We start from the raw sequence: 576,716 nt of genomic DNA, 5'->3' as shown, positions 1-576,716 counted from the left end.
GTTGGGCTAGTTTCAAATATGCGGCCCGGTGTTCAGGCAAGCTGTTCCTGCAGAGAATGGTAGGAATCAGCCTGACAAAAACCCCTTAATGCAGACTTCAGACAGGACAAAAAAATTACTTTCTTCTCATCCCATGGGCACCTCTAAATAAATACAATTGTCCTCTTCCTGGGCCCATAGCAGCCACTTCCTCTGCTTCCATGTTCTCTACACGGGCTGATTATCAGGTCATTTATACTAAAGGTGGTCTTACACTGCCTTATCTTCAGACAGTGTGAGCGCAGATCGATGAGAACTTATTCTTAAGTGCTTGTTTGCCGCAGGCCAATTACACACGGAGATGTGCTGTCGATAATTGGGCATCTTTCATCTTGATGAAAGATGTCCATCAGCTAATTAACAATTGTTTGCTGGATCAATGTTTGATTGGCTAGTCTATTATGCAAGTTTCGGGTACGAGTGTTCATATGAACCCTTGTTCCTGATAATAGGCCCAAAATTGTGCCATGTAATGGATCAATCGTTTCTGGTAACTGGCCTCTGTAAAGGTGCTACTGAGCAGCCGACGAATGAGTAAACACTAGCTCATCAGTTAAGCATCACTGCTGGGGCACCAAAAATCTTGTTTATGGGCAGCAAGTCAAATAGGGATCTACAGAAGTGATCATTGATCCCCATACAAAGGAGGCAGGCTCAGACTGTCTAGGCCAGCTAGAGCACCTTCAGCTCTGCTGGACATGGAGGCAGAAGCCTGTAGCCTCTGAAGACAGGAGTAAAGTTTTCCCTGGACAAAGCTAGAGACAGACCAGACTACAAAGTGAAGTACAGAATAAAAAAGAAGCCGAGTTCTATAGCTATCCTGTTAGCACAGCAGAGCCAGAGAGCAACAGACGTATTAGAGAGGAGTTTGCCTGCCAGTTAATGCCAAAGTCTGCTGGAAACCAAGATAAAGTCTGTAAATAATTTGGAGAAAACTTCATCATAAGGTATGAACTCAATTCATTTTTTTCAAATCCCTCAATTATTCAGCCACTTGCTCTGCTTTGGACGACAACGCCTGGAGTTCCATCGTATCCAGGAAGGAGCACCATGACACATGTACCAACATTAAGGGGCATTTAGGTCACCCTACACCACTCTGGCATTACTACCCTTGGGTACCATCAACCACAGCATCACTAAAAGTTGCTTCACTGCAACCGGCATCACGAATATTTCACTAAAAGGAACCCCTAGCGGCTGTCGTGCTTCGCATTTCTAGGTATAGAGGAAAGCTAGCCAGTATCCTCTTTTCCACAGGACCTATATTCTCAAAGCTGCTGCAGGGATCCCCATATTCAGTCATATGGTAGGATCTTGCTGCTGTGTGAGCAGGTAATATTTGAATGTATCCATACTTTGGGCCCACAAAATAAATTTTACTGGTGGGCCCTAGGCACCCCAGTCCAACACTGAAAGAAGGTGATTGTTGCTTTCACTTCCTTTGATAGGCAGGCAATTATTAGGCTGTATTTCCTCATAACTCTGCATTGTGTGTTATTCCTAATGGAAATGTACTTGTCTAAAGGAAGATATATGTTAGATACACAGCAATTTTTTGTGTATAGGATGTCATAGTAGCCAACTGTCCCGAACTTACCAGGACTGTCCCTGATTTTCAGAGACAACCCTGGCAAATTCACACTGTCCTGGGTTGAAAATGGGCTGGTGCTCGAGGCGGGTTTTGGGCGTTCTCGGGGGCAAGAGTTACATGCCGACTAAAATGTTGGTAAGTATGGGATGTGTCATTACACAGTCTGATACTGTCACAGTCCTTACTGGACAGCATCAGACTGCATAGTGACATGTCCCATTGAGAAGGAGAATGATAATGCAGTTGCCAGGAGAGCTGACACGTTCTCATTCATTTCCCTGATTCAATTTAGAATCTTAAAAAATAAATAAAAAAATGCTGTATACAATGAGCTGAACTCAAAGATCTGAAACTTTTCGACATGCACAAAAGACCCATTACTCTCAAATATTGTTCACAAATCTGTCTAAATCTGTGTTAGTGAACACTTCTCCTTTGCTGAGATAATCCATCCCACCTCACAGGTGTGGCATATCAAGGTGCTGATTAGACAGCATGAATATTTCACAGGTGTGCCTTAGACTTCCCGCAATAAAAGGCCACTCTGAAATGTGCACAGTTTTGGCTTACTTGGGGGAAGGGGGGGGGGGGGCAGAAAACCAGTCAGTATCTGGTTTGGCCCCCATTTGCCTCACGCAGTGCAACACATCTCCATCGCATAGTGTTGATCAGGTTGCTGATTGTGGCCTGTGTAATGTTGGTCCACTCCTATTCAATAGCTGTGCGAAGTTGCAGACTATTGGCAGGAACTGGAACACACTGTTGTATACGTCAATCCAGAGCATCCCAAACATGCTCAATGGGTGACATGTCAGGTGAGTATGCTGGCCATGCACGAACTGGGATGTTTTCAGCTTCCAGGAATTGTGTACAGATCCTTGCAATATGGGGCCGTGCATCATCATGCTGCAACATGAGGTGATGGCCGTGGATGAATGGCAAGCCCCAGGATTTCGTCATGGTATAAACAGAACGCCTCTCCAACGTGGCAGACGCCATCGAGTGTGAGCATTTGCCCACTCAAGTCAGTTACGATGATGAACTGCAGTCAGGTCCAGACCCCAATGAGGACAACGAGCATGAAGATGATCTTCCCTGAGACAGTTTCTGACAGTTTGTGCAGAAATTCTTTGGTTATGCAAACCGATTGTTGCTGCAGCTGTCCAGGTGTCTGGTCTGAGACGATCATGGAGGTGAACATGCTGGATGTGGAGGTCCTGGGCTGGTGTGGTTACATGTGGTCTGCGGTTGTGAGGCCGGTTGGATGTACTGCCAAATTCTCTGAAACGCCTTTGGAGATGGCTTATGGTAGAAAAATGAACATTCATTGCACGGGCAACAGCTCTGGTAGACATTCCTGTAGTCAGCATGCCAATTGCATTCTCCCTCAAACGTTGCGACATTGTGGCACTGAGCTGTGTGATCAAATGGCACATTTCAGAGTGGTCTTTTATTGTGGGCAGTCTAAGGCACACCTGTGAAATATTCATGCTGGCTAATCAGCACCTTGATATGCCACACCTGTAAGTTGGGATAGATTATCTCGAAAAAAGGAGAAGTGCTCACTAACACAGATTTAGACAGATTTTTGAACAATATTTGAGAGTAATGGGTCGTTTGTGTATGTAGAAAATGTTTCAGATCTTTGAGTTCAGCTCATGAAAAATTAGAGCAAAACCGAAAGTGTTACGTTTATATTTTTGTTCAGTGTATTTATAGTATACAAATATTATATACTGAAACCTCTTCGGGATGACTACTAACATTTCATTGCAATGTTGTCTTCTGGAGTGGTGGACTTCTCAAAGAAGGTGACCAGCTGTTGCATTGCATGTTTTGTTTTACAGTCTTGTTCTCAGCCGTAGCAACGTGGCCCTGCGCTTTGGGATGTACTGACTGACCCCACCTTTTTTCTTTGCAAGGTGACCAGCATGCATGGAGGAACTGAAAATCCATCAGAATAGATTTCTCCCCGTTCTCAGACTCGTTAAAGAGGTGTTCTTTTGGAGTGGATTCACTGTAACTATAGTTTGTTACACGTATTACAAATATTGACAATGTTTATGACTGAATAACAATGTGTTTTTTACAGAAGGCGAGCTCCTGTACCTACTTCCAGTGGGTAATAGATCTGAGATCTGGGAATATTATCTGTTATGCTCTGTCTTAGCCTCAGTAAAACCGTAATACCAGTGTAACACAATACCGGGGAAGACACTGAGTTGTTATGGAAACTGAAGCACTGGAATAAAGTTGCTTACAATAGTTTAATCATCTGTTTGTGGATTTGGAAAGCAGTAGCTGTATACAATAAAAATCTGATTAGACAATGTGTAATCAGGCGATCATTCACAGATGGTACATTAAGCAATGGGTTGAAGTAATTTTGGCCAATAGTAGTTATTGATTAAGGGTGTACAGTAGTGTGTGTATATATATATATATATATATATATAATATATATACAGTACAGACCAAAAGTTTGGACACACCTTCTCATTCAAAGAGTTTTCTTTATTTTCATGACTATGAAAATTGTAGCTACACACTGAAGGCATCAAAACTATGAATTAACACATGTGGAATTATATACATAACAAAAAAGTGTGAAAATATGTCATATTCTAGGTTCTTCAAAGTAGCCACCTTTTGCTTTTGCTTTGATTACTGCTTTGCACACTCTTGGCATTCTCTTGCTGAGCTTCAAGAGGTAGTCACCTTAAATGGTTTTCACTTCACAGGTGTGCCCTATCAGGTTTAATAAGTGGGATTTCTTGCCTTATAAATGGGGTTGGGACCATCAGTTGCGTTGTGGAGAAGTCGGGTGGATACACAGCGGATAGTCCTACTGAATATACTGAATAGACTGTTAGAATTTGTATTATGGCAAGAAAAAAGCAGCTAAGTAAAGAAAAACGAGTGGCCATCATTACTTTAAGAAATGAAGGTCAGTCAGTCCGAAAAATTGGGAAAACTTTGAAAGTGTCCCCAAGTGCAGTCACAAAAACCATCAAGCGCTACAAAGAAACTGGCTCACATGCGGACCACCCCAGGAAAGGAAGACCAAGAGTCACCTCTGCTGCGGAGGATAAGTTCATCCGAGTCACCAGCCTCAGAAATCGCAGGTTAACAGCAGCTCAGATTAGAGACCAGGTCAATGCCACACAGAGTTCTAGCAGCAGACACATCTCTAGAACATCTGTTAAGAGGAGACTGTGTGAATCAGGCCTTCATGGTAGAATATCTGCTAGGAAATCACTGCTAAGGACAGGCAACAAGCAGAAGAGACATGTTTGGGCTAAAGAACACAAGGAATGGACATTAGACCAGTGGAAATCTGTGCTTTGGTCTGATGAGTCCAAATTTGAGATCTTTGGTTCCAACCACCGTGTCTTTGTGCGACGCAGAAAAGGTGAACGGATGGACTCTACATGCCTGGTTGCCACCGTGAAGCATGGAGGAGGAGGTGTGATGGTGTGGGGGTGCTTTGCTGGTGACACTGTTGGGGATTTATTCAAAATTGAAGGCATACTGAACCAGCATGGCTACCACAGCATCTTGCAGCGGCATGCTATTCCATCCGGTTTGCGTTTAGTTGGACCATCATTTATTTTTCAACAGGACAATGACCCCAAACACACCTCCAGGCTGTGTAAGGGCTATTTGACCATGAAGAAGAGTGATGGGGTGCTGCGCCAGATGACCTGGTCTCCACAGTAACTGGACCTGAACCCAATCGAGATAGTTTGGGGTGAGCTGGACCGCAGAGTGAAGGCAAAAGGGCCAACAAGTGCTAAGCATCTCTGGGAACTCCTTCAAGACTGTTGGAAGACCATTTCAGGTGACTACCTCTTGAAGCTCATCAAGAGAATGCCAAGAGTGTGCAAAGCAGTAATCAAAGCAAAAGGTGACTACTTTGAAGAACCTAGAATATGACATATTTTCAGTTGTTTTACCCTTTTTTGTTATGTATATAATTCCACATGTGTTAATTCATAGTTTTGATGCCTTCAGTGTGAATCTACAATTTTCATAGTCATGAAAATAAAGAAAACTCTTTGAATGAGAAGGTGTGTCCAAACTTTTGGTCTGTACTGTATATATATATATATATATATATGTATGTATACACACACACACACAGTAAGTGACTCACTCACTATAAGACTATAATTTTTATCATTATTTTGTGACACACCTGACTTCAAATTCTGTCTGAACTATATAATTTATGTACATGCCAAAGTGTAGTCTTAAATATGCAGTCTTAGCATGTAGTAATATCTTAAGCAATTTTATAATTCCCAGTAGGTACCACCCACTGTTTCCCATCTAATTAAAGAGAGATTCAGCAGTAACTGTAGATGGCTGCCAGCGCTGTGCACCGTGCCAGATCTTGGATTCCAGTGGAAATTTTCATTAATCATTCATTTTTAAATATTGCAAACCCATACTTTGCATTTAACACTGTTGGCAGCGGATTAATCAGGTCTCCATCAGGCATACCATAGCTCGAGAAACAACAGGCTTTTATTCTTAAACAACAGCACAACATATGAATATAACTTCCAGTAAGATCTGAATCTCAGCACATCTGCTTATGGCTTTCTTCTCTCTCAGCTCTCTCTGTACATGTGCAGCAAGTCTCCGTCCCTTCCTGTCTTTTCTTATTAGCAGTACTTTATTAACAACATAACACTGTGTCTGGAAACAAGCGATCCCATGATGTAGTTGTTGCAATACACAGAATAAGGAGCATTATTCCAACAAAAACTATGTACAGTCGTGGCCAAAAGTTTTGAGAATTACATAAATATTAGAAATCGGAAAAGTTGCTGCTTAAGTTTTTATAATAACAATTTGCATATACTCCAGAATGTTATGAAGAGTGATCCGATGAATTGCATAGTCCTTCTTTGCCATGAAAATTAACTTAATCCCAAAAAACCTTTCCACTGCATTTCATTGCTGTCATTAAAGGACCTGCTGAGATCATTTCAGTAATCATCTTGTTAACTCAGGTGAGAATGTTAATGAGCACAAGGCTGGAGATCATTATGTCAGGCTGATTGGGTTAAAATGGCAGACATGACCTGTTAAAAGGAGGGTGATGCTTGAAATCATTGTTCTTCCATTGTTAACCATGGTGACCTGCAAAGAAACGCGTGCAGCCATCATTGCGTTGCATAAAAATGGCTTCACAGGCAAGGATATTGTGGCTACTAAGATTGCACCTAAATCAACAATTTATAGGATCATCAAGAACTTCAAGGAAAGAGGTTCAATTCTTGTTAAGAAGGCTTCAGGACGTCCAAGAAAGTCCAGCAAGTGCCAGGATCGTCTCCTAAAGAGGATTCAGCTGCGGGATTGGAGTGCCACCAGTGCAGAGCTTGCTCAGGAATGGCAGTAGGCAGGCGTGAGCGATCTGCACGCACAGTGAGGCGAAGACTTTTGGAAGATGGCCTGGTGTCAAGAAGGGCAGCAAAGAAGCCACTTCTCTCCAAAAAAAACATCAGGGACAGATTGATCTTCTGCAGAAAATATGGTGAATGGACTGCTGAGGACTGGGGCAAAGTCATATTCTCCGATGAAGCCTCTTTCGGATTGTTTGGGGCATCAGGAAAAAGACTTGTCCGGAGAAGAAAAGGTGAGCTCTACCATCAGTCCTGTGTCATGCCAACAGTAAAGCATCCTGAGACCATTCATGTGTGGGGTTGCTTCTCATCCAAGGGAGTGGGCTCACTCACAACTTTATTGAGAAAAGAAAAAGAATGTACATGTACAATCAAGTATCACAAGGACATTTTTACAGTATCATCATATTAAATGTTATCTGCATTAGCAAGATAGAAATATATTCTGTACAAGTCATATTCCATACAGCAGAAATAATATTCCAGACTATTCTCATTTTAGTATAAATCCCTCCCCCCCCCACCCCCCTCCCTTTCCCAAACCAACATAAAACAGAAAAAGTGTAGATATCCTTTCCATAGATATTTATTCCATTTAGTGCCTATTTGAGATACAAATCTCTAGTATGCTTCAATGTTTTCATTCTAGTTCACGGATAGCTTGCCTAGGGTGCCTTTAGTCTGTTCCTCCAAATACCATAATGTACTACCAAATGGGAGCATTAATTCCCTTATTTCCTCTTGAGGAAGTACATGAGTCACAAATTGCTTCCACTTGTGGAAAAATGCTTTCGTCATCTTTCCTTTATGTTTCTCTGTCTCCAGTCTGTCCATGTATAGAACATACTTCATTGTACCAATCACTTCGTCTAAACTAGGAGTGGTGGGGAGTAACCAATGTCTAAGTAAGCATTTCTTTATGGCCAATAGAAATAGATGTACTCCCTTAACTCCAATAGCTTGGTTTTGTTCTCCCTCTGGGCTTCTCGGAATACACTGGAATATGCAATGTTGTGGAGAAGGGTTCACCTCTACTCTCCAGATTTCTTTAATCAACTCCCTACCCTGACTCCACAATTGAGAGATGTTTGGACATTCCCACAGACCATGAAGTAAATTGGCCTTTGGGAGTTGACACTTACGCTGGGTTCACACCTGAGCGTTTTACAGCGCGTTCCTACGCGCTGTAAAACGCACAACAGGCAAGAACCAATGATTCCCTATGGGAATGGTTCACACCTGGGCGTTTTACAGCGCGTACGATCGCGCTGTAAAACGCCCGACGCTCAAACAAGTACAGGAGCTTTTTTTGGCGCGTTTGACGCGCGTTTGGGCCATAGACTCTTTGGACAACACTGCTGTCAATCACCCAAACGAGCGTCAAACGCGCGTTTACTATTACAAAAAACGCGCATAAAAACGTGCATTTGCGAAACGCTTAGGTGTGAACCCAGCGTTAGGGCAACTCCTAAGGTAATGAGCAGGGGCGTCCTTGTATGATAAATCGAATGCGTATGTAGCTTTATGAATAATACGAAATTGCATCTCTCTCCATGTTTCACTGCTAATAGCCTGTCTTACTCTCTCCATACCTGCTCTAATTTTCCCCGTCAGGGAATCGTCCTGTAATTCTCTCTCCCATTTTTTAAAAACTGTCTTTCCCAAGGCTAAGGTGTGAGTACTATTAATTCTCTGATATAGATCCGACAAAGAACAGGTTGATCCTACTTTTCCGATTAGTCCCTCGAACCAAGCCAATCTGTCACTATCTCCTAGTTTCGAAGTTTGTTGTTTACAATAAGATTTAATCTGCATATATGACAATATTTGGGAGTCTGTGAACGAGAACTTCTGTTTAATGATATCCCAAGATAGCAGTTCTGACCCCGATAGATTTAAAATATCTCCTAATCTGATCATCCCTTTTTCCTTCCATTTATGGAAAATTTTTGACTCCCTTTCTGCAGGGAAGACTGGGAGCATCCAGAGAGGCATGTAGGGAGAAACATACATTGGTAACCTATAAAGTTTTCTGATCGCTCTCCATGCTGCCACTGTATCTTTAATCAAAGTATAAGATTTTACCCCTAATGGTAAGTCTCTTATCCTTGAGTGCAGAAGTGCTGTTAAATCCCAAGGGGCTACTAGAGCACTCTCCAGAGCTCTATTTGAAAAGAAAGAGGTGTTCCAAATCCAATCCCTAATTTGTCTGGTCAGGGCAGCCAGGTTGTAATTTCTAATATTAGGCAGGTGTATTCCTCCCTCCCATTTTGTCAGGGTCAACTTCTCATAACTGATTCTCGGACGTTTCTTATTCCAGAGAAATCGGATAAAATTTTGTTTATCCTTCTTACATCAGTGTGTTTAATTAGTAAAGGGATCGTCTGCATTGGGTATAATAATCTTGCAAAACTAATCATTTTTATTAGGTGGGCTCTTCCGAATAATGATAAGGAGAGGTTAGACCATCTGTCCAATTCTTTTTCTATCTTCTGTATAATGGGTATATAATTCAGTGTATATAAAGAGGCTGGCGATTTTCCTATCTTAATACCCAGGTACGTCAAGAATTGCGGGACCACCTCCACTCCTTCAAAGGTATTATGGTGAGGCATCTTCTCTGCCAGGAATAATAGTTGGCTTTTGCTGATGTTGATCTTATACCCCGTCTCAGAGCCAAAGTATAGCATTTTCTCCACTATTTTCCGTACATGTTTCTGAGGGTCGGACATGAATATCAGAACATCATCCGCAAAGCATATTAATTTTATCTCCCTCCCACCTATCTTGATTCCCTCAAAAGTATCCGAGTGAATCAGATACTGCACTAGTGGCTCTAAAGCTAAATTTAATAGGAGGGGAGAAAGGGGGCATCCTTGTCTAGTTCCCTTCGTCAACATAAATGGGTCAGAAAGGAAACCTGGAAGACTGACTCTTGCGTGTGGCTTTCTATACATACCATCTATTGCCGTTCGAAACTGGCCCCTTACTCCAAAGGCGTCCAAGGTCCACCCCAACCATCTCCAATTTACATTATCAAAAGCCTTTTCGGCATCTAACGATAGAAAGGCTAATTGGCTTTTGCTCGCTTTATTGTGAGCTATATAATCCTGTACAGCAAGCACAGTTCTGATATTTGTCACAGCCGCTCTCTTCCTAGTGAATCCCACTTGATGTGGGCCTAATAGGTCTGGCATATAATTTGCCAATCTGTCTGCTAAGATCTTAGTAAAGATCTTCAGATCTTGGTTGATTAGTGATATTGGCCTGTATGAACTAGTTAAATTTGGGTCTTTACCCGGTTTTAAAATAACCTTGATATATGCCATGTCCCCTGTAGGCATCATCTCTCCGCCTTCCAAGAAGAAATTAAATAACTTTGTTAAAGTTGACGAGAGTTCTGGTATTAGTGATTTGAAGAATTCCCCCGTATACCCGTCAGGACCTGGAGCCTTACCGTTTTTTAAATTATTCACCACTAGTTTCACCTCATCCTCTGTGATAGGAGAGTTCAAGCATGTTAGTGCTTCTTCTGTCAATCGAGGAAGCTGGACCTGTGCTAGAAGCTCTTTGCCTCGAGACCCCTCGCAGGGTTCCTGTGAGTACAGTTGTTTATAGAATTTTCCAAAGCACTGTGTAATGGTTTTTAGATCTCTTATTACTAGAGTTGAGCGAACACCTGGATGTTCGGGTTCGAGAAGTTCGGCCGAACATCCCGGAAATGTTCGGGTTCGGGATCCGAACCCGATCCGAACTTCGTCCCGAACCCGAACCCCATTGAAGTCAATGGGGACCCGAACTTTTCGGCACTAAAACGGCTGTAAAACAGCCCAGGAAAGGGCTAGAGGGCTGCAAAAGGCAGCAACATGTAGGTAAATCCCCTGCAAACAAATGTGGATAGGGAAATTAATTAAAATAAAAATTAAATAAATAAAAATTAACCAAAATCAATTGGAGAGAGGTTCCATAGCAGAGAATCTGGCTTCCCGTCACCCACCACTGGAACAGTCCATTCTCAGATATTTAGGCCCCGGCACCCAGGCAGAGGAGAGAGGTCCCGTAACAGAGAATCTGTCTTCATGTCAGCAGAGAATTAGTCTGCATGTCATAGCAGAGAATGAGGCTTCACGTCAGCCACCACTGCAACAGTCCATTGGCATATATTTAGGCCTAGCACACAGGCAGAGGAGAGAGGTCCCGTAACAGAGAATCTGGCTTCATGTCAGCAGAGAATCAGTCTGCATGTCATAGCAGAGAATGAGGCTTCACGTCAGCCACCACTGCAACAGTCCATTGGCATATATTTAGGCCCAGCACACACACAGGCAGAGGAGAGAGGTCCCGTAACAGAGAATCTGGCTTCATGTCAGCAGAGAATCAGTCTGCATGTCATAGCAGAGAATGAGGCTTCACGTCAGCCACCACTGCAACAGTCCATTGGCATATATTTAGGCCCAGCACACACACAGGCAGAGGAGAGAGGTCCCGTAACAGAGAATCTGGCTTCATGTCAGCAGAGAATCAGTCTGCATGTCATAGCAGAGAATGAGGCTTCACGTCAGCCACCACTGCAACAGTCCATTGGCATATATTTAGGCCCAGCACACACACAGGCAGAGGAGAGAGGTCCCGTAACAGAGAATCTGGCTTCATGTCAGCAGAGAATCAGTCTGCATGTCATAGCAGAGAATGAGGCTTCACGTCAGCCACCACTGCAACAGTCCATTGGCATATATTTAGGCCCAGCACACACACAGGCAGAGGAGAGAGGTCCCGTAACAGAGAATCTGTCTTCATGTCAGCAGAGAATTAGTCTGCATGTCATAGCAGAGAATGAGGCTTCACGTCACCCACCACTGCAACAGTCCATTGGCATATATTTAGGCCTAGCACACAGGCAGAGCAGAGAGGTCCCGTAACAGACAATCTGGCTTCATGACAGCAGAGAATCAGTCTGCATGTCATAGCAGAGAATGAGGCTTCACGTCACCCACCACTGCAACAGTCCATTGGCATATATTTAGGCCTAGCACACAGGCAGAGCAGAGAGGTCCCGTAACAGACAATCTGGCTTCATGTCAGCAGAGAATCAGTCTGCATGTCATAGCAGAGAATGAGGCTTCACGTCACCCACCACTGCAACAGTCCATTGGCATATATTTAGGCCTAGCACACAGGCAGAGCAGAGAGGTCCCGTAACAGACAATCTGGCTTCATGACAGCAGAGAATCAGTCTGCATGTCATAGCAGAGAATGAGGCTTCACGTCACCCACCACTGCAACAGTCCATTGGCATATATTTAGGCCTAGCACACAGGCAGAGCAGAGAGGTCCCGTAACAGACAATCTGGCTTCATGTCAGCAGAGAATCAGTCTGCATGTCATAGCAGAGAATGAGGCTTCACGTCACCCACCACTGCAACAGTCCATTGGCATATATTTAGGCCTAGCACACAGGCAGAGCAGAGAGGTCCCGTAACAGACGATCTGGCTTCATGTCAGCAGAGAATCAGTCTGCATGTCATAGCAGAGAATCAGGCTTCACGTCAGCCACCACTGCAACAGTCCATTGTCATAAATTTAGGCCCAGCACCCAGGCAGAGGAGAGAGGTCCCGTAACAGACAATCTGGCTTCATGTCAGCAGAGAATTAGTCTGCATGTCATAGCAGAGAATCAGGCTTCATGTCAGCCACCACTGCAACAGTCCATTGGCATATATTTAGGCCTAGCACACAGGCAGAGGAGAGGTTCATTCAACTTTGGGTAGCATCGCAATATAATGGTAAAATGAAAATAAAAATAGGATTGAATGAGGAAGTGCCCTGGAGTCCAATAATATATGGTTATGGGGAGGTAGTTAATGTCTAATCTGGACAAGGGACGGACAGGTCCTGTGGGATCCATGCCTGGTTCATTTTTATGAACGTCAGCTTGTCCACATTGGCTGTAGACAGGCGGCTGCGTTTGTCTGTAATGACGCCCCCTGCCGTGCTGAATACACGTTCAGACAAAACGCTGGCTGCCGGGCAGGCCAGCACCTCCAAGGCATAAAAGGCTAGCTCTGGCCACGTGGACAATTTAGAGACCCAGAAGTTGAATGGGGCCGAACCATCAGTCAGTACGTGGAGGGGTGTGCACACGTACTGTTCCACCATGTTAGTGAAATGTTGCCTCCTGCTAACACGTTGCGTATCAGGTGGTGGTGCAGTTAGCTGTGGCGTGTTGACAAAAGTTTTCCACATCTCTGCCATGCTAACCCTGCCCTCAGAGGAGCTGGCCGTGACACAGCTGCCTTGGCGACCTCTTGCTCCTCCTCTGCCTTGGCCTTGGGCTTCCACTTGTTCCCCTGTGACATTTGGGAATGCTCTCAGTAGCGCGTCTACCAACGTGCGCTTGTACTCGCGCATCTTCCTATCACGCTCCAGTGCAGGAAGTAAGGTGGGCACATTGTCTTTGTAGCGTGGATCCAGCAGGGTGGCAACCCAGTAGTCCGCACAGGTTAAAATGTGGGCAACTCTGCTGTCGTTGCGCAGGCACTGCAGCATGTAGTCGCTCATGTGTGCCAGGCTGCCCAGGGGTAAGGACAAGCTGTCCTCTGTGGGAGGCGTATCGTCATCGTCCTGCCTTTCCCCCCAGCCACGCACCAGTGATGGACCCGAGCTGCGTTGGGTGCCACCCCGCTGTGACCATGCTTCATCCTCATCCTCCTCCACCTCCTCCTCATCCTCGTCCTCCTCGTCCTCCAGTAGTGGGCCCTGGCTGGCCACATTTGTACCTGGCCTCTGCTGTTGCAAAAAACCTCCCTCTGAGTCACTTCGAAGAGACTGGCCTGAAAGTGCTAAAAATGACCCCTCTTCCTCATCCTCCTCCTCCTCCTCCTGGGCCACCTCCTGTTCCATCATCGCCCTAAGTGTTTTCTCAAGGAGACATAGAAGTGGTATTGTAACGCTGATAACGGTGTCATCGCCACTGGCCATGTTGGTGGAGTACTCGAAACAGCGCAACAGGGCACACAGGTCTCGCATGGAGGCCCAGTCATTGGTGGTGAAGTGGTGCTGTTCTGTAGTGCGACTGACCCGTGCGTGCTGCAGCTGAAACTCCACTATGGCCTGCTGCTGCTCGCACAGTCTGTCCAGCATGTGCAAGGTGGAGTTCCACCTGGTGGGCACGTCGCATATGAGGCGGTGAGCGGGAAGGCCGAAGTTACGCTGTAGCGCAGACAGGCGAGCAGCGGCAGGATGTGAACGCCGGAAGCGCGAACAGACGGCCCGCACTTTATGCAGCAGCTCTGACATGTCGGGGTAGTTGTGAATGAACTTCTGCACCACCAAATTCAGCACATGCGCCAAGCAAGGGATGTGCGTCAAATTGGCTAGTCCCAGAGCTGCAACGAGATTTCGCCCATTATCACACACCACCAGGCCGGGCTTGAGGCTCACCGGCAGCAACCACTCGTCGGTCTGTTGTTCAATACCCCGCCACAACTCCTGTGCGGTGTGGGGCCTGTCCCCCAAACATATGAGTTTCAGAATGGCCTGCTGACGTTTACCCCGGGCTGTGCTGAAGTTGGTGGTGAAGGTGTGTGGCTGACTGGATGAGCAGGTGGAAGAAGAGGAGGAGGAAGCCGAGAAGGAGGAGGTGGCAACAGGAGGCAAAGAATGTTGCCCTGCGATCCTTGGCGGCGGCAGGACGTGCGCCAAACAGCTCTCCGCCTGGGGCCCAGCTGCCACTACATTTACCCAGTGTGCAGTTAGGGAGATATAGCGTCCCTGGCCGTGCTTACTGGTCCACGTATCTGTGGTTAGGTGGACCTTGCTACAGATGGCGTTGCGCAGTGCACACTTGATTTTATCGGATACTTGGTTGTGCAGGGAAGGCACGGCTCTCTTGGAGAAGTAGTGCCGGCTGGGAACAACATACTGTGGGACAGCAAGCGACATGAGCTGTTTGAAGCTGTCTGTGTCCACCAGCCTAAATGACAGCATTTCATAGGCCAGTAGTTTAGAAATGCTGGCATTCAGGGCCAGGGATCGAGGGTGGCTAGGTGGGAATTTACGCTTTCTATCAAATGTTTGTGAGATGGAGAGCTGAACGCTGGCGTGTGACATGGTTGAGACGCTTGGTGACGGAGGTGGTGGTGGTGGTGTTGGTGGTACATCCCCTGTTTGCTGGGCGGCAGGTGCCAACGTTCCTCCAGAGGCGGAGGAAGAGGCCGAGGCGGCAGCAGCAGAATAGGCCGAGGCGGCAGCAGCAGAAGAGGTAGCAGGGGGAGCCTGAGTGACTTCCTTGGTTTTAAGGTGTTTACTCCACTGCAGTTCATGCTTTGCATGCAGGTGCCTGGTCATGCAGGTTGTGCTCAGGTTCAGAACGTTAATGCCTCGCTTCAGGCTCTGATGGCACAGCGTGCAAACCACTCGGGTCTTGTCGTCAGCACATTGTTTGAAGAAGTGCCATGCCAGGGAACTCCTTGAAGCTGCCTTTGGGGTGCTCGGTCCCAGATGGCGGCGGTCAGTAGCAGGCGGAGTCTCTTGGCGGCGGGTGTTCTGCTTTTGCCCACTGCTCCCTCTTTTGCTACGCTGTTGGCTCGGTCTCACCACTGCCTCTTCCTCCGAACTGTGAAAGTCAGTGGCACGACCTTCATTCCATGTGGGGTCTAGGACCTCATCGTCCCCTGCATCGTCTTCCACCCAGTCTTGATCCCTGACCTCCTGTTCAGTCTGCACACTGCAGAAAGACGCAGCAGTTGGCACCTGTGTTTCGTCATCATCAGAGACATGCTGAGGTGGTATTCCCATGTCCTCATCATCAGGAAACATAAGTGGTTGTGCGTCAGTGCATTCTATGTCTTTCACTGCTGGGGAAGGGCTAGGTGGATGCCCTTGGGAAACCCTGCCAGCGGAGTCTTCAAACAGCATAAGAGACTGCTGCATAACTTGAGGCTGAGACAGTTTCCCTGGTATGCATGGGGGTGATGTGACAGACTGATGGGGTTGGTTTTCAGGCGCCATCTGTGCGCTTTCTGCAGAAGACTGGGTGGGAGATAATGTGAACGTGCTGGATCCACTGTCGGCCACCCAATTGACTAATGCCTGTACCTGCTCAGGCCTTACCATCCTTAGAACGGCATTGGGCCCCACCATATATCGCTGTAAATTCTGGCGGCTACTGGGACCTGAGGTAGTTGGTACACTAGGACGTGTGGATGTGGCAGAACGGCCACGTCCTCTCCCAGCACCAGAGGGTCCACTAACACCACCACGACCATGTCCACGTCCGCGTCCCTTACTAGATGTTTTTCTCATTGTTATGGTTCACCACAACAACAAATATATTATTTGGCCCAATGTATTGTATTCAAATTCAGCGGGATATAAATTTGAGGCCTAGTATTTAGGCGCTGGGTGACCGGTATGGATTTAGTGACAGAATTAGACTTGGAAATGCACAGAAGCGTGTGTGTGAAGTTATTCTGAATGACCCAATGTGCACCTTGAATATTATATACCCTTTTTGGGATAGATTTCAAATAGCTCTGATATAGCAGGAACCACTAAATTATGAAATTGCTAAATTGGGAATTGTACTTCAACCCAGAACAAAAAATGTGCTTTGACGGGCACTAAATAACTTTCCCAGCTACAACAGTACAGCGGTAACGAGAGATTTAGAGGGATTTAAATTTGAGGCCTAGTATTTAGGCGCTGGGTGACAGGTATGGGTTTAGTGACAGAATTAGACTTGGAAATACACAGTAGCGGGTGTGTGTGAAGTTATTCTGAATGACCCAATGTGCACCTTCAATATTATATACCCTTTTTGGGATAGATTTCAAATAGCTCTGATATAGCAGGAACCACTAAATTATGAAATTGCTAAATTGGGAATTGTACTTCAACCCAGAACAAAAAATGTGCTTTGACGGACACTAAATATCTTGCCCAGCAACAACAGTACAGCGGTGGGTAACGAGAGATTTAGAGGGATTTAAATTTGAGGCCTAGTATTTAGGCGCTGGGTCACCGGTATGGATTTAGTGACAGAATTAGACTTGGAAATGCACAGAAGCGTGTGTGTGAAGTTATTCTGAATGACCCTATGTGCACCTTCAATATTATATACCCTTTTAGGGATAGATTTCAAATAGCTCTGATATAGCAGAAACCACTAAATTATGAAATTGCTAAATTGGGAATTGTACTTCAACCCAGAACAAAAAATGTGCTTTGACGGACACTAAATATCTTGCCCAGCAACAACAGTACAGCGGTGGGTAACGAGAGATTTAGAGGGATTTAAATTTGAGGCCTAGTATTTAGGCGCTGGGTGACAGGTATGGGTTTAGTGACAGAATTAGACTTGGAAATACACAGTAGCGGGTGTGTGTGAAGTTATTCTGAATGACCCAATGTGCACCTTCAATATTATATACCCTTTTTGGGATAGATTTCAAATAGCTCTGATATAGCAGGAACCACTAAATTATGAAATTGCTAAATTGGGAATTGTACTTCAACCCAGAACAAAAAATGTGCTTTGACGGACACTAAATATCTTGCCCAGCAACAACAGTACAGTGGTGGGTAACGAGAGATTTAGAGGGATTTAAATTTGAGGCCTAGTATTTAGGCGCTGGGTCACCGGTATGGATTTAGTGACAGAATTAGACTTGGAAATGCACAGAAGCGTGTGTGTGAAGTTATTCTGAATGACCCTATGTGCACCTTCAATATTATATACCCTTTTAGGGATAGATTTCAAATAGCTCTGATATAGCAGAAACCACTAAATTATGAAATTGCTAAATTGGGAATTGTACTTCAACCCAGAACAAAAAATGTGCTTTGACGGACACTAAATATCTTGCCCAGCAACAACAGTACAGCGGTGGGTAACGAGAGATTTAGAGGGATTTAAATTTGAGGCCTAGTATTTAGGCGCTGGGTCACCGGTATGGATTTAGTGACAGAATTAGACTTGGAAATGCACAGAAGCGTGTGTGTGAAGTTATTCTGAATGACCCTATGTGCACCTTCAATATTATATACCCTTTTAGGGATAGATTTCAAATAGCTCTGATATAGCAGAAACCACTAAATTATGAAATTGCTAAATTGGGAATTGTACTTCAACCCAGAACAAAAAATGTGCTTTGACGGACACTAAATATCTTGCCCAGCAACAACAGTACAGCGGTGGGTAACGAGAGATTTAGAGGGATTTAAATTTGAGGCCTAGTATTTAGGCGCTGGGTGACAGGTATGGGTTTAGTGACAGAATTAGACTTGGAAATACACAGTAGCGGGTGTGTGTGAAGTTATTCTGAATGACCCAATGTGCACCTTCAATATTATATACCCTTTTTGGGATAGATTTCAAATAGCTCTGATATAGCAGGAACCACTAAATTATGAAATTGCTAAATTGGGAATTGTACTTCAACCCAGAACAAAAAATGTGCTTTGACGGACACTAAATATCTTGCCCAGCAACAACAGTACAGCGGTGGGTAACGAGAGATTTAGAGGGATTTAAATTTGAGGCCTAGTATTTAGGCGCTGGGTCACCGGTATGGATTTAGTGACAGAATTAGACTTGGAAATGCACAGAAGCGTGTGTGTGAAGTTATTCTGAATGACCCTATGTGCACCTTCAATATTATATACCCTTTTAGGGATAGATTTCAAATAGCTCTGATATAGCAGAAACCACTAAATTATGAAATTGCTAAATTGGGAATTGTACTTCAACCCAGAACAAAAAATGTGCTTTGACGGACACTAAATATCTTGCCCAGCAACAACAGTACAGCGGTGGATAACGAGAGATTTAGAGGGATTTAAATTTGAGGCCTAGTATTTAGGCGCTGGGTGACAGGTATGGGTTTAGTGACAGAATTAGACTTGGAAATACACAGTAGCGGGTGTGTGTGAAGTTATTCTGAATGACCCAATGTGCACCTTCAATATTATATACCCTTTTTGGGATAGATTTCAAATAGCTCTGATATAGCAGGAACCACTAAATTATGAAATTGCTAAATTGGGAATTGTATTTCAACCCAGAACAAGAAATGTGCTTGAACGGACACTAAATAACTCGCCCAGCTACAGCACTAGGGACAGATTTAGCTGGATATAAATTTGAGGCCTAGTATTTAGGCGCTGGGTGACCGGTATGGATTTAGTGACAGAATTAGACTGGGATATGGCCAAAAAATGAACAGACTATTGCTGGTTAAATGCACTTGGTGTGACAGCTTCACCCTGATGTAGGCTTTAGCCAAAAAACAACCACACCATTGAGGGTTAAATGCACTTGGTGACAGGCGCAGCTTGCCCCTGATTTTGTATATGGCCAAAAAATGAACAGACTATTGCTGGTTAAATGCACTTGGTGTGACAGCTTCACCCTGATGTAGGCTTTAGCCAAAAAACAACCACACCATTGAGGGTTAAATGCACTTGGTGACAGGCGCAGCTTGCCCCTGATTTTGTATATGGCCAAAAAATGAACAGACTATTGCTGGTTAAATGCACTTGGTGTGACAGCTTCACCCTGATGTAGGCTTTAGCCAAAAAACAACCACACCATTGAGGGTTAAATGCACTTGGTGACAGGCGCAGCTTGCCCCTGATTTTGTATATGGCCAAAAAATGAACAGACTATTGCTGGTTAAATGCACTTGGTGTGACAGCTTCACCCTGATGTAGGCTTTAGCCAAAAAACAACCACACCATTGAGGGTTAAATGCACTTGGTCGCAGCTTGTGCTGGCGCACCACAAGACACAAAATGGCCGCCGATCACCCCAGAAAAATGAGACTGACAAACGGTCTGTGCAGCCTAAAAACAGTGAGCAATTGAGGATCAGCAGCTCAATGATCCACAGCTGCAGATCGATCAGTTAATCAAGTCCTTTGGAGGAGTTAATCTGCCTAATCTCGCCCTACTGTCGCAGCCGCAACCTCTCCCTACGCTAATCAGAGCAGAGTGACGGGCGGCGCTATGTGACTCCAGCTTAAATAGAGGCTGGGTCACATGGTGCTCTGGCCAATCACAGCCATGCCAATAGTAGGCATGGCTGTGATGGCCTCTTGGGGCAAGTAGTATGACGCTTGTTGATTGGCTGCTTTGCAGCCTTTCAAAAAGCGCCAAGAAAGCGTCACAAAAGCGCGAAGAAAGCGACGAACACCGAACCCGAACCCGGACTTTTACGAAAATGTCCGGGTTCGGGTCCGTGTCACGGACACCCCAAAATTCGGTACGAACCCGAACTATACAGTTCGAGTTCGCTCATCCCTACTTATTACCTCTCCATCCTCCCCTATAATTTTACTAGGTCCTCCGCCCCCTCTTTGAGTTCTAACTAGGTTAGCTAGCATTTTGCCTGCTTTATTCCCATATTTAAAGAATTCCGCTGACTTTTGGTCTAAAAACATCCTCGTTTTTAGTTCTGAATAATAGTCATATGAGTGTTTTGTGGTGACCCAATTGATCATATTTATGGGTGAGGGGTCTGTCAAAAATAACGTGTACGCCTGTCAAACCTTTTCCGTTGCTTGTCTATAATTCTCTAGTATTTTTTTCCTTTTGGCTGCTGTATATGATATTATATTCCCCCTTAGAACCGATTTGGCCGTCTCCCAGAATAGGACATGGTCCTCTGTGTGTTCCTTGTTATTCTCCTGAAACTCCCACCACCAGCCCTTTAACCTGTCCTGGAATTCCTCATCTAATAGCAAATGACCAGGGATCCGCCATGTATAGTCACTACCTCTAGGCATTACTTCCCTTAAATGAGCAATTACCGGAGCATGATCTGAGATAATTAAATCTGAAATCTCCACCCTTTCTATTCTCTGCATCAATAGTTGCGAGGATAGCACATAATCAATCCTAGCCCATGAGCATTGAGCATGGGAGAAGTGAGTAAATTCTCTTTCCATTGGATTAAAAAATCTCCACACATCCTTCAGTCCAGTATCCTCCCAAATAGATTCTATAGTAAAGGTCCCCTTAGTTTTGGGCAAAGTATCCGAACGGGAATACTTACGATCTTCTTCTAATCTTCCTACTGCATTGAAATCTCCTGCCGCTAGAATTTGTCCCTTGCCCTCCTTCAAGATAACTGGAACTAATGTCTTATAAAAGCTGGACTGCCCCACATTAGGACCATATATGTTAAATATGGTCAGTTCTCCTGCATCGGTTTCCAATTTAGTCATCAACACCCTTCCATCCTCATCGTTGTGACATTGTCAGATTATGGCGCAAACGTCGGTGTATTAAGGTTAAAACTCCTGCCCTTCTCCCTTTTGCTGCTGAACCATATACTTGACCCACCCACATTCTCTTCATTCGCCAGAAATCCGCCTCCCCAGGTGCGTCTCCTGCAGTAAAGCAATATCAGCGTCCAGTTTCTTCAAATGCCTTAAAATCGATATTCTCTTATTTGGGGCCCTCAAGCCCTTAACATTCCAGGTCACGATTTTCATGCCTGTTTAACAATTTCCGATCCAGCAAGAGACACACGTGGTGGATGCCGACCTCCGTGAACTAGCATCAATAAAAAAATACTTTTGTACCCATGGAATATCGCCATCAACACACATCCCTCCCCCCTCCCCCTTCCCAACATCCCAACAATAATTTTCCTTTCAGGAAATTGAGTCACCCAACGGTATACTATTATAGACTTCTCTTTTTTCGCTCTCTTCTAGTCAAGGTTGCTGGTATAACCGTGACCAAAATGCATTATAAACTAGATCGCAATCTACCATTCATGCTCTTAACAGACGGTATGGCAGTTCAACTCTCTAAGGACCGGTGCTGAACTTTCTCTAACGAGACCAAGTCCTTCAAGTATGAATTCACCCAGTTACCTTTCCCTATACCGGTCTCATTCCCATTCTGGGCTTGATGTCTGGCTTTGCTCTTCTCTCTGGGTGTTCGGCGAGGATAGGATCCCAGACGATTTCGGCGCGAAAGTCCTTGATGATGATTCCCCCTCTGGGAGACATAACTTTCATGTCGATCCTCTAGGTTCTTTCTTGCATCCGCCGGAGTGTGATATGTTTCAATGGTGCCCTCCTTTCTAAAGATCCTGAGGGTAGCTGGGTAAATCAGCGCGAATTTCACCTTATCCTGGACAAGCTGCGTGCAGATCGTGGAAAAACGCTCTCTGTTTCCTCGCTACTTGTGCTGAATAGTCCCCAAATAGTAGAATCTTGTGTCCACGAATTTGTGGTGGACGAGCTGCTTTTCTGCACGTATCAGGACCAAGCCATTTTTTACCTTAAGGACCAGGCTATTTTTTGCAAATCTGACCAGTGTCAGTTTATGTGTGAATAACTTTAAAACACTTTTACTTATCCAGGCCGTTCTGAGATTGTTTTTTCGTCCAATATTGTACTTCATGACACTGGTAAAATGAAGTTAAAATTTATTTTATTTTTTGCACATAAAAATACCTAATTTACCCAAAATTTTGAAAAATTTGAAAATTTCAAAGTTTCAGTTTCTCTACTCCTGTAATACATAGTAATACCCCCCAAAATTGTGATGACTTTACATTCCCCATATGTCTACTTCATGTTTGGATCATTTTGGGAATTACATTTTATTTTTTGGGGACGTTACAAGGCTTAGAAGTTTAGAAGCATTTTTCGGAAAATTTCCAAAACCCATTTTTTAAGGACCAGTTCAGGTCTGAAGTCACTTTGTGAGGCTTAGATAATTGAAACCACCCAAAAATGACCCCATTCTATAAACTACACCCCTCAAGGTATTCAAAACTGATTTTACAAACTTCGTTAACCCTTTAGGTGTTGCACAAGAGTTATTGGCAAATGGGGATGAAATTTGAGAATTTCATTTTTTTGCCTAATTTTCCATTTTAACCCATTTTTTCCACTAACAAAGTAAGGGTTAACAGCCAAACAAGACTGTATCTTTATTGCCCTGACTCTGCCGTTTACAGAAACACCCCATATGTGGCCGTAAACTACTGTACGGCCACACAGCGGGGCGTAGAGTGAAAGGTGCGCCGTATGGTTTTTGGAAGCCAGATTTTGCTGGACAGTTTTTTTGACACCATGTCCCATTTGAAGCCCCCTGATGCACCCCTAGAGTAGAAACTCTATAAAAGTGACCCCATCTAAGAAACTACACCCCTCAAGGTATTCAAAACTGATTTTACAAACTTTGTTAACCCTTTAGGTGTTGCACAAGATTTAATGGAAAATAGAGATACAATTTCAAAATTTCACTTTTTTGGCAGATTTTCCATTTTAATATTTTTTTTCAAGTAACAAACCAAGGGTTAACAGCCAAACAAAACTCATTATTTATGGCCCTGATTCTGTAGTTTACAGAAACACCCCATATGGGGTTGTAAACTGCTGTACGAGCACACGGCAGGGCGCAGAAAGAAAAGGTGCGCCATATGGTTTCTGGAAGGAAGATTTTGCTGGACTGGTTTTTAGACACCATGTCCCATTTGAAGCCCCCTGATGCACCCCTAGAGTAGAAACTCTATAAAAGTGACCCCATCTAAGAAACTACACCCCTCAAGGTATTCAAAACTGATTTTACAAACGTTGTTAACCCTTTAGGTGTTCCACAAGAGTTATTGGCAAATAGAGAAATTTCAGAATTTAAATTTTTGGGCAAATTTTTCATTTTACTATTTTTTTTTCCAGTTACAAAGCAAAGTTTAACAGCCAAACAAAACTCATTATTTATGGCCCTGATTCTGTAGTTTACAGAAACACCCCATATGTGGTCGCAAACCGCTGTATGGGCACACGGCAGGGCGCAGAAGGAAAGGGATGCCATACGGTTTTTGGAAGGCAGATTGTGCTAGACAGTTTTTTGGGCACTATGTCCCATTTGAAGCCCCCCTGATGCACCCCTAGGTTAGAAACTCCAAAAGAGTGACCCCATTTTGGAAACTATGGGATAAGGTGGCAGTTTTGTTGGTACTATTTTAGGGTATATATGATTTTTGGTTGCTCTATATTACACTTTTTGTGAGGCAAAGTAACAAAAAATAGAAATTCTGAAATTTCATCTCCATTTGCCACTAACTCTTGTGGAACACTTAAAGGGTTAACAAAGTTTGTAAAATCAGTTTTGAATACCTTGAGGGGTGTAGTTTTCAAAATGGGGTCACTTTTTGGAGTTTCTACTCTATTGGTGCATCAGGGGGGCTTCAAATGGGACATGGTGTCAAAAATACCAGTCCAGCAAAAACTGCCTTCCAAAAACCATATGGCATTCCTTTCGTTCTGTGCCCTGCCGTGTGGCCATACAGCAGTTTACGACCAAATATGGGGCATTTATATAAACTACAGAATCAGGCCAATAAATATTGAGTCTTATTTGGCTGTTAACCCTTGCTTTGTTACGGGAAAAAATGGATTAAAATGGAAAATTTCCCCAAAAATAGCTGTTTTGGCACTGTTTTTATTTTTTATTATTTGCAACGTTCATCTGACAGGTACGATTATGTGCTATTGTTATAGAGCAGGTTCCTATGGACGTGGCAATACCTAATATGTCTACTTTTTTAATTTATCTAGGTTTTACACAATAATATCATTTTTTAAAACAAAAAAATCATGTTTTAGTGTCTCTATAGTCTGAGAGCCATAGTTTTTTTCAGTTTTTAGGCGATTGTCTCAGGTTGGGTATAATTTTTGCGGGATGAGATGACGGTTAGATTGGTACTATTTTGGGGTGCATATGACTTTTTGATCACTTGCTATTACACTTTTTGTGATGTAAGGTAACAAAAAAATTGCTTTTTTGACACCGTTTTTATAAAAAAAAAATTACAGTGTTCATCTGAGGGGTTAGGTAAGGTGGTATTTTTATAGAGCAGGTTCTTACGGATGTGGCAATACCTAATATGTCTACCTTTTTTTAATTTATCTAGGTTTTACACAATAATATCATTTTTGAAACAAAAAAAATCATATTTTAGTGTCTCCATAGTCTGAGAGCCATAGTTTTTTCAGTTTTTAGGCGATTGTCTCATGTAGGGGCTCATTTTTTGCGGGATGAGGTGACGGTTTGATTGGCACTATTTTTGCGTACATGCGACTTTTTTGATCACTTTTATTATCTTTTTTGGGAAGTAAGGTGGGCAAAATTTATATTTCCTCATAGTTTTTTTTTTTTTTTTTTTATGGCGTTCACCGTGCGGGGAAAGTAACATGATTTTTTTATAGATCAGGTCGTTACGGACGTGGCGATACCTAATATGTGTAGTGTTTTTTTTTGTTTTTTTTTTATTCAGTGATAAATGTTTTTTTTTTAATCTTTTACTTTTTTCACTTTTTTTTTACATTTTTTTGACCCAGACCCACTTGGTTCTTGAAGATCCAGTGGGTCTGATGTCTGTATAATACAGTACAATATACTATACAGTACTGTACTGTATTTTACTTACAGTTTGCCTGAACAGATCTATGCTTTCAGCATAGATCTGTTCAGCACCATGGACAGCAGGATGCCTGAGAAGGCATCCTGTTGCCATGGGAACCTTCCTCGTCTGTCCCTGGGGTGTCGGAGGGCTGTCTGGGGGCTCTCTCCCTCTCCCATCGGGGGGCTGCAAAGGCACAGCAGCCCCCCGATCGGAGAGGGAGGGAGCTCCCTGCGCTGTTAACCTTGTCCATACAGCGGTCCGTACAGACCGCTGTATGGAAAGGGTTAAGCGGCTGACATCGCATCAACGATGTCAGCCGTTTATACCAGGGTGCCAGCAATGTGCTGGCACCCTGGTATACCCACTAGAAACCAACGATTATTGAAGGGGAGGCGGGCGGGGGATCGCGATCCCGCCTGCCGCACCGCCCACCTCCCGCACCGCCCGCAACCCTCCCCCTGCACCACCCGCCCACATAATACCAGGGACCGCAGGGATCAGAAACTACATAAAGCGCAAAAAAAAAACGCAGGTCTGAATTGACCTGCGGTTTGAAGCGATCGCCGATACGGCGGGGTCACAGGACCCCCCTCGGCATTGACCCTGGGTGCCTGGCTGTGTGTAACAGCCGGCACTCAGCGCTGTCACCATGTCTGCAGACATGGTGGCAGTTTAATGTCATGACGTTTATACTCGTCATGGAGCACTAACTAGCAGTGCTCCATGACGAGTATACACGTCATAGGTCGGGAAGGGGTTAATAGAATCTCTTTCTCAGCATATTTAAGGTATTTAACGATCACAGCTCTTGGTCTTTGTCCCCGGTCTTCCTTAAAAGTCTCTCTTGCAGGACCAACCCGGTGTGCTCTTTCAGCGGTCATCTGCTGTTGTAGACCCAGGGTCTGTGGAAGTTCCGTTGAGCATATTTGTGCCAGTTGGTTAGGGGGGATCGACTCAGGGAGCCCTACAATTCTCAGATTGTTCCGTCGCGAACGGTTTTCCAGATCGTCAATTTTATTTCTGAGAATCTGGTTTTCTTTGAGGGTATTTTCTGCCAAGCTCTGCGTTTTGTCAAGCCTGTCCTCCATGACTCCTACTCTTTGTCCCAACTCTTGCAATTGAAGCGTGTGCTGTGCAATCTCACACTGTATATTTTGAAGACACGTGGCCACCGTCGCTTCCAGGGATGCCTTAATATCAGGCGTTAGCAGGTTCGCCACCTCTATAGCCAGCTCCTTGCAAGGGAGCTCCAGCCCTTTTGCCTGAGAGAGGGTCTGGGTCTTCATATGTTGTGTCTCAATCTCCGCTAACTGAGCAGGAGGCTGTGAAGAGGAGCGGGTGGGTCTTTGGCGCTTGTCCGCCATCTTACTTTGTCCCCTGCACGGCGATGTGTCTCGCTGTGAGAGTGATGATACTGAAGTCGGGGTGCCGCCGCGCACGATGTATCTTTCCATCAGCGGTATCTCCACCACCGGAGGAGTTTTAGAGGATTTATCTCCCCGTTTAACACTTGCAACCCCGACTAGATGTACTCGAGCACTTGGAGCTGGCTCTCTCTACCTCCTCATGGGAGCGCGACGGAACCGGAAGTCTCTCACTCACAATTTTGCCGAAAAACACAGCCATGAATAAAGAATGGTACCAAAACACCCTCCAACAGTAACTTCTTCCAACAATCCAACAACAGTTTGGTGAAGATCAATGCATTTTCCAGCACGATGGAGCACCGTGCCATAAGGCAAAAGTGATAACTAAGTGGCTTGGGGACCAAAACTTTGACATTTTGGGTCCATGGCCTGGAAACTCCCCAGATCTTAATCCCATTGAGAACTTGTGGTCAATCCTCAACAGGCGGGTGGACAAACAAAAACCCACTAATTCTGACAAACCTGAAAAAGAAGGACCAACACTGGAAATACTGACTCTTTGCATAAATGTCATGTAATTGTCGATAAAAGCCTTTGAAACGTATGAAGTGCGTGTAATTATATTTCACTACATCACAGGAACAACTGAAACAAAAGATCTAAAAGGAGTTTAGCAGCAAACTTTGTGAAAACTAATATTTGTGTCATTCTCAAAACTTTTGGCCACGACTGTACATACATGTCATTTTCAATAATTCTATCATAAATCTATTTACGGTATTTTCTATCTCGTTATATATCAGTCTATCTAGGGACCAACAGAGGGGGAAAGGATCATGCCTGTGCAGGAACAGTAAATGACCCCCTTGCATTCCAATAGAGAAGCAAAGAGAATGCCGCTTTATGGGGCCAATGGGCCACTTTACCTACTAGGCTCTTGTGCAACTGGCCAGTGTAAGGGACAGTGGGTGTGGACCCAGTGTGCCGACTAACCATTTTGTCTTTTGGCTAAACTTAAAGGGGTTGTCTCACTTCAGTAAATGGCATTTATCATGTAGAAAGTTAATACAAGGCACTTACTAATGTATTGTTTTTATCCATATTGCTTCCTTTGCTGGCTGGATTAATCATTACATTATACACTGCATGTTTCCATGGTTATAGACCGCGCTGCAATCCATAAGTGGTGGTCGTGCTTGCACGATATAGGAAAAAGCAGCCACCAGAGAGGCTGACGCTTTCTCCTATAGTGTGCAAGCACGACCACCACTGATAGATTGCAGAGTGGTCTGTAACCATGGAAAAGAACAGTGATGATAAAATTAATCCAGCCAGAAAAGGAAGCAGTATGGGTAATAACAATACATTAGTAAGTGCCTTGTTTTAACTTTCTCTACATGATAAATGCCACTTACTGAAGTGACACAACCCCTTTAATGACATTGTTCTGGCAGTTCCCTGGTATTCAACCTTTAACCCTCTACAGAGCACCCGAGCACAATGGAAGTCAATGGGAGAACCCGAGCATTAAACCAGGCACTCCTGCTCTGAAGAGGGGAGGGTGCCGGGTCCCACCAAGGTCTATGCAGAAGATCGCTGTACAGTGGTGGAATACCCCAGTGTTAGTCTGCACTTAGGAGTCCCTGCTCTGACTACATATATAGCTATGTCCATATATGGAGTCAGTGCTTGGGGACACACAGTGTATTTAAATTTAATTTACCCTCTATAATTCTGAAATGTTTCTGCCAGGATTTGAACTCACAACCTTCTACATTAGAGCCAAGAACCTTAACCACTATGCTATAGAGCTGCATGTTAACCTGCAGTTAAATATAAAATGATACTTCTGCTGTATAGGAATACTTACTACATGAGAAACTACATTCTAATGTAGAAGGCTGTGAGTTCAAATCCCAGCAGAAACTTTTCAGGAATAGAGAATAGAGATACACTGACTCGCGCATCACACTCGAGCACACGCGGTGTTCGGCCGAGCATCGCAATGCTAGAGTCAAAATGGTGTTCGGCCGAGCATGCTCGATCAACACTAATCTAAACCCTTTTTAAGACTGTCCACTGTTCCTGCTGTGACCACGTCCTGAGAAAGTCTATTCCAAAGATTTACAGTTCTTACACTAAGGAAGTTTTTATGCTTGTCTTTTGAGCGCATTTGACCTGGAACAGTTTTTCACCATATTTTTTGTATGGCCCATTTATATATTTGTATAGGTTAACCATGTCTCCCCTTCTCTCCTCAAGACTAATTAAATGTAATTCTTTTAATCTTTCTTCACAGCTAAGACCCTCCATGTCCCATATCAGTTTAGTCGCTCTCCTCTGTACTTTTTCCAGCTGCAGAACATCCTTTCTATGGACTGGTGCCCAGAAATGAACTGCATATTCCAGATGAGGCCGCACCAACGCTTTGTAAAGTAGTAATATTATATCCCTGCCCTGCGAGTCCATGCCTCGTTTAATGCATGACAGGTCCTTGGAGGACCTTTAGTTTCTCTCCTAGTTCCCTAAAATCATTTTTAAGGACCTTCCATCTCCCCCTGACTTTGTCATTGGTGCCAATGTGTACCATGACCGCTGGGTTTTCCCCAGCCCCACTCAGAAATCTGTCAATCCAATCCGCAATATGCCGAACCCCAGCACCCGGAAGACAACACACTGTTCGGCATTCACAGTCTCTGCGACAGATGACCCTGTCTGTCCTCCTAATAAAAGAGTCCCCTACCAACAGTATTTGTCGGACCTTTGCAGCATTCCTTTTCCCCTCCTTCCTGCAGCGGTCATCCTCCTGGTTTCTAGGAGGAACGCCCTGCTGCAGTGTTGCTGGCCCTGGGCTTTCATCCCTAATATCAGCCAAACAGGCATATTTACTAGGGCGTTCCAACTCAGGTCTAGCCTCCCTGGCACTTTTCCCTCTACCTCTTCTTCCTACATTAACCCAACTGCTGACCCGATAGTGCTGATCTTGCCCTCCTCCTCCCACCTACATTTCACTGACCCCAGCCAGTGCCTACACAGTGAGGTCTAAGCCTCTCTCCAGTTTTGCAATGCCCCTATTTCAAGCTGCTTATTTAGATCCAAAATCTGGGCTTCCAAATATGCAACATGATTGCATCTAGTGCAAATGTATTCACCCTCGAATGACTCTTCAAGGCACGCATACATTGCACAGGACACACTCTTAGTAGCATTGTCCATGGAACACATGTTTAAATGGGGATGAACAGTAAAGAAGGAAAACAGTAAATATGAGTTAGAATTAGACGCTGTCTGCTGTAGTTGGAGGACTAGCTAGAATCAAGTCAACAACACACAAGGAAAAGCTATCAAACCTTAATCTTGCTCCTTGTCTTTCACTCCGGTTCTTTAAACTCCACTCACAAGCCCACTTAGTACAGGAAGCCCAGGTAGAGCGAGCTCAGGATGAGTTCAGTGGTGCAATTACTAAAAGCACCTGGAAGCACAAACCACTCCCCTTAACCAGGTACAGAGCAGAGAAAACCCCGGGCCAGTTTTCACCTTTCTGCCCAGGCCATTTTTTGCAAATCTGACATGTGTCCCTTTATGTGGTAAATAACTTTGGAACACTTTTACTTATCCAAGCCATTCTGAGATTGTTTTTTTCTCGTGACACATTGTACTTCAAGACAGTGGTAAATTTGTGTCAATATATTTTTCCTTTATTTATAAAAAAATCCCAAATTTACCCAAAATTTGGAAAAATTCACAATTTTCTAAATTCGAATTTCTCGACAGATAGCAATGCCTCATAAAATAGTTATCAGTCATCATTCCCCATATGTCTGCTTTATGTTGGAATAATTTTGAAAATGTCAGTTTATTTTTTTAGGGCGTTGGAAGGCTTTAGAAGTTTAGAAGCCATTTTTCAAATTTTCAACAACATTTCCAAAACCATTTTTTAAGCACCAATTATAAAGTGATTTTGAGGGGCTTACATAATGGAAACCACCCATAAATGACCCCATTTTAGAAACTACACCCCTCAAATTATTCAAAACTGATGTTACAAACTTTGTTAACCCTTTAGGTGTTCCACAAGAATTAAAGGAAAATGCAGGTGATATTTCAAAATGTAATTTTTTATACAGATTTTTCATGTTAATCATTTCTTTCTGGCAACACAGCAAGGGTCAGCCGTAAACTAAACCTCAATATGCATTACTCTGATTCCGCAGTTTACAGAAATACCTCATATATGATGGTAAACTGCTCTATGGGCACGTGGCAGTGGTCAGAAGGTAAGGAGTGCCATATGGATTTTGGAGGCAGATTTTGCTAGAATGGTTTTTGGGCACCATTTTGTATTTGAAGAGACCCTGAAGTACCCCTACAGTGGAAACCCTCAAAAAGTGACCCCATTTTGGAAACTACACCCTATTAAGGGGGCTACTAAGCACTTTGACCCCCTAAGAATTATACGGAATTTGAAAACACTTGGCTGTGAAAATGAAAAGTTTAATTTCTTCCAATAAAATGTTGCTTTAGCCCCGAATTTTTTATTTTCACAAGGGGTAACAGGAGAAAAAGCACCCCATAATTTGTCATTTTCTCCCGAATATGGAAACACCCCATATGTGGTGGTAAACTGCTGTTGGGGCACATGGCAGGACATAGCTTTTGCAGCGCAGATTTTGATGGATTGGTTTATGGGCGCCATTGGTTTTTATTTTTTTAGTGATTGTCTCATGTGGGGGCTCATTTTTTGCAGCATGAGGTGACCTTTTCATTGGTACCATTTTAGGGTACATAAGACTTTTTGATCGCTTGGTATTACACTTTTTGTGAGGCAAGGTGAAAAAAAGGCTGTTTTGGCGTAGTTAAATTTTTAAATTTTTTAATAGTATTCACCTATAGGGGAATATAATGTGATATTTTTATAAAGTAGATTGTTATGGACGAGGCGATACCCAATATGTCTATTATTTTTATTTTTGTTAAGTTTTACACAGTAAATGCATTTTTGAACAGAATGAAATCTTGTTTTTGTGTTGCCATTTTCTGACTGCCCTTTTTAAAAAAAAAAAAATTCTGGCAATTATGTTAGGTTCGGTCTAATTTTTGGTGAGATGAGATGGCAGTTTCATTAGGACCATTTTAGGGTACATAAGACTTTTTGATTGCTTGGTATTATACTTTTTATGAGACAATGTGACAAAAAATTGCATTTCTTTTTATAGCATTCACCTGGGGGGGCATCTCATGTGATATTTTTAGATAGCAGGGTGTCTATCATTTTAATTTTTGTTAGGTTTTACACAGTAAATGCATTTTTGAACAGAATTAAATCTCATTTTTGTGTTGCCATTTTCTTTTGTATTTTTTTGTATTTTTTGTGCGATTGTATTCTGTAGGGCATTTTTTCCGGGATAAGATGACTGTTTGATTGGTACCATTTTGGGCTAAATATGCCTTTTTGATCGCTTGGTATTACACTTTTTGCGAGAGAAGGTGACCAAAAATGGTCTTTTTTTGTTTTGTTTTTTACTGCATTCACCTGAGTGGATCATGTGATATTTTTATAGAGCCGGTCGATATGGACGTGGCAATGGCTAATATGTGTACTTTTATTTTTTCCCATTTTTTACAATTTTTTTATTTCTTAATTATAGAAAAAATGTACAAATGGAGGCAAGCTGTCCTAGTCCCATTCCAGGATGGGTTGAAGGAGGACAATGTTATACAATTAACAGGAAACTTTAAAAACCCTTTAAAGACAAGATTTGACCACTAATACTAATAAAGAAAACAGTGCTGCTGCAGAGTACAGAAAAGGGCAACATGCCTTAGCCCTGCAAATAAACGTACCATAAATAAGTGATGTACCTGCACCGACACACCTAAACGCCACCCACTGTCCACTTTTCACGTGGAGGGTTGTGATTAAATAGCTATAAAGAGAAGAGCTAACTCAGCAATCAAATACATAGCAAAAGCTTTTCAGTTACTTGTAGTTTAACGCTGAGTTCACACCTGAGCGCTTTACAGCGCGTTCCTACGCGCTGTAAATGCTCAACAGGCAAGAACCAATGATTCCCTATGGGCATGGTTCTCACCTGAGCGTTTTACAGCGCGTACGAAGGCGCTGTAAAACGCCCTACGCCCCAAGAAGTACAGGAGCTTCTTTAGGGCGTAATGTTGCGTGTTCCCACACATAGACTTCCGGGAACGCGCGACAATGGACGTTTGCTTGTTTCCGGAGCCGCGTATGTAAACGCCCGATAAAATCGCGCATACAGAGTACGCTCAGGTGTCGAAGGTCGCTGATCCCTGCTCTATATCTTCAGCTTTCCTCAGAAGCGCACAGCCCCGGTCAGTGGCTAGAGCACTCGTGTGGAAGCCAGCAGGTAGTTCAAAAAGAAATTTGAGTGTGACGTTGCACACTTCCACAGATGCCTGCAGAGACCAAACTTTCTTCCAACGCGTTTCGGAATCCAGTGGACTCCATCAGGGAAAGAGGTAAGTAACGCTCTCAGGTGTTATATAGGCTCCAGTTCCCATGGTTTCCTGCATAGTCTGTAAATGAGGCACAGATATACTTGCATGCTTCTAAATATCCTTAAAATACCTTAAATTGTAAATAGAGAGTATTTGGAAATGGGAATGCAGTCAGTGGGAAAAAAACATACTGTCTCTGAGGAAGAAATCTACTGCTAGCTAGAAGAAATCCAGTGGTCAACTGTGCATGTCTATTGGCAGAAAATTATAGCAGCTGCCAGATACCTAACTCAACAGCAATGTGTTAAGCATCTATGCAGGATTGAACTTTGTGTAAAAATCGGAAACCAGTATATAAAAAATAAATAAAAATTATACAATACTATGGAGCATCTTCACAGATAATGGTAGAGCTGGGGCAATGTGGGCTTTTACGGAGAAGTACTTGTGGAGGGAGGGGGTAGCCAGGATCATAGAAAAGTTAGAGAAGTGGTCTAGCACATCACTTATTTGGGGATGGAGTGGTCTAACACATAGAAAAGCTAGCAAAGAAGTAGTGTGGGTATAATAAACCAAGAGAAGTCAGTAGCAAAACAAGAGTTGCTGAAGCCGACAGTCACATATGGGAGATAGGTGTGTGCATGCCATAGGAGAACAGTTCTTTGCCGTCATGCAAAAATACATTTATGATTGCTGCCAACAAGAAATCCAGAAGTTGGAGGCACAAGTGCATGCACCTTGGAAACATAAAAAAAAAATAATAATAACCTTGGTCTTACTATAGTAGTTCTAAGGATTCTGTCCTTGGCTAGCAGTCACAAAATGGGGGTCATCTATTAGAGCTCTATCTATGTCTATCTAGTTTCTGGTGTAGAAATGTAAGTTTACTCACAAGTGCCCTTTTGCAACAAAATTTGCCAGTTTCTAGCTTTTTCAGATACCTTCGACACTTTGCCAAAAAGTAGACGGGGCATGGGCCGAGATGGGCCATGGCAGTCCCATTTAACAACAGCAGAAAACTAATACACATATCACCATCTAGTCAAGCTCCTGGCTAGAGGAAATGCGGTACATTTATTAAGTGTGTGCCTATTAATAAATTGGTCGTAACTTCCTCCTGCGGGGCTTTTATAGGCTGTGACTGGTGTGTGAAATTCTGCTTTTAGTAAATGACCCCCAATAACTTCTCTAACTGGAAAAAAATAGGAGATTTTTGACTGTTTAAGACAAAAAAAAATATTTTACAAATTTGGGTTTTCTTACTAACTTGTGGAAACAGAATATATATTAGGATCCTGATACATTTTACATAATTTTTTGTATAGATAATTACTTTCTTCTCAGTCTGGAAAGACAGCTTGCAGACATTTGCAATGCTGTCTGTCTCTGTGTAGCCCAAGTGACAAAGGAGTTTGAAGTGAAGCAAAAATCAAAAGGATATATTCTGTGTGTGCCCAGTAGGAGATGGGAAGGAATTCATGCAGAAGTTATGTGCCAAGGCACTGCTTGGGAGAGTTCACAAAAAGAGTCTATGAATAACATGGTATCTCAGGATAACACACTCTGTCCTGGTGCCCGGCCCTAGGAAGCTCCCTTATAACAGTTTTATGATTAAGGCCTCGTTCACATTGATTTGTGTCTGTTCACACATTAGGGGTCTAGGAAAACCCCTTTAAAGGGAACCTGTCACCGGCATTATGTGTACAGAGCTGAGGACATGGGTTGTTAGATGGCCGCTAGCACATCCGCAATACCCAGTCCCCATAGCTCTGTGTGCTTTTATTGTGTAAAAAAAACGATTTGATACATATGCAAATTAACCTGAGATGAGTCCTGTATGTGAGATGAGTCAGGGACAGGACTCCTCTCAGGTTAATTTGCATATGTATAAAATCGTTTTTTTTACACAATAAAAGCACACAGAGCTATGGGGACAGGGTATTGCGGATGTGCTAGCGGCCATCTAACAACCTATGTCCTCAGCTCTGTACACAAAATCCCGATGACAGGTTCCCTTTAAGGCACAGCAGAGGCTGCAGACTGCGTCACAGGTAGAACACAAACTCTAGCCTACTGTAGGGCTTAATGATGCATCAATTATGATTCATAGGTCCTAATCTTACATCTATAGAAAACAGGTGTTATAGTGGAGGTCCCTGGTCACCACTGCTCAACTCCTCCCAGTGGGCATAGCCACTGTCTTACTCACCTGGTTCGGTGCTCCTGGTATCCCAAGGTTCAGTCTCACCAACGTCCGTCTTCACCTACCCAGTGATCCTAGTCTCCGGAGTAGTGCTGCTCCATGCCACTTCTGCTTCCTACTGTGCCCGTTTGGTCACCCTGGGGTACTTAAGGCAACTTCTCTTCTGGAAAGGTGCCTAAGCAATAGGTTCTCTACTGTCCTGCAGAGGTGTGCTGCTTCTCATTTGTCTGTCCATGTACTGAATTCTCACTAAACTCCAGATTTGACAGTACACTGCGTGCTCCTGACTCCAGGCAGTTAATTGGACTGAATGAATTCTGCTTGTCGTGACTTTGTCTTGTTCGTGACTACAGTTTTGCCTGATCCCTTGATGTCTCTAGACCGCCATGGGGCTGCAGTCTACTGAACAGAGACTACTCCAGGAGGTAGCAGTGTGCTGGTTCCCCCGCAGCGGAGTCCAGATCCCTGTGTAGGGGGTTAAGACCAGGGGGACCAGTTAGATAACATCCTTAGGAGTAGTCCCACGCCAAATCTGTTCAGTAGACACAGCGGATCTACATCTGCTTTGTTACAATGAGAAGCAGTCTGGAGATGATTCAGTAACAGAAAACATAATATACAAGGCTAACAAGATCTGCAGTTGTCCTCCAGTGTATTCCTGGATTGCGGCTATGCCATACAACAGCCTATGCAAATTCTCACATTTTATTATTAAGAAATAAACAAGCGCCAGCAGTGGAATTAGCCATTATGAATGTATAAGAGAATGCACGCAGTTAAGTAATTTTTCCTCTGGTATTTTAAAGCCTTTTGAAGGATAGCTGATGTAGGAATTTTTATTGTTTTAGCTGGAGCTATTGGAGATAACTGGCAACAACCGCAGGTTTTTTTCTTCCTACTACATGATAACTAGATGGCAAATTTGTTCCAACTTTAGTTTTTACTATGCATCTTAATATGAATAATGCATCAAAAACTGGCATTCCTGGAACTATAATATTACTATTAATGGACTATCCATATGACAGGCCATTACTATCCGATTGGTGGTGGTCCAACTTCCGGCAGGCACGCTTAGCTGCTGAATGAGGAGTCAGACCCTTAAGACCCGTACCCCTCTAAACACAGCTACTAAAACACTAAAACCACATATCTTTAAATAATCCCATGTATTTCCCGTACAGTAAATTGGTTAAAAGCCTTTTTTTATTCAAAAAGCAAAGTCAATTAGATTCTTATTTTAATGATTTATTAAACCATAGCCGAAAGTCTCTCATTAAATCACTGGAATGAGACAAAAAGCGCCATATTACGGATGATTAGATAAAAGATTATTCATAGATGTCACAACTAAATTACTTTTTGATCTTCTATTATTCTAGAAGCCACAGAAACTGCAGCTAAAACATTTATAAGGGTCACATGCAGAGTAAATGTCCCGGAAGCCACGCAAAACTAATCATTCAGTTTGTAGAAACTGTTATAAAGAGTGTATTAAGGGACGAGATTAGGAAGATGTTAAATTAGCCCATCCCCCCTAAAGTCAGTTCTCATTGCCTAAAAGATATTACTGGGCCACAGCACCGCGGTGTCACAGCCAGAACCACGTGGCACCTCTTGGTCAATCAGATTCACAAGCACACTGCCTGTACATGCGTTTTGTTGGCAAAATTGATGCTCTTTATTAAAGGAGTCTGTCTTATGGTTCAGTTCTCCTTCGGGTATTTGGTACATATTTTTTTAAAAAGATTGGGGGTCATTTACAAAGATTTTTAATTTTTTTATGGCAAAAAAAGTTTTAGCCATAAAAATAGTTACAAGATCCCCTTTTGTGACTCTTTAAACTCCAGTACAACAATAATTAGTCCCACTGGCTTTTTACAGGGGCGTGTCGGGGTCTAGGCCAGGGCTCAGCCACCAGCCCTGGAAAATTTATATACATTTATGCATGGAAACAGGCGTAAAAGTAGAGTGAAAACTACTTCAGTCAGGGCCTGGAGTAGATTTCACTCAAGTCACATGGAATGCCGGACATGCGCCTAATTTATGACCTGTCCTACGCAGGGGCTATTAAAGACTGACGGAAAAAAAATACGGTCTTTGATTAATGACCCCCAATATGTTTATATTGAGCTTCCGAGTCCCTAAGGTGCTGCTATGAGGCACAGCGTGTCCAGACCAGTTATTAATAGAACCAGCCTTGGAGCAATAGTTTTAAATGTCCCTTGTACCCGGCTCATCAAGACCCAGGGTCATCAGCTCATATGGTCACAACTCCTCCATCTGCCTTCTTCCACTTTGGCATCCTAATCCTCTCACTCCACCTTTTCTGCAGTCACCATCCAGACAGCAACATGGACAGGTGTTTAGGAAAGGGAATCGATTCCTAGTTTTGCCTTCAAGACTATATCAAAATGGTGCATAAAACTGCACCATACGGCCTTGAAGCACACGTTACTACAAAACCAGGCCCAGACTGACCATCTGTAATTTCTGTCAGTTTCCAGAAGGCCCATAGAAGAGATAACGTGGATACGAGTTGTCTGCTCAAACTACCCACCTGGTCAACCCAGCTTCTTCAGCCATTTGAATATTTCCCTAAATGCGAGGTAAAAGATATTTGACTTAGGCTACATGCACATGACTGTATGTGTTTTGCGGTCCGGAAAAAAAAAACGGATGACGTTCCGTATGGCATCTGTTTTTTTTGTGGATCCATTGTAATAATGCCTATCCTTGTCCGCCAACTAGAAAAAAAAATAGGATATGCACAATTTTTTTTGCGGGGCAACGGAACGGACATAGTGATGTGGACAGCACACAGTGTGCTGTCCGCGTTTTTTGCGGACCCATTGAAACGAATGGGTCCGCATCCTATCCGCAAAATAAACGGAACGGACACGGAAACAAACAACGTTTGTGTGCATGTAGCCTTAAAGGGAGCCTTTCACCAGAGACCTCCCTATGAAACTAAGAGCATAGATAGCTGTAGGTCACATTCTGCCTGGTTTTGTCAATCAAAGCAGGGAGGAAGGAGCTGGGCACTGGAGGGAGTGGAGATTTGGGGCCAGGTGCTCAACAGTGATGACCTTGTTGCAGCAAACAGCTCATTTGCATATTAAATGAGCAGAGCCTTGGATTGGGAAGGGTGAAAAACCTTTAATTCAGGTGACCTTCATCTATCTAAGTGTGCTCTTGGTTTGATATTTGATGATGATTTAAGACAGGGATATGAAACTGGTGGCCCTCCAGCTGTTGCAAAACTACAACTCCTAGCATGCCCTGATAGCTGTAGGCTGTCCAAGCATGATGGAAGGGCCAGGAGTTTGACATCCCTGGTAAGATATAGGGCTTACTGAAACCCCCTAGTGCTAGCACTGCAGCTTACCGACTTGCAATGTCGTAGGGGCCTAAAGGGTATATTACACAGGCAGATTTTCTTCCCGATAATCGCTAACGAGCGTTCTTATGAACACTCGTTAGCATACATCTGGCAGTCGAATACTGCCTCCCATTGCCTAATGAACGAGGAAATGTTCATCAGGCAATTCAGATCTTTCAGTATGCTGAAAGATCTGGATTTTCTGGCTGCAGATCGTGCTGTGGAATCACGATCTGCAGCCAGCACACCGCTGTCCTACATGGGGGTGAGCGATGGCATAGTGATCACTCCCTCCTCATGCTGCGGAGGAGATTGCTGCATGTAATAGCTGGGGTGTCTAATACACACTTTACTAGACTGAAAACCCCTTGTGATATCACAATAGCATACGTAGGAGAACTGCAAATGGGCTCCTTGAGCGGCAACTGCTTTTTTGATGACAGTGGCGTGTCCTTACATGTTATCTGATAAACAGTAGAAACCTCTGACCTCACCACCGTAATTCACATCCTTGCGCTTGTTAATTTTCCTGTTTCCCACACATCAAATTCAAGACCCCACTGTTCACCTTCTGTATAATACATAAAACCTCTTGACAGGTGCCATTGTCACTAGATAATCCACGTTGTTTAACAGTTTTAATCTTATGGCTGATCAGTTTATTTGCTTGTAGATAGCAAGTGGATATACAGTACTTACCAAAGTTTCATTTTTCGACCAGGGCTGATTTCCATTCCCAGTCCAACCTTGTACAGAGCTGCAGTTGTACAATGCCCTATGTCAGGGTTTTCTCCCCTAGAAGCAAAGCTTCTACAGCGGAAAAGCTCATACCTCATGTGGCGGTGCACGGTACAATCTTTCGCTGTAGGATTCATGTAAAAAGGCTCCATGCACCTCTATGGCAACCATATTATTATTGCATCGCACACAATAGAGTGGCAACAGCGGTGTGCCGAAGGTCTACGCATGGCCAGACTATTAGCGAGACCTCCAGTCCGATGCTCCTCCAGTAATATCTCAAAGATGGGTTAGATTAGGACATAAATGGAGATTTCATCATGGACTGTGATAAAAGTCCTTAAAAGGGTTATCTCATTACAACTTATTTCCAATCCACAGGATAGGGGGATCTGAATGCTGGGGATCCCACCGATCACAAGAACCATGGGCCATGTTCCCCCGTCAGAATGGAGTGGTGACACGCATGCATGTCCGCCGCTCCATTCAGCTCTATGGGACGGCCGGATATAACGGAGTACAAGTGCTTGTCCATCTCCGGCAGACCCATAGAGTTGAACGGAGCGCCAGCATGCATGCTTGTTCAAACGGGGAAACATGGGCCCCAGCGGTTGGATACCATCGATCAGACACTTATCCCCGATCCTGTGGGTATGGAATGAGTTGTTGTAATGGGACAATCCCTTTAAGTATTTACCTGCCACCCTATGCAAAAACCACACAATACATCTGGGGAGATTTATGCTTTAAGCTTAATGATTTAGAATATTGGCTTAATTTGCACCAAAAACCAGTGTATATACTCTGCACTGCATTTATCATTGCAGATAAATTTGCACCTCATGTGTCAAGAGGGCGCAGCTTAGCGGGAAAGGGATATGGCTTAAGACGTGTCACAAATTTGGAGTAATTTATGACACAATATAAGAAACTAATATGTGGCATAAAGGGTGAAATGTGTCCATCATCAGTTACTTTAATGGAGTTTTTATAACTTTTTTTTTTTTACCAGATGATAGGTCATCAGTAACTGATCAGTGGGGGTCCGAAGCCTTCTCACAGCTTACCCTAGACCAGTGACATCACATTCATCGGTCATATGGCCTAGGTGCAGCTCAGCCCTATTGAAGGGAATGGGCCTGAGCTGCAATACCAACCACAGCTGATATATCGCACTGTACTTGGTAAGCTGTGAGGAGGCCGTGGCGTCCTTGGACATCTGATCAGTGGGGGTCCTGGGTGTCGGACCCCCATCCATCACATACTGATGACCTGCCCTGAGGAAAGGTCATTATCAGCATAAAAAAAGTTAGAAAACCCCTTTAATACATTTGATGCATCGTTAAACTGTCTAGACCTGGGATGCTCAACCTGTGGCCCTTCAGCTGTTGCAAAACTACAAATCCCAGCATGCCCTAATAGCTCCAGGCATGCTGGGAGTTGTATATTTGCAGCAGCTGGAGGGCCACAAGTTGGGCACCCCTGGTCTAGACTAATAGGGTAATTTTTCAAACTGGTGTAAAGTAGAACTGGCTTAGTTGCCCATAGCAACCAATCAGATTCCGCCTTTAATTTTTCACAGCTCCTTTGCAAAATAAAAGGTGGAATCTGATTAGTTGCTTTGGGCAACTAAGCCAGTTCTACTTTACACCAGTTTGATAAATGACCCCCTAAGTTCCCACTGTCTAAATATTATACAGAATTAATAAATCTGTCCCACTGTGATAAATCTACATTGTGGGCCATTTATATGGATACACCTCAATAAAATGGGAATGGTTGGTGATATTAACTTCCTGTTTGTAGCACATTAGTATATGTGAGGGGGGAAACTTTTCAAGATGTCCGATGACCATGGCGGCCATTTTGAAGTCGGCCATTTTGAATCCAACTTTAGTTTTTTCAATAGGAAGAGGGTCATGTGACACATCAAACTTATTGGGAATTTCACAAGAAAAACAATGGTGTGCTTGGTTTTTACGTAACTTTATTCTTTCACGAGTAATTAACAAGTTTCTGAGCACTTATAAAATGTGTTCAATGTGCTGCCCATTGTGTTGGATTGTCAATGCAACCCTCTTCTCCCACTCTTCACACACTGATAGCAACACAGCAGGAGAAATGCTAGCACAGGCTTCCAGTATCCGTAGTTTCAGGTGCTGCACATCTTGTATCTTCACAGCATAGACAATTGCCTTCAGATACGAGATGTGCAGCACCTGAAACTACGGATACTGGAAGCCTGTGCTAGCATTTCTCCTGCAGTGTTGCTATCAGTGTGTGAAGAGTGGGAGAAGAGGGTTGCATTGACAATCCAACACAATGGGCAGCACATTGAACACATTTTATAAGTGGTCAGAAACTTGTAAATAACTCGTTAAAGAATAAAGTTATGTAAAAACCAAGCACACCATTGTTTTTCTTGTGAAATTCCCAATGAGTTTAATGCGTCACATGACCCTCTTCCTATTGAAAAAACAAAAGTTGGATTCAAATTGGCAGACTTCAAAATGGCCGCCATGGTCACCACCCATCTGGAAAAGTTTCCCCCCTCACATATACTGATGTGCCACAAACAGGAAGTTAATATCACCAACCATTCCCATTTTATTAAGGTGTATCCATATAAATGGCCCACCCTGTAGTTCACTGGAGTTTGGTTTTCTTCATTATAATTTTTCTCACTTCCGCTTTATTATGTACCGACAAGACCACAGACGCCTTTGTTTTCCATCTCATTTTATTACATATTCAGAATTTATTATAATTTTCAGTCATTATGGGAAAATGCTCTAAACGGGTTTTATACATATCTTTATATAAATAAAGGCATGGACATAGGAAATCCTGCAATAACATACATTACTGGCATTAAAGAAAAAGAAATACACTTTCTTCATTTTGGTGACAAACTAGTATCCATTATGTAGAGACTGTACTGGTGAATGCATTGCCATCAGTCCCATCCTGTAGAAATCCGGACCGCACACGAGCTAGGGACCACTGAATAAGGACACTACATTTGGGTGTTCTTTTATCAAGTCGTTTCCCAGGAGCAGGACTCAACCTTAGAAATCAATACTGTTGGAATTGAATACGCCCGGCAATCGCTCATTGCTTGCTATCAAGTCCTGGCTGCGCATCGTTCATTTTAATTGTCTCCTTATAGAAAAACAGCAAGGGTTTAATTAACTTGTTGATTTCGGTAACAACCTGAATGGTTCTAAAATAATACGGAGGTATAGAAATTCAATATGAAAACTGTGATAAAATTCCAGTTTTCTATACAATAATGGAGTGTATTTTTGCTGTGGATCAGATGGGGACCCATTAATTTCAATGGAGCACAAAAAATGTGGACAGCACACCGTATGCTGTCCCCGTCTGTATGTCCGTTCTGCGGGCCTCCAAAAAAGATAAGAGCATGTCCTATTCTCGTCTGTTGTGGACAAGAATAGGCATTGTTACAAAGGGTCTGCAAAAACAAAGAGCAGATGCAACACGGACGTCATACATATATATTCCGCAGATGCGCAATTTGCAGACCGCAAAATACATACAGTCATGTGAATGCATCCCCAATGAGTAAGGTGTGAATGGCGACTTCCAGGCAGCTATGAAAGGAGATGAAATGTACTGGAACATGCCAGATCTGCATCAATAACAGCGAGTTACCACCCCAGTGTATCCACCTACAGGGGTAAGTCCTCATGCACATAGCCGTATCATGGATCTGCGTTGTGTCCGCCCATAATAGGGCTCCTATTGAAATGAGTGGGGATGAGGGAGGACAAAAAATTTGAGTTTTTTTTCTATGAAATGATGGCATGTTCTATGAGATGATAAATGACTGAGGTATACAATACATCTCTAGGAGCATTGCTTCTAGGAGAAAACACCTCTTCTATGGTAACTGGCAGGGGATGGCATAGTACCACACAAAGTATCCATAGGGATAGACTGTATGCCAACGTACACGACTCTGCGGGAGTTGGGATTGCATGATGGGAGTCGCAGTTTTGCAACACCTGGAGAGTCGCAGGTAGCGGACCATTGCTGTGTAGCCTTCATGTTCTCAGCAGGGGAGGGGTGATATGTAAAGGCAGCTTCCAACAACTCTCAGAACTACGCAAAAAGATGATACAAGCTTAAAAAAAAAAAAAAAAATTCTCGTCTGAATTATTCAGCCTCTGTTATTACAAATGTTTTGCTCGGCAGTGGATGAACATGTCTAGCTTGTTGCCTAGCGACAGGAATAGCAGGAAGCAGGTGACAACGGGTGTCTAGTGCCATCATGTTTAGAAGCGTCAATGGCAAAGAGCGATGGCACATACCTGCTTAGTTCTGTGTAGTTAAGGCTTTTGCGGAATGGCACAGACAGCCTTTGATATAACTGCCTATTCTTGTCCGCAAAGCGTGGACAAGAATAGGACAGGTTATATTTTTTTTTGCAGACCACGGAACGGAGCACACGGAGTGCTGTCCGCATCTTTTGCGGCCCCATTGAATTAAATACAAAACTGCGGCTCGGATGAGCCAAAACTGCGGCTCGGATGCGGACCAAAACAATGGCCGTGTGCATGAGGCCTAACAGTAATGTCTGGGATCCCATAATGCACTGCTCCAAGGCAAGAGGAAACAAACAGAATCTGGGATCAAATCTAGGAAATTTATCAAAACGTTAAAACGTTTTAGTTGCCCATAGCAACCAATCCAATTCCACCTTTCATCTTCTAAAGGAGCTGTGAAAAATGAAAGGTGGAATCTGATTGGTTGCTATGTGCAGTTTTCTTTTACACCAGTTTTGATAAATCTCCCCTAATGAACTGAAACAAAGCCACCAACAATTCTACAGAGGTGGGGGCCAAATTTAACGGAAGGTGGGGGACACAAGTAGGCAGGCCAACACCTGTAGGCAGGGACGGCAATACCAGCATAGTGCAGAACAAAATACCGCCCCAAATACCACAGTGCAGCACCAAATACTGCCACCCGTGCCACAGTGTGAAACTGTATCATCGTCTTATACAGGTGAATTCAGGAGGGCATCTGATGCTGCGACATTAATTAATGCTGAGAGCACGAGATCATTATGTACTTGGCTGACGTCCGTGAGGAGGGCTTAGGTGACCCCATGCCTACATTTTTTGTCCCTATTATACCTCCACACACAGTTTTGTCCCAGGTATATTTTTAGCTCCAAAGAAGACCTCAACATGACTGACTTGTTCAGTGTTTTTTGTAGAGATTTCTGAGGCATTTTTGTCCCGTCCATAGAATGTGTTTTACTGGCATATTTATTTAAAGGAAAGTATTTCCCCCTATAATGGTACTTTCTCTGGAGAGTTGTAAGAGGACAAGAAAGCATTAGAAAAAAAATATACATTAACTCAAAAACCGTACTTCAAGGGTAAAAAATCCCAGCAAAAAATGGTGTTAAAACTGCAAAATTAGAAAAAACAACTCAATAGCAGTTCACAGGGCGTCTGTGGCAATGCAGCTGCACCTCATATTAGGGGTATTCCGGTTACATTAAGTTATTCCCTAGCCACAGGATAAGACATAACTATTAGATCGGTGAGGGTCCTACCAATCACGAGGGTCCTGTTCCCCCTGTAATGAACGGAGTGGCTGTTTGGGCATGCGTGCAGCCGCTCCATTCTTTCCTATGGGAATTCCGTAGATAGCCAAGTGCTATACTTGACCATCTCTGGAATTCCCATAGAAATGAATGGAGCGGCCGCACGCATGCCCGATTGTTCATTGCAGGAGGGAAAGGGCCCCCCATTGTTGTGATTAGTAGGAGTCGCAGCGGTAGGACCCTCACCGATCTAATAGTTATGCCTTATCCTGTGGGTAGGGGTTAACTTACTGTAACCGGAATACCCCTTTACTTCCCTGGAGCTGAGCTGCAATACGAGACACACCTGAAGGACAGTAGTGGCGCTGTTTCTGAAAGTAGGTAGCAATGTATTTCTAATGCTGGATATCCAATAATCTATGGTAAGGTGGAAAAACTATGGACAATTGACTTGACTATAAAAAGAGTATACAAAAGGGTCACTGCTTTACAAATGTACTAACTGATTAGTAGAAAATTATTAAATCAGAATTATGGCACATCTGGAGCTTCACCTTTTAAAGTTACTTTCCAGTTCACATATAATCTACCTCAGAAGTGGTGTAACCTTGCAAATGCATTGCATAAGTTATCCTACTCTGCAATTACAATTCTGCAATTAGAGGGGTTACCCAGGCTCTAAGTACTGAGTACAGCACATGGATGTTGTGTGTGCTGTCCGCAACCGTGCGTCTGTTTTGCGGACAAGAATCTGCCTTTATATTTATATATATATATATATATATATATATATATATATATATATATAATACAACAGATGATGCAGCAGCACAGTCAGACGTTGTGCGCTGGGTGCAATGTTCCTCAGAGAGGCTGGCTAGTCCTCCAACATATATATTCACCAAATGAAGAGGCAGCACTTCCAGTCATGGGTGATAGGGTGACGACCCCAAACTTTATTCCCAGCAACGTTTCGGCCTTCTCTCTGAGGCCTTTGTCAAGCTTGACAAAGGCCTCAGAGAGAAGGCCGAAACGTTGCTGGGAATAAAGTTTGGGGTCGTCACCCTATCACCCATGACTGGAAGTGCTGCCTCTTCATTTGGTGAAATATATATATATATATATATATTTTTTTTTTACAGTGGGTCCTGCGAAAATCTTGCGGAAACCAAAATGGATATTGTCGTGTGCAGGAGGCCTTACACCGTAGATGGAGCCGTTTGCTTCCGGCTACACAGACTGTGTTTTGTGCAGCACTGGCAGCTGCTAAGAAACAGCTTATCGGAGGAGGTCCTACGTGTCGGACCCCACCTGATCTGATATTGATGACCTACCCTAAGGATCGCTCATCCATAACTGGAGCTTAGACACCACCTTAAACATATGCTTTATTCTAAAAGTACAAATAAAATTCTCCATAAAACGCCCACTAAAAACTTAGAAACAATACAGACTAGACTTAATACCGATACATTTTGGAATCTCTTTTTCCAAACTATTATTTTGAAATCTTGGACCGTGAGTTTTTTTTTCAAGGTTTTCCAGCAATGGGCTGGACTCCGGTATGCCAACACTGTGTGGCCAGTGATGGTCCCACCAGCGATCATCAGAAAGAGGAGGCAATGGTTTTTCTGCAGTGACATCTATATGTGTGTGCTAGGTGAAGACAGAGGCTTAGGGGTAGACACAGGGCATTCGCAGACCACTGACATGGGTTAGTACTGGCATTATTGAGTCTTACATTTTTGTTGTAGGGTTAGGTGATTGCAGTAGGCACTTTATTATACTCTATGTACCCAGTGGAGACCATGGCTATTACATTATGTATGATGTTATAATGGTATTTACTGCAGCAGTCCATTCACGTGAAAGGGCTGAGCTGCAGTATTGGACGCCTGTCATTGTGCTCAGTACTGTAGGTGCCCCTTCGCTCATCGGTGGGGGTTGGACCTCTACAATTGCACATTGACATTGTGACATAACATTAGGAATTGTCTTGCACAGGTTGTGCAGTACAGACTTTCACAGTAATAAAACACTGATTTATAATGCTTTTAATAAATATTCATTGATGATTTCTAACTAAGAACAGAAAATAAAAATGAAGTGAACCACGAATGAGTGGTAGGGGTCTGAAGCAGACGGATTTTGCCATTCTCTTATGGTCCATAGCAATAAAGCAAGCCATTCACAATACTGCAAGGGTTAAATAAATTCACATTTAACGCTACTCTGTACATAACAAAGTAATCTGGTCATTCAGCTTATGATGCGCAGCGAGCGATCATCGACAGCTACGGGATAATACTCGCAGTGCCTGACATCTATAATTTCATTACATACGCTAATTAAGCCCATTGTGTGCCTTAGGCCCCCTGCACACGAACGTGTGCACCCCTTTTTCGTGCTGCAAATGCACGAATACAGTCTGTGGGGCAGCCGCAGCAGATTGCGGACCCATTCGCTTTAATGGGTCCGCGATCCAGCCGTTCCGCAAAAAGATAGAACATGTGAATGGGTTCCGTAGTGCTTCCGAAGGGTTCCGTTCCGTGCTTCCGTTCTGCACCTCCGGATTGGCGGACACATTCAAGTGAATGGGTTCGCATCTGTGATGCGGAATGCCCACGGAACAACACCCGTGTATTGCGGATCTGCAATACGGCAACGGGAAGCACACGTTTGTGTGCAGGGGGCCTTAAAGGGTCACAAAACGATTCCTAGAATGAGGAGAGAGAAGTGTGCATATATCGCACTCTCCTCGCTGTACGAGACAGGCTCCGTAGAAGTCTATGGGCCTATCTCAATTCAGTCCTCAGCAGCGAGGAGAGAAGCAAGACATGCGAGTGCTTCTCTCCCCTTGTTCTAGGGATCAGGCCACCAGCGATCTAAACTTGTGATGCGTCTCGATGACATATCAAAAGTTTTTTGAAAAGTTAGTGACTGAGAAATCCGTCCCCCCCCCCCCCCCAAAAAAAAAAAAATCTATAGAAAATACTCAAAGCGCCCTAAAACCGTTTCCTTGGGCACACTGAGGAAGTCAACCCCCTAAATAACATGTAAAAAAATGTATTTGATCTAGATTCCCCAGCAAGATGAAATTGTCTTTACAGCTCAGACATAAGCCCACCCATGATCACCTTTCTACAGCTATCATACTAAATCATTTTATAAGTACATTACTTATCTTGTACAGATCCTAGGTTACAGCCTGTACTGTAGTTCAGAGCTGCATTCATAATTCAGCAGATTGGTGGCTGGCGGTGGCTCCGGTGACCTGCATTCTGGGCAGTGTAGACTTTATTCCACACAATTTCATATATAAACTATACAATGATCTTATGAAGAAGAATGTAGCTCTCCCCACGGCTTTACTGGAGCTTAGCTGTAAGAGATCCGTCCGATGACAAGCTTTCTACTAGCAGAACTGGGATGGCAGCTCTGGCTGCACATGGTTTCTCAGAATCACTGCAAAAAATGTAATTCAAAGCACTTACAGATTGCTGCTATATAAACACAAAACTAGTACAAAGGTGAACCCTTTATGCAAAATGTAATCATCAGTAGTCACAAGGCATTCTTGGCACTGGGGTCTGCTTTCACAACTGATAAAACGCAAAGGACCCAGGGTGATAGCAGACGTCTGTATGAACCTGCAGGTTACATGGGAGGCAAGAGAATTGGATCAGTTTCTGACATGTAAGAGACAAAGATATAGGGACCTAGGAAAATTAGGCCAAATGCTTTATAAGATACCTGTTCCCAGCAAATCTGTCACCTTCCTAAAAGGGCAATTAAAGGGGTTGTCTGACTTCTTCTTCATAATAAATGCTAATACAAGCCACTTACTAATGTATTGTGATTGTCCACATTCCTTCCTTTGATGGCTGGATTAATTTTTCCATCACTTTATACACTGCTCGTTTCCATGGTTATGACCACCCTGCAATCCATAAGAGGTGGTCAAGCTTGCACACTAGTCTATGTCCGATGTCATAGTCCCGGCTACCAAAGAAGCCAACGCTTTCTCATATACTGTGGAAGCACGGCCACCACTGATGGATTGCAAGGTGGTCGTAACCATGTAAATGAGCAGTGTATAATGTGATGGAAAAATGAATCGAGCCAGCAAAAGAGGCAATATGGACAATCACTGTACTGGGGCAGTGATTGGCTGCAAAGGTCAATGTTGGTGACGTCACCACTGCACCTAGATAAAATGAACAAGGCTGGTAGACACGGAGCAGTGGCGTGGGGTCCGTCAGGCAAGTACTTGTTCTTTATTTCAGGCAGATCCTGGGGGTTTACCTCAGTAATACATGAACAGTACTGCTTGCGCTGTATCTGGATAGCTAATTTTTATAATGATACTCTGCCCCCAACCGTAAATGGCCAATGGAATACATTGAGAGGTCCTCTCCATTATCAGTGCTAGCACAAAAATTGTGTCAATGCATTTCAGAGGAGGGGTGGGGGTCAGCATAAAAAGTCAAGCGGTACTGCACTTAAGGCCTCATGCACACGAACGTACTTTCTTTCCGTTTCCGTTCTGGATTTTTTTGCAGGCTGTATGCGGAACCATTCATTTGAATGGGTCCGCAAAAAAAAAAAAAAAAAAAAAAGGAAGGTGCATTCCGTTTTCGCATTTCCGTTCCATAAAAAAAAAATAGAACATGTCCTATTATTGTCCGCATTACAGACAAGGATAAAACTGTTCTATTAGGGGCCAGATGTTCCGTTCCGCAAAATATGGAATGCACACGGACGTTATCTGTATTTTTTGCGGACTGCAAAATACATACGGTCGTGTGCATGAGGCCTAACTGTGTTTGAGGGAGATGACAAATTCCCTTTAAGAGTAGCTCCATCCTGCCCAAGTGCTTAAAGGGGTTGTCCAGGAATTAAAAAAAATGAAAATACTTAAATATATTCACAAATACCTTTCATTACTTAGAATGGCTTGTTTTGTCTAGGGAGCAATCATTAGGAGAAATAAAATGGCTGCCGTCCTATCAATACACAGAACACCTGTCCTAATCACACAGGAGGACAAGTTACTTCACCACAATGAGCCATAGTGCTGCCTCATCCTCCTCTCTGCTCTGCTTGTCAGGGATTATGATCCTGAATACAGGTGAATCTCTGAGGGAATGGAGATGATGAGGAGATATGAGAGGAGGGTGAGGTGTGGCTAATGAGCAGCAGCACTTGTTTACAGTCTCCATTACCACAGCACCACATTACCACAGCCTGTCCTGTCCGTCCTCTCTGTACTTCATGTCTCCTCATGAACTAAATTCCCCAGAGATTCAGCTAAAGTTCTTATAATCTGTATTCAGGACCATAATCCCTGACAAGCAGAGAGGAGGATGAGGCAGCTCTTTACCTCAGTGTTGTAAAGTAACATGTGTTATCAGGACAGGTTTTGTGTGAACTGATGGGACAGCAGCCATTTTGTTTCACCCTATGATTGCTCCCCAGACAAAACGAGCCATTATAAATAATGAAAGGTATTTGGCAATATATTTATAATAAAGTAATATTTAAGTATTTTTATTTTCTTAATTCCCAGAGAACCCTTTTAAGCAACAATTCTCCAAAACCCTACTTAAAACGTTCTGCACGTAGAAATAATCAAGACACAACACAAATTGAGTTTTTCCCCCGTTCAAGGTCCTCTCTTCAACTCTATATTATTACCTGGCATGTTGGTTCAGTTATGGAGATCCAATACCAGGGCATTCCAGTGCTGTCCCAGCATGCCTTAGGCCTCTTGCACACAAACTTATGGCTTTTTCAGTATTTTGCAGTCTGCAAAAAATGGATCCGCAAAAAATACGGATGACGTCCGTGTGCATTCTGTTCTTTGCGGAACGGAACAGCTGGCCACTGATAGAACAGTACTTTCCTTTTCCGTAATGCGGACAATAATAGGACATGTTTTTTCTATGATCGGAATAGGAATGGAAGGCATATGGAGTATCTTCAGTTTTTTTTGCGGATCTATTGAAATAAATGGGTCCGTACACAGAACGCAAAAAAAACGGAACGTAAACGTGTGCAAGAGGCCTTACAGCGATACTGGGAGCAGGCCTTCGAGTACTGTTTCTCCACACTCCCTGTACTATATGTGTATGGCATCTCCAAGCCTGACTGACCACACGGTGCCTCTAGAACAGGGATGCCCAACCTGCAGCCCTCCAGCTTTTGCATACTTATAACTCCAAGCATGCTTGGACAGCCTACAGCTATCAGGGCATGTTAGGGAGTAATTTTGCAACCGCTGGAGGGCTGTATGTTGGTGATCCCTGCTCTAGAACAATTATGCCATTATTGGGGTAGGCCACCGGACAACAAAATGTATATATCTATATCTCTCTTAAGTACAAAGCAGCATGAAGGCCTTTGCCTTTCTGCGGAATCAGATCCCAGATGCCACTAGTGCACACTCTGCTTAAACAAGCATGCAAGTGCCCTCTATAGGGAGCTGGAAATAAGCTGCTGCAAGACACCGCTCTCGAGTACAAAGGTACAAGAATGTTGAAAACCAACAAGCCCGAACCTTCATACCCCCCCGACATCTGCCGTTGTGGGAGACCTGGGACACCCCCATACACATTAGATGGTTGGCTGGTTTTGGCAGGTTCATGAACATTAATGTGTATGGTCGGATTTAGTTATCTTCCACTTATTGATAAACTCCAGACTGCTACAGGAGGATTCCGAAATTCTTGAGTACAAAAGATCACACAGCTCAAGTTCTTGGGCAGAGGGCTTCTGGCAATTGGTGAGAGGGAGAAGCTAAAGAGTAAGCAGGATAAAGGAAAGGAAAAAATAGGGAGAGAGAATCACATACAGAAGATGCCACGTGTCAACCTTGGCTTCAGTCCACTACTCTAGCTGATGAGAAGGTAATAAGCTACTTCTATACAATGAAGGATATCGATGATTCCTACTAGAAGCACCAATATAACCTGAGAATCGGGACACAGATGTATTGGAAGTGCTCTCCATCCCACCGTCCTTCTCTCCGCGCTCTTGGTAAGTGTTAGTCATTTCGTAGTTTAGATCTGTTATATGCCGAACACTAAAGGCAGCTTTGGTTCTGTCAGAAGAGACCTCTTGCAGGAATAGCATATTAAATAATTATGTGGCAGACAAAATCACATATTGTCCCGGGCTAAATGAATTATCTGCTCGTATCCTTCAGCATGTATACGACGGCCAAGACGATGGCAACTAAAACGGATAATAAGAGTGCTATTAAGTGCTGGTACCAGACGCAGTGTCCAATCTGTTCTTCCAGTTTTCGGTTCGTTTCTAGAAGTTGATTTATCTGGAGGAAGAAGAACACAGAAGAGATGATCCATTAGTGACTGATTGTGCACATGGGGCAAGGAGAATGAGGACACGGAGAAAATTAATATCACACAAAAGCAAAGAGAAAAAAACACAATCGAGTTCACGACCAGTGCTGGCTAATAAGTGTACAACAATTTTCAGTTTTAGTTAATTTGCCAAATATCAGCTGAATGTGCTAAAAAGGATCTGTCACCTCTCCTGACGTCTGTTTTAGTAACTACATGCATTCCCCATGTAATAGCAATTCTGGAGCATCTATTCTTATGACTATCATACTCCATTCCTTTATTATCAGTGCTCCAGACTAAAAAAAATACCTAGTAGCCATTGGCTCCTGAACTGAAAAATTTAGGAGCCAAATCAAATTTTTAGTCGCCAAATCGAAACCGAATCAAAATTTTGGTATCGTGACAACGCTACGCCGATCAGAGGTTGTTTTGATACCAAAATTTTGATTCGCTTTCGTCACTATAAAAAACGAGATTTTTGTATAACTTACCAGTAAAATCTCTTTCTCGCTCTTCCTTGGGGGACACAGGAACTCTTGGGGACACAGGAACTCTTGGGTATAGCTTATCTCCATAGGAGGCGTGACACTAAGTAAAAGACTGTTAAGCCCCTCCTCCAGCAGCTATACCCTCAGCCTGGAGAGAGAGACTTCCAGTTATGTGCCCAAGTAGTGCAAGACAAAGGCAAGGAGTAACCAAACCAATACCAACAAGCCAGAAAAAAAACACCCGAAGGCCAACAAAAAAACAATGGGCGGGCGCTGTGTCCCCCAAGGAAGAGCGAGAAAGAGATTTTACTGGTAAGTTATACAAAAATCTCGTTTTCTCGCCCAATTCCTTGGGGGACACAGGAACTCTTGGGACGTTCAAAAGCAGTCCACAAACAGGGAGGGACCACAATCAAAAGCGAACCAGGCACCGTAAACATTAAGGCACCGCCGCCTGCAAAACCAAGCGGCCCAAAGCAGCATCCGCCGAGGCATAAGTGTTCACCCTGTAAAACTTGGTGAACGTGTGCAAAGAAGACCAGATGGCCGCCTTGCACAGTTGTTCAGCCGAGGCACGATTACGCTGAGCCCAGGAAGCCCCGACCGCTCTGGTAGAATGAGCGGTAACACCAAAGGGCGGATCCCTGCCCCGAGCACGGTAAGCCTCAACGATAGCCATCTTGAGAAAGCGGGCAACAACCACCTTAGACGCCGCCAGCCCCCTGCGCGGACCCTCCGGAATCACAAACAGAGAATCCGTACGCCGAAAGGGTCTGGTCACATCCAGGTAGATCCTGAGAGCCCGAACAACATCCAGACGGTGAAGCTCCCGCTCCCGGGGATGCGACGGGGCCGGACACAGAGAAGGAAGGACAATATCCTCATTCAGGTGAAAGGCGGACACCACCTTCGGAAGAAATTCCGGAACAGGACGGAGAACCACCTTGTCCTGGTGAAAAACCAAGAAGGGCTCCACGCAAGAAAGAGCCGCCAACTCAGACACACGCCGAAGAGACGTGATAGCGACGAGAAAGAAAACTTTGCAAGACAACAAGCGAGGGGAAACCCTGCGCAGAGGCTCGAAAGGGGAAGATTGGAGAGCCGCCAACACAATGTTGAGATCCCAAGCAGGAACAGGAGGGCGATAGGGGGGAGCACAGTGAGCAACCCCCTGAAGAAAGGTCTTAACCGGACCGAGCGGAGCCAGCGGACGCTGAAAAAGGACCGAAAGAGCCGAAATCTGACCCTTCAGGGTACTGAGACCCAAGCCCAGAACCAGACCAGATTGCAAAAAGGACAAAACCGTAGGAAGGGAAAACCTCAGAGGGGGAGTCCCCAAGGCCTCACAGAAAGCCAAATAGGCCCGCCAGGTATGATAATAAATCCTGGCCGAGGCCGGTTTTCGTGCACGAATCATGGTACGGACCACGTCAGCCGAAAACCCCCGCCGCGTCAGGACCGCGGTTTCAATAGCCACGCCGTCAAACGTAGCGACCCTAAATGCTGGTGGAAGATCGGCCCCTGAGAGAGGAGGTCTTCTCTGAGAGGCAGAGGCAAGGGAGCGTCTGCCAGAAGCAACATAAGGTCGGCGTACCACGGACGACGCGGCCAGTCCGGGGCGATTAGGATTGCTGGCGTGCCCTCCGCCGCAATCTTCCGAAGGACCCGCGGAAGAAGAGGCAGGGGCGGAAACACGTAGAGGAGCGAAAACTCCGTCCAGGGGAGGACGAGCGCGTCCGCGCCGTAAGCGTCCGGATCTTTGGCCCTGGCCACGTAGATGGGAAGTTTGTAGTTGAATCTGGAGGCCATGAGATCCACGTCCGGACGACCCCAACGGAGACAAAGAAACTCGAAGACGTCGGGGTGCAGAGACCACTCCCCCGGGTCGATCGTCGTCCGACTGAGGAAATCCGCCGCCCAATTGTCCACCCCCGGAATGTAAATGGCCGAAAGGGCCGGAACATGAACCTCCGCCCAGCGAAGGATCAGAGACACCTCCCTCATCGCCGCCGCGCTGCGAGTGCCCCCCTGGTGATTTATGTACGCCACAGCCGTGGCATTGTCCGACTGGACCCGAACAGGGCGACCCTGCAGCAACGAAGTCCAGTGTCGGAGCGAGAAAAGAATGGCTCTCAGCTCCAGAACGGAGACCAAGTGCCCTGGACGGACCGGGGAGGAAACACTCCCCCCCAACCCCGCAGACTGGCATCGGTGGTAATCACCAGCCAAGACATTGGCAGGAAAGACTTCCCCTGAAGAGGGGTCCGCAGCCACCAGAGGAGAGAGGAACGAACCTGGGGGGAAAGGGGAAAATGCCGATCCAGACTCTCCTGGGACTTGTCCCAAGCGGACAGAATGGCCGTCTGAAAGGTGCGGGAGTGGTACTGCGCGTAAGGAATCGCCTCGAAGCAGGACACCATCTGACCCAGGACCCGCATGCTGAATCAAAAAATTAAAAACTCTAAATCTTCACAAGACAACTCTGCAGTGCAGAGAGTGTCTTGCCTCCTTGACACTAAGCAAAAAAACTGGAAGTCTCTCTCTCCAGGCTGAGGGTATAGCTGCTGGAGGAGGGGCTTAACAGTCTTTTACTTAGTGTCACGCCTCCTATGGAGATAAGCTATACCCAAGAGTTCCTGTGTCCCCAAGAGTTCCTGTGTCCCCCAAGGAATTGGGCGAGAAAAGTATTGCGATACTCAATACCGCGCAAAAAAAAAAAAAAAAGAAAAAAAAAAGCTGCGTGCATTTCGCATTTTAGAACAGTCCTATCCTATTTTTTGGGGGGACAAGGTGACAAAAAAAATGGCAAATGCTCACTGCATAGGAGATATTTTTTAATAATTTAATAAATAATAATTTAATTTTGGACAGCGCTGTGTAATATGTTTATTTATTTATTGTTTATATATTTTATATGTAAAATTGGGAAAGGGGGGATTAAACTTAATATTTTAGGGTACTTTCACACTAGCGTTATTCTTTTCCGGCATAGAGTTCCGTCCTAGGGGCTCTATAACAGAAAAGAACTGATCAGGTATATCCCCATGCATTCTGAATGGAGAGCAATCCGTTCAGGATGCATCAGGATGTCTTCATTTCAGTCATTTTGACTGATCAGGCAAAAGATAAAACCGCAGCATGCTACAGTTTTATCTCCGGCGAAAACAAACGGAAGACTTGCCTGAATGCCGGATCCAGCATTTTTCCCCATAGGAATGTATTAGTGCCGGATCTGGCATTCAAAATACCGTATTGCACCCGCACTAAATCTGGACCCATTCACTTCTATGGGGCTGTGCACATGAGCGGTGATTTTCACACATCACTTGTGCGTTGCGTGAAAATCGCAGCATGCTCTATGTTGTGCGTTTTTCACGCAACGCAGGCCCCATAGAAGTTAATGGGGCTGCGTGAAAATTGCAAGCATCCGCAAGCGATTTTCACGCATGGTTGCTAGGATGAAAGTCTATTCGCTGTATTATTTTCCCTTATAACGTGGTTATAAGGGAAAATAATAGCATTCTTTAATACAGAATGCATAGTAGAAGGTCAATATAATAAACATTGGTGGCGCAGTGCTCCCCCCAACACCCCAGTATAATAAACATTGGTGGCGCAGTGCGCCCCCCCAATATAATAAACATTGGTGGCGCAGTGCGCCCCCCCCAACACCCCAGTATAATAAACATTGGTGGCGCAGTGCGCCCCCCCAATATAATAAACATTGTTGGCGCAGTGCGCCCTCCCCCAATATAATAAACATTGGTGGCGCAGTGCACCCCCCAACACCCCAGTATAATAAACATTGGTGGCACAGTGTTCCCCCCGCAATATAATAAACATTGGTGGCGCGGTGGGCAGTGCCAATGAGGGTTAAAAAATAAAAAAATAATTTACTCACCTCCTCCAATTGATCGTCTCCTGTTCTTTCTTCAGGACCTGTCAAAGGACTTGTGGTGACATCACTGTGCTCATCACATGATCCATCACCATGGTAATGGACCATGTGATGAGCTCAGTGACGTCACCACAGGTCCTGAAGAAAGAACAGGAGACCGGCAGCTACGCGAGTCTTTATTCTTGTCTTTATTGGAATATATGTATAAAGCTGGATTTATACATATATTCCAATAAAGACAAGTGAACAGAAGATTCCAGAAGCGATCCAGGCTCGATACTCGAGTATTTTTATTATATTATACTTGTAACCTTTTTAAACGGATTTTACTAATTTGTTGCAACTCATTCGCCTCATTCTACTACACTTTGACGTGCATGACACTACATACAGCGGTCTCTTAGGCACTTGAGACCCAGAGTAGTGTACTTATGCCCATCCCTTTCTAAAGTGTTCCTATCATTCTCTCTCTCTCTCTCTATAGATATATATATATACACACACACACATTTTTGTATATATCTATATATATTTTATTATATTATTTTTTTTATTGTATATGAAACCCACACTACACAAATACATTCGCCCACTAAACTACCACTATTGGCGCTCAACACGGGTTTTCAGAAACAGGCGAGACTGAGGTGTCATTAACACCCTCCAGCCCCCCTAGTTCGGTATACCCCCATGAATTGGGAGCTACCATTCCCCCCAATAAGATGTGTATCCATACTTTCAATGTGGGACTGGGGTTCCTGGGGCACACCATCAATAGAGTTTATTGGGTGTTGGATCAAAGAAATAAACTCTAATGGGTAACTCAATGTTTTTTTTTCTCCTGGATCTTTGGGGCCCACTATGGCATCAGAGCCTGGGCCCACCGGAGGATCCTCTGGTACTCTTTACAGAGGAATGGCACAATACAGATTTGTAAAGATGCTCCAGAATGGTTATTTTATGGGTTATTCAAGTACTTAGTAAATTAGACGACATGTCAGGAGGGGCGACAGGTGCCCTTTAGGGTAGATCTCAGTTTATACTGGAACAATGTAATTTTGCAGACAGTACTGTCATCTTCCAATATAGTATCAGCCACGTTTGGTCAGTGATCGCAGCTTCAGCAAGGATTTTACATGGTTCGTGGTGCCCACTGTCCAAGCAATGCAGAAATGGAGACAGAGCACATGACCACAGAGGGGACAAATACGCTGCATTACAGGTGCACATCTAAAGGGGAACTGCTCTGTAATTATGTTATGTGCAAGTCCATCGTATGACCACCGAAGTATGGAGAATTCATCGGGCTCATACTGTGCTAGAATTACTGTGTGGCTCATACTACTCCATGTGCACAGTCAGTGTAATATCTGGAAGATCCAGGTGTAAACTGTAATGTCTGGACCCCAACGCAAAGTATGTGACAAGGGCCCCCCCATTCCATGTGTCTCTTAGGATTCTGGGGTCTTCTTAAGTGGCCTTGAGAACCTGTCTGTCTCCTAGATGCAGCCATTGTGTAGGCCCTATATAGCCCCAGTTTGGAACCGCTCACAAGTTAAATTGATGTCACCAGCTGACAGAATGACTTCCCACCGTTTCGGTTTTGGAGGCGTGGCCAGGGAACAAGGGGTGGTGATTATATCCGAAAGCATAGTGAGGAATGGGCTGCATACGTATTTGACTTAGGTTTCTAAATGGCAGCCAGCCATTCCTGCAGCTTCCACCGTTAGATGACCACCTCTTCTACAAAGACCAGAGAAATATCGACACAAGCATAATCCCATTCACGATACTTCACCTTAAAATGCAGATCTTCATTGCTTAATAATGGCCTGTTTATTGCGTTCTCCTTTATTCCTAGTGTGGCAGGTTTGTTGGCTTCCACAACGTGGCATCTTAATCTGGAAAGAGGGACAGGATGATAATCACATGAGGAACATAGCCATTTACCGGAAGATAGGATTGTGTTAGCGGTAGACGATGTCAGCAGGGTACACAGCCTTGTGTCTTCAGCTGCAAACTGAACCGACCCACAGCAAACGACTTGTTGGAATATTACATTTTAAAAAGCTTGCGGTGTGGCTTTCCGGTTTTGAGATCCGGCATAAGATGTCAAAACCGGGTCAAAACGGATTAGTTTTGTCCTCATTCATTGTCATTAAGGACAAAACTGATCAGGATGCATTCTGTTCCGTTTTCTTTTTTGACTGGACACAAAACCGCTGCAAGCTGCAGTTTTGTGTCCGGTCAGAGAAACGGAACAAACCAGATTTCGTATGAACATGAATGCAAGTCAATGGTGCTGGATCCGGTTTCCTTGTTAACTAAAAAAAAAAAAAAAAGATCCGGCGCCCATTGACTTACAATGATTTTCATACCGGTTCCGGTTTGTTCAGTTTAGATTTTATGGATGCATCCGGATGTACTAAATGGCACAGATCCCTTTAATTCTGGTTTTGAGATCCTCTGCCAGATCTAGAAACTAGAATGAACAACGGGCCTTAGTCCCAAAATCACAATATGTACAATAATTTATACCAATATAAATTACTAATATTTACACAGCACACTATTGGGTAAAGTCGCCACTAATTGTCAGTCTGCAAAAAACTTATATCTTCTGTGTCCATATTATATATTTTTTTAATCACTTCCATCAACTGAAAGGACTATTCTCATCTGCAAACATGGACAAGATTGGAACCAGCAGCAAGATTTGCGAATCAGACACATGGAACCCTTAGGCCATGTTCACATCAATAGTTCAACGGATCCGGCATTACTGGAGTCAACAGATCACTGCCACATCCCTATTAACTATAATAGAATCCGGCTTTCAGGCATAAATTACGGGTTTTGAACAGACAAAAAACTTTGCATGCAGCAGTAAAAAGAGACATGAATGCAGCCTCAGAAAAAAACTAAAAAACTGATGTGTGCCTGGCCCCCAGAGAAATGGGCCAATGTGCCATCTGCGAAAAGAAGGGGATGTTAATGAGCTCTTAACAAGCTCTGCCTCCAGATGTAAGGCAGCTATCCTACAAGTCCGTGATGACTAACCTCTGGAACTCTAGCTGTGGTAAAACTACAACTCCCAAGATGCAAACTTGCTTGGCTGTTCTCAGAACTCCACAGAAATGAATGGAGTATGCTGGGAGTCGTGGTTTCACCACAGCTGGAGTGCCGGAGGTTAGCCATCAAGGCTTTAAAAAGGCTTTGAGACATGACTCTGATATTAAATAAGCCAGCACCTCATCTGCAGACAGCTGTTTCTGGGTGATTGCCCCTCATCATCAGTGCAGAGCAGAAAATACTGGGGGTGAGAGGCCTGAGGCAGTATTTGGGGGGGGGGGGGGCTATCTCTTCTTGTGGTGAGAGCGCCTTAATCGGCGTGAGGAGACTTATAGGGCATACCTCCTAAATCCTGACTTAGGCCTCTCACCCAGCCAGTACTATCTGGTCTGCACTGATGAGGGGCAATCATCCCAAAACAGCTGTCTGCAGATGAGGTTCAGGCTTATTTAATATCTGAGTAATGTCTCAAGGCTATTTAAAGGGTCGAACACTGACTTACAGGATAGCTGCCTTACATCTGGTGGCATTAGAGGCGGAGCTTGTTAAGAGCTCATTTGCATCCCTTTCTTCCCAGAATTCCAGAGGAGCATGTATGGCCTATAAGTCTCCTCATGCCAAGGAGAGATAGTACCCCCCAAATCCTATCTGTGAAAAAAATGAATAACACACTGAAAATGAAAAATACAGTTGTATGCATGAGGCCACATGCACACGACCGTTGTTCTGGTCCGCATCCGAACCACAGTTTTTGCGGCTCAGGTGCAGACCCATTCACTTCAATGGGGCTGCAAAAGATGCAGACAGCACTCTGTGTGCTGTCCGCATCCGTTGCTCCGTTCCGTAGCCCCGCAAAAAAATAAATAAATAACATGTCCTATTCTTGTGTGTTTTGTGGACAAGAATAGGCATTTCTACAATGGGCCGCCCGTTCCGTAAATTGCGGAAGGCACATGGGCGGCTTCCGCGTTTTGCGCATCCGCATCCGCAATTTGCGGACCTTACATGTCAGAAAGCTGGCCTAAAAGAAGATAAATATGCTGGGGCCACAAAAGTGGCGGCAGAGAAAACACCCATTGTTCAAAACATTGTGTGCAAGTGGCATAAAAAAAAAGGCACAAACGCAGTGTTTGTAACTTTTTTCTGGCAAGGGGAGGAATGATAAATTCTCCCCCCCCCCCCCCCCCCCCACACAGTTTATAAGATACACAGGAAAGAGCCCTGTTCATATGAGCTTACAATCCATAGGCAAGTGGTCAGGGAATGCAGCGAGCATCTGTAGACATGTCAGGTGCAGGCAGCGCTGGAATACTGCCTGATGGACACGTTAGGCATGTTATACACTTGGATGAAGAGGTAAGTTTCCAGTGAGTGAGCATTGGGACGGGTGTAGTGGTTAATAGTATAATGGCTCTGTCCCCATATACTCCCGTCCATACTTTTTCACCTCTATGTGAGATGTTGGACGGCCGGTGGAGGGGCGAGTCGCTGTATGCCGAGATGACTTCCCATCAACACGTCTAAATAAAGACAGGGAGGGGACCGGGCGGACATCATACAGTATTTTTCTATTGCTGGCAGCACTTACAATCTTGGAAAATTACTGTAAAATGTCAGGAAGTGTCGTAATCATCATGTATTTGCCTTGTCACTAACCACAAGATCAGCTGGAATATGTTCTGCAAACTAAGCAAGTCTAGAGGAGCTACTGACAACACGGATCAGTCTGCCAGCATTGCTGACCATTTCACGTGTCTCCTGATGGACCACATGTTCTCAAGCTTCTCTTTTATGATAGGGAACAATACTGATAACAGATTGCTATATCTGCTCTAAATGTGAGGTCTCATGAAGTCACCTTCTTGAAAGACAAGTCTTCCTGGCTGTCTGATGACTGAACCCCCCCAGAGATGGTCCGTCATAGGTGGGTTGGTCTATTACATGCAGGTCACTCAGATTGGTGGAAGTTCCAGGTCCTCCAGAACAGGAGCCGCTTACAGATTTAAAGCCCTCTCTACGATGTCCATATGATCTCATGGGGCTCATGGACTGGGGTTGTCTTGATGAGATGACCCCTTTAATTGGAGGTGAGTCAAATCACCGCGACAAGAGAAAGGTTCCCTGTTGTGACTCAATTAGAGCATCACACATTTCTGTGGAAATCTTTATCTAGAGAACAGCCGAGCTGCCATACTGTTATCCCAATTCTACACCTGCTATTATCATGAGGATTACCCTTCAGATAGCATCTTCCCCCTCACAGAAGCAGTAAACCGACAGTGGATTACTTATAAACTGTATACAGGAGGACTTATCATAGGACACTACTGTGTATTTAATCTTCTACGGCAGGAATCGGCAACCTCCGGCACTCCAGCTGTTCAAACACTACAATTCCCAGTATGTTCCATTCACTTCTACGGGAGTTACAATAACAAACGAGCATGTTGTATGCTGGGAGTTGTAGCATCACAGCAACTGGAGTGCCGAAGGTTGCTGACCCCTGTTCTACAGTATAGTACTGCCAAAATGAAAAAATTGTTTTCTATGAAGATTACGTTAACTCTTTCTGATAGAAGTGTCCCATTAATGTAGGACATAATGTATCTTCTATAAACATTCATCAACACTTTAAGTGATTGCTGTGCTTAGTTATATCAGACAACTGCTTAATTAACAATTCCCTAACATAAAATACAACATTTCAGCTCTAAGCACATCTGTCAGCAGATTTGTACCTATGACACCGGCTGACCTGTTACATGTGCACTTGGCAGCTGAAGACATCCGTGTTGGTCCCATGTATATATGTGCCTGCATTGCTGAGAAAAATGAGGTTTTGAAATATGCAAATGAGCTTCTAGGAGCAACTGGGGCGTTGCCGTTACACCTAGAGGCTCTGCTCTCTCTGCAACTGCTGCGCCCTCTACACTGTGATTAAGAGGCCAGGTGTGATGACGTTTTCACTGCCTGGATCTGTCAAAGTGTAGAGGGCGTGGCAGTTACAGAGAAAGCAGAGCCTCTAGGTGTAATGGTAACACCCCCGTTGCTCCTAAAGGCTCATTTGCATATATTAAAACATCATTTTTCTCAGCAATGCGGGCACATATGAACATGGGACCAACACAGATGCCTTCAGCTGCCAAGTGCACATGTAACAGGTCAGCCAGTTTGATAGGCACAGATCTGCTTGTCCTGTAACCAACCTTTATCAAGCTTAATGGGGAACAGAAACTGATGAATTCAGTTTATTTAAAAAAATTAAATCCTATCAATACTTTTACTTCTCCCTGGATTGATGATTTGACTGTGGGTAGGGGGGGGGGATTGCCCCATTTAGCAGCTTTGGACACCTACCGTGTGCTGTATCTGGACAGCATAAGTTCATGGGGTATGCTGCCCATGCAGTGCCCACACAGGCTTTGTTATAAGCTGGATGGACTGTGCTAGCCCCCCGTGAGGAGCAGCCGTAACACACATACAACTCCCTGCGGCCCTGCTGGGTTAGTAGTGGATTATCACTGCCTGTAAAGGGATAATATAATAGTTCTGATATTCCACAATCTAATCATTATATCCGCTCCTAGCAAGAAAAGAGAAGCGCAGAAGACGTGGACGACGCTGTGGCTAAGGCTACTTTCACACTAGCGTTCGGGCGGATCCGTTCTGAACGGATCCGCCCATAATAATGCAGACGGAGGCTCCGTTCAGAACGGATCCGTCTGCATTATATTAGCTAAAAAAAGCTAAGTGTGAAAATAGCCTGGGACGGATCCGTCCAGACTTTCAATGTAAAGTCAATGGGGGACGGATCCGCTTGAAGATTGAGCCACATTGTGGCATCTTCAAACGGATCCGTCCCCATTGACTTACATTGTAAGTCTGGACGGATCCGCACGCCTCCGCACGGCCAGGCGGACACCCGAACGCTGCAAGCAGCGTTCAGCTGTCCGCCTGTCCGTGCGGAGGCGAGCGGAGCGGAGGCTGAACGCCGCCAGACTGATGCAGTCTGAGCGGATCCGCCTCCATTCAGACTGCATCAGGGCTGGACGGCTGCGTTCGGGTCCGCTCGTGAGCTCCTTCAAACGGAGCTCACGAACGGAAACCCGAACGCTAGTGTGAAAGCAGCCTTAAAGGGGTATCCTACAAAAAACATGTATCATCCAAACACAGTATAGTCAGCAACCTCCGGCACTCCAGCTGTTCTAGTGATCAGTGGTGGTCCCAGTAGATAGGCGATGTTTTTCATGGGATAACCCGTTTAAAAACTTTAACTTCAGCTTTGAATATCACATTTTACTCCAGAGTTCTGCACGGTCTAATTTCACAACACATGTTTATGGGTAAGAGCTTTATTTTTCTGATACAAAGGTTATACTTCCCTTCACACAGTGATAGAGCTAAAATTCTGAGCGCCTGCAGCCACCACTAGGGGGAGCTTTCTGAAGACTCAATAAATACTTGTTCAGGACCCCATCTGCGCCCTCTGGTGGCTGTAGGCATCCAGAATTTTTAAATGTAAAGAGGTCATGTCATGATTGATGTGAAAAAATTAAAATTAGACATCAGATAGTACATGATAATCTAATCTCTTTCTAAGCAAGCTAGAGCCATCCCTGTACTGCACATGGATTCAGAGCTGCCCCCAATCACTGCTCCAATTGGTCTGCTAGATTTTATTTTCAGGCTGACAGCTCAGGTGGCGTGTCCTTTCTGCAGCAGCGCTATCACAGCTCACGGGACGTGTCATTTATGCTACAGTTCTCTATCACAGCTCAGGGGCTGGATGCTTTCAGCTAAAGCTCAGGGAGCGTATCATGTCTGTTGCAGCTCTGTATCGCAGCCCAGGGGCATGTCCTTTCTGCTGCAGCTGTCCATCACAGCTCAGAGGGCATTTCCTTTCTGCTGCAGCTCTCTATCACAGCTCAGGAGGTGTGTGCTTACTGATACAGCTCTATCACAGCTAGGAGGGCACGTCCTTTCTGCTAAAATTCTCTCTTTATCACAGCTCGGGGGGCATGTCCTTTCTGCTGCAGCTCTCTCCCCAGAACTGTCACAGTTTCTAACAGTAGATATGGCTGTTGGCAGTTGAAAGATGGAAACGAGCAAGTGCAACCATCTCAGCAACTGGATGTGCACATCACTATACAGATTAAACACCAGGGCGGCGCCACTATAATGGTCTATTCACAAATGGGTCCGCATCCGTTCTGCAATATCGGGAACGGGTGCGGACCCATTCATTCTCAATGGGGCAGGAATGGATGCGGATAGCACACCATGTGCTCTCCGCATCCGCATTTCTGGAACGTGGCCCCGAACTTACGGGCTGCGGCTCCGCCGAAAAAATAGAACATGTCCTATTCTTGTCCGCAATTGCAGACAAGAATAGGCAGTTCTATGGGGGATGCCAGCCGGGTCTATTGCGGATCCGCAATACACCACGGACGTGTGAATGGACCCTAATGGAGTAAAGAGAATATCTCACTAATGGCGCATTATTAACAGAAAGTAAAATTACAAAAGTAACAGTTTTTTCATGCTGAGTTATATTACAATGACATTTTGTGGGGGCACAACTCCGAATTCTAAATTATGCTTTAACTAATGCCCAGACGAGGGTCAGAAATAGATTGTGGATATGATCCACAATCTATTTCTGACCCTCGTCTGGGCATTAGTTAAATCATAACAAGTGATTAGCATGCGTCAGACATCCACAATACATTTCATGATCTTGATTAGAACAGAAAGGTACTTTAGGCGTTGCTGGCAGAAAGAGGACAATGTGAACAGAATGCTATTGTGTTACCAGGAGAAGCTTCCATATGAACACAACCTCAGCCGCTCAGAAATGAGCCTTATCCAGGGCAGAGGCAAAGCTCCCGGCTGCAGCAGCCTCCGGAAACAAAGTGGTGGTCACCAACACAGGTTGTGGAGATGTAATGGAACTCATCGTTGTTGTGGTTTTCACTGTATTACCAGACGTTTTCCTCTGTGCAGTGTGAATACATCTCATCATGCTACATGAAATCTGTGAAGAAAGTCGGTCTCAATGTGTGTGTAAGGGTATGTGTACATGTGCCATCTTTGACCGTGCAGTAAAAAAAAATCCAGACAAAAAGGACGCTCTTTTAGCACAGATTGCGGCGGTTTTGCAATGCCTGCAGCATATAACCACACTGATAACAGGTGCTCCACCTGGCGGCAAAAACCACTGCAGTTTGCCGTAAAATCAAATACAACACATGTAAACCTAACAATCCTCTGACCGCATGGTTCTGAATAGATGCAAATCTTTATAGATTCAGGGTTAAAGGGGTTTTATATTGATGACCTATCCCAGTGATGGCGAACCTATGGCACGGGTGCCAGAGGCGGCACTCAGAGCCCTCTCTGTGGGCACTTGCACCCTGGAAAAGTCTATGGTGTACCAATATGCCTTAGGCCTCCTGCACACGAACCCCGTGGCTGTGCTGCGGGCCGCAATGCAAGAACACTGACCATGGGGCAGCCGCAGTGGATCACGGACCCATTCACTTTAATGGGTCCACGATCAGCAAAAAAATAGGACATGTTCTATCTTTTTTCGGAACGGAAGTACGGGATGAAACCCCATGGAACCTCTCCGTAGGGTTCCGTTCTGTGCTTCCGTTCCGCACCATTCCGCATCTCCGGATTTGGCGGACCCATTAAAGTGAAAGCGTCCGCATCCGTGATGCGGAATGCACGTGGAACGGTGCCCATGTATTGCGGATCCGCAAATGCGGTCCTCAATATGGCAACGGGACACCTACAGTCATGTGCAGGAGGCCTTAGACTTTTCCTGCCATTCATCAGCGCAGGCGCACTATGAACACCACAGGCAGCGCACTGAGTGTAAACAGGCTTTTATAGCGAAAAGTACATGGAAGATATACTATACTGGACTGTAGTATTCAGGGGAAATTCCCATGTTGGCACTTTGTGATAAATATGTGGGTTTTTGGGTGCAGTTTGGGCACTCGGTCTCTAAAAGGTTTGCCATCACTGACCTATCCTCAGCTTTAGGCTACATGCACACGAACATTGTTTGTTTCTGTTCCGTTTTTTTTTGCGGATCGGATGTGGGCCTATTCATTTCAATGGATCCGCAAAAACTGCTGTCCGTATCAGTATGTCCGTTCTGTAGCCCCGCAAAAAAAAAAAAATATATATAACATGTCCTATTTTTATCCGTTTTAGGCATTGTTACAATAGATCCGCAAAAAAACAAAAACAAAAAAAAAACAGATGGCATACGGATGTCACCCGTTTTTTTTTTTTTGCGGACTGCAAAACACATACTGTCGTATGCATGTAGCCTTATGAAGAGGAGATGGCGCTCCATGCTAGCGCTGCTACCTCTTCATTACACTGCACGTCGTATCTCCTGTAGTGGTGGCATAGTGTAATTACAAGTACTCACTCCATTCAAGTGACTGGAGCGAGTACTTTTAATTACACTAGCTTCCAAGACGGCGGGCAGTGTAATGAAGAAGAAGCAGCGCTTGCATGGAGCGCCGCCTCCTCCTCTTCAAACAGCTAATCAGTGTGGGTGCCAGGTGCAGTGACGTGCCTAACCCCCCAACCCAAAATACTATAAAAAAAAATTGGACCCCCTAACAGTAGTATTGCCCTCATTGTACACCCCTCACAGTAATTTTCTCCAGATATGTGCCCCCTCATGGTAGTTATGCCCACAGTGCCCACTCAGTATTTATGCCCTTACTATACAACTTTCACCGTAGTTATGCCCTCTCTGTGCCCCATAACAGTAATAATGCCATCTGTGCCCCATCACAGTAGTAATGCCCGATGTGCCCCCTTTACAGTAAGTGCCCACTCAATGCCCCATAACAGTTATGCCCACCCCTTCAATGCTTAACAGTAATGCTTGCTGTGCCCCCTTCACAGTAGTAATGCCCTCTGTGTGCCCCCTTCATAATAGTAATGCCCTCTGTGTGCCCCCTTCATAATAGTAATGCCCTCTGTGTGCCCCCTTCATAATAGTAATGCCCTCTGTGTGCCCCCTTCATAATAGTAATGCCCTCTGTGTGCCCCCTTCATAATAGTAATGCCCTCTGTGTGCCCCCTTCATAATAGTAATGCCCTCTGTGTGCCCCCTTCATAATAGTAAAGCCCATTGTATCCCATTTATAGTATTGCCCTCTGTGCCCCCTTTGCAGTAGTATTGCCCTCTGTGCCCCCTTTGCAGTAGTATTGCCCTCTGTGCCCCCTTTGCAGTAGTATTGCCCTCTGTGCCCCCTTTGCAGTAGTATTGCCCTCTGTGCCCCCTTTGCAGTAGTATTGCCCTCTGTGCCCCCTTTGCAGTAGTATTGCCCTCTGTGCCCCCTTTGCAGTAGTATTGCCCTCTGTGCCCCCTTTGCAGTAGTATTGCCCTCTGTGCCCCCTTTGCAGTAGTATTGCCCTCTGTGCCCCCTTTGCAGTAGTATTGCCCTCTGTGGCCCCTTTGTAGTAAGTAGTATTGCCCTCTGTGGCCCCTTTGTAGTAAGTAGTATTGCCCTCTGTGGCCCCTTTGTAGTAGTATTGCCCTCTGTGGCCCCTTTGTAGTAGTATTGCCCTCTGTGGCCCCTTTGTAGTAGTATTGCCCTCTGTGGCCCCTTTGTAATAGTAATGCCCTCTGTGCCCCCTTAGTAATAGTAATGTCCTCTGTGCCCCCTTTGTAATAGTAATGTCTTCTGTGCCCCCTTTGTAATAGTAATGCCCTCTGTGCCCCCTTTGTAGAAGCAATGCCCTCTGTGCCCCCTTTGTAGAAGCAATGCCCTCTGTGCCCCCTTTGTAGTAGTAATGCCCTCTGTGCCCCATTTGTAGTAGTAATGCCCTCTGTGCCCCCTCCATGGCAGAAGTGCCCTCTGTGCTCCCTACATGGTAGAAGTGCCCCCTCCATGGTAGAAGTGCCCTGTGTGCCCCCTCCATGGTAGAAGTGCCCCCTCCATGGTAGAAGTGCCCTGTGTGCCCACTCCATGGTAGAAGTGCCCTGTGTGCCCCCTCCATGGTAGAAGTGCCCTGTGAGCCCCCTCCATGGTAGAAGGCAGGCTGAATGGGGGAGTGTGAAGAAGTCTTCCTGCTTCCCAATTGTGTGCGCCGCTGGCCTGAAGGAGAGGAGGAGCAGAGCGGTGAGTGACAGGACCACAGTTCCCAGAAATGAGCGCTTCCATCTGTATTGATGGAAGCGCTCATTGCTTCTAGGCGCTGGCACCCCTCTGACATCGGCACTCGGGGAGGACCCCCCATTAGTATGCCACTGGCCAGGTGTCAGCCCTCCCCCCACCGATCTCATATTGATGACCTAAGCTAAGGAACCCCTGCACAACCCCTTTAAATCCCTCACTATTTTAAACTATCCATAGGGTATTTTCAGACTTAGGAGTCATGTTGTTTTCTTTTCTTTTTTCTTTACTGTGACGACCGCACAATTGCGCAAAATAACCTCTACACCTGAAAGGTGAGTATCCTCGACTGACCCCCAGACTTCTGCAGCGGATTTTCGGCTGTACGTGCCACAGATCCACCCGTATGAATGAGGACGAGGTTTCAAAAACTGCATCCAATGCTGAATGCGGAAACCCAGCCTCATATTTCTTTCAGCAGAGAGTTTGCTAAAGACTGATCCATTGCAGACAATTCTCTGCTAACTTAATAGGGGTTTTCTGGGATTCATATACCGATGATCTATCCTCAGGTCATCAATATCTGATCAGTGGGGGAGACAGACTCCCTGCAACCTCGATGATCAGCTGTTTGAAGAGCCACGGGCACGGTGGTGTTGTGGCATCTTCCTAGCCCAGTGACGTCAGGGTCATTGGATACATGGACAAGGTGCCGCTCTGTCCCATTCAAGTGAATGGGCTTGGGCTGCAATACTAAGGATAGCAGCGTTGTGCTTGGGTAAGCTGTGAGGAGGCTGCAGCGCTCAGAGTGCCACGGTTTGTACAAACAGCTGATTGGTTTCAGAACCCCACCGATTAGCTACTGATGATCTATCCTGAGAACCTGGGCCTCTTTCAGACGAGCGTGTCCTGTTCCTGTGTGGAAATCACGCTCCATGTGTGAGGGTGATGTCCCGTTATGGACACTGCTCCTTTCACAGGATCACAAGGCATTATAATGATTTATAATGCTGTGTGTCTCTGTATGAACTTGCATCTACAGAATTATACTGACGACATTAGGTCAGTATAATTCAGTAGATATAGGTCTCGCAGAGACACACAGCATGATAAAATCAATATAAAGGCATTACCCAAAGGCACTGGTTACCACTGACGCAAAATATCATGCAGGGCTCAGACTGATGTGAAGGTTGTCAACCGCCAACTTTTCCCCCCAATCCATGGTGGCTAGTGGCTGCACAGGTATCATATAGTAAGTGACAATCTCTTTCTAATAAAGCTAGAACCAGCCCTGTACCTCACATGGATCCAGACATCCCCCCCATTCATTACTCAGCAGCTCCGGGGGCTGCACTCTCTCAGGGGTGTGTCCATCCTACTGCAGCTATTGGCAACTGACGGATGGAACTGAACATGTGCACCCACCTCAGTGAGCAGGACAGAGAAATCGGAAAATGACCAAACAGCAGGTGGCGCTATACAGATAGATTTCAGTGAATAACTCAGTGGCTATGCTACATTTTTTATTACATGCAATTACAAAAGTATTCAGATTCAGGTGCTGGTTTGAAAACTGTAGAACATTTTTCGTGGGACAAGCCCTTAAATTTTACCTGCAAAATCACGTGGCCATTAGCTGCCATGGGTGGACGAGCTGAACTGTCCAACTCCGACCTACATATGTCTGAATCAGGGTGAAACAAGGAATTTATGGAGAAAATACCACTTTTCAAAAACGCATTCTTAAAGGAGCAGAAGTCAGATGCAACCGGGCTTCTAATCTCCCCGGATAAGGGCAGTGCTGGTGACATTCAGAGTATACACGTACAACTTCACTAATGGCTGGCGCAATGTCGATGAAAGCAGCAGCGCGATGCAACACAAACAATACTTCAGACTGTGAACTTCAGGAGAGAAATTAATTAGCAGAAATCACTGGATTCTATGGAATAAACAACTACTGCACGCTACCGCTCCGATCATTTGAGCAAGGACTTAATTAATGACAATTCAGCTGCAGACTCGGTGCTTCATTAAACTTCAGAAGTCCCTGTGCTTTCTGCAGACGAAACCTTTTGAACTCACAATATTCAAAAGATTTAAATGTCAAAGTAATTACAGATAATACAATTTGCATTACTTTTTTTTTCTTCCACTACATTTCATGTTTTTTTCAGATTTCTTTTCTGACCAATAGTTACAGTTTTACCAAAATAATGCAATTTTTTGCCAACACACATTATAAGGGTACGCACATATGGGGCACAATTTCGGCAGCAAACATCGCAATTGGATCTGTGGCAAAGTCTGCATATGTTACATGCGGCAGTGATTTGCCCCGGATCTCCCTGTTTGCAAAGGGAGACGCTAGGGAGGCCCACTCCCGCCTCCGCCCGCCCGCCCCCCCCCCCCGACACTACTGGATGTTTCCATCTGTGTACAGGGAGAAGCAGCAGCGGTGGTGCGGCGGACCGGGAGCGTAGACCCGGGTAAGTATATACCCTGTGAGGGGCCGGGGGGGGGGGGGGGGGACTGTTTAGGATATTGGATAACCCCTTTAAACAGAAGCAGCAGAAAAGGTGCAGCATTCCGGCAACGGATTTTTCACTTGTGAACCCAGTCTTGGGGCTCATTTCCACGAACGTAAGGGCTCCGTGCCCGTGCTGCGGTACGCAATGCACGGGAACAGACAGTGGAGCAGACGCATGCGGATCGCGGACACATTCACTTGAATGGAGTCCGCAATCCGCATCAGACGGTCCGCACTGCAAAAAAGTAGTGCATGCGCTACTCTTTTGCGGTGCGGAAGCACGGCCAGAAAAACCACGGAAGCACTCCGTAGTGCTTCCGTGGGGTTTCGATCCGTGCCTCCGTTCCGCATCTCTCGGATTGCGGACCAATTGAAGTTCATGGGTCCGCGATGCACACGGCTGGTGCCCGTGTATTGCGGACCCGCCGTATAGGGGCAGGAATACGACCATGGGGCAGCACAAGGTCGTGTGCATGAGCCCTTAAAGGGGTTTTCTCACTTCAGCAAATAGAATCTATCATGTAGAGAAAGCTATCACAAGACACTTACTAATATATTGTGATTGTCCATGTTGCCTCCTTTGCTGGCTTGATTCATTTTTCCATCACATTATACACTGCTAGTTTCCATGGTTTCGACCACCCTGCCATCCAGCCGTGGTGGTCATGCTTACACGCTATAAAAAAAAGCACCAGCCTGTGTGCGCTCCCATGGTCCCGGCCACCAGAAAGGCCTGCACTTTTTCCTATAGTGTGCAAGCACGGCCACTGGTGCTGGATTGTAGGGTGGTTGTAACCATGGAAATGAGCAGTGTATAATGTGATGGAAAAATGAATCAAGCCAGCAAAAGAGGCAACATGGACAATCACAATACATTAGTAAGTGCCTGGTATTAACTTTCTCTACATGATAAATGGTTTTTTAGAGTGTAAGCTCTTTGTAAAAAAAAAAAAAAAAAGTAACGTGGCTGGACAATCCCTTTAAAACAGCGTGCTCTGGGGTGAAGAAAGCATATCAGCAGTTCCCGGTGAAACATTGTTTCTGTAGCAGAGAAAATACAGTAGTTGCAACCTCGGCTGGGGCATCCCAGACATTCGGGCAGGGTACCTGTGCTCCATGACCTTATTCCTGGGCACTTCCTTCCAGAACTGTGCCAGCTCTTGTGCTCCAGTTCCCGATGTTTGCTCCATCTCGCCAGCCATTACTAAGAAGCGGTCTTGAAGCGATGCAGTGGATGCTTTGCAATGCAAAAGAAATAAACAAGGAACAAAACGGGAAGAAAGCAATTTAGGAAAAGTTTAACATGTGGAGATTACACGGCGAATGCATTTCGTGTTCCGCCCTGAATTCATTATGGCTGTGCAGCACATTTTCTGGGATCCGTGGCTACCTGAAGAGCGGCTCTCTGTAAGTGTAGTGCAATCAATCACCGGCTCTGTCTGGCATGACAAGGTCTTGAGCTTTGCTCACATTATCGAGGAACAGACATCTAAAATTTCCTCTAAAAGCTTCTACGAAAAATTCCTTTAATGCAAAATGATTTATGTACAGTTGGAAGATGGAAATGTCCCCATTTCCGCTGAGCCTGTAGGACATGTTTGATATAGAACATATCTCCCTTTGAAAAATGCAAACTCCTCAAATGTTCTCAATGTAACAAGTGAAGGTTCTGGTGACAATGCAGTTACCTGCATGAAGAGAGATCACAATGTCGACCGTGGAGCCAGGTTCACAACTGCTGTTGCTTGGTTTGACCCGAAATTTATCAGGGGCTGTTGTCCTCACCTAAGAAAAGGAATGTATGGTTAAAAGGATTATCCCAAGTTAAACATGCATCTCCAGGAGTCGATTTGACATCCACCGTTTAGCACAATGGGCCACGGCTGTAAACTGGTCAGCCACAGAGGTCTTACAGGTACTAGACCTCCTCCATTATAAGCTCTGCTGGTGCCAATTTCCAAAAGGAGCAAATGATTTGAACCTACGAGCAGCAATGTTGCTGGACTTGGTGCACTATAAATTTGGACAGTTTTTTATTTTCTTCACTTGTACATTATGTGAAAAGGAATAAAATGTGATTTAACATAAACTACAGGCAACAAATAGAGTATAAAAATCCTTAATCCATCATGTTTCTGCCACACACATATAGGGATCGGTGAACACAGCGCTCCTTGTGCTGGCTGTACTCACCGCTCCCTGTTCTTCTTCTGCCAACACTGCCCGCTGTGCTGCGAGCGGATGTGGCATACTGTAAGCGCGCACTATGATCTGGCGCTGTGCGACGTCGGCAGCAGAAGATCAGGGAGCGGTGAGTGCAGGACGAGCGCACCGTCCACGGCAGGAGTGGTAAGTTAATTTGTTTATTTTAGGTCTGATCTGAGGTTTCATGAGCAATGGGGGTCTGATATGAGATCTGATGAAGATTCGGGGGGTTTGATGAAAAATATTTTCTTATTTTCCTCCTCTAAAACTTAGGTGCGTGTTATGGTCAGGTACGTCTTATGGTGCTGGAAATACAGTCATTTACCTTAAAGGCCACCGTATTTTTGGTGACATTATTGAGGACGATAACACATTTCCTTTCTCCGCTTTCCTTGGATCCAAAATGCAGCTCTTCTGCAGGACTAACAAGAAACGAGCCATTAATGCCATGTAAACAAAAAAAAAAAAGAAAGAAAACTTTTTTCTAATGAGAAGAGACAGATGTTGCGTAACACTTCATGACAGAACTTTCCAAAGACTCGTTTGCAAGGACAGAAAATGAAACAGCGGCGGCCCTTTGGGAGCTTTCCTTTAGAAGGAGGCAGATGAAAACATCATCAGAAGGATGTGACTTTGGTGCGCAAATGAGACACATCAGCAAAACGCCAGCCGTCGTGACAAACACATCTGAAGGCAGAACATGCTTGATTATTTAATGCTGACATCAGGATTCTCACAAGTGACAGAGAAGTGAACCTTGGAAGCCAGTGATCTCCTGACATACCTAATGTGTAGTAAAGGCCCTTTAAAAACGGTCGATGCCCTCCTGTGGTTTTTTGGCTTGGCATCCGTCTTTTCGCTGTCGTCATGTTTGAAATGATCTTCGGCGCTGTGTAACTGCAATAGAAGAGAGCGGCGGTGAAATCTCTGGTTTTGTCTCGATCTGTCATTCTGCTTTGGCCCTTTTATCTTCTCGGCCCCTTACACTGGCTAGAGAGGAAGCAATCTGTGTCTGTAATAATAGGATAGAAAAAGGCACAGCAATTTAGGGTTTGTAAAAGCGCCGTCTCCTCTGAGATATGATATGACACGACATAACACAAAGCCAGCCTTGTCCTACAGCTGAAGCTGCAAGAAACGGATGATGGACCCCGAGGCATTTTCATGAATATGTTAGTTTCAGGGGGGCATCAAAACTAAAAATCTATAAATGCAGAGCTACCAAGGAGCTGTGTAAGTGGAATGGTAGATTTTTGCTTACATTTTAAATTGAAAAATAAAAAAAAGTTTTCAAAAATGCAGAGCGCTTTCACTAGCATGAGGAACTTCACCAACATATAGTAACAAAGTTTATAAAGCTGAAAAAAGACATCTGTCCATCCAGTTCAGCCTGTTATAAATGCAATGTTTAAATAAACTTCATTAAAGGGGTTGTGTCACTTCAGCAAATGCTATTTAGCATGTAGAGAAAGTTAATACAAGGCACTTACTAATGTATTGTGATTGTCCATATTGCTTCCTTTGCTGGCTGGATTAATTTTTCCATCACATTATACACTGCTCGTTTCCATGGTTACAACCACCCTGCAATCCATCAGCAGAGGCCATGCTTCTACACTACAGAAAAAAAGTGCTGGATTATGCGCACTTCTGCGGTCCAGGCCACCGGAGTGGATTGCGCTTTTTCCTATATTGCGCAAGCACGACCACTGATGCTGGATGACAGGGTGGTCATAACCATGGAAGCAAATAGTGTATAATGGGATTGAAATATGAATCTAGTAAGCAAAGGAGGCAATATGGACAATCACAATACGTTAGTAAGTGCCTTGTATTAATCTTTTGTACGTGATAAATGCCATTTGCTGAAGAAGCGAGACAACCCCTTTAAGACTAAGTTCACATTGCGCCTGTGATGTGTTCTAAACCAGGGAAGCTGCTGATGTACACACTAAACGCATTACATTCACCAGACGAAGGCCTCTAGCAGACCAGTGTACATCAGATGGTCTGTGATCAATCATGGCCTTCATGAAGTTTACTTAAAGGGGGTTGTGCCAAGTTTTTAAGTTATCCCCTAGCTGACCTCTAGGGTTCTGACTGCTGGGACCCCCACCACTGATCACAAGAATGGGGGTCTCATTCCCCCGATCTGATGGAGTGGCAGGTTATCTATGCGCACTACCGCTCCATTCATTCTCTATAGGCGCATCAGGGATAGCCAAGTACAGCGCTGGGTTAACTCCAATGCTCCCATAGAGAATGAATAGAGTGGCAGTGCGCATGTCTGATCTGCAGAATGGGACCCCTGTTCTTGTGATTGTTGGGAGTCCCAAAATTTGGACACCCTCCCCCTCATTGGTCAGCTAGTTATCCACTATCCTGTAGTTAGAAACTTGGAACAACCCCTTTAAAACACAATGGGGGACATTAATGAAATCTGGCACAAGAGTTTGTGCAAAATTCTGTGACTTTTGGCCTCTTTCACCACCCTGCGGGTTGGGATTAAGGCAAACTTTGCTGATTCGATCACTTTTAAGTATAATTTATCTTCTGCAACATTCACAAACCAAAGAAGTTAAAACTGACACAAGAAACAACGCAAATAATACCCCCCCCCCCCCCCCCAATGTTTTTATCCAATTACGCTTTGGTGAAGGACCTCATGCTAGTTTGAGTGCTGCACTTTTGCAACCATTTATTTTTCAGTATAACTTATAATTTTTAAAACTCTTCATTAAAAGTCTCCTATCGTCTTGTGTATACAGCTCCTATGCACATCTGTGTGGATCCTACAAAAAAAAAAGAAAACCCAAAAAGCGATGGAATAGCGTAGAAGACTGCACTATTTGATACAGCAGTATCCAGTGTAAAAAAATGCACATGCTAAACATTTGTGGATTTTATGTTTTACTATGGGGATGACGGATGCCATCTGTTATCATATACGTCCTCAAAGGCCTTGATGTAATCAGAGCCCAAATGTAAAACAGGTATCACAATTCGTTCCCTCAGTGTATATGTAAGATAGAGGGGGTAATGGCGTCTCTTCTGTGGCCAGAGATCATAGAGGTCACACTACGGCAAATATTCTTAGAGCAGTGTTTCCCAACCAGTGTGCCTCCAGCTGTTGCAAAACTACAACTCCCAGCATGCCTGGACAGCCTTTGGCTGTGCGGGCATGCTGGGAGTTGTAGTTTTGCAACAGCTGGAGGCACACTGGTTGGGAAACACTGTCTTAGAGTAATCTTCCCACCAGAATGGCGCAAATCCTAAAATAGGTACTTTGGTAACAAGAAGTTATCCCCCATCTCCTGAACAGTGGTCCTATGTTTCCCGTTTCATTAGGGTGATGGGTCATGCCTGCCCACCACCGCTCCTTTACGAGACTGCTGGAGATAGCAGAGCTCTGCACCATAGATTGCCTCCAGGCGCAACTTCTTTGTCACCAGGGACAAACCTCTGAGCAAATCTGAAAAACTAAACTGGAACTCAACAAGGGAAATTTATAATAACCCAATTTATAAAAAGTGGAGGAGGTGCCCATCGCCATCAGATTGTTTCGATATCATTGCCACAGGTAACTACTCCACTTTTCATTTGACCCAGTTTTGATAAATCTCCCCAATATAGGCATCTGTCAGGACATTTTTACCTATGACCTGTTGTGTATGTGCTTCACAGCTGAAGGCATCTACTGTATGTTGGTCCCATGTCCTATGTGTGCACATTGCTGAGAAAAATTATGTTTTAATATATGCACTTAGAGGCTCTGCTCTCTCTACGACTGCTGCGGTCTCTGCACCTTTAGATTTTGTCATCAGCTGTTAAAGAAGTTGTCACATCATAGACACCATCTTCTAGCATCGACAGCCAACAGATGGTCTTGAGGGGAAGCCTTGTCTCCTACTTCAATGGAGCATTACATGGTGGCCATCCAGAAGTCTAACAGACTGGAAGCCATTCATTCTGCCTCATAGAGAGGGGGTCCAGAGGTAATTAAAATTAAGAGGAGGGATCCTCTCTCCAGGATCATGATCTCTCGGTCAGAGTGCAGAGCAGTTACAAAGAGTGTCTCCTCTTGAGGGCCTGTCCTACTCTATTGTACAGAAAGCAAATTGATTTAAATTGCCAACTCCTAGCTTCCTGTGGTGGGACTGGTTGGAAGACTGAACATTTACTGCTAGGTTTCACCACAGAGTACATTGGATTGCAGGGGAGACATTTTATGATCGCCTTATTGTCAAGGGACCCTTCTAACAAATAGGGTTTGTCCATAGCAGAAGTCAAGGGTAGAGTAGATAGAGATGGTCCTAGTGGAAATCCAGTGACAGGTCTTTATGTCAACACTTCCTGGAAAAATATGCAAATTGGTTCTATTCCAGAATAAAAATGGTCTCTCGCACAATAGGAGGCTAAGTAAAGCTGGGTTTACACAGGGCGGTGTAACAGCCGATTGTCAGGAAGGAAGCGTTCCTTCCCGATAGTAGGCTCCTTGTTCAGTGAAGGAGACTGCACATCCCCTTCACTGTATAGCTTGGAAGAAAGACGAGACAGAGGGATTATGATAGAACCTTTAAATACATAAAGGGGATCAACAAGGTAAACGAGGAGAGAATATTTAAAAGAAGAAAAACTGCTACAAGAGGACATAGTTTTAAATTAGAGGGGCAAAGGTTTAAAAGTAATATCAGGAAGTATTACTTTACTGAGAGAGTAGTGGATGCATGGAATAGCCTTCCTGCGGAAGTGGTAGCTGCAAATACAGTGAAGGAGTTTAAGCATGCATGGGATAGGCATAAGGCCATCCTTCATATAAGATAGGGCCAGGGACTATTCATAGTATTAAGTATATTGGGCAGACTAGATGGGCCAAATGGTTCTTATCTGCTGACACATTCTGTGTTTCTATGAGGACAGGGGATTGCTATAGCGACCCCTTGTCCTCATACAGAATCATGGCTTCTGTGCAGGAGATCGCTCTTTAGCCCACACGATCTGCTGCCCAGAAGCCATGATCGGTGTTGCTTGCACGAGCGACAGGACATCGTTCATCGGTGGCACGTTCATTCCCCATAATCTGCCCGATAATTGGTGCCTCTGAATGCACTTTTAGTGTCTGGCCCCACTGAATAGCCTAGTAACATACTGCAGACAGCATTTCTAAGTTACTCTGTCTGGCCTTAAAGGGGTTTTCCAGGAGTAGAATATTGATGTTGATGACTGATCCTTAAGGGTCCATTCACACATCCGTGTGTGTTCTGCAGATCCAGAAAACACGGACACCGGCAATGTGCGTTCCGCATTTTGCGGACTGCATATCGCCGGCACTTAATAGAAAGTGTCTAATCTTGTCCGCAATAGGACATGTTTTATTTTTTACAGGATTGGAATTGCGGACCCTGAAGTGTGGGTCCGCATTTCCGGATCCGGGCAGCACATTGTGGGGGCCCCATAGAAATGAATGGGTCGGCAATTCCGTTCTGCAAAATGCAGAACAGAATTGCGGACGTGTGAATGAAGCCTAAGGATAAGTCATCAATTTTCACTGTAGTGTGGTGGCCTCTTTAAACAGCTGCTTAGTAGGGGTACCAGGTGTCAGAAACCCAACCATCTTTAACTCTTCCTGCAATACTAAATTCTGCTCAGCCTTACAGAAAAGTGCAACGATCTCTACAGATATTTTAGCAGCTAAATTTTTTAAGGGTCAAGTCGCAAGGCTAAAAAAATAAATAAACAAATAAAAACATAAGACAAAAGTAATGTAGGATTTTAGATACAATTTTATTTGATGCACAATACAGAAAAGGGTAACAATACAATTAATCATAATGTTGCAGACAATTAAGTAGTAATTAGTCCAAAAAGAGGTAGAAAATTAACCTAAAGCCACAGACAATTATAGAAGATTGTTTGCTCTCATCTTTCTCTTTAATTAATATTCATTCTTCTTCGTTACCCGATAACTCCCAGGCAATGGCAGGCTGTCCACTGTACACTAAGGCTACTTTCACACTAGCGTTGTTTTAATCCGGCGTTCAATTCCGACACTGGAACTGCCCGCCGGATCCGGAAAAACGTGTGAAAACGGATTACATTTGAATCCTGATCAGGCTTTCGATCACAATGAAAAAATGCATTGGAAAAAACGGATCCGCCATTTATGGACTTTGACTTTTTTTTCACATTTTTCGGGTTTAACATGCAAAAGCCGGATCCGTTTTGACTGAACACACAGGGCCGGATCCGGTGTTAATGCAAGTCAATGGGAAAAAAGCCTGATCAGGCGTTCAGTCAAAGTGTTCAGGCTTTTTGGCCGGAGGTAAAAATACTGCATGCTACGTTTTTCTGAAAAGCCTGATCAGTCAAAAAGACTGAACTGAAGACATCCTGATGCATCCTGTACGGATTACTCTCCATTCAGCATGCATTAGGATAAAACTGATCAGTTCTTTTCCGGATTTGAGCCCCTAGGACGGAACTCAGCGCCGGAAAAGAAAAACGCTAGTGTGAAAGTACCCTAAAGAGTCAAAGAGCAATGATCAGAAGATTATTACCAGAAGATACTGTTCGAGAAATTCAGTAACATATTTTCAATAGGTCCAGCGCCTTGAAATTTAAAATAAAACATAACTTTTATTTACGTAAATGTCCTCGGAGACACCATGGAGTTTATTTATGTAAATAAAAGTTATGTTTTATTTTAAATTCTAAGGCACTGGAGCTATAAAAAAATGTGTTACTGAAGTGTCTCATGACCCCAGATCCGGGGGTTCATCCGTGCTGCCTTTTTCTTCATATTACGGGAGTGTCTGGATTACGCAAATTCAGGGTGAGCTGTGCAAAAACAATTTGGGGGGTTCTTTCTTGCCATGTTTGAGGATCCCAGCTTGGAAATGCCATGAGCTTAAATGGGTTGTACAGAGATGCAGATATCCTCAGGATAAGTCATCAATATCAGATTGGTGGGGGTCCGAATCACGGCAGCCCTGCTGAGATCAGTTGTTTGAAGGGGTTGCGATGCTCACGTGAGTGCTGCTGTCTCACTTGCAGAGCGCTGAGGTTTAACGACAGTTTCCTCTCAAATTCACTTGAATGGGACAAAGAGCTATAATTCCTCTGCACCACCACTACAATGGAGACCCCTCCAGGAGGAGCAAGGGTGCACAGAGGGGCTTGTACCCACCCTTGCACTGTACCACTCATGTGCATAGGGATAAAATACTTTTTCTCCAGAATGAAGCAGCAGATGGAGAAGTGAAATATCATTACATTCAACTGAGCTAGACCTACAGAGCACTGGGCCTTGTGTAACAGTGAATGTACCCGTGACAGAATCCCTTTAAGCCATTTTGTAGCTTTTTCTAAAAAAACATAAAATAAAATGATATTGGTTGGACAACCCCTGCAATGGATGTCCCTGTTTCACACTCCATAGTTGGAGCCTTAAAGGTGTTGTCCGAGTTATTTTTTTGTTCTTTCTATGTTCCTAACTAGGCAAATATTACAGCTTTCCAATTAACTCACTTTATCTCCATTGGCTGGTTTCTCAGATGTCACTGAGGGTCACATGACCTGTGATGTCAGCTTCTCTCCCTGCTCTGATAAAGTTAGTTTACAAGCCTGTAAATGAGACGTCACTGTGCTGGCCACGTCCCCCCTTCACTGCCGGCTGTCTGCTCTATCCTAGGAATCTTAACCCCTTCAGCTGCACAGCTCTACAGGCAGTGAGGAGACAATTCTGGGCACTGGAACTGACAGACTAGAGAGAGCATTGCACAAGAAGGTAGGGGGAAGATCCTGTGTGTATTAGCAGTGTCATTATACAGCTTGGACTTGTAGTCCTACACATACAACATGCTGCAGAGTCTCCTAACAGGCAGACATGTCACTCAGGGCAGCTCTTGTAGCCACTCCCTTAGCAGAGCAGGGGGAGGGGCAGAGATTGTTTTTATTGCATGTAAACAAAGGGCCAGAAAAGAACCAGGGAGATATATATATTTTTTTTGCATAAAACTTGCTTAGATTAGTTGCCCATCAGATTTTCAGTGCTATATATTTTTTTTTTTTCATAACTCGGACAACCCCTTTAAAGGGATAGTGTCAAAAGCTTGCGCACGGTTGCTCCATTTATTCTCTATTGGAGTAGCGGAGACAGCCGAGCACTGTATTTAGCTCCAGCAGCCCCATAGAGAATGAATGGAGCAGCAGTGTTCATGCCCAAACTGCTGCTCCATCAGATCGGGGGAAAGGGATTGATGGGGGTTCCAGTGGTAGGACCCCCAGCAATCGTTTAGTTATCCCCTATCCTGTTGATGAGGGACAACTTGCCATCATGACAAAACCTCGTCAATAAAACTGTCTGCATTGCATCAACTACAGTGTGTGCTGTCCTGCTTGTTACATTATGGAAGACCCCTACAGAGGGACAGGGACACTGAGCCATTCCAGATAAACACTGAGCAGATCTATCGGTCTCCCCCGTGCATGCTGTATGAACCAGTCGTCAGTTATGCTGCATAAATTGCTATATGATTTTTGCCCTCAAAAAAGTCAAGAAAAAAAGCCAATAATACTTTCATATAATACTAATAAAAAACTATAGGAATATTTAGCCTTGATAAGATTGCCGCTCTCAATCCTTCAACCTGCAAAGACAAAAAAAAAAATTGGAAGTGATGTTTTTGATAGAGAAGGTTACTGCCGTCATTCGTCATATGGCTTTAGATTGTAACAGGTATTTTGTAATGTAATGAAGAGACAATGAATAGGAGGGAAGAAATGCTCTTCGCTTCTCCAAAGCCATCTCTGAGCCATTAATTATGAGGGGCAGCAGCAGGTTAAGAACCCAGTTGATGTATTATGAAGTTTTGCGCACTCGGAATGAGACTAAATAAGACTAGAAAGTAGTGGCCGGTATATTTGGAGGCTTTGATGTCACAATAGCAGAAGAAGATGCTGCAATTATTACTGGGGCTCTTAGTAAACCGTTCAAGTAGAAAAATGCAATTTAAGACATGAGTAAGCATGACACATTATATTTCCAAAAGCCACATCACAAGCCACACACTAAAATTAGGGCTCTAAATGCAATTAAACTTCTTGAAAGATCACTGGGCTGCGATACGGCCTGTAAACAAGATGGCCAAGACCAGATGAGCCGGCACGGTAACCCAGATATTTCTGCCGAGAATGGCCGCTTGTTCGTTGGCTGCTGTTCTTTATTAGGGACTGATCAAGGGGATGAAGAGTTGCCAGAGGAGTATAATATAACCGGGATGGGTACCATAGACTGTACACACAAACATCCCATCTACTACTATGTATATACACATGGGTCAGTAATGGTTTGGCAGAAGGTCACAACACTGGAAAAACCAGTAAAAACATGTAGTATTTGCCTTGGTTTTAAGATAATGCTCAGAGTTTATTTACATAGGGTTGTGCTGCAATGAAGTAAAGGCGAGACTCACCGCCACACAGTGTCAGTAAACCATCTACCGCAAACCATGTTAGATGCTATATACATAATAGATCATCTTTACAGCATTTTTAGCGCTGTAAAGATACATTCCTGCCACCCCAGAAGAAACCTTCATAAAGTCAATGGGGTCCATCCGGGTGGTCTATATCCATAGTGGCCATGGTTCTATTACAAATATTAGCCATGGCACTAGTGTGAACAGAGCTTTAAAGGGCTTCTGTCATCAAAAACACGGATCTAAAACTGCCTCACCTGAGACATGAGCCCTTGACAGCTGAAGATTAAGGTCTTGGCCCCATCAGCCTCAGAGAAAGGCCTCTTGCACACAAACGTTTTTTTTTTTTTCAGTTTACATTCCGTTTTTTGCATTACGTATATGGAACTGATAACACCTCCCCCGTGTACAGCTATCTCTGTATACACACTTACACAGAGAATGCTATCAATCACTGATAACGCCTCCCCCGTATACAGCCATCTCTGTATACACACTTAGACCTCATGCACACGACCGTATGAATTTTGCGGTCCGCAAAGAATAAGGATGACGTCCGTGTGCATTCCGTATTTTGCGGAACGGAACAGCTGGCCCCTAATAGAACAGTACTATCCTTGTCCGTAATGCGGACAATAATAGGATATGTTCTATTTTTTTGAGGAACCAAAATACGGACATACGGAAACGGAATGCACCTTTTTTTTTTTTTGCGGACCCATTGAAATGAATAATTGCGTATACGGTCCGCAAAAAAAACCTAAAAGGGAAAGCACACAGGAAGAAAATACGATTGTGTGCATGAGCCCTTACACAGAGAATACTATCAATCACTGATAACACCTCCCTGTGTACAGCCATTAGTGACTGACAGCTATCTCTGTGTACACACTTAGTTCTCACAAACGTATTTTCTTTCCGCTTCCGTTCCGGGATTTTTTTGCAGAACGTATGCGGAACCATTCACTGCAATGGGTTCACAAAAACAACAGAAGGTACTCTGTGTGCATTCCGCTTTTCCGTTCCGCAAAAAAGTAGTGCATGTCCTATTATGGTCTGCAAATCACGGTCCGAGGCCCCATTCAAGTCAATGGGCCCGCAAAAAATAGAGAACACATACGAAACACATCCGTATTTTGCGGATCCATACTGTAGAAATGCTATGCCCAGCCCATATTGCTCATGTCTTTGGTGATTAATAAGTTACTGTTTCCGTTTCTGATCCGCTAAAAACGGAAACCATCCGGATATGTTTTGTGGAATGACGGAGCGAAAGAGGACTTAAATCAGAGAAAAAAAAAAACAAAAAAACTCAGATACGGAACAATGAATCCGTGAAAAAAGGAACGTAAAACAAACAACGGTCGTGTGCATGAGCCCTTACACAGAGAATGCTATCAACCACTGATAACACCTCCATGTGCAGCTATCAGTGATTGACAGCTGTCTGTATACACACTAAAGCCTCATCCACACATCAGTGTTTCACGGACGTGTGCTGTACGTGTTCTCCACGGACAGCACACATCCCCATTGATTTTAAAGTGTGTATTCAGACATCAGTGTTTTAGCACGGTTCGTAGGTCCGTGTTTCTATTTTGTCCGTGTTCCCGGATCCATCACCTCTATTATAGTCTACGGGTCCGTGAAAACCACGGATGCAACACAGATGCCATCCGTATTGCATCTATGTTTAACGGATCATTAAGAAGAGATGCTTTGAAAATTATTTTTCAGCTGTTCAGTGTCAGTGAAACACGGAGGCAACGCGGACAGCAAAAAATGGACCCACGGACCCAACACGGATTCTTCACGGACAGCTTTCAGATCATCGCTAAAAAGGGTTCATATGAATGCTCGTTAGTGATGATCTGGCAGTGTAATACTGCCGCCGATTACCTGAACAACGAGCAAACGTTCCCCATACTGAGGAGGAGATCGCTGTATGTAATAGCAGCTGTCTCCTCCGCTGACGAGCAGGCGATTGGCGGGAAGGAACGCTTCCCTCCTGACAATAGTCTGCATGATCTACTCATGAAATATAAGCCTATTACACCTGTAGATAATCGCCAAGATCATCGCTAAAAAGGGTTCATATGAACGCTCGTTAGCGATAATCTGGCAGTGTAATACTGCCGCCGATTACCCGATGAATGAGCAAACGTTCGTTCATCGGGTAATCAAAGTCTTTCAACATGTTTAAAAATAATCGTTTGCCAGATCATGCTATGTAATCAGCACTCTGCAGAGGGCAAACAATGATTTAGTATGGGGACGAGCGATAGCATTAGTTATCGCTCGTCCTCATACTCAGGAGGAGATAGCTGAATGTGATAGAAGCAGTCTCCTCTGCTACCGAACAGGCGATTGCCAAGAAGGAACGCTTCCATCCCAACAATCGCCTGCAAAATCTGTAGGTGTAATAGGGCCCTTACACAGAGAATGCTATCAATCACTGATAACACATTCCCGTGTACAGCTATCAGTGACTGATCTCTCTCTTTATACACACTTAGGCCTCATGCACACAAACGTATTTTCTTTCCATGTCCGTTCCGTTTCTTTGCAGACCGTATATGAAACCATTAATTTCAATGGGTCCGCAGAAGGTACAGCGTGTGCATGCTGTTTTTGTATGTCCGTATTTCCGTTCCATAAAAAAAATAGAACATGTCATATTATTGTCCGCATTACAGACAAGGATAGTATTGTTCTATTAGGGGCCAGCTGATCCGCTCCGCAAAATACGCACACGGACGTCATCCATATTTTTTGTGGATCGCAAAATACATATGGTCATGTGAATGAGGCCTTACACAGAGAATGCTATCAGTCACTGATAACAACACTTCCCTATGTACAACTATCACTGACTGAAAGCTATCTATGTATACACACACACAGAGAATGCCATCACTGATAAGACCTCCCTGTGTACAGCTATCAGTGACTGACAGCTATCTCTATATACACACTTACACAGAGAATTGATAACACCTCCCCCATGTATAGCGAACAGTGACTGACAGCTGTCTCTGTATACATACTTACACAGAGAATGCTATCAATCACTGATAACACCTCCTTCATGTACAACTATCAGTGACTGACAGCTATCTCTGTATACATAATTACACAGAGAATGCCATCAATCACTGATAACACCTCTCAGTGTACAGCTATCAGCAACTGACAGCTATCTATGTATACACACTTAGGGCTCATGCACACAACCGTATGCCCTCCGAGACATAATGTCCGCGAGCATGCCATATGTCCCGGAGCAGCATACATTCTGCGCACAGCATCATAGATGATATTATGAATGCGGGACAATAGCCCCGCGGGCGGCCGGATGCGCACAGCATCATAGTAACCTATGATGCTGTGCGCTCCCGATGTATGCCGCTCTGGGACATATGGCCCGCTCACGGACTGCATGTCTTGGAGGGCATACGGCCGTGTGCATAAGCCCTTACACAGAGAATACTGTCAATCACTAATAACACCTCCCTGTGTACAGCTATCTATGTATGAAAAGGTCTGCTTTAAAATGAATAAGCTTAATTTGGTAAATCCAGAATACCTCTTTAAAGTGGTTGTGGTTTTGAGGTTATGTTGAGCCGAAAGAGAGGGGTCCCCCTAATGAAAAGATTATTGGTGAAAGCTGTGGCCGGCATCTAACATGGCTCTTATCTGGAGAACCAATGTAATTGGCTGAAATTGGTGACCTTTAGACCTGTCTCCATTGTCAATATTAGCTGACTGTTAGGTCCTTCCGCAGCTTCCACATGGGCTTTAAAGGTATTGGCTCACAAGTAACTGTATGTGTATTTTCTTATTCTTTTACTAAAAATGTCATACATATCTAGCAGTGCTTTACAATTATGATCGTAGTGTATCTTGACACATGCTTAGACAGCGAATTGACTCCACGACTGAGCAGGACAGGTCCATGGTCCAGTGCAGATGGTTTTCAAGAATAAGAAACTGCAAAACCACCACTGTATGTCCCATACTGTCAGCTGAATGCTGCTCTGGGTCTTACTATACAAGTCTGTCTATCAGCTACATAGCCTTAAAGGTAATGTGTCATGAGTTTGTAGGCTCTATCTCCCGGTCTGGGCTGTGGTCACATGACCATGTCCATTCTTATTTCCTATGATGTGATGTCCATGGGCGGGGCAGTGATGGGGGAGTGTCTATGTAACTAGCTGGGTGGGAGGAGCCATAAACTAGTTGGGTGTTGTTAAGGGCAATGGCAGAGAAAGGAGAAGTACATCATGGGTTTGGTTGGATAACAGAACAGAAAGTGCTGCATATAGGATGGAAACCAACCACAGGGATTTGTCTACATGGTGAAAACAGGTCAGGTGAGTCTAAACAAAAAATAAAATAAAAAATGTATATGAGGTAAGCAACTACATGAGCACATCTGATGGTCACAACCACCCTGTAATCCACCAGCAGTGGCCGTGCTTGCACACTATAGAAAAAAAGCACCAGCCTATGTGCGCTCCCCCACTCCTGGCCAACAGAGAGGTTGGAGCTTTTTCCTATAGTGTGCAAGCACAACCACCGCTGTTGGATTGCAGGGTGGTTGTAACCATGGAAACGAGCAGTGTATAATGTGAGGGAAAAATTAACCAAACCAGCAAAGGAAGCAATATGGACAATCACAATACATTAGTAAGTGCCTTGTATTTACACTTTTCTACATAATGAATGCCATTTGCTGAAGTGAGACAACCCCTTTTAAGCCGCCCATTCACATTCATTCAGTAGTAGACCATAGATGATTTTTACAGTCAGGTCCATAAATATTAGGACATCGACACAATTCTAACATTTTTAGGTCTATACACTAGCACAATGGATTTGAAATGAAACTAACAAGATGTGCTTTAACCGCAGACTGTCAACTTCAATGTGAGGGTATTTACATCCAAATCAGGTGAACGGTGTAGGAATTACAACAGTTTGCATATGTGCCTCCCACTTGTTAAGGAACCAAAAGTAATGGGACAGAATAATAATTATCACTTTCACTTTTTAATACTTGGTTGCAAATCCTTTGTAGTCAATTACAGCCTGAAGTCTGGAACGCATAGACATCACCAGACGCTGTGTTTCATCCCTGGTGATGCTCTGCCAGGCCTCTACTGCAACTGCCTTCAGTTCCTGCTTGTTCTTGGGGCATTTTCCCTTCAGTTTTGTCTTCAGCAAGTGAAATGCTCAATCGGATTCAGGTCAGGTGATTGACTTGGCCATTGCATAACATTCCACTTCTTTCCCTTAAAAAACTCTTTGGTTGCTCTTGCAGTATGCTTTGGGTCATTGTCCATCTGCACTGAGAATCCCCGTCCAATGAGTTCTGAAGCATTTGGCTGAATATGAGCAGATAATATTGCCTTAAACACTTCAGAATTCATCCTGTTGCTTTTGTCAGCAGTCACATCATCAATAAATACAAGAGAACCAGTTCCATTGGCAGCCATACATGCCCACGCCATGACAATGCCACCACCATGCTTCACTGATGAGGTGGTATGCTTAGGATCCTGAGCAGTTCCTTTCCTTCTCCATACTCTTCTCTTCCCATCACTCTGGTACAAGGTGATCTTGGTCTCATCTGTCCATAGGATGTTGTTCCAGAACTGCGAAGGCCTTCTTAGATGTCATTTGGCAAACTCTAATCTGGCCTTCCTGTTTTTGAGGATCACCATTGGTTTACATCTTGTGGTGAACCTTCTGTATTCACTCTGGTGAAGTCTTCTCTTGATTGTTGACTTTGACATACATACACCTACCTCCTGGAGTGTGTTCTTGATCTGGCCAACTGTTGTGAAGGGCGTTTTCTTCACCAGGGAAAGAATTCTTCGGTCATCAACCACAGTTATTTTCCGTGGTCTTCCGGTGTTGCTGAGCTCACCGATGCGTTCCTTCTTTTTAAGAATGTTCCAAACTGTTGTTTTGGCCACGCCTAATGTTTTTGCTATCTCTCTGATGGGTTTGTTTTTTCAGCCTTATGATGGCTTGCTTCACTGATAGTGACAGCTCTTTGGATCTCATCTTGAGAGTTGACAGCAACAGATTCCAAATGCAAATAGCACACTTGAAATGAACTCTGGACCTTTTATCTGCTCATTGTAATTGGGATAATGAGGGAATAACACACACCTGGCCATGGAACAGCTGAGAAGCCAATTGTCCCATTACTTTTGGTCTCTTAACAAGTGGGAGGCACATATGCAAACTGTTGTAATTCCTACACCATTCACCTGATTTGGATGTAAATACCCTCAAATTAAAGCTGACAGTCTGCAGTTAAAGCACATCTTGTTAGTTTTATTTCAAATCCATTGTGGTGGTGTATAGAGCCAAAAATGTTACAATTGCATCAATGTCCCAATATTTATGGACCTGACTGTATGACCTGCCAAGAGCTCAACTACAGCCACAAGTGTACGGTCTCCATGCCATGTTCGACAACGAGTGAATGACTGTAGGGAGGTTGGGGGGATATTATAGATTTCTTTTTGAGAGTCTAAAAGATCTTCTTTAAAGGGGTTCTGCAGTTTTTTTTAAACTGATGATCTATCCTCTGGATAGATCATCAGCATCTGATCGGCAGGGGTCTGACACTAGTCGTGATGTCACTGGGCCTGTGGTAAACCGTGAGAAGGCTGCCAATCAGATGCTGATGATCTATCCTCTGAATAGATCATCAGTTTAAAAAAACTGCAGAACCCCTTTAATGATCTCTGTCAGATTACTGGGTGGTCAGGGGACACGTGTGAGCAAGGAAATGTATTCAATGCATTTCAAATAACTTTGTATCTCCTCTACCAGCATGAAATAATGTCTCCCCCATATTCTGCTGCAGAGATCGGCGATGTGTCAAGGCATAATTCTTGTACAGTTAAATCAGCAAATCCAGAAAACCTCTTCCCAGACGTGTGCCTGTGAATATATTGTCAGCTTGGGTCATTACCATCGCAGTTTCTCCTCATACGCTGGCCTTGTGACAAGTCCCGCCGTGCAGTTCCTCTTCTGCCAGACCATCGGAGGAACCATGGACAAGACCGACATCCTGTAACTGTACAAAAAAAAAATGAAAATACACAGAAATGAATACAAATCAGCAATTAGTTTTAGAAAAAGTTTAGCGGAAAAAAAATGCTATTTGCTGAAGACTTACAGTTTGATGCAGGGGAGAGCTACGTCCCACGCTCCAGGGCTGGCTAACGGATAGACGCCAAGAGGCAGATGCAGAGCAGAGGCAGCGCAGGGCTGGGGTTAGACGGAGCAGGTTGCAGTAAAGATGAAATGAAGCAGGTGCAGCGTTCTCATTCCTCGCTCTCCTCCCTGTAGCAGCAGTCTTCATACACTGCGTATAGAGAACCTACCCCTCCTCTTCGCAAGAATGCAATCACATTATCCGGGGTCAGTTGATTAATTTGAAACCATTTGATCACCACGTGCGATATTAATATTAGTTAAACAGTTAGTCCATCAAATGCTGATCCGTATTACAGTGTTAGCACATAGATGAAAACCCGCGCAGGCGCGCTTTGATTTTCTGCATTTGGCCGAGAATGCCAAAGGCACAATTGGCAATAGTTAGTCTTTAACCCCTTAAGGACACAGCCTTTTTACACCTTAGGACCAGGCCATTTTTTGCAAATCTGACCAGTGTCACTATAAGTGCTGATAACTTTAAAACGCTTTGACTTATCCAGGCCGTTCTGAGATTGTTTTTTCGTCACATATTGTACTTCATGACACTGGTAAAATGAAGTTAAAAAAAATATTTTTTTTGCACCAAAAAATACCTAATTTAACAAAAATTTGGAAAAATTAGCAAATTTCAAAGTTTCAGTTTCTCTACTTCTGTAATACATAGTAATACCCCTAAAAATTGTGATGCCTTTACATTCCCCATATGTCTACTTCATGTTTGAATTATTTTGGGAATGATATTTTATTTTTTGGGGATGTTACAAGGCTTAGAAGTTTAGAAGCAAATCTTGAAATTTTTCAGAAATTTACAAAAACCCAATTTTTAGGGACCACTACAGCTCTGAAGTCACTTTGCGAGGCTTACATAATAGAAACCACCCAAAAATGACCCCATTCTATAAACTACACCCCTCAAGGTATTCAAAACTGATTTTACAAACTTCGTTAACCCTTTAGGTGTTGCACAAGAGTTATTGGCAAATGGGGATGAAATTTGAGAATTTCATTTTTTTGGCTAATTTTCCATTTTAACCCATTTTTTCCACTAACAAAGCAAGGGTTAACAGCCAAACAAGACTGTATATTTATTGCCCTGACTCTGCCATTTACAGAAACACCCCATATGTGGCCGTAAACTACTGTACGGCCACACAGCGGGGCGTAGAGTGAAAGGTGCGCCGTATGGTTTTTGGAAGGCAGGTTTTGCTGGACAGTTTTTTTGACACCATGTCCCATTTGAAGCCCCCCTGATGCACCCCTAGAGTAGAAACTCCAAAAAAGTGACCCCATCTAAGAAACTACACCCCTCAAGGTATTCAAAACTGATTTTACAAAGTTTGTTAACCCTTTAGGTGTTGCACAAGATTTAATGGAAAATAGAGATACAATTTCAAAATTTCACTTTTTTGGCAGATTTTCCATTTTAATATTTTTTTTCCAGTTACAAAGCAAGGGTTAACAGCCAAACAAAACTCATTATTTATGGCCCTGATTCTGTAGTTTACAGAAACACCCCATATGTGGTCGTAAACTGCTGTACGGGCACACGACAGGGCGCAGAAGGAAAGGAATGCCATACGGTTTTTGGAAGGCAGATTTTGCTGGACTGGTTTTATTGACACCATGTCCCATTTGAAGCCCCCCTGATGCACCCCTAGAGTAGAAACTCCAAAAAAGTGACCCCATTTTAGAAACTACGGGATAAGGTGGCAGTTTTGTTGGTACTAGTTTAGGGTACATATGATTTTTGGTTGCTCTATATTACACTTTTTGTGCGGCAAGGTAACAAGAAATAGCTTTTTTGGCACCGTTTTTTTTTTGTTATTTACAACATTCATCTGACAGGTTAGATCATGTGGTAATTTTATAGAGCAGGTTGTCATGGACGCGGCGATACCTAATATGTATACAATTTTTTTTATTTATGTAAGTTTTACACAATGAATTAATTTTTAAAACAAAAAAAAGTTTTAGTGTCTCCATAGTCTAAGAGCCATAGTTTTTTTTAGTTTTTGGGTGATTATCTCAAGTAGGGTCTCATTTTTTGCGGGATGAGATTACGGTTTTATTGGCACTATTTTGGGGTGCATATGACTTTTTGATCGCTTGCTGTTACACTTTTTGTGAAGTAAGATGACAAAAAATTGCTTTTTTTACACCGTTTTTTTTTTTTTTTTTTACGGTGGTCACCTGAGGGGTTAGGTCATGTGATATTTTTATAGAGCCGGTCGATACGGACGCGGCGATACCCAATATGTATACTTTTTTTTTATTTATGTAAGTTTTACACAATGATTTCATTTTTGAAACAAAAAAAATCATGTTTTAGTGTTTCCATAGTCTAAGAGCCATAGTTTTTTCAGTTTTGGGGCGATTATCTTGGGTAGGGTATGATTTTTGCGGGATGAGATGACGGTTTGATTGTTACAATTTTGGAGTACATACAACTTTTTTGATCACTTTTATTAACTTTTTGGGGAAGTAAGGTGGGCAAAATTTCAATTTCATCATAGTTTTTAATTTTTTATTTTTATGTCGTTCACCGTTTGGGTAAAGTAACATGACCGTTTTATAGATCAGGTCGTTACGGACGCGACGATACCAAACATGTGTAGGGAATTTCATTTTTTTTATTTTTAATCAGTGATAAATGTGTTTTTTGATTTTTACTTTATTTTCACTTTTTTTCACTTTCTTTTTGACCCAGACCCACTTGGTTCTTGAAGATCCAGTGGGTCTGATGTCTGTATAATACAGTACAGTACAATATATAGTACTGTACTTTACACTTTGTCTGAACAGATCTATGCCTTTCAGCACAGATCTGTTCAGCACCATGGACAGCAGGAAGCCTGAGAAGGCGTCCTGTTGCCATGGGAACCTTCCCTGCTCAGTTATGGTCAGAACTGCGCAGACGGGGAAGGGTAAGGACGGGGCTTGGGGGGCTGCCTGGAGGCTCTCTCCCTCTCCATTCGGAGGGGCTGCAAAGGCACAGCAGCCCCCCGATGGGAGAGGGAGGGAGCTCCCTGCGCTGTTAACCTTTTCCATACATCGGTCCGTACGGACCGCTGTATGGAAAGGGTTAAACGGCTGACATCGCATCACCGATGTCAGCCGTTTATACCAGGGTGCCAGCAATGTGCTGGCACCCTGGTATGCCCACTAGACGCCAACGATTACGCAATGGGAGGCGCACCGCCCGCAACCCTCCCCCTGCACCTCCCACCCGGCAAAAATCACTAAGGGGTGCAGGGGGGGATACAGATATATTTTCGGCATACTAAAGTTTCTGATCCCCGCGGATCAGAAATCGCAGCAATCGCAGAAATCGCAGCAAACCGCAGGTCTGAATTGACCTGTGGTTTGCCGCGATCGCCGACATGGGGGGGTCACGGGACCCCCCGGCGCATTTAGCCTAGGTGCCTGCTCAATGATTTGAGCAGGCACCGGGTTCCGATCACTGCCAGCCGCACGGCAGTGATCAGAAATACACAGGGCGTACATGTACGCCCTGTGTCCTTAAGTACCAGGGGACAAGGGCGTACCTGTACGCCCTATGTCCTTAAGAGGTTAAAGGGCATCTGTCAGCAGATTTGTACCTATGACACTGGCTGACCTGTTACATGTGCACTTGGCAGCTGAAGACATCTGTGTTGGTCCCATGTTCATATGTGTCCGCATTACTGAGAAAAATGAGGTTTTAATATATGCAAATGAGCCTCTAGGAGCAACGGGGGCGTTGCCGTTACACCTAGAGGCTCTGCTCTCTGCAACTGCTGCGCCCCCTGCACTTTGATTGACAGGACCAGGCATGATTACGTTTACACTGCTTGTCCTTGTAAATCAAAGTGCAAAGGACGTGGCAGTTGCAGAGAGAGAAGAGCCTCTAGGTGCAATGGCAACCCCCCCGTTGCTCCTAGAGGCTCATTTGCCTATATTAAAACTTCAGCTGCCAAGCGCACATGTAACAGGTCAGACAGTTTCACAGGGACAAATCTGCTGACAGATGCCCTTTAATAAGAGTACAAAAGACGCATTAGTTCACTTATGTAAAGCAGAGCAGAAAGCTTTATTCAATAAACAAAAGGCCCATTTTAATGAACTGCTAAGAAAATCCTGTGAATTCTTGATAATTAATTCCCCCTCTTTTATAGCAATACAATCGCTGTCAATGTTTCGAGAAAATGAAGTGCTTAACTTTACCGCTTTCTCTTTACAGACTTCTCTTATGCAACAGTAAAGGGATCCGCCACTTACAAGGAACGGAACTCTCTCCTAGAGGTAGCGCAAGACACTCTGCAGAGATGACAGCTGCCATCAGCCGCCTGAACTGAAAACCATCCATTTTTAATGGCTTTCCCCCAGGTAATGCCATGATGCTGGAAATGCAGCCATGTCCCAGCATAAGATTAGCATGAAAGTAATACATTATAAAATAAAAAATAATAATTATGATCATTTTGCCATTTCAATTAGCAATTGTGGGTCCTCCTACATCTCCTATTAAAAGCAAGGTCCATGCGGGGCTTCCTGGTCCATAAATACAATGGCAGAAGTGAGACATTTTTAAGGACGGGCATGAGGAAAGGGGGAGTGAAGGGAATGTAGCGGCATTAAAAGTTCATATGCCACCAAGGCTCGGTGAGAAGCTATTGGCACTCTAACTGCTCCCATGGTCACCTTTGACAAACTAGCAGCTAAATCATATAGAACATGATCAACCTAACAAGACTTCACAATTCAGTTTCTTTTCAAGCACTACGAGTATGGATGACCACTTTACAGCCATCACACCCCCCCATTTAGTAAACAGTGTGGAGACCTGCATCAACTTGGAGGAACTGGAGTGATAGCTAACCTCTGGCCCTCCAGCTGTGGTGAAACTACAACTCCCAGCATAATCCATTCATTTCCGTGGAGTTCTGAGAACTCTTGGGAGTGGTAGTTTTACCACAGCTGGGGTGCCGGAGGTTAGCCATCACGGAACTAGAGGGTCGATACAATCTGCTGACAGCCCACTAATGTCAATGGCCACGGTTTAATGCTTCTCCTGCAAACCTGGGAGCTTTCCATGGTGATAACTTATTACTGGGGACCTTTCGGGGTTGTCAAAAGCAAATGACATCTATATTCATCTTAAGCCATGACCTTTCAAACAACTGTACCGTCAAAAATCTTAACATTAGGTATATTGTACTGGGTACGCATAATCTGGCTAATGTAATATTATTGGAAAAGGGACCGTATAACGACCAGACAAAACATTTATGACATCAAAGGGGTTTTCCGGGACTTAGATCTTGATGACCTATCCTCAGGATAATCAGTATCACTCAGATTAGTGGGGGTCCTGTTCCCGGCACCCCTACCAATCAGCTGTTTGTAGCAGAATCGGACGCCGGAAACTATACAGTGGTCAGAAGCAGAAGCCTACATCCAGCGAATGGGAGGCGACTACCAAAAACTGCACAGTGAACGGAGCCTTCTGCCTGTCCACTGTAGAGGCTGCAAAAAACTGTTGATCAGTGGAGATGCCAGGAGCTGGACCCCCAACCAATCTGATGCCGACAACCTATCCTGAGGACAGGTCATCAGTACACAAGTTCCGGAAAACCCTTTTAACCCATTTGTCAAAAGCAGCACCTCTTAAAAGGGGTAATGTAATTTTTTTTTTTTAAACAGATTAATAAATTAATTTAAAAAAAATTTATATTTACTTTCCCAAACCCTCTCTGTTCCCGTGCCGCTGCTCCATCCTCCATGTAGCGGTCACATGCGGTATATAACAATTCTTTGCCACAGCCAAAAAATTGCATCATGGCTGCATCGGTGGGGAGGAGAGAAGCAGCTGCACTGGAATGGAGGGGGTTCATGAAGGTAGTTATCCCTTTTTTTTTAATAATCCGATAGGCTTTCTTTTTTTATTTATTTAAATATTTTATTAGTTATAGTACAAAAAAAAATCATATCACTATTACATCTATAGAATTATAAAATCCCTAAGTCCGTCAATTCTGGTTTGTAAGCATAATTAACAAACATTTCATACAAATACCCATAGTTATATGGATATTAAAAACCAAAAATCTATTAGAGATCTCACATAATGTGGGAGAGGGCAGAGTTCACCCAGCATCCAGAGCTTAATAAGACGGATGCACAAAGCATCACATTTGACCTAATATCATCTGTAGAGGGCAGGGATCAGAGGCCTGCAGCCCAGGCGGCCGCCAGGCAGAGAACGCGCGCCCCGCGCGCCCTCCCCCAGACACGGGTGCGCACATTCGGCAGGGCTGACAGTCATGTGAACATTCACCTAGTACTCACATAGACCATACGTGGCGGGCTTACAGTGATCTTTGATCACAGACATTTTATAAAGCAAAAGAGGGGGTACAGCAGTCTTATATTACAGCGGTGTAGAAACACGATAGGCTTTCTGATTATTTTACAAAAATCTCTCTCCGACAAACCCTTTAAGGACTACTAAAATAAAAAAAATAAAAATATTAGCGACACTTACCAGGACATGAAGTTCTTCCTTGTTCTATCTCTTTTGAAATTCAAAAAGTGAACATGATGCAGAAGAACCCCCCCCCCCCTTCTGTTTTAGACATGAGGCAAGTAAAGCCATGACTACTCATCTAAGCTCTACCCCTCAGAAATAGGTTTTATGACTATTATTTGATGAATCGAGGATACAATATAGTCCAATTCAACAGTGACGGCTAACTCGCACATCTGTCATGGATGGAGCCGTAATAGGACTAACACAGAGCTGCATGAACCCCCTACGGTACGGTCATATGAAGGGATATCAAGGTGTTTTCTGCTGCATTTCATATGCATCTCCTCCTCAACAAGCGCTGCGTGCGGCGGAGGTTGACGTAGCCTGTATGACAGGTTTAGGACGCAAAGAATTTTTAAATCTCCACATTTCAAAAGCCATATGTCTTTATTTTTCACCTTGTTTTCAGCAAGACAAGTTGCATTTTTTTTTTTTTTTTTAAGGCAGCATTCTGGGTTACATCTAATTGTGTAATGTTCACAATTTTTTCGGGGGAGGTGAGGTGGTGACTGGTTTAAAAAAAAAAAAACACAGCAATTTTCAACATTATTTTTGGGGTTGGTGGCATTGATATATCATAGAGACATGTCAAAAGTTGTGATCGGAGGGGGTCTGAATGTGGAGACCTCCACCCATCCTTAGAACAGGGGAGAGAAGAGTACAAAAGTGTGTCGGCTTCTTTTTTGAGGAACGAGCTGTAGTTTTCATTGGTGCCATTTTGGGATACACAGGACTTGTTTATTATTAACTTCATTATTAGGGAAATTGAATGAAGAAGAAACAGCAATTTTGGCAATTTTTTTAAATGATGTTCACCGAATAGGATGAAAAAAAATGTGATAATTCTATGGTAAGGGTTGCTACGGATGTGGGGATACCAATTATGTATTAGTTTTTTATATATTAATTTTAAATTGTACTTAAAGGTTTTTTTAAGCAAACAAGTGTTTTTTCACAAAAAAATAAAATAAATATATATATATATATATAAATATATAGTTTAAGTCCCAGTAGGGGACATGCGATCCTCTAATCTCTCACATAGTACACTGGAATACTTCTCTATTGCAGTGTATTATTCATCCTTTCCAAAGAGACTGCCTAACAGGGATCTATACATGGGCCATTGCTAGGACCATGGCTGCTATAACTACCCCTGGGCATTGCATTGGGTGTCCAACAGGGTGATAGAGGGAACCCCCCTATCTAACCACTTAGGTGGTGAGGTCAGCATTTAGTTCAAGAGGTTAAACTACCTGGATTGGAGACATCTCCAATCCTGGCTGTTAGAGCCATCTGCCAGCTAAGTACCACAGGCACCACCTACAAGTGATGAGACAGGCTCAGCTCTTGAGGCTAGGTCATCACAGTACCGTACTATTACGGCATTGAGGGAATATTACTTGCACTGAGGGAATAGTACATTACAGAGAGTGAAGGGGTTAAACACCACTTATTAATATTGCCAACTAAGGGAGGGAATAATATATTGCTGGAAATGTATTTTTGCTATTTTCCCAAGGTGGGAGAAGACCACTCATTCCCGTTGCAGTGGCCGCTTCCTGCTCTGGCTCTAGTAGGCTCTTGACTAGAGCCAGAGCAGGACGATTTATGAGAAACCCCTTTAGGCATTCTCAGTTTATACAGTAGTTGGCTGTAGTATGTAAGCTGCTGTTCTTGACCTTGTTGAATTCTACTAAAATGAAGTTGGTACCTTTTTAGGCTTTGGTGCACTCTCCTCGATTGATAATGAATCCACCGTGTCCCTGGCATCCATCTCACTCTCCTCTTTGGCTTCTAATTCATCCTCACAAGATGCTGGTCCGTTTTCACACATTGGAGTTTGGAAATCATCATCGGGTAACGGAGGATAACTGTATTTAAAGGGATCCTTAAACACACAAGTATTAAGGTTCAGGGGTCTTGTATGGTGCTGTAATAAGCTTTCACTGCAATTTACTTCTAACAGGCGGAAACTACAGAAGCAAAACAATTCTAAAAATTAAAGGGGTTTTCCAGGAGTTCAATACTGATGGCTAATCCTCAGACCTATTAAAGTGAATGGGCCTGGGCTGCAATACCAAGCACAGTTGTTATACAGTGTATGGGGCTGTGCTTAGTATGCAGTGAGGAGGAGTCAATCAGCCGATCGATGGAAATGCCGGCAACTAAATCCCCACCGATCAGATACTGATGGCCTATCCTGATAATAGGCTATCGATATTGAATGCCCGGCAATTGTGATAATCTAATATAAATGGATTGGACCCCTTAAAAAACATTTACTAAATCAAGGACATTTTTAAAGTCAGTTTTACAAAAGTCTATGTTGCCATAATTTGCACTTAATTGTGGTACACAATGTATGAGCCTCTTTAAACGTTATGGATACCTTTGAGGGCAATTTTTGTTATTATTACATTCTACTTATTTTGGGCTTAAATTTATTCAATTGGTCTTTATAAAAAATGTTCAGCCACTTTCCCAGTATCACATTGAATCTTTGTATTTACAGCGCAGCAGGCTCTGTGTTTACATTGAATCCAGTCATCTGAGGGCTCATGTGAATCCCCCATCTGTGATCTCCAGAAGTTTAAAAACATTTATTAAGCCATATTCTCAGCAGTGTGACAAAAATCGAGGTGTAATGAATATTTATGAGTGTTCACACTTCAAAGAACATGGCTAACGACTGAGCAGGCAGCTCCTGCTGGATGACGGGACTCAAACTTACAGTCTGCAGATAAACTCTCAATTAACCCCTATAGTACAAGAACTGCTCTAATTTTTCAAAAAAATGATGTTTAGCCCAAAAGGAGTAGAATGCAGAACAAAAAATTGCCCACAAAAGATGTCCATAGCCTTTAAGTCTTCCACTTGAGATGCGTCTCTACGTTTTACCCCCACGTCTTTTAGTGTAGTTTGATGGCGACAATGTTTCAACTTTCCATAAATTTGTTTTAAATCAGCTAGAAAGGCCAATCACGACTACTTTTTCTCCTACTATTTAGTGAGTGATGTAAAAATGCAAAAAATGCCTGTGCAAATAAGCTAAAAAAATTGAATATTCTGAATTTGCAACTTTTTAAAGCCAGAATTCGGGAGTGCAGGGCATCATTAATTCTCTCCATGTGCTTAGACTGGCAGAATAAGAATGTCTATTATTATTAAGATAATTATGAATGTCTTATCAATCACCAGGTCTGTGAGCACTACACAGCAATGTCTATTTAGTGAGGATGACGAGGGCTACACCAAGAGTTATTTTTGGAAGCCTGTAAATCCTGACGGGTAAGAAAATGCACAGCCTCCCGAATCTCCATACACAGTCGCTGTGTGAGACGTCTTCTGGGATGTCAGCGGTTGAAGGAATTAGCAACCTTCAAGTCTTCTGACAAGTGTAACAAGGGATTTGTGCACAACTTACCGTTCCTCCCATGTGTGGAAGTAAATACTCGGCACTGATGAACTCTTGAATTTCACTCCTGTTCACAAATTTCAGCATGTTTATAGCTTCTGGACCAAGCCAGCCCTTTATAATTTTAAAAGCAGCTAACAGAAAAAAAAAAAAAACATAAGAGAACAGTTCAAAAATGTTAAAATCCATACAAAAAAAAAAAAAAAAATCTATAAAATATTTCCAAAAATATATAATTTAAAAGGGGTTAGCCCATGAACCATCTTCATGCCAAAAGTCCTGAAATTCTGTAAATAGTAGTTTGTTTTCAGCATAAAAAGACCCTTTTTTCCAGAGGCAGGCAGAGGAAGCTGGAGGAGCAATGGTGCACAGAATGGTTTAGGCCCGCCCTTGGTGCACTTAACTGCTCATTTGCATATGGATTCAAAGCCCTTTTTCTCTGGAATGAAGCAACGGATCGCTATGTGAAAGGTATCATTACATTCAGCTGAGCTAGCCCTACAAGGCGCAGTTGAAGGCCCCATGCACACAGCAGTTGCCTGGCCGTATTGCGGTCCACAAACAGCAGGTCCACAATATGCGGGCACCGGCCATGTGCTCCCCGCATCACGGATTCAGACCCATTCACTTGAATAGGTCCGCAATCCAGAGCTGCGGTGTGGTACGGAGGCACGTAAGTTCTACAGAGTGCTTCCGTGGTGTTTCTGTCCGTGCCTCCGCACCGAAAAAAAATAGAACATGTTCTATTTTCTTGCGGTGCGGACGGATCACAGACCCATTCAAGTTGAATGGGTTTTGATCCGTCCCGGCCGCATCACGGACGTTGCCTGTGCATTGGGGACCACAAATTGCGGTCCCCAATGCACGGAACGGCCGCACAATGCCCGTGTGCATGAGGCCTAACTATGAATATCCCGGTGATGGATTTAAATTAGGTAGGTAATAACATCGGTTCGTCGGCAAGTTCACAAGAAGAATTTACCAGTAATAAAATACACAATTGATATAGAGGGCTTTATGCCCATTAATATGACTTATTCTAATGGACCATTTTCGGCCGCTATCTATGGACCTGAGGTGATAGAACGATTATTCTGCTCTACAGGAAATGATGCCGTCGCTTCCTGCCTTCAGGACCAGATTTAATAACAAGCGCATGAACTATTCACAGCCATGTATACCTGCAGGGCAGACAAGGTATACAATAATCAGCTGTCACCGGCGGAAGGAATATTAAATGATTGTGCGACTTGTGCAGTCTGATCTGCATATACCAGTCAGAAAGCATCAACACAAACACTACCTGGAATGACAGTATGGCAGCTCGTAGTCACTAATGATCGGATGAACAGACGCCATGCTTGTGCAAAATAAACTCTCTCTGGACTGCAGAGACATATGGAGGTTTCTGGGGGATTTTATGGCAGATTTCACCCTATACATTGCAAACGGTGAAATTTGCTGTAAAAATAAGTCGCACAAGGTTCCTTGCAGATACCATAAGGATTTTTTTCTGCAGCGAGACCCATCCGATTGTTTACCAAATGGTCGGGTGGAGGTCTCATAAGGGGCTGTATCTGATCATAGAGAGAACTGCGCAGCTGCTCATAGCTCCACAGTTCTCTCCACATCAGGACAGGACATGTATGATGGGAGACTGTGAAGAGCACAAGGTATCAAATATTAAAGGGCTTGTGCAGTGCTAAAATATTGCTGACCTATCTTCAGGATAGGTCACCAATATCAGATTGGCGGTGGTCCGACTGCCCACCAATCAGCTGTTTGAAGGGGTAGCGGCACTCATGTGAGAACCACGTCCTCTTCAAAATTACCTGCGTTTTGTCAGAGGCAGCGCAGAGTAAATACAACTGCTCCGTCCCATTCAAGTAAATGTATTGTAATTACACTGTGCCGCCTCTGCAAATGAGACTGCACACAGACAATACACAGGTGAGTTTGAATCAGAAGCAGCGCTTGCACGACTGCCGCTACTTCATAAAACAGCAGGTAAAATGGGTCATCAATATTTTACCACTGCACAACCTCTGTAACCCATTCTTCTATCTCTATAGCAACCACCACAATATCACACTCACCGTTCATTATCCATGGCATTTCGAATATCACAATCTTTGCTGGAAAGAGATAGGAAAAAGCTGATGATTTAAGTACAATATACAAGCATATTTTTTTGGGGGGTATTTCTAGTTAGATGGATGTTACTTTCTAAGTTTCTAATACTGTGAAACATGTTACAGGGGGCAGTCTCAACTGATCGCTGTGGGTTCTGCTCCCCCCCTATTGAATACTAGGACAGCGCCATCGGAATGGTAGACACTCTCAGAGTGGTCATACATGTGGCTCCTGATTGGAGAAACACCCCTCCAATGGCCGACATCCATATGACCCAATATAAGGTACTATGAGGTACTAAAAAGAGTGGTTCTTCTCCACAGAAATGTGTTTCGTAAGTTGGAAAATGGCTCACTATATAGTAATATACATTACGGTTCTGATACATAAAGGGGTCATCAATATCAGATTGGTGAGAGTCCGACTCTCGGGACTCTGGTTGATCAGTGCTCCGTGTGTGCTTAGGCCTCTTCCTAGGCTAGAGACGTCACCATACATTGGTCACCTTGCCTAGGTGGAGCTCAGGCCCTTTCAAGTGAATGGGCCTGAGCTGCGATACTCCTAGATGTCTATGAGGTCCCTTCAGGTCTATTGCCTATGGCCTATGAGGAAGCGCTCAGAATTTTAGGACAAAAAAACAAAAACAAAAAAAAATAACAAATGTTAAACATAAAAACCTGAGTTAGGCTACTTTCACACTAGCGTTGTTTAAATCCGGCATTCAATTCCGACACTGGAACTGCCCGCCGGATCCGGAAAAACTTGTGAAAACGGATTACATTTGAAGCCTGATCAGGATTTTAATCACAATGAAAAAATGCATTGGAAAAAACGGATCCGCCATTTATAGACTAACTTTTTTTTCAAATTTTTCAGGTTTAACATGCAAAAACCGGATCCGGTTTGACTGAACACACTGCGCTGGATCCGGCGTTAATGCAAGTCAATGGGAAAAAGGCCTGATCAGGCGTTCAGTCAAAGTGTTCAGGTTTTTTGGCCGGAGGTAAAAATACAGCATGCTACGGTTTTCTGAAAAGCCTGATCAGTCAAAAAGACTGAACTGAAGACATCCTGATGCATCCTGAAGGACTGACTCTCCATTCAGAATGCATTAGGATAAAACTGATCAGTTCTTTTCCGGATTTGAGCCCCTAGGACGGAACTCAGCGCCGGAAAAGAAAAACGCTAGTGTGAAAGTACCCTTAAACAATAGATCATTTTCTGATAACACATTCCCTTTAAGGTATGATGGGACACTGCAACCCATTTTGTCACAGGATGGACAAGGGTCATCAAGCGATCCTCCTTGTGACCATCATGAAGTCAAGAAGGAAAACCATCAGGTGATATGTTGGAAAGCTCCTTACAATAAATCCCCTCTGTACTGGGGGAATACATCTATACGAATTAGCATATTACTTACACAGGTATCGGGGGTAGTAGATCTTAAAACAGTTGATTACAAAGCGAACAAAATCCATATCCTAAAAGTGAAAAAATTATATTTTCATTAGAATGGGTTCAGTTAAATGTTGCAAAGAGGCCAAAAAAAACATTTATAATGTGTACCTCTAAACCGAACTACATTTTCTAAACAAAAACCATCAAAGGCCGAACAGAAACTTGACAACAGGACTGTCCTGTGAACCTGACTGCAAAGTGGGCGGAGTCTATGCTAATTAGGAGAGGGAAATATTGAATAGAACAAACATTTTAAATCATAAAATCTACAAGGAAAAAAAAAATGAAAAAAAAAATGAAAAAAAAAATGAATAATACTAAAACAATTAAGTAAACCTAAAAGTACAGACATTCCCGTCTCAGGACTATTTACTGCTGAATGTGAATATGACCCACTCCTGAAATCAGGATACATGAGCACGGTTTAAAGGAGACTCGTCTCCATGAAATGCAGTGCTATTAGCAGGAGGAGCTGAGCAGATTGATGAGCAGTGTTGTGAGTGGTCTTACTCAGTGATTGACAGCCTTCTCTGTGTGCAGTTAGCTGTCAATCACTGAGTGGCACCTCCCACATCACTCCTAAGCATAAAGGGTGTCTGTCAGCAGATTTGTACCTATGACACAGTCTGACCTGTTACATGTGCGCTTAGCAGCTGAAGGCATCCGTGTTGGACCCATGTTCATATGTGCCCAAATTACTGAGAAAAATGATGTTTTACTATATGCAAATGAGCCTCTAGGAGCAACGGGGGCGTTGCCGTTACACCTAAAGGCTCTGCTCTACCTGCAAATGCCGCGTCCTCTCCACTTGGATTGACAGGGACAAGCAGTGTAAACGTCATAATACCTGGCCCGGACTTTTCCTAAAGTGCAGAGGGTGCAGTATTTGCAGAGAGAGCTGAGCCTCTAGGTGTAGCGGCAACGCCCAAGTTGCTCCTAGGGGCTCATTTGCATATAAATTAAAACCTCATTTTTCTCAGCAATGTGGGCACATATGAACATGGGACCAAGACAGCTGCCAAGCGCACATCTAACAGGTCAGCCAGTGTCATAGGTACAAATCTGCTGACAAATGCCCTTTAAAAGTATAAATTACAAGTTTCACTGAATCTTTTCCCACAATACTATATAATCAGTCTGCTCAGCTCCTCCTGCTCCATAACATGCTGTCTGCAGATTGCAGTGCATTTCATAGTGACAGGTTTCCTTTAATTGCAGGACCAACTTAGAGATTATTCTCTAGTCTCCGCCAAATGGTCGGGGAGTGGAAACCTCAGTTCAATGGCTGCTAAAAATAACAAAAGAGCCATTACTAACCAGAAAAAAAATCCCCCGCTGCTCTGCTGGTCCCTGACACTTTTTATTTCTCTACAGAGGTGAAAGTCAGGGTCACCACTAACGCCAGAGATTGTCACTATGTCCAACATTAGTAAGTTTACTATGGTCGAAACCCTGGTGGAGTCCGATGGTGGCAAGTGGTAGGGACTGGGTTCCTCAAACATGAATTAGAAAGCCACAAATTATTTTGACAGTGTACCCATCCTGCATCCTCCACAGGTATCTGCCGTGACCAAAGTCCAGGAAGAGCAACATTTTGGCAAAATTTTTTCTTGTGGTGTTAAATACGCTGAAGAATAAATGCCTTACTGCTCCAACAAATCCCACCCTTTGAATGGAAGAAAGTGCCTTGGTTTTCTATCCACTCTGGAACATTTTTACTCAGAACTAGGAGTTGTACCATTTTGTTGTCATTACTCCTAGAAATTTAAGAATACATTCACAACTGTGAGCCTACACACTGTCCAATCAGTGTCTGACAGCATCACTGTAGTGACACACCCTTTCACAAGAAAAATGGTAATGCCAAGTAGTCAATTGATTCATAAATTTCTAGGAATAATAATAGAGGAGCGGCAGAACAACACTGCCACAAAAGATAGAACATGTCCTGACTTTCGCTGCATCTTGCGGATCGTAGACCCTTTGAAGTCAACGGGTCCGCACCTCGATGTGGAGTGCACACTTCTGATGCTCGCATTTTGCAGACCAGTGGGTTGCCCCATGGTTGTGTTCATGAGGCCTAATAATAATAGTGATCTTTTAATTTTTTGCAGCGCCACTTGATCGAAGGATGTAATAAAGGTCCTTTTTTGTTATGACGCATTATGACGCATGCCGTATTACACAAGGCTGAACTACAAGAGCTGTCTGATAATAATCCATCTCCATACACAAAGTACAAGAGCTCACCAACTACACAGGATGAATGTCCTTGAGGCACTGTCCTTTTATACATTTATTACTTCCACTTCAAAACTCAGACGCAGCATAAACCCCCCACAACACTTTATCTCTGCACACTGAAAACCCAGGAGGACTCCATATGCAAATGCCCATTATCTGAAGAACAACCTTTTCTAGTGAAGCCACTTGCAATGAGAATCGTGTTTTATCTTTTATTATGAGCGATACGAATTTGCTTATTACTATGCGGAAGATAGTGCGGGCACGGAGAGACCGCGCGCCGCTGCAGATTACAAATACCTTCATTGCTAAGGGTCTGATAGGAGATCATTCACAATGGCAAAAGATTTTACTACACAGAATTACAATTTTCCCCTAAAATAAGAAAAATTGCCAGTAAACAGAAGGCCTCGTATCGTCCTGTTGTTGAGGGTTTTAAATATTCATCTCTCTCTAAGTTAAAGGGGTTGTGTCACTTCAGCAAATGGAATTTATCATGTAGAGAAAGTTAATACAAGGCACTTACTAATGTATTGTGATTGTCCATATTGTCCCCTTTGCTGTCTGGATTCATATTTCCATCACATTATACACTGCTCGTTTCCATGGTTACGACCACCCAGAAATCCATCAGTAGTGGTCATGTTTGCACACATTATAGGAAAAACCGCCGGTCTATGCGCACTGCCGTGGTCCCGGCCACCAGAGAGGTTGGCACTTTTTTCTTATAGTGCGAAAGTACGACCACCGCTGGTGGATTGCAGGGTGGTCGTAACCATGGAAATGAGCAGCGTATAATGTGAAGGAAATATGAATCCAGCCAGCAAAGGAGGCAATATGGACAATCACAATACATTAGTAAGTGCCTTGTATTAACTTTCTCTACATGATAAATGATGTCATTCAGGAAACTTGGAAAGCTAAGGACCCAAGAGGGACACCATTGAGTGACAACCCCATAAAAGCAGCCAGACTGGATGTCAACCAGCTCTCCCAGAAACAAATACTGCCACAAAAAAACGTTACTTATACAATTCAGAGATTTCTTTTTCCAGCCAAGATCACTTAAGTTTCATGGCTTACAGGGAGTTACTCTGCCTGCGCTCTCATGTTATAGACCAGTTGTCCACAGATTTTTGAAACTATCTGATCTGTTCCATGTGCGATTGGCAGCTGAAGGCATCTGTGTTGGTCCCATGTTCATATGGGATCATCAAAATTATGTTTTAATATAGGCAAATGAGCCTCTAGGAGCAACAATGGCGTTACCATTACACCTAGAGGCTCAGCTCTCTCTGCAACTGCTGAGCCCTCTGCACTTTGATTAACAAGGCCAAGCATGATGATGTTTTCACTGTTTGAAGAGGCTGCGGCACTCCAGTAATCACTGCACCCACCTCGCGGCTTACCAAGCATGGCGAAGCCCATTGGATAGCGGTAGTAGTGCAGCCCAATCATTCACTTGAATGGGACTGAGCTGCGCCTAGATCATGTGACTGATGAACGTGAGGTCATTGGCCTAAAAAGAGGCTATGGAGTTCAGCGGTCTCTTCAAACAGCCGATCAGTGGTGGTGCTGGGTGTCGGACCCCATTGATCAGATACTGATGGCCTATCCTGAGGACAGGTCATCAGTGTGAAACCCCTTTAAAGGCCCAAGCTTAGAAAAAAACAGAGACTACTTTTATTCCAGAACCAGTTAAAAAATAATCTATAAACCGGGGAAGATCCTAAATCTACGTCTGCGTTCGTACAATCATTTGAAGCAATTATTGGCAGAGATGAAAACAGAAAAGGTCATTCCTTCATTCACTGGGAATAGCGCCTTACAAGATAAAAATGACTTAAAAAGCTTTTCATTCTCCGTCAGAGTTTTGATGTGTAAATGTATAATACACTCCGCTAAAGGTTTAAAATTGTTCCAAATCTTGATTTGTGCGACACTTGTGGCAAAGTATCTTCAGAACTATATTAGAGACACTTTATGAACAAATCTTCACTGCCTTCAAAGTGTCCTTTCATGCTGCTCTGCCGAGACGTTAGGAACATCCGCCCAGTGTGCAATATCCAATAAAGTGCCTCCTAAAACTCTTTTTTTAATCTAAACAGGTGTAGTAGGAGTAAATTATTTGCTGATTAAAGGGTCATTGAGTTATCAAAATACATTTGATATGTCAGAGACCCCACTGATCGCCAGAACGAGGAGAGAGAAGTGCACGTGTTCTCTCTCCTTGCTACTGGAGACTCAATGACGTTCTCTGCAGCGAGGAGAGGGACAGCACTAGGAGTGTTAGTCTCTGCTCGTTCTATGGATCGGTGGGGGGCTCAGTACTCAGACCGCCACCAATCAAAACTTCTGATATGTCTCCATGGCATATACAATTTTTTTGAAAACTCAGTGACCCCTAAACTTTTTGAATGTTACTCTTTTTATGACCTCTAGGTGGAGCTCAAGACACTACTGCATACTCTTTCTACACTGTACTGTACATTAACCACCTCCGGACCGCCTAACGCAAATGTGCGTTCCGGAGGTGGCAGCGCTGCGCACAGTCACGCATATACGCGTCATCTCTCGAGATGACGCGAGTATGCGCCCGCGCGTGCGCAGTTCGCGCCGGCATTTCGTTCAGGACCATTTCGTCAGCAACCTGCCAGCCAATGATCGTGGCTGGCAGGTTGCTGATTTTTAAAAAAGCCAATCACAGAGCCATATATCAGATCATATTTGTAAATATGATCTGTTATATGGCTGCCCTGCTCCTCTGCTGGTCCTTTTAGTCGGTTGGATCCAGCAGAGGAGCAGTCTACACAGTGAGTAGCACCAACACCACACTTTAGCCCCAGATCACCCCCCTGAACCCCAATTAACCCTTTGATCACTCCTTTGATCGCCCCTGTCAATCACAAGTGAAAAGAAAAAAGTGATCAGTGCAAACTGTCACTTTTTTTTTTCACTGTTATTGACCGTTAGGTTTTAGGTATAGTTTAGGTCCCTTGGTTAGGTAGTTAGCGATCAGTTAGCGCCCAGCCCACCGCACCGCAGTCCGTTATTCGCTGATTAGCGTATCGCTAATCAGCATTTGTACTTTTATAGTATCTGGAAGTGATCAAAACTGATCACGGTCAGATCTATAATTGTATTAGTGTCACTTTAGTTCGCCCGCCACCCAAAACGCAGTGTTTGCCCGATCAGGCCTGATCGGTCGCCCACACGTGCGTTCGCCCACACCCGCCCCACCGCAGTGACAAAAAAAAAATTTTTTTTGATCACTGCACATTCACTTTACACGCACTGCGGCGATAAAAAAATCAGTTTTGATATTTTTTATCAACCGCAGCGGCCTCCGGTACTTCGCTAGCCTCCCCTTTGTAAGACAGGCTTGCTTTTTTTTTCTTGGGTAGTCTCAGGGAATACCCCTAAATTTAGTTGCCCACATGTCTAACAGGGGGTATTCTTCTGAAGAGGCCTACAGGCTTCTGACCCAGTCGGATGAGGAATGGGAACCCTCATCTGACGAATCTAGCGGGTCAGAATACGAACCTGTAGAAAGCAGTGGCTCTCTGACCCAAAGTTCGGACGAGGAGGCTGAGGTCCCTGATACCACCAGGCGTACCCGGCCCCGTGTCGCTAGACCGCAGGTTGCGCAGGATCCGCTTCAAGAGCAGCAGAGTGGGGCTGGTCGGATTACGTGGTGAGGCATACACCAGCAGCCCAGCCCTCCCTGGACCTAGTACCAGCACTGCCGTACAACCTGGTGAAGTAGCGAGCACCAGAAGGGCAGTTGAAGCTGGTACGGTGGCACGTGCAGTAGTGACCCCGTCGCAGCCACCGCAAAGACGTGCCCGTAGAGCCCCTAGAATCCCAGAGGTGCTGGCAAACCCTGATTGGCAGTCCCCAACTTCAGCCGCACCTGTAGTTTTCCCTTTCACTGCCCAGTCTGGAGTTCGGGTTGAGACGGCTCAGATCGGTTCGGCCCTGGGATTTTTTGAGCTGTTCTTGACTGCGGAGCTTTTAGACATAGTTGTGGCCGAAACAAACAGGTATGCCACACAATTTATCACCGCTAACCCGGAAAGCTTTTATGCCCAGCCTTTCCGGTGGAAACCAGTCCAAGTTTCCGAACTTAAAACTTTTCTGGGCCTCCTCCTCAACATGGGCCTGACAAAAAAGCATGAATTGCGGTCATATTGGTCCACGAACCCGATTCATCACATGCCCATGTTCTCTGCTGCCATGTCCAGGGCACGTTTTGAGGCCATCCTGCGGTTCCTGCACTTTAGTGACAACACCGCCTCCCGTCCCAGGGGCCACCCTGCTTTTGACCGGCTCCACAAAATTCGGCCCCTCATAGACCATTTCAACCAGAAATTTGCAGATATTTATACCCCAGAGCAAAACATCTGCATAGACGAGTCCCTGATACATTTTACCGGGCGCCTTGGCTTCAAACAATACATCCCAAGCAAGCGCGCCCGGTATGGGGTCAAATTGTATAAGCTCTGTGAAAGGGACACAGGCTATACCCACAAATTTCGGGTCTATGAGGGAAAAGATCAGACCCTGGAGCCGGTCGGTTGCCCTGACTACCTGGGGAGCAGTGGGAAGACAGTTTGGGACTTGGTGTCACCCTTATTCGGCAAGGGGTACCATCTTTATGTGGACAATTTTTACACAAGTGTGGCCCTCTTTAGGCATTTGTTTCTAGAACGGATTGGCGCCTGTGGTACCGCGCGAACTAGTCGCGCGGGCTTCCCCCAACGGCTCGTTACCACCCGTCTTGCAAGGGGGCAGAGGGCCGCACTGTGTAACGAAGAACTGCTCGCGGTGAAATGGAGAGACAAGCGTGACGTTTACATGCTCTCCTCCATTCACGCAGACACGACAATACAAATTGAGCGAGCAACCCGTGTCATTGAAAAGCCCCTCTCAGTCCACGACTATAACCTCCACATGGGAGGGGTCGACTTCAATGACCAGATGTTGTCTCCGTATTTAGTTTCCCGACGCACCAGACGCTGGTATAAGAAGGTGTCTGTATATTTAATTCAATTGGCTCTCTACAATAGTTTTGTTCTCTACAGTAAGGCTGGGAGAACTGGATCCTTCCTCAAATTTCAGGAAGAGATCATCGAGAACCTCCTGTATCTAGGAGGTTCCGTGGCCCCAACCACCAGTGTAGTTAGCCGTCTACACGAGCGACATTTCCCCAATGTCGTTCCTGGTACCTCAACCCAACCGTCACCCCGAAAAAGATGTCGTGTCTGTAGCAGGAGTGGAATAAGGCGTGACACCCGCTATTTCTGTCCTGACTGTCCGGACCACCCTGCCCTATGCTTTGGAGAGTGTTTCCGGAAGTACCACTCACAGGTACACTATTAGCATAGGGATCATCTCACCAGGATAGGCACACAGGGCTATTAGGGCCCATTCACTCACTGCTGCTGCAAACGTCTCCTTTCACATGGGACAAAGTGCATAACGCACTTCGCCACATCTTTGGGCGATTTGCGCTTTGCACATTGTCCCATGGGGAAGGAGAGGTTTGTTCTATAAAAGGTAAAAAAACAAAAAAAAAAAAACAGGTAAGCAAACAGGTTAATGTTTAGTTCCAAAAGTTAAAGTTACATGTTCTGTTCCAAAGTTAATAAAATTATTGCGTTGTGGCCTGGTTTTTTCTTTTTTTTTTTTTTTTTCTTTTTTTACCTTCCAGGTGGACCAACCGATCGACCAGCTGCAGCACCGATGTGCATTCTGACAGAAGCATTGCTCTGCTGTCAGATTACACGCAAGTCGGTGTATGCGGCGCTGCAAGACGGGATTTTCTCCTCTGCAGTGACAGATACGTTTGCCGAGGCATACGAGCTGAGGAGGAGGCGGCGTTCCTATGCTTTGGCAAGCACTTTATATATATATATATATATATATATATATATATATATAAATAAATAAAAAAATCCCGGCAATGATTTATTCATCCACATCGATTGATGTGAATGGAGAAATCTGGTTTGCCAGGGCATACGAGCTAAGTGGGTATGGATGTAGGGCGGAGCTCCTATGTCCTGGCAGACGCCTTTCCCCTCCATTTTTTTTTTTTGGCAGAGATTTTTTCATCCACATTGATCGATGCGAATGAAGAAATCTGTGCCGTTCATTTTTTTCTTTCAGCCCAGAGGCTGAACGGAAAAAAAAATCTCATTACCTGTATGCTCAATATAAGGAGAATAGCAGAAACTCCTAATGCTGGCCATACATGTAATGATTGCGGAGACCCTCAAATGCCAGGGCAGTACAAACACCCCACAACTGACCCCATTTTGGAAAGAAGACACCCCAAGGTATTTGCTGAGGGGCATATTGAGTCCATGAAAGATTTAAATTTTTGTCCTAAGTTAGCGGAAAGTGAGACTTTGTGAGAAAAAAAAAAAATAATCAATTTCCGCTAACTTATGCAAAAAAAATAAAAATTCTATGAACTTGCCAGGCCCCTCATTGGATACCTTGGGGTGTCTTCTTTCCAAAGTGGGGTCACATGTGGGGTATTTATACTGCCCTGGCTTTTTAGGGGCCCTAAAGCGTGAGATGAAGTCTGGGATCCAAATGTCTAAAAATGCCCTCCTAAAAGGAATTTGGGCCCCTTTGCGCATCTAGGCTGCAAAAAAGTGTCACACATCTGGTATCGCCGTACTCAGGAGAAGTTGGGGAATGTGTTTCGGGGTGTCATTTTACATATACCCATGCTGGGTGAGAAAAATATCTTGGTCAAATGCCAACTTTGTATAAAAAAATGGGAAAAGTTGTCTTTTGCCAAGATATTTCTCTCACCCAGCATGGGTATATGTAAAATGACACCCCAAAACACATTCCCCAACTTCTCCTGAGTACGGCGATACCAGATGTGTCACACTTTTTTGCTGCCAAGGTGGGCAAAGGGGCACATATTCCAAAGTGCACCTTTCGGATTTCACCGGTCATTTTTTACAGATTTTGATTGCAAAGTACTTCTCACACATATGGGCCCCTAAATTGCCAGGGCAGTATAACTACGCCACAAGTGACCCCATTTTGGAAAGAAGACACCCCAAGGTATTCCGTGAGGGGCATGGCGAGTTCCTAGAATTTTTTATTTTTTGTCGCAAGTTAGTGGAATATGAGACTTTGTAAGGAAAAAAGAGAAAAAAAAAAAAATCATCATTTTCCGCTAACTTGTGACAAAAAATAAAAAATTCTAGGAACTCGCCATGCCCCTCACGGAATACCTTGGGGTGTCTTCTTTCCAAAATGGGGTCACTTGTGGCGTAGTTCTACTGCCCTGGCAATTTAGGGGCCCAAATGTGTGAGAAGTACCTTGCAATCAAAATGTGTAAAAAATGCCCTGCAAAATCTGAAAGGTGCACTTTGGAAAATTTTGATTAATAACAAAAAAAGTAAAAATGCCAGCAGCAATGAAATACCACCAAATGAAAGCTCTATTAGTGAGAAGAAAAGGAGGTAAAATTCATTTGTATGGTAAGTTGCATGACTGAGCGATAAACAGTGAAAGTAGTGTAGTGCCGAAGTGTAAAAAGTGCTCTGGTCATGAAGGGGGTTTCACCTAGCGGGGCTGAAGTGGTTAAAAGGGTTCTCCGGTACCTAAATATTACTTTATGAGATATATATATAACAAATATATAATGGGGAGCAATCATCAGGGGAAATAAAATGGTTGCTGTCCTATTAGTACACACAAAACCTGTCCTAATCACACGGGAGAACAATTTACTTCACAACACTGAGCTAAAGAGCTGCCTAATCCTCCTCTCTGCTCTGCTTGTCAGGGATTATGATTCTGAATACAGATGATAAGCTCTTCAACTGAATCTCTGTAGGAATGGAGCTCATGTGGAGACATGAAGTACGGAGAGGAGGGTGGGGATGTGGATAATGAGTAGCAGTCTCCATAATCACAGCCCCACATTGCCACAGTCTGTTCTGTCCATCCTCTGTACTTCATGTCTCCTCATGAACTCCATTACCATTATGACAAGTAAAGCCGAATGCACACTTCCATGTTTCATGGCCGTGAGCCGGCCTGGATTCCGGCTGAGAGCAGGAGCACACGGCGTCACTGGTTAGTATGAGGCCGTGCGCTTCATGCTGCCGCTGCACTACAGTAATACACTCGTACACAGCTCTTTACCCCAGGGTTGTGAATTTATTTGTCCTGCTGTGCGTTTAGGACAGGTTTTGTGTGTTCTAAAAGGATGGTGGCCATTTTGTTTCTCCTAATGATTGCTATCCAGACAAAATGAGCCATTAAATAATAAAGTAATATTTAAGTATTTTCATTTTCTTAATTCTTAGAGAACCCCTTTAACCACTTGAGGACTGCTCAACAAGTTTAAACCTTTAATAACCAGACCTAAAAAGGCCTTAACCCCTTAGTGACCACTAATACGCCTTTTTACGATTAAGGGTCCTTAGGCTGGGCTGCCTCTGTTTTACCACAGCCCATCCCAAGTGCTACAGGGGTTTTAGGGCTGTAAGAATAGAGCCATACTCCTTATTTAACAGCCCATGCTGGCAAGAGAGCCAAACCGGGCCGTTTAACCCATTACAAAAAAATAAATAAAAAAAAAATAAAAAAAAATAAAAAATAAAGCCTTCACACAGCTCTGTAGAAAGAAAAAGAAAATAAAGTTATGGGTCTTGGGATGCAAATACATATTTTTTTTATTTATTTTTTTAAAAGAAGGGTTTTTATTGTGCAAAAGTAGTAAAACATAAAAATAAAAAATAATAATAATAATAATATACCGTTATATGTATTTTGTATCACTGTAATTGAACTCTGACCCAGAGAATAAAGTTACTGTGTTATTTATGTGCAAAAACTCAGTGGCATTAGGCTACTTTCACACTAGCGTTTCTATTTTCTGGTATTGAGATCAGTCATAGGGTCTCAATACAGGAAAAAAAATAAAAAAACGCTTCAGTTTTGTCCTCATTTATTGTCAATGGGGACAAAACTTAATTGAACAGAACGGAATGCTCCAAAATGCCTTCCATTCCGTTCTCATACCAGAAGCAAACTGCAGCATTCTGCGGTTTGCTTTCCATCCTGGGATGTGGAGAAGATGGATCGGTCATAACCCACAATGTAAGTCAATGGGGACGGATCCGTTTTCTCTGACACAATCTGACAATAGAAAACGGATCCGTCCCCCATGGACTTTCAATGGAGTTCATGTCGGATCCTACTAGGGTATGTTAAAGATAATACAACCGGATCTGTTCATAACGGATGCAGATAGTTGTATTATCGGTAACAGAAGCGTTTTTTGCTGAACCCTGCCGGATCCAGGAAAAATGCTGGTGTGAATGTAACCCTATTGCTGTTTTTTCCCCATCTCCCTCACAGAAAGAGTTAATAAATGTTAAATTAGTAAGTTACACTACTAAAAGTTAGGGATATTTGTCTTGTGGGTGAAATTTGAGGATGAACGTAAAATGCAATCCAACATGTGACTGTCACAGTGCGGTTCACTGTGACAGTTGTGTCCGTGTAAACTGGCTGCATACCCTCTCACGTACTGGCTGCAGGCTGCCTCCTGTGCAGGCTGGTTGTTTGGGGCTGCGTGCTGGCTGCGGTGTCTTGTGAACTTTGCCTGTGAATGTTGCCCTTACCGTGTCTGTCTCTGTGTGCAGTTCTTTACTGTTGCCGTGCTGGGCTGGCTGCAGGTTCCCTCGCGTACTGACTGCAGGTTGACACCTGTGTATGCTGGCTGCTGTTTAGTGTGTGAACTGTCTCCTGTGTTTGTTTTTCCCAGGTCTTCATCTCAGTGTCTCGTGCTCTGGCGTACTGGCTGCGGTGGTGTCAGTGTATGCTGGTTGCCAGGGGGCAACGGCCTGTTCTGCTTCTCCGGTTCTGATAGGGTTAAATTCTCCTGACCAGTGCCTTGGTGTGGCTTATCAGGTGCCCTCGTTATCCAGCTATTTCTACATGTGAGCTGTGGCGCTGGTGGTCAGTCTCTTGTGTCTTGCTGGGTGTAGTACCTCGCTGCTCACCCAGGAGGTCAGTCTGTCTTGTGTCTTGCCAGGTGTAGCCCCTTGCTGCTGACCCAGGGGGTTTTACCATCTACCCTTCTGTGTGGAGTCACCTGGTTTTGCATTGGTGTTTGTGGTTATTGCCTTGTCTGTTCTCTGGTACCTGTTCTGTGATGGCGTTTTATGTTATGCTGTTGTCTGATCTGTACCTGCCCTGTATGATATGTTTTCCTGGTCTGTTCCTTGTTTCGCCTAGCAGTGCGCAACTGAATCCGATAGCCTGGCAGTGCTAAACTGCTTCTGTCCCATGTCCTATCTGCAGTGCCTACTGTTTCTGATCCTTGTCTGTTCATGTCTGCCTGTTGTGCCTTTCTGGTCTTTTCTGGAATCTCTTCTGTGTCTGTTTCCACTGGTGCTTGCACCTGCGTGGTTCCTTGCAGGTAGGGGCCAAGTGTTCCGCGACCTTCCTGGAAGTGCGACCAGTGAGCCCTCGGCCCAGTTCATCCCCACCCCCTGGGGCTCTGTGAAGAAAGGGGCTCACTGGTTTTCTGCTTTGGGTTTTGCCTCTGGTCTTCCGTTGCACCATGGTTCTCTGGAAATGCTACAACTTTTGCCTACCTGCTTACTGCTGTGTCCTGTTTTCATGACGTCCCGGACTACCTTCGGCCTCCGGCATGTGACAGTGGCCTTCCCTAAACTTTTGTTTTCTTTGAATGCACATGTCAAACTGTTCAGTGTTTCAGTACTTTTTGCACAACTTGCTGTTCTCTAACAAGGAGCTTATTGGCATTTCCTGATTCAATCAGAATTGGTATTTAAACAGTCCTCCTCATCATGCTGTTCACATTTTGACATCATGAGACCAAGACGACACCTACCAATTGATCTACAGTACCTCGCCGTTGCAAGGCTTCAAGCAGGATGTTCTTAGACAGAAGTGGTCACTGAGCTTAGAGTGTCATCAGCAGGTTTCAACAGAGATACAGAGAGACTGGAAGAGTCACAGAAAGACATAGAAGTGGACATCCTTTGGCCACATCCCACTCTGATGACTGCTTTATTGTGAACAATGCTCTGCGGACCGGGATTGTTAATGCCACACAACTCTAGGCACGTTTAAGATAGGTGAGAGGCACCTAAGTCTCACGTCAGACCATTCGAAACAGTTTACATCGGCATGGTCTGTGTGCTAGATGACCTGCAAGGGTACCTGACTACACCACCAGGCACAGGCATTATCGTCTGGCATGGGCCAGGGAGCATCTATGCTTGACGAGGGACCAGTGGGCCTCAGTGCTGTTCACTGATGAAAGTTGATTCACGATGAGCAGAAATAATGGCCCATAACTATGTTGGAGATGTCAAGGAGAGCGCTATGCATCAGCCACTGTTGTCACCAGACGAGCCTTTGGTGGTGATGTTATAGTGTGGCAGGTGTGTCCAGTCAATACAGAACTGCCCTACACTTTGTGAATGGTACGGTGACAAGTCCATACTACTTGAATAACATCATTAATCTAGTCATTGTTCCTCTGCATGAACAATACAGGCCTAATTTCATCGTCATGGAGGACAATGCGCCATCTCAACGAGGTTGGAACATTAAGGAACAGCTGCTGGAGACTGGGGTACCTCAAATGGAGTGGCCTGCCCTTTCTCCAGACCTGAATCCCACTGAAAACCTATGGGATCAGCCGAGTGTAGAGGCTCGTAACATTATACCCCAGAGAACCTCAATGACCTGAGGACCACCCTTCAAGAAGAGTGGGATGCCATGCCTCAGCAGAAAATAAGTCGACTTGTGAACAGCATAAGACATCGTTGTCAAGTTGTAATTGATGCTCAAGGCCACTTGACAAGTTATTGAGACAATGACATTTTTTGTAGGGGTATACCCAGCACTGGTGTTAGCTGGTGTTTCAATAAATTGTTAGAGATGAGGAAATCACCATTGCTTCTACTTAAATGCCCTACTTTCATGATATATCACTGTAGCGTGAACTTTTTACCTTTTTCCATACATTTCACCCTAAAGTCAAATATTCCTAACTTTTTGTGAGTAATATAGGTGCACCCCAAAACAGTACCATTAAAAAATAAAAAACTTTCCCTGGAAAAACAAGCCCTCATATGGCTGCATCGATGGAAAAATAAAAAAGTTGTAGCTCTTGGACTGAGGTGTCACGTTTTATTTTATTCCTGCCTGTGATAATAGACGACTGCTGAGAAGCGATCCCTACAGAACACGAAGTGTCAGGCTATTACGCGGCTCAGTGATCAGAGTTAAAAATGCACAGTTTCATGATAGATGGTGACAATGAAAACTTAAAAACAAAAAATCTTAAACAGTCTTTAACAAAAACTGCAAAAAAAGGATGTCATTTTCTGATTACCTATTCCCTTTAAACTGTACCACCAGTGAAAAATAAAAAACTTCACAGTGCTCTTAGTTCCTCATGTGAAGCAACTAAGTGAAGCCTTTCCACTCAGAGGTCAGTTGTTTGTGAAATAGGCAGAAAGACAGGTCTGCAGCACAGACAGAAGGTTATTATCATAGTCTATGTTAGAGATACAGTGGAGCTGTAGCCCAGTCACCGATCACGTTCCAGAAGCCTGCCAGCTTATATCACTCTTCTCCATCAGCCCTCATACTCAAGAAACCACTTACTGAAATAAATGCAGATGCTGCTGAGATCACAGGACTTTATTAGATAAAACGCTCTTACTACAGACACACAAACAGCTGTTCATTTTCTATTTAGTTAAGACATTGATGTTATTTTAGCTAGATCTCTCAGCAGGGGATGTGTAACTGCTGCGTTATGTAGGTCTTCTCCCGCTCTACCCTGTACTGAAAAAAATAGGAGAGTGCAACCTGTACGTGAATGAAGGCAATAAACCGTATAGAGCAGTCAACTGTCAAAAACTTGGATTTAGACAAGATGCACTACCTAAGGGCCCACTCACACAAACCTCTGCCGTGTGTTATCAGTGTATGCAACAGATTGCACAGACATACATACTAATGGTGCTATTAACACCACAGTTTTTTGAGCATCTCCTGTCTTGGGCCATGTCTTAAGGAACCAGGTTTGTGTCCTTTATGGACCTCACAGACTATTTTTAATATGGACGTGTGAATAAGCCCTAAGAAGTGTTCAAGTTGTTGCCTATGATTTAGAGAGGATTTCCAATCCAAAGCACACAATGACCATACATTAGTAAACCAGCAGCATCTGTGAAATTCAGTTATATCACATATGGTTAATGTAGGTAACTTACTACGTTAGTAATTCCGCACTCAGCCATGTCAAAGACGACAGTCAGTAGTTTTCCTGGCTCCCTTTTGGCATAACGCTCCAACCAAAACGCAATGCATTTCTTCTTATCCTCATTTGTTTTGTTATCTCGCACATGGAGCTTTACTCGGAGCCAAACTAAATAAAATCAATAAACATCCAAAAATTAGTGCAAATTATTTTTATAATTATGGTATTTTTTTTTCTTAGAAAACAATATATCAATCTGCTCAGCTCCTTCTGCTCTAAAACATACTGTTCGGAGATCAGACTGCATGTCTTAAATGACCGGTTCCCTTTTAAAGGGTTTTCTGGGATATTTTTTTACTGATGGGCTAACAGCTATAGGTTATCAGTAACTGATTGGTGAGGGTCCGACTGATCAGCTGTTTGAGAAGGCACCGTCGCTCCTGTGAGTGCTGCTGCCTTCTCGCAGCTTAACAAGCACAGCGCCGTACATTGTATAGAGGTTGTTCTTGATATCACGCTCAGCCCCATTCATTTCAATGGGTCTCAGCTGTGCCTAGGTCATGTGACCGATGAACGTGTCGTCACTCGACCTAGGGAAAGCTGCGAGTAGGCTGTGGCACTACTGCGAGCGCCGCTGCCCTCTCAAACAGCTGATCGGCAGGGGTCCCGGGTGTTAGACCCTCACCGATCGGATACCGATGACCTAAGTCATCGGTACTAAAATCTTGGAAAACCCCTTTGAGTGACAGAGAATAGCCTGATATGTCATCTGGAGCTATATAATAACAGGATGCTATAGTCTAGTTGGCAGCTTTATGACAGTGTAACCTAGGTCTATGGGTTGTTTATAGAGCACAAAATCTTACGAAATCCAAATTACAGTAAAAAAAAAAAAATGAAAAAGCTATTTACAAATCAAACACAAAGTAGATATTATTCATAATGCAACCGAAAACAGAAACACTGACAAGTACATCTCCAGCAAGTTTCATATGACCAGGAAACAAAGAAGCCAGTCATCTTGAAGAACAAGGTCTGGCCTCAGAATTGGTCACAAGATTATTGCACACGCCAGGCTAAAACAAGGCGGTAATGAAATATCACACAGATTTAGGTCTGCGTTAAGTGGAACATTAGCCTGTAACATCATGAGATTACAAATTAAAGGGGTTTTTACAGTAATTATTTTTTATTAAGTGCCCATGTTCTGCCCCCTAAAACAGAAGATCTATATTTACCCGCTCCAGTCCTCCGCCATTTACATCCATCTAGCCATGGCCATGGTCATATTCACTGCTCCAGCCAGTGACTGGCTTCAACAGTGATGTGGCCACAAGCAGCATGTCACCGCTGAAGCCAGTCATTGGCTGGAGGGGTGCCTGGGACTGTGCCCATGGCTAGCAGGATGTAAGCAGCGCAGGAACTGGAAGATGGAGACGGCACAGAGGACCAGAACGGCGTGGATCGGGTCAGCATGAATCCTGTGTTTCAGGTGGCATGCTGGAGGCACAAAAAATACTTATTACCGGAAAACCTCATTAAGTTCCATGGCAGTAATGATGTAGGACCTTGGATGAAACACAAAGCTTTACATCATGTCCCAATATTTCACCCATCTCACTTGTCCTAATTTCTTCATTATACTTATTATTAGATAAAGCAAGCACATGAATGACCCCATTAGGAGATGAGGATGACCTCCAGCATTTTATATTTGGTTTAATAAGCTACATGACCCAGCCTTCACTTCATGGACAAGGCTTCAAGGGGTTTTCCAGGCTCAAATCCCTTTATAATTAGGGTTAGGACCATGTTGTGTTTAAAACGGGGTGACCAGCTCATTATCTAATATGTATTGGGGCCTCCTGACTGATGGCAGAACTCAGGGAACGGACGAATTGGACATTTTTGAATTCAACATGCCCATAACCATAGGCCAAACGAGCATTAGGATGATGGCTATCTAATAAGTACATATGGCCCATATTCATAATGTTGGGACATTGATCAGGAACTAAATTTGCTTTTACATTTTACATCTTTAAACTTACACAGTTTGTTGCCTTCTTTATCATAGCCATGTAGGTAGACAGCTCCGACATCAAAACACCATCTGGGTAGAACAGACTCACTCAAATCTGGGAAAAAAAATAAAAAGAAACAATCATGAGAAACTTTAGAGAAAAGAAAAAATTCTGGATTTCTCTACACTGGGGTATAGCGCTAAGTTTGACATCTAAGCGAGAATTACGGTAGCTTTCAAGTACAATCCTTGTGATTAACACTTACAGATCACGTCTATAGAGAAGATGATGCTCCACAGGGCAGAGACTTCCACATGATAGAAAAATTCTAAGGCAAGGTAATATCAAACTGTTCTCCTGGACCAGATGTGTGTATAACAGGCACAACTCTGCACAGCGGCTTAGAGTAGTCATCACTGTACTAGCTGTACAGACTGGTCATGCATCAAGTTAGACACTACCAGGAACATGAAATCAGAGAGGGAAAAAAAACACCACAAGAAAGGAGTGGAAGTTTCTGGATGAAGGACAGAGGCTTATTTCCAGTTTGAGCCTGATGAAGGCACTAGTTCAGCGCCAAAACATGTAGCCTGTGGATAAAACTGGAAAAACAAGCCTCTGTCCTACATCCAGCGGCGCCCATTTATTCCTTGGCTTTTCTTCTGAATTTAATGTCCGTGTCTATAGAGAAGGCCAAGACAAAGACCGTAATAAAATAATATTGTCAGGACCTACACTAGAGTCTGGTGACCAGCTACTTGACTGTCTTAACCTTATCAAGGTCTACGGTCATAGATGTACCTCAGAACTTGAACAAAATCATTGACCCACTAACCAGAGTCACCATCTGGAGGAATCTTGCTGTGCTAGGACAGCTGGGGAGACAGTCCGACTGCAGACAAAAAAATAAATAATGTCTGTATATCTTCAAGAAGACATGGAGATAGTTCTTTAAGATATATTCTTTATCTGGATTTTCTTAGGATAGTGATTCTTTTGTTGGATGCCACACTTTTTTTCTAGCTCAGAATTGGACTCCTAACATTTGTGAGGAATGGTAAACTTAAAGGGAACCTGTCAGCAACTTTACGCTGCCCTCACTGAAAGCAAGCGGTTGCAGAGAAGCAGCATTATAAACCAACCTGGGCATGGAAAACAGTCACGTGAGTCTAAGACTAGTCAGTTATTCATGAGGTCCTGCCCACACCACCAACCAACTGAGGCTTGCCTGTTCTCTCCTAGAAAAAAATAAAAACTAAGGAGCAAACTGCTAAACATCAGTACGGGGGAGGGGGAGGTTAAACGACGAGCAGGCCCTCATGAATAACTATGACTCTTCTCAGGCAGCTGTGACTCTTTTCTAGGCTCTGGCTGCGATCATTACAATACTGATTCTCAAAAACCACGTATTTTTAGCTTGTGAGTGACGTATCTGCCACTACTTTATGCTGCCTCATCGAGAGGGTTTGCTTTATAGGGGGTTGTCTCATCAAGACCATCCTATTTAAAACTGAAGCCAGTAACTGGCTGATTACCACAGGTCTAACTTTGGAAAACCCCCATAATCAACTTTTATCACCAAGGGAAAATGCGGTACTGTATGGCGACCATTAAAATGAAGCTTGATGCCACCTTAGTCACTTTGTATCAGTGGCTCTTCAACACTGGCTAACAGAAGGCATCCCAAACAATGGGCTCTTCTCGGTGATGTCCATATGCCCTAAATATTCAGCACAGAAAAAGCCCAATGCTGAAGATTCCCATAATATTCCAAAATGTATTTCATCATTAAGGCCAGTTTCACACTGCCGGATCCGTACTACCTTTTGCACACATGCACTCACTATAATGGGGAGAGGTGGAGATCCAGCCACAGCATGGCAAATATGCCGAAAGTTGGATATTTACCGTGCTGCGGCTGGTCCCCATTATAGATAATTGGGCTGGGTGGACTCCCGGCAGCACATGTGTGCAAATGGTAGTATGGATCCGGCAGGGGAACAGCTTAACGCCAGTGGGAAACTGGCCTAAAAAGGCAAGGTTTTGGGCGTACAGGGCCTTTTCCGAGCGCTCATCTTGGTGTGAAAAAGCCCCTGTGGGTCCGAAACGTGTTTTCTGATGAGATAAATTGCAGCCATTGTAGAGTAGGATTTCTACAAACACAAACCACTGCCTGAGAGAATTTTTTTTTTTTTGCTGGAGGCCTCCTTTGAAATGTTTTCTTTTTAAATTAATGGAAAAACTGTGAGAAGTGAAATGGATTGCCTCAGCTCGCAGACGAATATTAAGCCGTGTACAAAGCACTCCTCCATGTTCTCATGAACCTGCTTCTAAACCTGGCACTAATGCTAATCTACAAATACCTTCCACATTAACTTCACTTGGAGAAATTCCAGTAGAACAATTAAAAAACACATGACCGCCAAGTGAAAAAAAAAAAACATCCTGGAGACTCTGACATCTCATTAATTTATTAGCACAGGAGCTTATTGGCAAACTGTAATAATCCGGTTCTGCTAGAGTACAGTATATACAACATTCATAGGCCAATTTATGGGTTACACAACTAACCTTTGCAAAATCTAAGCCATACACATACTCAACCACTTAACCCTTTTTATATATAACACTAAACAACCAATTACATTTTTACATGATTTGTGATAACTGTACTCCCTTTAGGGGCTGATATTGCATGCCTGGGCGCTATATAGCAAGATGCAGTCTTCATTAGACATGACATTGCTTCTACATTATCTTCCCACAGGGGCAGACAGTTTAAACACCCAGGATAACCAATGAGAGAGAGAGACGGAGAAGGGGGGGGGGGGGGGGGGGGGGGGGGCACTCGTGATATTTATATATAAAAAAAAAAAAAAAAAAAAAAAAGGAGTGTCTATCAACAGCAGAAGGCGTTTGCTGGAGCTCACTGGGAGTTATAACAGTTACCTAGTCAAAACATTAAAACTTAACATTGTTTGGGCCCCCCTTGCGCAACCAAAACAACACTAATCTGTTGAGGTATGGACTCCACATGACCCCTGAAGGTGTTCAGCCTTAAGGGGGTTTTCCTGTACTTAGACATCGATGACCCATCCTCAGGATCTTATCGGTGAGGGTCCGACAGACCGACACCTCCACTGATCGTCTGTTTTTTCGGCAGTACAGCACTGTAAAGTAAATTAAGCCAAAAGCAGAAGGCTCAGTCTACGGTTTAGTGACTGTGCCGGGGTACTGCAGCTCAACTCTATTCAATTGAATGGAAGGTAGGATGTAGTACGCTGACAAGGGAATATACACAGTGGATGTAGTCTTCTGTCCACTGTATAGGTTTCCACAAACTACAAGTAGCAGCACACAAAGACGCATGCTAACACATGACGCATGCTAGAGAAATGGATAATTGTAAACTGCATTACTGCTGTGCTTACTATATGAAAATTAGAAGCTCTTTGTGCACATTTGTGGATAAAATTGTCTTAGGCCCTTCTATCAAGGACAAGGTGGCTTCTAACAGACGGGACCTACATTACCAGACTTGCCTCTCCTGGGCTTTTGGCCTACAAAATTTCAGGGCAATGTAGAATCCATTAGATTCAGTTAGTGTAGGTGCCGTCTGTTGGAAGCTACCTTGTCACTAGTAGATGGGCCTGACACAATTTTGATCAAAAAGGCTGCGCAAAGAGCTTCTAATTTTCATAAAGTAAGTATAGTATTCACGTTATTAGCATTTGTCTGTGTCTTGTCCTTCTTGTTGGCTTTTACATTGCAGCCATGGTAGCGTGCACCTGAAGTCCTTTTTTCTATGCTGTTTGGAGGTTCTGGTCTAACTTTGTTTTTTGCACTGTATCATGCTCGAAACAGCTGATCAGTGAGGGCATCGGACCCCCACCTATCTGATCCTGAGGATAGGTCATCAATATCCAAGTAGTGGAGAACCTCTAAGTTTTTCAGCAATCTGAGCTACAGTTGGGGATCGGACCACACGTATCAATTAACCTCGAGTGCCCATGAGCCTATCGCTGATTTGCTAATTGCTCAACCCTTTGTTAGATACTAACCACTGCAATATTGGTCCTTGCACTTGCCGAGATCCTTATGCTTGTTTAGATCATTATATATATGATCTATATACACACATAAAACTCAAATGTAAAATTCTTGATAGCAAGTACGGTTTGAAGCACCTTTCCTAATTTGCTGTTGGGGGAACTTTTCTAGGCAAGGATATCTAGAGGTTATGAAAATTACTAATATAACAAAAGGAAGGTAAAATCCCGGCTTGTGAATTGCAGCTTGTCTTTTGAATGAAAAATGTGTGTTTAATGATTAATGTCAACAGGGAATTGGGCTTTCTCCTGTGAATAGTGAAGCACAGGAGGCACAAATCAGAAGACTTTAATGTTATAACGCAGCCATTGTCTCTTTACTGTCTGCTAAAATATTGAATTTCTATTACGGGCACGCCGCACGTTGGATCGCTGGAAATGAAATCCGACTTTGCATTCCCCATAAATCAGGTGTGATAAAGTGCAACAATCCAGGTTCTATGGGCCTCTGTTAGTGCTATGAAACAGACAATTAAAAATCAATATAGAATATACAAACACAGCCACGGCATAAATCCTGTATATGTCTGACTATACTGCAGGTTACCATGTGCGGCAAGACGTTATAGGAAGGTCTGAGGCCGCTTTTAGTGTTTGATCAGTGATTTCCATCAGCTCCATTTACCTTTCTACAGCCGTCCAATAGTCCAGAGTATTTTATATATTTTCCATATCAGGTCCCAGTGATCTCTGATTAAATGGGTTGTCCCATCTGGACATATTCACAGGATTGGCTATAAACGTCTGATAGGTGTTGGTCCTACTGGACATTTATGGTATATCTGTGATTATGCCGTAAATGACCAGAAGAGTCAAAAAAATAAAAAAATAAAAAAATAAAAATCAATAACAAAACTGAGTTTATTCAAAACATTTCCATTAGATATAATAGAGGAATGAAAAAAAAAAAAAAAAAAAAAAAAGGACTGAAGTTTTATGGGGACTCTTAGGATTATTTCCCATTTGCGTTAGACATCTCCGCAGGCTGTTGCAGCAGGGTGAAGCCTTCCGAAGATGTCCAGATGCTACCAGATACCCGCCGGTAAATTAACTATAATGGTTACCCACGGAGATCCAACCGCTACCCAGCAAACATGCCGAGAATTGGCTGGACAAAAAACACTGCACTAACCCCTACACAGGGATCTAGACTTCGCTGCAGGGAACCAACCAAGTCGCTACCTCCTGGAGTAGTTTCGAGTGTAGTTGGCAGCTGACCCACAGGGCTCAGAGACAATGGTGCAGGGACTGAAAGGTCAGGCAATAGATGTAGCCAGGAGACCGCCTAAGATCATGGCAGGCGGTGTACTAGTATATTCGTGAGACAAGACCGAGGTGAGGGCAGGTGACAGTAGTTTCATCCGAGAAACAGGCTAAGGTCTGGATAGGCGGCTAGAAGTCAGTAGTCAAGCTGAAGTATGGTACATGGTCAGTCAGACAGGAATACACTTTTGCTGGTCACAAGGGAACCTAAAGATTAGGCACCCTCCAACTGGACAATGTGACTCGAGTACCCAAGGACTGCCAGTCATTGGTTAGGGAAGAATTTGGACACGCACACTGGCCCTTAAAGGGAACAGGAGTGAGCACAAGTAACAGACCAGGAGACCTTAGTAACAGGATGCAGGCCTTAGCCTGCAGTACTCACAGAAGATGCCGGTGGCTGGGACTGTCGCCGCCAAGAAGAAAGCAGAGAACGGGCCCGGGATGCAGGTCGGGAGAGGAAGCAGATGGTTGAGTAGCACTGCCCCCATGCCCACCCAAGAGTAGCGGGGCAGCAGAGGGCAAGGGTTGTCAATACAACAATCTATAATTCACTCAAATCTCTGGAGTAAATTATAGTAAATATGTCACGCAATGGTTGGCACTTCCCCTCCCCCTACAGTCTTCCTCTTCTCACCTCCTTTGATATGTAGCCAAAATTACAAAAAGTTTGTGAATCATGATGCTAATATAGCATGTGTCATGGTGGTAATCATACTTACCTACTTACCTGATCCCTTCTGCATCGCTGGCCCAAATCAACAAACTATTTGATTCGAGTTGTGACCTCTGCAGCTAATGAGGCGTCACCCAAAGACTGTCCTGCAGCTGGTCATGTGACAGGTGTCAAAACAAGATTTAGACACTGGGAGGTCAAGGACCTGCAGAACCAGCGATGATGTCAGAACCCAGCAGTGGGGGATCAGGCAAGTATGATTACCACGGCAGGTCCGGACATTCTAGGGGGTCTGTAGAAAACTTCCTCTCGGGTGAACAACCCCTTTAATAAATCTTCCCCATGATGACATTCATGACTACCGATTAGCGTCAGTTCCTTAAATGGGGTTTAAGGTTTATGAAATCGATGGCCTAAGCTTAGAAATAAAAATTTAAAATTGGCTTTGGAGCTCAGGTAAATGCTGTGGCCTCTAAATTTTTACTGGCTGTCTATACTTGGCGGATGCACAGGGCATTGTAGCTTCATCTCGGACATCACAGCCCTTTCAGTTGACCAGGAGAGGTGATTTGGACCCCCATCGATTTTATACTGAAGGGCTTTTGGATAAGGCTTCTTTCACAGTGCCGGCAGGAGTCTTGGCTGGCTGGTCAAAGCAGAGAACAGCCTGCCAGAGCTCGATGGATCCAGCATTGCATGACGTTACCGAAATGTCCGTGCAGCGGTATTTGTCTGGTCAAATCCCAAATTATAGTTGATGGGGACAGCAGGCATTCTAGTAACGTCAGGCAATGCAGGATCCAGATAGCTCCGGCAGGCTGTTTGTTCTCTGCGGAAATATTGCCGGCAACATGAAAATAGGCCCAAGTCTACGACCAGCTTACCATTCATTGCAATTGCCGTCTAGGGAAGCTTACCGTTAATGTTTATTTCTTTTCTCCATCGGAAGCTTTCATCAATCATCTTCAGTGCATCCTCTACCACATTGCGCCTCCAATACACATAACTTTCCACCCAGGCATCGTCCTTCTGTAGTCTTTCCACATCACGGGAATCATATTTACTGGTGTTGTCTGGAAGGAGAACAGTTTAAGTAATTTCTGTACATGATATATGCTATGAACTCAAAATCTACACTAAGCCAATAGCTAGAGTAGGAAACAGAATAACAATCATGCTTGGGTAAATGTGCAGGATTCTGGATTCCCGCTCCCTTTTCCTTTGTTCACATCTCAGCCCATCCCTTTCTTGAACTTGATGGTCATAAGTCTCAAGTATCAAAACTTGTGCTGATAATTGTGGAGGAATTGTCTGTAGCCATCAATCACATTCATGGTTTTAATTTTCCAGTGCAGACTAGAAAAAAGAAAGCAAATCTCGGGTTTTCAGGCTGAGGGTGCATGTTCACGGTGGAGTTAGGAGAAGTAGCTGTAGAGACCACCAGTGTTCGTCTGTACGGCATACATATTAGGACATCCTCAGACATCATCCACAACTCCCTCCTCCGTCAGGCAAAACTCCCTCCCCTAACTCAAAAGTCCCTCAGACGTCAGTAAAAAAAATAATACCTCCTCCATCAGCCCTCAGCCTAAACGCTATCAGCCGTCTGATGTTAGACATCTGGTGTCTGACATTGGTTGTCTGGGGAGGGTGCGGCACAAACAGTGGCGTACATACAGGGGTCGCAGTTGCGACCGGGCCCGGCCGCCTGTGGACCCCCCTGGCCCTGCAGTCAGTGTTCCCTCTAAGCTGCGCGGGTGGGCGGTCGCGCAGAAATTATTGTTGCCCCGCTCAACCACATTGCGGCTCAAGCTGCTGGCAAAATGCCAGCAGTCAGTGCAGTGACAGTGTCAGAAACATCTGCGTGACGGTGCCAATGTCCTCCTCGTAATCTTGTGTGGCAACGCCTACCAAATATTGCCGCCAGGGGGTCCACAGGCAACTGCGACCCCTGTATGTACGCCACTGTTTGTGCCGCCCCCTCCCCAGACAACCAATGTCTGACACCCGATGTCTTTACACCTGACCTCTGACGGCTGATGGAGTTTGGGCTGAGGGCTGACCCCTGATGGAGTTTGGGCTGATGGAGGAAGTATTTTATTTTTTTACCGACGTCTGAGGAACGAGGGACTTTTGAGTTAGGGGAGGGAGTTTTGGCTGACGTCTGAGGTAGGAAAGAGTTTTGGATGAGGGAGTTTTAGCTGAGGTAGGAGGAAGTTTGGGCTGACGGAGGAGGACTGATGGAGTTTTGCCTGACGGAGGATGGAGTTGTGGATGATGTCTGAGGATGTCCTAATATGTATGCCGTACGTCTGGCTATTGGGTGTGTATGGCCTGCTAAATTACAAGTTCTCACAAGATTTCTACAAGATGGTTCGCTTCAGGAATATGCAGAAACAACATGACTAAATTTACAGGTGCATCATATTTGTGGTTAGCATTAAAGGGGTTCTCTCAGAACGACAAAGCATGTCCATCGGCTCCATTAACACATATGGATATCAGGGTGGAAGGCATCGTACACTTGAGGTGCTCCCCAAGGTTCCAGAACGAAGTGCTGCTCCTGAGGACTCTGGCCTTTCATACAGTACTTAGAGAGAGAGACGTTAAAGGGGTTGGCCAGCAGTCGACTGATTTTTGATTGGTGGTGGTCCCACTAGTACAGGGTGGTGGTATAACTAGGGGCTTAGCGCTAGCACTTTATCTTTGTCCTCAGTATTGAGGTCCTATGTGTATTGATGTAATATGGTTCCAATATGTAGCAGGGGCTATTTCATCACTTTGTGAATTTACATAACTATATATTATTTATGCTATTGGTTTTCATTTTTTTGTGTTTTCACTGTGCACATCACTTAATGTGTTCACTTTGTGATTCGCCATTTATTCATGCACTTTATATAGGCCTGTATATTTATTTACACGAGTAGTATATATAGATAGGGCAAATTTTTTGGTCATCCTGCTATGCATCCTTTTTTTTTTTTTTTTTTTTTAAAAGCATCCGATATAGTATAGCATGCATACTTCTATTTAATAACATCATGGGTAGCGGAGTAGATTATACCTGCGCATGCGCCTGACTGCTGCACTGGCTGAGTCTGGATTGCTGGAGCTTGCTAATGCAATGCTCATGCGCCAGTGCATCTTTTGAGGCGCTGTACATGTTGCTAGCATTGGACGTCTAAGTCCAAGCGGGAGGAGGCTCAGTCACTAGCCTGACATCAGATACACTGAAGTCAAATGATGGCTGGGGCTTTAGCATCCGGAAGCTAACAGTTAGGATCCTGACCTACTCCTTCCGATAGGCAAATTCTGTAGCTTATTATCACACATTTAATAACTTATGTGTTTTTTGTCTTTTGATTGGTCCTGGGTATTTATGAACAGCGTACCCCTCAACACACACCTTAACCCCCCCCCCGGAGAAAGTGACAGCGAAACATGTGTCGGGGCTGTGCCATCGTTTGGTATATATATTTTCATCAATATACATCTTTGTGTACGCGCTATGCAGGTTGTGTGCGCTATGCAGGTTGCAGTTTACATGATGGTACAGTCATCATGGGTTTGTGTCGGCTGATTTCATATTTTTGTACTTTATTATCCAATTATGAATGAAGATGAAGTTGTAGTTTCTATATATTTGGCAGTGTGTGTGTGTGTGTGTTTTTCCGACAGTAGAGGCGTTCATTCCTGTTTAGCATCTGCCTATATGATGTAGGCAGGCCGCTAAATACCGCTTTCTTAGCACAAGTATGTGTAGATAAAACAACTTTAACATACCAAACCTATAGAGCAGGCGAGTTACTCAGATCATATCTCACATGTGACAACAGACAGAACCTTTCAGTAATCCTGACGGAAACCTCGATGTCCAGCAGCAGAGAGACTGTAAAGCCAACTCTAATACCCACCACACACCTTCAATAGCTGCCATTCAGCCAACAGCCATCTCTCCAGACTACCCTATACAGGGAAGGAGGAGAGAGACGATCCCAGACACTCCCAGTTGCTTAACCCCTGGGAGAGCAAAAGGTTTGGTCGAAAATATTTACTTCACCCTGTTGTAGGAGAGTGTCACAAAGTGGGGGGAGGGGATGAACACCAGAATGACAACAGAAGGAAAATGACCAGAAACTAGGCCTCACGGCTAGAGAAAAGGAAACGAGGTCACCACCTAGGAAACCCTAAACCTAGCCCTGACTCCTGTCAGTATGAATAGACCCTGAAGGTGAGAATATACATACACCGGAAACCTAGGCCCTAGAAACCCTGGAAAGCCTTAGGAGTAGTGACATGGTGTGAGACCACTGGTTCCTTCCCAGATGAACGAACTAGGGTCTCCCTGAAGCCTAGGAAACAACGAGCAAATGGGAACAACAAAATACAAAGGGAAGTACACTTATCTTCAATAGAAAATAGATCAAAATAAAGCAGGAACACAGATGAGGAACTCACACCAGCTCTGCCAACTCCAGGCAGATAATATCAACCGCATGGTATGAAGTGCGAGTCCAGACTAAACAGGGGAGCAGTAATGACCACAAGCTACACCTGAGACGAGAGGTGAGGTCATTACCAACAACACTGCAACAAGTAAAAACAGATTAGGCCTCTTTCACACTTGCGTTGTCCGGATCCGGCGTGTACTCCACTTGCCGGAATTACACGCCGGATCCGGAAAAACGCAAGTGTACTGAAAGCATTTGAAGACGGATCCGTCTTCAAAATGCTTTCAGTGTTACTATGGCACCCAGGACGCTATTAAAGTCCTGGTTGCCATAGTAGTAGTGGGGAGCGGGGGAGCGGCATACTTACAGTCCGTGCGGCTCCCGGGGCGCTCCAGAATGACGTCAGAGCGCCCCATGCGCATGGATCATGTGATCCATGCGATCACGTCATCCATGCGCCTGGGGCGCCCTGACGTCACTCTGGAGCGCCCCGGGAGCCGCACGGATGGTAAGTATGCTGCTCCCCGCTCCCCACTACAGTTTACCATGGCTGCCAGGACTTTAGCGTCCCGGCAGCCATGGTAACCATTGAGAAAAAGCTAAACGTCGCATCCGGCAATGCGCCGAAACGACGTTTAGCTTAAGGCCGGATCCGGATCAATGCCTTTCAATGGGCATTCATTCCGGATCCGGCCTTGCGGCAAGTGTTCCGGATTTTTGGCCGGAGCAAAAAGCGCAGCATGCTGCGCTATTTGCTGCGGCCAAAAAACGTTCCGTTCCGGAATGGAAGACATCCTGATGCATCCTGAAGGACGGACTGTCCATTCAGAATGCATTAGGATAATCCTGATCAGTATTCTTCCGGCATAGAGCCCCGACGACGGAACTCTATGCCGGAAGACTATAACGCAGGTGTGAAAGGGCCCTAAGCTGTCAGATAACCTAACGTGCAGCCAGTCTCTCAGATCTTCTAACCTCTGTCACAGGAGGGACCGAGTCAGGAGCGCACTATACACATCAAACTGGTTCTGTCTGGCAATACACTAATGGGGGCCTTAATATCATTTATCATTATTTATACTATTTTAGTGTTTTGGGTGTAGTTTTGGAGCAAACCGACATTTCCTGATGAACTAATACTTAGACAAACTTCCAAATATGTTGTGACCGACCTACTTGTGCTTTGCACCTAGTATGACAGTTTTGGTAGTTCAGCTGTTTTGGTATTAAGCTTTATTTATCAACTCTGACTTTTTGAGAAGCTGCAAAACTTATGTGCAAGCTGCCTGCTCTCCTGACCTGCAGTAGTTGTAGCAGGAGAAAATATGGAATACGATTGTGCAACAGCAACAAATTTAAATGCCATATTTGATGTAAAAAATTTAAATCAAAACACCATAAAAAACATGACTATTTCTAACAAAGCTAGAACCAGCCCTGTACCTCACATGGATCCAGAGATCTTCCCATTCATTGCTCTGCTATATTTATATCAAGCTGGCAGCTCAAGCGGAGTGTCCTTTCTAGGGATCGACCGATTATCGGTTTTACCGATATTATCGGCCGATATTGAGGATTTTGACTGTTATCGGTATCGGCATTTATTTTGCTGATATTCCGATAACTTATGGGGAACACAGATCGCGCTGCTGACAGCGCTCTCCGTGTTCCCTCTGCAGCACAGGGGAGAAGGAAGCAGCAGGGGAGAAGGAAGCAGCGTCTCCCTCCCCCTGTGCTGCTGCTGCAGCCAATGGGAGGACAGGGGACAAGAGAAAGGGAGGGGCTGTGAACAGGAGGCGGGAGCTGCAGGATCACATAGCCGACTCCCGACCTCTATGAGCTGTAGCTGCGATCCTCGGTTAACCCCTCAGGTGCCGCGGATCGCAGCTACCGCTCATAGGAGGTCGGGAGCCGGCTATGTCATTCTGCAGCTCCTGCCTCCTGTATATGAATAAATTAGAGATTTAACTTCATTGGTGGCGCAGTGCGGCCCCCCTAAGCCCCCAGTATTAATCATTGGTGGTGCAGTGCGCCCCCCACATTAAAAACATTGGTGGCGCAGTGCGCCCCCCCACCAGTATTAAATCATTGGTGGCAGTGGCCACATGATCCCCTCTCCCCTGCTCCTCCGATCGGAGCCCCAGCAGTGTAATCCTGGGGCTCCGATCGGTTACCATGGCAGCCAGGACGCTACTGAAGCCCTGGCTGCCATAGTAAGCTCCATGCTGCTGTGTGCACAGAGCACAGAGCAGCAGGGACAGTGTGATCTCCTATTCACCCTGATAGAGCTCTATCAGGGTGAATAGGACAAGGGTTCTAGTCCCTAAGGGGGCTAAAAGTTAGAAAAAAACAAACAAACAAAAACTTAAAAAAATAAATAACCAAAATATTAAGTATAAATGAATTTTTTTTTTACAAAAACAAAAAACTACACATTAATAATAAACATTAATTTTAAGCAGATTTGTGTAGGAATTTTTTATTATTTTTCTTTAAATGAAAATTTCCAGAATATCTGTATAAATTATCGGCTATCGGCCTGAAAGTTCACAAATTATCGGTATCGGCCCTAAAAAAAAAAAAAAAAAAATTAAAAAAAAAAAAAATCTATAAATCAGTCGATCCCTAGTCCTTTCTGCTGCAGCTCTTTCCCTGTAACAGCCACAGCTTTTGACATAAGATAAGGGGGTTGACAGTTTTAAAGGGTATGGACACGTTTGGGCAATTATTTTTTATTATCATTGCATTCTAGTCATTTTGGGCTAAAAATAATTTAAATAAATTTTTAGCAATTTTTGTGATACATGCAGTTTAAAGTTATTCTATTTGCAGACTATCACTCTTGAGATCTCCTGACCTCATAAACACTTATGTAAGCCTTAGGCCTAGTTCACACGAACGTTTTTTTTGCGAGTGTACGGGCCGTTTTTTGTGTTTCGTATACGGAACCATTCATTTCAATGGTTCCGCAAATAAAAACAGAATGTACTCCGTATGCATTCCGTTTCCGTATTTCCGTTCCGTTGAAAGATAGAACATGTCCTATTATTGCCCGCAAATCACGTTCCGTGGCTCCATTCAAGTCAATGGGTCCGTAAAAAAAACAGAACACATACGGAAATGCATCTGTATGTCTTCAGTACCAGTTCCGTTTTTTCTGAACCATCTATTGAAAATGTTATGCCCAGCCCAATTTTTTCTATGTAATTACTGTATACTGTACATGGCATACGGAAAAACGGAACGGAAAGGAAACACAACGGAACAGCGGATCCGTGAAAAACAGACCGCAAAAATATTTAAAAGCCATACGTTCGTGTGAACTAGGCCTTAGGCTACATGCACACGAACGTTGTTTGTTTCCGTGACAGTTCCATTTTTTTTTTTGCAGATAGGATGCGGACCCATTAATTTCAATGTGTTTCGCAAAAAATGAGAAAAAAGATGCGATACAGACCGCAAAACACATACGGTCGTGTGCATGTAGCCTTAAAGTGTGCCTGTACTTTGAAAAGCTTTTGCTATGTCACAGAGATATATTCTTGTCCGTTTTAGGCATTGTTATAATGAAGGGAAAAAAAAAAACAAAAAAAAAAAACACGGATGGCATCCGAATGTCATCATTATTTTTTTTTGCAATTTGTGGACCACAAAACACATACGGTCATGTGCATGTAGCCTTAGGGTCCACAATACACCCTGCCAGCACCCCCATAGAACTGCCTATATTTGTCCGCAATTTTTTTCCGGAGTCGTGGACCAGAAGATCGGGGGCGTGCTCCAGAATTGCGGAAAGAGAATGAATGGGTACGCAATTTGCGGAACGGATGCGGACTCATTCTGCAGACGTGTGAATGGACCCTAAGGGCTCATGCACACGAATGTATTTTCTTTCCGTGTCCGTTCCATGGGTCCGCAAAAAAAACAAACAAAAAAAAAACTGAAGTTACTCCGTCCGTATTTCCGTTCCGCAAAAAAATAGAACATGTCTTATTATTGTCCACATTACGGACAAGTATAGGGATATGAAGGGCCAGCTGTTCCGTTCCGCAAAATACAGAACGCACGCGGATGTCATCCGTATTTTTTGCGGACCAGTCGTGTGCATGAGCCCTTACTGTTATCAGTTTGATAAGAGTTTGGCTATGATCATCATTTATGAGGTCAGGAGATCAAGGCCTCACATGAGTCATCAGATAACAAAACTCAGGAAGAATGGTCTGCAAATAGACTTATTTTTAACTGCGTGTATCACAAAAACAGTTGAAAATTATTAATAAAGATCAAATGAAACAATTATTTTAGCCCAAATGGAGTAAAATGCAATCATAAAACATAATTACCTCAAAGGTGTCCATAGCCTTTAAATTGAGCGCTTTCAACCACCTCAGTGAGTTGGACAAGAAAAAAAAACAAACAGCAGGTGCCGCTATACAGATACATTTTATTGAATAAGGCTACTTTCACACCTGCGTTCGGTGCGGATGGGTCTTGTATCTGCACAGACGGATCCGCACCTATAATGCAAACGATGGTATCCGTTCAGAACGGATCTGTCTGCATAACAGCTTTTTCAGATCTGAGTTTTCAAGATCGTGAAAACTCAGATCCGACAGTATATTCTAACACAGAGGTGTTTCCATGGTGATGGGGACGCTTCACGTTAGAATATACTATTAACTGTGTACATAACTGCCCCCTGCTGCCTGGCACCACCTGATCTCTTACAGGGGGCTGTGATCCGTACAATTAACTGTCTGTGGCCGGCCGACGCTCCTCCTACTGGTAAGTGACAGGTCTGTGCGGCGCATCTGCGGCCGGCCACAGACAGCGCAGGTAAGTATAAGCTAAGTAACCATGGCAGCCAGGACTGCAGTAGCGTCCTGGCTGCCATGGTAACTGATCGGAGCCCCAGCGATAACTGGGACTCCGATCGGAAATGCCGCTCCGCTGCCACCAATGATGGGGGAGGGGGGTTTTGCTAATACTGGGGAGGGAGGCGCACTGGCCACCAATGCTAATACTGGGGGGGGGGGGGGGGGCGCACTGGCCACCAATGCTAATACTGGGGGGGGGGGGCCGCACTGGCCACCAATGCTAATACTGGGGAGGGGGGGCCACAGTGGCCACCAATGCTAATACTGGGGGGGCACAGTGGCCACCAATGCTAATACTGGGGGGGGGGGGGGGAGGGGGGCGTGCTCCGGAAATGCAGAAAGAGAATGAATGGGTACGCAATTTGCGGAACGGATGCGGACCCATTCTGCAGACGTGTGCGGCACCTGAGGGGTTAATTGTGCGGATCACAGACCCCTGTAAGAGATCGGATGCTGCCAGGCAGCAGGGGGCAGTTATGTACACAGTTTTTAGTATATTCTAACTTGAAGCGTCCTTATCACTATGGGAACGCCTCTGTGTTAAAATATACTGTCGGATCTAAGTTTTCACGATCTTACTCAAATCCGAGAGTATATTCTAACATAGAGGTGATGGGGACGCTTCAAGTTAGAATATACCATCGGATTGGAGAAAACTCCAATAGGGACTCCTGACTTTACATTGAAAGTCAATGGGGGACAGATCTAGGGCTGCAGTAAACGAATATTTTTGTAATCGAGTATTCTATCGATTATATTTCTCGATTCATCGAGTAATCTAATAAGAAAAAGCTACTTAAAATAACGTACGTAATTAGGTATGTATAAAGTTATTGGTTTGAAGGGGTTAATAACTTTATACATGCCTAATGCCAAGGTGCTTCCATTAACCCCTCCAAACCAATAACTTTATACATGCCCATTGGGTTTGGAGGGGTTAATGGAAGCACCTTGGCATTAGGCATGTATAAAGTTATTGGTCTGAAGAGGTTAATGAAAGCACCTTGGAGGTGCCTTCATTAACCCCTCTCTAAACCAATAACTTTATACATGCCAAGGTGGTGCTTGCAGCCTCCATTAACCACTCTCTCTCCATCTGCTTGCCCCCAGCCTCTGATCTGCTTGCCCCCAGCCTCTGATCTGCTTGCCCCCAGCCTCTGATCTGCTTGCCCCCAGCCTCTGATCTGCTTGCCCCCAGCCTCTGATCTGCTTGCCCCAGCCTCTGATCTGCTTGCCCCAGCCTCTGATCTGGCCCCCCCCCAGCCTCTGATCTGGCCCCCCCCCCAGCCTCTGATCTGGCCCCCCCCCCCAGCCTCTGATCTGGCCCCCCCCCCCCAGCCTCTGATCTGGCCCCCCCCCCCCAGCCTCTGATCTGGCCCCCCCCCCCCAGCCTCTGATCTGGCCCCCCCCCCCAGCCTCTGATCTGGCCCCCCCCCCCCAGCCTCTGATCTGGCCCCCCCCCCCAGCCTCTGATCTGGCCCCCCCCCCCCAGCCTCTGATCTGGCCCCCCCCCCCAGCCTCTGATCTGGCCCCCCCCCCCAGCCTCTGATCTGGCCCCCCCCCAGCCTCTGATCTGCCTCCCCCCTCCCAGCCTCTGATCTGCCTCCCCCCTCCCCCCAGCCTCTGATCTGCCTCCCCCCTCCCCCCAGCCTCTGATCTGCTTCCCCCCCTCCTCCCCCAGCCTCTGATCTGCTTCCCCCCCTCCTCCCCCAGCCTCTGATCTGCCTCCCCCCCTCCTCCCCCAGCCTCTGATCTGCCTCCCCCCTCCTCCCCCAGCCTCTGATCTGCCTCCCCCCCCTCCTCCCCCAGCCTCTGATCTGCCTCCCCCCCCAGCCTCTGATCTGCCTCCCCCCCAGCCTCTGATCTGCCCCCCCCTCCAGCCTCTGATCTGCCCCCCCCTCCTCCCCCAGCCTCTGATCTGCCTCCCCCCCCTCCTCCCCCAGCCTCTGATCTGCCTCCCCCAGCCTCTGATCTGCCTCCCCCCCCCTCCTCCCCCAGCCTCTGATCTGCCTCCCCCAGCCTCTGATCTGCCTCCCCCCCCCCCTCCTCCCCCAGCCTCTGATCTGCCTCCCCCCCCCCTCCTCCCCCAGCCTCTGATCTGCCTCCCCCCCCTCCTCCCCCAGCCTCTGATCTGCCTCCCCCCTCCTCCCCCAGCCTCTGATCTGCCTCCCCCCCCTCCTCCCCCAGCCTCTGATCTGCCTCCCCCCCCTCCTCCCCCAGCCTCTGATATGCCCCCTCTGGTAACGCAACCCCCCCTCCCCAGTATTAATCATTGGTGGCAGTGGCCACAGGGTCCCCCTCCTCCCCCCCATCATTGGTGGCAGTGTCAGTTCCGATCGGAGCCCCAGCAGTGTAATGCTGGGGCTCCGATCGGTTACCATGGCAGCCAGGAGTCACGCTACTGAAGCCCTGGCTGCCATGGTATGTTAGTAGTGAGCAGAGAGCAGCGCATTATACTCGCGTGCGCTGTGGCCGCCGGTCGCTCCTTCTTCTGTCTGTGCGGCGGATTGCTAATGCTTACAGCATTAGCAATGCGCCGCACAGACCTATGAGAAGGAGCGACCGCCGGCCACAGCGCACATGAGTATAATGCGCTGCTCTCTGCTCACTAACATACCATGGCAGCCAGGACTTAAGCAGCGTCCTGGCTGCCATGGTAACCGATCGGAGCCCCAGCATTACACTGCTGGGGCTCCGATCGGAACTGAAACTGCCACCAATGATGGGGGGGAGGAGGGGGACCCTGTGGGATATGGCCGGCACATTCATTGGTGGTGCAGTGGCCAGTCCCTCCCCTCCCCTCCTCCTCCTACTTGGTCTTCAGCGGCAGCCGCGCACAGTGGGGAGGGAGAGACTCCCTCCTCCTCCCTCAGCTGTGCCGGCCGCTCAGTCCTGCCTCTCTGGCTCCGGAGGGCACGGAAGCGGTGAGTGAGACGCTTAATTTCACTCCCGCTCCGTGATCACGTGATCTGAACGATTCCTCGATGCAGGGAAACTGCATCGATGAATTTTTTGACTCGATTTAATCGAGTTATTCGAATAATCGTTTCAGCCCTAGACAGATCCGTTTGCAATTGTACCATATTGTGTCAACGTCAAACGGATCCGTCCCCATTGACTTGCATTGTAAGTCAGGACGGATCCGTTTGGCTCCGCATGGCCAGGCGGACACCAAAACGCTGCAAGCAGCGTTTGGGTGGTCGTCTCCTGAGCAGGACTTACATATACATTGATTTCTTAAGAGAAAGCCATACTTAGGCTACTTTTACACTAGCGTTCGATCGGATCCGTTCTGAACGGATCCGCTCATATTAATGCAAACGGTGGATCCGTCTGCATTCTAACTTAGAAAAATTTTCTAAGTGTGAAAGTAGCCTGAGCGGATCCGTTCAGACTTTACATTAAAAGTCAATGGGGGACGGATCCGCTTGACGATTGAGCCATATGGTGTCATCTTCAAGCGGATCCGTCCCCATTGACTTACATTGTAAGTCGGAACGGATCCGCACGGCCAGGCGGACACCCGAACGCTGCTTGCAGCGTTCAGGTGTCCGCTCACTGAGCGGAGCGGAGGCTGAGCGCTGGCAAACACAAACAAACACACACTGTCACATGATCATCTCCTAGCTCACACAGCCAGGTTACCACATTCATATTGTCATATTTGCTGGACCTTTTATGTCACCCTTGAACTTACAGACATTCAAGTGCGGATATTTAAATATACAGTGCATGTGCCAAATTCTCATAAGCGATTGTGCCCTTTTCAAGAGCAGAGCTCTAACTTAGTAAAAGTCTATGTTAAAAAAAAAAAAAAAAAAAAAAAAAAAAAAGATATAGTGTTTGCAGGCGCCTATAATAGATGCTTTATGAAGGCGAGTTGTATGGCTTTCTATAGGGGTCTACATAAGAACAGTGACCTTACAGAAGACTGTATGGTTGTGCATATATCAAGCACTCCCTCCTAGCCGCCATGGGGGATGCAGTTACATTAGTCCAGGCGCTCTGATTTCACTACATTGCTATAAAGTTAGAGCTCCCCTTGTATACAAAGAGCAGAGGCGGTGGTGACACACGCCTGGCAGTGTCACTCGTCACCCTGTAAATATGACCGACTGTCCCAAGCCTCAGCCCTCATGTGACATCCTGGTACTGATGCCAGCACATTTAGCGTTAGTTGACAGTCTGTATCTCCCTGTTTGGTTCTAGAAATTTACTTGCCTTTTTTTTCTAGGCCTCTCATGTGTTACTACCAGAACCTCTGGTGGATGGAGATCATACTACACATATACCAGTTGTACTGGGGGAACATGGTGCAGTAAACACTTAAAAGGGGGCTTTCTGGTTGCTTTATGTAGATGGACTATCCTCAGAGCTGTTAACTGCAGCACAGATTGCAGTTAACGGGGTTGTACCATGAAAAAAAATGGTACAAAAAGGTCAGGAGATCTGAGATAAGAGCTACAGATGAGACATCAGATGAAGGGATTTAAAGAAAAACGGAAAATGACCGCTTGTAGACATACAGATTTTTAACCCATGTTTCCCAGAAATGGTTGAAACTGATTTTTAAACCAAAATGAGTAAAATGCAATCATAAAAAAAGACCCCAGAAGGTGTCCATAGCCTTTAAATGTAGAGAATAAATCTCAGAGCTACAGTCAGGTCCATAAATATTGGGACATCGACACAATTCTAAAATTTTTAGCTTTATACACCACCACAATAGATTTGAAATGAAATGAACAAGATGTGCTTTAACTGCAGACTGTCAGCTTTAATTTGAGGGTATTTACATCCAAATCAGGCGAACGGTGTAGGAATTACATCAGATTGCATATGGGACTCCCACTTTTTAAAGGGACTAAAAGTAATGGGACAGAATAATAATCATAAATCAAACTTTCACTTTTTAATACTTGGTTACAAATCCTTTGGAGTCAATTTCAGCCTGAAGTCTGGATCGCATAGACATCACCAGACGCTGGGTTCCATCCCTGGTGATGCTCTGCCAGGCCTCTACTGCAACTGTCTTGTTCCTGGGGCATTTCCCCTTCAGTTTTGTCTTCAGCAAGTGAAATGCATGCTCAATCAGATTCAGGTCAGGTGATTGACTTGGCCATTGCATAACATTCCACTTCTTTCCCTTAAACTCTTTGGTTGCTTTTGCAGTATGCTTTGGGTCATTGTCCATCTGCACTGTGAAGCGCCGTCCAATGAGTTCTGAAGCATTTGGCTGAATATGAGCAGATAATATTGCCCGAAACACTTCAGAATTCATCCTGCTGCTTTTGTCAGCTGTCACATCATCAATAAATACAAGAGAACCAGTTCCATTGGCAGCCATACATGCCCCGCCATGACATTACCACCACCATGCTTCACTGAGGAGGTGGTATGCTTAGGATCATGAGCAGTTCCTTTCCTTCTCCATACTCTTCTCTTCCCATCACTCTGGTACAAGTTGATCTTGGTCTCATCTGTCCATAGGATGTTGTTCCAGAACTGTGAAGGCTTTTTTAGATGTCGTTTGGCAAACTCTAATCTGGCCTTCCTGTTTTTGAGGCTCACCAATGGTTTACATCTTGTGGTGAACCCTCTGTATTCACTCTGGTGAAGTCTTCTCTTGATTGTTGACTTTGACACACATACACCTACCTCCTGGAGAGTGTTCTTGATCTGGCCAACTGTTGTGAAGGGTGTCTTCACCAGGGCAAGAATTCTTCGGTCATCCACCACAGTTGTTTTCCGTGGTCTTCCAGTGTTGCTGAGCTCACCGATGCGTTCCTTCTTTTTCAGAATGTTCCAAACTGTTGTTTTGGCCACGCCTAATGTTTTTGCTATCTCTCTGATGGGTTTGTTTTGTTTTTTCAGCCTAATGATGGCTTGTTTCACTGATAGTGACAGCTCTTTGGATCTCATCTTGAGAGTTGACAGCAACAGATTCCAAATACAAATAGCACACTTGAAATGAACTCTGGACCTTTTATCTGCTCATTGTAATTGGGATAATGAGGGAATAACACACACCTGGCCATGGAACAGCTGAGAAGCCAATTGTCCCATTACTTTTAGTTCCTTAACAAGTGGGAGGCACATATGCAAACTGTTGTAATTCCTACACCGTTCACCTGATTTGGATGTAAATGCCCTCAAATGCCCCCTTGTTTCATTTCAAATCCATTGTGGTGGTGTATAGAGCCAAAAATGTTTTAGAATTGTGTCGATGTCCCAATATTTATGGACCTGACTGTATATAATAATATATAAATAAGAAACATAAATGCAATGAGAGGTGAACAGTACATACTGCCATGACATTTTCTCTGCATACCTTGCAAATATTCTTCAGTAAATCTCTTCCGTGTCTCATGTATCAACTTCTCCTTCTCCTGTTAAAGACAAAAAAAGCATAAAGCGTCATAAAGAATAAAACTAATACAGTGAGAAAATAAGCACAGCAAAGCAGCTATGAGTCCTATATTATGTTGTACAGGGAGATACGGTATAGAAAGCATTCCATAAACTGCACGACTGAAAGAAGTCTTCTCTAGGGTGACGTCAGTAGACTTCTATACCACATAGCTTTCAACAATGGGAAAGTGGGGCAGGCATGCTGTAGGCGTCCTGTGGTTTACACTGCTGTAAAACCATTCACAGTAAGGTCAGCGGTGTGAAAATAATGAATCTATCCCACCCTGCAGCCACAGTGGCCAAGATCAGCTCTTTTGAGAATATAGAAACATAGAATGTGTCGGCAGATAAGAACCATTTGGCCCATCTAGTCTGCCCAATATACCAAATACTATGGATAATATATGCTATACCATAATTCAGGCTGATTGCCGATTGGTGGAGAGGCGCCACGTGGTGCCCAGTTAATAATAGCGTGAATACGGCATGAGCTCTGATGCTTTGTAAACTACAGTCGCTAATGGAGTTCTGGATTTCCTGAAGAAAACATCTCAGGAGGTTCTCCTGGCCTCCTTATAGCAAAAGAATAACTATATGGAGAAGTATTGTGGTTCTCCTCAACCTCTACATAAAGGAGTACTATACAGCATCCAGCAAGGGGGATGTTATGTATCCAGAGCATGGGGCACTTCATGACCTCCTCAGACTTTAGGCGAGGAGAACATTGAAGGTTCAAGGCAGATGATGAATGGTAGGAGATGACGTTACGCTCTTTAGGTCAATGCTTCACCCTTAGCAGCTGCTTGCATCTCCTGATCGCTGACGTATATACACAGACAAGAAAAACAGGCAAAAAATGATGTATCTGCCAAATGTGCCAAGGTTTAAAACGAATCCCTAGAAATCTCTGCTTTTCGGATTTGACCATGTAAACAATACTCAAGAAATGTTATTCTTGTGGGATTTTGCTTGCATTATATTAAAAGATCCAAATCTATCGTAGGTTAGTCATGTGCGCTTCTACTCCATGGGGCTTGTGGAGATAGCTGTGTGCTTGTACTTAGCTATTTCCGACAGCCCTATAGAGAGTTAAATGCACGGTGTCTGCTGCTCCATTCAACTTTGGAGCACAGGCCCCCGTTCTCTTACTACCATCGTTCATCCCCTAGTCTCCTGGTTTGTTGGCAGCACATCCCTGTTTACACCAAGCAATGAGCTTCTGATGAATGAGGATTTTATGTGCTGCATAAAATGTGATTGCCCAACAAAGATGCCAAAGACACCATTACATGAGGCAATTATCAGGAGTGAAGAGTTTGTAAGAACATTTGTTCCTGATAATTGTCCTGATCCTCGATCCATATAGAAGGACCCCATGGGACTGTTCACATGGTGGGTTTTACTGTGCCAAAATTTCATCGACAACCCATCAGTGGCAACGTCCTTTCCGCCCCCCATTCATTTCAATAGGAGTCAATGCTTTGGATCACGGAGCAGCAGCTTGAAGCCACGACGAGGACAGACATGTCTCGCTATGACGTGGCCACAGCTAGAAGCCGCAGCTCTGCCTCCCATTGAGACGTATGGGAGGCAGAAAGAACGTGAACACCGGTGGATCTTTGGCAGAATTTCGGCACAGTAAAACCCACAGTTTGAAGATTCCCTGTGAATTCCGCTGGAAAGGCTGTGGTATGAACAGTCCCTAGGGCTACCTGTACAAAGGTGGGGCTGTCTTGCAGAAATTCTGCACACAATTCTGTGAGTTACGGCACCAAATCCACACCAAAAACCGCATGTGTTACTTGCAGTTTTTGGTTTCAATTTAAAGCATTTTTGCTGCAGATCTCACTTGCATTGAAAAAGGGGGCACATTTGCCCAAAAGAACCACAGAAAGAATTTACACCCTGCGGATTTCAAAATCCCCACAGCAGGTCAATTTCCGCACAGAACAATAAAGGAAAGTGTACATAAGATTGGTCTAATCTCATTCATTTTGTCGGTACTGTATTATGCTGCGGTTTTTCTGCACAAGAATCGTGCTGAAAAACCCGCATGTAATCTGCAGCATGTGCAGGTAGCTTAAATATCTGTCCGGGTTCAGAGCTGAATCCAGACATATCCCAGTTTTTACCCTGACAGCATCTCCTTTGCCCTGAGTGATTCAGGCATTTAATGGAGTCCCATAAGGGCTGCTAGGCGGAGGCTTCCGCCCCGCAGTGTATTCTGTGACGTCATCGGCTCTGATGGGCGGGCTTCAGCGTTGCCCTAGCCATTTTACAGGCCGCCTATCAGAGCCTAAAGCCCACCCATCAGGGCTGATGACATCACCGAATACACTGCTGGGTGGAAGCCTCCTCTTAGCACTGTGTTACGGTAAATAAAAAAGCCCAATCCAGCGCAGGGCAAGGGAGAGCAGCGGAGCATGAAATCAGTCAGGGGGCTGCCTGGGTTAAAAATATTGGCTCTGAACCTCGACAACCCCTTTAAGGCACCCTGCACATGTTGCGGAATACTCATGTTTTTTCTGCGTGGATTCCCGTGTGGAAAAACCGCAGCGTATTACAATGAGATGACACAAATCTCGTGCACTTTGCTTATTTTCGCCATGCAGTAACTGACCAGCAGTGCGAATTTCCAAATCCGCAGCATGTCAATTATGTTTGCGGTTTTAGCTGCAGATTTCACCTTTTAATGGAAGGGTGAGCCCTGCTGTAAAACAGCATCAGATCCGCATTTAAAAATTGGGGATTTTGATGCAGAAAGACACGGAAATCCGCACGGCCCTTATATGTGTTCACCCGCAGCCCTGCACAGGTGGTCTTAGGAAGACCACCCAACTCATGCTGATAGAAAAGAGAACATGGATGGTCTCCGTATCCCCACATCTGCAATGTTAGCATAGTCCGGGGTGAATACATTGCCCCATGTGCGGTATTTTCATTAGGCGGCACATCTACTGATCATGTAACCTCTAATAAAAAAAAAAATTATGAAACTGGCAAAAGACGACGGGCAAAGCTTAATTCCCATGGTGACGAGATTAGCAGAAAAACCGCAGGCGCAATTGTGTGGTTTTATCAGACAATAACGAGGTAATTTACATTTAGATTCACATCAACTGGTCCATGGCCGGTTATAGACCCATTTCTTGGCTCTCCATGTGCGAGGTAAATAATGGAACGTGTTCTTTATACAGGCAGGAGTACATACCATCCACTGGTGCAGTGTCACAGGGTTCTTAAAGGGGCAGTCCCCTCGTGATATGTTCCATTTCTCTGTTAGTTCATGCAAAACTGGACAAGTTTCCAATATAAATTAGTGTCTAAATATTGCTGCTACATATTATAGCGGCTTTACATGACGAGTGCGATATTTGTATAAAATCATACACTAGGTGACAGATAGCCAGCCCGTGTCCACCATTAGTTAGAGCACTTTTTTCTTGCCTATATTGAGGTTGTGGGATTTTTCTGTTGCCCTGCAGTGACCATAGGGAGTGCAGCCATATTGGTTGTCACTACCTGCTACCGATATGGCTGCACTTCCTGTTGTCCCTTTTGCAAAAGTGACCGCCTTAACAAAATGCGCTCAATATTCCTGCACCATGTGAGCATCGTGACATCACGTTCATTGGTCACGTGGACTAGACGCAGCTCAGACCCATAGAAGCGAATGGAGCCGAGCTGCGATACCAAGCAGAGCCGCTATACAATGTCCGGCGCTGTGCTTGTTGTGCAGGGAGTATAATTCCATCACATTATACACTGCTCATATCCAGGGGTTACGACCACCCTGCAATCCAGCAGTGGTGGCCATTAGGGGTGAGCGAATCGCGATTCGGATCTTGGATCTGAAGCGCGATTCGCTCACCCCTAGTGGTCATGTTTGCACACTATAGGAAAGCTCCAGTCTCTCTGGCGGCTGGGACTGTGGGAGTTCACATAGGCTGGTACTTTTTCCCCCATAGTCTGCAAGCACGGCCACCGCTGCTGGATTGCAGGGGGGTTGTAACCATGGAAACGAGTAGTGTATGATGTGATGGGAAAATAAATCCAGCCAGCAAAGGAAGCAATATGGATAACAACAATACATTAGTAAGTGCCTTGTATTAAAGGGGTTGTGTCATCTCAGACAATGGAGGCATAACGCTAGTCTCAGAGGTGGGACTCGCACCTTTCTCGTAAACGGAGCCTTGAAAGTCAGGGAGAGCGTGCAGCGCATGCGCAGCTTGGCTTCCCTCTATTAATTTCTACGGGGCCGCGGAAAATAGCAGAGCTCTGGTGCGGTGCGCTTTCATTTATTTCTAAGGGGACGGATAGGTCATCAGTATTAGAGTCTCGGAAAACCCCTTTAAAAGAATAAACTACAAGGTTTACTGGACCTTTTCCCATAAAACTATACATCAGTCTGCTCAGCTCCTCCTGCTCTATAACATGCTGCATGCAGCTCAGACGCCATGTTCAATGTGACAAGAAGACGCAGAGTAGCCCAGCAGCCATGCCGGCAGTCCAACAGGGGCCCGCTGTCACAATGGGCCCAGATCGTCAGAGCATAGGAAGAGACAGAAAAATGGAGACAGTCAGTATGATACCAAGCACTCAGATCACTTGGAGATGTCAGTCTCCGGCACATCCTAGTGCATAACCACGGCCAGAGGAACAAGTGTTACACCCGAAACTACGATAAGCAAAGGCCGAGTCATGAGACAGCTCATAAAGTACTGGACGTCTGCCAAGACAGGACTGTAATCACCACGAGGAGTTATATACTAGGAGATTTTATGATATCACATTAATAAAACTCACGAGATGATACTGAAGACAATATAACCGTAAGGCACGCTCAGTCCCATTGTAAACGCTCTGTATTTCGTCAACCAGTATATAAAAAATAATAATAATAATAATAATAATAATAACAGTTGCCATAAGTTACTGCATCCCAACCAAGAAGCTCCCCTCCTAGAGAATCAAACTTTAGTAAAAGAAGGAGGGAGACCTTTATCAAAACTGTCTAATGGTTCCACAATCCACAAGACACGGAGCATAAGCCCACAAAAACACTATGAAGCGCTTCCGTGGGATTTCGTTTTGTGCCTCTGCACCGCAAAAAAAAAACATGTTTTATTTTTTTTTCAGTGCGGAGGCGCGGACTAAAATCCCACTGAAGCGCTCTGTACCACTCTGTATCTTGTAGACTGCAGACCCATTTGCGGGCTGCGATACGGGCACGGGCCACACAAGTTTGTGAGCGGGAGCTCCAATTTTCAGCTGTGCACGGACAAAGAGACCAAAAAAAGAATTCTTCACGGATGAATCACTGACCATCTTATCCCTGATATGGACATGTGAATAAGGCCTTAATGATGCCGCATTAGTGCTACCCCCTGGCACTGCCAGCCATGGACACAGCTGTAGGACACACCATCGTTTGCTGACACCGATCAGTCCAACAATTTTTTTTCCTTTTACAAACAGATGAAAGTGAAAAAGGAGAAAAACTCTCCCTACCAATCCCCAGCCGCTTGCATTCTGATGATCATTCCTCACCCCCAGCCGATCTCCGTTTTTTTAATGTGACTGCTGCTGCCAATTACTGCAGACACGTTACCACTACAGCCAGTGAGGTGACTATATACCACGCCGTCTCTGGTAAGGAGTGTGATACGCTTTATTATGTTTTACAGTTACCAGCTGTCCATTTTTTTTCTGGAAACCCCTTTCAGGGTTCAGCCAGACAGCACGCCCAGACTCCAGAAAGGACCTGACCTCCTTGAAGCCGAGTAGTGTGTGGTTACAGTGAACTACTGTATTTGTCAGTATAAGGCACTTTTTTTCTCCCCAAAGTGCATTTTATGTGGCGAATATTATGGAAGCGCTCATTAGTACCGGAGGACTGGGAAGTGGTGAATGCAGCGCTCCGTGGGCTCTGTACTCACCGCTTCCTGGTCCTAGGTCGCTTGCTCTGCTGCGACTGTGCACAGCTGAAAGAGCAGGAGAGGCAAATTGATTTATAGTTTTTTTTCTGACCCGAGGTCTGAATAGGGGTCTCATTAGGATGGGAAGGTGCGTCTTATAGGGTGAAAAATAAGGTAATTAGAACGAAATCATTGATTCCATGTTCACTATTAATGTCGTTGTCCAAGTGTTCAATACTGATCTTCAAGATAGGTCATCAGTATGTGATCTGTGGGGGACCTCCACCAGCTGTTTCAGGAGGCCAAGGCACCTTGCTGCCTACCAAGCACAGCATGGTCCACTGGATAGCGGGTCTACATTGTTCTGCAGCCCCGTGGCCTAGGCCATGTGACCGATGAACGCGACCTCACTGGCCAAGGAAGAGGTCGCATGGTCTCTTTAAAACAGCTGATCGGCAGGGGCGCAGCGAGACAAAACTACACTGATCAGATACTGATGACTATCCTGAGGATAAGAAATCGGAGGCCACAGCAGCATATCCAACCACTGTCTTCTTTATTGTACAAAACTCCAAAGTACAGTGTACAAGATGGCAACGTTTCATTACATGACCGCTGTAGATCTTATGAGTCGCGCTGTGTTGCTATAGCCAAGCAATGCCACATTAATACATGACATACTCTGGAGGTCTCTGTTTATATAATGTATTAATGCGGCATTGCTTGGCTATAAAACGACTCATAAAAACATAGAAACATAGAATGTGTCGGCAGATAAGAACCATTTGGCCCATCTAGTCTGCCCAATATATCTGAATCCTATGAATAGCCCCGGCCCTATCTTATATGAAGGATGGCCTTATGTCTATCCCATGCATGCTTAAACTCCTTCACTGTATTTGCAGCTACCACTTCTGCAGGAAGGCTATTCCATGCATCCACTACTCTCTCAGTAAAGTAATACTTCCTTATATTACTTTTAAACCTTTGCCCCTCTAATTTAAAACTGTGTCCTCTTGTGGTAGTTTTTCTTCTTTTAAATATGCTCTCCTCCTTTACCGAGTTGATTCCCTTTATGTATTTAAAAGTTTCTATCATATCCCCTCGGTCTCTTCTTTCTTCCAAGCTATACATATTAAGGTCTTTTAACCTTTCCTGGTAAGTTTTATCCTGCAATCCATGGACCAGTTTAGTAGCTCTTCTCTGAACTCTCTCTAGAGTATCTATATCCTTCTGGAGATATGGCCTCCAGTACTGCGCACAATACTCCAAAAAAAGATATACATCTACAGTGGTCATGTGACAGAATTTCTCCGGTCACATGACTTGCACGCCGGCTCCGATGCCGTCGGTGCAGGCGCATCGGATTGGTTGTTGCGCCGCTGGTCTAATCTCGCGTGATGTTGCTTTACCTTGCATAGTCGCGGCTGAATGACGTGCGCGGACAGCTGAGTGTCATGTTAGTTGCGATTATGAAAGATCGTATGCAGGTGCGGTAGATGGGCGTATGTTTGTTAATTAGAAGTTGCTGTGAGACTTTACTGTTATTGGTCACTACTTGATTTGTGTTTGCCGATCTATTAGTTGATTGGGCTACTAACACTGTGGGTGTGCTCAGTTTTTACTATTTATATGCGAGCACTTATACTTGTAACATATGCTTGATAAAGGCTAGATATAGCCAAAACGGTGCCATCTTGTACACTGTACTTTGGAGTTCTGTACAATAAAGAAGACATTGGTTGGATATGCTGCTGTGGCCTCCGATTTCTACTGCCCATCTCTGGACCGCCTTGGATCTGGGGTCCCCTGCCCAGCTGTTGCATTCATACCACCATAGCTCTGCTCCTATCTGTCTTTTCCTTTATCCTGAGGATAAGTCATCAATATTATACTATTGGAAAACCCCTTTAATAAACTGATGAAAATAAAGGTCAAGTCCAGGGAAGTGAAACTGAATACATATAAAGTTCATCCTACAATAAATAAACACTACGGGAAATGAATATGCTAAAGAAAAAAACAAAAAAGGAAAGATGGGCACAGGAAACTGTAAACCTAAAAGACAAGCGGCTACACGAGTCAAAGCAAAGCAGCAGACAACCCGAGAGAAAAATGGCACAAAAAGAAGTTGTGCACACCCGTAACAATCATAAAATATGAAATACAAATACACTACACAAGTAGAACTAAACCCAACGTATTACAGAATCCGTGCCATAAATTCCAAAATTCATACCAAAGAAAGACAAATCTCTTTGGTATGAGAATTCATACCAATAATGAGCGAATAACGATATGTATAAAGTACATATGCTACGTATAAAATAAAAAAAACAAAGACGGTACAGAAAATAAAAAAATATTAAGCCATTTTATAGGAAGCGAGTCCTACAGCTATAAAACCTCATCCTCATTCAGGTGATGTGTATGGGGGCCTTTACCATTGTCAGGAGTCCTACAGCGCGGTACTGCGCATCGTGTTCAGACATCAGGACAGGGGCGAACTATGGATCTACCTAGTTTGCCCAGGTCGCTGCCTTTATTATGGCGGAATCGTATTTTAATTCTGCTCGGCTGCATAGGATCAGCACAGCCCAAGCTTCACAGTTACAAAACTGAGAAGGGTCTACCAAGACTGAGAACTTCCATTATTAAAAGGGGTTATCCAGGTTCACAGCTGAACCCGGACAAATCTCTATTTCCACCCCGGCAGCCCCCCTGACTTGAGCATCGGAGCAGTTCATGCCCCAATGCTCTCCTTTGCCCTGCGCTAAATCACACAGGGCAAAGGCTCTTTTGTTTACAATAACACACTGCCGGGCGGAGGACTCCCATAGCGGTGAACAGAGGGTGGCTCAACAATAGCTGATAAGTAAATGAGTCTGATGAGTAAAGGTGGATTCCCGGGATTACTATGGTTTTTAACCCCTTCCACCCCGGGCCAGTTTTCGCCCTCCTGTCCAGGCCATTTTTTGCAAATCTGACATGTGTCACTTTATGTGGTAATAACTTTGGAACGCTTTCTTATCCAAGCCGTTCCGAGATTGTTTTCTCGTGACAGATTGTACTTCATTATAGTCATAAATTTAAGTTAATATATTTCACCTTTATGAAAAAAAATCCCTAATTTACCAAAAATTATGAAAAAAATTCACAATTTTCTAAATTTCTATTTCTCTGCTTTTAAAAACAGAAAGCGATAGCTTTATTTATTTTATACCATTTCCCAAATGTCTACTTTATTATGTTGGCATCATTTTGTAAATGTCATTTTATTTTTTCAGGACGTTAGAAGGCTTAGAAGTTCAGAAGCAATTCTTAACATTTTTAGGAAAATTTCCAAAACCCACTTTTTAAAGGACCAGTTCAGGTCTGAAGTCACTTTGTGGGGCTTATATAGTGGAAATTTATGGCATAAATGACCCCATTGAAGAAACTACACCCCTCAAGTTTCTCAAAACTGATTTTACAAACTTTGTTAACCCTTTAGGTGTTCCACAAGAATTAAAGGAAAATGGAGATAAAATTTCTAAATTATACTTTTTTGGCAGGTTTTCCATTTTAATACATTTTTTCTTTAACAAATCGAGGGTTAACAGCCAAACAAAACTCAAAATTTTATTACCCCGATTCTGCGGCTTACAGAAACACCCCACATGTGGTCATAAACAGATGTAAGGGCACACAGCAGGGCACCTAAGAAAAGAAGCGCCAAAGAAAAGAAGCGCCCGCCTGATGCACCCTTAAAGTAGAAACTCCCAAAAAGTGACCCCATTTTGGAAACTAGTGGATAAGGTGCCAGTTTTATTGGTACTATATCTGACAGGGTAGATCATGTCCTATTTTTTATAGAGCAGGTTGTTATGGACGCAATTATATCAAATATGTCTACTTTCTTTGTTTCAGTTTTACATAAAGCATTTTTGAAAAAACAAAATTAGGTTTTTGTGTCTCCATTTTCTGAAAGCCTTTTTTTTCTGCCGATAGTCTTTGTACAGGGGCTTGTTTTTTTCAGGAAGAGTTGACATTTCATTTGTTACTTTTTTGGATACATATGATTTTTTTTATCATATATTATTACAAGTTTTGGGGCAAGGTGACCAAAAAACTGGTTGTTTTGGCACAGTTTTTATTTATTTATTTTTACAGCGTTCACCTGAGGGGTTAGATCATATGACATTTTTATAGAGCAGATCGTTACGGACGTGGCAATACCTAATATGTATAATTTTTTATATTTATTTAAGTTTTACACAATAATGGTTTTAGTGTCTCCATAGTCTGAGAGCCATAGCATTTTTATTTTTTGACCAGTTGTCTTAGGTAGGATTTCAGTTTTTGCTGTATGAGGTGACAGTTTGATTGGTACTGTTTTCGGGGGGGGGGTGGGGGGGGGGCATATGCCTTTTTGATCACTTTGTGTTGCACTTTAGGTGACAAAAAAAAAATATGGCTTTTTTAGAACCGTTTATATTTTTTAAATTAATTTTTTTTACGGCATTCACCTGAGGGGTTAGGTCATGTGATATTTTTTATAGTGTAGGTTGTTACGGACGTGGCAATATCTAATATGTCTACTTTTTTTTATTTTACTTTAACACAATAATAGCAGTTTTAAAGCAAAAAAAAAAAATATATCATATTTTAGTGTCCATGCTATATTTTTATTTATTTTTTGAGCGATTTTTTTATGTAGGGGCTAATTTTTTCCGGGATGAGGAGACGGTTTTATTTGTACTATTTTGATCGCTTGGTGTTGCACTTTTTGTGATGCAAGGTGACAAATGTGGCTTTTTTTGGACACAGCTTTTATTATTTTTTATGGTGTTTATCGGACGGGGGGGGATCATGTGATATATTTATAGAGCCAGTCGTTACGGACGCGGGGATACCTAATATGTGTGTTTTTTTTTTTTTTCTATTTTTTTTTTTTACTTGAAACTTTTTTATTTATTTATTTTTTTTACTTTATTTCTGTCCCACTCTGGTACTTTAACTTTTGAGGGTCTGATCCCATCTGCAATGCATTACAATACATCTGTATTGTAATGCATTGCCTGTTAGTGTATTACACTGAGTAATACACTAACAGGTTTCCTAGGAGACCGGGTCTGGGGCTGGATCTCCTGGGCAACTGTAGAAGGCAGGTCCCCATGCCGTGCAAGGCATCGGGCTGCCTTGTCAACCATCGGGTCCCCGCCACAGCAGTGTGGGCACTCGATGGGCTCCCTCACCTGCCGCAAACACCTTCTATGCCGCGGTCAGCACTGACCACCGCATAAAAGGGGTTAATCCAGCTAGGGCTCTTGCAGTGATTGGGAGCGCACCACTCCGGTGCCCGACCGATCACCACGACGTAATAGTACGTCAAAGTGCGGCAATTCACTTTCTGCTATGACGTACTATTACGTCATGTCGGAAAGGGGTTAACAGATATGCTGATGTAGTTTAATACCTCATGTACATCTTCTCCATGCTTTCTCTTATTTGGACTCTTGACCCGTTTTCACCATGTAAACAAATCCAACCATGATGCACTTCTCTTTTGTCTGCCACAGCTCCAGCACCGCCCCTAACAAGGCCCAGCTGGTTTATAGCTCCTACCACCCAGCTAGTTACATAGACACTCCCCTATCACTGCCCCGCCCATGGACATCACATCAAAGGAAATAAGACAGAACTACATGGACATGGTCATGTGACCACAGCCCTGAAAAGGAGACAGGAGCAATAAAAGGAAATAAATAGATTACAAAATACCTTCATCAGTTATTTTGAAGGATGTTGATGCAAACCGGAAAACCTCTTTAACCGCTGCTTAGTGACCAGCCTGTTTTTGGCCTTACTGACCAAGCCTTTTTTTCTTCCTTTTTTCATCGTCGCGTTCCAAGAGCTATTTTTATTTTTTTCCATCTATATAGCTGTATGAGGGCTTGTTTTTTTGCGGGAAAAGTTGTAGTTTTTAATTGGGGAATACATAATCAGAAAGTTAACTTTTATTAACTCTTTCTGGGAGGGAGATGGGAAAAACAGCAATTCTGCCAACGTTTTTACGCTATAAATTTTACGGCGTTCATTATTCGGTATAAATAACATCATATCTTTATTCTCTGGGTCAGTACGATTACAGCGATACCAAATACATATTTTTTTAATTATGTTTTACTACTTTTTTTTTTTTTTAAATAAAACCTCCCTTTAAATAAAACCTCCCAATGTTGCATTGCCGCTTCCCAAGACCAATAACTTTTTTTTTTTTTATTTCTATGGAGTTGTGTGAGGGCTTGATTTTTGCAGGACGACTTGTATTTTTCATCGGTATCATTTTGAAGTAAATGGCGCTTTTTGATCGCTTGTTATAAAAAAAAATTTGGGCAACTAAGAATAAATATAAAAAAGACGGAATTTATGTAGTCCGGGTCGTTACGGACGTGGCAATACCAAACATATGGGGAGATTATTTTTTGCTATTTTTTTTAATGGAATTTTTTTTATTTAATAAATGTTTTTTTGTTTTTTTTTACTACTTCATAGTCCCACAAGGGGAATACAACAGACAGTATTTTAATAGTTTTTAAAATGCAATGCACTATCCCTATAGTGCACTGCATTTTAATGGCAATGCCATTCTGATATTTACCAGCAGGCTGCCAGAAATTACTCAAGGCTGGTCTGGGGCATACATGAGACCCCAGCCAGTCTTCACAAACATTGGCACTCCGCAATCGCATTTACAGGATGCAGATGGGAGACAGAGGGAGTCCGCTTCCTTTGTCAGCACTTTACAGGCGGCGGACACCTTTGCCCATGGCATGTAAAGTGTTAAACAGCCCAGATCGGCACTCCTGCCGGTCTGGGCTGTTAGCGCAGGGTCACGGCTCTCATGTGAGAGCCAGGTCCCCGTGGGACCCGTGCAGTGCTTAGACTGGGCCGCTGTAAAAAAGCAGCGGCCCAGCCTAAGGCCCCTTAGTGACCGCTGTAAAAACACATATGGGTGATCACTAAGGCCCCTTTCACACGGGCGAGTTTTCCGTGCGGGTGCGAAGCGTGAGGTGAACGTATTGCACCCGCACTGAATCCTGACCCATTCATTTCTATGGGGCTGTGCACATGAGCGGTGATTTTCACGTTTCACTTGTGCGTTGAGTGAAAATCGCAGCATGTTCTATATTCTGTGTTTTTCACGTAACGCAGGCCCCATAGAAGTGAATGGGGTTGCGTGAAAATCGCATAGCATCCGCAAGCAAATGCGGATGAGGTACGATTTTCACGCATGGTTGCTAGGTGACAGTCTATTCACTGTATTATTTTCCCTTATAACATGGTTAGAAGGGAAAATAATAGCATTCTGAATACAGAATGCATAGTATAATAGTGCTGGAGGGGTTAAAAAAATAAAATAAAAAAAGTTAACTCACCTTCTCCTCTTGATCGCGTAGTTCCCGGTCTCTTTACTTCTTTAATGATGAGCTGTGGGCTAAAGGACCTGTGGTGATGTCAGATCACATGTTCCATCACCACGGTGATGGACCATGTGATTGGAGCATGTGATCTGACGTCACCACAGGTCATTTAGCCCACAGCTCATCATTCAAGAAGTAAAGAAGAGACCGGGAACTACGCGATCAAGAGGAGAAGGTGAGTTAACTTTTTTATGTTTTTTTTTAACCCCTCCAGCACTATTATACTATGCATTCTGTATTCAGAATGCTATTATTTTCCCTTATAACCATGTTATAAGGGAAAATAATACAATCTACAGAACATCAATCCCAAGCCCGAACGTTTGGGTACCAAACATGCGCGATTTTTCTCACGCGAGTGCAAAACGCATTACAATGTTTTGCACTCGCGCGGAAAATTCGCGCATTTTCCCACAACTCACCCGCCTCTTATCCGGGCCAAAAATAAGACGCCCGTGTGAAAGAGGCCTAAGGGGTTAATAAGGAGTCCAAACATATTAACCCCCATCCATTAGTTTCCAAGCCAGAAGGCCACCCCCATTCCCCAACAAAAAAAATAAAAAAATATAATAAATGAATAAAAAAGAAAATAAAAAACAAACCCTGTCTCTACTACATCCTATCTGTAAACATAAGTGGGCAAGAAGTGGAATATACATGTAGAGTATGACGACACGCGGTTTCTGTTCCGTTACCATGGAGACACACAGGTCTGCATAGGAGCTGTAGACACAAAACAGTAGAGCATATTCTGCACCAGGATTTTAGCAAAATTTCTTATCTCTAGTTATAGATGTACTGAAGGAGCAACAGGGGCCTTACAATTAGGGCTCATGCACACGACAGTATTTTGCGTTCAGTATACTGGCCGTTTTTGTAGTTCAGTATGCGGTACATATACTGAACCATTCATTTCAATGGTTCAGAAAAAAAACCTGAAGTGTCTCAGTGTGCATTCCGATTCAGTATTTCGGTACCGTGAAAAGATAGAACATATCCTATTCTTGTCCGCAAATCACGGTGCTTGGCTCCATTCAAGTCAATGGGTCAGCAAAAAAAAAAAAAAAACGGAACACATACGGAAATGTCCGTATGTCTTCCGTATCTGTTCCTTTTTTGCTGAACCATCTATTGAAAATGTTTTGCCCAGCCCAATTTTTTCTATGTAATTACTGTATGATGTATATGGCATACGGAAAAACTGAAAGGTAAAAACGGAAAGGAAACAAAAAACGGAACAACAGATCTGTAAAAACTGGACCGCAAAACACTGAAAAAGCCATACAGCCGTGTGCATGAGCCCTTACACCTAAAGGTTAAGCTCTCGCTGCAACTGCTGCGCCCTCTGCACTTGTGATGATGTTTACACTGCTTGTCCCTGTCAAAGTGCAGAAGGCACAGCAGTTGCACGTAGCTGAGCCTCTAGGAGTAATGACAACGCCCCCAGTGCTCCTAGCGGCGCATTTGTATATATTAAAACATCATTTTTCTCAGCACTGCCGGCTCATATGAACATGCGACCAACACAGATGCCTTCAGCTGCCAAGCGCACATGTTAGGCCCCTTTCAGAAGAGCGAGTTCCACGCATTGGACTTGCAGCACGAGTATGCAGCAGCTCCCGTCGTGACCTCCCAGCAAAGCCGGGGTCACATAGCATTATATTGAATTATGATGCTATGCACCCCTTACAGTCCTGGAATAACAGCATTACGTCAGTGTTATCCAATACATTCCAGAACTGTAAGGGTTACATAGCATTATAATTCAATATAATGCTATGCGACCCCGGCAGTGCTGGGAGGTCAGGACGGGTGTTCTCCCTGACACACGCTACGAGTCCAGTGCAATGGACTCACTTGCGTGAAAGGAGCCTAACAGGTCAGCCAGTCTCACAGGTACAAACCTGCTGACAGATGCCCTTTAATGCTCTTATGTGCGGCGGGTGACGCACGCTCGGCTGGCAGGGGTCTGGTATATATGACAGTAGGGCCATAAGTGGATCTTATTGATCTCTAATAAATCACAAGCCACACACTTCTCAATAGCGGAGCAGCTAGTAAATCAGCGGCTTTCCCAGGAGTGGACGGCAATCACATGCCCATGTAGGTCAGAGAACAGGAACTGAGATCGTCTGGCCAAAAATAATAGGGGTGAAGTCAGCAAGCTCCGGGGAGATTGGGTCACGTGCTCTGTGGTTATCATGCGGTGGATTCTCCAGGCGGCCATAGACTTTGCTCTGTCATAACCTCTTCTATCATTAGGCTGTGTTGATATGAATTGCCATAACGTCGATCCCCACAGGTCACAGTCACACGCTGCAGATCATTCCTCCAGGTCCATACGTGAGAAGACACTGGGGATCTTAGGCAGTGTTCACACGTGGGATTTAGGCTTGGATTCTGCACCGAATACACTCACATTCGCATAAAACGGAAGAAAATGCGTGTGGAGCAGTGAAGGCGCTGAGGATTTTACAATCTGCTGCATGCTCACTATTTGCACAAACGTCACATGGAGCAGCCATGCATTTCGGCCTCATGCACACGACCGTGTCCACGGAGGAGTGGCGCAAAATACGGATGGAGTCCATGTGCTGTCTGGTTTTTTTTTTTGTGTAAAAGACACATGGACGCAGAAAGCACAAGGATGAACTGCGGTTTGTAGACCGCAAAACGGACATGGTTGTTTGCATGAGGCCCAAGTGTATTATATTACAATGGGGCAAGTCCATGTGCAGAAATCAGCGTGTACACGGCCTAAACACTTGAATTTTGGACTGTTCTCAAGGGACCTCTCTAGTGCCTATGCAGACTGATCAGCGGTGCCTCAAACCAAGTGCACACGCTTATGGGGAGGGGTACAGCCAGAAGCAACCCCAACCTCCCAAAATCTGCCCTACACATCCCTGTTCAAGTCGGCCATTTCTATAGTGTAAGCAGGGATAAGTGATCATGCGAAGTAGGGTTGAGCAAGTCGGGTTTGGACTGCTGTATCCGAACCCAATCCTTTTAAACCTTTGTTAAAGATATAGCCTCCGTCCTACTGTAAAAATGTATGGGCTCCACGGAGGTCTTGGCGAACTTGCAGCAAATATCATAAGACTTGCTTCATCTCGCATCTATGAGGTGACACTGTCTGTTTACATCGATACCCATAGGAAGCGCGGGGGCGACTCCATGTGGGCTAAGGTGAGCCCAGGCCCAGGTCTGTAAGCCATTATTACCCCAGTGTATGACATTACGGACATTTATGTAGAGCGCCGCCAACTCCTTTAACACACACCTGGCATGATACAGATTTGGTTTTGATCATCCAATCATGTTCCTTAAAGGGGTATTACCATTCATGAGTAAGATCAGAATACCCACCAGAGGTGACGCTACTTAAAGGGGCTGTCCAGGATTAGAAAACCGTGGTTGCTCCCCCCCCCCCCACAAAAAAAGCCTCACACCTGTCCATTGAAGTGGATTAGGCTGAGCTGCAATACCCCACATAACCTGAGGACAGGTGTGGTGCTTTTTGTGGGAGACAGACAGCAGTCGTGTTTTTCTAAGGCTGGACAACCCCTTTCAGGAAACAGCTGAGCGGCCTATGGTACACTAAAGACCAGCCACCCCGGCCGCCACATAACACAAGTATTCTGATCTCAGCCATAAATGACTGAGATTGGAATACCCCTTTAAAAGACAACTCCTGTACAGATGTCCTACTAGGGTATATGGAAGCCATATAGTGGACGGCGAGTCCTTTTAATGGCCTCCACGTAATGCTACACGTCCCTTGCATCGCCCTCTGCAGTGACAATGTATAGTGAGACAAGGCTTCCCCAGCATTTTATGGAGGTCCTAGTGGGGGGAGTAGGAAACACCGAGGGGGGGAAATCTCTCGCTATGGTGGCCCACACCAGTCCATTTATTATATGGCCGATCCTTCATGTGTAATACTATATTTCCTATATAGAGTGGCAGCTGACTGCGCAGAGCCGGACCTGCGTTGACCATACGATCACTACTACACCAACAGCACCCACTGCCTTCTAGTGGGGTCCTTGGGTCCTATCATTGTTTACCTATACTGCCCTGTGTATTTTGGCGGTACATCAATCCTTTCTGCATCATATTACTTCACGTGAGCTGGATGTAGAAGTGGCACTAGATGACACCACACAGCCCGAACAGGACTACACGGCGTGATTTATGCCCTACCAGACAGGAGCTTTAATAATTTCCCATTATCAGACCATTATCAGCCTGAAGGGGAAGAAGCTCAGAGATTTCCCAATTGTACTCGAGTATCAGGAAGTCCTTCACATTCCCTAGTGATGGGGTGGCCAAATTACTTCCCGTCAGGGGAGCACAAACTGCGACTGCCCTGCCCAATCTCCTAGTCAGAGGAATGCTTGTCCGTGCCAACCTCCTCTTTCCAGTATGTTGTCTAGAAAGAACCAAAATGGAACCGCTTACTCAGCTAATCTCAGAAGCTCCATAGAAGTGAATAGAAGAGCTGCGCATGCGCTGCCACCTCCCCATTATAGATGGTGCAAGACTGGGCCCCAAAATAGGAGCGGCACCTCCACCAATGGGACACTATCCAAAGAAAGACCCGCATCTATCCCAAAAAGTAGTGCTGGGTCTGGCCACCACCAGGCCTTACTATTGGCCCTCTGAAATTAGCTGAGCGGTGCGCTCAGGTATTTTCGGAATCCCCATAGAAATTAATGGGAGTGCGACATACATGCACTGTGCGCCCTCCGGGACTTTGCCGTCACCGTTTATGAGATAGAAGCGGGTCCCAGCGGTGAGACCCACACCTCTCAGATGATGGAGGCATGAAATAGCGATATGCCTCCATTGTCCGAGATGACACAACCCCTTTTAGGTCTGGAGGGCTTAATCCAGGCTTCTCTGCTCTTCACATGTCACTAAAGGTCACTAGCGCATGCGCAGTGCAATCAAGTGCAAAACCAGTCCGCTATCACTGATTGTTATTTTCTTGGACGTTAGGAAAAAGAAAAAAGAAAAAGAAAAATAATAATAAAATATATATATTACTGTACGTAAAAGGCTAGAAGCCCTGGCAGAGCCATTGAGTACTAATGTAATGTGTAGCCATCTCTGGGTAGCCCATAGATCAGGAAATGGGGTGTTACACGATGCCCACTCCACCACCCGAGGATGACGTCACATGATCCTCACTCCGCCACCCGAGGATGACGTCACATGATCCTCACTACCTGGAGATGAAAAAGAGAAGGGTCGCTCCCTGGTGCGATACCTCCTAGGTCACCTTATTAATCCCTGTGGGTCAATACACCTTACCAGATTGTGTTGAGCGGACCAGGCACAACACTAGTGAAGGGTGAGGTTCCTCCACACCAGGAGGAGAGACCAGGCTGTTGTGCTCATTCGCCGGGCATTGTACAGAGGAGGCTGGAGGAGAAGGGGACAAAAAAGCTCCCAAAGGTAGCAAATAAAAACAGTGCTCAGCACTGGATTCTTCAAGGTAGGTGTTTTATTGTTTAAAAACACATAAAAAAAAAAAAAATTTATAATAAAAAAATTTTTAATGTGTTTTTATACAATAAAACACCTACCTCGAAGTATCCGATGCAGCGCGCTGTTATTATTTCTCCCTCTCCACCACCTGAGGATGACATCACATGATCCCCTCTCCGCCACCTGAGGATGACATCACATGATCCCCTCTCCGCCACCTGAGGATGACATCACATGATCCCCTCTCCGCCACCTGAGGATGACATCACATGATCCCCTCTCCGCCACCTGAGGATGACATCACATGATCCCCTCTCCGCCACCTGAGGATGACATCACATGATCCCCTCTCCGCCACCTGAGGATGACATCACATGATCCCCACTGCGCCACCTGAGGATGACATCACATGATCCCCACTGCGCCACCTGAGGATGACATCACATGATCCCCACTGCGCCACCTGAGGATGACATCACATGATCCCCACTGCGCCACCTGAGGATGACATCACATGATCCCCACTGCGCCACCTGAGGATGACATCACATGATCCCCACTGCGCCACCTGAGGATGACATCACATGATCCCCACTGCGCCACCTGAGGATGACATCACATGATCCCCACTGCGCCACCTGAGGATGACATCACATGATCCCCACTGCGCCACCTGAGGATGACATCACATGATCCCCACTGCGCCACCTGAGGATGACATCACATGATCCCCACTCAACCACCTGAGGATGACATCACATGATCCCCACTCAACCACCTGAGGATGACATCACATGATCCCCACTCAACCACCTGAGGATGACATCACATGATCCCCACTCCACCACCTGAGGATGACATCACATGATCCCCTCTCCACCACCTGAGGATGACATCACATGATCCCCTCTCCACCACCTGAGGATGACATCACATGATCCCCTCTCCACCACCTGAGGATGACATCACATGACAATCACAGCAGCCATCAAATCCCATGTCACTGAGCGCCTGTCCAGTGTCCCCTGTGGGACGAGAGGCGTCCTCCCTCCTCCTGCCCAGGATCACATTACTCACATCTGCCATGGTCCCAGTCCTGCCGCTACTGGCTGCTCCCAGTACACTGCACTGCCCGGTGTCTTCAAGTTCTTCCGGCCTCACTGACGTCACCGGCTACGTCACGGCCCGGCCTGCCCACTCCTGGGCGGCTGTCTCCTCCGCTAACCCCTACATGACGTCAGCGGGTGTACAGCTGCGACTATGACCGGGTGACGGCGCCCCTGACTATGGGTGGTGTATACGGTGAGATGAGCGGGGACCGGGGCTCCTTGGAGTCATGCCGCATGCTTACCCACAGTGCTTTGCGGTGCACATGGCGGGACTTTTGGGTTCAGTTGTGCTGAAGTAGTGTATTAGACCGCGAAGTAAAGCAAAAGTGACGTCATGAGGCGCCGCGCGTGGCCCATAGTGATGTCACGTCCGAGTGTGAGCCCAGATCACTAATTTCTGTAAAGTAGAACAGGCTTAGTTGCCCATAGCAACCAATCAGATTCCGCCTTTCATTTTCCAAAAGAGCTCTGAAAAGTGAAAGGTGGAATCAGATTGGTTGCTATTAGGGATGCGCGTACATGGTGGGTTATCTAAGAACCATGATGTCCCTGCGGACTGCAGGGGATGTCCTCTGGTGCCAAGACATGATCAGCAGGTTCTAGGACGCAGCTTAGTTTAATACTCAAAAGGGGTTTTATCTTCAGGGGCCTTTTGGGCATCTCTGCCCTCCCCCTCTTCCTTACCCCCCATGTGGCTGGACCAGAGGAGGGAAGCATACTCCACATATCAGCATCCTGTTTAATGCGGACATGTTGCTGGCTGCAGCAGTAACCTGCCCCCCCCCCCCAAAATATGGTTCATGGACCCACGGACGCCACACAGACATCATCTATATTTTGTGTATCTGCGTTTTCCGGGCCACAAAATACATACACACATATATTTGTGAATAGCCCCTTACTGTTTGGTTGTTTTTTTACTTTTTAGGCCCCCCCTCCTATGGAGCACCGCCACCCCTTTAAGATTAGAACACAGCATGGGAAATATTCTGGAATGCGGATCAACTTGTGCTAAAGTTTGGGAAAGGGTGGGCATTCATTTAAATGGGTTGTGCCAAATTTAGATGTTAGCCCCTAGAAGTTAGCCAACTAAATGATCGCTGAGGGTTCGACCACTGGGATTCTCAGCGATCCCAAGAATGGAGGTCCTGCTTCACCGATCTGAAGGAGCGGCAGGTCCAGCCTGCGTCCTGCTACTTCATTCATTCTCTATGGGAGACCTGCAAATAGGCAAGTGACCTACTCCTCTATGAAGGATGACTGTATATTGCTACTGCCAGCTGCACCTTCTAGAGCAGGCATGTCCAAACTGCGGCCCTCCAGCTGTTGCAAAACTACAACTCCCAGCATGCCCTGATAGCTGTAAGCTATCCAGGCATGCTGGGAGTTGTAGTTTTGCAACAGCTGGAGAGCCACAGTTTGGACATGCCTGACAGTTAAGGGGACATCCAGTCCACAAGAAAGGTCAGTCAGAATGGTACTTGTGACCCTGACGTGTAACAAGCAGTCATGGAGCTGGGGCCCCATACCACCATGACCACCTTAAGCACAAAGTTCATGGCTACTAGGGTTCAGCGAATTTAAGTATCTAACGTGGACTTTGATTACAATTTCAGGGGAAAGTCGATTTGCCGCAAAATCAATTTACCCTGAAATGGCGGTAAAAAATAATAATAATAATACTCTCCTCAGCCATCTTGATTGAAGATCCCATGCAAATTCTTGTGCGCGGTGGCATATGATGTCATCACGCAATCAAGATAGTCGTGACGGCCTCATTGTATTATTTTCCCCCAACGGTTTAACCCCTGAAAGCCCTCATTTTTAATCTCGGATGCTGCGATCAACGATGGACACTGCATCTGAGGGGTTTAGTGACGGAGGGCAGCACAAACGTAATTCCCCGTCATTGCGCCCGCTACTTAAAAAAAATGTGCTTCGTGACAAAGTAAATTGTCACGAATAGTGTTGGGCGAACTTGTGTTTTCAAGTTTGGCGTACAAGGTTCGGGTTATCTAAGAATTCCGTTATGGACTCCGCTACCATAGACCAGAACTTATGGTCTGTGGTAGCGGAATCCATAACAGAATTCTTAGATAACCCGAACTTTGTATACTGAACTTGAAGCACAAGTTCGCCCAACACTGGGCAAATTTCTTTGTAGAATTCAGCAAAGCAGCCAAATTTAATTTTTGTAAACGTTGCTCATCACTAGTCGCTAGGCTACCTGAAGGGTCTCCTGTGCCTTGTGCTCCTTCCTATGGTCTCACTGTAATCTCCATTTGCTCTTCTGCCCCCATGCATTATCCACATTGACCAGTCTTCACTAGGGATGAGCGAACTTCTGTTTTCAAGTTTGGCGTACAAGGTTCGGGTTATCTAAGAATTCTGATATGGATTTCGCTACCATAAGTTATGGTCCGTGGTAGTGGAATCCATAATGGAATTCTTAGATAACCCGAACCTTGGAAACAGATGTCCGCTCAGCACTAGTCTTCACCTATCTTGGGAGGGGAGCCCATTTGCCTGCTGCTGGACCCATTATCAGCTGCTGTCACCCCGCTAGTGAAGCCAGTGACTGGATTGACGATAATATCTTTTTATTTTTCAGATGGGCGTTATATAATCTGCGCCGATACAGTGAATAATGGAGGTGCTTTGTAACAGCGATCATGTACTCGCCTACAATGGTCAAATGGTGACGTTTCATCTACTGCGCAGAAAAAATATCGCAGACCCTGCCAAAAAAAATGTTCTCACCTTCTCAAGGAAGGCGTTTAATGCTGAGACTGGACAGTTCATTGAAATCTCTGGTGGCGAGTACATCATCCAATCTAGTAAGTCCACCCTGGAACTTGTTCGCGTTCGCTGTGTGGCTGACGCCAGGACCGGCATTAAGCTTCCATGCGTTCTGCTGAGGACTTGTAAGAGGAAATCCGGTGATTCATGGCGGCTGATTTCGCTGCTGCTCCACCCATCAAATGAACTGGAAACCTGTCTGAAGTTCAAAGTGGACTCGGAAACCATAGAAGATCTATACATCACTGATGGTCCGACCATTCTGTGGAGACAGCAGGAAAAACTCCATCATGTTTCATCTTTGACTTCAGAAGTTTTTACGGCTCCGATCGATATTTCCGCTGTTCTTTGGGCTGGGACGACTGAAGAAGGAACTTGTATTTTGGGTGTAACAACCGTGAGATTGGACGGCGGGCGTTTAACAGGCTCTTCTCTTCCTAATAGAAGTCTTCAAGGAAAGGAGTTTGTTTTGTACTGCATCGAAAATCAGACCGCCGTGCCAGGATCTTGTCTTGCTCCTCATGCATACTCAAGTGTGCTGCGCTGCCTTGAAGTTTGTACCATGCAAAATGTTAATGGCAGATATGAGACTTCAGCAATAGCAGCCAGCAGTAAGCAATTGATCTGCTTCCATAATGGAGTCCCTAAGCAGGTTTGCCAGCTGCCGTCTGAAAACCTTTCAAAACTACAGCTTGCATCCACAAGCCGGGCAGACATATTATGTGTTCTCTCCTTCTCTTCCGGGGATGCATGTGGGATATGGAAAGATGGATGGAAGGTAATGGTTCTGCTGTGTATATCTGTCTTTGTACCTGTGTAAAGAGATTTTCCCATCTTATAAAATAGTGATGGCCAAATCCGGCCCGCAATGCTGTTTCATGCGGCCCGTCCGACTCCCTGGAAAAATTCTAAGGCGTAACAATACGCCTTCGACTTCCCCACATTCATCAGCGCAGTGAGCGCTGTGAACGGGACAGGCAGGCAGCACTAGTGACCCTGCCCCCCCTCCTCCTATCACCCCACTAGTGACCCTGCTCCCCCCTCCTCCTGTCACCCCACTAGTGACCCTGCTCCCCCCTCCTCCTGTCACCCCACTAGTGACCCTGCTCCCCCCTCCTCCTGACACCCCACTAGTGACCCTGCTCCCCCCTCCTCCTGTCACCCCACTAGTGACCCTGCTCCCCCCTCCTCCTGACACCCCACTAGTGACCCTGCTCCCCCCTCCTCCTGACACCCCACTAGTGACCCTGCTCCCCCCTCCTCCTGACACCCCACTAGTGACCCTGCTCCCCCCTCCTCCTGTCACCCCACTAGTGACCCTGCTCCCCCCTCCTCCTGTCACCCCACTAGTGACCCTGCTCCCCCCTCCTCCTGTCACCCCACTAGTGACCCTGCTTCTGGCCCGCAAAATTTATACCATGTCTAGTGCGGCCCTCAGATGAAAAATGGTTGGGCACCACTGTATAAAGTGGTGGCGTAGCACCAGGATAGTCCATCACTTTGTGATCGGACCAGGGTCGATCTTTGGAACCCTCGCCGATACCTATATTGAAGGGCTAAATTCTCCACACAGCAGCACCCGGCCACCTGCTGTTACGGGCTCATGCACGCAAACCTATTTTCTTTCTGTGTCTGTTCCTTTTTATTTTTTTGCGGACCGTATGTGGAACTATTCATTTCAATGGGTCTGCCAAAAAAAAAAAAAAAAAAGGAAGTTACTCCACGTTAATTCCATTTCCGTTTCGCAAAAAGATAGAACATGTCCTATTACTGTCCGCAGTACGAGGGGCCAGCTGTTCCGTCGTTCTGTAAAATACGGGATGCACACGAACGTCATCCATATTTTTTGCGGACCGCAAAATACATGCGGTCGTGTGCATGAGCCCTTAGGAAACCATTGCTCCATGTAAAGGCCTCATGCACACGTCCTTAAGTGTTTTGCGGCCCACAAAACACGGATCCCGACCAAGTGCATGGTGCAATAATATTTTTTTTTTACTTCTGTAAATGTCTGCAAACGAGCCCAAAGGGGTATTTTAGGATTTAAGACGTAATGGCCTGTCCTGCAGCGCCGCTCCCACTAACTATTTCCAGTGCCGGCTTCGTACCAGAGCTACTGCAGATCAGTAGGGGTGCGGGGTGTTGGACCCCAGTTGATCAGATAGTGGTGACTTATTCTGAGAAGGGGTCATCACTTGTAAATCCTGGAGTACCCATTTTAGAGAATGGGGCTGGCTGCAGCTGCCTGCACAACCGGATGGCCAGGAGAGCCACTTCTGTCTCCACATCGAGGGGAGGTGGGGGGCATCCCAGAGGTCAGATCTCCACCAGACATAAAGAGATGTCCTATCCTAGCGACACGCCATCACTTTACAAGATGAGAATAGGGAATAAGATGCATTAATCTCAGGTTATGAAGCAAGGTCCATTGACTATGCCCGGGCAGAGTGTTCTAATCTAATAAACTATTTGATCCCACAGAGAAGACGTCTCCCATGTGACACTGGTCAGCACAGGACAGAAGGCGACATGTGCGACCACCTGCTCGCCCCTTACTAGTCACCACTAGCATAAAAAACTAAATTTACTCTGCGTGCATTCCGTGTCCACATGGCCATTCCGCAAAAAATAGAGCGTGTCCGTATTATGGACAAGGATAGGACTGTTCAATTATGGGCCGGACATTACTTTCTGCAAAATGCGGAATGCACGCGTCCGGTGTCCGTGTTTTGTGGATCTGCAATTTGCGAACCGCAAAACAGCCAAAAGGTGTGTGGACGAGCCCTTATAGGAAACGTATCTGACACTGTTAATGGGGGTGCACAGTCTGCTGTCTTGGAGGCATGGCTGTCCAAAAACATCCCGAAAACAATCTGTAAAGAGTTGGCCGCTATGTCCGGTGTACAGTGGCTGCTGTGTTTGGAGCAAATCATTTAGATGAATATGGATGCCCATTCGCCCTTAGTGTGCAAACTAAGGCTTTGGTCACATCACGTGGCAGCTTTATTTTTTTGCGGTAGTCAACTATATCGGAAAACGCAGCCTGCTGAGCTTCCCTATAGTATGCAAACTTTTACCATCCTGATGAAGGCAATAGGAAACTTTTTGGCTTCAGCACGTCATGGCGGTTACATAAAGCTCACATGTTCACATAGTATGATGTGAACACAGCCGAACACTGTCCTGCTTATAGCCATGGTCCCCAAGATCAGGACCGATAACGGAGTGTGATATTGCCCTATGCTCTTAAAGGCAATGTGTCTCCAGTTTTCTTCTGCCCTCACATTCAAATCCTGACATCTACAGTGCTTGGGTCCCCAAATTCATGAGCTCACGGCTCTCCCCGCCCACCTGCCTCTGATTGACAGTTTTTTTTCCATATGAATCAGCAGCAGGTGGGCAGGGAAAGCCGTGAGCTCATGAATATTCGGGACTCGTCATTATGTGCTGGTGCCGTTTAGTAGAAGATTTTGGCAAAACAGGAGTTAAGGAGACCTGTCACTTGTTTATGTCACCCTTAATTAGGACACCATAAAACTGGTAACAGATTCCCTTTAAGTGTTAGAGGGTTCCACAAAAGGAGTATTAGAAATACAGCAGGGCCCGAGGGGGGCAAGGCAAAATTACTGTTCTCTCTTTGGCGCTCTTTGAATTCCTGTGCCCTCCGCCGTCCCCTCGGGTTCTGCTGTAGTAAAGGTCCCTTTATACTGCTGGATGAAACAGACGATGGTCCAGAAGGAGGCATTCCTTCCTGATAATAGCCTGCTCATCAGTGGAGGAGACTGCGCCATTTACAAGCAGCGATCTTCTACACAGTATGGTGAGGAGCCATCACTAATGCAGTTGCTCATCCCCATACAGAATCCATTTTTGCCAGCAGCAGAGGCCGTTTAGACGGCACGATCTGCTGCCGGGAAATAATTAGTTAAGTCCCCTTTACACTGCCGATGTTTAGGTAGATTATTGCTAACAAAGGTTTTTACAAACATTAGCGATAATCTGTAAAGGTGCCGCCGGTTACCTGATGAATCGGCAAGATGCTCATTCATCGGGTAATTGCATCTTTCATGTGGTCTCCTAAATCATCGTTTGGCGGCAGCAGATCATGGTGTCTAAACAGCCTATTCTGTTGGCGGTGGCATTAGTGATCTCTCCTCCCTATACTGTGGAGGAGATTGCTGTATGTAAATGCAGCGGTCTCCTCCACTGACGAGCAGGCGATTGTCAGAAAGGAACGCCAGCCTCATCTGTCAGTGTAAGGGGGCCTTTAGTTGACCACACCAATGATTACCCAATGAACGAGTGTTTTGTTTGTTCATCTGGTAATCGGCAGCACCTTTTATCGCTAATGAGTATTCGTGTAGGCGTTTGTTATCAATAATCCGCACGAACATTGGGCAGTGTAAGGGCTGTTTCACACAAGCGAGTCCATTGTGGGAATCGCGCTCCGTGTAACCTTCCAGGAGCGCACCGCATTATCATAATTTATAATGCTGTGTGCCTCTGCTTGACCTTACTGTTACAGAATACTGACATAAAGCTGTCACTATGATCCTGTACAAGTAAGGTCAAGCAGAGGCACACTGCATTATAAATCAGTATAGCGCAGTGCGCTCCTGCAAGTCCAGAACGGAGGATCACACCGGAGCGCGATTCCCGCAATGGACTCGCTCATGTGAAAGAGCCCTAAAGTGGCTTTTAGATTATCATCAGTTTAGCCGAGGATATGGACAGGGCTACCTGTCACTGGCGGGATGAAAAGTGTAAAATCTTGCAGCCATTGTGACGGTCATGTAATGCCTATATTTATCTCTACAGACAGCCGCCACCTGGCAACATGTCCGCAATATACTGGTGGACGATTTTGTGGGCCGTGGCTCTGATCAAGTTCTCTTGCTGTTCCATGATGATCCAAGCAACTCCTCCAAACACGGACCATTCAGACTGACTGACTGTGGAGACATCAATTACCCAGTAAGTGTGAGGTTATCTGCATGTACTGCTGTGCACTGAATAGCAGCACACTTGTCTAGTCGGCCCCACAAATTCATCCTCTCCTAAGAGACCCAAGACTCTACATCCGTCCTATAGAAGTGAGGGCAGCGGTGGACAGGCATGTGTACTATCTGCTCATTCAGAGAGAGGACATGAGGACCCTCTATTATGAGGATTGCTGGGGTCCCTGCAGTTGGACTCCCAGCAATCCAACCTTCATCCCCTATCCTGTTGATGGGTGACAAGTCCTTTTTTGTAGAATAACCCATAATAACCCTTTAGGATACATAAGTAAAATTCAGAACGGCTGCAGGGTACGTTTCTAAGAAACAGAAAAACAGCATTTTGGTGCCAGGTAGTGTGAAATTGTACCGTATATAGCGCTGTTATCACTGCACACAAGTCAGGTCACTAATAGTTTAACAGGTTATTTGTGCAGTAATGCCCTGCTTTCGATGGGATATATTAGGCTGAGTTCACACGGGCGAGATTTCTGCGCAGGTGCAATGTGTGAGGTGAACGTATTGCACCCGCACTGAATCCTGACCCATTCATTTCTATGGGGCTGTGCCCATGAGCTGTGATTTTCACGCATCACTTATGAGTTGCATGAAAATCGCAGCATGCTCTATATAGTGCGTTTATCACGCAACGCAGGCCCCATAGAAGTGAATAGGGTCGAGTGAAAATCGCAAGCAAGTGCGGATGCAGTGCGATTTTTCACGCATGGTTGCTAAGATGACAGTCTATTCACTGTATTATTTTCCCTTATAACATGGTTATAAGGGAAAATAATAGCATTCTTTAATACAGAATGCTTAGTAAAAAAAAAATTAACTCTCCTCCTCCTCTTGATCGCGTAGTTGCCGATCTCTTCTTACTTCTTTAATCATGAGCTGCCGGCTAAAGGACCTGTGGTGACGTCACATCACATGGTCCAATCACATGGTCCATCACCGTGGTGATGGACCATGTGATTGGACCGTGTGATGTTCTCGGTGACATCACCACAGGTCCTGAAGAAAGAACAGGAGACCGGCAGCTTTGCGATGTGAGGTGAGTTACTTTCACACTAGCGTTTTTCTTTTCCGGCGCTGAGTTCCGTCCTAGGGGCTCAAATCCGGAAAAGAACTGATCAGTTTTATCCTAATGCATTCTGAATGGAGAGTCAGTCCTTCAGGATGCATCAGGATGTCTTCAGTTCAGTCTTTTTGACTGATCAGGCTTTTCAGAAAAACGTAGCATGCAGTATTTTTACCTCCGGCCAAAAAGCCTGAACACTTTGACTGAACGCCTGATCAGGCTTTTTTCCCATTGACTTGCATTAACGCCGGATCCGGCCCCGTGTGTTCAGTCAAAACGGATCCGTTTTTTGCATGTTAAACCCGAAAAATGTGAAAAAAAAAGTTAAAGTCCATAAATGGCGGATCCGTTTTTTCCAATGCATTTTTCCATTGTGATCGAAAGCCTGATCAGGATTCAAATGTAATCCGTTTTCACACGTTTTTCCGGATCCGGCGGGCAGTTCCGGTGTCGGAATTGAACGCCGGATTAAAACAACGCTAGTGTGAAAGTAGCCTCAATTTTTATTTATTTTTTAACCCTCAATTGACCTTCTACTAAGCATTCTGTATTAAAGAATGCTATTATTTTCCCTTATAACCATGTTATAAGGGAAAATAATTACATCTACACAACACCGAACCCAAACCTGAACTTCAGCGAAGAAGTTCGGGTCTGGGTACCACATTCAGGTTTTTATCACGCACGTGCAAAACACATTGCACCTGAGCGATAAAAACTGAACTGAACACAATCGCAGTCAAAACTGACTGCAATTGGGAACCTACTCGCGCGGGTTTGCCGCAATGCACCCGGGACGCATTCTGAACAAATCCGTCACGCCCGTGTGAGCCCAGCTTTAAGGGGGTGGTCCACTTTAAAAGAGTTCAGGCTGATGGGCACTCTTCTGTCCCAGGGTAATTTGACATGTACCTGAGCTGCTATGTATATATCCTTCTGCCGTGTCCATGCAGTCAGTATGGTGGTTTAGTCATGGGACCACTTCCTTAACAGCCACAGTCTGGCGCCTGCGCAGAAGAGAATACAAGCAACTCGGATGAGCTGAAAGGTACATGTCAGATTACTGTGACACAGCATGGTACTGGGTGGGTACTATCTCTCCTTGGGAGAGTGCCTTACTCGGCACTGAGGAGACTTATAGGCCATACATTCTCCTCTGGAATTCTGGGAAGAAAGGGATGCAGATGAGCTCTTAACAAGCTCTATCTCTAATATCACCAGATGTAAGGCAGCTATCCTATCATTCAATGTTCTACCCTTTAAATAGGCCATGAGGCATGACTTGGATATTAAATAAGCCAGCGTTTCATCTACAGACAGCTGTTTCAGGATGATTGCACCTCATCAGTGCAGAGCAGAGAGTTCTGGCTTAGCTGGGTGAGAGGCCTAAGTCAGGAGTTTGGGAACTATCTCTCTTTGACTTATAGGATCGCTGCCTTTCATCTAGTGGCATTAGAGGCGGAGCTTGTTAAAAGCTCATTTGCATCCATTCCTTCCCAGAATTCCAGAGGAGCATGTATGGCCTATAAGTCTCCTCACGCTGTAAAGATAAGTGACCGTGATCGAAACTAGAGACCTCCTACCTGTCAGCAGAACTGAATGTGTGAGCACTTACTGCTTTTCGTGAAACCTCAAAAAAAGGACATTTTTCAGCAGTTTTAATAGCTGTACTGTGTATACGCTAGTCTTATATTCATTGTCCGCTCATCTTCCACCTTAAGGGTCTATTCACGCGTCCGCAAAATGGATCCGGATCCGTTCTGCAACTTTGCATAATGGATCCGGAGCCATTCATTTTCAATGGGGCCGCAAAGATGCGGACAGCACACAGTGTGCTGTCCGCATCCGCACTTCCGCTCCGCAAAAAAATAGAACATGTCCTATTCTTGTCCGCAATAGCGGACAAGAATAGGCATTTTCTATTATTTGGCCGGTGTCCGTGTTTTGCGGATCCGCAAAACACTTACGAACGTGTGAATGGACCCTAAAAGGGTTGTCCCTCGAAAAATATTGGGGGAGATGTATCCCCATAGCAACCAATCAGATTCCACCTTTCATTTTTCAGAGGTCCTTTGGAACATGAAAGGTGAAACCTGATTGGTTGCTATGGGCAACTAAGCCAGTTTTTCTTTGCACCAGTTTTGTAAAATCTCCCTCGTTGTTGATGTTGAATCAAACCCATTATTATCAACATTTTTTTGCATTTACACAAAAAACGCTCATATCCCCAGATATTACTGGGATAATTTTAGAATAGCGCCACCTGCTGTTTCTATTGAACAGCCTTTTCTGTGTCCACCTCGGCAATTACCGTAATGTTGTCTCACACTCATCACTTGCTTCAGCATTTCCGCTGACACTCATTGGGAGATTTATCAAAACTGGTGTAAAGTAGAACTGACTTAGGTGCCCATAGCAACCAATCAGAGTTCACTTTTCATTTTCCAAAGGATCTGTGAAAAATGACAGAAGGAATCTGATTGGTTGCTATGGGAAACTGAGAGCAGTTCTACTTTACACCAGTTTGCTAAATGTGCCCCCTCAGAGAAGATGCTGCAGCTTCAGAAGCAGCCATCTCACCACAGGTGGAATGCCTCTGCAAGACTGAGCACATGTGACCACCTCGAAAGGTGGACACAGAAAGGCTGTTTATTGAAAACGGGTGGCGCTGCACTAACATTACTTTTGAAATATCTGGAGCGATCAATAAAAATAAAATAATGACTACAATTATGGGCTGGATCTATCTTTATAACAATGTTTTTCGTGGAGCAACCCCTTTAATTAAAATGCTCTGTATTCTGAGCTGAGCCTGCATTCATGGTCCCTAATGACTAAAAACCAGGGATACTGACGACACGGCATGTCAGGATGTTCCTGGTGAGTTGCTAGGATTCCTTCTCTTGAACATTTTTTCCGCCCCCACACCCCGGCCGCCTCCGCAGTACATAGGTGACGGGTACACGTCGGTTGACAGGCCTCTTATCTGCAGATATTTTAGTTATTGTCTCCTTCACTCAGTTGAACAGATGTGTCCGTGGGCAGGTGAGGTAGAATAACCTGGTGTAGATGCCGTGGAACCATGAAAGCCGTTATCCGTGTCATTCCGGTCATGCGGTACGTGTAGTGTGAAAGTCAGACATGGGGTCAGCGCAGAGCATTCACTGGTGTCAGGGGCCCAGGGCGACAAGAGGCAAGTGTGCACTTCAGCTTTCTGGGTAAATATTACATTAAAATGAAATATCTATAGTAAAGTACACAAGCGGCATAGTGCCAGCAAGGACGTGTCACCAGAATCGTGGCCAGGTGACCACTGTTATATCCCGGTGACATTGTGCAATGTTTTTCTCCAGGAGTCAAAAGCTAATAGAGGAAAAGACATATTCTCTTTGAATTGCACAAAAAGGATAAATCTGAAAAAAGAAAAAACATATTAAGAAACTGGGAATTTTTTAAATTTAATTTTATTAAGTATAGCAGGTCGTGGCAGGAGATTGAAGAGGCGAGTATACATTGAGTCTACCAGAGGAAGAGGCATAAAGAGGACCCTGAGCAGAGACCCCCACACCAATAACTCCCATTAATAGGGCACGTTCAGCAGATTTGTTCTGCTTTCTTCCAGGTTGACCACATGGATGATGATCCCGTTGGGTTTCAGGAGAATCGCCTTCTGATGTTACAGACCCTGGAAGCCAGATTGCAGGTTTGCCTTTAAAAGGGTTGTCCTACCATTATATGTCCTATTCATTGCCTGGACTGCAGACGTTGTGAAGCAAATTGGCCATTTTACTTGCTGTTAGAAAAACCATCCAGTGAAGAGTTATGAGCTATGATAGGCATGCCCAACCTGTGGCCCTCCAGCTGTAACAAAACTACAACTCCCAGCATGCCTGGACAGCCTACAGCTATTAAGGCATGCTGGGAGTTGTAGTTTTGCAACGTCTGGAGAGCCACAGGTTGAGCATGCCTGAGGTATGACCTTTACTTACTTAGTATAGCGCCACCTGGTGGTCAAAGTGTGTAGCATTGCGCCCATCCATCTACTGAGTAGTGTTGATTGCAAATATTAGAATCACAAATATCGCCACTTCGAGAATTTGCGAATATTTAGAATATAGTGCTATGTATTCGTATTCGCGAATAGTGTCGATTATTCTAATCGCGAATTTATCGTGCATATATTACATTGCAAATTTTTGTACATTGCAAAATCAAGTAAACAATGACCGCAGATCACGAATTCTCGAATTTGCAAATTTATGGCGAATATTAGGCAAAAAAAATCGCAAAATATCGCAAATTCGAATATTGCTACTACTGAGCAGAGTGCTGCCGCTCACTCTCCCCACAGCCAGGAATCTACATAGTGATCCTCTGTGCACTTTAGAGAGAGCTTTCTTACCTGTATTCTTTTGATCTATTTTAACCCTTTTCCTTCCAAAAACCATTTTTTTTTTTTTCTGTTGAGATAGCCGTATAAGGGCTTGTTTTTTTCCGGGACAAGTTGTAATTTTTTTTTTTTTTTTTTTTTTTTTTTTTTTTTTTTGTGGCACTGTTTATTTTACTATTTGTGTGGTAAAACTGGAAAGAAATGGGCAGTTCCACCAAAGTTTTTTGAGTTTTGTATTATGACGTTCACTGTGCACTAAACATGACACGAAGACCTTATTCATGCAGGTCAGTACAATAACGGCGATACCTCATTTATATACAGTGCTCAGCATAAATGAGTACACCCCAACAGATTTGTCAGAAAACCTTTCGATTCCTTTCAGTACCAACCTTTTCTATGGGATAACACAGTGCAAAATACCCCCACAAATGTCGGCCATTGATTGCAAACGAGATTTGTTAATTTGCACACACAAAATAGTAATTTTCCTAACGCATTTATTGACGACCATTTTGCAAAATTGAGTACACCCCAATGACAGTCTTATGTCTTAGAGGTCATGCAGGCGATCGTTTACGGATGTACAATGAATGTTTGAAATGAATGGGTTTGCATCCGTTCTGCAAAATTGTAAAAAAAATTGTAAATATTCTAAAATCATAAATATACGCAGTCAGTGTTCGGTCAGTGATTTGTGTCGGTGATTGTGAGCCAAAACCAAGTGCGGCTCTAACAACGCAGAACAGGTGCCGAACTTTCCCTTAAGGCTCATGCACACGAGCATGTGTGCCCCGTGCTGCGGACCTTAAATAGTGGTCCACAGTGCACGGGTATCAGCCGAGTGCACGCTGTTTGCAGATGCGAACCCATTCACTTGAATAGGTCCGCGATCCACAAGATGCGTTCAGCACCGCAAAAAAAATAGAACATGTTCTATCTTTATGCGGAGGCACAGACCAAAATCACACAGAATCCCTTCGTAGTGCTTCCATGGTCTAATGATCCGTGTCTCCGCTCTGCTCTGTATCTTGTGAATTGCAGACCCATTCAACTCAATGAGTCAACATCCGTGATACGGAGTGCACTTGGCCGGTGCCTGTATATTGCAAGCATGCTGTTTGTGGTTCGCAATACGGGCACCACACCGTTATGGCCACCACACCCATATGGCTGTGTCAGCTCTGTGTAGCCTCCTCTCCTGGTGATGGCTCACAATTAGGGATGAGGGAATCGACTTCGGATGAAACATCCGAAGTCGATTTGCATAATACTTCATTTGAATATTGTACGGAGCGAGCGCTACGTACAGTATTAGAATGTATTGGCTTCTATAAGCCAAAGTTATACTCGTGAGACTTTGCATAATAACTTCATAAATCATTTTCTTCAGTAAAAAAAACATTTCCCGAACTCAGGTTTGGCTCTAAGTGGTACGTTGGAATCGAACCCGAGTTCGGGAAATGGTTTTTTTTTTACAGTACAAATTAACTTAGGAAGTTATTACGCGAAGTCATGTGAGAGAAGCAATAACTTTGGCTCATCTGAGCCAATACATTCTAATACTGTACGGAGCTCCTGCTCTGTACAGTATTAGAACAAAGTTTTATGCGAATTGACTTTGGATGTTTCATCCGAATTCGATTCGCTCATCTCTACTGATGACCTATCCTGAGGATAGTCCATCAATATTAAATTCCCAGATAGCCCCCTTTTAAAAGCATTTAGAGATATACTTTACAGCAGCCAGCATTGGCCATAGACCCTATAGACTGGAGTGAACATATTATTCTGTGGAAGAGCTGTGATGTGTGCAGAAATCAGGGGGAGTAGTTTAGGCTACTTTCACACTAGCGTTCGGGCGGATCCGTTCTGATCGGATCCGCTCATATTAATGCAGACGGTGGCTCCGTTCAGAACGGATCTGTCTGCATTAAAATGGCAAAAAAAAGCTAAGTGTGAAAATAGCCTCGGACGGATCCGTCCAGACTTTCAATGTAAAGTCAATGGGGGACGGATCCGTTTGAAGATTGAGCCATATGGTGACATCTTCAAACGGATCCGTCCCCATTGACTTACATTGTAAGTCTGGACGGATCCGTACGCCTCCGCACGGCCAGGCGGACACCCGAACGCTGCAAGCAGCGTTCAGCTGTCCGCCTGTCCGTGCGGAGGCGAGCGGAGCGGAGGCTGAACGCCGCCAGACTGATGCAGTCTGAGCGGATCCGCTCCATTCAGACTGCATCAGGGCTGGACGGCTGCGTTCGGGTCCGCTCGTGAGCCCCTTCAAACGGAGCTCACGAGCGGACACCCGAACGCTAGTGTGAAAGCAGCCTAAGCTGTGATATCATCTATTGTGAATGGTGCCTATTATTAGGCTTATTGGCTACTGCGAAAACTGCTGCAAAAACTGTTTTGTAATATAGATGTTGATATGGAATATTAAAAATAGCATCACCAAAAATTATATAAAAATATGTTTAATTTAAAAACATGATTTAAAGGGAACCTGTCACTTTTAACGTGGTGTTAGAGCTGCAGGCAGCATGTTATAGAGCAGGAGGAGCTGTGCAGATTGGTGTGTAATTTGAAAGGAAAAGATTTATTCATTTATATTCCTGCTTGTTCTGAGCTTTGAAGTCCTGGAGGCGGTCCTATCAGTGATTGCCCGCCTTTCTTTTACGACTGTGTATACAGAGAGAGCTGTCAATCACTGATAGGACCGCCTCCAGGATTTTAACGCCCAGAATAAACAGGAATATAAATGGATAAATCTTTTCCTTCAAAACTATAAATCAATCTTCTCAGCTCTTCCTGCTCTGTAAACGGCCCTTTTATACAGGCCGACAATTGAACAGATCATCGCTAACGAGCGTTACTGGTAACGTTCGTTAGCCATTATCTGGCAGTGTAAATGCACCGCCAATGAACGAGCAAAACGAGCAGCACAAAAGATCATCATTTCCCAGTGGCAGATGGTGCTGTGTAAACAAAATCTGCAGCCTGGAAACAACAGGACAGTATGGGGAAGAGCGATGGCATTAGCGATCACTCCTCCCCGTACTCTGGAGGAGATTGCTGCATGTAAATGCACCAGTCTCCTCCGCTAGCGATCAGCAGATTGTCGGGAAGGAAAGCTTCCTTCCCAACAATCTGCTAGATTGTCGTCCTCTGTAAAGGGACCATAACATACTGCCTGAAGATTAATTAGCAGTATCACGGTCATGGTATTATTGTGAGATCAAACATGTAGGTGTTGTCCCAACCTTATCGGTGAGTTCATCGCTTATTCTGTTATTTACAGGCAAATTTACTTTCACTTGAAGAACTGCAGCGCCACATGCAGGTCCAAGATCGAGTGATTGAATCATCATGCAATGCGCTAATGGACATGTCTCTGGGCAGGGAGGCGTCTGTTCGCTCTGCTGAAAAGGTACTAGGACACTTTAGGATTTTTGGGTGGTGTGAGGCATGTAAATTTGTGGTCTAATTATTTACTTCCTTTCGTACCCACATTGTCTCTTTATCCTACACCCTTGCATCTTGCACTGTGCTCGGAGATAGGCGTAATACACTTCCCTCAGTCAAATACTTATCCAACAGCAGATTCCTATTTGCCCCAATATTCTTCATGTCTGGGATCATCACCATTTACATACAATATGCAGTCAAAGTTGACGTGCTCTATATTCTTTGGCGGAGCCACGAACAGAACAACGGATGCAGACAGCACACAGTGAGCTGTCCACATCTTTTGCGGTCCCATTGAAATGAATGGGTCCGGACCCGTTTCACTAAATTGCAGCATGGGTGCGGACCTGTTCATACGTTCGTGTGAAATCGGCTGACCTGTTACATGTGCATTTGGCAGCTGAAGACATCTGTGTTGATCCCATGTTCATATGTGTCCACATTGCTGAGAAACATTTTAAAGGGAACCTGTCACCGGGATTTCATGTATAGAGCTGAGGACATGGGTTGCTAGATGTCCGCTAGCACATCCGCAATACCCAGTCCCCATAGCTCTGTGTGCTTTTATTGTGAAAGAAAAACCGATTTGATCCATATGCAAATTACACCGAGATGTGTCCTGTACGTGAGATGAGTCCAGCGTGAAGGAGCCCAGCACTGCCCCGCAGCCTCAGATTCTCCTCCTTGCTCCCCGACGTCAGACAGCCAGAACGCCGTAATCTCGCGATGCACGAGCTAGCGCATGCGCTGTTCCTTCCCTGAGGCTGATGCCAGCACAGGGAAGGAACACTATGAGGACACTGCGCATGCGCTAGCTCGCACATCACGAGATTATGGCGCTCTGGCTGTCTGACGTCGGGGAGCAAGGAGGAGAATCTGAGGCTGCGGGGCAGTGCTGGGCTCCTTCACTCTCGACTCGTCTCCCGTACAGGACACATCTCGGGGTAATTTGCATATGAATCAAATCCTTTTTTTTTCCACAATAAAAGCACACAGAGCTTTGGGGACTGGGTATTGCGGATGTGCTAGCGACCATCTAGCAACCCATGTCTTCAGCTCTGTACATCAAATCTCGGTGACAGGTTCCCTTTAAGTTTGAATATATGCAAATGATCCTCTGGGAGCAAAGGGGGTGGGGGGGTGGGGTTACCATTACACCTAGAGGCTCTGCTCTCTCTGCAACTGCTGTGCCCTCTGCACTTTGATTGACAGGACCAGTCAGGTTTAAATGCAACACCCTCATTGCTCCTAGAGGCTCATTTAAATATAATAAAACATAATTTTTCTCAGCAATGCGGGCAAACCTGCTTTATCTTTTTATTTTACATTCTTTTGAGCAAGACAACGATGGTTTATGTCCACTTTAATGGCAGTAGGAAAACCTTCAGCTCTTAATGTGCCTTTTACAGGTAAATCCTGAATATTAGTAACATTCTGTCTCTTTTATTAAAGGAAGGCCTGGTGTCTCTATGGGACGATGTAGAGAATTGCCATTTTCCTCCTGCTACAAATGATCCTCCACCTGTCGACTCTGAACAACTTGTTGAGACAATATGGCAGCGTGTAGTTGATGATTTACTAGTGGTTGGTGTGAAGCTGAAACCTTCAGTTCCAGAGTAAGTAAAAATGTCATCTTCTTTAATACACAGACCTTGTTTCATTCAAGGAACTGATGCATATAAAAGTGACACAAGATCATACGTGATAATGTACCCAACACTTAGGTTTAGGACTCTGTTCACACTTCCATTTTCCCTTTTCATTTGGGTTTAGCTGCTTATTAAAAGCAAAAATAGTGTCGTCTGAAGTATTACTTTTGCCATCAAAAATACTGCAGCTCCTGACAGATCCCATTTGTCGGGATCCCTTTGAAAATTGTTCCTTTGTGGCTTTTAGGGTGATCAGAGCCTTAAAGGTGTTCTGCACCTTTGGGGGTTGGTTTTGGCAAACCTGGTGCTTGGGCACACCTGCAAAGGGAAGCATACTTACCTGCCTCCTGCAGCAGACTCCCTGCTCCTTTTCTCCCTGTCCTCCCAGGATGTACGCTTCCGTTTTGACGCTGCTGCAGCCAATCGCTGGCCACAGCAGTGACCTGATCCCCTTGCATCACGTGACTATTTGACATGACACTAGAGTAGCAGGTGACTGCAGTGGCCAGCAATTGGCGGCAACGGCGTCAAAACGGAAGTTTACATCCTGGGAGTGCAGTGGAGCAGCTGGGCAGAGAAGGAGCAGGGAGCCAGCGCCAGGAAGCGGGTAAGTATGGTGTATGCTTTCCTTCGCAGGTCTTCCCAAGAAAGGGGGGTTTACCAAAAGCCCCTCTAAGGTTCACAACCCCTTTAAAGGGGTTCTCCGGGAATTAAGAAAATGAAAATACTTAAATACTACTTCATTATAAATTTCTTCCCAAATACCTTTCATTAGTTCTAACGGCTCGTTTTGTCTGGGGAGCGATCATTAGGAAAAATAAAATGGCCGCTGTCCTATTAGTACACACAAAACCTGTCCTAATCGCACAGGAGGACAAGTTACTTTACAACCCTGAGCTAAAGAGCTGCCTCATCCTCCTCTCCTCTCTGCTTGTCAGGGATTATGATCCTGAATACAGATAAGATATTTAGCTGAATCTCTGTAGGAATAGAGTTCATGAGCAGATGTGGATAATGAGCAGCAGCACTTGTCTGCAGTCTCCAATACCACAGCCTGTCCTGTCCGTCCTCTCTGTACTTCATGTCTCCTCATGAGCTCCATTCCTACAGAGATTCAGCTGAAGATCTTCTCATCTGTATTCAGGATCATAATCCCTGACAAGTTGGAGAAGAGGAGGGTGATGCAGCTCTTCAGTATTGTGAAGTAACTTGTCCTCCTGTGTGATTAGGACAGGCTTTGTGCGCACTAATAGGACAGTGACCATTCTGTTTTTCCTAATCATTGCTCCCCAGACAAAACGAGCCATTATAACTAATGAAAGGTGTTTGGGAATATATTTATAGTAAAGTAATATTTACGTATTTTCATTTTCTTAATTCCCAGAGAACCCCTTTAAGGTTATCTGAGACCTAGAAAACATGTCCAGGGGCCAGCCATACTGTGGCATCCCTGTTCCAGCTCTGCAGCTCAAATCTCCCCTGGACATGAATTGTGGCACAGTCTACACGCACGTCATCGCTGCTGGCCAGTGAAATCTAGAGCAGCCTTATGTGATGGAAGAATGAGATGTCATGCTGTTCCTGCATTCTGTTCCTATCAGCGATTGTCTTGGATAAAGTTATTGTATTTAAACGTCACATTATTTGAAGGTCCCCTTGCAATGCTAAAGTGATCTGACTTGAGAATGAAATGTTTATCTAAATGCAATATACCGAAATCTGGTAATAGTCCATTAATCCCACGTCCTTGCATTCTAGTTGAAATGCCTGACAAGACCTGCCAAAGTTGTTTTTTGTTCATTCGACTTTGGATTGTTTTCTGTATCAAAAAATACCAGATTAAGGCTACTTTCACACTTGCGGCAGAGAGATCCGGCAAGCAGTTCCGTCGCCGGAACTGCCTGCCGCATCAGGCAAAATGTATGCTAACTGATGGCATTAGTAAGACTGATCAGGATCCTGATCAGTCTTAAAAATGCCTGATCAGTTGAAAAAATGCATTGAAATGCCGGATCCGTCTTTCCGGTTTCATCCGGCAAAACTGATCCGGCATTTATTTTCTTCACCTTTTTTTCAGTCTGCGCATGCGCGTAACGGAACGATGGATCCGGCATTCCGGTATTTCCCTATGGGAAAAAATGCCGGATCCGGCGTTCAGGCAAGTCTTCAGTTTTTTTTTTGGCCGGAGATAAAACCGTAGCATGCTGCGGTTTTCTCTTTTGCCTGATCAGTCAAAATGACTGAACTGAAGACATCCTGATGCAAACTGAACGGATTGCTCTCCATTCAGAATGCATGGGGATAAAACTGATCAGTTCTTTTCCAGTATAGAGCCCCTGTGACGGAACTCTATGCCGGAAAAGAAAAACGCAAGTGTGAAAGTACCCTAAGGGGATTTACAGAAATCGGAAGTGCATTGCACACCGTTGTCACCGATATCCCTGTCATTCCTAATGGCTGATATTATTTGCCTCCCATCTCGGCTTTTTGCTTCTACCCTGCAGTCCGCCGCTCACGTTTCATATTCATGTTGAGAGATGCCTGCGTGTTTACAGCCATTCTCTGCTGTTTTTCACAGAACGCTGCGTGACATTGGCTTATCCCTTATAATGGATGAGAAAGGAGCTTCACCCTCCCCAGTTACCAAGTGTCAGACTAATGTGCTAAAATTGGCCATCGGTTCTTCCCAAGATTCAAGTTCCACCTGCCACGCAGCGAAGAGACAAAGGCTCGACTACCCCGGCAAGGACAATTGTTCAGGGAATCGCTCGCAGAGACCCTGCCCTTCGTCCTATCAAAATGATTTGGAGCACACAGTTACTGCTGTCACCGAGCTGTCTTCGATGTTGGCATTTAATAACACCGCATGTGCGTTACTGCTGCACGCCAGGAGGAAAACTCAAGCTGACTGTTTACTTAGAAGTGAGAAGCTGATTGTACCATGTGGGAGCATTTCCTTGAGCCTTGAAGATGTTTTAAAAGGAAAACATACAATAAATGTATTTGAACACTGTCAAGGTAAATTTATGAGATTTAAGGGAAAACATCTCTAAATTATTCAGCAGGGCTAAGGCACAAAGGCTTCCTGCTTTTATTATTCACAAGTTTCAGCTACAACTCTTGGAAAGTTTTTCCTTGAATTTGAAATGGTCAAAATTTTAATGGAATTTGGTAAAAATATAAGCGGCATGTGGGCTCAGTGCTTGGCAGATATAGTAACACCTGCGTGAAGTTGGTACAGTATGTCCTCCCTTACATAGTGGTCTGGGTAAACCGGCTTCCTTCCCCACTTATATGGAAATGGTTGTGGAGGAAGAAAAATAAAGGTGGATTTACACGATAATTGGGCAGTTTATCGGCAATGAACGTTCCTGCAAACGTTCTGCCCGTGTAAAGGTGCCATCGATCACCCGATGAATGAGCGAGATGCTAGTTCATCAGGTGATCCTGTTGTTCGTGCAGGCACCTAATGTATCGTTTCTGGGCAGCAGATTGTACTGTCTAAACAGTGATCTGCCATCCAGAAACTGATCCCTCGTTCTCCTACTGTGGAGGTGATCTCATACTGTGGAGGTGCAGCGACTGAACAAACAGCCGACTGTCGGGAAGGAACATTTCCTTTCCAACAATCTGCTGCTCCTTGGCGCGTGTAAATGCTAAACGCCCCTTTAGATTGGTAACTGCCAATAATGAGGATTATGGGATCAGTCATGTTTATCCTATTGAGATAAGGAACATGGGAGGATCTGCTGCCACCTCATTTTGGATATACAATGGAATGAGACGTGAAAAATGTACTGGTCTTACTGAGCCAGTAGTTGTCGACAGAACAATTGTTCAGCCAGCAGTTATCCCTCATACACATACACGTTCGGTTCGGCCAAGTGTGCGTGTATTTTTTATGAGAAAGCCGCTGCGAGACACTTCTGGTGGCAACTTCGCACCTGGGAGAACAAAAGGATTGGGTAAAAATATTCATTATGCCTAATCCTCCCCAACTGTGAGGGGAGAGTCGGAATTTCCCATGCACATTAAAGTGTCAGCTAGACCTGCTATTCTCAGCGGCTCTGGCCAACCATACACTAATGTGTAGGGGGCCTTAATTCATTAGTGTCTGATATCGGATCAGGATTTGCCTCTTATATCTGTCACAGGTGGGTGATATTTCCTACACTGTGACGGATATAGCCAACCTAATGATTTTGTGATTACACGGGGGATGCTATAGCTCCCTATGGAGAGCCCCTAGATGGCTCCTGTCACTCCACCCTTGCAATCAGCAGCAGGTGTACAGGTACACAGAATATGGCAGCATATTGTATTTAGAAAAAATATTGACCAGTGATATCCCTCCATGGGACTTTAAACAAAAAAAATAATAGTAAAGTTCTATGAAAAAAAAAACATAAAAAAAAGACACCTTTTTAAAAATAAAATATATTACATAACAAAACCCAGACATACTGATATCCCCATGATGCTAATAAAACATACTAAATATGTGTATAGTTTAGGTAATCCACAAACGAGGTAGGAAAAACGTAAAGGTTAGAATTGTGGGTGTTTTTTCTATTTGTACCCCCAAAAACAGTTTCTCCAGAAAACCAGACCTTATACACAAGCATTAGTGCAGAAATTAAAGAGTTTATATACCTTTTTCTTACTGATAATCTATGATTTGGATCAGCATCTGATCGGTGGGCGTCCAACACCCAGGACCCCTGCCGATCAGGTATTTGAGAAGGCAGTGGTTCTCGCAGTAGCCAGGCCAATGACATCACAACTACAGTGGGGCTGAGATGTTGCCAGGCCACGTGAGGCCTCTTTCACACGGGCGTCGCGTGTGAGGGCCGGATAGGATGCGGGTGCGTTGTGGGAAAATGAGCGATTTTTCGTGCAAGTGCATAGCGTTTTAATGCGTTTTGCACGCACGTGAGAAAAATCTGCATGTTTGGTACCCAGACCCGAACCCGGACTTCTTTACAGAAGTTCGGGTTTGGGTTAGGTGTTGTGTAGATTTAATTATTTTCCCTTATAACATGGTTATAAGGGAAAATAATTGCATTCTTAATACAGAATGCTTAGTAAAATGGGGATGGAGGGGTTAAAAAAAATAAATAAATCATTAAACTCGCCTCATCCACTTGTTCGCGCAGCCTGGCTTGTCTTCTTTCTTCTTCTTTGATGACCTGGGAGGAAAAGGACCTTTGGTGACGTCACTGCGCTCATCACAAGGTCCATGGTGATGGACCATGTGATGAGCCCAGTGACGTCACCAAAGGTCCTTTTCCTCCCAGGTCATCAAAGAAGAAGAAAGAAGACAAGCCAGGCTGCGCGAACAAGTGGACGAGGTAAGTTTAATTATTATTTTTTTATTTTGTAACCTCTCTAGTTCTAATTTACTTAGCATTCTGCATTAAGAACGCTATTATTTTCCCTTATAACCATGCTATAAGTGAAAATAATAAAGATCGGGTCCTCGTCCCGATAGTCTCCTAGCAACCATGATTGAAAATCGCACCGCACTTGCTTGCGATTTTCACGCTGCCCCATTTACTTCTATGGGGCCTGCGTTGCGTGAAAAACACACAATATAGAGCATGCTGCGATTTAACCCACGCGGAAAACTCGCTTGTGTGAAAGGGACCTTAGTTGTTACGTTACTGGCCTGGGGGAAGCAGCGAGAAAGCTGCGGCACTACTGCAAGCATCACTGCCTTCTCAAACAGCTGATCGGCGGGGGTCCTAGGTGTCGAACCCCCACCAATGATCGATCTATCCAAAAGATAGATCATTGTAAGAAAAAGTTGTAGAACCCCTTTAAATGTTTTTCCAGAAACCAGACATGGAAAAATTTAAAATAGATCTCGTCATTGAGACCAATAAAGGCTGGGTCCTTAAGTGGTTAAAGGGGTTTTCCCATTAATAACAACTATCATCTGTCCATGAGGTGAGTGATAAATGTAAGATCTTTGGTGGCCTCCACAATTCCCTGTGTGAATGGAGCTTCATTGCGCTTGTGTGACTAGCGCTGCATTCAATACTATGGGACTGATGGAGACGTGTGCACTACCACTCCATGAGACTCTGGGACCCTAACTCTCGTGATTGGTGGGGGGCCCCCTCAGCCCAACCCTTTGGATAGCTGATGAATGTTGTTACTGGGATCACCCCTATAAGGATCTGTACAACTTCATATACAGCCTCATTAAAACATATTGAATATTTCCGCTGCCCTTTTACAAGATTTTGTTCCTCTCACAAAATCACTGCTCCCCCTGCCTGGATGACTAATAAAAAAGTAAGAATAACTACAAAGAATATTTTAAAGCCTTGTTCTTTTTTTTCTTGTTTTCGGATAATAGGATCTTGGAGTCTGGAAGATATTTTCGCAGTCCTGTCAGCATTTCAGAAATGTTCCCTCCATCTCTTATCACAAGATTTCACATTAACATCAGTAACGGAATGGATGAGGACACATATGCTTGGAGAGCCCCTGAAGCTCATACCTGAAATTTTGGTGTGTAAGAAAGATGGATCCATTTATGGGACTCTCCTAACTTGGGATCCCAAGACACCGTGTGAGGGAAATCTCACTGTGTTTTACAGGTAAACTTAGAACAAAAGTAATGTTCCACGTCTAGGTTCCACATTTATGTTGTCTGTCCGGAAAGAACACCCCACTCGTACTTCTTCTTTGGCACCAGACATGAATTATATATCCCATAATATAATAGTATAGTCCACAAACCTCTGCTTCAGGAGATGTAGGACAGTCTATCTATCATTTTAAACCAACATTTATTTTCCTGCCAGAGCGTTTTACAGCGCGTTCCTACGCGCTGTAAAACGCTCAACAAGGAAAAACCAATGCCTCCCTATCGGCATGGTTCTCACCTGGGCGTTTTACAGCGCGTACGATCGCGCTGTAAAACGCCCGACGCCCCAAGAAGTACATGAGCTTCTTTGGGGCGTCTTGTCGCGCGTTCCCGTACATAGACTTCAGCGGGAACGCGCGACAATGGGCGTTCGCTTGTCTCTGTATGCGTGATTGCAAACGCCCGTACAATCGCGCATACAGAGCGTAAAACCAGCGTAAGGACCAGGCCATTTTTAGCAAATCTGACCAGTGTCACTTTAAGTGCTGATAACTTTAAAACGCTTTGACTTATCCAGGCCATTCTGAGATTGTATTTTCGTCACATATTGTACTTCATGACACTAGTAAAATGAAGTAAAAAAAATCATTTTTATTTATAAAAAAATACCAAATTTACCCAAAATTTTGAAAAATTACCAAATTTGCTAATTTTAATTTCTCTACTTCTATAATACATAGTAATACCTCCAAAAATAGTTATTACTTTACATTCCCCATATGTCTACTTCATGTTTGGATAATTTTGGAAATTACATTTTAGTTTTTGGGGATGTTACAAGGCTTAAAAGTTTAGAAGCAAATCTTGAAATTTTTCAGAAATTTTCAAAAACCCACTTTTTAGACCCACTTTCAGGTCTGAAGTCACTTTGTGAGGCTTACGTAATAGAAACCACCCAAAATGACCCCATTCTAGAAATTACACCCCTCAAGGTATTCAAAACTGATTTTACAAACGTTAACCCTTTAGGTGTTCCACAAGAGTAAATGGCAAATGGAGATAAAATTTCAGAATTTAGATTTCTTGGCAAATTTTTCATTTTTTTCCATTAACAAAGCAAGGATTAACAGCCAAACAAAATGCTATATTCCCCCGATTCTGTAGTTTGCAGAAACACCCCATATGTGGCCGTAAACTACTGTACGGACACACGGTATGGCGTAGAGGGAAAGGTGCGTCGTGTGGTTTTTTGGAAAGCAGATTTTGCTGGACTGGTTTATTTACACCATGTCCCATTTAAAGCCCCCCTAATGCACCCCTAGAGTAGAAACTCCATAAAAGTGACCCCATTTTGGAAACTATGGGATAAGGTGTCAGTTTTGTTGGGACTATTTTTAGGGTACATATAATTTTTGGTTTATCTATATTACATTTTTGTGAGGCAAGGTTACCAAAAATAGAAATTCTGAAATTTCATCTCCATTTGCCATAAACTGTTGAGGAACACCTAAAGGGTTAATAAAGTTTGCAAAATCAGTTTTGAATACCTTGAGGGGTGTAGTTTCTTAGATGAGGTCGCTTTTATGGATTTTCTACTCTAGGGGTGCATCAGGGGGGCTTCAAATGGGACATGGTGCCAAAAATAAAAAAGCCATCAAAATCTGCCTTCCAGAAACCATACGGTGTTCCTTTCCTTCTGCGCCCTGCCGTTTGGTCATACAGCAGTTTATGACCACATATGGAACATTTGCCCCAAAATTGCTGTTTTGGCACAGTTTTTATTCATTTTTTGACCGTGTTCATCTGAGGGGTTAGGTCATGGGGTATTTTTATAGAGCAGATTCTTACGGACGTGGCGATACCTAATGTGTCTACTTTTTTTTTATTTATGTTTTACACTATATTATCTTTTTATAAACAAAAAAAAACCATTTAGTGTCTCCATAGTGTAAGAGTAATTTTTTGTGTGTTTTTAGCCGATTATCTTATGTAGGGGCTCATTTTTTTGTGGTATGAGAGCACGGTTTTATTGGATCTTTTTTGGGGGCATATGACTCTTTGATCGCTTGCTATTACAATTTTTGTGATGTAAGGTGACAAAAAAATAATATTAAATTTTTTGGACCGCGTTCATCTGAAGGGTTAGGTCATGGGATATTTTTTTATAGAGCAGATTCTTACGGACGCGTCGATACCTAATATGTCTACTTTTATTTATTTTAGTTTTACTAAATAATTTTGAGAATTATTATTTTTTTGTGTCAAGTCTGAGAACCATAGTTTTTTATCTGATTGTCAGTGGCTAAATTGGGATATAAATTTAGTACTCCATAGAAGTGTGGTACTCCCTGAAGCAACCGTCAATGCAGAGGCCCTGATGATCGGGACGTAGTGGTGTCCTTCCGTATCCCCCTCCTGTGACACACTCTGCACTTTTTTGGGGTCTGTCCCCTCTTCCCAGTATGGGGGACCACACCTGGAAAGTGTTGGCCAGGGACCATTCGGGCACCTCCAGTTCCCGAGGTACTCTGGCCTGCTACTCTGAAAAGATCAGGGCCTTGAAGACTGCCTCATAGAACTGGAGGAATGTCCCTGTGCTGCCAGCGGTTCGGGATAGTGCAAAAGATTTGTCCAAGGCAACCTGCACCAAGTAGACCGCAACTTTTTTGTACCATGCCCGGGTGTTGCGCATATACCGTATACCGATTATAGTCGACGATACAATCGGGCTTGAGGACCGTTGCCACAGTACCTCGCACAGGGACAGGGGTGATGCCATTACCATGAATTATGAACAGTACAAGGACATCCATCTTGTCCTTATATCTGACCAGCAACAGGTTTCCACTGGTAAGGGCACGGGTCGCACCCCTGGGAATAGGTACCTGGAGGGGGTGGGTAGGGAGGCCGCATAGATTTTTCCGCACGGTCCCACAAGCGGACATGGATCTGACGGCCAGGGACTGGAACAAGGGGCTACTAGTATAAAAGTTATTCACGTACAGGTGGTAACCCTTATCTAGCATTGGGTGCATAAGGTCCCACACAAGTTTCCCGCTAACGCCCAGAGTGGGGGGACTTTCTGGGGGTTGAATACGGGAATCTCGTAGACACGAAACTTGTAAGTGTACCCTGAGGTAGTCTCACAAAGTTTGTACAGCTTCACACCATACCTCGCCCGCTTTGAGGGAACATACTGGCGGAAAATGAGTCTCCCCTTGAAAGCAATGAGAGACTCGTCAACTGCGACCTCCCTTCCAGGTACACAGGCCTGTACACATTTGGCCCCAAAGTGATCGGTTATAGGAAGGATCACCTTGTGGGGGACATGCTGCATTATCTGCATAATGCAGGCATTTCCAGAATGGCCTCAAACCAGGAGCGTGTCATGGCCGTACTGTAAAGTGGGGTCTGGTAGAGGACGTCCCCACTCCAGTAATGCCTGACACTAGGTTTCTTGACTAGGCCCATGTGCAGCACAAGGCCCCAAAACGTCCTCATCTCGGCTGCACTGACCGGAGTCCAGCCACCGGGCCTAGCCAAAAAGGAGCCTGGGTTTTGAGCAACGAACTGTTGGGCGTACAGGTTCGTCTGCTCCACCATCAGATTTACAAAGTGGTCACTGAAAAAAAAAAGACTAAAGTAGTCGTATTCAGTGAAGCCCACTGTGGAAATCTGGGATACACCAGACAGGTTCACCGGCAGGGGGCTCAGGTGGACTTAACTGGTGGGCCGGAAAACTAGTACGAGCCCCAGAGCTGCTTGTACTAGTGTGGGCTACAGGGTCCCTAGCATGGCGGTCGCCTGGCGGAGTCTTCGCCGCCTTGGGGGCTCATAATCATCGCTAGATGATAAGGCGGACGCGGATGACAAAAGGAAAGTGGAGCTCTCGGACTCGGAGGCAAGCTGGGCGTATGCCTCCTCATCCGGCGGGCCATAGAGGAGTGTGTGTGTGCGTGCGTGTTAAACTTTATTTGGTGTGCGTGTGTGTGGGGGCACGGGTGTTCACGAACTTACCCTTAGGCCTCATGCACACGACCGTTGTGGGCATCCGTGGCCGTTGTGCCGTTTTTCGTTTTATTTTCGCTGACCCATTGACTTTTTGCAGCCGCATCCGTGATCCGTGTTTCCTGTCCGTCAAAAAAAATATGACCTGCCCTATTTTTTTGACTGAGAACGGTTCACAGACCCATTCAAGTCAATGGGTCCGTGAAAAAACATGGATGCACGCAGGATTGGCATCCGCATCGGTGGTCCGTGGCCGTAGGCTACTTTCACACAGACTGATCCGCAGATCCGTCTGCATAAAAGCTTTTTCAGAGCTGAGTTTTCACTTCAATGCTATTATTTTCCCTCATAACCATGTTATGTTAAGATATAAGGGAAAATAATAAAATCTACAGAACACCGATCCCAAACCCGAACTTCTGTGAAGAAGTCCGGGTTCAGGTCTGGCACCCCTCCATGTGCCCGCCTATAAACCAGATGCTGGCACAACCGGTCCATGCATTACATGGTTACCTGTTCATTTGAATGGCTGACATCTAATGTTACGTCTTCCCTACAGAGATTGCGGACTTCCGCAGCTTCTTTCTGTGTAAAAAAATAAATACATTTTTGTTGTCAGTCCATGTTTTTGTGAGAGTGAGTGCCCAAGTGACCACGTATGTGCTGGCTTCTAATGCTAAGATCACAATGCTTGCCATGTATGTCATCAGAAAATGACCTGTTGTTGAAGCGGTTTACGGAGAACGGAGCTCCCTCTCTCGCCCCATCTGCTCCCCGCGATACGGTTGCAGGGTGCCGATGGTTGCTATGGCTCTGGCGGACAAGAATAGAACATGTTCTATTTTTTTCGGGAGCCGCGGACCGGAAGATCGGGCCCGCGCTCTGGAAATGCGGATGCGGACAGCACACTGTGTGCTGTCCGCATCTCTTCTGGCCCCATAGAGAATGAATGGGTCCGGATTCTTTCCGCAACATTGTGAATGGACGCTTACTAAGAGCAACATAAACTAGTGACAGGTCTTAGTAAAATACTGGGTCACTTTTCAGTACCTGACCCTGCCAAAATCATGTATTTGAACACCTGCGGCACATAATAATGAGTCCTGAATATTCATGAGCTCCTGACCACGTATCCCCCCCCCCCCCCTCCCACACACCATGCGTTAAGGCCGGCAGACAAACTCCACTTGGGCAAAACAGTTTGCATAAGTAGCGTTGTGTCCTTATGTGGTCAATCTGCCCCATTGTCTTCTGTTCAACCAGACTGAAAGAAGTGGAGACATTTTAATGTGCATGTGTCAACAAGTCGAATAGTTTTTTGTAGAGGGTCTTTCCTATTGAATTAATTTAAATTTTTTTTTTTTGTTCTTTTTTTTTTTTTTTGCAGAAACGATTCGGTTCTTCTCCAGTGTCTCCACAGCCTGAAATGCCTTCTCCCGCCAACCTGTGTGGTAAATGTGATGAGACAGGGTGACCGGAATAGTATGGCCATGAACCTGGCGCAGTCGCTGGAAGAAGAGCTGTTCGCCTTAAGAGACTTGGCATCAACGGCAGCAAGTGAAGTCGAAATGGATTTGACCCTGAACTGCGAGGCAGGGAAAAAAGTCACCAGTGCGACTGACTGCACGTCAGATACAAGGGAACAGGTAAAAAAGTATAGAGCGGATCTGAGAGCGGAGCAGGCGCAGATCAGGCTGGGCACACACTTATCTACCAGCGGTGACACATATAGGCGCCACGTGCACAGTGTAGCACAGATACAAATGACATCTGATGCGTTTGTGTGTAAAGTAGCTAATAAATGACCAGGGTTCATGTGTGAGGCTTTTTTATTACATTGATACATATAATTATTTCCTGGCACTGTACATACTTTGGCGGCTACGCTTATAAAATGTAATAGTCACATAAAGTTGTCTTTTATTGTTTTAATGCTCACATTAAAGGGGGGGGGTTCTGTTTTTGTTGTTGTTTTTTTACTTTGATATTGATGGCCTATCTTTAGGAAAGGCTATCACTATCATATTGGTGGGGGGTCTAACTGGCTTCAGTCCCCACAGAGAAGCTGGTTAAAGGGGCCCTAGTGCTCCAGCAAGCACCACGTCCCCGCAGTGGCTGTGTCTGGTACTGCAGCTCCATTCTTTTAAAAGGGAAAGGGCTACTGAACCAGGTTTATAGCGCCGTGCTTGGTGAGCTATGAAGGGGATAAGCGCTCACCAGACCACCCACCAATGTAATGATACGCCATGAAGGTCGAGTTCACATAAAACACGGGGACTACACTAGACCATTCTTCAGATGAAAAAGGAAAACTGTTTGTTATTGTAATTTACTCTTTAGTTCGTTTTTAGGTTATGCAGTCTCACCGGAAGGCTGCTGTTATGTTGTGGCCACATGTGGCAGGTTTTCCATAATAGAATTTCATGACAAACTCTGCATATGCTACACGTGGATTTGTCATGTATTTAGCTGTGGATTTCATCATGTGCTTTGCAAAGAGTGAAACCCACTATAGAAATCTACAGAATAAATAATCATCACAGGCCAAATTCCCTGCAAAATGGGGATAAGATTTTGGGGAAATAGTCCACTTTGCTGCTACTTTATTACACTGCTGATTTTCCCTTCGCATCTCTGTGGCCCACAATTTAAATTATATACGCTATGTGTAAACATATTATTAATGTGTATGTACTGTATGTATATCTATTGCTCTCTCTCTCTCTCATATGGTGGTCTGTGGGTGACGCACTGTTATGGGGGGCTCTGTGGGTGACGCACTGTTATGGGGGGCTCTGTGGATGACGCACTGTTATGGGGGGCTCTGGATGACGCACTGTTATGGGGGCTCTGTGGATGACGCACTGTTATGGGGGGCTCTGTGGATGACGCACTGTTATGGGGGGCTCTGTGGATGACGCACTGTTATGGGGGGCTCTGTGGATGACGCACTGTTATGGGGGGCTCTGTGGATGACGCACTGTTATGGGGGGCTCTGTGGATGACGCACTGTTATGGGGGGCTCTGTGGATGACGCACTGTTATGGGGGGCTCTGTGGATGACGCACTGTTATGGGGGGCTCTGTGGATGACGCACTGTTATGGGGGGCTCTGTGGATGACGCACTGTTATGGGGGGCTCTGTGGATGACGCACTGTTATGGGGGGCTCTGTGGATGACGCACTGTTATGGGGGGTGGTCGAAGGCAAAAGTGACACCAGTGATGGCAAGGAAGATAGTTAGAGAGGTGAAAAAGAATCCAAGGATCACCACCAAGGCCATCCTGGTGAATCTGGGCTCTGCTGGTGGCAATGTCTCAAGGCAGACAATCCAACGGACACTGCACACTGCTGGGTTCCACAGATGCAGACCAAGGAGGACACCACTTCGCCAGATAAGGCACCCAAAATCTTGCTTGGCCGTTGTAAAAGCTCATCTGGACAAAGAAGAAGACTTCTGGTCTTCTGTGTTATGGTCAGATGAAACAAAAATGTAATTGTTTGATCACAATAATGTTTCCTTCATTTGGCATAAAAAAGGACACCATCCCCACTGTCAAACATGGTGGTGGAACCTAATGCTTTGGGGGTGTTTTTCAGCCAATGGACCAGGGAACCTAATCACAGTAAACAGCACCATGAAAAAAGAGAAATACATGAGGATTCTCAACTACAACATCAGGCAGTCTGCAGAGAAACTTGGCCTTGGACACCAGTGGACATTTCAGCATGACAATGACCCAAAACACAGCAAAAGTGGTGAAGAAATGGTTAGCAGACAACAACATTAACGTTTTGGAGTGGCCCAGCCAGTCTCCAGTCCAGGAGCTAAAGATCAGGATGATGGCAAGACGACCCTCCAACCTGAAAAATTTGGAGCTCATTGCTAAAAATGAATGGGCAAAAATACCTGTGGAGACTTGTAAAAAGCTGGTCTGCAATTATAGGAAGCCTTTGATTGCTGTAATAGCCTAAAAGGCTTTTCTATTAATTATTGAGAAGGGTACGAATAATTTTGGACTGGACACTTTATGCTCAAATGTAAATAAAAGCTGAGAAATGTTTTTTTTTTCCCCACAATAATGCCTCTTGTACATCGTCTTATTATCATTTGGGAGACACCCAAGTCATTTCCCGTCAAAAAATTACTTGCTGGTTGAATAAAAGTAACTTTAAGTAAAAATTTGCCAGGGGTATGAATAATTATGGGCAGAACTTAATGTGTGTGTGTGTAAGGTTGCCATATTATGGGTGAATAAAAGTTCACTTATTTCACTTTTATTCTAGAGTGCAGTCCTATTTTTTCCAAGTTTTATGTCATGGCTGTAAATGTTGGCACCCCTGAAATACACATGTTTATTTCCTTTGTGTGTATTGGAACAAAACCAAAAAAGGAGGAAAAAGAGGCTAATTGGACATAATGTCACACCAAACTCCAAAAATGGGCTGGACAAAATTATTGGCACCCTTAACTTAATATTTGGTTGCACACCCTTTGGAAAAAATAACTGAAATCAGTCGCTTCCTATAACCATCAATAAGCTTCTGACACCTCTGAACCGGAATTTTGGACCACTCTTCCTTAGCAAACTTCTCCAGGTCTCTCTTATTGGGAGGCCGCCTTTTCCCAACAGCAATTTTAAGATCTCTCCACAGGTGTTTAATGGGATTTAGATCTGGACTCATTGCTGGCCACTTCAGAACTCTCTAGAACATTTGTTACCATCCATTTCTGGGTGCTTTTTGACATATGTTTGGGGTCATTGTCCTGCTGGAAGACCCAAGATCTCGGACACAAACCCAGCTTTCTGACACTGGGCTCTACAGTGCGACCCAAGATCTGTGGTTAGTTCTCAAAGATTCATATAAGAGCAGAGTAAAGTGGCATTGCTACTGCATCGGGTGCTATATCCGACAATCCCCTCAGGCCAATGCGCACAACACAGCGTTGCAGTTCTCAAAGATGTTTGGAACAACCTCCCCGCCAAGCACCTTCAAAAACTGTGTGCAAGTGTACCTAGAAGAACTGATGCTTCTTTGAAGTCAATGGGTGGTCACAACAAATTGATTTGATTTAGATTTCTCTTTTGTTCATTCACTTTGCATTTTATTTTTGTTAATTTCAAATCATAAACTAACTATGATCTTTGAAAACATCCTTACTTTGTAGTATTTTTTTCCTCACAAAACAGTAAAACTAGAGAAAAATCATAAATCCTACACAATATACCGGACAGCTGTCCACACAGAAGAGACCGCAGGGCAGGGGCGGATTGGCCATAGACCTTACAGTGAAATCTCCTGAAGGTCTGATGCCCAGGGGGCCGCCCAAGCCCCCATCACTGCTGCTGGCTGGATACACAATAAACTCTCTGTGGTAATTAACGCTTTGAGAATCGGGTACTGTACCCGGACAGCGACATGCCCTCCTGAATTCAACTATGTCCCGCATCTCACCTCCTAAGCGCGTTGCTCCATATCTTAATCAGAGACAACTGGAGGAGCAGGACAGAATATAGCTGCTTTTGATGGCCAACTGCGAGGGACGGCTTTTGGGGCAATATATCGTGCGGCACTGTGGTATATGGTATTTTGCGCTATGGTATTGCTGACCCCTCTACTTTTGTTGCCCCACCTCCTGTCAATTTAGACCCTCCTAAAACATGGGGCCACTTTTAAGTATTTTTCCAGGGGCACTTTAGGTTCCCAATCCGCCCCTGCCACGGGGATTAATGTAAATGTGTGTCCTGTTGCACAGAGAGCAGTGAGGGGAGGCTCCTGCTGAAGCCTCCTGACTTACAGCCAGACATAGAATACCGAGGAGGAGGAAGGAGACGAGGATCATCTCCAGGGACACATAGAGAAGATTGCTTTATATATTTCTCAATTTAAATTGCAATAGGAGGAGATGAAGTGCTGGGATATCTTTTTATTTTTTCCTATGTTTAATGTGTAAAAAAAAACTACAGTATTTATCAATAAGCCATAATTCTTTAGGTATACACAAGCCATAGGTAGAACAAAGAAATAATTGTCAACAACACCTACCCCACTTGTTGATGGTTTCCAAAATGCACAATTGTAGTGTAAAAATCATGTTTATTTAAATGACACCAACATATTCTGCAGTGTTTTACAATCAAAGGGTTCAGGTAGAAACAGAATCCTACATTACATTGTAATAAACAAATCAACCATTAAAACAAGAGGGGTGAGGGCCCTGCTCACAGGAGCTCTCATTCAAGGTATATTTCAAGCTTTTCCATTTTCAGACAGGGTTAGTCAGAGGTGGAGATTTACTTTTGAATTGTAAACTGACTTGTGCCACGTTTGCGACATGATGGAATGCAGAAGACGGACACATCATAGGTAGGAATCCCATGGAAGGTACCTGTAGATATTAGTAATGGGAATAATGATATAACAAAAACTGCCCTGGGACTTTGAGACTAAAGACCATCCATGTGTGTGGTAAACTAGAGAAAAGGACAATGTTTGATTCCCTATGTAAAGATGGGAGGGGTGCCCGCTAAGTTTGCAGGACATTTGCTTGCTGGTCAGCACTTGGAGATTAGTTTGCATGTGCCTCAGGAGTTGTTTAAAGTGTTTTATTTAAGGTGTGCTTTATTACTGATGGCATACATGGATGTGGTCAGAAAGGTCTCTGTCCCCTATGTAGTGGTTAAAATCCCTTTAAACTACCCCCTTCTATTCCTACACTGCTATTCCTTCTTGGACTGCCTCAGGATTATTCTGGTTAGGGTCCATTCACATGTCAGTATTTTTACCTTTCCAGATAAACGTTCCTTTTTTTTTGCTGATCCGTTTTTCAGTACAACCTTCAGTTTTTTTTTTTACTAAAGTGCTTCCGAATCCGTTCCGTGATTTCATTTTTTTTTTTTTTGTTTTTTTTTCCAAAAGAAAAAAGAGGAGGAGGAATAGATGTTGCTAGGGTACCAAAAAAAAATAAAAAACAGATGAAAACAGAGGACATCTTCTAGAACAGGTGCCATTTTATTGTGCTTTTGGTGTAGTAGGAGCTGTGTAAGAAATCTCTGCCTTGCTAGCTTAGTTTTCTACAGTTCTCACTGATCGTCATGTCTGAAGACTTGGATAATGTACCTGGATCATAGTGATCAATCGGTCCACTTCATATGCCATTTTGCAGGAGAGCAGAAGATGACCTGAACTTCTCTCACCACAGGCACTGAGGGCTGGACTTAATATTTTTTTTTTGTTTCCTGTCAACTGATAAGTTAAAAAACTGATGACATTCGGATGGTTTTGTGCATGTCATCAGTTTTTATGCGGATCCATTGACTTGAATGGACAACGGACCAGAAAAACTGACAGAAAGTAGGACAAGCTTCATTTTTTTTTTCAGGATCCGCATACTCGAAAATAGGAAAACGGAACGGATTCAGTGATTCGGAAAGCACTATGATTGGTGTCCGCATTCTCGCTGAGGCAATTGAAATTAATGGATCCGAAAAAACGTTCTGATTTAAAACGGAACGGAAACGGAGTGTTATAACGGACGTGTGAATGGAGCCTTAGAATGCGTTATCTCCTTTGCATTGAATAGGGGATAACTGGCCGAATTGGTGGGAGTCAGACTGATGAGACACACTGATCATAAGGGCTCATGCAAACGTAGGGGCTCAGTGCGGTCTCTAATGGGCCCGCAATCCGCAAGATACGACCAAAGATAGGACTTCACTTATCTTTTGCGGATCGGAAGCAGTACAAAGCGCTTAAGTGGCCTTTCAGGTCCGTGCCTGCGCACCGCAAAACATAAGTGCAGTCCTATCTTCGCTTGTATCTTGCGGATCGTGGACCCATTCAAGTCAATGGGTCTGCACCGCAATACAGAGTACACGCGGTATTTGCAGTCCGCAGCCTGAGCACTAAGCGTGTATGGTGATGTGAATGATCCCTAAGAATGTGACTCCTGTGTCCCCCATTTGAAAGTAGAGATGATCGACCATGCGCACCACTGGTACATTCAAAGTCTATGGAGCTGCCGTACATAGCTGAGCTGTGTACTCTCCTGTCTCTGACAGTCCTATAGAGATGAATGGATCGCTGGTGCACATGCTCAACCTTACCCCTTTTGCAAACAAATTTATTTTCTTTCCGTGTCTGTTCCGTTTTGGCGGACCGTATACGGAACCATTCAAAGGGTCCACAAAAAAACCCGAAGGTACTCCGTGTGCATTCCATTTCCGTATTTCCATTCCGCAATAAAATAGAACATGTCCTATTATTGTCCGCATTACAGACAAGGATAGTGCTGTTCTATTAGGGGTTGTTCTACAGAATGCACACTGATGTCATTCGTATTTTATGCAGACCGCAAAATAAATACGGTCACGTGGAAGAGGCCTTACACTGCCTTCATATGGGGTCACAGGATTCCCATTCTTGTAATTAGTGGGGTTCCCATCAGTCAGACCCCCACCGATCGAACAGTTATCCTCAATTAGTGGATAAAAGAGAACATTTTCGAACTGAAATACCCATTTTAAATGTTTTCAAAATTCACTATATGTTTTGAAACTGAACATTCGGCAGTAGTCCAATTATGAGCTGAATTTCTTTCTCCGTCATTCACAAGGTACGACCACCAGAGGTCGCCACTAAAGGTAAATTCTGGAATCACCGTTGTCGGAGACCCAAGACAGACAATGGCTCTAAAGATGTAGGTAGAAAAGAAGCTGAAGGATCTACCCCCCACACTTCTGTATCATAGTTTTCTAGAAAAGCTTTGTCAGACTTGAAGTATGTCATGAATATTTATGTCAGGCAGGTAAATAATGAATGATGCATTTCCGCAGTGCCATTCATTCCACCTTTACACTGTGAAATTAAAATGTGCTAAAAATCTATTAAATGTATTAATAAGAGGCACGGCTCCGTCTCTGTGGCATTCTTTGCACTTCGCTTTCAAGTCACAGCTGGGAAGCCAAGCACACATGTTCAGGGGAAAATGTTTATTAAATATTTTGCTAAAAGCAATTATATAACCACGTCTCTAATGTCTGCATAGTCTTCAAGCCAAATAACTAGATTGATTTTTCGCATTGCATGCAGAGTTTATCTCATGTATTCTTCTGTGTACAAGTGATAGATGATTCCCTCTGATATCCCGAGGGTTGAATTCTCTAAGCAAATAATGTTGAAACAGCATAAATTCAATAGACGGGGATAGATTAAAATCTAAACAGATGTAGCCCCTTGTATAGTATTATATTTTTCCTGTGAGCGGCCTTAATCTTTCTGATACTAGAGAGGTCTTTAATCTGCTGCAACAGACTAACCTGTGATGGGATGTTTCGGAGGAACGCACACTGTACGTTTTCTTTGCTTTCTATCTATAGTTTGGTTTTCAGTTTCTTTTTATTTATTTATTTTTTAGCAATTCTACAAAGTTCCATACAGGAATTTGATTTAGCTCTCACACACTTGCGTTCTTTTCTTCCGGCATAGAGTTCCGTCGTCGGGGCTCTATGCCGGAAGAATCCTGATCAGTTTTATCCTAATGCATTCTGAATGGAGTGAAATCCGTTCAGGATGCATCAGGATGTCTTCAGTTCCGGAAGGGAACGTTTTTTGGCCGTAGAAAATACTGCAGCATGCTGCGCTTTTTGCTCCGGCCAAAAATCCTGAACACTTGACGCAAGGCCGGATCCGGAATGAATGCCCATTGAAAGGCATTGATCCGGATCCGGCCTTAAGCTAAACGTCGTTTCGGCGCATTGCCGGATGCGACGTTTAGCTTTTTCTCAATGGTTACCATGGCTGCCGGGACGCTAAAGTCCTGGCAGCCATGGTAAAGTGTAGTGGGGAGCAGCATACTTACCGTCCATGCGGCTCCCGGGGCGCTCCAGAGTGACGTCAGGGCGCCCCAAGCGCATGGATCACGTGATCGCATGGCACGTCATCCATGCGCATGGGGTGCTCTGACATCATTCTGGAGCGCCCCGGGAGCCGCATGGACTGTAAGTATACTGCTCCCCGCTCCTACTATGGCAACCAGGACTTTAATAGTGTCCTGGCTGCCATAGTAACACTGAACGCATTTTGAAGACGGATCCGTCTTCAAATGCTTTCAGTACACTTGCGTTTTTCCGGATCCGGCGTGTAATTCCGGCAAGTGGATTACACGCCGGATCCGGACAACGCAAGTGTGAAAGAGGCCTTACTAGAGGTAACAATGAAATGTGAGGAGGTCAGGTTAGTTACGATGGGTAACACTGTGGGGGGAATTTATCATTTGTGGTGGTTTTGGTGTCAGTTTGAAGTCTGTCTTTGCTTTGTGAGGTTGCACAATTTATGAAATGGCACATATTAGTAATATATTTGGCGCAAGTGCAATGTGGTACATGCCTGCTCATTGCTGTAAAAGTACACCAGGGGGTCGCCTGGTGTGAAGCTGGGACTTTTTAAAAATGAGACTTAAAGGTGCGCTAATCTGAAATCTTGACCTAATTTCTACTCCACTTCTAAATGGTGAGGGTCAGCAAACGTTGTAAAAATATGCACCAAATGTCGCACACAGGCTACGCCACAAAACTGGCATAGCAGATTTGATGAATGACCCCCTATGTTTTAACATCTTAGACACTATGGGGCTTCCACTTCATTACCTACATAAAACCTTTATTATTGTACATGTTGTCTGAGCTGCAGGCAGCATGTTATAGAGCAGGAGGAGCTGAGCAGACTGATATGGTGTCCCTAATGAGGGCAAGGCTGTCTGCGATCCTGTGGCCAGAATTGCTACAGGTCTGATCTGGGTAGATGATTTGTACAAGGATCTTAAAGTCCACGTTCAGGAGAGAGAAGCGACCCCAATTTTCCCATATCATCACCATGACGGCCACAAGGAGATTGACCCATGACCTCTGTGGGGGCAGGAAACAGAGAAGAGGTTAAATTGCCCCCTCCCACCACCGCACCTCAGTGTTCCTGTCCCCACTGTGGCCAGGGTCAGAGAAGAGTCTCCCTGCGGCGGCAGGGAGATGAAGATAGGATTTTGTTTTATTATTTTTTCGTTGTCTCCAGGGGCCTCCTGGTTACCTGAGGCTCATCGGAGCTCCCCCAGTCCGCCGGCGGCCGCGTGCTCATGCTGGGCTGGGGGGTATCGGGAGGACTCGCTCCGGCTGGTCTGGAGCCTGCTCCCGGGCCGCAATTCTCCTCCTCCTCCTCCCCTGTGGGTCGGGCTGGTAGCGGCTGGCGTGTGCGCACGCCGACGTCGGTGACGTCACTTCCGGGTTCTGCCGCAACCCGGAAGTAAAGCGCAGGAGCAGAGTAGTTTAAATAAAAAGCGGGAGCTGACATAAGGACGCTGATCTGAGGTCTGTGAGTACTGCAGCTGCATTTTACCCTACAGAATGTCAGGTCCTGAGGTACAAACTGTTATGGAGCTGGATGCTCCCCCTCTGCCTCCTGTAAGTATCCCTCTGGGGATCCGTTTGTCTTATGGCACGATATTCTTTCTTTGCCAAAGCCTTATTTTCTGATACCGCTATTTCCATATCTGTTTCAGGCTAAAGAGGCGCAAAAAAAGCTTAAAAAACCTCCTCGCTGCATCTCTTGTGCAAGGAAACTGCCTGACGATTATGGAAAGAAGCTTTGTAAAGCATGTATTTCTGATGTAATCCAGGAGGAACAGTCGTCCCTTATGGAAAATATCAGATCGGTGGTTCAGGAAGAAATTCGGGCCGCTAGAGTTGCTCAGTCTGATCCCAGGACGAGCCTTCTCGCAAGCGTCCGCGTTCCAGGATTTTTTCTTCCGGATCCGAGGACGCAGGCGATAAAGCTTCTACCTCCACGCAGTGGGAGGATGATCCATCTCTCTCTGAGGGGGAGGTATACGAAAATAATAGGAAGTTTTATTTTTCCTCGGAGGAGATGAATGACTTGTTAAAGGCAGTCAGAGCAACAATGGGGATTGAAGAGACCCCTAGGTCCGTTTCTATTCAGGACGAAATGTTTGGGGGACTCAAGGTGAAAAAATCCAGGGTCTTCCGCATAAACGAACACATTAGACAAATGATTCTGGAGGAATGGTCAGAACCTGAGAAACGATTGGGGATTTCCAAAGAGTTTAAAAATCGATTATTATTCGACCCCTCTCAGTCTAAGCTGTTTGACGGGACCCCTAAAGTTGACGTGCAGGTGGCAAAGGTTAACAAAAAAACTGCCCTGCCGTTTGAGGATGCTGCCCAATTGAAGGACACCATGGAGCGAAAGGCAGATGCCCTTTTAAGGAAAGCTTGGGAGGCCTCCATGTTTAACATCAAGACCAACATTGCGGCAACATCGGTAGCCAGGTCTATGTACCTGTGGTTAGGGGAACTTGAGAACCACCTAAGCAGGAAGACCTCCAGGGAAGAGATCCTGCAGTCCATACCGCTACTCAAATCAGCTACAGGGTTCCTGGCAGATGCATCTGCTGAGTCTATCAGATTCTGTGCTAGGGAGGCAGGGTTGTCCAATGCGGCTCGTCGGACTTTGTGGATGAAGTCCTGGTCGGGCGATAGAATCTCTAAGCTAAAACTGATATCCATCCCCTTTTCAGGAGAATATGTATTCGGGCCGGTCCTAGACGAGATACTTGAGAAGGCGGCCGACAAGAAAAAGGGATTCCCAGAGGAAAGGTCCTTTAGGAAGAATCAGTCCTTTCGGTCCTACGGCGGACAGAATAAGTCTGTTAGAGGGAAAGGCAAGTCAGGCCGCTGGTCTTATCCCAAAGGGGGTAGAGGAAGGGGCTTCCTTCTCAAGCCCCAGTCCAAATCTGAGGACAAACAATGACGCCGTTGTAGGGGGGAGACTGAAGGATTTCCTGGGTCCATGGTCATTAACATCAAGAAATCCCTGGGCCCTGGACATCATTCAGCAAGGTTACAGGATCGAGTTCACCTCTCTCCCCCCTGCAAGATTCGTCATCACGAGGTTGCCTACCAGACTCTCCAACCTAAACATCTTTCAAGGAGTCCAGGACTTGGTGAAGAAGGGTGCTGTAATCCCGGTCCCCGCATCTCAGAGGGGTCAGGGGTACTATTCAACCCTATTCTTAGTAAGGAAAAAGGAAGGAGACTTCCGGACCATCATAAACTTAAAACAACTGAACAAGTTTATTCTTTACAGGAAGTTCAAGATGGAGTCTCTCAGATCCTTAGTGCCGTTGATAAAGCTAGGGGCATTTATGTGCTCGATCGACCTGAAAGATGCCTATCTGCACGTCCCCATTCACCCAGATCACCAGAGGTTTCTAAGGTTTGCTGTCCTAGACCCTTCCAATCGGATTCGTCATTTCCAGTTTATAGCACTGCCCTTCGGGATTTCAGCCGCTCCAAGGCTCTTCACCAAACTTGTGGTAGAGATGATAGCCCCTCTCAGACAGGAGGGATTAAATATAGTGCCATATCTGGACGATTTCCTAGTCATAGCGGACTCAAAAGATCTCCTGCTGTCGGACCTGGAAGTATTTCTGTCCCGCCTATCTCAACTAGGTTGGATAGTGAACGAACCCAAGTCAATGTTGGTTCCATCCCAGAAGGTGAGATTTCTGGGAGTTACTCTAGACTCCGTAACTCAGTCAACCTTTCTTCCACAGAGCAAAATCCAGTCCCTGATAAACAAGGTGAGGCACTTCCAACGGGGGAAAAAATGCTCAGTGAGGGAAGCAATGAGCCTAATCGGCCTCCTAACCTCCTGTATACCCTCGGTCGAGTGGGCACAGGCTCACTGCCGTGTGATTCAGACCTGGCTATTGTCCCACTGGAACAAGAAGAAGGGTTCTCTGGACTCCAAGCTCCCAATCCCAGGATTAGTAAAGAAGTCCCTCTCATGGTGGACGAAGGAGAGGAATCTGTCACAGGGAGTCCCATGGATCAGATCACCGACGATTACAGTCTTCACGGACGCCAGCCAATCCGGTTGGGGAGCAAAAATCGACAGAGCCTATTTCCAAGGAACGTGGAAGCGTCTGATATCTGCTCAGTCTTCAAATTTCAGGGAGCTGTATGCAGTAAGAGAAGCCCTTCTCGCCGCCAAGCAATTGATACGAAATCAGCACGTGAAGGTCCTATCGGACAACGTGACTGTGGTCTCCTACCTAAAACACCAGGGGGGTACTCGATCAAGGAGACTCCAGAGTATCTCAGAGGAGATCTTCTCCTTTGCAGAAAAGGAACTAAAGTCCATCTCAGCAATGCACCTGAAGGGATCCCTGAATCTAGAAGCGGACTTTTTGAGCAGACAGGTAATAGATCATACAGAGTGGGCACTGAACCCAGAGGTCTTCAATATGCTAACCCGAAGATGGGGGCTTCCTACAATAGACCTGTTTGCATCAAGGAGAAATACGAAGGTGCAAACATTCTGCTCCCTAAATGCTGGGGACCATCCCTGGTGAGTAGACGCCTTCTCCCTAAAATGGTGCTGGGATCTAGGGTACGCATTCCCTCCATTGCCGCTCATCCCGAGGGTCATTCAGAAGATTCAGGAGGGGAGAACCACGGTAATACTGATCGCTCCGTTCTGGCCCAAGAGGAGTTGGTTCGCCCCTCTATTAAAGCTAGCAATAGACGAACCAGTGAGACTCCCACTCAGGGGGGACATCCTATACCAGGGTCCTTTGCTACATCCTCATCCGGAGTTCCTGAAGCTCACGGCTTGGATCCTGAGGTCTCCCTCTTAAGGTCTCAGGGCCTGTCAGACCAGGTTATAGCCACCCTGAGATGTTCTAGGAAAAAGGTCACTTCAGCGATATACCTGAAGATCTGGAAGAGATTCTGCTCATGGTCGGGCGAGGAAAATCCAAATTCCGTGGGGCCCAGTATCCAGAAAGTTCTGGAATTTCTACAAAAGGGCCTGGACATGGGCCTTTCTCCATCCACTTTAAAGGTTCAAGTTTCGGCATTGAGCGCCTTCTTTGATTCCGACCTGGCAGACCATAGATGGATCAAACGATTCATTAGAGCTGCACGTAGACTGAGACCCACACTTAGGTCCCGCAGCCCAACCTGGGACTTAAATTTAGTTCTCAACAATCTTATGTGTTCCCCATTTGAGCCGTTGGAGGATTATTCAATCAAGTTGCTTTCATTCAAGACTGCCTTTCTTATAGCAATTACCTCTGCCAAGAGACTGGGAGAGATTCAGGCTCTCTCCATTAGGGAACCATACCTTACCATCACTGAGGATAAGATTGTGCTTAAACTAGACCCAGGTTTCCTGCCAAAGGTGGCCTCAGACCGCAACAGAGGCCAGGAGATCCTACTTCCATCCTTCTTCAACAATCCCAAGGATCAGGAAGAAGAGCAATTTCATTTCCTTGACGTTAGGCGTGCAGTTATTAGATACTTGGAAGCCACTAGGGACTTCAGGAAGTCTGACAGTCTGCTTGTCCAATTTGCTGGAAGGAATAAGGGATCCAGGGCCTCAAAATCCTCCATTGCAAGATGGATTAAGGACACTATTACCTTATGTTATAAGAACCAGAATCTGGATCCTCCTTCCAATATTAGAGCCCACTCTACCAGAGCTGTATCTACTACCTTCGCTGAAAGAGCAGGGGCCTCCCTGGATGATATATGCAGGGCCGCCTCCTGGTCTAGTATTCACACATTTGTGAAACATTACCGTTTGGACTTGTCTGGAACCTCTGGCCTCTCCTTTGGTCAGAAGGTTCTCCAGGCGGTTGCCCCCACCCATAAAAAATAATTTTATAACTCTCCTTGTGGCCGTCATGGTGATGATATGGGAAAACCGGAATTAGACTTACCGGTAATTCAGTTTCCATGAAATCACCATGACGGCCCATACATTCCCTCCCCTTCTTTTGTTGAAATTTTGTTGAAATTTTGTTGAAATTTTGTTTTTCACCGGTATTTTTCTGGTATGGTGTAATACTGGGAAATACTAGGACACTTCTGGCACTTGATATCTTTGGAACACTGAGGTGCGGTGGTGGGAGGGGGCAATTTAACCTCTTCTCTGTTTCCTGCCCCCACAGAGGTCATGGGTCAATCTCCTTGTGGCCGTCATGGTGATTTCATGGAAACTGAATTACCGGTAAGTCTAATTCCGGTTTTTAAAATCCTGTCTCTCCTTCCGCTTATACAAGATCATGATCATTCCATCCCTGAATGATGGATGCATTCTGCCCTTCACCACCATCTCCTAGTACAGCTCCAACATGTCCAGGCCAATGATGTTCCACATCGCTACGTAGAGCTCTCCTGGAAGACCATCATTTCTCTGGGTCCTGCCGGGTCTGAAGGATATAGTGCCAAGGGGGCATCCATAGCTGCCACACCTACAGAATCAAGGGTGTTAGTGATACCTGACAGAACTTATTGGCAGCATCTGGGTTGGTGGTCTTCAGGGAGTAGAGATTGCTGCAGTATTCTCCCGTTACTCCCTCCTTCCCCTTCATGATGTTTCTGTTCCTGTTTTGTAGTTAAGTCAGGGCCGTGTGTGTACTGCTGGCATGGGTCTTTTTTTTTATGCATTTCTCACCCTTCTCCAGGTGCTGTGCTTTGAAATGGAAGAGGATGCACATGGACTTTTTTTCATGCCCTTCTTGGTCTCCTCCAGCTTATTCCTGATGTCCCAGCGGCATTGGTGAAGGTCCTACAAGGAACACAGTTGGCTCTGCAGACTCCTGAAGTCCCTCTTTCACTTAGGCTACTTTCATAACTGTGCTTTTCCTTTCCGGTATTGAGCTCCGTCATAGGATCTCAATATCCTCATGCATTGTCAATGGGGACAAAACTGAACTGAATGGAACAGAATGCATTCTGCTCCATTGGGTTGTGTTTCCATACTGGATAGAAAAACGCTGCAAGCAGCATTTTTGAGTGTGTCATGGGATGCGGAGCAAGACGGATCCGTTTTCTCAGACACAAAAGAAAACTGATCCGTCACCCATTAACTTACATTGGTTTTAGTGCCGGATCAGTCATGTTATTAGCTATTTTAGAGCTAATAGAACCGGATCCATTCGTAACGGATGCAGCTGCTTGTATTAGTCTAACAGAAGCGTTTTTTGCTGATCTGTGATGGATCCCGGAAAAGCAGAGAAAGTAGCCTTACTCACTTGTTGACGACCTTTCACCTGAAAGAAACTGCAAAATTTGACTTTAACATACTCCCACCATTCAGCAGTGTCATGTAATATTCTTTCACACAAAATAGGCATTCCTTCATCACCTCCTCCCTTTGCAGCAGGGCAGAGTTAAGATTCCAGAAGCCTGATCAGGAGCAAAAACCGTTGCCCAGAACTGTCTGCAGACTAATGTTTCTGCGGTCAGAGAAGAAGCAGGGGACCATGGGACACTGAAGGTGTTTCCCCACCTGAGACGTGAACACAAAATCAAAGTAATACTTCTGTGAGCCATCGGGGCGGCTCCAACTGTAATTAACAGAGCCAGTCTCCATGTAGCTCACAGCATCCAACAAGGACACCTGCGTCACCGTCTTGATTGAACGGTTTTGAGGAAGCATCCAAAACGGTTCTTGCAAAGGTGTGCCTGTCTTCTTCTATGGGAAAGTTAAAGTTTCCTCCCTACTACACTACTGCCCTAGTGGTGACAAGCTGGGAAAAGTTTCAAGCACTCATTCCTTACCAGAGGGGCATACACACTGCTGAGCCTAACCGGCTCCCCTGCCCATGAGCCATCCGCCACAGACATGCTCCTAGATGGATTAAACCTCAATAAGGAAAATCGAGCAGGCTAAGATATAAAAAATCTCACTTGTTTTATTTGTCCAAAAATCACAAATATAGAAAAAAGTATCTCAAAACATGCAGGATATTAATGAAGATAACCCCAACAATACAGAGTGCACATGGCGCGGTGGTCTGCAATCAAAGTCAAAACAGGTAACTGTGAAACAAAAGACAAAAAAATACAAAAATAAAGAACAATAAGTCAATGGGTCAAAAAAAACTTGCAAAATAATAAATATAAAAGCTGATAAATGGAAAAAAACATCCAGAGTACTGGATGTATGATAACAGCAAATAGATGATATATAGATTACCCAATATGAATAGATGCACATTCATTGACCAATTGCTTAATGGAAAACAGAAAATACCTCATGTCCACAAATGCATACATGAAAACAAAATCAACTAATGCAAATCACCAATGTCAATAGTACATACAGTACCCTGTGACAGGATGGAGAACGCACCGCTAAACTGAAAAGTCCACCTCGACGCGCGTTTCATCTACTGGCTTCGTCAGGAGGTGTGTGTATACTAAAATAGTCAGGCATATTTAGGCCACCAAACAGATGTAAGAAGTTTGCATCCAATTCTGCTCACCTGTATCATGCGAAGCTGCGCAGCAGCATGGTGATGCACTCCAAAGGCTTTCGCCCACAGCAACGCGTGCTTCCAGGTCACATGACATTGACGCCATCCGGAACGCACAGCAGCTCAGCGCGCCCAGCCCGTAGAACGCAGCGCACCAATGATGTGCGTCTATACAGTCCCTGACAAAAGTCTTGTCGCTTGTGTACAAATTGACCTGAAGTGCCACTAAAATATATTTCTAATCAAGATTTTGTTGCAAGAAATGGGTCATTTTAATTCCAACAGCTTTTGTAATAATGTTTCAGTGCAAAACGAAACTGACAAAAAGTATTCTAATATTCACAGCTTGGTAAAGCCCATTGAGTCAATTTTTGCCAAGACATAAGTGTTGTCGCCCTGTCATATGAGCTTCACGTGTGACTAATTATGGATCAATTAGGTCTCAGGTGTGTATAAAAAGAACTCCAGTACACTAGACCTTCACATCAACTGCAACTAGGCCTCTGCAAACATGCCTAAGATTCACCCGGAGACTAAAGTGTTGATTATCAAGAGGCTGAAGACCAGATCCACTGATGTGGCAGACACCTTCAATGTGTCTCAGCGTCAAGTTCAGAGGATAAAAAAAAGATTTAAAGAGACGGGAGACGTTTTGGACAAGGCCAGGTCAGGCCGACCCCACAAGACAACTGTTCGAGAGGACCGTTTGTTGGCTCGAAAATCCAAGGCCAGCCCATTTTCCACTGCAGCAGAGCTCCACAAGACCTGGTTACCTAAAGTCCCTGTGCCAACCAGAACAGTTTGTCGGAGTCTGTCTCGAAATGGCCTCCATGGTCGAATCAGTGTCCATAAGCCAGCACTAAACAATAGACAATTGAAAAAACGCGTGGCATTTGCCAAGGGCCACAGCCTGCTAAAAGGGTGGATGCTGGAAAAGTGTCAGAAGGTCGATTTTTCAGATGAATCTTCTGTTGAATTACACCACAGTCGCCGCAAATATTGCAGGAGACCTACTTGAACCTGCATGGAGCCGAGATTTACCCAGAAAACAGTGAAGTTTGGTGGAGGCAAAATCATGGTCTGTGGTTACATCCAGTATGGGGGTGTGCGAGGGATCTGCAGGGTGGAAGGCAACATCAATAGTCTAAAATACCAAGAAATCTTAGCTACCTCTTATATTCCCAACTATAAAAAAGGGCAAATTCTGCAGCAGGATGGTGCACCATCGCATAGTTCCATCTCCATATCAAAGTTCCTTAAGGCGAAGAAGATCAAGATGCTCGAGGATTGGCCAGCCCAGTCACCAGACATGAACATCATTGAGTATATGTGGTATAGGATAAAAGAGGAAGCATGGAAGACAAAACCAAAGAATATTGATGAACTCTGGGAGGCATGCAAGACTGTTTTCTTTGCTATTCCTGATGACTTCATCAATAAATTGTATGAATCCTTGCCAAACCGCATGGATGCTGTCCTTCAAGGGAGTCATACAGGACTCATGGGAGTCATACAGGATATTAAATTTGGATCTCACAGCACCACTACTTAATTTGCTGACATATTTTTGGATTTGCAGTAGGGATCGATCGATTATCGGATTTACAGATATTATCGGCCGATATTGAGGATTTTGAACGCTATCGGTATCGGCATCTATTTTGCCGATATTCCGATAGTGTATGGGGAACACAGATCGTGCTGCTGTCAGCGCTCTGTGTTCCCCTTAGCAGCACAGGGGAGAAGGAAGCAGTGTCTCCTCCCCCTGTGCTGCCGCCAATGAGAGGAGGGAGGAGACGAGAAGGGGAGGGGCTGTGGCCACTGCGCCACCAATGAAGCTTAATCTCTCATTTATTCATATACAGGAGGCGGGAGCTGGCTGCAGAATCACATAGCCGGCTCCCGACCTCTATGAGCTGTAGCTGCGATCTGCTGTAGTTAACCCCTCAGGTGCCGCGGATCGCAGCTACAGCTCATAGAGGCCGGGAGCCAGCTATGTGATTCTGCAGCCAGCTCTCGCCTCCTGTATATGAATAAATGAGAGATTAAGCTTCATTGGTGGCGCAGTGTGCCCCCCCCTAGCCAAGTATTAGACATTGGTGGTGCAGTTCCGCCCCCCCAACCCCCAACTACACATTAACAATAAACATTCATTTTCAGCAGATTTGTGTAGGAATTTTTATTTTATTTTTTCAAAAATGAAAATTCCCAGAATATCGGTATAAATTATCGGCTATCGGCCTGAAAGTTCACAAATTATCGGTATCGGCCCTAAAAAATCAATATCGGTCGATCCCTAATTTGCAGTAAAGTTGTTCAATTTCTGTATAGGCGACAAAACTTTCGTCTTGCCAAAAGTTGACCTTTCTGTCTTGATTAAATGATCAATCTTTTTTCAGTGAAACTAATTTATTTCAGTGCATCATTTGGGAGGACTTTAGCTTTTCTTATGAGCTATATCTAACATCAATTGATTAATTAAAAGTCAGGTTAATAGCAGGAGTTTCTACAAAATAGAGAAGCGACAAGACTTTTGTCAGGGACTGTACATATAAGTGAGTAAATGTGTTGTCATAGCTAATGACCAAAGAATAAAGTGCCTGATGTGCATATATAGTTAAAAAAAATATATACATAATTATGTTTAAATAAAATTGGATAAGAAAGTGAAGTGCTAATGGTGTAATTAACAAATTGATACAAACATGATCAGCAATTAATTCAGAACAATAATCAAATATAAATATAAAAAATGTTTTTACAATACATTACTAATAATAACCATAATTAAAATGTGCATGATTTAGTTAAAAGTAATTAATTCAAATATAAAGTGCTACTAATGTGATTAGCATGTGAATTTGATACAAACATGATTAACAATTTCAAAGCCATGTTCAAATGTACTAAACCTAATAGTGACAATAATGAAGGTGACAGTGCATCCAAAAATATTACAAACATCATAAAAATGATATTATACAAAAAACTAAATAGTGATAAAAAGACTAAAAATGTAAAAGTGAAAATAAAAAACAGAACAAAAAACACAAATTGCAGAATGATGAATTAAGCTGCATACAAAGCTTCACCCTGGAGTATGGGGCAATAAGAAAAATTAATGGAGGCCGCATAACTAAAAAAGGAAAAACCTAACAATTAAAATATTACCCTTTTCTCTTACAGTATGTCTAGCCATACTGGGAATTGTAGTTTTGCAACAGCTGGATGGCCGCAGGTTGGGCATCTCTGTCCTAAGCTGTACCACTTCAGTCTAGTTTAATACTTTAGCATCCCCCTTCCCTACAACTGCCAGGTTATGGCTACTAAGGGTGAGATTTGAAGACCGTGGGATCACTTTTATCAGGGAGGCTAGGGGTGTCTATGGAGGGGTAATACCTCTGGTGGATGGCATGTCATGCTCTTTTCAGGGCATCTCGTACACCTTTGGTCCTTACCTGACACTCAGCTCTTACCTGTGGCTCCTAGCAGCTGTAACATGCGCAGCGGCCACACCCTGGGCAGCAGCTTTGAAAGGCTGGCTAAACCAGGTTGAGAGTAGTCGTCGGGTCATTGAACTTCGGTAACAGGGATTTGTCTATCCCGAGCATGTGAAGACAGAGTTTGGAGGATGAGCGCTACTAATAGGACCAACGGTCATAAAGCCAGTATCTGCTAAGAACACAGCAAGACTCGAAAGTTTCCCTGGTCAACCACTGCGCCCAGCCCATCTCTAACCGTCTTGACTTCTGTCCTGCAATTGGAGCAAAATGTAATCTGGGAAGAGAGAGTGAGGCTGACTCTTGACATCTCGACCAGTTCAAAATCCTGTGGCGATAGGCGAGCGATTGTAAGACTGTGAACCAGGGAGGGACCCCCAGGATACAGCGAAGTCACGGAACTAGGAAATCGACACAGACACCAGCTTTTATACAAAAACAGAAACTTTGCTATAACAGTAGTATAACCGCAACAATACAAACATGCACAGAATATGCTTTATTCAGGACCCACAGTCCCTGTTTCTGCCCACTGGACAGGCCTAGCCGATGGCGGACACAGCAGAGCCTGCAAAGTCAATACTGTGCCACAAAACAGGAAAAACCTAGCCAACGGTAGACACAGCAGAGCCTGCAAAGTCAATACTGCGTCGCAGAACCATTCTGTACAGCCTGACAATCACACAACCCCATCTATCTATCTAATTTTAGGCCTAGGCTTAGTCTCTGTTGCTTCAGGTACCACTAGTATAAGGCGATGAGTAAACAGGTTTACTGACCTGTGTCCATTCTGGGCCCGAGGATGCCTTCTACCCGAAATGGCCACCAGCCACTCAGCACACATGCGGCCTTGCTTGGTAGTTAGACTTCTGTCCAAAGCCTGTAAGTAGTCCTCCTGGAACAATCCCTCTTCCTAAGAGCCGGATCTAGGTGAGGGACAACGACTAGTTCCCTTCCACTGCATCCCCGATCACTGCAGGACACTCGGACACAAAGATGGAATCAGATTCAGTCTCACACAAAACATCCCTTCCACCATGTCAGCTCAGCTCCCACTTCCTGGTTCTTCCAGCAGCAGAGCATGAGTCATCCACTCTTTTACATATTTAAATTCAGCAGTAACTTAGCTGTAACAGAGTACCAGCGGCCTCTTATGGTCAAATTCAGAATGACAGTTATATACAAACATTGAACAATGAGAGCTGTCTCACAATCTCACACAATGAAGCAGCAGGTGTGGAATCACTAGGAGCTGTGGACCTGCACACAGGCAGCTCAGGTCTAATGGTCATCTTCATGCTGACGAAGCAACAGCTGGATTTGGCATCTACCTGAGTGACTGAGCAGCCCTCTTTAGGATAACACTGCTCACCTCCGAAGTATGAGGAAGGGGATAGAAAAGGTGCCCTAAACATTGTTGCTTCTCTCAAAACCCTGTTTAGATTACCGCGCCTGGAGGGAATACCATTTCATGTGGTCGAAATACAAAACCCAAGATGAGACAAAAGGTATTACCACTTACTATTGGTACATGGAATGTACGTACGCTTCAAGACAACCCATTAGCAGATCTTCCAGAAAGAAGAACAGCTCTGGAAGCTAGAGAGCTTGCAAGGTTTGACATCGACATTGCAGCCCTATGTGAAACTCGCTTAGCAAATGAAGGTCAACTCACAGAAACCGGAGGGGGCTACACATTCTTTTGGTGTGGACGTGGCAGTGACCAACGTCGTGAGTCTGGAGTTGGCTTTGCGGTTAAAAATTATCTTGTTCGCCAACTTGCCAATCTTCCTAAGGGTGTAAACGATCGTCTCATGTCACTGCAACTTCCATTACTACGTGGAAAACAAGCTACGCTGATCAGTGTCTATGCACCCACAATGAATCCAGATGAATTAAAGGACAAGTTTTATAATTATCTCGATGCCCTACTTTCATCTGTGAAGCACATTGACAGAATGATTCTACTTGGTGATTTTAATGCGAGAGTGGGATCCAATCACTCCACCTGGGATTGCGTCATTGGCAAAAACAGAATCAGCACATGTAACAGCAATGGTCTGTTACTATTGAAGACATGTGCTGCTCATGACTTGGTCATTACTAACACCATCGTTCGCCTACCTACTCGCAAAAAGACGTCCTGGATGCACCCACGCTCCAAGCACTGGCACCTAATTGATTATGTCATAGTGCAGAGGAAAGACATACAGGATGTAAGAGTAACTAAGGCCATGCCGAGTGCTGACTGCTGGACTGACCATAAACTCATAATTTCTAAACTAAATATCCACATCAAACCTAAGACACGGCCACAGGGAAACAAAGTTGTGATAAAGAAGATCAATGTCAATACATTGGTAAATCCCAATATAGCAGCCTCATTGGTAAAAGATCTTGAAAATCAACTCACAAACCTGCAAATGCAGGAAAGTGCTGAGAAGGACTGGGAATGCTTCCGGAACATCTTGCATTAGTCTGAATTTAAGGCTCTCTGATCCGCCTGCAGGAAACAGCGGGACTGGTTTGATGAAAGCGATAAAGAGAATAAGGCGCCTTCACCGTGCTCATCAAAATAACCCGTCGTCAACTGCAAAGAAAAATGCTTTTATCAACACTCGCAGGACTAGACAGAGCAATCTATGTAAGATGCAGGACTCCTGCCTGAGTTTCAAAGCAGATGAAATTCAGAAGTTTGCTGATAGAAACAATGCCAAACAATCCTACGAAGCCATCAGATCCCTGTATGGACCTCAGTCTTCAGGAAGTTCTCCTCTACTGGATTTGAATGGTACAACTCTCATCACTGATAAAATTCTGATTCTACAGCGTTGGGCTGAACATTTCCACTCTGTGCTGAACTGCCCATCTACCATCAATAATGAGGCAATTGACAGAATACCCCAGGTGGATATTAACTATAGCCTGGATGTCCCACCATTAGAGGCTGAAACCTTACAGGCCATTAGTCGACTGTCCAGCGGTAAGGCGCCAAGATCTGATGGAATTCCTGTAGCTGACCAGCTAAGACCTGTCCTAGGTTGCTAATATAGCTTACAGTTGCAAGAAAAAGTATGTGAACCCTTTGGAATGATATGGATTTCTGCACAAATTGGTCATAAAATGTGATCTGATCTTCATCTAAGTAACAACAATAGACAATCACAGTCTGCTTAAACTAATAACACACAAAGAATTAAATGTTACCATGTTTTTATTGAGCACACCATGTAAACATTCACAGTGTAGGTGGAAAAAGTTTGTGAACCCTTGGATTTAATAACTGGTTGAACCTCCTTTGGCAGCAATAACTTCAACCAAATGTTTCCTGTAGTTGTAGATCAGACGTGCACAAAGGTCAGGAGTAATTCTTGACCATCGCGCTTTACAGAACTGTTTCAGTTCAGCAATATTCTTGGGATGTCTGGTGTGAATCGCTTTCTTGAGGTCATGCCACAGCATCTCAATCAGGTTGAGGTCAGGACTCTGACTGGGCCACTCCAGAAGGTGTATTTTCTTCTGTTTAAGCCATTCTGTTGTTGATTTACTTACTTCTATGCTTTGGGTCGTTGTCCTGTTGCAACACCCATCTTCTGTTGAGCTTCGGCTGGTGGACAGATGGCCTTAAGTTCTCCTGAAAAATGTCTTGATAAACTTGGGAATTCATTTTTCCTTCGATGATAGCAATCCGTCCAGGCCCTGACGCAGCAAAGCAGGGATGAGGTTTTGATGTTGGTGTGCTGTGCCTCTTTTTCTCCACACATAGTGTTGTGTGTTTCTTCCAAACAACTCAACTTTGGTTTCATCTGTCCACAGAATATTTTGCCAGTACTGCTGTGGAACATTCAAGTGCTCTTGTGCAAACTGTAAACATGCAGCAATGTTTTTTTTGGACAGCAGTGGCTTCCTCTGTGGTATCCTCCCATGAAATCCATTCTTGTTTAGTGTTTTACGTATCGTAGATTTGCTAACAGGGATGTTAGCATATGCCAGAGACTTTTGTAAGTCTTTAGCTGACACTCTAGGATTCTTCTTCACCTCATTGAGCAGTCTGCACTGTGCTCTTGCAGTCATCTTTACAGGACGGCCACTCCTAGGGAGAGTAGCAGCAGTGCTGAACTTTCTCCATTTACAGTTTGTCTTACCGTGGACTGATGAACAGCAAGGCTTTTGGAGATACTTTTATAACCCTTTCCAGCTTTATGCAAGTCAACAATTCTTAATCGTAGGTCTTCTGAGAGCTCTTTTGTGCGAGGCATCAGTCACATCAGGCAATGCTTTTTGTGAAAAGCAAACACAGAACTGGTGTGTGTGTTTTTTATAGGGCAGGGCAGCTGTAACCAACACCTCCAATCTCATCTTATTGATTGGACTCCAGTTGGCTGACACCTCACTCCAATTAGCTCTTGGAGATGTCATTAGTCCAGGGGTTCACATACTTTTTCCACCTGCACTGTGAATGTTTACATGGTGTGTTCAATAAAAACATGGTAACATGTAATTCTTTGTGTGTTATTAGTTTAAGCAGACTGTGATTGTCTATTATTGTGACTTAGATAAAGATCAGATCACATTTTATGACCAATTTGTACAGAAATCCATATCATTCCAAAGGGTTCATATATTTTTTCTTGCAACTGTATATGTTTATACAGCTAGACCTGCCAATAACCTTAATACAGTTCCTATGTTTGTCTGTTAAAGACAAGGACAGAGTTATTTACAGTGACTTCATGTTTGGATGTCATATAACTGTTACCAATGCAAATTCATCAATTGCAGCGCTCACCTGTGGGCTTTCTCTTGGAAGCACAGAAAAAAGTCCCGGACACCGACCACATAGCCTTCCACAAAGAAATATAAAATCCAGCTTTCAATAAAAAAATCTTTATTTCCTTGTGTTAAAATCTCCAGGCATCAAATACAAAAACTTAGTCTACGCGTTTCAGACCTCAGACATAGAGGTCCTTCATCAAGACATTAACTGTTATATATTGTGTTCACAGAAGCAGGAAAGATAATATGCCTTTAAGATTCATTATATGGTGTAAGATACTGTAAGCTCAATGACACCTAGAAACAACAGAAAGCATAGAGTTAAACTGTTGTTGCTAGGCAGGAGTCTTGACCAATCACAGCCAGCCTCACACACCGCAGGAGTTTTGACCAACCACAGCCAGCCTCACACACAGCCTGTGTGGGGAATTCCCCTATCAAGAGCTGCTAGAATCATTACACCAGAGGAGAGGAGCTGAACAGACATTCACTCCACTAAGAGCTGTGTTTAATGGAAGCAGAGATGCCAAAATAGGTATTTAAAACAGTTATATAAAGTTCCTACTGTTAATATAGTGATTAGAACTGTATACTGAACCAGTTATATGTGTGTTTACTTACAGTTCCACCAATTGCAAACTACAAAGTTCACAATCCAAATTCAAATTCCATATTGCAATCCAAATTGCATACAATCATATCAGATCATACTCAACCAATCTGCAAATAGTTACTGCTAACTGCATACTGCAAATTGCGACTAAATTCAGCAAGTAAACTATTAGTTAGACCTCAGATATACCTCTCAGAGAGATCATAAAGTGCTTAAATAACTTAAAGTGAGAGTACAGATACTCCGCCATTTTATGTTGAATGACAAGATTGAACAGTTGAACCACCATCTTATGCATACCGCCATTTTGTGATATCTTTTCAACACATGCCACAGCGCAAAAGGCACTTCATAGTGCTGCGTCTGCCACAATTCCAACGGAAGTCTATAAGGCTGATGGTGCAGTGCTTGTTCCAGTCTTTCTGGAATCAAGGTTCCATACCTTAGGAACTGAAAGATGCATTCATCGTATACCTTTATAAGAGGAAAGAAATAGACAAATCTGCGATAATTATAGAGGAATATCACTTTTATCAATTGCAGGCAAGATCTTGGCACAAAATCGTCTGATTGATCATCTTGAATGGGGTCTGCTACCTGAGACACAGTGTGATATTTGCAAAGAGCGTGGCATGATGGACATATTTGCAGCTCGACAGCTTCAGGAGAAATGTCAGGAGTAAAATCGTGAACTATACACCACCTTTATAGATCTTACCAATGCTTTTGGCACAGTTAGTTGCAAAGGCTTATTGCGCATTATGTTGAAGTTTGGATGCCCAGACAGATTCATCCTGATGGTATGGCAATTACATGATGGTATGGCGGCTTGAGTTCTGAGCAATGGTGAATCTTCAGAGGCCTTCCCTGTCACAAATGGTGTGAAACAAGGGTGCTGTTCAGCATAATGTTTTAAGCCATGCTGTCAGATGTCTTTCAGAACAGTTCACTGGGAATCAATCTGAGGTATAGAACCGATTGGAAACTGTTCAACTTACGAAGACTGCCTGACTGCTTCGTGAGTTTCTTTTTGCTGACAATTGTGCGGAACAGAGCAGGAAATGCAAGCCAGTATAGACAAGTTTACAGAAGCATGTGACAACTTTGGCCTCATCATTACCGCAAAGAAAGCCAAAGTGAAGTGCCAGCCAGCTACAAAAGCCCAATATCAAGAACCTACCATCACAGTGAAAGGACAGAAGCTGCATGCAGTGGACCAGTATACGTATCTTGGCAGTACCCTCTCCCACGCAGTGAGAATTGACATCGAGGTCAACTGCAGAATTGCAAAAGTATGTTCTGCATTCGGCAGACTGCGTGGGACCACCGTAGAATAAGCCTTGCTACAAAGCTTAATGTCTACCAGGCTGTAGTGTTAACCACCCTGATGTATGCTAGTGAGACCTGGACAGTATACAGAAGACATGCTAGACAGCTAAACCACTTCCACATGACTTGCCTCCGTAGAATCATAAGGATCCGTGGCAGGATAAGTTGACAGATACAGAGGTCCTCTCCAAAGCAGGCTTACCATCAGTTTACACCTTATTGTTGAAAGCCCAGATGCGCTTGGCAGGTCACGTCATACGGATGCCAGACCATCATATGCCTGGACAGATATTTTATGGTGAGCTGTCCAAGGGAAAGCGATCGCATGGGCGGCAAAAGAAGTGATACAAAGATACACTGAAAGCCTCTCTCAAGTCCCTGGATATCAACATCACCTCGTGGGAATCTCTGGCACATGATCGTTATACATGGCATTCCCTGATCCATCAGGGTTGCCAGACATACAAATCCAGAAGGACAATCCTAGCACAGGAGAAGCGTACACTTCGTAAACATAAAGCTGCAAATGCAAATTCTGAAACAACATCCTCTATATTTGTCTGTTCAGTATGTAACAAAACATTTAATGCTAACATAGGCCTTATTAGCCATCTAAGGCTACATCGCTAATGGCCGAAGATCTATCTATGAGATGTCAAGGTCCTCATCGAAAATGATGGACAAACAATAACAACATTCCGCTTTAGGTAAGGCGAGTTTAGGATCAGGCTACATAGGGTATGTTCCAGGATTATATTACATTACTGTTTGGCAACTCTCCCTTCTGGACTACCTTTTCCTGTGTGGGCATATATTGGCCTTAGGATAGGGGTTTCTTTTTTTGCACCTTTTTGTGACTTTTGACTTGAAATAAATAAAGGTTATGTTTTAGGGAGGGCTTTGTATTACTTTTCTGTGAATTTTTAGTGTGTGAGGGAAGCGTCTTGTAGTGTTCACATCATGTCTTAATTTGTTTGGTGTTCGGAGCTTGCGTGGGCCACATAAAATGATGGGGCAGGCTGAATTTGGCCCACAGGCCTTGAGTTTGACATAGGTACTTTAGACAGTGCTGCAGGGTGGGGTCCACAGATCACAAGTCTTGGCTAGCTTTGCAATTGGCTAGCTGAGACAGACACACCTTATTGGAGAAGGGCTGGCCTGCTTGAAGTTAATCTCTGGAGGTTTTCCACTGCAATCAGTGGGGCAGGTTGGCGGGTTACCCACAGACCCCATAGCATCTGCATGATCTGCCTCCATTTGCTGCTTTCAGTGAGTGAAAGCCGAGTAAAGTTATAAAGTTATTCAGCAGAAAGGTTAAAGTTGTATTAGCAATTGTTTCTCTTCTAGCATATGCAGAGATTGCTCTGTTTAGCCTCTTGTGTTTTTGTTTCGTGTCTCATCTGCTTCTTGGCGGCAAGTGCTACATACTGTATCTCCCGTGGACATTGTGCTGTTCTCTGTTCGGAGCCTCAGGGAAAGAGAATTTGAATTGTTATATTTTTTAGGTTGGTGATCTTGCTGTATATATATTGCTTTTCTCGTTTCCCTGAGGGATCATGCAGCATCTCTACTTGAAAAAGTGTTTTTTCCCCTGAAGTTTTCTAATTCAGCCTCAGGGGTGGCTTTATTTTTAAAAATAAGGTTGACTGTGTTATGTGAAAGGTATGGTGCAGCATACACAGCAGAATTTGTCTGTGCGCAGAATGCTTAAATTTGGGTCAATATTTTTGTAGATTTATTACAGAAATACCCCAAGCTGTTTAGTAAAAATTCTGTTCAACCAATTTTTAGATATGTTTATGAGAATATTGGAAGTCGACCAATATTGAAGCCATAATTGCTCTCGTAGATGTTGTCACACAGACTCTATCACTCCTGTACTTTTCCACTATTAACATTTATGACAGGCGACATTAAGTGATACATTTTAGATTGTTTGGCGTCTGAGCCTGTATCCCTCATTAACTTGTATAGAGAAGTAATAACCCATAATAACTACAAAACCCAAATAAACCCTCACAAAAAATAGACTTTCTTGAAACAATTTTTATACATTGTTTCAATAAATATTCTACATAATCATTGTTTACTTGTTTGTATTTACCCCGTAGTACCTTTTTGGTCAGTGGGTATATTTTGTATGGAGTAGGATTCCAAGGAGTTACGGTAGGCCTCCTCTAATCTTATTTATCATCTATCCTTTAAACAGTTCATACATTTTAAAAGTAGGTAAGCCTTACCTCCCAACTTTTGTACAGCAGAAAGAGGGATACTTTGTGCGGCACACATGGCGCCCCGCTGCAAATTCTTTCATAATAAAATAAGCCTGTAACTTCGCCCAAAACATAATTAAACACACCCAATTGCACCCATTCCCCTTAATGCCCCCACATAGTAATTATACCCCCCTTTATGCCACCACACAGTAGTTATGCCCACATTGTGTCCCTCTTCCCAGTAGTTGAGCCTACATTAGCTATGCTCAGATGTGCCTCCTTCACAATAGTTATGCCCAGATATGTGCCCCTTTACAGAAAGTAAAAAAAACTAATACATTTTACAAATATTTTCCTCCCTTCAGCCCCTCGAACAAACATTCCCATGTAAATAACATCACTCTCTCCCCCACCCACCTTCAATATACAGTCCCATGTAAGGCTAGAGTACATGCAAACTAATGTAAAAACAAATGGCCATTAAAAGCGTTGTCCATTTTTCATGGCCATCTTTTAACCCTTTGTGCATCCATTACCTGACCATATGGCTGTTTTCAACAGCGTTTTGCATCCAGATGAGTTTCAATGGATTATCCCAACCCCTACAGTTTACATAATGTCCCCCATTGAAAATAGTGCCTTCTAGTGGCCCCCAGCATAAATGATGTTCCCTATAGTGGGCCCCAGCATTCATAATGCCCTCCATTGTGCCTCCACCTTTTTTAAAAATTTTGAAAAAAAATACTTCAACCACTTGCATGTGTAAGGGACACTCACTCCCCATCGGAAGCAGCAGGACCTGATGCTAAGAACCTGATCACGTGATGTCATTATGCAGGAAGCACAGGTCCTCCAGTGAGCAGTGAGTGTCACTGTGCGTGCAAGTAGTTGAGGTGAGTATTTTTTAACCCCTGAAATACCAGTTTTAACCGCCGTTATAGGAGTGTACTCCTGTCTAAACGGCTGTTAAAAAAGGCCCATTGATTTCGCTGCCAAAAATACAGCATCTCCTAATTTCTGACAGCTGCTATTCTTTGGCCGTTAAAGAAGCGGCCGTATTACCACCCCCATAGGCTTTAGTTGGTTATACAGGGAGTGCAGAATTATTAGGCAAATGAGTATTTTGACCACATCATCCTCTTTATGCATGTTGTCTTACTCCAAGCTGTATAGGCTCGAAAGCCTACTACCAATTAAGCATATTAGGTGATGTGCATCTCTGTAATGAGAAGGGGTGTGGTCTAATGACATCAACACCCTATATCAGGTGTGCATAATTATTAGGCAACTTCCTTTCCTTTGGCAAAATGGGTCAAAAGAAGGACTTGACAGGCTCAGAAAAGTCAAAAATAGTGAGATATCTTGCAGAGGGATGCAGCACTCTTAAAATTGCAAAGCTTCTGAAGCGTGATCATCGAACAATCAAGCGTTTCATTCAAAATAGTCAACAGGGTCGCAAGAAGCGTGTGGAAAAACCAAGGCGCAAAATAACTGCCCATGAACTGAGAAAAGTCAAGCGTGCAGCTGCCAAGATGCCACTTGCCACCAGTTTGGCCATATTTCAGAGCTGCAACATCACTGGAGTGCCCAAAAGCACAAGGTGTGCAATACTCAGAGACATGGCCAAGGTAAGAAAGGCTGAAAGACGACCACCACTGAACAAGACACACAAGATGAAACGTCAAGACTGGGCCAAGAAATATCTCAAGACTGATTTTTCTAAGGTTTTATGGACTGATGAAATGAGAGGGAGTCTTGATGGGCCAGATGGGTGGGCCCGTGGCTGGATTGGTAAAGGGCAGAGAGCTCCAGTCCGACTCAGACGCCAGCAAGGTGGAGGTGGAGTACTGGTTTGGGCTGGTATCATCAAAGATGAGCTTGTGGGGCATTTTCGGGTTGAGGATGGAGTCAAGCTCAACTCCCAGTCCTACTGCCAGTTTCTGGAAGACACCTTCTTCAAGCAGTGGCACAGGAAGAAGTCTGCATCCTTCAAGAAAAACATGATTTTCATGCAGGACAATGCTCCATCACACGCGTCCAAGTACTCCACAGCGTGGCTGGCAAGAAAGGGTATAAAAGAAGAAAATCTAATGACATGGCCTCCTTGTTTACCTGATCTGAACCCCATTGAGAACCTGTGGTCCATCATCAAAGATTTACAAGGAGGGAAAACAGTACACCTCTCTGAACAGTGTCTGGGAGGCTGTGGTTGCTGCTGCACGCAATGTTGATGGTGAACAGATCAAAACACTGACAGAATCCATGGATGGCAGGCTTTTGAGTGTCCTTGCAAAGAAAGGTGGCTATATTGGTCACTGATTTGTTTTTGTTTTGTTTTTCAATGTCAGAAATGTATATTTGTGAATGTTGAGATGTTATATTGGTTTCACTGGTAAAAATAAATAATTGAAATGGGTATATATTTGTTTTTTGTTAAGTTGCCTAATAATTATGCACAGTAATAGTCACCTGCACACACAGATATCCCCCTAAAATAGCTAAAACTAAAAACAAACTAAAAACTACTTCCAAAAATATTCAGCTTTGATATTAATGAGTTTTTTGGGTTCATTGAGAACATGGTTGTTGTTCAATAATAAAATTAATCCTCAAAAATACAACTTGCCTAATAATTCTGCACTCCCTGTAAAAATGGCTGTGTGATGACTGTTACTTAACCGCCTCCGGACCGCCTAACGCAGGATCGTGGTCCGGAGGCGGCAGTCTCAGGCAGAGTCATGCATTGGCGCCTCATCTCGCGAGGCGCGAGATGACGCTCAAAGCCGTCCCGTGCATGCGCATCGCGGGCCGGCAAAAGTTAGAGGGGTATTACATCATCAGCCTGCCAGCCAATGATCATTGCTGGCAGGCTGATGATTTTCAAAAAAACTAATCACAAGCCATATAACTTCTTATATTTATAAATATAAGGTGTTAAATGGCTTCTCTGCTCCTCTACTGGTCCTTTTGGTCGGTTGGTTCCAGCAGAGGAGCAGACATCACAGTGAGTACACACAAAACACTACACTTAGCCCCAGATCACCCCAATTAACCCCTTGATCGCCCCTGTTAATCACCTAGTGAAAGGGAAAAAAGTGATCAGTGTAAACTGTCACATTTTTTTCACTGGTATTGACTGTTAGGTTTTAGGATAGTTTAGGCCCCTTGGTTAGGTAGTTAGCAATCATTTAGCGCCCAGCCCACCACACCGCAGTCACTGATTCGCTGATTAGCGTATCGCTAATCAGCATTTGTACTTTTATAGTATCTGTAAGTGATCAAAACTGATCACAGTCAGATCTATAATAGTATTAGTGTCACCTTAGCTCGCCCTCCACCCAAAACGCAGTGTTTGCCCGATCAGGCCTGATTGGTCGCCCACACGTGCGTTCACCCACGCCCGCCCCGCGCTGTCGGATTACGTGGTGAGGCATACACCAGCAGCGCAGCCCACCCTGGACCTAGTACCAGCACTGCTGTACAACATGGTGAAGTGGCAAGCACCAGAAGGGCAGTTGAAGCTGGTACAGTGGCACGTGCAATAGTTACCCCATCGCAGCCACCGCACAGACAGGCCCGTAGAGCCCCTAGAGTCCCTGAGGTGCTGGCAAACCCTGATTGGCAGTCCTCAACTTCAGCCGCACCATTAGTTCCCCCTTTCACTGCCCAGTCTGGAGTTCGGGTTGAGACAGCTCAGATCGGTTCGGCACTGGGATTTTTTGAGCTGTTCTTGACTGCGGAGCTCTTGGACATAGTCGTGGCAGAAACAAATCAGTATGCCACTCAATTTATAGCCGCCAACCCGGGAAGATATTATGCCCAGCCTTTCCGGTGGAAACCCGTCCAAGTTTCCGAATTAAAAACATTTCTGGGCCTTCTCCTCAACATGGGTCTAACCAAAAAGCATGAATTGCGGTCATATTGGTCCACAAACCCAATTCATCACATGCCCATGTTCTCTGCTGCCATGTCAAGGGCACGATTTGAGGCCATCCTGCGTTTCCTGCACTTTAGCGACAACACCACCTCCCGTCCCAGAGGCCACCCAGCTTTTGACCGGCTCCACAAAACTCGTCCCCTCATAGACCACTTCAACAACAAATTTGCAGATTTGTATACCCCTGAGCAAAACATCTGCGTAGACGAGTCCCTTATACATTTTACCGGGCGCCTTGGCTTCAAACAATACATCCCAAGCAAGCACGCCCGGTATGGGGTCAAATTGTATAAGCTCTGTGAAAGGACCACAGGCTATACCCACAAATTTTGGATCTATGAGATTAAAGATCAGACCCTGGAGCTGGTCGGTTGCCCTGACTACCTGGGGAGCAGTGGGAAGACAGTCTTGGACTTGGTGTCACCCTTATTTGGCAAGGGGTACCATCTTTATGTGGACAATTTCTACACAAGTGTGCCCCTCTTCAGGCATTTGTTCCTAGAACAGATTGGCTGCTGTGGCACCGCGCGACCTAGTCGCCGGGGCTTCCCCCAACGGCTCGTTACCACCCATCTTGCAAAGGGGGAGAGGGCTGCCTTGTGTAACGAAGAACTGCTCGCGGTGAAATGGAGATACAATCGTGACGTTTACATGCTCTCCTCCATTCACGCAGACACGACAATACAAATTGAACGAGCAACCAGTGTCATTGAAAAGCCCCTCTGTGCCCACGACTATAATTCGCTCATGGGAGGGGTGGACTTCAATGACCAGATGTTGGCTCCTTATTTAGTTTCCTGATGCACCAGATGCTAGTATAAGAAGGTGTCTGTTTATTTGATCCAATTGGCTATGTACAATAGTTTTGTTCTCTACAGTAAGGCTGGGAGAACAGGATCCTTCCTCAAATTTCAGGAAGAGATCATCGAGAAGCTCCTGTATCCAGGAGGTTCCGTGGCCCCAACCACCAGTGTAGTGAGCCGTCTACACGAGCGACATTTCCCCAATGTCGTTGCTGGTACCTCAACCCAACCGTCACCCCGAAAAATATGTCGTGTCTGTAGCAGGATTGGAATAAGGCGTGACACCCGCTAATTCTGTCCTGACTGCCCTGAGCACCCTGCCCTATGCTTAGGAGAGTGTTTCCAGAAGTACCACACACAGGTACACTTAGCATTGGGATTGCATCTCACAGGACAGGCACACAGGGCTATTAGGGCCCATTCACACAGAGCTGCTGCAAACCTCTCCTTTCACCTGGGACAAAGTGCATAATGTACTTCGCCACATCTCTGGGCGATTTGCGCTTTGCACATTGTCCCATGGGGAAGGAGAGGTTTGTCCTATAAAGGCAAAAAAAAAAAATCAACGCTAAGCAAAAAAGTTAGCGTTCTGTTCAAAAAGTTAAATAAAGTTTATATGTTCCGTTCAAATGTTATTATAAAGTTAATAAATTTATTGCGTTGCGGCGTGGTTTTTTTCTTTTTTTTTACCTTCCAGGTGGACCAACCGATCGACTAGCTGCAGCACTGATGTGCATTCTGACAGAAGCATTGCGCTGCTGTCAGATTACACAAAAGTCAGTGTATGCGGCGCCGCAAGACGAGATTTCTCCTCTGCAGTAAAAGATACGTTTGCCGAGGCATATGAGCTGAGGGGGCGGCGGTGTTCATATGCTTTGGCAAACACTTTGTATATAAAAAAAAAAAAAAAAAAAAAATCCCGGCAATGATTTATTTATCCACATCGATTGATGTGAATGGAGAAATCGGGTTTGCCAGGGCATACGAGCTAAGTGGGTATGGATGTTGGGCGGAGCTCCTATGTCCTGGCAGACGCCTTTCCCCTCCTTTTTTTTTGTTTTTTGGCAGAGATTTTTTCATCCACATTGATCGATGTGAATGAAGAAATCTGTGCCGTTCATTTTTTCCTTCAGCCCAGAGGCTGAACGGAAAAAAAAAATCTCATTACATGTTTGCTCAATATAAGGAGAATAGCAGAAACTCCTAATGCTGGCCATACATGTAATGATTGCGGAGACCCTCAAATGTCAGGGCAGTACAAACACCCTACAAATGACCCCATTTTGGAAAGAAGACACCCCAAGGTATTCGCTAAGGGGCATATTGAGTCCATGAAAGATTGAAATTTTTGTCCCAAGTTAGCGGAAAGGGAGACTTTGTGAGAAAAAACAAAAACAAAAAATTTCCGCTAACTTGTGCCCAAATTTTTTTTTTTCTATGAACTTGCCATGCCCCTCATTGAATACCTTGGGGTGCCTTCTTTCCAAAATGGGGTCACATGTGAGGTATTTATACTGCCCTGGCATTTTAGGGGCCCTAAAGCGTGAGAAGAAGTCTGGGATCCAAATGTCTAAAAATGCCCTCCTAAAAGGAATTTGGGCCCATTTGCGCATCTAGGCTGCAAAAAAAGTGTCACACATGTGGTATCGCTGTACTCAGGAGAAGTTGGGCAATGTGTTTTGGGGTGTCATTTTACATATACCCATGCTGGGTGAGAGAAATATCTTGGTCAAATGCCAACTTTGTATAAAAAAATGGGAAAAGTTGTCTTTTGCCGAGATATTTCTCTCACCCAGCATGGGTATATGTAAAAAGACAGACCAAAACACATTGCCCTACTTCTTCTGAGTACGGCGATACCACATGTGTGACACTTTTTTGCAGCCTAGGTGGGCAAACGGGCCCACATTCCAAAGAGCACCTTTCGGATTTCACAGGGCATTTTTTACACATTTTGATTTCAAACTACTTCTCACGCATTAGGGCCCCTAAAATGCTAGGGCAGTATAACTACCCCACAAGTGACCCCATTTTGGAAAGAAGACACCCCAAGGTATTTCGTGATGGGCATAGTAAGTTCATGGAAGTTTTTATTTTTTGTCACAAGTTAGTGGAATATGAGACTTTGTAAGAATAAAAAAGAAAAAATCATCATTTTCCGCTAGCTTGTGACAAAAAATAAAAAGTTCTATGAACTCACTATGCCCATCAGCGAATACCTTAGGGTGTCTTCTTTCCGAAATGGGGTTATTTGTGGGGGTTTTCTACTGTCTGGGCATTGTAGAACCTCAGGAAACATGACAGGTGCTCAGAAAGTCAGAGCTGTTTCAAAAAGCGGAAATTCACATTTTTGTACCATAGTTTGTAAACGCTATAACTTTTACCCAAACCATTTTTTTTTTACCCAAACATTTTTTTTTATCAAAGACATGTATAACAATAAATTTTGAGAAAAATTTATATATAGATGTCGTTTTTTGTTGAAGAATTTTACAACTGAAAGTGAAAAATGTCATTTTTGGCAGAAAAATCTGTACATTTCGATTAATATAAAAAAAAGTAAAAATTTCAGCAGCAATGAAATACCACCAAATGAAAGCTCTATTAGTGAGAAGAAAAGGAGGTAAAATTCATTTGGGTGGTAATTTGCATGACCGAGCAATAAACAGTGAAAGTAGTGTAGTGCAGAATTGTAAAAAGTGGTCTGGTCATTAAGGGTGTTTAAGCTAGGGGGGCTGAGGTGGTTAAAGGGGTTGTCCAGGAATGAAGAAAATGAAAAAACTTAAATATTACTTTATTATAAATATAATCCCAAATACCTTTCATTAGTTATAATGGCTTGTTTGGTCTAGGGAGCAATCATTAGGAAAAATAAAATGACTGCCGTCCTATTAGTACACACAAAACCTGTCCTAATCACACAGCAGTACAAGTTACTTCACAACCCTGAGGTAAGATCTGCCTCCTCCTCCTCTCTGCTGTGCTTGTCAGGGATTATAATCCTGAATACAGATGATAAGATCTTTAGCTGAAGATGACGGACAGGACAGACTGTGGTAATGGAGATTGCATACAAGTGCTGCTCATTAGCCACATCCCCACCTCATCTCTGTACTTTATGTCTCCTCATGAACTCCATTCCTACAGAGATTCAGTTGAAGATACTATCATCTGTATTCAGGATCATAATCCCTGACAAGCAGAGCAGAAAGGAGGATGAGGGAGCTTCTTACCTCAGTGTTGTGAAGTAACTCGTCCTGCTGTGTGATTAGGACAGGCTCTGTGTGTACTAATAGGACATTAGAAGTTTAGGAGCAATTTTTCAAATTTTCAACAAAATTTCCCAAACCATTTTTTTAAGCACCAATTCAGATATAAAGTGATTTTGAGGGGCTTACCTAATGGAAACCACCAATAAATTGCCCTATTTCAGAAACTACACCCTTCAAAACTGATGTTACAAACTTTGTTATCCCTTGAGGTGTTCCACAAGAATTAATGGAAAATGGAGGTGAAATGTCAAAATTTCACTTTTTTGGGTAGAATTTTTATGTTAATCGATTTTTTCTTGCAACACAGAAAGGGTTAACAGCAAAATAAACCTCAATATATATTACTCTTATTCTGCAGTTTACAGAAGTACCCCATATGTGGCAGTAAATTTCCCTATGGGCACGTGGCAGTGGTCAGAAGGAAAGGAGCGCCATATGGATTTTTGAGGTAGATTTTGCTAGAATGGTTTTTAGGCACCATTTTGTATTTGAAGAGACCTTGACTTACCCCTACAGTAGAAATTCTCAAAAAGTGACCCCATTTTGGAAAACTACAACCCTTATAGAATATATTAAGGGGGGTACTGAGAACTTTGACCACCTAAGCGTTTTACAGAATTTGGAAACACTTGGCTGTGAAAATGAAAAGTTTCATTTCTTCCAAGAAAATGTTGCTTGAGACCCAAATTTTTCATTTTCACAGGGGGTAACAGGAGAAAAAGCACCCCATAATTTGTCCTAAATATGGCAACACCCCATATGTGGTGGCACATGGCAGGACTCGCCATATGGCTTTTGCAGTGCAGATTTTGATGGATTGGTTTACGGGTGCCATTTGGTTTTTAATTTTTGAGTCATTGTCTTATGTGGGGGCTTATTTTTTGCCGGATGAGGTAATGTTTCCATTGGTACAACTTTGGGGTACATAAGACTTTTTGATCGCTTGGTATTACACTTTTTGTGAGGCAAGGTAAAAAAAGGGCTGTTTTGGCGCAGTTCTTTTTTTTCTTTTTCTTTACAGAATTCACCTGAGGGGGCATATAATGTGATATATTTATAGAGCAGGTTGTTACGGACCTGGCGATATCTAATATGTAACATCACTAAGCCACACCTCCACTTAATATTAATAACAAATATCTTTATTGAAGTCTCATTAAAACATATATGACAATAATTCACAATATACATTTTTAAAATGGATCCCATATGTGGCAAGTTGGCAACCAAGAGGTCGTCACCAGCAACGCCGGTCAGTTTATATATATATAAAAAAGGGTGATAAAAGAATACACACCCAAACATTCTAAGCTGTCTTCCTATTCATAAGATCCTCATCAACCCCGGCTTACATCACACCTCAGTGTATGGATTCTGCAGGACTGTCAGTGTGCTGAGTGATATCTGCTGTTGGATTCCATTGCATCCATTCGGTTTCCCTGCCTGCTGAGGAGGATTTAATTGATTCAGATATTGTGATAACCGTCAGGAGAGGACGCTTAGCTATCAAAGAAAGGAACGACATTGGGTCCCCACCGCGCTCTTCTATGGACTGTAAGGGGTCCACCTGGACTACTGGGAAAAGGGGGGTGTGCACCCAACTGTGAAGTTAGGGATAGTTTTGGGAATATTGTTTCTTTCAGTGTCCGTACTGCGGAGGCAGACGTAGTAAAAGTAGAAACTATTGCAGAATCTGCCTTGAATTGTTCATACTATACTGTGTATTTTGCTTGTCCTTTTACCTTTAACTTGCCTTTATTAACCTGTAGTAAATGCATTTTTCTTGAACTTGACCACCGCGTGTGTGTTCTTTTCTGGTTGCGGAGCCCAAACCACCTGCCTTGCTCACGGTTTACAGTAATGCATTGGCTGTAAGTGTATTACTCAATGTAATACATTTCAGCCTGCTTCCTGTGAGATCCAGGGGGCTCGATCTTACAGGCTCACACGGATGGCAGCCACGATGCCTAAGAGAAGGCATCAGGCTGCTGACCAAGCCATCGGGTCCCCGTCACAGCAGAGTGGGGACCCGATGGACACCCGCACTCGGCAGGATACCACACGTGCCGCAGTCATCCTATGGCGCTGGTCTCCTATGGGTTAAACTGCCCTCACACAGCCATTTTTCGTGTCCATGTGCATATAGGCTAAATAACATCGCTCCCCTCCTTTTAGATTCTCCAACATACAGTCCCATGTACATGTACATAACATCACTCCCCCAGCCCCCTCCAGTATACAGTCCCATGTAAATAACATCACTCTCTATCTACAGCCTCCTCCAATGTACAGTACCATTAACATCACTCCCCTCGTTCAAACCTTTTGTGCTAGGTAAATAACATCCCTCCCTCCCTCCAAGCAGGGAGGGAGTATAAGAGCACTACAACTCCCAGCATATCCCAGGCTCTCAGCCTCTTACATTGAATCAGTCACAGGACCTTCTCTCCACTGATAAGCCCTGCCTCTTCCTGCACTGATCACCTGGCCGTAATGTCATCACAGGTCCTTCAACTGCTGAGCTCTGCCTACTGATGTCATCATAGGTCCTTCAGCGACTGCAGAGGAGGACTCTGAAAGAACAAGTCCTCCCAGTCCTCAGAGCTCCACAGCCTTCCCTCCTGATGACTGAGGTTAATGAAAAGTGGGGGAGAGGCAGTTGAACTACATGGTGAAGTGGGAGCAGACGGCTTCCTGCTTCACCATTACAATCAGCTGTCTTTGCGTCCTATGGCTGCAGAGACAGCTGAGAGCAGGACATACCAAAGCCGTTCCAGGACCGCGGAACAGCCACTGAAATCTACAGTAGGGCTGTCCCGCCGGATCGGGAATGGTTGGGAGTTATGGTTAAGGTGTCTGAAAAAGATGGATAATAACCTCTGTAGGCGCTGTCATTTTTGGTTGTATTAAATGTCAACTATGTTTCCTAGCAGCAGATTAATTTTGTATTCTCCTTTGGACGCTCCCTACTTGTAAGAAAGGTTTCTTGACAATAAGTTGATCAATTTCCACCTGCAGCACCACCACAGGAGCAACTAAACATTTCAGGGTACCTATTCAGATCATCGGACTGTCCGTATAAAGCAAGAAAGGACAGGTCCTCCAGAGTGAGAAATGCTCTTTGTAACCACTTTGACCAAGAGAGGATAATCTTGAACAGAGGACCCCCTATCTATTAACGGTTTTGTCCCATAACAAGAACTTATTCCCTGCCCACAGAATAGGGGATAAGTGTCTGAACTGCGGGGGTCCAACCACTGGATCCTATTTCGATCATGAGAACAGGGGCTCATGTTCCCCTGTTTGAATGGAGAGGCAGACACATGTGTGTTCACTGCTCCATTCAACTCTATGGGACTGCCAGATATAGCAAAGTATCTCCGGTAGTCCCATAGAGTTAATTGGAGGGGTGGACTTGAGTGTCTGTCATTCAATTCAAGCAGGGGAACACAGGTTCCCATTTGCATCATTGTCAGGAGCCCCAGTGGTTGGATCTTCAATTGGACATGTATCTCCTATCCTGTGAACAGTGGGTAAGTTCTTGTAATGGGACAACCCTTTAATAAAGAGCTCCTCAATAAGGTACATTACAACAGGTTTTCTAAACTGGATATTCAATAAAACAAAATCTGATTAATTGTACCGCCATCTACCCTTGCATGAACAACATTTTAAGATATTATGGTGTCCATTCTCCTTCAATAGCTGTCAGCCTAATGCTTGTTTGTTATTTTTCCCAATTGTCCTATACGTGTATGCATGAACGCTCAGCTCTCCCCTTAATGAAGTTTTCCATTTTTTTAATTTGATTTTTTATTTCCACCGCAACTAGCAATAGAAAAATTCATACTCATCTACTACCTGCTTCTGGATGGATGGATCACATGTGCTGCTGTAGCAATGACTGCCTCCAGTGGAGATGTGTCCCCAAGAGGCACATCACTGTAGGGATTCATGCAGTTTGGGGACATGTCACTGCTGAGGCCAGTCATGGTCTGCAGCTGTGCACATGACCTTGTACATCAGGGAACAGTTACTGGAAGACCAGAAAAGACAGCCAAGATAGTGAAATGGAGCATCAGGGAGAAGGTGAGTATGATTTTTTTTACATGCTGGAGTAATAATTAGAGCTAAAGGTCACCTACTGTATCATTAAAGCGGCCATACTGATTGGGTGAATTTGAGCCTGAGGCATTGTATGTTTTGCCTGGTTTCAACTGGCCCAGGAAAGACCATTCTATGTTGAAAATGTTGTATCCTGAGGCCATTGTATCTTGAGGGATTACTGTATTAGTGTTGAACTGCTTCACTGGGTGTAACGACCCTGCAGCCTTCTTTAATTTTTTTTGTCTAAACTGTGGAATATCCCTTTAGATTAGAAGGTAAGGAGAATTTAGTAATTTCTCTAAGACAATGTGAAGATGTCAATACATTTCTAGTGCAAGAGCCAGAAGTCATAGCATGCGCTGAATGACTGTTAAAGAACCGCACAATTTGAATCTTGGTGCAAAAATTTGTATCTAAAACCATGAATGAATCCGAAAAAAAAGAAGACGTAGAAATCTTTTAGGCCTAATTCTCTTAATAAAGAGAGAGAAAAAAATCTTTCTAAAAGTCAGGTTTTATAGGCAGAAGCTTGGTGCACGACGATAAAGAATTGTACCTATATAAACGGATTGTCAGGAATATGATCACTTAATAGATAAGTGAAATAATATATTTCTTATCACATTGGCACTGGGGGACGTCTGGTAAATGCCATCGCCGTCCTTCAGACATTCTGACCTTTTATGTGTTCCCAGTGGCAAAAGCATTTAAGTGGTAGGCTGAAATTTAGATAGGAGAATGTCCAGAGGAGTAGGCTATATGGTGTACAACATAAAACTAAAAGTTTTTTCTAATGTATATCTTATTCTTCAAACTCGTTATATGAAATTCAAGTTGAGGGCCTCCTATGAGAAGAGCTTCTTTGCATTTGTTCACATAGCAACACAGCCTATGTTCTAGAAGCCAAACTTTGGAGAGAACGACCAGTGTCTGTGTACAACAGCAAGTGGTGTGTAGAAGTACTTGCACTAATCTCCTATGTGCTGAGTCTGAAGGAGCCAAGGTTAAAGGGGTTCTCCCCTTGCCAGGTAGCATGCAGAAGATTAAAAAAAGAAAAAACTAGCTCTCCTGTCACCATTAATCTGGTTCCAGTGCCTATCTCCATTGTCCTCCACATCCGGTCCTCACTGAACTGGATGTGTGCAGCATATCTACTGACATGTCACCTCTGAGGCCATTGCTATTTCATTAGCAACAATGTGCGTGAAGGCGGCATGTCACAATTCCGGGCCAGCAGGAACCAGAAGTGGAGGAGAAGTCCTTGCACCATTCCTGGTCATATTAAAAGGGATTCCGGGTCTCGTAGAACCCCTGTTGAATCTTAAGCATAAAAGTTCTGGGTCAGTCAGTCACAGTAGCAATTTGGTACCACTCAGCTCTATGTTGCATGCTGTGGTGCTGGAGCTCTAGACATTAATCAAGTGTCCTGTGTCTGCAGGAGTGTTATGATACATTACATTACCAACACTACAAATACAGTCAGGTCCATAAATATTGGGACATCGACACAATTGTAACATTTGTGGCTCTATACGCCATCACAATGGATTTGAAAGGAAACAAACAAGATGTGCTTTAACTGCAGACGGTCAGCTTTAATTTGAGGGTATTTACATCCAAATCAGGTGAACGGTGTAGGAATTACAACAGTTTGCATATGTGCCTCCCACTTGTTAAGGAGCCAAAAGTAATAGGACAATTGGCTTCTCAGCTGTTCCATGGCCAGGTGTGTGTTATACCCTCATTATCCCAATTACAATGAGCAGATAAAAGGTCCAGAGTTCATTTCAAGTGTGCTATTTGCATTTGAAATCTGTTGCTGTCAACTCTCAAGATGAGATCCAAAGAGCTGTCACTATCATTGAAGCAAGCCATCATTAGGCTGAAAAAACAAAACAAACCCATCAGAGAGATAGCAAAAACATTAGGTGTGGCCAAAACAACTGTTTGGAACATTCTTAAAAAGAAGTAACGCACCAGTGAGCTCAGCAACACCAAAACACCTGGAAGACCACGGAAAACAACTGTGGTGTATAACCGAAGAATTCTTTCCCTGGTGAAGAAAACACCCTTCACAACAGTTGGCCAGATCAAGAACACTCTCCAGGAGGTAGGTGTATGTGTGTCAAAGTCAACAATCAAGAGAAGACTTCACCAGAGTGAGTACAGAGGGTTCACCACAAGATGTAAACCATTAGTGAGCCTTAAAAACAGGAAGGCCAGATTAGAGTTTGCCAAACGACATCTAAAAAAGCAAACAACATCCTATGGACAGATGAGACCAAGATCAACTTGTACCAGAGTGATGGGAAGAGAAGAGTATGGAGAAGGAAAGGAACTGCTCATGATCCTAAGCATACCACCTCATCAGTGAAGCATGGTGGTGGTAGTGTCATGGCGTGGGCATGTATGGCTGCCAACGAAACTGGTTCTCTTGTATTTATTGATGATGTGACTGCTGACAAAAGCAGCAGGATGAATTCTGAAGTGTTTCGGGCAATATTATCTGCTCATATTCAGCCAAATGCTTCAGAACTCATTGGATGGCGCTTCACAGTGCAGATGGACAATGACCCAAAGCATACTGAAAAAGCAACCAAAGAGTTTTTTAAGGAAAAGAAGTGGAATGTTATGCAATTGCCAAGTCAATCACCTGACCTAATTCCGATTGAGCATGCATTTCACTTGCTGAAGACAAAATTGAAGGGAAAATGCCCCAAGAACAAACAGGTACTGAAGACAGTTGCAGTAGAGGCCTGGCAGAGCATCACTAGGGATGAAACCCAGCATCTGGTGATGTCTATGCGTTCCAGACTTCAGGCTGTAATTGACGGCAAAGGATTTGCAACCAAGTATTAAAAAGTGAAAGTTTGATTTATGATTATTATTCCTTCCCATTACTTTTGGTCCCTTAACAAGTGGGAGGCACATATGCAAACTGCTGTAATTTCTACACCGTTCATCTGATTTGGATGTAAATACCCGCAAATTAAATACCCTTGTTTCATTTAAAAACTATCGTGGTGGTGTATAGAGTCAAAAATGTTAGAGTTGTGTTGATGTCCCAATATTTATGGACCTGAATGTATGTTTCAAACAAAAATGGGTATTTCATTTACTACAAGTTATCCCCTAACCAATGGGTAGGGGATAACTACCCAATCAGTGGGCGTATGACCATTGGGACCTCCAGGGAATCCTGGTCTCCTTCCTTAAAGCCTCATGCACACGACCATAGCAGGGTCCATGCCTGTATTGCAGCCACAATCCCGAAGTTATGGTGCGTGCACTACTTTTTTGTGGTGCGGACTATCAGAAGTGGATCATGGATCCCATTCAGGTGACTGAGTCCTTGTGCGCAGATGGTCGTGTGCATGAGGCCTAATGGATGGGCTGATTGTGCATGTGTAATGCCACTACATTAATTCTCTATGAGACTGCTGAAGATAGCCAAGTCACATAAAGAATGAATTGAGCAGCAGGATGCATGCTCAATCTGCCATTCCATAAAGGTGGGAAAACAGGACCCCTGCACTTGTGAACAGCAGGAGGTCCAGTGGTCAGACCCCCACAGATCAGATATCCCCTATCCACTGATAACTTCTAGCAACTGGAATACTCTTTTAAACTCACATTGCTTTTTCAGAAAGCTGCATGAAGCCCAAATGTAGGAGTTAAATTCACATATCTTTTTGCAATACATTTGCACACTTTTCAGTAACAAAATGATTCTGATGTCTGTGCCTCCCTGTGCAACCAACATCTCTCTCCTTGTCTCACTATCGATGAGCGAAGTTATGAAAAATTTGATTTGGCTGCTTTGCCGAATATCACAAAGAAATTCAAAGCGCATTCCTTTGTATGTAGCGGGCGCAATGATTGAAAATGGCAATTGCGCGCCCCCTATCATTGAACCCCTTAGATTCCGCATTCATCGCTTATCGCGGAATCTGAGATTAAAATTCAGGCCTTTCAGGGGCCAATCAGGTTAAAAAATAAATAAAAAAAACAATCCCCACTCATCCATTTAATCGCCATCTTGATTGAGGATGCGGCGCGAAAAAAACGAAACAGACGAACAGCCTTATGGACAGGTTTGTATGACGCTTTTTCTTGGAAGCAGAAGAGAGAAATGGTTGCGTGAATAGGCCCTTATACATGGGATTTTACAGAGGTTTCAGAGCAGTAATCAAAATGGAAGATTTGGTTTGAGACCTAATTCAGTTCTCAATGGAATATCTTGACTGTGACTCATCTGTGTAATGATTCAAGCTCTCAACACGCTTCATGAATTCTAGTGAAACTTAAGTCAGCGCACTCAAGAAATTATCATGAAACAGGGAGAGATGTAATCCTGACAAATATACTGTAATTAGACTGAATGCGTATTTGTGCACGTCGTTTAAAAATACATATTATTCCTATTATTGTCGCCTCTCTGCTTTCAGGAAAAAAAGAGTGATTACTGAATCCTATGCAGATATTCCCTACCCAATAGAACTCGAGACAAGATAATCTATGTAGGAGGGGAAGTTTTTATTTTTATTAACTCTCCTGTAGAGTTGAGCGAACACCTGGATGTTCGGGTTCGAGAAGTTCGGCCGAACATCCCGGAAATGTTCGGGTTCGGGATCCGAACCCGATCCGAACTTCGTCCCGAACCCGAACCCCATTGAAGTCAATGGGGACCCGAACTTTTCGGCACTAAAACGGCTGTAAAACAGCCCAGGAAAGGGCTAGAGGGCTGCAAAAGGCAGCAACATGTAGGTAAATCCCCTGCAAACAAATGTGGATAGGGAAATTAATTAAAATAAAAATTAAATAAATAAAAATTAACCAAAATCAATTGGAGAGAGGTTCCATAGCAGAGAATCTGGCTTCCCGTCACCCACCACTGGAACAGTCCATTCTCAGATATTTAGGCCCCGGCACCCAGGCAGAGGAGAGAGGTCCCGTAACAGAGAATCTGTCTTCATGTCAGCAGAGAATTAGTCTGCATGTCATAGCAGAGAATGAGGCTTCACGTCAGCCACCACTGCAACAGTCCATTGGCATATATTTAGGCCTAGCACACAGGCAGAGGAGAGAGGTCCCGTAACAGAGAATCTGGCTTCATGTCAGCAGAGAATCAGTCTGCATGTCATAGCAGAGAATGAGGCTTCACGTCAGCCACCACTGCAACAGTCCATTGGCATATATTTAGGCCCAGCACACACACAGGCAGAGGAGAGAGGTCCCGTAACAGAGAATCTGGCTTCATGTCAGCAGAGAATCAGTCTGCATGTCATAGCAGAGAATGAGGCTTCACGTCAGCCACCACTGCAACAGTCCATTGGCATATATTTAGGCCCAGCACACACACAGGCAGAGGAGAGAGGTCCCGTAACAGAGAATCTGTCTTCATGTCAGCAGAGAATTAGTCTGCATGTCATAGCAGAGAATGAGGCTTCACGTCACCCACCACTGCAACAGTCCATTGGCATATATTTAGGCCTAGCACACAGGCAGAGCAGAGAGGTCCCGTAACAGACAATCTGGCTTCATGACAGCAGAGAATCAGTCTGCATGTCATAGCAGAGAATGAGGCTTCACGTCACCCACCACTGCAACAGTCCATTGGCATATATTTAGGCCTAGCACACAGGCAGAGCAGAGAGGTCCCGTAACAGACAATCTGGCTTCATGTCAGCAGAGAATCAGTCTGCATGTCATAGCAGAGAATGAGGCTTCACGTCACCCACCACTGCAACAGTCCATTGGCATATATTTAGGCCTAGCACACAGGCAGAGCAGAGAGGTCCCGTAACAGACAATCTGGCTTCATGACAGCAGAGAATCAGTCTGCATGTCATAGCAGAGAATGAGGCTTCACGTCACCCACCACTGCAACAGTCCATTGGCATATATTTAGGCCTAGCACACAGGCAGAGCAGAGAGGTCCCGTAACAGACAATCTGGCTTCATGTCAGCAGAGAATCAGTCTGCATGTCATAGCAGAGAATGAGGCTTCACGTCACCCACCACTGCAACAGTCCATTGGCATATATTTAGGCCTAGCACACAGGCAGAGCAGAGAGGTCCCGTAACAGACGATCTGGCTTCATGTCAGCAGAGAATCAGTCTGCATGTCATAGCAGAGAATCAGGCTTCACGTCAGCCACCACTGCAACAGTCCATTGTCATAAATTTAGGCCCAGCACCCAGGCAGAGGAGAGAGGTCCCGTAACAGACAATCTGGCTTCATGTCAGCAGAGAATTAGTCTGCATGTCATAGCAGAGAATCAGGCTTCATGTCAGCCACCACTGCAACAGTCCATTGGCATATATTTAGGCCTAGCACACAGGCAGAGGAGAGGTTCATTCAACTTTGGGTAGCATCGCAATATAATGGTAAAATGAAAATAAAAATAGGATTGAATGAGGAAGTGCCCTGGAGTCCAATAATATATGGTTATGGGGAGGTAGTTAATGTCTAATCTGGACAAGGGACGGACAGGTCCTGTGGGATCCATGCCTGGTTCATTTTTATGAACGTCAGCTTGTCCACATTGGCTGTAGACAGGCGGCTGCGTTTGTCTGTAATGACGCCCCCTGCCGTGCTGAATACACGTTCAGACAAAACGCTGGCTGCCGGGCAGGCCAGCACCTCCAAGGCATAAAAGGCTAGCTCTGGCCACGTGGACAATTTAGAGACCCAGAAGTTGAATGGGGCCGAACCATCAGTCAGTACGTGGAGGGGTGTGCACACGTACTGTTCCACCATGTTAGTGAAATGTTGCCTCCTGCTAACACGTTGCGTATCAGGTGGTGGTGCAGTTAGCTGTGGCGTGTTGACAAAAGTTTTCCACATCTCTGCCATGCTAACCCTGCCCTCAGAGGAGCTGGCCGTGACACAGCTGCCTTGGCGACCTCTTGCTCCTCCTCTGCCTTGGCCTTGGGCTTCCACTTGTTCCCCTGTGACATTTGGGAATGCTCTCAGTAGCGCGTCTACCAACGTGCGCTTGTACTCGCGCATCTTCCTATCACGCTCCAGTGCAGGAAGTAAGGTGGGCACATTGTCTTTGTAGCGTGGATCCAGCAGGGTGGCAACCCAGTAGTCCGCACAGGTTAAAATGTGGGCAACTCTGCTGTCGTTGCGCAGGCACTGCAGCATGTAGTCGCTCATGTGTGCCAGGCTGCCCAGGGGTAAGGACAAGCTGTCCTCTGTGGGAGGCGTATCGTCATCGTCCTGCCTTTCCCCCCAGCCACGCACCAGTGATGGACCCGAGCTGCGTTGGGTGCCACCCCGCTGTGACCATGCTTCATCCTCATCCTCCTCCACCTCCTCCTCATCCTCGTCCTCCTCGTCCTCCAGTAGTGGGCCCTGGCTGGCCACATTTGTACCTGGCCTCTGCTGTTGCAAAAAACCTCCCTCTGAGTCACTTCGAAGAGACTGGCCTGAAAGTGCTAAAAATGACCCCTCTTCCTCATCCTCCTCCTCCTCCTCCTGGGCCACCTCCTGTTCCATCATCGCCCTAAGTGTTTTCTCAAGGAGACATAGAAGTGGTATTGTAACGCTGATAACGGTGTCATCGCCACTGGCCATGTTGGTGGAGTACTCGAAACAGCGCAACAGGGCACACAGGTCTCGCATGGAGGCCCAGTCATTGGTGGTGAAGTGGTGCTGTTCTGTAGTGCGACTGACCCGTGCGTGCTGCAGCTGAAACTCCACTATGGCCTGCTGCTGCTCGCACAGTCTGTCCAGCATGTGCAAGGTGGAGTTCCACCTGGTGGGCACGTCGCATATGAGGCGGTGAGCGGGAAGGCCGAAGTTACGCTGTAGCGCAGACAGGCGAGCAGCGGCAGGATGTGAACGCCGGAAGCGCGAACAGACGGCCCGCACTTTATGCAGCAGCTCTGACATGTCGGGGTAGTTGTGAATGAACTTCTGCACCACCAAATTCAGCACATGCGCCAAGCAAGGGATGTGCGTCAAATTGGCTAGTCCCAGAGCTGCAACGAGATTTCGCCCATTATCACACACCACCAGGCCGGGCTTGAGGCTCACCGGCAGCAACCACTCGTCGGTCTGTTGTTCAATACCCCGCCACAACTCCTGTGCGGTGTGGGGCCTGTCCCCCAAACATATGAGTTTCAGAATGGCCTGCTGACGTTTACCCCGGGCTGTGCTGAAGTTGGTGGTGAAGGTGTGTGGCTGACTGGATGAGCAGGTGGAAGAAGAGGAGGAGGAAGCCGAGAAGGAGGAGGTGGCAACAGGAGGCAAAGAATGTTGCCCTGCGATCCTTGGCGGCGGCAGGACGTGCGCCAAACAGCTCTCCGCCTGGGGCCCAGCTGCCACTACATTTACCCAGTGTGCAGTTAGGGAGATATAGCGTCCCTGGCCGTGCTTACTGGTCCACGTATCTGTGGTTAGGTGGACCTTGCTACAGATGGCGTTGCGCAGTGCACACTTGATTTTATCGGATACTTGGTTGTGCAGGGAAGGCACGGCTCTCTTGGAGAAGTAGTGCCGGCTGGGAACAACATACTGTGGGACAGCAAGCGACATGAGCTGTTTGAAGCTGTCTGTGTCCACCAGCCTAAATGACAGCATTTCATAGGCCAGTAGTTTAGAAATGCTGGCATTCAGGGCCAGGGATCGAGGGTGGCTAGGTGGGAATTTACGCTTTCTATCAAATGTTTGTGAGATGGAGAGCTGAACGCTGGCGTGTGACATGGTTGAGACGCTTGGTGACGGAGGTGGTGGTGGTGGTGTTGGTGGTACATCCCCTGTTTGCTGGGCGGCAGGTGCCAACGTTCCTCCAGAGGCGGAGGAAGAGGCCGAGGCGGCAGCAGCAGAATAGGCCGAGGCGGCAGCAGCAGAAGAGGTAGCAGGGGGAGCCTGAGTGACTTCCTTGGTTTTAAGGTGTTTACTCCACTGCAGTTCATGCTTTGCATGCAGGTGCCTGGTCATGCAGGTTGTGCTCAGGTTCAGAACGTTAATGCCTCGCTTCAGGCTCTGATGGCACAGCGTGCAAACCACTCGGGTCTTGTCGTCAGCACATTGTTTGAAGAAGTGCCATGCCAGGGAACTCCTTGAAGCTGCCTTTGGGGTGCTCGGTCCCAGATGGCGGCGGTCAGTAGCAGGCGGAGTCTCTTGGCGGCGGGTGTTCTGCTTTTGCCCACTGCTCCCTCTTTTGCTACGCTGTTGGCTCGGTCTCACCACTGCCTCTTCCTCCGAACTGTGAAAGTCAGTGGCACGACCTTCATTCCATGTGGGGTCTAGGACCTCATCGTCCCCTGCATCGTCTTCCACCCAGTCTTGATCCCTGACCTCCTGTTCAGTCTGCACACTGCAGAAAGACGCAGCAGTTGGCACCTGTGTTTCGTCATCATCAGAGACATGCTGAGGTGGTATTCCCATGTCCTCATCATCAGGAAACATAAGTGGTTGTGCGTCAGTGCATTCTATGTCTTTCACCGCTGGGGAAGGGCTAGGTGGATGCCCTTGGGAAACCCTGCCAGCGGAGTCTTCAAACAGCATAAGAGACTGCTGCATAACTTGAGGCTGAGACAGTTTCCCTGGTATGCATGGGGGTGATGTGACAGACTGATGGGGTTGGTTTTCAGGCGCCATCTGTGCGCTTTCTGCAGAAGACTGGGTGGGAGATAATGTGAACGTGCTGGATCCACTGTCGGCCACCCAATTGACTAATGCCTGTACCTGCTCAGGCCTTACCATCCTTAGAACGGCATTGGGCCCCACCATATATCGCTGTAAATTCTGGCGGCTACTGGGACCTGAGGTAGTTGGTACACTAGGACGTGTGGATGTGGCAGAACGGCCACGTCCTCTCCCAGCACCAGAGGGTCCACTAACACCACCACGACCATGTCCACGTCCGCGTCCCTTACTAGATGTTTTTCTCATTGTTATGGTTCACCACAACAACAAATATATTATTTGGCCCAATGTATTGTATTCAAATTCAGCGGGATATAAATTTGAGGCCTAGTATTTAGGCGCTGGGTGACCGGTATGGATTTAGTGACAGAATTAGACTTGGAAATGCACAGAAGCGTGTGTGTGAAGTTATTCTGAATGACCCAATGTGCACCTTGAATATTATATACCCTTTTTGGGATAGATTTCAAATAGCTCTGATATAGCAGGAACCACTAAATTATGAAATTGCTAAATTGGGAATTGTACTTCAACCCAGAACAAAAAATGTGCTTTGACGGGCACTAAATAACTTTCCCAGCTACAACAGTACAGCGGTAACGAGAGATTTAGAGGGATTTAAATTTGAGGCCTAGTATTTAGGCGCTGGGTGACAGGTATGGGTTTAGTGACAGAATTAGACTTGGAAATACACAGTAGCGGGTGTGTGTGAAGTTATTCTGAATGACCCAATGTGCACCTTCAATATTATATACCCTTTTTGGGATAGATTTCAAATAGCTCTGATATAGCAGGAACCACTAAATTATGAAATTGCTAAATTGGGAATTGTACTTCAACCCAGAACAAAAAATGTGCTTTGACGGACACTAAATATCTTGCCCAGCAACAACAGTACAGCGGTGGGTAACGAGAGATTTAGAGGGATTTAAATTTGAGGCCTAGTATTTAGGCGCTGGGTCACCGGTATGGATTTAGTGACAGAATTAGACTTGGAAATGCACAGAAGCGTGTGTGTGAAGTTATTCTGAATGACCCTATGTGCACCTTCAATATTATATACCCTTTTAGGGATAGATTTCAAATAGCTCTGATATAGCAGAAACCACTAAATTATGAAATTGCTAAATTGGGAATTGTACTTCAACCCAGAACAAAAAATGTGCTTTGACGGACACTAAATATCTTGCCCAGCAACAACAGTACAGCGGTGGGTAACGAGAGATTTAGAGGGATTTAAATTTGAGGCCTAGTATTTAGGCGCTGGGTGACAGGTATGGGTTTAGTGACAGAATTAGACTTGGAAATACACAGTAGCGGGTGTGTGTGAAGTTATTCTGAATGACCCAATGTGCACCTTCAATATTATATACCCTTTTTGGGATAGATTTCAAATAGCTCTGATATAGCAGGAACCACTAAATTATGAAATTGCTAAATTGGGAATTGTATTTCAACCCAGAACAAGAAATGTGCTTGAACGGACACTAAATAACTCGCCCAGCTACAGCACTAGGGACAGATTTAGCTGGATATAAATTTGAGGCCTAGTATTTAGGCGCTGGGTGACCGGTATGGATTTAGTGACAGAATTAGACTGGGATATGGCCAAAAAATGAACAGACTATTGCTGGTTAAATGCACTTGGTGTGACAGCTTCACCCTGATGTAGGCTTTAGCCAAAAAACAACCACACCATTGAGGGTTAAATGCACTTGGTGACAGGCGCAGCTTGCCCCTGATTTTGTATATGGCCAAAAAATGAACAGACTATTGCTGGTTAAATGCACTTGGTGTGACAGCTTCACCCTGATGTAGGCTTTAGCCAAAAAACAACCACACCATTGAGGGTTAAATGCACTTGGTGACAGGCGCAGCTTGCCCCTGATTTTGTATATGGCCAAAAAATGAACAGACTATTGCTGGTTAAATGCACTTGGTGTGACAGCTTCACCCTGATGTAGGCTTTAGCCAAAAAACAACCACACCATTGAGGGTTAAATGCACTTGGTGACAGGCGCAGCTTGCCCCTGATTTTGTATATGGCCAAAAAATGAACAGACTATTGCTGGTTAAATGCACTTGGTGTGACAGCTTCACCCTGATGTAGGCTTTAGCCAAAAAACAACCACACCATTGAGGGTTAAATGCACTTGGTCGCAGCTTGTGCTGGCGCACCACAAGACACAAAATGGCCGCCGATCACCCCAGAAAAATGAGACTGACAAACGGTCTGTGCAGCCTAAAAACAGTGAGCAATTGAGGATCAGCAGCTCAATGATCCACAGCTGCAGATCGATCAGTTAATCAAGTCCTTTGGAGGAGTTAATCTGCCTAATCTCGCCCTACTGTCGCAGCCGCAACCTCTCCCTACGCTAATCAGAGCAGAGTGACGGGCGGCGCTATGTGACTCCAGCTTAAATAGAGGCTGGGTCACATGGTGCTCTGGCCAATCACAGCCATGCCAATAGTAGGCATGGCTGTGATGGCCTCTTGGGGCAAGTAGTATGACGCTTGTTGATTGGCTGCTTTGCAGCCTTTCAAAAAGCGCCAAGAAAGCGTCACAAAAGCGCGAAGAAAGCGACGAACACCGAACCCGAACCCGGACTTTTACGAAAATGTCCGGGTTCGGGTCCGTGTCACGGACACCCCAAAATTCGGTACGAACCCGAACTATACAGTTCGAGTTCGCTCATCCCTACTCTCCTGGGACCATTTCTAGTAAAATCTTGATACGTCTTCATTTTCCTATCCAAAGCATAAAAATAAAATAACATTTTGACCCAGGTCAATGCAGGGTTTGGAAATAAAAGAATGAACTACAGGATTAACGCTATCCAGCATTTTTTCCTTACTTGTAGGCAAATAAGATAAGTGCAAATATAGCGCGTTTCTGAGACTTGCTACTTGTTCCTATACACAGGAGATGTCGATGAGAATATGGGATTAGGTTTCTGATTCCAGATTTTCTACAGGACGGACATGATGAAGGAGTTGCCTGGTCACAATATATATATATTTTTTTTTAAATATCCTATTAGGCCACTCCATGCTAATAGACAGGCAGAGTACAGCTACAAGAGAGAGACCTTTTTTTATGATTGTAGGCAATCCCTTTAAAATGTGACTATTGTTAAAATAAGAAACATCACCTTTGTGTAACATATTAGTGGCGGTATCTTAGTTTGAGGCTATTTAGCTGCTACAGGACCAGTTGTATGAATTCTGGATTACACAACCAATTGTACAATATAAGTTCAGAAGGTGCACCAGATGTTCATAAAGACAATGATCCTAAACCAAACTGGTGGCCCTCAAGCCCATGATGTGAGGCCATTGATGCAGGGGAAGATACAGTATCTTCATAGGTTGCAACTGTTTTCCCACGATAATGATACAGTAGAAGCATCATGTGCCATCTTTTCTATTTTACCACAACTTTGTAAGGCATATATATGTCGCGGCTGAGGATGGGGAAAACCCTCAGCCGTGCAATGCCAGAAGATGTTAGTGGCTGCACGGCCAGGACGACAGAATTAGGGAGCAGGTCACCTCCTATCGCGTTCCTAATCTGACCCTGACTCCTAACCATATGAGCCAACCCTGATGGTGGGAGGGCTCATACACCGGAACCTATAATCCCTGCTAGCCCTCAGGACTGCCCTGGAACAAGGAGCAGGGTAAGACGACCTGTTCCTCCTAGGCACGGAGGAACAGGAGTCTCTCTGGCCAAGCTGCAAGGAAAAGGGGAACACAAACAGACATATGGATATGGCAGGTGAACTACACTAGTTCTCAAAGAAAAAATATGGGGGATTCAGCCCGCACAACCCTATGCAGGTGCAGATTGCTATGGCGAAATACAGATACAAACGCAAAAACACAAATGCAATCGCACTCTGCAACCAGCACTCTGCCCTGCCTTTATGCTGGATGTTGAATAAGGCATTGGTGTACATTTTGGCCAAAGCGTAATAAGCCACTCACCACGTCAAGGTCGCCTTCATGAGTGGTCCCTAACACTAGTTCCTACCTGTTATGGGCCATGACAGCCACACAAAGTCCAGGGAGCACAGGCACAGCATGCACGCCAAGCACACTCCGCTTTTAACCCCGTCCAGTGCCATTACAGCTTTCATCGGATCCAGGGATGCAAGTACCGACATGCATGCTGAGCCCACTATATACTTCTCCTGGAGCCAAATGGCCACTGGTAGGCGCCACATAAGCAGACTCAGTTTTACACTGACTTCAAAACCAGCCTCCAGGGCATACTAACTGGTCAGGTGTGCATGACTGCTTGGAGATCGCCACGCCTACAATATATACTACAAAGAAAAAATATGGGGGATTCAGCCCGCACAACCCTATGCGGGTGCAGATTGCTATGGCGAAATACAGATACAAACGCAAAAACACAAATGCAATCACACTCTGTAACTAGCACTCTGCCCTGCCTTTATGCTGGATGTTGAATAATGCATTGGTGTACATTTTGGCCAAAGCGTAATAAGCCACTCACCACGTCAAGGTCGCCTTCATGAGTGGTCCCTAACACTAGTTCCTACCTGTTATGGGCCATGACAGCCACACAAAAGTTCTCAACCTACTTGCCACAGCCTTGCTGACTGGATCCCGTGCACACAAGCTGATGTCCACACCAAACATAAATGGACACAGCACACACACATATACACACAGGAACCCAGATCCATAGCTGCATAAAACATAGAAAGAAAAGCAACATCAACTAAACATCACATATAACATTTATGACCACAAGGGGGACCCTCACTGGCAGAAGGTAAAAGACCAGGAGGATGACTCCAGCAACATGCCTGTCTCTTGTTATGTGCTGAATGTCCAGCCCTTGAGCACCATTGCTGTAAACAATGAAATCCATAATCCAATGACTGGCTGAAGAAAATGAAAATTTGCAAGTGGAACCTGCATTCCCTCAATTTAATGGAGGCCATTATAGCACCAGAGGAGGTAGTATTTAGTGCAGGTTCCTGTCCTAAAGAGATCACCTTGCTGGTGGCAGACAGGCACAAATAATTTTGTACACAGTGTATTTGTCAAGACTCTCTTATTTATAGCCTAGCATTAGCACTAGTACGTTTTCTATAGTGAGTATGGCACAATTGTATTTACTTTGTTGTTTGTGGTTGCAGAGTGCTGTTGCATTGTTTGTTTTTGCTTTTGGTCTTTCAGCCATAGTGACGTGCACCTGTTGTCACCGCCAGTTCTGTGAGAAGGTCTGGCAGACGTTCTTCTCTACCTCTTGTATGGCGTTCTTTGTTTTAGTTTCACTTTGTCATCTCCTTTCCTTCTTCCAGGTGTCACCTATTTAGACTAATTGTCTCCCTTTATATTCCCTCCCATACTGCCTCACTTTGCGGTTTATACTACTTCCTGGATGAGGTGTTCACTGCTGGAGGCTGCTGCTGCTGTTTGCTAAGATAAGTATTTTTCTTTATTTGTGTTTCCTTGCTGGCTTGATTCTAGGTGACCCTGACTCTGTCCATATTAAGTGCAGGGAGCCGGTGGTCATGTCCCCTCACTATTATAGGATCTTCAGATGTCACACAGTCTTAGGTACGTGGGCATGCAATCGTCTACCATTCAGACCCTTGCATGGGCATAGCAGTCAGGGAGAGCTCTTAGGGTTTTATAGGGCTCATCCATATGATCCTTAGTTTGGGATCAAGCCAGTCGGATGTTTATTTATAAGTTCCAGCTATCTGCAACATCATCCGTGACACCTGTGCACTTGGATGTGCTGGCTAACCCCCCTTTCTTTCTTTGCTATGTAAATTTGCTCTTGGGGGAAGGACAAGTCCATGCAAATGACTTGATTTATAATTTCCTAAACCACAGGTGCATGGGCTATTACTCAACTCTGATATCTGCACTGTCACTGTAGTCAGTCCATCTCCTCGGTGTCCATCACATGACCAGGACAAATTATTATCGATTGGAATTGATCACTGAAGCTTCCTATTGAACAACAGCAAGCCGATATATTGAATTAATGCAGAATGTATGTTGGAAAATTGTATAAATTCTCATTATACAAGAAATACATTTTTTTGATAAAATCCAAATACCCCCTTAATTCCATATGTGTAAGATATCCTCCACCGTATATGTTTTTTATGGGAACCCTCTCCTTTAGTACACTAAATGATGGGTTGACTTATGAAGGCTTCATTTATTCTTACATAACAAGGACTTTCATTCATCTGAATTGCCACAGCTTCTCTTGCGGAGGCTGCTGAAGAAGAAACGCCGGGATGGCAGCAGCTTTCCTTGCCAAATCACCTATGGGGTTCACTAGCTGATCACTATGGGGTTCTTATTATACTATCTCTTCCTGATCCATTGCTCCTGGGCTTTCTTCATTGGACTTCCAGTTCCCCATCTGTCAATTTCTGCATGGACAGGGTCACAGGAAACGCTGTAGCCAATGAATCACCTCAACGGTGATGTTTCAGGCAGCGCGCGACTCAGTTGTGACATGGAGACACGTTACCGATGAGCCCTGTCATCTGTGCCAGTGACCCCAATTGTGTGGAAGTTGACATATGGAGACAGGAAAGCCAGTGAAGGGAGCTACACAGTGGCAAGGAGCAGGAAAGTATTGGGGTTGGGAAGGAATTTGTCACGAGGGTGTCAAGAGCCACGTCTGACTCCGTTCTACCCGGGGTCAGGAAGTCGCAGCGGGTGGCTGCGCGCTCTATGTCTAAAGATCACGCTGTTTCTTAATGATAGTTTTTTGTGTTTGCCTTGCAATCCTTTTTGTCTCACTCAGGGATCCGTAGCTTCTTCTCCTCAGCTGTTTCTTGTCTGTCACTCCCAACCTCCTTATATTCTCCTCTCCCACTTCTCTGGCTGCCAGATATAGAGCTTCCTGCCTGGACTTCTATACTGACCCACTGGAGCTGTGAGCCCTGGTTGTTGTTCCAGAGTGTTACCCTCCGGATCCCTGTTGGGATTTTGTTGTCCACTGTGGTCGCCCACCTGGGATTATATGTTTTGTCTGTATTGTCTGTCCTCTCCTTGGTGTTTTCCTTTAGTATTAGTGGTGTGGACTAGTGCTCCCACCACCCTATTCACTATCTAGGGCTCATCTCAGGGAAAGCCAGGGTTTTAGGCAAGTGATCGGCGTACGGGTGAGGAACCCGTCTAGGGACGTCAGGGCAGTCAGGTGCCAGCCTCAAGGTGAGTTAGGGGGTCACCACCTTTCCCTCTCCCTCGGACAGGGCCTTCCCTTTGCCCATCCTTTGTGTCACATATGTGATTGGCACGCCGGTCATGACATTATATCTGGCCATTATTTTTTGTAGGTAGAAAAAAATATATATATTTTTCTTTTCTCTCTCTCTCTTTCTGCCTATTTAGAATCCAGTATAGATCCTATTGCTGCTTTGGCAAAACAACTTCAAGGCCTGTCTTTGGAGGCAGGATTGGTGATAGGATTGAAGGCGTCGGTCCTCCAGCAACAGCAGCAATTGCAGCAGACCGCAAGCCCAGCGGTTGCTATGGGTAACCAGGTTGCTGCGGAACCCAAGGTTGTTCTTCCTGACAGATTTTCTGGGGGAAGGGACAAATTTGTGACGTTTCGGGAGGCCTGTAAGTTATATTTTAAGCTGCGCCCTTACTCCTCTGGTAATGAAGAACAGCTGGTGGGGATTGTTATTTCCCTGCTTCAGGGGGACCCGCAATCCTGGGCGTTCTCTTTACCCACTGATTCCCAGGCTCTCCGGTCTGTGGATGTATTTTTTGGGGCCTTGGGTCTCATATATGATGACCCTGACCGAGTTGCCCTGGCTGAGTCGAAGTTACGGAGACTCCTACAGGGAGATTGGCCAGCAGAGGAATATTGCTCAGAGTTCCGTAGGTGGGCTACGGATACTCAGTGGCTCTTGGCTCTCAGGAGTCAGTTCTGTTCTGGGTTATCCGAAAGGGTTAAGGGTGCGCTTGCCCTGTATGAGACCCCCTCCGTTGATGCTGTTATGTCCCTCTCTATCAGACGTCTTAGGGAGAGATTGAAAATTCCTGAGCAATTGGTAACCCCTCCCAAGCAGCAGTTAGTCTGTACGGACCTAGAAAAGCCTATGCAGCTAGGAGGAACTACTCGTCAGGTCCGTCCTCCTGAGGCTCGCCGTAGGCGTGGGGCTTGTTTTTTCTGTGGGGGGAGGGGTTATTTCATTAATGTCTGTCCTTCCTTTCTCAAAAACAAAAGACCGTCGGAACTACTAACCCCAGGCTGTGTGGAGTATGTCAGCCGGGGGGTATACATTTCCTCCATACAAACATCTCAATTTGTGTTGCCAGCGGTTATTGTTTTTGGTGCTAAGACGGAGACCATTTCTTTCTTTCTAGACAGTGGAGCAGGGGTAAATTTGATAGATGCCCATTTTGCCCGCACTATGGGTTTGTCTCTCTGTACGCTACAGAGACCTATTCCCATATTCGCTATTGATTCTGCTCCTCTGTCTCAGAGAAACCTCACTCACATTGTCCATAACTTACACCTTCGGGTAGGGGACCACCATAATGAGTGTCTTTCATGTGACGTTCTGGAGGGCCTTCCCTCTCCTGTGGTATTGGGTCTTCCCGGGTTAGTAGCGCACAATCCAGTGGTAGATTGGCAGGCCAGGGAGATATTGGAGTGGAGTGAGCATTGCAGAGAAAATTGCTTAAATAGCAATTGCTTAGTTGCCTCCATAGCTACCCTACCTACATTTGTTTCGGACTTTGAGGACGTTTTTTCTGAAAAGGGTTGTCAGAAGTTACCACCTCACCGTCCTTATGATTGCCCGGTTAACCTGATTCCCGGTGCAAAATTACCCAAGACCAGGTTATATAATCTTTCGGGTCCCGAGAGACAAGCCATGAAAGATTATATCTCCGAGAGTCTGGCTAAGGGACACATCAGACCCTCTTCTTCATCAGTGGCTGCAGGGTTTTTCTTTGTTAAAAAGAAAGATGGGGGCCTGCGTCCTTGCTTAGATTTCCACGAACTAAACCGGGTAACCATCCGAGACCCATACCCTCTTTCTCTCATTCCTGACCTGTTTAATCAGATTGCGGGTGCTAGGTGGTTCTCCAAACTTGATCTTAGGGGGGCCTACAATCTGATTCGTATCAAGGAAGGGGATGAGTGGAAGACAGCTTTTAACACCCCTGAGGGGCATTATGAAAATCTAGTCATGCCTTTCGGTCTGACCAATGCTCCTGCTGTCTTCCAACATTTCGTTAATGATATTTTTAGTTATCTTATCGGCAGGTTTGTAGTGATATACCTAGATGATATCTTAATTTATTTGGCTGATCTGAAAACACATGAAGTACATGTCAGACAGGTACTGCAGGTCCTACGGACGAATAAATTATATGCGAAAATTGAAAAGTGTGTCTTCGCCGTTCAGGAAATACAGTTCCTGGGATATCTATTATCTGCTTCAGGTTTCCGTATGGATCCTAGGAAGGTCCAGGCAATTTTAGATTGGGATCTTCCTGAGAACCTTAAAGCACTGCAACGGTTCTTGGGGTTCACAAATTTCTATAGGAAGTTCATTAAAAATTATTCGGTTATTGTCAAACCCCTTACTGACATGACTAGGAAGGGGACTGATTTTTCGAAATGGTCTGACGCTGCTAAAATTGCTTTTTCCTCCCTAAAAGAGAGGTTTACCTCGGCACCTGTTCTAATTCAACCTGATGTCTCCCAGCATTTTATTGTTGAAGTAGATGCGTCAGAGGTGGGAGTGGGGGCTGTATTGTCTCAGGGTCCGTCTCCTGGCAAATGGCGTCCTTGCGCTTTCTTTTCCAAAAAATTATCTGCAGCTGAGAAGAACTATGATATTGGAAATAGGGAACTATTAGCTATTAAACTAGCGTTTGAAGAATGGCGTCACTTCTTAGAGGGGGCAATCCACCCCGTCACGGTGATTACGGATCACAAAAACCTTCTGTACCTAGAATCGGCTAAGCGTCTCACCCCTAGACAAGCTAGGTGGTCGTTATTCTTTACCAGATTTTACTTTTTCATCACCTATCGTCCTGGACCAAAAAATACCAAGGCAGACGCATTATCTCGTAGTTTCCCTGGAGGGGGTAATGTGAGTGATCCGGTACCCATTTTACAAAGAGGAGTGGTTGTCTCTGCTGTACACTCTGTTCTGAAGGGGAAGGTGTTAGAGGCCCAGGGGGACGCCCCGGCCTCTTGCCCCTCAGAGAAATTTTTTGTACCGTTAAACCTGCGTCTCAAATTATTAAAGGAACATCATAATTCGGCACTTGCTGGGCACCCGGGTAGTTAAGCAACCTATTGTCTCATCGTTTTTGGTGGCCAAGGTTGTGTCAGGATGTAATGGATTTTGTGCCTACCTGTTCTACTTGTGCACGCGCGAAAGTCTCTCATACACGTCCAGCAGGGTCTTTATTGCCACTTGTCATTCCCAATAGGCCTTGGACACATCTATCAATGGATTTCATCACTGACTTACCTTTGTCTGCAGGTAAAACAGTTATCTTGGTAGTAGTAGACAGGTTTGGCAAAATGGTACACTTTATTGCATTACCCGCACTACCTAATGCTAAGACTCTTGCTCAGGTGTTTATCAGTGAAATCGTGAAGCTTCACGGGGTCCCTTCCGATGTGGTTTCGGATCGGGGAACCCAGTTTATTTCAAAGTTTTGGAAAGCTTTTTGTTCCCGTTTGGGGGTACACTTGTCCTTTTCCTCAGCTTTCCATCCTCAGTCAAATGGACAGACTGAGCGTACCAACCAAAACCTTGAGACATATCTAAGGTGTTTTGTGTCTGAAAACCAAGAGGTGTGGTCATCATATTTACCGTTAGCTGAGTTTGTTATAAATAATCGCCGTCAGGAATCCACTGGCAAGTCACCTTTTCTCGGTACATATGGTTTTCATCCCCAATTTTGTACTTTTAAAGAAGGGGGGTCATCAGGGGTTCCCGAAGAGGAGTGGTTTTCGTCATCTCTTTCATCTGTATGGCAGAAGGTGCAAGCTAACTTGAGAAATATGGGAGGTAAATACAAATGCATGGCTGATAAGAGACGGTCGCCAGGTCCGGACCTAAAAAAAGGTGGCTACCTCAGACTTTTAAAATCCATAACGTCATCCATAAGTCGTTACTCAAAAAATATGTTCCACCTCTAGAACCATCACCGCTACAACCTCCTCCTGTTATTGTTGATGGTAATCTGGAGTTTCAAATTTCCAAAATTGTTGATTCTCGTCTGGTCCACCGCTCTCTTCAATATCTGGTGCATTGGAGGGGTTACAGTCCCGAGGAAAGAATGTGGGTTCCAGCGTCAGAGGTAAACGCCAACAGGTTAGTTCAGGCTTTCCATGCCTCTCATCCTGAGAGACCTGGTCCTGAGTGTCCGGAGGCCCCTCGTGGAAAGGGGGGTACTGTCCCGAGGGTGTCAAGAGCCACGTCTGACTCCGTTATACCCGGGGTCAGGAAGTCGCAGCACGTGGCTGCGCGCTCTATGTCTAAAGATCACGCTGTTTCTTAATGATAGTTTTTTGTGTTTGCCTTGCAATCCTTTTTGTCTCACTCAGGGATCCGTAGCTTCTTCTCCTCAGCTGTTTCTTGTCTGTCACTCCCAACCTCCTTATATTCTCCTCTCTCACTTCTCTGGTTGCCAGATATAGAGCTTCCTGCCTGGACTTCTATACTGACCCACTGGAGCTGTGAGCCCTGGTTGTTGTTCCAGAGTGTTACCCTCCGGATCCCTGTTGGGCTTTTGTTGTCCACTGTGGTCGCCCACCTGGGATTATATGTTTTGTCTGTATTGTCTGTCCTCTCCTTGGTGTTTTCCTTTAGTGTTAGTGGTGCGGACTAGTGCTCCCACCGCCCTATTCACTACCTAGGGCTCATCTCAGGGAAAGCCAGGGTTTTAGGCACGTGATCGGCGTACGGGTGAGGAACCCGTCTAGGGACGTCAGGGCAGTCAGGTTCCAGCCTCAAGGTGAGTTAGGGGTCCCCACCTTTCCCTCTCCCTTGGACAGGGCCTTCCCTTTTCCCTCCCTTTGTGTCACGTATGTGATTGGCACGCCGGTCATGACAGAATTTTTCCCTTAAAATTAGGAAAATTGGCCTTTCCCTAATAAAGGTTTTTTGCCTTCCTCTGGATCAACTTTGCAGGATAACAGGCTGAACTAGATGGTCCTATGTCTTTTTTCCATCTTACAAACTATGGGGTCATCTATTAAGCCCAGCGTTTTGTACGCTGGTCTTAATATCCTCTATAGCTGGCGGGGTATCTGCAGAAATTATGAAGAGGCGCCAGTTATGAAGAGGTATGATATTTAATTTCATCTTGGGACACTGACAACAGAATAAAATCAAGGTTCACTGTTTAGGCCCCATTCACACGTCCGTCGTGTGTTTTGCGGATCTGCACTAATAGAATATGCCTATTCTTGTCCGGAATTGCGGACAAGAATAGGACATGTTCTTTTTTTTTTCGGGAACGGAATTGCAGACCCGGAAGTGCGGGTCCGCAATTCTGTATCCGGGCAGCACATCGTGCGGCCCCATAGAAATGAATAGGTCCGCAATTCCGTTCCGCAAAATGCGGAATGAAATTGCGGATGTGTGAATGGGGCTTAGTCGTGTGCTATGAGCATTGCCGTTTGAAACGCATAAGAAGTATTGATTTTTTCCTGTTATCCATGTCCGAAGGTGAAATGAAGTTTCAAGATTACATATACCTTATCTATCTAAATATACGAATATTAGTTGCTTATTACATATAGTATATTCATTACCAGCTTTTTACAGATAGCTTCCGTTTCACTTGGTAGCATATTGCATGTATTACTTTCCTGGCAGCCATTCTAGCACATGAAAAACATTTCACAATATTTGGACGTCAGCACACAAGTTTTATGGCATTTTTCTAACATGAGCATCTGTTAAATCTATTTCAATATCTTATGTATCTCATTTATTGATTTTTATGCTGCTACAGTTTTAATTCTATATATGTCCTCAGCTGTAGAATGTACCGTTATTACTCGTGTTACAGATCGAAACTTGCTTTTCAATTTCTATGGGTACTTTGTTGTGAAGATCATATTATTTCTGCTGCTTTATGTAATACAGACAAGTAATCCTGGACAGGCGCCGAGCTGTTGAACGTGAAATGTAAAGCAATTTTCTAATGACTTACAGTATATAAGGTATACTATTCTATTTTGTGTCTGACTTTATCACCCACCAATTAATGGGATAAAGTACATGCTGTGTTGACACATTTTATAAATATTCGGTAAAAATCAAGAATTATTATTTTAGGATTTTTAATTTTGATTTTAACTACTAAAAGACAATATTAGACCAGGAATTTATTTTTTATACATTCTAAATCATAATCATGTGATTAACTTTTGCACATACAATATAGCCACTAGAGGGAGCACTATCAATATATAAATGTACCTAAGGGCCCTTTCACACTTGCGTTGTCCGGATCCGGCGTGTACTCCACTTGCCGGAATTACACGCCGGATCCGGAAAAACGCAAGTGTACTGAAAGCATTTGAAGACGGAGCCGTCTTCAAAATGCGTTCAGTGTTACTATGGCACCCAGGACGCTATTAAAGTCCTGGTTGCCATAGTAGGAGCGGGGAGCGTGGGAGCGGTATACTTACCGTCCGTGTGGCTCCCGGGGCGCTCCAGAATGACGGCAGAGCGCCCCGTGCGCATGGATGACGTGTTCCATGTGATCACGTGATCCATGTGCTTGGGGCGCCCTGACGTCACTCTGGAGCGCCTGGGGAGCCGCACGGACGGTAAGTATGCTGCTCCCCCGCTCCCCGCTACACTTTACCATGGCTTCCAGGACTTTAGCGTCCTTGCAGCCATGGTAACCATTCAGAAAAAGCTAAACGTCGGGTCCGGCAATGCGCCGAAACGACGTTTAGCTTAAGGCCGGATCCGGATCAATGCCTTTCAATGGGCATTAATTCCGGATCCGGCCTTGCGGCAAGTCTTCAGGATTTTTGGCCGGAGCAAAAAGCGCAGCATGCTGCGGTATTTTCTCCGGCCAAAAAACGTTCCGTTCCGGAACTGAAGACATCCTGATGCATCCTGAACGGATTTCTCTCTATTCAGAATGCATTAGGATAAAACTGATCAGGATTCTTCCGGCATAGAGCCCCGACGACGGAACTCTATGCCGGATCCGGACAACGCAAGTGTGAAAGGACCCTAAGACAGGCACTCTACATCTGAAACCATTCAGAGGGAATATGTCCTAAATGAATAATATTTCCCCACTACATTCATAATAAATAAAACACAATTAAAACATCAATGGTTAAAGTACATATAAGATGCTCGAATAAGTATAACAACAGTTCACCCTCTTGTTGGTTTGGCAATGGAGCTCTGTCAAGTTGACTCGCCACTTCCAATAGCAATTAGCTATAAATAGCTAGGGCAAACACTCTGCATTTGAAACCAACCAATGAGGGTATCTCTTTCTAAAGACATTTATTATGACACAATTTCATTAACAATTTGCATAAAATCTCTTCAGAGAAAATATATTAAAAAACATAAAAATAGAAAATGGAGGAAAAATGAAAAATAAATAAAAATACCACATTCAATGGCAATATCACACTATTGGTTGTGTGTGCAAAAGATCTACTGATCATTTATTGAGCAGCAGAAATTCATACAGCAGCCGTCTATTATGTATGTGATTAGTTTCTATTGCGCATACAGCCACAGTTGCATCCCATGGCGAATATCACATTTGCATATTGCTACGGTAGGATATAGATAGTAGCTTTTCTTCTTTCTATTTTTTCATACAAGCAAACGAAGATTCTGTTTTTAAGTAGTGTAGTGGGATTCTGTTTTTAAACATGAACAGTCCACACTACTTGCACTTAGTAAGGCTATTAATATAATGAGTCTATTGGTTTGTTCAATGCAGCAAAAATAGTAAAGCGATACATTAAAATGTTCCTTATTTATATTGTTTCAACCTTACGTTTATAGTTCCATTTGGCCTGTATTAGCGCTAATTATTTATATGGATATGTCTCCAACAGTGGTCGGTGAATGGATACTCACTGTTAGCAGCTGATGTATGCCCCCCGTGGTATCTCACGTGGTAATTTACAAACTCACCTCCGCCTTTGTGTTTCTGTGTTGAGTTTGGGTCATGTTACCTTACTCACGGTGTGTTTTTTTTTTACAGGCTCTGTAGCTGATGTGGTGCTTGGTAGCTGATTAGTGATGAGCGAGCACCAAAGTATTCGGGTGTTCGGCCCAAACACATTGCTATAGTCGTGTGCTCGGCCGAGCACCCGAGTATAATGGAAGTCAATGGGAGACAACCAGGCAACCCCTGCTCGGAAGAGCAGAGGGTGTCTGGTTCATAAAAAAAGGTTAGAAATTGATGGAAACCCAATCAAAATGGTTTGGAAACTGCATTAAGAGGATAGCTGTATGCGTCTTATACTCCTATTATGTACGACATACAATAGACAACCACACAAAGGCTATATGCCAAAAGCCAGGTATGTACAAGCCATCCATCTATGTCAGCTAATGGCATATAGCCTTTGTGTGGTTGTCTATTGTATGTCGTACATAATAGGAGTCTAAGACGCATCCAGCTATCCTCCTAATGCTGTTGCCAAACCATTTTGATGGGGTTTCCATCAATTTCTAACCTTTTTTTATGACCAGATACCCTCTTATCTTCCGAGCAGGGGGTGCCTGGGGTTCTCCAATTGACTTCCATTGTATTAAATTGTATTCAAGCACCCGAATCTGCTGAGCATAGCGATGCTCAAGCCGAACAGCAGCTCGGCCGAGCATGTTCGCTCATCACTATAGCTGATGCAGTTTTTGGCATCCCATTTGTCTCACCACGCCAACCTCAAGCTGCCCAGTTCTTTTTAAAATGAGGACGTTATCTGTGGAGTGATTCACGACTCTTTTGATGAAAGAGTATATTCTTTACATATCCATAGATATTAAGTAAGTGAGTTCATTAGCTCAAGTCAAAATAATAGAGTAAAATAGTCGCAAATTTTTGCACAATCGTTAAAACTGCGCAAAAATGCAACTTTTATCGGCTCTGCGCTATGCTTGCCAGTTTTCTGAAAGTGGTCGTGTTTTCTTATGTAAATGAATCTCTAGACAGATTTACTATTGTGACAATTTAAAAGGTCGCAACAAATTGCACAAGGACCATGCTTATTATGTTGGAAGACCCAGCCACGACCCAACTTCAATGCTCTGACTGAGGGAAGGAGGTTGTTGCTCAAAATCTCACAATAAATGGCCCCATTCATCCTCTTCTAATACAGTGCAGTCGTTCTGTCCCCTTCACAGGAAAAAAAAAGCACCCCCAAAGCATGATGTTACCACCCCCATGCTCCACAGTAGGGATGGTGTTCTTGGGATGCAACTCATCCTTCTTTTTCCTCCAAACACGACGAGTGAAGTTTAGACAAAAAAGTTTTGCTTTGGTCCACATGACTTTCTCCCATGCCTCCTCTGGATCAACCAGATGGTCATTGGCAAACTTCAGACAGGCCTGGAAATGTGATGACTTGAGTAGGGGAACCTTCCGTGCAATGCATGATTTGAAACCATGACGGTGTAGTGTTCTATCGATAGTGACCTTTGAAACTGTGGTCCCAGCTCTCTTCATGTCCCTTGTAGTTATGGGCTGATTCCTCACCTTTCTTATCATTAGTGAAACCCCACGAGGTGAGATCTTGCATGGAGCCCCAGTGCGAGGGAGACTGACAGTCGTCTTTAGCCTCTTCCATTTTCTAACCATTGTTCCAACAGTTGATCTATTCTCACCAAGCTGCTTGGCAATTGCCCATAGCCCTTTCCAGCCTTGTGGAGGTCCACAATTTTGTCTCTGATGTCTTTTGACAGCTCTTTGGTCTTGCCCATGGTAGTAGTTGGCATCTGACTGACTGTAGGGTGGACAGGTGTCTTTAAAGAGCTCAGACAGGTGCTACTAAGTCAGATTAATGAGTGGAGTAGAGGTGGACTTTTTAAAGGCACAATAACAGGTCTTTGAGAGACAGAATTCTTGTTGTTTCTCAGGTGTTCAAATACAGTCAGGTCCATAAATATTGGGACATTGACACAATTCTAACATTTTTGGCTCTAAACACCACAATGGATTTGAAATGAAACAAACAAGATGTGTTTTAACTGCAGACTGTCAGCTTTAATTTGAGGGTATTTACATCCAAATCAGGTGAATAGTGTAGGAATCACAACAGTAAGGAACCAAAAGTAATGGGATAGAATAATAACCATAAATCAAACTTTCACTTTTTAATACTTGGTTGCAAATCCTTTGCAGTCAATTACAGCCTAAAGTCTGGAATGCATAGACATCACCAGATGCTGGGTTTCATCCCTGGTGATGCTCTGCCAGGCCTCGACTGCAACTGTCTTCAGTTCCTGCTTGTTCTTGGGGCATTTTCCCTTCAGTTTTGTCTTCAGCAAGTGAAATGCATGCTCGATCGGATTCAGGTCAGGTGATTGACTTGGCCATTGCATAACATTCCACTTCTTTCCCTTCAAAAACTCTTTGGTTGCTTTTGCAGTATGCTTTGGGTCATTGTCCATCTGCACTGTGAAGTGCCGTCCAATGAGTTCTGAAGCATTTGGCTGAATATGAGCAGATAATATTGCCCGAAACACTTCAGAATTCATCCTGCTGCTTTTGTCAGCAGTCACATCATCAATAAATACAAGAGAACCAGTTCCGTTGGCAGCCATACATGCCCACGCCATGACACTACCACCATAGAAAAAAACTAAGTGTAGCAGCACAACAGAAAAAAATAGTAATAAATTACCGTTCCTTAATGTGATGGTGCCAGCCGTGTTGGGAGTCAGTCCCGTACTCCCCCAAACATGAATAAACTCAGGCATAACGTTTCTCAACTCCGCTTTCGAGTGATTGATAGAGTACCTCTCCAGAGGAGAGGAGGCGACAGGGAAAGATTACTAAAAAGGCTGGAGCTAAGGTGGATTTTTGAACTGCAAACACTTGAACCAAGAGGCCTTAATAGGGAATTCAGGATCGGTCCACTCTACTAAGCCGAAAGGGCTCTTGTCCTTACCTCACTGGTTTCGTATACTGTACCTAATGTACTTATTGGCTACTTGTTTTTAAGAAAGTATTGTACCCAACCTTTCAGGCTGAGATTATTTATATTTATATTTTTCTTATCACATTTTTACAGAAATGTATATTGCTGATGAAACCTGGGGACATAATCCGAGAGGAGACCTTGGTATTGGAAGACATATACGGTAGCTATCAATCGGGATCTGAATAGATTGACATCTATAATACCTCAGTTTGTTGTATGTTTTTTTAGTTTTACTTTATTATAAGGACAACCAATATGGTCCGTAACCATTTTGGTTCTATTGTGGCCCAAAAAGTAATTGAGAACTATTGTTCTATAATACATGGTCCCTATAGTCTATACCATGATTGGAATCTTGTGCCATGTACCCCTTCTCTGTGGACTTACTTAGCCCATTACCTATAAGGTGTATAAAAGGGCCGGTTCGAATGGGGCGGCCTGGCTGGGATTAGGGGGTTAGCCCGGAGATGGGCAGCCTAACCACCCAGCTAGACCAGTCAGCTGTGGTTGACACATAGGTGGTAATATGGAGGATACGCCCACCGTGAATTGACTGTAAGGTGCCCGTGATTGGTACGTCTGCCCCATATCCAATGTGGGGTAGATGTGCCTACCAGGGTATTGGAGTGGTTCTCTAGGGGAGGGTAATGACCCGTGCTTAATCAGTGTGGAGGACGTCCCCCCTATGGAATGAATGCACAAGCCCACGATAATTCTGTAATCATGAAGCCGAGGAGATATTGGGATTTGGCAACCTACTCTTGAATTATTGTGTAGCAATAAGATACCATGTTGTTTATATAGATTAACCAGGTTTGTTTTTTAGTTGGCCCCTATGGAACCTGTGGATGAACGACAAAGGTGCCCTTTTAAAGGAAAGCTGTTAGATTTGAATTGTCATGAATAACTATACGAACCGAGGTATGTAATAAAGTAAAAAACGAACACCGCATTCAGTGTATTAATATGGCTGTTGTGGAGGTATAATATAAGGGGAGGGACTTGAATGTTTACATCGTTTCCATGACGCCGCTGGAGATGCGCTGTGCGGGAGCAGGGAACCTGACGTTGCATCCGGTCTATGCGTATGCCGGGCGCGCAGGCGCAATGTGCATGTGAGGACGCGGGGACGTACGTTCAGTCTCCTTGATAGCTGCCGGGGACACTCTGCGCAGGCGCCATGGGACGATGTTAACGCTGTATCAAACAGACGAAGGCGCGCATGTACCCTGAGACTAGAGGAACACCAGATGGAGCGTGTTCTTCCATATCAAGAACTTTAATATGAAGGCCTCTTCTGGGATATGTCATCCAGGAACGCATTGACGATAATAGTAAGCACGATTTTAATATTTGTGTTAATGGAATATGTAATAAGTAGGATTATGATTTGGATAAGATGATAAATAGTTTACACTGCTGGGGAACACAGAAAGAGGTGGGATCTATTTTGAATTTGTAATTGCTAATTAGCATACTCAATTGAGTCATGTGATTTAGTGAGAGGGTATATGTATTTGATTTTGTTCAAAATGTAAGTTGCTTGAGAAAGACCACACAGGTCGAAACGTCGCATTGCTTGGGTGAATAAACCTTTGGATACTGAAGGCAAGAGAGTACTGCGGTTTCATTACCAGTTTATTCATGACACTACCACCACCATGCTTCACTGAGGTGGTATGCTTAGGATCATGTGCAGTTCCTTTCCTTCTCCATACTCTTCTCTTCCCATTACTCTAGTACAAGTTGATCTTGGTCTCATCTGTCCATAGGATGTTGTTCCAGAACTGTGAAGGCTTTTTTAGATGTCGTTTGGCAAACTCTAATCTGGCCTTCCTGTTTTTGAGGCTCACCAATGGTTTACATCTTGTGGTGAACCCTCTGTATTCACTATGGTGAAGTCTTCTCTTGATTGTTGACTTTGACACACATACATCTACCTCCTTGAGAGTGTTCTTGATCTGGCCAACTGTTGTGAAGGGTGTTTTATTCACCAGGGAAAGAATTCTTCGGTCATCCACCACAGTTGTTTTCCGTGGTCTTCCGGGTCTTTTGGTGTTGCTGAGCTCACTGGTGCGTTCCTTCTTTTTAAGAATGTTGCAAACAGTTGTTTTGGCCATGCCTAATGTTTTTGCTATCTATCTGATGGGCTTGTTGTATTTTTTCAGCCTAATGATGGCTTGCTTCACTGATAGTGACAGCTCTTTGGATCTCATCTTGAGAGTTGACAGCAACAGATTCCAAATGCAAATAGCACATTTGAAATGAACTCTGGACCTTTTATCTGCTCATTGTAATTGGGATAATGAGGGAATAACACACACCTGGCCATGGAATAGCTGAGAAGCCAATTGTCCCATTACTTTTGGTCCCTTAACAAGTGGGAGGCACATATGCAAACTGTTGTAATTCCTACACCGTTCATCTGATTTGGATGTAAATACCCTCAAATTAAAGCTGACAGTCTGCAGTTAAAGCACATCTTGTTTGTTTCATTTCAAATCCATTGTGGTGGCGTATAGAGTCAAAAATGTTACCATTGTGTTGATGTCCCAATATTTATGGACCTGACTGTACTTATGTTCAGCAATTCAAGATAAATAAATTCTTTAAAAAATTATACAATGTGATTTTCTGAATTAGTTTTTTTTAATTCTGTCTCTCAGAGTGGGAATGCACCTACAATGTGAATTTCAGACCCCTCCATGATTTCTAAGTGGGAGAACTTGCAAAATCGCAGGGTGTTCAAATACTTCTGTTCCTCACTGTATAGCTAATTGCCATATTGTAAATGGTGAGTCAACTTGACAGAGCACCATTGCCAAACCAACAAGAGGGTGAACTGTTGTTATACTTATTCAAGCATCTTATATGTACTTTAACCATTGATGTTTTAATTGTGTTTATAAACTGGTTTTATTTATTAAATTATTATTAATTTAGGACCTATTCCTTCTGAATGGTTTCATATGTAGAGTCCCTGTCTTAGGTACATTAAGTTAATTGAATATTTTGACGGGGTGAGTCAAATTGACAAGAGCACCATATCCAGAGTAACAAGAGGGTGAGCCGCTGTTCTTCTTATGGTTTAAACTGTCGATATATAGCCATTGAAAACTATCACTTTGCTTTCCCACTGCTGTAAAATTACAAACCGGAATCCAAAAAAGTTGGGACACTATACAAATCGTGAATAAAAACTGAATGCAATGATGTGGAGATGCCAACTTCTAATATTTTATTCAGAATAGAACATAAATCACGGAACAAAAGTTTAAACTGAGAAAATGTACCATTTTAAGGGAAAAATATGTTGAATCAGAATTTCATGGTGTCAACAAATCCCCAAAAAGTTGGGACAAGGCCATTTTCACCACTGTGTGGCATCTCCCCTTCTTCTTACAACACTCAACAGACGTCTGGGACCGAGGAGACCAGTTTCTCAAGTTTAGAAATAGGAATGCTCTCCCATTCTTGTCTAATACAGGCCTCTAACTGTTTAATCGTCTTGGGCCTTCTTTGTTGCACCTTCCTCTTTATGATGCGCCAATTGTTATCTATAGGTGAAAGATCTGGACTGCAGACTGGCCATTTCAGTACCCGGATCCTTCTCCTACGCAGCCATGATGTTGTGATTGATGCAGAATGTGGTCTGGCATTATCTTGTTGAAAAATGCAGGGTCTTCCCTGAAAGAGATGACGTCTGGATGGGAGCATATGTTGTTCTAGAACCTGAATATATTTTTCTGCATTGATGCCTTTCCAGACATGCAAGCTGCCCATGCCACACGCAATCATGCAACCCCATACCATCAGAGATGCAGGCTTCTGAACTGAGCGCTGATAACAACTTGGGTTGTCCTTGTCCTCTTTGGTCCGGATGACATGGCGTCCCAGATTTCCAAAAAAGAACTTTGAATCGTGACTCGTCTGACCACAGAACAGTCTTCCATTTTGCCACACTCCATTTTAAATGATCCCTGGCCCAGTGAAAACGCCTGAGCTTGTGGATCTTGCTTAGAAATGGCTTCTTCTTTGCACTGTAGAGTTTAAGCTGGCAACGGCGGATGGCACGGTGGATTGTGTTCACTGACAATGGTTTCTGGAAGTATTCCTGAGCCCATTCTGTGATTTCCTTTACAGTAGCATTCCTGTTTGTGGTGCAGTGTCGTTTAAGGGCCTGGAGATCACGGGCATCCAGTATGGTTTTACGGCCTTCACCCTTACGCGCAGAGATTGTTCCAGATTCTCTGAATTTTCGGATGATGTTATGCACAGTTGATGATGATAGATGCAAAGTCTTTGCAATTTTTCGCTGGGTAACACCTTTCGGATATTGCTCCACTATCTTTCTACGCAACATTGTGGGAATTGGTGATCCTCTACCCATCTTGGCTTCTGAGAGACACTGCCACTCTGAGAAGCTCTTTTTACACCCAATCATGTTGCCAATTGACCTAATTAGTGTTAATTGGTCTTCCAGCTCTTCGTTATGCTCAAATTTACTTTTTCCAGCCTCTTATTGCTACTTGTCCTAACTTTTTGGGGATTTGTTGACACCGTGAAAATTTGAATCAACGTATTTTTCCTTTAAAATGATACATTTACTCGGATTAAACGTTTGATCTGTCATCTACGTTCTATTACAAATAAAATATTTACATTTGCCATCTCCACATCATTGCATTCAGTTTTTATTCACAATTTGTTTAGTGTCCCAACTTTTTTGGAATCCGGTTTGTAGGAGGAGGAAAACATTGGCTTGAAGCTGCAGTTACAAGGCTATACCTCCATGTTCTTAATTTTTTTGTACACTTTACTTGAAGGGGATGTCTCACCTGGAACATTTTCCCTGCAGGTCAGATCATTTGCACATGTGACATGGAGGGCTTGAGAGTGACAAAGTGGGGGCCACATTTACAGAACTGGTTTACTTTCTGCTTGGAATCCCCATCTTTGAGCTACAATTGAAAGCAACTCTTCAAAGGACAACCTCTTAGATGCTATACTATTTCCATAATCTGTATTCATATTTGAATGAGCTGTATTAATATTATGGGAAAATATTATAATATGGGGCTGCATTTCTGCAAATGGAGTTGGGGATGTGGTCAGGATTAAGAAATACAGGCAGATACCTATCCATCATGCAATACCATCAGGGAGGTGTGTGATGGGCTCAAAATTAATTCTGCAGGAGGACAATGACCCCAAACATACAGCAAATATCATTAGCATAATGTTAATGAAAGAAGAACAAAAGTCGTGGAAGTGATGAAATGGCCCCACAGAGCCCTCATCTCAACAGCATGGAGTCTGTCTAGGATTACACGAAGAGACAGAAGGATCTGAGCAATCCCACATCCACAGAAGATCTGTGATTAGTTCTCCAAGATGTCTCAAACAACTTTCCTGCCGAGTTCCTTCAAAAACTGTGTGCAAGCGTACCTAGAGACAAAGGGTGGTCACACCGAATATTGATTGGATTTAGATCTCTCTTTTATTCATTCGCTTTGCATTTTGGTAACTGATAAAAACAAACTATTAGGGTACTTTAACACGAGCGCTGTGAAGATCCGGCAGGCAATTCCGTCGCGGGAACTGCCTGCCGGATCTGGAAATCCGTGTGCAAACGGATAGCATTTGTAGATGGATCCGGTAACATCAAAAAAATGCATTAAAACACCGGATCCGTCTCTTCGGTGTCATCTGGAAAAACGGATCCGGTATTTTTTTTTGTTGTACTTTTAAAGGTCTGCGCGTGCCAAAACACTTGGTGCTGGATCCGGCATTAATGCATTTCAATGGAAAATAATGCCGGCAAGAATTTTGGACGGAGAAGATACCGCACCATGCTGGGGTATTTTCTCTGGCCAAATACTGTAAGTGTGACTGAACTGAACTGAAGACATCCTGTTGCATAGTGAACAGGTTGCTCTCCATTCAGAATGCATTAGGATAAAACTGATCATTTTTTTTTCCGGTATTGAGCCCCTAGGACGGAATTCAATACCGGAAAACTTTAACGCAAGTGTGAAAGTACCCTTAGGCTTTATTCACACAGTCAGTGTTTGGTCAGTGATTTCCATCAGTGATTGTGAGCCAAAACCAGGAGTGGATCCTACACAGACATAAGGTAGTAGGGAAAGATCTGCACCTGTTCTGTGTTTTGGACCCGCACTTGGTTTTGGCTCAAAATCACTGATGGAAATCACTGACCAAACACTGACTGTGCGAATAAGGCCTTAATGCCTCATTCACACAGTGTTCGGTCAGTGATTTCCATCAGTGATTTTGAGCCAAAACCAGGTGCGGCTCTAAACACAGAACAGGTGCAGATCTTTCCCTTATGCCTCATGTCTGTGGAGGCTCCAATCCTGATTTTGGCTCCCAATCACTGACTGAAAACTGACGTGTGAATGAGTGAATATTTTCACACTAGCGTTAGAAGAATCCGGCAGGCAGTTCAGCTGCCGGAATTCCCTGCCAGATCCAGAAATCCGATTGCAAAGGGATACCATTTATTTCCGGATCCGGATCCGTCTGACAAATGCATTGAGATACCGGATCCATCTCTCTGGGGTCATCTGGAAAAACGGATCCGGTATTTTTTTCTTTCACATTTTTAAAGGTCTGCACAGGCGCAGAGCGGTAAACCGGATCTGTTTTTACGGAACACTTTGTACTGGATCCGGCATTAATACATTTCAATGTATTTCAAGTGTTCCGGAATTTTGGCCGGAGGAAATACCGCAGCATGCCAAATACCGTAAAAGGGACGGAACTAAAGACATCCTGATGTATACTGAACAGATTGCTTTCCATTCAGAATGCATTAGGACAAAGCTGAAGCTTTTCTTTCCGGTATGACTGAACTCAGTACCGGAAAACTTTAACGCTAGTGTGAAAGTACCCTAACACTTCTATTTTTTTTTTTTTTAAAGCTTTCTTACTTTGCAGCATTTTCCCAAATATATGTGGGTTGTTCCATCTGGACATTTATGGCATATCAATAGGATATGCAATTACGTGTAATGTTTGAAAGAAGTTGGGACCCGCTCCTATCTCAAAAATGGTTGGGCTATTTTCAGAAGTCTCATAGCAGGAAATAGAGAGGTGGGGCCGTTGTTGAGATTGTATCTGGTCCAATAAGTGGGACCCGCACCTCTCAGGGCTTATGCACACAAACATATTTTATTTCTGTGTCCGTTCCATTTTTTTTTGCGGATCGTATGTGGAACCATTCATTTCAACGGGTCCGCAAAAAAACGGAAGATACTCCGTGTGAATTCCGTTTCTGTATGTCTGTATTTCCGTTCCTCAAAAAAATAGAACATGTCCTATTATTGTCCGCATTACGGACAAGGATAGGACTGTTCTATTAGGGGCCAGCTGTTCCATTCCACAAAATATGGAATGCACACAGACGTCATCTGTATTTGTGACAGATCCATTTTTTGCAGACCGCAAAATACATACGGTCGTGTGCATGAGACCTCAGACATTTGTGGTATATCTTATCAAGATGCCATAAATGTCCAGATTATAGCAATACCGCTTCAATTGGTGCACTGATCCTGACCAGCCAAAAAATGTGGAATTTGGGATTGCAACCCAAACCCAAAAATCCAAACTAAACACAATTGTGAAATAATGGCCTCTGATGTCGAAGAAGACTAAATCCAAACACACACAGGTTTATGCTCTGCGGTGTTTGTTAGTATCATAATAATGAATAAATCTAATATTCATGAGCAGGAATCAAACATATTCTTGTCTTTATTAATAGACATGTCTGTCCTGTCACAGACGATCTCCTTGGATTTATTAGCTGCATGACGATACGTTCTGTCAGTTTTTATTAGAGCGTGCCAGTAAATTAAAAATGTACCCCACTCTTTAAGACATATTAATGGCATGTCTTGTCTCCTTGGAATACAGAAGTGGCGACATCATTGTGCATTAACAGACATTATCAGAAAAAAACTGGCCAATCCACTTGCATGAAAAAGCAAAGCTGTGGAAACTCCTGTCGACTTGCATTAGCAAATAGCATTTAAATATGGCCCGAGCAAGTCGGAATTAGCAAGATACATTAGGCTGCACTGATGTGAACATACACTTGTAAGCCATTTTAGAACTTGGTCCCTTCCACCTCTGATGTAACCCTCTACCAAGAACTTTCCTGTCACATAAAGTTATTATTCTGCTTCCAGGCTCGCAGTATTGCTCTGTTTGTACTGTATTAACCGTGCATGTTAAATAACTGACCTGTCAATTTAGCTATAATCAATGAGGACAAATGAGGTTACAAAGACAGTAATGCACTCAGTTTTCCCTAGTCTTGGATCACGGGGACGTGCTGAAGTGCGCCATTAGTGGTCTCTGTAAATACAGTGATCCTATCTCTATTCTGGATACCGGTCTGTTGTATCGTACATACAGCTAAATGAAAAACACGACAAGGGTGGTCGTAGAAGTTGGTTGAACAGCAGTTGGACAATCTGGTGAGCAGACATGGCCATACAAACTTTAGTCCACAGTTGTTCAACCTGGCCACACATGTTCAATCACACCGGGTGATGGATGAAAGATTTTCTGGGAACGTTCTTTTAAGGAAATATCTTTCATTTGCAACAATATTTATTGAACTAAAGCTTTTTGTCTGACTATTTCATACATGGCCCAGCAGGGTTGATTTTTTTTTTGGCAATGCTTGGGTTGCATTTGTAGCAGCTTGCGAGTTGGGCTACGACCCCATTTGTTTCTATAGCTGCACTGCTACACAGCGATCTAGAAGGATGGTACGGCCAAGATTGCAGTGTAGCCCCAGCATATGACATAGGACTGCCACTTCGGAGCTGTGTGAACTATATTTAAGTGAACCTAGAAAACACATATTAAACCGCCAGTATTACTATAAAGAAGTCTGTAGCTTGATTCCAAAGTAGTCTTTGTCCTTGGTGTTAGATGCGCCTAATTCCGGAAAAAATATGCTTACTCCCCTATTCGCATTATGTAAATTAGGCTATTGAAGTCAAGACCTGTCCCCACTCCTGTCATGCTTGTTTTAATAGCTACATGGATTCCCCATGTAATAACAATTCTGGAGCCTCTATTCTTATGTCTGTATGTTGTGCCATTCCTTTATTATTTCTACTAGAAGTTATGAATGAATTGCTAGCAGTCTGCAGTAAGGGTACAGAGGGGAGGTAACAAGTTGGGGGCGTGTACCTGCACAGTCTGACAATTGCAGCACTGATTGGATAGAGAGAGTCTGTACAAGGACATCCCCCCAACTGGTTACCACCCTTCTGTACCCTTACTGCCGACTGCTAGTAATTCATTCATAACTTCTAGTAGAAATAAGGCATGTTAGGAGCGGTGATAGGTCCTCTTTAAAGAGGACCTTTCATCGGTCCAAACATTGTAAGATAGTTATCAGGCTGTGTAGAGCAGAGAAAAAAACCTCCCAGGCTGTGAGCTCTGCGCTGTGATTGGACAGCGCTACAGCCTGGGAGAAGGAACGCCCAGGGAGAAACAGGGCAGACTCCGCCTAGTATAACTAATTCAGTGAAAATACCGGGGGACATTGCGGAAGAATGGAACGGCGCCCCGGAATAATAGTAAGTGCAGTGAGATCTGCTCTACACAGCCTGATAATTATCTTACAATGTTTGGACCGATGAAAGATCCTCTTTAACCACTTCAACCCCGCTAGCTGAAACCCCCTTAATGACCAGGCCACTTTTTACACTTCTGCACTACATTACTTTCACCGTTTATTGCTCGGTCATGCAACTTACCACCCAAATGAATTTTACCTCCTTTTCTTCTCACTAACAGAGCTTTCATTTGGTGGTATTTCATTGCTGCTGACATTTTTACTTTTTTTGCTAGTAATCGAAATGTAACGATTTTTTTTGCAAAAAAATGAAATTTTTCACTTTCAGCTGTAAAATTTTGCAAAAAAACCACATCCATATATAAATTTTTCGCTAAATTTATTGTTCTACATGTCTTTGATAAAAAAAAATGTTTGGGCAAAAAAAAAATGGTTTGGGTAAAAGTTATAGCTTTTACAAACTATGGTACAAAAATGTGAATTTCCGCTTTTTGAAGCAGCTCTGACTTTCTGAGCACCTGTCAAGTTTCTGAGGTTCTACAATGCCCAGACAGTAGAAAACCCCCACAAATGACCCCATTTCGGAAAGTAGACACCCCAAGGTATTCGCTGATGGGCATAGTGAGTTCATAGAACTTTTTATTTTTTGTCACAAGTTAGCGGAAAATGATGATTTTTTTTATATTTTTTTTTCTTACAAAGTCTCATATTCCACTAACTTGCAACAAAAAATTCTAGGAACTTGCCATGCCCCTCACGGAATACCTTGGGGTATCTTCTTTCCAAAATGGGGTCACTTGTGGCGTAGTTATACTGCCCTGGCAATTTAGGGGCCCAAATGTGTGAGAAGAAGTTTGCAATCAAAATCTGTAAAAAATGACCGGTGAAATCCGAAAGGTGCTCTTTGGAATGTGGGCCCCTTTGCCCACCTAGGCTGCAAAAAAGTGTCACACATCTGGTATCGCCGTACTCAGGAGAAGTTGGGGAATGTGTTTTGGGGTGTCATTTTACATATAACCATGCTGGGTGAGAGAAATATCTTGGCAAAAAACAACTTTTCCAATTTATTTATACAAAGTTGGCAAGATATTTCTCTCACCCAGCATGGGTATATGTAAAATGACACCCCAAAACACATTCCCCAACTTCTCCTGAGTCCGGCGATACCAGATGTGTGACACTTTTTTGCAGCCTAGATGCGCAAAGCGGCCCAAATTCCTTTTAGGAGGGCATTTTTAGACATTTGGATCCCAGACTTCTTCTCACGCTTTCGGGCCCCTAAAAAGCCAGGGCAGTATAAATACCCCACATGTGACCCCATTTTGGAAATAAGACACCCCAAGGTATTCAATGAGGGGCATGGCGAGTTCATATAATTTTTTATTTTTTTTTGGCACAAGTTAGCGGAAATGTTATTTTTTGGGGTATTTTCTCCCAAAGTCTCCCTTTCCGCTAACTTGGGACAAAAATTTCAATCTTTCATGGACTCAATATGCCCCTCACGGAATACCTTGGGGTGTCTTCTTTCCGAAATGGGGTCACATGTGGGGTATTTATACTGCCCTGGCATTTTAGGGGCCCTAAAGCGTGAGAAGAAGTCTGGAATATAAATGTCTAAAAAATTTTACGCATTTGGATTCCGTGAGGGGTATGGCGAGTTCATGTGAGATTTTATTTTTTGACACAAGTTAGTGGAATATGAGACTTAGTAAGAAAAAACAAAAACAAAAAAAAAATATTCCGCTAACTTTGCGGATCCGATCCATGTATCCGTGGATCCGTAAAAATCATACAGACGTCTGAATGGAGCCTTACAGGGGGGTGATCAATGACAGGGGGGTGATCAATGACAGGGGGGTGATCAATGACAGGGGGTGATCAGGGAATCTATATGGGTGATCACCCGCCTGTCATTGATCACCCCCCTGTAAGGCTGCATTCAGACGTCCGTATGTGTTTTGCGGATCCGATCCATGTTTCCGTGGATCCGTAAAAATCATACGGACGTCTGAATGGAGCCTTACAGGAGGGTGATCAATGACAGGGGGTGATCAGGGAATCTATATGGGTGATCACCCGCCTGTCATTGATCACCCCCCTGTAAGGCTGCATTCAGACGTCCGTATGTGTTTTGCGGATCCGATCCATGTATCCGTGGATCCGTAAAATCATACGGACGTCTGAACGGAGCCTGACAGGGGGGTGATCAATGACAGGGGGGTGATCAATGACAGGGGGATGATCAGGGAGTCTATATGGGGTGATCATGGGTGATCAGAGGTTCATAAGGGGTTAATAAGTGATAGGGGGGGGGTGTAGTGTAGTGTTTTGTGGTACTTTACACAGCTACCTGTGTCCTCTGGTGGTCGATCCAAACAAAAGGGACCACCAGAGGACCAGGTAGCAGGTATATTAGACGCTGTTATCAAAACAGCGTCTAATATACCTGTTAGGGGTTAAAAAAAAATCACATCTCCAGCCTGCCAGCGAGCGATCGCCGCTGGCAGGCTGGAGATCCACTCGCTTACCTTCCGTTCCTGTGAGCGCGCGCGCGCCTGTGTGCACGCGTTCACAGGAAATCTCGGCCCTCGCGAGATGACGCGTATATGCGTCACTCTGCGCAGGGCTGCTGCCTCCGGACCGCACATCTGCGTTAGGCGGTCCGGAGGCGGTTAAAAAGGGAAATGTGTTAGTTACAAATTAGTAATCAACCTTCAGTATGTGGCATAACTATGACTTAGGCTTTTGCTAAGCCTTGGTAGTTTGCATAGTGTTACTTAGTACCATGTGTGTTGAGGGCCGCAATATATGTACAGGAGTCTGCAGCTATGCAAATAGCATATATTTTTTTTTATTTGTATCTTTCTTTATTTTTACTGCCGGCAAGGCCCTGCAATCTTTTTGCTGCTGCAGAAATGCCTTCACCACAAAAGTGGCAGTGCTGAGCCCAGATTTACTAAATCTAAAGATGGTGTAAGCTTAAAGAGGACCTTTCATCAGAATTAAACTTCTAAAGTAACTATACAGGCATGTAGAGCGGCGCCCAGGGACCCCCCTGCACTTACTGGTATACCTGGGCGCCGCTCCGTTCTCCCGGTATAGCCTCCGGTATCTTTACAGTTAGGCTCCACCCAGGGGAACCTGCCGTCGGCTCATTCTCCCATGCTGTAGCGCTGGCCAATCACAGCGCTCAGCTCACAGCCTGAGAGAGAGCTGAGCGCTGTGATTGGCCAGCGCTGCAGCATGGGAGAAGGAGCCGCTGGCAGGTTCCCCTGGGTGGAGCCTAACTGTAAAGATACCGGAGGCAATTACCGGAGAACGGAGCGGCGCCCAGGTATAACAGTAAGTGCAGGGGGGTCCCTGGGCGCCGCTCTACATGCCTGTATAGTTACTTTAGAAGTTTAATTCTGATGAAAGGTCCTCTTTAAGGTGGATTTAGACGACCCAATAGTTGTCTAGATTATCGGAAACGACCGTTTCTGTAAACACTCTTTCCCGATAATCTGGCTATCTAAATGTGCTACCAATACCGATGAACGAGCAAAACTCTCATTTATCAGGTGATCCTGTCATTCGCGGAGGCACCACCAATCATTGTTTCTAGGCAGCTGATGCCTCTTTAGATGGCACAATCTGCTGCCCAGAAACAATGATTCTGTATGGGGACAAGGGATCGCAATAGCAATCATACTGTGAAGGAGATAACTGCATGTAAATGCAGCGGTCTCCTTCACTGAGTGAGCAGCCGATTCTCTTGTGAAGGAATGGCCCGTCTAAACCCGCCTTTAGACAAGTTGTCTAGTCTAGAATTGTGGTGCACTCTTAGGCCCCTCCCATTTCAATATGAAGACAACACCTTTCACTAAGCCCCATCTACTCATCGAGCACACAAGCTCACAATCACTGATGGAAATAACTGACCAAATAACTGATGTGTGAACTGGGCCTTACTTGCCTGTTTATAGGCCATCAGTATCAAATTCCGGAATAATCCCTTTAAAAATGTCGTTCTTGTAGAGTGGGTAGTCCTGCATAGGTTCTTGCCCCTTGAAAGCACAGGGAATGAGACCAGCTAACTTTTTTCCACCTGTCCCAATGGAATAGCCGCTAAATGAGCTGCATCTATAGTATGTACAACCTTGGATGTATATACAAGGACACTCTCCAAACATATTGGGGGTCATTTACTATGCTGAAATACGCCTAAAGTAGGCACGCCAGGTCTAAAATTGTGGGCGTGGCGTCGGTAGGGACGGGGACAGGCCCATCTCATTCACTATTTTCTACTCCTTGTTTAGGCGTTAAAAATGTTCTAAATGTAAGATGGCTAGGAAGCTGTCTAACATTTAGATCTGGCGCTGGATGCATCAAAGTTATGGAGAGGCCTGCACCTTTGATGGATACACGGACAGTTTAGGGCTTTATTAAAAATGGCATTTTAGACAAAATGTGTCCCATTCAGTGGCGGATCCAGAGCCTGGTCTTGGGAGTGGCAGACTGTCACTGGCACCGACGCAGTTGTCCGCAACCCGTGAGGTGAGGTCCTGTCCCTGTCCCGACTCCCGCACAGCACTCCTCTGTTCCGTACTTCCAGTTCCCGGGGCCCCGAACTTGGTGGGCTGGCCTAATTAGAATGGCGCCTTCTTGTACCGGCTTAATTATGGCTGGCTGGCAGTAAGATGCACGAGGGGGGTGAAAGGGACAGGTCGGGCCACACATGTCGCCGCCGCCGCCACCCCAGTGTATGTGAAGGGGCCCTAAAAAACTTATTAAAGAGGACCTTTCATGGGTGCAAACATTGTAAGATAACTATCTATATGTAGCGCGGCGCCCACGGATCTCGCTGCACTTACTATTATCCCTGGGCACCGCTCTGTTCGCCCGCTGTGTCGCTGTTACCTTCTCCAGCGCTGTATGGTAATTGCTACTATCGGAACACCAGGGAGGAGTCTGCCCTGTTTCTCCCTGGGCGTTCCTTCTCCCTGGCTGTAGCGCTGTCCAATCGCAGCACAGAGCTCACAGCCTGTGAGTTTTTTTTCTCACTGGCTGTGAGCTCTGCGCTGCGATTGGAAAACGCTACAGCCAGGGAGAAGGAACACCCAGGGAGAAACAGGGCAGACTCTTCCCTGGGGTTCCAATAGTAGCAATTACCAGACAATGTGCAAGAAGGTATTGGGGCCACAGCGGGCGAACGGAGCAGCGCCAACTCTCTTACTATATTCTTGGGGGGGGGGGCAATTGTCCATTGCCCCCCCCCCCCCGGATCCGACAGTGGTCCCATTGTATATTTGCAGCTGGTTCATCACTGCTCCATAGAAACTCCTCATGACTCCTGTTGTGATGGTGTTATAAGTTGGCAAACATCTTTAAGAACTTCCGGTTCTGTATGTAATTGAACAATGGCTTTGATTTGCTAAAGTTTAGCATATTTTATGTGGATTCAGGGTGCAAAAAGTCAATTACTACAAACATATTAAATGGACGCATCAACTGTTGTTGTGACTTACTGCATGTAAATCATCTAATAACATGAATTTAATTTATTTCTCTACAGCTCGCAATGAAATTGATTGTCTATTAATGTACTAATAACATTTTGTAGAAACATTTCAAAGTTCACGGAGGTCCACTCCATAGATAATTAATTACAGCAGTGCAACAATAAGAGGTCGTGCAGATGATGATGTCATCAAGTAAGAGGTTGCATTCATTACAATTAAGGTCTGGGTAGAACCGTGGCATTTTGTTACCAGGCATCTAGAATATGTTCCAAAGAGTAGAACCTGACCTCTAGAGAAATGATCCTTTTGACACCAGAAGATTAAGATCCATATTTGTCATTAACAATGTTCTCATGAGAACACATTGTACAAAAATGGGAAATTAAGCCGCTGTTCCGTCGATATCGCCGGTATACCCTCTGTGACTTTCCACGGGTTATTCATCTCTGATATGTTTCCTTTTATATTTTTTTATGGCACAATAAGTGCCTTTCTGCAATATCCACTCCATGTGTTAAATTGTCGACCATTGATTTTTCCAAGTTATCCATTTGCCAGTAAAATGAAGAATCAAAGAGCATGACAGGAAAACACTCTGATGTCGTTGTATTGTAAGGGTATTTTTAAGTGACTGATTGGTTCTCCCCTTTAATTCTGTTTAATACTCTGTGTAATAGTTTATAAGTTTCCCTTGTAATGAAGTGGGTTAGAGAGAGAAACCCATCCCCCATTGTGCTGATAAGACCCCATTTCTGAGTGACCTCAGAAACATGTGTGATGCACACTGGAGGAGAGGCTAACAGGTTAAAACTCTGCTACCCACCTTGTCTCATGAAACTCCACCAGGCCTCCATTCTAGGTAGGATGTGAGTTTGATTGCCCAGTTTTTCTCTTGTACACCCTGGGGTGTCGGTCATGTGTTATAACGAGGTAGACAGCCATGGGTTATAGCATGATTGATGAAGTCTCCATCCCATTTAGGCTAGTGATGTTTATTTACTTTTTATTATTCTGTATGTGATTTCTTTGTGTTATCGTATATTTAATCACTTAATAAATATATTTATTCACGTAGCCTGTGTAAGCTTATTCATTCTCAAATCTTTCTTGGCTTTGTGGGTATATAAGGTGTGCTATAGGCTGTCTGTACACATATATCTTGCTGCTGTCATGAGTTAAAGGGGCCATTTATCAGAGATGCAAAATGAAATGATTATTAGCTTTCAGGCCGAGGGTGGATGTATTTCTGAAACTGTGCAGTTTGCAAACTGTTCTCGTGCTGATGTGGTGAAATTGTATCGTGAGCGGACAGTTGGCATCATTGTAAATAAGTGAAGTTGAAACAGAGCACCACATGCCATTTATGTGAGAGGTGAATGTCGGCTACAAAGATGTATAAGGGCGGACTCACAGACTGCTGTCACGGATGTAGTAGGGGAGAACACCAAAAGACAACAAGAAGGAAGGGGAAAGACACTAGGCCTCACCGCTCGGGAAGGAAAAGGGTCACCACCTATAAAACCCTGTTTCTGGCCCTAACTCCTATCCATATGGGCACCTTTCGATGGTAGAGATGCCCATACACAGTAACCTAGAAAACCCTGGTGACCCTCGGATGCCCTAAAGGTAATGACAGGGCAGAGACAGCCCATTCCTTCCCTGGTGAAGAAACCAGCGTCTCGCTAAGGCCTAGTAAACAACCGGGGGGGGGGGGGGGTACAAAACACAACATGCGGAACACAACTTCTGAGGATGATGGATGAACAGGACTTCAACAAGAACCACACTCCAGCTCTTCCAAAACCAAATGAAGCTATCTAGATCAAGGGGTGATGGGTAAAGTCAGACTAAATAGGGAGAAGTAAAGGCCACATGATCCACACCTAAACAGGAGGTGTGGACATACCAGCAACACACAGACAAAGTGAAACCAAAAGAGGCTGTCAGATCACTCATGTGCAGTCAGTGTTTCAGACCTTCTAACACCTGTTACAGGTGTGACAGTACCCCCCTTTCTACGGGTGACCTCCGGGCACACAGGACCGACCTTATCAGGATGAGTGGAATGCTCTTACCAGACGACTAGCATTAACATCGGAGAGGGATCTCCGGAGAACTCGGGAGTCCACAATCCTGCTGATCTGAAATTCTAAAATACCGTCCACCATGACAGGAGCGGGAGGTAAGGAGGACGGCTCAACAGGTTCAACACATTTCTTTAACGATTTATGAAATACGTTATGGATTTTCAAAGCCTGAGGAAGTTCAAGACGGAAGGCTACAGGGTTAACAATGGCAGTGATCTTATATGGACCAATAAATCTTGGGCCCAACTTCCAATAAGTTCGAAAGTAGAGAAAGTAAGAAGGCGGCACTCACCCATGCAGTAATTATTAAAACGATCCTTTATTCATCCGTGATATGATTTAACAATAGCATCAGAAATGACATGGGCGGAATGCAGACAATCCACACATAGTGGCGACGGCCATTTCGCACACAATTGCACTTTCTCAGGCCACTGACTGGCTACTGCATGGGTGAGTGCCGCATTCTTACTTTCTCTACTTTTGAACTTGTGGACATGTCTTTGGATTGGTGTTGCACCACAAGATTGCAGTGAAGATGTGGGATGCGCGAAACATCTGTGTTGGTGTTCGGTGTATGGATTGTTATAGAGTGTACAGCTGTGTTGCCTACTTCTGTTTACTATGTGTGTTATTCCAACTTCCAAGAAAGTACCTTAAGTTTAACCTGTAGAGGACCCGCACCGTACATGTACGGCGCAGATGTCCGTGACTTAAGGACCAGCGCCGTACATGTACGGCGCTGTGATCAGGCAAGTGTAGGAGATGCGCCCGCCCGATCCGTGGCAGGGGTCCGGCAGTCTCTAATAGCCGGAACCCTGCTATCACTAATGCCGGCGCATTAGCCCCTGACCGCGGCACGTGCGATGTCTGTGCGGGGACCCGATGGCAGGGAAGACAGCCCGATTCCTTTCTTAGGCATCGTGGCTGCCTTCCGGGAGAGCCTGTGAGATCCAGCCCCCTGGATCTCACAGGCAAACAAACTGTAAGTATATTATAGTCTGTAATACACTTACAGCCAATGCATCACAATACAGAAGTATTGTGATGCATTGTATAGGGGATCAGACCCCCAAAAGTTTAAGTCCCAGAGTGGGACAAAAAATAAAGTGTAAACATTTTTTTATGATGTGTTCCTCCTCAGGAATGCCGGAATTTTGAGCACCAGAAAATGTACCAAACTGTGGATGGAACCCATATGCCCCAAAAAACTGCGACTTATCAGTGGATTCCTGTCTGCGGTTATTTATAGCAAACTCGGTTAACGACAAAAATTAAGACCACTCTTCCTGATTCTCTGAAACAAAACATCTCAAGTAAGTCTCCAGATTCTGATTAGTGTCCGTTAGACTGAGGATGAAAAGCCAAAGAGAAGGACAATTGTACACCCAGACGAGTACAGAACGCTTTCCGGAATCTGGGAAAAAACTGAATCCCTCTATCGGACACCACATCAGAGGGAATGCCTTGTAGTTTCACTATGTTATGGACAAATACCTGTGCAAGAGGTTTAGCATTGGGTAGACTAGGTAATGCAATAAAGTGTGCCAGTTTAGTAAAACGATGGACAACCATCAGAATCATGTTTTTTCCTTAAGAATTTGGTAAATCCATGATAAAATCCATGAACAAATGGGTCCAAGGTCTGGACGGGATCGGCAATGGAAGCAGAGATCCGGAAGGCCGAGTATGTGTCACTTTAGCATGTGCACAGGTACCACAGGCTGACACATAGTCCTCAACACACTTACGCAACCCCCGCCACCAGTATCTGCGAAAGATGAGATCGACAGTCGATCTGCTCCCAGGGTGCCAAGCAAGCATCGTACAGTGATGTTCCTCAAACACCTTGCAACGTAATTCGGAGGGAACAATTTCCCCGGAGGATAAGAGTCCGGAGTATTCTCCTGTGCCTCCAACACCCTGGCCAGGAGATCAGGATAAAGAGCGGATATGACTACCCCTTCAGATAAAATGGGACTAGGGTCATTAGACTCACCCCCCCAGGAAAGCTATGCGACAAAGCATCCGCCTTGACCTTCTTAACCCCAGGGTGGTAAGTGACGATGAAGTTAAATCTGGTGAAAAACAATGACCATCTGGCCTGCCTTGGGTTCAGTCGCTTAGCCGACTCCAGGTAGGCCAGATTCTTATGATCCGTGATTACCGTAGTAGGATGAATTGCTCCTTCCAACCAATGCCGCCATTCCTCGAACGCCAACTTAATGGCCAGCAATTCCCTATTTCCCACATCATAATTCCTTTCAGCAGTCAAGAGTTTTTTTAGAGAAAAATGCACATGGGCGTCATTTACTGGGTGAAGGACCCTGTGACAAGATTGCTCCTACCGCTACCTCGGATGTGTCAACCTCAACAATAAATGTCTGAGACACGTCCAGTTGCAACAGAATAGGGGCCGAAGCGAAACATTCTTTCACAGCAGAAAAGGCCTGTAATGCCGCATCAGACCAGATAGAAATATCAGCACCCTTCCTAGTCATGTCTGTTAAAGGTTTAAACATCGATGAATAGTTCAAGATAAATTTACGGTAGTAGTTGGTAAACCCCAAAAACCGCATAGGCGCTTTCAAATTTTCAGGTCAATCCCAGTCCAACACGGCACGGACCTTCTCGGGATCCATACGAAAACCTGAGGATGAGAGCAGGTAACCCAGAAATTGCACTTCCTGTACAGCAAATACACACTTTTCCATCTTAGCATACAACTTACTTTCTCTTTGGAACTGTAACACCTGTCTCACATAATCCTGAGGAGTCTCCATATTAGGCGAATAAATTAGTATGTCATCAAGGTATACAACGACAAACCTCCCCACCAGATGAAAGAGGTCATTGACAAAGTGTTGAAAAACTGCAGGAGCATTGGTTAACCCAATGGGCATGACCAGGTTTTTAAAATGACCCTCAGGGGTATTAAATGCGGTCTTTCACTCATCCCCCTCCTTGATCCTTATCAGATTATATGCCCCCCTCAGATCCAATTTAGAGAACACCTTGGCACCAACAATCTGACTAAACAAATCCGGAATCAAAGGAAGGGGGTAAGGATCACGGACGGTAATACGATGAGCTCACGGAAGTCCAGACATGGCCTCAGGGTACCATCCTTTTTCTTTACAAAGAAAAACCCAGCATCCACTGGGGACTTGGATGGTCTAATATGTCCCTTTGCCAAACTCTCGGTGATATACTCTCGCATGGCCTTTCTTTTGGGTTCCGAAAGACTATACAACCGAGCTTTTGGGCAATAAGATTAACGGGACAGTCATACTCCCGGTGTGGAGGCAACTCCTGATTACCACTCTCAGAAAACACATCAGAAAATTCAGACATGAACGAAGGTACAGTTTTAGTAGTAACCATAGAGAATGATGCATTAAGACAGTTGTCCATACAAGAATCACTACAATTGAGAATCTGTCTCGCTTGCCAGTTGATGTTAGGGTTATGCTTGCTTAACCATGGTAAACCCAACACCAACGGAGCAGGCAGACTCTCCAACACATAACAGGAGACAGATTCCTGATGAAAATCACCCACTCTTAAATGAATGTCATTCACTACCTGTGACAGGCATTTTTGGGTGCTGGCAAAAGACAGAAATACTTTTCTCTAATGCATTAGTAGTCAACCCGTGAATGCGAACAAACTGTCCATCAATCAAGTTAACTGCTGCCCCACTGTTGATGAATGCTTCGATTTTCACAGTTTTGGACTCTAGCGCCACCTCGGCAGACAGGAGAAAACAGGTACTACAAGTAAAAGACAAAAGTAGGTTTTCTTGCTCCCCACTCACACCAATAGTAATTTGGGGATTAAACATCTTTTTCTTTGTGTATACCTTGATTCTGCAAGTACGGACAGATATTCACAAAATGTCCCTTCTTGCCCCAACAAAAGCAGACTCCTTTCACATGACCCAAGCTTTTGCCAGTAGTTCCAGGAGTAGCTCATCCTAATTGCATAGGCTCATCACAAGGTGCAACCACCAGTGTCTCTCCACCATAAGTGTAAAAGGAAGCAGTACCCTTGTTGGACAGTACGTCCTGAAGGTGAGGACCCCTAGATCTCTCCCTCAGGATTCTATCAAGATGTACAGCAAGGGACATAGCTGCTTTTTTGTGCGGTCCGCTACGATTTGGACCGCACAGTCGCAGTGGAAAAGGACAGGGGAGGGGAGTAAACAGGCGGGCAGAGGCGCACGGAGGGCGGGGTTATGAGCCGTTTAGGATGTGCTGCCTGGGGCTCCGAGGATTGAGACACCGCCCTGGGCACTTGAGAGGGCTCATTAACATAACCTTATAAGTTCATTTTCGGCTAAAAGAAAAGTCCATTTTCTACAACAAAGGTACCGTTTTTAAGTTCTGGGTGGATCATATAACCCTATTTGATCGGTCTAATATGCTGAAATGTGGTGACAGACTCCCTTTAACTTCTAAAGGTTGATGAATGAACAAGACTTCAACAAGAACCACCCTCCAGCTCTTTAAATAGGGAGAGGTAAAGGTCACATGATCCACACCTGAACAGGAGGTGTGGACATACCAGCAACACACAGACAAAGTGAAACCAAAAGAAGCTGTCAGATCACTCATGTGTAGTCAGTGTTTCAGACCTTCTAACACCTGTCACAGGTGTGACAACTACAGCATCTCAATAGGTTGAGGTGGCTCACTCTTAATTAGCTCTGGTATGGTGCTACAAGCTCAAATAAAGGGGAACACCCAACCCTTGATTGAAAAAAATGATAATAGAAAGAATGGGCGAGCACTCATGCATTTGGTCTCAGATTGAAGTATGCAGAAAATGTATTACACAATCCTAATACATATCCCCATAAAATATCTAAAACAGTAAAACAATCAAGATAATAGACAATAGCATATAATACATAAAGTTTCAAATAGTTGTACTTGCACAGCCTACACTTTGTATGCCACCATTTCTACATGCAGAAAATGTCAAATATCTCCTCTAAACCTCCTTCCAAGGGTAGAAAAGTGAAATGTCACTTTAGGTGCTCACGTTGTACTTGTCTCACAATCGCAATATATTCCTGTGTTATCTGATAGATTCAAGTAACACTGTACCTAAAGTCTCTCTTTAGATATCCTTTTTGCCAATAAAAATAAGATTAAGATCTTTGTCGGTATTCGGCTTACCATATAGTCCAGATATCTCCCGCTCGCTTGGTGCAGAGCTCCGAATGTTTGCCGGCGTGTTCGTTGCTCTCCTTGAGCCAAGCAAGTTTGAATCTCGCGGGAGTAACTTCAAAAGATTACGGGAGTTCACGCTCTATACCGCGAATGTCTCTGAGTACAAGAATCGAAGGGAAGTATTCCTCAGTGTTCAAGTGTTTGCCCGTCTAGCCTCTATTTTTATACTTTCTTTAATTAGATCAAAATCGCAGACACCTACTGTTCAAGCTGTTTTCAATTGGCAAATAAATAATCCTAGAATGCGTTTTCTTTATATTTCTCCTTGTGTTTTTTCTGCATTTTTTGGGGAGTATATGCGTTTTTTTGCCTGAGCATTCCAATCAGTGTAATATACCACCATAAGATTACATACACACTGTGTGCTTCCAAAACCAAACAATGAGGAGTAGCTAAATGTGGTGAAGAGGTAACAGCCTAGACCGGATCATGGTGTCTGAGCCACACGTTAGGTTGAGGACCCCATTGCAGATTATGCAATAAATGGTCTCGCACCATACAGTACTGTGTAAAATTTTTAGGTACAGTGGGGCAAAAAAGTATTTAGTCAGTCACCAATTGTGCAAGTTCTCCCACTTAAAAAGATGAGAGAGGCCTGTAATTTTCATCATAGGTACACTTTAACTATGAGAGACAGAATGGGGGGAAAGAATACAGGAAATCACATTGTAGGATTTCTAATGAATTAATGTCACGAGGGTGTCAAGAGCCACGTCTGACTCCGTTATACCCGGGGTCAGGAAGTTGCATCGGGTGGCTGCGCGCTCTATGTCTAAAGATCACGTTGTTTCTTAATGATAGTTTTCTGTGTTTGCCTTGCAATCCTTTTTGTCTCACTCAGGGATCAGTAGCTTCTCCTCCTCAGCTGTTTCTTGTCTGTCACTCCCAACCTCCTTATATTCTCCTCTCTCACTTCTCTAGTTGCCAGATATAGAGCTTCCTGCCTGGACTTCTATACTGACCCACTGGAGCTGTGAATCCTGGTTGTTGTTCCAGAGTGTTATCCTCCGGATCCCTGTTGGGCTTTTTGTTGTCTTCTGTTGTCGCCCACCTGGGATTATATGTTTAGTTTGTATTGTCTGTCCTCCCCTTGGTGTTTTCCTTTAGAGCTAGTGGTGCGGACTAGTGTTCCCACCGCCCTATTCACTATCTAGGGCTCATCTCAGGGAAAGCCAGGGTTTTAGGCACGTGATCGGCGTACGAGTGAGGAACCCGTCTAGGGACGTCAGGGCAGTCAGGTGCCAGCCTCAAGGTGAGATAGGGGTCACCACCTTTCCCTCTCCCTTGGACAGGGCCTTCCTCTTTCCCTCCCTCTGTGACACGTATGTGATAGGCACGCCGGTCGTGATATTATATCTGGCCCTTATTTTTTGGGAAGAAAAAAAATTATAAATTTTTTTTTCTTTTTCTCTCTCTATTTAGAATCCAGTATGGATCCTATTGCTGATTTGGCAAAACAACTTCAAGGCCTGTCTTTGGAGGTGGCAGGATTGAAGGCGTCGGTCCTCCAGCAACAGCAGCAAATGCAGCAGACCGCAAGCCCAGCTGTTGCTATGGGTAACCAGGTTGTTGCAGAACCCAAGGTTGTTCTTCCTGACAGATTTTCTGGGGGAAGGGACAAATTTGTGACGTTCCGTGAGGCCTGTAAATTATATTTTAAGCTGCGCTCTTACTCCTCTGGTAATGAAGAACAGCGGGTGGGGATTGTTATTTCCCTGCTTATGGGGGACCCGCAATCCTGGGCATTCTCTTTACCTCCTGGTTCCCAGGCTCTCCGGTCAGTGGAGGAATTTTTTGGGGACTTGGGTCTCATATATGATGACCCTGACCGAGTCGCCCTGGCTGAGTCTAAGTTACGGAGACTCCTACAGGGAGATCGGCCAGCAGAGGAATATTGCTCAGAGTTCCGTAGGTGGGCTACGGATACTCAGTGGAACGACCCGGCTCTCAGGAGTCAGTTCTGCTCTGGGTTATCCGAAAGGGTTAAGGATGCACTTGCGCTGTATGAGACCCCCCTTTCCATTGATGCTGTTATGTCCCTCTCTATCAGAATAGATAGATGTCTTGGGGAGAGATTGAAAATTCCTGAGCAATTGGTAACCTCTCCCAAGCAGCAGTTAGTCTGTACTGACTTAGACGAGCCAATGCAGCTAGGAGGAACTACTCGTCAGGTCCATCCTCCTGAGGCTCGCCGTAGGCTAGGGCTTGTTTTTTCTGTGGGGGGAGGGGTCATTACATTAATGTCCGTCCCTCCTTTCTCAAATACAAAAGACCGTCGGAAAACTACTAACCCCAGGCTGTGCTGAGGATGTCAGCCGGGGGGGTATACGTTTCCTCCATATGAACATCTCAATTTGTGTTGCCAGCGGTTATTGTTTTTGGTGTTAAGACGGAGACTATTTCTTTCTTTCTAGACAGTGAAGCAGGGGTAAATTTGATAGATGCCCATTTTGCCCGCACTATGGGTTTGTCTCTCTGTACGCTGCAGAGACCTATTCCCATATTCGCTATTGATTCTGCTCCTCTGTCTCAGAGAAACCTCACTCACATTGTCCATAACTTACACCTTCGGGTAGGGGACCACCATAATAAGTGTCTTTCATGTTACGTTCTGGAGGGCCTTCCCTCTCCTGTGGTATTGGGTCTTCCCTGGTTGGTAGCGCACAATCCAGTGGTGGATTGGCAGGCCAGGGAGATATTGGAGTGGAGTAAGCATTGCAGAGAGAATTGCTTAAATAGCAATTGCTTAGTCGCCTCCATAGCCACCCTACCTACATTTATTTCGGACTTTGAGGACGTTTTTTCTGAAAAGGGTTGTCAGAAGTTACCACCTCATCGTCCTTATGATTGCCCGGTTAACCTGATTCCCGGTGCAAAATTACCCAAGACCAGGTTATATAATCTTTCGGTTCCCGAGAGACAAGCCTTGAAGGATTATATCTCTGAGAGTCTGGCTAAGGGACACATCAGACCCTCTTCTTCAACCATGGCTGCAGGGTTTTTCTTTGTTAAAAAGAAAGATGGGGGCCTGCGTCCTTGCCTAGATTTCCGCGAGCTAAACCGGATAACCATCCGAGACCCATACCCTCTTCCTCTCATTCCTGACCTTTTTAATCAGATTGCGGGTGCTAGGTGGTTCTCCAAACTTGATCTTAGGGGGGCCTACAATCTGATTCGTATCAAGGAAGGGGATGAGTGGAAGACAGCTTTTAACACCCCTGAGGGGCATTATGAAAATTTAGTCATGCCTTTCGGTCTGACCAATGCTCCTGCTGTCTTCCAACATTTCGTTAATGATATTTTTAGTCATCTTATCGGCAGGTTTGTGGTGATATACCTAGATGATATCTTAGTTTATTCGGCTGATCTGAAAACACATGAAGTACATGTCAGACAGGTACTGCAGGTCCTACGGACAAATAAATTATATGCGAAAATTGAAAAATGTGTCTTCGCTGTTCAGGAAATACAGTTCCTGGGATATCTACTATCTGCTTCAGGTTTCCGTATGGATCCTAGGAAGGTCCAGGCAATTTTAGATTGGGATCTTCCTGAGAACCTTAAAGCTCTACAACGGTTTTTGGGTTTCGCAAATTTCTATAGAAAGTTCATTAAAAATTATTCAGTGATCGTTAAACTCCTTACTGACATGACTAGGAAGGGGACCGATTTTTCTAAATGGTCTGACGCCGCTAAAATAGCATTTTCCTCTCTGAAAGAGAGATTTATCTCGGAACCTGTTCTAATTCAACCTGATGTCTCCCAGCCTTTTATTGTTGAAGTAGATGTGTCAGAGGTGGGAGTGGGGGCTGTATTGTCTCAGGGTCCGTCTCCTGGCAAATGGCGTCCTTGCGCTTTATTTTCCAAAAAGTTATCTACAGCTGAAAAGAACTATGATATTGGAAATAGGGAACTGTTGGCGATTAAACTGGCGGTGAAGAGTGGCGTCACTTCTTAGAGGGAGCAATCCACCCCGTCACGGTGATTACCGATCACAAAAACCTTCTGTACCTCGAATCGGCTAAGCGTCTCACCCCTAGACAAGCTAGGTGGTCGCTATTCTTTACCAGATTTAACTTTTTTATCACCTATCGTCCTGGGGCAAAAAATACCAAGGCAGACGCATTATCTCGTAGTTTCCCTGGAGGGGGTAATGTTAGTGATCCGGTACCCATTTTACAAAGAGGAGTGGTTATCTCTGCTGTACACTCTGTTCTGGAGGGGAAGGTGTTAGAGGCCCAGGGGGACGCCCCGGCCTCTTGCCCCTCAGAGAAATTGTTTGTACCGTTAAACCTGCGTCTCAAATTATTAAAGGAACATCATAATTCGGCACTTGCTGGGCACCCGGGTAGTAAAGCAACCTTGGAGCTATTGTCTCGTCGTTTTTGGTGGCCAAGGTTGCGTCAGGATGTAATGGATTTTGTGTCTACTTGTTCTACTTGTGCACACGCGAAAGTCTCTCATACACGTCCAGCAGGTTCTTTATTGCCACTTGTCATCCCCAATAGGCCATGGACACATCTGTCAATGGATTTCATCACTGACTTACCTTTGTCTGCGGGTAAAACAGTTATCTTGGTAGTAGTAGACAGGTTTAGCAAAATGGTACACTTTATTGCGTTTCCCGCACTTCCTAATGCTAAGACTCCTGCTCAGGTGTTTATCAGTGAAATCGTGAAGCTTCACAGGGTCCCTTCCGATGTGGTTTCGGATCGGGGAACCCAGTTTATTTCTAAGTTTTGTAAAGCTTTTTGTTCCCGTTTGGAGGTACACTTGTCCTTTTCCTCAGCTTTCCATCCTCAGTCGAATGGACAGACAGAAGGTGCCAACCAAAACCTTGAGACATATCTAAGGTGTTTTGTGTCTGAAAACCAAGAGGTGTGGTCATCATATTTACTGTTAGCCGAGTTTGCCATAAATAATCGCCGTCAGGAATCCACTGGCAAGTCACCATTTCTTGGTGCATATGGTTTTCATCCCCAATTCTGTACTTTCAAAGAAGGGGGGTCTTCTGGGGTTCCCGAAGAGGAACGGTTTTCATCATCTCTTTCATCGGTATGGCAGAAGGTGCAAGCTAACTTGAAAAATATGGGAGGTAAATATAAATGCATGGCTGATAAGAAACGGTCGCCAGGTCCGGACCTAGGAGTGAATGACTATGTGTGTGTCATGGTCTTACCTTCTGCTGTTCTCCTTCGTTTGACATGTGCTGGCGGCCATCTTGGTTTCTGGGTTTCTTGTAGCCTCCCACCCTGCGGCTTCTCCTTCCCACTGGGAGGAGCTGGATGCCTAGCTCATATATATAGGAGGTCTGTGGCTTCAGTTCCTTGCTTGGTCCTCCTGTGTGCACATGCTTCTAAGACTGCTGCTGCTTCTGGTTCCTGATCCTGGCCTTGTCTGACTACCCCGCTGGTTCCTGATCCTGGCTTCGTCTGACTACCCTTCTGGTTCCTGATCCTGGCTTCGTCTGACTACCCCTCTGGTTCCTGACCTCTGGCTTCGCAAGACCCTGCTCCGGTTTAGCCATCCGTTTGGACTTTTGCTTACAGCTTGATTTGCAATAAAGCCTTCTTATTTCCACGTATCTCTTGTTGTACGTCTGGTTCATGGTTCCTTGACAGTGTGGTTGTCTACTAGGAATATTAAGTTGAAGGTTCCCTCTTGGAAACTGGGTCCTAGGTTCATTGTTCCTTATAAAATAGTAGCCGTCATTTACCCCGTGGCTTTTCGCCTGGAGCTACTTCAGACTTTTAAGATCCATAACGTCGAGCTACCTCAGACTTTTAAGATCCATAACGTCTTCCATAAGTCGTTACTCAAGAAGTATGTTCCACCTCTAGAACCATCACCGCTGCCACCTCCTCCTGTTATTGTGGATGGTAATCTGGAGTTTCAAATATCCAAAATTGTTGATTCTCGTCTGGTCCGCCGCTCTCTTCAGTATCTGGTGCATTGGAGGGGTTACGGTCCCGAGGAAAGAATGTGGGTTCCAGCGTCAGAGGTAAACGCCAACAGGTTAGTTCAGGCTTTCCATGCCTCTCATCCTGAGAGACCTGGTCCTGAGTGTCCGGAGGCCCCTCGTGAAAGGGGGGGTACTGTCACGAGGGTGTCAAGAGCCACGTCTGACTCCGTTATACCCGGGGTCAGGAAGTCGCAGCGGGTGGCTGCGCGCTCTATGTCTAAAGATCACGTTGTTTCTTAATGATAGTTTTCTGTGTTTGCCTTGCAATCCTTTTTGTCTCACTCAGGGATCCATAGCTTCTCCTCCTGAGCTGTTTCTTGTCTGTCACTCCCAACCTCCTTATTTTCTCCTCACACTTCTCTAGTTGCCAGATATAGAGCTTCCTGCCTGGACTTTTATACTGAGCCACTGGAGCTGTGAATCCTGGTTGTTGTTCCAGAGTGTTACCCTCCGGATCCCTGTTGGGCTTTTTGTTGTCTTCTGTTGTCGCCCACCTGGGATTATATGTTTAGTCTGTATTGTCTGTCCTCCCCTTGGTGTTTTCCTTTAGAGCTAGTGGTGCGGACTAGTGTTCCCACCGCCCTATTTACTATCTAGGGCTCATCTTAGGGAAAGCCAGGGTTTTAGGCACGTGATCGGCGTACGGGTGAGGAACCCGTCTAGGGACGTCAGGGCAGTTAGGTGCCAGCCTCAAGGTGAGATAGGGGTCACCACCTTTCCCTCGGACAGGGCCTTCCTCTTTCCCTCCCTCTGTGTCACGTATGTGATAGGCACGCCGGTTGTGATAATTAATTGGTAAATTCATCTGTAAAATAAGTATTTGGTCACCTACAAACAAGCAAGATTTCTGGCTCTCACAGACCTGTAAAGTTTTCTTTAAGAGGCTCCTCTGTCTTCCACTCGGTACCTGTATTGAACTTGTTATCAGTATAAAAGACACACGTCCACAACCTCCAAACTCCACTATGGCCAAGACCAAAGAGTTGTCGAAGGACACCAGAAACAAAATTGTAGACCTGCACCAGGCTGGGAAGACTGAATCTGCAATAGGCAAGCAGCTTGGTGTAAAGAAATCAACTGTGGGAGCAATTAGTAGAAAATGGAAGACATACAAGACCACTGATAATCTACCTTGATCTGGGGCTCCACGCAAGATCTCACCCCGTGGGGTCAAAATGATCACAAGAATGGTGATCAAAAATCCCAGAACCACACAGGGGGACCTAGTGAATGACCTGCAGAGAGCTGGGGCCAAAGTAACAAAGGCTACCATCAGTAACACACTACGCTGCCAGGGACTTAAATCCTGCAGTGCCAGATGTGTTCCCCTGCTTAAGCCAGTACATGTCTGGGCCTGTCTGAAGTTTGCTAGAGAGCATTTGGATGACCCAGAAGAGGATTGGGAGAATGTCATATGGTCAGATGAAACCAAAGTAGAACTTTTTGGTAAAAACTCAACTCGTCGTGTTTGGTGGACAAAGAATGCTGAGTTGCATCCAAAGAACACCATACCTACTGTGAAGCTTGGGGGTTGAAACATCATGCTTTGGGGCTGTTTTTCTGCAAAGGGACCAGGACGACAAAGTATTGAGATTAACTTTTGTTATAGACCAAATACTTATTTTCCACCATAATTTGCAAATAAATTCTTTAAAAATGAGACAATGTGATTATCTGGATTTTTTTCTTCTAGTTGAGGTATACCTATGATGAAAATTACAGGCCTCTCTCTCTTTTTAAGTGGGAGAACTTGCACAATTGGTGGCTGACTAAATAATTTTTTGCCCCACTGTAGGTGTGGGAAGATGTTGCAAATATAGAATGATTAAAAAATAAAGTTATCAACCAAAGATAAATCTTAATCCAATCAATCTTTGCTGTGACCACCCTTTACTTTCAAAACAGCATCAGTTCTTCTAGGTAGACTTGCACACAGTTTTTAAAGGAACTCGGCAGGGAGGTTGTTCCAAACATCTTGGAGAACTAACCACAGATCTTCTGTGGATGTAAGCTAGCTAATCTAGGGATTAGGACTTGAACAAGAGCTGGTGGTGTAAGCTGTCAGTACTACAGAGAAATTGAAGCTATAATGATAGCAACATTGCTTGTCTTCCAGCCTTCCAAAATCTAAACAAGATAGTAAATGAAGATACATGAAGACGCATTGCCTGAGGTCTAGTGTTGGGCGAGTATGCTCGGCCGAACATTTTTTACTCGAGCATCGAGTCTCCTTCCCGCACGTTTGTCGGCTGCTGTGCTTGGAGGTACTGGCACACCCTGTAATACCAAAGCCATGTTGGTTACTGGCATTACAGTATTTGACTGGCCGGAAAGCGTCATCGGGTTCTATATAGCACCCAATGACACGTGGTTCGGCTCAGTATTAGTCAGAGAGCTGCAGCAGAAGGGACAGATAGTGTAGGGACAGGAATTTATTTTTTGTTTAGGCAGAGTTTACTGGTGAAAGGTGTTAGAGACTAGTGTTGGGCTCGAATATTATTCAAATAGCGAATATTAATCGCGAATATCGGCACTTTGAGAATTCGATAATATTTAGAATATAGAGATATATATTCGTAATTTTGAATAGTCTAGATTTTTTTTCAACTGTAACCTCCCTTCTTGCTTGTGGGCCAATGAGAAGACTGCAATGTCTTTGTCTGAGCTTAGCAACATCCCTAGCAACCAATAGGAACAATGCCTACCCCTTACTATATAAGAACCTCCCCAGCAGCCCATGTATGCAGTATTTTGCAGATCTGAGAGAGACAGCAGTGTTATTGCTTTGCTTTCTGCTTTCCTGTGTCATTACATTAGATAGTTAGTTAGCTTATATATATAATACAGATAGTTATTGGGAGATAGTCAGTGTACAGTCGTGACCAAAAGTTTCGAGAATTACACAAATATTCGTTTTCACAAAGTTTGCTGCTAAACTGCTTTTAGATCTTTGTTTCAGTTGTTTCTGTGATGTAGTGAAATATAATTACATGCACTTCCTACGTTTCAAAGGCTTTTATCGAAAATTACATGACATTTATGCAAAGAGTCAGTATTTGCAGTGTTGGCCCTTCTTTTTCAGGACCTCTGCAATTCGACTGGGCATGCTTTCAATCAACTTCTGGGCCAATTCCTGACTGATAGCAACCCATTCTTTCATAATCACTTCTTGGAGTTTGTCAGAATTAGTGGGTTTTTGTTTGTCCACCCGCCTCTTGAGGATTGACCACAAGTTCTCAATGGAATTAAGATCTGGGGAGTTTCCAGGCCATGGACCCAAAATGTCAACTAAGTGGCTTGGGGACCAAAACTCTATCACTTTTGCCTTATGGCACGGCGCTCCATCGTGCTGGAAAATACATTGTTATTCACCAAACTGTTGTTGGATTGTTGGAAGAAGTTGCTGTTGGAGGGTGTTTTGGTACCATTCTTTATTCATGGCTGTGTTTTGGGGCAAAATTGTGAGTGAGCCCACTCCCTTGGATGAGAAGCAACCCCACACATGTATGGTCTCAGGATGCTTTACTGTTGGCATAACGCAGGACTGATGGTAGCGCTCACCTTTTTTTCTCCGGACAAGCCTTTTTCCTGATGCCCCAAACAATCGGAAAGAGGCTTCATCGGAGAATATGACTTTGCCCCAGTCCTCAGCAGTCCATTCACCATATTTTCTGCAGAAGATCAATCTGTCCCTGATGTTTTTTTTTGGAGAGAAGTGGCTTCTTTGCTGCCCTTCTTGACACCAGGCCATCTTCCAAAAGTCTTCGCCTCACTGTCCATGCAGATGCGCTCACACCTGCCTGCTGCCATTCCTGAGCAAGCTCTGCACTGGTGGCACTCCGATTCCGCAGCTGAATCCTCTTTAGGAGACGATCCTGGCGCTTGCTGGACTTTCTTGGACGCCCTGAAGCCTTCTTAACAAGAATTGAACCTCTTTCCTTGAAGTTCTTGATGATCCTATAAATTGTTGATTGAGGTGGAATCTTAGTAGCCACAATATCCTTGCCTGTGAAGCTATTTTTATGCAATGCAATGATGGCTGCACGCGTTTCTTTGCAGGTCATCATGGTTAACAATGGAAGAACAATGATTTCAAGCATCACCCTCCTTTTAACAGGTCATGTCTGCCATTTTAACCCAATCAGCCTGACATAATGATCTCCAGCCTTGTGCTCGTCAACATTCTCACCTGAGTTAACAAGACGATTACTGAAATGATCTCAGCAGGTTCTTTAATGACAGCAATGAAATGCAGTGGAAAGATTTTTTGGGGATTAAGTTAATTTTCATAGCAAAGAAGGACTATGCAATTCATCTGATCACTCTTCATATTGTCTCTAGAGGTTGAGGATGAGACACAGTTGTCAATAAATGAGGTTCTTGTTAGGTCAACAAGTCAGGAGGATGACCAGAGTGGGGAAGTGGAAGAGGAGGTGGTGGATGATGAAATCACTGAGACCCAACCTGGGAAGGTGGCAAGCTGAGCAAGGACAGCAGTACAGTGGGGGAGGGATCTACAGCACCGCAACAGGCTGGAAGAGGCAGTGGGGTGGCAAAAGGGAGAAGGTGAGCCACACCAAACAGGCCTGAAACTGTTCCCCGGAATACCCCCTGGTGGCAACCTCCCTTGCTAAGAGGTAGGTGTTCTGTAGTCTGGCGCTTTGTTGAGGAAAGTGCGGAAAATAAAAGAATTGTCATTTGCAACCTGTGCCCTACCAAAATTAGCAGGTGCATGAACACTAGCATCCTCACCACCAGCATGATTTGCCACATTGCATCAAAGCACCCTAATAGGTGGGCCGAACGCCTGGGTCCACAGTCAGTCTCTGTGGGTCACACAACTGCCTCCTCTTCCCCTGTGTTACGGGTTGGCCAATCCCCTGTCCAAGATTCAGGTCCGGATCCTCCCGCCCTGCACTTGGACCTTTGCAAGCACCATCAGTTAGCATATCCACATACAGATGTCAATACCCCAGGCCTTTGAACGAAAGCACAAATACTCAGCCACCCACAGGCCATAGCACTAAATGCGCACGTTTCCAAATTTCTGGCCCTGGAAATGTTGCTATTTAGGCTTTTGGACACCGACGCTTTCCGCAGCCTGATGGCGGTGGCCGTCCCTCGTTACTCGGTCCCCAGCCACCACTGTTTTCCCGGTGTGCTTACACCAGCATGTGTCCCATAACATCACCCGTGCAGTTATTGGGAAGGTCCACTTAACGACTGACACATGGACAAGTGCTTTTGGCCAAGGACGCTACAATTCCCTGACGGCTCACTGGGTGAACGTTGTGGAGGCTGGGAGCGAGTCGTACCCTGGGATAGCAGAGGTGCTACTGACGCCAAGGATTGCAGGCCCTACTCCCATAAGGATTTCCGCCACCACCTACATTAGTGGCTGCAACCCCCCTTCTCCTCCACCTCCTCCTTGACTTCCATCTCTGAATTCTCATCTTGCAGCACCAGTCAGCCATCAATCAGTAGCTGGAAGCAGTGTAGCACTGCAGTGGGGAAGCGGCAACAGGCCGCGCTGAAACTAATTTGCTTAGGTGACAAACAGCACACCGCTGCAGAGCTGTGGTAGGGTATAAGGGACCAGTCTGAGCTGTGGCTCTCGCCACTCAACCTACGACCAGGCATGGTTGTGTCTGATAATGGCAGTAACTTGGTGGCAGCTTTGGAGCTTGGCAAGCTCACACACATACCATGCCTAGCTCACTGTCACGGCTGTTTAAGGGTAACAAGAGCATACACAGTAAAAGAGCTACTGACCGGACCCAAACTAGGGAAGAGAAAGGGTGACCCCTGTCAGACCCTCAACACTCTCCCTATGCTGCTAAAGCACATGCCAGGATCCATGTGGTGGAACGAGGCATGCCCGCGTGCCTAAGACTGATGAGCCCTGTAACCCCTACACTAGTGGAAGGGGCACGGCCACCGATGCCCTGCTCAGAATATGGAGGGAACCGTGGCCACCTCAGATCCAGTCAGAAAATCACCAGGTACACAACAATGTCTGCACACTTAGCTGATGGAGCTGAGCCGCAGAGAAGACGGATCCAAGGGCCGCTGGCAATATCCGGAGTGCTTGCAGCAACAGAACACAGGTCCAGAGAACTAATAGCTTAACAAGTGAAGATACTCAAGGCAGAGCTACAACTGAAAAGAGAAATATAATCCACGCCCTGCAATAGGAGGAGGGGTGATTTAAAGGCAGGGAAATCAAAGGCAGGAGGAACAGCTGGGAGTAAAGACCTCCTCACAGGGGCGGAGAAACAGAACAGTGAGAACACCTCCAAACTCTAAGTGACATCATCACAGGGGTGGAGACACAGAGCTGTGAGAACGTCTCAAAGCTCTGGTAGTGACAGTACCCCCCCCCTCTACGGGTGGACTCCGGACACCCAGGACCCACCTTCCCAGGATGAGCCCTATGAAATGCCCTGATAAGGCGAGTGGCTTTAATGTCCGACATCGGAACCCACGTCCTCTCCTCAGGACCATAACCCTTCCAATGAACGAGGTACTGAAGAGAACCGCGGACAATGCGAGAGTCCACAATTCTGGAAACCTCAAACTCCAGATTGCCATCAACCAAAATCGGAGGAGGAGGCAAAGAGGAGGGTACCGTGGGCTTGACATATGGTTTTAAGAGAGATCTGTGAAGTACATTATGAATCTTCCAAACCCGTGGAAGATCAAGGCGGAAGGCAACAGGATTGATGACTGACAAAATTTTATAAGGCCCAATAAACTTGGGATCCAATTTCCAGGAGGGAACCTTCAGTTTAATATTTCTTGTAGACAACCACACCAGATCACCCACATTCAGGTCCGGACCTGACACACGTCTCTTATCAGCCACACGCTTATACTTCTCACTCATCTTTCTGAGATTACTCTGAATCTTTTGCCAAATAGTAGACAAAGACGAGGAAAATCTCTCCTCCTCAGGTAAACCAGAAAGAGCCCCTCCCGAGAATGTCCCAAACTGCGGATGGAACCCATATGCACCAAAAAATGGTGACTTATCAGAAGATTCCTGACGACGGTTGTTCAAAGCAAACTCAGCAAGAGGGAGAAATGAACACCAATCCTCCTGGTTCTCTGCCACAAAACAGCGCAAATATGTCTCCAGATTCTGATTGAGGCGCTCAGTCTGACCATTCGACTGCGGGTGAAAAGCAGAAGAGAAGGACAGCCGAACCCCCAGGCGAGAACAGAAAGCCTTCCAGAACCTGGACACAAACTGCGTGCCTCTATCGGAAACAATATCAGAGGGAATGCCGTGCAATTTAACAATATGGTCGACAAAAGCTTGCGCCAACGTTTTAGCATTGGGTAAACCAGGGAAAGGAACGAAATGAGCCATCTTGCTAAAACGGTCCACGACCACCAGGATCACCGACTTCCCAGAGGAACGAGGAAGATCCGTGATAAAGTCCATGGACAGGTGTGTCCAAGGACGGGAAGGTATGGGTAACGGGAGAAGGGAACCTGAAGGTCGTGAACGAGGGACCTTAGCGCGAGCGCACGTCTCACAAGCCGCCACAAAACCCTCCACAGACTTACGAAGAGCCGGCCACCAAAATCTCCGAGCAATGAGATCTACCGTGGCTCTACTCCCGGGGTGACCAGCAAGAACCGTATCATGATGTTCCTTAAAGAGTTTGTGACGTAGCTCAGGAGGCACGAACAACTTCCCGGAGGGACAACGGGCAGGTGCCTCAGACTGAGCAGCCTGGACCTCGGCCTCCAAATCGGAATATAGAGCAGAAACAACTACCCCCTCCGCCAAAATGGGACCCGGGTCCTCGGAGTTTCCTCCTCGCGGAAAACAGCGAGAGAGAGCATCAGCCTTCACATTCTTGATCCCAGGGCGGAAAGTAACAACAAAATTGAATCTGGAGAGTTTTCTAGAGAAAAAGGCACAAGGTCGCCATTTGGCAGGAGAGGGGCCCTGGGACAAAACTGCACCCACACCCACCTCGGAAGCATCCACCTCAACAATAAAAGGTAAGGAAACATCGGGATGCACCAAGATGGGAGCAGACGCAAAACTCTCTTTTATCTTAGAAAAGGCTGCAAGCGCCTCCTCCGACCAAGAGGAAAAATCCGTCCCCTTTTTTGTCATGTCAGTAAGGGGTTTGACAATAGAGGAATAATTCAAAATGAACTTTCTGTAGTAGTTAGCAAAACCCAGAAAGCGCATCAATGCCTTCTGATTTTCAGGAAGCTCCCACTCCAGCACAGCACGGACCTTCTCCGGATCCATGCAAAAACCAGAAGCAGAGAGGAGAAAACCCAGAAATTGAATCTCCGATACCATAAAAAGACATTTCTCCAGCTTGGCATAGAGTTTATTTTCCCGCAGTATCTGCAGGACCTGAAAAAGATGATCCTGATGGGTCTGAACATCAGGGGAAAAAATCAAAATATCATCAAGATACACCAATACAAATTTCCCCATTAAATGATAGAAAATACTATTAACAAAATGCTGAAAGACGGCCGGAGCATTCATCAGGCCGAAAGGCATAACGAGATTCTCGAAATGCCCGTTAGGGGTATTAAAGGCCGTTTTCCATTCATCCCCCTCTCTGACCCTGACCAGGTTGTACGCGCCTCTCAGATCCAATTTGGAAAACACCTTGGCCCCAACAATTTGGTTGAAGAGGTCCGGGATCAGAGGAAGGGGATAGGGATCGCGAATCGTGATACGGTTCAGCTCCCTAAAATCTAAGCAAGGTCTCAGAGAGCCATCTTTTTTTTTAACCAAAAAAAAAAACCTGCGGCAACAGGTGACTTTGAGGGACGAATATGCCCCTTCTCGAGACTCTCGGAGATATAGGTTCGCATTGCGAGTCTTTCCAGTTGTGAGAGATTGTAGAGGCGTGCTTTTGGCAGCTTGGCGCCGGGAATGAGGTTAATGGGACAGTCAAACTCCCGGTGAGGAGGTAGCTCCTGAACACCGCTCTTGGAAAACACATCCGAGAAATCAGAGAGAAATGATGGCACAGTTTTAGTAGACACCTCTGCAAAAGTCGCTGTGAGACAATTCTCTCTACAAAAGTCACTCCACTCATTTATTTGCCTTCCTTGCCAATCAATAGTGGGGTTATGTCTAGTGAGCCAGGGTAGCCCCAAAACTAGAGGAGAAGGCAATCCGTTAAGGACAAAACAAGATATCTCCTCCACATGAGTGTCACCTACAGCTAGCCGGATATTGTGAACAATGCCTTTCAGAGATCTCTGCGAGAGTGGGGCAGAGTCAATAGCAAAAACAGGTATATCCTTTTCTAATGTACAAACCTGAAAACCATGCAAGGCTACAAATTGAGTGTCAATAAGATTGACAGCCGCTCCACTAGCGACAAAAATCTCACAAGGAATGACTTTGCTCTCTAGCGCCACCCTGGCAGACAGGAGAAAACGGGAACTGCAGGTCAGAGGAATAGCATCAATTCCCACATCAACTTTGCCCAAAGTAGCAGATGAAGCAGAACTTGATGATCTACCTCTTGAGGTTTTTCTCTTATTATCGCTCTTAGTACAGTTCAGGAATCTCCTAGACGGGCAAAGATTTGCCAAATGACCTATGCCCCCACAACAAAAACACACCATATTCTGAGGACTAAATCCTTTTTTATCAGGGGCAAGTCGGCCTAGCTGCATGGGCTCCTCCTCAGAGGGGAGCGAGACAGGATGAGACCCCTGCATACTGAATGAGTCCGCACCATTGCCCCTAAACTGACAATGGCTGGACGGAGAGGTCTTGTTTCTTTCCCTTAGACGCCTGTCAAGGCGTACCGACAATGACATGGCAGACTCTAAGGACGTTGGTCTCTCATGGAAAGCAAAGGCATCTTTCAAACCCTCTGAGAGACCATGACAGAACTGACTTCGGAGTGCAGCATCATTCCAGCCTGAATCAGCTGCCCATCTCCGAAATTCAGAACAATAAAGCTCCGCAGACAGTTTGTTCTGGCATAAAACACGTAAGTTCGATTCTGCCAGAGCAACACGATCCGGGTCATCATATATCTGCCCCAGGGCCACTAAAAATCTTTCCACGGATCGAAGGGAAGGATCCCCTGATGGCAGCGAAAAAGCCCAAGTCTGAGCATTACCCCTGAGCAGGGAGATGACAATCCTCACCCTCTGTTCCTCATTACCAGAGGAGTGGGGACACAAACAAAAATGGAGTTTACATGCCTCTCTGAAGCGAACAAAATTCTCACTGCCCCCGGAGAACGTTTCCGGAAGTGAGACCTTTGGCTCGCAACAGACTCCATGAGCCGGAGCAGAGCCCAATGCTTGTAGCTGAGTCACAGATTGACGGAGATCCACTACTTCCAAAGAAAGACCCTGCATGCGGTCAACCAAGCCAGAAAGCGGATCCATGTCAATAAGGACGGTTTTGGTGGATTATAATGTCACGGCTGTTTAAGGGTAACAAGAGCATACACAGTAAAAGAGCTACTGACCGGACCCAAACTAGGGAAGAGAAAGGGTGACCCCTGTCAGACCCTCAACACTCTCCCTATGCTGCTAAAGCACATGCCCGGATCCATGTGGTGGAACGAGGCATGCCCGCGTGCCTAAGACTGATGAGCCCTGTAACCCCTACACTAGTGGAAGGGGCACGGCCACCGATGCCCTGCTCAGAATATGGAGGGAACCGTGGCCACCTCAGATCCAGTCAGAAAGTCACCAGGTACACAACAATGTCTGCACACTTAGCTGAGGAGCTGCAGCCGCAGAGAAGACGGATCCAAGGGCCGCTGCAGCAACAGAACACAGGTCCAGAGAACTAATAGCTTAACAAGTGAAGATACTCAAGGCAGAGCTACAACTGAAAAGAGAAATATAATCCACGCCCTGCAATAGGAGGAGGGGTGATTTAAAGGCAGGGAAATCAAAGGCAGGAGGAACAGCTGGGAGTAAAGACCTCCTCACAGGGGCGGAGAAACAGAACAGTGAGAACACCTCCAAACTCTAAGTGACATCATCACAGGGGTGGAGACACAGAGCTGTGAGAACGTCTCAAAGCTCTGGTAGTGACAGTCACGTGATCAACTTAGTGGTTCAGCGGTTTCTCAAAACCTACCTCAATTTGCCTGAGCTACTGGTGAAGGTGCTCTGTGTGTGTGCCCATTTCCGAAAGTCATCTACAGCTGCCGCCGGCCTGGCAACGCTGCAGCAGCGCTTGCAATTGCCAGCTCACTGTCTGTTGTGCAACGTGAGCATGCGCTGGAACTCCATGTTCCACATGTTGGCCAGCCTTTGTGAGCAGCAGAGGGCAGTAGTGGAATACCAGCTGCAACATGGTCATCGCCTTTCCAGTCAGCTTCCACTCTTCACAAGTGAGTGGGTATGGATGTCCCACCTCTGTGAGGTTTTACGCAACTTTGAGGAATCAACACAGATGGTGAGCAGCGATGCCGCTATTATTAACGTAACCATTCCACTTCTGTGTCTACTGAAATGCTTGCTGCTCACAATGAAGAGGTGTGGAAGTGGGGGAACACAGTACACAGGGTGATAGCCAGACCACCCTCAGTTCGTCTTTTCAGCGCGAATTGGATGATGATGAGGAGGAGGAGCAGGAGATGGTTGCCTCCGCTACAGAGGGTAGTACCCATAGCAGGTTTATTCCATCTGTTCAGCGTGGATGGGCCAAAGAGGAGGAAGAGGATGGGGAGATTGAGAGTCATCCTCCTGATGAGGACAGCAAAGTCTTGTCTTTTGGGACTCTGGCACACATGGCTGACGTTATGTTATGCTTCCTTTCCCGTGACCCTCGCGTTATACGCATTTTGTCTAACACTGATTACTGGTTGTTCACCTTTCTCGACCCCCCGCTAAAAAGACAACTTCTCATCTCTCATTCCTGTGGTGGAGAGGACAAGCAAAATGGTGCAATACCAGAAGGTCCTTGTGGAAAAATTGCTCCAAAAATTTCCAGCTGACAACGCTGGCGGCAGAGTACGTAGTTCCTTGGGCAACCGAGGAGGGGAGACAAGGGGAACACACAGCAGTTCCAACAGAGGCAGGCCAACACTCTCCAAGGCCTGGCACAGTTTCATGACACCCCGCCAGCACCCTCACCCTGATGCGCGGCCTAGTGTCACAAGGAGGGAAAAGTTTTGGAAGATGGTGAAGGAGTAAGTAGCAGAACGTGTCAGCGTCCTCAGTGATCCCTCTGTGCCTTACAACTATTAGGTGTCCAAGCTTGACACGTGGCACAAACTGGCGCTCTATGCCTTGGAGGTGCTGGCCTGCCCTGCCCCAGCATTTTGTCAGAGCGGGTAATTAGTGCTGCTGGGGGCATAATAACTGATAAGCGCATCCGCCTGTCAACTGAAAAAGCTGACAGGTTGACTCTTATCAAAATGAACAAGGCCTGGATTTCCCCTGACTTCTCTACTCCACCAGAGGAAAGCGGCTGAACATAAAGGCACTTTGAATGTGGCTTTTATGGTGTATTGAATACACTGTATTTCCATGCATCCCTTCCACCACTAAAAAGGGTATATTGTTCAATCTTCCTTTTCTCATCCTCCTCTTCCATCATATCAACATGCTTATTAGGCTGCCCTCACCCCTAATGATTTAGATTGTCACCAGCAGGCCCTTGCCCCTAATGTTTTAGATGGTCAGATCAGCATCAGGCCCTTACCCCTAATGTTTTAGATGATCAGATCAGCATCAGACCCTCACCACTAATGTTTTAGATGGTCAGCTCAGCAGCAGACCCTCACCCCTAATGTTTTAGATGGTCAGCTCAGCAGCAGACCCTCACCCCTAATTTTTTTTAATGGTCAGATCAGCAGCAGGCCCTCGCCCCTAATGTTTTAGATGGTCAGCTCAGCAGCAGACCCTCACCCCTAAGCTCAGCAGCAGACCCTCACCCCTAATTTTTTAGATGGTCAGATCAGCAGCATGCCCTTACCTCTAATGTTTTAGACGGTCACTAGCAAGCCCTTGCTCCTAATGTTTTTGAGAGTCACCAGCAGGCCATCAATCATAATTTTTCAAGTGTGTCTATGATGCCCCCCTTTATGTGCAAAACTAAAACTCCCATCATTCCCGGACAGCCTACAGCTTTCAGCCTACAGAAGGGCATGGTGGGAGTTGTAGTTTTACAACAGCTGGAGGGCCGCAGGTTGAGCATCCCTGTTTTAGATGGTCAGCTCAGCAGCAGACCCTCACCCCTAATTTTTTTGATGGTCAGATCAGAAGCAGGCCCTCACCCTTAATGTTTTTAGAGGGTCAGCTCAGCAACAGACCCTTACCCCTAATTTTTTAGATGGTCAGATCAGCAGCAGGCCCTCGCCCCTAAGCTCAGCAGCAGACCCTCACCCCTAATTTTTTAGATGGTCAGATCAGCAGCATGCCCTCACCTCTAATGTTTTAGAGGGTCACTAGCAAGCCCTTGCTCCTAATGTTTTTGAGAGTCACCAGCAGGCCATCAATCATAATTTTTCAAGTGTGTGTATGATGCCCTCCTTTATGTGTAATAAAGGGTGTATTGGAGTATCGGCTCCTTGTAATTTTTGGCAGCCCTTTCACTTAGTGCATAGGCTTTGAGTGTAGGTGTCCCACTACCTGAACAATTGTACCACAATGTGAATGAGGCTCTCCTTTATGTGATATACAGGCTGTATCAGGAGTGCCTCTTCCTTGTAATTTTTGGCAGCACTTGCACTTTATATACAAGTAAATATACAGGAAAGAATGTTTCCTAACAATATTTCCTCTAAAATCGATTTTATCTTTGATTTGGTGCGTATTATTGTCAGTCTGTAAAAGTGGCGTACTACTCGGACAACATTGTTCCCAGCAGCGACCTGGGAGTCCAAGATGCATCCAGACATCCTCCCCATGCTGTTCCCAAACCATTTTAGTGGTGTTTCCATCAATTTCTGACCTTTTCTTATGAACCAGACACCATCCCCTCTTCAGAGCAGGGGGTGCCTGGTTTAATGCTCTGGTTCTCCCACTGACTTCCATTGTGCTCGAGTGCTTTGTAGAGCACCCGAGCATCCCAAAGTGTTCTACTCGAGCACCCGAGCACTTTGGTGCTCGATCAACACTACTGAGGTTCAGACTTAGTGTGGAAAAAAAGAAAAATACACACTTGATTAGAGCTTCCCCGCTCCAGCACCAAGGCACCCGCCACATCTGTTCCCTCATGGACAAGTCACGTCACAAGTGTGACTTGCAGTATACATGACCATCACTGCTGCCATCCAATCAATAGCCTCATCTGTAAATTGTGCATGGTTAGCATGCTGAACCTTGTTTTTTATGTTTCAGGGTATATTTTATCACTTTTTTTGTTTATGCAACTTAGCATTTATTATATTTATTGAAATTTTTTAGCCATTGTTTTTTAATGTTCTCCAAAAACAATAAATTAAATGTCAAGTTTATTGTATATCTCTTGGGACAATTAAAGAGATACGATAATGCCCCTTTACATGTCCTGATGTAGCAAGCGATGGTTGGGAAGGAAGAGTTCCTTCCTGACAACCGCCTGCTCATCAGTGGAGGGAAAAGCTGCTATTACATGGCGAGATCTCCTCCACACTATGGAGAGGAGCGACGGCATTAGCTCCCAAACAGAATCATTGTTTGCCAGCAGCAAAGGCTGTTTAAATGGCGCGATATGCTGCCGGCAAACAATGATTTAGGTGTCTGCACCAACGATCAATTATCAGATGTATGAGCAGTTTGCACCTTTGCACAGTGTAAAGGGCCCTTAACATGCATATATTTTTAGGACTTTGTATTTAATAAAAGCTGTTGAGGTCAAATGAGACCACGGCATCTGTGCAATTAGAGACTGGGAGCGGCGGGGATCGGGGGAGCCTGATGTAGAGTGCGACAGCCCCTGTCCTAAGGAGTGGTACAGGGCTGTCGCACACAAGTTATTATGGAGAGCCTGCCTGTGGCACGGGTCCATAGGAACACAGTGTAATTATAATAGACTCTAATGCATTGGAGTCTATTAGAGAAGCAATCTCATGATTGCTTGGTATAGTTCCCTATACAAAAAAGAAAAAAAAGTTTAAAAAAATATATATAAAAATCCAAATCACCCCCCTTTCCCCAATATTAAAATAAAATTGCAACAGTCGCAAAAAAATTTGACTTGGACGGAATTTTTAGTCGCAGAATGTCGCATTGACTATCATTAGAAAAAATATTGCGCGACTTCTTGTTGCTGAAAAGTTGCTATACATTTTTTGTTATGATAGACACATGTTGCAGTGCAGCTGTATCCCTTTTTGTTGCGCAAAATATGTGGTTTTGTAGCCCTGGCCTTAGGAAGGAGACATGCCATCACTTTTCCTCAATTAAGTTAATGATGTCAATATTTTACCACATTCCCACCTCAACGATATAATAGTATACTTGTATAATAGTATACAATATAATAGTATATAATCAGTATACTTGGATAGACACGTCTTTCAAGTTTGGGGGAAGTGTAAATTACATGGCATATGTGAAAATACCCGAAGATTGCCCCAAGTATCAAGTGTCATTTGTAAATAAATAAGAATTCTGTGCTCATTGTGCTCAAAACTGTCTCTAATATAAATAAAAATTCCGACAAATTCACTGTAAATGTCTCTGACCTCGCAACATAAAAAATAATGTTTCTTATAAAGCATACCATATACTGCAAACCCGCAATCTAATAAACCGTTATTTGGTCAGTGCCTTGTATAGTATTGCATTAATAATGTATTGTTTGTGTGTTTTTCATATATTTGGATAAAAGAGAAAGTTTCAATGTGACACATATGCTAATATAAAATAATATCCCAGGCAGGATGGTGGTAACCAATTTGCGGCATCCGCTGCTGATATTCATAAGGCACAAACATAATGATGTCTTGAACATATAGATCAGTTCTTAGAACAATGCCGGAGGGTTTTCATTATTTTTGAGGAAGGTTCGCTCTGTTACGATGTTTTCAGGAATAATCTTTGCTGGAGTAAATGCATATATAAATAAGACAATTTGCTACATACAGTAAATGTTCTTTCCATAAGGCCCATGTTTGCCATGCACTTTCCTAGCACGGAGGGGTCTCCATGTGCTGCCATGATGCTATCCTCTGTTGGGTCTTGTATCTATTGGGTTTATGTTCCACTAGCAGCAATGCTTCCAACTCTGTACATACTTCATCTGGAGGATCACGAATTACAACTTTCTACAACTCGGTGCTGGGACGAAACCATAATATGCTTATATGCATGAGCCCTAAAAAGGAGAATCATTATTCCCCTTACATCTGTCTTGGCGTAGAAAAGTCACAAATCCATCAGATTAGCAAATTTTTTTTTTGCAACTGCCATTTTATGCCGTACTCACCAATTTTACTAAAACGGGGTGTGACACCTCATCATAAATTACAAGGCTCCTCTGGCTGTGCAGGCCCCATCAAGACAGGGTGGAAACTTTTTGTAGAAGGATTTTAAAATTTTATTAAGCTACTTAAAGAAAAGTTTAAAGGGGTTACTATGGTTTTAACAGATAGGCCCCTTGCAGACGAGCCAGGATTAGGTCCTGATGTGTTCCAGATGCGTTCAGTTAAAAATGCTTGATTTCGCAAGCAAGTTCAGTCAGTTTTGTCTGCGATTGCATTCAGTTGTTCGATTTTAATCGCGTGGGTGCAATGCGCATTGATGCGTTTTTCACGCGCGTGAAGGTTTACAAGCAACATCTCTTAGCAACCATCATTGAAAAATGCATCGCATCTGCACTTGGTTGCGATGCAATTTTCACACAGCCCCATTCACTTCTATGGGGCCAGGGCTGCGTAAAAAAAACGCAGAATATAGAACACTAGCTGATGACCCGGCGTTGCTCGGGTATTTATTGCAATTTTATATTAAATAACAGTGAATTTCACAATGGCCGCCCCTTTAACGGTGACCGTCCTTTTAACAGTGACTTTCACAGTGACCACCCCTTTAACAGTGATTTTAACAGTGACTTTCACAGTGACCGCCCATTTAACAGTGACTTTCACAGTGGCCACCCCTTTAACAGTGACCGCCCCTTTAACAGTGATTTTAACAGTGACTTTCACAGTGGATGCCCCATAACCAGTGACCGCCACTTTAACAGTGACTTTCACAGTGACCGCCCCTTTAACAGTGACTTTCATAGTAGCTGCCCCTTTAACAGTGACTTTCACAGTGACCGTCCCTTTAACAGTGACCACCCCTTTAACAGTGACCTCCACGGTGACCGCCCCTTTAACAGTGACTTTCACAGTGACCTCCCCTTTAACAGTGACTTTCACAGTGACCGCCCCTTTAACAGTGACTTTCACAGTGGCCGCCCCTTTAACAGTGACTGCCCCTTTAACAGTGACTTTCACAGTGGCTGCCCCTTTAACAGTGACTTTCACAGTGACCTCCCCTTTAACAGTGACTTTCACAGTGACCGCCCCTTTAACAGTGACTTTCACAGTGGCCGCCCCTTTAACAGTGACTGCCCCTTTAACAGTGACTTTCACAGTGGCTGCCCCTTTAACAGTGACTTTCACAGTGACCGCCCCTTTAACAGTGAATTACACAGTGACTGCCCCTTTACCAATCACCATTACAGTGACAGCCCCTTTAAGGCTACTTTCACACTAGCGTTCGGGTTTCCGCTCGTGAGCTCCGTTTGAAGGAGCTCACGAGCGGACCCGAACGCAGCCGTCCAGCCCTGATGCAGTCTGAATGGAGGCGGATCCGCTCAGACTGCATCAGTCTGGCGGCGTTCAGCCTCCGCTCCGCTCGCCTCCGCACGGACAGGCGGACAGCTGAACGCTGCTTGCAGCGTTCGGGTGTCCGCCTGGCCGTGCGGATCCGTGCGGATCCGTCCAGACTTTCAATGTAAGTCAATGGGGACGGATCCGTTTGAAGATGCCACAATGTGGCTCAATCTTCAAGCGGATCCGTCCCCCATTGACTTTACATTGAAAGTCTGGACGGATCCGTACTAGGCTATTTTCACACTTAGCTGTTCTATGCTAAAAATAATGCAGACGGATCCGTTCTGAACGGAGCCTCCGTCTGCATTATTATGACCCGAACGCTAGTGTGAAAGTAGCCTAACAGTGACTTTCACAGTGACTTTTACAGTGACCGCCCCTTTAACGGTCACTTTTCATAGTGACCACCCCTTCAACAGTGACTTCCACAGTGCCGCCCCTTTAACAGTGAACGCCATGGTGCCCGCCCCTTTAAAAGTGACCTCCACAGTGCCTGCCTCTTTAACATTGACCACCCCTTTAACAGTGACCTCCACAGTGCCTGCCTCTTTAGCAGTGAACTCCACAGCACCAGTCCGTTTAATAGTGGCCCCTGCCCCCCATGCACGTAGCAGTGTAGTTGTGTGTATTTTGGGAATATCCCGGGAACGGTACGTCCTAGAGAGCTGAGACCCCCTCAAGATTTCTTTCCTGGTTTCCTTCCAGTATGTGGCACTTCCTATTGTAGTATTCCAGTAGTTCTCAACCTTTTCACGGCAAGTATCTCCTAGTGACAAGAAGTTCGAACCGAGTACTTCCAAGGAAGTGAACAGTGATAAATGTTAACCAAATAAGGCTATTCTCACTCTGCTATCATAGTCTCTGTTCTAAACCTCTGACGCAGTTCCTTCAGATCTGACAGAAGGAATAGAGCTGCATGCAATGCTAATCTATCTGTCAAAATGACAGACATTACATTAGGACCCATGATGGATGACTATTACTTTTTAAATTACATCCAGCGCTATCAAATACTCAGGAGAATACAGCACTACGTACCTATTACACCCAGTGACATCTCTTCTGATATACATGTTCCCTTTCCTCATTTTCTCCATTCAGACCAGACCACCATGATGAAGTCTTTGAGACAAGTCTCACCTCTGAAAAGTTTGCCATACAGATTTCTTAGTTTCCTACTTTTCCATCCTCCTCCCACCTTCTGAATACTCTCCCAATACTGTGCCCCGCAATAGTATACTGCGTAAACAGATAGTCCCCCTGAAAGACGGCATCCCTTTGATAATTATTGCTGCACAGTGCTATTATGTAATAGTGCCATAAACATAGTGTCCCCAAAAAATAATTGTGCTAAGCTAATACTGACCCAGGGTGTCCACAGTTATAGTGCTCCTAAAAGTCCAACCAGTAGTACTAATTCTTTCTCTGAGTGCCTTTAGTTGCAATAGTGCCTCTACAATGCAGTGCATCAAATTGTAATAATGTCCTCCAATGTGCCACAGAAGTAATAATGCCCCCAGTAGTGCCCATGCTAGTAATCATGTTCCCTATAGTCCCCCAGTAGTAATAAAGCTCACTATAATGCCCCTCAGTAGTCATAATTCCCCCTACAGTGCCCCCAGTAGAAGTAGAGCCCACCATAATGCTAACAGTTGTAATAATATCTGCCTATAGTGCCCCTAGTACTACTAATGCCCTCTATAGTTCTCCAGTAGTAATAAAGCCAACCGCAGTGCCCACAGTAGTATTAAAGCCCCCACAGTGTGTCCCAATAGTAAATATGTCACCTTATAGTACCACAGTAGTACTAAAACCCGCCTTAATGCCACCAGTAGTAGTAAAGCCCTCACAGTGTGCTCTAGTAGTAAATATGCCCCCTTATATTGCCCACAGTAGCACTCATGCCCCCTAAAGTGCCCTCCAATAGTATTGGCCCTCACCCCTACAGTAGTAATACATTCCCCATAGTATGCCCCAAAAGTAATAATGCCCACCTATAGTGCCCCACATTGTACCAATGTCCCCCTATAGCACCCCCAGTAGTACTAATGTCCTCATAGTCTACCTCAGTTATAATAATGACCCCCTATAGTGCCCCACTAGTTCTCCCTCAGTTATAATGACCCTCCACAGTGCCCCAATAATGCTGCCCCAGTTATAATAATATCCCTCCTATAGAGCCCAAATAATGCTGCCCCAGTTATAACCATGACTACCACAGTGCCCCGATAGTGCTGCCCCTAGTATAATAATGACCCCACCCCTAAAGTGCCCCAATAGTGCTGCACCAGTAAAAATAATGACCCCCCCCACACACTGCCCCAATAGTGCTGCCCCAGTTATAATAATTTCACCCTATAATGTCCCAATAATTCTGCCCTGTTATAATAATGACTCACCTATAGTGGCCAACAATGCTGCCCCTGTTATAATAATGACAGCCCCCCCCCCCCCCAATAGTGGCCCAATAGTGCTGCCCAAGGTGGCGAATGACTACGATGTGGTGCAGGACACATGCCTCTTCCAGACTTCGGTTCTAAGATGCTTGCAGCCTGGCTCAGGAAGCACAATGATAATAATGCTATCCTGAGGATATGACATCATTATCAATTCCTGGATAACCCCTTTAAAGAGAACCTGTAAGATGATTTCTTCTGTCCTATCTGAGAGCAGGATATGGTCGAGAGAAGCCAGAGTTTATATGATTTGGAGCATGACTGAGGAGTAAAAAGTAGAGTAAATCTTGATAGGACTCCTAGGAGAGGCAGTGAGAGTCCTGATTACCCCACCCACACACAATGATTGACAGCCTTCTGTGTACACAATCATACAGGGAGAGCTGTCACTCACTGTATGTGTAAGTAAAAGGTTGTTTGGACGGCACTCCTGTGGTATGTTTCCGGTGCTCAGCGGTAAGAAAAATAGACATATAGAATATAAACCGCGGCACTCCTATAATTCAATTGTAAATTGTACTTCTTTATTATCCATCCAGGAAATAAACACTGGCCAACGTTTCGGTCTCATCCCAAGACCTTGTTCACGGCCTAAGGCAAAATAAAATTGTAGTACATATATAAGTATGATTGTATATATAATAAATCCTGGATATTAAAGATATATATCAGAATACATCAATTGAATAGGGTATGCAGAGCATGAGCAAATAAGAGGGAAATTCAAGCAGGCAAAAACATGAGCAGAGGAGACTTTGTTGACGCTCAAGGTGATTGGTTGTCAAAAAAGGCGGGACAACATATACCAAAGGAAGGTCGTTATATAGAACGAGTCGCAGAGTAACACAAGAGTCAGAGGATTCCTATTGTATATAGTCAGAACCTGATAGATATAGAGAAAAATGTCTCTAGGTTAGTATAGGTTAGTGTTAATAATGGATTAAAATTTATTACAATAGTCGCTGTTGAAAGGAAAAAGGGTTTGGACGAAGATGGACCCGAAGGCCTCGTGGAATCTTCTTCTGTCTGTGGTACTCTGCGAGCATTGTACAGTGCAATTCCGCCGAAACTCCATAACTCCATAGCAGAAGAGATTGTCTCTCAGGTGAGTACATCGAGTAATTTTCTACATATACCGCACAGTGAGTTCCGAAGCCGGGACTGGGAGTGAGAATCAAAGAAACTTATTTTGGCGGAATTGCACTATACAACGCTCGCAGAATACCACAGATAGAAGAAGATTCCACAAGCCCTTCGGTTCCATCTTCGTCCAACCCTTTTTCCTTCCAACAGCGACTATTATAATAAATTTGAATCCATTATTAACACTAACCTATACTGACCTACAGACATTTTCCTCTATACCTAACAGGTTCTGACTATAAATCCGACGCAATCAGTCCCATGTTGGGTGACTAAAATAATAGGTGAAGGAGGGGCAGTAGACATCGCTTATCTAGACTTTAGTAAGGCTTTTGATACTGTCCCACATAGAAGGCTTATCAATAAATTGCAGTCATTGGGCTTGGACTCCCATATTGTTGAATGGATTAGGCAGTGGCTGAGGGACAGGCAACAGAGGGTTGTAGTCAATGGAGTAAATTCAGACCAAGGTCTTGTTACGAGTGGGGTACCTCCGGGATCTGTTCTGGGACCCGTATTGTTTAATATCTTTATCAGCAAAATTGCAGAAGGCCTCGATGGTAAGGTGTGTCTTTTTGCTGATGACACAAAGATTTGTAACAGGGTTGATGTTCCTGGAGGAATACACCAAATGGAAAAGGACTTAGGAAAACTAGAGGAATGGTCCAAAATCTGGCAACTAAAATTTTATGTTGATAAGTGCAAGATAATGCACCTGGAGCGTAAAAACCCAAGAGCAGAATATAAAATCAGTGATACAATCCTAACCTTAGTATCTGAGGAAAGAGATTTAGGGGTCATTATTTCAGAAGACTTAAAGGTAGGCAGACATTGTCATGGAGCAGCAGGAAATGCTAGTAGAATGCTTGGGTGTATAGGGAGAGGCATTACTAGTAGAAAGAGGGAGGTGCTCATGCCGCTCTACAGAGCACTAGTGAGACCTCATTTGGAGTATTGTGCTCAGTACTGGAGACCATATCTCCAGAAGGATATTGATACTCTGGAGAGAGTTCAGAGAAGAGCTACTAAACTAGTACATGGATTGCAGGATAAAACTAACCAGGAAAGATTAAAGGACCTTAACATGTATAGCTTGGAAGAAAGACGAGACAGAGGGGATATGATAGAAACTTTTAAATACATAATTGTTGAACTTGAACATGATCCTACTTTTCAATTATCCTCTCCTCATACTCGGATTTACGATATGGCCATTCAATATTCTGACAGATGTTAGTAGCAGGGCATTCCCTGACACAATGTCAGCTTGTAGTCTGTCGCTAAGGAACATGTAAAAAAATATTCAATTGATGTATGGAAAGAATTAGAGAAATAGCTTATTGCTTTCAACGTGAATCTGTGTGGAACTCCTCATGTTGTAATGGCAATGTATATTTCCCTATTAAGATCCTATTCAATAATGTTATAGAAGGATATTTGTATATGGGAACCAGGATATTTGTACAGAAGAAGCAGTCAGAGGAGTTACGATTGATGTGGCACAAGCGTAGGTTGCTCTCACTTTAAAGGGAAAGGCAATAAAAAGACTAAACATTCAATTAATGGTGAGTCATGTAAAATATGCAATCACTTTAAAGACACTTCAATGTCTATGTTAAATGCCACAAGATACAATTCTACCATTCTAGAATTAGTAAAATGTATTGAAGAGCATCTCACACTGCTTTTCAAGTTATCCATTACATGGACGGCCAGGTGGGGTTAAATGCCACCCACTCCAGCAGAACTGGTACAATGGATAATGACTTTATGTTGTGCATTAAAGGGTGTTTTCTTCCTATAGGTTATGGACAGTGACTATATTAGAGTTGCCGAAGTGGATTTATTGTATACGTATTTGCAATGCACTTTTTTCCTTTTCAGGGAATGCTTATTGGGGAAAAGGGTTAATATAACCTGTTCATGCATTAAAACTATATTTTATTATATTGTAGCTGCCCCTTTATAAAACATGTCAGGAAGGTGGCTTTCCACATGTGGTTCAGTGTGGTCAGTGGCAAACTCCTAGTGGCTAAAGACTGTAGTAGTGATGTCACTAGGAGGTGGAGCTGTTCTTGGGGTGGTCTCCCACTAAATAGTGTGTGATATTTTGCTAACAAGGACTCCGTGGTTGTGGCCTGTATGTTGGGTCGCACCACAGTGAATCAGCAGAGGGAATTAAGAAGTCTGGAGGGTCTGGAGAAGTCTCAGCCCTAACGCTGGGTTCAGACCTGAGCGTACTTGAACATACACTCTGTATGCGCGATTGTACGGGCGTTTGCAATTGCGCATACAGAGACAAGCGAACGCCCATTGTCGCGCGTTCCTGCTGAAGTCTATGTACGGGAACGCGCGACAAGACGCCCCAAAGAAGCTCCTGTACTTCTTGGGGCGTTGGGCGTTTTACAGAGCGATCGTACGCGCTGTAAAACGCTCAGGTGAGAACCATTCCCATAGGGAATCATTGGTTCTTGCCTGTTGAGCGTTTTACAGCGCGTAGGAACGCGCTGTAAAAGGCTCAGGTCTTAACCCAGCCTTAGAGAAGCGCAGGAGATGGCGCTAGCAAGAGCGGTGCAGAAGGTCTTATTACTAAATCCGACGTAATCAGTCCCATCTGAATTGACATGTGTTCAACAGTTTCAGTGGGTATACAAAATCCTTAATTACATGCAATTACAAAAGTATATTTACAAAATTAGGATTTTTTTTTTGTGGGACAAGCACTTTAAATATTGAAGAAAAAAAGGTAATAAAGAGCACCAAAAAATTCCACGCAAAATAGAGTTTATTGAATATACCAGTGAAAATACAAACAATAATTTCCCCCAAAAAATGCACTGGAAGCAGGTTACAATGATGGAGGGAGCAGAAGCCTCTCACAAGGGATGAGGCTACCCGCTGTGTGGGAAATTACCTCCTACATAGGAGGTGTGGGAACCAACAAAACATCCAGCTTCCTTATTTTTGGCGCTGTGAGCAGGGTGAGGGTACTCGTCTGCCGCCTGTTTATTCTCAGCTCCCATCCTGAACTTGGGCATCCTTGTCTGCAATACTTGCCCACAACCTGCAGAGGGCCCTGCAAGCTTTATAAGACAGTCCCTTGTTATATGATTCCTGATATGTATTGAAGTCCATTGCAGACGAGTGAGTCCTGTGCGGAAATCACGCTCCGTGTGTGAGCGTGATTCCCTGTTATGGGCACTGCTCGTTTAGCAGGAGTGTACGGGATTATACTGATTTATAATGCTGGGTGTTCTCTTCATGACCTGTACCTTCTGAATTATACTGACAGCATTATGTCAGTATGTTTCTGTAGAAGTGAAGTCATGTAGAGACAAACATTATAGAAATCATTGTAACGCCGTGTGCTCCTGCGAAACTAGCAGTGTCCATAACGGGAAATAACTCTCACACATGGAGGGTCATTTCCCCATAAGACACGCTTGTCTGAAAGAGCCGTAAAGCTGATCTTTGTTTCTAAAACTACATTCAGATGTTGGATGATGTTGGAAAATGTTGGATTTCATTGAATTATTGTACTCTGCATTAACTCAAATAATGCAAAATGACAAAGCTGAAGATGTAGAGAAATTTAAAATGTGGAGCATGAATGCTGATATAGAGGTTGAAGAGATGCATGGTGCACAGTTCTGAAATATAACAGGGCCTCCTTTGCACACATCAAAATCCTTTATGTTGAGATCCAGTGGAAAACTTTTGTTTCTATAGACATCAATGAATATAGACTAGCTGGCCTGGAAGTATAATTTGCAGGGTTGCCAACCATCCAGGAATTTCCTGATTGTCCTTAAAAATAGGTGACTTCTTTCCTGTGTCTGTGATTTTATTGAGGCTGATAGTACTTGACTAGATTATTTTGGTGGTAATTATCATCATTTTACAGCTCACAGTGGATGCTGGTAATGAGTTTTTATCAGTATATTGAATTATATACATTGTAAGGAATCGTTCTCCCAGTGGGGTGACAGATTTCCACGTAAAGTAGATAAACTGTACTTTATTTGGTCAGTTCAGCAATACAAGTTATTATCCCAGTTAAAGCGTCACTGGGTGAGGTGACGTTCCAGCACCAGCACAAGAAAACATAAAAACAAAATAAACACCTGCCCATCTGGGCTCTACCTAATACAATAGATCAGGGTTGCCCAACCTGCGGCTCTCCAGCTGTTGCAAAACTACAACCCCCAGCATGCCCGGGCAGCCTACAGCAGGGCATGATGAAAGTTGTAGTTTTACAACAGCTGGAGGGCCACAGGTTGAGCATCCCTGCAATAGATGATTCCTCTCTCACCTACAGCGCCCTGTTCCCATCAGGGGAGATCAGGCTTTACATCAGCTCTCCAGGAATCTTTCCCCAGACTGACAGCCTGGGATTTTCTTTTATCCCCCACTAATGATCCCAGGATCCCTCAGGCTATAGGGAATACCTGTACTGTAAGGGTGTGGACTGGGAGCTCCCACTGCCAATCCTATGTCTCAGTCCAAATAAAATCCAGTCCATAACATCTAAACAAAACTATTCCAGCAATCTAGCTTTGCTGAAGTACTGTAAGTGCAGCTTTCTGGATTCCATCTACCTCACCCAGCTAAGGAACCTGGGTAAGATATACTCACCTTCCACTACTTTACCTTACACATTTTCAGACCATGTATTACTTATAATCTATATCATTCATTATGGTTTTCCAATTTGTTTGTAAACAGTGTTGGGTGTGATTTGGGATAAGTTGTCCAAAATAAAAAATAAAAATTCTGGTTGGCAACCCTGATAGTCTGCCACTTGCTGATTCCCAATTCCGTTTCAGCTGTATGATAAAAAATTCTTCTAGAGGGATGCTTTTAAAAAAAAACATTTTCATATAAAAATTGTATGCCTTACCATATTATTCTCACAGTATTCGTCAAAACTTCACTTACATTGCTAGCTCCCAAGATTTATGTTGGGTGGTCCTACCTTATTGCAGGAGTGCTATATTCTTGTTTACTGAACCAAGTGGACACGTTAGTCATCAGGACAAGACTATGGCAGTAAAGTACACAAGACTAACAGCCATAGAAAGAAAAGAAGGGAAGAGGAAGGAGACAACAGGAGCTGTTTGTGTAAACTGAGTGACCAGGTGGCCAAGTAATGCTCTCTTATCCTCCAGATTGTATGACAATGGTTTCATTTCATCTATCAATGTTTCCACTACGCTTTAAAGGGGTTTTCCAATAGCTATAATATCCCCCCCCCCATATGCCAAGGCTTTTCACACAGATTGTACTTACCTTGCTCCCCTTCACTTCTGATGCCGGAATGTCTGCCGAGATGCAGTGGTGGCCATGCCGGCATCAGAAGCGACGCAGGTGCCCGGGAGTGAGGTATGTGTGAGGGGCCCGGGCATATGGGGGGGCATTATAGGTCTTGGATAACCCCTTTAATAGCTAGTAAAGAGAACAATTAGGCACCTGGGTGCTATTCCCTCGAATCCAGGCACTACAAAGTTGCATCAAATAAATATTAAGGCCAAGTAGCCTAATAATTTACTACACAGCAGCTAGTGAGGAGTTAATGTAGGGATCCTGGTGGTCCAGGGCACTAAAGGGGGTAATTTCCTGGTCATCTTGGGCAGTGAGGGGGTTAAACCAAGTATTCCATTTGATGTAAAGCGGCAAAGGAGTAAATGTACATTTTAAGATTCCTAATGGAAGACAGGGTGTTAATGCTGTTTGCCTGAGGTCCAGTGGTTACTCGCCTCTCCATGCTCCACTTGTTTCCTCCCTGCACTGATTATAGAGATTAGTGCAGGGAAGGGACAGAGTCTGTACAGCGAGATGAGACACCACCTTTAATGATCAGGCAGATCGCTCTGAATTGATCTGCTTAATCATATAGAGAAATAAAAACCATACAGTAACAGCTGCACATTCCACTCTGTCCCCTCCCTGCACTAATTTCAATGATCAGTGCAGGGAGGAAACAGGACATTACAGCCAAGGTAACACTGGAGCATGGAGAAGTGAGTAACCACTGGACCCCAGGCAAGTAGCATTAACCACACGCCTTGACCTCCATGAGGAATGTTAAAATTTACATTAACCCCTTCACTGACCTAATTCAGAAGGACTTAATCCCATAACTGCCCTGATGACCAGGTATAATAAATCAGCAATGGTGAGATGAGACAACCCCTTACACTATATTTCCCTTGGCTTAGGGGGCCTTATTACAACCGCTGCAACCCCTATATAATATGCCATGCATGTTTTTGTTCCCCTTAGGTGGTTATCATGACTTAAAAGATGGCAAAATCAAATACGGTGAATAAGCAGAACATTTGCAGCAGATACATTTGTCATAAATAGGAAAAGCTTTAAAACAGGAAGAAAAACCAGCAAACATCGATTCAATTTTGACCACACTGAGTTTTATTGAAATGGAACAAATATTTTTTTTTCATTTTTTAAATAAAATGTTTTACAGTCAGTGTAAAATTTCACTTCATTGTTAAATTGCACATATTTAATAAGTAAAAATACTTTTTGTTTCATTTTTGTACTTAAAATATGTATCAAGGACCTGAACTTCGTAGGTTGTAAACCAAAGGCTAAGATCTGGATACCAAAAACCACAGTCAAAGTTTAAAATTCTTAGGTTAATCAGTAGTATCTGAAATTATGATTTTGAGAAAGATAGAAATTGGAGGCCTGTAAACAAATTTGACTAAAGGTCTATTCACTGCACCTGTACTGACGGCAGTGATAAAGTTTACTGAGCTACACCATTACAGAGACAAGTGACATAAATAGTGGTGCACTGAGTTACACACAGCTAGATAGATGATAGTTTGGTACCTCAATTTTCCTGTTAAAACTAGACTTCCCAATAAATTCGTAATAAATCCTGCAATAGTGTTCATTCACAGACAATGCTCTGAGCTACAAACAGCTCACCAAATCGAATCTTCCAAACATACTTTTACTTTTTGTGGCCTGATGCTGGCTGTAAACACTTGGGCCTGAACTTAAAGGAACACTAAACTTAGACATGAATGCTAAAAGTAAAAAATAAATATAGTTGTTGTCCTCATTATTTGTCAGTCTGAACAATTGTCTACACAATCATGAAACAGTCTTGTAGAAATCCAGCAGAGAACACAGGGGTTATTTCCTCTGCTGATCTGCTCTATCTTTGGCTGAAGACCAAAAGAGTTTCAGGGCTTAACCATAATTTTGTACTTCTGTAGACATGAGCAGCAGGGAGGCTCCTGCTCCAGCCACTTGTCTTAGAGCTTGTCACAGGACTGTGAGGAGCAGGAGGAGTATATGACTGATCTCCTGGGACATAGAGATTTTTTTACATATTTGTTGGTTTTACTATAATATGAGAACCTAGGCAAAGGAGAAGATGAAGGGAGAAACTGCTGGGATATTCCTTTTTTGTGCAATTTATGTGTCATTACCTTTTGTGGAAAGGTAATGTACCTCTGACTCTTTACGCAAGCTGAAAAAAACTTTTTTGCAATGAACACAATTATATTCTTCCAACTTTTCAAGAACATATGTACCATAGAGACAGCTCCTGTGCCCACAGTTTAGACTTAAAGTTAAAGAGTAGTTCCTAGATTCATGCTGTACAACCATATTCCGGTTTTGTGTTTTATTGCTTAAAGTTAAAGAGGTTGTCTTAACATGACAAGCCTGTTTAAGAATGAAACTTGCCCCACAATCAGGCAAGCAGGCCACGATATCTTTCACCTGCAGTGGTCACTGCAGGAAAATGTATCATTACATGGGGTTTATTCACATTAATGGTAATTCGTGTAATACAAGGATAACCCAAGGTCTCCAGGCATAGGCTAGCCAGGGAGACAATGCCTTTAAGGGTGGTAGTATGTTCCTCAGAGGTTGAGTGGTTCTGGATGGTATCCTTCATCTCTACATGCATCACAATGTTAGCCAATGCCGGAGAGAGATATCAGCTGGATGGCTTTGTGTCTCTCCCCTAAGTCCTGATCAGAACATGTGAGCCCCCCATCCTTTTAGTGTTTTGTTCTGGAGTCCTTTCTTTGATGTATGTCCCTGTATTTCATTACTATAAAGGAGCTGTATGAAATCTCAGTGGTGGCACAAAAGTCTATGGACAAGCGATTGTCTTGTGGACCATTGGTGTCCTAGCTTGCGCTAGATTTATGAAGCCTAGTAGCTGATTGGTTGCAGTTGTTTAGTGCAAAATTTTAATCTAAATTCAATATAAATAAAACAATACTTAGTGTCAGATAAAATAAAACATAAATAAATAGATAAAACAGATAAAAATATTGGAATCCTCCAAATGAATTTTTCGGCATATCCGTTGAAATTCTTTTAAAGTGCTGACCGTTAAGAAAAACCACAGAGCACACAAATAAAGTTTCAAACATTACATTGTTATAATAAAGCATTATCCCTTCTGGAAATTCACGCTCACACGAGATATCAAAGTATAAACCTTTTATATATATATTTATATAGATATATGTATACATAAGTAGAAATTATCTGAACACAAAAGAATTGCTTGGTGCAACACGAGATACTAACACTGTGATGAAATGTACCGTAGCTCAGTAGATCTCTTTCAGATACTGTAAAAAGGCAGCAATTCCTTTGAAAAAAATTTGGTCCTCACCTCATATAGCAGGTAATCACTGTTTATCAAAATGGCGACCTGTTTAACCTGTTATTCAATGGGGTGATAATATGGAAGATTTCAAATGAGTTGATTTTCGGTAACTTCTTTGTGGCAGTGCTGGCTATATTGGACCCATTAGAAACAGAATAGCTTATTAACATCATGGCGCAGACGTACTATAAAGCTGGCAACAGACGTAACGTTAAAGATAATCGTCTGTGGTACTAAAACGAACTGTTCTGATTGGTGGAAAACCAATACATATGCTGTATATTAGACCTGATTTCAAATTTTTGTTCTCTAATGAAGGCAGAAGTGTAAAGATTCCCCACCAATCAGAGTTCATATATATAGTATAATAACACAGCACATGTAAAGATATTTTACTAGAATCAGAACAATTTTCATATGGAAAAAAGCGCCAATTATAGCAAAAGTTGTAACAATTTATTCCTCTTTTTGAACAATATGCATGTCCAGGAAATCTTTGAACCTATGGAAGAGATTCCTGTTGGTCTGCGGACACCTTACAGTCACCACAGAGGTGAAAATTATCAGTTTAACCCTGATTTTCTTAAGGTGAGAAAAAGGTGAGAAAAAGAGTCTATGGTATCCTTCCAGAAACAGCATCACAAAAGTCTATGGGTTGATTCTGGTATTGCAGCTAGCTCATCCCAAGGCTCAGACTTGCCCACCAGAGAACCAGAAGACCCTCTGATGGGCACAGACTCTGGTACCACAATGGGCCCCAAGGAGATGCAGGTGGGAAAAAAAACTCATTTGGCTGCCTTCGGAGCCATTCTTTGGCCACTAGGTTCTATTTCTTTGATTCCAAAACCCATTCAACTTTATTGATGACATAGGGGTTGGGCCTTGAGAATAAATTCCTCTGTGGGCCCAAGGATTCTAGTCTGACACTGCTCATCCCCTTTCAAGTGGATGGGTATAAACTGCAATACATGACCCAGCCCATAGACACATGTGCCACTGTCTCGAGAAATAAGCAGACCCCTTTTTCTAGTCCTGGAATGTCACATCTATAGTTTGACCAATGTGTCTGCTGTGAATTTCATTACATTGAAGCAGCTATCTCCATGGCTGCTATGGCTTACAGCACATTTCTACTAAACGTACTGTAGCCAGAGAGTTTTTTTTTCTATTACAAATGCTGAGAAAAGGTAAACCGAAGACAACGTTAAACACTAGAAAGAGAATCATTATGCTCTTTCAGGGTTAATATTCATCTTCTTTGCTCCCCGAATGTCTTAGTTCCTGCTTTCTGTCTTCAAGGAATGGTACAGTAGGTGGATATAAAACCAGTCTGAAGGTCTGGGGGATTTTCCACTACATATTTACAAGCACACTTTGGCATTGAGTTCCCAAAAATAAGTAGGCGGCTTATTTCTTGTGTACATCCTCGTGCCGTATGATTTTATATGTAATCCAGTAAAAGATGTTAAAAATAAGAAAGGCCAGTGGAAAGGCAGCCCGGGATATGGTATCAATCCGTTTTGCTCGATCAACAAACTTCTTCTTGATGGACTCAGCATCCTTTGGTGGAGGAGGAGGGGGAAGGGGGGGTGGAGCAGTTTTCACTGCAGCGCCATCTTTCACTTGTAGGCAGTGCCCCATCCCATATCCACTAAAGTTAAAACGACTCTCCCGGACCATGTCATCTTCCTGAAAGTAGAGAGACAAGAGGGCCAATTAGTACATTTATCATGCTTCAAGTATGGAAGTACATTTATCATGCTTCACTGAACCTAAATCTATGTTATCTATATTTTCTATGCAGTAGATATAAATTTATTGTACATGAAAGCAGCCATTTCAGACTCAGGAGAGGTTGAATGTAATTTTTGTCCTCCCTGATTATTGCTCCAGCACACATATCTCAAACTCTGAAAGCTTTTAGAATACTTGCCAACTTTCCTGGAAAATCTTGGAAGCTCTCAGAAAAAGGGAAGACCTCCTGGCTCCTGGAAGAGTTGGCAAATCTCCTGAGAAGCTCATGGACAGCAGCTTTCTCCTGGAAATCAGCCGTCCATGAACTGCATTTTAGGACCACAATGTTGCATCATTAAATGTGAACTGAGAGGGTATTAGATTGCTCTAAGAGGATATGGCATGTCATGAAAAAGGAGCAGGTCATGCCGTTAAGGGATGAGTTTGCCTAAGAAAGATGGATGAGTCCCAAAAAAGGAGTGATTCCATGGCCCAAAAAAATTCACTAGCGTGATTTGTGTCCTGCAATAACTTTTTCCCTCAAGCCAACTTCTAAAAGTTGCCAAGCAGTTCTAATCTAATGGCGGTGTCTAGAAAACCTATTTTCATACAGTCCTGATCAAAAGTTTAAGACCACTTGAAAAATGGCAAAAAAAAATCATATTTAGCATGGCTGGATCTTAACAAGGTTCCAAGTAGAGCTTCAACATGCAACAAGAAGAAATGGGAGTGAGACAAAACATTTTTTGAGCATTCAATTTAATGAAAACAACGAATAAACCGAAACAGGCTGTTTTTCAGCTGAACAAAAGTTTCGGACCACACCTCCAAAACAAAACTAAACCCCCCCAAAATAGAAATCCAACTTCCAAACATGAACTCAGTAATGAGTAGCTCCGCCGTTATTGTTTATTATTTCCAAAATTCTATGTGAAAGAAAGAAATTGGTGGTGGCTGCTCTCCTTATAGTCTATGATAAGGTGCTGCAAATCCAGGGAGAGGACACCCTACCTCTCAAAGATAGATAAATTTAAAAAAGGATATGAGGATGAGCACTCTCACAATTGGCATATATTTAATAGAATTAATAAAATTTGATAACAATAAGACAATGTGATCAAATAAAATGAGACAATGTAATCAAATAAAATAAAATGAAATATAAAAAACGCAAATCGCACTGGTATCAGATGATTCTCATTCTAAAGCAATCCTAAATGGAAATGGTCAAGACCTGATAACCTAATGTCCAAACAATCCAAGAGAGGGTCCCAGGAGGTGGAATTAATGCGAGTGTGAGTCCACACTTTCTGGCAGTCTATCAGAATAGATATAACAATCGATAGTCCCGTCACATCTGCTGGTGTTGACCGGTAAGACTATGTGATATAACGGTATAATACCTGTCAGCTTTACAGCCGCTTACCTCTCCTTCATATATCTCCTCAGTCCTGCAGAATGCTTCAGACTGGATGGGTAGGGCTCATCAAGTGCAGCTTTTCCCGTAGTTTAGTGACCGGGTTTGTAGGCTGCCGAACGCTTACCTCCAAAAACGTTTTCTCTTGTGGTGCAGAGGCAGCGTGTAGAGTCCCTGTTAGTATTAAGGAGCTGGCGTCTCACGCTGCTTTGTTTGGTATCAGCGTTGGATGCTTGCGGGATACTGTCGACGTCACTTCCTGTAATGACGTGTTCCTTCTTATTATGTCCAATGATTCCGGACTGTAGTTTTCGTTTGTAGAGAGTTACGATTTTAAAATCCTGTTTGCATGGCCATGCAGTTGGAAAGATACGGACAGGTGTATGGCGCAGAAACCCAGACGCGTTTCGGGAGTTGTCACTCTCCACTGAGGAAGGGAGAGTGACAACTCCCGAAACGCGTCTGGGTTTCTGCGCCATACACCTGTCCGTATCTTTCCAACTGCATGGCCATGCAAACAGGATTTTAAAATCGTAACTCTCTACAAACGAAAACTACAGTCCGGAATCATTGGACATAATAAGAAGGAACACGTCATTACAGGAAGTGACGTCGACAGTATCCCGCAAGCATCCAACGCTGATACCAAACAAAGCAGCGTGAGACGCCAGCTCCTTAATACTAACAGGGACTCTACACGCTGCCTCTGCACCACAAGAGAAAACGTTTTTGGAGGTAAGCGTTCGGCAGCCTACAAACCCGGTCACTAAACTACGGGAAAAGCTGCACTTGATGAGCCCTACCCATCCAGTCTGAAGCATTCTGCAGGACTGAGGAGATATATGAAGGAGAGGTAAGCGGCTGTAAAGCTGACAGGTATTATACCGTTATATCACATAGTCTTACCGGTCAACACCAGCAGATGTGACGGGACTATCGATTGTTATATCTATTCTGATAGACTGCCAGAAAGTGTGGACTCACACTCGCATTAATTCCACCTCCTGGGACCCTCTCTTGGATTGTTTGGACATTAGGTTATCAGGTCTTGACCATTTCCATTTAGGATTGCTTTAGAATGAGAATCATCTGATACCAGTGCGATTTGCGTTTTTTATATTTCATTTTATTTTATTTGATTACATTGTCTCATTTTATTTGATCACATTGTCTTATTGTTATCAAATTTTATTAATTCTATTAAATATATGCCAATTGTGAGAGTGCTCATCCTCATATCCTTTTTTAAATATTTCCAAAATTCGTTTTGGCATGCTTGATGTAAGTGTTTCCATGAGGTGAGTGGAAACATTTCTCCAAGTGGTGAAGACGGCTGCACGAAGGCCATCTACTGTCTGGAACTGTTGTCAATATTTGTAAACTTCCGTTGCCATCTATCCCCAAAGGTTCTCAATTGGATTTAGATCAGGGGAACACCCAGGATGTGTCAAAAGAGTGATGTTATTCTCCTTGAAGAAGTCCCTTGTCCTGCGGGCATTGTGTACTGTAGAGTTGTCCTGTTGAAAAACCCAGTCGTTACCACACAGACGAGGGCCCTCAGTCATGAGGAATGCTCTCTGCAACATCTGGACATAGCCAGCGGCCGTTTGACGCCCCTGCACCCCCTGAAGCTCCATTGTTCCACTGAAGGAAAAAGCACCCCAGACCATTATGGCGCCCCCTCCACTGTGGCGCGTAGAAAATATCTCAGGTGGGATCGGCTTGTCATGCAGTAATGTTGGAAACCATCAGGACCATCAAGGTTACATTTTTTCTCATCAGAGAATAAAACTTTCTTCCACTTTTGAATGTCCCATGTTTGGTGCCCTCTTGCAAAGTCTCTTGCAAACGAGCAGTTCTGTGGCGTTCAAGGAGACGAGGTCTTTGAAGACGTTTTTGAAGCCCTTCAGTCTCAGATGCCGTCTGATGGTAATAGGGCTGCAGTCAGCACCAGTAAGGGCCTTAATTTAGGTTGAGGATCGTCCAGTGTCTTGATGAACAGCCAATTGGATCCTCTGGCTCAGTGCTGATGAATTTTTTTTGGGTCTTCCACTTGACTTTTTTGTTCCATAACCCTCAGGATCATTTAAGAAATTCCAAATGACTGTCTTACTGCGTCCCACCTCAGCAGCGATGGCGGGCTGTGAGAGACCCTGCTTATGCAGTTCAACAACCCGACCACGTTCAAAAAGAGAGAGTTTTGTTGCCTTTGCCATCACAACATGTGACTACCTGACAGAAAATGACAATGAATCCACATCTTTGCACAGATTTGGCCTTTTAAAGGCATGTGATCATAAAATTTGGATCAGCTGAAAAACAGCCTGTTTAAGTTTAATCGTTATTTTCAATTAATTGAATGCTCAAAAAATGTTTGGTCTCACTCTCATTTCTTCTTGTTGCATGTTGAAGCTCTACTTGGAACCTTGTTAAGATCCAACAATGTAAAATATGATTTTTTGCAATTTTTCAAGTGGTCTTAAACTTTTGATCAGGACTGTATATCCTGCAAGAAAATTTTGACAAAGTGGTATTCCCATCTGGAAGTTTATGGCGTATTGATAATTGCTATAGGACTGAGATTCAATCCTATTTCAAAACGGGTCCCAATGTGAATGGAGAGCAAGTTGCACATGGGCAACTTTCTCCATTCATTGTTATGAGACTCGCCAAAGTAGCTGAGCACTGGCTAGGCTATTTTTTTGGAAGCCCCAAAGCTTTTAATGGAGGTGTGGCTTCTTTCACGTCTGACCCACAATTATCAGCCATTTATGGCATATCCTATCGATAAGCCATAAATGCCAGATGGCATGACCCCAATAAATTCAGGATTCTTCTCCGTTACCCATGAGCAGTTTCAAAGAACATCTCTCACTTTGGAGGACCTATACTGTTCTGCTTTACACAGACATCTATTCATATGAATGGGCACTATGTAATACTTAATTTTCCATGTTGTAGTGCTGCAAGAATACTGAAAACTTACTGCCAGGTTTCCCCACAGATTACAGCTGATTACAAGGGGTACCAGCAAGGCTATACTTTGTGAGCAGCCTATTGTTGAGAGACTCTTTGGCCCGTTTCACATGGGCGAGAATTCCGCGCGGGTGCAATGCGTGAGGTTAACGCATTGTACCCGCACTAAATCCAGACCCATTCATTTCTATGGGGCTGTGCACATGAGCGGTGATTTTCATGCATCACTTGTGCGTTGCGTGAAAATCGCAGCAAGCTCTAAAAGTAAATGGGGCTGTGTGAAAATTGCAAGCATCCGCAAGCAAGTGCGGATGCGGTGCGATTTTCACGCATGGTTGCTAGGATGAAAGTCTATTCACTGTATTATTTTCCCTTATAACATGGTTATAATGGAAAATAATAGCATTATTTAATACAGAATGCTTAGTAGAAGGTCAATTGAGGGTTAAAAAATAACCAAAAAATTAACTCACCTCCTCCAATTGATCGCGTAGCTGCCGGTCTCCTGTTCTTTCTTCAGGACCTGTCAAAGGACCTGTGGTGACATCACTGTGCTCATCACAGCACAGTGACGTCACCACGGGTCCTTTGACAGGTCCTGAAGAAAGAACAGGAGACCGGCAGCTACGCGATCAATTGGAGGAGGTGAGTTAAATAATTTTTATTTTTTAACCCTCAATTGACCTTTTAATAAGCATTCTGTATTAAATAACATGGTTATAAGGGAAAATAATAAAATTTACAGAATACTGAACCCAAACCCAAACTCCGGGTTCGGGTCTGGGTACCAAACATGCCGATTTTTCTCACGTGTGTGCAAAACGCATTAAAACACTTTGCACTCTCGGGTAAAAATCGTGCATGTTCCTCCAACGCACCCGCATATTTTCCCGCAGCGCACCCGCAACTCCCGTGTGAAACCAGCCTTTTAGCACTCATTCAAACAATGTTCGAACACCATTTAGATACAATTTTTGTGCAAGACTTAGCCATTCAAGTCAATAGGTTTTTGATAAAAGCAGACAGCAGATGGACATTATGTGTGCTGTTGGTTTAAAAAAAAAATGCCTATCTTTTGCTCCTGACACACAGACGAGTTTAACATCACTTGTCGGTATCCAGCCTTTCAAGCAGAAATTCTTCAAAGCAGAAATCAATTATCAGTTACCACAGAGCACAAAATGCAGTCATTGGGTGAAAACAATAATCGGGTATGTTTGGTTTTACAATTCATGCCCTGGAAGACTGTTTGCCCCCAGTACTTAATAATGGACCTAATGAAATGTTGACTTCCTATTTCTTGTTTGATTGTTCTAAGATACTTCTTGGTTATACTCATAGAGATGAACAAATCAACTGAAATTTCTGGCAAAATAAATAATTTTTAAGAATTTGTAACTTTTTTTAATTCTGCCAACAAAAAGGTGATCATTTTTGGGCTGTCTATAAGTAAAAAATAAAATCTGACAGTGCAGTGCGTCTCTGTCACCCCAAGTTTGGACCATTATTTACAGTAATACATGAGTAGTCCTGCAGATAAGGAGATCAGATCACTACTTTTTATTTTCCTACTACCCCCATCACCCGCAGTCAGTGCTCAGGGCTGCATTGAAATACATTGTCAGGACTGCTGTGCATGCCCACACAAGTCCTCTCCATTATGTTAAAACAGTGCAATAGTCAGGATTATGTATTTCAGTGCAGTTTTAAATGCTGACAGCGAGGGAACCAGGGGCAGTAGGAAAATAAAAAAAATAGTGATTTGGACTCATCTGCAATACTTTTCATGTATTACTGTAAATAATGGTCCAAAATTAGAGTGACAGATTGAGGCGCAGTTCATAATAGTAATTTGTCACAGTTTTGCAATACAGTATTTGTATTTGAGCGAATTTTACAAAACATGAAACATGTAAAATAAGAGTGCTTCACTCATAAAAAAAAGCACAGGCAATTACTGCATCAGAAAACTTTGGCAAATTAGGTTAAAATTGCATGTGGTTTTCAGACAGTTTTTTTCGCCGGTTTCTATCAGCTGTTTAGCTATTGGTTGTGTATACAAAAATTGTTAATTTTTTTGTTAATGCAGTCAAAGCAAAAACATATCATAGACCTATTGTACATGTCTGCACTATTTCAAACTGCTATGTTTTTTTTTTTTTTTTTAATTTATGAGTTAATATGAGGTAATTATTTATTACTTAATAAAGATTTCATACTATATGCGTGGCCCTCCTGGCTTTTTCGGTGTTTTATGTGTTGTCATGCATTTTTACATCAGTTTGATGGTTTAATAGGTTGTACTATTTCAAACTGTGTACCATTGTTTTTTTTTATGACAGACATGCTATTACCACTTGTGTTATCTGCATCAGGCCTATGCGTATACAGTATATGGATCCACGCGAGGTCTATATACTTAGACCAGTATTTTTTCTTGATCTGCAGCCATTAAAATGTTCATAAAGGTATATAAGGGTTATGAGGTTATAACATCCACAAAGAATCAAATCGGTTAGCAAAAGAAGAGCAAGTGGAACCCTAGGGGGCTGGATATTGTGAAATTGTAATTGCATTTGGCTGAATGAGAAATAAACAGCAGGGAAGTCCGGGAGCGATAAACTCAGCCATAGCACAGAGAACGTGCTATGAATGAAAACAGCTTTGAAATCCACTGCCTAAGCAGCGGCCATTGAGGGAGGTACAGTATACTATTCCATGGAGGGCATCGAGATAATGAAGGTGACCACTAATGGAAGCAGTATTTGTACAGTGGGGGAAAAATGTGACCACACACAGCCGAGACTTCTGTCTACTGCTGAGGTTCTACACTTGTAGGCTTAGGGCTCAGAAAGTATTTGTGAAGTCTAGAGCCAGTTAGCCCCAAATCTCCTTCACGGTCAATAAGCTTTTCATGCATAAATTGAACATTATGTATTGATGAAAAATCCAATGTACTTTCCTGCCTTGTATTATGGCTTCTGCAAAATAATGCCAACACTTTGGTATATTGCTAAGATCCAAACAAAAACTTAACTTACTATGGCCCCAAGTTTCACCTTTTACTCCACTATTCTCCATTTATGGGATTGTGTTTGATGGTTAGTTATTTTTGGTGATGGGTGCCAGTAAGTTTTGCAATACTTGACGATGAATCTACCCATCAGCAGAGGAACAAGGATTGGCTTATTTCCCACTCCCCATATTATATAATAGCTTTTTTTTGCAGCTGTTCCTCCCTGTCTATCGAAAGCTCATAGCAGGTAATTTATTATACTGAAACAGTACATAGAGGCGATCCTCAAAAGGTAAGAGTACACCAATTCTTCATATATGGCCGTACCGTACATACAATTGCAGCTCATGCCGGACCCATGTATTTGCTAATATAACAGATATGATGGAAACTACTCATTTAAGCAAGCGGCGTCCCTCTACACTGAATATACAAGCGGCATCCCGCTACACTGAATATACAAGCGGCATCCCGCTACACTGAATATACAAGCGGCGTCCCTCTACACTGAATATACAATCGGCGTCCCTCTACACTGAATATACAAGCGGCGTCCCGCGACACTGAATATACAAGCGGCGTCCCGCTACACTGAATATACAAGCGGCGTCCCTCTACACTGAATATACAAGCGGCGTCCCGCTACACTGAATATACAAGCGGCGTCCCTCTACACTGAATATACAAGCGGCGTCCCGCTACACTGAATATACAAGCGGCGTCCCGCGACACTGAATATACAAGCGGCGTCCCGCTACACTGAATATACAAGCGGCGTCCCTCTACACTGAATATACAAGCGGCGTCCCACTACACTGAGTATACAAGCGGCATCCCGCTACACTGAATATACAAGCGGCGTCCCTCTACACTGAATATACAAGCGGCGTCCCGCTACACTGAATATACAAGCGGCGTCCCTCTACACTGAATATACAAGCGGCGTCCCGCTTCACAGGAACTCACTTGATGGAGCTCTTATTGCTGGTCTTATTCTTATACAGCATAAGGTAAAGTCTTTATCGGGATGTCATACAATTTATGCCGTTTTGTGAGACGTGTTACACCTTTTGCATAATTGTTATCACTCACGATTTGGCGTCCTCACCGCTTCTCTATACCACGCTGGCTAGCACCACACTCTGGCCTCTGTCTGTATTCCGGTGCCAGTTCACGCAGGTGTGGACTCACTGTGCCCACTGAACAGATTTGGTTTTGGGCTACTTTTCAGGACATTATTAAAGGGAACCTGTCACCCAAAAATCGCCTATTAAGCTGTTTACAGTACCTTATAGTGCTGTATAGTCGTTTCCTGATGCACTTTTTGTTAGTTTTGCAGCATGTATGCTCAGTCAGAAATCGATGTTATATTCAGCTGCTGCCCCGTGCTTCAAGTCAGGCTTGAAGTCACGGGGGCAGCGGCCTCGGCGTCTTACATGGCCCTCTCCCCGCCCCCTGCCTCTGTGACTGACAGCCGAAATCCGATTCCGGGACCGCGCTCAACAGCCGCATGCGCAGTAAAGGGCGGCAGGAGCGCGGTCCCGGCTGCCGCGCGTACTACGCGCCGTCTTACTTTCGCCGCACTGCGCATGCGCCCGACATCCTGTATCAAACGCGCCCGCGCCCAGATGCCGGGCGCGGGCGCGTTTGATACAGGATGTCGGGCGCATGCGCAGTGCGGCGAAAGTAAGACGGCGCGTAGTACGCGCGGCAGCCGGGACCGCGCTCCTGCCGCCCTTTACTGCGCATGCGACCGTTGAGCGCGGTCCCGGAATCGGATTTCGGCTGTCAGTCACAGAGGCAGGGGGCGGGGAGAGGGCCATGTAAGACGCCGAGGCCGCTGCCCCCGTGACTTCAAGCCTGACTTGAAGCACGGGGCAGCAGCTGAATATAACATCGATTTCTGACTGAGCATACATGCTGCAAAACTAACAAAAAGTGCATCAGGAAACAACTATACAGCACTATAAGGTACTGTAAACAGCTTAATAGGCGATTTTTGGGTGACAGGTTCCCTTTAACCACTTCAGCCCCGCTAGGTGAAACCCCCTTCATGACCAGAGCACTTTTTACACTTCGGCACTACACTCCTTTCACCGTTTATCGCTCGGTCATGCAACTTACCACCCAAATGAATTTTACCTCCTTTTCTTCTCACTAATGGAGCTTTCATTTGGTGGTATTTTATTGCTGCTGACATTTTTACTTTTTTTGTTATTAATCAAAATGTAACGATTTTTTTTGCAAAAAAAAGACATTTTTCACTTTCAGCTGTAAAATTTTGCAAAAAAACGACATCCATATATAAATTTTTCGCCAAATTTATTGTTCTACATGTCTTTGATAAAAAAAAAATGTTTGGGCAAAAAAAAAAATGTCTTGGGTAAAAGTTATAGCATTTACAAACTATGGTACAAAAATGTGAATTTCCGCTTTTTGAAACAGCTCTGACTTTCTGAGCACCTGTCATGATTCCTGAGGTTCTACAATGCCCAAACAGTAGAAAACCCCCACAAATGACCCCATTTCGGAAAGTAGACACCCTAAGGTATTCGCTGATGGGCATAGTGAGTTCATAGAACTTTTTATTTTTTGTCACAAGTTAGCGGAAAATGATGATTTTTTTAAATTTTTTTTTCTTACAAAGTCTCATATTCTTGCGACAAAAAATAAAAAATTCTAGGAACTCGCCATGCCCCTCACGGAATACCTTGGGGTGTCTTCTTTCCAAAATGGGGTCACTTGTGGCGTAGTTATACTGCCCTGGCAATTTAGAGGCCCAAATGTGTAAGAAGTACCTTGCAATCAAAATCTGTAAAAAATGGCCGGTGAAATCCGAAAGGTGCACTTTGGAATATGTGCCCCTTTGCCCACCTTGGCTGCAAAAAAGTGTCACACATCTGGTATTGCCGTACTCAGGAGAAGTTGGGGAATGTGTTTTGGGGTGTCATTTTACATATACCCATGCTGGATGAGAGAAATATCTTGGCAAAAGACAACTTTTCCCATTTTTTTATACAAAGTTGGCATTTGACCAAGATATTTTTCTCACCCAGCATGGGTATATGTAAAATGACACCCCAAAACACATTACCCAACTTCTCCTGAGTACGGCGATACCAGATGTGTCACACTTTTTTGCTGCCAAGGTGGGCAAAGGGGCACATATTCCAAAGTGCACCTTTCGGATTTCACCGGTCATTTTTTACACATTTTGATTGCAAAGTTCTTCTCACACATTTGGGCCCCTAAATTGCCAGGGCAGTATAACTACGCCACAAGTGACCCCATTTTGGAAAGAAGACACCCCAAGGTATTCCGTGAGGGGCATGGCGAGTTCCTAGAATCTTTTATTTTTTGTCGCAAGTTAGTGGAATATGAGACTTTTTAAGGAAAAAAGAAAAAAAAGAAAAATCATCATTTTCCGCTAACTTGTGACAAAAAATAAAAAATTCTAGGAACTCGCCGTGCCCCTCACGGAATACCTTGGGGTGTCTTCTTTCCAAAATGGGGTCACTTGTGGCGTAGTTATACTGCCCTGGCAATTTAGAGGCCCAAATGTGTAAGAAGTACCTTGCAATCAAAATCTGTAAAAAATGGCCGGTGAAATCCGAAAGGTGCACTTTGGAATATGTGCCCCTTTGCCCACCTTGGCTGCAAAAAAGTGTCACACATCTGGTATCGCCATACTCAGGAGAAGTTGGGGAATGTGTTTTGGGGTGCCATTTTACATATAACCATGCTGGGTGAGAGAAATATCTTGGCAAAAGACAACTTTTCCTATTTTTTTATACAAAGTTGGCATTTGACCAAGATATTTTTCTCACCCAGCATGGGTATATGTAAAATGACACCCCAAAACACATTCCCCAACTTCTCCTGAGTACGGCGATACCAGATGTGTGACACTTTTTTGCAGCCTAGATGCGCAAAGGGGCCCAAATTCCTTTTAGGAGGGCATTTTTAGACATTTGGATCCCAGACTTCTTCTCACACTTTCGGGCCCCTAAAAAGCCAGGGCAGTATAAATACCCCACATGTGACCCCACTTTGGAAAGAAGACACCCCAAGGTATTCAATGAGGGGCCTGGCGAGTTCCTAGAAATTTTTTATTTTTTGCATAAGTTAGCGGAAATTGATTTTTTTGGTTTTTTTCTCACAAAGTCTCACTTTCCGCTAACTTAGGACAAAAATTTCAATCTTTCATGGACTCAATATGCCCCTCAGCGAATACCTTGGGGTGTCTTCTTTCCGAAATGGGGTCACATGTGGGGTATTTATACTGTTAATTGAATTATGGATAGTCTTAAAAGATAAGTCTTTAATTAGGTACTTTTAAAATGATAGGCTCAACAATTAAATGTGTAATAACACAGACCTCTCATGGAGGACAAAAAAAAAGAAAATTATTCCCTGCCAACTACAGTGAACTGGTCAGGTTTGAAAAAATGTGGAGCCAGGAGGTGTGAACACTGGCCCACTCGGAGGAGTGAGTTGGAGAAAAAACAAAGGTGATAGATATATAGAGAGGGAGACAGATGCTGGGTCTCAAACCCTACATTAATCCCTGTGTTCAATCATATGTGCTCCTACCGTCTGACCCTAGATGGCCCTCAGACCTAATGTTTGACTGCCCAGCTTCGTCGGAAGTAAAAAGGACCAGTCACTTCTAGGAGATCAGATGCAATGAAAAGAAAAGAAAAAATGACGACAAAAGAATTTGTCCCTGTCCCTACGCGTTTCACTGGCTTGCGCCAGATCATCAGGGGACTCAGATATCACCTGGACCTCCGGTGAATGGTGACAGGCAGTATGTGCCTATCTCAGCTATAAATGTTATGCTGCGGCAGCTAAGGACACAATCCTATATGTGACAGGCAGTACTTAGCTTGCTCGGTGTTCAGCTCGGGTCCGGGGTCCGCACCTATCCTGCGTGTGGCAGTGGCAGCGGATGATTCACGCTGGCGTCCTTTTAAAGATGCGCGCGTCCTCTAGGCTCCTCCCCCCCGTACCATGTGACCGATCACGTGACTGTGACGTATCCGGTCTCGTCACACATTGTCACGTGATCGAGGGCGGTATCAGGCCGTCCTTGCTAATGCGGCCACATCACTCAGAGGTGATTGGTCGCATAGCAGGAGGGGGAAGCGTCTACAGGTAGAGTCTATTAGTGGCTATGCGGAGGTGAGCCTCTCCCACTCCCCACCATAAACCCTATTCCTGACGAGTCAGGTAAAGGTGCGTCTCTCCCTATTGTCATGGGAGGCGCTACCAAAGGTATTTTGGGCAAGTTAGATATGTAGCAGTTTGGATGGCCGGGGTGAATAGCTTGGGACAGAATGTGGGTATTTACCTTGATTTTATCCTGGCCCCTTTTGTGAGGACTTTGCCATCCTACATTAGGGACACTAGTGACCTTTTGGGTCGCTTGGATGGAGTATGTATTGATGGTAACACCTGGTTGGCCTCAATAGACGTAGAGGCGTTATACTCCTCAATCCCACATCGATTGGGCTTGAGAGCAGTTGAGACTTTTCTCATGACTAGGGGCCGACAATTTTATGCTCATAATGTTATGGTCATGAAACTTCTGGAATTTACGTTAACATCTAACTATTTCCTCTTTGATGGGGTATTCTACCACCAGCTCAGGGGCACGGCGATGGGGAGCCCTTGTGCCCCATCGTACGCTAACTTGTTCCTGGGCTGGTGGGAGGAGAATATTGTTTTCGTTGATTCACTGGCCCACGTCGTCACACAGGTGGGGACGTGGGTCAGGTTCATCGACGATATATTTTTATTGTGGAATGGGAAGGCTGACCAGCTACAACATTTTGTCGACAGCCTCAACATTAATGATGTGGGACTACGGTTCACGTCTGAGGTCCAAAAGGACACCTTACCATTTTTGGATGTTGTCATCATGAGAGGGAGAGAAGGGGAGATTCATACCAAAACCTACAGAAAACCTACTTCCACCAATGCCCTCCTCAATTGGAACAGTCACCATCCCCTCCCGCTTAAAAGGGGCATCCCTACGGGACAGTATTTAAGAATGAGGAGGAACTGTTCCAATATGAGAGATTTCAAATTACAAGCCGATGATCTACGGACAAGATTTAAGGCAAAGGGTTATCCAGATTCTACCCTCAGGGCAGCTTATCAGATGGCTTGTTCGAAAAATCGATCCGAGTTGCTGCACCCTAACAAGGCAGACAAAGGGGATAAACAAATCCGCCTGATCGGTACTTTTGATGGGGCAGCCAAAGAGGTACGGGAGGTAATTTCCAAACATTGGAACATCCTGTTACTCGATCCTGATGTCACGGATGTGGTTGCGCCCTCTGTTAACATCACTTACCGCAGGGGTCGATCGATACGTGACAGACTTATACGCAGCCACTTCAGCGAGACCGACGACCGAACAGAAGGCTGGTTAAAACCGCCGGTGGGTTGCTTTCGCTGCAGTGGCTGCGTGGCTTGCCCGTTCATCAAAAAAGGATGTACTTTCAAAAGTAACATTACAAATAAGGTCTACAGTATCAAGAAATTCTTGAATTGTAGATCTAAGGGAGTCATCTACAAGGCCACTTGCCATTGTGGACTAGAGTACGTGGGTAAAACCACAAGGGAGTTCCGTAGGAGAGTGGGGGAACATCTCGGAGACATCAGGAACAAAAGGGATACCCCCCTCGCCAAACACGTCGAAATTAGCCATAATGGTAGCTCTAAAGGCATTACCTTTATGGGTATTGAATCCATCCCCCCATTGAAGAGAGGGGGCAACTGGGACAGGAGGATATTACAGCGAGAGACGTGGTGGATTTTTGAGCTTAAAACTGCCCATCCTACAGGCCTCAATGAGCAGCTTTCATTCAGCTCGTTTATTGAGGAATCAAGATCCACACACTAGCTCTTACCATCACCTGCATCCTCTTTAGACTTATCCTCTAGTTCCCTCCTCCTCCCCCCCCCCCTATATCCTCCGTGTCTATAGAGGATTAGGACACCTATAGTTTGGTATATAACATAGGATTTAACACCTATACCTTATGAGTGGTCCATTTCCATGACACACCCCCACACAATGTATTTCATATACATAGATCCCTCCATCTGGGCGTTATTTTGTATGTATACATGTATACATTCCGCATATGTACATGTATCTCATCTTGTATCCCATACGCCATTTGTAATCTCTTTACTTATGTGTCATTTTTGATGTATTCATGAAAATACTAATTATGACACTCTACTACAGCTGAGGAGCTGTTTTATACATACAGGTATTCATTTATCTGTTTATGTCCACACTGTATTTGCGTTTTCAATGTTTAATGTTTTTGGGGTCATTCATCTCTATACCACCTATAAATGGCCATCCAAACTGCTACATATCTAACTTGCCCAAAATACCTTTGGTAGCGCCTCCCATGACAATAGGGAGAGACGCACCTTTACCTGACTTGTCAGGAATAGGGTTTATGGTGGGGAGTGGGAGAGGCTCACCTCCGCATAGCCACTAATAGACTCTACCTGTAGACGCTTCCCCCTACTGCTATGCGACCAATCACCTCTGAGTGATGTGGCCGCATTAGCAAGGACGGCCTGATACCGCCCTCGATCACGTGACAATGTGTGACGCGACCGGATACGTCACAGTCACGTGATCGGTCACATGGTACGGGGGGGAGGAGCCTAGAGGACGCGCGCATCTTTAAAAGGACGCCAGCGTGAATCATCCGCTGCCACTGCCACACGCAGGATAGGTGCGGACCCCGGACCCGAGCTGAACACCGAGCAAGCTAAGTACTGCCTGTCACATATAGGATTGTGTCCTTAGCTGCCGCAGCATAACATTTATAGCTGAGATAGGCACATACTGCCTGTCACCATTCACCGGAGGTCCAGGTGATATCTGAGTCCCCTGATGATCTGGCGCAAGCCAGTGAAACGCGTAGGGACAGGGACAAATTCTTTTGTCGTCATTTTTTCTTTTCTTTTCATTGCATCTGATCTCCTAGAAGTGACTGGTCCTTTTTACTTCCGACGAAGCTGGGCAGTCAAACATTAGGTCTGAGGGCCATCTAGGGTCAGACGGTGGGAGTACAAATGATTGAACACAGGGATAAATGTAGGGTTTGAGACCCAGCATCTGTCTCCCTCTCTATATATCTATCACCTTTGTTTTTTCTCCAACTCACTCCTCCGAGTGGGCCAGTGTTCACACCTCCTGGCTCCACATTTTTTCAAACCTGACCAGTTCACTGTAGTTGGCAGGGAATAATTTTCTTTTTTTTTTGTCCTCCATGAGAGGTCTGTGTTATTACACATTTAATTGTTGAGCCTATCATTTTAATAGTACCTAATTAAAGACTTATCTTTTAAGACTATCCATAATTCAATTAACGTTTATATACTTTGGGCGTCATTATATACAAGTGTGACCAGCTTCCTATTATAGGTTGTGTTCATTTACTATTGGGTATTTATACTGCCCTGGCTTTTTAGGGGCCCTAAAGCGTGAGAAGAAGTCTGGAATATAAATGTCTAAAAATGTTTACGCATTTGGATTCCGTGAGGGGTATGGTGAGTTCATGGGAGATTTTATTTTTTGACACAAGTTAGTAGAATATGAGACTTAGTAAGAAAAAACAAAAACAAACAAAAAATTTCCGCTAACTTGTGCCAAAAAAAATGTCTGAATGGAGCCTTACAGGGGGGGGGGGGGGGGTGATCAATGACAGGGGGGGTGATCAATGACAGGGGGGGTGATCAATGACAGGGGGGTGATCAATGACAGGGGGGTGATCAATGACAGGGGGGTAATCACCCATATAGACTCCCGGATCACCCCCCTGTCATTGATCACCCCCCCTGGTAAGGCTCCATTCAGACGTCCGTATAATTTTTACGGATCCATGGATCGGATCCGCAAAACACATGTGGACGTCTGAATGGAGCCTTACAGGGGGGTTATCAATGACAGGGGGTGATCAGGGTGATCACCCCCCTGTCACTGATCACCCCCCCTGTAAGGCTCCATTCAGACATCCGCATGATTTTTTACGGATCCATGGATACATGGATCGGATCCACAAAACACATGCGGACGTCTGAATGGAGCCTTACAGGGGGGTTATCAATGACAGGGGGTGATCAGGGTGATCAGGGTGATCACCCCCCTGTCACTGATCACCCCCCCTGTAAGGCTCCATTCAGACATCCGCATGATTTTTTACGGATCCATGGATACATGGATCGGATCCACAAAACACATGCGGACGTCTGAATGGAGCCTTACAGGGGGATTATCAATGACAGGGGGTGATCAGGGTGATCACCCCCCTGTCACTGATCACCCCCCCTGTAAGGCTCCATTCAGACATCCGCATGATTTTTTACGGATCCATGGATACATGGATCGGATCCACAAAACACATGCGGACGTCTGAATGGAGCCTTACAGGGGGGTTATCAATGACAGGGGGTGATCAGGGTGATCACCCCCCTGTCACTGATCACCCCCCCTGTAAGGCTCCATTCAGACATCCGCATGATTTTTTACGGATCCATGGATACATGGATCGGATCCACAAAACACATGCGGACGTCTGAATGGAGCCTTACAGGGGGGTTATCAATGACAGGGGGTGATCAGGGTGATCAGGGTGATCACCCCCCTGTCACTGATCACCCCCCCTGTAAGGCTCCATTCAGACATCCGCATGATTTTTTACGGATCCATGGATACATGGATCGGATCCACAAAACACATGCGGACGTCTGAATGGAGCCTTACAGGGGGGTTATCAATGACAGGGGGTGATCAGGGTGATCAGGGTGATCACCCCCCTGTCACTGATCACCCCCCCTGTAAGGCTCCATTCAAACATCCGCATGATTTTTTACGGATCCATGGATACATGGATCGGATCCACAAAACACATGCGGACGTCTGAATGGAGCCTTACAGGGGGATTATCAATGACAGGGGGTGATCAGGGTGATCACCCCCCTGTCACTGATCACCCCCCCTGTAAGGCTCCATTCAGACATCCGCATGATTTTTTACGGATACATGGATACATGGATCGGATCCACAAAACACATGCGGACGTCTGAATGGAGCCTTACAGGGGGGTTATCAATGACAGGGGGTGATCAGGGTGATCACCCCCCTGTCACTGATCACCCCCCCTGTAAGGCTCCATTCAGACATCCGCATGATTTTTTACGGATCCATGGATACATGGATCGGATCCACAAAACACATGCGGATGTCTGAATGGAGCCTTACAGGGGGGTTATCAATGACAGGGGGTGATCAGGGTGATCACCCCCCTGTCACTGATCACCCCCCCTGTAAGGCTCCATTCAGACATCCGCATGATTTTTTACGGATCCATGGATCCATGGATCGGATCCACAAAACACATGCGGACGTCTGAATGGAGCCTTACAGGGGGGTTATCAATGACAGGGGGTGATCAGGGTGATCAGGGTGATCACCCCCCTGTCACTGATCACCCCCCCTGTAAGGCTCCATTCAGACATCCGCATGATTTTTACGGATCCATGGATACATGGATCGGATCCACAAAACACATGCGGACGTCTGAATGGAGCCTTACAGGGGGGTGATCAATGACAGGGGGGTGATCAGGGAGTGTATATGGGTGATCACCCGCCTGTCATTGATCACCCCCTGTAAGGCTCCATTCAGACGTCCGCATGTGTTTTGCGGATCCGATCCATGTATCCATGGATCCGTAAAAATCATGCGGACGTCTGAATGGAGCCTTACAGGGGGGTGATCAATGACAGGGGGTGATCAGGGAGTGTATATGGGTGATCACCCCCCTGTAAGGCTCCATTCAGACGTCCGCATGTGTTTTGCGAATCCGATCCATGTATCCATGGATCCGTAAAAATCATGCGGACGTCTGAATGGAGCCTTACAGGGGGGTGATCAATGACAGGGGGTGATCAGGGAGTGTATATGGGTGATCACCCGCCTGTCATTGATCACCCCCCTGTAAGGCTCCATTTAGACGTCCGTATGCGTTTTGCGGATCCGATCCATGTATCCGTGGATCCGTAAAAATCATACGGACGTCTGAACGGAGCCTGACAGGGGGGTGATCAATGACAGGGCGGTGATCAATGACAGGGGGGTGATCAGGGAGTTTATATGGGGTGATCATGGGTGATCAGGGGTTTATAAGGGGTTAATAAGTGACGGGGGGGGGGGTGTAGTGTAGTGTAGTGTGGTGTTTGGTGCGACTGTACTGACCTACCTGAGTCCTCTGGTGGTCGATCCCAACAAAAGAGACCACCAGAGGACCAGGTAGGAGGTATATTAGACGCTGTTATGAAAACAGCGTCTAATATACCTGTTAGGGGTTAAAAAATTCGGATCTCCAGCCTGCCAGCGAGCGATCGCCGCTGGCAGGCTGGAGATCCACTCGCTTACCTTCCGTTCCTGTGAGCGCGCGCGCCTGTGTGCGCGCGTTCACAGGAAATCTCGCGTCTCGCGAGATGACGCATATATGCGTGACTGTGCGCAGGGCTGCCACCTCCGGACCGCACATCTGCGTTAGGCGGTCCGGAGGTGGTTAAAGTGTTTTAACCCTTTAACTCCTGTATGGAGATCTGGACTTTGCTGCATTAAGCCGCTACCTCTAGGAGTAGTCTATGTTCAAAGGTTGTTGACCCAAGTTAATAAAGAAACACTGCTGCGTGGCAACAAGGGGACAAGTAAGAGCATGTGAAGCGGAGAAGCCATGGTCAAGACAGACAGAGTTCGACAAGTGTGGTAGTCAGGCAATAGGTCAGGGCATGCGGCACAGGATCAATACGGGAATTAGGCAGTGGTCAGGGCAGGCAGCACAGGGTCAATCTGGTGAACAGGCAGAGGTCAGGCACAAGAGGACAGAACAACAAAACCTTCAACAGGAGTTGATAAGGAGAAGATGCCGTATATACCCCAGTGAATGTAGTCATAAGATTGAGACAAGGGAACCCTTGCATGCTCTGGCCCTTTAAGCATCAGGGAGAATGCGCACACCCTAAGGGAACATGCAGCATAAAGCAGATTCAAATTGCCTGCAAAACAGTATGGAGCAGTAGTGAGGGTAAATACCCTGGCTGCCATGGCTTCACTACATTCAGGTTTTTGGTGCATTTTTTGATGCTAATGCCAGGAAAACTGAGGACACATATAAAGGACAGATTAAATCTTCTCCTTGAATCCATTCCTGGCGTTAGTTTCAAAAACTGCACAAAAAACTAAATGTGGAAATCCAGCCTAAGAAATAAATAAAGGAACTATTTAACTCAAGTTTTTTTTATCCTTTAAAAATGGCCAGTCCTATAATAGAGTTAAAACCTGAAAATATCTTGGGACTGCAAATCCTCCTTGAAGATGTTAATGTTAAGAAAACAAGATCTTACATGATCTTCCAATAAACCATGTAAATCATTCTAATTAAAATGTCAGCCGCAGAAAACACATCTGATGTATAAGCTCTAGGCTGTCATAGTGGCTGTCCAAAATCTATGTATTAGACACCTTACGGGGGTAAAAGTTAATTATAATCTTTTGTTAGAGATACAGTGGATCTGATGTATTAATATGTAAGTATGCAATTTTCCTGAATCTCATTAAGCAAGAAAGTCTACAGGCTACGGGAAAAGAGGCTTTTATTCCAAACAATCAGTGACTTTGTGTTTGAATATTGGAAGGATAGGAATAGGATCATAAATATGTTCAGTAAAGGCAGGAATATAAATATAAATGTGCTTAGAAACATTAATCTACTATTCTTGTTATAAAACAGCTTACAGTACTTTGTTTCCCAACTGTTACATTCTCAGCCCATATGTCTCGTCTCTTTTTCCATATTCTCTGCCATTCTGAGCAGACTCACAGTAGCTTGTGCCTAATGTTAATGCATCCTTTGGGTATGCGTGCTTGTAGACTGGTGGAAGTTGTGTATCTATTTGTAATATCTATTTGCTCATTGTTATTTCAATACTGAATATGTGTGTTTTATAAAACCTCAATTTCCAGAACTTACAAAAATAACCAGATCCCCTCATTGGGCAGTTTGAAATGTATATTATGGGTAGTGCAACGAGAAAGTGTTTAACCCATGATTTCTTCTATCCTACATATCTTTGTACTATAAGTCCTTACTGGTATGATGCTTAGGCTCTGTTATGATATTCTTCTCTTCTGCCTCCCCCCTCTCTCTCTCTCTCACAGCATATAGTCACACATATACTAAGAGGCTGCAGCAGCTTCTCCCTACTCTACCTCTTCTCTTTGTCTTCCTATTTCTGTTATTGCAGCCAAATTTATTGGTGACTAATGATGTTGGATGAGGGGAACTACGAGCTGCTGAAAGGAGGAGAAGATGCAAATTTTTAGATCTCAAATATTTATCTGCTCTAGATTACTGGCAAAATATAAGGAAAGGGTAGGAATACATCCCAGATACATGGTTTCAGTTCTGTCTGGTTCACATGTACAATGCATTCTGAAAGTCTTCAGACTCTTTCACTTTTTTCTTGTTTTGTTATATTCCAGCCTTGTACTAATATAAAAAAGTGCAGGTTTTCCGCTGCACTCGATACCCCATAATGAGAAAGTGAAAACAAAATGTTTTAAATTGTTGCTAATTAATTGAAAAGGAAAACTAAAACCATTCAGACCCTTTTCTCAGGATTTAGTTGAAGCATCTTTGGCAGCCTCAGTCCTCTTGAGTATGATGCCCTAAAGTTTGGACACCTGGAATTAGGAATTTTCGGACATTCTTCTCAGCAGATCCTCTCTAGCTCTCTCAGGTTGGATGGGGACAGTCAGTGGACAGCCTTTACAGGTCTTTCCAGAGATGTTCCATTGGGTTCAATTTAGGACCCTGGCTGGGCCACTCAAGGACATTCACAGAGTTGTCCCTAAGCCACTCCTGCGTTGTCTTAGCTGTGTGCTTAGGATTATTGTCTTGTTGGAAGGTGAACCTTTAGCCCAGTCCTAGATCCAGATCCAAAAAATTTCAACCTTGGTTTCATCAGACCAGAGATTCTTCTTTCTCACAGTCTGAGAGGTGCCCAAATTCCAGGTGGGCTTTCATGTGTCTTTTAGAGGCTTCTTTCTGGCCACTCAGCCATAAAGCCCAAATTAGAGGAATGCTGCTGTGATGGATTACCTTCTGGAACGTTCTCCCATCTGCACAAAGGATCTTTGGAGCCCAACCAGAGTGACAATTGGGTTCTTTGTAACCCTGATTACTTAGTTTGGTGGGGCAGCCAACTCTAGGAAAAGTCCTGGTTATTCCAAACTTCTTCCATTTAAGAATTCCATTTAAAACTTTCACTGTAGCAGAAAAATGTTGTACTCTTCTTCAGATCTGTGCCTCAACACACAATCTTGCCTCTGAGTTCTACAGGCAGTTCTTTTTCTGCTAGTGGATTGGTTTTTCCTCTGATATGCATTGTCAGCTGTGAGACCTTATATAGACAGGGTGTGTCTTTTGAAATCATGCCCAATCAACTGGATTTACTATGGGTGGACTCCAATCAAGGTGTAGAGACATCTCAAAGATGATCAAGAGAATTGGGAGCCCCCCAGAGCTAAATTTCAAGTGTCATTGCAGAGGGTCTGAATACTTATATCCATGCTAAATTTAGTTTTTCCTTTTTAATAAATTAGCAAAAACTTCTAAGGTTCTGTATTCACTTTCTTATTATGGGGTATTGAATGCAGATTAAATTTTTTTTTAGCACACAACAAAATATAAAAAAGGAAAAGGGTCTGAAGACTTTCCAAATGTATTGAAGCTTCTAATACAGGGATCAGCAACCTCAGATGTTCTGAAACTACAACTCCCAGAATGCTCCACTCACTTCCATTAGAGATTTGATAATAGCTGAGCATGTTTGCATGCTGGGGGTTGTAGTTTCACACAGCTGGAGTGCTAAGGTTGCTGATCCCTGTTCTACCATATCAAGGCAGATTTACCTACAGATGTAGCCACCATTATTTTGCGCAACAAAAACACATTACAGTAATACAACAAATCGTGTAAAAGTGACCATCCTGGTGCACTTGGTGTCTGAATAATGCTGGCGACATCTGTATATTACAGACTGGTAGTCATTATTAAAACTCTCACTCATTGTCAAGGAAGGATTGGTGCATTGACACTAGTGGTCACACAAAAAGCCTGTTTCTGGCCCCCATGTACAATATAAAGGAAAGGCTTCAAGGGGCTCTAGCCAACCATTGTATTGAAAGACGCTGTAGTGTTCTTGGCTTCATCTGCTCATTGCGCATACACCCAGATGGGTTCTGGACTCAGTTCCACTAACTCCAAACATATTTTTCTATGTAATTCCTCAACTTTGTGAGTTGCAGGTTTATTTTAATTGAACTAAATACTGTAGTCTGTAAACAGAATGCTTGGATTATGGGAAGACTTCTGGGAATCTCTAAAATAAGAGTTACCAACATCATATTGTGAATGCAGGTCTAGAAATAATATAGCATAAATGATTAGAGTCGTAACCATTTTCATAATTTACGTGCAGGTCTAGTGACGAGCCGCCCGCTGTTACTAATCGCAGATTGCAGGAAGTTCACAGGACAGAGCAAGGCAATTGCTTTCCCATAGTAATTGTGTTTACCATAGAAGTTCTAGAGGCTATCATCCTGATTAATGATGAGATGATTACGTGATGCCATGCCATGAGCGTTCATGTGTGACGGGTGTTACATTATGGAATTTCATATTTACAGGTAGGAACATGATTATACTTTGCATGCAGTCCTATGATTCAGTAGTGTATATGGTTACAGATAGCATGTCGCACAATTACCAACCCCCAACATACGGTCATATGTTATTACCATTTACCGACACTTTATATAATTATTATTAGCTATTTTGATGAATGTATTGCCATTGAGATAAAACATTTGTGTGACTATGAAGATAACGCTAAGTTATTGTAATATTTGCTAGAGCTGTACCTGGGCGACCTGTGGAGATCCCTGAAATCAATGGAGGGGCACTGCATGGATTATAGCAAGTGATGGAAGGGTCATGCTGCATGTAGACACGTTGGCCTCATACTGTTCATATGGAAACATATGAATATCCAAAACAGAAGTATTTGGAATAAACCTACCAATTATGACTTTCTGGGATAGACATTACAAAGCATTAAATTAAACAGATCTGTGCCATTTAATACATCCGGATGCATCAGTTTCGGCCAGATCCGGTTGTATTAAATCAAAACTGAACAAACCGGATCTGGTATGAAAATCATTGTAAGTCAATGGGCATCGGTCAGTTTTTTTTTTTTTTGCTAAAATCCGGCAACATTGATTTTCATTGATTTTCATGCCGGATCCAGTTTGTTCCATTTTGCAAACCAGACACGAGACTGCTTGTGTGTCCGGCACCAAAACGGAACGGATGCACACTTATGCATCCTGATGAGTTTTGTCCCCATTGACAATGAATGAGGACAAAACTGAACCGTTTAATTCCGGTTTGAGATCCTCTGCCGGTTCTCAAAACCGGAATTGAAAGCGCAGATGTAGCCTAATCTTTGATCCTACAGTCATTTCCTGGCATTGGTTATCAGACAGTCCATTTGCTCTTTGACACCTGCCTTTTTCGCTTGGCAGGGAATCATTTATCCATAATGGATATGGAATAGGTAAAGCAGAAGTCTATATTTCTGTTCTTGGACATCATTTTGGTTTCCAAATTCTTTGTTGATAAAATTTGTTAATATGACTGTTTTATGACTCAAACGGGGAGAATTATCAAACTGGTGTAAAGTAGAACTGGCTTAGTTGCCCGTAGCAACCAGATTCCACCTTTCACTTTTCATAGCTCCTTTGTAAAATGAATGATGATTGGTTGCAATGGGCAACTAAGCCAGTTCTACTTTACACCAGTTTCATAAATATCCCCCTAAGTTTCTAATCCCTTGCATAGACATAGTGAAATAATAAAATGTTGGCCCCATGCAGTCACCCCTTGGGGGAGTTTAGGAACTTGCGGTATACTGTTAGTATATAGAGCTCAATAATACAACAGTATGCATTAAGCTCCAAGGTTCCCCCTAGTGGCAGCTTCAGGCAGACAGAATTTTATCATTTAGCTTTATGTCAATTCAAGGTATTTGGAACCCTGTGCTAGAAAAGCAGGGCTCCAACTGCTAAGATAATATATTAAGATTGTAATTAGCACAGAATTTTACACTTAAAAAGGATAAAAGGTGGACACTCACTTTCAGGTAAGATGGCTCTTAGCGAGTACACTGTGGCTTTTTAACCAAGGAAGAGGATGCAGAAAGTCCATAAAGTATTAGGGTACGACCACACGGTCAGGTTTCTGCACGCAGTTTTGGAAGCCAAAAACAGGAGTGAATTCAAAAGTGATATCTGTCTTCCCTTTTTTGAGCAACTCCTGATTTTGGCTTCCAAAACTGCATCAGGAAACCTGAGCACGTGGCCGTCCCCTTACAGTACTAGCAAAGGGGATGAGATTTTAGCAAATTTCATCCACATGCTGCAGAAACACTTTGCAATGCATAGGGTGAAATCTGCATCAAATCTACACCAAAATCTGTGACAAAGATGCATATACACTGTATTACATGAGGATTTTGCCACTAATTTGTTGCAGATTTTGCTTCAGAAGAGAAAATGTTCCCCACTTGGTGGTCTAGAATTGGATACGGGTACGAAGATAATCAAGGTTTCTTATGTTTGATTACTGTACACTATTTGGTGTCAGAGTTTTCAGAAACAAATGAACATTACTAATTTGCAAGCTCTGTAATGATATTGTGCCAGCAAGCAGTTCTATGACATTTCAGGTCTGAACCCTGCAGAATTGTGAATGCTGCTCTAGCATGTAATACAATTCATAAGGACCAGGACCAGTACAACATAATGTCATGTATCTAATAAGCTGCTTAACGTTTCACATAGATGAATTCTATATACAGACTGCAGAATCTTTAAATGTAAACACAATTATACAGCAGTGGAGCTAAGCTTTTAGAGATGTTAACTTGTTGACTGTTTATGGTTTTGTGGTAGAAACCAGCAGAATTGTGAATGCTGCTCTGGATTATAATCTAGGCTGCCTGTAACAAATAATTAATACAGGAGTAATACACTCTTCATACTGTGAGACAGTGACAGGTCTCACACAGGTTAGAGGCAAGGAAGGGGTGGATAGTGCGGTCCACACCCCTATTCCACCACAGGTGAGACCAGCTGGAGGTACTCAGTTTGGCATAAGGCACCTCCCAGGGTGTCAGCAAGGGGGGAGTGTGTTACCTATGGACAGAGGCCTGGAGGCGCTGTGTGGTCCAAGCCAGGAGGGCTGAGAGACCACTATTCCCCATGTGTGCTGAGACACTGGACTGAAGGCAGTGAGCGTACTGTGCTCTGTACAGCCAGGAGGCTGTGGGACATTGGATGAGAAAACCGCACGTGTTCACAGGGTGTGAACAGGGACTTAGGTGAGTCAGGAATATTATGTTTAGTTAGAGCCTGGACGGGCGAGTGTTTATTATTTTGTATTATTGTTTATGTTTATGTGGATGTGCCGCAATAAAGCACCGTGTTTGGATCTTAAACTTGGTGTCCTGAAGATATCTGTGAGAATGATCCCCGAAAGAGAGCTGATCCCCCCCCCCCCCTACAATACAAAGTTACTAGATTATATCTATGTATGAACTGTAATATATTTCTGAAAGACAGTAATGGCCATCATGAATAAACAGTTTTCAAATCATGTTAAGCAGAAATGGTCAAAATTGGCGATGTAGGCCAACTCTTATTTTCTGTCTATGGGCAGCATGTCTGGAACCTGTATGTTCACATTTGACTGATTTATAGTGGAAAATCCGTGAATCAGCTGCAAAATCTCCAGAAATGGACTGTTTTTTGCGGCAGCATTGTTGGATCAGTAGCTTAGCAAAGTTTGAAAGATGGATTCATAACAAAGGGATTTACCATAGAGAGAATCTCTTGTACCGCCACCTCAAAATACTGAACTATCATAGGAAATGAAGGTCTCTGCTCCTTTCCCGCACTCCTATACAGGTCATGGTGCAACAGTGTGATAAATAAATAAAACATTTTATTTATTTATTTATTTTTTATTTATTTTTTCTTTTAGATCTAACCTCTCTGCTGTCTGGTTCAGAAGACAGAGTTCAGAATAAATTATAGATATTTCCTGCACTCCTATGTGGTTTCAATAACTATTATTTTTTATGTGAATATTGGGCATCATGTGCCAGTTTTGTCAGTTTCGTGGTATTTTTTTTGGCAAAAATGGCAACTGAAAATGCAAAAAAACTTCTTACATAAATCTACATATAGGTATTCAAATCCTTTATTCAAGCTTCATGTGAGGGCTCATGTCCACAGATGTATTATGACGACTTTGTACAAATCTGTATTATCTCACCCTTAGAAGCCTGTGGGGCCATAATGTCCATGAGTTTTTACCACTTCTGAATAATTTATGTATGTTCCATTTTGAGGACATAGTTTCATTTGGAATATTTGCTTCAAATAGAGAATGCCTTCGAAATAAAGTGACACCCAGAGGTACCATATGATGGGCGACGGCACACAGAGTTCCTATAGCTCTGAAGCACGTGCATACGGGACTCAGCGTGCCACCACCATACAGGCTCTGTGGGTGTGGCTATGCACGTTGGATAGGAATTACCGTATTTTCCACCCTATAAGACGCACAACCCTCCCCCCAAAAGTGGGGGAAATGTCAGTGCGTCTTATGGGGCAATTACTAATGAGGGCTTCCATTATGGAGGAACGGGAAGCGGTAAACGCATCGCTCCCTGGGCTCTGTATTCACTGATTCCAGGTGAACTGTAACTTCACACAGCGTGAGGATGTCCGCGTGCTGTTATCTCACGCTCTGCGGTGCTGGGTCACAGCACAGCGCGTGGCAGAAAGAAGAAGAGACCTGGGTCCTAGGATCTGCGGTGTCCGGACCAGGAGAGGTAAGTTGATTCTTTAATTTTTTTTATTTATTTGCTCTGAACATAGGGTTCTTATCTATGGTCTGGGGGTCATTCACATTGGGGGTCTGATCTGAGGTCTGAATGGGGGGGGGGTCTTATTTACATTAGGGCTTTGATCTGAGGTCTGATCGGGGTGTGATCTGAGGTCTTATTACCAGTGGGAGTCTGATATTAACACTGGGGTCTGAGCTGAGTTCTGATTGGGGGTCTTATTAACATTGGGGCTCTGAGCTGAGGTCTAATGAAAATATTTTTTTTTCTTATTATCCTCCTCTAAAACCTAGGAGTGTCTTATGGGCGGGTGCGTCTTTTAGGGCAAAAAATATGGTATGTTGTCTCCTTGTTGCATCTATTTATTTATGAAATAACTGAAATATGATAAACTGCAGAAACATCTTTTTTTCAAGCAACAAAAATAGATTCTGTATCTATGGAAATGATTTCCCCTTCATGTTGGAAAATTATTTTAATAGGAAGCTGTTTTTATGAGATTTTATAGCATTGTGCAGTTTTATCCTTCATATAAACCTCTTGTATTTATCAACCAAGTGCAGGACAAATTCCACAAAAAGAAGATATTTCATCCAATTTTTTGACCAAGCTTTGCAATTTCCTCACTCTGAGAATTGAAAATCCAGTGCTCTGTGCAGCAGTCTGCGGACAGCTCAGTCTCATAATTGCCATGCTGAGCAACTGATCATCAGTTATGCTGATGTGACCATCTGTTGTCTCCATTCAGTTCTGTTACATCAATGTAAAGGTCAAGGAAAATGAAGTAGATAGGCACAGCCTTGCATGAACTATGAAGCCCTGCTTAGGTGAAGAGAGCACTAACTCCCAGTTGGGGGCGTGGGGGCTGTTGCCCCAGGCGCCAAATTGCAGGGGGGGCCGGGCAGCAGGAATTTCAATCAGGGTCAAGGGAGCCTATGTCCCCTCTGTTATGCCTCATAGGCTTCAGGCCACTAGGTCTGAAGCCTATAAGTCAGTATAGTGATGCAGGACTCGGTCACGAATCCCTCACTGTGACCTCCTGCGTCGGATCTCGCGAGATGACGCAATGACGCGGCGTGGGAAGGTACAGTAAGGAATTTGTGACTGCCTGCGCCGGGACAACACAAGCTGTGATGGAGAGAGGTAAGTATTTTTTATTTTTTTTATGTACCCTACCCTAATTGCAGAGGTACTGGGAGTACTATGGGGGTGAGAGCTGAAAGAGGAGAACCACTGAGGACATCATACTAATAAGAGTAGAGTGGCCATTATATTATTAATAGAGGGGCCATTAAATTAATAATAAAGAGGGGGCCATTAAATTAATAATAAAGAGGGGGCCATTAAATTAATAATAAAGAGGAGGACATTATACTAATAATAAAGAGGGGGCCATTAAATTAATAATAAAGAGGGGGCCATTAAATTAATAATAAAGAGGAGGACATTATACTAATAATAAAGAGGGGGCCATTAAATTAATAATAAAGAGGGGGCCATTATAAAAAAAAACAAAGAGGGGGCCATTATATTAATAATACTACTAATACAGAGGGGGCCATTATAATATACTATATAATATTATATATACATATAGTATACATACTATATAATATTATGGGGAATGGGGGACTATCTGTATGGCTCTAGCACAGTATTGGGGGGCAGCAGTTTCTGTGAAACTCTGCAGAGACGAGAAGCGGCTGAAAGAAGGTATCATGGCGTTCTGATCTCTGAATGAAGACATTGGAGAAAGTCTACAATACATCACAGGAGACATCACTGGATTGTATATAATAATGTCCATCCACACATCTGTTTCATGGTAGGGTTGGGGGAGGAGACTGAGAATTTGGCCCACCCTGCCACATCCTGGCCCCTGACTTCAGATCACACTGTGCATGTCCTGAATTCTGGGGGCTCACACCCATCTACTACATTATTTGCACTCAGAAAGTTATCACTCTGTTATCTGTGGTGTTACACAGGACTGCAGGTGACATCTACTATATTATCTGTACTCAGAGTTATCACTGTGTTATCTGTGGTGTTACATAGGACTGCAGGTGACATCTACTATATTATCTGTACTCAGAGAGTTATCATTATACATAGGATTGCAAGTAATCTACTAGATTATCTGTTAAAAGGGGCGTGCCCACAGGCTGGGGGGGCGCAATTTTTGGTTTGCCCCGGGTGCTGGCAACCCACGCTGCGCCACTTCTAACTCCCACAGAAATTTCTATCAGCTGTTTGAAATTGATTGATTTCTATTAGGGGTGGCATTGTATGGCAGTACAGGGTCAGTGTACATTCCTTTGCCATGTGCATGAGTCTTTATATCAGTGCAGAATCTAACTGAAAGACTTCAAAGAAGTCAATATGTGCAAATGAATGAGCTTCCGTACATATTATAAACTGCATTTTTTTTGTATCTAGGATTTGCAGTGGTGCATATTCTCTGGTGATCAGAGGCTGGCATGGTAGATATGGTACTTCTGTGGCTGGTGCAGTACCCCAGACCTGAGGTTTCTGCAATTGTTAATATTAATCTCTTAATGACCGGGCAATTTTAAATTTTTTCATTTTTGTTTTTTACTCCCAGCCATCCCAAAGCCATAATTTATTTTTCCATTCACATAGCTGTATGAGAGCTTGTTTTTTTGCAGGATAAGTTGTACTTTCTAATGGCACCATTTACGGTTGCATACAATGCAGTGGGAATCTGGAAAAAAATTACAAATGGGGTGGAATTATAAAATAAAAAAAACATAATTCTGAGACAGTTTTATGGGTTGTGTTTTTACAGAGTTTCCCATGTGGTAAAACTAACCTGTTACTTTCATTCCCCGGGTCAGTATGATTATAACAATACCACATATGTATATAATTTTTCTTGCATTTTAATACTGAAAAAAATAAAACTTTGGAAAAATTTTTTTTTTTTCTTTGCATCACCATATTCTTACCACTATAACTTTTTTTATGTGTACGGAGCTATGTTAGGGCTAATTTTTTGCGTGGCAATCTGTACTTTTCATTGATACAATTTTTTGTGTGTATGACTTTTTAACCACTCTTCATGGGGAGGGGAAGCAAACAAAAAACAGCAAATCAGCCATTTGGACTTTTTTTCTGTTTAATAGTACGGACGTTTTAGAATTGGAATCTATTAGAATTACAGTCCTGACCGCCAACGTTTATGGAATGGGTTAATGTCAATTGTTATATATTTTCATGTTTGGCCATTCATTCCAGCAGAGGATGAATGGTTGGCAGGAGCAGGGCTAACCACCCTGTTCCTCCCCTCTTGGTCGAAGTGGGCTGGTCCTGCTAGGAGGGGGAGTTCCCGTTTGCATAGAAAAGGGAGAGGAAGTAAATGTCAGAACTCCTGCTACTGGGAACTGTATATGATTCTCCTGTGAGACTAACTGTCATGACCCTTGGTCATGGTCGTGACTCCTTGGGTGCCGCATGCTGTTGCCCGCGGTTTTCCGTTGTCAACCGCAGCTGGGAGCACTTCGTTGTTGCCTCAGGTGCGGTTGCCGCGGACAATAGGCATGCATGTGGTTGCCCTTGACAACGTGTTTTTGTGTGCACTCCCTTTGTCTGTTTGTTGTGCACGAGGTGGTGTTTGTATGCACTTGGACTCCTCCCTTCACCTGCGGTTGTCCGCGGCAACGTCTGGTGATGTTTGCATGCTGTGGAAGTGTCTTGGCCCGTTGGCTGTTCTTGAGGACACGGTTGCCACGCATGCCGTTGCCGTCGGAGACAGGTGAGTGAGTTTGTGTGCTTTCCCCTTTATGTGTGTTTTCCCTTCTGTGGTGTAGGAAGGGTTAACTCCCTCCCCTCAAAGCCCCCCCCAAAATACACACACCTAACATAAAGGTTGCTAGGTGCAACCGCATGCAACTGCAGCAAGCTGCCTAGCCACGCTCAGGCTGCTGCTGCACATACACGTGAGACAAACAGTTGCCCGCGGCAACCACAAGTTAGGCCACACGCCAGCGGCCCTCACCTGTGGTTTTAACCCACACGAAACCGCAGGCAACTGCATGCGGTAAGAGAGTCACGGTCATAGCCATGGCCGTGACACTAACACTCCAGAGAGATCATCAGCATCAAGAACACAGCTTCCAGAAAGCATCAGTGTGACAGCAGAGTGATCAGCAAAATGACAGCTTTACAGACACTGCTGCAAGGTGAGGGACTACGGCTCAGACACCCATCACCTAGCTAACAACCAGGCCAGACAAACATCAAGCCTGTATCACAAAGTGGACACCTATTAGTGTTGAGCACGAATATTCGAATAGTGAATTTGTATCGCGAATATCACCACTTCAAGAATTTGCAAATATTTAGAATATAGTGCTATATATTCGTTATATCAAATATTCTACATTTTTTTTCCATCTGAACACATGATTCCTCTCTGCTTCTTGCTTGTGGGCCAATGAGAAGGAAGCAATGTCAAGTTCACAACAATACTTAGTGCACCAATCAGTAATCTGTACAGAGTCAGACCTGCTAAAATGTGAAAAAAATATTCTAATCACTTGCCGATTAGCGCAATCGCAAATATATTGGAGCACTTTGACTCTCTCTACATATAAACCTATCCTAATATTCTGCAGTGCCAACTATTTTCTCCAGTCTCAGGAAACTTATACCAGCTTGAAAAATGTATCCAAAGTGACCCACGCCTGTATTTCGTGTTAAGAATTGGCATTACGTGATTTTTACATTGCCGATTTATCGCATTCAATAAAATAATTTTAAATTTGCGAATATATGATGAATATTCTACAAAATATCGGTGAAATATTGCCAATTCGAATATAGCCCCTGCTGCTCATCACTAACACCTATATCTGGAACAGCCTGCTAGTGCTATGGCATTGCTATCCAACCAGCCACCATACCTCCTCATCTGATGCCAGAAACTGCACTTTGTAAAGAAATACTTTTTTCTCTTTACTTCTGGCCTGATTCTTTTCTGCCTTTTTCTACCTTTCCAATGCATTGATCCCCAGGGAACAATGGCCTGAGGGAGTACACTGCGACACCAGATTTCATCAAGACCACTACCACTGTCATCCTCTACACCGGCTTCTCAAGGGCTTGTTGAACTGGCAAATATCTGGCTGTAGCCGGCACACTTGTATGATCACGTCTGTGAGCAGGCACCAGTTTTATAAGGCTAGCACAATTTTATATGTATTAGGCCTCTTTCACACGACCGTATGGCTCTTTGAGTGTTTTGTGGGCCGTTTTTACCCGATCCGTTTTTTTGTTTCCATTGTGGTTCCATTTCGGTTCCATTTCTCCGTTCCGTTTTTCCGTATGGCATATACAGTATACAGTAATTACATAGAAAAAAATGGGCTGGGCATAACATTTTCAATAGATGGTTCGGCAAAAAACGGAACGGATATGGAAGACATACGGATGCATTTCCGTATGTGTTCTGTTTTTTTGGCGGACCCATTGACTTGAATTGAGCCACGGAACGTGATTTGCAGGCAATAATAGGACATGTTCTATCTTTCAACGGAACGGAAATACGGAAACGGAATGCATACGGAGTACATTCCGTTTTTGTTTTTTTTTGGAACGGGAAAACCATTACACCATTACAAGCAATTCTTTGTTACCAGTGCTACTATCCTGATAATAGTAACAATGTTTGTAAGGCTAAAAAAAACATCTATCCATCCAGTTCAGCCTGTTATCCTGCAAGTTAATCCAAGTGAATACAGAGGAAGGCAAAAAACTCTAATGACGAGGGGCTGTACATGCGTCCAATCACTGGCCTCAGCGGTAATGGTAGCATGTAAATTATGAGATCACTGAAGCCATTGATTAGTCAGGTGGATGTATGTGATGTCATTGCTGCAGAGAAGAAAAGCCAGAAGGGACAGTCGGAGCATCTGCACTAGAGCTGCGCTTTATCTAACCACTGAATATGGTTTATTTTTTTCTTTTATCCCTTTTTCTTCATGTAGTCAAATCATGGATAACCACTTTACACAAATTTAATATGTATTTATGTTTGTCTGCATTTGCTTAATAAAACTTTACTGGAGGGATCAAAGGTACTAAATAAAAGACCTAAGGCCCCTGCCCGTGGTTGTGCTGCTGCCTGCAAATTGCGGGCCACAGTGAACAAACAGTCCGTGGGGTAGCCGCAGCGGATTGAGGACCCATTCACTTTAATGGGTCTGCGATCCGGTTATTCTGCAAAAAAGATAGGACATGTTCTATCTTTTTGTGGAACGGAAGTAAGGGACGAAACCCTACGGAAGCACTCCTTAGTGCTTCCGTAGGGTTCCGTTCCGTGCTTCTGTTCCACACCATTTCGCATCTCCGGATTTACGGACCCTGTCAAGTGAATGGGTACGCATCCGTGATGCGGAATGCCCAGGGAACGGCACCCGTGTATTGCGGATCCGCAATACGGCAATGGGAAGCACACGTTTGTTTGCAGGGGGCCTAATCCACATAATAGACAACATAAAATAACATTCTGATAGCATTCAATAATCCTTTTTTTGCAGATTCACTTCAATGATATTATTAATATTACATCTTTGGGAATGCCAACACAAACAGCGGCAGGGGAAATCATCGCTTTTCTAATTACGGCCCGCTCTTATTACAATCTGATAGTTTACACATTTCCATCATGCAGCACGGGGATTTATTGTGGATCCCGACACTTACTGAACATGTGCTCAGAGGAAACTGTTTGGATAATATTTGGCGACCATGAGAAAATCTAATATTAAAACCCCTGCCAAAGATTGAATCTCTCCAAATCTACATAATAATGAACAGGAAAACAATAAGTTATTTACAGCAAAATAAATCCGAACATATTGCGATAATAACACAGATTTTCACCATAGATATAGAATAATTGTCAGCCAAAAGATCTTTCAGCCAACAGTTACGATGGACTATTCTCCCAATTACGGTATATGCACATTGGGCTCTGACGTGTTCATTTTATGGGAGTGGGGGAAGGTGAGTGGCCACTGCTTATTCCAGGGGGAGAAGGTAACATCATCCAAAAGTAATCCAACCTATCTAGTGTAGATTGTTGATCTCCATCAGTTGTGTCATGGTGAAATGAACACAATTGGTGGCATGATCAGTAAATTTACATGCCTCTTATAACAAAATTTACATTTGCAAAAATTATTGCCCCTGCGGTCAATGTGGACCATTTTGATCAAAATGACCACCAGATCTCAGGATAGATGTTTCAAATCATCAGTAGCTTGTCTGTCTGAGTAAAGGAAATTAACACTTACAAATTGACACTCCCCTATAACACCAAGAGGAATGTATGGGGTTAATTATAATTTTATTGGTTGGATAGGTTTGATAATTTTATTAGTTTGGTAATAAATGTAGGCTCAGTACATGGGGGGGGGGGGGGGGGTATATACACTGAACAAAAATATAAACACAACACTTTCGGTTTTGCTCCCATTTTTCATGAGCGGAACTCAAAGATCTGAAACATTTTCTACATATACAAAAGACCCATTACTCTCAAATATTGTTCACAAATCTGTCTAAATCTGTGTTAGTGAGCACTTCTCCTTTGCCGAGATAATCCATTCCACCTCACAGGTGTCGCATATCAAGGTGCTGATTAGATGGCATGAATATTGCACAGGTGTGCCTTAGACTACGCACAATAAAAGACCACTCTGAAATGTGCAGTTTGATCACACAGCACAATGCCACAGATGTCGCAACGTTTGAGGTAGCGTGCAATTGGCATGCTGACTGCAGGAATATCTACCAGAGCTGTTGCCCATGCAATGAATGTTGATTTCTCTACCATAAGACATCTCCAAAGGCGTTTCAGAGAATTTGGCAGTACATACAACACCCTTCACAACCGCAGACCACATGTAACCACACCAGCCCAGGAACTCCATATTCAACATTTTCACCCCCATGATCATCTGAGACCAGCCACCCAGACAGCTGCAGCAACAATCGGTTTGCATAACTAAAAAATTTCTGCACAAACTGTCAAAAACTGTGGCGAGGGAGGTGAAAAAGTGGGAGATACGACAATTTAAAAAAAGGTCAAACACATAGGGCCAGATTTATCATTAGCTCAAGTCAGAATAATGGAGTGAAAAAGTCGCTAATTTTTGCGCAATCGCTTAAACTGCGCAAAAAATTCCGACTTTTTTCTGCTCGCCAGTTTTCTGAAAGTGGGTGTGTTTTCTTATGTAAATTAATCCCTAGACAGATTTACTATTGGGACTATTTAAAAAGTCGCAAAAAAGTTGCAATTTCACTCCAGTGAGGACCATGCTTATCTTATGAGACTTTTTAATAGAACATGCGACTTTTTCATAAAAACGTGCGACTTTTTTATAAAAACTTGCGACTTTTGTAAAGCTGCTTACTGACGGATAAACTGCTACCGTCAAACCACATTTATTAGTCTTAAAGGGCCGATCATAAATCTGACTTGGCTAAAACTGACTTTAGCCATATGTGAAAGTGGAGTTGATTTCACCCTTTTAAATAATACATCAAATCCACAGCATAAAACACAAGTAACACATGCAGGTTTTGGTGCAGAAACTCTGTGCAGATTTTCTGTTTTGAAACATGCACTCGTTTGCAGGTATCCGAAAGTGATCTCAATCCACTGGCCAATCTTCCGTAGAGCAGAAATTGACCTGGCGTGCAGATTTTAAAATACAGAGCATGTCAATTCTTTGTGCAATTTTTTTAATTTTTTTAATTTATTTTTTATTTTATTTTTTTCTTTGTGCCAATTTCACCCTTTTCAATGCAAAGGAGAGATCCGCAACAAAATCCACAAGGAACACATGTGGATTTTGATTTAGATTTGGTGCAGAAACGCACAGATATTAGTGCCGGATTTCAGCAAGTCTACCCTCACCCATGTGCAGACCATTTGTTAGCATGATCAAACCTAGTAAACCTGTAGTGTTAATCATACTGAGTGCAGTGACCGCTGTCTTGTAGCAATCCAATGTGTAATTTTTTGAGAAAATAATTATATTTTTTTGTATGCTAATTAGGCCCTCAGCGCTCCAAGGGGTGGGCCTAGCCGCTAGGAGCACCCACCACTTCACCTCCTCCTTTTAGTCTTAGTCACTCCCGCTCTCCCACTGATTGACAAGGCCAAGCAACCTCCCTTTTTGTCTGTGCCTGGCCTTGTAATCTCTCACATACACCACTGAGAGTTCAATCTGCAGAGTTTATATGTCGAGTGCAGGGACAAATAAATGAGTTCCACTGTGCATGCATTAATTAAACTCTCACCAGTGCATATGCAAGAGAGGGAGTGACCGTTCAGGTTGGTAAAATCGGTCATCCAAAACCCTGCACCTGAGAAGCCTCCAACCCCACCAGGAAATGCCTACTTGTGGGCAGGGTATTAGCCCCACCCTTTTTTGGCACGGGACAGCCCGAATTTGCCAGGATTGTCTCTGATAATCAGGAACAGTCCTTGCAAGTTAAGGACTGTTGGCAACTATGTGAAAGGCAGAGGTGAAGTGGAGGCCCTCCTACCACCTCATTAGCATAACAATAAAAATGTTATTTTCTAAAACACAAGGCTTGATGAACTAAGCATGACCAACCCTACCAGGAAGTATGCCAGGCTTATTAGGGTTGATCATGCTGACAGAGGCTCTTTAATTATTTTTCACAGAAAGTAGAAAATATTGAAAAGTCTGAACATTGCTTTTGAGTGCCCTATGTCACGGCTCAGCATTAGTGATGAGCGGCAGGAGTGATATTCGAATTCGTGATATTTAGCGAATATTTTGTATATTCGTTATATTCTACTGAAAATCGGGAAGGTAATGATCGCGTAATATGCGAATAATATGCGCTCAATACAGGTGTGGGTCAAAAACAAATATATTGCACTATAAAATATAGTGCTATATATTAGTTTTTACGAATATTCATCTGAACACATGATTCCTCCGTGCTTCTTGCTTGTGGGCCAATGAGTCATTGGCCCACAAGCAACTTAAGCAGGGAGGAATCATGACTTTAGATGGAAAAAAATTACGAATATTCTAAAAAACGAATATATAGCACTATATTCAATATAGTGATATATATTTGTTTTTTAGAATATTCAGCATTTTTTTCCATCTGAAGTGAACACATGATTCCTACCTGCTTCTTGCTTGTGGGCCAATCACGTCAAGCAAGAAGCACGGAGGAATCATGTATTCAGATGGAAAAAATGATGAATATTCGATATAACAAATATATAGCACTATACTCAAAATATTCAGAAATTCTCAAAGTGCCAATATTCGCGATTAAAATTCGTTATTCGAATATTCGCACTCAACACTACTCAGCATTAAATTCAACGACTCAGCACCAAGGATTATAAAAAAGAGATAAGTGATGCTTTGGTCCACTTTTGAACTTGAAATTTAGCCAAATTCCAAAAATATCCCTTAAACACCTTGGACTGCTGCAGTCTTGCTGGCTACGTCTAGAGGGAAAGATTCTGCAAAAGGCTGCATATTTTGTGTAAATATTGCATGAGCAGTAATATGAGAAAATAGCCTGAAAATCTATTTTTGGGTGAATGTGCTCCATGGCAGCCTTTAGATTTTAATTGCACACTGTGTCAGTGATATGACCCCATGGCTGACACTGAGTCAATATTCAATAGATTGTAAAGACCGGCTATGTTTGAAAGTAGGATATCTATGGAAGCACGGTTATTGACCTTTATCTCCTAAGAGACCTTATAGCAATTGATGAGGATGATTAATCTGGATTATAGATATATTTCTGGCAAGCATAGAAACAGAAAGACCACTGACGCTCGGTACGTACTCCAGCCCGGCTTAGCCTCCCGACCCTTGTACAATGCAGTGTGCGTGGTGCTCTGCCTTTTAGAAGGCAATGGTTCAAACAATTGATTGTAGAAGTAGAAAGAATAGGCAGCACTCACCACTGGACTCATCAATCTTCTTTATTCATTGACAATAATCATCATACACAATAGGGCTAGGGCGGACTAACATTTCCCAGAGCGCTAAGTAGCAATTGCTGTTTTCGTGCAAACTGCGCTTCTTCTGGCTACTGGCATCATGACGCTGAGTCAGCGCCCTTTTTAAGCGTCATCACATGCAATTAACACCACCACCTGATGCTAAAACTCGATTAAAACCAGATACAATAAATAACTTAAACAATCCACCAGCATTATTCAGCTATTAGATAAAGGCACTGAGATCGTTCCTCTCATTAAAGCCCAATGCACCGACGGCATCTGAGCGGATGATCCACCTTGCTTCCTTCTGAAGCAAAAGGCGGTGTCTATCACCTCCCTGTGTTATAGGAGGGACAACCTCAATGCATGCAAAACTCCAATTTCTAATGTTTCCTCCATGTGCTGGAGTGCAGTTGTGTTAAAAAAAATAGCAGTAAGACATCACTAACCTGATCAATCACTGTATTTACTAGAAATGATATTTCTGCATGGCAAATAATTTACTAGCAGGTGTATTAGAGTAATAGAAATCCAACAGACCCAACAGTCATGCCATGCATGCTGCTGATTCTCTGTAATTCAATCACTTATTGAAAGGGGCATGTTCAAAATAATAGCAGTGTGGAGTTCAATTCTTTGAAAAACAGGTGGCAATTATTGCCCTTAAGGAAGGAAGGCAGCAAATGTTGTACATGCCGGTTACAGTGCCTTTCTTTTTGAAATTCTGAGAAAAATGGGGCGTTCCAGACATTGTTGAGAAGAAGAACACGATACTTTGATTAAAAAGCTGATTGGAGAGGGGAAAACATATAAAGAAGTGCAGAAAATGATAGGCTGCTCAGCTAAAATGATCGCAAATGCTTTAAAATGGCAACCAAAACCTGAAAGACGTGGAAGAAAGCGAAAAACTACCATTCAAATGGATAGAAGAATAGCCAAGTGCGATTTTAACAGTAGTTGGAACCTAAATGGTTCGAAGGAATGTCCTTGTTGCGATTTTAAATTATGTAAATTCGCACTCAAACAGCGCTTTCAGCCTTTGGCCCGTACTTATTCACTGCCGCCTCATTTGCAGTGATCCCTCGTGTCGATCTACGTGGGGTCCCACGTGATTAGCCAGGGAAAGGATTCGCTGGTCAAAAAATAGGATACACAGTTCACTATTGTGTGACGTAACCAGTATAGTAGAATCCGATTGGTTTAATCGATATAACAGAAACCGATGAAGCAGAGTTCGATTGGAATAGAGTTCAGTTCCATGCAACAGAATCAATACGATATATAGAACATGCCGACATAGGCAGATCGACTGTGGTGGTATTTTGACCTGATGTCCCTTGATGCCGGTATTGAACTCACCACCTTCAATAAAATAAATTTGATAGAATAATCGTAAAGTCCTTTTTGCAGTATTGGAAGAAACGCACAGAAAGCTGGGTCACATTCACACTAGACGCATTTCAGGAACACAAGTTCCTTCCTCAGTAGTGGAATATAAAGTACTAAATGGAAACCTGCTGGTCATGTCTTTACATGCATGGACTGGATTCTGGATCGTGCAATAGCAAACTAATTGCAAACTGCACACCCACAGTCAATATTTTGCGTATATAGGAATACAAAATAATAATATAAACAAATCATTTTTTTATTACATATTATAAACCATAAAATACAGACATTTACAGACTCAACAATACAATTCAAATGTTCAAAATAAACCGAACACTCAGAAACAGCGGCCAACTGACTACATAGGATGTCTTTATAGTAGTTCAGTTTGACCTCCCTCTCAGCTGGTGTAAAAAAAAGGCCCCCATTTTGGACCGGTAACGAGGGTCTAACATAGTGGAGAGACAGTAGTCATCCCTCTGCCGAATGGTGACAATTCGGCTGTCACTACGCAAGCAACTGAGCATGCATTGGGCCATTTGCGCAAAGTGACTCGGAGGGACTGCCTGCCTCCATCTCCACTGCACACTGCCACTGTCTGTCTGAGTCATCAGCCTCATCTTCATCGCCCTGTAGCTCCTCTGGCTGCTCCTACTCCTCCTCTCCTGTCACCTGTGTATAAAAACTAGCCATTTCTCTACACATTGCTTGTGCTCAAATGTCCTCCTCCTCCACTAGTTCAGCGCCCACAGGGCTCATGTGGCCGGGAGATGTCATCGCCACGTCTCCTGTCCCCTGGCCAGCCAGATTTAGCAGCATCTGCTCCAGGACATGAATCAGTGGAATGATGTTGTTCATCCCGTAGTCCTGGCGACTGACAAATAAAGTGGAATCCTCAAAGGGCCCGAGCAAATGGCAGGTATCACGCATGAACTGCCACTAGCTAACATCGAAGTTTATGGCCTTTGTCTATTCATATAATTGGTCCAACATATGCAGGGTGGAATTCCAACGGTGGGAACGTCGCAAATCAGCCTATGTTCGGGAACGCCGTTCTGCCGCTGCAGCTCATTTTCAGGATGTCTTGCAGATGGGGTGAAGACTTCAGGAACCACTTTACAACGAGATTAAACACGTGCGCCATGCAGGGGCGCCTGGCTCAGCCCTCCTTGACACAGTGCCAACATCATGTTCTTCCCATTGTCGGTCACCATGGTTTCAATTTTGAGTTGTAGAAGCGAAAGTCAGGATTCAATTTCTTGATGAAGGACGCAGAACTGTTCCTCTCCTGTGTGACTCTGTTCGCCCAGGCAAACTAGAGGCAGAACAGCGTGACACCGCCATGCCCTGCAAATGTGGTATGCTGGAGGAGCAATGTGAATTGTCCCTGCAGTGGAGGCTGTCGCGGACATTGTCGCAGGACTAACTGCGTAATAATGTGGAGGCGGAAGCGGCATCACCTGGCTAAGTTGCTAGTTAGGCTGGGCAGGAACCACATTTACCCAGAGGGCCATAAAGGACATATAATGTCATTGACCGTAGTTACAGCTTCACAGGTCGGCGCTGCGGTGCACTTTGGCAGACATCAACAGGCTCAAGGACTGGCCCACTGCGTTTTTCGCAAATAAATAACAGCTTGGGACTCTCCACTTCGGCTCGGCACAAGCCATCAGTTCTCTGAAAGGTTCAGAGTACACCACTTGGAAAGGGGGGGGGGGAAGGGGGGACTGCAGCACCAGCAACTTGGCCAGGAGCACGTTCAGCTTCTGTGCCGTTGGATGAGTGCATGCATACTGTTGTCTCTTGGCAATCGCTTTGGTGATCGATTGCTGACGGAATGACTGACGAGGAGTAGGAGGTGAGGAGCAGAAGCTTTAGGACCATCAGATGATGTGAAGGACAGACAGCTCCTTTCAGCTGAGGTGGTGGAGCCTTGACTGCATGAAATTGGGTGCGTGCAGCGGATGCTGCGGAAGGCTGGACCACCACATCGGAGCCACGGTTCTCCCAGGCCACTTTATGGTGACGCTGCATGTGTTGGCGCAGGGCTGTGGTGCCAAAATTGGCACCCTGGCCATGCTTCACCTTCTGCCCACAAATTCTGCAAATGGCAATGTTCACCTCCTCTGGCGGCCTAACAAAAAATTGGCCACACCGCTGAGTATGGCATTTCCCCCCCCTCCGAGCTGACTGCCTGCTACCACTGCCTCTGTGAACCCCTGCATCACTACTTTGTTGGCAGGTAGGCTCCTGCAAAGCGGGGTGGTCTACCCGGGGCTTGTTTGGCTTGCGACCGCCCACACTGCTGACTCACATCGACGCGACCACCCTGCTGGCTCAACCGCTGCCTCACGCGCAAGCTGCCACCCTCTTCTGCTGATGATGATGATGATGAAGCCCCTTCTTCACACTGGCTCCCAAGTGCGATCAGCTACATCATCATCATCTGCTACTGTCTGGTACGTCACTGATGTCCCCCTCAACGGTCTCAGGGCCAGGAGCCTGACTGCTCACAACACCTGCTCCCACGCGACTCTAATCTTCACTACTTGCCCGCCTACCAGAGGAAGTGACGGATGTCTCCTCCGGATCTTGGCTGGGCAGTAGCTGCTGACTGTCCTCTAGTAGCTTGTCCTCGCTGAAAAGTGGAGCCGAGCCTACGGCATATAAAACTTCTCACGCTGAGGGAACTGAAAATGACAGAGGAAGGTTCAGGACAGGTGGGGCACAGGGCCTGCTCTCAGGCCATTGCCAACTAAGTGTCGTGTCAGAGGAACCCACGAACCCACCGACTCTTGACTGGGGGTGTCTGATGTCACTTGCGACAAAGTCGAAGACCAAGTCAACCATTCAAGTACCGCTGGGTTGCTGGTCAAGACATGACCACTAGATGACACTGGGAGCTCAGGCCTCTAGCTGCGATTCCTGATGCACATACTGCCCCATCATGTTGCACGTCCCCTGTGATGTTCACGATCCAATTGGATATCTGCTCTATCAACTTTCGATGTTCTTTTCTGCGCCTACCATTTTGATCTTGGTTAGCAGTGAATCAGGGTTCCACGCCGGAGAGGGAGCGTGAGAAAGGGATAGCACATCCAAGGGAGATCAATGGATGAAATTTAATTGTGCTCGAGCGGAAATGTGGGAGAAGTTATTAAAACGGAAGAATCGAAGGAAAGGAGGGGGCACGTCGCAATTACTCACTTCTGACTCGGGGAGGTAGTGACGATAAATAACAATACAGGACTCTTAAGATGCCCTTGAATGATTAATAAAAAATTATAGGGAATGCCACTGAGGTATTTAGGATTTGGAAATGTTAGACAGGAGAGGCCCTGCTGCTGCTTTGTTGACTCTAGATAACTTCTGCCTGATTGTACGTCCCCACGGACATCCACGATCCATTTGGATATCTTCTCTATCAACTTTCGATGTTCTTTTCTGAGCCTAAAATGTTCATCACAGTTATCGGCGAATCAGGGTTCCACGCCGGAGAGGGAGCGTGAGAAAGAGAGACCACACCCAAGGGAGGTTATTTGTTTGAAATTAAATATGATCGAGCGGAAAAGTGGGACAAATTATTGAAGCGCAAATGTGGGACAAGTTGTTAAAGTTTAAGTATTGAATTAAAGAAGAATTTTTGAAATTTTATTCCCTGTTACCTATGCAGAGCAGGGGTTTGTATACGGCAAAATTGGTAAAATGTCACCTGACAATGTAACAGACAATTTTTTTTAATTTATGTTCCTGTTACCTATGCAGAGCAGGGGTTTAATCACGGCAGAAATGGTCAAATGTCACCCAAGAATGTAACAGACAAATTAGTTAAATGTTTTTACCTGTCTACTAGGTATAGCAGTGGTATATCACAGCCAAAAATTGGTGAATTTCACCAGAAAATGTAACAGACAAATTAGTGAAATGTTTTTACCTGTCTACTAGGTACAGCCAGGGTATATCACACCCAAAAATTGGTAAATTTCACCCAAAATGGGTGTTTTTTTAATAACAGAATAGAACAGCAGTATCTAACGCATGTATCTCACACTGACAGATGCAGCCAAGGCTGCCCATTTAGTTTTTTGCCCAAAATGGGTGTTTTTTTAAACCCAGAATATTATTGCTGTATTTCAAGCTTGTATCTCACAATGACAGATGAAGGCCGCAAATTTAGTATTTGGCCCCAAATGGGTGTTTTTTTAAATAACAGAATGGAACACCAGTATCTAACGCTTTAATTTCACAATGACAGATGCAGCAAAGGCTGCAATATTAAGTACTGCGCCCAAAAAAACCTGAAAATTATTGCTGTATTTCAAGCTTAAATTGCACACGGACTAATGCGGAGGGTATTGCCAAAATGGGTGTTTTTTTAAAACCCAGAAAATTATTGAAGTATTACAAGCTTGTATTTAACACCTACAGATGCAGCAAATGCCGCAAAATTAGGATTATGCCCAGAATATGACAGCAGTATATAACATAGAAACATAGAATGTGTCGGCAGATAAGAACCATTTGGCCCATCTAGTATGCCCAATATACTGAATACTATGAATAGCCCTTGTCCCTATCTTATATGAAGGATGGTCTTATGCCTATCCCATGCATGCTTGAACTCCTTCACTATATTTGCAGCTACCACTTCTGCAGGAAGGCTATTCCATGCATCCACTACTCTCTCAGTAAAGTAATACTTCCTGATATTACTTTTAAACCTTTGCCCCTCTAATTTAAAACTATGTCCTCTTGTAGCAGTTTTTCTTCTTTTAAATATTCTCTCCTCTTTTACCTTGTTGATTCCCTTTATGTATTTAAAAGTTTCTATCATATCCCCTCTGTCTCGTCTTTCTTCCAAGCTATACATGTTAAGGTCCTTTAATCTTTCCTGGTAAGTTTTATCCTGCAATCCATGTACTAGTTTAGTAGCTCTTCTCTGAACTCTCTCCAAAGTATCAATATCCTTCTGGAGATATGGTCTCCAGTACTGAGCACAATACTCCAGATGAGGTCTCACTAGTGCTCTGTAGAGCGGCATGAGCACCTCCCTCTTTCTACTGGTAATTCCTCTCCCTATACACCCAAGCATTCTGCTAGCATTTCCTGCTGCTCTATGACATTGTCTGCCTACCTTTAAGTCTTCTGAAATAATGACCCCTAAATCCCTTTCCTCAGATACTGAGGTTAGGACTGTATCACTGATTTTATATTCTGCTCTTGGGTTTTTACGCCCCAGGTGCATTATCTTGCACTTATCAACATTACATTTTAGTTGCCAGATTTTTGACCATTCCTCTAGTTTTCCTAAATCCTTTTCCATTTGGTGTATCCCTCCAGGAACATCAACCCTGTTACAAATCTTTGTGTCATCAGCAAAAAGACACACCTTACCATCGAGGCCTTCTGCAATTTCGCTGATAAAGATATTAAACAATATGGGTCCCAGAACAGATCCCTGAGGTATCCCACTAGTAACAAGACCATGGTCTGAATATACTCCATTGACTACAACCCTCTGTTGTCTGTCCCTCAGCCACTGTCTAATCCATTCAACAATATGGGAATCCAAGCCCAAAGACTGCAATTTATTGAGAAGCCTTCTATGTGGGACAGTATCAAAAGCCTTACTAAAGTCTAGATAAGCGATGTCTACTGCACCTCCGCCATCTATTATTTTAGTCACCAAATCGAAAAAATCAATAAGATTAGTTTGACATGATCTCCCTGAAGTAAACCCATGCTTTTTTTCATCTTTCAATCCATGGGATTTTAGATGTTCCACAATCCTCTCCTTAAGTATGGTTTCCATTAATTTCCCCACTATTGATGTCAGGCTTACTGGCCTATAGTTGCCTGATTCCTCCCTACTTCCTTTCTTGTGAATGGGCACAACATTTGCTGATTTTCAATCTTCTGGGACGACTCCTGTTACCAGTGATTGGTTAAGTAAATCTGTTAATGGTTTTGCTAGTTCACCGCTAAGCTCTTTTAATAGCTTTGGGTGTGTCCTATCAGGCCCCTGTGACTTATTTGTATTAATTTTAGACAGCTGACTTAGAACCTCTTCCTCGGTAAAGACACATGCATCAAAAGATTCATTAGTCTTCTTTCCTAACTGAGGTCATTTTCCTTCATTTTCCTTTGTAAAAAATGAACAGAAGTATTCATTGAGGATGGCAGCTAGCTCTTTATCTTCTTCCATATACCTTCCTTTTGTTTTTAATTTGGTAATTCCTTGTTTTAGTTTCCTTTTTTCATTTATGTATCTGAAGAATGTCTTATCGCCTTTTTTCACTGACTGAGCTAATTTCTCTTCTGCCTGTGCTTTAGAAGCTCCTATAACTTGTTTGGCCTCTCTCTGCCTAATCTTATACATTTGCCTGTCATCCTCGCTTTTTTTTTTTTATATAATTACTAAATGCTATCTTTTTATTTTTAATGATTTTGGCCACTTCTGCTGAGTACCAAAGTGGTCTTTTTTTTTTTTTTTGCTTTTACTGACAAGCCTAATGCAATTTTCTGTTGCCTTCAATAGTGCCACTTTTAAGTAGTCCCATTTCTCCTGGACTCCATTGAAACTGTTCCAATCTGATAGGGACTCGTATACCACTAATCTAATTTTAGAAAAGTCAGTTTTTCTAAAATCTAAAACTTTTGTTTTGTGTGGTGTGACTCAGTACTTATAGTAAACCACACTGACTGGTGATCACTAGATCCCAAGCTTTCCCCTACAGTAATATCAGATACCAAATTCCCATTTGTGAATACTAAATCTAAAATGGCCTCCTTCCGGGTTGGCTCCTCAACTACTTGCTGTAGAGATAATCCCAGTAGGGAATTTAGAATATCTGTACTCCTGGCAGAACTAGCTATTTTGGTTTTCCAGTTTACATCAGGAAGATTAAAGTCTCCCATAATGATAACTTCCCCTTTCAATGTCATTTTAGCTATTTCCTCAACTAGTAGATCATCTAATTCTTTGACTTGGCTAGGTGGTCTATATATCACACCTACACGAGTTACCTTATGATTATCAAGCTGCAAGGTAACCCAAACTGACTCTAAATTGGTCTCGCTAACTTGTATTAAATTAGACTTTATGCTATCTTTCACATACAGGGCCACCCCTCACCCTTTCTTGCCTTCTCTGTCTTTCCTATACAGAGAAAACCCTGGTATTGTTATATCCCAGTCATTACTCCCATTGAACCATGTCTCAGTAACAGCCACTAAATCTATATTCTCAGATGCCATTATAGACTCAAGTTCATTGATCTTATTCCCTAAACTGCGAGCATTTGTAGACAAGAATCTGAGCTTGTCATTTCTTAACCTCTGTGCTACTGGCATCTTCTGGCATTGTTCCAGGGGGGCAGTCGGACTGCTGGATTATCACCCTTTTGCCCCCCTTTCCTAGTTTGAATGCTCCTTAGCAAATACTTTGAACTGTTCACTGAGGACATTCGTTCCCATGAGAGAAAGATGCAAACCATCTTTCTTGTACAGTTCTTTTCCATTCCAACGAGAGCTAACATGAGACACAAAGCCAAACCCTTGGATTAGACACCATTCACCAAGCCATACATTGAATTCCTTAATTCTTCCTGTCATGCTGAAGGTTATGCACAGGCAAAACTGCAGAGAATGAAACAGTTGATGCAACCTCCCGTATATCATTTCCAAGTGTGTGAAAAGCTTCCTTCACCTTTGAAACCTCATTGCAAGCCAGATCATTTTCCCCAAGATGGACAATAACATCCACCTCCTTTTCCTGCTTTGCTTGCCTAACAATATTAAGGATACATCATCTATCCCTGCTAGCGGTAGCACCAGGGAGACATCTCACAAAACCATTTTCCTCAAACTTCACACCTCTTTTGATAGAATCGCCCACCAACAGCTGCTTACTATCAGTCCTCACCTTCTCCTTTTTGTCTTTGGCTGCAGTCTTGCATACTTTAGACATGGGAAATGATTGTTCCTCACCCACTGTGCCTGAGCCATCCTCAATGTTGCTCTTGTGCTCTGAAAGTGCTGCAAATAAATTATGGAGAGCCACATACTGTGGGACTTGTCTTCTATCCACAACTCTCAGTCTACCAGAACCTGCAGTAACCCATCTTCCATTTCTAGGGGGCCGCAGTGGCAGTGGCATTGCAATGTTTCCAGACTGAGTTTGTTTAACAGTTAATTTACAAATCTCAGATTTCAAAAATGCTATTTTCTCAGATTAGACAGTATCCAAACCTCCGAAGAGTGGAACCTGAAATAAAAGCACAATAATTCCTGCACAGAACCAGGTCTGCCATTTTAAAGAGGGGAAATATTTTAAACAAACAAATCTTACTTCTTTAGATTGTATCCACCTCCAGATTTCCTCCTGAGTATCTCCTGAATATCTCCAATGCACTTATAAAAGCAGCACTTTGAAAATGTAGCAAGCTATAATTAGGCAAGCTAATACTATGTGGCTGTATATACGCACAGTCCCACAAAAGCGCCTCCCCCAACAACAAATGTAACACCTTAATCACCTATGCTCATTTGCAAACAGACAATAGTGAGAACCTGTCTAACAAATTCCTTACCAGTTTGGAAGCAGTGTCTGAGTATCCACCAGAAACACAGCTGAAGTTATGCTGTTTGGAAGCAGTGTCTGAGTATCCACCAGAAACACAGCTTAAGTTCTGCTGTTTGGAAGCAGTGTCTGAGTATCCACCAGAAACACAGCTGAAGTTCTGCTACAGTGGGAAATCTCTAAGTTAGTCTAAGTTAGTCTCCTGAATATCTCCAATGCACTTATAAAGCAGCACTTTTAAAATGCAGCAAACTTGTATTTCACACTGACAGATGCAACCAGGGCAGTAACATTTAGTATTTTGCCCAAAAAGGGTGTTTTTTTAAAACCCAGAAAATTATTGCTGCATTTCTAGCTTAAATTGCACACTGACTAATGAGGCATAGGCCCCAGATGGGTTTGCTCAACCCTAGTTAATAAATCAATTATCACAGAATGGTAGATCTATTCAAGTTAAAAAAATGTGACTGTCACTTTAAGCCTAGAAATAGAATGTGAAAAGTAAAAAACATATTTTTCTTTCTATGAGAAGAGCTGCAGTTGAGTAGCCGTGTATTTAGACTTGATCATTCCAAAAATGTAATTTTCATGCTAAAGTTTCTTTAAGTAAGTGTTTGGAACACACTTAAGGCTTCAAATACTCTCAAACACGTCTACTGTATGTGACCAACCGCCGGTTTAAAGAGTTGAGGGTAAGAAGCACTGCATGCAGCTTCAGAAGATTTATTTTATCAAATGGAACCACGATACTGTATTTCTTAGGAATGTAACTTAACAGTCCAGATATAGGTCAAAAGTTAGAGTATTATATTTTAGGAAAGGCTTTTTCTCTCCCAGGCATGAGTCAGGTCTGAAGAAGATGTTCGTTGTTCAGTAAGCACCTGCTCCACCATGTCTAATAGAATATGAGTAAAAACACATTCACAGTGGGGATGTTTCCCTCAGTATACAACTCTTAAAAGCTTCTTTACACTAAAGGATCATGGAGCACATCTAAACCATTTTAAAGCAACTGTATCAGCTCTCTAAGGATGTGACAAAGAGATTTTGTGGAATTCCTATATATACTCCGGTATATACAACTATATACCCCTGTAGTTACTTACCTCTTGTACATCCTCCCTGTGCTTTCTTTCTCTAAATTTGGACTCCCCTGACTCATTTTCACAATGTAAACCAATCACTCTGGTTTGTTTCCATCCTGTATGTTGCACTTTCTATTCCTGTATTCAACCAAACCCATGATGCACTTCTCCATCCTCTGCCACAGCTTCAGCACCGCCCCTAACAGCGCCCAGTTAGGTTATAGCCCCTCCCACCCCCCTAGTTACTTAGACGCCCTCTATCACTTCCCCGCCCACATAACTTCACAGGAAATAAGACAGAGCTGAATGGACATGGTCATGTGACCACAGCCCTGAGCGGAAAATAGGAGCAGTAAAGGGAAAAAAATAGATGACAGAATTACAACTACCGTCATAAATGAATATTTTAAAGGATGTTGATGCAAACTAGAAAACCCCTTTAGGGTGGCTGCACATGGTGCGGATCACATGCAGTTTTTCTGTGTGGATTTCCTGTGGGAAAAAACACAGCATAATACAGTATCAGCAAAATGAATGAGATTTTACAAATCTCATGTACATTTTTTTTTTCTAAGCTGCGGTAGAAAATCCGCAGCATGTCAAATGTTTGCCGATTCTGCAACTTCTGTAGATTAGTTTTCCCATAAACTTCAATTAGGTTGTTTACGGAAATCTGCATGAGACTCTGTATCAAAAATCGTATTAAAAAAAACACCAGAGTTGGAAGATCTAAAGGGAACTTTAGGGAAAGTGAAAGGAAATGTTAGATAGAAGACAAGAAAAGATGAAAGAGGAACGTTTTATGGTTTTATGCAGATACCTGCAATATGACAGAAGTGATGGAAACCCTAACATAATTACCATAAACAGAGGGGAATTTACGTTGTTACATGTGACGTTTAATTGTTTGTATATTAGATGCGTATGATGTATCTACTGTCTTATGTGACTTTACAGAAAAAAATGAATAAAATATATTTGAAAAAACACAAATCGTGATAATAGTGTGGATGTATAGGCCTTTTTGGTGCAGATGTTTTGCAGACTTTCTGCACATAAATCTGCACCACGTGTAGCCACCCCTTAAAATGCCCATCTTCTAATATATTTACTATTATCTAAAAACCATTCTCTTGGTTTAGTTTTACCCTCAAGCTTGGGTTGTAGATTTCATTCAATGTTCCGTGTGCTGAGGAATCTGTACTCCGCAATCCATTCATGCGCCGTACCGACTCCACGCTTTCACTCCCCACAAGGACAGTCTATCCACAGATTGTCATAACAGATAAAGGCAGCAAGAATGGAAGAACAGCAAAATGATTAAACTAAAAAAGTACCACAAAAACCATGCAAAACAATCAAATAACAGCAATGACAAATAGCACAAGGAAATCATACATTTCACGTATAAGGAAGCAAAATCATAAACAGCAATAATAATAATCCAATAACTATGATGTCACTTGCAGTGAAACAGGTCTTTGAAAGAATTGTCAAAGAAATAAAAATTCAATGCTTAATATCATTTTTGTACAGCATCAGAATGAGATTTGTTTTTTATGGATGGCACCTTGACCTATCCCCTGTGAATACAAGGTCGATGAGGGCATAGAACAAGTATCGTGTCTCAGTTGGCATTTTATAGCCGCTGCTCAGCTGTTAGGCCTGATGCATGGCACAGTGTATTACAGAGCAGTAGGCATTGTTTGTGTTGTCTGATGGTACCTCTGTACTAGAAGCAATGCGTCTAGGAGAGAATCCCTCCATAATACGACATGCAATGGAATATGCCATAATTGGTGATTTATTTTTTTGTACGCCTCTATATGACATTGGGGTCATAGAAATATAGAGTGGACACCTATAGATTGCTATATGTGTTGTATTATGGATCTGTATAACATGGATACCAATGTGTATAAGGCCTTAGGTATGCCTAATTAGCAATGGAGTCAAAGCAACTCTATCATGTAGGGTAGACAATTGTTGACTTAGCTTTTTAGAGGGCGACAAGGTAATGCTTTCCAAAAAGAATAATTAGGAAGAGATATTGCACACAGTTGTCTATCAGAGGACAATAAAACGTTCCCTCCTTATCTATAATTGCTACAACAATTTACTGCTACAACTGTTTTACTGTTTGTTTACTCATCCGCTCTTATTGATCTGCTTTACATGCTTTCCACTTGTCTCATTTACCTCATTATTCCTATAATCTTTGGTGTATAACCTAATCTTAAAAGAAAAGTGAAATAAAAGATAGTGGTATTAGTCTATACTGGATCATTGTGAAGTAGGTTCTTCTCCACTTAAACTTACATATAGACGGATCTGTGCTGCTTTTTCCAAGAGATTGGTTATATATTTCCACAGAGTTTCTACAGGAACTTGTTTCCTCTGAAAGATTCATCTTGTACTCCAGGAACATTGATGGAAAAGTATGCCCAATCTCTTGGAAAAAGCATTGTGGATCTACCTGTCTATATACAGTCTTAAAAGATGGCTGAGAAACAGGCCTGAGTAGTCTCAAAAGCTTGTAATTGTGTCATCTGTTCACTTAGCCATGATAAGGCATCGGCCACTGAGTAATCTGAGTTATGTTTTTTCTTCTAAGTTATACAGAATCCTTTCCCCAAAAATTATATGGGTGTCACGGGGTGCCAAAGGCGCACTCGGTCTCCCATCAGCCGCAGACCTGCTGCTTAGCTTCGGGAGCGAGGATCTGTGTTTGGCCTCGTTCCCAGGGCGGCTTTGCTAGCTGGGAGGCTCCCTGCTCCTAGGTCTGCCTTGAGCGCCGAGCTGATCACTCGGTGCTCGACTTGTCTGTCGGTCATGTGACGCTGGCCACGTCACATGACCCTCAGGACCTAACTATAAATACAGGCAGCCTGCTGGCCACAGGTTGCCTGTTAATTCTAGGTTCCTGGCTATTTGTTGGACTACTGATTACTCACCTGATCCTGTTCCCTGACGATCCTTTGCCTGCTCCTCCTGTACTGTGCATCTCTCCTGGTATCCTGACCCCGGCTTCCACCTGACGATCCTTTGCGGACTCCTGTTGTACTTCGTTTCTCTCCTGGTATTTGACCCCGGCTTTTCCTGACTGTTTTCTGCTCATTCCTTAGTACTGCGTAGCTCTCTAGGTATTGACCCGGTCCGTTCACGTTCCGTTATTTGTCTTGTCTGTCTTCCCAGCTCGTATCCTAAGTTAGGGACTGCCGTCTAGTTGTCCCCTGTCATTAGGACTTGCGAGGCAAGTAGGCAGGGCCAGGGGTGAGGGTGGAGCGCAGTGGTCACTATCCTCCCCCCTGTGTGTAGTGTACGTGACCGTCACAATAAGGATCTGCTCAGCTTCTCCTGCTCTATATCACGCTGCTTGTAGATTGGACTGCATTTTTTATAATACAGGTTCCCTTTAAAATATACTTTTTATTAATTAAATCTAAATTAAGAAATTTGTGCAGCTTCCAATACAATCATTTCTCCTGGACCTGTTAATCAAGGAGAGGCTGGCAGGAGCAAGGGTGAAAAGATTTCTTCAGAATGAAGCAACAGATCACTAAGTAAGGCTACATGCACACAACCGTATGTGTTTTGCGGTCCGCAAAAAAAACCGGATGCTATCCGTTTGTTTTTTTGCAAATCCATTGTAACAATGCCTAAAATGGACAAGAATAGGACATGTTATATATTTTTTTGCCGGGCTACGGAACGGACATACGGATAAGGATAGCATACGGTGAGCTGTCCGCATTTTTTGCGGACCCATTGAAATGAATGGGTCTGCATCCTATCCGCAAAAAAAAATGGAACGGACACAGAAACAAACAATGTTCGTGTGCATGTAGCCTAAAAAGTACGGTATCATTATTTTCAGCTGAGCTAGTCCTACAAGACATTGTGTCCCTTTAAGTAGGTGGGGAAAAGATTTGTAAAACGTATTAGATTTTATTGGTGGTCCTAACCTGTGGCCCTTCAGGTGTTGCATGCCCGGACATACCACCAGCTGTATTACAGCCCAGTCGTAATCGCATGAATATAGATGAGGTGAAATATTAGACATGACACATGGAAAAAAAATGGTGCTTCTTTAAATTAGGTTGCACAATGAGGTTCTCTGCTGAAATTATGACCATGTACATTCCCGCTATGTGGGCCTCATTGTCCCAGTCAGTTGCTTTATCTGTTCATATCTGTAATGGTCAATAATGGGCCTTTTAGCATTTTGTTAATCGGTCTGAGAGTGCTCATTGTCCTGGAAGATTGCTATACAATACACGGTATACACGTGCATTCACAGCAATGGCACCGCTCAGTACAGAGAAAATCACACCGAACATTATCTGAGAAAATAAGCAGGCGCTGCAGGAAGCAGTTGCTCAAGTCCTTAGATTACTGTTCTAGGAATAATAATTCCCAGCCAAAGAGCGTTGACTAAAGGAAATCTTACTTAATTCATGTAATCAAAAAAATGCGTATTCCCGACTTTTTAAATGCCACTTGCACAAAATATTTTGCACTATTGGCTTTTCTCTACCGCGCTCGCAACTTTCCCAGCTTGGTGAGAGCAGGGAGCCTTCAGCAGTTGAATAGAGACTTAATATGGAGTATATGCAATTCCACAGAGCAGGGGGTATCTGCAAATGGTGTTTTATCTAGTATACTGTTATGTATTGTCATGTTATGTGTTGTACCCAGTATAACTATGTATGGATGGCACAAATGGGGGTTATCAATCCTCGCTCAGCCCTTGTAGGAGGTTAGGAGTGGGCTGGCACCACCCCTAACCTTAGGTCAATCTACACTGGAGTTTAGGAGTGAAAGGAAGCTGTGCTTCATGATCCCATCTCTTAGGCCTCAAGCTACAGAGGCTAACCAATCTCTGCATGACTGAGACAAGGAGAAAGACTAAGGAGAGAACTACAGAACCTAGAGTCAGTAAGATAACTACCAAAAGCAAACTTTACTATTGTGGGGGACACTGTTAAGACACCCTTCACACCTGAACAGGACCTGACCAATCGTATCTCTAAAACCATGTATCCCTTAGTGGACATTACAGCCACCATTGTAAATATATGATTGCCCCCCATAGATTCTGCAGGAAGAGACTTGAAACAGATAGAGGGAAGAGGGTCATAACTCTCCTCCTTGCCATTGCTATCTGGGAAGAATTGCACTGTGTACTGTTGGAGCTGGAGTTTTGCTATTGTTGGATTTATTACAGCTCCCATGTTGCACTTCAGTGAAGAGAGATGTTTATATCCTACATCTGACCTGGTTACTGACTCCTGCACTATCCACCGGCCATTGCACTTCACACACCCTTCCTTTGCACCCATGCAATCACATACCATCACCCCGACTACCATCAGGCAGGAGCCTCAGAACCAGGGTGTGCCCTGGGGGAAGAAAGGGTGCTCGCTCCCCTTTAACTGCACAGTCCTAGAAGGCAACGCTGTAAGGAAAGCCACTTTTACAGCCAGATCCACTACCACTCCCATCCTCCACTCCGACTCTTCCTGGGATCGCTGCCTATGCACAAGGCATGAAAGTGTTTTACAAATATTCATAGTGCGCACCATTTATATATCTACTTGTTTCAGTTTGTGAATGTTGACTTGATACTACTTGGCAATCTCCATAGCAACTTCTCCCCGTTCCTGTGCCGCTGCTTATGTAGAGGGAGATCATTGTTTTATGTGTGCACACATTCATCTATTTAATCACTGCCTTTTGTACTCCCGCTCACAACTCCGCTGCTTGTGAGCACGATTGTTTGTGTGACCCTTGGCTGCAGGAGGATGCAATCTTTCATGCAATTAACATAATGTAGAATTATGAGACTAGAAGTTGACAATGCTTCCAAAAACATGTTATTTATTTGCTGAAATTGAAGAAAGCACAATAAAAAACATCATGCGGTACAGACGCTGTCACAAACGAGTCCTTTCTAAAGCTGGTTTATAGCACAGAAGCATATTAGTACTCAGAGCATGCACTGGGGTTTCCTGGGATGATTTAGAAGATTGCAGGATCTACAAATTCCATTTATACATTACTTTTGCTTCCAATATCATTTCACTTTCAGGTTTCACACGCATTCCGTTTTTTGAAAAGCATCACTGCATTTTTTCATGCTTTTTTTTTTTGCCAAAGACAGAAGTGGATTCGGCAGGAAGTTCTTCCTTGATATTTTGCATTCCTTTTGGACCCACTTCTGTCTCTGGTTTAAAAATATGACTCAAAAACTTTTAGAAAAGAATAACACCCTAATGCTGGGTTCACACCTGAGCGTTCTGAAAGGACCGCTCTGTCTGCGCGATTGTACCGGCGTTTGCAATCGCGCATACAGAGACAAGCAAACGCCCATTGTCGCGCGTTCTTGAAAGTCTATGTACGGGAACGCGCAACAAGACGCCCCAAAGAAGCTCATGTACTTCTTGGGGCGTCGGGCGTTTTCCAGCGCGATCGTACGCACTGTAAAACGCCCAGGTGAGAACCATTCCCATAGGGAAGCATTGGTTTCTCCTTGTTGAGCGTTTTACAGCGCGTAGGGACGCGCTGTAAAACGCTCAGGTGTGAACCCAGCGTTAGGATATGGCCACACAGGAAGCGGTTTGCAGGGGCAAAATCTCTGACAAATCAGCAGTAAAGGCTGCATGTCTTGCATGGTGATTTATTGAGGACTTTACTGTGGATTTCACACGATGCATTGCAAAATCTATACCGTAGGTCAATTTGCTGCAAATCTTTTCTGTATTGTGTGGATGAGATTTCTTAAAATCTCATCTACTTCACTGGTACTGTAAGACGCTTTGGCTTTGCGACACTCAAATCGATGATGGCAAATCTGCAACATTCGTGCCACACAACTGTCTAGCAGGACTAGGGTCAGAGTAATCTTGGCCCACATGCATTAAAGATCATTGTCCTCTTTACCAATCACTTTAGCTTGGCACACCTGGTTAAACATATTGCATTTGAGCAGTTCTTTTCACTTGTATTTTTACAGAATTTGCACAATCGTCTTATGAATTAAGGGGCCACGATCCCCTTCTGGGCATGGGTCCTTGGGTGCTGCCTTAATAACTGCTGCTAGGTGCATACCTCTCAACCGTCCCAGATCCGGCAGGACAGTCCCGGATTTCAGTGGCTGTCCCGTGGTCCCCGGTACAGGGGAGGTATGTCCCACTTTCTGGAAACTGTCCCTGCTTCCATAGGAAGCAGAGACAGCTGCCTGTAATGATGAAGCAAGAGCCATCTGTCCGCTCTCTGCTCCATCATTCCTCCCCCTGCTCTCCACACTGAAGGTCTGGGCAGGGGGCGGGGCCTGTCAGAAGCTCCATGTGTTCTGCTGTTGGTGTTGCTGCTGCTGGGGAACGAGGTCAGTATGTGGAGTTGTTTTTTCTTTTTTTTGTGCTTGTAAAGGGGGCACTTTATATGGCATATTACAGTGAGGGGCACAGCTGGGCATAACTACTGTGAGGGGGCACATATTTCAGCATAACTACTGTGAAAGAGGCACCTATCTGGATATAACTACTGTGAGGGGCACATATCTGGGCATAACTACTTTGAAGGGGCACATATCTAAGCATCGCTACTGTGAAGGTTACATATCTGGCCATAACTGCTGTGAGGGGGCACATATGTGGGCATAACTGCTGTGAGGGGGCACATATGTGGGCATAACTGCTGTGAGGGGGCAGGGGGCACATATGTAGGCATAACTGCTGTGAGGGGGCACATATGTGGGCATAACTGCTGTGAGGGGGCACATATGTAGGCATAACTGCTGTGAGGGGGCACATATCTGGTCATAATACTGTGAGGGGGCACATATTTGGCCGTCTTTAATATCGATTGAACCCTGGGTAAGAATTTACTTGGGCCCCCTGGATCCCGCCTTCCCACACCCTAGCATGCAGCCACGCCCTCCACCACAACCAGGGCTGGTTTTAGACAAAATGTGGCCCTGGGAAAAATCAAAAGAGGGGGCCCACATCTTGTAATAATCTGTATCGTTACTTTACATCCCTTCAAACTGAAGCATTGTCATGCAAAGTTAATAATATACACAGAGTTTCTCTGGATTAGTCTATGCATTATTCCTTCCAGCTGCGTTATTACATATAGCAAAATTCTGACCTCTTTATCAACCTTTATAACCTTTCCTCCAAAACCTTCTCCCTTTTTCACACATGAGCAATAAACAATATAACTGAGAATGCAGTCCATCTATTCCATTAAGAAGAGTAAAGGAACGGTGGCACAATTACAATGTGCATCTCGGTATAGTGATTCCTAACGTCAATGTAGTCAGATGTTTGTCAAACAAACTCAAAAAGAGCAAGACCAGTTAATGTCCTACATCCCTGCCAACAGAAACATCTATGGCCATCCATCCATATTATATAAATGGGCTTCCACGAGAGATACTGTCTCCAACAGAAGCAAGAAACAAGAGACTGAGCCTTAGAGAGTCCGTGTCATATATGTATGATGCTGTCTGCCATATGTGACGTGAAGCAGATCGCCTGTCCTCCTTCTGACCGGTATATTATTTAGAAGGAAGGCTTACATGGGGTCTCCAAGTTCAGACATTTATTGCTACGGATGTACCATCAAAGTCTGAGGTGGTGAAACTCTTCCATTATTTGGCTTATTACTGCTTGCCACATGGAGATGGCATCTGACTACAACCGCATTTAGGTCCCATGCACCCGACCATATCTGTTTTGCGGTCTACAAATCATGGATCCACAAAATACGGATACAGTACATGTTGCATCTGCATTTCTTCTGGATCCATTGACTACAATGGGTCTGCGGTCCTCATTTTGGACATGTTCTATCTTTTTGCGGAATGGACATATAGATGCGGAAAGCACACGGATCACCCGTGTGCATTCTGTATCTGTATGTCCATTCCGCGAAACAATATACGGACCCAATGAAAACAATAGATAAGCAAATAAAATGTTGACAGCACATGGACCGCATCCGTATCTTGCGGACCACAAAATGAATACAGTTGTGGGCATGGTGCCCTATAAGGATAATCTGCTGCCCACACATACATGCCACATACAGGGGTAGATAATCAATCTTGGGGCCCATGTATATGGCCGCCATATGGATCTGCTTTGCACAGAATCCTAATATGGTGCCCGTAGGTTTGATATGGCGGAACACAGTGTTTGATTTTCATGAGTTAATATGGAATGCGTGAAAAAATTTGCCCTATTACAGAGGTGACCGCCATGAGGAACATTACTTTTAAGAAAGACTATGATGCCTCACGCAAGGACTTGGCAGCACAGGGTCCTCACACACTGCTTTTCAGCAAAGTCTGTCAATTATATAGCAATACAGGTCTCTAACTAACCAGTGTTATCTCCGCTCTCACAGTCACAAGAGAGAACACAAAAGACTAATAGCCGGAGAACATTCAGAGCACCTTGTGTAGTACAATACAGAAACACATGGCGTATTCAACATGAGATATATGACATTCTCTTACCTTGCTTTGTCTTTTTTGCCTCCTGCGAAGTCTCAGAAATTCCTTGTGTTGCCTTGAGACAAAATTCACAGCTGCATATTCCAGTAAAGCAGCAAACACGAACAACAGGCAAACAGCCATCCAGATGTCAATTGCTTTCACATAGGAAACCTGCAAAGGCAAAAACACAACTCTAAAACGGGTGTCGTGTTAGCGGAGTGCAGACCTGAGATTGTGACTTTGGGGTTTCATAAGCTGTAAGCCATAATCATCCAAATTATACCAATAAAGGCTTGAAATATCTCGCTCTGCATGTAATGAGTCTATCTCATATGTTAGCTTCACCTTTTAAGTTGCATTACTGAAATAATGCAACTTTTCGAGTTTCACCTGTATATTAAATAAAACTGCATAATGGAGACCTAATGTGCATAAATATGACTTCCAGGGTCAGAACTGCTTAGGATGCCTATTATACATCATTTTGAACAGCTTTACATTCTGATCAAACTAAAGGAGTTATACACTATCAATTCTAGGCCATTGTTTTCCTATATTTTGTAGATGTTACTATTTGAATATTTGGAACTGCTTTTCTATATTTTGAAACAGGAATTTATATTGATGGAAGTGCGACAAATACGAAATGGATCAGTTGGTTACGGATGGAGATACGGACATGGCCGTCTGCATGAAGCCTAAAAATTTAAATTCTAGGGCATCCTTTCTTAGAATTCTGTGTTGTGCCGTTCCTCTGCTATTCAGCTTGAAAATGTATGAATAAGGTTGTCATGTAATTTTTAGTGCACAGTTAATGCATAAAAACAAAACCCAAATAAAAAAAATGGTGGAATTGCATTTTTTTCATCTTTAGCCAACAAGATATTGTAAAGTAAATGATGCCAATTAAAATACAACTTGTCCAAGCCCTTATATGGCTATAAGAAAAAAAAAAAAAGAAAATTGCCATGGTTCTCAAGCGGTTAAATTTTATTTCATAATAATCCTGCTTGTGAGGATAATAAGATGACCGCTGAGCAATGATGTCTACAGAACAGGAAGTATCAGTCTATTACAGGGCTGGCCAACCTGCGGCTCTCCAGCTGTTGTAAAACTACAACTCCCACCATGCCCTGCTGTAGGCTGATAGCTGTAGGCAGACTGGGCATGCTGGGAGTTGTAGTTTTGCAACAGCTGGAGAGCCGCAGGTTGGCCATACCTGGTCTATTATAAGGCATAGTGCTCGTAAAAATTGCAGGGTTTTAGGATTTAAAAAAATATATGCAGTATTAAAATAATGAACAATGTTGAAAATTTAAAATAACCACCAGAAATTCTTTAAAAATGTTTAACGTGAAAACATGTCATTTTCTGATGACACATTCCCTTTAAACGTTGGCTCTTGCTTGTATGAGAAGCCGTTACTTCCTCTTTAGGCAAAGCAATTATCCTCCATTGTACTCATACTTGAGTGCTGCACATATTATGTAATCGTAACAGTCTTCTGTGTGAATAAACCACTGTTAGAATATTAAAATCGGAGCATTTTATCCACATTGCTTCCCGCTTATATCCACGTTCTGATTTTCAATGAAACCCCAGGTGAACATTTTTGCAGGGAGTTTTTGACAAGAGCTAAAATGCTGCACGTTCCTTAGTAAAGAGACATTTCCCACAGCTTTAGGGCTCATTCACACGAACTGTTTGCTGCCCGTTGACGTATTGCGGCCTGCATTTGCAGATCCACAATACATGGGCACCGTTCCGTGTGAATTCCACATCACGGATGCGGACCCATTAACTTCAATAGGTCCGCAAATCCGGAGATGCGGAACGGAACACTACGGAAGCACTACGGAGTGCTTCCTGGGGTTCCATATCATGCCTCCGCACAGCAAAAGGATAGAACATGCTTTATCATTTTGCGGAACGGACAGATCGCGGACCCTTGCAAGTGCATGGGTCCGTGATCCCCATGCAGCTGGGCCATGGTCCGTGCCAGTGCATTTTGGATCACAATTTGCGGTCCACAGCATGGGCACGGGCTTCACACGCCCTTATTAACAATGGGGACATCAGGCAATAAACAACTGAGAGAAAAGTTATTATTGTAAAAGTTATTGCAAAATACTAAGAGAAACAAGACATGCTGATTTATATACTGTAAGGCAATCAACAGCCAACAGAAACATGACTTAAAATGTAAAAAAGGCTACTAAAAAGCCACAAAAGACGCATATATTACTTTCTAAACACAGTTGGAAAATTTAGTTAAGGTATATAGGAGCAAAAATGCACAATAAACCCCATATGTACAGAGAATGCTATGTTTTAAAAATATCTCCACGAACCGTAAAAACACAGTAAAAACCACAAATAAAAACATTGAATGTGGTGTGTTTTATATTTCTAAATAAGAAAATCAGCAACAAATATATCATGTGTTAATTTCTTCTAAGGCCTCTTGCACATGACCATATGGCTTTTTCAGTATTTTGCGGTCCGCAAAAAACGGATGACATCCATGTGCATTCTGTTTTTTGCGGAACGGAACAGCTGGCCCCTGATAGAACAGTACTATCCTTATCCGTTAGGCGGACAATAATAGGACATGTTCTATCTTTGAACGGAAATACGGAAAAGGAAGGCAACCGGTTTACTTTCCTTTTTTTTGCGGATCCATTAAAATGAATGGTTCTGTATACAGTCCGTATACGCAATGCAAAAAAACTGAATGAAAACGGAAAAAAAACGCCCTCTTTCACACGAGCATGACGGATTGGCTCCGGATGCGTTCAGGGTGCGTTCAGTGAAACTCTCACCATTTTGCAAGCAAGTTCAGTCAGTTTTGTCTGCAATTGCGTTCAGTTGTTCAGTTTTTTTCACGCGGGTGCAATGAGTTTCGATGCGTTTTTCACGCGCGTGATAAAAAACTGAAGGTTTACAAACAACATCTTTTAGCAACCTTCAGTGAAAAACGCATCGCACCCGCACCTGCTTCCAGATGCAATGCGTTTTTCACTGAAGCCCTATTCACATCTATGGGGCCAGGGCTGCGTGAAAAGCGCAAGATATAGAACATGCTGCGTTTTTCACTCAACACAGAACTGATGCGTGAAAAAAAATGCTCATGTACATAGACCTATTTAAATGAATGGGTCAGGATTCAGTGCGGGTGCTATGCGTTCACGTCACGCACTGTAACCGTGCAGAAAACTCGCTTGTGTGAAAGGGGTCTAGGACCACACATGGTCATTTGGTACAGAAGTGTAGTAGGCAGGGCCATCTTTATCGCGGGCAAAATGGGCAGCTGCCCCGGGCCCAGTTGCTCCTGGGGGGCCCAAGGCAGCTGCCTCTTGAGCTCCGCTGGCCACTGGAGGACCTTTCATGGGTCCATACTTTATTAACTAAGTAGCAGGACATGTAGGGCATACATGGGGATGTCCCTGCACTTACTATTATTTCTGGGCGCCGCTCCATTGCGCCGCTGTGGCCCCCGTTACATTCTCCCGCACTGTATGCTAAGTAACAGCATCGGAACACCAGGGAGGAGACATCAGATTTTCTCTGTGGGCGTCTCCTTCTCCCTGGCTGTAGCACTGTCCAATCGCAGGGAGAAAAAAAAAAAGCTGGTGTCTCCTCCCTGGTGTTCCGATGCTGTTACTTAGCATACAGCATGGGAGAATGTAACAGGGGCCACAGTGGCGCAACGGAGCGACACCCAGAAATAATAGTAATTCTAGGGACATCCCCCATGTATGCCCTACATGTCCTGCTACTTAGTTAATAAAGTATCTCCTAGAAAGTAGCCCTAAGGCTAAATGTTGCACTCTTGGACCTCCTGGAAGCCACTTCATACAAGTTGGTAAGTATGCTCTTAGGCTATGTTCACAGATTTTTTCCATGGATTTCGGCAAGGATTCCACCTCTCATTGTGTTCAATTGGGGCCAGACCGCTGTTCATGCTGCTGCAGATTGTTTACGTGTGGTTATCCAGACCGCTACAAGAATGGACATGTGGTCGCCACTGGAAACCGCAGTGGGAATCTGCTGGCGGATTAGCCCCATTGAAAAAGAGAAGAAATTATTGCAAATATCAATGTGACATAACAACTTATTTTAAAGTGCTGATGAGTTTCCTTTACCAGAGAACCGAAAATGAACCAGCCAACGGTGAAAATCCCATCTTCTTTATTTCTGCACAGCTGAGCACTGTTGTATGACATTATCAACCAACGCCCAAAGAAGAGAACGGCAGTGATTTTCCATTTCCTGTGTAATGTCTAACAGCAGGTAGTTGTGATAACTTTCTGCCTTCTAGCCACTGGCTTTTACACTTTTGTCAGTCAATGGTAACCTGAGTCCACAGCCCCATCAGGAAATGCTGATGGACTCATAACCAGGAACATAATAATGTAAACGTGTTCCCATTGTATGTCTACACCATACCAGTCACAGTCTTTTCAGTAAGTGTGGTCATTTCAATTTATTTCACTGACTCTTCCTTGTTGGATTTGTCTCCCTTAAATCTTATCCACTGCACACAGCTGATTTCACAGCGAATAACAGATATGAGATTTTCCTCTAGTGACTCAGGGAATTGATTATCTTTCTCAAGAACAGATGAAACACGCAGACAATCCGATATTATCAAGAAAAGTTCCTTCTTTTCCAAAGCTAACAAAATATTAAAGTGTCGGAATCCCCCTGCTTATGTCTAATAGAACAGTCCTCTATGGACTCTTCTGAAGACTGGAGGTGATGCTACAACACACATTACTGAATTGAGATCAATATTATTTTTAATCAGCATTTTTTTTACTCCAATTTTTTTTTGTAATTATTTTGGGAGCTACATTTACGATTCAGCATCTAGGCGAAGGTTCCATTTTGACCACCTCACCAACACTGATGTAGAATCTACAGTGGACACAAGAAGGTTCTCTGGATCTTATGCTTCATGCACATGGTAGAGGTGCACTGGGCCTCCCCCCAGGGCCGATTGTGTCCCAGGTTTTCAGGAATTCCGAGTGGTGATGCAGCCTTATTAGTTCTGTGAATGTCACAGTGCTCCTACCTGGATACTGTCGCTACCCAGGGTTAGGGTCCATAACAATAAAGGGAGAGAGATAGTTGGTGGAGTAAGAGTCCAGACTTGGTAAAAATTCAGGGGGTGGAGTCTGGCAGCTGAGCAGGATGCACGCAACATAAAGAGCTCTGCTGCAGACCAAAAATGGGCAAGCTTACAGGAGAAAAGAAGCTCCAGGCAGACCAAAAATGTCATCCAGCCAAAGCGACATGGATAGATTTGTTAAGAAACCGGAGGTGAGAAGTGAAACCAAGATGGCGACGGCTCGGCGCACAGCCCTCATGGCGGGAGGAGAGGCAGACTCCGACAGAGTCAGCGACCAAGATGACACGGCCTCTCCTGATGATTTACCAATCTCTAGAGCATTTATGAAGGGACTGCTTAATGTAGCTCTGGAACCTTTACGTCAAGACCTCAAAGACATAAAGCAGGACATGCAGCATCTAGGCGCCAGAGTGGAGATGTTGGAAACCGCCCAAAACGCCTCTACTGAATTTGGTGAGCATGTTTCCCATAATTTAGATAGCGCCCAAACTCATCTTAACTATCTATACTCCCTAGTCAAACACCAGGATAATAGAGGGAGAAGAAATAATATTCGGCTTAAGGGAATCCCAGAATCCGTTAATCCGGAAGCACTGAGACCAGCTATTGCACAGTTTTTTGCACACCTGGTTACAACAGAATCCCCTGAGGTATTTGAAATGGACAGAATACTCAGCGCACTTAGACCAGTGCCAAAGCCCCAGGAACCTCCCAGAGATGTAATTTGTCACCTAATCAGCTTTTTAGTAAAGCAACAAATTGTATCTGCAGCTCACTCTACCAAAGCATTAGAGATTGAAGGCTCAGTGGTCACTATCTTCCAAGATTTGTCGCCTATAACTTTAAAGAAGAGGCGTCTCATGAAACTCCTACTAGATGTCCTGCAAAAACACCAGATGACCTATCGATGGCTTCATCCCTTCAGTCTCTTGATTAACACCCCAAATCGTAAACATGTTGTCCGAGCACACGCAGATTTGCAGAAGATCTATGATGGACATTCGGGATTGGTGCCCTGCGCAGAATGTTGCTGCTTTTCTCCCTCTGCCAACGTTGGATTCCTGGCAAGTAGCCTCACCCAAACCAGAGAGATCCAAGAAGATTTCGGGACATCAAGCCACCAAGCGAGATAAGAGGAACACTGAATAGTACCATTGCCTTATCTTATCTTCGCTGATACTACCTCACTGCTACTCTACCTCTTCTCATTTTCTTTTTCTTTCTCCTTATAACCCCTTGTATCTTTTTCTTAATTTTCATTTTCACCCTGTGCTTTAACATTTATGTACTCACCCCACAACTTAATGCTTGCTCTGATTATTGGTCTACCATGTATAGACCCCCTGCTAGGCTTTACTGATACTGGAGCCTGAATTGCTGCAACCTACAAGGTTCTCTTCTCTTGTTGAATGTTGTATTTTTTTTGTCATTTTTCCCCCTCTCTCTTTCCTAGTCTTCCCTTCCCCCACCCTAAGGGACTGTGTCTCAGGAACAGAAACAGGTCAGATGAGCAAATAATGTGCTTTTATGTTTTTTGTTATGGCTAATTATCAGGTATGTACCTTCAATGTTATAGGACTTAACTCTCCGACAAAAAGGAGCCAAATCTGCCACTTTCTACACAAAAAGAAAGTAGATGTAGCTTTGATACAGAGTCTAACTTCAGAGTCAACCATATACCTAAACTGTCACATTTGCTATACAATCAATGGTATCATAGCCCATCAACTTACTCTGCATAAAGAGGGGTAAGTATAGCTATACATAAAAGGACCCTGTTTGTCCATCATTCAACTATGGTTGATGGAGAAGGTAGATTTACCTTTATCAAGGGCACTATAGGCCCTCAGCTGTTCACTTTTGGAAATGTCTACGCTCCCAACACTGCCCAAGCGAACTGGCTTGGTGATGTTATCACCAAGTTTGGAAATTTCGCAGAAGGCATAGTCATGTTAGGTGGTGACTTTAATGTGGCTTTGGTCCCGAGTCTTGATTGCTCGACCGGGTCTTCAGCGATGTCTTTGTCATCCCTGCGTAAGATAAATGCATTGGCTACCCAAGGTTTAGTGGATGCATGGAGAGCAATGCACTGCAATGAGAAAGATTACACCTATTTCTCTGTAGCTCATCACTCTCTTGCCAAAGATTGGATTATATCTTCTTTCCAACTCATTCCCTTCAGCACTGTACTTCAGCACAAATCAGAAATATTCTGTTATCTGATCATGCTCCAGTTTTCTTTAGTATTGTAATACCAAACATGCAGAAGACAGAATTCAGGTGGAGACTAAATGAAACCCTGAACACTGGCCCTTATATCTCTAAGTTAGCTGGTCTTATGGAAGAATATTTACGATTAAATGAATATACTAACATCTCAAAAGCAATGTTGTCGGATGCCCACAAATCTGTCACGCGGGGCACTTTATCGCATTAGGTTCACATATTATAAACCAAAGACAGGCAAAAATTCAAGACCTCTTATCGCAAATCTCAACCTTAGAATCGCAACATAAAAGAAATGTAGCTACAGATACCCTGGCATGTCTGGACACCTTGAGATCAGAACTGAGGAACATGTTAAACATTCGGACTGCAAAATTGTTCTTATCCACGCAATATAAATATTACACCCACGGTAATAAAGCGTCGAAAATATTAGAATCTCAAATAAAAAGAAGGAAAGTCGCCTCCTTTATCTACCTTATTAGATTCTCTAATTCGCAGTATTATTGCGAAACAGATCTTATTGCGAAGCAATTCTGAGAATATTATAGTAGACTATATAATCTACATGAGCCCTTAACTCCCTCTCAATGTCAAATTAAAACTCAGCAGATTCAAAATTGGCTAGCAAAACTGCATCTGCCTTCACTGAAGCCAGAACAGATTCATACATTACAATCCTCTTTCCTGCTTACAGAACTCCAGGCAGCTTTGAAAGAGTCACCTATGAAAAGCCCTGGCCCTGATGGTCTTCCTATCTACTATTATAACTCTTTTAAAAATATACTTTGGCCCCACTTCTTGGCAGTGTGAAATGCGGTGTGGGTAGGTGGGGGTTCAGCCGTTCACCAGAGACATGCTGTGAGCGCAAAACTCCATTATCCCAAAACCAAAAGATCATTCATTATGTTCAAAATACAGGCCAATCTCACTTCTCAACAATGACATCAAGCTATATGCTAAAATGTTAGCTAGTAGGTTGAAACTATATCTACCAGAACTAATTTCATCAGAACAACTGGGATTTATTCCCGGTAGAGAGGGGAAAGACAACATTGCGAGAGTGATCCAACTTAAACAATTAGCTAAGAGCTCCTCAACACCACTAGCCTTATTAAGCATGGACGCCGAAAAGGCTTTTGATAGAGTTGAGTGTTCATTTATGTCTCAGGCTATGTCTAAATTTGGTATCCCAACCTTTTTTGTAGATGGAGTAATGGCTATGTACAACAACCCAACGGCTCGGGTCCTGGTAAATGGCAAGCTCTCCCATTCGTTTAGCATATCCAACGGAACCAGACAGGGGTACCCGCTCTCCCCGTTAACATTTGTTTTAGTTATTGAAATGCTTCTGCAAGCTGTTAGACAATCAGAGAAGGTGAAATGGGTCACGGTTGGTTCTAAAACCCATCACCTAGATGCATTCACGGACGATATTTTGCTATTTATTGCTAATCCAGGTCACACCACTCCTTCAAGCTTTCGGTTCCCATTCAAACTCTTCAGTTAACTTCTCCAAGTCTCTTGTACTAAATGTCTCCCTATCGACACAGTTGCAAGATAAACTACAAAAAGTTACCCCCTTTCAATGGACTACTCAACCAATAGTGTTCTTAGGAATAAAAATCACCCCAGATTTCCCATCCTTATTCTCAGCAAACTTTCGAGATCTACCAGAGAAATTGGAGGTGTTACTAGGTTCCTGGGAGGTACCTTTTGTTTCTTGGTTTGAGTGTAGAACACTTCTAAAAACCATATTGCTCCCCAAGGTTTTATATTATTTACAGGCCTTACCAATACCAATGCCCAAAATGTTTTTTAAACATCTACAGAGCATATTTACATATTTTTTATAGGGTAGCAAGAAATCTAGGTTACCCCAAAAGTATTTAACCCAACACCCTAAAAGAGGGGGTCTGGGTCTCCCCGACCTATTTTCCTATCATAGGGCAATAATTGGCACAAGGTTCTTGGACTGGCTCCGCTCTCCTACAGGGCGTCTAGACAATACATTAGAGGAGGCCCTGTCGAACATTCCCTTAAGATCCCTGATATTCTTAGACCGTAAAAAAGCCAACACAATGCTGTGTACCTCAAGCACATTAACCAAATACACAATAAAAATATGGAACGACTCAAACTTTTTATCTAACTTAGCGCCACATCATCTGACCCTTATGCAAATAAGAGAAGTCCTGTGTCTTTCTTCACTAAATTTTTGTTCAACTCTATCCAACACAACAAAAAATTGGACTATCCAACTTACGTCAGTCTGTCCTGAAGACAACACTCCCTCTTATAAAAATCTCAGAGAGAACCCGCAGTTGGAGTGTTTATCAGCCTTTAAAGTCTCACATGTATTCCAATGTATTAAACGGCAACAAATAGTTTATCCGGCATCAACAGAACTATCTGTCTTTGAAACAATGGCACTGCATAAAGGAGAACTGAGAAAAAAGATATCCAAACTATATAGCTTCCTAATAGGTATGGTTAGCCCTAAAAAATACTCCTTTATCCCTTCTCAGGAGCTCGGTTCTGTGTTGTTCGGGTTCACCAGGGTGTCCAGATGTGTTAGGCTGCAGGAAAATATCTACAAAAAATTTACCCAATGGTACTACACACCCCAACACCTACATCAGATGTTTCCAGAGGTTAGCCCGGTATGCTGGAGGTGCAGCAACGATATAGGATCTTATGGTCATATCTGGTGCTCTAAAATCACAGTATATTGGCAGGAAATGTGTACAATGCTATCTAACATTTGCAAGACCAAAATACCAGTAACTCCTAAAATCTGTTTATTTTGTGTTTTTACTGGCTTTAAAGGGTCAAAAAACACACACACCTTTTGTCAGGTCTTACTAGCAACTTCTAGACTGCTAATTGCCACATACTGGAGACAAGCAGAGCCTCCTTCTGCTCAACAGAGGTGACCAATTGTATCGGCTAGAGCAACTAGCACATTGTGAAATGCAAACATCCCACAAATTTGCAGCAATATGGCAACCCTGGAAGGATTTCCGAGGTTCTGGGAGTCCTTAATATATAGTATTCACTTTAAACCATGTGTGCCTACTTCATTGGTGCATTGTCCACCGAATGAGAGTATAACATCCCATCAATCGATGGGTCCTGTGACGCTGATTGTAAGATCCCTCATTAATCCCTCCCCCCCTCTTCTTATACTTTTTCCTTCCCCGTTTTTACCCCATCCAGTTTATATTTTATTTGCACACCAAGTGTTACAAATATGTCACACTGTACATTGTCGCTATTTAACCTTATCAAACTTAAATTAAGAAATCAGATGTCTACACATGCGGCATACTTATTATGTTGGTATTCGTATTTGCACATGTGCAAATTACTGTAAAGTGATGTTTGTAATTTATAAAAAACAACTAATAAAAATAATTTTAAAAACAAAACAGACTTTAAGTCAGATTTACTTGCATCCAGACAATGCTTAATCTTTTGAAAGGAATAGGACAGTTGGCTCACTTGGGTTTAACCACGCCTGGTGCTCAGGCTCAAAAGAAACACCCCTAGTTCTGATTGTAAATTGGCAAAAAGATGGAGCCGGCACTCAAAACACTTGTATTCACGTGGAGAAAAGTATTACAGTTTATTATTATTATTAATAAATACACATATGTCTGTCTAGATCAAACAATCACAATAAAATATATATAAAAAAATATTAAATAAAAAATTCTATGCAGGAATATCAAATATCAAATTTGCTTGATCGGGCTGTCTGCATCCGTATCTCGCCTGTGGGGGTGATTGATTAGATCGCAGCTAGCTCAGTCAGAACGATTTCCCCAGCCTCACTTAGAGCAATGTCAGCGACAAAAACCGTAGCGTTGTTACAGAGTGTCTCTGTGTGTTATAGTGTCCAAGCCGATAGTTGCTGGAATGATGCGTTAGAGGGTATACATCTCCAATGTAGCATTCAAAGTGTCCATCCAGTCTATAATGTCCTTGTTATGCCAGGTGCGTCCTGTACAGTCTCAGCCGTAATAAGGGCTGTTATCCCTCTGAAAAGGGGAAGGTTTTGTGTCTTTATGAAATGTTGATCTGTTTAGATACTTATTGCTACTCACTGTGTGCCTCGATACGATGTCTCGTCCGGTGTGTAGGATGCGGGAATGTCTTACTGTGGCGTCCCACAGATCAGCTGTTCTCCGCTCTGGTAATGTCAGTTCCGGTTTAGTCGAGATTTTGTCTTGCGTAGGCTAGATATATACGTGAGTAGAGTGATGCTTCTTCCGATAGCGCTTTTTTTGAGAAGTTCTCAATCGGATTTTCTTGTATTAGTACATGGCCATGTATTGTAGAAATTCTATATCACACAGGTAATCGCCCATGACGCGTTTCGAGACCTCCTAGTCTCTTCCTCAGTGGGATTATTAGTGGGATACTTAATCTTTTCTCTTTGTTCCAGCAGGTTTTTGGGGTAAATTGCTGTGCTAGACTTCGGTCTGGTAACTAAACTCTATGACAGTTCTGGTACCTTTTGAGCTGGGTGCCTTTGGCTGTTGACCCCCTCATGATACTCTGTATCTGTAAAGAATCATGGTGCTCTATGAGCTGCTTCCCTTTGGAGACTCCTGCTGCAGGAGGGGGGCCATTCTTAAGCTTTGTCATCTGTACAGATATGGTTAGTATTTATTCCATGGCTGGAGTCTAATATGATAACGCCAGAATAGCTTAAAGGGGTTCTCCAGGAATAAAAAAAATGAAAAAACATAAATATTATTTTATAATAAATAGATTCACAAATACCTTTCATTACTTAGAATGGCTTGTTTTGTCTAGGCAGCAATCATTAGGAGAAATAAAATGGCCACCGTCCTATCAGTACACACAAAACCTGTCCTAATCACACAGGAGGACAAGTTACTTCACCACAATGAGCCATAGTGCTGCCTCATCCTCCTCTCTGCTCTGCTTATTAGGAATCAGGATCCTGAATACAGGTGAATCTCTGTGGGAATGGAGAAGATGAGGAGACATGAGAGGAGGTGAGGTGTGGCTAATGAGCAGCAGCACTTGTTTACAGTCTCCATTACCACAGCACCACATTACCACAGTCTGTCCTGTCCATCCTCTCTGTACTTCATGTCTCCTCATGTACTAAATTCCCCAGAGATTCAGCTAAAGTTCTTATAATCTGTATTCAGGACCATAATCCCTGACAAGCAGAGAGGAGGATGAGGATGAGGCAGCTCTTTACCTCAGTGTTGTAAAGTAACTTGTCCTCATGCGTGATCAGGACAGGTTTTATGTGAACTGATGGGACAGCGGCCATTTTGTTTCCACTGATTGCTCCCTTGACAAAACGAGCCATTATAAATAATAAAAGGTATTTGAGAATATATTTATAATAAAGTAACATTTAAGTATTTTCATTTTCTTAATTCCCGGAGAACCCCTTTAAATCTTTATTTCATGGCTATGGTCTGTTTTAAACACATTATATAAGTTGTGTTCTCTTACATGATGATATCACAGAAGTATTTGTCTTCCTTTCTTGTCCAGAGGTGCAGATTTAAAAATCTGCAACAGTTCCCCTAAATCCTAACTGACGGTAATGGTCTATGGTCCCTCTAAACTGTCAATAAATTAGCAGGACTGAGACTATAGAAATAGACTACATAAACACGCATGTGTGATCAATACTGCCTGGGAGAGATTTCCAGTCTATCATATCCAATTTGCTACAAATTATGTGATTAGAATTATTTTCATTTAGCAGGCCCTGTAATCTGATTTACAGACTGGCATGACTTCTAAATTCCACTCCAATAGTATTATCCATGCACAAGCCATTATGAGACATACTCCTATCTGAGTAATAAAACCTATCCCTTTTCATTGCACAGTTGGACCATTATCCCTTAGATTCTGATAATGACTCAGTGGTAGAAATGTAGGTAAAATGCTGCAATATCTGCTCTATTAAATATTACTGTTCAGTGTGGCTGATTAATTGTGACTCATTACATCCCACACAGCTCTGCGTAAAGAACAGCCTTTTATAGATCTGGAGCTTAAAATCAGATTTTATGTTTTCTGATAATGCTTGTACAGACTTTTTTGTTTATTGAGAAATAAAGGCAACGTATTAGGTATTAGCAAAGTGGCACTGTGGCAGATACTTATATATAGGCATTGTGACAGCCAGCATTATAGGGGTACTTGGACACCCAGCTGTCACTGACGTTCCCGTGGCAGGTACCAGGAGATCGGTGAGACTGGCAACTCGTGGGTTAAATTGACAAGTTCACTGTGGATCTTATTGTGTCTGTGTTTTGGTGAATGCCACACCCTCTTTTCCCATAAGTAGCCGCTTTTCACTCTTGCGGTTTATAGATTTTCTTCCTGTCTTCTTACTAGCTGGTCGGTTGTACTCTGTGGTGCTTCTGGAGTTGCCAGTTTTCTACTCTCAGATAAGTCTTGTCTTTTCTTATTGTTTTGTGTTTGTTATATTCCCTATTGTTTGTATCTGGGCCTGAGACAGAGACTTCCATTCGTCCATCTGGGGAGGAATGGGTTGTCTCTGGTCCTAACCTCATTCCAGGGCCTAATAGGGATATAAGAGCCTAGGTATCCAGCATATGGATATTCCAACCTTCAAGGTCTATTCATATTGTTAGGTAGTCAGGGCCCGGATTAGGGTTGTTTAGGAGGTGACCTGTTCCTTCCCTAGTTTCCAGGCCCAGTTACTGTTCCCCTTCCCTCCTGTGTTTTGTGTGGAGTTTTTCCCCCACACTGATCATGCCACCAGCACTATAGGGGTACTGTGACAGCCAGCATTATAGGGGTACTGCGGAAGCCAGCATTATAGGGGTACTGTGGAAGACAGTATTATGTGGCCTCTGCGGCAGACAGTATTATTGGGCCTCTGCGGCAGACAGTATTACAATTGAGGACTGTGGCAGACAGTATTATTGGCCTCTGTGGCAGACAGCATTGTAGGGGCACGGTGGCAGATAGAATTATAGGCGTGCAGTGGGAGACATTCTTATAGGGACACTGGTAGACGTTATTATAGGGGCACTGTAGCAGACCGTTATATAGAGACATTGTGGCAGACAGTATTTATAGGGGCACTGTGGCAGAGAATATTATGGGGGCATTGTGTCAGACGGTATTATAGAGGCACTTTGGCAGACGGTATTATAGCGGCACTGTGGCAGACAGTATTATAGGGGCACTGTGACAGTACTATAGGAGTACTGTGACAGACAGTATTAAAGGGGCACTGTAGCAGACAGTATTATAGGGGCACTGTGAGAGTACTATAGGAGGACACTTTGACAGACAGTATTATAGGGGTGCTGTGGCAGACAGAATTTTAGGGCCTCTGTGCCAGACAGTATTATAGTGGCACTGTGCCAGACAGTATTATAGGGGCACTGTGACAGTACTATAGGAGTACTGTGGCAGACAGTATTAAAGGGGCACTGTAGCAGACAGAACTTTAGGGCTTTTGTGGCAGACAGTATTATAGGGGTACTATGGCAAACAGTATTGTAGGATCACTGTGGCAGGCACCATTATAGGGGCACTGTGGCTGACACTATTATAGGGGTACTTGACAGACAGTATAATAGGGGCATTGTGGCAGGCACTATTATAGGGGCATTGTGGCAGACAGTATTATATAGGGAATGTGGCAGACAGTATTATAGTGGCATTGTGGAAGACAGTATTATAGTGGCATTGTGGAAGACAGTATTATAGGGCATTGTGGCAGGTGCCTAAAATGGCACTGTATGAAGCTATTATAAGGTCACAGATGTGGCGGCAGATTTGGTTACATTGGCACTAAAGAGAGGGGTTTGTGGTTGTATGGAACTGTAGACTTTAGAACTATTTCAGTGTTATTTGGGTTGTTTTGGCCAGTATCATTTGGATATTTTATATGATATGATTATATAATTAACATACATGGCATCTTTTCCAGTGCAGGGTACTGGAGATTGCAAGGTCTTTTTAGGACATTGGCATCCTCCTCCATTTGTCAATTTCCAAACCCTTTTTGTGTGATACCCTGCCCTTTTTTGTACACCACCCTGTCCCTGTTCCCAGTATGCACCAGGGCTATGTATAATAATGCAGCCTCCCAGCACCACATACATTTAAAGGGGTTCTGTACTTTGTTTTAACTGATGATCTATCCTCTGGATAGATCATCAGCTTCTGATCGGCAGGGGTCTGACACCCGGGACCCCTACAGATCAGCTGTTTGAGAAGGCTTCTCACTTTTTACCGCCGACCCACTGACGTCACGACTACGCTAGTTGATTCTAGTCGTGACGTCAGTGGGCCGGCGGTAAACAGTGAGAAGGCCGAAGGCTGGAGCACCACTGCCTTCTCAAACAGCTGATCAGCGGGGGTCCCGAGTGTCGGACCCCCGTCGATCAGAAGCTGATGATCTATCCAGAGGATAGATCATCAGTTAAAACAAAGTGCAGAACCCCTTTAAAGATGAGCAAATTTCCTAAAATTCGCTTTGCTGTGTCTAGGAGATTTGCCTGCTCTTTTGGGAAGTCTCACCTTTTTTTTAGGAGACTTGCAAATGTTCTTTAAGAGTTTGCAGAATTATTATTATTACACCATAAAACTACTGTAGGGTAGGTAAGTGAGCCTTGCTATGGATTTCATCTAAATGTTTTTGACAAAGGGGAAGCATTTGTAAGTGTATGGTCTGGTGATGGATTGGACAGATGTACTGGCCTTAGGGTACAGTCACACATGGTGTATAAGCTGAGGATTGTCCGCCGCAGGTGGACAATCCACAGTAGCAGCAAAGTGGATGAGATTTATTCAAATCAAATGCACATTCTGTGTAAAAAAAAAAAAATCTGAGGGGTTGATATTAAATCTGCATCATGTCAATTTATGCTGAGGATTTCAACTGCGGATTTTATCATTTGCAATGCATAGGATGAAATCTGTGACAAATCCACATGTACCACAGGTAGATTTTGCTGTGTTTTTTGGCACCCAGTCACCTGACACGTAAACACCGCTGGTCTAGACAAGGCCCCTCATCTCTCACTGCCTATTCAATATATGAAACCTGATGAAGGGGAAGTTTCACTCCCCGAAACGCGTTGTTTCCATTAAAGAAGAACTACCATACTTGTGAGACTGTTTCCATTTGTGGACTTGCGCCGAAGCAGAATTTCTCTCTTATTGCTATTCAATATATGAGACACATGGTCATTGCAGAGAGAAGGGTGTCCTCACCATGTTCGTGTCATAAACAGTCATGGAAAAGCCTCATTCTTCATGTGAGGTTGCACACGGCTCACACTCACGGGCCTACCTTCAGCTTCATTTTTATTACCTAGTTTACTGATTAGACGTCGTTATTTAGGCAACCATCTAACAGTGGTATTCAGACACTCAGACATTTTTAGTATTTTTAGGCTACTTTCCCACCAGCGTCTTTGCTGGATCTCTCATGGATCCGGTTGTATTATCTCTAAAATAGCCATGACAGATCCGTCTCTAAAACCACTGAAAGTCAGTGGGGGACAGATGAGTTTTCTTTTGTGTCTGCTTGCAGCATTATTCTGTCCGCGATGGGGACGCAGCCAGATGGAACGGAATGCATTCTGGTGCATTCAGTTTCGCTCAGTCCAGTTTTTTCCCCATTTACAATGAATGGGGACAAAAAATGGAAGGGTTTTCCCCCGCTATTGAGATCCTATGACGGATCTCAATAGTGGAAAGGTAAAGCACAGATGTGAAAGTAGCCTTAGGCCCCTTTCACACGAGCGGGACGGATTAGGTCCGGATGCGCTCAGGGTGCATTCGCACCATTTTGCAAGCAAGTTCAGTCAGTTTTGTCTGCAATTGCATTCAGTTGTTCAGTTTTTTCTGCGCGGGTGCAATGCGTTTTGATGCGTTTTTCATGTGCGTGATAAAAAACTGAAGGTTTACAATCAACATCTCCTAGCAATCATCAGTGAACATCGCATTGCCTCCGCACCTGCTTCCGGATGCGATGCGTTTTTCACTGAAGACCCATTCATTTCTATGGGGCCAGGGCTGCGTGAAAAATGGAGAATATAGAACATGCTGCGTTTTCACACAATGCAGAACTGATGCGTGAAAAAAATATAGCTCATATACACAGACCTATTGAAATGAATGGGTCAGGATCCAGTGCAGGCGCTATGCAATTACATCACGCATTGCACCTGCGCGGAAAACTCGCTCGTGTGAAAGGAGCCTTACTCTGTATGATTGGATTACATGGGTGCTAGATATACCGTATTTTTCACCACCTAAGACGCATTTTTTTGCCCAAAAGAGGGGAGGGGAATGCCCCTGCATCTTATGGGGGCGAATACTAATGAGTGCTTCTATTATGGCAGCGCTCATTAGTACCGGAGAACCAGGAATCGGTGAAGGCTCTGTACTCACTGCTTCCTGGTCACCGGCTGTCGGCTTTGCAGTGGCTGTGCACAGCGTGAGGGCGCTCTGTGACCTCATGCTGTGCGCACCGGTTCACAACACAGCCGACAGCAGGAGGAAGACAGAGCACGGGCAGTGAGGAGCGGCTGCATCCAGGAGCAGGAGAGGCAAGTGGTTTATTTATTTTATTAAACATGAGGCAATAGGGGCTGATCTGAGACAACAGGGGATTCTGGGGGCTAAGATGACAGGCAATCGGGCTGCTGGGGGCCAATATGAGAGGCAATGGGGGATACTGAGGGCTGATATGAGGCAATGGGGACTGCTGGGGGCTAATATGAGAGGCAGTGGGGGCTGTTATGAGGTCTGATTGGGGTCTGAGGTCTGATTGGGGGTCATTCACATTGGGTTCTGAGCTGAGGTCCGATTGTGGGTCTGATCTAAAGTCTTGTTGGGGTCTTATTAACATTGGGGGTCTGATTGTAGCTGTTAGCTTAGGTCTGATCTGAGGTCTAATGAAAAATATTTTTTTCTTATTATCCTCCTCTAAAACCTAGGTGCGTCTTATGGGCCGGTGCCTCTTTTAGGGCGAAAAATACAGTATGTTGCACCAACAAACCAAAGGCTTTCTACCCGTGGCATTCTTCTATGACAGATGCCAGTGATAACATACATCATATTATCGGATAATATTACATGGGATGTCATAGGTGATGACTCTAACATACATTTTTCAGAAAGAGCCATTACCAATTAGAATTTTAGAAAAGGGTGTACTAATATAGACAGACACACTATATGACATTACTCGTACAACAATTCCAGCCAAGAGGCATGATTATGAAGGTGATCCTTTTTCATTTGAGTCCTGGAGAAGCAACACTCGTAGAAATCTGTATTCCATACACGTCAGTTCTGATGCTGCTTGTGACTTTGTTAAATCCCAGCCTATATTTCACACTAGAAATGCGCCGTGACCTCGCATTTTGTACAACTCTACAGGATATTGTTAGGATTTCTGCTTCCAATGGCTACTGACTGTGACATCCATACAGTATTGTTATCTTTACATGCCTTGTCAAGATAATGGTGTCCATTACCTGGTTTGATACATAACATTATTAAGGGTTGTCCCACAGCAGACAGAGTCATGGTCAGAAAGAAGTAAAAACGTACAGCCTGACATGCCTAGTATAGGGCTAATTGAAAACTATACCAGCCCATACAACCTTAGGCACTGTGAAGCAAAGATTTACACAGAGGTTGGGTGCAGTGGCATAACTAGAAATGACTTGGCCCCACAGCAAATTTTTGAAAGGCCCCCTTCCCCCAACAAATTCTTCGCTACCTTCTTCCCCCGTGCAACCACCACTTCTGTGGCTAGTCAAGATCGCGCTCTTTGACCAGCCCCGGCAGCCGTTCTGTCAATTTCCTACAGTATCAATGTATAATACTGTTGAGGGGGCTCTGACAATAAATTCTTTTAGCCCTCCTCCTAGTTGGGCCCCTTCTGACTTTGGGCCCCAAAGCAGCCGCTTCCCCTGCTTCCCCCATTAGCAACGTCCCTAGTTGGGTGGTCTGTTGTGAAATCAGGTTTCTGATTGTTCATGGTGATCCCTCTCTATACTTTACAGGTGTACCGCATCCTCTTATTTGGGGGATTCAGGGGATTTCCTACTGCTTCTATGGTGGATGGCTGTACTAGATTCATGTATGTTGATTCAGAAGAGAAAGACTTTGCTAAGACCAGCTGTGGCTATACAGGACATTGTTTAGCCTGTTGTACAGAGATGTAGCTAGGCTTTCCTTCACTTGGGGCAATGAGTCTTTGCTGTCCTAGCCATCTATTTAAAGAGGTTGTGCCAAGTTTGAAAATTATCCCCTATCCACAGGATAGAGGATAACTAACTGATCCCTGAGGGTCCGGCCGCTGGGACCCCCACTTGGCTATCTCAGGCAGTCCAATAGAGAATTAATGGAGTTTCAGGGCACATGCCATGCCTGCCGCTCCGTGAGATTGGGGGAACAGGATCCCCATTCTTGGGATTGGTGGGGGTCCCAGCGGTTTGACTCGCAGTGTTCAGTTAGTTATTCCCTATCCTGTTTATAGTGTTAACTTGCAAACTTGGAACAACCACTTTAAATAAGGCAGAGTGACTTGTTGGTTCCCCCCAGACAGCCAGCCTTTGTGGCACAGACTCTGACCGCTCTGACCTCCGTTCGCCCACTTTAAGTCACGCCCTGCTGTCCGTGATTGACAGTGCCAGCGTTCGTCTTCTCCTGCCGGCTCTGTGTGCTGGATAAATCTCACGTCTGCGCAGTCCTAGCACACAGGGCCGGCAGGAGGAGACAAACGCTACCTGGCTCTGTCAATCAAGGACGGCAGGGCGTGACTTGAGGTGGGCGAATGGATCCTCTAGGAGCAGGAGCAAGGCCCCCCCCCAGCTCCAAGAGGCTAATTAGCATATTATAAAAGTTAAAATTGTGCAGTAACGGGGGCATCCATAAGCATAAGATTAGGAGCGTTAGGGTCTGCTGACATTAGCACATCGCTAATGTCAGCCAGTTTAATAGGGCTAATTCTGGTGACAGAAACCCTTTAAACTTGTTTGTGTTCTGGCTTGTGAACATGGACGCATTTCTATACGGACCACTCACAGATGATGTCCGTGTCCTTTATGTTTTTCTTGCAGACCCAATCACTTGTCGGAGCTGATTTTCCCAATCATAGCATGCACCATCCATCGATGGAGAGGCCTTCAGACTTGTGCATTAGGTTTATATTTTACTGGCAGCTGTGTAAGGGTACATTTAGATGAGATGTTTTTAACCACACAATCAATATTGCATTATAAACGGCTTTTAAAACTTTACTCAGTATTACTGAGTTTGCTGAGGTTTTGTGATTATTTCGTGCATTTTTCAAAGTAAAAAATGCAACATAAATGTATTTCACTTATATAAACTGCATGGCCAATAACCACATCTCAAAACCACAGTAATCACAGTAAAAAAAACAGCACGTTTTAAACAGTGGATTTATGTAGCTACAGTGTACCCTCAAGTCAACAGGCAGCTACCTTGACGCAGGTAGGCGGGCACAGATGTGTTTTTATCAAAATATATTGGCTAAGAGTCTAAGACTTTATCATAACAGAGTGAGGGCTTAGTCCAAATCTAATGTTTATATCTATTGTGTTAGTGCATTATTTTCTGTGATTTTTTTTTTTTAACAAGCAGTTGTAGTCAGCACTAGATGTGACCAGAGCATCATAAACTCTAAATACAGCCCTGGATCCCGCACCGAGGGTTCCCCTACGCTACCTCCCATAGTCTTTTGACTGTTTTACAAAGAAAACACTCACATTTGGAAAACCTGCCATGCAGCACTATTTTGTAACCTGTGAAGAATAGATATGATCTTTCTACGCCCTGCTGCTTGCATTTGATTATTCCTAGCTTGACACCGAACCCTAACAATGTCTTAAATGTCTCACGAACTTTCAACAATTTACTTTCTGAAGAAAAGCTGCATGGTACCCGGCCTACAGTTTGCAGGGTCACAGACAAAGCTGAAGTTAGACTAATCTAGTCTGACAGCAGCTAGAAATCTGCAAAGCAGTGTTCCCCACACGACAGGTCTTCATTAAAGGGGTATTCCCGTTAGAACAAGATATCCAATATCCCCTACATAGAGAATAAAGCTTAGATTGGTGGGGGTCCAACCGTAGAAATCCCTACCAATCAAGTAGTTGATCAGCTTATTTTTGGACATCACTTAAAACAAAAAGTAATGTCAAAAGTGCATAACTTAAAGATTTAAAGATTGTCGACTAAACAAAATATACACTAACTATAATATGGATAATTTTCACTTGTCTTGCAGGTTTGTATACAAAAACTAAATAATGTTAAATCATTAAACAACAGTGGGGGAGATTTATCAAAATTGGTGTAAAGGAATACTGGCTTAGGTACCCATAGAAAACAATCAGACCTTTCATTTTCAGAAGGGATCCTGGAAAATGCAAGATAGAATATGATTGGTTGCTACGGGCAACTAAGTCAGTTTTTCCTTTACATCAGTTTTGATAAATCTCTCCATATGTGTTGTATAGCAGAAAGATCTATCGGTGGCCACCTGTCTATATGCAGCTACATCTACTGAAAGTAGGGCAACCTAAACACAAAGTCAAATGGTTGCTAGGCAAGAACACTGTAGAAATAAAATCTCACTGTCGCATTAATGTATCACTTAGATTTTGTTTTACTAAAAAAAATCTGATACTGATACATATATTTTTGTAATATGTTTTTTTTTTTAGCCTATATTTGTAATTGCTTATAGGGACGGCCATCTTCCATGAGCTGCTCTTAACAACATTCAGAGATATGCTTTACCTGTAGACTAGAGATGTTCATTTCCTTCAATGGGAGTTGTGGTTATGTTCTGCAAAGGTCATTGTGCAGGGAGGGGGAGTAGATAAGTTGTGACATCACATATTGTGAACTGGTGTATTCTTTGTTATCTATATATATCAGTGTTAGGGCAGGTTCTCACCAGCGTTAAGAATTCCATGTTCCGTTATAAGAGAGTGATAAAAAAACGGAACAATTATATGTGCCAGTAGAAATATTAGGACAGAGCCTAGGAAATGCCTGTTCTTGTCTGCAAAACAAACAAGAATAGGACATGTTATTTTTTTTATTTGGGGGGGGGGGCCACGGAATGGGGAAGTGGATTCGGACTGCACACGGAGTGCTGTCTGCACCTTTGCAATCCCATTAAAATGAATGGGTCCGCATCTGAGCCGCAAAAAATGTGGCTCGGATGTGGACCCAAACAACGGTCAGGTGCATGCGTCCTAAGGGTCCATTCACAGGTCCGCAATTTCGTTCCGCATTTTGCGGAATGGAATTGCGGTCCCATTCATTTCTATGGGGCAGCACAATGTGCTGCCCGGACACAGAATTGCGGACCCGCACTTCAGGGTCCGCAATTCCGTTCCCGAAAAAAATAGAGCATATCCTATTCTTTTCCGCAATTGCGGACAAGAATAGGCATATTCTATTAGTGCCGGCAATGTGCGGTCCGCAAAATGCGGAACGCACATTGCCGCTGTCCTTGTTTTGTGGATCCGCAAAACACGTTGCAGACGTGTGAATGGACCCTAAGGGCTCGTTCACACGACCGTATGGCTTTTTCACACTTGCGTTGTCCGGATCCGTCGTGTACTCCATTTGCCGGAATTACACGCCGGATCCGTAAAAACGCGTAAGAACGCATAATTTTTTCTTTCCGGATTCGTCTTTCCGGCTTTTTTGGTAAGATACTGATCCGGAAATCCTGAAGCCAACATCAACGTTTTTTTTTCCGGATCCGTCGTACGTTGATGTTGGCTTCAGGATTTCTGGATCAGTCTCTTTTCGCGCCAGCCAAGCCCTTCCTACTTCCTGGCGCAGACGCAACTTCCGGATCCGTTGTTGCGTCGATGCGGCAAGTGTTCATGATTTTTGACCAGAGCAAAAAGCGCAGCATGCTGCAGTATTTTCTCCAGCCAGAAAAAATTCCGGTCCTGAACTGAAGACATCCTGATGCATCCTGAACGGATTTCTCTCCATTCAGAACGCATGGGGATAATCCTGACGGAACTCTATGCCGGAAAAGAAAAGTGCAAGTGTGAAAGAGCCCTTTTCAGTGTTTTGTGGGCCGTTTTTTCTGGATTCGTTGTTCCGTTTTTTGTTTGCGTTGTGTTTCCGTTTCGGCTCAGTTTTTCTGTTCCGTTTTTCCGTATGGCCTATACAGTATACAGCAATTACATTGAAAAAATTGGGCTGGGCATAACATTTTCAATAGATGGTTCCGCCAAAAAACGGAACGGATACAGAAGACATACGGATGCATTTCCGTATGTGTTCAATTTTTTTTGCGGACCCATTGATTTGAATGGAGCCACGGACCGTGATTTGCGAACAAGAATAGGACAAGACTCAAAATCTAGCGGAACGGAATTGCGGACATACGGAAATGGAATGCTCACGGAGTACATTCCGTTTTTTCTGCTGACCAATTGAAATGAATGGTACCGTATACGGAACGCAATAAACGGCCCGTATACGGAACGCAAAAAAACATTCGAGCCCTAACTCTGTTATAACGGAACACTCACCTGTCAGTATAATCCTGCCTGTGATGATAATCAGATGACTATTGAAAAATGATCTTAACAGAGCAGGAAAACTAGGTTTAACATAAAAACATGTTTTAGACAGTCTGCTTTTTGATGACACATTCCCTTTAAGGTTAATAGATACAAACATCGTAGCACAATATTAGTCAGCGAAAAGTCATGTAAACATAATCAATTTAATTTGAGCAACACACACCTACGCATGAAAAAGTGCATAAAGTGTCTTATTGATGGAAGCACGTACAAAGAGCCAATACTGCAATGTTTCCTACAGTAACAGCAAGACAAAAACTGCAATTATATCATTGTGCTAATGCCATAGCGAGTTTCATGGCTTTGGGTGAAGCAATTATACATATGCAAAACCAAAGCAAAGAAGGAAAGAAAAAAGGCTAATTTTATTATTGTTGAAGCATAAAGCTGAGATTTTTTTTTTCTTTTTTCATATACTGAATTATGGAGATTTGATTTATTTGAATTTTTGACAGCTCATGACTGGGTTACATTTATTTCAGTATTTTAATTTTATTTTTAAGACTTCTCTTAGCCCTAGCATTGTTTCTAGAAACTTTTCAAAAGGTATAAACTTTTTAAAAGGTAAAACACACCTACAATACATAACATACTGGGGGTCATTTATCTTGACCCCCTATGCCAGAAACTGGCATAAAAAAATAATAATCGAACAACCCTATTTTATGACTTTTTGTATGCCAGTGCATAAATTTAGGTGCACGTGGCATTTCTATGCTGCCCTTGCCACTGGAAAGTGGGGGCATTGCAGAGGCCATTTGTGCCAGTTTCCTGGCATAATGGTTGAAATGTACTTCAGCTAGGGGCTGGAGTAGATTTCAATATAGGTGCACAGTCTGCCTGGGGATGCACCTGATTTATGCCATCATTATAAATGAAGTGCATCCTCCAGCAACGCAGGGAATATCAAAGACCAGCATAAAATGCTAGTCTTTGACAAATAACCCCCATTGAGTGCATGCCATATACTCTGCTAAGCATTTTACTTAGTAACTCTTCCTCACTTTGCTTATTAGATATACATGTTTTCATAGAATATTGAAAGTTGAAAGAGCTGACTGATGGTTATTTCAACTATGTTATTGCTCTTGGTAATACTTTACTTTTTATTATACCCATTTTTTACACACCTGTTAGAAGCTTCCACCTACAGTTCTCAACAATGAAACTGCAACACCACGAAGGAAAAGTCGTAGAATTATGAAAATCACAGGATCGATAGACATATTAATGATACGCGATTGCAAACGATAAAAAAAGTTCAAAAACATCTTGATTTATCCAGTATCAAAAATGTGCATTAAATGCAGATGTTCATGCACTTGCACGTCTTGGCATGCAATCAATGAGGTTATTAATGTTTGTCTGAGGAATGTTCTGCCATGCTGAATGTATTTGGGCACACAAATCATCAAGATCTTCTGCCAGCATCTCTGTTTGCAATTGCCAACCAATGATATACCAGATGTGCTTGATGAGAGAGAAGTCTGATGATGCTGCAGGCCATGTTAGCACATTTAGGCCATTTAGGTTACTCACAGTAATACACTGAACATGCAGCCTTGCGCTATTTTATAGAAAAATGGCTTCTTTGACAATTTGGAGAAATCGATGTGCAACAACCAGGAGGGGAGGCAAGAATGCGAGGAGTGCCCTTTTTTCCCTCGGGACATACCCTGATATTGGAGCTACTCTTCTGGGTGTTCATGAGGTTGATATTTGGCAGGGTGTAAGGCAGGAGTTTGGGTGCAGGGCCGGCAATATATGGAGTCAATAACCAGGCCCAGTTTAGTGATAACAATGAGCAGCCTCTTTACTAAAGATAATGAATATTGACTTATCTGTTGCAATCCAATTAGACATATATATTCTATAGTGCTATATATTAGTTTTTAACGGATGCCTGTACTGATCTCGTAATATTCGAATATTACGCGGTCATTACCTGGCCGATTTTCGAGTTTAAAAAAATGTAGACTATAAAAAATATTCAAATTCGTGAATATTCAGCAAATATTCTACAAAATATTTGCAAAATATCACGAATTCTAATATGACCCCTGCCGCTCATCACTAATCACATACAGAGCATAACACAAAACATTAACTCTTTCAGCAAATTAGCTTTTACCAGTGATCTGAGTCACTGCAGCCGTACCACTGGTTCTACAGCCAAATCAATATAACTCCAAGCTGTTAGTGTGCATGAAATTAAGACTTGGAGGGATCTGGCTACCATACATTATGCCACCCTATAACACCATCCTGAGAAAGGATCAGTGTGACATTACCTTGTGAAGGCCTCTCTGTGGTGTTGCCCACATGGTCTCCAGATCAATCTCCACCTATTATTGCATCCAACAGAAAAGCGGGACTCATCTCTGAAGAGCAGAGCCTCCACCCTCCATTGCCATGCACCATGATAGCCTTTGAGATAGATGGCATGAAGTCAATTGAACACCTGTTGCTGAACATCTGCTTCGTAGCCCAATGTCATGCAAATGCCTTGTGATGGTTTGTGTAGACAATGTTTGCTACCCTAGGCTTGAAATGTGACGTCCAATTTCACTTACAGTACAGAATGGATCACTACGTGCTATTCTTCTAATGAGACAATCCGACCATGCAGAGGGTCACCTCTGAGCACCTCTTATCATTTCAGTTCACTGTTGTAATCTCAACCATGGGGACACGCAATGCTGAACAGTACCGATATCTCAGCCTAAGTACGTAGCCATCTACCAGATAAACTAAGGTCTCTTAGTTCAAGGAATCTGTCCCTCTCAGTTTGCAGAGGTGGCGGCAGCATCAGGAGGCCACAGATGACAGAGTGTGGAGGTGGCGGCAGCATCATCATCAGGAGGAGCCTGTGTGGAGGTGGCAGCAGCAGCATGAGGAGACCACGGAGTAGCACAATGACAGTGTGGAGGTAGCAGCAGAATAAGGAGGAGGCCACAGGGTGGCACAATGAGTGGCAAGGTGACATAGTGTGAAGGTAGCAGCAGCATCAGGAGACCACAGAGTGCCACAATGACAGTGTGGAAGTGGCGGCAGCATCAGGAGGAGCCCACAGGGTGGCACAATGACAATGTGGAGGTGGCAGCAGCAGCATGAGGAGACCACAGATTAGCACAATGGCAGAGTGTGGAGGTGGCAGCATAATAATCAGGAGGCCACAGAGTGGCACAATAAGTGGCAAGGTGACATAGTGTGGAGGTGTCAGCAGCATCAGTAGACCACAGAGTGACCCGGTGACAGTGGGGAGGTGGGTGGCAATACCAGTACCAGCTGAAGATGGTGGGTGAAAGAAGGAGCATTTGGCATCAGATTTGTGGCATCAGGCGGGTGGCAGCATGAGAATAATAGCTGAGGCAGGTAGCCAGAAGAAACCGGTCTCTTTTGTCAAAGTGTTTGTGTGGCACCATGGATGATCTAGTCTTATGCATCAAGCATTGGTTGGTGGAAATTCTGGCTGATCCACACCTGATTCATCTTGACTGATGGCTTGACTATAGATGATGGACTTTTTAATATGTTTGGGGTAGAAGCTGTCCCATTTGAGAAATGTAGGCTGATCAATAGGTTTTCGATGCAGGGATGTCTGCATTGAGCTGTCTTGAAGTTTTATGATGGTGTCCAGAAAGCTGACTTCTGTGTGTGAATAGTTAATGGTCAGGTTTATGGTGGGATGGAATTTGTTGAATTGTTCATTAAATATTATCAGTTTATGTTCAGAGTCGATCCAGATTATTAGGATGTCATCAATGAAACTGAAGTAGGCCAAGGGTTTTTTGGGGCAGGATACCAAAAAGTCATTTTCCAGTTTTGCCATAAAGAGATTTGCATATTGCGTTGCCATTTTACTGCCCATGTCGGTCCCAGTGCACTGTAAATATATCTCCTTGTCAAAAGAGAAATAGTTATGGGCAAGGATGAATTTAGTCAGTTGTAGTACAGACTCTGAGGCGATCACATTCGCCTCCAGGTATACTCTGAAAGCAGTTAAACCATCATCGTGTGGGATATTGGAATACAAGGATTCCAGATCCATGGTGGCCAAGATTGAGCCTTTAGGGAGAGGCTATGGTTGACAGTTTGATCATTAAGTCAGTGGTGTCCTGTAGATAACTTGTTGTGTTCCTTGCTAATGGTTTGAGGATGCCCTCTATCCAACCTGAGATTTTTTCATTGAGGGTTCCCACACCTGAAACAATTGGCCTCCCTGGATTCCCTGCTTTGTGTATTTTGGGAAACATGTAGAATACTCCGATCCTGGGATTCTCAGGTACCAAACAGGAGAGAGAATTCTCAAACAGCCAAACACAATGGGCACAGGTGGACAAAAAACCGTCTGACTGGCCGCAATACCATTATGGACCAGTACATTGACCCCTTTAGAAATGTAGTACAGTCTGCAATACTAGACAAACATATAAAAGAAACATTCATTATCAACAAACAGGCAAGGAGAGCAATTCAAACCTTAAAAAACAACAAAGGAATCACCATAAAACCTGCAGATGAAGGTGGTGCTACAGTTCTTTTGAACACTATGGACTATGTAGAAGAAGCACACCGACAACTCACAGACACACAGAACTATATCGAAATGGAGGGAGACCCAACTCAGAAATATTTGAGAGAGTTAAAAAAGGTAATTTGGGGTCTTCCTGCAGGATCCATGCCACTTTTAGACTTGATACCTGAGAATCCCAGGATCGGAGTATTCTACATGCTTCCCAAAATACACAAAGCAGGGAATCCAGGGAGGCCGATCATTTCAGGTGTGGGAACCCTCACTGAAAAATATCTCAGGTTGGATAGAGGGCATCCTCATACCATTAGCGAGTAACACAACAAGTTATCTACAGGACACCACAGACTTATTGAACAAACTGTCAACCATAGGTCCCCTCCCTAAAGGCTCAATCTTGGCCACCATGGATGTGGAATCCTTGTATTCGAATATCCCACACGATGATATATTAACTGCTTTCGGAGTATACCTGGAGGCAAATGGGATCGTCTCAGAGTCTGTACTACAACTGACCAAATTCATCCTCACCCTTAACTATTTCTCTTTTGACAAGGAGATATATTTACAGTGCACTGAGACCACCATGGGCAGTAAAATGGCACTGCAATATGCAAATCTCTTTATGGCAAAACTGGAAAGTGACTTTTTGGTATCCTGCCCCAAAAAACCCTTTCCCTACTTCCGTTTCATTGATGACATCCTAATAATCTAGACCAACTCTGAATTTGAACTGATAAAATTTCATGAACAATTCAACAAATTCCATCTCACCATAAACCTGATCATTAACTATTCACACTCAGAAGTCAGCTCTCTGGACACCACCATAAAACTTTAAGACAGCTTAATATAGACATTCCTGTATAGAAAACCTATTGATTGGCCTACATACCTCAAATGTAGTGATGAGCGGGAGGTGCCATATTCGATTTCGCGATATTTCGCGAATATTCGAATGAATATTCGTGTTATATTCGTCGAAATCGAATATTCGTAATTATTCCAATTATCGCGAATAATATACGATTTTTTTTTTCGCGTATTGCGATTATTTATCTTGATAGTATAAGGCAACGTTCCTATGCTAATTGACTATGGCTAGGCTAATATGTGTATTTTACGAAATTTCGTGATTTGCTCTAACTTCGTCTCTTAGAATATTACGAATATTCTAAAAGACGAAGTTAGAGCAATATTACGAAATTTCGTAAAATACACATATAGATTGTAATTTAGCTAATATACTGCTATAATCCCTTTTTTTGCCTCTAATTTTTTTTTTGCCTCTTCTGAACTTAAGTTTTGTAAAATATGTACACTATTAAAAAATAATACTATAGCAGTATATTAGCTTAAATACAATCTATGTGTATTTTACGAAATTTCGTAATATTGCTCTAACTTCGTCTTTTAGAATATTCGTAATATTCTAAAAGACGAAGTTAGAGCAATATTAAGAACATTTGCAAAAGCCGAAATTGCGATGCGAGTAATATAATACGAAATAATCGCATGAAGATTTCAACTTAGCACTGCTATATTCCATATTCTAGCCTAATATGGAATATAGCTGTGCTAAGTTAGCACTGCTCTATTCCACACTAGGCTAGAATATGGAATATAGCAGTGCTAAGTTGAAATCTTCATGCGATTATTTCGTGTTATATTACTCGCATCGCAACTTGCGAAATTTGCAAATGTTCTTAATATTGCTCTAACTTCGTCTTTTAGAATATTACGAATATTCTAAAAGACGAAGTTAGAGCAATATTACGAAATTTCTAAAAGACGAAGTTAGAGCAATATTACGAAATTTCGTAAAATACACATAGATTGTATTTAAGCTAATATACTGCTATAGTAATATTTTTTAACAGTGTACATATTTTACAAAACTTAAGTTCAGAAGAGGCAAAAAAAATTAGAGGAAAAAAAAAGGGATTATAGCACTATATAAGCTAAATTACAATCTATATGTGTATTTTACGAAATTTCGTAATATTGCTCTAACTTCGTCTTTTAGAATATTCGTAATATTCTAAAAGACGAAGTTAGAGCAATATTAAGAACATTTGCAAATTTCGCAAGTTGCGATGCGAGTAATATAACACGAAATAATCGCATGAAGATTTCAACTTAGCACTGCTATATTCCATATTCTAGCCTAGTGTGGAATAGAGCAGTGCTAACTTAGCACAGCTATATTCCATATTAGGCTAGAATATGGAATATAGCAGTGCTAAGTTAAAATCTTCATGCGATTATTTCGTATTATATTACTCGCATCGCAACTTGCGAAATTTCGTAAAATACACATATAGATTAGATTGTAATTTAGCTAATATGGAATATAGCAGTAAGTTGAAAACGCCACTGACTGGAGCAGCCAGGAAGCCAGGAATCCAAAGGACAGGTAAGAACAACTTTAGAGAAGTGGGAAAGAAAAAAAATATTATAATAAAAAAAAAAATACGAATATTCGAATTCGCGAATATATAGAACGATATTCTAAATATTCGCGAAATCTCGAAATTGCGATATTCGAGAAAAAAATTCGTAATTCGAATATTCGCGCTCAACACTACTCAAATGGGACAGCTTCCACCCCAAACATATTAAAGAGTCCATCATCTATAGTCAAGCCATCAGATATAACCGAATCTGTTCCAGCCCATTAGACAGGGATGAGCATTTACAACATCTGAAAAGGACATTTTTACACATCCTGCTTCAATCAGATCAAAAGAGCCACCAAGATCCCCAGAAGTCAACCTTTACAATACAATAAAACAGAACCAGCACATACCTCTGGTTGTGACCTGCAACCCACAACTAGAGGTACTGAGGAAAACTGCCAAAAAATTACATCATGTCCTACATAAGGATGACCGACTATAAACTATTCTTCCCAGATCCCCCATTACTAGCTTACCGACAACCTCCAAATCTAAGGAATATTCTTATCAGATCAAGTTCAAGGCCATGTACTACAGAAAAAGAAACCCATCCCTGTAAGATAAGAAGATGCAAAACCTATTCCCATATAATGATAGATTGATAAGATCCGGATCCCCAACACACAACAGGACTATAAGATCCCTGGGACATTCATATGTTCAACATCTAATGTTGTTTATTTGATTCTCTACACTAAATGTCTTGTTGGAGGCCTCTACATTGGAGAAACAGGACAGAAACTCAATGCAAGGATGAGGTCCCACCGCCACACAATTAAAGAGAAGAAGCTACACTTTCCTGTGGCTAAGCATTTCTGCAGCCCAGGACACAATGAAGAACACATGAAAGTTCTCATATTAAAAGGTAACTTCAAATCCCGAAGAGCTACAAAAAATTGGGAATACAAATTTATAACACTGCTTGACACTTTAAATACTGGACTGAATTTGTCCCCTGTATTTATGACATACTACAAGATCTAAAGAGTCTTCTATAGATGTAGTCGGGGCACCAGGTCTCTGAGATAACATCAATTTAGAGACCATAAAACTTTCACACCCCTTATCTGTGAGATAATTAAGGACTCATTCTCAAGATCTTTGATATTCTGTTGTTTTTCAAATGTCCATTCATTCCCCCATGTCTCTGCTCTTATTGTGTGTATATATATATATATATATATTGCTATTTCTTTATATATTCTTGTAGTATGCCTGATGAAGGGATTGGTGATGTCTCGAAAGTTTGTTGTGTAACATCATTACTTCTATTTTTGTTAGCCATTAAAATGTATCAAACCTGCAATACTCTTATTTTGTTTCTCTTAATGAGACCACTAAACGGAGTACAGTAGAAATGCAGTGGAGGTCTGTAGGACCAAGAAATGCAAAATACAACCTTGCCAATGAATCCCTGTCTCTTTTAACACATGACAATATCCTGTTTGCCTTAGAAGCAGCTGATTGACATTGCATGGTGTTATATATAGTGATGAGCGGCAGGGGTCATATTCGAATTCACGATATTTCGCGAATATTTTGTAGAATATTCGCAAATTAGAATATTCTTTATTCTACGATTTTTTTTTTTTACTCGAAAAATCGGCAATGTAATGATTGTGTAATATGCAAATTTTTCAATGTACAACTATTAGACAAAGAAGATTATAGCACTATATTAGCAAAATTGCTCTATATTCGATATTTTTTTTCCGAATATTCGCTATATTGCTATAACTTTGTTTTTTGGAATATTTGTAATATTCTAAAACAAGAATATATAGCAATATAGCGAATATTCCAAAAAATATAATATAGAGCAATTTAGCTAATATAGTGCTATAATCTTTTTTTATAGTTTTTTTCCAATCTGAACTTCAGATGAGAAAAAAATTACAACTATTAGACAAAGAAGATTATAGCACTATATTAGCTAAATTGCTCTATATTCATTTTTTTCGAATATTCGCTATATTGCTATATATTCTTGTTTTAGAATATTACGAATATTCAATAAAACAAAGTTATAGCAATATAGCGAATATTCGAAAAAAAAATCGAATATAGAGCAATTTAGCTAATATAGTGCTATAATCTTTTTTGTGTAATAGTTGTAAGTTGAAACATTCGCAATAAAAATTTCATATTATGAAAATTCGCATTATGAAAATTTGCAAACAACACTACTCCTAAAGTCAAATATACTGCAGCCTTTTCATTGGCCCACAAGCCAGGAGCAGGGAGGGATCATGTGTACTGATTTAAATAAAATTAGAATATTCAAAATTATGAATATATATCACTATATTCAAAATATTCGCGATAAAAATTCGAAATTCGAATATTCTTGATCAGCACTAGTTATATAGTCTATGACCTACAGGTCCCAGATCTTTCTCTACATGTGACTCCCCCAGTGTTACTCCTCCTTGGATGGATGTTGCATGCAGATAATTGAAAGCACAACCTGGAAGACTTCCTCTTGATCCCTTTATCGCCAGGCTGCATAGAGGCCTTTTGATAGTTCCCATATTAACACTATCACCGGAGCAATGTACTGTGCACAGTTCACCAAAAGCAAACAATTTGTAGCTTATGGTTATTTGAATTTTATTGTGCAGCTTTTACAACTTAAATTAACCTGAAACAATTGCAGGGTTATCATACTGACTTCCGCAGGGATGTTGGCACATATACCAGTGATTGGCTTCAGCAGTCATGTAAATAAAGCCTGGCATAGCCTACTGGACCATCAACACTGGTGAGGAAGGGGCTTCAATAGGTGAGAAAACTTAGTTTTTTTATTTTAAAACATTTACTGCAGACAACTTCTTTAAAATGGACCTGTCACCTCTCCTGACATGCACTCCGCATTCATTAACAATTCTGAAGCATCTATTCTTATGACTCTATACTGTGCTATTCCTCTATCCTTCCTACTAAAAGCTTATGAATAAAGGAACAACTGGGGTTTTCCAGTTGGGGTTGCATCATTGTACAGTCTGACACCGGTAGCTCTGATTGTACGGTGTCAGACTGTGTAGGGACACTACCCACTGGTAACACCTAGCTGTACATTTATTCATAAACTTCTATTAGGAAAAATAGAGGAATGGCACAACACAGAGTCATAAGAAAAGATGCTCCAGAATCATTATCACATGTGGACTGCAATTATTTTCTAAAGCAGACATTTCAGGAATAGTAACAGGTCCTCTTTGACTTTCCAAGAAGGGTCCCTATAGAAGTAGCTGGCCATTGGGGTGTCTGCAACCCTGTGCTTAAACCGGACAACCCTTTAATTATAAAGAGGTGTGTAAACTGCTATTGTCTACAAAAAGTCAGTCCTGATAAGAACAAAATATTCTAGTAGAACAATGAATAAAAAAAATCACAGCAGAATGGTTACACTATAAAGAACAAATCAATGTCATGGAGATCCCACTGAGAATCGGTATAATGGTTTGTAAATTACCCTTTATCTGAGCCCCTCCACTAACAACATTGCAAAGATGAATTAGGACAATTTACATCAACTACAACAGATGTTTTCGTTTTTTTATAGTTTGAATTCATTATACGCAACTTGTAGCTCTTTTAGTATTATATTATAGGATTATGTATTATTCCATTCCCTTAGAGCATAATAGCTTTCTGATACTGTGTATTTCTTTAGATACTTGCAACATTAATCCTAACTGATAATAATTAGGAAAAAAACTGTAAGCGTATGTAGAATTTATTTTTCTTTTTTTACAAAAAATAAATGAATGCACAGATAAACTTTATAATGCATATTTTAAAGAAAAGAAATGCCCCTTTCTCAAAGGTTGTCAGACCTTAAAGAGGACCTTTTATTAGAAAATAGTGTGTTAAATTCTTATACGACCTTAAGGGGCTCCTCTCACTGATGTCCGGACACTTTCGGTTATCCTCTCCCTGGCAGCGAGCGCATCCAATAGCAGCGCCCCGCTCTTAGCCAAGGAGAAGGAGCTCAAGTTCTTGCGAGATTCGTGAGAACTTGAGCTTCTAGACATCCGGACCGAGGGCCATCTTGGAGTCCCCAGCGCGATGCTCTGCGTTGGGGACTCCAAGATGGCGCTCAGTCCGGATGTCTAGAAGCTCAAGTTCTCCCAAATCTCGCAAGAACTTGAGCTCCTTCTCCCTGGCTAAGAGCGGGGCGCTGCGATTGGATACGCTCTCTGCCAGGGAGAGCATAACCGCACCCACCAGAACTTAGAGAACAACGCCTACTATAACGTCGTCGCCTCATTTGCATATGAGGCGCCGAAACTAACGGAGAGCGTAGCGGCCGGGCAGGGGGTCCATTTAAAGAAAAAAAAAAGTGACGGGACATCAGTTAGAGGACCCCTATAAAGGTCGTATAAGAATTTAACACACTGTTTTCTGATGAAAGGTCCTCTTTAAATTGAATCTGTGACCAGTGGCCTCCATATCCAACTGTTTGCATAGACACATACCTGAGGTTCGCCTGATTAAAAGCTGTTTTTCTTTTGTTGATCTGAGGCTCTGTTTCTGAGTTATGATACTTTTTCTTCATATGCAAATTTGAAGCAATGGGGGCATTACCATTGCTCTTGTTGCATCCAAGTTCCGCTTGCTTCTGCAACCAGCCCCTCCCTGGCTGCTTTAATTGACAGGGCCAGGCAATAGCAAAGGAGGAGTGGAGGGAGAAAGTACCGGAGCCTGGGTGCAACAAGAGCAATGGTGATGCACCACAGTTGAATAAGGATCTGAATTATCTTTAAACCTAGTCATACACATTAGACATATGCTGGTCAATTTAGGAGGGCCATACAACCATCTTATATATTTGGGGCCCCCTAGATTTTCATCAACTGCAGATGTCATGGAGAGAATAGATGGGAGTGTTGGATTAATTAAAATGGAGTACTGTGTACAGTTCTGGGCTCCTGTGAACAAGGCAGACATAGCAGATCTGGAGAGGGTTCAAAGGAGGGCAACCTAAAGTAATAACTGGAATGGGTGGACTACAGGGACCTCTAGTGCTGACAGCAGGCAGCCAATTTTACCATGTACTTATGTAGAGAGAACAAGAACATGTAGGGTTGTATGGGGGGAGATTTATCAATGTTCCACTTTTTCCAGCATTGAAGTTGGGTCAATTGGACATGGTAGAGCATTTCTTTTCTCTTTATAAAAATGTCACTTAATAAATAAAAAAAATATATAATAAGTCATACAACTCATGGACGGCACGCGCTTCCGGGTGTGCTCCGGCTCCCCCCGGCATGGATCGAGGGAGCTGGATTGTGTTAGAAGCAGCCCCTGCTTAGTAATTTTGTATGGAGCCACTGTCTGTAGCAGGGCTTCATAGAAATACAGTAAAACCCTCAGACTCCAATGCTAATGTATTGGAGTCTATGAGAAAAGCAATCTAATGATTGCTGGTTATAGTTCCCATACGGGAAGTGTAAAACAAAATTTTATAAATTAAAAAAAATTTAAATATATAAAATTATAATTATATAAAACTAGAAAATTAAAAAAATTATAAAAATTCCAATCCCAAAAAATTAAAATATTTTTTTTTAAATGCGGTTACACATTATATGTATTATATCCCACCATGCAAAAATGCCTATACTATTAAAATATTTATTTTTTAGCCCAAACTGCAAAATGTAAACAAGAAAATTAAATAAAAAGTGATCAAAAAGTCGTACACTTCCCAAAATAGCATCATTGAAAAGTACAGGTCACCCCACAAAAAATATTCAGCTCTGAATACATAAATACAAAAAAGTTATAGGGGTCAGAATATGGAGACTAAAAGAAAAAAATATTTTCAAGGTTCTTTATATTTTTTTCTAAATAGAAAATATACAGTACAGACCAAAAGTTTGGACACACCTATAAAAATTGTAGATTCACACTGAAGGCATCAAAACTATGAATTAAGACATGTGGAATTATATACATAACAAAAAAGTGTGAAACAACTGAAAATATGTCATATTCTAGGTTCTTCAAAGTAGCCACCTTTTGCTTTGATTACTGCTTTGCACACTCTTGGCATTCTCTTGATGAGCTTCAAGAGGTAGTCACCTGAAATGGTCTTCCAACAGTCTTGAAGGAGTTCCCAGAGATGCTTAGCACTTGTTGGCCCTTTTGCCTTCACTCTGCGGTCCAGCTCACCCCAAACCATCTCGATTGGGTTCAGGTCCGGTGACTGTGGAGGCCAGGTCATCTGGCGCAGCACCCCATCACTCTCCTTCATGGTCAAATAGCCCTTACACAGCCTGGAGGTGTGTTTGGGGTCATTGTCCTGTTGAAAAATAAATGATGGTCCAACTAAACACAAACCGGATGGAATAGCATGCCACTGCAAGATGCTGTGGTAGCCATGCTGGTTCAGTATGCCTTCAATTTTGAATAAATCCCCAACAGTGTCACCAGCAAAGCACCCCCACACCATCACACCTCCTCCTCCATGCTTCACGGTAGGAACCAGGCATGTTGAGTCCATCTGTTCACCTTTTCTGCGTCGCACAAAGACACGGTGGTTGGAACCAAAGATCTCAAATTTGGACTCATCAGACCAAAGCACAGATTTCCACTGGTTTAATGTCCATTCCTTGTGTTCTTTAGCCCAAACAAGCCTCTTCTGCTTGTTGCCTGTCCTTAGCAGTGGTTTCCTAGCAGATATTCTACCATGAAGGCCTGATTAACACAGTCTCCTCTTAACAGTTGTTCTAAAGATGTGTCTGCTGCTAGAACTCTGTGTGGCATTGACCTGGTCTCTAATCTGAGCTGCTGTTAACCTGCGATTTCTGAGGCTGGTGACTCGGATGAACTTATCCTCCGCAGCAGAGGTAACTCTTGGTCTTCCTTTCCTGGGGCGGTCCGCATGTGAGCCAGTTTCTTTGTAGCGCTTGCTGGTTTTTGTGACTGCACTTGGGGACACTTTCAAAGTTTTCCCAATTTTTCGGACTGACTGATCTTAATTTCTTAAAGTAATGATGGCCACTAGTTTTTCTTTACTTAGCTGCTTTTTTCCTGCCATAATACAAATTCTAACAGTCTATTCAGTAGGACTATCAGCTGTGTATCCACCTGAGTTCTCCACAATGCAACTGATGGTCCAACCCCATTTATAAGGCAAGCAATCCCACTTATTAAACCTGACAGGGCACACCTGTGAAGTGAAAACCATTTCAGGTGACTACCTCTTGAAGCTTATCAAGAGAATGCCAAGAGTGTGCAAACCAGTAATCAAAGCAAAAGATGGCTACTTTGAAGAACCTAGAATATGACATATTTTCAGTTGTTTCACACTTTTTTGTTATGTATATAATTCCACATGTGTTAATTCATAGTTTTGATGCCTTCAGTGTGAATCTACAATTTTCATAATCATGAAAATAAAGAAAACTCTTTGAATGAGAAGGTGTGTCCAAACTTTTGGTCTGTACTGTACATATGTGGTATTGCCGGATTTGTACTGACCTGGAGAATGAAAGTAACTGGTCAGTTTTATGATGGGGAATTCCGCAAAAACAAAACCCCCAAAAACTCTTCTGGAATTGTGGTTTTTTTTTTTCGATTTAACCTCATTTATAATTTTTCCCCTGCTTCCTACCACATGGCATGCAACCGTCAATAGTGCCATTAGAAAGGGCATCTCATCACACATAAAACAAGCCCTCATACAGCTATGTGAACAGAAAATAAAAAAGTTATGGCTTTAGGAGGGATGGGAGTAAAAATTAAAAGCAAAAAAACCTGAAAATCGCCTGGTCATGAAAGGGTTAATATGTTATCCCAAATGACTAAGTGTATTAATTCCAAACAATTAGCTTTAATAAGTGCTCTACATTAGCTCTAAAAATGTCATGCAAAGAAAATTGTATGACGACAATCAATACTGAGCCCCACTACTTTTTGCTCAGGAGTGGATTTTTAGGACGCACCAGGCAGTTTTCACAAAAGGGTTTGAATAAATAAACCAAGAAAAGAAGAAAGAACATATTGTGCAATATCACAGTAAAATATTTTCAACACAGGAACATGCCTGTATTTTCCTGGTGCATTAATTTCCGCAGGCCTGTTGGCAGATTGGTACCTTTTACAGCGCTTTTTGAAATCATGGCATTTTAAAACAGAATATTAATGAACGTCAATATGCGATGTTTGGAATAAATGCTATAATGAGTTTCTACCATTACTTTTCAAATGGGGTCTAATTTAAATATGCTCTGCTCCTGCGAGGTCCATTACTATCAGTATATTGTTGAAAGCACATTCCCATTAGCATAAGCAGCGCCATAAATATTGTTGACTAAAGTTTTTCACATTAATATTTACCTTCCCTAAGAGCTCACACCAGAGTTTTCAAACTATACAATGGATGTGAGAGCCATTTATGAGCCACCCCCCATTCTTGAGGCAGTAATAAAACTTAAAAAAAGTCAGAGTTTAAATCTTTTTTTTAATGTCATAGAGGCTTATCAAAAGTTTTGATTGATGAGGTTTGAGTGCTGAGACCCCTACCAATTGTATGATGACTGACAACTACTCGCATAACATGCTCTCTCTCCACTATATAGGAGCATTTCTCCCTCCTTGTTCTAGCAATCATTGGGGGTCTCAGCACTTACACCCCCTCTAAACAAAACTTTTTATACATCACTCACAAAAAGTTAGGGATATTTGCCTTTCGGGTGAAATTTATGGAAAATGTAAAAAGTTCACGCTACAGTGATATTATTTTAACATGAAAAAAGGGCATTTAAGTAGAAGCAGCAATGGTGATTTCCTCATCTCAAACTGTTTATTGAAAAAAAGCTAACACCAGTGCTGGGTATACCCCCACAAAATTGTCAATGTCTCAATAACTTTTCGTTTAGCCTTAAGCATCAATTGCAGCTTGACAATGATGTCTCATGCTGTTCACAAGTCGACTTATTGTCTGCTGAGGCATGGCATCCCATTCTTCTTGAAGGGCGGCCGTCAGGTCATTGAGGTTCTGGGGTACAGAATTACGAGCTTCTACACGGCGACTCAGCTGTTCCCAGGTTTTCAATAGGATTTAGGTGTATGGAAAATGCAGGCCACTCTATTTGAGGTACCCCAGTCTCCAGCAGCCGTTCCATAATGATGAGACCAAGATGAGCTGGCGCATTGTCCTCCATGAAGATGAAATCAGATCTGTGTTGTTCATGCAGAGGCACAACGACTGGATTAATGATGTTATTCAAGTAGTATGGGCTTGTCATAGCAGCCATAATTTCTGCTCAGCATGAATCAACTTTCATCAGTGAACAGCCCTGAGGCCCACTGGTCCCTCATCCAGTGTAGATGCTCCCTGGCCCATGCAAGATGATGATGCCTGTGGTCAGGTAACCTTGCAGGTCGTCTAGCATGCAGACCATACTGATGTAAACCGTTTTGAATGGTCTGACATGACACTTGAGTGCCTCTCAACTCGCTTAAATGTCCCTGGAGTTGTGTGGCATTCATGATCTGGTTTCACAAGGCATTGTTTACAATGAAGTGCTCATCGGTGTGGGATGTGGCCAAAAAATGTCCACCTCTATGCCTTTCTGTGACTCTTCCAGTCTCTCTGTATCTCTGTTGCAACCTGCTGATGACACTCTGTGACACTCTAAGCTCAGTGGCACTGAACAGCACGATGAGGAGAACTGTTTAAATTCCAATTCTAATTGAACCAGGAAATTTATTGAGGGATTCATGGATCAAACACCTGTTGTGAATTCTGCCGTTAAGCTGTTTGTTAGAGAACAGCAAGTTGTGCAAAAAGTACTAAAACATTGAACAGCTGGACATGTGCATTCAAAAGTTTAGAGAAGGTTACATTAAGTTCACCTGCAAAGGTTAGAGTGCATTTTAGGTTCATCCTGAAAATTCACCCACAAGACCAATATCCCTAACTTTTTGTGAGTAGTGTATTAAAAGTCATTTTTTTTTAACTCACTGACCCTTTAAGAAACAAAAAATGTATACCAGCACAGGAGGAAAGCTGGTTTGATGGATAACAGAACAGTCATTATTTATAATTAATGCACCATTTTCTCCAGGGTGCTGTATGTAAGAAAGGGGTGTACATGCATAATAGAAGCCAAGTACCATAACCATGATCACAATGACCTACAAACTTACAAAAAAAAAGATAGGATAGGACCTTGCCCGCAAGTGCTTACAATCTACAAGGGATGGGGGAAGCAGTTAGCGAGGGTAGAAGATGCTCATATGGCAGTATAGTGACAGCAGGGTTACTGTAGGTTGTAGACTTGTCTGAAGAGGTGGGTTTTCAGGTTTCTCTTGAAGATTTCCATGGTAGGTGTGAGTCTGATATGTTGGAGAAGAGAGTTCCAGAGTATGGGTTATGCACGGTTGTGGGAAGATGTCGTAAGAGGAGAGTAGAGAAGGAGATCTTGTGAGGATTGTAGGTTAAGTAGTAACAAGAAGAGAGGTGGATTAACTGGGCAGCAGAGTTCTGCCTCATTCACTCGTCAGTGTTTGGTCAGTGATTTTGAGTCAAAACCAAGTGCGGCTCTAATCACAGAACAGGTGCAGATCTTTCCCTTATATCTTATGTCAGTGGAGGCTCCAATCCTGGTTTTGCCTCACAATCATTGATGGAAATCACTGACCAAAACACTGATGTGTGAATGAGGCTTTAAACAGGACCTGTCACCTCTCCTGACATGTCTGTTTTAGTAACTACTTGCATTCCCCATTTAATAACAATTCTGGAACTTCCAGAACTCCATTCTTAAAACTCTATGTTGTAGCATTCCTGTACTATTGCTGCTAGAAATGTATGAATGAATTGCCAGCAGTCATGAGTAAGGGTACAGATGTGTGTTACCAGTTGGGTGTATCCTTGCACAGTCTGACTCTGTCCAATCAGTGCTGCCATTGTCAGACTATGCAAAGACACATTCCCAACTAGTAACACCTATCTGTACCCTTACGGCATGCTGCTAGCAATTCATTCACAAACTTCTAGAAGGAATAATAAAGGAATGGTATAACAGAGAGCCGTAGGAATAGATGCTGCAGAATTGTTATGACACCGGGAATGCAAGTAGTTAGTTCAACAGAAATGTCAGGAGAGGCAACAGGTCCTCTTTAAAGATGGGCTGGAGGATCGTCACAGTGTTAAATGGTAGGCCATCTAACTGCATGAAAGAAACATATTGGTCCACATTTAGCCAATCTCCAGCTTTTGTTTCGTAGTTTACACATTATGCACCATAATTTTAACTGAAGAGTCATAAAAAATATCACACACATTGCTAGATACGCATGGGACAGTGTAGTGTGAATGGGCTTATATTGTATTAGGCATAGGCGCATATTTACTAATCCTAAAGATGGCATAAGCTTAGACAAGCTGTCTAGACCTGTGCTAGAGTTATCACACTGGCTCAGGCTGGATGGTAAATGTGATGCAGGGACAGACACCTTTTTCTGACTTTATATCAATTACCGGTTGGCTTACTTTGAGACAGATTTTTACGGTAGAATTGTGGCGCAATTGTGAAGCAAAATGGTGTATCTTAGGCCCCACCTCCTTCCCTGTAAAGCACCACTTCTTTCCAATAAGCCCCACCGCTTGTCAAGCATGTCAGAAAAAAGTGTAGAAACCATAGATGCACCAAATTGCGCCACTTTTTAGACCATTTTTAGTAGTAGACACATTAGTAAATCTGGGCCATAGTCTTCAATATTTCTTTAGCTCCTGTAGGAGACATCGGAACACTGAAAATGCATAGTGCATATACCGTATAAATCAGAGAGTAAGGCACTGCACAAACTAATGAGCCTATTTTGTATATTATAGTATGATATATAAAGTCACATAAAGAATACTTCAATCTGCATGGGGTTGGACCTTCAAAAAAAGAAATAAGACATTACTAAGTCATTACCTGCACATTGCCATATGTTCACATCACAAGGTTAAAACTGGTGACAGTTTCCTTTTAAATAGAAAAATAATGGAACTATATTTCCATGTCTTCTGCTGACAACTGTCATAGTTAAGGAGAATTACCTGCTTTTCTATCACTTAAATCAATTTGCAATTTCCCTTCCATTATATTCTATCAAAAGACTATATTCTATTATAATATCTAGAAAACACCAATCCCTGCAGTATTTTGAGGATGTTTTGTAAATGCAAAAACACTGCAGAAAGATGGAGTGATAAAATGGTCTAACAGTGGAGGTATAAGGACTGCAGAACTTGACTTCACCAATAGCAGTCTCCTTTCCCAGGTCCTAACCATGACTTGAGTAGAGCAGAATATTGTAATAAACCAGTCATCAGAAAATATATACACAGCACATATCAGATTGATAGTCACTGATACATGACAAAAAAATTGGCTGAGAATGGCAATGGATGAGGAAGATTGAGTCCAGCAATGGAACAGAAAGTAGATAGCAATGGTATACAGGTGCAATAAATATAGGTAAGAAGAATTAAACCTAGCAGAAACTCACCCTGAACTACTATTTTCAAGAAAACTGTAGAAAATCAAGATTCCAGCATCAAGCAGAAAGCTGAATCCACAATAAACACAACTACAATATGGACAAGAAAGGGACTTTGGAATCACGAATCCCAAGATGCATTCAAACAAATCCAATGGACTATGATTCCAGACTAAGGAAACAAACTGCACAGAGCTATCACTATACCTGGCAAAGAGGCACAGAAACTAAATGTATTTTTAGGAATAGCAGTAAAAAATCCTCCCAGCAAACAGCAGGCTAAGCAAGTTGATAAAATGTGTTACAAATGGCTCAAAGTAAACGAGAAACCAACAAAAGGCTGGAGAGTTGGAGGAAGGTTCTTAATTGGTAACAAGGACAGGATTGCAGACCACTGAGAGAAGCCACACTTTAGGAATGAGAAGTGCAGCATCCTGCTCCAAGAGCTGCATAATGCTTCAAAGTACAAAAATGCATTGTCAGGAATGCAATGTCATTTATATTTCTGTATTTGCTGGCCTGAGATAAAAGGCCATATCTCACAGCCACCACTAGATGAGGCTGGTGTCATCCTTTATATATGGAGAGGACTGAGTCAGCAAAGGACAGTCAGTATGAGTGAGTATAGTCTAATACAATCTAAACCAATCTGAGTCTGAGCCAATTCAGTCAGGGGGAGAGAGTGCAGTGTTAGAGGAAGCACAAAGATATGAAGCTGACACCCTAGCCACCCCTGGCCCAGCCAGGGAGAGACCTGAAGGAGAAAACAAACAACTACCAGAGCAGGTAAGATGTAACAGAAACTTATAGTGGAAGTCCGGTAGAGGTAACTTGTCCGAAGGGACTTGTTGACTTTATGGCATCCATGTTCAGGAGTTGCCTCCGATACTTGAGCATACCAAATTACAGTTTGGCCCACTTTGAGAATTTCCACATGCCAAGGTGGATCCGGTGGAAGTGTCCTGTGAGTACAGCAACCTGTTCAAAGAATGGAGCAGAAGAGTTTGCCTGCTGTTAGGGAGAATCGCCTGGATACTTATGTGTACAAGTCAGCTAGAGCAGTACAGAGTTAGGAAATGTGTTCCCCAGAATCAACTGTGCTAACTCAGATCGCAGCTGTGAGAAGTGTCAAATCCGTGTAATGATGTTTGTGAAGCACCTGCCAGTCCATGCATGCCGAACCTGTTATAAATGTACCAGAGCTTCACTGCACGCCGGCCCAGGGAACTTCAGAAAACCATAAGTACGACTACTGCACCCATCCGGCCACACGCACTCATGCACGCCCCTGCGGCCTGGTCAATGTGTTAGGTTCTGTTCACACTTGCCCTGGTTTCCTTTCTGATGGTGTTGGTATGAATACAATATTCCATTGCACTATTCTTGCTGTCAAAACACCAAAAACTTGATGGGCCAATGGGTTCCCTCAGTATACATTGGAATCCATTTGAAATTGGATCTGTCATACATGTCATGAATCAGTTAAAACCAAATCTATTATGGTAGTCTTAACTGAGTCTGAGCTGGGGCTCTTGTGGCACAGGTGTTAAACATCAGGAAGCGGTGGGGTGTTGTGGAGTTAGGAAGGATGAGAGCATACAGGATGAAAAGTGTTGATGAGATGAAAATAAGATTTTAATGCTGATACTTTTTCAATTACTATTTTGATGGAACCAGTGATAACATCCAAAGAGAACCAGTAAAAGTCTACAGTTCTTCCCTATGAGATATAACTAAAAATTAAAAATGCATTTGATTTGTTCTAATATACTGAATAGGAAAAAACTTTTCTTGGTGCCGTCCCACTTTAAGAAAAAATACTTAATTTACTTCAGGTATGATTTAGCTTTGCAATGTATGAGTTTATAGCGGGTTTATGGCTAATCTTCTCCTAAGTCCTAAACAAAGGCTCTATTTTTTTCTGCTTTGTTAAGAACCAACAGCATTGATTTGCAAATCCACTTAATTTGGAATGCTCATTTTTAGCGAAAGACTGCTGCAAAGGAAGCTATTAAGAAGTCAACTAAGGTCCAAGTCCCCAGGTGTTCAGTAAGCAGGCGTACTGTACTTGGAAGGTTGACAAATCACCACTGTTTCCACAGATTGGAAATGTACAGTAATTATTAGCATTCAGTGTTTTAATCACTTCTTTATTGTTAATAGTTTCTACAGTGAAAAGTAAAAAAAGTTTTAAAAAATTTATAATTGTGACTCAAACAGCCAATGATGAGTACCGGAGAACAGCACATTGTGATGTGCAGGGCCACGAGCTTAGAACTAAAAGTTAAAGTGTACTGTCATTTCATTTTTTTAACGTGTAGGGACAGTGAGTGAAAATATTTTTACAATACTCTTTATTGAGAAATATGTTAATTTCTATTAGAAAACTGTATGTAAAATCTTTGCTAACGAGAATCCAGATAGCTGTATGATGTAGAGGCTTCACAGTCTGCCTCTGCTCTCCTTGTCACAGTCCATGCCTACTGTAGTTACCCCAACCCTGCCTCATTAAATGTGCAATAGAGCTGATGTGACATGTTACCCTGCAGTTTATCTGCTGCCAGCGCTGATCACTGATAGTAGCACTCCCATCTACCTTCTCAGCTAGGCTACAGTGTTCAGCTCTGATAGTAAGTGTACTAAGTTCCTGTATAGTTGCATTCAGTGCAAAACCCTACAGCCCCACTTTTCTCCCTGTCTTTCCGGTACTAATCAGAGATGTGCTGGGAAAGTAGAGGGAAGCACTGATGCCTGTGATCAGCGATGGCAGCAGATAAAATGTAGGGAAAATGCAGGGCTGGGGTACAAAGGCAGCAGCTGGATAAAGGGGAACCAGAGGCAGGCTGAAAAGCTTCTGCATCATACAGTTAGCCAGCGTTTTGACTGAGCTTTCGGTAGATGTTGGAGACAGATTTTTGCTTAGCAACTCTCAGTTAAAGAGTTGCTAAAGATAGACTTTACATACAGTTTCTTATAAAATCATTCCAAAAACACTTACTCTCATTGTCCCTATACTTTAGAAATGACAGTTAAACTTTAATTAAAAAAAAAGGATTCCTCAAATCAGAGCCTTCATCAACAAGCTAGAGCAGATTGCAGCTATAAAGAGCACCTCTTTTACGATCATGTTAACCTGTAAATATAGAGGGTGTTCAGTCATTAATCTTTTTTTAATGGCTAATTGAACAGATGGTCACTAATAGCAAGCTTTTGTCATGACTTAGCTCTCTTCATCAGGCATGGAAAGCACAACATTACGTTATATCTTGCCTGATGAAAATACCTAAGTCATCTTGAAAGCTTGCTATTAGTTATCATCAGTTAGTCATTAGAAATCAACAACCAAGGACTCTCCATTTTTATCTGCTCCACTGATATCAAGTAATGCTTCGATTCCCTGTGGTGGTCTGCATAAAAGCAATTTACAGTTGATTATTGCAGACTCCAGCAATAGTGTACTCTGTAATTAGCTCAATATTAGGCGATCTTTCTAACAAAAGTGCATTACCCAAACCTGAATAATCACAAATTTTTTGTTAAAAATCCCATGTTGTATCTTGCCTTTCTGAACCTGTTTTAAATGCACAAAGCCTTGCAAGCTTTTAGGCCCCTAAAAAAAATAATAACAGTGATGATGTTGGTTCTGCCTGATATATCTCCAAAGAAGATCATGCTTCACACTCTAATGGCATAGATTCAATCAAACATGTTTCTGCTATGATGGCAGCACAAGAATACTTCTACTCTGATTAAGGAACACCTGATAGAGAATGGAGAAGGAATGATAATCTTCTTGGTTACAGAAACCGCAGACCCGTGAAACTATGGCTGACAATGGTAAATGTCAGACTCAGAAGGCTACGCATAGTTACTACATTTTAAGAGTGCTCTAGGAAAGAAAATCTCCATGAAAAGGTGCTGTATGGAGATCCCATACAAAGGTAATATGGCTCCCGATCACAGAACTATGGGGACTTCATTTGTCTCCATACAGGCTCATTCTCCTTACGAGTGGCTCTGTGTGGTACATGAGAGTTTAGACACTTTGGTAGGGCATTCACTGGAAGAAGTGGGAGAATTTTTATTCAGTCCAGCTTCACTTTGAATGAGGTGCATTCCATTGAAACAAATGTCTTGAAATAAAGGCAGACCATGTACTTGTGATAGTTGCCACTTTTTAGTTCAAATATGTTTATGTTGTTTAAAGGGGTTATCACACGAAGTTCACATAACCTATCCACAGGGACAATGAGAGATGTTGGATCTCTGGAGGTTCGACCTCCAGCACTCCCAAGAACAAGAGTCTCTGAGTAACCTGTTTGAATGCAGTGATAGTCAGTGCGCATGACAGCCCACCACTACTTTCACTTCTATGGGATTGATGGAGAGTTGTCCACTTAAGCCACTGCAGTAGCCTGGTTTGGGGTGGCCCCAACACTACGCTGGGTCCCCCGGACACCGTCCAGGTGTCTGTCACGGCGGACGTACACTTAGTATCAAAGATAACACACCAACCAGGCTCTGGACGAGAGACAGGGGAAGGGTCACCTCCTAGCTTATCCCTGACCTCTTTCCCTGCACTGCTCAGCCCACAGCAGACCTTAAAGGTAGGTGTACTAGTGTCCTCCAGCCTAGGCTAACAAAAACCCTGAATTCCCTAAGATGGTGAAGTGGGGAGATGGGAGCAGTCTGCTCGCACAGAACCTGGATGGACAAGAAGACACAAACAACCGAACAAGCAATGACACTTATCTCTGTGAGCAGGAACAGACAGCCAACCTTCTCTCCAAACTTCCCAGACAGAATGAACAGTATAATCCGCTCAGAACACTGGGCAGTGTGCTATTTAACCAAAAGACCCCACCCAGTGCACCTGAGAGAGGCGGATCCAGCACGGCTCCAAAGCAATCACTAAACTCGTGCTGCTATCCTGGCTGACCTCCGCACATGGTCAGAGTGGGGCATGACAGTACCCCCCCTTCTACGGGTGACCTCCGGACACCCCGGACCAACCTTATCCGGATGGGACCTATGAAAGTCCCTCACCAGTCGGCTGGCGTTGACATCAGACGCCGGAACCCACATCCTCTCTTCAGGACCGTATCCCCTCCAGTGTACCAGGTACTGGAGGGAGCCCCGAAGAACTCTTGAGTCGAGAATCCTGGAGATCTCGAACTCCAAGTTTCCCTCGACTAGAACAGGAGGAGGAGGCAATGGCGATGGTACCACTGGTTTAACATATTTCTTTAGCAAAGACCTGTGGAAGACATCATGGATCCTCCAAGTCTGCGGAAGATCCAGCCGAAACACCACCGGATTGATCACCGCAGAAATCTTATACCGGACCAATAAATCTTGGACCCAGTTTCCAATATGGCACTCTCAATTTGATATTCTTAGTGGACAACCACACCAGATCAGCCACACACAGGTCCGGACCAGTCACACGTCTCCTGTCAGCCATTCGTTTATACCTCTCACCCATCTTCTCCTAATTCCCTTGAATCCTCCGCCAGATGGAGGATAAGGCAGAAGAGAATCTCTCCTCCTCTGGCATCCCAGAGGAACCAGTCCCAGAAAAGGTACCAAACTGAGGATGGAAAATGACGACTTACCCGTGGACTCCTGCCTACGGTTATTCAACGCAAATTCTGCTAAGGACAAGAATGAGGACCAGTCCTCCTGATTCTCGGCCACAAAGCACCTCAAGTAAGTCTCCAGGTTTTGATTGGTACCCTCCGTCTGACCATTCGACTGTGGATGAAAAGCCGACGAAAAAGAAAGTTGAATGCCAAGCCGAGAGCAGAACGCCCTCCAAAACCTGGAGACAAACTGCGAGCCCCTATCAGAGACCACATCCGAAGGAATACCGTGCAATTTCACAATATTATCCACAAAGACTTGCGCAAGAGTCTTAGCGTTAGGCAGACTCGTTAGTGGTATAAAGTGAGCCATTTTACTGAAACGGTCCACTACCACCAAAATCACTGTTCTCCCGGAGGAACTCGGCAGGTCCGTAATAAAGTCCATGGACAAATGCGTCCAAGGACGAGATGGAATAGACAATGGCAGAAGTGTACCAGGCGGTCGAGTATGAGCAACCTTTGACCGAGCGCAGGTTTCACAAGCTGTCACGTAATTCTCAATACTCTTACGTAACCCTGGCCACCAGAACCTCCGGGACACCAGATCACAGGTGGACTTACCACAAGGATGTCCAGCGAGAACAGTATCGTGATGTTCCTTGAACACCTTGTATCGTAGACCCTCAGGAACAAACAACCTCCCTGGAGGACACGAACCAGGAGCCCCCTCCTGAGCTCCCAATACCTCCATCTCCAATTCAGGGTACAGAGCGGAGACCACCACCCCATCCGCCAAAATCGGCGCTGGATCTTCTGAATCACCTCCACCAGGGAAGCTGCGAGACAAGGCCTTGACGTTCTTGACCCCTGGGCGAAAGGTAACCACGAAATTGAACCTGGTAAAAAACAATGACCATCTGGCCTGTCTGGGGTTCAGACGCTTGGCAGATTGCAGGTAGGCCAAATTCTTATGGTCTGTATACACTGTAATGGGGTGGGACGCCCCCTCTAACCAGTGACGCCATTCCTCAAAGGCCAACTTAATAGCCAACAATTCCCTATCTCCAACATCATAATTCCTCTCGGCGACCGAGAGCTTCCTGGAGAAGAAGGCACACGGGACCCACTTGCCAGGAGAAGGACCCTGCAAAAGCACCGCCCCAACCCCCACCTCTGATGCATCAACCTCCACCACGAATGGCTGAGATACATCCAGCTGCACCAGAATGGGAGCAGACGCAAAACGCTCCTTAATAGCCGAAAATGCCTGCAATGCCTCATCTGACCAGACAGAGACATCAGCGCCCTTCTTGGTCATATCAGTAAGGGGTTTGACTAGGGTGGATTTAATTCGAAATAAATTTTCTATAATAATTCGTAAACCCCAAGAACCGCATCAAAGCTTTCTGATTCTCCGGTCGGTCCCACTCCAGAACTGCCCGGACCTTTTCGGGGTCCATACGAAAACCGGAATCAGAAAGCATGTATCCCAAGAACGGAAGCTCATGCACCGCAAACAAACATTTCTCCAGTTTAGCATATAACTTATTCTCCCGAAGGATCGTCAAAACCTGTCTCACATGATCCTGATGGGTCTTCAGATCAGGAGAATAAATTAAGATGTCATCTAGGTAAACTACTACGAACCTCCCCACCAAGTGATGAAAAATATTGCGACTCTGTGGCCTCTTGATGCTGCCATGTCCACACTATGTCACCTTGCCACTTTGTGGTATCGTGCTGCTGATGCTGCTATCTCCACACTATGTCACCATGCCACGCTGTGGCCTAATCATACTGCTGCTGCCACCTCCACACTTTGTCATTGTGTCACTCTGTGGCCTCCTAATGCTGTGCCACCTCCAGACCCTGTAATTGTGCCACTTGGTGGTCTCCTCATGCTGCTTCCACCTCACCACTATGTCATAAGGCCATTCTCATGCTGTTACCACCCTCCCCACTCTGACGGGGTTGCTATTGTCCTTGTTTGGCCTTCTTGAAATCACCATTTATTTGACCTTTCTTCTGATCGGTCAGAAGGAAGGAAAAATGGTATGCACAACTGATCCTGTCTGTATAGCAGCTGTAAGGCTCTATGGCAAATATTACCTTCACGTGTCATCTCTGTTTTAGATCCACTCCTGTTTTTTTGGGGGCATTACCAATACAGACAAATGCTGACCGAGTGAAGGAGTATGCTCCTCAGACAGGATCTGATTTTTGTGGGTTATTGTTCTGACGGATCAGAGGAAGGGCAAAATAATCAGTGACTTCAACACAAACTTACTGCTGACACCCTCTCCACTCTGTCGGGGGAGGCTCTACTTGTGGAAGCGTTTAATAGAACAGGTTCTGTAGACATCTATGTTGAATCAGCTGACGAGGGTGTAAAAGGAGTGTGTTTCTTCTTGATGCTAACATGGACCTGTAAGGCTGAGTTAATACTTGAGTTATTTGGTCAGTTTTGGCCCCGTGACTGCCCAAATAAGTGAAGTGTGCAGTGATTCTAATAGCGACACCTGTCATCTGCATATCATACTGACTGACAGTATTATTTCACTACCCTAGCACACTCCCCATGCGTGTTACTGCAAGGCAGTGTTTTACACCCATATAAAGGCTCTATGCAGCCCGGAAATAGCATTTTTTTAAATCGCTATTCGTCGCAAATATATTCAGATCAAAGCAAATTTTTTCAAAAAATTCGGCTAACTAGTCTAATTTTTTCGAAATTCGCTCATCTCTACCGGTCAGCGGTGCAGTTATATGTTCCAAAGCCTTTATTGTTGTGTATTAGTGGTAAAAAAAGTGTTATTTGCCTTTCAGCGGTGCAGTTATATGTTCTAAAGCCTTTTTTGTCGTGTATTAGTGGCAAAAAAAGTATTATTTGCCGTTCAGCAGGGCAGTTATATGTTCTAAAGCCTTTTTTGTTGTGTATTAGTGGCAAAAAAAAGTATTATTTGCCGTCTAGCGGTGCAGTTATATGTTCTAAAGCCTTTTCTGCCATATATTAGTGTCAAAAAAAGGGCTTATTAGCAGTTGTATGGTGAAGTGACAAAATGACAGCCTTTTTGGCGTGTCTTAGTGGCAAAAAAAGTATTTGCCGTTCTTCGGTGCAGTTATATGTTCTAAAGCCTTTTTTGGCGTGTATTAGTGGCAGAAAAGGTATTATTTGCCTTCAGTGGTGCAGTTATATGTTGTAAAGCTTTTTGGCAAAAAAAGTATTTTGGAAAAAAAAGGGCTTATTAGCCATTGTGTGGTGAAGTGACAAAATTACAGCCCTTTTTGGAGTGTATTAGTGGGGAAAAAAGCATTTGCTGTTCAGCGGTGCAGTTATATGTTCTAAATCTAAAGCCAGTGTATTAGTGGGGGGAAAAAGGGCTTATTAGCCATTGTGTGGTGAAGTGAGAAAATTACAGCCATTTTTGGCGTGTATTAGTGGCGAAAAAAAGTATTATTTGCCGTTCAGCAGTGCAGTTATATGTTCTAAAGACTTTTTTGCCGTGTATAAGTGGGAAAAAAAGGGCTTAATAGCCATTGTTTGGTAAAGTGAGAAAATTGCAGCGCTTTTTGGTGTGTATTAGCGGCAAAAAAAAAAATTATTTGACATTCAGCGGTACAGTTATATATTCTAAAGCTTTTTTGGCGTGTATTAGTGGCAAAAAAAAGTTTTCTTTGCCGTTGTGTGGTGAAGTGACAAAATTACAGCCTTTTTTGTGGCGTATTCATTTCCTTTTTATTTAGTTATTTGATCTAACAGTATATGAGACAGAGAAGTGACAGGCCCTGCACAGGGGTGGGGCAGAGGCCTAAATGTTTCTGGCGCAGGCACAGGTCGAAGCAGAGTAAGGGCGCGTGGCAGCAGGGGTCACTTTGAGAGGCCTGAGATCTCAGTGTCATCTAGCGGTTGTGTCTTGACCAGCAACCTAGCCGTTCTTGAATGGTTGACTCGGTCATCCACTTTGTTTCAAGTGACATCAGACATTCCCAGCCAAGAGTCGGTGGGTTCGTCAGACACAACCCTTAGTTGGCATGGCCCGGGAGCAGGCCCTGTGCCCTCACCTGCCCTCAACCTGCCTGTGTCCTTTTCGGTTCCCTCAGCCAGAGAAGTATTATATGCTGTGGGGTCAGCTCCACTGTACAGCGAGGACGAGCTACTAGAGCACAGTCAGCAGCTACTACCCAGCCAAGATCTGGAGGAGACATCCGCCGCTTCCTCCGGCAGGCGGGCAAGAAGTGATTAGGAGAGTGGCATGGGAGCTGGTGTTGTGAGCGGTCAGGCTCCTGGCTCAGAGACCGTTGTGGAGGACATCAGTGACGCGCAGACAGTACTCGATGATGATATAGCCGCAATTGGGAGCCGGGTGACAAAGGGGCTTCATTATCATCGGGAGAAGAGGGTGGCAGCTTGCCCGTGAGGCAGCGGCGGAGCCAGCAAGTCGCCAGCATGGCCGGGAGTCAGCAGGGTGGCAGCAGTTGAAGGGATGAGCCAAACGTGCTTGGGGTAGACATCCCGATTTGCAGGAGCCTAGCTGCCTGGAAAGAAGTGGTGCAGGAGTTCACGGAGGCAGCGGCGGTAGCAGTCAGTCAGTGCGGAGTGTTGGGGGTAAAATCACAGAAAACGTTTTTTTGTTAAGCCACCAGAGGAGGTGAACATGGCCATTTGCCGAATCTGTGGGCAGAGGGTGAAGCATGGCCAGGGTGCCAGTATTGGCACCACGGCCCTGCGTCAACATATGCAGCATCACCATAAAGTGGCCTGGGATAACCATGGCTCCAATGTGGTGGTCCAGCCTGCCACAGTAACCACTGCATCCACCACCTCAAGTGAGCTGTCTGTCCTTCCCAATAACCCTTCCTGATGATCCTGCTCCTCGCCCGTCAGCAATCGATCACCGAAGCGATTGCTAAGAGACAACAGTATGCATGCACTCAAATAACGGCGCAGAAGCTGAATGTGCTCTGGTCCAAGTTGCTGGTGCTGCAGTCCCTCCCTTTCCAAGTGGTGGACTCTGCACCTTTCAGAGAACTGATGGCTTTTGCCTAGTCGAGGTGGAGAGTCCCAAGCTGTCATTTCTTTGCCAAAAAGGCAGTACCAGCCCTGCACTTATATGTAGAACAGAAGGTGGGCCAGTCCTTGAGCCTGTCGTTGTCTGCCAAAGTGCATGGTAGTGTGGAGCTGTAACTACGGTCAAGGACAATATATGTCCTTTACCGCCCACTCGGTGAATGTGGTTCTTGCCCAGCCAAACCAGCAACTTGGCCAGGTGACGCCGCTTCCGCCTCCATGTTCTCACACCGTTGGTCCTGCGACAATGTCTCCCTTTGCCTCCTCATCCTCCACTGTGTCCTCAGCCTCCACTGCAGGGACAATTCACAGTGTTCCACCAGCATACCACATGTGCAGGGCATGGCGGTGTCATGTTGTTCTACACCTCGTTTGCCTGGGCAAACAGAGTCACACAGGGGAGGAACTGCTCTGTGTCCTTCATCAAGAAATCGAATCCTGGCTTTCTCCGCAACAACTCAAAATCAGAATCATGGTGACTGACAACAGGAAGAACATGGTGTCGACGCTGCATCAAGGAGGGCTGAGCCATGCGCCCTTCATTGCGCACGTGTTCAATCTGGTTGTCAAGCGGTTCCTGAAGTCTTCCACTAATCTGCAAGACATCCTAAAAATGCCCAGGAAACTTTGCATGCACTTCATCCACTCGTACACCGCCAATCACAACCTCCTTGAGCTGCAGCGGCAGAACGGCGTCCCCCAACATAGGCTGATATGCAATGTTTCCACCGGTTGGAATTCCACCCTCCGTATGTTGGACCGACTATACGAACAGAGAAAGGCCATAAACGATTTCTTGAGGATCCAAGCGGACAGGAGTACTCCCCTTTTTAACTTCGATGTCAGCCAGTGGCAGCTCATTCGTGACACCTGCGGTTTGCTCAGACAATTTAAGGATGCCACGTTATTTGTCAGCCGCCATGACTACGGGATGAACACTCTTGTTCCACTGCTATGGCTGCTGTGGCAGGGTGGGGGGGTAGGAGCAGTACCAGCTCCATTAGCAGCAGCTTGAGTCTAGAGTCGATGATGAGCAGCTTTCTTCACACGCATAGTGAAGAAACTGCTCACTAGCAGCAGCAGCTAGACCTGGAGCAGAACATGAACCAGCAGGTGGTGGCATACTTGGACAGCACCCTGCCACCCCACAATGAAGATCCACTGGACTACTGGGCAGCCAAACTGGATTTGTGGCCGCAACTGGCCGAGTTTGCTCTGGAAAAGCTGTCGTGCCCGACCAGTAGTGTGGCATCAGAGCAGGTGTTAGTGTGACAGAGGCCATAGTTACCCCAAGAAGAACTCGCCTGTCCACCCAAAATGTGGAGAGACTGACCTTTGTCAAGATAAACAGGCGTGGATCAGCCAGGATTTTCACCCACCAATGCCTGATGCATCAGATTAGATCATCCATGTTGCCTCACCCAAACCTTGACAAAAGAGGCCGGTTTCTTCTGGCTACCTGCCTCAGCTACTATTCTGATGCTGCCACCTGCCTGATGCCACACATCTGATTCCAAGTTCTCCTTCTTATACCCACCATCGTCAGTGGGTACTGTTATTGCCACCCAACTCCCCACTCTGTCACTGGGTCTCTGTGGTCTTCTGATGCTGCTGCCACCTCCACACTATGTCATCTTGACAGTCTGTGGCCTCCTCATGCTGCTGCTGCCACCTCCACACTATGTCACCTTGCCAGTCTGTGGCCATCTCATGCTGCTGCTGCCACCTCTACACTCTGTCATTGTGCCACTCTGTGGTCTCCTCATACTGCTGCCACCTCCACACTCTGTCATTGTGCCACTCTGTGGTCTCCTCATGCTTCTGCTAAATAAACACTACTGTATGTCAGCTTGCCAGTCTGTGGCCTCCTCATGCTGCTGCTGCCTCCTCTACACTATGTGACTTTGCCAGTCTGTGACCTCCTCATGCTGCTGCTGCCACCTCCACACTCTGTTATTGTGCCACTCTGTGGTCTCCTCATGCTGCTACCACCTCCACACTATGTCACCTTGCCAGTCTGTGGCCTCCTCATTATGCTGCTGCCACCTCCACACTATGTCACCTTGCCAGTTCGTGGCCTCCTAATGCTGCTGCTAACTCAACACTATGTCACCTTGACAGTCTGTGGCCTTCTCATGCTGCTGCTAACTCAACACTATGTCAACTTGCCAGTCTGTGGCCTCCTCGTGCTGCTGCTTCCACCTCCACACTATGTTACCTTGCCAGTCTGTGGCCTCCTCATTCTTCTGCCACCTCCACACTATGCCACCTTGCCACTCTGGGGTCTCCTCATGCTGCGGCTAAATCAACACTGTGTCACTGTGGCCTCCTCATGCTGTTGCCACCTCCAACCTATGTCACCTTGCCACTCTGTGACCTCCTCATGCTACTGCTAACTCAACACTATGTCACTGGGCCACTCTGTGGCTTTTTCATGCTACTGCCACCTCAACACTATGTAAATGAGCCACTATGTGGCCTCCTCATGCTACTGTTGCTTCTGCCACCTACACACTATGTCACCTTGCCAGTCTGTGGCCTCATCATGTCATTGTACCACTCTGTGGTCTCTTCACGCTGCTGCCACCTCCACACTCTGTCATTGTGCCATTCTGTGGTTTCTCCATGCTGCTACCACCTCCACACTATGTCACCTTACCAGTCTGTGGCCTCCTCATGCTGCTGCTGCCACCTCCACACTATGTCACCTTGTCAGTCCGTGGCCTCCTCATGCTGCTGCTGCTAACTAAACACTTTGTCACCCTGCCAGTCTGTGGCCTCCTCATGCTGCTGCTGCCACCTCCACACTATGTCACCTTGCCAGTCTGTGGCCTCCTTATGCTGCTGCTAAATGAACACTATGTCACTGGGCCACTCTGTAGCCTCCTTATGCTGCTGTCACCTCTATACTATTTAACCTTGCCAGTCTGTGGCCGCCTCATGCTGCTGCTGCCACCTCCACACTATGTCACCTTGCCAGTTCGTGGCCTCCTAATGCTGCTGCTAACTCAACACTATGTCACCTTGACAGTCTGTGGCCTCCTCATGCTGCTGCTAACTCAACACTATGTCAACTTGCCAGTCTGTGGCCTCCTCGTGCTGCTGCTTCCACCTCCACACTATGTTACCTTGCCAGTCTGTGGCCTCCTCATTCTTCTGCCACCTCCACACTATGCCACCTTGCCACTCTGGGGTCTCCTCATGCTGCGGCTAAATCAACACTGTGTCACTGTGGCCTCCTCATGCTGTTGCCACCTCCAACCTATGTCACCTTGCCACTCTGTGACCTCCTCATGCTACTGCTAACTCAACACTATGTCACTGGGCCACTCTGTGGCTTTTTCATGCTACTGCCACCTCAACACTATGTAAATGAGCCACTATGTGGCCTCCTCATGCTACTGTTGCTTCTGCCACCTACACACTATGTCAACTTGCCAGTCTGTGGCCTCATCATGTCATTGTACCACTCTGTGGTCTCTTCACGCTGCTGCCACCTCCACACTCTGTCATTGTGCCATTCTGTGGTTTCTCCATGCTGCTACCACCTCCACACTATGTCACCTTACCAGTCTGTGGCCTCCTCATGCTGCTGCTGCCACCTCCACACTATGTCACCTTGTCAGTCCGTGGCCTCCTCATGCTGCTGCTGCTAACTAAACACTTTGTCACCCTGCCAGTCTGTGGCCTCCTCATGCTGCTGCTGCCACCTCCACACTATGTCACCTTGCCAGTCTGTGGCCTCCTTATGCTGCTGCTAAATGAACACTATGTCACTGGGCCACTCTGTAGCCTCCTTATGCTGCTGTCACCTCTATACTATTTAACCTTGCCAGTCTGTGGCCTCCTCATGCTGCTGCTGCCACCTCCACACTATGTCACCTTGCCAGTCCGTGGCCTCCTAATGCTGCTGCTAACTCAACACTATGTCACCTTGACAGTCTGTGGCCTCCTCATGTTGCTGCTAACTCAACACTATGTCAACTTGCCAGTCTGTGGCCTCCTCGTGCTGCTGCTTCCACCTTCACACTATGTTACCTTGCCAGTCTGTGGCCTCCTCAGGCTGCTGCCACCTCCACACTATGCCACCTTGCCACTCTGTGACCTCCTCGTGCTACTGCTAACTCAACACTATGTCACTGGGCCACTCTGTGTCTTTTTCATGCTACTGCCACCTCAACACTATGTAAATGAGCCACTCTGTGGCCTCCTCATGCTACTGTTGCTGCTGCCACCTCCACACTATGTCACCTTTACAGTCTGTGGCCTCCTCATGCTGCTGCTAACTAAACACTTTGTCACCCTGCCAGTCTGTGGCCTCCTCATGCTGCTGCTGCCACCTCCACACTATGTCACCTTGCCAGTCTGTGGTCTCCTTATGCTGCTGCTAAATCAACACTATGTCGCTGGGCCACTCTGTAGCCTCCTTATGCTGCTGTCATCTCCATACTATGTCACCTTGCCACTCTATGGTCACCTCATGCTACTGCTAAATCAACACTATGTCACTGGGTCACTCTGTGGCCTCCTTATGCTGCTGCCACCTTCACACTATGTCACCTTGCCACTCTTTGGCCTCCTCATGCTGCTACTAACTCAACACTATGTCACTGGGCCACTCTGTGGCTTCCTCATGCTACTGCCACCTCAACACTATGTAAATGGGCCACTCTGTGGTCTCCTCATACTGCTGCTGCCTCAACACTATGCCATTGGGCCATTCTGTGGACTTCTCAAGCTGTTCTCCCACCCTCCCCACTCCATGACTGGGCCACTATTTTGCCTTTTTGGCCTGGTTGACATCATCATTGCTACTGTTGCTGCTGCCACCTCCACACTATGTCACCTTTACAGTCTGTGGCCTCCTCATGCTGCTGCTAACTAAACACTTTGTCACCCTGCCAGTCTGTGGCCTCCTCATGCTGCTGCTGCCACCTCCACACTATGTCACCTTGCCAGTCTGTGGTCTCCTTATGCTGCTGCTAAATCAACACTATGTCGCTGGGCCACTCTGTAGCCTCCTTATGCTGCTGTCATCTCCATACTATGTCACCTTGCCACTCTATGGTCACCTCATGCTACTGCTAAATCAACACTATGTCACTGGGTCACTCTGTGGCCTCCTTATGCTGCTGCCACCTTCACACTATGTCACCTTGCCACTCTTTGGCCTCCTCATGCTGCTACTAACTCAACACTATGTCACTGGGCCACTCTGTGGCTTCCTCATGCTACTGCCACCTCAACACTATGTAAATGGGCCACTCTGTGGTCTCCTCATACTGCTGCTGCCTCAACACTATGCCATTGGGCCATTCTGTGGACTTCTCAAGCTGTTCTCCCACCCTCCCCACTCCATGACTGGGCCACTATTTTGCCTTTTTGGCCTGGTTGACATCATCATTTATTTGACCCTTCTTCTGATCTGTCAGAAGGAAGGAAAAATGGCTAACACAACGGATCCTGTCTGCGTAGCAGCTTTAGGCCTGTATGGTCCCATCAGAATTGGCTTAATATTTGGTAGCCAAAAGCAGCAGAGGGTACAAAACACAGAAGACATGCAAATATTCCATTCACATGTCATCTCTGTTTTAGATCCACTCCTGTTATTTTTTGGCTTTAGCAATACTGATGGATTACCAAATGCTGACCGGGTCAAGGCGGATGCTTAACAGACAGGATCGTTTTTTTGGGGGGTTATTGTTCTGATGGATCAGAGGAAGGGCAAAATAATCAGTGACGTCAACACAAACTGACACCCTCTCCACTTTGTCGGGGGGCTCTACTTGTATAAGCATTTAATAGAACAGGTTCTTTAGACATCTATGTGGAATCAGCTGATGAAGGTGTAAGGAGTGCGCTCTTTCACGCTACAGCAGGATCTTGGGCCTCGGCACAGTTCTTTTTACCTGGAGCTAACATCGGCCTATAAGGCCCCTTTCACACAGGCGTGAGGTGAACGCATTGCACCCGCACTGAATCCCGCAATGTGGCTGTGCAGATGAGTGGTGATTTTAACGCATCACTTGTGCGTTGCGTGAAAATCGCAACATGTTCTATCTTCATTCAGCAGGACCTGTGCTGATGTCACCGCGCTCACCACGTGGTGAGCGCAATTACATCATCAAAGGTCCTTTTTCAGGTCCTGAAAGAAGAAGAAAAAAGATGATACCGGCTGTACGATCAAGTAAATAAGTGAATTACTTTTTTCAATTTTTTAACCCCTCAATCGACATTTTAGTAAGCTTTCTGTATTAAGAATGCTATTATGTTCCCTTATAACCATGTTATAAGGGAAAATAATAAAATCTACAGAACCCCTATCCCAAACCCGAACTTCAGTTAAGAAGTCCGGGTCTGGGTAACACATTCAGTTTTTTATCACGCGCATGCAAAATGCATTGCACCCGCGTGATAAAAACTGACCAATGCAACACAATCGCAATCAAAACTAACTGAAATTGCGTGCGCACTCGAGCGGGTTTCACGCAATGCACGCGCGACGCATCCGGAGCAAATCCGGGATGCCCGTGTGAAAGAGGCCTAAGGCTTCACACTTGAGTTATTTGGTCAGTTTTGGCCTGTAACTGTACAAATAAGTGAAGTGTGCAGTGATTCTAAGAGCGACACCTGTCATGTGCTTGTCATACTGACTCACAGTATTGTTTCACTACCACAGCAGACTCCCTATGTGTGTTACTGCAAGGCACAGTGTTCCACACCATTATACAGGCTCTCTGCAGCCAGGAAATAAATTCAGATCGAATGAAATCTTTTCGGAAAAATCTGCAAACCGGCCGAATCAAATTTTTTCGAAATTCACTCATCTCTAATTTCCATCTTCAGAGCTTTGCGAGGGCCTTTTTTGCAGGGTGAGCTGTAGTTTTTTTTTATCAGTATCATTTTTGGGTAAATACAGTATGCCTTTTTGATCACTTTTTGTGCAATCTTATTAGATGCTACGGTGGCCAAAAATGGCAATTGTGGCATTTTGATACTCCTTTTCATTACAGTGTTCACTTAATACTTTAACATTTTCATAATTCTGACATTTTTTCGGAGGCAGCAATGCCAATTATGTTTATTTTTTTATTGTTTATTTTTATATTAAATATTGGGAAAAGTGGTTGACTCAACTTTTTAAAACTTTTTATATTTTTAAAGAGATTTTTTTCTTTCTCACTTTTTTTTTGCCTCCCTAGGAGACTTGAACATGCTATCAGTTGATCATATGTCGGCATATTGGACTAGGCACAAGACTGCATGGATGACTGCTGGCTCTATTACTGACTGTTTCCTAAGATGTGGATGACCTGATAGGACAGTATGGTAAGGTCATGTGATAATGATCCTTCTCTTTAATTGTCTTTGCATACGTTACACCCCAGCTGAGTAATGTTATGTTATGAGTAATACGATCTTCAGTTCTGTTGTACGGAATGATTATCATAACCCGAGTACTATTAATAATCATGGAGTCAGTGCTTCCTTTTTCAGTTTGCTGAGATGATTCATTAGCAGCCAGGTGCTTTAATGATCAAATCTGATTGTTTTTTGACTCATCGCGTTTCATGATGCCATCACACATTCATCCCATATGTTTATTCAATCTGATTATACATATTACATAAATTTTTCCTGTTATGGAACCCAGTCGATTGTCTCTTAATTGGTTAGTCTTCATATCTATATCTAATTTATGCAAAAAGAAACACGATACGGGGAATCTCCCCCTTACCAGCTCAATCAGAGAACCACAATATCCACAAGGCTGTCGGTGTGTCACGATGAGCAGAGACTCTTGAATACAAGTTAGAAAAAAAACAGCACTGCCGTATTCCAAACTGGTTACTTTATTAGAAGAAAAACCGCTTAAGCAATAAAAAACATAACCTTCTTAACGCCTTTCGGGCACCCAGGTCTTTTGTCAAAAGAATGGCATGATTATGAAGAACTGGAGGTAAAATACATGTTAGAAAATAGATTTACCTATCAAGAGAAGGCACATCATCAACAGGTGGGAGTAAATCTGGTGTTAAATTATCTCCAGGGTAACAGGCATCTGTGGATGGAATGTGCTTTAACAATTCAACATCAAGAAAATGTTGAGAAACCGCAGAGGCATTCAATGCCTTTTCATTGTTTGCATCCTATTAATGTTTCCGAATCCTTGTTTTTAAGGTATTAGTAGTAGTGCATCCAACGTACTGCAGTCTACAAGTGGTGCAGAAGATGAGGTACACAACGTATTTCGTATTGCACTTAATATAAGAGGATATCTTATAACTGAAGTTAGTTTTATATAATGAAAAGGTTTTTGTTGTTGCAACGAAATTGCAACTCCGGCAAATTTTGTGTCCACACCTATAAAATCCTTTCGATTTCAACCAAGTGCATGATGGTTTTTCAGATAGGAACATGCTAGGGGAAAGTATAGAACCTACAGTAGGGGCCCTTTTAGCAACACATTTAATACCCCCCTGTAAAAATCTTAAAAGAAATCTCATTTTGCTACAGTATGGGAATATATTTATTTATGATGTTGACAACCTGTCTGTATTCCAAGCTATATACTGTAGAAAAAACACCTTTCTTTTCGGGCTGGCTCATATGTGTACTTCTAGAAGTCATTGGTCTGTGCGGCACATTGCTATAAGCATAAGCAATACGCCGCACAGACCTGTGAGTTACAAGAAGAAGGAGCGTCGGGCGGCCACAGTGCATGTAAGTATATTGCTGCAGAGTAACTGACCATGGCAGACAGGACTTCAATAGCGTCCTGGCTGCCATGGTAACCAATCGGAGCCCCAACATTACACTGCTGGGACTCCGATTGGAACTGCCGCTGCCACCAATGATGGGGGGAGGGGGAGGGCGAACTGCCCACCAATGATTTTAATACAGGGGAGGGTGCACTGCCCACCAATGATTTTAATACAGGGGAGGGTGCACTGCCCACCAATGATTTTAATACAGCGGAGGGGAGAGTGTGCACTGCCCACCAATGATTTTAATACAGGGGAGGGCGAACTGCCCACCAATGATTTTAATACAGGGGAGGGTGCACTGCCCACCAATGATTTTAATACAGGGGAGGGTGCACTGCCCACCAATGATTTTAATACAGCGGAGGGGAGAGTGTGCACTGCCCACCAATTATTTTAATACAGGGGAGGGTGCACTGCCCACCAATGATTTTAATACAGCGGAGGGTGCACTGCCCACCAATGATTTTAATACAGGGGAGGGGGGGGCGCACTGCCCACCAATGATTTTAATACCGAGGAGGGGGGGAGGGTGCACTGCCCACCAATGATTTTAATACAGGGGAGGGTGCACTGCCCACCAATGATTTTAATACAGGGAAGGGGGGTGCACTGCCCACTAATGATTTTAATACAGGGGAGGGGGGGAGTGTGCACTGCCCACCAATGATTTTAATACAGGGAAGGGGGAGGGTGCACTGCCCACCAATGATTTTAATACTGGGGAGGGCGCATTGGGGGCTGATGGAGATGCACTGGGGGGCCGCTGGTGAGAGGCACTGGGAGCTGATGGAGATGCACTGGGGGCTTATGGAGAGGCACTGGGGGCTGAAGGAGAGGCACTGAGGGCTGGTGAGAGGCTGGGAGCTGCTATGAGGCTACTGGGGGCTGCTACGAGGCTACTGGGGGCTGCTATAAGGCATGGGGCTCTTATCTGAGGTCTGATTGGGTGTAATTCATATTGGTGTCTGAGCTGAGGTGTTATCTGAGGTCTTATTGGGGTCTTATTAACATTGGGGATCTTATTGGGGCTGTTAGCTGAGGTCTGATTAACATTGGAGGTCTGATTGGTGGTCTGACCTGAGGTGTAATTTAAAAAGTTTTTTTTCCGGAGCAGCTTGGAGAAAAAAGGCCTCACAGTCTCCCACACTCCTTCTGCCCGGGCCAAGCGAGCCAGCACCCCTGAGGCCAAGCCTGTCAGCACCCCTGAGGCCAAGCCTGTCAGCACCCCTGAGGCCAAGCCTGTCAGCACCCCTGAGGCCAAGCCAGTCAGCACCCCTGAGGCCAAGCCAGTCAGCACCCCTGAGGCCAAGCCAGTCAGCACCCCTGAGGCCAAGCCAGTCAGCACCCCTGAGGCCAAGCCAGTCAGCACCCCTGAGGCCAAGCCTGTCAGCACCCCTGAGTCTTCAGAACTGTAAGTAAATTATATATGAGGGGAGCTTATAACATGAAAGAGACGAATTATGTCTGAACAGACATATAGCGCAAATTCCAGTTTTTGTTAACGTTTTATGTTGCACTGAATTTTCTGTAAAATATATATACACGTGTATCAGCACTAGATATATACCCCTTACTCTCCCTAATACCCAAACTACACAAGATACGTATCCCTACTTTCTGTCTAATACACATACACACCCCACGATATGTACTTTCACCTTCTTGTGTTACAGACCCCTGTACAATTTAACGATCTTCTTTAACCACCTCCGGACCGCCTAACGCACATGTGCGTTCCGGAGGTGGCAGGGCTGCGCACAGTCACGCATATACGCGTCATCTCGCGATACGCGAGATTTCCTGTGAACGCGCGCACACAGGCGCGCGCGCTCACAGGAACTGAAGGTAAGCGAGTGGATCTCCAGCCTGCCAGCGGCGATCGCTCGCTGGCAGGCTGGAGATCCGAATTTTTTAACCCCTAACAGGTATATTAGACGCTGTTTTCATAACAGCGTCTAATATACCTCCTACCTGGTCCTCTGGTGGTCCCTTTTGTTTGGATCGACCACCAGAGGACTCAGGTAGGTCAGTACAGTCGCACCAAACACCACACTACACTACACCCCACCCCCCCGTCACTTATTAACCCCTTATAAACCCCTGATCACCCATGATCACCCCATATAAACTCCCTGATCACCCCCCTGTCATTGATCACCGCCCTGTCATTGATCACCCCCCTGTCAGGCTCCGTTCAGACGTCCGCATGATTTTTACGGATCCGATCCATGTATCCATGGATCCGTAAAAATCATGCGGAAGTCTGAATGGAGCCTTACAGGGGGGTGATCAATGACAGGCGGGTGATCACCCATATACACTCCCTGATCACCCCCTGTCATTGATCACCCCCCTGTCACTGATCACCCCCCCTGTAAGGCTCCATTCAGACGTCCGCATGATTTTTACGGATCCGATCCATGTATCCATGGATCCGTAAAAATCATGCGGACGTCTGAATGGAGCCTTACAGGGGGGGTGATCAGTGACAGGGGGGTGATCACCCTGATTACCCTGATCACCCCCTGTCATTGATAACCCCCCTGTCAGGCTCCATTCAGACGTCCGCATGATTTTTACGGATCCGATCCATGTATCCATGGATCCGTAAAAATCATGCGGACGTCTGAATGGAGCCTTACAGGGGGGGGTGATCAGTGACAGGGGGGTGATCACCCTGATTACCCCCTGTCATTGATAACCCCCCTGTAAGGCTCCATTCAGACGTCCGCATGCGTTCTGTGGATCCGATCCATGTATCCATGGATCCGTAAAAAATCATGCGGATGTCTGAATGGAGCCTTACAGGGGGGGGGGTGATCAGTGACAGGGGGGTGATCACCCTGATTACCCTGATCACCCCCTGTCATTGATAACCCCCCTGTAAGGCTCCATTCAGACGTCCGCATGCGTTCTGTGGATCCGATCCATGTATCCATGGATCCGTAAAAAATCATGCGGATGTCTGAATGGAGCCTTACAGGGGGGGTGATCAGTGACAGGGGGGTGATCACCCTGATTACCCTGATCACCCGCCTGTCATTGATAACCCCCCTGTAAGGCTCCATTCAGACGTCCGCATGCGTTCTGTGGATCCGATCCATGTATCCATGGATCCGTAAAAAATCATGCGGATGTCTGAATGGAGCCTTACAGGGGGGGTGATCAGTGACAGGGGGGTGATCACCCTGATTACCCTGATCACCCCCTGTCATTGATAACCCCCCTGTAAGGCTCCATTCAGACGTCCGCATGCGTTCTGTGGATCCGATACATGTATCCATGGATCCGTAAAAAATCATGCGGATGTCTGAATGGAGCCTTACAGGGGGGGTGATCAATGACAGGGGGGTGATCAGGGAGTCTATATGGGTGATCACCCCCCTGTCATTGATCACCCCCCTGTCATTGATCACTCCCCCCCTGGTAAGGCTCCATTCAGCCATTTTTTTTGGCACAAGTTAGTGGAAATTTTTTGTCTGTTTTTGTTTTCGTTTTTTCTTACAAAGTCTCATATTCCACTAACTTGTGTCAAAAAATAAAATCTCACATGGACGCACCATACCCCTCACGGAATCCAAATGCGTAAACATTTTTAGACATTTATATTCCAGACTTCTTCTCACGCTTTAGGGCCCCTAAAAAGCCAGGGCAGTATAAATACCCCACATGTGACCCCATTTCGGAAAGAAGACACCCCAAGGTATTCCGTGAGGGGCATATTGAGTCCATGAAAGATTGAAATTTTTGTCCTAAGTTAGCGGAAAGTGAGACTTTGTGAGAAAAAAAACAAAAAAAAATCAATATCCGCTAACTTATGCAAAAAAAAATTTTACATATACCCATGCTGGGTGAGAAAAATATCTTGGTCAAATGCCAACTTTGTATAAAAAAATGGGAAAAGTTGTCTTTTGCCAAGATATTTCTCTCACCCAGCATGGTTATATGTAAAATGACCCCCCAAAACACATTCCCCAACTTCTCCTGAGTACGGCGATACCAGATGTGTCACACTTTTTTGCAGCCAAGGTGGGCAAAGGGGCACCTTTCAGATTTCGCAGGCCATTTTTTACACATTTTGATTTCAAGGTACTTCTTACACATTTGGGCCCCTAAATTGCCAGGGCAGTATAACTATGCCACAAGTGACCCCATTTTGGAAAGAAGACACCCCAAGGTATTCCGTGGGGGGCACGGCGAGTTCCTAGAATTTTTTATTTTTTGTCACAATTTAGCGGAAAATGCTGATTTTTCTTTTTTTTTCTTTTTTCCTTACAAAGTCTCATATTCCACTAACTTGCGACAAAAAATAAAAAATTCTAGGAACTCGCCATGCCCCTCACGGAATACCTTGGGGTGTCTTCTTTCCAAAATGGGGTCACTTGTGGGGTAGTTATACTGCCCTGGCAATTTAGGGGCCCAAATGTGTGAGAAGAACTTTGCAATCAAAATGTGTAAAAAATGCCCTGCAAAATCCGAAAGGTGCACTTTGGAATATGTGCCCCTTTGCCCACCTTGGCAGCAAAAAAGTGTGACACCTCTGGTATCGCCGTACTCAGGAGAAGTTGGGCAATGTGTTTTGGGGTGTCATTTCACATATACCCATGCTGGGTGAGAAAAATATCTTGGTCAAATGCCAACTTTGTATAAAAAAATTGGAAAAGTTGTCTTTTGCCAAGATATTTCTCTCACCCAGCATGGGTATATGTAAAATGACAGCCCAAAACACATTCCCCAACTTCTCCTGAGTACGGCGATACCAGATGTGTGACACTTTTTTGATGCCAAGGTGGGCAAAGGGGCACATATTCCAAAGTGCACCTTTCGGATTTCACCGGTCATTTTTTACAGATTTTGATTGCAAAGTACTTCTCACACATTTGGGCCCCTAAATTGCCAGGGCAGTATAACTACGCCACAAGTGACCCCATTTTGGAAAGAAGACACCCCAAGGTATTCCGTGAGGGGCATGGCGAGTTCCTAGAATTTTTTTTTTTTTGTCGCAAGTTAGTGGAATATGAGACTTTGTAAGGAAAAAAGAGAAAAAAAAAAAAATCATCATTTTCCGCTAACTTGTGACAAAAAATAAAAAATTCTAGGAACTCGCAGTGCCCCTCACGGAATACCTTAGGGTGTCTTCTTTCCAAAATGGGGTCACTTGTGGCGTAGTTATACTGCCCTGGCAATTTAGGGGCCCAAATGTGTGAGAAGAACTTTGCAATCAAAATGTGTAAAAAATGCCCTGCAAAATCCGAAAGGTGCACTTTGGAATATGTGCCCCTTTGCCCACCTTGGCAGCAAAAAAGTGTGACACATCTGGTATCGCCGTACTCAGGAGAAGTTGGGCAATGTGTTTTGGGGTGTCATTTTACATATACCCATGCTGGGTGAGAAAAATATCTTGGTCAAATGCCAACTTTGTATAAAAAAATGGGAAAAGTTGTCTTTTGCCAAGATATTTCTCTCACCCAGCATGGGTATATGTAAAATGACACCCCAAAACACATTCCCCAACTTCTCCTGAGTACGGCGATACCACATGTGTGACACTTTTTTGCTGCCAAGGTGGGCAAAGGGGCGCATATTCCAAAGTGCACCTTTCGGATTTCACCGGTCATTTCTTACACATTTTGATTGCAAAGTTCTTCTCACACATTTGGGCCCCTAAATTGCCAGGGCAGTATAACTACCCCACAAGTGACCCCATTTTGGAAAGAAGACACCCCAAGGTATTCTGTGATGGGCATGGTGAGTTCCTAGAATTTTTTATTTTTTGTCGCAAGTTAGTGGAATATGAGACTTTGTAAGAAAAAAAAAAAAAAAAAAATCATCATCATTTTCCGCTAACTTGTGACAAAAAATAAAAAGTTCTATGAACTCACTATGCCCATCAGCGAATACCTTAGGGTGTCTACTTTCCGAAATGGGGTCATTTGTGGGGTTTTTCTACTGTTTGGGCATTGTAGAACCTCAGGAAACATGACAGGTGCTCAGAAAATCAGAGCCGTTTCAAAAAGCGGAAATTCACATTTTTGTACCATAGTTTGTAAATGCTATAACTTTTACCCAAACCATTTTTTTTTTGCCCAAACATTTTTTTTTTATCAAAGACATGTAGAACTATAAGTTTAGCGAAAAATTTATATATGGATGTCGTTTTTTTTTGCAAAATTTCACAGCTGAAAGTGAAAAATGTCATTTTTTTGCAAAAAAATCGTTACATTTTGATTAATAACAAAAAAAGTAAAAATGTCAGCAGCAATAAAATACCACCAAATGAAAGCTCCATTAGTGAGAAGAAAAGGAGGTAAAATTCATTTGGGTGGTAAGTTGCATGACCGAGCGATAAACGGTGAAATTAGTGTAGTGCCGAAGTGTAAAAAGTGGCCTGGTCATGAAGGGGGTTTCACCTAGCGGGGCTGAAGTGGTTAATACACAGACATTTAGATTCATACATTTCCTACACTGGCACAAATGTGTTGCCAGTGACCAACCGTCTGTGCTCAGTCCTACGCGTAACCGTCGCAAGTGCATGAGGAGCTGCGGATGTGGCGGCGAGGTCCGAGAGGTATGTGGGGGTGGGAGATACGGGAGGGGGGGCCCATACATTTTTTTTTGCTAGGGGCCCAGTCATTTATAACTACGCCCCTGACCTCAGCCAAACGTTTGGCAAGGGAGTCTCTGAATTGTGGGGTAGGGTCACACTCACAAGGTAATTTGTTATAGGTGGAAGTATCGCATAAAAGTTCTAGGTTCAGCTTCTTATAAAGTGCAGAATCAAGAACAACAACTGTACAAGTCATGCTGATATAACAAAGAGGGCTGTCTAATAGAAGCATGATGTGGCTTCTCTTGATAGGTAAATCTATTTTCTAACATGTATTTTAACTGCAGTTTTTCATGATAATGCCATTCTTTTGACAAAGGACCTGGGTGCCCGAAACACGTCAAGAAGGTTATGTTTTTTATTGCTTGAGTGTTTTTTCTTCTAATAAAGTGACCAGTTGTAATACAGCAGATCTGTTATTTTTCTCACTTATATCTAATATATGTAGCATGCCTGCCACCAGTATCATTTACCTAAGTTACCTTCAATATCAGAATAAGGGCTCATGCACACGGCCGTTGTGCAGCTGTTCCGTGCATTGGGGACCTCAATTTGCGGTCTCCAATGCACTGGGATTATCCGTGCGGCGGCCAAGAGAGATCGATACCCATTCAATTTAAATGAGCCCATGATCTGTCCGCACCGTAAAAGGATAGAACATGTTCAAGTGAATGGGTCCGCATCCGTGATGTGGGGTGCACATGGCCGGTGCCAGTGTATTGCAGACCCCCTGTATGCAGGCCGCAATACGGCCACGGCCAAGCAACGGCCGTGTGCATGAGCCCTTAGACTGCTACTAAGATAAGGGGGAATGTATTAAAGGGCATCTGTCAGCAGTTCTGTACCTATGACACTGGCTGACCTGTTCCATGTGCACTTGGCAGCTGAAGGCATCTGTGTTGGTCCCATGTTCATATGTGCCTGCATTACTGAGAAAAAATAAAAATTAAGTTTCATTCATTCATTTCATATGTAAATGGGAGAATAGGAGAAATGGGAGCATTGCCGTTACACTTAAAGGCTCAGCTCTCTCTGTAACTGCCGCGCCCTCTGCACTTTGATTGACTGTCTCGGGCGTTATGATGTTTACACTGCTTGGGCCTGTCAATCAAAGTGCATAGGGCGGGCATTTGGCGAAAGACCAGAACCTCTAGGTGTAGCAGCCCCCGTTGCTCCTAGAGGCTCATTTGTGTAAATTAAAACATCATTTTTCTCAGCAATGCGGGCACATATGAACATGGGACCAACACAGATGCCTTCAGCTGCCAAGCGCACATGCAACAGGTCAGATGGTGTCATAGGGACAGATCTGCTGACAGATGCCCTTTAAGAATTTCTGGCACAATTATACATGTTTCAGAGCTATTGGCACAACCTCTTTACAGTTAAATAATGGAGAGAGAATATTTAAAGGGGTTAAGGGGTTGTCTATGTTAAGTAAAAAAAAAAAACTCAGCAAGACTAAATGATTAAATAGAATATTACCCCTGCAGACAATCAATTTCCTCAACAGTCATGTGTTTTAGGATTCTTTCACATCCGCGCTTTCCATTTCCGCTATTGAGATCCGTCATAGGATCTCAATAGCTGGGGGGGGGGGACGCTTCTGTTTTGTCCCCATTCATTGTCAAAACTCAACTGACCGAAACAGAATGCATTCCGTTCCGTTTGGTTGCATCCCCATTGCGAACAGAATAACGCTGCGATATGGTGCAGAGCAAGACGGATCCGTTTTTTTTTTTGCATAATAGAAAATGGTGGTGTGAAAGTAGACTTATACTGTTGAGGCCAGTGATTGGCTGCACGGTGACCTGTGACACATGAGACGTCATCGCTGCAGCCAGGAAAATGATGTCAGGGCTGCAGGACCTGGCCGTGACTCAGGACATAGTAGGAGCAAAAATTTGACTTATTTTGTTCTTGTAGACCCTTCACTGTTCCTGATGCAGTATTTTATGTTTTCCCTATGACCACATGACTATATACGTCGGCGGTAGAGACTTGGCTCCTATTCCAGAGCGGAGCAGGCAACATAGCCGCCACACAGCAGACTCCCAGGGCTAATGTCTGCAATCAGCGATAACACCGATCGTAAACATTTAACCCCGCCAGATGATGTTGTACAATGTGACCACTGCATCTGAGAGATGAAAACCCTATATTGACCCAGAGATTGAAGGTAACAGGTAATATTTACCACACAGGGAATACCATAAAAACAAAAAATATAAAACTATGGTGGAATTATTTTTTAGTTTCAGTTCCACCCCATTTGGAATTTTTTTCCAGTTTCACGCTATATCATATGCAATATTAAATGTTTCCATTTGAAATTACAACTTGACCTGCAAAAAGCCAGCCCTCATATGGCTATGTGAACAGAAAAATAAAAAAGTTATAGCTCCAGGAAGGCCGGAAATGAAAAATGAAAACGCAAAAACGGAAAATCGCTCAGTAAGGAAATAGTTAACTTGGACCAAGACTTTCATAACAAACCATTACTCCATGTACGTGCTCCATAGACTCGTCACACTGTCCGACCCCTAGAAAAACCGCATTAGAAGAATTCACTTGTCCTATAAATGCCATTGTCCCGCTTTACATTGTGTTCCATGCCTATCTCTCACATATCTCACTCTGTGTCTGAGTGAATTGCTTCAAGAACACAAACAGAATATCTTGGAATAATATATTAAAAACTTGCCAGTAAGACAAGATTGACGGATTAGGTATACAAGTGATGAGATTTGTTTGGAGATATCCTCTTATTGGCCCATTAACAATCTGATAAGACCAGTTTCCATGACAACTGACTATGGTTGAGACACGAAATATCTAAAAAAAGATGCGGCAGGTATCTTTGTCTATACACCTTCCCTGCTTTTATTTTATTTTTTCACCTGTAAGAGTCATGGCAGATGAGCTTTTGATACGTACGTTTTTTTCTTTTTTTCTTACGTCCCCGGGTCATTATCCGTCTAGTATGCTCTATTATCATCTGATGACAGAATTTATTTATAGAAAGAAAATGAATGGCAGAAGATTCTATGCTGTTTCTTTCTTTTTTTTGTGTGGAGCAAAAAACGTGTGCGCCCCGTGCTCATGCTGCGGGCTGCAATGCTCGAACACCACTTTACACCACAAACTATTTACTTTAATGGGTACGCAATCCGTTTTTTGCATTCCGTATATGGTCCGTATACGAAACCATTCATTTCAATGGTTCCGCAAAAATGTACTCCGTATGCATTCCGTTTTCGTATTTCCATTTTTACGTTCCATTGAAAGATAGAACATGTCCTATTATTGCTCGCAAATCACGTCCACAATGAGTCCGCAAAAAGACGGAACACATACGGAAATGCATCAGTATGTCTTCCGTATCTGTTCCGTTTTTGCGGAACCATCTATTTAAAATGTTCTGCCCACCCCAATTTTTTCTATGTAATTACTGTATACTGTATATGCCATGCGGAAAAACGCAACGGAAAAACGAAACAGAAATGGAAACACAATGGAAACAAAAAACGGAACAACGGATCCATGAAAAACGGACCGCAAAACACTGAAAAAGCCTTACGGTCGTGTGAAAGAGGCCTTTGTGTGCATCCGCATCCGTTCCGTCATTTTTCACAGTTTAGCGGAGGTCCCATTCATTTCTCTGGAGCTGTGAAAAAAACTGATAGTTCTCAGTTTTTTCTCCGCGTCCATGATCCGTGATTCCAGTCCGTCAAAAAAATATAACCTGTCCTATTCTTGTCAGTGGAAAATGGAGAACGGACCCATTCAAATCAATGGGTCTGTCAAAAAAAAAAACGGATGCACAACTGGTATGTCATCCGTGTCCGCGTCCGTGTCCGTTTTTTTCTGCAAGACCTTGGTGCAAAAAATGTACACTTTTCATTAGCCTTCCTTTTTTTTCCCCTGTCAGACAAAAAAAAAAAAAGGAAGACAGAAGGAAACACAACTGAAGCAAAATCGGACACGGACCACTGAAGCCAAATCACTGACAGTGAAAAAACACTGTCGTGTACATGAGACCTTAGTAAGTGAAAGGATTTTTAAAACCAGCCCCTGTATAGCTCCACCTGCTGTTTGTTCTTTTCCTTATTCTTTGTCTGTCTCACTGAGTTGGTCGCACATGCTCAGTTTAAATCTTCAACTGCCACCAGCCATATGTTCCAGGGAGACCCGTACCTGAAAGTACACACTCCCTAATCTTCCAGCCCAAAGATAATCTAGTAAAGATATTGGAGCGGTGAATGTGGAGATCTCTGGACCCACATGAGGTACAGGGCTGGTTCTAGCTTCGTTAGAAAGAGATTCTCATATACTATATGATGTCTGATTTTCATTGTTTACATCAATCATGGCCAAGGCATCAAAATTGAATACGCATGTTCCGGTGTCCTAGGGGTGGCTAAAAAAAAGTACCTTTAATGGACCACTCTGGTTAAAAATAAAAAATCAGCCATCACATGGTATTTACTGTATATGTGTTCCGTACTTTCCGTGCTCTCTTTTATTTCCTGTTACTGCGTTCTAGTATCTGGCTGCTATCTCCATATCTCCATGACTCCACGATTCCAAGGCCAGTAATGGAGTCAGCTTTATAGCGATTACCCCTCAGTACATAAATATCAGTGAGCAGTGGTCACACCTACTGTAAGGCCCTGCCACCGAGGTGAAAATGTCAAATTGTAGCGTGAATGATGTGTCATGGAGCCTGAGAGACATAAACTGTAATTTTACATCTTAACTTTATTGCAGCCCCATCCTTACTGGTCTTCTCTTTATATACTGCAGATGAGCTTGTATGCCCTATATTGGATCAGGAGAACACTGTTCTGTTGTTATCGCAGAAAAGGCTGTGGCCTAGCAGAGAACGGCAGGGGGCACCTTCAGGGGAATGATACTTTGGAAGCATGTACAGCTCCATTACTTTGGCCAAAGGATGAATTTTTAGCTTTTACCTGGACTGACTCTTTAAGACATCAGACCTTTACCTCAGGAGATGCCAGGAAAAGATAACGTCTGGGCACATCCTATGTAATATAGCTCCCCACCAGAGGGGTGAATACATGCCATAAAGACATGCAGTGAATGTCTGACCCCTTGCAAAAACCTTAAACCCTTATCTAAATCATAGACCCTTGACACCCGTATTCAGTCTTGTTTCGAGGCCATCGCTGCTCTTCAGTAGAGTTTAGGGTTTTGGTTGGTTTGCATTTTTTTTTTTTTTTTTTTTTACATATTTTAATGTTAAATTGACACTCCAGTCCAAACCTAAACATTTGACTATACATGATGCATAGTCAATATACTTGGTGCCCTCTATATTCCTATGCTGCCTTTGTTCCTCTATTATTATCCCCAGTTGGATTCCTTTTAAGATGACTGCCACATTCTCAGGCTTCCCCATGCAGAGCACTATAGGGAACTCTAAGAAACACCCTTCTTCCACTGCCTTCAGATGGACACAATACCTACATCATTGGTGATGGGCACTGGAGGGGCAGTATGTCTTAAAGTTTCCCATTGGATATGAGATAACGGTTAGATAAGCGGGGTCTGACTGCTGAGATCCCCATCATTTACTAGAATGGGAATCTCCTGCGGCTCTCATTCTGGCACTTCTGGGTCCTCGCTGGTCTCTAGTTCCTGGTCCATCTCCATTGGATGAGCGGTCAGACACTGGTGTTCAGTGGAGCTATCACTTTTTTATATACAGGTCCTTCTAAAAAAATTAGCATATTGTGATAAAGTTCATTATTTTCTGTAATGTACTGATAAACATTAGATTTTCATATATTTTAGATTCATTACACACAACTGAAGTAGTTCAAGCCTTTTATTGTTTCAATATTGATGATTTTGGCATACAGCTCATGAAAACTCAAATTTCCTATCTCAAAAAATTAGCATATTTCATCCGACCAATAAAAGAAAAGTGTTTTTAATACAAAAAAAGTCAACCTTCAAATAATTATGTTCAGTTATACACTCAATACTTGGTCGGGAATCCTTTTGCAGAAATGACTGCTTCAATGCGGCGTGGCATGGAGGCAATCAGCCTGTGGCACTGCTGAGGTGTTATGGAGGCCCAGGATGCTTCGATAGCGGCCTTAAGCTCATCCAGAGTGTTGGGTCTTGCGTATCTCAACTTTCTCTTCCCAATATCCCACAGATTCTCTATGGGGTTCAGGTCAAGAGAGTTGGCAGGCCAATTGAGCACAGTAATACCATGGTCAGTAAACCATTTACCAGTGGTTTTGGCACTGTGAGCAGGTGCCAGGTCGTGCTGAAAAATTAAATCTTCATCTCCATAAAGCTTTTCAGCAGATGGAAGCATGAAGTGCTCCAAAATCTCCTGATAGCTAGCTGCATTGACCCTGCCCTTGATAAAACACAGTGGACCAACACCAGCAGCTGACATAGCACCCCAGACCATCACTGACTGTGGGTACTTGACACTGGACTTCAGGCATTTTGGCATTTCCCTCTCCCCAGTCTTCCTCCAGATTTCCGAATGACATGCAACAGTCCAGTGCTGCTTTTCTGTAGCCCAGGTCAGGCGCTTCTGCCGCTGTTTCTGGTTCAAAAGTGGCTTGACCTGGGGAATGCTGCACCTGTAGCCCATTTCCTGCACACGCCTGTACACGGTGGCTCTGGATATTTCTACTCCAGACTCAGTCCACTGCTTCCGCAGGTCCCCCAAGGTCTGGAATCGGTCCTTCTCCACAATCTTCCTCATGGTCCGGTCACCTCTTCTCGTTGTGCAGCGTTTTCTGCCACACTTTTTCCTTCGCACAGACTTCCCACTGAGATGCCTTGATACAGCACTCTGGGAACAGCCTATTCGTTCAGAAATGTCTTTCTGTGTCTTACCCTCTTGCTTGAGGGTGTCAATGATGGCCTTCTGGACAGCAGTCAGGTCGGCAGTCTTACCCATGATTGCGGTTTTGAGTAATGAACCAGGCTGGGAGTTTTTAAAAGCCTCAGGAATATTTTGCAGGTGTTTAGAGTTAATTAGTTGATTCAGATGATTAGGTTAATAGCTTGTTTAGAGAACCTTTTCGTGATATGCTAATTTTTTTAGATAGGAATTTTGGGTTTTCATGAGCTGTATGCCAAAATCATCAATATTAAAACAATAAAAGGCTTGAACTACTTCAGTTGTGTGTAATGAATCTAAAATATATGAAAGTCTAATGTTTATCAGTACATTACAGAAAATAATTAATTTTATCACAATATGCTAATTAGGACCTGTATATATATACCATTCTGAACTTTAAATTTTTTTTTATTAGAAAACCCCTTTAATGCTTACTGCATCTCAGTATAGTAAGTTTTAATATCTATATGGAATACCATGCAGGATGCACAGCTGTAAATTCTCTTGGAAGACTAAACTTCACTTACAAGGGACTATTAATATACAGTCCTGATCAAAAGTTTAAGACCACTTGAAAAATGGCAAAAAATCATATTTAGCATGGCTGGATCTTAACAAGGTTCCAAGTAGAGCTTTAACATGCAACAAGAAGAAATGGGAGTGAGACAAAAAAAAATTTGAGCATTCAATTTAATGAAAACAACAAATAAACTGAAACGGACTGTTTTTCAGCTGATCAAAAGTTTAGGACCACATGCCTTTAAAAGGCCAAATCTGTGGATTCATTGTCATTTTCTGTCAGGTAGTCACACATTGTGATGGCAAAGGCAAAAAAACTCTCCCTTTTTTATTGTTGTCGGGTTTTTGAACTGCATAAGCAGGGTCTCTCACAGCGCACCATCGCTGCTGAGGTGGGATGCAGTAAGACAGTCATTTGGAATTTCTTAAATTCTTAAATGATCCTGAGGGTTATGGAATAAAAAAGTCAAGTGGAAGACCCCCAAAAATTTCATCAGCACTGAGCCGGAGGATCCAATTGGCTGTCCGTCAAGACACTGGACGATCCTCGACTCAAATTAAGGCCCTTACTGGTGCTGACTGCAGCCCCATAACCATCAGACGGCATCTGAGACTGAAGGGCTTCAAAAACAAAAAATGTCTTCAAAGACCTCGTCTCCTTGAACGCGACAGAACTGCTCGTTTGGACTTTGCAAGAGAGCACCAAACATGGGACATTCAAGGGTGGAAGAAAGTTTTATTCTCTAATGAGAAAAAATGTTACCTTGATGGTCCTGATGGTTTCCAATGTTACTGGCATGATAAGCAGATCCTACCTAAGATGTTTTCTACGCGCCACAGTGGAGGGGGCGCCATAATGGTCTAGGGTGCTTTTTCCTTCAGTGGAACAATGGAGCTTCAGGAAGTGCAGGGGAGTCAAACAGCTGTTGGCTATGTCCAGATGTTGCAGAGCGAATTCCTCATGACTGAGGGCCCTCGTCTGTGTGGTAATGACTGGGTTTTTCAACAGGACAACGCTACAGTATACAATGCTCGCAGGACAAGTGACTTCTTCCAGGAGAATAACATCACTCTTTTGGCCCATCCTGTGTGTTCCCCTGATCTAAATCCATTTGAGAACCTTTGGGGATGGATGGAAAGGGAAGTTTACAAAAATGGACAACAGTTCCAGACAGTAGATGGCCTTCGTGCAGCCGTCTTCACCACTTGGAGAAATGTTCCCACTCACCTCATGGAAACGCTTGCATCAAGCATGCCGAAACAAATTTTTGAAGTGATAAACAATAACGGCGGAGCTACTCATTACTGAGTTCATGTTTGGAGGTTGGATTTCTGTTTTGGGGGGGTTTAGTTTTTTTTTGGAGGTGTGGTCCTAAACCTTTGATCAGCTGAAAAACAGCCTGTTTCAGTTTATTCGTTGTTTTCATTAAATTGAATGCTCAAAAAATGTTTTGTGTCACTCTCATTTCTTCTTGTCGCATTTTGAAGCTCTACTTGGAACCTTGTTAAGATCCAGCCATGCTAAATATAATTTTTTGCCATTTTTCAAGTGGTCTTAAACTTTTGATCAGGACTGTATAAATCCCGGTAGAGTTATCAGAAATATTAATTATAAAAGTTGCATGGAGAAGAACGCTAGCAAAGAGGTCAGACACAGCCGGCATCACTTTTACATAAACATTGCTCTCTAGCGCATTTTGGGTATTATTATCTCTTGCCGGTTGAACATAACATACACTGTAACAGTGACACATTGTACAGTAATACTTGTCATACTTGCCAGGATGATATTAGCAGCCAGGAATGTAATAACAATACCTGTAATAAACCAAGCCACTTACAATTGACAAAGTCACTTAACTCTCTAAAAAGGTGTTCCAAAAAAGTTTATACAATTTTCTCAGTTCTATTATATAAACTAATCGCAGTATACATGAAATAATAAATATTAGGTTTAAAGGAGTTGTCCTAGATTAGAAGAGCATGACAACTTTCTTTTCTCTAAAAACAGTGTCACACCTGTCCATAGGTTGTACCTGGTATTGCAGCTCAACCCTATTTACTCAAATAGTGCTAGGCAGACACAACCAATGGACAGGTGTGGTGCTGTTCCTGGTAGAAAGCAGCCATGTTTTTCTAATACTGGACAACCCCTTTGAAGTTTTTGGTACCTCATCTATTCACATGGACAGAAGACAGCCAGTGAACAATACCATGGGAGAAGGTCATACAGACATATATTGCTATAATAACTGGCTACATGCTCCAAGTGAAATATTGGGTGACTTACAAGTTTACCTTAAAGGGATAGTCTAGTTGGTATTTATTTTTTGCCAGAGAGGCATTGAAAAAAGTGAAACTCCCCTCACTAGTATATGACTACGGTGCTGACAATTTCTAGTCCGCTGATCTCTACTTCTTGATTCTTCTTGGCTCACAGAAACTAGATGCTCAGCCAATAACTGGCTATGTGGTGGCCCACCTCAGCCATTGATCGGCTCAGTGGTCATCATTTACAATGAGTTGAGAGGTACTAAGAACTAGTGGACTAGAAGAGTCTTGTGGGAATCACTACAAGAGATGCTGCAGGTGATCAGTGAGGTATTATTTTTGTTCCTTGTGTTTTTTAAGTTATTCTGATCCTATTTTTTTAAACAACCCCTTTAGAGTTCCCTTACCTTTGGAAGAGAGGCTCTTGAGCCTGAGCTCTGAGTAGTCATTGTTAGGACAGTTGTAATTCCCAAAGCAACTCTGGCTGGAGCAGCATCCATATTAATCCAGAAGGACACCCAGGATAAGATGACAATAAGTAAGCTGGGGATGTACATCTGTATCAAGTAATATCCCATCTGACGTTCCAGGTGAAACTTAACCTCAATGCATGTAAACTTTCCTAAAAACAAATGGAAAAATTGTCATGGCACATTCAGCATGAGAGGCTAAAACCCTCCTCTCTGTATAGATGTGCCTCACACATACATAGATAATGTGCATAGGAGAAGACACATGACAGTTTCAACATCAAGTCCATGGCAATAACCACAAAACTCCAGCCAATGCACTCCATAGCTCCTCATGGCCCATTCACCCACAGGAGGATGCAAAGCAATGGGCAAGATGCTGTTGTGGCTGAGACCAGCCAAGTTAACAGACAGCTTGTCCTCGTGCAAGGCAGGCAAATTGCTTGCTTCAAACTGAAGCTAGGCACACAGATGAGATAGCTGTTGGCTAAATGATCATTCGACAGGCAGCTATCTCTACCTATTGGGATTGCATATGTAGTGAGTGAGGGTAGGAATGGAAACTGAGAACAAAAAGAGAGCCATAGGTTGTCAGGCGAACCTGCTGAAATCATGAGCTTCATCTAACAGAATGAACTCTCACACTTCATGTTCTGCCTTATGGTGCCTCTGTATAGTACAGTACTATATTAAGAAGCCATTCTCCTCTGCAATGCTAGTAAAGGAGAAACGCTCCATAATGTGACATCCAATCAAACATGACATGATTTTGTCCAGAGCTCAGAGGCTCAGTAGGGCCTGATGGAAGTCAATGAGTGAAGTCAATAGATAGGACGCTCTTCTATCTATCTATCTAAATAGGTTCTTATTGAATTCAATGGGTAAAGTCAGTAGATACAGTAGGAAGCTCTTCTATCTATTCATCCATCTATCTATATAGGTTCTGATGGAAGTCAATGAGTAAAGTCAATAGATAGTAAGCCCATCTATCTATTCATCCGTCCATCTAACTACGGATGTAGCAGAGTTAAAACACATGCTTTATGAGACATTTTATCTAAACTAAATGCGTTAAGCAATTGCTTTCCAATTGCTTTTGTTTCAAGATAAGGCGATGAGTTAAAAAATTTGAGTTAAGCGTGTGTGTGTTACCCCTGCTACATCTGTATATAGGTTCTGATAAAGGTCAATGGGTGAAGACAATAGATACAGTAGGAAGCTCTTCTATTTATTCTTCCATATATCTATCTATATAGGTTGTAATGGAAGTCAATGGGTGAAGTCAATAGATAGGAAGCCCATCTATCTATTCATCCATCCATCTATCTGATAAGAGTTAGATGGAAGTCAATGGGTGAAGTCCATAGCTAGGAAGCCCATCTATTCATCCTTCCATCTACTGTATATAGGGCCTGATGGAAGTCAGTGGGTGAAGTCAATAGCTAGGAAGCCCATCTACTATTTATCCATCTATCTACTCTATATAGGGCCTGATGGAAGACAATGGGTGAAGTTAATAGCTAGGAAGCCCATCTATTCATCCAACCATCTGTATAGGGCCTGATGGAAGTCAATAGGTGCCGTATTATGGCTGCGTAGAATTCAGAGATAAATCACACACTGTAAAGTATGTTTGATATATAAAGTGAGTAAATGTGAAGTAATTTAATTTCTAAACCAATTGTTATATGAATACATATTTTAGGCTCAATGGACTATTGCTTTTTGGAACTGGGCTGCTAGGCATGAATATGACCAGAAGCAATTTGCATTGAAGTTCTATATTTTCCCTATACTTGTGTTGATTTCCTCTGGGTACAGTATCCTTTCACACGCCAAAGACATATTGATAGGTTAACTGCTTCCTATGAACCTGGTCTTAGACTACAAGATTGAAAATCCCAATGATGACAGACAGGTGAGTGAATACGTCTCCCAGACAGCTCTGACAGTGGAATAGATTGGGTCGTTCAAACATAATGGGAGTAAACTGTGTAAAATGACCCAGAAGAATATTACAGGGGTTGTTCAGGATAAGGCTACATTCACACAAACGTATGTGTTTTGCAGCAGGCAAAACACGGATCCACAAAAATACAGATGACATCCGTTTAGCATCCGTATTGCATCTGTTTTTTGCGGATCCATTGAAACAATGCCTATCCTTGCAAAGCGGACAAGAATAGGAAATTTTCTATCTTTTTGGCGGAGCTATGGAACCTACATACGGATGTGAACCCATTCATTTCCTATCCGCAAGAAAATTTTATGGAATGAACATGGAAACAAAATATGTTTGTGTGCATGAGGCCTTAAAAAAAAGCGCATTTTTTCAGCTGTATCTGGTATTATTTATTTTAATATTTATTTTATTTATTTACTCCCTTATTATTAGAGCTCAACTTCAGCTCCATAAACAATAACAAACAAAAACAAAAATTCATGGATTCATTTCATAATGTCACACACATTATTGCGGCATATTTTATCTGCCGTGGTTTGCAGAAAATCACTTGCATGTATTAAATATACATATTTTACATGCTTCCCGGACTGTAGTGACAAATAATTAAAAGTGACTTGGGAATTCTTCCTCCCCACTTTAAATATATCGCTGCAAACCTCCCTTCATTGTAGAGTTTTCACATTAAGACGGTACTTTCTACACTGCCTGTGACCCTCTTGGACTTGAAATTGTGTTTTTTTTCCCTAACAGTGACAGATGCAAGTATGACACATGTGCCTGAATCTGCCACATTCCATTATCAGATTGAACACAATGACACAACTCATGCAACTAGTAGAATAGGTTCATGCTTATCTGGGAAATGATGGCTGTGGTTAAAATGTATTCATTTGGAAACAGTCCGGGGCCTGCCTGCGAATTCATCGCCTCCTCTCAACATATAAAATCTAATGAACTCCCATCAGTCAGAAAAAAGCTTCAAGGAGTCTCAGGGGAATCATATTTTTAACAAGGAATGATGGTGCTTTCTTTGATTTATTATGGAAGCATCTGAAGAAGATGTGCAATGTAGGCACGAGTGTATTCTAAATAGATCACACAGCATATGTATGTACGGATAGTCCTCAATCTGATGTTACAATACTCCAGAGAATGTTAATATGACCTTCACTGAACAATGAGAGGAAGAGCACTGTAACATATGATGCAGCGCCCCACGCTTTATCAACATTTGCTTCCAAAGACAGTATGTAGTCTACAGTCAGTACAATCCTACAATCCTTGAAATCTCAGTCAGAACATCTCTCAGAACATCTCTAGTGCTTCATTTTTGATATAACGATAATGGTTTCTATTTGACAGTGCATTTTATTGTAGAGGTGTACATGGAAATCACATTTTTCCACTTATGTGCATTCTTTAAAAACATTTAGCTCTAAATTGATGCATTCCATTTAGTTTTAAACAGAGAATTTTCTATTCTGCTAGAGTTCCATATAGAACAGATGTCAGTCTGTCTGTACGGTATATCATCTCAAATCTATTATCTTTCTTCTCAAATCCATCTATCTGTCTATCTATCTACCTAAAAAGGTGGAATTTTTTAATTCACCTATGCTTCTGCAACGTTTCAGCTCAACTAGAGCCTTGATCTATCTATTATCTATCCATCTATTTATATATAATCTACAGTGGATCTAAAAAGTCTACACACCCCTGTTAAAATATCAGGTTTCTGTGATGTAAAAAAATGAGACAAAGATAAATCATTTCAGAACTTTTTCCACCAATTGTACAACTCAATTGAAAAACAAACTGAAATCTATTATGTAGAGGGGAAAAAAAATATAAAAATAAAATATGGTTGCATAAGTGTGCACACCCTTAAACTAATACTTTGTTGAAGCACCTTTTGATTTTATTACAGCACTCAGTCTTTTTGGGTATGGGTCTATCAGTATGGCACATTTTGACTTGGCAAGATTTGCCCACTCCTCTTTGCAAAAACACTCCAAATCTGTCAGATTGCGAGAGCATCTCCTGTGCACAGAGCTCTTCAGATCACCCCTAAAATTTTCAATTGGATTCAGGTCTGGGCTCTGGCTGGGCCATTCCAAAACTGTAATCTTCTTCTGGTGAAGCCATTCCTTTGTTGATTTTGATGTATGGTTTGGGTCGTTGTCATGCTGAAAGATGAAATTCCTCTTCATGTTCAGCTTTCTAGCAGAAACCTGAAGGTTTTGTGCCAATATTGACTGGTATTTGGAACTGTTCATAATTCCCTCTAGCTTAACTAAGGCCCCAGTTCCAGCTAAAGAAAAACAGCCCCTTGGCATGATGCTGCCACCACCATGCTTCCCTGTGGGGATGGTGTTCTTTTGGTGATGTGCAGTGTTGTTTTTGCGCCAAACATATCTTTTGGAATTATGGCCAAAAAGTTAAACCTTGGTTTCATCAGATATAACACATTTTCCCACATGCTTTTTGGAGACTTTAAATGTGTTTTTGCAAAATGTAGCCTGACTTGGATGTTTTTATTCGTAAGAAAAGGCTTTCGTCTTGCCACTCTACCCCATAGCCCAGACATATGAAGAATACGGGAGATTGTTGTCACATGTACCACACAGCCAGTACTAGCCAGATATTCCTGCAGCTCCTTTAATGTTGCTGTAGGCCTTTTGGTCGCCTCCAAGACCAGTTTTCTTCTCGTCTTTTCATCAATTTTGGAGGGACGGTCAGTTCTTGGTAATGTCACTGTTGTGCCATATTTTCTCCACTTGATGATGACTGTCTTCACTGTGCTCCATAGTATATCTAATGCCTTGGAAATTCTTTTGTACCCTTCCCCTGACTGATACCTTTCAACAATGAGATCTCTCTGATGCTTTGGAAGCTCTCTTTGGACCATGGCTTTTGCTGTGGGATGCGACTAAGAAAATTTCAGGAAAGACCAACTAGAGCAGCTGAACTTTATTGGGGGTCAATCAGAGGCACTTTAAATGATGGCAGGTGTATGCTGACTCCTATTTAACATGATTTTAAATGTGATTGCTTAATTCTGAACACAGCTACATCCCCAGTTATAAGAGGGCGTGCACACTTATGAAACCTCAATTGAGTTGTACAGTTTATAGGTCACATTAAAAGTGGAAAAAGGTCACATTAAAGGTGGAAAAAGTTCTCTCATTTTTTTACAGACACAGAAACCTGACATTTTAACAGGGGTGTGTAGACTTTTTATATCCACTGTATATATCTATCTATCTATTATCTATCTATCTACAATATCTATCTACAGTATCTATCTATCTATCTTATCTATCTATCAGCAGCACTTCAACAGATAAAATGAACAAGTGTTGGGAAGAGTTCACATCACCGTTATTTTTCTGTTCTTCTGATCCATCAGAAGAACAGAAAAATAAAGAAAAAAAATGGATCCTGTAACAAAAAAAAAAAGGATAAAAAAAAAAGGATCCTGAGCATATGTTATGCACATTTGGCATCCGTTTGAGCCATTTCCATCTGAGATCCGTATTTTTTAGATGGAAATGCATTTTTTTTCCTTTTAAAAAAAACGGATCTCAGATAGAAATGGCTAAAACCGAAGCCAAATCTGCAAAATTGATGCTCAGGATTCCTTTTGTTTTTTTTTCTGTTCTTCTGATGGATCAGAAGAACTGAAAATGAAATGGTGATGTGAACTCACCCTCTATCTAATCTATTTAATCTATCTAAGCAGATCCCCTTTCACATTTTTTTTCACTGAAATTGCAAATTTTCAATGCAATTGCGACCAACAGAGGCTGGTCTTGTTAAATCAGGGCCAATGAGTCTAACTGGCAAATTGAACTTTCCTGTATATTGTTTAAGTTCTTTGGTAACACATTGTCTATCACTTGTAAAATTTACATGACGGGGGTATTGGTTATTTGTCATTCGCCCCTCTAACACTTACCTGATCCTTTAATGCATTACCCCAACCAACACCAATACACCCAACCAATCCCACATAAGACTCAAACAACTGATTGGAATGTATTGGCCACAGCAGCCGTTTATTAATATAAAAAACATAAATAACCATAACATTCACAACAATGACTAATCCTAACGGGGGAGGTCCTTGAAGCCCCAAAACTCCGAGCTGCTGCACCGGGGTGAGTCATTTTTCCTCCAGCCATTACACCCAGCTCGGAAGCACCACAGAATGCCCCCACCCCTCAATCCACCACAACAGCTCGCCCACCATGGGAGTCAAGCCCCAACCGTAGGGCCCTCCCAATGTCCTCAAGTTCCACAGTAACCAACTCCAAGGACCCCCCCACCGCCAACAACGCACAGATTTGACCGCTCAACTCTGCGCGTTTCTCCACATCTTCAGGGCCACCTCAATTCCCTCCTGCAGAGCCAAACACCACATGCCCAGCCCTACTGCGTTTAGATGCACCCCACCTCACCTCCAAAAGGCTCCAACTCCGCTTTCCAACTCCCTATGCCTGACCACCACTGCCCATTCCTAGCCATGAAGCTCGCTACTGCCCGATTAACTTTAACACGGGCCTTGTTCACAGCCTCCACCGACCGTGCCTCCCTCCAAACTCGCCTCAGGACTACATATGTCTGACCACACAGTCACAAAACCAGGGAACACCGACCACAAACGCAACATATCCCACTTGATATCCCTCACCAGCTCCCTGATAGGCCTTGCCGCCAAATCATTTCCACTTGCGTGGACCACCAACACATCAGGCGCCCTATCCATCTTTAAAAAGTGATGTACCTCTGGCAGCACCCCCCTCCAAACCATGCCCCTATGCCCTATCCATCTTACCAATATCGACTCCCGGTCAAAACCCAGCCACTGCCCGTCCGGCCGAACTGCTGCCCGGGCGGCCCCCTAAAGACATATGAATGCCCCAATATCCACACCAGGGCGGGTGCTGCACCTGTAATGAGAAAATAATGCAAGAACAACACTGCCATACACAAACAAAATATCCCCACAAGCCCCCGCCCTCAAAACAAAACCCCCTACAAGCGATTCAGACGAACATAGGACCTGGAGCGTGCTGATTCCCAATGCCCAATCCGCTTTATGACCTCCTCCCCCAGGCCCAACTTGCCACTTCAGTTGCAACCCCAATCCTAAACTAATGGCTAGAGTACCCCTCTCGGTCCAACCCCAACCATTGTAAACATTTGTAAAACACCGCCAAAAACTTAAAACGGGATAAAAAGGATCCATCTGCATGCATTAACAGTGGAGATAGCCCCACCACGACCCTTGCCCCATACTCCCGAAGACAGTGGACCGGACACATAACACATTCCGCAATTTTAAACAAAACAACTCTACGTCCCCTACCTTCAACATCAGTTTTTGAACAACGTATCATGGACTCCACCCTGTCGGGAAACAAGTCCACATCATCTCTCATGAGCCCGCCCATCCTACGCGCCGACGGGCAAACCAGCTCGCCTAAACGAAGTGCCACAAAAAAACGCCAGAGAAAAGGCCAATCGAAATAAACGGACTTCCCACTCCAAATTACACACTCCCCACAACTGTTCACCCAATTCCAACAGTAAAGGGAACGACACCGGCCTCCTGGTATCTTCCCCTATCCGCAACCTACGCCATCCCTTCAACGCCTTGGAAACCAGAAATGACTTGGTGAGATCGTTCATCCATCTCAATTTAAAACCAAACGCCAGCCCTGCCATATAACCATTAATCTTACTCACCGACCATCCGTCCTCCTTACAGTGGTCCAAGAACATTAACAATGAAAACTCCAAATCCTCTGCCCCAACGCCCAGATCCCTACACCAAGCCTCCCAACAATGCCATGCCCTCAAATACATAGCCCATGTACTAGGTGCCAATAATGCTTGAATGAGCCCCGCTATGGTTCCTCCAACAGATCCCACAGTCAAGCTGGACATGGCAGTCCAACAGCTTCCGCCTCTGAGACCAATCGCCGAAAACGATCCCACTGTGAACGAGAAAGGGCGTCAGCAATACAGTTTTCCACCCCTGACAAATGCACCGCCACCACCCAAGCATTTAGCGCCAAGCACTCTAACACCAAGCGCTGAAGGAGCCATACCACTAAAGGCGACGAAGCCAACAAACCATTTATTGCCTGAACCACCCCAGGTTATCACAGTGAAACCGTATTTTCACATTCCGAAAACGGTCCCCCCACAGCAAAACTGCTAACACAATTGGAAATAACTCTAATAAAGCCAAATTTCTTACCCAGCCACGCTCAAACCACGCGACCGGCCAGCATCCAGCACACCATTGACCTCCACAGAACGCCCCAAAACCGGAACCACCCGCAGTGTCAGTAAACAGTTCAAAATCAAACAAATTAACAACCTCTCCCATAAATAACGAGCGACCGTTATACCGCCCCAGAAAAGAGCTCCACACCTTCAAATCCGCTCGCAATTCCTTCCCCAGCCAGATGTAATGATGTGGGGCAACCAACCCCGCGGTTGCCCTTGCCATACGTCTGCAAAAAACCCTTCCCATGGGCATAATACGGCAAGCTAAATTAAGTTTCCCAAGCAGTGACGAAGCTCCCGTAATTGTAACTTCTTCAGCCTATAAGCTTTCGCCGCCTCCCCCTTCAAATCTTCCATATTATCCAACGGCAATCTACACTCCATCTTTTCCGAATCGATCACAATCCCTAAGAAACTCAAATCCGTTACCGGACCCACTGTTTTCTCCGCCGTCAATGGAACCCCAAAACAATCAAAAAGGGAACTTAACGTTTCTAACAACAATGCACAAACCCGCGACCCAGGGGGACCAATACACAAAAAATCGTCCAGGTAATGAAGTAAGAGATGCACAACCTGACGAGTCCACAACAGTCCATTTTTTTAGAAACGAACTGAACATTTCGAAATAAGCGCACGACAAAGAATACCCCATGGGCAAGCAACGATTAACAAAAAACGCCCCCTCCCAAAAACAACCTAACAAATGTTGACATTCCGGGTGCACGGGCAGTAACCTAAACACTGCCTCGATGTTCATTTTCGCTAGCAGTGCACCTTTCCCTAAAAGCTTCACCCAAGTAACTGCCGCATCAAATGAAGTATATACCACCGAACAGAGTGCGGGGTCAATACTGTCATTGACTGAAGAGCCCTTCGGAAATGACAGTTGACGAATAAGGCAAAATTTATTCCCCTCCTTCTTGGGGACCACTCCCAGCGGTGACACACGTAAATCTGAAAAAGGTGGCTCCTGAAACGGGCCCGCCATCCGCCCCAGCAATACTTCCTTGTTTAGCTTATCTGTCACCACCTCCGGATTCTTTCTTAATAACACGGCACCCCCCAGCACGTACGGAATTCTAAAACCCTCAGAACCCCCCCCCCCCAAATCAAAGCTGCTGCTTCCCTATTAGGCTACCTAGTGAGATAAGGCTCCATCCTTCCCAGCCGCACTGGCGTCACCCCCTTTGCTATTAGCATCACCCCCTTTCTGCTTCCCGCCTCTAAAGCATCTCACCGCACTGTGGATCCCCCCACATCCTGAGCATTTGTGTTTAACTTTGCATTTAACCCTGAATTGACAACTTCCTTCGTTAAAAGCAAAGCACAAGCCCTTAGCTGATGCCATTGCCGTGTTGAATGACCCCCCGCTGCCCGCCTCCCCTCAAAAGGGCTGCCCCGATCGAACAGGTGCGGTCATTTTCAGCCACAAGGAGATGTTCTTTGTTGTCCCACCTCATTTCAGGATGCACCGTTTTCCGCAATTGCTCATTATAACGCAGCCAAGCAACTCCCCCGAATACCCGATACGACTCACCTATAGCGTCTAAATAACAAAACAGTGCTGAACAGTTCTCCGGTGCCCTCTCCCCAATAACACTTGCCAACATCGCAACCGCTTCAAGCTGCTCCATCACCAGGTCTCCAAACAGGTACTACCAGCTTCTCAAGTAACCAAAATGGCTACCATCTTCTTCCTCCCTCACGTATTTAACCCCTTCGCTCCTCCCCCCTTTCTCAAACTGAACCAATCCGGATCCTCCTGCAGCCCCCCTTTTACCAACTTTCCCGGCTCACCAATCCAAGACTCCCCGGGGCTCCCTAAACCAAACCCCCCATCATGTGGGCCTTCCCTTAAGGGCTCCGCCCCAGTCCGGCCATTGCCTTTTTTTTGTTATTTTAGTTATAGCTGATTAATGTTTTCTTCAAGTATAGGGTGATGAAAAAAGGTGTGACTTTTACCTGTAGAAGATATGTTATAGTAAAAAACTGGCTTTGTTACCCATAGCAACCAATCATAGCTCAGCTTTCATTTGTGTTCTACTGTAAAAAAAAAATGAAATCTGTCCAGTGATTGTTTGCTATGGGCAACACATTCAGTTTTTCTTTTAGTTTCCTAAATCTGCCCATCAAAAATAAAAATGAAATTAGTTCAGAAAAAGGGACATAATTATGTCATACACCACGATGAAAAAAATCTAATTAATTATATAATAGTTTATGTGTACCTTGCAAGTATGTCTAAACTGAAAAGAATGCCTCACATAACTATTAACTCAGAAATAGCAAAGTTCTCTAAATTGTTAACAAAATTGGTGTCGTCCTTGAGGTGTTAATCTAATTTTTAAAACTTAAATATATCTTAGTTATTATACTGGGTCTTGTCCCTTAAAGGGGTTATCCCACTTTGCGTTTTTAAACTTACCTGCTGCCACCGCGCGTTCACTTCCTGGATTCTGGCTGGAGGCGGGCTTCATCTTGATTGAAGTCTTCTCCCGGCCGTGCCGCGCGCTGGACTTAACGCGCACGCCGCCGCGCATGCGCAATGGTGACTTGTACGCAGCTCTGTACTATTCTGGCCGGGAAGAAGTCACCGTCGCGCATGCGCGGCAGCGTTCAGGACAGCGAGCGGACCGGCCGGGAGAAAAGAAGGAGTCTTCTGGGCAAGCGCGACCATCGGGATTTTGGAGAAGAGCGGTGGTCGTAACCAGGGGAGACCGAGTCACAACAATAAGGTAAGTGGGGGTGAATTTTATCCTAATCGGTGGGAATTTGTTAGTAAAGTATATTTACAAAAATGATCACTGTCAAATCATTAACAGATTTAACAGTGATCATTATGATGGGATAACCCCTTTAAATGGGTTATCCCATGAAAAATATTCAACATTTTTAAAAGCGGCACCTGAATTGGAATATTTTTGCAATTGCATGTAATTAAAATTTTAAAATGTATCTGTAGAGCGCCACCTGCTGTTTGTTCATTTCCTCATTTCTCCGTCCCACTCAGTAACATTGTTGAGGTGGTTGCTTGGTTCTATCTTCCAACATGTTAGAAGCTGTGACAGTTACAGTGACAGAGTTGCAGCAGAAAGGAAACACTCCCTGAGCAGTGATATGGAGAGAGCTGCAGCAGAAAGGACACCCCACCTGAGAAAGGAAATGTCCATGGGCTGTCCCCTGAATGTCTATCAGAACAATTGAAACAATGAATGGGGAGATCTGTGCATCCATGTGAGGTACAGGGCCGGTTCTAACTTTATTAGAAAGGTATTATCATGTACTATATGATGTCTGATTTTTTGATTAATCGGGGAATATCCCCTTTAACATAATCTCCCAGAATTCTTCTAGTATTTGGTTCTTCTTGGGCATTATTTCATGCTACATTGTGGTATTTCATTCTGCTGGGGAGATATTTTTGCTGCACTGTGGTATTGCTGTCAACACCTACTTGTGTTGCCCCCTTACAACATGGGGCCTCCTTTAGTTTCTTTCCAGGACCATGGTACTTTGAGATTGCATTGCATTTTGTGGTGACAGGTCCTTTTTAAGTTCCCAGTCCACCCCTGGCCCCAATTGAAGGAAAATAGCTATAGCTCTGCATGGACTATACATAGCCATTTCCTGTCAACCCAAGAGGTGTCATTTCTCAAGACGAATATACTACCAGCCTTCTCCCTTGTGCCCCGAATATCCTTACTACAGCCAAAAGGGAATCATACAGCACAATAGGCCATCACTAACTGGTGGAGGACCGACACTACCTTCCCTCTTTCCCGATCAGCTGTTTGGGTGTAACTTTGTCCCTGAAAGTCGGCACTAGACAGCACAGTCAACCTTGTAGTGGAGGATACGCTTTACTACAGAGCTGCTCTCGTTGAGTATTTTTTGGTGATAGTGTATTGGGGTGGTAGTGTTAAGGTAAGGGATGGGAATAAGATGCAGAAACTGATTAAGAATGCAGAAGGTGTTGTGGGTAGTCTGTTGCCACGGTTTGAAGAAGTCCCTGAGAAAAGGATTCTGGGGAAGTTTAGGGCGATGATGAGTAACCAGAAACATCCCTTACACTGGTGTATGTATGCAAATCGGAGTAGATTTAGTGATATACGTATAAATCCTTATAATAGGTCTTTGCGGTTTGTAGCACGTTGGAGGTGATTAATGTGATTAAGTATATTTTTTATATTCAATATTATGTATTTATTTATATTTTTTAACTAATCTAACTATATGTTTCTATTTCTTTTTTATGTGTATTGTTGAAATAGTTTTGTGTGGTATGCTGCTACAAAATTGCATTTCCCTGTTTTTGGAGTACATTAAAGGGGTTGTCCGGGTTCAGAGCTAAATCCGGACATACCCCCGTTTTCACCCAGACAGCCTCCCTAATATGAGCATTGAAGCATTTCATGCTTTAATGCTCTCCTTGGCCCTGCGCTGAATCGAGCAAGGCAAATGCTTTTTTTGGAGATCCGGTTACATACCTGGGTCTCCATGGGTAAGCTTAGGCCTGGTAATGTCACTGGCACTAATGGGCGGGCTTTAGCGCTGCCCTAACCTGTAAAACAGCTAATTAGAGATGGTGACGTACTGGGTTCTCCATAGGGACTGCTTGGCGGAGGCTTCTGCCCAGCAGTGTGCCCGGTGACCTCACCAGCACTAATGGGTGGGCTTAGCCTGTAAAATGGCTAGTGCAGCGCTAAAGCCCACCGATCAGAGCCGGTAATGTAACTGGCAACACTGCTAGGCGGAAGCCTCAGCCTAGTAGTGTTAAAAACATAAACAAAAAATGTAATACTCAGATGCTCATATCAGGGGGGCTGGAGGGGTGAAAATGGGGGTATCTCCGGATTTAGAGCTTTAAGTTTATTTTATTCCATCTTGAACTGGTCAAACTGCTGGTCAAACTGGCCCACTGAAGTACCAGAGGATCTTCCAAGGAGCCCAGGCTCTGATTCAATAGTAGGTCCAAAAGGTTCAGGAGACAAAAAAAACATTTGGAGCTGCCTTTGGGGATAATCACTTACCACTAGGGTCTATTTTCTTGGTTTAAAACCTACATTATTTAAAGCGAACCTTTCACCTGCATTTCACTTAATAAACTATCAAAAGTACCTTATAGATCATCCTCATTGTGTTATCCTACAGTCTTGTGCCGCTTTTCTGCCATGTATATGCATGGAAAAATCACCTTATAAAGTACTCTTCTCCAGCTCCACAATTCACGATAGAAGTCAAGGGGGTAGCCCTTCCCTCACTCCAGGCTGTAACTTCCCTGCCCTAACCCCGCCTCTATGCAGTCTAATTGACACCCGGCTCAGTCGCCGGGACCGCGCTTGTACAGGCGGCGCATGCGCCGTCGGCCTCAGTAGCAGCGTGATCCCGTCTATCGCGCGGACTCAAGCGCGATCCTGTAATTCAGTTACAGGATCGCGCTTGAGTCCGCGCAATAGACGGGATCGCGCTGCTACTGAGGCCGATGGCGCATGCACCGCCTGTACAAGCGCGGTCCCGGCGACTGAGCAGGGTGTCAATTAGACTGCATAGAGGCAGGGTTAGGGCAGGGGAGTTACAGCCTGGAGTGAGGGAAGGGCTACCCCCTTGACTTCTATCGTGACTTGTGGAGCTGGAGAAGAGTACTTTATAAGGCGATTTTTCCATGCATATACATGGCAGAAAAGCGGCACAAGACTGTAGGATAACACAATGAGGATGATCTATAAGGTACTTTTGATAGTTTATTAAAGTGAAATGCAGGTGAAAGGTTCGCTTTAAAAAATAGAGGTTGTGCCCCGAGAATAATTTCCTCTGGTGGGCCCAAGGAACCCTAGTCTGACACTGCATTACCTATTCAGGAAAGAAATAGACATCAGATAGGACTTAGGATATGGAATAGAAAATTTTCAGTACAGTGCATCAATAAATTCTGCCGTCTCTAAAAATTTGCAGAAAAGCTTCCTGTGATCCATGCTGCTCAATCAATAGCGGCAATACAGCCAGACTACAGGCACTGAATGGTGGAGCATAGGAGACAAAGAGAACGCTCTGTCCAGATTTCTTCAATTTACACTGAGCATTCAGCTCTGACCGCAGGAGGTCCGGCTGCAATTCTACACAATTCACTGATACAGTAGAATGAGAATTCCTACATGAAAGTCCTGCCTAAAACTTAGTATTCTGTACAATACAAGGATCACTTTAATGGCTCATGTTGGCTACTGGCCACTTTCACCTTCTCTGGAGGATTTGCAGGAAGGTCTGGTTTCTCATGATTAAAATTTCAGACTTTCATTTGCGAGAATGATAATTGGTATTTTATTAAATAATAGGTAATTACTGTTAGCAATTTTGCTATTTCAGTAAACTGATCACTAAAAAGTAAAACTGGATATCTGAAAATGGCGAAAGCACAGGTAGCGTAAACTACTTAGAAAATGCGGGCCTTAGGGCTTGTTCACATGAATGTATGGGTTCCGTTCCGTGCATTGGGGGCGCAATTTGCGGTCCACAATGCACGGAGAACGTTCGTGAGGCCTCCGGGACAGATTCAGACCCATTCAACCTGAATGGGTCTGCATCCCTCCGTTCCACAAAAAGATAGGACATGTTCTATCTTTGTGCGTAACGGAAGTACAGAACGGAACCCCACAGAAGCACTCCGTAGTGCTTCCATGGGTTTCCGTTCCGTGCTTCCGTTCCGCCCCGCTCCGCATCTCCTGACCCATTCACTTCATGCGGAATGCACACGGTCCGCAATACGGCAAGGGAACCCATACGTTCTTGTGAACAAGCCCTTATGCTGTTGTTTGCCTTAAAAGCAATGCTTCTATTAGAAGGCTTCTTTCACACACAAATTTGCTCTAGTGGATTTTTTATGCTAAAAAAAGCCATAAAAACAGCTAGTGTTTTTTTTTTGCATGCCACATGCATTCTTTATGGCTTTTTTTTTAATGTTTTTATTTTTCAAAACAAATGTGTGGATGGCATTTTTTTTCTGGCATCATTTTTTCCCTACAGAGAAGGAGACGGAAAAAGGTTTATAAAAAAAATGCCATTGATTCAACATGCTTAAAAAATGTCAGAAGCCAAAAAACACATATGTGCCCTGGATTTCATGTTTCACATAGACACAGCTAAGATCTGGAGTTTACATTTTTTAAAGCAGAAATCTCACCAAGAACAGAACGTGCAAAAAGTGTCATATAAAACACAAAAATGCTAAAAAAATAAATAAAAAATGTGTGAATCCACCATAATACAGCATCAGGAGGAATATGCTAAATGCAAATATTATGATAAACCTACAAATTTATTGAGTGCCTGCCATGTATATCGGTGACACGCCATTCTATTTAAAGGGGTTCTACAGTTTGTTTTAACTGATGATCTATCCTCTGGATAAATCATCAGCATCTGACCGGCAGGGGTCGAACGCCCGGGACCCCCCGCCGATCAGCTGTTTGAGAAGGCAGTGGCGCTCCAGCAGCGCCGAGGCCTTCTCACTGTTTACCGCTGGCCCAGTGACGTCACGACTAGTATCAACTGGCCTGGGTGGGGCTAAGCTCCATTCAAGTGAACAGAGTTTAGCCCCGCCCACGCCAGTTGATACTAGTCGTGACGTCACTGGGCCAGCGGTAAACAGTGAGAAGGCCGCAGCGCTGCTGGAGCGCCGCTGCCTTCTCAAACAGCTGATCGGCAGGGGGCCCGGGTGTCGGACCCCCGCCGGTCAGATGCTGATGATCAGAGGATAGATCATCAGTTAAAACAAACTGTAGAACCTCTTTAAGTATATAGCGCCACAGCACCCTAGGCTATTTGTGCAGCGCAACTTTTTGATGCACATAAGGCCCCTTTACATTGGCCAAGCAGCGGCCTGATAATCGGTAAGAAGTGTTCGTAGGACCGCTTATTAGCGATTACCTGCCAATGTAAAGGGACCGGCAATTACCCGATAAATGAGCAAAGCGCTCATTCATCGGGTAACATGATCGCGGATGTGGCCACCTAAATCATTGCAGCCTCTGCTGCAGGCAAAAAATGATTATGTATGGGGACGAGCGATGGAATTAGTAATCTCTCAAACTGCGGAGGAGATCACTGCATGCAATTGGAGCATATCCTTCACTGATAAGCACATGACTGTCAGGAAGCAACAACAATCGCCATGCTCAATCTAGCAGTGTAAAGGGGCCTTTAGCATTAGAATGGTACCCCACGCATATATAGATAGAGTAGCACCATTTGTGCACCAACAGCTTAAAAATCTTGTGCTTGTGACCAGCTCCAGGCTCTGGACAATGCAGAAGAGGCAAAAAACCTTGTCCAGCACGTAGGATTAAAGGGATTGTCCGCCTTTTACTATTGATGTCCTATCCTCAGGATAGGTCATAATATCAGATCGGTGGGGGTCCGACTCCCGGCACCCCTGCTGATCAGCTTTTGAAGAGAAGGCAACGCTCATATGAGCACTGCATTCTCTGGTCTGTTTATCTGCAGTGGGAAAGCTCTGTAGTATTCACTGATACTGATGACCTATCCTGAGGATCAATAGTAAAAAGCGAACAACCCCTTTGTTGATCCAATCCGATTCCTCATTTCATATCAAAGAGCATAAAGGTTGAAGTTCAGTAGTAGAGATCCCTTTTACACAAGCCAACAGAGCAGGCAATGATTGGGATTTGGGAACTAACCATTTGCTCCCTATAATTTCCTGCTCATTACCTCCGCTGTATGGGGACAAACTATCGCTGCTGTGATTGCTTGTCCACATACACATTTATTGTTTCTGGGCAGCAGATCCCTGTTTAAGATGCCTTCACACACTACAGATTTTGTTGCAGAATTGTCCCCGACTGAAATCCAGTTCCTTCCACCTGTAAGGAGCTTGCAGAAATCCATGGTCTGCCTCCCGATTGAGGTGAATGGAACTGATTTCCAGTCGCGGACAATTCTGCAACAAAATCCGGAGTGTGTGAAGGCCCCCTTTAGACAACGCGATCTGCTGCCGAGCAGAAGAACAAGCGTTTGCTCGTTCATCGAATGACCGGTGGCACATTTACACACGGCAATTATCAGGAACAAGCGTTCCTAGGATGCTTCTTCCCAATAATTGCCCTGATCATTGGTTCTTGTAAAGGGGCATTAAGCTGAATTAAAAATTCAGAAGCCGATTACGTGTTTTGAGCTCAGATCACAATCTATATGAGAGATATACAGAGATACAGTATGAGTTCATGGCCATCATATTATGGAGTGACATATGTAATATATCTGGATTATGGAGCCACGCATACTTAACACGCATGTGCGAATGAAGTCACATAGGTAAATGTTGAAGGGAGGGGAAGCAAAAACAAAGCCTTTACCTGTGTTGTAGTGCTTTGTGCAGTATCCAAGTTCATTTTCCTCTTTTAGAATGAACTGCGGCAATGTTAAACCATCAGCAACTTGCACCGGACTATTACTCAGCCACTCAAATATAAGGTCATTCATTGTGTATCCAACTAGGGTAAGCAAAGCACAGTTGATTAGATTGTAAATTGCAGGCACATCAATGTCTCACGGAAAAGAAAATCAGACATTTCACCCTCATTTGCAGCAGGGAAAGACTTCTAACATGCGAAACACAATTCTAATTATCCCACTTCATTTAGAACAAAATCAGAAGATCTTACACTGTATAATGATGCTCATAAAACTCTAACTGTAAAAAAGACGAAATAAAAACCTTCATTATTTTCCTGTTACATTTTGTCGGAAGTATATACATGGTTGGGTCCAAGGTCTATGACTAATGGGTCGCTTCATTCTGTTGGACAGGATCATTTTTACATGACTTGCACACATTAGCATTATCCATTCTGTGGACTGAACCACTGAGTTACATACATCGCATGGTATACTTTTCTTTTGACATTCAGTTGTATTAAAAGGCATTGTTCACTGCATACTACAGTTGACGCAATGGTGTAGCAATAGGTAAAGCTCATATATCCCAAAAAGACATTTGGCATTACTTCTGGAAGTAATTGTGTGGCAACAGGATGCTGCATCATTAGACATAGCCCTGGTACCCATATGTGCTCTGAAGTCGAGAAAAGGAATGTGATGCATCACAAAAAGAGTTGGGAAAGGGGCAGGGCCTAGGGAAAAGTGGGCAAAATTTGGCAGCATATTGTAGTCCCCCCAAAAAAATTATTAAATAAGTTCTAATAATTTAAAAAAATATATATAGTTAAAAAATAAAACAATTTTTCCATAAAAAATGCTTTTATTTTGTGTGCGCTTTTTTGTAACAAAAAAACACACACACATGGTATCGCTGCAAACATCATGCCTGTATAATCAAAAAACACAAGAAATAACAGCAGAATTGCTTCGGTCCCCAAATGGTAATTAATAAATCCATGTTCCCCAAAAGGGTACCAATGAAAACTGCTTCTTGTCCCCCTAAAAAACAAATTCTAATACAGCGACACTGACGGAAAAAATTAAGAAGATATGGGTCTTAGAATATGGTAACATAAAATATTTTTATTTTTTTGCATGAGAGGTGCTATTCATAGAATAAAAGTAACATGTCAGTTACATCACACGGTGTAGGCTGTAATGTATAATGCAAAAAACAATGGCGGAATTGCTTTTTTACTCTATCCCCTAACTAACAAAACAATTTTAATAATTAAAGGGGTTTTCAATATAGATCAGTGTGATTCTATCTCCTGGCACCTAAGCTGTTTAAAGGGGTCGCATTGCTAAAATGAGTGTAGTAGCTTCCTCATAGTTTGAGAAGTTTTGAAAAATTTTATTTAGCAGCTTTGCCTAAGTTTGACAAGAAATTTGATTTGTTACAAATGAATACATCACGAATCACTATTTGAAAACCCCACTCAGCATATCGATCAATAGAGCCATTTTTAACGGCTGCTTAGGCTACTTTCACACTTGCGGCAGAGTGATCCGGCAAGCTGTTCCGTCGCCGTGGTTTTTCAGTTCTTTCTAAGACAACTCCAACTTCTATTTTAGGAAAAAATATTTGTTACCACGAAGCACAAGGAAATTCGGCTTCTTTTAGAATTGAATTTTTGCTAAATTCAGACCAAATTCCTCTTCGGATGCTTTGCTTCACTCAACACTACTCATAGCATAACAAACACAGCGCCATACATTATACAGTGGCTGTGCTTGGTATTGCAGCTCAATAAATTTACTTATATGGGACTGAGCTGCCCAAACGCCATGTTGGACTGACATGACAGGGCCACAGCTAAATCAGCTTGGCTGTTAAGAGTCGAACCACCCAAACATCATATATTGATGGTCTATCTTTCCTGTAGATAGCTTATAAATATATAACTGCCAGAAAACTCCTTTAATCAACATCATGCAGTGAGCCCCTGAGGAGCCAGTGCAGAGGATAAAAGTAGTAGTGGCTCTGATGAGGTGTTTTGTCACGTTGCACTCCCTCAGGCTGTCGTTCTTTGGGATTTAGTGCAGAGGAAAGCTGGTATAAGGAAACAAGGCCAGAAGTAAAAGAATAAAAGTCTCTCTTTACACAAAAGATAAATTGCAGTACATCCAGCAGAAGTTCGAACAAAGTGCTATTTCTATCTCTAGATGATGAGCTATGGTGGCTGGCAAACTTGCAGTTAATGGCACCTATGATATGCTATCTTGCCGATGATTCTCTGAACTTATGGTTAACAGCTGCGTGCTGGCACTTTTGGCTAAGGTTATCCACTGTGTAATGCAGGTCTGGCCTGGATGTAATCTAGGTGATGGGTGTCTTAGCCGTAGTCCCTCACCTGCAGCATGGTCTGTAAAGCTGTTGCTTGCTATCTGTAGTTCTGTATTCTCACAGTCTCTCTGGAGTGGTAGTCTCACAGGCGAGTAGAAGCCAAAGCTGGTCCCTAAGAGTAAGAGCTCCAGACTGTGCTTCCTCATTCCACACTAGTCTCATTAGAACTCCCCCTTCTGGCAGGAAGCAGACCCAGTCCATTCCTACCAATAGGTTAGGAATGGGATTGTTAGTTCCATTCCTAATGCCAACCACAGCTAACTATACCTCATCTGCTGGCAGGGGTGTTGCTAGGTTAAAACATTCGGGGGCTAGGCCCTTGATGTTTTGTCACAGGCCCTGAATGTCCTGCCAGCTAGATACAACTGTATTGCCATCCTCAGGACAGCAATACAATTGAATATAATTCACTGGAAGAGCTGAAGGACCTGTGGTGATATCACAGGTCATGTGACCAGCAAAACAGGCAGTGGTTGAGAAGGACCTGTGATGAGGTCACCATCACGTGTCCAGTGCAGGAGAGGACTGTGGTGAAGAGGAGCAGTCCTGGGGGAAGAAGTTGTGTTGATGTCTGTTACATAAGGAGAGGTAAGTGAAGGGAGAGGCAGAGCAATACTGGGAGTTGTGGTTATTTAACTAGGTCTGTATGTTAGGGCTGAAGGGAGGGATGTAATTTACATGGAACTGTGTGTTGGAGGTGGCTTGGGAGGAGTTCATGTTATTTACATGGGACTGTATGTTAATGGTGGCTGTAGGAGGGAGTGATGTTATTTACATGGGACTGTATGTTAGAGGGGGCTGGGGGAGGGAGTGATGTTATTTTCATGGCACTGTATGTTAATGGGGGCTGTGGGAGGGGATGATTTTATTTACATGGGACTGAATGTTGGAGGGCACTGGGGCAGGGTGATGTTATTTACATGGGACTGTATGTTGAAGGCGGCTGTGGTGGATTATGTTATTTACATGGGACTATATGTTGGAGGGGGCTGGGGGAGAAAGTAATGTTTTTTAAATGGGACTGTATGTCGGAGGGGGCTGGGGGAGGCAGTGATGTTATTTACACGGGACTGTATGTTGATGGTGGCTGTGGGAGGGAGTGATGTTATTTACATGGGACTGAATGTTACAGGGGTCTGAGGGAGGGAGTGATGTTATTTACATGGGATTGAATGTTGAGAGGGTGATGTTATTTACATGTGACTGTATGTTGAAGGTGGCTGGTGGGGGGAATTATGTTATTTACATGGCACTGAATGTTGAGGGGGTGATGTTTACATGGGATTGCATGTTGGAGGCGGCTGGGGAGGAGGTGATGGTATTTACATGGGACTGTATTTTGGAGGGGGCTGTAGATAGAGAGGGATGTTATTTACATGGGACTCTATGGCAGAGAGAGGGACATAGTGTTAATTACATGGGACTGTATGTTGGAGGGGCTGAAGGGAGGGGAGTGATGTTATTTACATAGGACTGTATTTTGGCGAGGGCAGGAGATGGTGTGGTTATTTACAAGGGACTGTATGGTGGAGGGAAGAATATAACTACAGGGGGCACTGCACTAGAGAACTGGGCCATATTCATTGGGGCTTGGGCCCCAGATCTTTTGAGACCTTAGCAATGCCCCGTCTGCTGGTCTACAGTGCAAACATAAACATGGCAAAAACATTAGCTACGTTGCTAACATGCAGCCATAAAAACAACTTATCTCACAAATAAAACAAGCCTTCCTGCAATCACAGTATGTCAACTGAAGAATAATAAAGATATGACTGAATGAGGCAATGTAAAAAATGGGGTTAACAAGGGCAATGGTAACACTCATTTGTCAATTGATTTTTACATTTCTACGAGGTACAACAGAGGAACATCTGAAGGCGGTACAATGGCACAAGAAAAGAGGGTCCACAATAAATATTTTATGGGGAGTACACAATGGCTATAGCAGACATTTGTTCTTCAATGCTGGCTGTTTGCTCACAGCTACTACTACACTAGGACAGCTGCAGCAACAGTCTAATCCCTCTAATCCTTTTACTTCTACATTCTACAAATGTTTCAGTAATCGACTTCCTGCAAAATATTGTATCTTTCTTTGATAGGGCATCATTTTCCTTTGCTCAGTTTTGGCAGATTATTCAGGAATGATTACATGTGGGGTAATGTGTGCATAACACTGGAGGAGAAGTAATACTCCAATCATCTATCTCACTTCGTAAATCAATAGGAGCTGAGTTGTGTATTTTGTGTATAAGAATATAATAGTTTTTCAGTTCCAAAAACAGCTAACTTTATGTTAATTTTTAGGGTACAACTACATGGCACGGTCGGGAGGCGGTTGTCGTAAGAACAACAGTGGGTTCCAATTAACTCATTAGGACTGCACTGTTTAGACTGGGGTCACATCAACGTTACTTTTCCATTCTTCTGATCCTGTAAAATAATGGATCCTGAGCATCCATTATGCTCATTTTGCATCCATTTCCATCTGAGATCTGTATTTTTAGACGGACAAAATGATTTTTTTTCTGTCTAAAAAAGTGGATCTCAGACGGAAATGGCTAAAACGCGTGCAAAATGTGCATAATGGATGCTTAAAATACAGGATCCATTTGTTGTTTTTTCCTGTTTTTCTGACAGATCAGAAGAATGAAAAATGAAACAGTGATGTGACCCCGGCCTTAGTTGCTCACCATTGTTATTGGTCACACGGCATTGCTGGTCCAGCGAGCCTGCTACAGCTCATACACACCACAGTACAGCAGCATCACAACCGTGTCACGACCACACCACGTGATCAAACCCTTAACGTGTCACCAGAATCTGTCTTTATTCTGGACAACTTATCCCAAAATCACTGACAGGCAACATTTTTTATGGACAAATTGGAAAACCATAATGGATGATAAATATTATATTGATAAGAACTCATCACCAGCATTTACTGTGAGCTGTAAAATGATGATAATTGCCACCAAAATAATCTAGTCAAGTACTACTAGCCTAAAAAAAAATCTTGGACAAGTCTATTTTTTTTTTCACAGACACAGGATAAAAGTCACCTATTTTTATGGACTGTCTAGAAATTTTTGGGCGGTTGGCAACCCTGCGTGTCACTGATGGCCGTAAAAAACTATACAATAAACTTCACTGACTACATAGAAACATAACCAGCAATGAGCATGGAAGTGAGTGATGGAAATACCGACTTGAAGTGTATTCCTTACAGGTGACACTTAGTTTTCTTCCTGTATTTCATCTGATACAGTGAAGTGTTATCCACTATAGGTCATCTAGTAATGATCTTACGGGAGGAAGCAAATTAGGTTTGTGTAAAAAGTCAATTATTAATCCAGAATTTCTTAATTTGTCCATTACAGTTCCTGCCTGGTTGCCATGAGAACAGTGATTATCTGAATGGATTACGTAGTTGTTCAAACTCCCGAATACTTGCTCATACGGTTGACAACGTTCTATATACGACTCTTTTTAAATCAATTTCATTAAATCTTACACACTCGATCGACTTTTTAAACCAGGTTATTTGTTTACACTTTTGTCCAACATAGCCAGATATGTGGAGCCTGAAATGTTATTCAATAATACATAAAGGGGTTTCAACTTTAGTGCAGTTTTATTCCTGAGAATATCACTGTGTATTATATCTCACTTCCTAATACATACACTCCTCAATGTTGAAATTGCAACACCAATAGGGACAACCCATAAGGATATGCAAATTGAGGAATTATCAGGTGATCTGCAAATGATCAAATTTTCAAGCACCTAGCTCCAATCTGTGGCATGTGGGAAAGGCATTAAGGCAAGATAAAAAGCTACATTTTTTAGCCACATAAAACCTCAAAAATCAAATCAAGTCATGTGGGATGAAAGTGTGATGCCTGCTGTGCATTGACGTACCAGTTATCGCCACTTAACTTAGAGGGACAGACTCCTCATACTGAGAGACCTTGGCTTATCACTCAGATCGCTACGCGCTTACAGTAGGTTGAGATGTCAGCACTGTTCATCATGTGTCCCGGTGGTTGGGAGAACAATGACAAACTGAAATGACAGCAAGAGGTGCACAGACTAATCATCTGATTAGAAGAATGGGTCATAGTGACCTATTCTGTACTGCAAGTGAAATTGGACATCACAGGCCTAGGGTGGCAAACAGAAGGTGTTTGCATGACATTGGGCTATGAGCCAGACGTCCAGTTAGTAGCGTGATACCTTGTGTGTAGTCTGGTTCTCCAGCTATGTCCTGGGAGTCATACTCCCGGCACCCCCAAGATCAGCTGTTTAAAGGGGCTATCGCCTGTAAAAGCACTGCGCCCTCTTCAATGTTTACCTTCAAGTGAATGGGCCAAACAGGTGACTACCTCTTGAAGCTCATCAAGAGAATGCCAAGAGTGTGCAAAGCAGTAATCAAAGCAAAAGGTGGCTACTTTGAAGAACCTAGAATATGACATATTTTCAGTTGTTTCACACTTTTTTGTTATGTATATAATTCCACATGTGTTAATTCATAGTTTTGATGCCTTCAGTGCGAATCTACAATTTTCATAGTCATGAAAATAAAGAAAACTCTGAATGAGAAGGTGTGTCCAAACTTTTGGTCTGTACCGTACATTGTACTGCCACTACAAGTAGCCATGCAAGTAAACATTGAAGAAGACAAAATGTTTGCATGAGAGCCCCAGCTCCTTCAAACAGATGATTAGCGGTGGTGCTGAGAGTTGGACCCTCTGCAATCTGAAATTGACAACCTATCCTGAGGATAAGTCATCAGTGTTGTACTCCTGGAAAACCCTTTTAGCACAAAGCATGTTCTATATCCCTGAGGAGATGTCTAAGCTTCATTTTCTCATAAACACAGCCATATCAGTGTAAGGGCTCATTCGGACGGCCGTATGCTGTCCGCAAAATGCGGATCCGTTTTTTTGCAGACAGTTCAGCATGTCCGCAAAAAAAGTATTGCATTCTGTTTATTTGCTAATCCATAGACTTCAATAAGGCCATATCCTGATTTTCACTGACAAGTATAGGACATGTTTAATTTTTTTGCTGACCCGTGCAATGGAAGAAAATAAATGATTAGGACAGCATCTAATCCGCAAAAAAACGGATACGCATTTTTGCGGACAGCATACAGCCATCTGAATGAGCCCTAAGAGAGAGGGGAGACACAGACTAGAGCATTGTGAAAAGGAAAGGAGAGAGAGGTTGCTTTACAGAGAATGCCCACTAGGATCTGCCAGTCATAGAAAATAAATGAAGTAAACCAACACCATAGCTGTACTATAAGCTTCCTAGATAAACATCTACAACCTATTTTTCCATGGTCTCCATGGAAATCATTCAATTTTCACGATCAAATAAAATTGCCAACAACCCTATCATTCTGTTCCTATAGTTTACACAGAAAAACATAGAGGCTTTAGACAATCCATTTTTTATTTTCCATTTTCCCAGATCTGTGGGGTCCGTACATAGTGTAGTGGCTGTGCTTGGTATCGCACTCAGTCCCATCCACTTCAATGGTGCTGAGCTGCGCCTAGGCCATGTGACCGATGAACGTGTCATCACTTGGCCTAGGGAAAGCTTCTCAAAGAGCTGATCACCAATTAATTGTAAAAACAGCAGCAAGCTTCAATTGCAATCATCAATATCTGGTACAATACTTACAGCTCTCCAACTGCATCGCACATGTTTGTACATCCATAGGAAAATTCTTCAGATCCATTGGACAAGACAATGTTAACGTTAATCTGAAAGAAATAATATAATTTGGATATACAAATTATAATGTTATTCAAAGTCCAAGTATTTTATCGTTGTCATTACTATTTTTTATTTCTTTTGTAATTTTCAAATCTCAATTTGAATCTCAATTTCATTCATTTTGAAGTATAAAAGTTTCACAGATTTTCCGAGGATTTGTCGATATTCAGTCAGATGTATTTAAAAGAGTTATTAAGCCATAAAAACTTATTCCAGTTTATGATACAATATGTTAATTTACATTGGTTTTATAAGTTTATAAAATTGGTGCCAAAGTGAACAATGGAATAACCGGTGCCCCGAGGCAAAATCTGTATGTAGCCCTGGGCTACTCAAATGGGACAAAGGGGAACGTCTGCTGGCCTCCTTGACTTCAAGGTCCTCTGCCTTTCATTTTGCCTTGCATTTTATGATAAAGCTGATGTACAGTGCATTGTGACGACTCATTCACATATGTGCAGAGTTCTGACTTTTTATATACAAAATTATAGGGAAAATTATGGCACAACAGATTTTAAGGACAACCTCTTTAGGAAGGCATCAGCAGTAGTACAGAAAAGTGATACACGCGTGGTCACCACTAAATTCATTCTACATCTAGATGGAGTAGCTAGGATCACCAGAATTTGCATGGGTTGAAGAACTCCCTATTTTAGAGATTTAGCATATGCCATAAATGTCTGTAATGTAAATAATCTGTTAAAGGGCTTTTACGAAAATTAGATGAGGATGCGTCTTCCTCAGAATAGGTCATCAATATCAGATAAGTGGGGGTCCAACATCCAATGAAAAGGGGGATCCGCTTTTCCCCTAGTCAATGAGCTGTGACGAGTACTGTAGCTCAGCCCTAACCAAGTGACTAGGGCAAATCTGCAATATCTGGTACAGCTCATGGAGAAGAGTAGCACAATTTTGGGAAAGAAGTGGTTGCTATTTAGCAAGCCGTGAAAGCAAGGAGGCAATGCTGCTAGATCTCCATGCTCCTCATATTGAACACAGTATAGATATGATCTACTGTACTGCATTCTACCAGGTAGGCAAACCTTTCTTTTCCTTGATGCTTTGGTTAAAAGGGGTTTGCAGTAATAACAAGTTATTTCCTATCCAACTTGATAAGGAGGAACTGCCAGATTAGCAGCAGTCTGATCGCTGACACTTTTTCAATCACGAGAATGGGTGTTCACTGTTAGCGAGTAGATTGGTAGTGAGCATGCTCAACAACCACTCAATTCAATCCAAGGACTTGAGAATCCTGTTCTCATGATCACTACAGGTCCCACCAGAAGCCCCACCAATCTAGCAGTTATCACCAATCCAGTGAATAGGGATTAATTTGTTAATACCGATTTACAAAGTTTGTGACAAGTATATATTTTTAGGATGGGGGATTAGTATCTAAAAAGGTAGGGGTCCAACCTATGGGACCCCCAACCTTCATGAGAAGAGGGGTCTCTTGTCCTGCAGTAACTTGGTGATTAAGAGTTAATGTGACATAATTGAGAAGATTTTAGCTCACAGGCTGTGTGTGGAAGAAATACTTAATTTTTCTGCCCTGGACTTAGTTGCTAGGAGTGGGCTGGCCCCACCCCTCTGAGCTAGGAGCAGTAGTGTAGAGAGTGAGCAGCTAGCAGCTAGTTTGTGTTTGCGTAGCAGCTAGTTTCTGAGACAAGCATCACACAGAAGGGCACACTTGCCCTACAAGTTAGGAGATGCTGGAAAAGTTACTGGAAGCCTGTGTGAGCCTCTGAGAGAAAGAAGCATTGCATTTTGCAGAAGGTTGAGGATAATTACAAAAAGGAAAGTGCATTGACAAGTTTGTGAAAAGTAATGCACGTTTATGGCTGTAGACTTTACTGCATCTGTTCTGGCCACACGACTGATACAAACTGGCCATCAATTTAAGGACTGAGTCCCACAGTTAGGCATTGCAGATATACTGAGAGAGAAGTTGCACCCCTTGGGCAAATTGGGAAGTTGTTTGGGTTAATTACGAAGAGACCACTGTGCATGTAACCTGGAGAGACTAACCTTCATTTTGTGTGTTTCATATTCCCAAAGTGCCTCCGTAAAGTACAGTGGACTTGTTACCCCCAAAACTGGCCTTCTCTTTGCCTTGCAGTCATTAACTGCACTGTCATACCATTGCCCTTCCTTGCACCACAAAAGGAACCCTTCCTCGCACCACAAAACCTGCTGAAACCAAGGCACCCCACCTAACATCAGGTGAAGAAGGAATCCACGCATGTTCCAGGGAGTGAGGATTGCCACAATAGCTACCGCTATTATTACTCCTATCTGCTCCACCACCACTACTCACATCCTCTCTCCCTTCTGGGCTCATTGCAGCCCCATATGAATGGAGTGTCAGGTTGTGCAAGTCCACTGCCTCTCTATTCATTCTCTATGTGATTGTTGGAGATAGCCAAGTATTGTACTCAATTATCTCCTACAGTCCTATGGCAAATGAACTGCATGGCAGTGGAGATACTTGACCTGTTGCTTATATGGGGCACAAGACCCCAATTTTTGTGAACTGTGGGGGTCCCAGCAGTCAGAGCTCCACTGATTAGATACTTATTCCCTCTGCCGTGGAAAGAGGATACGATTCTATCTTAAAACAACCCCATTTAAAGGGAGCATGTCACCAGAAAATGATCTATTGTTCAAACAAAAAACATAAAATCCTGCAGTTTTCACACTGGCCACTAAGCCTAATAATAAGTACAGCTCCTTGGTCTGTACAGATCACTTTACTATAGTTATCTCCTTATCATTACAGTCATGATTAGAATGACAGATAGCACATGTATGTATAATTAACATACAGGTTATTAGGTTATTGTCAAAGCTTCTGCATTCTTTCCTTGTACAATGACCTAGAATGCCTAGAAAACTTTCCCATAGAAGTCAATAAGGGGCCCTCCAAGCCATTGTTTCTATGGCCAGTGGTGCTGCCAGAAAGCAATTTTCTAAATGCTGTTAAGAACAGTTCAGGAAAGATGGCCACCCCCCATAATCATTTTCATGAAATGGAAATTTTAAAAATCTGCAATCATAAAAAAAAAACTGATTAGAAAAAAGCATATGTGTTGCTATCTGGTTTTAACTGGCAGAAAAAAAATTGGCACACATTCCCTTTAAATTAGGGGAAAGGTAGGTGTACAGTAGGTTGTTTGGATATATATAATAGTAAATTAAATATTTTATTTTATTTCTATTCTAGCTTTGTCTGTGGTTACTGCCTGGATGTCTCATTCCTAGATGTTAACATTTCAGCAGAATAGCCCTTATGTACTTTATGTGATACTAGAGGTTGGATTCATTTGTACTGATTTGGCCACCAGTACGGTACTTTAAAAAAGGACAGCTCGCTCTAATATGATCTTGTAAATGTTCTGGCTCTCAAGACTCTGAGTGGTTAATGTAAATGTCCCTATGTGTTTCTGACTATATGCTAAATAGTATACAGCATTTTTACATTTAAATGATGCACACTCATACGCTTCCTTATTAAGAGAACAGCTGTGCGAAGATGGGACACGTAGCGCAGACATGCTCTTTTACGAGATTAACTAATGAATCCGTAAGTTGATGACACAACATTACTGCTACTAAGATACCAACATTACCAGCTGCAATTACTGCCTAGTTTTGCTACAAACAAACATAAATTTGGTGACATTTTCGGGTCTGTAAAATTGTAATACGGGGGTTCAGAGCCTGGGCTTGCTTCTTCTGGGACCATCACCACTATCAGTTTTCAGGTACATGCAGGCTTTCCTTTACCCGGGGCAAAGATTCAGTTTACTGCCCTAGTTCTGTATGTAAATTCCCTGACCAAGGCAGAATGGCTTGTTGCCACCCCTTCTAGCATTGGGCACCCCAGGTACATAGCTTGCTAGGTATTATTTGAACAATTTTACTAGTTCTAAAAGGGTATTGGGTCCTGCTTTAAGTAGAGGACAGCGGGTGCCTTGGGGAAAAGGATCCTCACCAATTACCATTAAAGGGGGTTTTCAGGAGTTAAATGCTGGTGATCTATTCCCCGAATAGAGTAAAAAAAGAGACAATGCAGCAGCACCCTGCAAATCAGATAAAGTACAATAATGCCAAAAATTATAATGCTAATGCTACGCTTATTTATAAAGTGAGATGCTTGGCCAATGCATTTTGTACAAAACCATCTGAGCCCGTCTGCCGAACGTCAAGGCGATCTCTATTAGACGGGTCATAACACTAAATACTACCTGTTATGTGCCATAATGGCCGCCATAAAGTTCAGGGAGTGTTGGATCCACATGCATGCTGGGTCCACTCTGCTTTTTACCATTTTTGGTGCCATAATGGCCTCCATTACAAGGGATTCAGGTACCAACATGCATGCCGAGCCCACTGTATACCTTTCCTTGTGGCAGACAGCTTCCAATGAATGTAGTGAGAGAAGGCTACAGCTTTATACTGAAACTAATTAAAATCAACCTATGGGGCAGACGGGCTCAGATGGTTTTGTACAAAATGCATTGGCCAAGCATCTCACTTTATAAATAAGCGTAGCATTAGCATTATAATTTTTGGCATTATTGAACTTTATTTGATTTGCAGGGTGCTGCTGCATTGTCTCTTTTTTTTCCTCTAGGTCTTTGCCATGGCAGCGTGCACCTGCGCACTAGGAGGTGCTGACTAACCCCCTTTTTTTGCAGATTTACAATGCTGGAGATGTGGCACTCGAGCAAGTCGTGCACTCCTGATTAGCCTGTCTGCCCCATAGGTTGATTTTAATTAGTTTCAGTATAAAGCTGTAGCCTACTCTCACTACATTCATTGGAAGCTGTCTGGCACAAGGAAAGGTATAGAGTGGGCTCGGCATGCATGTTGGTACCTTCATCCCTTGTAATGGAGGCCATTATGGCACCAAAATTGGTAAAAAGCAGAGTGGACCGAGCATGCATGTGGATCCAACACTCCCTGAACTTTATGGCGTCCATTATGGCGCATAACAGGTAGTATTTTGTGCTAGGACCCGTCTTTACAGAGATCGCCTTGACGTTTGGCAGACGGGCTCAGATAGTTTTGTACAAAATGCATTGGCCAAGCATCTCACTTTATAAATAAGCGTAGCATTAGCATTATAATTTTTGGCATAATTGCACTTTATCTGATTTGCAGGGTGCTGCTGCATTGTCTCTTTTTTTTCCTCTAGGTCTTTGCCATGGCAGCGTGCACCTGCGCACTGGGAGGTGCTGACTATTCACCGAATAGGTCATCAATAGCTAATCGATGGGGGTCCGACTGCCGGCATTCACATCGATCACATGTTGGAAGGGGCTACTGTGCTCTGGCAAATGCTATGGTCTTTTCTTCGGACTGTGATATCACATCCATAGGTCTATGATGTCACATCCATCGGTCAAATGACCTTTTTGCAGCTCAGTGCTATTCAAGTGAATAGGACTGAGCTGCAATATACAAACCGGATTCCCAAAAAGTTGGAATGATGTGAAGGTGCCAACTTCTAATATTTTATTCAGAATAGAAAATAAATCACGGAACAAAAGTTTAAACTGAGAAAATGTACCTTTTTAAGGGAAAATATGTTGAATCAGAATTTCATGGTGTCAACAAATCCCCAAAAAGTTGGGACAAGGCCTAACTTGAAGATCCAGTGGGCCTGATGGCTATACAGTGCATTGAGAAACACAAAAATGTAGTAGAGATTTACGTTTCACGGATTAATGGGGATCACAGCTAAAAGAAACGTAAGTGAAATAAAACTTCAATATTTTATTGGATATGTGTTAAAATCAGGGAGGATATGTGAATCCCTACATAAACACACACAAACAAAGATATATCTGGCCACTGAAAATCGATAAATGACTGCCCAACCACCACTGTAACGTATCTGATGGGGGATGTCCAGCATCATAAATCTTCTTCCATTGACTCCCCCACACCAGTGTCTCAGATTTATGATACCAGTGTCTCAGATTTATTATACCTTAGATGCCAGGCAAAAGATCAGACAAATGGTGTGACGAGGAGCCTGTGGAACCCATGGCTTGTAAACCTGGTGGCAACTGTTACTGTTGCAACCCCTATAGTTATGCCACTGGCCATCAATGTTTCTGATTGTCATCCAATTAAAGGCTTACTATGGAATAATTAAGTCATTTCAGCAGTTACGTTGTTATAATTATATAACACATTTATTAATAAATTAACATATGACAGGGTCATGCTATTTCCATACAAGCTAAATATGACTGAACACCCACATACAAGCTGATGTTATATGCATTTATGACATATCTTAGCTATAAAATGTATAAAAGTAGAAGACAATGTAGAAATATATAAAACAATCAAGAATTCTAACATAACTAAAAATAAGAACTAAATCAGAATATATTTTTCTCTTCTGTTCAATCACTCATCAACCAGCACATATTCCTTTACAAAGAGAGGACTTGCGTGCAGCCTGTCAAACCGTTACATGGGATAGAATGGTATCTCTTCCTTAAGTGACACCAAATGCCATTTTGCTGAGAAATAGAAGGCAGTTGGTGCCATTGTGAAATGAACTAGGTAATGTACTTGACATTTTCCCAAGTTAGAAATTTTGAAAACTTATGCAAAACGATGTTCAGAACTGTATTTAGGAGTGCAGCAACAAGCTGTCAAATATTAGATATGGAACAGTGACTTAAAATGGATTATCTAGAGAGAAAAAACAAATGGTGGAATGACTTCAGAAAACTGTCAATGTATGTACAGAAGAAGTCTAAAATATATATTATCTATCTATCTATTTTAGACTTTTATTCTATACTTGTATACATTGACAATTTTTCTAGTCATTCCACATTTTCGGGATGGATAAATAGATATAGATAGTAGATACTGTGGTGTTTGAAAGCCTGTGCACCCTTCAAATTTTCCATATTTCTGCTTAAATCTGACCTAAAACTACATCAGATTTTCACATAAATAGATACATAAAGATAACCAAATCTAAAAAATATTAGATTTGGTCATTTATTTATTTAGGAAAATGACCCAATATCAAATGTCAGTCAGTGACAAAAGTATGTGAACCATTGCTTTCAGTATCTGGTGTGACCCTTTTGTGCAGCAATAACTGCAGCTAACCGTTTCCAGTAATAGTTGATTAGTCCTGCTAGTTAGCTTGGAGGAATTTTAGCACATTCCTTCCTTACAAAACGGCTTCAACTGATACTGTATGTTGGTCGGTTTTCTCCCAATAACTCCTCATTTCAGGTCCTTCCACAACATTTCTATCGTATTAAAGGGGTTGTCTCATGAAAAATATTCTACAGTTTTCAAACCAGCACCTGGATCAGAATACTTTTGTAACTGCATGTAATTAAAAATTTTGCATAGCCACTGAGTTATTCAATAAAATGTATCTGTGTAGCGCCACCTGCTGTTTGTTATTTGTCTTATTTCTTTGTCCTGCTCACTGAGATGGCCGCACATGATCAGCTTTATCCTTCCACTGCCTCCTGAGCTGTTATAGGAGGAGAGATGCAGCAGAAAAGGCACCTACCTTGAGCTGTCAGCGTGATATAAATCTAAAACCCCAATACACAATAGGGCTCCTATCCGGCATACACCACAACTGTTGAAACACCAATAAGAAAACAATGACGCAGTGCTGCATAAATGTCAGAAAATGTATAACCTTTATTTATTCACATAATTATATAAAAAACTGTAGATGGCCATGACAAGCATACACAAATACATAAAATTCCTCTTGAAGAAGTGTGATGCGAAACGTGTGTCGGGGTGTCTGATCATTGGTCGGTAAACGGTTTACTTATGTATCTCTGCTGCCTGTAGGTTTAGACTTTAATCAAATGTGACTCTCTACCGCTTGACTGAGTGTTATTGTAAAGGTAATATGTGTTGCACTATGCACTTTATTATGTAATGTTACCATATGATGGAGTGGTTCAGAGATTTGGGATCCCCTTATGATGTCGTTATATTGAGCCAACAGGGATGTTATATTGTTACTACTGACGGTGAATTTGATGTATTTGTGTATGCTTGTCATCGCCAGCTACAGTTTTTTATGTATTTATGTGAATAAATAAAGGTTATACATTTTTCTGACATTTATGCAGCACTGCGTTCTTGTTTTCTTATTGGTAATATAAATCTAGCAGAGCAATGACCGGGGAGATCTCTGGATCCATGTGAGGTACAGGGCTGGTTCTAGCTTTATTGGAAAGAGATTGTCATGTCCTATATGATGTCTGATTTTCATTTTTTACATTAATCATGGGATTACTTCATTAACCTCCCTAGCGGTAATCCCGAGTGTGGCTCAGGGTTAATTTACACTGCAAGAAGCGGTCACCCCGAACCACACTCGGGATTACCATGGGTTAATTAGAACGGGGCAAGAATGGATGCAGACAGCACACAGTGTGCTGTCCGCATGAGCATTCACAGAGCGCGGCGCAAACTTCTGGCTGCAGCTCCGGAAGAATGTACCGCTTCGGGTACGAAAATACTACAGGAATTAGACCGCCAGCGAGGCTAAGGTCAGGTCTTTAACTTGGTCATTCCAAAACTCTAACTTTAATTTTCTTTAACCATTCTTTGGTAGAACAACTTGTATGCTTAGGCTTGTTGTCTTGCTGTATGAGTCACATTCTCTTTTGTAATTTTAGGTCAAATATATTAAATTCTGAAGGGTTTACAAACTTTCAAGCACCACTGTAGATATACAGAAGGATAGATAGATAATAAGATAGATGATCGTATCTCATATCATCTATCTATCTATCCTGGATATAGACACACAGATCACCACACAGATAAGCTATTTTCCTTACCTTATACTGTACAATACATTTCCGTTTTTAAAAATTCTCAGTAGCTTGTTGTCCGTTGTGACATCATGGAAGTTCGCTCCCTTCTCATTAGCAAAAAATAAATCAGGCTTCCAAATAGAATCCAACATGGAAGGATCCAAATCCAAGGAGTCGTCTGGGTATTCACTATAAGAGAGTCTCGGGTCGTTCCACTGCTGTCTCAAAAAAATATTCACTCGGTAGTCCTATGAAAGTAGTGAGCTAAGAGTTAATATTCTAGCATAACTGGGTTGATGGTGCACAGTGACAATGTATTCCCTACCAGAGACTCCTGCACTCTATTCTATGCAGGTGCCGCTGGAAGTAAAATACATACAAGATACTCTTCCAGGAATAACACTTCAAAAGTAGTATGGTCCACAAAACAAACATTTTTTTTATTTTACATAAAATTCTCATACAATAATTTTTTTGTGCTTCCGCTATAGCATCTAATACAGCCTGGTAGTTATAAAAATGCTGCAGAAAGAGGAGGTTGCCAGCACTGGTAGCAGTAGTCTGGTCTCTTTTGCAGCACTCCTTTTTTGAGGCCCATTAACATGATGTGCATCTTCTGGTATACTAACTGATATGGAAATACTACTCAAATTTTTTAAAATAAAGACTAAACAGCATTATTATAAAAAAAAGCTAGTCCAGCCGTTTCCTGTGATTCAAGCTTAGACCAGGAAGTGGAGAGCAGTGTTGGAACGGCAGCGTCAAGCGATCAGTGAAGTAATAATTACTTCTTAACGTTTTTTACAGAATAACTTAGGATTTAAGATAACTTAGAAGATCAGAGATGTAAAACTTTAATATACGTATGTGGTATTAATTTTTTCAAACATTCGGTAATGGCAAAGCTTCTGGGAATCTGGCAAATTTTGTATTATTAGATTTTCTATAATTAGATAATATAACTGGATTCTCTATAGATACCGATTGAGCAATAAGTACTGGTAAAGTCATAGGCCATGTCACTGTAAAGAGCAGTTACTAGAAAGGAATAGGCACTATGGGGGAGATTTATCAAACTGCTGAAAAGTAGAACTCGCTTAGTTGCCCCTAGCAGCCAATCAGAGACCACCTTTCAATTTCAGGTGGAATCTGATTGGTTGTTATGGGAAACTAAGCCAGTTCTACTTTACACCAGTTTGATACATTTCCCCCTATATTTCCTTCCATATGGTGCTTCAGCATAGTGCCATATAATGTACATGTTCTCTCTTAGGAGCCATGCTACCAGTGTAATAGAATAAGGAAGCCAACAGAAAAAAACGTGAATGTCTATATATGAATGGAGGAGCGGTGAGGAGCCATAGACTATACAACTCAGAGGTTGTGTGAATGAGCCTTTACTGTATCATCTGGGGGGATTATAACAACCATGGGAAAGGGGATCTAATGAACACAAAAAAATATATTTTTTTTTAATAGGCAAATGGGCTTATTCATTCTGATTTATATGTATACCTAAAAGCTTCTAATTTTCTAGACATTTTTATTATAGCAACTAACAAGAAAAGTATGGAGAAGAATCCTAGACCTCGAATAAATTATATAAAATTGGCTAAAGAAACAATATTTATTAATTAGTTTATTACATTTAGCATGAAATTTAACATTAGACATTTAACCATTTTAAGTTTAAAATATTAACACATATAGTAGTTTCTTAGCACTATTTGGGTGGGTTTACACACGGTCCTGCCGATGGCAGATTGTGCAGGAGCACCCCTCCGCTCAGGAGTACTATTTGGGTGTGTTTAAACATTGCAGTTTTTCAGTGGTAAAAAAAAGCGTAAAAAATGTATGTGATAAAATGCATATTATTTATTTTGATTGTGGTTTTTGCAGGTGAGCAAAACTAATGTGTTTTACCTGTGAAAAGTGTATAGTCTATTGCAGCATTCGCAGTTAAGACGCGTGAGTTTCTTTTCAATACATTTTTCTCCGTGGTGCAAAAAAAATCACAACATGTAAACCCGACCCGTGTTATATACCTGTAACAGGTCAAGTTTTGTCAGTCAGCTCAATGCTGTGCAGAGGATTTCATTATTGTAATGACATCAGTTATGGTCCTTTAGGTGTCTACCGTATGGCAGGTATCCGATTAGGAAAAGGGTCAGCTTTCTCACCAAAAACAGTCTCACTCTTGACCAGAAAGGCACTGGCTGAGATTTATCAAACTGGTGTAAAGTAGGACTGGCTTACTTGCCCATAGCAACCAATCAGATTCCACCTTTTATTTATCACAGCTCCTTTGTAAAATGAAAGGTGGAATCTGATTGGTTGCTATGGGAAACTGAGCCAGTTCTACTTTACACCAGTTTGATAAATCTCTCCCACACTGTTTCTGGAAAAGAAAAAACTGCATTTCTTCTCCTTTATTATAATAGGACCTGTTGGAATGGCTGTGGTACAGTATGTGAGTTTTACATACTTAAAAGGATAATGGAGAATAAAACGATCTCCCCTCTCCTGACATGTCTGTTTCAGTAACTACTTGCATTCCCCACATAATAGTTCTGGAGCATCGTCTCTTATAACTCTATGCACCACCCCTCTATTATTCCTAACAGAAGCTTATGGATGAATTACCAGCAGTCTGCAATAAGGGGATCATCTGGGTGTTACTAGTATAGTCTGATACTAGCCAATCAGTCCTGCCAATGGTAGATTGTGCAGGAGCACACCCCCAAAGGGTAACACCCAGCAGAACCCTTATTGCAGACTGCTGGCGAAAACTTCTAATAGGAATACTAGGGGAGTGGCACAATATAGAAATATATAATAACGATGCTGCAGAATTGATATTGCATGGGGAGTTCATGTAGTTACATAAAACAGACATGTCACGAGGAGGGACACCTCCTGTTTCAGGGGTGAGAAGCAACTTCATGTTTTGTACTAGAAAACTCCTTTCCAAATCTCTGTATTAACCTGCATATTCATGCAATAAATACAGACATGCCAGACATATTGAAAAGCAGCATTGTGAATGGAATCATTTGATATTTGCTTAGTGGACCATAACACTGAACACTATAAGCAGTGTGTTAAAGGGGATGTCCGCCTGATGCTTCGAACAATGTCAAATAATAAAATAAGTCATACCTACCTTACCAATCCGCTCCGCTCCCATTCTGATGCGTCCTGGTCTCCAGCTAGTCTCTACATCTTGGTCGCTGGCCACAGAGGTGATTGTCTGAGCAGCCATTCCTGTGTATTGAGAGGGAGCAGAAAGTAGAGACCAGCAGGGGACTGGGACGTGCTGGAACAGGAGTGGCAGGGGATTGGTAAGGGGAGCATGAAATAATTTTATACTATCTTGAGCTTTTCTTAAAATATTTTCATCAGCCGGACAACCCCTTTAAGCTACAGCTTTCTGTGAGAAATGCTCAATTGACTTTGGCTACATTCACACGACCGTATATATATATTTTTTTTTGTGTGGATCCATTGTAACCATGACTATCCTTGTCTGCAAAATAGACATACAGATGCGGACAGTACATGGTGTGCTTTCTGCATTTTTTGCTGACCTATTGAAATGAATGGGTCCTCATCCAATCCGCCAAACAAACTGAATGGACACGGAAACAAAATACATTCGTGTTAATGTAGCCTTTAAAAGGAATCTGTCACCAGTGACCTCTATATCCATAGCTGTGGTTCACTTGATTTCAATGCTGTTTTTCTTTTGTTGATCCGAGACTCTGTTTCGGTGCAATGGGGGCATCACATTGCTCTCGTTGCACCCAAGCTCCACTCATTTATGTGTCCAGCCTCTGCCTGGCTGTTTTGCCACTGCCTGGCCTTGTCAATGAAAGCAGCAAAGGAGCGGCTGGCCACAGAAAGGAGCCAAGCTTTGGTGCAACAAGAGCAATGGTGACACCCTCATTGCACCAAAGACCTAATTTGCAGATTAAGAAAAAGTATCATAACTTGGGAACGGAGCCTCGGATCAACAAGACAAAAACAGCGTTTTAATCAGGTGCACCACAGCTATGTGTCTACTGTTGGCTGGGGAGTTCACTGGTGACCAATTCCCTTTAAGAAATCGATTCTGAGCATTTATTTTGTTCACACTGATAGAAAATAAAACCTGGAGAGTATCATAGTGTTTTCATAGTGCGTATACATCCTGGTAATACCGAATAAAGCATCTGCAAATCCCACAACACCGCAGACTGTATTAGCCTCCACTCCAGCAATGCACAACAAATAACCATAATTAATTTGATATGAACAAATTATGCATTGCAGTTTTGGGAACAATGGTGTTGCGATGAGTTGATGGGTTTTTAAATGGCCTCCATATGCCATATGGTATGTAGATCAGTGAAAAATAGACACTGTTATCCTAGTAATGCCAAAACAGTTCAATCAAATCACTGTATCCTTCTCCCATTCCTAAGCTTGGAAAGTGCAGGCTTCATTGAACTCTGATACAGAGCGAGGATTACTCATTGTCTGTGCCTTCCAATGTAGCGCTATGTCCATATGGAATTGCTGTCTTGTTGTGACTTGCCGTTTGGAAATGTAAAATATGTATTTAGCAAGATTAAAATTTGCTAGAAATCAAGTTTATAGCCGTGAATTCAATTAGAGCAGCGCACAGCACATATGTAGTCTTTTGCTAGCAGATGCATAAATTGCCTAATGTTACCTACAGTGGCCTGGGTGATACCGTGTTTATTGAATACCAAATCGGAGCAGCCCTGTAATGGTGAGGAATATACCTTGTTCTATGATGCCAATAGTCCAGATTCTCCTGAGAATGCTCTGCATACCAGACCTCAAGGAAGGGGTTTGTTTTAATTTGCATTTAAAGGGGCACAACTGACATCTGGGGCATTCTCAGAACAGGGTTGGGCTTAAAGAATACCTAACCTTTCAACAGGGTTGTCAACCGTCCAGAAATTTCTGAACAGTCTGTAAAAATAGGGAACTTTTTTCCTTTGTCCATGAAAAAAAAATAGATGTGTCATGATTATTATTATTTTTTAGGCTGATGTTACTTGACTAGATTGCTTTGGTGGTAATTATTATCATGTTACAGCTCAAAGTAAATGCTGGTATATATAAATAATCTTTATAATTCATTATAGTTTTCCAATTTGTCCATAAATATTGGCTGTCCGTGATTTTGGGAAAAGTTGTCCAGAAAAATGAAAAATTCTGGTTGGCAACCCTGCCTTTAAACAAACTTTGCAGTGTGTGAACATCAGGAATAACGCTAATTCTGGCCACTATGTGACTTGAATCTAGCATTTTTTTTTTTCCTGTGTGCATGGTCTAGTCTGCAGTTCTCTCATACATGGTGGGTGAATACTAGCTGCCATCCACTGCACAAAGGAAGTAGAGGAGAATCTTCTTCCTAACCTTCTCTTACTTACTCAGATGCAGCCCTACAATCATGGAGGACATTACAGAGAAGTGCTGATCTGTGTAGCTGCTCTTGTCTTGGACAGGACTAAGGTATTTTTCAAACTGAAAAGCAATTAGCAATTGTGGGGGGAGCAAGATAGTTTTATCTGATAAGATATATTACAAAGTTCCTTATGGTTGCTTTTACTATTGATTTATGCAAAGTTTGCAGCCATTTAAATGTGCTGCTATTTAGGTTTCAAATGTTAGTAAGGATGAGATTATTTTGTGCAAAAGTAAACACTGCTTGATGTTCAGGCAGATTATCACTAATGAGCGTTCTTACGAACAATTGTTATCGATAATCTTCCTCTGTAAAGGTGCTGTTGATTACCTGATGAATAAGTAAGGCTACTTTCACACTAGCATTTCTATTTTCCGGTATTGAGATCTATCATATAGTCTCAATACCGGAAAAAAAAACGCTTCCGTTTTGTCCCCATTCATTGTCAATGTGGACAGCATGGTGCAGTTTTCTTTCTGTCCTGGGATGCTGAGCAAAACGGATCTGTTAAGACCCACAATGCAAGTCAAAGAGGACGGATCAGTTTTCTCTGACACAATCTGACACAATAGAAAACGGATCCGTCCCCCATTGACTTTCAATGGAGTTCATGACGGATCCGTCTTGGCTATGTTAAAGATAATACAACCGGATCTGTTCATAACGGATGCAGATGGTTGTATTATCAGTAACAGAAGCGTTTTTGCTGAACCCTGCCGGATCCAGTAAAAACGCTGGTGTGAAAGTAGCCTAAAATGCTCATTCATCAGATAATAGGATCATTTGTGCGGACACCTAAATCATCACTTGCTGGCAGCAGATTATATTGTCTAAACAACCTCTGCTGCCGGCAAACAATGATTCTGTATGGTGGAGGAGATCACTACATTTAATAGCAGCAGTCTCCTTCACTGATGAGCAGGTGGTTGTCAGGAGGGAACTCTTCCTTCCCAACAATTGCTTGCTATATCAGGCCATATAAAGCGGATATTCCCATCAGAGACGATGGGGGCATATCGCTAGGATACTGTATGTCCCCATTGTCTGATAGGTGCGGGACCGGCAACTACACAGGAGAATAGAGCGGGAAAGTGGTGGCTGGAGGACCCTGGGTCTGGCCACCACCAAACGCTCTCCCTATAGAAGTGAATGGGAACGCACCGAGCAACTGCTATGGGGCCTGGACTCAGACAGAGCCCATCCTGGAGTAGGACTAAAAGATTTTATTGTCAGGGCCCCCTCAACAATATTATACAATTCAGTATATACAGTGACATGACATACAGTATATATGTTTAGGAGAAGGACGGAGCGGCTGCCTGGCCTGGTCTGAGAGAGCTATCTTGACTAGCCGCAGGAGTGAAGGTTTCTGGGGAGGAGGGGGTTGCTGACAGGGGGCCCATTAAAAAATTTGCTGTGGGGCCCTGTCAGTTCTAGTTATGCAACTGACCAACCTAAGTACTATCCACCCTCAAAGTGTAGAAATAAAAAGGGGGAGTACTTTACATATGGGTCCATGGTTACTTAACCTTCAACAGCAATAATCAAGTGGCCACTATACAGAATATAGTTCAGAGCTACACCACTCCGCCCGTTACATAATATCCAATAACCCTGTATTGCAATCAACTTCACTATGTCAATTTTATCCTCTGTGCTTTATTGACATGAGGTTTATTAGGGCAAAAAACAGCATTCCATTACAGAAAAGCAATAAAAACCTTACATAAGTGTCCATATTCAAGTCCAAAACCTCCTGTGTTATCATTCATTCTTAACTTATCCTTTGTTGTGTACTCGGCTGGTGTATTGCCAGAGCATAGCCCACGAGCATCAGCGCAGTATATGGCAACTGCCACCCATCGTTTTGAGGTTCACATCCCACTTCACGTTACCACAAATTACACATCAAATCACATGATACAGAATGTAAATATCAAATCTTCTAAAGCCAAATAAATATGTGAACATAGATGATAGATACCTAACGATGTTTCCACTGGCATATTACAAGAAACACTAAAATCACACATTTCATTAAGGCCTTTTGAAGACCCTGGATCCAAAAGACCTCCGTTTGCAGCAATTTCTTAACATTAATATTTTCGGAGCCACAAGTGTCTACCTGCTCTAATACGTAACATCTGAGATCACTATCATTGTGATTATTCTCGCTAAAATATCTACCAAGAGCACTTTCAATCTGCTCTTTCTAATTTTCTCTTTAATTCTTTTCTTTGATCTTTCCTTATACAGCCTACTATTAGAGTTATGTTCATTTAGCCATACTTTTATAGGTCTTATAGCTTGACGTTTGTCCTATGTAACATTTGCCACATGGGCATTTTAGCAAATATATCACTGACTTAGTGTCAGATGTACAGAAATGCTTTAGTTGATTCTTTTGACCACACAGCCTTTTACAGAGAGTTACAGTGCTGACAATTAGGGCTACTTTTACACTAGCGTTAATATTTTCCGGTATTGAGATCCGTCATAGGGTCTCAATACCGGAAAAAAACGCTTCCATTTTGTCCTCAATCATTGTCAATAGGGAAAAAACGTAACTGAACAGAACGGAATGCTCCAAAAGTAATTTCCGTTCCGTTCTCATACCGTAGAGCAAACCGCAGCATTCTGCAGTTATCTTTCTGTCCTGGGATGCGGAGCAAAACTGATCCGTCATGACTCACATCAAAAGCCAATGACAAAATCTGACATAACAGAAAACAGACCCGTCCCAAATTGACTTTCAATGGAGTTCATGACGGATCCGTCTTGGGTATGTTAAAGATAATACAATCGGATCCGTTCATAACGGATGCAGATGTTTGTATTATCAGTAACGGAAGTGTTTTTGTTGAACCCTGCCGGATCCAGTAAAAACACTGGTGTGAAAGTAGCCCAAGACATGGAAACATACTTTTTCATCTCTGTCCTCAATTTACTCTGTATTACCTTTCTCTCTTTTCTGTTATTAATATCTACTCTTATCAAAAAATTATCAATAGATTTACCTTTATTTTGTGCAAATAATATCTAATTTTTAAATAAACTACCATATTTTGAATCTCTTTGCAATATACCCCACTTCCTTCTCATGCTCTTCTTAATCCTTGTATTGTGTCTATTGTATTTATGTACTAACAAATACAAATTTTCCTTTTTTTATTTTTCTCTATATTATTTCCCTTCTTGGTTTCAGTTTTTATTCTATTAATCATGCCTCTAGGATATCCTCTTTTTATGCATTTGCTACTGACCTTTTCTTTATTTTCTCCCAAATGTTTTACTGTACTTGATATTCTTTCCACTCTAGTAAACTGCCTTGGCAAATTTTTGAATACATGAGGATCATGATTGCTAGAAAAGTGGAGGAGATTATTTTTGTCTGTATATTTCAAGTAAAAAGTTATTTAAAATTTGCAATTTTTCCTTATATGTCTTGCAGTACATCCAGAAATGATATGGTGTTTCTATCCCATTCTAGATAAAATTTTATATACTCATGCTTCACATTGATTCAAATAATTGACAAATACAATTAGTTCCTCTTCAGTACCCCTCCAAGCCACAAAAATGTCATCAATTCACCACATGGCTCAAGTATGGGGATGAAAAAAACAACAATTCTATATCATATCCAGAAAAATATTTACAAAACTTGGAGCTACGGAGAACCTCATTAAAGTCCCCAGAGTTGCAAGTAACATTTTTTGTCAAAACAAAAATAGTTTATACTTAACCCATTAGTGATCACCAATACCAATACAAAAAAAAATCAAAAAGTTGTGTACCCCAAAATGATACCAATAAAAATGACAAGTCATGCTGCAAAAATCAAGCCCTCACACAGCTCTGTAGAAAGAAAAATAAAAAAGTTACGGATCTTGGGATGAGCAGTGCAAAAACATTTTCTTTTTTAAAAAGGATTTTTACTGTGCAAAAGTAGGAAAATGTAAAAGATATATATATATATATATATATATATATATATATATCTTTGGTATCACAGTATCGTACTGTATCGTACCTCATGTCAATAAAGTTTGGAGGATAAAAGTGATATAGTGAAGTTGATTTGAGTATAGGATTATTGGATGTTATGTAATCCAGGGTTAATTAAGCCACTATTGAATCTGTGAACACATACTGTCATATTCCTATAGTGTATTAATACAGTAGTTTATTTTTTTAAAGAAAACCTGCAACATTGCAGGAGGAGCTGAGCAGATTCAAATATAGCTTTTTTTTAAAAAAAAATATATAACTTGATTGAAAACCCGGCCTATTCAGGGCTTTGGAGTCCAGTGGGCGGTCCCACTCTGGGATTGATAGCCTTCCTGCATGTGCATACATCCAGAGATAGCTGTCAGACAATGATTAACACCGCCCACTGGACCCCGAAATCCAGAATGTGCAGAGATTTTCAATAAAGTTACACCTAAAGGGAATGTGTTTTGGCAACAATGCATGTGGCGTTATGTTACACTGTATTACTATTATTTTGTGTTATCACATTATTGGCTGCTGTCTGTGTTTATGGTGTGGAGTATAGCATTAACAAGACTGGAAGGGAACTTTCCAACTACCCTCTGGTTATCATATCACAGCACTATAGATAGGATACTAGAAATCCTAGTTCTGGTTTTCATGCGATCCACTAACTCACACAATGATTCAAGATTCCACAGAACCATTTCGGACATGGGAGCTGTGATAGACAGTAAAATGTGGCTGCCATGTAAAAATTTATTTACCCTAAAAATCAGCTAGACAGACCCTTTAAAGGTGTTCTCTGGGAATGATTTAAAATAGCCGCCAGCAAACTGTCCTAGAATATGAGTAGGACTGGTGGCCTCCACTTGCAGTGCTGCCTAGGGGGATGAGGGAATGGGGCCTCACTACACACTGTGCTCTGGAACTTTCCTGTACTATATATTGGTAAGTTCTCCTGTCAGGCTGCTCAGCCATGATGGCATATCGTAGGCATCATTACCATCTATTTTAGAGCAGTGTAATGTGTAGTGATGCCTCACACAACCTCACCCCTCTAGGCAGCTCTGCAACTGGAGGCAACTATTCTTGCTCACTGTCTAGGACAGGTTAAATCATTGCATTTCAAATAATTCCTGGAGAACCACTTTAAGAAGAAATATAAGACAATATTGGGAGCAGTGATGGATTGCTAAGTTGTGTATGACTTGTTTTACTATTTTACACTGTTCTGAGCATTTATCTGTTTAGCTGTTAATTTTCACTTTAATGAAAGGCAGCAGTTTGTTTGAATCTCCTCAGTGTGTAGCACTTCAGCTCCTGTTTGTGTCTTCCTATCCCTACAGCGACACATTAACTGTGTAATTAGACTGTCTGTCACCCTGCAAAGACTCATGTCTCTTGCAAGAAATGTGTGACAAACCTGTAATCAGACACAGCACTTCAATATATTTAATGCATGACGTTGGCAAAATCCTTTTTTTGCAATCAGCATTATTATTATGGGGCTGAATGCCATGTTTAAGTTAATTTCTTCCCCAGCTGAAAATTTCTAATGATTTTTTCAAAACATTTTTAACCTAATTGTAATACCATCACTGACTTATCTAACACTACACCTGGAATAAACGATATACTGTAAGTAAACAGGACAGAAATGTGCCCCACAGCCTGTCATTTGTTAGGGTATAGGGTACATGTCCCTGAAATGAATGGAGGGGAGAGTATCATAAGGGTAATAACTCAAGTCAGTTTTACTCAAATTTGCGTTAGTGTACTTTGCGCTAAGTACTCGTGATGAGCGGCAGGGGTCATATTCGAATTCGCGATATTCTACGATTGATTTTTTTTACTCCAAAAATCGGCAAGGTAATGATCATGTATTATACAAATTTTCGTAATGAAAATTTTTATTGCAAATTTTTCAACTTACAACTATTAGACAAAGAAGATTATAGCACTATATTAGCTAAATTGCTCTATATTCGGTTTTTTTCCTGAATATTCGCTATATTGCTATAACTTCATTTTTTTCGAATATTCGTAATATATAGCAATATAGCAAATATTCAAAAAAACTAATATAGAGCAATTTAGCTAATATAGTGCTATAATCATTTTTTTTATAGTTGTAATTTTTTTCCAATCTGGACTTCAGATGAGAAAATATATCACTATATTCAAAATATTTGCGAATTTTCGAAGTACCTATATTCGCGATAAAAATTTGAAATTCGAATATTCGTGATCAACACTACTAAGTACAATAAATGTCAATTTGTCACCTATAGTAGACAAAGATGTGTGGTGGAGGCAGTTCCTGCTGCATCCTGTTGTCTTACTGCCTGACAATTGCTAGAGGACATGGAATGGCTGATTGTTGGGGAAATATGTAAGATAACTCTTTATGTATTTTGTGTTTTTTTATTTATATATTTTTTTTACAGTTTTGCATTTTTGCTTTTCTTTACATGAAGGGCATTTGACAATAGGTTAAGTGGAATCCCTCAAGTGAATTGCACTAATTGTTAAAGGCCATTCAAAAGCTTTATAGAGCAATTTATTTATATACCATTTTAATATTAATTGAATATTAAAGGGGTTCTCCAGGAATTAAGAAAATTTTAATATTTAAATATTACTTTATTATAAATATATTCCCAAATACCTTTGCTTAGTTATAATGGCTTGTTTTGTCCGGGCAGCAATCATAAAATGGCTGCTGTCCTATTAGTACACACAAAAGCTGACCTAATCACACAGCAGTTACTTAACAACACTGAGCTAAAGAGCTGCCTCATCCTCCTCTCTGCTCTACTTGTCAGGGCTTATGATCCTGAATGCAGCTGATGAGATCTTCAGCTGAATCTCTGTAGGAATGGAGTTCCTGAGGAGACATGAAGTACAGAGAGGACGGACAAGACAGGCTGTGGTAACGGAGACTGCATACAAGTGCTGCTGCTCATTACCCCCACCTCCTCTCTATACTTCATGAACTCCATTCCTACAGAGATTCAGCTGAAGATCTTATTAGCTGTATTCAGATCATAATCCTTGACAAGTAGAGAGGAGGATGAAGCAGCTCTTTAGCTCAGTGTTGTGAAGTAACAGAGAGTGATCTTTGTAAAGGAGCTATTGGAGTAAGTGCTGCTAATAATTTTTTTTCCATATAATTTTACCCTAATGCTGAAAAAAATGAGAAGCTCAAGAGAAATAGCAATATACTTTTAGAATAGTTAAATATAAGAGGAAAAGTCAAGGAGTCAACCTAAATTCTTCACAAGTAACAATCTAGAGCCCATAGTATTCCAATAAAATAAATCCAACTCCAATGTCTTTGGATAAAATGAATGATTAGCTAAAAGTAGACTGGAACACAGTTGTTAGAACAATATAAAAGAAATTATACAAAATAATTGTATAATGTTTAATAGTACAGCTAAAATATACAGTAAAAATGTTTAAGTTGATGTTCAAAATTGGCCTTCTAGAATGGGCGGTCCTCTCAAAGAACATGGGCAATATACAAAGGAAATAATTAATTTATAATATCAGTTACTGAGTAAAGTAAATTTCCAAACTTTCAAAGCAAAAAAAAATAATCACATGCACGGTGCCACAACTGATTTTTTAAGGGTGGTGTCACACACAACTTTTTGTTGCAGTTATTTTTAGCCAAGTCAGAAGTGGATCCAACAGGAAGGAAAGGTAGAAGACCCTCCTTTTACTTTCTCATTCACTTTCAACCTGCTTCTAACTTTGGCTCAAAAAAAGTGCAACAAAAATTGCCACAAAACGCTGTGTGTGACACCCCTCTGAAAGAAGCTAAGTAAACATAAAACTCAGTCATTGATTTTAAATGAACGAAGTTTCATCGCAATGACATAACACACAGGCTGACTTTTTGATTAAGTTATTTATATCTCTGAGCCCGTGCAAGTGCATTTTTTTTCTCATATGGAGGCAATAATGACCATTGACATGTACATTTCAGAATATACAATAAAATGAAATGAGAAGATTAAATATACGTTAATGCAAGCATTGTAAGCGCGTGCATTATGCAGTTAATCTCATTGAATGACATCCTGCAAAGATGGAGACATGTTACCTCTCCCTCAGATTGCTCTTCAATGTCTGAAGGATTTCGCTCTCAGTTAAAATAAAAAAATTACATATAGAAGCAGCCATGGAATTTCTGTCTGTAATATCTTTTGCATCAACGTATTTTTTTTAATTTTGTATGGTAATTCATTGAAGACTCATTGTGACAACAATACTCAATATTTTCTTTCCTTTTTTGTTTAACATTCTTATATTAATGATTTAATGTTGTCATAGTTTTACTTTAGAATTTTGGAGGGATTGGCTAAAGTGACATGTCCATCTTCTTGGCAGGGTAGCTTCAATGGTCAGTACCACTCACCATTGTGGTTTCTGCTATTGAACCAAAGCTGTTGATAAATATGTTGCAGGTAACATTTACAGGAGGACCTGTAAGTTAAGACAATAAATAGAAGAAAAAAATGACAAATTTTGTTCATGATGTACATTCATTGCCGTCCGGCCTCCGGCCAGCGCGGTTGACACTTACCATTGTGGTCTCTGTGACGGATCCAAAACTGTTTATAAAAATATTGCAAGTAACGTTTACTGGAGGACCTGTGGAATGCAATAAGAATGTTGCAATACATATGGAAGCAAAAAAAATGAATGACTCTGATCCGTACAAGCTGGAACAGATTCGGAGGTAACCAAGAGGAAGAAAAGCATATTTTGCAAGAACACAAGAAAACAAGCAGGGCTTCAAGCTTTATGGATATGTGCATTTTAAATAAAACATAAAAAATGTTGCTTTTTATTTTTGAATTATGTGGTCAGCAGAAGACATGAAATGAGATGCGGCGTACGATGCTGGTAATGTCTTGTAATGGGAAGGTAAATGTAAAAGCTTTAACCGTCTAACAAGCGTTGGAGCTTTCAAAGTACTGCGCCATTATATTCCAGTTGTAGAATGTGATCAGCGGGACTGTAGGAACTACAAGCTTTGCATAATAACACAAACAGTAATGGAAAGAGCTGGAGACATTTGTAAATGTACTTAGTGCAAAAAGAAAATTGAACGATACAGACAATGAGTCCATGACACACAGTCAGTCTGAATATGAGTCGGTAGTGCAAGGCTTTTAATGAGTCTTTCTCCCTATCACAGGAGAATCAATTCATGATATGTTTTCTACTATAGTTAGCATAAAAAAATTGTAACAAATATATATATATATCTAATAATGCATGGAATATACAAATATAACATAAATATAACATTGATCATTTTTATGTTTTAAATTGTAAGTCTACCTTAACAAACAAAATGTTTTTTATTGCTACAATCCACCTAAGGAGTATGACTGTAGGATCAGACTACACAGAGTTTGTTTGTTGTCTGTTACCATGGAGATGCACAGGTCTGCATAGCAGCTATAGAAACAAAATGACAGAACATGTAAAATGAAGACCTATTACAAGGTCGATTTGTATAGCCTTTTAGTAGCTTTATGTCTATATACATGTTTGGAGAAGACAGGAGAATGATAAGGATTTCTGTCAAAATTATTTTTCTTTTGTTGTCAGTCTCAAGTAATGTCTGCTAATTTTTTTTCTTTTAACCCAGCTGCTGCAGTAAATGATGCCACCCTTCCTTGCCTTAAAGGGGTTGTCTCACTTCAGTAAGTGGCATCTATCATGTAGAGAAAGTTAATACAAGCCACTTACTAATGTATTGTTATTATCCATATTGCTTCCTTTGCTGGCTGGATTCATTATACACTGCTCATTTCCATGATTACAGACCACCCTGCAATCCAGCAGTGGTGGTCGTGCTTGCACAATATAGGAAAAAGCACTGGCCTATGTGCGCTCCCACGCTTTTTCCTATAGTGTGCAAGCATGACCGCCACTGATGGATTGCAGGGTGGTCTGTAACCATGGAAACGCGCAGTGTATAATGTGATAGAAAAATGAATCCAGACAGCAAAGGAAGCAATATGTATAATAACAATACATTAGTAAGTGCCTTGTATTAACTTTCTCTACATGATAAATGCAACTTAATGAAGTGAGACAACCCCTTTAAAAGGGTTGTTTTTTTCGCACTGGTGTATAGCGCTTTCTACAGGGTTTCTGGTATTTTGATAGCAAGAACAGTTGTGTCTATGTCACAATTCTTTCAGTCAGAAATACTGTAAACCTGACTACAAGTCCTCAAAGACAGGTTGTATCCTCATGATCATATGTTTCTGGTATAGCTGTCATGGCTACGTTATTAATAATTCATGATACAAGTTTGTGTTTCTTCAATACAAGCATAATACTGTTAAAGGGGTTGTCCAGGATTGTACTATTGATGGCCTATCCTCAGGATAGGCCAATCAGTATCTGATCTGCAGGGATCCGACACCATGCATCAGCTGTTCTGCAGTAGCTCTAGCGCTAAAGGTGGCGTTGGAACTACAGAACTGATGAAGAGTAACTACAGTGCTGCTTTCATTCACTTCAATGGGAGCAGCACCGTAGTTACCAGCTCTATTCACTACACAATGGTCGGAGCTGTGTTTTTTGGCACTTCCTTTCTGTGCCGAAGCTACTGCAGACCAGATGATCCGTGGGGGAGCAAGACTCCTGCTGATCAGATATTGTTCACACAAACATACAAAGTTTCTAAAATAGTGCAGGTGAAAAGTAAATATTCATTTGTGAACTTTACTTATTGTGCATATAATTGTATGCATTTAGAATAAGGTATTCATTTATCTCTTCCTTTACTTACTTCTGACTCTGAGTATTCCTTTACTTACTTACTTCTGACTCTAAAAATTATACAGTTAAATATATATATATATATATATATATATATAAAAATAGATATATTCAGTATATATATATTGCCTGATAAATTACAGTATTTAAAAAGTTTCCAAATTCCCATAGCATCTAACCAGGACTTTACAATCCTTTGTTCATAGATCAGTATATTGGAGCCTGTGCTAGATCGCAGACTGTAAAGAACATAACATATGCAATATTTTTATGGAATAAACATCCTGCCATAGTATAGCTAATAAAATACGGCAATATTAATGTTTGGCTTTAAAAATGCAGTAATGCAATTTAAGTAGAACTGCAACTCCAAGTGTCTGATGCTCATTTTGCCCTATTGATAATAATAAGTCTTGAATTCTGGATATGGGATGGACTCTTACTCCCTAGCAAATACATCCAAACTACAGGAAACATACAGTTCAATACAAATACGCCAAAGATTTTAATTTGGGTTTTAAATAACCACATCTTTATTCAAAACCACATAACTACAATAATAACACACAGCTACTGGCGAGGACCGACACATTCTGGCTTGCCAGTCTAGAAAAGCCAGAGTTACATCCAAAAAGTGTGCAGACAGCAGGGTGCAGGGAGTTGTAATTTCACAGCAGCTGGAGTGCTGAAGGTTGCTGATCCCTGTTTTAGGGCATCACTGACCCTACTAAAGATCCTAACCCCTGTGCTTGGCAGCCAAGCCACCATGAATGATGTTGCCATTACCACATCTTTCAGGATGGCCAACAAATCTAAGCCTGCTCACCAACATGAAGTCCAACAGCTTCTATTAGTAAGCTTTAAACCACCATACCTTGCCTGCAAATTCCACCTGCCTCCTCAACCACAACAGTATAGCTATATAAATTATCAAGGCCAGCTGGATTTCATAAACATACAGTGCCTTGCAAAAGTATTCCCCCCCCCCCCCTTGACTTTTTTTCATATTTTGGTGCCTCACAACCTAAAATTAATATGGATTGTTTGAGGATTTTTTAATTATTATTGTGAAGCAAACAACAAATAGGACAAAATAACAGAAAAAGTCAATGTGCATAACGATTCACCCCCCTAAAGCCAATACTATGTAGAGCCACCTTTTGCAGCAATCACACCTTCAAGTTGCTTTGGATAAGTCTCTATGAGCTTGCCGCATCTCACCGCTGGGATTTTTGCCCATTCCTCCTTCGAAAACTTCTCCAGCTCCTTCAAGTTGGATGGTTTGAGCTTGTGAACAGCAATCTTTAAGTCTGACCACATATTTTCTGTTGGATTGAGATCTGGGCTTTGACTAGGCCATTCCAACACATTTACATGTTTCCCCTTAAACCAGTCAAGTGTTGCTTTAGCAGTGTGTTTGGGGTCATTGTCCTGCTGGAAGGTGAACCTCCATCCTAGCCTCTAATCACGCACAGAGTGGTACAGGTTTTGCTCAAGAATATCCCTGTATTTAGCACCATCCATCTGTCACGACTATGGTTTTGGTCGTGACTCTTTGTGTCGCATGAAGTTGTCAGAGGTCTGCTCATGGTTTGTCTACCGCAGGTGAGGGCAGTTAGTTTGTTGTCTCACGTGTGGTTGCCGCTGGCAACATGATGTTGTTGGCAGTGAAACAGCCTTAGCTGGTTGCTAGGCGGCTTGTTGTCAAGGCATGCGGTTGCATCTAGCAACGTGTGTTTGAATGTGTTCACTTTCTATGTTTGGTGTGCACGGGATTTAGTTGTGTGTGCATTTCCCCTTTAAGTGACACTTTCTTTGTCTGGTGTTGGAAGGGTTAACTACTTTCCTAGTATGTGTGTGTGGGTGTGGCTGCTTGGGCTATTTAGCTTCTGCTGGATGCCTGTAGCTGAGGGGTACTCCAGCCATGCTTTAGGCTGGAGTCATCCTCCTGGTCTGTATATGCCATCTATCCAGTGAGGGCCACCCTTGTGGTCATAAATATATGTATGATGTTAAGAAGATGTTTTTATGCTCTCTATGTTGTTTGCAGCTATGGGTGTCCTGGATATCTGTGTGATTTGTGTGTGTGCTGTGTCCTTAATGTTTGTGTGGACATCAGAACTTGTGCATGGGTTCCAGTCAGCGTGTCTGTGGCAGGTAGGTGTAGTACTGGTTTAACTCACCTGCCATATCCATATGCTGTATATGTTTCCCCTCTCCTTGCTCCTTGGCCAGTGAGACTCCTGTTCGTCCGTGTCTAGGAGGAACAGGTCGTCTTACCCTGCTCCTAGTCCAGGGATTTCCTGAGGGCCAGTAGGGACCCTTGGTTACGGAGTATGAGCCCTCCTACCATCTGGGTTGGCTCATACGGTTAGGAGTCAGGGTCAGAATTAGGGACATGCTAGGAGGTGACCTGCTCCCTGATCCTGTCGTCCTGGCCTAGCAGCTACCCTTATCCTATTGACATCGCACGGTTGAGGGTTTCCCCCACTCTCAACCGTGACACCATCTTTCCCTCATCTCTGACCAGTTTCCCAGCCCCGGCTGCTGAAAAAGATCCCCACAGCATGATGCTGCCACCACCATGTTTCGCTCTGGGGATGGTGTTCTTTGGGTGAAGTGATGTGATGTGTTGGGTTTGCGCCAGACATGGTGTTTTTTTTTGATGGATGAAAAGTTACATTTTAGTCTCATCAGACCAGAGCACCTTCCTCCATACATTTAGGGAGTCTACCACATGCATTTTTGCTAACTCAAAACGTGCCTTTTTGTTTTTTGCTGAAAGTAATGGCTTTCTTCTGGCCACTCTGCCATAAAGCCCAACTCTATGGAGCCTATGGCTTATTGTCGTCCTATGTACAGATACTCCAGTCTCTGCTGTGGAACTCTGCAGCTCCTCCAGGGTTACCTTAGGTCTCTGTGCTGCCTCTCTGATTAATGCCCTCCTTGCCCGGTCCGTGAGTTTTGGTGGGCGGTCTTCTCTTGGCAGGTTTGCTGTTGTGCCATGTTCTTTCCATTTGGTTGTGATAGACTTGATGGTGCTCCTGGGGATCATCAAAGATTTGGATATTTTTTTTATAACCTAACCCTGACTTATACTTCTCAACAACATTGTCCCTTACTTGTTTGGAAAGTTCCTTGGTCTTCATGGCAGTGTTTGGTTAGTGATGCCTCTTGCTTAGGTGCTGTAACCTCTGGAGCCTTTCAAAAAAGGTGTGTATATGTAATGACAGATCATGTGACACTTAGATTGCACACAGGTGGACATCATTTCACTAAGTATGTGAATTCTGAAAGTATCTGGTTGCACCAGAGCTTTTTATGGGCTTCTTAACAAAGGGGGTGAATAGATACGCACATAACAATTTTCTGTTTTCTATTTCTAAACATTAGTTTTATTTATGTATTTTTCTCATTTCACTTCACCAACTTAGGCTATTGTGTTCTGATCCATCACATAAAATTTAGATTAACAAAACATTAAACTTAAGGCTGTAATGTAACAAAATGCGAAAAAAAAGTCAAGGGGGTAAATACTTTTGCAAGGCACTGTAGTTTTATTCTTGAAGCTAACCTAAAAAGGCACTGAGCCGACATTTTATAAATGGTCATGTATATTATTATTACATGTGCAGTACCTTCAAAAAGTATTCATACCCCTTGAACATTTCCACATTTTTTTCACTTTACACCCACAAACTTAAATGTATTTTATTGGGATTGCTTGTGATAGACCAACCCAAAGTAGCAAGACTTGACTTTAACTGGGCCATGTTAACACATGAATATGTTTTCATCTAAACCATTCCATCGTACAGTAGCTCTGGCTGTATTTTTAGGGTTCTTGTCCTGCTGGAAGGTGAACCTCTGCCCCAGTCTAGTCTTTTGCAGCCTCTACCAGGTTTTCCTCCAGGATTGCCCTGTATTAAGCTCCATCCATCTTCCCATCAACTCTGACCAGCTTCCCTGTCCCTGCTGAATAAAAGCATCCCCACAGCATGATGCTGCCACCACCAGGTTTCACGGTGGGATGGTGTTTTCAGGATGATGTACAGTGTTCGTTTTCTGCCACACATAGCGTTGGGCAGACCTGCAAAGGAAATCATACTAACCTCCTCCCCCCCGGCCATGGGTCTGTCTCCTTTGCTCCACGGCCTTGGCTGTCTCTCTTTAGTTCGCTGTCAACATCCACTTTGACACAGCGATGATGAACTGCCCCCCTTGTGTCATGTCAATTGGTCACATGATGGAAGGGGGGCACGTAATCGCTGTGGCCAGCAATTGAATGCTGCAGTGTCAAAGCAGATGTTGACAGTGGAGGACCCAAGCGAGGCAGCCGAGGCCTAGTTGCAAAGGAGCTGGGACCCAGTGCCAGGGAACAAGTAAGTATGCTTCCCTTTGTAGGTCTGTTCAGGAATAAGGATTTGTCAAACCAAATCCCCCCAAAGGTGTCCAGTCCTATCTAAGTTTACACTGTCTTTCTTTTGACAGTATAAGGGTTGGTTCACATCACGTTTTAAACTTCCGTTTGACATATACATTAGAAGAAAAAAAAAAGATATACAAAAAATGCAGCACACCACGTTTTTGTATCATGCAGTGTCCGGTAAAAAAAAAAACGTATGCTTTACAATAGTAAAAAAATGTATACTTTTTTTTACAATGGAACTCTATGTGAACGGATGCCACTATATGGCATCAGTCTGAGGCTGGCATACGTTACACGGATGGCAAAAACGTGATGTGAAGCCAGCCTTAGTAAATGTGGGCCAATGAATATATAGTTTTATATTGATTTTAATTAATTTGAAAGTTTAAATGATTTTAAAACAGTGGATGGTAGAGGTTCCCTCAGGTTCTCAAGAGGTGCTGGCCCCAAGCCAGTTACCCCTTTTTGCCTTCCCTAAAATCTGGCCATGCAGAGCCTAATTCTCCTATAAATAACCCAAATTATACATACCAAAACAAGTAGCAGTGAATGTTAAATCCTAATGCTTTGGAAAATTGTTTACAATGGATCATCACAAGCAGCAAGCTAACAATATCATAGTGCAAGTGTCACCGCTATTCTAGTGCGATGCCCTACATAGATGACACTTTAGCTTTTTACCTACAGGGCAAAAATGACCTTTAACAAAAAAAATTAAACCTGGATAGCAGAGGCTTTCCTTCTCTATTTTAATGAATTCAGCTTGCTGCTTGATTTTTATTTCCCGAATTTGGATCTAAGCAGCAATAAAATGCAATCGTAATCTTTCATGTTTAGCTAATTACAAATAAGCATAGAAATCTCAGCTTGAAAAATGTTATAGATTGCTTATTTGGTGTAAACTGAATCTGTTGGAGCAACACACTGTGAGATTAAAGGACGTTTTAACACTGATGCTCAATGCATTACAGAATCACTTGTTTGAAATAATCTGTCATTAACACAGTATTGGAGCTACACTATATGCATTAAAACAAAGCTTTAAATTAGGAGACCCGTGGCCCAGTTTAATGTATTTACCAATTCATAAAAGGCTCATTCGCGCTATTACCATGCAGATCAATGAAACAGATAATTATCGTTAATGGGTGTATATGAGCTTGAAGAAAGTCAATCATCATTGACAAAGTTGGAACTTGGTGCCTACGCAAATCGATTAGACTTTTAGATAGACTGTGAGGATTTATAGTTTTTTCTCATTTCTGAATTTAGTTATAAAATATACTATGTGTAGAACAGACATTATAACAGTACACATAAATGTAAAGTCCTATGTGAAGAAAAAAATATCTAGTAATCCCCTTTATAATGCACTAGTGTGGGATAGGTAGCTGACTAGATAAAAAGATGGATAGATAGATATTACTAAGGAACAACCTCTGAGGAAGGAAGCATTGAAGCTATACCGAACGTTGAGGACCATAAAGGCTGGGTTTGGACAGTAAATATAACTCTGACATATGGCTTTGGACTTTTCCTGCATTCATTGCTTCTATCACCCACCATACAGACTAGTCACCTGTTACAGGACTGCACCTCGCAGCTGCGAACTGCATAAGTATTAAGAATATGCACACTTGTGGTCATTTGGTAATACCGCATAGTAAATCTAGAGAGAGACTTTGAGGGGGCATCATGCTGCCTACCGTTTATACAGAGCATTGTGGAGAAGTACTGCCATAAGAAATACTTGGAAACTTTGCCTATGCAGCATCCTGCTCCTAGTCACGTATACTGCAAAGTGCAAAAGTATATTGTCATCATGTCATGTATGTATTTACTAAGTATTTCTGTAAGCACATGGTAATTATAGGCCATATCTCATAGCCACCACTAGATGGGGCTGGAGAGGAGAGGAGTGAGTCAGCATAGTGGAGTATAGTTGGAATCAGTGTTAGAGCAAGCACAATGATGTGAAGTAGACACCTTAGCCCCTTCTGGACCCAGGAACCAGCCAGGGGGAAGCGTGAAGGAGAAAGGAACAACTACTAAAAGCAGGCCAAATGTAACAGAGAGGTGTAGTGCAAGTCCAGTAGAGGTAATGTGTCTAAAAGGATTTATGGACTCTACGGGATCCATGTTCAGGAGTTGCCTCCGGTGCCTGAGCATACCAAATTACAGTTTGGCCTACTGTGAGAATTTTCACATCCCAAGGTGGATCCTGTGAAAGTGTACCGTAAGTACAGTAATCTGTTCAAAGACTGGAGCAGAAGAGTTTGCCTGCCATTAGGGAGAACCGCCCTTTGGGTTGCCAGAAGTAAAGTCTACACCCTGTGCCTGAATGTTTCTGTTTACAATTCAGTTAGTAAAGTGCAGGATAAGTAAGATTGCTTAAAACATCTAACGAGGCACCGGTTTTGCCTATGGTTATCTGTGGAGCTGTGAGACCTGTACCATCTGAGGACACTGTAGATCTTCAGTAAAGAATTGTTTCCTGTTACCCTAATTTTTTCTATCCTACATTTACACCTCAAGGTGCTGGTGTCCCGACAACCGGGAACCTGCCTCGTACAGTAAAACATCAATATCAAGGACACTTGGACCACCATCAGGCAAGAGAACCCAGATCTGGAGTGTGTCCTGAAGGGAAGAACCAGTGTGCCGTTCCCATCACTGCATGCTGGCCCAGGGAGCTTCAGAGAACCATGAGTACTACTGCTGCACCCATCCGGCCACCCATACCCACACCCACCCCTGTGGCTCAGTCACTGCACCTACTACTTATATTTGTACTGCAACCATCATCATATATTTAGTAAAGAGAAACTTTATTTATTCTGACCTGGTCACTGCCTGCACTTGTTCTCCTATCTTGCACACTGCCAACCTTCTACCATCAAGGGCACCCAGCCACCACCAAGCAGGAGCCCCAAGCCCAGGGTTTGCCTCCATTCATTGCCAGCACAGCCCAGGAGAGGGCTAGAGCCGAGATTAGGCGCCATGAGAACTACAACCACCCTCATCATCTTCAGTCACCTATCCCATCCTCTCCACTCCCTGCACCCCCCCCCCCCCCATGAGCCAGCAAGTAGCATATACGTATAGAAAGATAGGTAGATTTGAAAAAGGAAGAAAGGAATGATTGCATTATAGTAGAGTTGCACAACCTTTTCTGTTCCAAGGGGGAAATTGACACACTGTTTGCAATGGCATCATCATCTGAGACATAAATGTCTGATAGGTGCAGCTTCCTCCCACAGGTCCCAGAAGTCGGGTGAGTGTGGTCCCCTTCTTCCCAAATCAGCATTCCAGGGAGGAAGAGAATAACCATACATGTGGTTCTCTACATTATGAGTGTTGGAGTGACAGCCCATCATTTCACAACTCCCATAAGCTATAGTGTAGAGGACCAGATCCATAGATGATCACCTCTAACTTATATTCTCATTTTATGGAGTGCCAAACAGCGAAAAGGGATCCCATTCTCCTGAGGTATGGAGCACCTAGAGAGGACTATTAGTACTTGCTCACAGTGGCGTAGCGTGGGGGGGGGGACCGTGGGGACCGCTGCCCCGGGCGCAAAATTGCAGGGCCATGCGAGCCCTAGTAGCCTGAAGGCTAGTGGCCTGAAGCCTATGAGGCAGTAGAGCGACCGAAGTGTCTAGAATGGAGTTGATCCGAGGAGGTATGATGTCAGGGGAAGAGGCGGAGTCTTGTCATCCAGGGGGCGGGGTCTAAAGATGTGCGGGAGATTCTACAGAGCAGGATGTTGGAGAGAGGAGCAGAGTCTGCAGCAGGTCAGTATGTGGAGGAGAATAGTGACTGTTATTTTTACTTGGGGGCTTTTGGCAGGGGCTAAAGGGAGAAAGAATAATCTTTGTACTGGAGACTGTATGTTAGATGGGTCTGAAGAGAGTGTAGTGAGGGTGAAATTATTTACATGGGACTGTATGCTGGAGAGGCTGAAGGCAGGGGGGTGATATTATTTTACATAGGATTGTATGCTGGAGGAGCTGAAGGCAGGAAGAGTGCTGAATTTTACATGGGACTGTTTGCAAGAAGGGCTGGAAGGCAGAGGGAGTGATGTATCTTATGGGACTGTATGCTGGAGGGGCTAAAGGCCAGCGGTGAAGAGAGGGAGGGTGATATTATTTACATGGGCTGTATGCTGGAGGGGCTGAAGGCAGGGGGAGTTTTGTATTTTACATGGGACTGTATGCTGAAGACAGGGGGAGTTTTGTATTTTACATGGGAGCGTATGTTCGAGGTGCTGAAGGCAGGGAATTGATGTATTTTACATGTGACTTATGCTGGAGGGGCTAAGGCAGGGAAGTGATGTGTCTTACATAGGACTGTATGCTGGAGGGGCTGAAGGCAGGGGGGGTTGTATCTTACATGGGACTGTATGCTGGAGGAGCTGAAGGCAGGGGGAGTGATGTATTTTACATTTGACTGTATGCTGGAGGGGCGGAAGGCAGGACGAGTGATGCATTTTACATGGGACTGTTTGCAAGAAGGGCTGGAAGGCAGGGGTGTGATGTATCTTACCTGGGACTGTATGCTAGAGGGGCTGAAGGCAGACGGCAAAGAGAGGGAGTGTGATATTATTTACATAGGACTGTATGCTGGAGGGGCTGAAGACGGGGAGTGATGTATCTTACATGAGACTGTATGCTGGAGGGGCTGAAGGCAGAAGAGTGATGTATCTTACATGGGACTGTATGCTGGAGGGGCTGAAGGCAGGAGAGTTATGTACCTTACATAGGACTGTATGCTGGAGGGGCTGAAGGCAGGAGGGTGATGTATCTTACATGGGACTGTATGCTGTAGGGGCTGAAGGCAGGAGAGTGATCTACCCCACATGGGACTGTATTCTGAAGGGGCTGAAGGCAAGGAAGTGATGTGTCTTACATGGGACAGTATGCTGGAGGGGCTGAAAGCAGGGGGAAGGTTGTATCTTACATGGGACTGTATGCTGGAGGGGCGGAAGGCAGGGGGAAGGTTGTATCTTACATGGGACTGTATGCTAAAGGAGGGCATAATTATTACTATAATACTACAGAGGGGGCCATTATAATATTAATAATAATAATAATAATACAGAGGAGGAAATAATAATACAGAGGGGCCAGTATATATTATAATTATACAGAGGGCATTATAGTTATGGGCACTACGGGGGAGGGTAGGTCTGTTACCTGAGGATGATTGAAAAGTGAGAAATCCCCAAATAATTCTGTGAAACTCTACAGAGATGAGACGCGGCTGAAAGAAGTTATCATGACGGTCCTATCTCTGAATGAAGATGCTGAGGAAAGTATACATCACAGGAGATGTCACTGTATATAAGAGGTATGGTGTGATGTATTCTACTGTATATTTCATAGCAATGTATGCTATGTCCATCCAAATATCAGTTTGTTTTTTTTTTTTGGGGGGGGGGGGGTGGATATAGAATTTGGGCCACACTGCCAAAGCCTGGCCCCAGACTTCAGGTCACACTGTGTGTGTTCTGAATTCTGGGGCCTCACACCCATCTACTACATTATCTGTACTCAGAAAGTTATCCCTGTGTTATCTGTAGTGTTACATAGGACTGCAGGTGACATCTACTGCATTATTTGTATAAAAAAAAGGGGGCGTGGTCACAGCTTGGTGGGGGGCGCAATACTTGGCTTGCCCCGGGTGCTGGCAACCCACGCTATGCCACTGCTTGCTCATCCCTGCTGTGTGCCACCCCTTATCTCTCTGATGTGGGGACCACAAGTAGGCAGCTACTGTATGTCCAAACGGTTGGGGCCACACAGAATGGCATTGCTGGCTGCAGGAGTGGACTGGGAACTTAAAGACCTGGAAAAAAACTAAAAGTTACCCATGTTGTAGGCAACATCCAAATTGACAGAAAGGGAGGCAACGAAACTAGACGGGAGCTAGCAATACCTTAGTGCAGCACAAAATACTGCCGCCCCCACAGTATTGAACTGTATCACTGTTCTGAGGACAACTATACAGTTGAATTCAGGAGGGCACCAGCAGCCACCTTCCCATCAGATCCTTATGTATCCAGTCAGTGGCAGGGAGGAGAGTTGAGGTAGCCCTATGGGCATCGGCCCACAGGGAAATTTCCCTGTAGGATCTATGGCCAGTCCACCTCTGGTTGGCTGAATGTGGCTCCTGGACTGCAGGCTGCGCACTCCCGCTATACATGTCATTCATTGTTCCATTCAGTTCTATGGGAGTGTGAGATGGGGAAACAGCTCTCATTGTCTAAACATTGTGTTTGTTTAAATGAAGTTAAATGATCCAGACTGACATTCTGCTGTTTGGCCACAAGAAGCTGCTGTTTCCTAGGCACAGCTGACTGACTGCAGATATATTTCCATATTCATGAGAGGTGTGATTTTTAAGAGCATGGAGAAGGAGCCATTTTAGCTGAGGAGCTGTGTGTGAGCAGAGAAACTGAGGGATCCAGGAGAAAGAGGCCCCCCTCAGTGACCACAGCTGCAGCTGAGTGAAGATGATCATTGTACAAGACCCAGATCCTGTCCAGGGAAAGGAGAACTGTTTCCAGAAGGCTGACAAGAGCTAAGGAACAAGCTGCATACCCTGTGGGACCCCATGTTTGCTGGAGAGACTGGTTGTTTAGTTCAGAGACATCAGTGGATACAGAGTAGACCCGGGTAGGTAAGATCGTGCACACATCTTACTGCAGTTTGCCGCCTAGAGACTTAGACCAGGCCTGTAGTTAGCTAGTTAGGGTCTCTACTTTGTGTCAGGTCGAAAGAGTTGCTACTGGCACTACAAGGACTCCATTACTAAAATGGACATTGCACATTTGAGAGCTGATAAACACCCCCACAAACTCTATCCAGTTCAGCGTTTTGCTCAGGAGTAATAATCAGGCACATGCTACCGGATTAGTTATGGGAGGTGGTAATACTATAGAGCACTGTAAGATTGTAAACTGTTGTGTTGCACCTGCAGGCCAGTCCGTACTAAGCTCCCAACCAATTGTTCGTGTTTGTTTCACGGTAATAATAGGTATGGTGAGGCAGTTTTAGTTGTGCCCGCCAGTAGGTAAATTACCGCGTAATTTCCACTGGCATCCATTAGAGGGTGCCATGCTGTGCAACACAGGGGTCTTAGTCTTTGGGCTGGGTGTATGTAAATGTATTTTATGTTCTCAGCATTTGTGGTTGTCTTTATTATCACGTGTTAGTAAAATTTCGTTTTTGCAAAGGCTGGTGTCAGAGTTGCTTTCCTCTTTCGTGACTTTGCTGTATCCTGGAGAGCCCACCCCGGTACACAGCTTACAGGAGTTACGAAAAACAGGATAGAAAAACAAGCTTGTCTGTTTCCATAATCTTGAGCACCTCAAGGCGGCAGCCAGTGACCCAGGAAAAGGTTGGGGACCTACACTACAGACCGGTATCAGTGAGACCCACATTTGTCAGACATTTATAACCTATCCTGTGTATATGCTATAAACATCAAAGAAGAGAATAGCCCTTTAAAGGGGTACTGTAGTCCCGATCCGAGACATTGATGGCTTATCACTAGGATATGCCATCATTGTCAGGTGCTGATCCCACCTAGAAAGAGGCCTGCAAAGTGAGCAGAGAGCAGTTGCGCATGTTCGGCCACCCTCTGTTCACGGTATAGGAATTCAGAAAATAGCCAAGCGGTGGCTCTCCTATTTTCTGAACTCCCATAGCAGTGATTGGAGAGCACGCCACGCATGCCCACCAATGTGCCTAGACATCATACCTATATGACATAGTACTTATAAATTAAACTATGTTAGATTGCTCTTTGCTCATGAAACACCTTACAATAAATAACTTTCATCCTTTCCGTTTTGCTGCCTGATTTGGATGACCACATGTATTAATCTCTTCCCTGTGGATTCAATGCTATACAAAAGGACTCAAAGCCAAATAAATAACTTTGGATGTAATGGCTGGTGCGGGAACATAGAGGCATTATGGATGCATTCGTACACCACGTTCATAAAAACATCAGCAATGCTATCAATGAAAGATTCCACTTAAGGGTATTTTCACACTAGCGCTAAAGTTTTCCGGTATTGAGTTCCGTCCTAGGGGCTCAATACCGGAAAAAAAACTGTTTTTTCCTAATGCATTCTGAATGGAGAGCAATCCGTTCATTATGTATCAGGATGTCTTCAGTTCAGTCACTGTACGGTTTTTGGACAGAGAAAATACTGCAGCATGCTGTGGTATTTTCTCTGTCCAAAATTCCGGAACACTTGCGGATTTTGCTGAATTGGTGCTCCAATATGCTCGCAAAAAATGTTGGCTGGCTGTGATTTTGGGATAAGTTGTCCAGAAAAAAGAATTCTGGTTGACAACCCTGCTGCAGTAGTGACTTGCTGTCCATATCACCACTGCTGCGATTGAGTGACAAGTACGGCACGTCATCAATGAACAGAGACCAGCGTGGGACAATGGACCCTGCTGCGTAGAAGCAGAGTGGATATGAAAAGTATGTGGCAATTTGTTATTTTTACCCATATGCTTGTCATAATGGCATACTTTGAAAGGTTGGAAAGGTCCTTTGGTAAATATATATTAATAAATACTAAAATTAATAGTTAAAAGGGTTGTCTGAGTGCTTTATACTGATGACCTATCTTTAGGATAATGTAGAAAAAAATGGCACCGGCAGCATCTCACATCTTCCAAACTTTTGGCATGCTATAGTGACGCTACACGTGAGTGTTCACGTGATGGATGCATTAGACGTACGAGGGTGCATTCTGATGACGTCCGCTGACACGGCACGTAGTTACATACGTCACATGGCTTTTGAGACAGCCGATTGGCTGCAGGAAGGAGCGCCGTCAGTCGCCATGGATACGTTGTGACGCATCTTATTGGACAAACGTAACTACACGCGGCTGCGCATTACACTTGGGCCGACGCCGACATGACCAAGATCGCCATGATATGGATGCGATCTAATAAGGATCTATTATGTCTGGAACCAGGTGTACGGTAATAACTGTTTAAACAGACATGTGATTAATAGTGATTAGTAGATGAGATGAATAATGAATGTTACTGGCAGCTGGAGGGGGTGTGTTCTTATATGTGGGGTATATATGTGGGTAACGATGTGATGTCATTAGGCTTGACAAAGGCTGGGATTCAGCCTAAACGTTGCTGTTTTTACTTGTGGTCGAGGCTACAGCCGAGAGCCAGTGCTATGACGAACCGGGAACCTGTCAGAGAGGAACCTGTTACCTGACTAAAATGGCTGGAGGTGTGCCCTTAGCCATGCCGAGGGTAGACCTAAAAGGGGGCATACCCTGATGAACAAGGAGAGAAAAGGAGAGGGAGGGTGGGGCACCGAAAACGCACGCAAGTGAAGGAGGGGGCGTGCTCCCTTTTAAGCGAGCCTACGCCCCTCCCACAAATGCAGGCTGACATGTCAGCCTTTAACTACTTGTGGTCGAGGCTACAGCCGAGAGCCAGTGCTATGACGAACCGGGAACCTGTCAGAGAGGAACCTGTTACCTGACTAAAATGGCTGGAGGTGTGCCCTTAGCCATGCCGAGGGTAGACCTAAAAGGGGGCAAAAACCACACCTGAGTAGGAGGGGAGACCTTTTATTGTGATGACCAATTACAGTACCAAACTATGAAAAGCCCGTGAAATCTCAGCTTGGGGGTTCGGTATGTAGCGAGTGAAGCAAGAGGAGCGCCAGCGGCCCATTCTCCGGATGACGTGGCCGGGCACGTTATGCTTGGAAGCCGCGGATGCTGCCCCAATACGGAAGGAGTGCCCTGAAATGGCCTTTGGGTCGAAACCCAAACCCGAAGCCAGAGTGCGCACGTGCGAGACGAACTGGGAGGTCGTGAGGGGCAAGGCCTTGAACGGGAGCAACGGGCTGTCCGGGCCCACGTCTCCCAAGGCTGCTAGCAGATTCCCCAGCACCTGGACCGGGCACCAAGCGTTGGCCGATTGGAAGAAGCGTACCTCCACCGGTGGACCTACCTGCATGGTTTTGGACGTAAGGAGGTACAAGGAGAAATGGTCGTCATGCCAGGCCAGCTGACCCCTGGTTAAACCCTTGGCCCTGGCTGAACTACGGGTGAATTCACCGGGTCTTAAGAACCCGTAAAAACCGAGGTACATTGCTGCCTTGATGACTGTGCTGGAAAGGAGCCCAAAAGGAAAGGCGTCTAGGGAGGAGGAAAGCCTTCTGAACAAATCCCCTGACACCGGCTGCCTGGACGGGATGGTCACGAGGTTGTTTTTCTGAACGCCCCTGAGGGTTGCCCTGACTGCCTGGGAAAGGAAAACCGACCTGCTTTCGGGGTCTTCTAACATGGCGAAATGTTGGACCCCGGATAAGTACAATTTGATAGTGTTGAAGGATAGCTTGAGATCCTGGTGACAGTAGGCGATGAAAGCTGTGATGTACGTGGTCATATCGGTGTCTCGTCTCGGATGCAGACCCGTGAACCTGTTGAAGGTGTTCAATGCGGTCCTGTAGTTTCTGGCGGTGTTACGAGATAAAGACTCCTGCATCAGAGATTTAGCTGAATTAATGAGAAAGTTTAATCCATCACCAGGTTTTGGTACAACGGAGGAGATAGCCCCACCCGGTCTGCCTCCGGCATGACCTGAAAGAAAGTGTCGAAATTAAAGCGTGACAAGGCGTCCGCGGCCACATTATGCACTCCTTGAATGTGTCTGCAAGCCACATGGAAGTTATGTTCCAATGAAAGCCAGACTAACCTGCGGACGAAGGACATGATCTGGGGAGACTGGGATCTGCCCCTGGCGACTATGTCCACCACTGCCTGACTGTCGGTTACAAACACTACTGAAGAGTTGGCCCACGTACTGCCCCAAACCTGGGCCGCTGCTACAATCGGGTACACTTCCAGCAAGGGGGAAGATTTCAATGCGGCTCTAGCGGATGACACCTCTGCTGGCCAGGTACCCGCGAACCATTGGTTTCCACAGATAGCCGCGAAACCTCTAGAGGCGGCGGCGTCCGAAAAAACCAATGTGGAAGCTGGGCCCGGCTGAGGTATGAACAAGGAGACCCCATTCCATGAGGCCATGAAGTCCTGCCACATGGCCAGGTCGGCCAAGGCTTGGGTGTCCAAGGTGACGAGGCTGTCTTGCTCGGGGGCAGAAGGGAGTAGCTGCAGGAGTCTGGACATGAAGGCCCTGCCCTGGGGCATGACTCTGGTGGCGAAATTGAGCATGCCGAGCAGGGACTGCAACTCTACCTTGGTGCAAGTCCTGCTACCCGCTGACCTGGCAATGGCTTCCCTGATTTTTTCCAACTTTACGGCTGGCAACCTAGCTTCCATCCTCCCTGTATCCAGGATTATGCCCAGGAAAGTGATTACCGTCGCCGGGCCTTCTGTTTTGGAGGATGCCACCGGAACGTTGAGTTGGTCGAACAGCTGAAGCAGCGCCTGGAGCTTGCTTGGCCGGCAGTCTGGGCTTTCAATTAACAGAAAGTCATCCAAGTAATGGATGACCAGAGGGCAACCGCAGTGGTTGACCAGGATCCAATGCAATGCCTGAGCGAACTGGTCGAACAGCCAGGGGCTGCTCTTGGACCCGAACGTTAGGCGATTGGCAAAGAAAAACTGATCTTCCCACCGGATGCCGTAGAACCTCCAGAGCTGTGGATGAATGGGCAGTAATTAAAAGCGTCGGCGATGTCCGCCTTCGCCAACCACGCCCCCCGACCTACTTTGAGGATCAACTGAATGGCTTCATCTATGGTGGCGTAGCTCATTGAAAACTCCTCGGAGGGCACCAAAGAATTCAGACTGGGTGTGCTGGAGCCATGTGGAGCGGACAAATCGTAAATTAAGCGCTTTTTATTAGAAAACTGTTTGGACACGATGCCCACGGGGTTTATCCTCCAAAGGTCAAAGGGTATGAAGGAAAAGGGGCCGATGAGGAACCCCTTTTCTACTTCAGACCTGATCAGCGCACCCACCGGCTCAGGATCACTGGTTGCCGACAGCAGGTTGGGCCCTTCCCAAGAAGCTTGAGGGAGAGCTATCAGGCCTGTGTGGAACCCTGCTGTGAACCCGGAAACCAGGAACTGAACGAACTGAGGGTTGTGATGGTTCTGTAGCAGGGATGCTAGAAGAACCACATTGACGCTGCTTAGTCAGGAAGGCCTGGACCTTTGAGGACAAGCCAACTGGGGGTGAGCCCTGAAACAGCCCGCGCAAACGTGAAGGGCCCTGCATTTATTGTAATAACACGCGTTCTGATTAAAGTTATTACAAACCTGGCTGTTGCCCAGGAACACTATCGGCCGCCCTAGCTTGTCTGTGGATGGGCCAGCCCGCTGAGGGGCCCCCGAGCTGCCGGGGAGGGACCTGCCCTGGGACGTGGAGGGACCTGAGTTGGGGCACCACTCTGCGGAGTGGGCAATTGATTGGCAGGAGGCGCACGCTGGGGCCCTGAGCCCAGCGAAATGCCGGCAAAAGAGCTCCATGTCCATAGCGGCCCAATTCGTGATATGCTTGAATTGAACCAGCGCGGCTGCCGCTTTGGCCGAAAAGGAGCGATGGTAATCGTAGAAGGCGTGCCCCCCGTACCTGTGGCCCAAGTCCGTGACCCTGTAAAGATAAGTATCTAGCTCCTCCCGCCTCTCAGGATGGACAGAACAGATGACATCCCTGAACAAGCTAAAGGCCAGGACGAACTCCGTGATGGATAGCTTCCTGTTGAGGCGGGGATCCCTAGCTTTGAGAACAATTGACATGTCGCCGCAGGCTATGGTCTTGCTCTCTATTGTGTCATGAGTAGCTATTAGGATGGACGCCAGATTGACGTCCTTGCCCTCTAGAATGTCCTTTTTGATGCTGCCGGGGATGAAGTATGCCGGAGCTACCTCGGGAGCGCAAGGGACCCTACCTGGGGGAACGAGCCCGGAAGTGGAGGCTACAGGCAAAGGAGACCCTGGATGGACGGATGCCAGCCCCTGATGAGACTCGACAGCCAGGAGCCTGGACTGCACGTCCGAGACTGAGGAGGCAATAGTGTTCATCATGGCGTGCAGCTGCGTCAATGACACCTGCAACGTGGACATAGAGACTTGCTCCAAGTCCGGGGCAGCCGGTTCTGCCATGAGCAGCCTATATAATTCGGCTTTTCGGGCGGAAGCCGGGTGTTGAATCCCTCTTCTGTTCAACTCTGCGACCAATTTTGCAATAGTCCAACTCCTTAGAGATGAGGAGCTGGGCTGCTCGGATGCGGGCGTCTCGGGGATGGATGAGGCCTCCTCGATGTTGGAGATATGCGACATGCTGCAGCTGTGGGGTGACAACCAAAACAAAAGGAACAAGGAGCTGAGCTGGAGGCCCCGTACTGACAGGCGACACCCGAGGCGTGACTGGTGGATGAGGAGTTTAAGGTGGCTAGTGCCTAGTACTACAAACGGCGTTACCGTGGGGGACCCTGCCCGACTAAGGTGTGCAGTGGCGTACCAGCTACCAGGCCGTGAAATTAACCCCTTTTGTTATAAAAATTATTATTTTTTTTTTTTTTATAAAACATCAAACCTGGATTAGTACCGACGAGACAATTGGAACGAGTCTGAAACGTAAAAGCGACAGAATTGGTAAATAACGAAGCAATGCTGAAACGCAACAGTTTGCCAAACACAAAACATGAACGTAAGCCTGGTGCAGAACGGGCACAAGACAGATGACAGACATGGTACGTTAGCCATGAGAGCCTGACCCGAGAGCGAGATAGCAATCGCGGGGTTTTGGTACCTGTGCCTGAATGTAACAGGTAGTAGATGATGATGATAAATGTAAAACATAACCTGCAGCGTGACAGGTAACGGAAACAAGTTATCTTAACCCTGAAACGAGACAGATGGCCCACCTGGAAAGGAAAACGTAAGCCTGAAGCGTAACAGGCCGCAGTTTATGAAAAACAACCGTAAGCCTGAAACGTAACAGGCAACAGATAACAAATACACATTTTAACTTAATTTTTTTTTTTTTTTTTGAACCGAGAACGGCACCCAACCTGGAAGAAAAAACGTAAGCCTGAAGCGTAACAGGCCGCAGATTATGAAAAAACAACCGTAAGCCTTCAGGCTTACGGTTGTTTTTTCATAATCTGCGGCCTGTTACGCTTCAGGCTTACGTTTTTTCTTCCAGGTTGGGTGCCGTTCTCGGTTCAAAAAAAAAAAAAAAAATTAAGTTAAAATGTGTATTTGTTATCTGTGTATTTGTTAAAATGTGTATTTGTAACAGGCAACAGATAACAAATACACAATATTTTCTTTTTTTTTTTTTTTTTGTACCGGGACGGCACCCAACCTGGAAGAAAAAACGTAAGCCTGAAGCGTAACAGGCCGCAGATTATGAAAAAAACAACCGTAAGCCTGAAGCGTAACAGGCAACAGATAACAAATACACAATTTTTTTATTTTTTTTTTTGTACCGGGACGGCACCCAACCTGGAAGAAAAACGTAAGCCTGAAGCGTACCAGGCTGCAGATTTATGAATAACAACGTAAGCCTGAAGCGTAACCGGCAACAGATTATGAAAACCAACAAAATAACGGTATTTTACCAAAACTCCGTGGAACGTGAAGTGACAGAGCGACGGACGGCTCGGACTGGATCGAGTGAGAGCAAAAAAGGGGTTAATGCGCACCGAAAACGCGTGGCACCTGTGGTGTGGGAAAGAATTAGAAGCCGTGAGGGGGAGAACCGTGGACCTGCACGCGTCCACCCAATTACCAACAACAAGCCTCCTTTAAATCTATTAGAAAATTTTTTTTTTTTTTTTTTTTTTCAGACATGACGCCTGCCAGCCAGGAGGGGGCGCTTCAAGCATGCCGCGGGGCAGGGTGGCGAGGCAACGAAGCCTCCGCCTGGAGAATCAGCCTGCCCACCCCCGAGCCTGCCTGGCCGGAACGCCGCCCCCGGCGTGAGAACAGGCGGGGACCGGAGGCGCGGCCGCATGAGCGCCTCATTTCCACGCCGGCTCCGACCCCCATGCCAAGGGCGCCGGGCCATGGAATGCACCGGCGCCTTGATGGGAGAAACGCCCCCCAGCTCCCACGTGACCCCGGCCAAACAGGAAGCGAAGAGAGACCCGCGGGAGCTGACAGAGACGCCGGCTGTTGCGCGGCAACGAGGACGCTGAGCCGCGAACCCGTATGACGACCCACGTGACCGGCGCCGGGAGTGGAGACAGCGCCGGCCGCCGGGCCGAGGGCCGAAGCGGCGAGGAGGAACAGCGGAGGTGATGGAGCGGGCGGGCAGGCAAGCCGGGGGGGGGGGGGCTGTGACAGCAGCGCTGAAAAAGAGACGCAGATTACTTACCCGTAACAGCCGGATGGGCAGGCGAGCCTCGGGGGAGCAGGGAGACACTTACCTAACGAGCAGTGCGGCAGCAAGAGGCGTGACGCTTCAGGGCGGGAAAAGCACCGAAAACGCACGCAAGTGAAGGAGGGGGCGTGCTCCCTTTTAAGCGAGCCTACGCCCCTCCCACAAATGCAGGCTGACATGTCAGCCTTTAACTACTTGTCTGGGGGTCGCAATAAAAGTTTGGAAGATGTGAGATGCTGCCGGTGCCATTTTTTTCTACATTCACTTCATGACCTGTTGGATCAAGGGTCAATGGTGAGGCTGCTGCATCCCTTTACACATCGACGAAGGATCGTATAGTGCTGCTTCTATTTACAATTTGTGCTATCTTTAGGATAAGTCATCAATATTGGAACGGTTGGGGTATGTCTCCCAGCATTCCCGCTGATCAGCTGTTTGAAGAGGCTGCGTTGCTCCGGTGAGCACCACGGCCTCTTCCTAGGGCAGTACTTATAGTACTGCATGTCACCTATATGGGATCGGTTGGGGTCTGACTCCCAGCATCCCCACCGATCAGCTGTTTGAAGAGGCTGCGGTGCTCCAGCGCTCAAGTGAATGAGGCTGAGCTGCGATACCAAGCTCAGCCACTATCCAATAGACGGCACTGTGCTCGGTAAACTGCGAGCAGGCCACAGCGCCCAAAAGAGCGCTATGGCCTCTTTAAAAATCTAATTGTCGGCGGTGCCGGGAGTCAGACCCCAACTGATCACATACCGGTGACCTATCCTGAGGATATAAATCACTGATGAATAAACACTGTAGAACTATTATATACTCAGCAGCTTTCATTGCCCTTTAATTGGATTGCCTCATGATAAAATATGACATTTCTCTCTTAATTAATGCAAAACATAATTTTTAATTAGAATCATTTTTAGATAAGTGTTCCTGTGCCCAGATAGTACATATGATGTTTTATCCAGGATAGCGTCTTCCCTCCTGCCACCAATGAGATCCCGCTGATAAAGGTCTAATTCAGACTGAAACGTCCGGGGAATACAATGTGGCTAATACTTTCTTTCTACTCCTGGATATGAATAATTTTTTTTATTATTAAAAAGAATTGCATATACCTTAATTGGAGTGCCATGGATATTCCTACTCTCAAAATACGCTTCTCCCGCGAGCATCCAAACCACCAGATTGGAGTGCAGATCACATATCTACATAATCAGATGGTACATATGGTGCCCCCTGGTGTTCTTTTGATTTGAGGAGAAGCTGCTTCTAGAGTGCACTAATACTATTTGGCAGGTTCGTACAATAGCAGGAAGCACTCCACTGCCCATGTATAAGGGGATCTGGGCGGTGGGACTGATCTACTGGGCACGTGTGACCACCAGCACTGGACACATTAGGTGGACTTTTTGAGTGGGAATAAGAAGAACACCAGGGGGCACTATAGCAAGTATGTAAGGGCAATATCTAGACACAGGAGCAATTTTAAAGAATTCTCATTGAATTTGTTGTGTCTTAGGAGATCTAACAGAGAAATGATGAAGATGTTTCATGGTGGGACAACCTCTTGAATAGCATCTATGCATAAAAATCAAGGCATCCCTATTGTCGAGCATACACATATACAGTGAATTATAGAACGGCTCAGAATCATAAAAAAAGTAATCACTAAAGTGGGCCTAATAGAAAGGGAATACATTTGTAAACTATAAGTAACTATAAAGTGGTATCAGCTTCCTGAGCCAGGCTCTACATGTTCAGCAATGAGAAAAGCACTCTCAGATCTCTTGATCTCTTGTAAATCTTCTGTGTATGATAATCTGGACGCAAATATGCTTATGTCAAGTATCACGCACAATAGTCTTCTAAGGGAAAAAAAATGATACGTAATATAAAATGTTCAGCCTGCCTCCATGTAGTCAGTCTCTCCAACAGCCAATACTGCCGTAACTCCTGCCAGTAAGAAATACGTTATTTTGCAGCGTGACAGATGTCCTCGCACAAGAACCATGTAATGTACTGGATGTTAACAATTGCAGGTAATTGCTAAGGGACACTGAGGAAATCCTCTTCAAAAGAGATATAGCTTTTTTTTTTTTGTTCACCAGATATCCATTATTCATGATCAATGTTATTCCAGACGAGGTAATGGATGGATGGAATGTATTGGAACAATGTCTATCACATGATGGATTGATAGCTGGAAGACACATATGAGAAGATGGACAGTTTAATGCAGGCATGAGTCAAGATGAACTTAGAGGATATATATATATATATATTCTGTATATAAATAATCAGCAATAATTGAACACCATTTACATACATCACATTTTGCAAACATTTTCTTTGCTAAGAGATTTAAAGTGCGGCGTGCAGTTCTCTGATTATATCAATAGCTGTGAAATTGATTAAACTGCAATTATGGTAGCTTGAATTGGGCTCTGTTCACACACAGCGTATAGTCAGGTTTTCATGACTTTTTAGGCTGAGTTAAAAGGGTTATCCCATGATTAATATAAAAAAATAATACCAGACACCATACAGTACGTGACAATCTCTTTCTAACAAAGCTGGAACCAGCCCTGTACCGCACATGGATCCAGAGATCCCCCCATTCACTGCTCTGATAGATTTATATCCAGCTGACAGCTCAGGGGAGTGTATTTTCTGCTGCAGCCAAGGGGGCGTGTCTCAGCTCTCCCTATCACAGCTCAGGAGGCAGTGGATGGATGAAACTGAGCATGTGCGGCCTTCTTAGTGAGCAGGTCAAAGAAATAAGAAAAAACACAAACAGCAGGTGGCGCTATACAGATACATTTTATTGAATAACTCAGTGGCTATGGTAAATTTTTAATTACATGCAATTACAAAAATATTTAGATCCAGGTGCTGGTCTGAAAAATTTCGAATATTTTTCGTGGGACAACCCCTTTTCCATTCTTCTGATCCATCAGAAGAAGAGCGAGAGAAAAAAAAAACAGGATCCTGTAAAAAGAAAAAAAACGATCTTGTTGCATCTGATGTCATCCATTTAAGCCATTTCCGCCTGAGATTTTTTTAGACGGGGGGAAAAAAAGTACCACATGCAGGACTTTTTTTCTGTCTAAAAAATGGATCTCAGACGGAAATAGATCCAAAGGATGACATCAGATGCAACAGGATTGTTATTTTTTTTTTTTACAGGATCCTGTTTTTTTTTTTTTTCTCTCTTCTGACGGATCAGAAGAACAGAAAGCTAAACGGTCATGTGAACTCAGCCTTAGGCTACATGCACACGACCGTATGTATTTTGCAGTCTGCAAAATGTGGATCCGCAAAGATATGGATGACGTCTGTGTGACATCCGTATTGCATCCGTTTTTTTGCGGATCCATTGTAACAATGCCTACCCTTGTCCACAAAACAGACAAGAATAGAACATGCTCTATATTTTTTGCGGGGCTATGGACATACGGATGTGGAACCACTGAAATGAATGGATCCACATCCTATCCAGAAAAATAAAACAAAATCCGTTTGTGTGCATGAGGCCTTAGTGCTATTTTATTCTTGTTTTGCTTGCAAAAACAGCTTCAAAGTTAACACATGTATAGACTGTAGGTGTACATCATGCACCTGGGGAGAGATATAATATATATACTCCAATATATATTTTTTTACTTATTTTGTGTTTTTGGTCACAGCATACTCTTGCAATGCATTTGAAAGCACAGATCACCTATAGACCTCAAAAGTGAATGCATAACTACGCAAAAAATTAGAATTACCCATGTGACTTTTTTGTACAACTGTTTACATTTCGTAAAATATGAAAAATATTTCTGTACTAAAAACGCTTTTTTGGAGTATTTAAGGCTATGTTCACATGTGCATCGCTGGCTCCAATTGGGACGTCTGATGCAGATTTCATCAAAAAGAACATGCAGGACTTTTTTGTCCGGTAAAAAAAGCTGCATCCAGAATAGAAACTGATGGAGCCGTAGCGCTGTCAACCCTGCCTAACATCTGTAAGTTATCAATAAATATAATTATTGGGTTGTCCAATTCTATCCAGCTATTTCTTACTTTTAATAATTTTACCATCAAGCTTTCCTAGAGTTGTGAATTGCAGTTCTGCCAAATTTGATCGATTCACATCAGACATATATATACCTCCAACCAATGCCTTTGACGTATCCTTTTTTTTGCTATAGCACAGCAGACTGTGCTCTATGTATGGGACATATCCCGGACCAGTGGAGGTCAGAGACGCTCTTTTAGCCTCCACTGAGTATAGTAGAGCCTTTGGATTCATAGCTATAAATTGAAGAGCCCGTGAAACCGGAGGGACACCCCATGGAAAACTGAATGGGAGCCATATTGGTTGTTACCCAGCTTACCCAGAAAGAGATAAGTGTAACGTAAGGCTGAACAGAATCTATAAAAAAAATTACAGAACAAAAGTAATTGATTTTAAAGGGGCAAAATGTCACTATATAAACATCTTCAAACCTCTTAGCCTAGAAAATGACATTACCAAATCAAGATCAAGAGCAAACATGTAACACCCATCTTGTATAAAGTCTCGAAATACAGACAGAACACTGGTCCTACATAGACATCATTCCTTGTATACATGCACCAAATAAATCGTGGCTTCTGTCATTATAATGGGATAGAAATAGTTCACTGTAGCTAGGATTGTAATTAAAGGGGACGTACGGTTTTGAAAGCCCATTTTCCAATTCAGCGCATTAATCGATAGCAGTCCCTCGTTTGGGACCTCCATCAATTAACCAGAGTGAAAAGCAAGTACAAAGAGTCCCTGGAGACCCCTGACCAACTTCAATAAGCACTATATAATGCTCCAGTTCCCCTGCAGAGGCGCCGCAGGGGAAATGAACACTTGGTGCCACTTTCTCCCATAGAAGAAATGTAATTGATGGGGTCCCAGCATCTATATGCCTTTTCATCAGATTATTTTTGGCGGACACTTCTAAGTAAAAGGATTTGTCCAAGGCTGTTCTTTTAAGTATAATGAAATGGAAAAGATAAAAAAAAATAAAAAAAGTTAACTGTCATCTACTGTATATGTGTTTCTTAAAGGGGTTGTCTCACTTCAGCAAATAGCATTTATTAAGTAGAGGAAGTTAATACAAGGCACTTACTAATGTATTGTGATTGTCCATATTGCTTTCTTTGCTGTCTGGATTCACTTTTCCATCACATTATACACTGCTGGTTTCCATGGTTACGACCATCCTACAATCCAGTAGCGGTGGTCGTGCTTGCACACGATAGGAAAAAGCACTAGCTTATGTGTGCTTTGTGGTCCTGACCACCAGAGATACCAGCTCCTTTTCCAATAATGTTTAAGCACGGCCACCACTGATGGATTGCAGGGTGGTCGTAGTCATGGAAACAAGCAGTGTATAATGTGATGGAAGGAAATGAATCCAGATACAAAGGAGACAATATGGACAATCACAATGCATTAGTAGGTGGCTTGTATTAGCTTCTTCTACATAATAAATGCCATTTGCTGAAGTGCGACAACCCCTTTAAGGCCTCTTTCACACGACAGCACACATACCCATTGACTTCAATGTTCTTATTCACTGTTTGGCTGTGCTTTTCACTGATCATTGCTAGAACATGTTCTAGAAACTAGTTTTCAGCCTGCAGTGTTCGTGAAACACGGATGACACATGGACTGAAAATCATAGAACCATGGTTCCAATATAAATGGATCATGCACAGTCACTGATGTAGCACGGAATGGACGTGTGAATGAGGCCTACGTGTAGTATGGTCCATGTTAGATTATCATTCTATAATATTTCACAATGGGGTTCATGTATGACTCCAGTGCTGAAAAAAAATGGAGCAACCAATCAGATTCCAAGTCTCATTTTTCCAGATCAGGTTTGAAAATGTAAGAAGTAATCTGATTGGTTACTATGGGCAACCCTTCCACTTTTTCTGTATACCAGTTTTCAGACATGACACTTATTGTATTTCACTGTACTCGGGAGAAAGTGGTTGTAGGCCTGGCCTGTCTGTGATGTTACTAGTCATGAATGAACTGTCAGCCATGTGTCCATCTATTATCCCCTCTACGGGGTATAACTAGTAATGAGAATGGTTATAAACTATCTTACCTTTAAAGTTTGGTCTAATTCTTGCATCATATCCAGACGTCCTTCCCATCAGTTTGTCCAAAAAATCAGAAGGGGACATGCTCTGGGGTGGAGATTTCCCAGACCTGGTGTCATGCTCCTTACAGTAAGCCGACCTACACAAATCACCAAGTTCATTATTAGTGTAATGCGCAATACAATAAGCAAAATTAGTTGTTATTCCGTAGTTTGAGATTTAAACCTTGTACGAAGACATCTTTAAAGGGCTATTCCTCACATTAGAAAGGAATAGGGGTTTTACATTTGCCAAAATGTCATTACTCTCTGATTGCTGGGAGGTTCTGCCGCCAGGACCGTAGGATTCCCAAAATGAAGAGGTTGCTGTGTTTAACCTTCACAGTGTTTCCCAGTTCAGCGCCGCTCCCATCCACCTGCTGCGCAGGGAACTGTAGCACGGCTCCATCCACTTGAATGAAGTTGTGTTAACAATTCCCTGAGCAGCGGGTGGACAAGACCTGTGCAAGGACACTTCAAGGGGCTTCTGCCCCCTCATTCTTAGGACTGGCACCTGATAATGAAGTGAGGGCATGTCAAAGCATTAGGATATCTCTTCTTCAGATAGGAATACCCCTTTAAGATATTTCTGAATTGACATATATAATAATAACAGCCTTTATAATAGCCAAGACTATGTAACTGTATCAGACAGTTAATAAACCTTATTTCCCACAAGGTAAACTCTAGGCAGCTATTTCCCAGTATTATCAGTTTTTCAAGACTGCAATGTTGTCACCCAGCTTTTCCAGACTCTCTTCCTATTCCGACAATGATCACTGTATAACTAGTGAGCACTCGATTTTCCATTAAGGTGCAAGGACAAGATAGGTGGTGACCCCTGTGGGATCTATAATGGAGTCACTGAGCTTTTATAAAGGAGGACAATGGAGGACTGATTAAAATGTGACTACTTTAAATAAGTAAATAAATAAAATATTCTTATTCTGTTGCTATTATTCCCCATTTCGTAGTAATTCTCTGTATATAAACTCATGACTCGACCGTCTCTGCTGTGCCTCTAGATGATAATCTCATAGTAAGATCTGGCGGCAGACATTTTTATTTATATGGTGTTTTCACTATGTCCTGTAGCTTCCATTTATCTCAGATCTGTAATGCAGTTGACCTATATTTGTTGCCACAGCGGCTCTTGTATATTTCACAAAGGTAACGTTAACTCTACGTGGCATCAGAACAGCCGGGCCTGTACGACAACCTGGTTACAATGGGAGGAATAATCCCGGCTTTATTAGCAGTGCTGATACTCTAATCAAGCGATGTCATATAATAATAATGGCAACCCCTTTGCGGTCCAACACTTTTCTCCAAATTTTCTGTAGTCCAAAGCTATATAAAGGTCATCTCATCCGTCACTGCAATTTACAGATAACCATTGCATGAGTTTTGGCGGATGGAGGAATACATTTAACTGGGATTCCACTGTACAGATGAATGCAGGTTTACATGTGCAAGACTGGAACGTATAGTATGGCAGCTGTACAACTACAATAAAAATAATATATACCGTATATTAATTTATCTTCATTTTATTTAGACTGTAAATATCATCATCATCAGTACTCTCAATAATATAAATGAATCTTGTGTTGTAATAAAAAAAAGCACGTAAAATACATTCTAATAAATCATCCCCGGGCTTATTAAAAGCAAAAATCCCATGACCTTTCCAGATATTGAATATGTATGAAAATGGCAAAACAAGAACGCTCCACCAGAATATTCTCATTATTAAGCCAATATAGCCACAGGCTGAATGTTCCTCATGTAGCCTCAACCTGCAACGTGAAGATTGCAAAGTATTGGACTGTATAGTTATGTATGCAGATGTAGCAGGGCTGAGTTTGTAATTTAACACAACTCATTGGGATATGACAATGTGTCATCTGTAGTTTCTTATAGTAATGTAAGTAAACCTATGGACATATAGTAAAATGGTGCGCTAGATAGATAGATAATAGAAAGATAGATAGATAATAGATAGACAGAAAGATAGATAATAGATAGACAGAAAGATAGATAATAGATGATAGATAATAGATAGGTGATAGATAGATTAATAGATAGATAGATAATAAATAGACAGATAGATAATAGATAGACAGATAGATAGATGATCGATAGATAGATAATAGATAGATAATAGATAGACAGATAGATAATAGATAGATAGATAGATAGATAGATAGATAGATAATAGATGGATAGATCGATAGATAGATATAGATAAATAGATAGATCTTGGATATCAAGACTCCATTGGAGGATCTGTAGAATCCGCTCTTTCTATGGATACCCAGGAAGCCTCCAGTGCACTTTAACTTCTGTCGTAGACAATTACTGAACCATATGTATTATACATGGACATAATACCAATCCAAAATCTGATGAAATCACAATCAAACATACACAAATCACACGTATGTCTAATAAAACCCACTGCTGATCAATATCAGGGACAGTATCATTCATGTTGCCTACCTTAAGTTATCGATCTCAAAGCATAATGCAAGGAATGCTGTCAAGATGTTAACCAACCGCCGGTTCATTCCTCCTGATTTATCTTAAGGTAAAAAATACTCCAGAAATGACCCCAGACACAAAAAAGCAGTAGTAGAAAAGAAAAGAAGAGCTCCTATTGTCTAGATCCCAAACCCGTCATGAATGATTTTTCCTTATAGATGAAACTGAGGGAGATCTTCATCGTTACAGACTAAGGGGGGAACAGACATCAGGCTCCGGTCTGGAAGCATTGTCAGGTTAAGCCCAGGCTCATTATTTGGCAGCGGTGAAATACAAAACACAAGATGATGCGTTTGCTTCTCTCCGGATTCTCCGAACGGGGGATGTGTTACCTCATAAACATAGCGGAAAGTGGAATCCCCACGATTGCTCGATGCCCCGGTAGAAAGGCTTGCTCTATTTGAAACGGATGTTGTAATTACATCAAGAGCTCCGACGGGGAGAGTCCGATATTGACAGTAGCATCCATATACACGAAGACCGAGGGTGACCAGGAAAGGGGGTCCCTAGCCATGAACTTTTGTGACGTATTATGGAGCTTTTAGTATTGGGACCACAATTAAGAGCGATTATAATTAGAGGGTCAGACGGTAAGGTTCTCCTGGCCACGGCGTTGTCTGGGCTCCTTACTGGCAGCAGATATTTCTCCCTGTGCTGCTGACACTGAGGCTGATGTAGAAGAAGACGAAGAGGAGGAGGAGGCATGTGGGGGAATGAACACAAGCTTTTAGTACTGCAACTATGGACTGTGCTGAGGTGGGTGGGAAGAGGCAGCTGACTGCATCCCCCTATACAAAAAGAGCAAGCCCACTGCTTCTCCTTCACTGTCTGGGAGATCTAATATGTAGCAGCCCTGTGCATGGACATGGGCGGATGGCCAAGGCCTCCAAATCCTGCATTAGAAGATTTTTTTGTCAGTTACAGAATAGACCATTAAGACTTATCTCTAAGCGTGAGAACAGAAGAAGATTGCAAGTGGATTGTGTTAGCAGTAAATCTGGGATATTTCATTTGGGCGTTGGGTTATAGGGATGATTTTGTGGGTTGAGAAACCGTGATGTGGCTGTGTAAGCAGTGGATGTCTCTGGGACTGTCTATACTTGTGACTCACACGAACATCTCTTGTGGAGAAGTGAACTGAAGGACAAAAATAGAGCTTCTTCTTTATACGACTTGTGAGAGGAAGAGTCAAATCAAAAGTCGCCCTAAATGTGTAAATAGAAGGAAAGGCCTGAAAATTGACAATTTCAGCCATAACGAATGTTTGCCATGGGAAATGTAACATGTGATTGGTTTAGCTGGAGGATATCTACAAAAAAAAAAAAGCACAATAAGAGGTGTTCAAAAAATTCATCTGAAAGACAAAAGATCTTTTCTATTGATAGAAAGATGAACGGATGGACAGGCAGAGAGATTATACATAGATATGGGAGATACAGACAGATAGATAGATAGATAGATAGATAGATAGATAGATAGATATGGGAGAGATGGATAGATATGAGATAGACAGACAGATAGATAGATAGATAGATAGATAGATAGATAGATAGATAGATAGATATGAGATAGAGAGAGAGATAGGAGAGATAGATAGATAGATAGATAGATAGATAGATAGATAGATAGATAGATAGATAGATAGATATGAGAGATAGATAGATAGATAGATAGATAGATAGATAGATAGATAGATAGATAGATGAGACAGATAGATAGATAGGAGAGATAGATAGATAGGATAGACAGATAGATAGATAGATAGATAGATAGATAGATAGATAGATAGATATGGGAGAGATAGATAGATAGATAGATAGATATGAGAGAGATAGATAGATAGATAGATAGATAGGATAGACAGATAGATAGATAGATAGATAGATAGGATAGACAGACAGATAGATAGATAGATAGATAGATAGATAGATAGATAGATAGATAGATATGAGAGAGATAGATAGATAGATACATTTTAGAGAGATAAATAGAAATAGATAGATATAAGGGTTTAGAGAATTAAAGTGTCTGAAGTGGACTTCGATGTGAGTTTCAGGGAAAATTTGATTAGCTGCGAAGCCAAATTTCTTCATGCTTTTTGGTAATTTATCAATTTTCCCTCTCAGGGGGGAACTAAGAGTTAGTTCCCCCCTGACCCGGACACAGGCCACCCACATCCAGATAAGCCAGTACTCTCTGCTCTGCACTGATGAGGGGCAAACACCCTGAAACAGCTGTCTGCAGATGAGGTGCTGGCTTATTTAATATCCAAGTCATGTCTCAAGGCTTATTTTAAGAGATGAACACTGACTTATAGGATAGCTGCCTTACATCTGGTGGCATTAGAGGCAGAGCTTGTTAAGAGCTCATTTGCATCCCTTCCCTCCCTCTATCTTCCCTGAAATGATGGTTAAAAAAAGTAAAACTCACCTTATGCATTTGAGCGCAAAGCGGCCGCCACGGCCATCTTGATTAAAGACCCAGCGCGACATCTTGTGAACGGTGACGTATGACATCACTACACCAGCCAGCATGATGACGTCATCACACACCGCACAAGTTTTTGCGAGTTATCTTCAATCAAGATGGCTGTGGCAGCCTCTTTGCGCTCAACTGGATAAGGTGAGTTTTTGTTTACCAACGGATTAACCCCGAAAGCCCTCACTATTATTCTCTGATGCCGTGATCAGTGATGAATGCTGCATCTGAGGGGTTCAATGATGGGGGGCTCGGTGCAATAGCCATTCCCCATCAGTTGGCTCGCTACTTACAAAGAAACACACTTCGTGACAAAGTAATTCGTCATGAAGCAAATTTCTTCGTGAAGTTCGGGGAAGCAGCCGAATGGAATTTTTAAAACCTTCGCTCATCACTAATAGATATGTTTTAGATAGAGAGATAACTAGATAGATAGATAGAGATATAGCTAGATAGATAGATAATATATGGATAGATATGATAGATATGATAGATAGGAGATAGTAGATAGATAGATATGATAGATAGGAGATAGATAGATAGATAGATAGATAGATAGATAAAGATGATACAGATATACAGTCAGGTCCATAAATATTGGGACATCGACACAATTCTAACATTTTTGGCTCTATACACCACTGCAATAGATTTGAAATGAAATGAACAAGATGTGCTTTAACCGCAGACTGTCAGCTTTAATTTGAGGGTATTTACATCCAAATCAGGTGAACGGTGTAGGAATTACAGCAGTTTGCATATGTGCCTCCCACTTGTTAAGGAACCAAAAGTAATGGGACAGAATAATAATCATAAATCAAACTTTCACTTTTTAATACTTGGTTACAAATCCTTTGCAGTCAATATCAGCCTGAAGTCTGGAACGCATAGACATCACCAGACACTGGGTTTCATCCCTGGTGATGCTCTGCCAGGCCTCTACTGCAACTGTCTTCAGTTCCTGCTTGTTCTTGGGGCATTTTCCCTTCAGTTTTGTCTTCAGCAAGTGAAATGCATGCTCAATCAGATTCAGGTCAGGTGATTGACTTGGCCATTGCATAACATTCCACTTCTTTCCCTTAAAAAACTCTTTGGTTGCTCTTGCAGTATGCTTTGGGTCATTGTCCATCTGCACTGTGAAGCGCCACCCAATGCTGAGCCATTTGGCTGAATATGAGCAGATAATATTGCCCAAAACACTTAAGAATTCATCCTGCTGCTTTTGTCAGTAGTCACATCATCAATAAATACAAGAGAACCAGTTCGATTGGCAGCCATACATGCCCACGCCATGACACTACCACCACTATGCTTCACTGATGAGGTGGTATGCTTAGGATCATGAGCAGTTCCTTTCCTTCTCCATACTCTTCTCTTCCCACCACTCTGGTACAAGTTGATCTTGGTCTCATCTGTCCATAGGATTTTGTTCCAGAACTGTGAAGGCTTTTTTAGATGTCGTTTGGCAAACTCTAATCTGGCCTTCCTGTGTTTGAGGCTCACCAATGGTTTACATCTTGTGGTGAACCCTCTGTACTTACTCTGGTGAAGTCTTCTCTTGATTGTTGACTTTCACACACATACACCGACTTCCTGGAGAGTGTTCTTGATCTGGCCAACTGTTGTGAAGGGTGTTTTCTTCACCAGGGAAAGAATTCTTCAGTCATCCACCACAGTTGTTTTCCGTGGTCTTCCGGGTCTCTTGCTGTTGCTGAGCTCACCGCACCATTCTTTATTTTTAAGAATGTTCCAAACAGTTGTTTTGGCCACGCCTAATGTTTTTGCTATCTCTCTGATGGGTTTGTTTTGTTTTTTTAGCCTAATGATGGCTTGCTTCACTGATAGTGACAGCTCTTTGGATCTCATATTGAGAGTTGATAGCAACAGATTCCAAATGCAAATAGCACACTTGACATGAACTCTGGACCTTTTATCTGCTCAATGTAATTGGGATAATGAGGGAATAACACACACCTGGCCATGGAACAGCTGTGAAGCCAATTGTCCCATTACTTTTGGTTCCTTAACAAGTGGGAGGCACATATGCAAACTGTTGTAATTCCTACACCGTTCACCTGATTTGGATGTAAATACCCTCAAATTAACTCTGTCAGTCTGCAGTTAAAGCACATCTTGTTCTTTTCATTTCAAATCCATTGTGGTGGTGGTGTATAGAGCCAAAAATGTTACAATTGTGTCGATGTCCCAATATTTATGGACCTGACTGTAGATAGAAATGGGTTATATAAATGATAGATAGATATGATAGTAGATAGATAGATAAAGATGAGTTAGATAAAGATGAGATAGATAAAGATAGAAATGGGTTAGATATATGATAGATAGATAGATAGATAGATAGATAGATATATAGATAGATAGATAGATAGATAGATAGATAGATAGATACATGGACAACACAATAACAAATTGAACACCATCCTGATTACCACTGATAGTACTGTAGTTAGTACTGGAGTTAAATACAATATTAAAACACTAATATTTGTTCAGATATTAAAAGCAACAACCAGAGAATGAGCAGCAGAGCAGTGAGAGCCATTATGCTGATAGAAACCCTGCTAACCTAATACTCTGGAGATACTTCAATGACAGGGACATTCCTGAAAGAATAAGGTAAATTAATCATTCCCTCTGTCACTTCATGAATCAACTGATGGAGTAAAGGGCACCATCAATTATACGTATGAAGCAATAGAGAAGTGTGCGGTATGCATGGTCACATGCAGATATCCATCATATAGAGGTAAATACTAATGCACATATTATGCTTAGAGGACATTTTATATACAAATGTCTCTTTACAAAGAGGCCTTCTGCTACGTAAAGGCTATGTAAACCTTTGAAGGCATTTGTTTTTTATTATTATTGCATTGTACTCATTTTGAGATAAAAATAATTCTTTAAATTGGTCTTTATTAAAAATATGGCTTCCTTTTTTCTGTACAGAGCTGACATGCTCTAGTAACACCCTTTGGATTTTCTGTCTTTTCCGTCAGACCAGGAGCTGTTGGGCTCCTTATCTCTGCTCTCTGACATTATAAACACTGATTGTAGCTCAATTCTTATCCTACTGATAAGAATGTGGCTTAAATAAGTGTTTATGATCTCTCAGTAATTTAGGGATAAGGGTTATTAGATGACGGCAAGTACAGCAAGGATTATAATATTGGATAGGTAAGGGTAGTAATTAATCAGGAAAATCCAGCAACAAAAACCCTTTTAAATTTTTTGGGATAGCTATTGTTTAATAAGAAAATAACAAACTAAGCTATACAGTTATCCTGGTAGGACCACAAAAGGCTCGGTATAACTAGCTAATGGGAGGGAAAGGTGTCCCTATACTGCTGCCCTCATCTAGGACCTAAGCCCAGGGACGTCCCCTAATGGTGGGGACTCCCTGTCCTCGAGCCTTACCTCAACTCCTGTCTGTCCCTGACAGAAGGTGATGCAAGGTGAGAAGATGAGATCTGGTGCCAGAGTGGCCTACCAAAAGATGACCATCAAATTAAATAGAAAAAACGGTGCCCACTGTATACGGCCCTCGTAGACAATAGGTCAGGAGGTACAGGGTACACTAGATATTAAAAAAGCACATACAAAAGAAAAAACACAAAAACACACTCCAATTATTAGATAGTTATTAAAGAGTGAAGAGATAGAACAAAACCCCGACGCGTTTCACCCACATAGTGGGATCATCAGGGGGTGATGACAAATGAATATGTGATAATATTCAGAGGTGCCTGTACCTAAAGTTAAAACAGACACAGGCGTCAAATAGGCCCAAGATTGGGCACCAATATATAAAACGATATTGTATTAAATAATGAGATCAGACCCAGCCTTAAGATGAAGGCGAATTAGATAAAGAACGAATGGCAAAATACATACGGTCCGTAGAGTACTGAATAATGGACACACAGGCTAGCATGGGCCCCTGTAGAGAAAAAAGGGGAACAGGATGTATATACATATATAGGTATACACATAAAGACGTGCTAGACAATACCTGTACACGGTCGGACAATTAGCAAAAGTTACCTTGATTGAGGGGGTTTTTTGCTACCTGGTAATTCAACGGTATTAGAGGTCCAGTGCTATAAGATCGCACTGGGTAAAAGCCATTGACGACCTACAATGTGATGAAAGCCTGATTAAGCATCATATATATCAGGCTGCCATAATAAACATCATGCAGATAGTTCATACTCACAGCAACGAGCCATCAGTTAGGGACAAGCAGGTTCCCCTGAGGTCTGATACAATGTGTGCTAAAGGTACCTTATTTAAATACCCAGCCCTGCAATTACAAGTGAGGACACACACCTGGTCCTTGTAGCCTCCCCTTCCTTATTAGTGGCGATCGGCATGTGTGTGCGTTCCAGCGTGGAACGCATGCAGAGTAAGACACTTCCGGGTGGCTGTGCGGCGGATATCCGGTCAGTGGAACGCACAAGCGCCGATGAATGGAACGCAAACGTCCCAGTCATCAGACGCACTTCCTGAGTATTGTAAGAATAGGGGGCGTGTATAGTCACCGATGGGCGTGCCCCCCCGGGGAGATGATAATAACGGTGACGTGTGCAGATGTGAAGGATGCCGTCGCTATCTGAATATAATGATTAAACAAGGAAAGGGGATCGGATGGAAAGCGGGGTGGGGGGCAGGGGAGTGGAAAGCCATATAGCATAGTACATAGGTTTCTGATAGATGCCATTCCTAACTGATAACAAGGTGGCATAAAATTGGTCAGGACAGATAGAGGTCCCAAAAATATACTAAATTCGGGTACTTTACGTACCCAGGTCCAGAAAAGGTAACATTACTTTTTACTGATGCCAAATATGCGAACGGGACTAACCCTGATAATAGGGACATCCAGCAGCTGGGCCAGAAGGTCAGGCAAACATGAAGATAAACAATTAGGGACACGGATATAAATGAAAAAGAGAGGGCTAATCGGGTAGAGGAGAATATGGGATATATTACAAGAAACATGCAAACGTGAGACGTTCATTGAGGCCAACAGGGGATTGCGATCGAAACCTATGAATCCACACACATTCTTTCTGTAAAATACGTCTGTCCCAGTCCCCGCCACGTGGGGAGGGAGACACCAGTTCGAGGACAGTGAAAGTGAGGGATGAGGGATCACCCCCGTGACATTCGTGGACATGAGTGGCCACCAGGGTAGCCTCCTTCTTGATCACGTCATTAACGTGTTCAAGTATTCTCCGTCTAAATTCCCGTATGGTTTTACCCACATAGTCCATGGGACATGGACATTGGCATACATAGACTAAGCCTTTAGATAGACAATTGAAAAATTTGACTGACCTTAGCAGAGAGCAGGGTCGAATCCCTGGTACAGGCCCATTCACCACACTTCGGTCAAAAAGCAGAAGAATGCCACCTCCATCGAATTATGAGCATGTGGATATTTTTCTCCAAATGGTCACACGTGATCTGGAACAGCTTGATCAAATGAGACCCAAAACCTTTAACCTCTCTGTCACAGAAATGCAGGCACTTCGATCCCTCGAAAAGGACGACACCATCGTTATTAAGCCATCTGATAAGGGTGGCAACCTGGTCGTCCTTGACAGTGATCTATACAAACGCATGTGCCTGGAACTTCTGAAGGACAGAAGTGGGTATGAGATTTTATCCAGCAACCCAACTCAATCCTATCTTGGGGATTTGAAGTACATCTTGACCAAAGGCTTAAATGAGAGGGTCATTAGTACAACGGAATATGATTTTTTACTTCCAAGAACACCATTGACAGCCACTTTCTATGGGCTCCCGAAAATACATAAGGGAACATCACCCCTAAAGGGTCGCCCTATAGTTTCAGGCGTCAATTGCCTTACCCGGAATTGCGGTATATATCTGGATCAGGTTTTGTCGGAGTTCGTCGTGTCCCTCCCTGCCTATACGAGGGACACGATGGACTTCCTCAATAAAATCAATACCTTAAACCTTGATCCAGACTGCATGCTCGGTAGTATTGACGTCGAATCGTTGTATAGCTCCATACCACACGAGTGTGGACTTAGAGCCGTTGACCATTTCCTCCGTACTCGGGGGATTCAGTGTGCCACCCATAATGCCTTTGTCTTGGAGCTGCTGGAGTTCACCCTTAGCCATAATTTCTTTTTATTTGATGCACGGTTCTACCACCAGCTCAGGGGGACGGCTATGGGCAGCCCCTGTGCCCCATCTTATGCCAATCTCTTCCTGGGCTGGTGGGAAAACTGAATCTTGTCCGCCCACCAGACGACGTGGTCGGGAAACTCACGTGTTTCCCGACCACGTCGTCTGGTGGGCGGACAAGATTCAGTTTTGGACGCGATACATAGACGACGTGTTCGTGGTCTGGAGGGGTGGACTGGCAGACTTTAAACAATTTGTCTGTGATCTCAATACAAATGAGGTGGGCCTCAGATTTACGTATGAGCTTGACCCTGTGAGTATTACCTTCCTGGATGTGAGAGTAACCAAAATAGGGGACTCTCTTTCGAGTCACATCTATAGGAAAAGTACAGCCACAAACTCCCTGCTTCACTGGAGCAGTTACCATCCCACTCCTCTGAAAAAGGGTATACCCAGGGGTCAGTACCTCCGGGTCAAGAGGAATTGCTCCAACGACACATCATTTTTCAGTGAGGCAGGGAGTTTGCAACAGCGCCTACTGGCCAGGGGATACCCACATGGGGTATTACGGGATGCGTTTAAACACGCATCCACTAAAGCCCGAGACGAATTATTGGTCCCTAGACGGAGGATGGTTGATGGTCCGCAGCCAACACGGATCATTGCCGACTTTGATATTGCTAATAGGGAAGTAAGGCAGGTGCTCACAAAATATTGGCCAATACTACATATGGACTCTGACCTTTCTGACATTCTAACAAAACATCCTGCGGTCTCGTATAGACGTGGCAAAAGCTTAAAAGACCGTCTCGTGAGTAGCCACTACTCACCACCCGCGAAGAGTGGCACCTGGTTAGACCGTAAACCCATGGGGGTCTTCAGATGCGGTAGATGCAAGGCTTGTAAATATGTGTCCACCGCTAAATCAATTACTTGCTCTGCCACGGGACAGTCCTACGAGGTCCGCGACTTTTCCAATTGTCTATCTAAAGGCTTAGTCTATGTATGCCAATGTCCATGTCCCATGGACTATGTGGGTAAAACCATACGGGAATTTAGACGGAGAATACTTGAACACGTTAATGACGTGATCAAGAAGGAGGCTACCCCGGTGGCCACTCATGTCCACGAATGTCACGGGGGTGATCCCTCATCCCTCACTTTCACTGTCCTTGAACTGGTGTCTCCCTCCCCACGTGGCAGGGACTAGGACAGACGTATTTTACAGAAAGAATGTGTGTGGATTCATAGGTTTCGATCGCAATCCCCCAGTGGCCTCAATGAGCGTCTCACGTTTTCGTGTTTCTTGTAATATATCCCATATTCTCCTCTGCCCGATTAGCCCTCTCTGTTTCATTAACATCCGTGTCCCTATTTGTTTATCTTCATGTTTACCTGACCCTCTGGCCCAGTTGCTGGATGTCCCTATAATCAGGGATGGTCCCGTTCGCATATTTGGCATCAGTAAAAAGTTACGGTCCCTTTTCTGGGCCTGGGTACGTAAAGTACCCGAATTTAGTATGTTCTTTGGACCTCCATCTGTCCTTACCAATTTTATGCCACCTTGTTATCAGTGAGGGGTTGCATCTATCAGAGATCCATGTACTACGCTATATGGCCTTCCACTCCCCCGCCCCCCACCCCGTTATCCATCCGATCCCCTCTCCTTGTCTAACTATTGTATTCATATAGCGACGGCATCCTTAACATCTGTTAATGCACACTTCACCGTTATTATCATCTCCCCGGGGGGGCACGCCCATCGGTGACTATACACGCCCCCTATTCTTACAATACTCAGGAAGTGCGTCTGATGACTGGGACGTTTGCGTTCCATTCATCGGCGCTTGTGCATTCCACTGACCGGATATCCGCCGCACAGCCACCCGGAAGTGTCTTACTCTGCATGCGTTCCACGCTGGAACGCACACACATGCCGATCGCCACTAATAAGGAAGGGGAGGCTACAAGGACCAGGTGTGTGTCCTCACTTGTAATTGCAGGGCTGGGTATTTAAATAAGGTACCTTTAGCACACATTGTATCAGACCTCAGGGGAACCTGCTTGTCCCTAACTGATGGCTCGTTGCTGTGAGTATGAACTATCTGCATGATGTTTATTATGGCAGCCTGATATATATGATGCTTAATCAGGCTTTCATCACATTGTAGGTCGTCAATGGCTTTTACCCAGTGCGATCTTATAGCACTGGACCTCTAATACCGTTGAATTGCCAGGTAGCAAAAAACCCCCTCAATCAAGGTAACTTTTGCTAATTGTCCGACCGTGTACAGGTATTGTCTAGCACGTCTTTATGTGTATACCTATATATGTATATACATCCTGTTCCCCTTTTTTCTCTACAGGGGCCCATGCTAGCCTGTGTGTACATTATTCAGTACTCTACGGACCATATGTATTTTGCCATTCGTTCTTTATCTAATTCGCCTTCATCTTAAGGCTGGGTCTGATCTCATTATTTAATACAATATCGTTTTATATATTGGTGCCCAATCTTGGGCCTATTTGACGCCTGTGTCTGTTTTAACTTTAGGTACAGGCACCTCTGAATATTATCACATATTCATTTGTCATCACCCCCTGATGATCCCACTATGTGGGTGAAACGCGTCGGGGTTTCGTTCTATCTCTTCACTCTTTAATAACTATCTAATAATTGGAGTGTGTTTTTGTGTTTTTTCTTTTGTATGTGCTTTTTTAATATCTAGTGTACCCTGTACCTCCTGACCTATTGTCTACGAGGGCCGTATACAGTGGGCACCGTTTTTTCTATTTAATTTGATGGTCATCTTTTGGTAGGCCACTCTGGCACCAGATCTCATCTTCTCACCTTGCATCACCTTCTGTCAGGGACAGACAGGAGTTGAGGTAAGGCTCGAGGACAGGGAGTCCCCACCATTAGGGGACGTCCCTGGGCTTAGGTCCTAGACGAGGGCAGCAGTATAGGGACACCTTTCCCTCCCATTAGCTAGTTATACTGAGCCTTTTGTGGTCCTACCAGGATAACTGTATAGCTTAGTTTGTTATTTTCTTATTAAACAATAGCTATCCCAAAAAATTTATAAGGGTTTTTGTTGCTGGATTTTCCTTATTAGATGACGGGCACAAAGTGAAAGTGAAAGGACCAGCCACACAGCTAGAAAAACAGTTAACTCTTTGTGACAGAACAGCTCAATATTTTTAATAAAGGCCAATTGAAAAAAATGCTTTTTAGCCAAAAATGAGTAAAATGCAATCTTAAAAAAAAAATTTGCCTCTTAAGGTGTACATAGACTTTAAAGTGTACCTGTATTATATCCGTGTAGTACAATATTTAACGTTGAACTATTACCTCATGTAAAATTATTCTGGAACATTTTTTTCTCTCTTAAAGGGGTCTTCTAGTTGTTTGAAGTTATCCCCTATCCACAGGATAGAGAATAGGTATTAGATCAATGGGGGTCCTCCCGCGGGGACCCCTACCGATCACGAGGGCCCTATACCCCCTGCAAACCTCTGAAATGAAAACATTAATACAAAATGGTTATGCCTAAAATATGAACAAAATTTTTAAACAAAACCCCTCTTACAAGCCAACTGTACATCAATATAAATACCTACAAAAAGACACTGGAGTCTAAATGGCTTAAATATAAAAATGTCTTTATTACCCTGTTTCCCCGAAAATAAGATAGTGTCCTATATTAATTTTTGCTCCCAAAGATTCGCTAGGTCTTATTTTCAGGGATGTTTTTTTTTGTCATGAAGAAAAATACGGTACACATTTATTGTTGAACAAAAAAATCTGAGCTCGTAGGGTCCAGAGGAGTCAGACGCCTTACGGTACCGTAGCTTCGTAGGCCTTATTCTGGGGTGGCTTTATTATCGGGGAGGCCTTATTTTCAGGGGATGTCTTATTATCGGGGAGGCCTTATTTTCAGGGGGATGCCTTATATTACAGCGCAAGGCAAAACTAGAAGTAGGTCTTATTTTCGTGGGATGTCTTATTTTCAGGGAAACACGGTACATGATTAAATATGACATAATATGATTATCAGAGATAAAAACTACAGTAGAAAAAGTACAGTTCCCCTGAGGGACGGTATGGCACTACAATAGTATTCTATATATATTGTAACAAGGGGAGTCCATAATATAAAGTCAAAAATAGATAAATCCTGTATATCATAAATAGATACTCACTAATATTAGTAAAGTGCAAGTGCCGGGACAAAAAGTTCAGACAGGTATCTAATACAAAAGAAAAGGGTCTTCAATCTAGATAACACATTACAACTAATAAACAACAAATAACATACGCTAGATACCCATCATATTGTGAAGACCCTCAGGAGAACCGCACACCCCAACGCACGTTTCGATGAAGCCTTCCTCTGTGGATTTATCTATTGTTGACTTTATATTATGGACTCCCTTTGTTACAATATATATATAGAATACTATTGTAGTGCCATACCGTCCCTTGATGTTCTTAACTAGGGATGAGCGAACTCGAACTGTATAGTTCGGGTTCGTACCGAATTTTGGGGTGTCCGTGACACGGACCCGAACCCGGACATTTTCGTAAAAGTCCGGGTTCGGGTTCGGTGTTCGTCGCTTTCTTGGCGCTTTTGTGACGCTTTCTTGGCGCTTTTTGAAAGGCTGCAAAGCAGCCAATCAACAAGCGTCATACTACTTGCCCCAAGAGGCCATCACAGCCATGCCTACTATTGGCATGGCTGTGATTGGCCAGAGCACCATGTGACCCAGCCTCTATTTAAGCTGGAGTCACATAGCGCCGCCCGTCACTCTGCTCTGATTAGCGTAGGGAGAGGTTGCGGCTGCGACAGTAGGGCGAGATTAGGCAGATTAACTCCTCCAAAGGACTTGATTAACTGATCGATCTGCAGCTGTGGATCATTGAGCTGCTGATCCTCAATTGCTCACTGTTTTTAGGCTGCACAGACCGTTTGTCAGTCTCATTTTTCTGGGGTGATCGGCGGCCATTTTGTGTCTTGTGGTGCGCCAGCACAAGCTGCGACCAAGTGCATTTAACCCTCAATGGTGTGGTTGTTTTTTGGCTAAAGCCTACATCAGGGTGAAGCTGTCACACCAAGTGCATTTAACCAGCAATAGTCTGTTCATTTTTTGGCCATATACAAAATCAGGGGCAAGCTGCGCCTGTCACCAAGTGCATTTAACCCTCAATGGTGTGGTTGTTTTTTGGCTAAAGCCTACATCAGGGTGAAGCTGTGACACCAAGTGCATTTAACCAGCAATAGTCTGTTCATTTTTTGGCCATATACAAAATCAGGGGCAAGCTGCGCCTGTCACCAAGTGCATTTAACCCTCAATGGTGTGGTTGTTTTTTGGCTAAAGCCTACATCAGGGTGAAGCTGTCACACCAAGTGCATTTAACCAGCAATAGTCTGTTCATTTTTTGGCCATATACAAAATCAGGGGCAAGCTGCGCCTGTCACCAAGTGCATTTAACCCTCAATGGTGTGGTTGTTTTTTGGCTAAAGCCTACATCAGGGTGAAGCTGTCACACCAAGTGCATTTAACCAGCAATAGTCTGTTTATTTTTTGGCCATATCCCAGTCTAATTCTGTCACTAAATCCATACCGGTCACCCAGCGCCTAAATACTAGGCCTCAAATTTATATCCAGCTAAATCTGTCCCTAGTGCTGTAGCTGGGCGAGTTATTTAGTGTCCGTTCAAGCACATTTCTTGTTCTGGGTTGAAATACAATTCCCAATTTAGCAATTTCATAATTTAGTGGTTCCTGCTATATCAGAGCTATTTGAAATCTATCCCAAAAAGGGTATATAATATTGAAGGTGCACATTGGGTCATTCAGAATAACTTCACACACACCCGCTACTGTGTATTTCCAAGTCTAATTCTGTCACTAAACCCATACCTGTCACCCAGCGCCTAAATACTAGGCCTCAAATTTAAATCCCTCTAAATCTCTCGTTACCGCTGTACTGTTGTTGCTGGGCAAGATATTTAGTGTCCGTCAAAGCACATTTTTTGTTCTGGGTTGAAGTACAATTCCCAATTTAGCAATTTCATAATTTAGTGGTTCCTGCTATATCAGAGCTATTTGGAATCTATCCCTAAAAGGGTATATAATATTGAAGGTGCACATTGGGTCATTCAGAATAACTTCACACACACCCGCTACTGTGTATTTCCAAGTCTAATTCTGTCACTAAACCCATACCTGTCACCCAGCGCCTAAATACTAGGCCTCAAATTTAAATCCCTCTAAATCTCTCGTTACCGCTGTACTGTTGTTGCTGGGCAAGATATTTAGTGTCCGTCAAAGCACATTTTTTGTTCTGGGTTGAAGTACAATTCCCAATTTAGCAATTTCATAATTTAGTGGTTCCTGCTATATCAGAGCTATTTGGAATCTATCCCTAAAAGGGTATATAATATTGAAGGTGCACATTGGGTCATTCAGAATAACTTCACACACACCCGCTACTGTGTATTTCCAAGTCTAATTCTGTCACTAAACCCATACCTGTCACCCAGCGCCTAAATACTAGGCCTCAAATTTAAATCCCTCTAAATCTCTCGTTACCCGCTGTACTGTTGTTGCTGGGCAAGATATTTAGTGTCCGTCAAAGCACATTTTTTGTTCTGGGTTGAAGTACAATTCCCAATTTAGCAATTTCATAATTTAGTGGTTTCTGCTATATCAGAGCTATTTGAAATCTATCCCTAAAAGGGTATATAATATTGAAGGTGCACATAGGGTCATTCAGAATAACTTCACACACACGCTTCTGTGCATTTCCAAGTCTAATTCTGTCACTAAATCCATACCGGTGACCCAGCGCCTAAATACTAGGCCTCAAATTTAAATCCCTCTAAATCTCTCGTTACCCACCGCTGTACTGTTGTTGCTGGGCAAGATATTTAGTGTCCGTCAAAGCACATTTTTTGTTCTGGGTTGAAGTACAATTCCCAATTTAGCAATTTCATAATTTAGTGGTTTCTGCTATATCAGAGCTATTTGAAATCTATCCCTAAAAGGGTATATAATATTGAAGGTGCACATAGGGTCATTCAGAATAACTTCACACACACGCTTCTGTGCATTTCCAAGTCTAATTCTGTCACTAAATCCATACCGGTGACCCAGCGCCTAAATACTAGGCCTCAAATTTAAATCCCTCTAAATCTCTCGTTACCCACCGCTGTACTGTTGTTGCTGGGCAAGATATTTAGTGTCCGTCAAAGCACATTTTTTGTTCTGGGTTGAAGTACAATTCCCAATTTAGCAATTTCATAATTTAGTGGTTTCTGCTATATCAGAGCTATTTGAAATCTATCCCTAAAAGGGTATATAATATTGAAGGTGCACATAGGGTCATTCAGAATAACTTCACACACACGCTTCTGTGCATTTCCAAGTCTAATTCTGTCACTAAATCCATACCGGTGACCCAGCGCCTAAATACTAGGCCTCAAATTTAAATCCCTCTAAATCTCTCGTTACCCACCGCTGTACTGTTGTTGCTGGGCAAGATATTTAGTGTCCGTCAAAGCACATTTTTTGTTCTGGGTTGAAGTACAATTCCCAATTTAGCAATTTCATAATTTAGTGGTTTCTGCTATATCAGAGCTATTTGAAATCTATCCCTAAAAGGGTATATAATATTGAAGGTGCACATAGGGTCATTCAGAATAACTTCACACACACGCTTCTGTGCATTTCCAAGTCTAATTCTGTCACTAAACCCATACCTGTCACCCAGCGCCTAAATACTAGGCCTCAAATTTAAATCCCTCTAAATCTCTCGTTACCGCTGTCCTGTTGTAGCTGGGAAAGTTATTTAGTGTCCGTCAAAGCACATTTTTTGTTCTGGGTTGAAGTACAATTCCCAATTTAGCAATTTCATAATTTAGTGGTTCCTGCTATATCAGAGCTATTTGAAATCTATCCCAAAAGGGTATATAATATTGAAGGTGCACATTGGGTCATTCAGAATAACTTCACACACACCCGCTACTGTGTATTTCCAAGTCTAATTCTGTCACTAAACCCATACCTGTCACCCAGCGCCTAAATACTAGGCCTCAAATTTAAATCCCTCTAAATCTCTCGTTACCGCTGTCCTGTTGTAGCTGGGAAAGTTATTTAGTGCCCGTCAAAGCACATTTTTTGTTCTGGGTTGAAGTACAATTCCCAATTTAGCAATTTCATAATTTAGTGGTTCCTGCTATATCAGAGCTATTTGAAATCTATCCCAAAAAGGGTATATAATATTCAAGGTGCACATTGGGTCATTCAGAATAACTTCACACACACGCTTCTGTGCATTTCCAAGTCTAATTCTGTCACTAAATCCATACCGGTCACCCAGCGCCTAAATACTAGGCCTCAAATTTATATCCCGCTGAATTTGAATACAATACATTGGGCCAAATAATATATTTGTTGTTGTGGTGAACCATAACAATGAGAAAAACATCTAGTAAGGGACGCGGACGTGGACATGGTCGTGGTGGTGTTAGTGGACCCTCTGGTGCTGGGAGAGGACGTGGCCGTTCTGCCACATCCACACGTCCTAGTGTACCAACTACCTCAGGTCCCAGTAGCCGCCAGAATTTACAGCGATATATGGTGGGGCCCAATGCCGTTCTAAGGATGGTAAGGCCTGAGCAGGTACAGGCATTAGTCAATTGGGTGGCCGACAGTGGATCCAGCACGTTCACATTATCTCCCACCCAGTCTTCTGCAGAAAGCGCACAGATGGCGCCTGAAAACCAACCCCATCAGTCTGTCACATCACCCCCATGCATACCAGGGAAACTGTCTCAGCCTCAAGTTATGCAGCAGTCTCTTATGCTGTTTGAAGACTCCGCTGGCAGGGTTTCCCAAGGGCATCCACCTAGCCCTTCCCCAGCGGTGAAAGACATAGAATGCACTGACGCACAACCACTTATGTTTCCTGATGATGAGGACATGGGAATACCACCTCAGCATGTCTCTGATGATGACGAAACACAGGTGCCAACTGCTGCGTCTTTCTGCAGTGTGCAGACTGAACAGGAGGTCAGGGATCAAGACTGGGTGGAAGACGATGCAGGGGACGATGAGGTCCTAGACCCCACATGGAATGAAGGTCGTGCCACTGACTTTCACAGTTCGGAGGAAGAGGCAGTGGTGAGACCGAGCCAACAGCGTAGCAAAAGAGGGAGCAGTGGGCAAAAGCAGAACACCCGCCGCCAAGAGACTCCGCCTGCTACTGACCGCCGCCATCTGGGACCGAGCACCCCAAAGGCAGCTTCAAGGAGTTCCCTGGCATGGCACTTCTTCAAACAATGTGCTGACGACAAGACCCGAGTGGTTTGCACGCTGTGCCATCAGAGCCTGAAGCGAGGCATTAACGTTCTGAACCTGAGCACAACCTGCATGACCAGGCACCTGCATGCAAAGCATGAACTGCAGTGGAGTAAACACCTTAAAACCAAGGAAGTCACTCAGGCTCCCCCTGCTACCTCTTCTGCTGCTGCCGCCTCGGCCTATTCTGCTGCTGCCGCCTCGGCCTCTTCCTCCGCCTCTGGAGGAACGTTGGCACCTGCCGCCCAGCAAACAGGGGATGTACCACCAACACCACCACCACCACCTCCGTCACCAAGCGTCTCAACCATGTCACACGCCAGCGTTCAGCTCTCCATCTCACAAACATTTGATAGAAAGCGTAAATTCCCACCTAGCCACCCTCGATCCCTGGCCCTGAATGCCAGCATTTCTAAACTACTGGCCTATGAAATGCTGTCATTTAGGCTGGTGGACACAGACAGCTTCAAACAGCTCATGTCGCTTGCTGTCCCACAGTATGTTGTTCCCAGCCGGCACTACTTCTCCAAGAGAGCCGTGCCTTCCCTGCACAACCAAGTATCCGATAAAATCAAGTGTGCACTGCGCAACGCCATCTGTAGCAAGGTCCACCTAACCACAGATACGTGGACCAGTAAGCACGGCCAGGGACGCTATATCTCCCTAACTGCACACTGGGTAAATGTAGTGGCAGCTGGGCCCCAGGCGGAGAGCTGTTTGGCGCACGTCCTGCCGCCGCCAAGGATCGCAGGGCAACATTCTTTGCCTCCTGTTGCCACCTCCTCCTTCTCGGCTTCCTCCTCCTCTTCTTCCACCTGCTCATCCAGTCAGCCACACACCTTCACCACCAACTTCAGCACAGCCCGGGGTAAACGTCAGCAGGCCATTCTGAAACTCATATGTTTGGGGGACAGGCCCCACACCGCACAGGAGTTGTGGCGGGGTATTGAACAACAGACCGACGAGTGGTTGCTGCCGGTGAGCCTCAAGCCCGGCCTGGTGGTGTGTGATAATGGGCGAAATCTCGTTGCAGCTCTGGGACTAGCCAATTTGACGCACATCCCTTGCTTGGCGCATGTGCTGAATTTGGTGGTGCAGAAGTTCATTCACAACTACCCCGACATGTCAGAGCTGCTGCATAAAGTGCGGGCCGTCTGTTCGCGCTTCCGGCGTTCACATCCTGCCGCTGCTCGCCTGTCTGCGCTACAGCGTAACTTCGGCCTTCCCGCTCACCGCCTCATATGCGACGTGCCCACCAGGTGGAACTCCACCTTGCACATGCTGGACAGACTGTGCGAGCAGCAGCAGGCCATAGTGGAGTTTCAGCTGCAGCACGCACGGGTCAGTCGCACTACAGAACAGCACCACTTCACCACCAATGACTGGGCCTCCATGCGAGACCTGTGTGCCCTGTTGCGCTGTTTCGAGTACTCCACCAACATGGCCAGTGGCGATGACACCGTTATCAGCGTTACAATACCACTTCTATGTCTCCTTGAGAAAACACTTAGGGCGATGATGGAAGAGGAGGTGGCCCAGGAGGAGGAGGAGGAGGAGGAAGAGGGGTCATTTTTAGCACTTTCAGGCCAGTCTCTTCGAAGTGACTCAGAGGGAGGTTTTTGGCAACAGCAGAGGCCAGGTACAAATGTGGCCAGCCAGGGCCCACTACTGGAGGACGAGGAGGACGAGGATGAGGAGGAGGTGGAGGAGGATGAGGATGAAGCATGGTCACAGCGGGGTGGCACCCAACGCAGCTCGGGTCCATCACTGGTGCGTGGCTGGGGGGAAAGGCAGGACGATGACGATACGCCTCCCACAGAGGACAGCTTGTCCTTACCCCTGGGCAGCCTGGCACACATGAGCGACTACATGCTGCAGTGCCTGCGCAACGACAGCAGAGTTGCCCACATTTTAACCTGTGCGGACTACTGGGTTGCCACCCTGCTGGATCCACGCTACAAAGACAATGTGCCCACCTTACTTCCTGCACTGGAGCGTGATAGGAAGATGCGCGAGTACAAGCGCACGTTGGTAGACGCGCTACTGAGAGCATTCCCAAATGTCACAGGGGAACAAGTGGAAGCCCAAGGCCAAGGCAGAGGAGGAGCAAGAGGTCGCCAAGGCAGCTGTGTCACGGCCAGCTCCTCTGAGGGCAGGGTTAGCATGGCAGAGATGTGGAAAACTTTTGTCAACACGCCACAGCTAACTGCACCACCACCTGATACGCAACGTGTTAGCAGGAGGCAACATTTCACTAACATGGTGGAACAGTACGTGTGCACACCCCTCCACGTACTGACTGATGGTTCGGCCCCATTCAACTTCTGGGTCTCTAAATTGTCCACGTGGCCAGAGCTAGCCTTTTATGCCTTGGAGGTGCTGGCCTGCCCGGCAGCCAGCGTTTTGTCTGAACGTGTATTCAGCACGGCAGGGGGCGTCATTACAGACAAACGCAGCCGCCTGTCTACAGCCAATGTGGACAAGCTGACGTTCATAAAAATGAACCAGGCATGGATCCCACAGGACCTGTCCGTCCCTTGTCCAGATTAGACATTAACTACCTCCCCATAACCATATATTATTGGACTCCAGGGCACTTCCTCATTCAATCCTATTTTTATTTTCATTTTACCATTATATTGCGATGCTACCCAAAGTTGAATGAACCTCTCCTCTGCCTGTGTGCTAGGCCTAAATATATGCCAATGGACTGTTGCAGTGGTGGCTGACATGAAGCCTGATTCTCTGCTATGACATGCAGACTAATTCTCTGCTGACATGAAGCCAGATTGTCTGTTACGGGACCTCTCTCCTCTGCCTGGGTGCTGGGCCTAAATTTATGACAATGGACTGTTGCAGTGGTGGCTGACGTGAAGCCTGATTCTCTGCTATGACATGCAGACTGATTCTCTGCTGACATGAAGCCAGATCCTCTGTTACGGGACCTCTCTCCTCTGCCTGGGTGCTGGGCCTAAATTTATGACAATGGACTGTTGCAGTGGTGGCTGACGTGAAGCCTGATTCTCTGCTATGACATGCAGACTGATTCTCTGCTGACATGAAGCCAGATCCTCTGTTACGGGACCTCTCTCCTCTGCCTGGGTGCTGGGCCTGAATATATGCCAATGGACTGTTGCAGTGGTGGGTGACGTGAAGCCTCATTCTCTGCTATGACATGCAGACTAATTCTCTGCTGACATGAAGCCAGATTGTCTGTTACGGGACCTCTCTCCTCTGCCTGTGTGTGTGCTGGGCCTAAATATATGCCAATGGACTGTTGCAGTGGTGGCTGACGTGAAGCCTCATTCTCTGCTATGACATGCAGACTGATTCTCTGCTGACATGAAGCCAGATCCTCTGTTACGGGACCTCTCTCCTCTGCCTGGGTGCTGGGCCTAAATTTATGACAATGGACTGTTGCAGTGGTGGCTGACGTGAAGCCTGATTCTCTGCTATGACATGCAGACTGATTCTCTGCTGTCATGAAGCCAGATTGTCTGTTACGGGACCTTTCTCCTCTACCTGGGTTCTGGGCCTAAATTTATGAAAATTGACTCTTACAGTGGTGGGTGACGTGAAGCCTGATTCTCTGCTATGATATGAAGACTGATTCTCTGCTGACATGAAGCCAGATTGTCTGTTACGGGACCTTTCTCCTCTGCCTGGGTTCTGGGCCTAAATTTATGAAAATTGACTCTTACAGTGGTGGGTGACGTGAAGCCTGATTCTCTGCTATGATATGAAGACTGATTCTCTGCTGACATGAAGCCAGATTGTCTGTTACGGGACCTTTCTCCTCTGCCTGGGTTCTGGGCCTAAATTTATGAAAATTGACTCTTACAGTGGTGGGTGACGTGAAGCCTGATTCTCTGCTATGATATGAAGACTGATTCTCTGCTGACATGAAGCCAGATTGTCTGTTACGGGACCTTTCTCCTCTGCCTGGGTTCTGGGCCTAAATTTATGAAAATTGACTCTTACAGTGGTGGGTGACGTGAAGCCTGATTCTCTGCTATGATATGAAGACTGATTCTCTGCTGACATGAAGCCAGATTGTCTGTTACGGGACCTTTCTCCTCTGCCTGGGTTCTGGGCCTAAATTTATGAAAATTGACTCTTACAGTGGTGGGTGACGTGAAGCCTGATTCTCTGCTATGATATGAAGACTGATTCTCTGCTGACATGAAGCCAGATTCTCTGTTACGGGACCTCTCTCCTCTGCCTGGGTGCTGGGCCTAAATTTATGACAATGGACTGTTGCAGTGGTGGCTGACGTGAAGCCTGATTCTCTGCTATGACATGCAGACTGATTCTCTGCTGACATGAAGCCAGATTCTCTGTTACGGGACCTCTCTCCTCTGCCTGTGTGTGTGCTGGGCCTAAATATATGCCAATGGACTGTTGCAGTGGTGGCTGACGTGAAGCCTCATTCTCTGCTATGACATGCAGACTAATTCTCTGCTGACATGAAGACAGATTCTCTGTTACGGGACCTCTCTCCTCTGCCTGGGTGCCGGGGCCTAAATATCTGAGAATGGACTGTTCCAGTGGTGGGTGACGGGAAGCCAGATTCTCTGCTATGGAACCTCTCTCCAATTGATTTTGGTTAATTTTTATTTATTTAATTTTTATTTTAATTCATTTCCCTATCCACATTTGTTTGCAGGGGATTTACCTACATGTTGCTGCCTTTTGCAGCCCTCTAGCTCTTTCCTGGGCTGTTTTACAGCCTTTTTAGTGCCGAAAAGTTCGGGTCCCCATTGACTTCAATGGGGTTCGGGTTCGGGACGAAGTTCGGATCGGGTTCGGATCCCGAACCCGAACATTTCCGGGATGTTCGGCCGAACTTCTCGAACCCGAACATCCAGGTGTTCGCTCAACTCTATTCTTAACCCCAGGGTGGTAAGTGCAGGGCCGTCTTTGCCAAGGGGCAAAAGGGGCAGCTGCCCTGGGCCCAGTTGCTCCTGGGGGGCCCAAGGCAGCCCTGCTAGCTAGTGCCCCGGGTGTCAAGCTGTCAGCTACACAGGCATCGTACTGTGTTAAAGTTGTGATCTAGGACCTTAGATGACATCATCACCATGTGACTAGTAACCTAGCAATTACTGGTCACATGGCTATGAGGTCATCACAGGTCCTACCAGGAGTGTTGCAGAAGTTAACTGTGGAGCTTTTTTGTGGGAAGATTACATCAGAAAAAGGTGACAGGGGCTGTTATGTTAATATACTGTAAACTACTGTATAGTGGGGTGCTGTATACTGTGTGGGGGCCTGTATACTGTGGGGGGCCTGTATACTGTGGGGGGCCTGTATACTGTGTAGGACTGTATACTGTGTGGGGGCTGTATACTGTGTGGTGGGCTGTATACTGTGTGGGGGCCTGTATACTGTGGTGGGGGCCTGTATACTGTGGTGGGCTGTATACTGTGGGGGCTGTATACAGTGTGGGGGCTGTATACTGTGTGGGGGGCTTTATACTGTGTGGGTGGGCTGTATACTGTGTGGGGGGGCTGTATACTGTGTGGGGGGGCTGTAAAGTGTGGGGGGGCCTGTATAGTGTGGGGGCCTGTATAGTGTGGGGGGGCTGTATATTGTGGAGTGCTATACTGCTGTACTGTATACTGTGGGGGTCTGTATACTGTGGGTGCGGTATAGTGTGGAGTGCTATACTGCTGTACTGTAAAGTGTGGGGGGCTGTATCGTGTATAGTTTGGGGTGCTGTATACAGTGAGGTGTTGTATACTGTGAGGTGTTGTATACTGTGGGGTGCTGTATACTGTGGGCTGCTATACTGCTCTACTATATACTGTGGGGTACCTTATAGTGTGGGGTGCTATACTGCATACTGTGTGGTGCTGTATACTACAGGGTGCTATACTGTATACTACAGGGTGCTATACTGCATACTGTGGGGTGCTGGGGTGCACTGTAACACTAGGGTGAGCCGAGCCCTGGTCTCCTTCCTGCAGAGTGGTGCCCATTTCCAGCCTGAGCCCAAAGCACTGATCCTGAGCCACTGGAGTCTTCAGAACTGGAAGTATTTACTGTCATTCACTGTACTCTACCAGATGTGTGGATTTTTTGTGTGTGTGTTGTGGTGAAGGGCGTGATTGCCTGCTAAGGTGTGGGAAGGCGGGATCCAGGGGCCCAAGTAAATTTTTGCCCACGGTCCAATCAATATTAAAGACGGGTAAGTGACAATGAAGTTAAATCTGGTGAAAAACAATGACCCTCTGACCTGCCTTGGGTTCAGTTGCTTAGCCGACTCCAGGTAGGCCAGATTCTTGTTATCCGTAATTACCATAATAGGATGAATTGCTCCTTCCAACTAATGCCGCCATTCCACTAGCGAACTGTAACCAGTAAGCTGTGTGTCCGCCAGAAAACTGTAACCAGTAATCTGTCTGCCCACCAGATAACTGTAACCACTAAGCTGTGTGTCCACCAGAGAACTGTAACTAGTAAGGTGTCTGTGTCACTCCTGTGACAGGTCTTAGAAGGTCTGAAAGATTATCTGCACATTAGTGATCGACAGCCTCTTTTGGTTTCACTTTGTGTGTTGCTGGTATGTCCACACCTCCTGTTCAGGTGTGGATCATGTGACCCTTACCCATCCCTATTTAGTCTGACTTTACCCATCACTCCTTGCTCTGGATAGCTTCATTTGGTTTTGGAAGAGCTGGAGTGTGGTTCGTGTTGAAGTCCTGTTCATCCATCATCCTCAGAAGTTAAGTGTCCCGGTTGTTGTGTTTTGTTTACCTCCCCTGGTTGTTTACTAGGCCTCAGCGAGACGCTAGTTCCTTCACCAGGGAAGAAATGGGTTGTCTCTGCCCTGTTATTACCTTTAGGGTATCCTAGGGTCACCAGGGTTTTCTAGGTTCCTGTGTATGGGCATGTCTACCATCGAGAGGTGCCCATACGGATAGGAGTTAGGGCCAGGAGCAGGGTTTTATAGGTGGTGACCCTTTTCCTTCCATAGCGGTGAGGCCTAGTGTCTATACCCTTCCTTCTTGTTGTCTTTTGGTGTTCTCCCCTATTACATCAGTGACAGTCTGCCCACCAGATAACTGTAACCACTAAGCTGTGTGTCCACCAGAGAACTGTAACTAGTAAGCTGTCTGCCCACCAGATAACTGTAGCCACTAAGCTGTGTGTCCACCAGAGAACTGTAACCAGTAAGCTGGCTGACCACTAGATAATTGTAACCACTTAGCTGTGTGTCCGCCAGAGAACTGTAACCAGCAAGCTGTCTGCCCACCAGATAACTGTAACCATTAAGCCTTGTGTCATTCTACTCTAACCAAGATCTGTACCCATCTGTGACTGTAACCACCAAGCCAAATGCCTGTGAGTGTAACTATGTAGAATTTTGCATCTGTCACCCACCATCTTGAAGTATGGTCCCATGTTAGGGTCAAGAGCCACACACAGAACTGAATCTCTTATACGTAGATGCTCAATAATTATAATTTCTATGGAGAATGCAAGAATTTATTTAACCTGATGTGTCAGGAGAGTTGACAAGTCGCTTTTATATGGATAGCCAGCTGATCACCAGGGGCTTAGAGTAGTTGGACCCAATGTGATCAGCTTGTAAGGTGTGAAGAGAATCCCTCTCTAAAAAATGTGTGAGACTATTGAATAACTGTTACGTGTTAGTTGGTTGTTACTGTGTCTTTAAATTGGCTCCAAAGCTGAGCCTCTGCCCTTGCTCTGTTAATCAGAGCAGCGGTGCAGGCAGGAAATTGTCAAGTCAAAGCTAAATGTTCAGCCCTGTCAATCTAGCAGAAGGTAGGTGCTTTTTTGTCTTTGGGAACAGCCTCTCACAGGTGAAGAAGTCCTGCTGATGAGACGAATCGATTCATTAGAATCAACTCGTCCATTGCTATGCTGCCACCTAGTGTCAAAACGGTGTTATGTCATGGCGAGCATTGTGTACATGCTGCAGGACCTGTTGGTCATATGTTTGTAGACTGAAGGTCCTTGAAAAGAAAGAGAGCAGGGCTGGAGTGAGCACATGTAGAGAGTGCTTGGGCAAAAGAAGTGGAGTCTTCCGTGGACAGTGCAGCAGCCCAGCCACCAACTGTTCCTGTTGTATTCTGGAAGCAGTACTTCCACAGTATTCCAGTAGAGGAGACAGTGACACAGTGCTGGCTATATACTAGAAGAGCAGAAACAAAACATCTAGGGATTCCAATCACATGAGAGTGTTCCAGAAACAATCAGTGACAAAGGCACCTGATATACTAAACTGTTAAATTCCTAGAGGTAAAGGGACTTTTGTCCAAGTGGCCTATCTCCATAACTATCAGGACTACCATCAAGGTCAAACTGTGAATCAGCTCCACCAGGCAGATTTCTGGTGGGGCGGTTTGGCAGAGGCCGCTTGACTATATTTAACAGTAACTGCACTGATGATGCAAAGCCTGCATCATCAGTAGGGTTCGAAGGTTTGGAAAGTTCAAGGACCACGTAAGGACATTATGACAGCTCCTGAACCCTCTCAGAGTAATGGAACTGCACTGACAATCATGTAATTCTGAGGATAGGAGGATGCAGGTCCTGTGATGACATCACCACAGGTTTATCAGTATGGAGGAGAACATCAGGAAAAGCTTTTCTCCATTCAAGTACAGCCTCACTGCACATGTCCTGCAAGTCCCCAAGAGAGGTGAGATATTTAAAGGGGTTGTTCGGAAATTATATAATACTAGCAGAAGGACCCGGCTTCACACGGGTATATGTCATCTATTTCATTTTATGTTTCCGTGTGTCGTAAAAAGATATCAACAGTTTCCCCCATAACAGTGACCTCTAAAGTAGCAGCCCCTCTAACAATGACCTCCACAGTGCCCGCCCCTTTAACAGTGATCTCCACAGTGCCTGCCCCTTTAGCAGTAACCTCCATAGTGGCTGCCCCTTTAACATTGACCTCCACAGTGGCCGCCCCTTTAACAGTGACCGACACAGTGCCAGAACCTTTAACAGTGACTGCATCTTTAACAGTGACCTGCACAGTGCCTGCCCCTTTAACAGTGACCTCCACAGTGCCTGCCCCTTTAACATTGACCTCCCTTTTAACAGTAAACTTCATAGTGGCTGCCCCTTTAACAGTGAACTTCACAGTGCCCGCCCCTTTAACAGTGACTTCTACAGTTCCTGCCCCTTTAACAGTGACCTACACAGTGCCCTCCCTTTTAACTTTGACCACCCTTTTAACAGTGACCTTCATAGTGGCCGCCCTTTTAACAGTGACCTCCACAGTACCCGCCCCTTTAACAGTGACCTTCACACTGCCAGCCCCTTTAACAGTGACCTTCATAGTGGCCGCCCCTTTAACAGTGACCTTCACAGTGCCCGCCTCTTTAAGTGACTTCCACAGTGCACGACCCTTTAACAGAAACCTCCACAGTGCCTGCCCCTTTAACAGTGACCTCCACAGTCACCCCCCTTTAATAGTGACCTCCATAGTGCCCACCCCTTTAACAGTGACTGCCTCTTTAACAGTGACCTCCACAGTGCCCCCCTTTACAGTGACCTCCACAGTGCCCGCCCCTTTAACAATGACCTCCATAGTACCCGCCTCTTTAACATCGACCACCCCTTTATCCGTGACCTCCACAGTGCCTGCCCCTTTAACAGTGACTTCCACAGTGCCCGCCCCTTTAACAGTGACCTCCGCAGTGCCCGCCCCTTTACCATTAACCACCACTTTAACAGTGACCTCCACAGTGCCCGCCCCTTTAACATTGACCGCCCCTTTAACATTGACCACCCCTTAACAGTGACCTTCATAGTGGCCGTCCCTTTAACAGTGACCTTCACAGTGCCCGTCCCTATAACAGTGACTTCCAAAGTGACCGCCCCTTTAACAGTGACCTCCACAGTGCCTGCCCCTTTAACACTGACCACCCCTTTAACAGTGATTTTCATAGTGGCCGCCCCTTTAACAGTGACCTCCACAGTACCTGCCCCTTTAACAGTGACCTCCACAGTGCCCGTCCCTTTAACAGTGAACTCCACAGCGCCTGTTCATTTAATAGTGGCCCCTGCCCCCATGCATTTGGCAGTGTAGTTGTGTCGTCATATGTCATATGACTGAATATTTAAGGACCTACAAACTGCTAAAACCTGTGATCAGTTGTTATGGCAACCTGGAGTAGGACCTGAGAGTTTCTATTGGCTAATAAGGGACATGTGACTGTATAAATGGCAGTTCGGATTTAAGTGAAAGGCTTGCTGGCTTCTATTGGCTAATGAAGGTCATTTTTTGGGAATATCTCAGAAACGGTAAGTCCTAGAGAGCTGAGACCCGGTCTAAAACCTTCCAAATTTGGTTGTTTGGTCGGCCTTAAAGGACGTCTAGAAGTCTCAACAGACAGAAATTCATTTTTATATATATATAAGAGATGGTCACCAGAAGCCTGTTCTGGAAAGTGATGAAGACAGGTTGCTTCCATTTGCAGAGCTATCTAGGGGGGTGACGGGGCCGACTTCACTGTACAGTACACTACTCTACAATAGATGGTAATGATGTGATCGTGTCTATGATACCCCATCGTGGCAGGGCAGCCTGACAGGAAAAATTGTCGATATGTAGCATATGCAAATGCCAGAGTGTAGTGTGTAGTGATGCCTCACCCCCTAATCCTCCTAGGCAGCTCTGCAAGTGGTAGCGACCAGTCCTGTTCATATTCTAGGACAGGTTGCTGGTGCCCATTTTAAATTATTCCTGCAGAACCCCTTCTAATGGGGACAATGCTGCTGCCAGAGGGGGAGACAATGTTTATGCCAATGGGGGAGGGATTGTCAGGAGACAATGCTGCTGCCAGTGGTGGAGGGGTTGGTCAGGGACAATATTACAGCCAGGGGGAGGGGTTGTCAGGGAACAATTCTGTTGCCAATGGGAAAGGAGTTATCAGGAGAAAATGCTGCAACTAGTGGGAGAGAGGCTGTCAGAGGACAATACTGCAGCCAGTGGGGGTTGGGTGGTCAGGGGACAATAGAGCTGCCAGTGGAGGAGGAGTTGTCAGTTGACAATAATGCTGGGTATTTTGTACATCATGGGGGTATTTATTTGGTGCTATTGGGGAGATATGTTGTGCTGCATGATGGTATTTATTTGGCACTGATGGTAAGTATTATATGCTGCACTGTGGTATCTGATGCTGTTGTGGAGGTATTCTAAGCTTTATCTTGGTATTTTTATATTTCTTACATCAGGCATGACCAAGTAACGCTGGGTTCACACCTGAGCGTTCTGAAAGGAGTGCTCTGTATGCGCGATTGTACCAGCGTTTACAATCGCGCATGCAGAGACAAGCGAACGCCCATTGTCGCGCGTTCCCGAAAGTCTATGTACGGGAACGCGCGACAAAACGCCCCAAAGAAGCTCATGTACTTCTTGGGGCGTCAGGCGTTTTACAGCGCGATCGTACGCGCTGTAAAACGCCCAAGTGTGAACCATTCCCATAGGGAAGCATTGGTTTCTCCTTGTGGAGCGTTTTACAGCGTGTAGGAACGCGCTGTAAAACGCTCAGGTGTGAACCCAGCCTCAAGCAAGATGCACCATCACATGCACTGTGCACGAATATTTTGATGCAATATTATATGTGGGCTGGTGGGGTTTGTCTTAAGGGCTGTTTTGTAATCCCAGGCCAACCCTGATCACCAATATATACGGTATATATAAAGACTGTTACACTGCTGCGCATTCAGTTCTGTGTCAAGACTTAGTGCTTGTTACATTGTCATTGTCTGTGTTCTCCATGTCCTGTAGTGAAGAAGCAGTTGATTGCAACCCCAGCCTTAGGCTACTTTCACACTGACGTTTCTGGGTCCGCTTGTGAGATCCGTTTCAGGGCTCTCACAAGCGGCCCAAAACGGATCAGTTTAGCCCCAATGCATTCTGAATGCATAAGGATCTGTTCAAAATGCATCAGTTTGCCTCCATTCAGCCTCCATTCCGCTCTGAAGGCGGACACCAAAACGTTGCTTGCTGCGTTTTGATGTCCTCTTGACGATGCAGAGCCAAACGGATCCCTACTGACTTACAATGTAAGTCAATGGGGACGGATCCGTTTTCACTGACACAATATGGTGCCATTAAAAACGGATCCACCTCCTTTTTTTTTTTTTCATGGTAATGCAAATGGCTCCGTTCTGAACGGATATAAGCGTTTGCATTATAGGTGTGAAAGTAGCCTTAGTGTTATCACTCATTGTCCTCGGGTACGTCTTACAAGCTGATTGCTGGGGCAGCTTATGTTTAAGATGCTATTTTCTTGGTGTTTTCCCCTTTAATAGCCTAGACTATTTTTTCTAGATAAAATGATAAGAACTGCTGAGTGACAACAGCCACCATTATAGCCCAGCAGTCAACAGACTCTGGATAAAATGCACAGTTCTTGTACATTTTTGCTCGATGTCTTATCTCCTCCAGCTCCTCTACTACTATACCGCCTCTTGGCAAGAAAAACTTATGTTTGAAGTATTCTGATTGGGCACTGATACCTTTTGAGGCTACTTTCACATCTGCGTTTTTAATTTAATTTTTGAGATCCGGTAGAGGTGGGTTCCATTTAATACATCCTGATGGTTCTATTTCGGCCGGATCCGGTTGATTTAAATCAAAACTGAACAAATCTGATCTCAATGTGCGCCGGATCCCAAAAAAAATTCTGTAACAAAAAAATGTATCAGGCACCATTGACTTAGACTAGTTTTACACTAGCAGCAGCCTTCCCTGGCAGGCTGTTCTGGCAGGGGTACAGCCTGCTGGATCTGTGCTACAGCTAGGGCACCGTGCCGTCGGAAGTCCGCTCCGGCCCCATTCACTATAATGGGGGCAGGCCTGTCACAGTCTCTCCAGTGACAGGGGTCAGAAGATCTGAGAGACTGGCTGCACGTGATGTGATCCGACAGCCTTGATGGTTTCTGTCACGGAAGGTGTACAGAAAACTAGAAGACACAAAATGAAGATTCGACTGACTGGATCCAAAACTAAGGAACCAAAGGGAAAGCCCTGCAACAGACCTGGCTCTCTCCCTAACTGCTCAGCCTATGCAAAAATCTCAATGGTAGATGATCGCATATCCTCATTCCTCGACTGTATAACACCTGAACACCCTATAATAGTGAGGGGACACGACCACCGGCTCCCTGCACTTGATACGGAGGGAGTCAGGGTCACCTGGGATCCAGCAAACAGGAAAACACAAATGAATGAACAAAACTTATCTGTAGAAGACTCAGTAGTAGCATCCAGCATGCACACACTCCAGGAAGTTGTATAAACCGCAAAGTGATGCAGTATGGGAAGGGATTTAAAGAGATGCAATCAGTGCAACTACATGACAGCTGAGAGAGGCTAATGAGATGAGAAAACGAAAGCAAAACAAAAGGAACCTCAAGCAGGAGGTTCTGAAGAACGTCTGACAGAGCTTCTCAGATGTCTGGTGGTGACAGTTTCACTTTAGTCATGACCACACCTCTTGTTCCTGGTGTAGATTGAGTGGTCATTCCAACTCCTATTAAGTCTGGCCTCACCCATCATGCTATGCTGTTGATAGCTCCTTTTGGCTGTGGAAGCGCTGGTGTTGGTTCTCCTCTGAGTTCCTGCATACTTCGGAGTTAAGTGTTTTTCCTTCTTATTGTTTGTCGTTTTCCCCTACCTTTTGGTGTTAGGCCTGAGGGAGTCTCCAGTGCAGCCGGACTAGAAGAGCAGCCTAAGGGGAGGCTGACATGAGAGGTTGGGGGGACGAGGGGATGGCTGGGTTAACAGTGAGCTAGAAAGAGGGTAGGAAGGGGTTAAGGAGGCCGGGTTAGCGTACGGGGCGTAGCTTTAGGTCTGAAAGGAGAAAGTGCGGGAAAACGGGCGCCATTTTAGGTGTAGAAACTCTGGGACAGGTAGCGTGGACGTACCGGCAATGGAGGCGCTTTTGAATAGACTGCAGGAGGCGCGGAGTCGCGAGGCCCGGAATGGTTAGAGGCGCAGGTTGCAGGCGTGCTTAGTGGGGAGGCGGCAGGCACAGATAGCGTGGCGCCGGAGGGCAGATGGCCGCGGCGGGGAAGGCCACCGGCGCGCCTTAGCCCTAGTGAAACCCCACAGGCTCGGCGCCGGATTGGGAGCCCCTCCAGGGACCCTCCGTGCCGGGGAGGCTCTGCTAGAGCTAAGGCAGCAGCCTCTCGGCGCGGGAGGAATCCCGCAGTATGACGGAGTCCCTGCACAGGGTCCCCCCTGCTCTCTCCAGCTTGCGGCGAGGGATCTGGACCAGGCCCTGTGGGATCCCCACTCTCACCTGGGGTGGGGAGGCCTGCGCGGCGAGGGAGCGTGCAGCAGAGCGGTCACGAGGCTGGGCTTGCTGCTGGGCGGCAGGGGTCCAGGCCTTGGGAGGAGGGCAGAGAGGTGGAGAGCGCTGGTAGGAGCCGGCCAGAAGAGGCATCGTCATTGTCGTCGTGCGCACCCAGCACTGTGGAGGCTGGGGTGCTGGGATCCGGATCCGTGGAGGTGCCGGCGCAGGAGGACGAGGCCTTGCTAAGGAGGAATCTGCTGGAGTCAGGACTGACGGCTGCGGGGTTCACAGCGCCCGGGCAGCCAGGTAAGAGCACTGTGGGACCTTTGTGTGCATTGTTGGGGGCCCCCGGGGCGGTGGGGGCTGTGGGGGGACAAGGGGAGTTAGTTGGGGGCCTGAGTCAGTTGTTGGGGAGCCTGGCGGGTTGGGTTGCGTGTCTTGGGGAGCGGGGTTGTCTCCGCTGCCCGCTTGGGGGGTTGGGGGGGCCCCTACGGTGCCGGTTCTGGGGGGCGCGGGTGTGGTTGGTGCGCAGGTTCGGGGGGGGGGGGAGTCGGTGTCGGTGCAGACGCAGGCGGGGGGCGATGAGGAGCGGCGTAAGGTGGACGACACAGGCTCAGGGAGAGGTGTATGTTTGCTTTGAGGGCCCGTTGGGGGCGCATTTGAAGGCGGAGGTGAGGGAGCGGATTTGGAAGGGGGAGTATATCGAGATTTTTTCGTTGTTGCCTTTGGAGAGATTTCAGTTGGATAGATCACGGCGGGAGGAAGGGAAGAAGGAAGAAGAGGAGAAGCGCAGATATCGGTTGATTCCGCATACTTTTTCTAATTGGCTGCAGGCGTTTGCTATCTTGGCGAGCGTCATTGGGGAGAAGGCGCCGGAGTGCTGCTCCGCGCTGTTTTGTTATATGGACGCGATCGGGGAGGCGTATTGGGTGTATGGGGGTGTGGGCTGGCTGCACTATGATGAGCAGTTTCGGCAGAGGAAGGCGGTCCGCCCGAATATGCAGTAGGACCATAAGGATATTGGTTTGTGGATGCGGGTGGCGGCGCCAGGACGGCAGGGGCAGTCCTTTCGGGGGGACGCGGGTAGTGGAGCAGGTCAGTCGGGATTGTCAACAGCTGCGGCAAAGGGTTTGTGCTTCCTTTTTAATGAAGGGAGCTGCAGGTTTGGGGCAAAGTGCAAGTTCAAGCACGAGTGCACTTCCTGTGGGGGGGCTCATGGGGCGTCCAGATGTTTTCGAGGGGGAAGAGGCCGCGGTGGGGGGGGGCTCTGCTGGTGGAAAGGGGTCTGACGCCGGTGAGGGTGGAAAGGATGGAGCCGTATTTAAATAGGTATCCGGTTCGGGCTGCGGCCCAGTTATTGTTGGACGGTTTTAAGTTTGGTTTTCGGATCCCGTCGGACGCAGGTCCAACCAAGTTCACTGGTAGGAATTTGCGGTCAGCAGGGGAGCATGCGGCTGTAGTGTCGGATAAGCTGAAAAAGGAGGTTTTGTTGGGGCGGATGGCTGGCCCGTTTGAGGATCCGCCGTTACCGGACTTTAAAATTTCACCGCTTGGGGTGGTGCCGAAAAAGGAGCTGAACAAGTTTCGGCTGATTCATCACTTGTCCTTTCCAAAGGGGGCGTCGGTCAACGAGGGTATTGATCCTGAATTGTGTTCGGTGGTCTATACCTCGTTTGATGCGGCTGTGGATTGGGTGCGGCGTTTGGGTCTGGGTACGCTGTTGGCAAAGACGGACATCGAGGCGGATTTTCGTTTGCTCCCGGTGCATCCGGATAGCTTGCATCTTTTGGGGTGTTATTGGGATGGGGTTTTTTATGTGGATAGGTGTCTGCCGATGGGCTGTTCTTTGTCATGCGCGTACTTTGAGGCTTTTAGTTCCTTTTTGGAATGGGTGGTGGTGGATGTCGCGGGTTGTCGGTCGGTCATCCATTACCTGGATGATTTTTTGTGTTTGGGTCCGGCAGATTCGCAGGTGTGTCAGTTGTTGCTTTCCACATTACAGTCGGTGTTTGCGTCCTTTGGTGTGCCGCTGGCGGAGGGGAAGACGGTTGGGCCCACAACGGAGTTGAGTTTTTTGGGGATTGTTTTGGACACGGTGGCGATGGAGTGTAGGTTGCCGGAGGATAAGTTGTGCGACTTGCGGGGGGAGGTTGACAAGGTGAGGAGGTCGGTTAAGATTCGTTTGCAAGATTTGCAGTCGTTGTTGGGGAAATTGAATTTTGCGTGTCGGATCATGCCTATGGGTCGGATTTTTTGCAGGCGGTTGGCGGCAGCTACCGCAGGTGTGATGGCAGCGCATCATTTTATTTGTTTGGGTCGGAAGTTGCGGCGGGATCTGGATGTCTGGGCTCGGTTTTTAGCGGAGTTTAACGGGAGGGCGTTGGTGTTGGGGGATACGGTGGACAGTGTGGATTTTGAGCTGTTTTCGGATGCGGCAGGGGGGGTTGGATTTGGGGTTTATTGTAACGGGCAGTGGTGCGCGGACCGCTGGCCTGGGTCATGGGAGGGGATGGACTGGGAATGTGGCGTTGTTG

At 43.9% G+C, this 576,716-nt stretch overlaps 3 protein-coding genes and 1 long non-coding RNA gene across 7 annotated transcripts; 2 read left to right on the top strand and 2 right to left on the bottom strand.

Moving 5' to 3' along the window:
- Positions 1-51,173: 51,173 nt before the first annotated feature.
- MOSPD2 (motile sperm domain containing 2) lies at positions 51,174-215,474 on the bottom strand. Of its 3 annotated transcripts, none has more exons than XM_044283710.1 (15): positions 215,198-215,474; positions 143,518-143,575; positions 128,770-128,925; positions 121,832-121,918; positions 119,794-119,948; positions 104,201-104,261; positions 102,741-102,779; positions 100,654-100,778; positions 98,941-99,117; positions 74,722-74,834; positions 74,263-74,359; positions 73,421-73,517; positions 72,840-72,969; positions 58,774-58,876; positions 51,174-52,555 (listed from the first exon to the last, which is right to left on the bottom strand). In XM_044283710.1, exons 3-15 carry the CDS (start codon positions 128,813-128,815, stop codon positions 52,409-52,411), a joined length of 1,377 nt encoding a protein of 458 aa, XP_044139645.1. In that variant the 5' UTR covers positions 128,816-128,925; positions 143,518-143,575; positions 215,198-215,474; the 3' UTR covers positions 51,174-52,408. The 3 variants fall into 3 exon arrangements, with proteins under 3 accessions (XP_044139645.1, XP_044139643.1, XP_044139646.1); XM_044283708.1 differs by lacking the exon at positions 215,198-215,474 and adding an exon at positions 163,555-163,628; XM_044283711.1 differs by lacking the exons at positions 58,774-58,876; positions 215,198-215,474 and adding an exon at positions 163,555-163,701 and having other exon boundaries at positions 52,433-52,555.
- Positions 163,665-194,401, top strand: FANCB (FA complementation group B). Its single transcript, XM_044283707.1, has 9 exons — positions 163,665-163,779; positions 166,198-167,163; positions 171,204-171,359; positions 176,086-176,166; positions 180,158-180,286; positions 181,777-181,940; positions 184,552-184,991; positions 188,338-188,581; positions 193,967-194,401. Exons 2-9 carry the CDS (start codon positions 166,234-166,236, stop codon positions 194,382-194,384), a joined length of 2,562 nt encoding a protein of 853 aa, XP_044139642.1. The 5' UTR covers positions 163,665-163,779; positions 166,198-166,233; the 3' UTR covers positions 194,385-194,401.
- A 49,095-nt stretch (positions 215,475-264,569) lies between the features above and the next one.
- LOC122930364 lies at positions 264,570-502,804 on the top strand. The gene is made up of 3 exons (XR_006388122.1): positions 264,570-264,674; positions 444,032-444,158; positions 502,510-502,804. It is a non-coding gene; the product is annotated as an uncharacterized LOC122930364 (long non-coding RNA).
- On the bottom strand, positions 323,213-542,533 carry GLRA2 (glycine receptor alpha 2). Of its 2 annotated transcripts, none has more exons than XM_044283705.1 (9): positions 541,827-542,533; positions 539,292-539,425; positions 511,131-511,198; positions 497,086-497,309; positions 488,123-488,205; positions 480,000-480,137; positions 462,300-462,514; positions 382,668-382,817; positions 323,213-323,494 (listed from the first exon to the last, which is right to left on the bottom strand). In XM_044283705.1, the coding sequence occupies exons 1-9, from the start codon at positions 541,892-541,894 to the stop codon at positions 323,213-323,215; spliced, it is 1,362 nt and encodes a 453-aa protein (XP_044139640.1). In that variant the 5' UTR covers positions 541,895-542,533. The 2 variants fall into 2 exon arrangements, with proteins under 2 accessions (XP_044139640.1, XP_044139641.1); XM_044283706.1 differs by lacking the exon at positions 511,131-511,198 and adding an exon at positions 510,963-511,030.
- Positions 542,534-576,716: the final 34,183 nt, after the last annotated feature.

Source organism: Bufo gargarizans, chromosome 3 (assembly GCF_014858855.1).
Source record: "Bufo gargarizans isolate SCDJY-AF-19 chromosome 3, ASM1485885v1, whole genome shotgun sequence".
Taxonomy (NCBI): domain Eukaryota; kingdom Metazoa; phylum Chordata; class Amphibia; order Anura; family Bufonidae; genus Bufo; species Bufo gargarizans.
The sequence above is the reverse complement of the archived record's forward strand: the minus strand, read 5'-3'. Positions and strand labels throughout refer to the sequence as shown.

Bases quoted from the DNA above. Each gene is read 5' to 3' on its own strand.
- MOSPD2 (XM_044283708.1), bottom strand. The intron at 104,262-119,793 runs GTAAGTTACCTA...TTTCACTTTTAG, and splicing joins AGTGCGGAATTACTAACGTA to GATATGGATTTTGTTCGCTT. The intron at 74,360-74,721 runs GTATGTCAGGAG...GTTTCTTGTTAG, and splicing joins GGGCCTTTACTACACATTAG to TCCTGCAGAAGAGCTGCATT.
- FANCB (XM_044283707.1), top strand. From the start codon at position 166,234: ATGGAGGTGCTTTGTAACAGCGATCATGTACTCGCCTACAATGGTCAA. The intron at 171,360-176,085 runs GTAAGTGTGAGG...GCTTTCTTCCAG, and splicing joins GTGGAGACATCAATTACCCA to GTTGACCACATGGATGATGA. The intron at 176,167-180,157 runs GTTTGCCTTTAA...TGTTATTTACAG, and splicing joins CCCTGGAAGCCAGATTGCAG to GCAAATTTACTTTCACTTGA.
- GLRA2 (XM_044283705.1), bottom strand. From the start codon at position 541,894: ATGAACCGGCGGTTGGTTAACATCTTGACAGCATTCCTTGCATTATGC. The intron at 511,199-539,291 runs GTAAGATAGTTT...TGCATTCCACAG, and splicing joins AATTAGACCAAACTTTAAAG to GTCCTCCAGTAAACGTTACT. The intron at 488,206-497,085 runs GTAAGGAAAATA...TATTTCTTTCAG, and splicing joins AATGTATTGTACAGTATAAG to ATTAACGTTAACATTGTCTT.